Source organism: Solea solea, chromosome 10, assembly GCF_958295425.1.
Source record: "Solea solea chromosome 10, fSolSol10.1, whole genome shotgun sequence".
Classification (NCBI taxonomy): domain Eukaryota; kingdom Metazoa; phylum Chordata; class Actinopteri; order Pleuronectiformes; family Soleidae; genus Solea; species Solea solea.
Window position 1 is genome coordinate 18545342 of NC_081143.1, and position 576716 is coordinate 19122057.

General features: G+C 39.7%; 22 protein-coding genes, 1 long non-coding RNA gene and 13 other non-coding genes across 48 annotated transcripts; 21 read left to right on the forward strand and 15 right to left on the reverse strand.

Moving 5' to 3' along the window:
* Window positions 1-4322: 4322 nt before the first annotated feature.
* LOC131466704 (E3 ubiquitin-protein ligase SMURF2-like) lies at window positions 4323-55971 on the reverse strand. Of its 2 annotated transcripts, none has more exons than XM_058640132.1 (20): window positions 55529-55971; window positions 36100-36138; window positions 34352-34460; window positions 29018-29157; window positions 25116-25181; window positions 24538-24622; window positions 24290-24373; window positions 23078-23289; window positions 21214-21298; window positions 19372-19530; window positions 17897-17950; window positions 11746-11962; window positions 9597-9700; window positions 9367-9481; window positions 8877-9055; window positions 7525-7662; window positions 7276-7396; window positions 6920-7121; window positions 6127-6202; window positions 4323-5985 (listed from the first exon to the last, which is right to left on the reverse strand). In XM_058640132.1, exons 1-20 carry the CDS (start codon window positions 55578-55580, stop codon window positions 5886-5888), a joined length of 2337 nt encoding a protein of 778 aa, XP_058496115.1. In that variant the 5' UTR covers window positions 55581-55971; the 3' UTR covers window positions 4323-5885. The 2 variants fall into 2 exon arrangements, with proteins under 2 accessions (XP_058496115.1, XP_058496116.1); XM_058640133.1 differs by having other exon boundaries at window positions 29024-29157; window positions 55529-55970.
* Window positions 55972-57190: 1219 nt separating this feature from the next.
* LOC131466351 (importin subunit alpha-1-like) lies at window positions 57191-64063 on the reverse strand. Of its 3 annotated transcripts, none has more exons than XM_058639532.1 (11): window positions 63964-64063; window positions 62330-62427; window positions 62079-62210; window positions 61822-61910; window positions 60992-61260; window positions 60225-60319; window positions 59522-59785; window positions 59028-59261; window positions 58498-58680; window positions 58006-58115; window positions 57191-57406 (listed from the first exon to the last, which is right to left on the reverse strand). In XM_058639532.1, exons 2-11 carry the CDS (start codon window positions 62393-62395, stop codon window positions 57298-57300), a joined length of 1551 nt encoding a protein of 516 aa, XP_058495515.1. In that variant the 5' UTR covers window positions 62396-62427; window positions 63964-64063; the 3' UTR covers window positions 57191-57297. The 3 variants fall into 3 exon arrangements, with proteins under 3 accessions (XP_058495515.1, XP_058495514.1, XP_058495516.1); XM_058639531.1 differs by having other exon boundaries at window positions 57966-58115; XM_058639533.1 differs by lacking the exon at window positions 58498-58680 and having other exon boundaries at window positions 57966-58115.
* A 235-nt stretch (window positions 64064-64298) lies between these two features.
* Window positions 64299-64371, forward strand: trnar-ccg (transfer RNA arginine (anticodon CCG)). Its single transcript has one exon. It is a non-coding gene; the product is annotated as a tRNA-Arg (tRNA).
* A 1051-nt stretch (window positions 64372-65422) lies between these two features.
* LOC131467011 (UPF0450 protein C17orf58 homolog) lies at window positions 65423-70890 on the forward strand. Of its 2 annotated transcripts, none has more exons than XM_058640675.1 (5): window positions 65423-65516; window positions 66016-66678; window positions 68687-68773; window positions 68992-69183; window positions 69631-70890. In XM_058640675.1, the coding sequence occupies exons 1-5, from the start codon at window positions 65444-65446 to the stop codon at window positions 69816-69818; spliced, it is 1203 nt and encodes a 400-aa protein (XP_058496658.1). In that variant the 5' UTR covers window positions 65423-65443; the 3' UTR covers window positions 69819-70890. The 2 variants fall into 2 exon arrangements, with proteins under 2 accessions (XP_058496658.1, XP_058496659.1); XM_058640676.1 differs by having other exon boundaries at window positions 66016-66582.
* Window positions 70891-73407: 2517 nt separating this feature from the next.
* LOC131466376 (nucleosome-remodeling factor subunit BPTF-like) lies at window positions 73408-115388 on the reverse strand. 6 transcript variants are annotated; one of them, XM_058639559.1, is made up of 35 exons: window positions 114266-115388; window positions 111442-112264; window positions 108815-108866; window positions 108456-108624; window positions 106875-107117; window positions 104898-105077; window positions 104461-104636; window positions 103472-103651; window positions 102975-103156; window positions 102603-102734; window positions 101544-101673; window positions 100968-101103; window positions 100277-100570; window positions 97985-100064; window positions 95432-95556; window positions 95054-95206; window positions 94676-94826; window positions 94329-94368; window positions 93851-94076; window positions 93368-93517; window positions 90531-90661; window positions 90201-90315; window positions 89874-90091; window positions 89454-89694; window positions 88935-89218; window positions 87779-87892; window positions 87384-87545; window positions 86959-87041; window positions 83531-83756; window positions 82823-83148; window positions 82112-82285; window positions 81298-81490; window positions 80355-80439; window positions 78503-78689; window positions 73408-76446 (listed from the first exon to the last, which is right to left on the reverse strand). In XM_058639559.1, exons 1-35 carry the CDS (start codon window positions 114843-114845, stop codon window positions 76410-76412), a joined length of 8778 nt encoding a protein of 2925 aa, XP_058495542.1. In that variant the 5' UTR covers window positions 114846-115388; the 3' UTR covers window positions 73408-76409. The 6 variants fall into 6 exon arrangements, with proteins under 6 accessions (XP_058495542.1, XP_058495543.1, XP_058495541.1 ...); XM_058639560.1 differs by having other exon boundaries at window positions 88941-89218; window positions 104898-105080; XM_058639558.1 differs by having other exon boundaries at window positions 104898-105080; window positions 114266-115387.
* Window positions 115389-117862: 2474 nt separating this feature from the next.
* On the forward strand, window positions 117863-117944 carry trnas-aga (transfer RNA serine (anticodon AGA)). Its single transcript has one exon. It is a non-coding gene; the product is annotated as a tRNA-Ser (tRNA).
* Window positions 117945-121833: 3889 nt separating this feature from the next.
* nol11 (nucleolar protein 11) lies at window positions 121834-130825 on the reverse strand. The gene is made up of 18 exons (XM_058641385.1): window positions 130661-130825; window positions 129721-129834; window positions 129538-129594; window positions 129127-129275; window positions 128736-128793; window positions 128011-128152; window positions 127712-127918; window positions 126740-126816; window positions 126165-126288; window positions 125949-126037; window positions 125578-125643; window positions 125263-125447; window positions 124352-124477; window positions 123316-123564; window positions 123047-123125; window positions 122821-122913; window positions 122154-122261; window positions 121834-121986 (listed from the first exon to the last, which is right to left on the reverse strand). The coding sequence occupies exons 1-18, from the start codon at window positions 130805-130807 to the stop codon at window positions 121873-121875; spliced, it is 2184 nt and encodes a 727-aa protein (XP_058497368.1). The 5' UTR covers window positions 130808-130825; the 3' UTR covers window positions 121834-121872.
* A 1462-nt stretch (window positions 130826-132287) lies between these two features.
* Window positions 132288-137319, reverse strand: LOC131467459 (beta-2-glycoprotein 1-like). The gene is made up of 8 exons (XM_058641386.1): window positions 137093-137319; window positions 135707-135883; window positions 135231-135327; window positions 134330-134406; window positions 134017-134205; window positions 133079-133258; window positions 132716-132913; window positions 132288-132486 (listed from the first exon to the last, which is right to left on the reverse strand). The coding sequence occupies exons 1-8, from the start codon at window positions 137160-137162 to the stop codon at window positions 132422-132424; spliced, it is 1053 nt and encodes a 350-aa protein (XP_058497369.1). The 5' UTR covers window positions 137163-137319; the 3' UTR covers window positions 132288-132421.
* Window positions 137320-138729: 1410 nt separating this feature from the next.
* LOC131467534 (beta-2-glycoprotein 1-like) lies at window positions 138730-148586 on the reverse strand. The gene is made up of 8 exons (XM_058641501.1): window positions 148460-148586; window positions 148038-148217; window positions 147750-147846; window positions 147584-147660; window positions 146742-146927; window positions 146381-146560; window positions 139492-139689; window positions 138730-139003 (listed from the first exon to the last, which is right to left on the reverse strand). The coding sequence occupies exons 1-8, from the start codon at window positions 148527-148529 to the stop codon at window positions 138876-138878; spliced, it is 1116 nt and encodes a 371-aa protein (XP_058497484.1). The 5' UTR covers window positions 148530-148586; the 3' UTR covers window positions 138730-138875.
* A 3354-nt stretch (window positions 148587-151940) lies between these two features.
* prkcaa (protein kinase C, alpha, a) lies at window positions 151941-264254 on the forward strand. Of its 2 annotated transcripts, XM_058640183.1 has the most exons (18): window positions 151941-152294; window positions 155171-155202; window positions 195228-195310; window positions 217505-217616; window positions 218737-218865; window positions 229634-229790; window positions 230119-230253; window positions 231036-231129; window positions 234294-234323; window positions 235952-236095; window positions 236203-236376; window positions 237693-237784; window positions 237950-238012; window positions 238226-238364; window positions 249426-249506; window positions 250591-250698; window positions 254467-254607; window positions 261042-264254. In XM_058640183.1, the coding sequence occupies exons 1-18, from the start codon at window positions 152128-152130 to the stop codon at window positions 261204-261206; spliced, it is 2046 nt and encodes a 681-aa protein (XP_058496166.1). In that variant the 5' UTR covers window positions 151941-152127; the 3' UTR covers window positions 261207-264254. The 2 variants fall into 2 exon arrangements, with proteins under 2 accessions (XP_058496166.1, XP_058496167.1); XM_058640184.1 differs by lacking the exon at window positions 234294-234323 and having other exon boundaries at window positions 151942-152294.
* LOC131466748 (uncharacterized) lies at window positions 246631-247116 on the reverse strand. Its single transcript, XR_009241450.1, has 3 exons — window positions 247010-247116; window positions 246836-246913; window positions 246631-246714 (listed from the first exon to the last, which is right to left on the reverse strand). It is a non-coding gene; the product is annotated as an uncharacterized LOC131466748 (long non-coding RNA).
* Window positions 264255-268478: 4224 nt separating the features above from the next.
* LOC131466426 (voltage-dependent calcium channel gamma-5 subunit-like) lies at window positions 268479-284791 on the forward strand. 2 transcript variants are annotated; one of them, XM_058639636.1, is made up of 8 exons: window positions 268479-268643; window positions 276323-276563; window positions 279594-279680; window positions 281115-281255; window positions 281350-281495; window positions 282339-282550; window positions 283048-283124; window positions 283758-284791. In XM_058639636.1, the coding sequence occupies exons 2-7, from the start codon at window positions 276368-276370 to the stop codon at window positions 283082-283084; spliced, it is 819 nt and encodes a 272-aa protein (XP_058495619.1). In that variant the 5' UTR covers window positions 268479-268643; window positions 276323-276367; the 3' UTR covers window positions 283085-283124; window positions 283758-284791. The 2 variants fall into 2 exon arrangements, with proteins under 2 accessions (XP_058495619.1, XP_058495618.1); XM_058639635.1 differs by having other exon boundaries at window positions 283048-284791.
* An 8718-nt stretch (window positions 284792-293509) lies between these two features.
* Window positions 293510-293591, reverse strand: trnas-gcu (transfer RNA serine (anticodon GCU)). Its single transcript has one exon. It is a non-coding gene; the product is annotated as a tRNA-Ser (tRNA).
* Window positions 293592-294476: 885 nt separating this feature from the next.
* Window positions 294477-294559, reverse strand: trnas-gcu (transfer RNA serine (anticodon GCU)). Its single transcript has one exon. It is a non-coding gene; the product is annotated as a tRNA-Ser (tRNA).
* A 3220-nt stretch (window positions 294560-297779) lies between these two features.
* On the reverse strand, window positions 297780-297862 carry trnas-gcu (transfer RNA serine (anticodon GCU)). Its single transcript has one exon. It is a non-coding gene; the product is annotated as a tRNA-Ser (tRNA).
* Window positions 297863-304672: 6810 nt separating this feature from the next.
* LOC131467706 (voltage-dependent calcium channel gamma-4 subunit-like) lies at window positions 304673-314124 on the forward strand. Its single transcript, XM_058641779.1, has 4 exons — window positions 304673-305783; window positions 310029-310112; window positions 311215-311355; window positions 311842-314124. The coding sequence occupies exons 1-4, from the start codon at window positions 305561-305563 to the stop codon at window positions 312399-312401; spliced, it is 1008 nt and encodes a 335-aa protein (XP_058497762.1). The 5' UTR covers window positions 304673-305560; the 3' UTR covers window positions 312402-314124.
* Window positions 314125-320339: 6215 nt separating this feature from the next.
* Window positions 320340-329291, forward strand: LOC131467532 (voltage-dependent calcium channel gamma-1 subunit-like). Its single transcript, XM_058641498.1, has 4 exons — window positions 320340-320959; window positions 325886-325960; window positions 328010-328156; window positions 328236-329291. Exons 1-4 carry the CDS (start codon window positions 320722-320724, stop codon window positions 328466-328468), a joined length of 693 nt encoding a protein of 230 aa, XP_058497481.1. The 5' UTR covers window positions 320340-320721; the 3' UTR covers window positions 328469-329291.
* Window positions 329292-330535: 1244 nt separating this feature from the next.
* helz (helicase with zinc finger) lies at window positions 330536-370000 on the reverse strand. The gene is made up of 33 exons (XM_058641497.1): window positions 369944-370000; window positions 367041-367283; window positions 365250-365286; window positions 364423-364547; window positions 363072-363128; window positions 362745-362793; window positions 361981-362056; window positions 361474-361672; window positions 361135-361242; window positions 360846-360987; window positions 359594-359749; window positions 359169-359439; window positions 357636-357762; window positions 357296-357505; window positions 355588-355718; window positions 354335-354514; window positions 351965-352066; window positions 350391-350569; window positions 347972-348090; window positions 346998-347143; window positions 346433-346580; window positions 345683-345866; window positions 344569-344797; window positions 342302-342581; window positions 341064-341109; window positions 339822-340009; window positions 339376-339580; window positions 339147-339229; window positions 338525-339032; window positions 337397-337655; window positions 336520-337285; window positions 335431-335722; window positions 330536-334826 (listed from the first exon to the last, which is right to left on the reverse strand). The coding sequence occupies exons 2-33, from the start codon at window positions 367263-367265 to the stop codon at window positions 334441-334443; spliced, it is 6213 nt and encodes a 2070-aa protein (XP_058497480.1). The 5' UTR covers window positions 367266-367283; window positions 369944-370000; the 3' UTR covers window positions 330536-334440.
* A 2784-nt stretch (window positions 370001-372784) lies between these two features.
* Window positions 372785-377256, reverse strand: psmd12 (proteasome 26S subunit, non-ATPase 12). Its single transcript, XM_058639528.1, has 11 exons — window positions 377054-377256; window positions 376627-376686; window positions 376043-376171; window positions 375808-375915; window positions 375279-375383; window positions 374887-375036; window positions 374579-374713; window positions 374228-374340; window positions 373753-373927; window positions 373467-373544; window positions 372785-373205 (listed from the first exon to the last, which is right to left on the reverse strand). The coding sequence occupies exons 1-11, from the start codon at window positions 377159-377161 to the stop codon at window positions 372996-372998; spliced, it is 1371 nt and encodes a 456-aa protein (XP_058495511.1). The 5' UTR covers window positions 377162-377256; the 3' UTR covers window positions 372785-372995.
* A 4712-nt stretch (window positions 377257-381968) lies between these two features.
* LOC131466956 (cytoplasmic phosphatidylinositol transfer protein 1-like) lies at window positions 381969-441824 on the forward strand. Its single transcript, XM_058640594.1, has 9 exons — window positions 381969-382289; window positions 426260-426408; window positions 429874-429962; window positions 431073-431080; window positions 432129-432200; window positions 435383-435478; window positions 436123-436278; window positions 436402-436465; window positions 438286-441824. The coding sequence occupies exons 1-9, from the start codon at window positions 382242-382244 to the stop codon at window positions 438642-438644; spliced, it is 1041 nt and encodes a 346-aa protein (XP_058496577.1). The 5' UTR covers window positions 381969-382241; the 3' UTR covers window positions 438645-441824.
* A 301-nt stretch (window positions 441825-442125) lies between these two features.
* On the reverse strand, window positions 442126-450549 carry LOC131466955 (von Willebrand factor A domain-containing protein 7-like). Its single transcript, XM_058640593.1, has 15 exons — window positions 450300-450549; window positions 449579-449976; window positions 449154-449355; window positions 447925-448010; window positions 447729-447822; window positions 447250-447378; window positions 446973-447159; window positions 446740-446863; window positions 446286-446421; window positions 446035-446187; window positions 445475-445567; window positions 445155-445264; window positions 444391-444555; window positions 443840-444163; window positions 442126-442942 (listed from the first exon to the last, which is right to left on the reverse strand). The coding sequence occupies exons 2-15, from the start codon at window positions 449777-449779 to the stop codon at window positions 442505-442507; spliced, it is 2442 nt and encodes an 813-aa protein (XP_058496576.1). The 5' UTR covers window positions 449780-449976; window positions 450300-450549; the 3' UTR covers window positions 442126-442504.
* A 3316-nt stretch (window positions 450550-453865) lies between these two features.
* LOC131467341 (ecto-ADP-ribosyltransferase 5-like) lies at window positions 453866-454914 on the forward strand. The gene is given in 3 exon segments (XM_058641184.1): window positions 453866-454020; window positions 454100-454676; window positions 454679-454914. Coding segments are annotated over 3 exon segments (906 nt in total). The 5' UTR covers window positions 453866-453927.
* A 3112-nt stretch (window positions 454915-458026) lies between these two features.
* On the reverse strand, window positions 458027-461010 carry ftr84 (finTRIM family, member 84). The gene is made up of 7 exons (XM_058640568.1): window positions 460295-461010; window positions 460109-460204; window positions 459751-459984; window positions 459382-459538; window positions 459240-459296; window positions 459079-459132; window positions 458027-458876 (listed from the first exon to the last, which is right to left on the reverse strand). The coding sequence occupies exons 1-7, from the start codon at window positions 460865-460867 to the stop codon at window positions 458335-458337; spliced, it is 1713 nt and encodes a 570-aa protein (XP_058496551.1). The 5' UTR covers window positions 460868-461010; the 3' UTR covers window positions 458027-458334.
* A 1928-nt stretch (window positions 461011-462938) lies between these two features.
* tppp2 (tubulin polymerization-promoting protein family member 2) lies at window positions 462939-465735 on the forward strand. The gene is made up of 4 exons (XM_058639608.1): window positions 462939-463079; window positions 463982-464182; window positions 464457-464610; window positions 464797-465735. Exons 2-4 carry the CDS (start codon window positions 463992-463994, stop codon window positions 464986-464988), a joined length of 537 nt encoding a protein of 178 aa, XP_058495591.1. The 5' UTR covers window positions 462939-463079; window positions 463982-463991; the 3' UTR covers window positions 464989-465735.
* Window positions 465736-466644: 909 nt separating this feature from the next.
* LOC131466411 (tubulin polymerization-promoting protein family member 3-like) lies at window positions 466645-469448 on the forward strand. Its single transcript, XM_058639610.1, has 4 exons — window positions 466645-466806; window positions 467370-467561; window positions 468040-468193; window positions 468803-469448. The coding sequence occupies exons 2-4, from the start codon at window positions 467371-467373 to the stop codon at window positions 468992-468994; spliced, it is 537 nt and encodes a 178-aa protein (XP_058495593.1). The 5' UTR covers window positions 466645-466806; window position 467370; the 3' UTR covers window positions 468995-469448.
* Window positions 469449-479331: 9883 nt separating this feature from the next.
* trnas-gcu (transfer RNA serine (anticodon GCU)) lies at window positions 479332-479413 on the forward strand. Its single transcript has one exon. It is a non-coding gene; the product is annotated as a tRNA-Ser (tRNA).
* An 843-nt stretch (window positions 479414-480256) lies between these two features.
* Window positions 480257-480338, forward strand: trnas-gcu (transfer RNA serine (anticodon GCU)). The gene has a single exon. It is a non-coding gene; the product is annotated as a tRNA-Ser (tRNA).
* A 1869-nt stretch (window positions 480339-482207) lies between these two features.
* Window positions 482208-482289, forward strand: trnas-gcu (transfer RNA serine (anticodon GCU)). Its single transcript has one exon. It is a non-coding gene; the product is annotated as a tRNA-Ser (tRNA).
* A 9124-nt stretch (window positions 482290-491413) lies between these two features.
* trnas-gcu (transfer RNA serine (anticodon GCU)) lies at window positions 491414-491495 on the forward strand. Its single transcript has one exon. It is a non-coding gene; the product is annotated as a tRNA-Ser (tRNA).
* An 843-nt stretch (window positions 491496-492338) lies between these two features.
* Window positions 492339-492420, forward strand: trnas-gcu (transfer RNA serine (anticodon GCU)). Its single transcript has one exon. It is a non-coding gene; the product is annotated as a tRNA-Ser (tRNA).
* Window positions 492421-495567: 3147 nt separating this feature from the next.
* On the forward strand, window positions 495568-497560 carry LOC131466752 (uncharacterized). The gene is made up of 4 exons (XM_058640188.1): window positions 495568-496578; window positions 496698-496911; window positions 497201-497505; window positions 497549-497560. The coding sequence occupies exons 1-4, from the start codon at window positions 495568-495570 to the stop codon at window positions 497558-497560; spliced, it is 1542 nt and encodes a 513-aa protein (XP_058496171.1).
* A 3842-nt stretch (window positions 497561-501402) lies between these two features.
* On the forward strand, window positions 501403-501490 carry trnas-gcu (transfer RNA serine (anticodon GCU)). Its single transcript has one exon. It is a non-coding gene; the product is annotated as a tRNA-Ser (tRNA).
* Window positions 501491-503005: 1515 nt separating this feature from the next.
* On the forward strand, window positions 503006-503087 carry trnas-gcu (transfer RNA serine (anticodon GCU)). Its single transcript has one exon. It is a non-coding gene; the product is annotated as a tRNA-Ser (tRNA).
* Window positions 503088-504775: 1688 nt separating this feature from the next.
* cbln18 (cerebellin 18) lies at window positions 504776-517123 on the forward strand. 2 transcript variants are annotated; one of them, XM_058641309.1, is made up of 5 exons: window positions 504776-504933; window positions 514138-514254; window positions 515298-515477; window positions 515936-516067; window positions 516661-517123. In XM_058641309.1, exons 2-5 carry the CDS (start codon window positions 514158-514160, stop codon window positions 516960-516962), a joined length of 711 nt encoding a protein of 236 aa, XP_058497292.1. In that variant the 5' UTR covers window positions 504776-504933; window positions 514138-514157; the 3' UTR covers window positions 516963-517123. The 2 variants fall into 2 exon arrangements, with proteins under 2 accessions (XP_058497292.1, XP_058497293.1); XM_058641310.1 differs by lacking the exon at window positions 504776-504933 and adding an exon at window positions 513868-513945.
* On the forward strand, window positions 505052-505133 carry trnas-gcu (transfer RNA serine (anticodon GCU)). Its single transcript has one exon. It is a non-coding gene; the product is annotated as a tRNA-Ser (tRNA).
* Window positions 517124-517702: 579 nt separating the features above from the next.
* LOC131467435 (erythroblast NAD(P)(+)--arginine ADP-ribosyltransferase-like) lies at window positions 517703-519096 on the reverse strand. The gene is made up of 3 exons (XM_058641346.1): window positions 518962-519096; window positions 518738-518829; window positions 517703-518487 (listed from the first exon to the last, which is right to left on the reverse strand). Exons 2-3 carry the CDS (start codon window positions 518804-518806, stop codon window positions 517753-517755), a joined length of 804 nt encoding a protein of 267 aa, XP_058497329.1. The 5' UTR covers window positions 518807-518829; window positions 518962-519096; the 3' UTR covers window positions 517703-517752.
* Window positions 519097-576716: the final 57620 nt, after the last annotated feature.

Sequence of the window (576716 nt, forward strand, 5' to 3'; positions counted from 1 at the left end):
AAAACAATCAGAAATCTTGATTTGATCATGAGACGCTTCAAACCGATTAATGGATTATCAAAATAGTTGACAATTAATTTAGTAATCGATTAATCGAGTAATTGCTTCAGCTCTCGTCATCACGAAACTTATTTTATTTGCGATACAAACTAGTAGCGGGCAAATCAGTTGTTTTCAGTGTACTGAATCATTATGACCAGAGAACAGACTCCGTTTGACACAGTCACTGAACTGAAATACGGCCGATCGGGTTGCGATTCAGCTCACGATCGCCAGTTTTCAGCAGTGCTGTTGCTAAATACACCACAATGCTCTGTTAAATGTTGTGATTTTAGACATTTCCTTGCTAAATATTGGAGATTAACACATGTTTTCTTGATTTTTAAGTCTTTGTAACTGATCTACATTTTGGCATTGATCGTTTGATTGCTGTCGGACATCACGCTCATGACTAAGTGATGACACTCTCTGACCAATCAGTGGCCGGCAGTCTGTTGACATCACATTTTAGTATCAGCTCAGCTCACTCAAAAAAAGCACCTGGTACTATCACTACTGGAAAAAGAGTCGAGCTGAGTCGTGCTAGAACTGTAATGGTGTAAAAGTGCCAATACAGATGAATACAGGGTCATATAGTAGCATTACATCAGCATACCTCCCCAAGTCCACCAGGTAGCGTCCATCTCCCACACTTAAAGATGTGCTGTATTCTTCCCCATCATCCTGAATGTCTGTGTATGAAATCATTTTAAAATAAAAATACATAAGTGAATGATTTCAGTTCTGAAAGTTAAATCACACAATGCAGATTTCCAGGACTTTGCTAATGTGAAGGCAACTCACGTTGTTTGGTCATCGTCCGCTGACCTGGACGAGCTGCATCCGACATCTTCAAAACACACAAGCAACACAAACCCATCAGTATGACACCTTCTCTCCTAATATTACGACTTCATTCTTGAAAGCTTCGTTGTTTTCCTCATTCTCTTTAGTAAAATGGTGAAATGATATGAACTCAGTTTACAATAATATAAATAAGAGAGAAGCTGGAACCAGATCATGGTCTTAAAAATTACAAATACTTAAATCAACTGTTAAAAAGAACCCCGGCTATGAAGACATGTAGTTCTTAAAAGATAAAATGTTAGTATCAGTTATAATAAATTGATATAAAAAACCTTCTTGATGTCTTTGTTTTTATAAAATGTGTAAAAATAGTTTAACTCGCAGGTCGCCATTGTTGTTGACGTCGCAATGCACTCTGAGTAGCGTCGTCACAAGGTTGCACTGGCAGGCTTCGGGACCCTGTGCAAACTCACATCACTCCCCTTGTTGCCCTTTGACTGGAAAATGCATCCAAAAGCAGCACAATGTGTAAGCTTACTCAACTGTAAGCACATCAACAAACACTAGCATCCATAGCTATTCTACCAAGTGCAACCACCATACGCCATCGCCCCCAGAGTGCATTGCGCGCGGAAAACATGGCGTCCTACGTATGTCAAAATATGAACTAAATATTATAGATTTCTAAATCAATGGCAATATCTTATGTGTTTCTGACAACATATTTAGTACAAGAGAACAATTGTGGCTTATTAGGGCCTATAAGTCCTCATAGCCACGGTTTCTTTTAAGTATTCCGATTAATTTTATTCACGTTTCAGCTGTTGAAGGGGATTTCTGGTATTCGTTGACCTGAAGCTATGTTTATAAATGTGGTTGTGCACATGAATAATACTTAGAAAATGTTTCAGAATCGGTCCAGTCGAGGTGCACAATGGCTGTGTTCTGTCTTTTTTGCTGCTCCCTCAAGGCTGAGGTTTTTTTGTAAGTATTTTTCATGTACACACCAACATTTATAAACATAGGGCCCAGGTCAAACAAAAAGGCCAGAGTTCCCCTTTAGTCAGACTCATATGTACCTCTCCACTTGAAAACTGGGCAGGAGAATCACAAGGCTCCTCATCGGGTGATGACATGAATTCATCTTCACACTGGACATTTTTACTAAAGAAACACACAAGAGCAGCAAAAGGACTGAAGTTAATTTCACCTGCACTTAAGTTTATTTACAAACATTTTCTGTGTGTGTGTGTGGGGGGGGGTTGCTTAGTTTTTTCTTAACATGGTAGCAGGAAGAGCACAGGTGTTACTGATCACACTGATGATGGTGAGGAAACTAAATGGAACTCAGCCATCACTCATTCAATTATTGGTACCTGAGCACTGAGTGGTGCTGAGGCCTTATTGATTTTTCTTTGTTGCGTTTTAAATTATGATAACTGCAATTATTTTAAAATTTTGGTCGAAATTTCAGTAACAAAACTTTCTGTGGTTGTTCCTGACATACAATATTAATTAATTTTGACACAGATGGGTTTTTTTTTGTACACAACGTTATTTCTGTCACAAAAAAAACGCAGTATAAAACGATTTCACACAGATAACAGAACAGAAGCACATCATGTGAAAGTACTAGCGTGGACTTTGTGGTGGCATTAACTTGACATGACATTAACTTAGTGACTGCTGTTGTGACTAAGCATTATTCAGTCAGATATTGTGTAAACTAACCCTTCATGACGCTGCTCTGGCCCCTCTTTTTCGTGCTCGGGTTCAGACTCTGGCTCGGGTTCGGACTCTGGCTCGAACTGGTACGGTGCTAACGATGTGGTCCATCCAGATCCAGCAGCCATTTTACTCCCGCGGATGCGTAGCCTTGTCACGTGACTGTTTTTCTCTTTTTTTTGGAGCCGTGTCACGTGACTGTTTTTTTTTTTTTTTTTTTTTTGAAAAAAAAACGCGGAAGAAGGGGGTGGAGTCAGCCGCAGTGGATTAACATTTAAAGCGATAGAGCACTCAAATGGTATGATGACGTTAAAAGGCCTCGTCAACTATTTTGATAATCGATCATGTCACATGACACAATGTATGGACAACGGGGGGTTAGAGCTAATAGATGTGGTTCTATAAAACATAATGCTGTGAGGTCCAAACAGCATAGTTTTATTGCTCAGTTTTCTGCGAGGGTACAAGAAGTTAATTACGTTGCTTCTTTATTGTCCTTATGTACATGTGTCAGTTACAAGCTCACAGAGCAGCTGATGTGGAAAATCAATGAATGTATACTGTAATAATAAATACAAAAACAGAGCACCCCCCTACAAAAACAAAACATGGATGAGAAAAAAAACAAATACGTTTTTTGTTTTATACTGAATTAAATCCAAAGTCATTTTCACACAAACACACAGATTTGCACATTTTGATTATGTTTCCTTAAAAGTGTGGGGGAGTTGTGGTGGTTTGCAAATACAAATCATTACAGCACATAATTATCTCTCAACTTGATCAAGTAGAATAATCAATAATCAAGATCAGACAAAGCGGACGTCAAGCCTCCCGTTAGAGCTTGATAAAGTCAATGAGTTACAAAATTGTTATCATGCGTTTGTGTCTTAAACTGTGAGTCAGTGTAATTTCCCCCTGCTCTCGTCTGGAAGAACTCAAACTCAAAGAACTCCCACAACGTTTGCATTGAAGACTGAATCAGCCAGAGAATGAGAACGCTGTGCACTCGACAAACAAACAAGGACGTACACATTTGTGTGCATATCAAGAATGTGTGTATATCAGTCCATTAGCTTTTAGGTAAATAGTAGGAAGAGTCTGATTATTATAACTTGTAATGCATTTCTTCTCAGCCTCAGGTCATTAAAGGTATGTGTCGGTGTCTCCATGATAAGAACAGAACTGTTCACGGTTGCAGGCAGAATACATTTTCTAAAAAAAAGGAAACATTTTTCTGGTTTTTCCAAGTCATCAAGTTTCCTAAGAGTAGAATAACTGAACAAATAATAAATAGGTTTGACATCTCAAGTATATGTTCATGTAGGGTGGGGCTGGGGGTAAGTTCTGGTGATGGAGACTCTTCCTACTACTGCCTTCTGTGGTTTTTAGTGATTTTGGTGTATCATTTTCACTGTGTAGCACCCACAAGTTCAGCAGCAGTCAGACCCCTAATGTTTGCAGACAGACTGTTCTAATGCAAATTAAATGATATGGATGTTTGAGCTGCTTGGTCATTGTCTGATGACGCACACGTCCAGAGCAGCAAATATGGCCTTTCCTGCTCACCCATGAAGACGTAACGCGTGTCACTTTAAACTGCCAACCACTACACTTTATCATGGATTTATTGACAGTTTCTCTGAAATCTAGTTTCTGTTATGACCCAGTTTTACTCCGTTCTCTCACATACTAGCATAATAAATGCAAAAAAAGAAAAAGAAAAAAGAACTTCACCTGAGAATGCAGAGGTCTGTGACAGACTGCAACATGCTTGCATTTAAAATGAACAGAAAGGGGGAGAAAAAAAGCAACAATATACAAAATAGCTATGCATTTGTACATATATACTCAAACATTACAGTTGTATAGATACAATTGTCTCTGTATATTTCTTATGTAATTGAATAGCAAATTAAACATGATATATTTTTAATCTAATGTGAAGGAAGCACTCCTGCATCACTGCTTAGTTTGTAAAGTGCTCTAAAGTGACAAGAGACTAAACGGATGTGACTGAAAATAGACATCTGCCTTGAAAGATGCTTTATATTTTTTTCTTTCAAATCAAGCCTGGTTCCGGGGACAGATGTGTCCTTCACAAACCATGTGACAGGAAGTGTCAGTGACACAGGGTCGGACATAACAGAGAAAGAACATGCAGTGAAGGCAGATGAACCAGGCTCAAAGTGTGATGTTTGCAGTGACACACACAGGAGACTGTGCGAGCAGAGCTTTAGGAGAACTCAACAAATCTCTACCTAACTTGCATAAAAACGTACATTTGTGTAAACATGCAGTAACACACAGACATACGTTTATAGGAGCTGTGGCCAAAGTGTGCAGTGATTAAGTACAAAACAACCACAAACAATTATTTTCTTTCTTCTTCTTCTTCTTCACCAGAGTCCGTCTCTCATCTTTGAGCAATCGTCACAAGCTCGACATAAAAAACGCCACAAAACCTCAGACCTACTCTGCATCCATGTCCGTCTGTGTGAGTTCCATTTCAAAATGATACATTTATTGTTTCAATCGTACGGTCTAACAGGTACGAAATAACCGCTTGTATAAAAGTGTAAGTAACTGAGAAGCACTGCTGTAAAAATGTATTCTGATTCTGAGTAACACGTGCTACCAATTTTGTTTTTATTTTTTTTTTTTTACAAAATATGATAGCATTTTGGAATGAAACCCTTTAAATGTTTAAAAATGACACTGAGGTAGGAGGGATTTGTGGCGCTCCAGTATTGAATGAGGTTAAAATGGCTACTATGGGCAAGATATGGCTACCTGCAACGTTATAGATTCAGTAGCATGACGAGGATCACTTTAATCAGTTCAGACTGCAACACAAAATGGTGCCGCGCTGTTTTTACAGAAAATTTTGCAAGGTAACAAATGACTAGTATGTCAATCTTCTGATTTGATTAATTTCAAAGTAAGAAGAGTTTTCAGTTTTTTCCCCACAGTTCCTTTTTCTGACTGCAAAGGCAAAAAAAACTGCCAAGTCAAAATGATAACTGCGTCTCTAGGCAGCTCTTATTGATTGACACCAAAAGAAAAAAGAAATTAAAAAGAAAGAAAAATGGGATGAATCTCTAGCAGCTGTTCAGACGGGTCAATGAGATCATCAATAAGAAACAAATGTGGACAGCCGTGAGATTGGAGGAAGACTGCAGGCTGGTCAAAGACGCTCATATCCATCTCTGAGTGAGATCGACAGCATGTCGCATTCACGATAATAGTCTATCAAAGTCTCGCACACAGTTGCAAATAATTCATACACAAACGCACACTCTCCAAAGTGTCTCTCATTCCACTGCGAAGCCACAGGTCTCCTCGATGGCCGTTAGCAGCTTGTCATACAGCTTTTCGTAGCTCTCGTAGGGCGGAATGTCAATCCGATTAAAGCTTGACAGGAGAGAAGGAAAGAGGATCAACACCAATAAGGCCACAACATATTTAAAAAGTACCATTTGCCATTACTGTGACATGTTAAGCTTGTGCATATGTTGTTATGTGTATTTGTCTGCAAGTGCATGTGACACACACCAGGTGTGGGCTTTGGGCAGGTTGTTGGTGTTGGCATCGATCTGATGAATGGTGAAGAGTCTGGGACCTGCAGCACCTGCAGTCAAAGAAAACAACTGAAGTTCAGCATTAAATCACAAGTTTTCCATCAGCCTGTTTTTATACACACTTTATATTGACAACTATTGAGCTTATCTCAGTGAACCAACTCCCAATATTACCGTTACAGCGGCGAATGGAAACACAGGTGCTCATTTGTTGTATTTAAAATGACACAAACTTGAAACCGTGTCTTTGATATTTTTTGGGGGGGGAAAGGTACAATGTGTTGCGAAAATGTACTCTCATTCAAGATGATGTTTGAGCATTTAACATAATATTGTAGGTAATCAGTCCAAACCACATGCTGGTTGTCATACCCTTGGACAAGAAGGTGGTTTTTGAATGACTTCTAAAGTTACGTGGACAGTGCAGTAGAAGATACACATACATCTTAAAACATGGACAGTGAAATCTATCATGCTTTAAGGAATATGAAAATAGTACACAAACATCTTGATTAAACGAACACACCAAAAACCAAGTATGTCACGTGACCGATCCAGAGATGACACTCTCTGACCAATCAGTGGCCGGCAGTACCAGGTACTAAAAAAGCACCAGGTACCAGGTACTATCCACTACCCCTAATGGAGACGCTGAGCTGTGTCATGCTAGAACTGTAGAGTGGAAAAGCACCATAAGAAAATGATAAGCACTGTCCACATCGACCCAACTACTGAAGGTGTGTATACACAGAGAGTCACATAAATACCCTGTAAAGCTTTAAAGCCTTGCAGTGGGACTCTAGACGAGCCAGTAACAAACTGCAGAAGTCGTGCCCTCCTCTCCTCGTCAAACGACTCCACAGCTTTCCAAAACCACTTCACGATGTTGCTGTCAGGGGTGCAATGCTTCAGACGGGTGTTAGACTTCCAGTCTAAAATGTCGATCTTTCCCAAGCCGCACACGATCAGCTGAAAGCAGAGAGAGTGAGGTAAACCTTTAACACAATTTCATTTATTTTACAAATTCATCAGAATAATGTGCTGGCTGTATTCTCTGATGTTATTTGGTGTGTGTATACAAAGGGATGATTTGACTTGATTGTAAAAGCACTTTCAGCTGTACCTCCAGCTCCTTTTCGTCAAAGGATTTAAGAAGGTGTTCGGGGATGACCTCATTGAAGCCTTTCTGCAAGGCCAAAAACTGAGCCTCGATGCCATGCAGGAAACGCCAATTCACATACAACCTGCACAGAGGAGAGGATGGAAGTGTCAACCAGTTTATTGTTGTCCAACACAAGTTGAGTACTAACAAAATATAGACTCCTGCATTTCCACTGAAAATCACTGCAAGACCGTGCATCTTCTTTCCTACCTGACATACTCCTTCTTGGTGTCCTCTGTGACAGGAATACTTTTGCCATTAGGTTTCAGCTCATGTTGGATAATCTCTCCGTAGGCATTATGCTCTACACAGAAAGTGTGGTCCAGGACACCAGTGATGTCATTGTCCCTGAGCAAAGAGAGAGAGAAAGTACAATTTATTACAGTCACAGCTTTACTCGTATCTCCTCATGTGGAGCCATATCAAAACAAAAACAAAAAAATGAACAGTAATCTGAAGTTTAATCATCATCATGTGCTTAATTGAGATTCATTTTGTCATCACCATCTACTAAACAGGTGATCAGCTGATGAGGTTTTAGGGGTGTCTTTCATTAGCCATTGCTAATTTTATTTGCAGTCACAAAACATGTCTTAACCTGTCCGTGATTGTCCAGTTTTACTGCAGGTCATTAAATACTCATGGTTTAGTACTGACATACACACTCTTCTATACACAACAGATGATATGAGGAAATCCCTCTCTCCAATATTAACAAGTCTTGTTTAGGTCTCTTTGCAGCATAGGAGCTGACCTACAGTATATGCAGAGTCGGTGTGGAGGAGCAGCCGCTCTCGCTCCCTCTGACCTGCACCATGATTGTCAAAGCCTCCCGTCACACTACAGATTTGTTTGTGAGGCTGTACAACAGAGTCCAGAGAAGGTATAGAAGTGTTTTTCTCTCTCAGATATATACAATATATATGTTCCCCTCACGTCCACTTGGGTGGTCATGTGTCAAGCTAAGCCTCTACCAGAGGCCTGGGAGCCTGATGGTTCTGTGCAGTATCTTAGCTATAACTTGGACAGAGATCGCACATGTTGTTCCTGGAATCTGTTGAAGCCACTCTCCCAGTTTAAGGGTTCCTATCACCACTGCTTTTACGCCCCACATCTTGTCTAGCTCCTCTTTCAACCCTTATCATTTCTCAAGTTTCTTGTGTTCCTTCTTCTTGCTGTTGATGTCGCTTGGTATTGCCACATCTACTGCTCTCTTTTACTTTTTATCTACCACCGCTATATACAATTGATAAGCCACCACCAGGCACTGGTGTTCATTTTAGAGATTAGATGTTCACCTAAACTACCAGCAGAGGGCACATATCACTATATTATGTGAGTGTTATTCTTCTTTCAATGCCTTGAGTGAGTGTACTGTACACAGTAACATTTTTAAACCCTTTATATCCTATATATACACAAGACAAAGATGTACAAACACGTACAAAATTAGTCAAAATAAAACTACAGCTACTTTAGCATTGCTGGGCAACCACATGTTTTCTGTAAGTGTAGAGGACTAAGAAAAAAACAAGAAAATGCTTGGATGAAAAAGGTCTTACAGAATCCAGACGAGGCTGTTGTGGAGGTCAGGATCAACAGACTCCATATCATCCAGCGTGATCGGTTTACCCAGCAGCTGCTTGTAGAAGGGCAGAGTGAAGCCTCCGTCAATGTAGTGGCCGTGGAACACAGCCATTCCCATGATACGACCCACAAAGTGGAAATACGACAGATGCTCCTGCAGACAAACCACAAATATTAAAAATGTAGATTCAAATTTATCATCAATTTCAATCAAAAATGTATTAAAACAGCTTAATTTTCACCACAGTGCCAGTGCCAGTATATAAGAGATATACCCAGAAGGGGAGACGCGGTATATGTCGATCAATTTCAAAACAACTCATCCATTAATCAAGAACATTTTTGACAGATGAATCTAGAATGAAAATAATCGTTGGTTGCAACTTGCAAGCCTATTTTTGTCTACATCTAATAAATGGCTGAACAAATAAATTCTTATGAACACAGAAACCAAATAATTCCTACCGGGTTGACAGCAGAGTCCGGGTTAATCTGAAGAGTGTAGATGTCATCTCTGGAGTACTGGAATAGGCCGTAGTACGGGTTCAGCATCTCATGGGATAGCAGATATAGCCATTCCCTATCACATACACAGAGATTCACGGTGAAATACTATAAATGATGACTAAAAAGCATAAATAAATGTTGTCTGATATATCAAATTCACAAAGAGGAAGAGAAATATAAGAAATTACCTAGCTACGCCACCATAGTCCAGTCCTTCCTCTCCTCTGAACTTAATCATCAGTCTTTTCCACAGATCCTTTGGACGCATCTTCATCACTTGTCGGTACGACTCCTACAGTTCAACACACACACGGAGTAAATTTAACATTACACAGTACATAAAAATGCAACCCTGAGGATTTGGTCATGAGCTACTCTACAATTATTAGATTTTTATGGGACAGGCACACACCTGCAGAGAGTCTAGGTGCTCATGTTTGGGATGAAGATTGCAATAATAACAGCCTTACTATGTGTTCAGTGTCATTATACTGGTCAGACCAAGTGTGTAGGTTATGGAACTGTGGAAATTACACATTATACATGTATGTATTTATTGAAGATATAGATAGAGTCATCCATTATAGTTCAGGATTTGCATGTAGAGCAGATGCAGAAATCTGGTACAATGATGCATCATAATTGCTGATGCTCTTTCCAGAGCTAAATAGTAGTTTGTCTTTAAATCAAACATAGGGGGTATGTAATCTTTAGGAAAGGGGTGTAACGACTACTTCTCGGTTAACTCTTTGGACTTAGTAGGGATGGGTAGCCAATTCTTTTTGACTCCATTTTCTCCTGTTTGTATTCCGTTAAGGAGGTAATTTATTGTACTCTTATTTTGAGAATTGTCAGATAAGATGTGTTTTTTTCTACTTAGATTCGTCCTGACGCCATTTGGTCGCCATTATTTGTTATCAATTGTAAATAAAATGCACTTCATCGGTTCAGCAGTTCTGTGGCTATTTTTTTGAGTCTTGAGGAAGCCGAGTATTTTTATGGTATGCCTCAGCCTACCCTAGATGGGGCGTAACACTGTACTTTTACATCCCATCTAAAGAGGGCATGCTTTCCATGTAACTCTCAGTTGTTTAATATGTGCAGTGTTAGCTGTTGCCTTTCACTCTATATCCATTCATCCATCTTCTACGGCTTCTAACACTAATCAGCCAAGAGACGTGGGAAGAGGTGAATCTGTGGGCTCCTTTGTAGACACTTTGAGGCTGAATGTGCTATAAAATATCATCAAAACTATACTTAAGGTTTTAATAATAATGATGTCTCTTGATTATTCAGCCCATCCTCATTGTACCTCTACCGCATACAGTACAAGAAATAAACATTACATTAGAGTCCTTTCTCTGTCTGTCCTCTTAGCCAAGTCCACAGACTTAAAGGCCAAGCCACAATAAACAATTGCCTGCCACAGCATCAGCTCTGCTGCAACTGAAATATCAAGATAATCATTACATTAATGGTTAACGAGTGAGTTAAGTATTTGTGGCAGACAACATAGCTTAACATTAGGAAATCACACGTTGTCCATCGTAAGGACATGCACACTTGTGTACACTCACTGCCGGATTGAACTGCAGTATTAGTTCCTGCACAAAAACCTCCAGTGGATCTGCAAAGATGGTTTTCACACTTAACTTTCCCCTTCCACAGCTGTCACGTTGACGAGTGGTGAAGTCATATTTTTCATTGCACCACTTGTAGTTATGCAGTTATGTCTGGCCCTGCACACTTGCCACTGCTGCCTTTGCTCCTTTTCTCACCCCCCCTTCGAAAAAACCCTTTAGCTGTTGAAATCATCCAGAAAGAATGTCTTTGCTTCGGTAGAACAAATGATCGGGAGAGCAAGAAAAAGAGAGAGACGGAGGAGAGAAGGAGTAAAGTAATAGATTTTTTGTGGTGTTGTGAAGGCCTTTCTGTTCTGCTTTTCCCTGGAAATCATAAAGCGGTTCTCAGTACTGGTTCTGTGCTGCCCCAGGCATTTTTCGGGCAAACATCGTAAATGGGGTAGAAAAAAATGCCAGTAAAATCCAAAGGTCTCAGTTTGCCATTGTTTCCATGGATGTTTAGAGTCTGCATTTCAGCATGTGATGGTTCGAATGCCAAACGATCAATGCGCACACCATGGTATAGTCATTTCAATTGAGTGCATGTGTTTTGCAGCTGTGGTCAGCTGGTTTTTCAAATGTTTACATTCATCAAGAAAATTTGAGGTTCAAGCGTCATGTTTATAAGTATCACGACTACATTTTTCGACAAGCATGTGCTCTCTGCTGTGAAACATTTCACTGAAACTAAGATTTTTTTCTTTTTCTCACTTACCTCAAAGATCTCCTCTCGACAGACCTCGATGCGGCAGTGACCAGCCTGGGGTTGTTGCTGAGACAGTTCCTGCCGCAGGATCTTCAGCTTCTGCACCAGGTCTCTCTTGTATTTGGGCACTGTCAGGCACTCTGCTTCTTCAGGTAACTGGGCTGGTGACAGAACTTGCGGAGGGGGAACAGGAGGACCAACCTGGTCCTTCAACTGAATGGGATGACTAGAGAGTTACAGTAGTAGGAAAGGGATGCAGAAGATGAACAGTCAAGGAGACACGGAGGGGTAGAGGAGCAGATGAGTGACATCAAAGAGGGACAGAGGGGAAAAGAGAAAAGAGAAATATGTCAGCACAAGTTGTAACTAACTTTAACAAAAGTATTGAATGGTTTGTTCTTAGTTGCCCTCTCCAAAAATCCATTTGGTGTGTTGCAGCTGTTTACTGTCACATGGTCATAATTATATTTTTCATGTGCACTGCTTTGGTGGGGGCAACAGATCTACATAAAGATAGAGGGATACGTCCTGTAGGGAATTACACAGCCCCTCCATCTCAAATATCCTTTAACCACAGAAACGAGGGAGTTCTGTAAGACATTCCCTCTCTCTCCTCACTCGTTTCAAAGCATAGAGCCCTAAAGAGAAAACTAAGCTCTGAGTAAATCTAATCCAGACCTGTGGATTGACTGGGTCTTTGACCAGACATTTAGTAAATATCACCACAAGGAGAGACACAGGGAGGGAGATTAAGCCCAAATAGGCAGAGAGAAGGAGACAAAACACACACACACACACCAAGTGAACGGTAGAAGTTAACAAAGAGCAGCTGATGCCCAGGCAGTGTGTCCACAGTGTGTTCTCTGACACAATTCTAATCTCTACAAACTTCTAAACATGTCTATTACAACCTCTAGCTGCTTTTTTGCAACTTCAACAATTACATATAACAATATATCTTTACTTCTTCTTGTAAGACCACAGCAGCTGACGGCCAAGGTTGATTTTCAGTGGGTACCTCTGCCCTACCACAATCATAACTAATAACTGTCATCATCAAACCAATGAAGCGTACCCTGTTCCTTTTACATTTTGTGTAAACTTCCAGTCTTTTTCTTGTCAACACGGCAATGGTGATGTGCAACAAATGATGCTCTGACAAATGTAGAATCCAGATGCTGCTCTTAGTTTGTGTTTGCCAAATCAAAGTGCAGCCTTGTTTTGCAGCTTCAGAAGACCAAGGTTAAGTGGAGAAGAGGGTGTGAGTGGGGAAGCATGTTGGTCACACAGCAGACTGAGGACTGCACCTCAGAGAATTCAAATCCCGACCTTTGTCTACTGATGCTCTGTTGCAATTCAGAGCTTACATACTCAAATTAAGGCTGAGATACATTATTAAAAAATCTTGGCAAAGACGTGCCATGGTCAGTACTCTCGCTGTGGCCTCCTCCAGCACTCATTGTGGTGTTGGTGGTGAGATGCCTGGGTGGGCCTCATAAAAACATAATCAAAGAGGACAGCAGCCCTCATTTCCCAGTGAGGAGACGCAGAGCCAGCAGAGGACTTCTTAAAAAGAAGCTACTGTCCTCTGCTGGGAGTGGACTGTCGAGGCTGCTGCTGGCCAAACAAAGGCAGCACATCAATGAGGCCTTAACTGGTATATAATGGAAGGAGAGGACTTCTACGGCACAAGCACGTAGCCACCCACATATTGCAACTCTCACTGTACAAGTGGGTTCTTTGGTTACAAAGGTTGAAAAAGGTCTCATCTATTTGGGCTTTCCAAACTAAATGGGTGCAGTGTTTCACCAGTCTATCCCTGTATAATCAAGTCCGCTGCTATTTATTTTATTGGCAGGCACTGAGGCTCCTAGCATGTCAAAGAAAGGGTAAAACTGCAACAGAGCAATCCTGAAAACCACTATAGGAAGGAGGAGGGGAAGAAAAGATGACCTTTAAACAAAATGGAATGAGTTGCATTTGGCTCAGAGGCTCAAGAACCATATAATAAAACATAATTTCAGCGCATATTTTTTTTTCTGTCTGAGGACACAGTGTAATTAAAAATAAGTTTCGACATAGTTCATCATCTCTGGTTTCCAAATGGGACAAGCTCTGCATATTTGATGGTAAATATAGAAAATACAAGCACAGCAAAGCTGAAAATCTGCCTGAATTTGAAAAAAAGAAGAAATGGTTCCTGTTGCTGTGACAGCTTGAGTGAAATATGACTTTTGGTAAGAAATATTAACTTTCACATTCAATGCAAGGGCCAGAGTATTTTATTATTGTTATTCCAAGGTAGAGGGAGTGGGAGGAAAGTAGCTGAAGAAGTGAAGAAACGAAGAAGTGAACATTTTCTTGAACTGGATCACCTGCAGCTGAACCTGCAGTGTCACGATAGGCCTTCAAGCAGGGATGCAGACTGGGTGTGTCAGGTGAGAGCAAGTCTGCGTGGATGTTTGTGTAAGACAAAGTATACTGGCCTCTTTTCTACGACAGCTGGCACAGGTGGGCTGCAGTGGCTTTGAATAACTGTTGGGGTGTGAAAGCCACAGCAACCACCGCCACAACACATACCCCACATCACCCCCCACCCAGCCCAGAGAATCAAAGGGTCCTTTATGTGGGCTTCTGCTCAGAGTATCAGCTGGTGCCCTGCTCTTTTCGCTTGCCTAAAATGCAGGCGAATGTAGAGAGGTCAGCCACTGCTGACTCTGCAGAACATGGAGTCACAGACTGCATAAACACAGTATATTACTTACTTGAATAATATGCTCGTCTGTTTTGCAAGTAAAGGTGTGACCTCTTAACATTTTCCCCAACTGCAACACTCCCACATCTGCACAATAACATTTCAAAGTATATGAAGTGCAGGAATCCAGCAGCAGATGTGTAGACGGTGGTGATGAGACTGCCTACTGACTAAAGTGCATTGTATATATATAAAACACCTTCTCAGTCTGCAATGACAGACTATGATATGCTTTCTGCTTTCATTTGACTTTTATTTTATGCTAAATTATGGCACAAATATTACAGTTAACTATTACAGTTATTAAGTTACAACCCCAGCACACGTGTTAAGAACTCTGTGTCCAACATAGGAAAGGCAATACATTGTGTGTCTAAATAAAATACAAGTAATTTGTTCAGAGTCTGGTTTGTCACAATTAGGAGGGTTTAATGGTAGAAATGTAATTGTGATTATCTATGAACAACTATAAATTCACTTTAAAATAAAACTAGCATGGTTTCCATGGCCATATAATAAGCCATATATATTAATTTTAGGCAAGGGCCTTGCTTTACGGAGGCTGCCACCATGTTTATACAGCAGCTCAAATAAACAAACCAGCAAAAGCAAGATTTGTAGCAGAAACGTACTACACAAATTAAGAACATCTTTCTGGTATGCGAAGGCCATTCAGTTACAAACTAGTCTTACCATTAGATTGCTTTATTTAATCTTTTACTCTGTCGGTCCTCTTCTGCTCACACTTATACAGGCTGCTTTCTATTCTGCACATACGTGTACTTTGCTATATACATATACTGCTTAGACAGCTGGCATTTCTTATATTGTCAAGTCACATTACGTGTACATACACGGGACTCACTGCTAACCCAGTTTGCTTTTATATTTATCTTTCAATGGTTAAAAAAAACCTCACACCCATAATGTAGCAAACAGAATCATCACTTTTAACAGCATCACTGCAAATATTGATATAAATGTCGTAAAGATTTAAAATGTGGTTGGGGAAAAAAAACCTGCTGATACCCACTAAACTTAAACGCAGAGCCAACCAAAATATCTTCGGCAAAATCTGATGTAATCTTTCAGAGACAGTACTACATACTGGTGCAATGGAGGAAACTAAGTATGTGAGAAACAGTGTGGCAGACCACAGTAATGTAGCTGTGTCTGACTGTCTGACATTTCAAGGCCTTAATCAGTCTGAGGTTGACGGCCACGGGGCTGTCAGAGTTGCATTAAAACCAAGATGTGTCCTGGTGGATCACTTGACTGAGGTACAAACTGCAGATTCACAAACATCAAATCTGTTCTCCAGCATTCGACCTTACAGAAAAAAACTTAATTATAATTATGGGTGTAAAACAATGCACTCTCTAAACAATAAAATGGGTAAGAGATGAAAGGTAAATCATCAGCTAGTAAGCTCTGGCTAATGATAATGTAAAACAAATACTTTTTATAATGCTTTTTTCAAAATAAAAGTTAGTTTTTTTGCCCCCTAAATATAGACAAAAAGATTTTCTGTTTCGACTTGATTTCTTTTTCTTAAACCCCACACATTAGTATAAATGAAAAGGCACTTGGGTCATCCTAACATGCAACCTCATCCACTCAAACCTGTCACCTTCAATGTTTGTGGACAGTTGCATGACTGGCAAACAAATCAAACTTGAATATCCCTCACCTCATCCCTCCCCTTTCAAGCATGTAGAAGAACCTGGTATGGTATGCTAAGTTTCAGCTATCTTTACAACTCAAACAGTGTTTAGTTTGTCCATAGTGGGCTACTGCAAAAAAATAGTGTTCCAACATGGTGGTTGTAGAGAGGACCAGCTCCTGATACTATACTGGGGTAATGACAACAACAATGCATACATTCAGAGGATTGTACACAAATGATTTTAACTGAATTTCACACACTGGAACATTACAAAGTGCTATTGAAGTTTGAGCTTGTTTACCTTCATAGTTGGCTTATCAAAATGATGCATACATTATTTGCATTGTTTGAAATGCAACTGATTTGGCTAGCACTTCTAATTTCGATTTTCTTGAGCAACAGTTCAGCTTGTGACAAGCCCCTCAAATAGAAAGAACTCCCAAATATGGCAAGGTCTCCTGTGATCTGAGTTATACAGATAATGACCGAATAAAGTTTACAGCTGTGACACAAAATGTATGTAGACAGTGTTCTCTTGTAATTTTCAGGGATCTACGTTGCAAAAAAAGCTGCATAAAAAAATAGGAGCTTGCAAATTCTGACCTTCCCAAAGCTCTAAAACTCTGTCTGGGCTCTTTTTAAATCTCTCCTAATAAGGAGTCAGACAAGCACTTAATGATGCAGACTGGATAACATAGCTGAGCTTCAACTCACTACCAGGGGCTATTCTGACACATATGGATACTATTTGACCAAATGACCAGATGTTGATTTCCCAAACATATCCATCGTGCCAGCCGCTGTTATTGCAAGAGATTTTGACTAAGAGTTTGCACTAAAAAAAGCAAAGGAGAAGAGAAAAAAATCCCCACACTCTGTGCTTCAATTGTTTTTGTGATTTCTACTTCAAACACATGCTGACTGGAAGTAAATGAAAACCCTAGATTGTTGTTTATAATCTTTTTTTTTTTTTTTATCAGTGCCTGACAATTACAGGTTCCTTCCACATTAATAGATTTTTTTCTACACAGATACTTTTACTTGCCATCACTTGCACTAAATACTAAGTTGAAGAGGTAACACACAGCTTAAACGTTTAGCTGTGTATCCTGGGAAGCTATGAGAACTTGTACCGAGCTAACATGTGTTTTGTATTATTTTCCCTAGTGGGGTCGACTTCATCAAGCCTCTCCGCTGACCTAGCTGGCTGCAAAGTGAGCTTCATTGATGGCAGACTGCTGACAAAGAGCACAAACACACTGAAGGATGGACAGACATCTCCTTGATATGCATAGCCAGGTTAAGGGACAGGGCATGTTTGTGTGTGTGTGTGCATGTGTGGGTCTTGAGATCAGTGATATCCTCGGGATCAACATGAAAGTCAGCGTTGAGGAGGGTTACACAAAATGCGCGAGTTAATGCATAAACATGAATGTAAACACAGCGTGTGTCACCCCTCTTTGAAAGTCAGCATTTTTTCTTTATAACAATGAAACTGTGTGTAGCTATGAGTGACTCGGCTGCAGACGCTGCTTTAAATAAGCTAAGAGTATGAAAACATTCCTCAGCCTGCAAGAGCTGATTGCTTCCTTCACACGTTCTCTGTATATCACAGACAATGCAATGTGTATGTGTCTGTGTGTGTGTGTGCTTGAGTGCAGACAGAATGTTACTCCGTGGAAGTATGGGAATGTTCGAGTTTGTCTGTGCAAATGTCTGTGTATGAGTGTGTGGTTTACCTGAGGTTAGTGTTCTGGCTCTCCATGGCCACACGGGAACCATTTGGAGTTGGGCTGCTCAACAAAACAGGCGGGGAGAAAAGGGAAAAGACAGAGAAAGACAAAGAAGGAAAGAGAGACACAAGACAAAAGATGAACAATGAGAAAGAGGGTTAGAGCATTGAAAACAACAGGTGAAATATTTTGAAAAGGAACAGTGAGAAAAGACAGACGGGACAAAGTGTAAGTCATATAGATAAGAACAGAAATGGGAGTAAAATAGACAGAATGAGAGGGGACAAGAAATTAAGGAAAATAGACAGAATGAGGAAACATAGAAACATTAAAACAGCAAAACATGGATAAATAAAGAGGGAATATGTATGACAAGACAGCAGAGGCAGTGAGAATGACAGAAAGAGGAGAGGCAGGAGGGAGAAGACCATTGGCAGACAGACAGAAAGGATGGGGGAAGGAAGAAAAATATGTGGTGAGACGAATAAAGCCAACACAGTCATCAGTGATTATCTTACATCTTACATATCCATTACAGAAGGATTCACAGCTGTAGTGTGTATCACTAGTTCCCTAACAGTTTTCCCTTAATTTCAGATGATTTCAGTCCCCAGACAGACAGTGAGTGTGAAGCTACTTTTAAAACAATACTGCTAATGCTGTGCTTCCATCAGGGTACAGTTCAGTTTGGTACAGTACAGTACAGTACTGTACGGTTTGAAATGGTAAAGTCCTGGGTTAGCCTTGTGTTTCGACTGAGAGCAGTACATTTACTTGGTAGGCTGTGCCCATGGCCACGTAACGAGACATTGTACCGTTGCGACGACAACCAGTTGAACACAACACAACAATGGAGAACATCCAGCAGCTGTTTTTTTCCTGCTCAGTTTGTGGCTGTTTGTCTCAACAAGATATCAGCTGTGAGTGAGAGTAGACCGTGGACATATCCCTCAACTTCCATGGGATATTAACACCGACCACAAGCGAGTACCCCAAGTGGAGCGTACTGAGGAATGGAATGGTTGGGGATGGTTCATTCGGTACAATTTCTCATGGAAATGTAAAATACTTGCCGTACTGTACTGAACCAAACAGATTGATAGTCCATGGATGACAAACACAAAACTGAACCAAAAGATTGTTTGAATCTAAATTCCCATAAATATGCTATGCAAAATAATTTAAAAAGGCCCTGCCTATACATATTATACAAACTGTGTCAGGTTCTATTGAGGAAGGGCATTCCTGTTGTCTTGTTTCATGTTTATTTGAGGATATCTTCTGGTATCTTTTATGACCAAATAAGTCACAATCTCTTGGTAACCAGTTTCTCTGTATTTGTCACCACGTGTTTGAGTATTCAGAGTAGAACAGACAACTATACACAACAAAAACATGTACACTTGAATGCAGCAAATTATTTGACCATTTCAGTCCATGGTGAGACAAATGCACTTTGTATCACTTGGTGATAAACTTACTTGAGCACTAGATGCAGGTTGGCAGACAGTCGTGGGTCTGTGAACTGTGTTGTTCGATTGTTATGGTCCACAAAGTAGACGCGGCCAGTGGCTGTGTTTCTGATCTCCCAGCCGGGGGGCAGAGGGCCAAGCTCCTCACAGTTCACATTGCTTAGGTCCCTAAGCAAAAAATACAAAAAAGCCATCAGTCACAATAACACTACTATTTAAAAACATACAGGCCTGCAGACCAAAAATGCATTGGTCACCACACAAGTAGCTTTAAGATTATGATGCACAGTTTTATGACTGAATTACCTCACATGAGATGAGGTTTTTTCCCCAGTGTGGATAACTGAGTGCATTTTCATTTATTAATAGCAAAGATGTACAGCCTCTTTAGGTGATAATTCACATTAATTAACTAAATCCTTGTTCTGTGTGGAGTAAAACGTTTTGTGATGTCAAAATCAAACTTGCTCTGCCATAGTTCATCTTTTATTCTGCTTGGGTATTTAGGCAATGATTTGAATGTTGGTTCATGTATAGAAATGTATTTCATACCAATTTTACAACAATCAGGCAATCAGAGCCCAGTGCTACAAGCTTCTAAGGACCCAAGAGCATTAGTTAACATTAACATTGCTGTTAACCTCCTGACAAAGTATCTGCTCTAATTTCATCCTTTGTCCTGTACACTGACACTGCTGCCAGTAGAATCCAAAGATCTGATCTGGGACAGTGGCAGAGCCAAAGGCAGTCTGGTGACTTTATTTGTGCATGTGTGTTAGTGTGTGTGTGTGAAAACTTTGTCCCTTGTCCTTGTGGAAAAGTAGGGGACAAAAAACATGCCTCACTGCACTCATCGTGACGTACTGGGTCATTTTAGTAGCTCTATCCAGAATGACCAAGCCCATAGTTGCTGCTGTGAGTTAGACTTTATACGCATGTGCTTTATCACAGAGTAGCAGCTAAACCCAGACATGGCCAAAAATGTAACGCAATAGCGCTGCCTGCAATCTCTAGTGAATTAACTAGTGAGCTATTGAGAGTTGGTGAAATTGTTTGAGTGAATGCAGAACCACTGGCCTGTGGTGTGCTCAGATCAACATCTGTCCAAAAATGTTCTTCCAGCTCAGTGTCAGACTCAGAGGTCAGTACTTTGGCTGAACCCGGGTTGAGCCTGAAATTTGACCAATCAGAATGTTTCTAAATACAACCCTGAGCAATTAAGTGAAACATGAGGTCTGATACAATCCAGTCAAGTCCAGTTTAGTTCTGTCAGTTTTAGGACTATACGTCAAGCTTTATATTAGGATTAAAACAAAACAGCGCGTCAGCACTGTGGAGCAAGTAGGTGCCAAATGCAAAACCCGTGTGCCACCATTTAAGACCAAAAAAAACACACGTGATTTTGTGCGGGCATGCACCGACATAAAAAAAGACATATTACATTATGTATGCAATAAGTTACTTAAAAGTTAAAGAGGACATGGATTTTCTTTGGAAGTAAAACCACAAGATCACCTTCAGCCAAGCGACTCATTACTCTGTAGTGTCCATTACAGCATTCAAGCTGAACTTGTGAACTCGTAATTACAACATGGGAAGTCGTCAAGGACATCCTGAACCAGAGCTTTCACACTGTATTACTTAAGGGTTAACACGTCATGGCTTATGACAGAAGAATGTTCAAATGTGTTCATCTCAAGCATATTTATATATTTTCACAATGAGCAACACATAAAGAGTGTGTGGGTCATTCTGCTCAAGACATATTAGTAGCTTTTGTTTTTTTATTTTTATTTTTTTTTTGAAAAATCAAGTTGAACAATACACAAGGGCAAATGCAAAAAATGTTACCTGGGTACCCGGGGGTCATGCCAGGTACTGACTCCCGTCTGTGTGTGGAGGAAATAGACCTGACCCTGCTGAGTTGTTCTTTGCTCTGGAAAGAAAGAAAACCGATATAAAAAACTAAATCAACAATGAAACAATTTTGGCCCCATTGCTGGAACTGTTGTCGTTTAGTGGAGTCCTGGCTGGTACATGTACAGATAGTGTGGCTGTGTAATTTGGAGAAGAGGAAATCTGTTTATAATAGATGTGACAGGCAAACTGCTCGGACAATGGTGAACTAGGGCTTTCTTAAAGTGTGTGCCAATGTAATCAATTAGTTCCTCTCCAGGCTCCAGTATACCTATCCCGAGAGAATGAGGAAAATAAAATGTGAAGGAAATTCATCAAAGACTTCCATGTGTGTTTCTCCTTGCAGAGGGTTTGTTGATGCATCCTAGCTGCCGTGCTTTCGCTTAGAAGTCATCCACTCCTATTCATAGAAAATCTATAAAAACTGTAATTTACACAAAACCACAAATGTACTGTAAACAAATGAAGTGAAGACAAATTCGCTGTTGAAGTGACATATTCTCATTTGTAATACGTCACTGGCTTGTTGGATCATTGATTCCAAGTTGTTCATTGATTAAAGAAGAGCCAATGTGTGAATGGTGATGTGTGTGCTGCATTGGCTTGGTGTTCACACGTGTATATTCAACCACTAATCCATCACTACCACCCGACCCAACTTCCTACTGGCACAACTCATTTCCTACCCACCTATCCCAGTATTTTTCCCTCTCACACATCACCCCCTCTTTCTCTCTGTCTCTCATGCTCTCTAACCACACCCAGCCACTGACTGGTTCAGTGGGTTCAGCTGAAGAAGAAAGCTCTCTAGCTGTTGGGCATCAGTGACTCATTTTGTCCAACCTTGGTCAGCCTCAATGGACACAGCAGGACATTTCAAAAAGGGGCACAGGTCCAACAGTGCCATTTTAAATCAATGACATACAGACCCACACTTAAAATAATAATTTATTTAACAGACTCTGTGGGTATTGTGGGGTGCACTGTGGCTGACTATGAAAATTGCACAAAAGGGGAAAATATTGAGATGTTGAAAAGAGATGTACTTCTGCATTACTTTTCCATAATGCTTGAATGTTGTTGGGTCTGCTTAAAAATTACATTACAATAAAAAATAACCAGTAACTTTAAATGCCTCCACTGAACTAAACACCAAGCTATGAAAAGCTTTTTCTCTTCACTGTGGGAATATCAGTGTGCAAAAACACAGCATTACAATACTGTAAGTGTTTGAAAACTCCAGAGGAGAGGGGAGGATGAGTATAAACACACAGCACGAGCACTGAATGCAGTTTTTTATGATGTGGTACTATGGTAAGGAGGGAGAGGGGAGGAGAATTAACAGATACAGTGTGAGTGAGCCTAGGGCTGGCCAGAGAAACAGAGAGGGAAGAAGAGAGGAAGATAAAAGCAACATTTCATTTTATTCTCCTCCTTGAAGGAAATTAAAACATATAAATTCCTTCATGCTACAAGCAAGAGCTACTCACCATGACCAGTAACTCTGGTAAGTACAGAGTATAATAATATAATATGACTAAAGCCAATCCTTTTTTTTTTAGATTATTTTCAAATCATGTTTACGTGGGGATAAGCAGCTCATCAGAATGTAATTTTGATACTGCTATTCATAAAACACACTACCGTTCCTGCTCACAACGGAGAACATAAATGCAAGTAAAATAATAAGACTCAATCACTCTTTCTCTACATTTACAAAATTAATTCTGGAAAAGACAATCAGGTAATGGAGAGAGAGATTATGTTTGTGTCCTGGTGAGTGTGTCGTGTCTCTCACCATAACCCTCAGGCAGGTCAGGCGGCGTATGCAGGTGCGTCCGACTCATGTAGTTGCGGTGTCGCTGCGATCGAACCCGTCTCTCCTGGATCCGCTGCTCACCTGGTGGACCACTGGCCTCAGCCCCATTAACAGGCGTCATCACTGGTGTGTTTTCATCCACCACGCAGCTAAGCGGACGCCCTGATGGGCTGGAATACTCTGACGCTGGCCTGGGAGAGAATACAAAGTACACCATGTTCATGTCTATACAAGTCAATGGTATCAGTGTGTTTTTCTCAGGAGTTTTTTTTAACACTATTTTTAAATAACAGATTCCATTTAAACATGCTCATGACATATTTAGAAACTGCAGACCAAATACGTTTATATTTGCATTTCTTTACAGGAGTGTGTTAAAGGAGACATATGATCAGTCGTTGGCTTGATGTTTTAGTATGTGAATGCAGCAATGTCTTTGTAAAGGGTGCAAAGAAAGTACTATGTTATGGATATGCTACAGGTCATGTCTGGAAATCAGTGTGTGTCATCAGTTCTCAAAGGGAAATATATGTTTCATGGTTAAGGTAAAGCTTAAAGCGATTATGGGTCGCAATAAGAACAAACAAAGTCCTCATCCTCGAATCTTAGAGTGCGTGTGTGCGTGTGCTACTGAAGAGCAGGACATCTAAAGCAGATATCTGATAAGCAGACACAAACACAGACAGGCTGGCCTCACTGACACTGACTCTGGGGGTTGTTGTGCATGCGTATGTCCGGAGTTACTTTGGTTGTCTAAATCCATGGACATTTGTCAGACCACCTTATCCCCCTCCATAATATTTACTCCACACTCACTTTATTTGCACCTCTGTCACCCCTTTCATCTGACTATCTGAGCTACTCTACTTCTCCAATATGTTCTTCTTCTTCATTATCACCACCACTATGTTTATTCTAAGTCAGGAGCTGGGACTAGAGCCAGTGAGGAATAGTGAAATAGTATAAAACAATCAAATAATTGAGGACAAACGTGCCATTTTCTGAATATTGCCAAGGAGGACATGTGCTTTTTTTTGCACACCACCTTAACATTGATATGGGCCAAGGAGGAAGGCGATGGTTGTTCCTGACTGCCTGGCTATAGCTATAGCTGCTTTATGACAGGCAGTCGAACGTGGAAAGCAAGAAGAATCTTTTTTTAAGTCGTGGGAAGGTGTGCAGATCATGTACCTGGTAGGTCTCTCCCACTGCGTGGTACGTGTTATGTGGTTCAAATACTGTATCCTTCCAGAAGCGGTCCTCCTCTCTTCCCACCTGTCCCATGACATATTAAGATAAATAGGTTAGAAATTGCATTGTAAAAAACTGCATGAAACTGAATCACAGCACCACTGAAATTAGTCTTTTCTAGCAAAAGCTAGACAGAGTGATGCGTGGAGTAACAGGTGTACTCATTTTAAAGGAAAATTATTACTGACCCGTCAGGTAAGTCATTGTCAAAGAGACGACTGCAGTCCACCACAGGCCCTCCTGATCCAATGCGATCTCTCGACTGTAGACTTACTACACAATAAACAAAGACATGCTAGATTGTAGATCACTAAGATTTTACAACCGATCCCAGCTCCAATAGTGATGACGAACATTTAATACATTCAGAATTGGTTTTATAAAACCTATGATTGGTTGTACCATTTAGTTTTTTTGTTGTTAAAAATAAATAAATAATCCCTTTTAAACTATTGCAGACAAGCACAAGTAGAAAAAAGACGAGACTTATTATGACTACTATCATAAACACAAAACTATCTGTTTCTGGAATATTCCAATGTATGTGTAAACAAATAAGGATAATTGTTATGTGCAATAAATTAACTATTTACATTTCAGAGGGAAAGAGACACAATGTATCATTATATCTTATGTTAATGATCAATGTTTCAAACAATGTAGTAACAGAAGTACATTTTAAGGGTCTATTTAACGATTAAAATTTCCGATCGACACTGTACTTTTGTCACATGGACATTGGAGCCACTGAAGTTGTGATCCTTACCTACAATCTGTCCTCTCACAGTATCATTGTCATTGGGGCCCAGTTTATTCAGATCGAGTCTCTGATCTAAAGGGAAATAAAGAAAACACAACATCATTTATTCAGCATCTATTCCAATTTAAAAACCATGAAAAAGTGAACATGGGTGAAACTCAGCCTAGAAGCCCATCACACCACCTAAAGGAATTACTGCATGGTCCTGCAGAGGGTACAGAGTTGATTATGGTGGCTTATGTTTTTGTTCAAACTTTATTTTTGGATAAAGTGACAGCCCAAAAGTCTATATGTCAATGTGCCTTTAAAATGATTAAACCATGCAGCTATAACATGCAGGAGAGAAGACACTGCACAGACTCCCTTTGTGTGGGAAAAAGATTTTAAAAACGGAGACACCGATGTCACAAAAATTGGGACACAGAATTTGTTAGTAATCTTGTGTTTGGAAAACCAAGAACTCATTGTGCGCTCAGCACAGGATAGAGCTGCCAGACATAGACAGCACAGGAACACAACCCAGGAAGACTCTGAATAAGATCCAGACACAGATACACTGCAGTCTCTCTTTTTCACACAAACACACACACACACACGCACGCACTACAAGTCCAGCTGCAGCACAAGGACCAGTAGTTACATCAATTGGCAAGTATTAACAATGCAAACTGTGTCTCACTTAAACATGAATAACAAGAATATAGACCGATACAAGACAGATATGATGCGGGAAGTGGAAAAGGCAGAAAAAAGGAGACAACGAGAAAGGAGCTAGAGAGATAACCCATTTGTCCATGTGCCAATTCTAAAATTAAAGCCAAGACTGAATTGATGCAGTCTTCATCTTTACCTTGTATGATGTTTGCATGCACACAAAATAGTGCATCTGTTTGTTTGTATAGACTAAATTTATGTAAACAAACCTCCTTCCAGACTTGTGTGTGTTTATGTATGCGAGTGCATTTATTCTCAGTGCATGTCTAGACTAAACAGTGACGGTCTAAGCCTTTCACTGCTGGAATAGTGAGCAGATTTTTCTGTTATAGAGGAGAGAGACACACAGGCACATCTATAGAGCTTTAACACCAGCCCCCATCACACTGAGCGGTTACTAAAGGCTGCCACAAATGTGTTTTACAATGACCTTAGTACATACTCAATATGAACACATTGATTCATATGAGCCACCATAAGTGGCTTCAATCTGTAGCTTCAATCTGTGTTTGCGTGTGTTCATGTCTGCAGTAAAAAATATTAGATTGAACTTATTTTTGTGAGGACCTTGTGACCTTCTAAGATAATTCTGGCTTGTCCTCACAAATTTAAATAGCTTTATCAGAGCTAAGACTTGGTTTGGGGTTACAGCACAATAAACATTTGTTTCAATTTCACTGTATGTTCACTTCAATTAGTACATTATTGCTTGTATTTTCCGAATTGGAATATTTCATAATTGCCAAAACACTGGATTGAAAACTCGGGCAGTGGCCATTATTTTTGCCTGAACCAGTCTTAATGGGAAGTGACGTCATCCGTGGTTGTGCTGCACCTCGTGTTCATACCGCGATATTTAGACATAAAGAATGTATTCATATTTTGTAAATAATTCCTACTTAAAATCATTCTCAACATCAATTCATAATGTCTTCTCAATCAAACCACTTAAATGCAGTGTGCCAAACTAGCTTTGCCTTGAGCAGAGGGCAGCAATCCCACTGCAATTTCTTCAGAAACTACCTTCCCTAGTTTATAAAAACAAGTAAGTGTTGCATTAATACTGCAAAACTGAAGTAAACAACAAGGTTCAAAGTACGGCTAACACATGTCAAGGTCAAGTCGTTTTGAAAAACTGGTGGTGTGTGAGCAGATGAGTTTGTGGGTTCAGAAGTGGGGCAGAGCACTAAGAGTTTTGCATTTGAGATGCTACAGGAAGTGGAGCTCAGTGTAGAGCCAGACAGACTTCTAGTAAAATCTCTTGCTGGATCCCCTTTTGGTTTGCAGAACCGTGTGGGTGTATATGTGATGAAGTGAAACTATCCTGAGAGTTAGTGTTTGCACTGGATGACAAAATGAGCTATGTGTATGCCTATGCCTTCAAGGAACCAAGACATCCAGTGTACTTTATTCACATGGGTCCATCTAAATAAAGCTCACTGAACAATGACAAAGTCACACAAAACACTGGTTTCACAAATCATGTCACTGGTTTGGTCCACTTCCTGCGGATGAAACAATGTATAATTTCTACCATCATTGCTGTACATTAAGTGGCTGGTCTAGAGGTTGAATGGAGACTATAGTGCATCTATGGACAAATCATGAAGCACCAGTCTTCCATGGTCATCCAGGTCCGTTTTATGATAATGCTGAGGCCGTTGCAGTTCTTGTTGGACAGGGGAATTTTATAAGCCAAGAATGTAATTTATAAGAAAACAGAAAAGTTGCTGGAAACCTTTCCAAACTCTATACGTGAAGTATTTAGCTTGACAGTTTGGACACTGTCGTTTCATCGGGTCAACCAACTGCCTGCAGTTGCAGTTGGTTTGAAAGAATGCAACTATGCATTTTGGATAAAAATGCATACAACAAATGGTAATTATATTCAGACAGACAACTCCTAAAGTAGTTGTGGGCATGGTTGTTGTGTGGAGTGGATGTATGAAAAAAGAGTAAAAATGTAGCATATATCTGTCTGTGTGTTAAAGACAGATCAGAAAAGTAAAGAAAATGAACAGAATGAGTGGAAGGAATGTTAATTTGACAACAAGGACTGCAGCCAAGTGTATAAAGAGTATAAGAGTCTAAGGCTCAATCCCATTCACCCCTTTCTCGTACCGCCTAGCCAACCCCCATCATTTGGCTCAATCATCTGTAGAGGCGGAAGTTGAGGTAGAAGGGCAAAATATGTTTGCAGGCTCTTACATATCATAAACTGATATCGACTAATATTCCTGGGTGTTTAAGCCATTTTTTGACATATCCCCACCTTGCTGCTGAAAGGCACTTAATGCTGATAGTCAATGACAGCGATATACTGACAGCAGACATCTTTTCTGTTGTTGTTTTTTATCTCCAGCAAAAACCTTTGCCTCTGCTTAGTGATGACATATCACGTTCTTGAAAGTTCAAAGAGCTAGATTTTCACCATTACCTCTTGTAAATCAGGTCCAAGGGGCAAGCCTACCTCCAAGGGGTAGGAGTAAAATGAGGAATGGGATCAGACCTAAATCAGTTGCAAAACAAAGCGCATCCTGTGCCAAACAGTGACAATAACTGTCAGCATTTTGGCCTGTAACTCAAAGAGAAAAAGCTATTTGTGTCCCTGACAGGTTTTATAGCTCTAAAATTCATTGTGGCTATTGATTTAGTCCTGTGTGCCAGATGTCTACAGCATGCAATATTTCTGATATGTGTTGCCTAAAGGAGTTGCCTGTGTACTATTGCCATAAATCATATGGCAATGAATAGCTGGCATTTGAGCAGTAACAAACTAGGAGCCGTGGATGCAAAAGAGCAGTGTTGAAAGAAGGAAACATGTAGCAGCAGGCTAGCTAGCTATCACACTGCTGTAGCCAGATAAAACAGAAGCACAGGAAAAGACAGTCACCCAAACACAATGATTGCCTCTTGTGCTGGAGACAGTAGGTCTGGCCCTCAAATCTGTCTGACTATGGGTGTTTAGTGCAGGACATACAGCATACATCTAAACTACAACTTTATGTTTAACTTTGTTTGCAAGAAATACATTTTCTTCAACTTGCAATACAGCCAGCTATTCCATCATAGCACAACACAAAACAAAAAAGATGAAGCCTCTCATGTTTTTCTAAAAAGCAAAGGCAATAGTAAAAGTGCAGAGAAACACCTGCAACCTGATTAAGCTCTGCGTTTAAAGTGTATACACTCACACTTACAGCCAGTGTCCTTTAATCTGTTGATGGCATTGGATAGAAGGCGTACGCAGCCCAGGAAACCGGCACCCTGCTTCTTGTGGATCTTCTTGTGGTTCCATACACTGATGGTGATGGAGTCTGCCTTTCCAATGTATCTGATGGAAGAAGAGAGGGAGTGTTATTCCCCAAGTCAAATAAAGTCAAATGAGTCAATAACACAGAAAACATTTGTGTTGCAGTACTGTCATACTGTACATAATTTAAAAAAAGATCTACAGACATGCGGCTTGAGCAGATTAGGTTTTTGTTTATCAAAAGTGCAATCAATTTCAACTGTTTCTAAGAAGCAAACACCTGACCACACCCAATTCTGCAACCAGTAAACCAGACAGCAAGAAAATAGTATATAATATGTGTGTTGTCCTTGGTGCTGGTTTGTGCCAGGTATCATTTGCAGCTTATGGTATAGTCTTGTATGCATGCTGCATTTGTGCTTAAATCTAATATAGATCTTTATCTGAAAACTTATTATCACAAATTAATAATTGACTAAACTTATTTGTATCAGTTACAACTACTTCTCCTGACAGCATGGGAACAAAGCACACTGTTTGTGGTTGAGACTTTCAGACTGTGTAATGAGGCAGATTAGCTGATTTTAAATTAACGTGTGTGTGTGTGCTCATGTGTCTGCCAGCTGAGGCCAGTCTAGTCGTGGTTGAACAACAGAGGAAGTTCCCGTGAAGTGCTCCACCGCTGTCTGCGACTCAGACAGCTGTTACAGTAAACACACAAAGTTCACGCACAATCATTCACCAACATCAAATGACACACGCATAATTACAGCCTAGCCGTTAGCGCTGAAGCAAAAACCTGTATTATACTGTATATCACTGGCAGAGAGTGGGATTTCCCTACTGAACTAATCCAAATGTATAAATGCAGTTTAGCTAAAGTGAAATTGAAATTAAATGACACCCTGTGTGGGTGGTGAACACTTTACTCAAGTTAGAGTGGCCCTCATTTATCAAACTTGCATAGAAAAATCACTGTGTGATTCATATGTATCTCACCCAGTCCCAATGTAAGTGTGCCTAATCAGGCTTTAATAAATGCAAGGGCTGAAAATTCATGGTTTAGAGACCTTGCCCCTTGAGATTACGACACAGATGCGGAATACAACCATGAAGAGAGGCGTCAGAAGCTGAAAATAGACATCATAATCATAATTTCAAAAGATCCTGTTTTACTGAAAAGTCTGATCAAAGGAAGTCAGAAAGCAACAGTGTGAAGAGAAGTCAACACGGCAGTCAAGAGTGATGGTGTTGACAAGAGAAGCCCAGCTGGGTTTAGAATATTGATTTGGGATATTGCACAAGTCAACATATATTGACGCTTTCTGCTTGATCACAATTCTCTATATTAAAAGGTAAAGAAAGAAAAATGGTGAGACCTCAAAATTGCTACCAAAAAAGTGTGTTCCTTCCACAGTTCGAGCGAGCAGCTCAAATGTGTTAACAGCTCAGTAGTTGGCTTAAACTTAGTTTGAAGAGTGTAAAACAAATGTATCAGACTGATCTTTATCACACACAAAATAGCAGTAACCAGCATCCCCTTCCTTTCACACAACTTGGTTGTGAGAAGAACATGTAAAGGTGATGCAGAGGTGCATTGTGCAAAGTAGGGGTTCTGAGCTAAAACCAAAAAGTGAAAGAGCAGGTGAGAGGACTGAGCTCCACTGAGCATCTGAGAACAGGTGGACCAGTAACTGATTTCAACCCTCACAAAAGAAGAGCCAAAACAGTGTTAGGCAACCTTGTCATTATTTAATTTAGCAGAAACATAGCTGTTACACTGCTATTTACATTAAAATGATACAGATGGGGGAGGGCTCATGTGGTACAGGGAATAACACAGAGGATAACAGTCAACTACAGACTGAGCTGATTATGACTGTCTTCTACATATGGTTGTAGGTAAAATATGAATTCCCAAGGCCCCCAGTATTAGAAGTATCAGTTTTCACCTATTGGCTGAGGGATCTATGTATGTGGAGCATTTATTGCTTTATGCTCAAACATTATTATTTAAAATACTTCTAGACATCTCCAAGTGTTTTATAAAGTCACAAAGTTTTAAAATAACACACAATTCTGAACATTGTCAAAAAGTCATTAAGTATGCAATTCCCTGAGGACATTATAAGAGATACAATTACCTAGAAATTTGTATGCATATGATTCACTCCTGAAGTCAATTCTTAATTATTTTATTCATGAGAGCCTTTTCCTGTTTATGCCAAACAATACCAAGAGTAGGTACTAAATGGTGTTCTTGGGCATACTCCTATGAACAAGAAATACCAGATTGATTAAATATAAAAACAGTGTTGGCTGCAAATATATGCACACAAGCCATTGGGTGTTTACAGCAACAACAAGAAGGATAAATATTACCTGGTCAAATTTAAATGAACTTGCAAGAACATACAGTACTAAATCCAGACATGCAGGACTTCCAACCTTTTTCCTGCCAGAGAATGTGTGTTACAATGGGGAATCAAGAATCTTATGTCTTTCAAGGTTGGATATTTTACATTAATATTGGACATCCTTCAGCTGTTGACAGTTATACAAGGACTGACTTGGTCATATCAAGTACCTTGCTCTGATTAATGTAGCTACAGTTGATGCCAAAGTATCATTTTGTATTTCCCCTTAAAATATACGGTTACCTTACTGTTACATTGATCTAATTATGCAGTTTACTTCGCTCTTCCAAGTCTGAACAAATGCTTCAACAGGCTTTTGCTCCCTCTCTCAATGGAAAATAGTGAGGGTTAAATAACCTTCAGTCATCTTCTGAGAGCAATGAAGGCACAAGTGGCAAACCGCATGCTGACTTAAGGTGAACATTTTCTGTCAGTCCAAGACTGAGAAAATAGACAGTAATAAAGAGAGACAGTGTACTACTCTTATATCAAGTTATATTTTCTTGCTTTTCAACATTCTCTCCACTGTAAATCCATGTTTTGACTGTGGCAACCAACTGCTGACAGACATGAAGTCTTCCACAACATTAACCCCTATAAAATGTCTGGAGTTACTCACCTTTGGAAAATAATGTGTGTTTATGCAATCTTGTGGCAGATAATAATGTGAAGATAGACAACTTGGCAGCTACTACTAATGTCTGTCTAACAGGGATTGCCATGTGATAGTAAAAAAGTAACTGCAGCTGCACCATCATTATGTACAACATTACTGGGGGGAAATACTGCTGCTCAAACAGAAAATGAGTAAGCACACAATCTTCCCCAACAGTTCTTAAAAAACAATACAAACACATTTCAGCTCTTTATCATACATTTCTGTCTACACTAGCAGACCTGATATATCACATGATGATTGGACGTTCATGCGTCTGTGTAGGAAGCAGAATATCCATTTTCAGTTGGCTGCTCAGTTGTAGAAAATATACCAAAGATGAACAGCACAACAGGTTCATACTCGAAAATAAACAAGCTTAAAGATGAACAGCATTGACAAAAATGAAAGGCAGGGATTTCTCTGCTCAGATCAGTAACAAGCTTAAACTTTTCTTGACAGAGTCTTGACACTTGGCATTCACTAGAGACTGCATTATTCCCAAAATGCACAAATGTAGCAGAGAGAGCAGACAAAATGCTCTGAAAGGTCTGAAAACTTGCCAAAACCAGACTTACATACTAAGGTGAGTTTATGAACTTCCAACATACAACAAATGCTTTCAAAAATGTGGCTTGTTTGATATTGTTTCCAAACACTCTCTGCCAACAACACCAACGTGAAACAAAGAGCATCCAATTGTAGATTTTAAAAATGGAGTAGTTTTGTGGGGACCCTGGAGGTGTTAGTCCCACGTGGGGAAAGGCCCCACCCCCTAGAGTTAGAGAGGCTAGAGAGAGGGGGTGTGAGCTGGCCATCTGCCAAGCCCACTCCCATCTGCTCACCATGGCATGTTAGCCATTTCCTGAACCAAAGGAAGAGGCCAGGGGTCACTTTTGGGGAACGTACTCCTCCAGGAGTGTGGGGATCCAGTAGGGGGAAGTGAATTATGTAAAATGAGGGGGTATCTGAGGTGCTTGTTGAGAGGTGAGAAAAAAACAGAGAAAAACAGGTGTGTGTTGGAAAATGAAAGTGTATGTTCAGAAAGGTCAAACTGCAGTTACATGCAAGATACAAGTATTGGCACACATGCATGGACTAATAAAATGTAAATATACATTCTTCTCCTACATCTGCTATCAATTCAGTCATACATCAAACTCATTAGTCTAAATTTAGTTTTGTTTTTTATCATTTAGTCTATAAAATGTCAGAAAACAGCAAAATCTATTTGAGAAGCTGGAACTGTTGATGTCTGCAATTTATGCTTGGAACATATTTTAATGATTAATTCATCATCAAAACTGTTGCTGATGCATATTTGTTCATATATATATTTTCTGCCTTTATGTTCAATGATTAACATTAACATTTTATTATTTTATAATATATCTGCTTAGAGTGGTATTACAAGACAACCAGTCATACATATACTCACCTATATATAGCCTTCATCTTCTTTTCTTTGTAATTCTTTGGAAGCATTTCCTCCCATGACTCTCTCGCTTTACTACAGATTTCCAACTCTTAATAATATATGAACTTGCTCCACTTCTCCAACTATTTTCCTTTAACACTGGATCCTTTGCATCCTTTGGGTAAATCATTCCTTCATGAACTCTTTGTCACTTGTATGCCAGGTTTTCCTTCACCGCTGAATTATTCATAGATTTAATTTGAAAATTCAGGGATTTGCATACATCGCTGAGCCTTAAAGTGAGAGGAAACCTACCTGATTCGAGCTCTATGTTACTTAGATTTTGCCCCCTGATGTGCCCCCTATATAAATCTTATCCGTTTCAGAGAAACGAAGCTCAAGCACCCAAAACAGTTATTGAAGCAAAGATCACATATCGGTCTGAGTTGTGTTTTTATCTTAGAAATACCACATGAATATGTCTGCTGAGGGTGGTGCTGAGGAATGTCTAAAATCTCACCCTACAAGATGTTTTGTTCACATGAAATACTTGTGAAAAGGTTTACAGATGGGTGTCCCTGCACACAGAAAATAATCTACATTCCTCAAACACTTGTTATGGCAGTTGCACACAAAGACATGCTAAAGAACAAAACCAGTATGTAACATTTTTGGCTTCTGTACTATTTCATGCATATCCATCTCAACCCCACACATGTACACTACATTTGTATTTTAATACCTAAAGCACTACATGGCATCTAGCAACAAGTCCTGCTGACTTACAGATCATAATGTTGATTCCATTTTGGGTCCAGCGTATTTCTCACAGTATCTGTAGAGTGGCATTGTCCTGACCCATCCACCACCACTTTGGCAAAGGGATCTGGCAACCCTGTAAAAGTAGGTAAATGAAGTTTTTTTAGCACATGCAAAAAGTAACATCACCAATGCCCCTTAAACGCAGCCATCTAAAAAAGATTGCAGCAATTTGCATATAAAAAATGCGTAATGCAATCCATAGTAGTTGCTAAATTTGCTAAATAACAAGCTGCCATAAATAAATAAATGAATGGAAAACATGACAATCACAGCAGCTTTTCAGGTAGCTCTATTCTTAACCATAAATGACACACAACTACTTTGCATATGTGTGATCCATTCATATTGACTGCAGATGCTAATTTTGTTGTTGGACATCAGTGTACTGAGAAGAATAAAGAGCAGAAAGCTAAGCACAAGTCTTACATCATACCTCATTCAGGTGGCAATCTGTTAAGGTTTTTTTTGTGCTTATCTGTGTGTTGGTCTGTGTAAAGGTGCACATCTATGTGCATCTTAAATGTGTCAGAGTTTATCCCTCTGGGCACCGACACTTCACACTTCACACACAGATAAAAACCTGTTTAGTTACCCTACTGCTCGCCTTGCACTTCCTTCTTTGCGGCTGTGTGTTACTGCTTTGTGTAAAGGCTTGTTAGACAAAAATTAATACATTATTGTCTGTATGTATGACTTCCAGTTTAATGGGGAAGCAACCCACTGGGTAAACGTCCTGCTATTTCTGCAAATAAATGATTTTCCATGACCACAACTTGCATTTATTGTTGTTGGTGGGCAGGTAAAAGGTATCCTTTTGTCAAATCCTCTTAACAATGGAACTTAAGTCACCTCTTACATTAATGCCAGAGGCAAGGAACAGTCTGCCCTCATCACCCACACAGAGGCATGTTTTAATGTTAAGAAACAGTGAATTACAAAGCACAGAAACCAAAAAGCATTCACATTTTGCATGTTGATGTGTACTTCTGTTTTGTTTTAATCTGATCCAACTATTATGGCGTGGCATTTGCAAGTTTATTTATTTCCTTATTAGTATATAAATTCAATTGCCACTTCTTTAGGTAAAACTGTTCAACTACTCTTTAACACAAATATCTGGTCTACCAATAACATGGTGGCAACAGGCATGTAGAAGTATCATACCTAGCATCAGAATGGGGAAGACATGTGATTTAAGTGACTTTGAACCTGGCATGGTTGATGCCAGACGGGCTGGTCTGAGTAGTTCTGCTAATCTACTTGGAATTTCTTGCACAATCATCTCTAGCATTTACAGAGAATAGTCTGGAAAAAGCCAAAGTATCCAGTGAGCAGCAGGTCACCAGTGAGTGGTCTCTCTAGTCTCCTTGTAATCCCCCATTCAGACTTGCTAATATGACACAGTACTTCACATTTTTACAGCAAAAGGCTGTACAATAAAGTACAATTTCTGTGTTGTTATAGCTTTTGTAACCAAGTCTAATGCTTCCATTATCATGGACCTGAAGTTTTTTTCCCTAGAAGTTGGATTATTGTTGGGTCCCTGTGTTTGCCAGGCTTCCTGGTGCATACAACAGACAGACAGCTCTGTGGAGACTTAATTTACAACATGGCTTCAAAAATCAGCAAGCTGCCACTGCTGACAAGGGCCATTCAATGCACAAAGGAGGGTGGGACAAGAATAGCAACACGTAAAAATAGCCTTTACTTACGGAAGAAGTCTTTCTTTGCCAGGTTCTTTGCACACAAGACTGTAAGAGAAGAAACGTGGAGATGTTAGTGACAAACCAGAACTATGCAAACACAAAAAATGACAAGCCAAAGTCCACACAAATATATTTGAGCCCACCAAATACACTATGAAGTCACTACATATTCCATTGTACTACATATTTAAGAATAAAAAAAGCTGATATCACATAGTAGCAGTGAAAATATATTAAAAATTTTAGTGTCTTGCAATTGGAAGTTTACTTTTCTTAAAATGTACAAAATAAAAGAAATACTACTATTTTAATATTTTCTGTGTGTGAAGCATGTCCCTGATGCCCCCGATGTTAAAAATCAAGGTGGAAAGATGTAATTAAAAAGAAAACAAGACCAAGACATGTCAGACACCTCCAAACTATTACTACCATATCATGATAAAAGATTGCCTGTTCTATTTGACCTGGAACTAGAAGACTTATGTAGAAGTTACAATGTGTAAATCCACCACAGTCCCCGGAATACTCAATGCGCTGCAAATACATATTATATAAGCATCATTTAGACAATAACATAAGGGCTATATATATATATACACACACAAATAGGTGCAGAAGATTAAATTCTTTAATCGTAATGAGAAAATGTCACAGAGCCCATGCAACCATTTAATTGTCTCTGATGTTAATATGATGCATTATACATAAAACTGCACAAGCAATACAATGTAGTTACTGCATTCTGCAGAGCAATGGTCTCCTTGTTTTAGTATAAATCAAGTCACTTAAATCACATGTCTTCCCATTCTGATGCTAGGTATGATACTTCTACATGCCTGTTGCCACCATGTTATTGGTTGACCAGATATTTGTGTTAAAGAGTAGTTGAACAGTTTTACCTAAAGAAGTGGCAATTGAATTTATATACTAATGAGGAAATAAATAAACTTGCATGTGCCACGCCATATAAATCATGTCACCAAACAAAAAACAGGTTACTTAAGCAAACTGGCTGTCCTGGCCGATAAAAATACTTTACTCAGTACACTCTGATATGTCACTGGCCTTGTTATAGTCTCTCAGTCAAGGACATTAAAACAGAGTAGGGTTGGACACATGTCAACATAGGTTTGCATCCCAGATGTCAAAGTATATGAAACTGCCATGAATTTAGAAATAACAACCACTTCCAAAATACATAGAAACATGTCTGTGGACCTATCCCTGCATTACAAGAATTCAGCATGGAGACCTGACTCTGACCAGAATGTCACAGTGAGACAAATCAGACAAAATCACAACATGGGAACAGACAGTTTCAAAACAAATCAAATTACACTGGGCAACTGAATGAACACTGACCATCAGCCTGTCAGGGGAAATAACACTGCCAAGTCTCACAGTATGGGTGCATGCCAAATCAGAGACAGCCAGCCAAAAACTCATGGGACAAAACGGACACCATGTTGTTGGCAGACAGGAGAAAAATGAGGGAGAGATAGGCCTGAAATCTTGGCAGAATAATGGTGGAAAGTCCAACCCAGAAACAAAAATCACATACCACAGCCATCAATATATCCGTTTTAAAAGTACATATGTAAGCCAGTCCTTACAGACACACAGTATTTCCAAATGAGTAAAAGTCAAAATCAAGGCTAAAATGTCATGACTGAGTAAAGCTGATATCCTGCTATGAAACAGGCTGACAATGGCCATAGCTTTAGTTCAATTCTGTAATAACTAGATGCTTCAGTTGATAACTACCTTGCCCTTACTCAAAATAGTACATTTCCTACAGTTATCCATAACAATTTTTTTTATAAAAAATTCAAAGATAAACTTGCCCCTCTTCTTCTCTCAGTCTATGCAGAAGCACTGGAGAATAACATTCTTCCGCCTACACTCCGCCAGGCATCTATTACACTGTTATTAAAGAAGAATAAGGACCCTCGAGATTGCTCATCTTATAGACCAATCACCTTGACAAACTGTGATGGTAAAGTGTTCTCAAAGGCCATTGCACTCCGACTTGAAACAATTCTTCCTCATGTCATTTCGGAGGACCAGACTGGGTTTATCCAGGGCAGACAAGCTTATTTTAACCTGAGACGATTGATCAACATCATCTACACTGAATCTAGCAATTCATCCAGAGGCAGTAATATCGCTTGATGCCGAAAAGGCGTTTGATCGGGTTGAGTGGGGTTATCTTTTTCATACACCTGGCAGGTTTGGTTTTGGCCCCAACTTCAGTCATCTTATCAAGCTCATTTACACTGACCCGACTGCCTCAGTTTATACCAATGGTATCTCATCTGAGTACTTTCCTCTTCGCAGAGGGACAAAACAAGGGGATCCAGTGAGTCAGTTGCTTTTCGCTTTAGCTATGGAGCCACTTGCCATAGCTCTTAGCTAAATTAGCAAGAATATTTCCGAACGTAGACCCATTGTGCGATAGATGTAAACAGGCTCCGGCTACATCCTATCAATGGTTCTGGTCTTTTCCGAAATGTGTTCCTGTCTGGTCACCCTTTTTTGAAGTCATCTCTAATGCTTATGCTTATGCTTATGCTTATAACATCTCACCTTCTCCCTTGGTGGCTGTTTTTGGTTGGTTTTTCTGATCCAGATCTGTTCCCCCTGTTCATTTACAGAGGGTCGTTGCCTTTTCTTCCCTATTAGCTAGACGCTTGATTTTATTTAAATGGAAGGCTGCTATTCATACATATTAAACTTGGCTTAATATGTTGACAATATTATCTGGGCATATGGCCATGCCACTGTGGATCCAACCATCAGTGGCTGCACAAGACCAAATCTCATCTCTGCTCCCTGTGTGTATTCAACTGTGTTGATTTGCTGCCATGTGAGCAAGCAGGCCATGGTGACCAGGGGCTGGAAGTGGACCACTCATTAACATCCTAACACGACAAGCTAGGTCAACTACGAATCAGTAAATGACCAGAAAGCCGAGGGGTGGGACCGCATACAACTCAGGAGAAGCTCAGGACATCACCATCCCTTGATCAAACTAATAAGAATTTTTTGGAAGACAGTTTGACAAAAAAACATTAAAAACTGTATATATGGTGAGTAAATATTGATAACTCATTCTTGATCTTGTGGAAGACAACCATTCAACAGGACACCAGAGTAACATTTTTATCTTATTTTATAGGGATGCACGATATATCGGCATTAATATTGGTATCGGCCGATGTTCGTCATTTTTTAACATATCGGCATCGGTGCAATGAGTAAAACTGCGCCGATTTTAACAACCGATGTTTATACCCGTCTAATTGCTGTTTGTGTATGTGTGTCGGGAAGGGGACAGCGTCAGTGATGCAAGCGCAGCACAAGGTGTGTGTGTGTGTGTGTGTGTGTGGAGGAGAGAGAATGTCAGCGGTGTGGGCGATTTTTCAGGGTGTCCATAGAAGATACGCGAAAAGCATTATGCAACACTTGCAAAGTCGAGGTAATGCGAGGAGGGTTCCGCGTCAAGTCATTCAATACCACAAATTTGATCATGTCATTTGAAAAACCGCCACCCAGAAGTACACAAACAACGGCAGGAAGCTAACGCTAGTAACATTAGGCAGCAGACAAAAAGAAAGCAGCGCAGCTGGGACTCGACCAAAGGAAGACAGTGGCCAGGGCAATAACGATCAAGGTAATGGAAATGATTGCTCTTGACGACCAGCCGAGGGTTCCGACGGTTGATAGCGCATATTGAACCCCGCAACAACCTGCCAATTCGGCGCTACTTTTCCGATGTTTTGCAATTGAATAAATATCTGGTTGCCATGAATACTGGCAAGTTTGATAAAGTATTTTAACATGTTTTTTTTAATTATGGCAGCTCTTAGTAGAGCTTGTCAGGTATTGTTTCTCATATCTGTTGTGTAGTTTTATTGTGAAGGGAAGTGGCGCGGTTGTTGTTGTCGGGAGGAAGGGTTGTTGACTTTATTTACGTACCCAGTATAGACGCCCTTATCTCGGTTACAGTAACTTTGGCAGGGTATTATTTTTATTTATGTTCATGTTTGTAATTTATGATCCAAACTTTCTCACAGGAGTTGAGGGAGTTAAACTGTACTTTCATTTAGTTACACACTTGCTACAAGTGGTAAAGGTTTCTAAAAACCTTTACTTGTAGTTGGTTACTTGTGTCTTATGTGACCTTGTTATTTGGAGGTAAAACATGTTTTGAAAATAAAGAAAGACATTCAAAAATTCAGCTTGCATGATTTTCATTCTGTACAAACTTTTATCATCTCAGAAACTTTTTTTTAAAAACATATATCGATATCGGTAAATATCGGTTATCGGCCATAGCAGCAATATTAATATCGGATATCGGTATCGGTGGAAATAGTCATATCGGTGCATCCCTATTATTTTAGTACATTTTTAAGCCATGCTGTGGTTCAAGATGGCTAAAATAGGACAAGAGAGTATCAACTTAAAATTCATTGCTACAGTAGCAAACCAATGGGACATTTTAAGATGGGTCTGTTTTGTAATGTTACTGCACTTGTTTATGAACCGATTAAACTATTTATAAATATAAAATGAAGGTATATCCACTTTACTTTTAATGTTTTGCACAGTGCTGTTTTTCCTCAAGACCCACATATTAATCGATAACAGTCAAAATCACTATACTTATAGTGCCTTGACCAGATGGTTTGGTATTGTTCCACTCATAGCATTTGTTACCCTGCTGGCCATACACATTCTGTTTAAATGGGAATCTTCAGCATCTTCCTCACACAGTCAATGGATAAAGGAAGTACATCTTTGTATCAAATTAGAGGGCAACTATGATGCTTTGTTTAGCAAAATATTTGAAACAGCTGCTGTTTTGGGACCATTTGTAGGTGAGTCACTCTAGTCCACTGTCTGAAACAAGCCATAAATCAAACTTAACAGTCACACCAAACCAAGCCTTTCCATCTAACAAACAAGCATCGTGGGAGAATGCCTTTACCACTGTCTGGTTTCTAAGGGACATGGAGACAGGCAGTGTTCTGCCATTGACCCAGACAAAATGTCCTCAGGCTTTAGGGGTCAACCATAGCTTCCCATCTCCAGGGGAACCTGTAGTCTGCAGCTTTATTGTGAGTTTAAACATACTGTTGAAAAGGAGAAGATGATTGTTGATTGTTTTTTTTAAAAAAAAATATATATATATATATATAAAACAATGTGCAGCATTAGTGATACTAAATATAAACACAATCCCACTGATACCATACTGCAATTTACATATGTGCACATATTAGGACATATGATAATGGTACTGCACAATGTGCATCTCAGCTCAGAAAGAGGCAGTTAGAGAGACGGGGGCTTTGTAACGTCTCCGTCTGTCTGAATATAAAGGCCAGGCTGAAGGTTGGCATTAGTTCTGGTTAAAGGGTGAAGGGTCATAAACAGACAGGAGTTAGAGTGTGTCAGGGGATTGACACTTGTTTTCTCAAGGGAGTCTCCAAGCTACCATTTGCTATGACTGCTTAATTCTCAACTGTTTGTTGGAAAAAGGGTTAGAGGAAGGAATAGTGCACTTTTTGATGGATCAAGTGGTTTTAGTGCAGCTAAAATGTGTCCAGCCAGCTCATTGGACATCCATGAAGTTGATGGATGAATTGATGATCTTTATTTAGATGGTGTTTTTTCATCTCTAAGTCACATTGCAGATGCTTACAAAAGCAAGTAACCTTCAACTATTAACTATAAATTTGGATTTTCTGAAGATCCTGGATGTGCAAATATAATTTGTTCATAAAGAATGGGGAATTCAAGACAGGGGACACGAGCTGTATTCAAGTTCAGAAAAGTGTATGATTTATACATTGCACAGTCCACTGAACCACCAGCATGCCTCTCGCCTCTTGGAGTCCAAGTTAACGTCATCAAATCACAGAGCTGCTTTGCCCTAGACCAAAGGGGTTGTTGTCATTGCATTGCTGTACTGCCAGCTCCCTGGTGAACTGCAGCCATTTTGTGGTTCATTTGTTCACTTAACTCTGGCACTACAAGGACAGGAAAGTCACCTCATGCTGCATCAACATCCCGTTGATGCAGCATGGATGCTGACAATGTTTTCGTAAAGATGGGATCTATGATCATCCATCATGTTATTGTAGATTACTATCTGATCATAAAATGTTTAATGACACTGTCTAAACTTATCTAGTAAGTCTATGAACCAGCTTTTGCATAAGACTATTTTCCACATGTAATGTATCTGTGCTCACTTCTGTTTTGATGGAAATGTCATTACACTTCTCATAACCGGCTTGGCTCAAAATTATTGAATTCTTTAATTAACATAATCAACCTACCTGTCAGTGGGTGTTAATGGCAAAACCATTGTTAAATTAAAATTATAATTTCCTAAAAGCTAATGTCATGAAGTCTGTGTTGTGCTAGTGTTTAAGATCACAAAATAGTGCACATAATAGCGAAGAGTTACCAATTGTGAGCTGGGATTTGGGGTTTTTATATGAAATTTGGTTCACTTTTAATTTATTTTAATCCCTATTCTGTAATAATTTTATTTATCTAGAGAGCACTTTGTGCTTATGCTTGAAAAGTGCTATATAAATAAAACTATTAAATGTATTATTTATATTTAGATGACAAGGTTTATTCTGCAGAGGCTTCTTAAATTGATTTCCAAACAATTCAAGGCCTGGAAAACAGCTTAATCTCTCTTCACATGTAGGAAAGCTACATTTATAGACACTTATTACAGAGTATTGAAAATAAACAGCAAAACGTGTCTTTCTATCATTCACCACGGGATTCCCCGAGTCATTAGTGACTAAAACCCCTAATTAAAAAAGGAAGGTATGTTTAAAAAGGGAAGGTCCCTGTTATGACTCTTGCTACAGCCCCACGCTGTCTCATTCACAGCATTGTCCAGTAGTTCAACAAAATACTTCCTCTTTCCCTCCTCACGCCTCCCTGGTGGGATTGCTCATTCTGAAGAACACGCAGAGAATACATGCTGCCAAGAAGTCCAGCACAAGTGCTATGTGTGTACGTGACCAACTTCGGGTTTATGCTGCAAGTACATACTGCAAAAAAATATAATGGTGTGGTGTGAATTTGCATTTATAGGGCTCTAAACTCGGTCAATGTTGCCAAACTGAGCTTCTAATCTACATTGCATTTCCTTCCCAGTCTCCCACCCTTAGCCATTCTCCAGCCCAGTGAATGCTCGGGATGCCAATTATGTCATTCATTTGAGAGGCCAGCAGGCTACAGCTGACACTCCCTCCTCTTTCTTCCCCTCTCTGCTGCCCAAGGAGACGCCAACAAACTGGAGTCAGGAATCTGGAGTGAAACGTAATTACTACACCAAGGAGGAGGGGTTGGGTCGGAAAGGGGTGAGAAGGTAAAGACAAAATGTTCATCTGGAGGCAGGAAACTGATGGAATTAAGAACTATAGAGAGGGTGGAATTTAAGGAGAAGAAAGCAGTCTATCTAGAGTCACAAATCTATCTGTGGAACACAGAGAGTAGAGGGGAGAAAAGCAAGAGAAATACGGGAATGCGGAGGAGAGAAAGAAAAGGGAGAGGTACATTTTGACCACAATAGTCTGGCAGTGACAGGTTGTTTACAGTGAACATGAGATAATGACAGGTACAAAGAAAGGGGATAAAGAATGGGCAATTATCTGAGTTAAATTTGTAAGTGCATTGTGAGAATTTGAGAAAATATGTTAGTTGACACTTTAATTGCCAAAGTGGCATTAGGATAATGTATGATAACCTTTTAGAAGAGGCTCATACCAATGCTGTATTTTGTTATTGTCACATTCTGCATTGTCTAGAGCCATCTTATTTATCAGCATGTTTGTCTTTTTGTTTAATTGGCTGAAAAGAATAGAGCCACATTACTGTAGTAAAACTAAGCATTTACACCACAAGACAGAATATCAGAAGATGATTAAGTATAAAAAATGCCAGAAAGTACAATCTCTGCTTTTGAACAGCTTTATTTTTAGCTACATCAGCAGAGAGCTAAATAAACCCTGCTGGAAACCAAGTGCAAAATCATTCTGATCAGCCCAATCCATGTAAACCAATACAAGAACATTAAAAAAAATACAGAACGATTAGAAGTATAGTTTAGTATATAGTATATAAAACTAATCATATAGTCAGAGCAGAGAATGTAAATTACTAGCACACACACCCTCAAACTGGGTTTCAGTTCGTCGGGCCAGATACTTTGGATCCAAATGTGTGAACACACCATAAGTAGCTGCCAAAGTGTAGTGACAACTTTTGGCTAGAGATAAAACATTTAAAAAAAATATGAGGGATTAGCTAAATTTGTTTACAGGTGGAGGCAAGCTGCCTCACAATGAGCCGATGGAGTCTAGATGGTAGCAATCCAAGTAGGGATGATGAGATTAAGAACAGAAAAATGTAGAAGAAATATGTGAAAGTCAGAGGGAGTTGGGCTCATATAAAGACCAAGTCACAAAGTAGATGTAATAGTCATATTGAAGAAACCCAGATTGAATTTAAATCTAGATACAGTTAGGTATAATATCATGCCACAGTAAAGTAATTCCCATATGAATCATTAAGGAACATGGATGGCTGGGAGATAGCTTATTTTGTCTGCACGTGGCTTTAGCTGATGTAAAGTTGGTCAAGTCTCTTTATGAGCATAGTCCATTTCAGTATACTGTAAATGATTCATGCAACAACTGTCTCAGGAATGTATTGAAGCACAGGAGACTAACGCACATGATTCACCCAAGGTCAAACTTATATGGGACTGGACAGGAAAGGGGTTTCCTTGCTTCGATACGTGACTAAAGCAGAGACAAAAGACAAAAGCAAAGACACAGTAAAGGGTGTTGCTTATTAAGATTGCATGGTTTGAAAGCTGTGGTTCATCCAAACTGAAATCAATCCATGCAGCAAGTTCACAGGCCCAAAACAATTTGTTATGTTTGTTTAGATTATTTCAGGTAAAATCAATTTTGAGCAAAGTTAAGGCTTTATTTTGTCTTCAGTTCTAGATTGTGATTGTTGTACCTGTTCACAAGTACAGGCTTAGTTGTGTGCACAAAACGTCTTTGTCCTAGTGACATTTACATTAACTTAAATTACAATTGAGATGCAGTGATGTAAAACTCTAGGATTGTGTGTTTGTTTACTGTATGTCTGAGCTATACTTGTATGCATGTGTTGATTTCCACATTGATGGCAGAATTCATTAACCATCTTCATTCGGTTTGTTTGTCCTTTAGAAAAAGTGAAATGAGAAAATACTGACATTTTTCAAGGTCTTATTGATGAATCATTAACCTCCAGTGGTAAAAAGGAAAACTGCACAACTTAGGTAAACAAAAATAATCATGTTAATTTGAAAGAAAACAGGCCTTTTTCTTACTCCCCAAGTCATTGATCACACTGGAAAGGAAAACAATTGAATACAAATAGTTCACACAGGTCCTCCAAATCAATTCTATTTTATTCAATTTAAGACAGTGGCTAATTTGAAGAGCAGATTAGTACTGTAGAGTGAATGCAAAATAACATGCAAACATTTATATTCACTGTGGAAAAGTGGGCAGATGCCAGTGGTTACCTTAAAAAGCCACATGGGCTTTTGGTTATTTTCCTGATGAAGTATAGTATGAAGCTCTTTACAATTAGAGCAGTGTGTCTCATACAATGGGAACAGAAACCGTCTTACTATTACTTGTTGCACTTCAATACAAGGTGGTAAAGCCTCCTGTTATTGTGATTATGTTAATAGCTGTGTGGGATGCTGTGGTGCACCAGCACCATCCGAGCTACTTGATCCTCATCCCGACAATAAAAAAAAACACTGCAACACTCATGTCCTACACCTGACTCTAACCCACAGTTAAACTGAAAACACAGACGCAGGGAGTGGGATGTGATTAGAGTGGCAGTGTATGGGAGTGAATTTGTACAGTATACATGCTGAGTGGTCCACCATACAACACGTATACAGCAGGGAAGTCTGAGTGCAGAAATAGTAGCATCTTCTTCCCAATTCTACCGACTCTGTCAAAACAACACGAGCAAGGAGAATTTTTTTATCTACTCAGACAAAAGTTAGTTAATATTTATGCTTCCAGGCAAGCAACAGTGAGGCAACTGTGGAAGTTCTTGGATGTTGCACACTGCCCTTTCTTCTCTAGAATCAGTGAAGTGCTGCCAACCGGGGTGCTACAAACAAAACTTAACAGCAGTAACTGATCCTATCAATGTCAAGCTCTTCTTCTTTCAAATTAACCAAATACCTATGATTTTCATAAACAGTAAGATCACAATTTAGAATTAACTTGTCTAAATTATGTATGTAGTAGATGAAAGTGAAAACAGTACAATTACCATTGTACTCTGGGACCTCAAGCAAACCTTAAAAACATGTAAAAAAGTACTGGAGTGTGGGGAGGGATCAGTAGAGGAAGTGTGTGGAGACACATGCACATCACAAGTTGAAAACAGATAAAGAAAAAAAAACAAAAGAAAAAACACCAAACTGGAGCCACACCGGCAGAGTTGTCTGTCAGCTGTCTGGGCTAGATCCGGGTGCGAGTGAGGCAGTGGAAGGTTGAGAGAGAAATGACAGATAGATGAGGGACATCCTGTTTGCAAAAGAAGAGCGTATAAGACTAAATAGAAAAAAAGCAGGATACAGATGAGAGGCTGCAGTGAAGGGCAGTGAGTAATAAGTGAAAAGAAAGAGAATTAGGCAAGATGCATTAAAGTGCAACACACAGATCGGCACAGACTTATAATCACATTTGTAGACTATTTAACTGCTTTTGCATATTTTCAAGGTTGTTAAGACTTCATTTATTTATTTATTTAATTATTATTTTTGGGGGTAGACGCTGTCAGACATGTATCCCTATGAAAAGAAAATGTGATACCTCTCCACATTCAGCAGAAAAAAAATCTCCTGAAGCACTTGGAAAGTTTAATGTATTCTGCATATTGAAGCCAAACTCTTCTCTAGTCTGAGGCTGTTATGCAATTCTGAGGTGTTCAGTCTTTCCATTTTCCTGCTCCACAGTACACAAATGCCACCAAATTCTTAAGTAAGTTAAAAAGCAGATTAAACTGGGGATTGACAAAAACAACCAGTCTACAGTGGGTCTAAGAACAAGTTTCCCAAAACTATTAACAAAAAAGGCAAAAAGATTGGCCATATTGTAATACACTATGCAAAAACACAGGATTGTACACTTCATAATAATTATACTTATGCATGCTTTGTACTCAATGGATGTGTTTAAGTTGCACAATTTAAACTGAGATCGTCTGTCAGCCAAATTTCCTTTACAATGAAAGGTAGTTTAGGTTTAAAAGAACGCTTTTCATCTTTCATCTACAAAGTCACTGTCCCCTAACCACATTCTTCCTCAATGTGTTGCTGGTTTGAGATACAAAAACCATGCCTGAAAATATAAAGCCAGCATGACTTTGTCATTGTCGACAATAAAGGTTCCAAAAAAATCATTATGGTCTGATCAGATAACAAGCAGCACTCATCTTGAGTTAACAAAGGAGTGACCAGCTGCACACAGCTGACACCTCCCCAGAGCAATTCTCCTCTATTTTGGCTTTGCTGTGGTTGTGTTATAAATGTGCCAACCTTGAGGAAAATCCACAAGACAACAGAAAACAAATTTATCAATGAAATGACAGGGTGTAATTCCACATGCCGGAAACCTGGACTCGCATTGTAGCATGAAATGTAAGCACAGATGAGAAAGGTGCCCCAAAACAGTTATGAAGCTGTGAATTCCCATGAGATTGATTTGATTTGAAAAATCAACATTTTGAGCACAAGCTCCGATAAATCTTTGAGGATTGGATTTAAAGGGCAATAATCATACTGTGTATAATATGTATAATAATCTGTCTGAGTTTCTGTTGATTATAGGGAAAGGGAATAAGTTTAGTCAGTGAGTAACTGTGCAGCTGTACTACAAAATGATTTACAATGCATAAATAAAACAAGCTACAACTACAACAATGTCACAGTAAAAATGATGGCTGTAGGCAAACATAGGCATCCTCTCAGGGAGTATCCACATTCCTTGAAAATGTTCACTATAACTCTCAGTTGGAAAACAACTACAATGACAAAAAGTCAGACTAGGAATCATGGTATCCAACAGCAGTGGAATCAAAGGTGCAAAGCAGTTTTTACAAAATACTTTGTTTGGCAATAGCTCTCATGCCAATTCAGGTACAGTATATTAATAAGTTCCATTGTAATACTTCAATAACTTCAATCCAAAGTTAATGTGGACAGTGAGTTTGGACTCATATTGAGTAATTTAAAGGGGACTCTTTGAATATAAAATTATATTTTTAGAGATATATCACATAACACAAGTAACCCCACATGAGGAGTTTTAAGTAGTATTAAGTGTGGCTGTGTGAGGTGAATAAACATTTGCCTTTTCCAAAAAATGCTGGATTTCTGTGTGTTTTGGCTACAAATGAAGCAAAATGAACCACATTTTAATATTCTTTACCGGACAACAGATATTTTAAACCCCGCTGGGATGACTGCTTCACAGAAAAAGTTAAACATTGCTCTATACTGAGAGCGACATGAGCATTTAATGAGTGCATAACACCTGTGTGTGTGTGTGTGTGTGTAGTCAATTGCTAGTATGCAGACTAAACAAAGCTGGAGGAAGTTTGCTATACTCCAAAAATAACCACAACACAACAACCACAGACAGTCAAGCAGACAGTTGCTCACATTTCATCATTTCTTTCTTGACAAGGACTATGCAGATTTCACACATACATATTTGCACGAGATGACAATTCTTTACCATGTTTACAGCCAGATAATAACCAAGTAATTAACTGTAATTGATTATTGTTAAAAATATATAATATTGTTAAATATTAAATAATATTGTTAACATTGTTATCATACATGCATGAACACTGGCCCCTTTACACCTAGTATTAAAATGCCTCGTCTGTGATCAGATTGCAATTGGATAGTGCCTTGTAAGTAGTTGTAAGTTCAGATTGTTGTCCGATCTGCCAAACCACTTCAGGAAGTGGTCAGAGACTCATTGTGACCAGATTGAACAGAAGTGTAAATGTGATGCATCTCTGCTCCACCCTCAACAACTGACCATAGCGGAGGTACTTGGTGGCTCCATGCACAGCTAACGTAACAGTAGTGGAAAAAAACGGTCTCCACTGCTGTTGGCAATTTCTCCGCTTGTCAAAGATGACTTTTTCCCCTGCTTCAGAAAGCAAAGACGAGTCCATTTATTAGCACTAGTTCACATGCAGCGAACATTGTTGTTGTTATTAATATGGCAGTGCACAGAGGGGGGTGAGTGTGATCATATAACAATCGGATCTCGATCTTGAGATGCATGTAAATACCAGGTGTAATTGCATGTGGTGAAGCAAATTCAATCACTATCTGATCACAGAAAACAGACAACATTTTAATGCTAGGTGTAAAGGGGGCCTTTGTGTCAAAGAATTTCACATTCAGTGTCAGTGTCATCATGACACTTGTTTCATATTAACAGCCCTTGTCTTATTGGTCTCCCAATGTACTAAGTCTTTAGGTACCACCACAACCCTCATGTGGAAGATAAAGTGGTAGAAGATGAATGATTGCATGTGGCCTTCAAAAGAATCTTCTGAACAAGTAAATTTAAAATAATTTACTACGATTATTAAAAGAAAATATGTCTTCATGGAACAAACTTAATCAGTGAAAATGTTTCTTCTATCCAGTGGGAATGCACTGGGAAAAACAACAATCTGTGCTGCAGCAGAACAAGAAAAACAATGTGTAGATGAGGTAAAACATGGATGAGGTGATGGACGAAGTGATGATAACAGAAGGCTTTGCCAGCAGCAGCAGCCAAGAACTGCTCTATATGGGCTTCTCTTGTCATGGCAGATCAAGAATAAAATGTTTGAGATGAAGCACATAGACACACACATAGTAAGCAAGGATGTACAGTATACACACACTAAGCAAAAAACACATTCTCTCACACTCATCTGAGTGTAAGCACAAAATGCTGCCTCCCCTTGAATGTCTGGCATGAAGACAAGCAAATCACATTTCACTCATAAATGACAGACATGTCCAGAAAACACAAGAGGCCCAGTTAAAGATAGTGTTTGAATCCTAAAAGTGGAAAACCAAACAAACATGACAATGAGCATCACCCTGAGAAATGTAGTAGATTGCAAGGACATATTACGTACAAATAGAAATGCTAATTCGAGTACAGGTATGAGGTACATACAGATACCTTGCTGAACTGCTGCAGTGCTACTACAACCAACTCCAAAACTATGTCCTGACAATGTCAATACAACTTTCTTTCTTTTTGCACGGAATCACCAATTGTGTCATGTCAACAGTGGGTGAAAATGCTGAAAGTCAAGCTGACGTGCCGCAGCAATAGAGCACAGTGATTTAGGTGCTATAACCTGGCTGTTAGCACGGGCACAGAGATGAAAATAAATATTTTATATCCCTCCCTTAAATTGTCACTGTAGGACTCACCGATATCGACTGCTGATGAATCAAAGTTGCTTATTCAGGTCAACATTTGAACCGTCAAAATCTTGAGTTGCCAGCAGCGGATGAAGTCCACTCCTTACCCAATCAGCACCTCACAATATGGTGATTTAATGTGGCACTAAATATTAAAAATGTAGAGAAGTCTGCATATTTTATTTTCTATTTTGCTAAAACTAATGATTAATGCAGAAATATTTTGCGACCCCATGTGGGCATCATAAGTTGTCAGTTGACAGCTGTAGTTTGTCTCTCACTATCACCATAGGTTACTCTTCATAACATTCATTCTTCATGTTTCAGGAAGTCAACAAGCCTAATGTAGCTCAGCACTGCCTACTGGCAGTACATCTTGTGGAAGCTCAACCCTGTATAAAGGCATGCTTGTCTTCTGTTTTAAGAATACAGACACTGTGCTTGGACATACAAGCAAGCTGAAAGACACAGCTGTACATTCTGAATGCAGACAGCAAATACTGAGACAGTGGTCCATGATAACTTCCCTCAAATGCACTCTGCTCCCGCGCTAATGTTGGGCCAGGGACCGAGGTGGGATCTTTATCTTAATTACCAGCTTCCTGGCTTCTCCCTCCCTCACCAAACACACACAAAAGCACCAGTGCCAGCACAAACATTTTACAAACTGTAATGATAGAAAAACAATCACTTAAAAAAAGCATTACCTAGCCCATTACCCTATGCAAAACCTGCTTCTAACTCTAACCCAACATCCAAGTCAATTCAAAAAACAGCCTGTACACACTTTCACACAGAGTGACAGTAGATGAAAAATATGGTGTCATAGACTCATACACAACAGGAAGAGTCCTGAGATGATTCTTCCAGTCATTCCCTGCTTGCTATGTGCCAACTGGAGCCTAATATAGGAAATAGATCACAAAGACAGACTCCTTCACTAGCAGCAAATGCAGCAAGACCACGGTGCAGCCAAAGGCACATATTTAAATGGGGAGAAGATGAATTCATCACCATGTACATCTCATGTCATTAACCTCACCAAATGCCAAACTCCATCCAGTGAACTAAGGAGAGGGAAAACACCATACTTTTGTTCAATTACGGTAAATCTTATATTGAATCTTGCTGCACATGAGACAAAGGGGGAATTTCACCAACTGTTCCCTGCTCCCTGGTCCCTGCTGTAATTGGAAAACCAGCTCCCTCAAATTCCAAGATCTTTTACTATCTTGGCAGCAAGCTTTGTGGGGACATGAAGACATGTTGCAAACGCTAGCTAAATTTGTTGATCAATAATAATTTTTTATGCAGTGTGGGGTGACTAAACTTCCTCCTGGGTGTAAGATGCTGATGATGTGTTACAATGTCTGGCTGGCTTGGTTCAGTGTAAGTATACAGAATTCAATTTAAAATCCTCCTCTTCACCTACAAAGTACTGAAGGATCAGGCACCATCATACCTTAAAGAAATAGTTTTACCTTATCTTCCGAACAGATAGCTTTGGTCCCAAAAATGCAAGCTTACTTGTTGTTCTCATGGTCTATAAGAGTAGAACGGAGGCAGAGCCTTCTCTTACCATGCTCTTCTCACGTGGAACCAGCTCTCAGTGTCGGTTCGGGAGGTGGACACCCGCTTTGTATTTAAGTTAGATTTAAAACCTTCCTTTTTGATAAAGCTTATAACCTGAAACCTGAACCATTTGTAAATTATGCTGCAAAAGGCCAATACTGCCATTCACACTCATTCGGGGTATCAATATGACATTATTACATGACATTAACCTTGACTCTCTCTCACAACAATGGTTTCAACTCCCTTAACTCCCTTAGATCCAAGATTTTAATTCTACAATTCCAATTCTGCCTTTGAGAAAAACAATGTTAACCATGAGACCACAGAGCAGAAAAAGAAAAACTAAACTACAACTAGCATCCAATGTTTGGTCTAAATGCACACGCAATCAAATGCATAATTCAAGTGTGGCCACAACTAAACACATATTTAGTTGCAATGAATGCACCAGTCTAAATGTTTACTCAGCATCACTGATCATCACCACCATTTCAGCAGCAATTTTGGTCAATCTTTACCATATGAACCCCCAAGATCTGTCACCACACAGACGCTCAAACACAAACAAAGAAATACACAGACACACACAAAGTGAGAGTTATCCTCCGTGACCTTTTTCTGTAGACGGACAGGCAGAGGATGTGTCTATGATCGAGAAACACTCATATTTCCTCTCTGAGGTTTCACATTCCTGGGATTCCGTCTGAAGACCACTTCAGCAGCCCATGAAAAACCATTCTCCATATGGAAAGGTAAAAAAAAGAAACCCAGGGCGGGTGAGCAGGGAGGATGGCTGGGTATGCCTTTGAGCTTTCTTTAGTATTTAAAGTACTAATTCACCCATGTAGGTAAATGAGCCTGTTATTCACCTGCAGCACATGGTCTGAAAGATCACATCATTTACATGATTATGGGGAATTTTCAAACATGATATTAGAGCAGCAAAAATGAAATGCATTCCTCTACTTTCCCATTAACTGATGACTGCATAATCACTACAGCATCCATTACAACAAGGTGGCAGGAGAAGTATTTGTCAGCTTATGTGCAGGCTTTTGGTTGATAGAGTAAATGTGTTTGCAGAAGTAATTAGGTGGGGTTCATTGAATACTTCTGTTCCTCTAACCTCTTCCCATAAAGTTAACTCAACCTGGTAGTGTGCTGTTTAATATCCGCAAAATAAACAGGTATAATCCTTTCCTGTTCTTTGACTTCTCCTAATTTTGCACCAACATGTGATGTACAATGAACAATGATGAAAATCAGTAACTGTACATCAATGAACACAGGAGTTGTTACTCCACAGCTAAAAACACTCTTTTTCTCTATGGACTTCTTCTGACCAAAGCAGGCATGGAGGCAGGCCAGGCTTCCTCACAGCACCCTCTGCTGGACAACTTAATTACTTTAATATGTCTGAAGCATTTCTAGGCTGGATATTTTGAACCTGAACACATTTTTAATGTTTAAGATTGAATTGTCACCTATAACAGCACTACAGGGTTACCCTGTGTGGTTATGTTAAAGAAAAAAATTGCATTTATTTATTTACTACTTTTGGTCAATTTTTTATGTAAACAGTATTTTTAACAAATGTCATATAGTTTCTAGCATTAGTTATGTAAAAAAAACTCTTCCATAATGAAACAAAATTGGCATGGAAACTAAAATATGTCTGAATTAATCAATATCCAAATTAATCGAATTGGAACCTTGTGAATCGGAATGGAATCAATTCAAGAAATCAGCGGTGATACCCCCAGCAACACACCCTCTTTCAGCTTGTGGGTATTAGGGAATGCCAACAACCACTACAAGCAATTCTTTAAGCTCAGTCTCCACATTAGTCCAAATTAAAGTACCAGCCTGAATTTTGCCATTTTTTTTATATTCTTTTGTGCACTGGGTTCTTCTATTATTTATGGATATTAGCAGGGGGTGGAAAGTGTGGTGCATGTGCAGTGTGCCCCAACCAGAGTACAACTCTGGTTCGTCTGTGTGTTGATCATACTATGAGAAATTCAATTGAGTGCAGTTTAGTCAAATTAGCATGTATACCCTCCACCCATCTTCTACCACTTTATCCTCCACATGAGGGTCGCAGGGGGCGCTGTGCCAATCCCAGCTGAAATAGGGCAAAAGGCGGGGTACACCATAGACAGATCACCAGTCCATCACAGGGACATACCGTAAATTTATATAACACTGTGTAAACATACTGGGTGATTGTAATTAGTCAATACCTCATATGACCACACTACAAAAAAATCTGAACTATCCCTTTAACAAGACCGCAGCTTAATGAAAATTATATCGAGCCAAATAATGTAGTTGTGATAGTTGTCTGTGCTTTTCCACAGTTCCTCTCTCCATAACACAATGACAGGAATAAGTGCAAGTGCTATATGCATGATTTCGAAGGCTGAAACTAACGATTATTTTCATAATCGATTAATCTGTTGTTTATTTTATTGATAAATTGAGTACTTGTTTGGACCATAAAATTTCAGAAAATGTTTGGTGTTTCCCAAACCTGGAAGTAACAATGTTCTCAAATGTCTTGCTATGTTTATTTTAATAATTTCTTTGTTCTATGGCAAAGAAACAATTACATTAACAAGCTGAAAAAATAGATAGCTTGTTATATTTATTTAAAAAAACACTCAAACCAATTATCAAAATAGTTGACAATTAATATTAATAGTTGCACCCCTATAGCTCAAGTATAAAGACCCCTGTACAGATGTGCTAATGATGTGTGATCAGATATAAGTCTATTATAAGTCTGATTTATGTGTGTTTTAAATGACGACATGGGTAGACACTTCTGAAAGACAATCACATAAAGGCTGAGATGCTTTAAGAACAAAATCACATTATCACATACAACCATTATCAAGCTTTAGTATTCAAATGTAAGCGAGCTTTCGAGAAACCTCCATTGCAACGAAAAATGAAGCAACGTTAGCCAGCTAAGTTACTCACATACAACACAGTATAATACCAATGTATGCTAACTAGCAATGCTCATTTATTGCTTTACACAGCTGCATAGGGGACTCGTGCGAGCTGAATTCAGTTCATATGTGAAAAATATTGTATGGTATAAAAGAAAAAGGTGAGGTACTACGTGGATTCAAAGGTTAATAATTACTCTCAGAAGTACCTACTTTGCCACCACCAGCAGATGTTCGTAAACCTGGCTGGCTGGCTAACAGGCTAACAAGCTAACAGGCTATCGAGCGGCGCAGGAGGAGGTTTAAATGCGCTTACCTGTTAACCGCAGCTTTACTGGGCCATTTCTCCTAACTCCTTGGTTAGACATTCCCTTTTGTGTTCCAGCTTGATTTAAAAAAAAAAATCCACAAAAGTCACTTATTCATGTGTCAGCGTGAGAGTATTTAAAAAAAGGTATCTCCCAAAACAATCCCTCTGCTAGCTTGGGGTTAGCTTGTAGTATCACCATAGCAAATCACGCTGACTGGTGCAACGACGAAATGGTATCATTGTCATATCGATGGAACAACATCTTGAGCCAGTTGCATGTAAAAAAAAGAAAAATACAAATGTCTACGTTTCCAGGTGTAGCTCATGCCGCAAACCACGGGCGAAGACAAATCAGGTGAGCGGTTTATCCTCCATACGGACAGACGTCTGCTCTGCCCAAGCAGCTCAGGCTGAAGTTAGTGCTGATGATGATGGTGGTGGTGGTGAAGATTGCTCCCACAGACAGACCCGACAAGCTCGAGGAGGTGAGGAACAAAAGCATATCCGCTCACAACTGTCAAAATAAAAGCACAACTGAACCACGCAGCCAAAAGTATACTGTGAATGGCGCACTCATGGTGCCAGGATGGAAACATTTTATATCTAAAATATAAAAGAGCTTTAGGCAAAATAACATCAGATGCTACATATAAATGAATGTTACATTAAACAGCTGTTTGTCTTCTCCATTTCAGTACAACAGGTCACTCCTAGTCACATGTATCTCATCTACTAATGCTGCCTCTGTAGATGCATACAGTGGGAAATACTATCAGACGAAAATACTACTGAGCAAAATTAAACTGTGTGTGAAAATCTCAAGTTTTCCTTGAGCTCTAAATCTCATCCTCTGTCCAACTAGTTCTTTCCATGTACTGTATATGCTGCCTATTTAATACCAGTCAATTATCATTTTTGTCATTTATTTTTATATTGATTTTAGAAGGTATGATGTACTGTGGTTTCATTTTTAAATATTTACAATTTGCATCATGTTATACTTTTTATTTTGAAAATACAGTACTTTATTTCCAGGCCAAATGTGAAGAGCTTTTTGTAAGCAACCAGCCCAAACAATGTTTTGTAAATTGTTGACAATGGTTGGTTCACATTTTTTGACTTACATCTTAAGACATGTTTCATACAGATTGGTGAGAAATTGGTGAGTTAACAGCATGGTTGTACAGGGGGAAATGTAAATTTTGAGCTCATTTAGCCACTTAAAAAAAACTACTTTTTAGAGACATTATTTTAGAAGTCAGCCATAGATTCCTTTACTTCCAATCACAGACCTGCATAAAAGGGATAATGCCATAAACATAAAAACTATGATGGGGCCTTTCTGGCTGCTCATTCAACATATGAACCTCAAAACGTTTAATGAATGAGACACTAGTCTTAACAAAGAGACTTTTAAGTGTCTGGGTCCTCTTTCCTTAGCCCTCTGCTGTGATATTTAATGGAAGCATTAAACAACGTTATTGCTCAAAAAAACAACACACTCCTTGAAGTTGAAGAGAATAAGAATAAGCACAGTGTCACCTAGTGGTGTCAGACTCACATCCCAATCCCACAAAGAACTGTTTTTTTCCCCAAACTTTTTGTCATTTTTGACCAACTAAATCAGACACATCAAGAAAACATGAAAACATATCAAATGTATTTTTGGATATTTATTATAACAAATATTTGTATCCAGCTTTGTCTGTTAGATACAAAGACAAATATCTACAAAAGCAAATATAAAAACAAAGTAAACAAAAAATATATATAAATTATGTTACAAACAGCAAACTAGGCATATTAAAACTTGAAAGAGATTTGTTCATCGGGGATCGGGAAGGAATAGCACTCTTCTGTAGCCTTAGGAGACACATTTTCTTTCTGAAAGACAGGAGCAATAGAGGATTATAAAGTCTTGTTTTATGGGTGGTTTCATGGACATGGATTAAGATATACTGACTGATTAAGAATTGATATTAGCAAGAAAAGGGTATGTTGCAAACTGGTAACAGACAACTTTCAGTTCCCTCGCAGGCAGTAAATGGTTCACGGTCATAAAGACACAGCAGTATTATGACACTGGTAAGTACACTGGTACTTTTCCTCAGAGCAGGTGTTATGTCATAATAAGCACCCATGCATGAAAAAACATCAGGTGAACACTATTTGGATACAGAATAAACTGGGTCATCGGTTTTCTGTGGAAAATACATTCTGGTAGCTCTGTGAATAACGAAGTGAAAGCAGTGCTTATAGGGAAGTTAATATTTAAGCTGCATTTGTAATGTAATCTCTGTGGATCAATAGATCACTGTAATCGACACTGGCGCTGATCTTTGTTGTCCTCTTCTCAATCATTTTCAGGTTCAGATTTATCAAAATGTAGTTATCATTTCTGTGTGCCTGACCTATAGGAGCACCTGTTATCAACAACACACACCTCTTCAGAGAAAAATCTGTGGATAGTGTTGAAAGAGGACCTGTAGACAGCTTCGTTCTCATGGGACTGCAGTGATTCGATCTTTTCCAAACCACCCAACTCTTCAATTATAAGGCACAGTCTCTCAGCCTCACCATCTTCTTGTGCCACCTGTGTGGAAAGGGAAAAAAAGAGTTAGCTCCCCACACAATAGATTAACCTGTGACGGCACATTTAAATCCATGACTGTCAACAAACAATTTCCATTATTTAATCTCTAATACAAGATCAAATTGAGACCTGCCTTTAATCTTAGATTCATGGATACCTACTAAAAGGAGAAGTAAGGAGTAAGAAAACATTTTAAGGTTAGTATCTCTTAAATCTTTTTCCTTCCTTGCTGTTTTGTTGATCAAACATCAGAACCTTTTTTTCCCCTGCATCTTCCTTCACGTCTAGTCTATTTAAAAGGCATTATACAGTCCATGTTAGGCAGCACAGATTTCATCTAAAAAGGTATGATTCATTCTATCTAAAATAAGAGTTTGTTTACTTGTAATATATTGTGGATTGTGTCCAGGATGACCAAGACAATCTTGCTGTCTTTGGCATTCAGTAGGTTGAGCAGAGGCCCCAGCACACTGCAGCTGATGAGGTAGGCCACTTGCTCAACTGTTCCACCACTGACATAATTGGCAACAGCCCATGCTGCCTCCCTCTGAGTCCTGAAGTCCCCCTAAACAGAAAAGAGGTCTCTGATGTTTCAGTAAGTATAGAAATACTAAAGACACTAAGGAAATACTAAATGAGCCTTTGTACATACACAAATCCATGAATGTATGATTGATCTTTTTTGACTAGAACAGGTTAGGATCAACTGCACAGCCATTTAAAACAACCAATATGCATGTAAATACACACACAATAGACAACATGCATACACATGCTATTATGCTCAACCAAGATTTCAAGGAAAGAGAGAGTTGAAGCCAAGACGCTTTTAAGGAGGGTAAATAAAAGCAGAAGACAACCATACCTAAACTAATAAGCACAACATATGAGTTACTTGCTTTGCTTTCTCACCTTGTTGAGGATCTCCACCAGAATGGGAATCAGTCCTGCATTAATAACCTCCTGGATCTGGGAGCTCTTGCAAGCTGTGATGTTGGACACTGTCCAGGCTGCTTCTTTCTGGATGTTGGTCATGCGGTGACGCAGCAGGTCAGGGAATATCATTAGGGCACCTGCATTCAGAACATGCTGTGTGTGCTCATCGGTCCCAGTCACAATGTTGCCAGCTGCCTTCAGGGCTGGAGTCTGGGAAGTAAAAGGACAGAGTCACATCATTTTAGTCCTCACTATTAAGGAATTATATATTGTACAGCTGTTGGTGATGTTCAAGATTACAGTGCAATTTAATATTGAATTACTCTTTGTTCATCAAATCCTAAAGTACAACTAGACTCATCTTGTCCGGTAATACCTGACAATATTTTTGATTTGAACACAAACTGTAAACTAAATGTACTAAACAACAGAAAGTATAGCCACAATGACATTAAACCAACTTAACATACCAAAATAGATAGCTCATCACAGGCAAGAAGCTGTATGAGGCGAGGCACCAGGCCAGCCTGCAACACCACCTCTATTCTTTCATTGGAGCCATCAGTCAGGTAGGACAAAGCCAAACAGGTGTCTGCCAGGATCCCACTGTCGTCATGGTGCAGGAGACGTAGCAGGGCGGGGAGCACCTGTTGCACTGCTGTCAAAGGAGGGGCTGATTCCTTGTTCCGACATAGGTTGGACAGCATCCAGGTAATACTACGCAGGAAGTTAAGCTGGTGTGATGGGTTAAGAGTCAAATGTTATTTTGGAACCTCAAAGCGTCATTACATGATGCTTATACAACAATGCTTATCAAGCATCATGTAATGAATGATACATTAATTTAGCATTAATGCATCAATGCTAAATTAAGATTCATATCATACATTTTTAATCTAAATACAGGTGCAGCTGTTGGATGTAATTCCTTATCTTCCCAAAGCAAATATTTTTCAAAGGAGACACAAAAGTAATATAGGCACATTTTAATGCTCGTAATTACAACAGGCTTCGAATGTATCTGGTTCGAATATACAAGGTCTTCAAAGGGCTACAGTGTCATGTACAATAGTGCATCTCACTGTAACTATCGCCTGAGTTCATGAGAATCTCCACAAAGAGTAGAAGTGCATCTTAAACTGAGCAGTCATGTTAATAAAATGAAAAACATACAGGAAACAGAGACAGGTCAGGGGTTGCCAGAATGGCCAGGATCCTGCGGAGTCCACCATGTTTAATCACAAGGTCTCTGAAGTTGGATCCATCACCTGAGTTTAGGAGAACACATTCAGTCATCTCTCGTCACCAGAGCAATCACAGCACAGAACAAAGAAAACTGACATTGTGAAATTGCTTAGATTTACTTCAACATAATTTAGTGACACATATCAAAAGCTGTGCTTCTGTAAGCAGCCAAAACCTCGGAGCTGCTGAGATGATTGACATTGCTGCTGCAGCTTCACTGAATGAATTAAAGCTTTAAACTAAGCTCAAAATAAAGCTGGATGGATACATTACTAGTTGTAATGTATCTATCAACCCAACCTTTGTGTTTTTGATACATGTTAGCTAAAAAAAAAAGAAAAAACCTTGCAGTGTCTGGGTTAATCCTATCCTTCACTAATTGATTTGGCAGCTTAGTCTTAATGATGGAGGTTCCGAGCTTACTTGAGAGTGGACAAAGACCAGCATGACCTACTACATTGAAAGTAATGGATTTGTGAGCGAAAAAGACTGCATTGGTTCCATGGTCACCTTGTTATCTCGCATGAATTACCTTTGGATTGAGCTCAACAACACACTCACTGACAATCATTAACATACTTTGATTCAACTGAAAAATCCCTCTGGAAACCAACAACACCTGCAAACACTAAAGATCCTAACATATAACAAATGCCAGGAAACATGAAAATGAAACACAAAGAGTGCCTACATGCCTGCAATGTTACCCAGGGCACAAATGGCCTGTTCACTTATGTGCAGGTTGGGCGAAGACATCAGATTGATGAAGGCTGGGATGGCTCCTGCTTCCACTACAACGGTGGTCTCGTACGAGGTACCCGAGGCAATGTTGGTCAGGGCCCAAGCTGCCTCAAACTGGATGGGAGGACATTCCGACCATGCCAGGAAGTCAACAAACCTTGTGATGATGCCAGCATCAATCATTTTTCTCACAGGGGGGTGTTTTTCTCTGGAGAGAAGTTTTCTGAATGTCAGCAAGGAGAAGAAAAAAAAAGACAACTGAGATTTTAATCAAGGGAAGGTAGTTTCAAGGAAACAGAGTTATAGCATGTTATAGGTTATTTAAGAAACAGGTAACAGAGCCTTTAGTGGCAAACGTGCTCTTAATTCTAAGGCCACCGAAAGTTGTAGGTACCGTTTCAATTCCTCAATCACCAAGGTGTGTCATGTGAAGGGTCTGCACATTTATTTCCACCTGCCGTACATCCAAGTTACATTTCCATCCGCATATGTCCAAGCTTCTTTTGGATCAACAACACATAAATATTGCCTTGATGCTCCAGGTCATGAATGACAATCTATAACAGCAATATAGTGTGACCTAACGGTCAAAAAAAACTTTTTACACCAAACACTACTAGATATTTCCGAGTACATATCTCTCACTCTATATCACAGCCGTCAAAGATGTCAAAGTGTCCATGGTACCATTTATCTAATGAAATCAAAGTTCCACAAAGCAAAATTTAATCAGAGGCTTACGGTCAACAGTTTACTTCTTTAAAGGAGTGCAAAATAATTGTACCTGGCTGCCTGTGTGGCCTGCAGCTGGAGATGTGGGTTCTGGTTGTTTATACATTCTACGATCTGCTCCACAGACCAGCTCTGAGGTGGCTGCAGAAACAGAAAGCAGTGTTGTACCTCCTTAATAACAGATAATCAAATATTTAATACATTAAATAAAAATGAGATTATTTCATATATTATGCCTTGTCCATTGTGCCCGTCATAAGCCAGTGGAGAAGCAGAGCAGACTGAAAAGTGTTAGTAGTTGCTAACAACCTGTGTATTTGAATCTTCAGGTGCAGACGGCTCATCCAAGAGACTGTCAACATTCCTTTTCTTCAGGATCTGCTCATCTTTCTTTGCTTTTCGGAGCTCCACCTTGACTTCCGCTCTCCTGCGTCTGAGCTCCTGAAAATGTTGACAACCATTATTAGAAAGAAAAAGTTTATACTTAATACCGGAACAGTGGATGGTTATCAGGATAGTCTTTGTAGTAATGGGTGCTAACAGTAACTGGCAGTGCTTACATTCGCATCCTTCCCTTTGTTTTTGAACTGGTTGATTCGAGATCCATCGTCGCTGTCATATGACATTCTGACCACTGACCAAGACAAACATGAAATCCCTGTGGAAAGACAGTAATTTATCAATAAGTTGTCAAGGCAAAAAAGAAAAGAAAGGACAGGACTACACAAGGTTGAGACTGAGGAGAGAAAAGGATGAGACTGAAGAGACGAGGCAAAAATATCATGGACGGGGTAGTGTAGGAGTTTTCTAACTCCAGAAGATGGCAGTGTTGCAGCATTAAGGATACAAGATGCCATTACACTCCATAGAGGAAGAAGAACAGTTGTTTCAGTCAACCCAGAACAGGTTGAGAGATTCAGAAGAAGAGGTAATGGAAAAAAGAAGCCAGTAATGCAACACTACAGATGCCAATATAGAGCTGGGAATCACAGGGTACCTGGTTCATGATACCAATAATATCACGATACAACGATTCTGTGAAAATCGAGACAATCATACAGCGATACATCACGATATCTGTCCAACTGAAGAAAACTAAACGTCTGTGAAAAGTTAAAAGTTTAGGATTTATCAGTTTATTCACAACATAGAGAACAAAGTGCATAAAGTCTATGTATCGAACATGGATGAGGCATCTCTTAACGTAGCTTTCTCTGCCATTATCCCACTATAAACTCCCTCTTCTTCGGCCAGGTAACTTTTGCCCAAGTCATTTGAGCAACGCCACCGCGAGGAGACATCAAGACAATATCAATATTCGCCCCAGTGTATCGATTATCGTATTGCACAAAGAAGGATGACTATATAATCACCAAATCAATATTTTGACCCAACCCTATTAAACACCACTAAACAACTAACGAACCGGTTGTTCCAGATAAAAGCCAAGGTAACTAGTTGTTTTAGTGAATCAAACATTGTAAAGGAAAGTGAGGAAAGTAGTAATGCCACACCTATTGTGAACAACTATCAAAAACTACAAATCTGACCAATTGTTTTAGTAAACCCAAACTGATTGACAATGAAGGAGAAGAGGCAAAAATTGAAGAAAAGACTAATGATACATTAGAGATGCCATATGCCATACACACTAACTAACTGCCTGACTAGCTATTTCAGATAAGCCGATGCAACTAGTTAATATATCAACCAATATAGGAAAGGAACTAACTAGGCAACTAGCTAGCTGGACAGTTGTTTTAGTCAACCCAAACGAATTGAAAGTAAAGAAAAGAAGCGAGAAGGGACCTCCGAACTTCCGACATGGATTATTTATTTATTTTTCCCGTAAGAGACTGGGATGTGAAGTAATGTTCACACTCATATTCGACGCAGCGGTTGAGATGGGGTTTGAAAATCGTCAGTTACGGGTGTGAAGGCAGGAGTCAGGACAGGACACACCGCTGCTTGTGCGCCAGGTAACTAGTTAGAGAAGAACCGGCTGTCTAGTACATCATGTAGCTCCTCGCGCGCACAGTCTGCCTGTCAGGTACACCAACGCCCAAAAACTCATACGAGAAAGCATGACACATTCGTGTCACAGGCAACGACAATAATGTCAACGACTCAATGAGTAATACATTTGGTTTATAGACGTTAACTCCGACAAAGAGAAAGTACGAATTGTGCTTACCTGACAGATATTCTCTAGGTTTTTTTTTCCATCATCAATATGCATGACGTCAGATATATGCCGCCTATTTCTTTCTGTCGTCTAATTGGTCAGTTTGCTAAAAGCTCCTCCCCATCATTCGTGGTAAGAAGAGGGGAAAAAAAACACATCAAACAACAGAACCGCAGTCAAGGCGACCTCAGTCAGTATCGCGAGTTACACGGTCACAGTGTGTGATAATGGACTCCTGTGTGTTGCTGGAATGGATTAAATGCATTTATTAATCAGCCAACAGAATTGTCTCTCGAGCTATGTGATTTGTTAAAAAGCGCTTTATGCATACTACGTGGCGCGATGACCCAGTGGCCTAATGGATAAGGCATCAGCCTCCGGAGCTGGGGATTGTGGGTTCGAGTCCCATCTGGGTCGACTTTAGTTAAATTTTTAAGTAGAATGTAGAGAAGGTGAACATTTCTCTTCATTTCCCTCATGCTATATAGAGCGTCATTTCCATAACTTAACTCAAGTTGTGCTTTTGTGATTGATAATTTTATTGTCAATTTTGCCATAACAAAAGGAGACGGACCTGAAATGAAAAGTTTAATACATAAACATCCATCCAAGCATCCAGTACTGCCTAGCTAGATCTTACGTTTTATCCTTTCCATCTAAAAAAGGTCCATGTGCTATCACATTTGATAACCAATATCCCAGGTACGCTGGATGAAATTACATTATGTGGTTATCGAAATCATGAAGATAAAATGAGAAATGATGTACCTTTAATTTAAATATCCTGAGACTTACCTTATACGTTGTTTTAAAAAAGAAATAAAACAGAATCCAGTTCTGAAAATAAATATAGATAAATGAATAAATCACATCTCACATTACCTTCTCATTATTCCAATGTTAAATTTCTCCTCATGTTTACATGTTTACTGATTGTTCTTCTGTAACTGTGACAACTAGAAAACAACTGACTCTATTCACGTTAGGTTAATGTCAAGTTTAGTGGGTTTCTTTTTCATTTTGGTAACTTTAGTTTGAGAGTATTCACTGGAAATTCTCAAATCTTGGCCCAGCAGAGGGCAGTGAAAACCCATGCATGTACAGTACCTACCTACGCCATCAAAGCAGTATAAGTTTAAACATACCCTGAAATTGTGTTTATATTGTCTCCTAAAATGTCAAAATTAAGAAAAATAGGGTCAGGCCTATAAACCATACATTCTGAAGATTATGAACATTATTTTGGACTACACATGTGAAGCTAAACCTTTTTTTAAACAAAAATCCAATTCAGAAAATGTCCCTTAGAAGAAGCAGGACCATGTTTCGCCTGGCAACAACCATTTATGAATGAAATGAGTGTCGCACCGTGTGTGGGACGTCCCACCACCCCCCTCTCCTACCTCACGGCAGACGTGGGCCATATAAAAGTCCCAGGAATCCCAGTTCTGGAGCAGAACTTCAAGTGTGTCCACAGTGAACATCCAGGATGGCAGAGATTATTTTGACTCTCTTGTTTCTGGGGTTTCCGCTTTACCACGCCGAAGAGCACTTTGTTAACGGTGAGTGTAAACTCAGATGAATTCACATAGAAGAGCTTTGGCCGTTTTAGATTGTCTTCACATGGTGCTTTACACCTCTTAACACGCTTTTTTAATAATGAGAACAAATAACAATAAGTTATAGAATTCTCTTCTGTTGTAATTTATTGTTTGCTTTTAAACACAGGATATTTGGCTATGGATTTACTTTGTGAATACAAATGATAGCACTGTTATTTCAATATCAATAAAAATCCTTACAAAGGATTAAATCTGAAAATAATTTGATTATTTCAAACGGTCAATGATTGTCATAATGTGTCAGTATTAAAATCACATTATTCATCAAAACATTCATCATGACTTAAACAAAAGAAAAGTAAACTAAAGAGGGTTTGTCATAAAGGTCGACAGCTATTATGTAAATTAAATGAACCCTTTTTTGTAGTCTACTTATGGTATTGATGTCCTTCATCATACTTTATTAGCTGAGTGCACTTCTTTCTCTGTTTAAACCCAGAGCTGTACACCCTGATAGAGAAGGGCCAGAGCAGCTTTGTGGATCCGGCTCTGAGCAACCAGACCAGGCTGGTGGTGAAAGAGCCTTCCCTGCCCATCAATGAACCTCTGGAGAAAAGCAGCAAGGCCAGCGAGTCCAAATTTGCCCTGCATCCTCATCCTCCAGCCGTGTGGCCCAAGCACAGGGACCTGGCCCCTGTCCCTCGCCACCACACTCCCCACAACAAGAGCAAGAAAGGCCCCAAGAGTGACCGTCTGCTGGAGCACAACAGCGAGAAAACCAGGGGCGAGGCCACTGGTCTGCTTCCCAAAACCTCATTGACGGGATCCACAGCAGCTGCCTCCAACCGCACCATGCAGAGAAGCAACCAGGACACCCAGTCTAACGTCAGTCCTCCTCAGCAGAGTGAACCAGAAGGACACCCCAACTCCAGACCCAGAGGCCCCCCCCACACACAGCCTCAGACCCAGCTGCACCAACCTGCTCCCCCTCCACGGAGAGATCACCCCAACCGACGGCTGGACCCGGAGGAAAACCGGCCCGGGAAGTCCAGTCTCTACCAGTCAGGTATCAGTGCAGCAGCCCGGAACAACAGTCGCCCGCCTGTCACCTTCAACCGACGCTCCTCCAGTCTCATCTACCAGTTCGACATCATGAGGCGAGGTAGAGGAGGATTTGCTGTATCTCCTGACCTCTGTATTAAAGGTCCAGTGTGAAAGAATTTCAAAAGCGTCAGGAAACTATGACGACCTTCACACACAAGAAAGCATGTCATCCTTCGTCCTTTGCCAAACAGGCTTCCACTTTTATACTGGAAACACTGTTTGTCCATTTGAGCTGCAGTAGAAACAGATGGCACAAAATGGCGGCAAAGGCCTTCCCCTAAAGTATATATACAAGGCTTATCCTAAGGTTAGAAAAACAAAATAATTTCTATACAATAGAACATCTAGGGAGTTTAATTACCGTTAATAAATGTCACACACTGGACCTTTAACACTGGCTTGCCCTCAGATTCAGCATTAGCTGTTTTATCTTTAACACTCCCTTTTGGGATGACAACATATTTCACTTGAGGGAAATTATAAAGTATGTAGCCAGCTGGGGAAATCTTTGATGCTCAATATCCAAAAATATTTATTACTCATTATAATAATCTCTGTTCTCCTTTGGTATTCACTATTGCACATTCATGTTGACAACATTTCTGTATTAGTACCAGAGAGAGGGGAAAGGCTGCCTCTGGTTTAAAGATATCATCTGAAAAATGAGGGTATAATGTTATATATTTTGTGGAGTAATGTATTTGCATGAGCCAAAACATTTCAAACACTATTCGAATTCATAAAAATCAAGATAACAGACTGTTCCATATTAGATCTCCATTTAGATATTCAGCTCTACTAGTTTTGTTGTCTTTAGTTTTTCCCATTTTATTTTATTGTTTGCGTTTGCCACTAAGAAATCAAAATGAGATAACAAGACTTTTTATTTCCATGACTACACACTTGTTTGTGGCGGAAATTTCATACGCCGCACTTCAACTTTAAATGTGTTTTGTTCAATTTCCTAGCATTATTCTAATATTATTTCATTTCATTTCACTATTATACAGGAACGTATTATTAAGTTGTTAGATTTAAACTGGCCTGGCTCAGCAAATAGTGATTCACAGCAGGTTCCTGTTGTGCTGCACATAGTGAGTGCAGATCTTCTAAAGTGTGAGACAGAATTAGTTGCTTTAAGATAAGACATGTTCCGTATGTGTTGCATTGACACATAGAGAGACCCTTAAATTTAAGTTTCGTCATTCAATTTCAAATATTTAGAATTAAGTTGGGGGGGCACACGGCTGGGTAACGTTGTTCTCCCTGTGTGTAAGTGGGTTTTCTCCCGGGGTTCTCCGGTTTCCTCCCACAGTCCACAAACATGCAGAGGTTAATTGGACACTCTGAATAGACCCTAGGTGTGAGTGTGAGAGTGAATGGTTGTTTGTGTGTCGGCCCTGCAATGGACTGGTGAGCTGTCCGGGGTGTGACCCCCTCCCCCCCGCCTTTCACCCTATGTCACCTAGGGATTGGCTCCAGCAGCCACGCGACCCTCATGTGGAGGATAAAGCTGTAGTGAGTGAGTGAGTGGACAGATTTTGACATTTTATAGATCATTTAAAGAGCAAAAGTGTGAATTAACCTTGCTAACAGCTCAACACAATTAAACAAATACAACTAAATCTTGTGTAAACTCAAGACGAATAGTTACATTTACTTCCTTACTTTTTTGTTTATCACGTATACGTATCAGCAAACGTACAGAGTTCATAGAGTTTACGTACTAAGTCAAACAGCTATATAATGACAGCAATGGTTGCTCCTCATCCGTCCGTCCCTTGCCACTAATTACAACCACTTCCCTCAAATCTGGCTGTCAGTGTGTGGCTTTGCGTCAGCAGGAGACTGTAATGATACTGATGCAAATCAAGAGGGACCGCGATGATATAGTGTTTGAGGTGGAAAATGTGAGACTGATAGGATCCCACCTCTTCCACATCTCTGCTGTGGAATGTGACGCCTGGGTTTTGTAATGACAACCTTGTCTTTTCTAATGATGCTCAAAATGGGAGTCACGGCTTCGTCCCAATCATCCTGCCCTCTGCTTGTCTTTCCCTCTGCAGAGTCCGACTTGACACACGACGCCTTCTGCATGAGCGAGTGCAGGAAGGAGAAGGAGGAGAGAGAGCATTACTGTTACAGTGAGTTTGGTATGTATCCAGTGAGAGACACAAAGATAGACATTGGCTTCATGTTTACCTCACACATATGAAACTGGTATTAGTTTTCTCTTTTCTCTCCAAGTGAGAAGGAGAATGTTCCCTGAGCAAATGTTGGATTATTACTTTAGAAACCTACATTGTAATCTTAAGCCCAGAATTGTGATGGTTTAAATTTGTAGAATTTGCTTTCCGTGTCTCCCAAACAGCTGTCAATGGGATAGTCCACGACATTGATGTGTTGCGGAAAGGGATTTGGCTCATCACACTGATGGTGAGCAGTGACGGTTTCTACAAGATGAGCCGTCTCTACGTGACCCCGGACAGTTTCTTCTTCAAAGTCCGCCTCCTGGTGCTGGACACATTCAAGTGCAGCAAACCTTGTCCTGATATCAAACTCGGTGAGGGTGGCACCCAAAAACGCTTCTGTTTGTTTAGTTGCATGTCGGTGAAGGTTCTCAGTCATCCAGGTCATAATCTTCTTCAGCAGTTAGCTGTGGGCGACTGGACTTGCTTGAGTTGAGTTGGTCTTCAGTTCTGACTGACGACCCGTTCATACCTCGTCTCGGGTGAACGCAACAACCTGAAGCTGGGAGGGGGGGTGAACGATGTGCATTGTTCAACTTAAAGACTCTCTAGAGGTTAAATACCTGGTTCTTCCCACTAGTCAGACAGAACTGAAGAAACCTCTTTGGATGAGAGGGGAAACGTATTCAACTCAACTCAAGCAAGTACCAGTCGCCCACAGCGAACTACTGAAGAAGTTTATTTATCTTCTTTATTACAAATTGCTTGACTGTGCACTGTTCCCCCCTCGTACTTAAAAATGTCCTCTGCTTGTTCCTCAGGGACCAGATACATAATAATGGGGCAGATCTTCCACCGCAGGCGCCACCTCCCCACTGACCTCCTGAACCTGCTGGCGGGAAAACTGAAGCCTGGAGACGGACTTCTGCGTAGCAACAGCTACGTGAAGAGGTTCAACAAGCGGAGACACCAGAAAGCCCTGGACGCCACCCGCTCCAGGTGTAGGTGAACCAAACACCAGACAATTGCGCCCCCTCTGTTGGGGAAGAGACTCTACAATTTGCCGGAACTGATCCACACAGGGGCCTTGTTGTTGTTGTACAGCGAACAGGGACATTCACCTTCATATATGGACTGCTACAGTGCATCATACTTTAACAGAATATGTTGAAAGACGGAGATATATTTTATTATTTTTCATCATGTGGGATTTTGTTTTTTTTAATTATTCATGTGTGTTTAAGAATCGCAGATCTGTCCTGAGAAAGAAACAGTATCATCTTTGATTTCACTGTACAATATTTAATCTCGCTGGTCTCTATCTTATTACTTATTTACGAAATTCAAAATGTTGTATTGCACTGAATACTATTGTTATATAACACCCAGTCCTGTACATGATGTCCATGTGGTTGTTATTGGTTGGCAGGAAATGCACTATTATTGTAACAGTGACCGGGGGAAGGAGGGAATGGTGGGCCTTGACATGCAGGAGGAGGAGGGAGGAAAAGGGAGCAAGGGAGAGAGCACAGGACCTCGACTTGTCATGAGAGAAGCTTATTTTTCTAACTATAATCATGTGTCCAAGATGAAATGTTTGCCCGACATCAAACAAGCCCACTCCGAATGAGGAAGGAGAGTATTGTTGTAGGGTCTAAGCCATAAGCCTAATCGCAGGAATCTGATCCTCTCTGCACCTGGACACATGATGATGCAGAAAAGTGCCTCCTCTTTGGGACTGCTCTTGTTTTCTTGCTTACACACAAACACACACTCCTTTGGGTAAGGCCAGAGCTCAGATGTGGTATTTAAAGTATTTGGGCAGAAATCAAAAAGGAGAGAAAGAGGGAGGCAAGGGGCCCCGAGATGGAGGAAGAATAAAGACGGTTGTGTAAAATGGCACAGGAAGAGGGATTCAGGCAGGAGAGAGGATGTCAGGTCTGTCTTTCTGAAGAAGAGGCGTCTTATTTAATCACAAATCCCTGAGCTCATGCTTCATATGAAAGGAGAAATATTTGCACTGAATGCTGATATTGCTTTATAATACAAAAAAACCCAATAAAATGTGCATTTGTTTTGTACTCTACGACCCTCAGGAGAGATGTTTGTCTTTAAAGCAACACATTCTTCCCACTGAAACAATGCTCTTCATTATTATCATTGCCAGTGATTGCATGGGGAAGTAAGATACTCTTAATTATAACCTGAAAACATGTTCTCTGTCAGGCCTTCTGGAAGAGAGACTGACTTGGGAACTTCGAGGGTGAGGCAGGCACTTTTTTGTCTGTCTGTCTGTCTTTCTGTCAGCTGGAGCCGGTTAGTTCCCAGGCTTGATGAAGTCTCTATCTGGGATCAGCGCTGGAGGGAACAGATGCAAGAGGGCAGGAAACAGGAGCCCACTCCACTATCACAGCAGGAGGACATTCCTCCTCTTGGATGTGAAGGAGGAGGAGGAGGAGGAGGGGAGGGGAGGGGAAGAAAGAAAGAAAGAAAGAAAGAGGGGGACAAAGGAGGAAGATGAGGAGGTGAAGGAAGTTGTTTGCTGTGTGATATCCCTCAAGCCACAAGACGAGGGCGAGGGGAAAAAAATCAGTGATGATGAGCTCCTCTGGATGCATTTAGTGGTTTGAGTGGGGAGTGGGGAGGTGGGGGAGACGGGTGTGAGAGGAGAGAGGAAGGTCAACCTTAGAGGTGACATTTGAGTCATGTTGGTAATTTGATCAGAGGAATTCTGTATGAGTTTAAATGGGGGGTGACAAGAGGTAATCTGAGGGGTGAACTTGCTTTTATCAACTCACTACAGCAGAGGTCTCAAACTCTTTTTTTCAACTAAACTAAAACAAGCTTTCTGATTTTTCAGCTTCTTAGATGTGAACATTTCCTGGTTTCTTTGCTCCATATAACAACGAAATCACTGAAACGGAATCATTTTGGTTTGTGGACAAAACGAGACATTCCAGAACATGATCATTTCCACTGATTTTAACATTTCCTGCAAATTTTACGGAGCAAACATGTCAGAAAAGAATCGAAAGATTAATCAGCTATGAAAATAATCGTTAGGTGCAACCCTATATGTTGCCTGTTTAGTGGTTTTATTATAGTTGTGCACATGTTATTATTTGATTTTGATTTTTGTGTGAACTGTGTAGCGATGCATGTCACAACAAACACTTTGGAGTTCTGTGAAATATCCCAATGAATATTGTTACTGTGATGGAATATTGGGATTTTAAGCTAATTTCCCACATAATTGAATTTTTTTTCCCCACATGACCAGACTCATTTCAGTTATGTAAGAATTGTATTCAATTTACACACATTTTTAACTCCATAAAATGAATATATACTATACAGTGGAGGAAATAAGTATTTAATCCCTCACTGATTTTGTAAGTTCGCCCACTGACAAACAAATTCACACTCTATACTTTTAGTTGTAGGTTTATTTTAACAGGGAGACAGAATATCAAAAAGAAAATCCAGAAAATAAAACAAAAGATTTAAATTACTGAGTGAAAATAAGTATTTGACCCCCTATCAAAACATTACTAAGTTCTTGGTGGAGAAACCCTTGTTGGCAAGTACAGAGGTCAGACATTTCTTGTAGTTGATCATCAGGTTAGCACACATCTCAGGAGGAATTTTGGACCACTCCTCTTTGCAGATCCTCTCCAAATCCTTCAGGTTTTGAGGCTGTCGCTTGGCAACTCGAAGCTTCAGCTCCCTCCACAGATTTTCTATAGAATTTAGGTCCGGATACTGGCTAGGCCACTCCATGACCTTAATGTGCTTCATCTGGATCCACCCTTTCGTTATGCCGTGGCTGTATGTTTTGCTGGAAGACCCATCCACCACCCATTTTGAGTTTCTTGGCTGAGAGAAGGAGTTTGTCACCCAGGATTTCACGGTACAAGACCCCGTCTATCTTTCCCTAGATGCAGTGAAGTTGACCAGCCCCCCTAGCAGAGACACCCCCCCCCCACAAAAACATACTGCTTCCACCTCCCTGCTTGACAGTGGGGATGATGTTCCACGATGATGTTCCACGTTCTCCCAATCATTCTCTGAATCATTCAGGTGTTCATTGGCCTGTCCATGTGCCTTCATGAGCAGGGGCACCATACAAACACTGCTGGATTATGTGTTTGCCAGCTGTTTATTGTTGGTAGGGGATCAAATACTTATTTCATCCAATGAAATGCAAATACATTTGTATCTTTTCTTAATATGATTTTCTGGATTTGGTTTTTGATCTTCTGTCTCTCACTGTTAAAATAAACCTACCATTAAAAGTATAGACTGTTAATGTGTTTGTTAGTGGGCAAACGTACAAAACCAGTGAGGGATGAAATAATTATGTGTGTGAGATCATTTCTATGACGTGTTTGTGAACAGGTGCTGCGTAAAATAAAAGAAAACACAACTCTTGTGAAACATGATGTCAAAAACATTACTTTATCTAGGATGAAATGTCCTATAAGTACAAAAGAGAATCTCTTCAGAGTTGCCACAATTTGTTAAAAACATAGATTACTTCTTTTTTTTTTTTTACTGTAGATTTGTTGTTTTGACATTACCCCACCCCCCCACCCAAAAAAAGGAACTGAGAATCTTTAACTGATATGAATAAATAAAACAAGAAATGCAACAACACAGGAGTGATGAGTTACTGCGTCACTTGAACCCATTCAAAAACCTTTATGCTCACAATATGCAGCACTTTTATTACAAAGGGCAATTTCACCTACATGTAGAGTTAACTTCAATTAAGGAGAAAAATAGACAATTAAAATATACAAGTGGGCTTAGCTGCTGGTTTGAAAAAGTGAAAAATAAAAGTTTCTAGTTCTCTAAAAATCTTTAATCTCTACATATTTGGACAACAATAATATACAATAGAAGTTACAAACAGTGGACGAAATCATCGTTAGATTACAAAGTGACGGACATCAGTGTGAAAGAGACAGAGACGAAGACAGGCACGACATTATCTCTTAACTCTTTAACACACACACACAAATAAACTATCCGGTTTTTTTTTCTTCCCAGTTTGAAAACAGTTTTTGAACATATAATTAGAGACAACTGCCTTATGTCTGCTCCTCTCTTACAAAAAATTATAATTGAACTTTACAAAATGTTCCCAAATATGCTAAAAATGTAGCTATAAAATTGTCTTAGAAATCCCACAGTACAAAGACGCCCCAGTCCCCAATCAGAGTCGACTCCCAGCCACGCTGCCACAAACCACGACATAACTGAGTCGATGCTGAGTGGAAAAGTCCATTATCCAATAACTTAACCATGGTTTGCGGGCGAGCTGAGAGACATGTGTGAGCCAACCTGTCAACTTCAATGAAATATACTGGAATACGTGGCTGATAGATAAGGGGAGGGAGACTTACAGACTCAGCCACTGACAAATACAGACAGGGAGCATTCGGGAGACTCTGTATGCATGTATATGTTTGGAGAGAGGGACACTACATTTGGGTTAGTTCAGCATTTCCTGATGACTAAACAATCTCCTTTCACACCTTGAAAAAGCTCAAGTGTGTAGGAGCTCAGCGCTACTTAAAGGAATACTTCACCGATTTGCATTTAGATTTGTATAACTAGAATAGGGGTAGTATTTTTGAAAAAGTGTGCTTCCCAACCTCAGTTTCCCCTGAGTCGAGAAATATCTTCATTACTACCCCTATTGTAGTAATACAGAGCTAAATGCAAATTGGTGTTGGTGAAGTAATCCTTTCACTCTCGTCACTTGCATTTCACAGAAGGTCAAACGAAGGGCAGGATGCAGTGGGTGGGACAGCCTGTGCTGGGCGTTTCCACTCTGGAAATTAAGGTGAAGTCACCACAGCCCTAAGACCCTTGAATTAGTTGATTGAGTGCTGTGCACGCCCATATAAGGTGATGTTAATCAGGCAGAACAATTCATCTGTTGACTGTTCTGATCTAGCTTATTTTGAAAAAATCAGCATTGTCAGCATTAGGCTTCCATCAAAGGTCATGTTGATTTACTGCACCTTCTCTCTTGGAAAGGAGCTTCACAAGTGAGGGCACAGGAAGAGGTGTGGTTAAAAACAGCTGGGTTCAGACAGATTTGATACGTGGCAGGCAAATTTGGCCAGGTCATTAATCGATTTAATAAATTAGTAGCACTCTTGCCTTTGCAGCAAGTCGGAAAAAGGGTCTTTCTGCATGGGTGTGTGCGTGGGTTTCCTCCCACAGTCCAAAAACAGGCAGATTTGGGGATTAGGCAAATAGGACACTCTAAATTCACTGTAGGTGTGAGTGTGGATGGTTGTTTGTGTCTACTTTTGCCCGGTGATGGACTGGCGACCTGTCCAGGGTGTACCCTGGACAGGTCGCCAGCTCCCCCCCCCGCGATAAAAGCATGAATGAATGAATAGTGGTGCAACATTGCAGCCCATCCCCCGGCATTTGCTCAGCGAGACCAACAAGATGGCTGCAATCTGGTGAAGAATTGTTCTTAAAAAGGCTCTGTAACATGAAACGGATTTGGTTTTGCATCGAGAAACCTCCGCAAACTTTGTTTCAATGCAATTGCAACCAAAGGCAGCAAGTCGGATTGTACGTTAAACGAAAGGGGGACATTCAACTGACTCAGCATCACGGGGCACTTTGCCTTGTGGCTCGTTTGGTGATACATCTGTTGTGTTTCTACCACACTGCACACACTGGTTACTGACTAGTAATCTGCCGAGTTTGAAACCTGTCGACCAAAACGTTGAACAGTTATTCAATTAACAGAGGGACATACATTCCTGGAATTAATAGATCGGTGACACCACACTCCAATGACTGGCCGAATGAACTGGACCTGAAAACCGACTGGTTCCAGGTGGAAGACGAGGACAGTCAAAAATACTCCTCCTTTCAGGCCTACCGCTGTTAAAACATGAGAAGAATGATCTCTATTTTTTAGCCTCTTGACACTTGATGTAATTTGTTATTTGGAGCAACAACTAATAGCTGATGTTTGTGTCATGAAAATGTGACGGGGTGACGTTTAAGTTGAATGTCTGGGTTTCTCCGGGGTGGGGGAGAAAACACATAGATGACATAGAAAGACACAAAAAAAAAAAAAACAGTAATCAGCTACAGGTTTGAACACAGATCTATGCTGTCGACATGGGATCAGACAACTTATCAGTTTCATCTTCTCCTTCTGGAACTTTCTTCTCATGGTGGGGCTGCACTGGTAGGAACGTCTGACTGGGACAAAATAGGCTGCCACACAGAGTCCATGGCTGCCTTGTCCCTGGTCTGAAGGTGGGAACTCTCCGTCATTATGTCCCACTGACGCTTTGGATGAAAAGGGGCCCTTATATTCACTTCTTCCCCCCCCCCCATTTGTTCTGCAATTGGAGGTGTAGCAGGCCGGGCTCTTTGACACCACTGCAACCTGATTTTCAGCTGGGAGTTCACTCTCCTCTAGAAAGGGTTGGGGTTCAGGTTCAGCCCGACTGGGACCAACGGGCCTTTAATCTTTCCGTGGAAATCACAAGCCTCGTCTTTCTGACACTGTTTGTTTTTTGTTTTTGTTTGTTTTGTTTTTTTTAGGAGGGAGCTAAGAGACTGCTGATTGTAGTTTGTTGTTATGAGACCTACAGAGATGGACAAAGAGAGGAAGAAACAGTTGGAAAAGTTTTCATTTCCTTTTTTATTAAAAGCTTTACAATATGACAAAAATATGCCCTAATGGAATTACAAAAACAAACAAAAAAAAAGTTATTGGATGCCAGTGGGTCAGACACTTTTGACTTAGACCAAGCAGCCATGTTGGTGAGATGAAAAGTGTATGATGGGATGTTGGCCAGACAGAGTATATACAAGCTTACCATATTAAGAAGAGGAAAGCTAAACTATATTTTTCTCCAGTCTATTTTTTTTTTTTTTTTTTTTTACACTTCCTATTTCCTTTAGAGCACATAATAGTCCTTCACAAAGACGATTGTGAATATGCATATGCTATATATAATGAATAAAATAACATTATACATGGGCACAGCCAGTTAAGTAAAACTAATACAAGTCATGTATGTTTTTAAAATTCTCGGCTAAGAAATGAGGTAAAAATGTTTTGTGGCAGCACATCGTGACCAAAACAGTCAAATTAAAAGATAAGTTATCTGTGTAGGGGGGAGAACTTAAGTCAGATTTGACAATACAACCGTAATAGCTTTGCTTTGTTTTTCCTAACTAAATCTCAAGAAAGAGAATAGCAAACCTATTTTTTGCCTCATATCCAACTCAGATGTAAACAAAAATATCAGTCATTTGACAAGAGTAAGAAAATACATTTTCCCTTGAACGTTTTGTGTTACCAACATGGCTGCCGTTATTAGACAGTAGAAACCTTTTTTTCCGTTTTCATTTGCTTATAAAATAATAATAATAATAATAATAAAAAAAGGAAAATCACACATACAGTGTGATTTATGTATGGACATTTTTGTACAAAGTTTTGAATGCTGTTTTGAACAAGTAAGAAAAACAGCAACACCCAGGCCTGTAAATGATTTTTGTTTGTTTTAAGAGTGACCCCGACACCCACGGGTTTGACATCACAATCTGCAAGAGAGGGAGAGAAATGGGGAGAGAGAGGAAGAGAGAGAGTGTGAGGGAGAATGGATGGTGTAAATACATGCAGGTGAAGCACATCACTGTTTATATGGCAAATTAAGCTGGATGCAAACCACACATTTACTACTACTACTAATAATAATAATGATAAATAAAATAGATAAAATCATGATAAACACGTATAGAATTGGACAAAATCTTGTAGTGTGCATCCATCCACCCAAAGCTATTATATCACACAAGGCAAAGGCATGAGGTGAGTTCACAGGCATCACTGAACACTTGAATGTTGTACAGGGTTGAGTTGTGTAGAAACAGCTGTGTGTGTGTCCACGTCATGGAAAGAACATGGGACCAAATTCTTGCTTAAAGTGTGTTTTGAAGTCAGAAACATTGTTTTGTTTGAGGTGTCAACTCAGCTCAGTGAAGTGTGTGAAAAAGGTGTGGCTGAGAGTTTGCATGTTGGTGAACACATTAAATCGCTTTAATGGCTCAAACAGATGAGCCATGTGTAAACGACACATCACTTTGAAATTCATACATCTGTTCGGATTCATCTCGCTCTTTAGGACAAGAGCAAATCAATCCTCACGCAGAAGACACAGGAGATGACAGAGAGGCCTGGAGGAGACGCGGGACGGTGACCCAGGAAATCAAAAGAGAGGAAAGGAGTCGATGAACTCCACTAGTGTCTGACAACGTTTGTTTCCATGAGAACATTTATTTTATTGCCCTTTTGTGGGGGGGGGGTCAGTCGGCTCACAGCACAGCTGGAGCCGCTAACAACATCTCCTGCATCCACAGTCTCTGACTGAGTTATGGCGTCATTTCTGATTTTCATTAGCATGGAAGATGGAATGTGGACAAACATGGGCACTGTTTGACACCTCTTTCCAATATTTGCATAATAAAAAAGATGAGGTGCGACATCTACAGCAAATGTGGCAACTTTCTCTTCCATGTCGTTTTTGATTTGTGTGTACGACTGACTTGGAACTAATTCTTCTGATTGTTATGACACCACGTGAATGCACAATCTAATCTATATCACCACCACCATCACTCTCATCACCTTACCTGCTGGCTTTGAAGCTTTTCAGCTTCTGGACAAAGAAGTTCTCCAGAACCTCGGCACACTGGTAGAAGGGCGAGTCACTGGGGTTGTAATAGCGGCAGTTGTCAAAGATTTTGGTCATGTCCGCTACAAACTCTGTCAGCTTCACGTACTTGCGCTTCTGTAACCTCTCCTCCATGGTGGAAAGGTCTAAGAAAAGGGTATAAAAAGAAAACATTGTTAACGAGTGTTTGTACAGAGCGTAACAGTAAAAAAAAGAAAGAATAAAACGCCACAAATGTAATTGAAAGATCTTGTAAAAGACAAAGAAAAAGGCAGATCAATGGCATTTGCAATCACCCTCATTCCACAAATCAGTCCGAGTCAAAGTAATTGTAGCTTATGTGGCATGTCTCTGACAGACTTAACTATGTTTCCTGTGAGCACAGTTCATCACTTCATGTGTGACAGCAAAAATCCAAAACCTCTGCCAGTTTAAACCTCACTCTGCTCGGCCTTTCGGATCAGGGACGGAGATCTGACTGATTTGACATTCCTGAGGAGAGCGCAACATTATACGAGTGTCATTCCAGGGAACAACGCAAACCACGCGAAATGAGCGGAACCTAGAAGAGTCCAATGGACGTTGGCCGACGTCTCCCTTGAGGATGAGCTTTCAATGTTGAAGAAAATAAGGATCAATCCGCTGCTGCGTGCGCGCTGCTCTGCACAGCGTGTCGGATTCAAAACAAACATATCCAACTCATTCATAACCTCCTTAACCTCCACACAGCTGGCCAGGACCTTAAAGACTTCATGGTCAATATCAAAGACCTCCTTCTTCCCTGTCATCACATTTCATCTCATAACCCTCCTAAAACTACCAACGGCTGTGGCCACACCAGCCAAATTATCTTTTTTTTTTTTTTTTTAAATCAACAAGGTCTTTTTTCTTAGTAGTAGAAGTGAGAGGGAAAGGCTAGAGTTTCCAGGGCCAGGCCAACAGGAGCTGAGTGTGGGGCTGGTCCCTTTCCACAGGGAGCCCAGCAGAGCCTGACCAGCTCATTAAGGGTTTGTTTGCATGGAAGTTCAGAAAAAAAGAAAAAAAAAAAAAAAGAAAGTGCTGTTGACGAAAGCCCCATTTACAAGGCTGATTTGATCCGAGTTGGAGGGCTTCCTCCCTGCTGGCCTCCCGGCGGGCTGTGTTTTAATGTCTCAGATATAGAAACTGGGTGTTACTTCCAATGCCTAAAGCAATACCAAAATGAAAACAGCTCTACTGAGGAAACTTTGGCTATGGCCAAATAACTTTCTTTAAAAGAGTATAAATTCTGTTCTAGATATGCCTGTCGTCCACATTTAGAGGCATAAAAATAAAAATACGTGGAGTGTGTGATAGCAGCCAGAGGCGCTTGTAGGGTTTGTTGAGGTGCCTGAAGATGCTGCAGCCTCATTGATCAATTCACCCAACTATGAATGACTTCAAAACAAAGACACTGGATTATCAGCTCTATCAGCATTATTCAGGGTGGACGTGTCCGTTAGAAGCTGTGCTCGGTTTGGTGTAAAAACGCCATTTTTTTTGAACGCCATGTTACTGTTAAATCTGTAAATTGTCATTCACAACCTGGAACATCGGGGGAATAAATGTGCAAACCCTTTACATGACTCTTCCTTGCCTTGGTGATTGAGGAATTGAAACAGTACATACGAGTTAAGTTCAACTGGAACCTGCCTACAGCCATCGACTTCAGGTGGCTTTGGAGTGAAGTCTACACTTGCCACTACAACGGAGCACACTTCTCTGTACGATTCACTGTTGTGCTTACGAGTGTCATGTGGACGTCAGTGTCTACTCATATTCTCTCCACTCACCCATTGGTTCCTTGATGACCCTGTAGTAGTCCGGGGCGTCATTGGTATCCACAGGCTCCAGGAATGGCCAGGCCATTTTATGTGCCTGCAGAGGAGGGAGGTTCCCGAAAGAGGAGAGATAAAGAGAAAGACGAGACACTTTAGAAAGTCGAAGCAAATGAAGGAAAAACAAACAGCATCATGAAAATGACACTGGAAGCAGGTGGGTCAACACAGATGTTCTCCCTCCCTCCCTCTCTCTCTCACATTGTGGAAGGGAAAGAGAGGGAAGAGGCGGGATGAGGATAAGGAGAAAAGTGAGGGAAGCTTAACAAAAAAAATAAAAATGCAGAGGTCAGGCAGCTGTCCAAGTAGTGCTGTGGAGAGCTGGACACATCAGATAAGACACACGGAGCACTGTTGTTTGCTGCTCTTACACTGTGGCGGCGTGACAAGGAGCTGTGTTTGTGATGCTGCTGGTAATAAACAGACGGTGTTACTTACGCTTTACCAACAGAGGGGACAGCGTTTGTGTCTACTCAGCGACTCGGTTTGTTGAATTTACTCTACACTTGCCCAATGCTGAGTTATCAAGTGATTGAAGTTGATGTGTAGTGACAGGGGAACACAACAAATCCTATTGTTTTATTGACTCTCCTCAGAGACGGACATTCATGTCATCAGATACTTTGCAAAACCCCTACATTTCACAGAAAAGCTTCACTCAGCACAATCTGTAAAAATCAGAGCAGAATATTTGTTTTGACAGTCGATCATGTTGTTTTTGATATGGCCGACTATGGCCAGGTGGTAAACGCATCAATCGTTTCTATAGTTGTTTAATTCGTGTAAAAACGACAGCCTCACACTGATGTCAGTCAGAGTAGTGACATCAGTACTGGACAAGGAAAAGGGGCATCTTTGCCATCCCGACTGCATACAGAACTCTCGCAGGTATGTTCACCTGTAACGATCGCAGGATTCTCCTCAGACCCTCGTAGTCCTTGTCGGTGAGCGGAGTGAAGACCGTCATGGCGTCCTCTGTTGACTGACACTGTGGGCACACGTACTCGTCGATGTGGTTGGCCTCGCTCTGCAGGATTCCCACACAGCGACCGTGGTACCAGTTTTGACACCGATCGCAGCCAATGTAGAACCTGGGATGACACAAAGTAGGGACTTGAGTGTCTTGTCGGCCAGAACTGAACGGAAGAAGTCGTCAAGGCGTGGAAATGTGAAGATAACTGTCCTGTGTTTAAAAATGTGTTTTAAAAAAAATGTGGAAATGGAAAGGTACTGCTAAATTAATTTCTTTGTCTTGTGAAAGCTGGCAGAGTTTAGAGCTATTGCACTAAATTAAACATTTCATTTACAGCAGCTTTCAGTCTTAAGACTGACATTTTACACGTCATAACTACAACTGTTATTATTAATAACCGTATTATAATCATCTATACTGTTTATAAAGAGTATTATACTATGTAAAATCTATTACATTAAGATTATTATAGTATACTATATTATCAGTAGACTAAAATATCATACTATGCGTGTGTATATTAGTATGTTTATTCTTTAGTTGTCTCTTTTTCTTGGTAATTATTCTCCCTTTCTTGTTTTATGTGAACCATTTTTATTTTATACTGTACTGTACTGTACTGTATCTCCACAGCACAGTGTTTAGTCGTATTATCATATGTGCCCCGCCCCGTCTCTTTGTAGTGGACTTTTACTTTTGTTACTTCAGTTGCGACAAACACACAGACACGAGTGCTTACTGGGACTCGTCATATGGCGTCTGACAGATGCAGTACAGCTCCTCTGTGCTGCCCTCCTGGCCGCGTTTACACTCTACACAGATGTAGTCGTCCATCTTCTTGGCCTCCTTCTCCGTGATGCCTACGCAGTCGCCGTGATACCAGTTGGTGCAAAGGTCACAGCCAATGTAAAACCTTAAGAGAGAGAGAAAACAAGGTTACAAATAGCTGTTCACTCACATGGGTTTAGGAGTGTCTTTTGAGTTTTAGTACATACATAACTGTGAGTCTTATTTAATGATTTCTTTAATGAATATTAAGTGGTGTTACATATTTGAGTCCAGTCTGATTTTGTGATATTTTCTAGGATTGTCCTGTTCAATCATGTGATGCAGGCACAGACGGGAATTCCTTTTAAGCATTTTGTGTTCACTTTTCTCACCACAGCTGTAAAGTAATGTAACTTGGGTCAATTAGGTAACACACTCCAAAAGATGCTTTTGGGTTTATGAAACTGTGAACTGATTTGTTGATTTGGTGTTAGACAAAAAGGGTCACAGGAGAAAGGGAGATATCAAGGTGGTGGAAAGGTGAGATGCAGGTGTTTTTGCTATAGTATACAATTAAAAAGGGGCACTATTTATTTTTTTTTTTATTCAAATGTGTTTAACGTGGTCTCCTGTTGCTAAATGAGGTATTAAGTGTGAATATTCAAAAGGTTTATGATCATACTTGGTCTCATCATAGGGCGTCTTGCAGACGCAGTAGAGCTTTGTGTCCTTCTTGCTGTCCTTGGTACTGGTCGTCGAGATCATCTTCTTCTTCTTGGACTTCGCCGACGTTGCGGCCTCCCTCTCCTCCTCCCGTTTCCTCTTGTGTGCGGAGGTGACCGGTCCTGTGGCGAGGTGGTGTGGAGCGGCGATGCCGTGTGCGTGTGCCAGTGTGTGTTGCTGCTGGTTGTGTGCAGCCTTGGCTGCAGCCTGCGCCGCCTGTTGGGCTGCAGCCTGAGCTCGCTCTTTCTCCCTCCTCATCCGCAGCAGGTCCCGCTTTAGCTCCTCCTTAAGAGAGCAAACATCGGGACATAACAATCAGAGGGAGCATTTCCAGATGCAAATGAACGTGAATTCAAAAAGCCCATTAATATGTAGAGCTTAAATGGAGTTTCAGGTAAAATGAAGAAAAGCCTGTACACTCCAACTTCAGCTGCTACCTGTATCAAAGAGATGACTTTTTGCTTTCAGCACAAGGGACACACAAGAATGTTTGGACAGCATCCAGGATGACTTCATGATTTCTTTGTCATTGCACCATTTTAGATTTCCAAGACTGGAAAACTGGTCTAAAGGTTTTCCAGACATGTAGGAACCCTGTTCCTTATGTTTTTAAAATGTATCATTAGGATAAAATTTAAGAAGATCACATCCCCCCCTTCATTTATACCTGGGCCTCTAGCTGCAGCTCCTTGTCGAGAAGTGCTCGCTTCTTCAGGATCTCTGTCTTGAGGCTCTCTTTGTGCCGATACAGGAGCGAGGAGAGCTTGCTGGCGTTGGCCAACCTCCTTTTTGCCTCCACCACCTCCTCTTTCTTCCTCCTCTTGGCCTCCTGCCTCTCATCCTTGTCTATCCGGTCCAGGATAAACTTCATAACCTGGTTGCAGACGATCATCCTGGACGGACGCAAAAAACACAGGTGGAAAGTTGGACACTCTGTAACAGTTGTTGTGAATTGTAAAGGCTTATTGCATAGAATAATAAATAACTGCACGTTGCATTAGAAAATCATAGTTAAAAAATTGCTAAAAATCAGTCCAACTGAATCTAATTAAGACCCATCTGAAACAGGGCTTTGGAGTACTAAAGGTATTTTAAAGGACTCAAAGTCAATAATACACCTGCTGACAGAGGAGATGAATAAAAGAGCAGGGAGGTAAAGAATTACCACATATCTGAATCTTGAATTCAGAAAGCCAGTACAGTCAAAGTCACAGAGGAAGAGAGTAATCCCTCTGACACACCAGTGGGAAGGAGCAGAAGCTTAATCCAAACAATGCCTCAATGTTTCTCAAAGTTCGACCTGCGTGACAATTGGCTATTTCAAAAAATGCAATCATCTAACTTTCTGCACGAAGGAAACGTGAATGAACACTGCCTTTCTCTCAGCGCAGGTCCTTGAGGCTTTCTGGTAGTTCAGTTGAATAAGCAACTAAGTCCTGGGTTTGATTCAGAACCTCTCCTGAATCTCATCCCTATCAGGCTTGACATCTTCATCCTCCCCTGTGAAACATCAAATAAGAGTTGAAACGCAAAAAGGAGAAAAACAAACTCTACAAGTACTGCTTGAAAAAGGTTTGTGGATAAATGGTTTCAACTTTTCAAAAAAACAACAAACGGTGAAGACTTTCCGCTTGACTTGACAGACAAATCACACAAACAATCTCAGAACCGACCATGGCTACGTCCTGAAACAATAAAAGGTAGAAGCAATTGTGTCATCATTTTTCCATCCCTAGTTGCGTTACAAGGCCACGTGTCTCACAGATGTTAGAGCGGCCTTTGGCCATGCGATGTTTATTTGAGGAAGACTATCCTAAGTAGCAGGGAGTGGAGCAGAAAGTTGGGAGAGAGACGTACGGCGAGAGATGGACAGAGAGGGCGACCGTGAAGCCACGATGTCCTTTGTAAACATATGAACGGGAGGAAGCGAGAGGTCACACACCCACACTCGAGCAAATTAAAGTGCAGAGAAGGATTCAGGGTTGTGGGAAAGGTCCTATACTGTGTGATGATATATCGTAAGTCTGTCGAAAACAAAGGAAGTATCAAAGATATTAAGAATTTGAAAAATACCCTGCCTACTGCTCATATTGTCACAAATAAAAAGGAAAATAATAATATAAATTGTACTTTTGGCTTTTCTTGACATTACAAAAGAGATTCACACTCACAATTAGACGCACACTCGTGCATTGTGTCTATATGCAGTGCTTTTTTCCACACAAAGGCACAGCTTTCAAGGGAAATATAGGTTTAAGTGCTTTGCCCAAGGGTGCAGCGGCGCACACAGACAACAGGAAGTGGATGTCAGTGCAGTGACCACTTCTAGCTCCTGTGTGAGTCTGCGTATCAAACTTCAGAGTAAATCTCATCAGCATCAGTGAGCCAATAAGCATGCAGCTTGACCGCAAATCTAAAAATGCACATGACTGACTCTTTTGTGCAGGAAGTGACGACCAGAAACGGAGATCATTCCCCAACGGAGAAGAGGGTTAGGTGTGTGTGCATGTCTGTGTTGAGAAGATCATCACAGAATCAAGAGGAGAACACAAAGGTGCTCTGTGTTGGACTCCAAGATGATGAGAGTGTAATTTTTTTGTGAAAGTAAAATCTATGTCAAAATATACCTCAAGCTGAACTCCTGCCTAGAGTCTGGACTAACACATCTCCTCTAAAAGAGAAACACTCATCATTTTCATACTGGAACCTTTGAGTGACCTTTATGCACGACAGATGGCAGCACTATCAACGCGTTTGTCCATTTGTTTGTTTTTCAGGTTTCTTCCTTTCATTTTTGACATGTTTGTGTACGTTGACCGTGATCATTTATGGCTCTACGTCTACAGCACATTCACTTGCGTTCGCTAACATTCACAACTGAGGTTGAAAATCGTTCCGGGATGCCATGTACAGCGTGAATGACACGCACATACACGCACAGTGGCCGAGGTCAAATCCGGGCCAGGGTTCCCAGCGTGTAAACACGTCCACACTGCAAATGTTGGGTGAAATTACTGGATGGCAATTAAAAAAAAAAACAAGACACATAAACAAAGCTGATGTCGAGCGTTTCAAGGTAATTACTGACAGAATCTAGTTTAGGAGGAAGAGCAAGAGAATGGGACGATCTGGGAGAATGGAAAAGTCAGCAGAGAGACGGACAACAGGCAGAGCGGCTGTAGTGATGTCATAGTCTGGGGTTTAGTATTTCAGGTCTGTGTGAATGGGCACAGTGTTGACACACCGTCTGTGGACATAAACATGGGGTTGTCAGAGTCAACTGTAGGTCAAACTATAACCTCTACAGAAGACGGAAAAGAAAGCAGCGATGGGGTAAGCCTTTTTAATCTACCTCTTTTCTGTGATTTCATATAATTTACTTGGATGTAATGCAAATCACACAGAATAAAACTAAATAAAATGTTGTGGTGTTGAATCAAAGTCAGATTAGGTGAGGAGAAGATAACTTATTGACTACCATGAGGGTTAAGGGTATAGTTCACTTGACTCCAGTCACAGAGATGCGCCTTCATGTGCCGAAATTTGGTACCAGCAGATTTAACTGAGTCGGTAAAGATGTAATTCAGTAGGGAGTCTGGACCATTAAAAGCCCAAAGTTTGGTAATAATAATAATACATTTTATTTGGAGGCGCCTCTCTGGGCACTCGAGGACACCGTACAATACATAAATAAATAAAAACACTAAGAAAAAAAAATAATAAAAAAAATAAATAAATAAGAAAAGACAATGTAGATAGTTAAGTGGGGTAGGCAGTTGGAATAGGTGAGTTTTTAGACTTGTTTTGAAGAGTGTGAGAGTCCAACCTTACATCATCAGCACATGGACACAAATACACAACATCTGTTTGGAAAGCATGACCTTCCACACATAATAACCCTAAACACCCTGCTGTTATGCATATGTTTTGTTTTGCTGCTTCAACAATGTGTTGGAAGTGTGAGGGGAGAGTAGTGTAGTGAGAAAACACTCGCCCTTCCTGTCACCCACAATCCTTCAAAGAAAATATCAAAAATAACTGACTAAATGCAAAATGACTGACACACACACACACACACACAAACTGGAAACAAACCTCTGATTCTCCTCTCTCTCTGCAGGAGTCATGGTCTTCTTCTGCTTCAAGTGCTCGATCACAGCGTTTTGTTTCATCACCACCTGAAACACGCGATGCAGGGGGAACAAAGAAATGTTTAACAAAAAAGAAATAAACAGTGAACGAGTGAGTGGCTACACTTTGGCGCATTTTAAAACAAAGAGGGGCCAAAAGACTGTTGTATGTCATACAAAATACTGATCACACAGAGACAGTTAAAAAACTAAACCAAATGAACAGAGGTCGGGCCAGAACGATAAAAATAAACCCAGTCTTGGCGGAAGGTTGGACAGTGGAGGATGGCGACTGTTTATGTGCTAATGGCAGGGAGACGGAGAGCTTTGGCCCAAGAAGGATGACCTGGTGACGGTGGTTTCCTGAGGACATGCACTCACAAAACACACCTGTTTCTGGATGATGTCGCTCTGGCTGGCTGCATTGAGTGCTTGCTCTCTCTTGGCCTCTGCAGCTTGTCTCTTCTTCTGCTGTTGCTGTTCTCTGAGCTGCTGGATCCTCTGCAGTTGCTCCTGGACAGAAGCTGCCTGGATGGCCACCACGTTCCCAATCTGTGCGGGCAGCATAAGGCGAGAAAGCCATTTATATATTTTAGAGCTACTGTAGAAGCAGCAAGAATTTAGTTTGGGACGTGTCTCTTTTGAAGAAGAAAATTGAATTGGGTGGTGTTTTATTGCCAAGTAGGGATTACGGTTTGACAGATTTGCTTTGGTGCATACAACAGTATCTCACTGTGATCAAAACCCTCATGGCAACATGGCTTTATGAAAACAATTTAAGTCACCTGTCCTCCCTGAGCTGAGGTGGTCCCGGTCTGTTGTATCTGGATTGGAAGCTGCAGTTTGATGTGCTGTGGCAGAGAGCCTGCACCCTGCTGGGTCTGCAGCTGGGCCAGCACCTGCAGACACAGAAAATGTAACACGTCTGAGAAGAAAGTTGTGTCTTTTTTTACATTTATACAAAGCAGACAATTAGATCACACCTTCGGCTAGACCATGGGTCAAAGTTGTCCATGCAGAATTAAAAATAGTGATCAAGACCAGATCAGACCAGACTTGTGAAGAGATTAAATTTGTAGGTTACAGTATAATCTGGGTCTAAAAGTGTCCCAGTAAGGTCTCCCTCTGCTGGGCCTTAAGTTTTTCTTCTTCAGTGGCTGAGTTGTTTGAGTTGAGCTCAAATGGCTAACAAAGTTTTTGTTGGAATGAACTGAGGTTATGGATAAATTTCACATTAGGACCATTAACCTAATGTCCACCAAAAGTGGATTTTTAGATGCTGATAGAATGACGATAGTTTGAAGCATGAAAATCTGAGAGCAGATTAACTGCTCCCAATCAGAAATGGAAAAAATGTCAATGTTACAACATTCCAAGACGTTTTGCAAAATAAAATAAACCTAACAATATTAAAAGGACACATAAGCGAACCACGTTATAGCAATTTCTCCAAATGGCCTATTAACTTAACTACCTTGGTCGTGGTACATCTATCACGACAAAGGTGGCAGCATTTGTTTAGTGGACTGCATGTGTGTTTGCAGGAGTAGTGTTTGAATGCAACTCTAAGATCAACATGCGTCATTTCATTGGAGTCTTTAAACTGTTGCAACTCGATGGGCTTTGGTAAGTGGAAAAACTAACCAACTCAAACTAACTAAAGCAAAGCCATTTGCCTATAGTTAACTTTTAAATGAGCAAATACAATCACTGAGCCACCATTTCTGCAAAGGATGCCACTAGGCAGTAGCAAACATAGCTGTGAAGCCTCCATGCAGAGTTATGATCTGCATCTCCACATAATGGGTGAAGGCAATGCAGCCACTGGCCACTTTCAAAGGCGGTGATAGGTGGTAAAATGTCCCATCATAACCAACGAATCATCTAAAATGATTAACACTTCAACTCCTACTATTAACTGTGCCACTTTGCCAATCCTACCTGTACCTGCTGCTGTAGTCCACTCATGCTGATGAGCTGAGGCGTCTGTTGCAGCTGCAACTGAGCTGTTCCACCCTGTGTTTTCACTTGCAGTGAAGTAGGCGACTGAATGGGCATGTGGGCCTGTGTTTGAGGTGGCAGCTGGCCCTGTGGGGTGGCCGAAGTTGGGCTGCTGGTGGTGGCCAGTGAAGGCACCCCTGCCTGGACGGGTGCCGCTGCCTGTTGGGCAGGCTGGGCTGGGGTTTTGGTGGAGGCGCAGTTGGGCTGACCGGGAACTGTGGTGGCTGTGGAGACAACAAGAGAATGATCAGAGGATTTCAGGTGAGCACGATAGTGTATGTTTTGAACTCACTCTGGAAGACAAACGCATTGAGTTTAAATGTGCTCTAAAGGTTATTCTATGGCCAGAGAGCAGCAAAGGGGAAGGCTCTATCAAATTCAGACAAAATCCTAGGCACCCGATAGAGTAGGCAATCAGTTTGGTAGAGCAGGAGCGAAAAAAGGATGTTTTTGCTATACCTGTGCTTGATGTGGGTGTGGCGGCTGAGGCCAAGGGGGTGAAGAGGAAGCGTTGCACTTGGCCATTGGGCAATGATGCCTGCATGAGCTGCTGCCCAGGTCCTGGGATGACTGTGACTCCAGGGGGTATGATCTGCAGCTGGCCAGTGGTCTGGCCCTGACCCTGAACCATCACCGTCAGAGCCTGTTGGGTACCACCGACACCAGCCTGTCGTTCTGCACCTGATCCAGCCTGCTGCTTCTAAGGGAGGCAGGGCAGAGAGCATCATGTGTTAGTAGTTGGAGAGTGCTGTGTGAATCCAGAAGAAGTGTTTTTAAACTTCATTGTTAGTGCTCAAAAACAACACCAAGGTACTGTGGACAACGTGTGTCTGGAGCAGAATAATATGGATATATAGCCTTTGTATCTCCGTCACCAACCTGTGTGAGCTGTGTGAGTTGTGCCAGTGTTAGTTTAACCTGGCCTTGCCCTTGTGCCCGTGGGGTCCCGGGTGGGGTCTGGCCAGCTGCCTGCCCCGCAGTGGTGGGGCTGGCCACCCCCTGGCCAGTGACGGTGGCCACGGGGCTGGCACCAGATATTGCAGTGGAAACAGCTTGACCTCGAATGATTTGCGTCACTACTTGCTGTCCACCCTGACCTGGAAAAGAGGTGTGGTAACTTTGATACAGTGGCAATAAAAACAAGAGCCAAACCCGTTTCCAGTGTTCTCTCATCATTTAAAGGTGAGCCGAGCTTTGTTTAAATACCTTGTTGGACCACGAGAGGCGTCCGAAGTATCGTCTTCCCCAGGGGCCCCGTCTGTTGGAGCGGGGTTCGGATCACTGTCATTCCCGGACGTATCGTACTACCTGTTGTCAGAACCTAGAGGGACATTTTCATCAAGACGTTAGTAGAAGTACTTTAAAGACAGCAAGTTTTCTGTAAACGGAAGATTTAAAAAAATGCACCCTAAAAAAGGCAACAGTCGAAAATACAGTGAGTTCAAAACAAAGACAGATGCAATACAGATGACATGGAGCATAAAAATAAAATAATCACTTTATTGATATTTTACAGCAGAACAACAGCATACATACCTGTTGCTGGGAGCCTGGAGTGTTGGGCCTGATGTTGAGTGTGGTGGTGCGTGGCTGGAATGTGGTGTAGGTCTGGGCGCCACCCGCTGTGCTGGACGGGATGATGCCCAACACTTTCTGCTGAACCACACCTGCAGAGAGAAGAGGAGTGGAAAAACACCAGAATGAACAAATAAGAAGAAGAGAGAAGAAAGAAAGATGCACTAGGCGGCGTGTGATGAAGACAATAATCGTCATGTTTTGACACAAAAAGGTGTGAAGAAATATGTGGTTTAAAGCAAGAGTTTAACACAAATTTGGAGACTGTATAGTTTTAAATTTGAAAGAAACAGACAGGGTTTAATAACAATACAGTGATGTGTCCCTGTAGGTTTTATACTTTATACTATTTGTCAAAATTCTTGCTATTTATCATCAGGCAACACATTTTCAAAATGCTCAAACATACAATTACTGTGCACATGTTACAAGTGAGCAGTTGTACAGAAGTCTTAGAACGACTCAATACATTATTTGTGGGATTCTCTCCTGGTTAGACGGCCAGGCTTTGATCACAGCAGTGGCAAATATTAGTTGAACAGGTAAACACAATCTTCAAAAGGCTCCCTGAGAGCTTAGTTGGGTTTCCCCCAACACATCTGAACCCCTCTCATAATTTATGCATGAATTCAGCGCCCCCTTTCAAAAGCTTAATCTGACAAAGGGGGCGTTTCATATTTGAACACCAGGCTCCATGCCTTCGTGAGCTCACGTGAAGCCGATGGAAGAAATGGAAACTAGGAGAGTGTTTCTCTTTCTCCTCTGCTGCCTTGTTGCTGCAGTTTATTTCGACCGCAACCGAGCAGGTAAACCTATACATCAAGGGGTTCCCTCTTCAAACAGGGACATAAAGCCCGGTCATAAGACCTTGGGAGAAGTTGCTTTGGTCACACACACACATCAAACACTTGTTTCTATGAACTGGCTTGTTTGGAGAGGTTGGAGAGTTGGGACTCTCTGGAAAAAAAGAAAAATGGAATCCCACTATAGAGGGCTACCTGTCTGAGACGCAGACCTCAGGGTAAACTTGTTTTCCTCCCTAACTTCCTTTAGCCCGTCCAAAACAAACAGGGTGCCACACAGTCATGCTGGATAAATACACATCCATTAAACGGCAACACTCCACCTGAACTTAAGTTTCTCCTTCATGGTAACTTCAAAAGGTAAGAAAAGTCATGTCCTTGGAGAATATCATTCTCTTTATCTGCTGATTGCGTGTATGTATTAAACACTACATTTGCTGTACTGAGATACTGCTTGAAAAATAGACTTTCTTCAGATGTTTCACTCTCCAACTTTTTCCAGTTTGTTTGGCAGAGAGCGGGAAAACTGAGAGTTATTGCTACGTCCATTAAAAGCATTTGAATTTGTACAAATTGAATTTGCAAAATTAGGAGAGAAAAATATGGACACAGCAGCACTTTAAATGCCAAGGTTAACATTTCCTATTCTTTGTTTTTGTGGACATTTTCTTGCATCCATTAGTAATATTTTGTTGTTCAAGGTTCATTGTATTTAGTCAAGAAACATGGATTTTATATTTTTTGTTACGGTGATAAATATTTCTGATTGATCCAGCACCCTTCTAAATGTTTTTACATGTTGGATGTATGTGTCATTTTTCAATTTCTCACACACACACGAGTGCTGTCACCAGAGACAATTCAGACCTCCCCTAAAGGTCTGAATTCCCTGAAGTCTTTATGTGGTAACTTGACAGGACCAAAGACAGATGGACGAAGATGGACAAAGAGGGACGAACCATCTCCTCATCTGCCGGCGTCAATATTGGCATTTTGAAAAAGTTGAAAAGCACCTTACTTAAGATAGCCTGACTCTGAATCTGCTGTCTGGATATAGAACCTCAGACTACACAAGCCTTACCATCCCCAAATACCATCCAACCAAAATAACAGTTTTATATTAGCTTACCAGGCCGACAAGACACAACCAGACACGATGTGCCACGCCAAACTAAGCCGCTGACTCATGAGGTTGGCACATAATGGGCCCCATAACGGGGATGGTGCAGAGCCTGTTGCTGCCACATTAGCACAAAACAGTGAAGGACTGGCCGTGTCTCAAGTTTTGGAACAAAAGGATCACTCGAAGCACAAGTTCAGTATGAACACTGGAAATTACTAAGCTCGGCTTTGCATTTGTAGCCTCTCTGCTGCTGTATTGGCTGTACATTTCTACATTACATTAATATAAATACAAAAAATACATTAAAAAGGCCTTTAATGCCATTTGTCTGTATCCATCCCATGATGACATTTTTAGTTTCACCAGTTGCCACCTGTGCGACTGATTCGAAGAACGTGTATTTAGTCGTGTGATAAATGAAGGCCAGCATCAGAAACACGTAATTCCTTTAGTTCTTGTTAGATGTGATGTTTTGAAAACGATCCGCTTTCTTCTGTACTTGGCTAGAAGGTCATCAAGGAAAGAGGAATGTCTAATTGGTGTCTAATTTGTAGATTTCAAAATATTTGTGCCTGTGGTGGCTGGCACCAACATTTAAAAAAAGAAAAAAGTAGAGAGAGGTCCAGTCCATCAACACCAGACGCGGGGTTGGCTCAGGAAACTGCTTACACAATAACATGCAATCAATAAGCCGGATCTAATTTAGCTCCTTTGACACATTTGAGAGGGCTCAGCTGTGGGTCTGAGGTGAAGGAGCAAACACACAAATGCAACTTGAAACGGTGGTGATGGAAATAAATGTCTGCACTAAATAACTGAAACATGTTTGCCGTATTTGCCTCAAAAGGTGTAACTCATTAAAACGATCTTACCTCCTTGCGAAGCTGGCATGTTGACTGTGACGATCTTGCTGTTGGCGGGCAGTGGCAGTTTGGCGGTCACTACTTTTCCACCCACTGATGTTCCTGTAATCTGGAAGGTGTGCCCACCCGACGTAGCCACAGTGGTCTCGGTGCCTGCACCTAATGAAGCAAACATTGAAAGAGTGAAACACTAACGCCACAATGAAACATCACTACTGAACTGAACTACGGCAACTATTGATTTTTATCAATAGTAAAATTGAATTTAGAAATTCAGACTCAAACTCAAGTTTAAAGCGCATCTGACTGTATATGAAGTAATTATCACATGGTAACGCAGAGGGCAATGTGAACACCAAGCTGCTTCATTACACTCTCAAATGTAACAGATAAAAAAACTCAAGTCACCACAAAAAAGGAAAAAAAATAAAAATCAACAGAATCCCTGAATGTTAAATATCGAAAGTTGTGCTCCTCCATAACATATTGTACCTTGTGTGCTTTGACCCTGCTTGACCCAAGTGGCAAACGACTGCTGGAAGTTCTTGTTCTGCTGGAATGTGACGGGGGTGCCCATCTTAGTGGACAGTACCACCTTGGTGTTGGGCGTGCCTTGGCCTGAAATTGTCCCAACAATGACTTTGGGTGTGGTGGAAGATGCAACGGGAGTCCCCGTTGGCGTGGCTGTGCCTGAGCCTGGTTTCTGCTCCAGACGTTTCTGAAAACGGTCAATAAGACGGTCAGTTGTTTAATTTATGAACCGATAATAACAAAAATTAAGTCGTTGAAAGTGCTCGAAAAGGCGGACGAAAATCCCGGAGAAAGCATTATCATCACTGATTACTCTCACAATCTTGACATTGGAAAGATTTTAAAGAGGCCTCCATAAATACTCTTTATGAAAATGAATACATGACTTTGAAGAAATTAAATCAGTAATGAAAGGATAAGTGGATTAAACCACACTTACCTTTGCCTGCTCTGCTGCCTGAGCTTTCTCCTTCTCCACCCTTTAAAAGTAAAACGAACACACAGAACACTTGCCAATTAGAACCAATAATAAAAGCATAAATTAAGCTAATGCTTATATCGGTTTTGAGCATCATTTGTATTTAACACATCACAAGGAAAAGGCTTCAAAACATTCTGCAAATGTGTCAAGCCACCACAAAACTATCTAAGATGACCCATCTGTGGTTCCCTTGCCAGTTTTTGGTAAATGCCTGCCGTAAACATAAAGACGTTGCCTTCTAACATGTTTATGATTCGTTAAGACGAGTCACACGGCCGACACAATAAAGGATTATGCAGTTTGACCTTTCTGAGAAGGCTCTGATCTCCCAAAGGTCCAGCTCCTCCTCAGCCACCCACGTCTCTATCACCACTGGGCCCGTCTGCTTGGCAGGCTCAGGCTTCTTCGGTCGCAAGGCACTGGAGCGCAACCCCTTCCTCTGAGGCGTGTGGGTTTCTAGGACGGCGGACAGAAGACTGAATTAAAGACTGTTTGAATATTTGATTTGGTGCGTTAGGCAGAAGAAAATACACATTGTGTTACCATCTTCAACAACATTTAAAGAAAAGCGCAACGCAACTGAGTGATTGACACAAAAAAAGAAGAGACTTTTTATGTAACTTTTTGAGTGTCTCTTTCTCAGTGGGTCTCTTTTCAGTTTCAGGAGTGGAATTAAAACTCACCTTTCGGGGTCTCTGGCACTCCAAGCGGACAAATGATTTTGCGAATGCAGTACTCCGAGCGAATGCCATAGGGTCCCACGTCCCGGCGCTTGATGATCTCCGTGGTGGTGATTTCAGTGTCTGATGTCTCTGTAGCAATGAGTGGGGATAGGGCTGGGTTGGTATGGTGATGAGGAGGAAAGCCCGAGAAGATGGAGGAAATACACTCCAACTATTTCACACAGTGACACGCGCGGCTGTCATTTTTGCAGACAGACAGTTTCTTTGGGCAAACAAAGGGATGAGGAGAACCCGAGCAAAACACAGCTTTATCCTCGGCGACACACAAACTTAAACATAGTGGTCGATTATTATGGGTGAGAAGAAAGGGGTTCTAACCTGTACGGGTGGTGCCGACGGCAGCAGACGGTTTGACGGCCATGTCGTCCCATCTCAGACAGGCCCACAGGAGCCTCAGCATCAGACTCACACCGGCCAGAGACTTAACAGTCTGCAGGCGATATCTGGAACACAAGCCCGATGTCAAAATAGTAGATGCTTATAGTTTCACGTCAACAGCTGAGCAGCAACTTTGCTCATATACACCTGATGATTCACTGCATATAACTAGAATTACTACCTCATGGTTGTAGGCTTCCATCAATAAGACGATGATGACATTTTTAGAAGTATAAGGAACATATAGTCACAATCTCCCCTTCATGTGACAATCACTGACTTTTTGGTCAAGATTGATTTTATTGTAAAATATAAATACATAAGTTTCAAGCTCAGTTAAGATTTAAAGCCAATGTGAATACGAGGGTCACCCCTTATTTCTTTCTAAATTTATTTTAACATAAAATGTCATCACTTCCACCAAACAGTCGTCCTAAATTGTGCAATATTTCTTATGCAATGGAAGCTTCAAGTCAACGTTTTGGCCAAGTTTAAGAGACTCCTTTGGACATCTGGACATATAAATGCACAGAGGGATAACCGGTAAACATCATGCCTCTACAAATGGCTATTGCCAACATGGAGGCCTAAATACAGCTATACTGAAATGAACTCCTGGAAAATGGGAACATGTGTCGTGTACATTGTGCTGAAAACTGGAAAGTTGGGAGAAAAAAAAAAAGGCTGTTCTAAGGCTGCAGGGTGAATGAAGAGATGCTGGCCGTCCCCACTGCCCGGTGTCATGCAGTTCATTGGAGCAGAAACACTGACCAGCCAATTACTTGGCATCATGGAACACGAAGAGGCAGAGTTAAGTTGTTTGTATCCAACTAATGACAACTTCCATGAGGGCAGCAGAAGAACTGAACACAATCGTTGATAAATCATTTCAAAATAATAATTTGGTTGAAGAATTTGGTATATTAAAACTGTTAAGACAACACTTTTGGGGGCGCTGGATTGCTGAGTTGGTAGAGCTAGCACCCCACGATGTTTGATTCAATTCCCCAGTCACTTGCCACATACTTTCCCCCCTCTCACCCCCTTTCACACTATACTGTCCATCAATAAAGACAACATTAAGGAGAACAAACCAAATTTTAAAGTTTGTCTATATTTCATTTGGTCCTTTTCAATTTCATAAACATCGCGGTTTTAACAAACTGTTCTGGGCGTAGACTTGGATGACAGTATCATCCATCAACAGGCTAAATTCCTTAAGTTTTATCTAAAAGGAAATATTCCATCTGTGCATCATTATGGCCAGGGATTTCAAAGTGTATTGAGCGTCTACAAATACATAATTACTGCGAGGCTGCTGCTTGTATTGTACAGGGTTTGGTAGATATTCCTTTTCCCATGTGTAACCACAGGTGGAAAAAAAAACATCCCAGGATTGCAGGGATGGGTCACTGCACAAAGTGAACATCCTGACACATCCCGACACTTGTCCGACCGCTGGATGATTCATGTCTGCTTCTGGAACGTCTGAGGTCCGGTCAAAATAACCAGAGGTCCCTTTGTGACACCCGACTCAGAGCCACAACATCACTCAGAGCCAAGGCGACGGATATAAGTCAGCGAGAGAGAAGACAAACGGACAAATCCACAGGACATGGAGCCCTGACAAAGATTAATTATGCAGAGAAAAAGTATTGTCTTTAACTTTCTGTATTGTCTTTCATTTTTGTTATTATTTTAAAAACATGTGAAATCATGCACACGGTGTCAAACACTTGTTTCCGTAATTGGTTTGAGAAAATATTCACAAATTGGTTTATGTTTATGAAAATCACTCTTATGTTTAGATTTAAAGAATCTGGATGTGACTTTGCCTCTACAGCAACTTTTATTTGCATCACTACAAAAGTTTATATGTTCAAAAACGTTCCCATTTTCTGTCCGGTGTTTGTCCCCCAGACCTGAAGTGATGAGTGCAAGCTATAACAACAACTACAGCCACTGATTTTGAACAAGATGCTAGTCTTCAGACCCTCCCAAGTCCCACTGATCATTGACATTTGTGGCCTCACTGAGCAGATCAATTGAGTTCAACTTGAGTTCAAGCACTGAAGAGGGACTTTCAAGGTTCATACACACATTTCAAAATTCATTTTCACACTTTTTCCTCCCCGGAAAAGTACATATTTATACAGCATATATTCAAAATGAATATTTAACTTTTTAAGAAATCACATTTAATACATGGTGTTGTGCTTTAACTAAAATTGTGTTTCATAATAGCAGGAGAAGAAACTACAGGAAAACACAGATGTTTTAAAATGTGTCAGCTGTCTGTAAGGAGACTCAAAGGTGGAGCAGTTTCCATTTGACAACTTATTTTCATTTGTCCATCTTATAAGTGAACTACATTCAAAAATTTCAAGCACCTGCGTGCACCTTGGACTTTTAACTGGGGAACATATGGACATCAACAAACATCAACTTTTGATTGTGATTTGGGTCAATAGCTTTAAACGTGAGTGAGCTTACCTCCAAGTGATTCCAAACGTGGGCCTGGGTGACGGATACGGCCAGATATCCTGAGCCGGCTTGGCATTGTAGCTAAACACAGCGACCTCCCGGAATCCGCCTCTCCTCGCCAGCACCTTCAAGTCATCGTGTTGCAGCACAAAAATACTCTTGCGGCTGCTCTTGGTGACAAACTTGCAGTAAGAAGGCAGAGCCGTGTCCGAGCGCGTCTTCTTAGTGCGGGAGAACTTGAGGAGGTGCACACGTCCCTTTGTCGTCAGAACGTCTTCTTGGTGGACGGCGACAGATGTCACCGACGTTTTGCCGTTGGTGTCGGTCGACGACTTACTGACAGAGGCAAAGAGCGTTCTCTGTTCTTGTGTCGCTGTTTCGCTCTGGCTGTCTTCAGACTGTCCATCGAGCTCAGAGGAACAGAGTTTGGTCACAGTTGTTTTGGTCATGGTTGTAAGAGTCGACACTGCGCTACTTTCCTTCGATACTACTTCTTCACATGCGTTAGATGTGGCGTTAGCTGTCCTTGTCTGTGAGGAAACGACGGTTGTTGTGGTGGTATTAGAGGTTGTGGTTACCTGGGTGATGATGGTCTTTAATGGCTGGGTCGTTCCACTGTTACTATTCTCTTCTGCGAATTCATCGCTCAGACTGGAATCCTCTGCTGAAGGTATGGGAGAGGGAGCCATTCTGATGATTTTGACCCCAGAGCTGGATTTGGTTTCTGTAGATGGACATAGTGACGTGTTGTTGTGCTGTTGAGTGCTCTGAGTTTTTGATCCAAGTGCATCTAAGTTCGTTTCCAGTCTGGTTATCTTCAGAGGAGGTTTGTAATCCTGTTCTGAGATCATTTTATTTTCCACATCTACCTGTGAAATTAGACTTGGATCTTTAATCCCGGTCTCTGTACTGCCGTGCACAGGTGCATAATCTCCATTCACCAGAAGCTTTTGCTGTGTGCTGTCCTTAAATGACACAACTTGTCCTTTTTCTTCAATTTTAACAGTGCTGTTCACCTTGGGCTGGGGACTGTTGGTGAGCACACCATTATTTGTGCTCGTGACAGAGTTACTCAACATGCTTTCACTCACAAAGCCATCATTACCATTAACCTGAGGGAGAGGAGAAACCGGCTTCGGCGTGCATACACTTTTGGATTTATGTTGTCCAATTTCATGCACATTTTCTTGGTTCTCCTCTGGCCCCATGCCATTTTCCTCAGTGCATATATGTCCAGAGATTAATGTTTCTGGGCTTTGCGGAACAGGTTTAGAGGGAGATGTGTGTTCACTACTTTTTTGGTCAGGTACAATTGTCGATGTCCTTAAAGGATCCAATTTCAAATTGGGAGCCGCAGACCCTGAATTTTCAACAAGTGCAGCAGTGGTAACATCTGATGATCCACTGGCTGCTTGTTGCTCTACAGAGCCGTGAGTGCTCTGTGCCGTTTCTTCTACTTTAGGCAGTTTGAAAGCTTCTTGCCCTGAAACATCCGAGTTAGTTTCTCTTGGCCCTGTAGTCCTTTCTACAATGTTTGTCTCCAGTTGCTGGGGCAGGGGGGTAGGCGGATTTTGTGGTGAAGTTGAATCTCCCCCTGTACCTGCACTGCAAATGTCTTTGGGGGTGGAATTTAAACCAGAAGGAGGAGGCGGCGTGACAATATCCTCTGTAGTTTTAGCGAGTTCTGTGGGACTGTCCCCTTTTACTTCACTGGGACCTTGAATTTGTGTTGTGGAATTCTCCTCCACTTTCACTGCACTGCCCAGTGCAAGGTGAGTTGGAGCAAGAGTTTGGGGCTTAAGTGGTGACCGTGGCCGGACTGGAGTGCTCAGAGCAGGGGTTAAAGTGGGTGAAGCAGTCGTTGAAGTCTTGGGTTTGGAGGAGCACAACTGCGGCCTCTGCTTCTCTTCAATAACGTGCTGCTTCACTCTGCGATCCAGCAGGCCGTCCAGTTTGGAGGACTTTACCTTCTTATAGGGGATGCGGGTGAGGAAACCGTTGCTGACATCCACTACATCGTAGTTGAAGGGTCGTTCAGCTCCTGTGGGGTCCAACTTGATGGAAGCCTTATCCTCCTGAACACTGGACCCTGGAGATGAAATTCATTTATTTAGATTTCAAATTTGTTTGCATAAAAAGAAAAGACTTCTTAGACAATTTGAGCAGATATACTTGAAATGCTTCTGCAACATGAAAGCAACTACATTTGTAACTTCATTTAAATTTAAAATGAAGCACCACTCACACTGCACATGCAACTGAACACTGTGCCATTAGCCTCTAAACCACACTATGTCATACCTTGTGTTTCATCCACTTGTGATTCACTCAGGTCCATCTCCGTCTTTACAGGTGATTCATCCACAGGCAATTGCTCCAACTTTTCTTTGTCAGACAACTCTTCTTTCTTCTCAACTTCCATCCCCTCGTCAGATTCAACAGACATCAGGCGTTCTGTTGCCGGGCTGGAGAGGCTACATAGGCCTTGATCTTTTGCTTCACTGGTTAAAGCAGCAGGTTCCTGAGCTTCTGGTGCGGCTACACTGGGTCGTCGGCTTAAATCCAGCAGGGTACACTTCTTGCCAAGTTTCGCATCTTTGGAAAATGAAACAAGAGAGAATTTATTTAATTTTTCACTTTTAACACATGAATAAATAAATGATCTTGTGGCCTCCGTAACGAAAAACATTTGAGATGACGGAGCAGTTTAAGAGTGTTTTACATGAAGTCAAAGGTGAATGAATAATAAAGAAAACAAACTGTGAAAGTGATCCATCTGTGAAATCTTTGATGGATGTTACAATGCACAGCTCAATGACATCCACAGAGATATCAGAAGAAAGACTTAATTTATTGAAGGCCAACCAAAACACAATGATATCATACTTGAGATTACCAAGCGAGAGGCTAATTCCCCTCAAAGAGTCAAAGAGACTGAAATTGAAAATATAAAAAAACCACATTTTAAGCCCCAATGTTTCCCATTCCAGACCTTCCAGTTCTTTGCGGTAGTTGGCATTGGTGTTGCCGGGAAGCCTGGGGACGAACCGCTGCACATAAGTCTTACTGATCCAACTCCAGCCCCCATAGCCCGTAACACGATACTCCTCTCCTTTCTGCTTCCACACCTTCACATTAGACAAGAGAGGGGACGCGCAATGAGAAAACAAGGATCAAGAAATGACAAGGTTCAAATGGGAAAAGGTGAATTGGTAGAGACATAAGACGAAGTGGGGGAAAGAGAGAGTGGAGGCACAAAAAAACAGCTTAAAGTTTAGCGGTAATTGCAGCGGGAAATGACTCACAGCACAGAACCCTTGATGGTCACTCACGCACATACGCACAACACACACCGTAGTGTTTCTCACTGCAGTGACTCAACTTTCCAAGCATTAAACATCTCGTCTTTCAATTGCAGCTATCCTGCATAGACAAGTGTTATTTGCCCCTTAGAATGATGCAATTTACCATACATTTCAAGAGTGGATTATCTGTCTTTTGTCAAAGCAGAACATTTATGTCTCTTTCCTGGTCTGGATCAACTGAAGAATACAATTTACTGACTTACCTGGTGTTTAATTGGGAAGGTGTACTTGACCCAGGTGGCCTGTTGCATCGTCTCTTCATCCTCCAGCTTCTTCTCCCTTTTTTTGACTTTCTCCTTCTCTTCACGCTCCATGGATGTCATACGATTTAACCTGAAAACATTAACGTTTGAAAAAAAAAATACTGAAAATAAATTGACAAAGACTCTTTCGACTACAGATTTACTACTAGTCATTTTGAAGAACCTGAAATTAATGGAATGGAATACATTATAGAATAGGATTAAGAGCCAAGCAAATGTGATATTTAATTGCAATTTATGACTGAAGCATTAATAGTACAAACACACATGGCCCAGGAAAAAGACCTTGGTGAACACCGGGCCTGTGCTTGTACCAGGACTGCGTTTATTTGTATTATACAATTGTCACTTAACATAAACCTTTTCCTATATTCTCCACCACCACTTTACAAAATTCACTTTGAAAAATACATTGCAGTGAGCATAAAGTGCTGATTAAAGATGAGAAGATGGTAGTTGGTCTTGGATCAGTTCCAACATATACATATATATATATATATATATATATATATATATACACACACTTGTCCTGAAGCTCTCTCTCTCTCTCTCTCGCTCTCTTACTTTGATGCTCTCAGCTCGGTCCCACGCATAAACAAACTCTCGAGCCTGACGTGAGATCTCGGACAATGACTTCTTTAAAGGGTTGTTGTGATGTTGCAGCAGTAGAAGAGGCAGAGGTGGGTGGTACTGGTGGTGGACTTGAAGTCTAAATATTATGCCTCACAGCTACGGTGGGCCTTTTGATTTGATCTGCTCATAATCACCACCGTCTGCTAAATGCACCACACATCCCCACATGTGTGATGCACGGAATCCTTGTTTGAGCTTTAGCGATTTAATGTATTTGAATGAGCTACATTTACTGAATTTGTGAATGAGCCTCGTGACTATTATTCTGTTCAAATCATCTATCATGGAGTAAAAAAAAAACCCCACAGATTTATGAAAATGTTCTATGCATTATAGAAAAACATGTAAAGCAAATACAGTGTGTACCTTGTATGGCCAAGCGAGTCCTTCCAGACAGGCAGCATAGCCACAGGTTTAATGGCACATTCCAGGATGGCCAGAGCCAACGCAAACTCTCTGGCCTTGCTGCACATCTGCACCGCTTTGATCCAATTTGTCCTAAGATGCAAAGGAAAAAAGACATTAAAATCAGTTATACTCGAACTGTCACATTTAGTCCAAGCTGTAGTTTATTTTGGTACGAATGTAACCGTCTTGGCATTGGTTTCCTTTCCTTTCTACGCATTTATACTGTCACAGAGGCATCCAAATTTTAAAAACCAAACAGATTACATGCACGGACACATACAACTTGAATAGCTTCCATCATACATCCTAGTCACAAACTCTGTTCTTTACCTGTGTGAGGCCCAGTTAGGGTGCATGAATGGTGCTGGAACATTGTTCTCCAATTGGACAATGGTGAATCTCAGTGTGGAGACGGTCAGAACCTTGGAGCCATGAATTGACCCATTCCACTTAAATTCTCCTGCAGGTGTCATGCAGAACTTGTGCGAGAGATGCCGCCTCTTGTCATGGTCCTGATGAAACAGAGATTGATATTTATTACATTTATTCATTTAATTTGCTTTTAGTGGAGGTAGGAGTAGCAACTGAGCTAAGGACAGAAAAACATAATGTTCACGTCTCATTTGATATCTGTCAAATTCTGCTGCGCATGGGGACTGAGGTGTAACCCATCCGCTGGGCTAACATAGACAGGAATTCCCACTTATGGGCACGATATAGTCTTCAATCCATCCGCATTACAAACCTGGAAAGTTCTACTAACCACTGAACTGCATTATTACAATTACTTTTTTCTAAATGAAAATGGTAATACAACCACTTGTTACCTCTCTGTGCTGGTGCTTGTTGAGGGCCAGGGCATTGGAGCTGTACTGGTTATGATAGACTCGGAACTTGCCCTCCTGGCCAAGCTTGAAGTATTGACTGAGGGTCCCCTTCATCACCACGTCTTTGCTGCTACGCGTGCTGATGCGAGTGATGTCCCCCTGTGCATTTACAACAAGTACCTAAGGAAGTGAGAAAGTGCGATCAGGACCCATTTCCACATGCTTGCTCCGACATCGTGACACTGATGTTACAACCTTAAAAGTGGCTATAATTATCTTAGTCTAATGTGATCGCTTGTTTCCATGTTGTCCCTCTGTGTGATGAGTAACAGTAGTTATAACTGATGTGTGGGTGTCAGAAGATAGTTATATTCATCATGCTTCCATTAGGCCTTTACCTAAATGCAAAAATTGACCTAGCCTATACACATGTGCAAACATACACTCATTGATCACTTTATTATTAGGTACACAATTTTTCCCTGTTCGAAAATATCTAATCAGCCAATCACATGGCAGCAACTTCAGGCATGTACACATGGGCAAAACAACCTGAATTTCAAACCGAGCATCAGAATGGGGAAGAAATGGGATTTAAGTGACTTTTAACGCGGTATGGATGTCGGTGTCAGACGGTCTGGTCTGAGAATTTCGTACTCTGGGATTTTCACACAACCATCTCTAGAAAAAGAGAAAATATCCAGTGAGCAGCAGCAGTTCCCTTGGCAAAAATGCCTTGTTGATTCCAGAGTTCAGAGGAGAATGGACAAACTAGTTTGAAATGATAAAAAGACCACAGTATAGTGACTCAATTACAATCAACGTATACAGACAACTATCTCTGAATGGAGCCTCAGAGGACATACAGCAGGCTACAGCAGCAGAAGACTACTTCTGCCACTTAATTAGGTGTCCTATGTACCTAATAAAGGGGTTGGAGACTGTTTATTGATAGGAAGGGCCAGATCACATTCTCCTCTAGTTCTCACCTCTTTGCCCTCTTTAAAGCCCTTGTTGGCTTCATGAACAGCAGCAGCTACCTGTTGGTTTTTCAGCTGACTCAGCTTGCTGTCCGGGTTCCTCAGCCGGGTCACCATGCGAGTTGCTGAAGACTTCTTGCTGCCGATACCCGTCGTCTCACCATTGGCCGAGTCCTTACCGTCTCCTAGAAATGCAAAGTCAGTTTCAGTCAAAGTTGGAGGTAGCCAAATCATTCACAGTAGTAAACTGTGCTGAGGTAATATGATAGGAGGAGATTATTGCAATGACATATCCCTTGAATGTTAGTCTAGTATTAGTCTAGTCTGGAGAAGCTTCTTGTCCTACATTGTAAAACCCCTTAACAGTTTAGGCATAATCTGGCATAATTTAAGGAATGCTGATGTATTACAATAAAACAAGAAGTAATTATGATGCTTTGTCATACCTGTATCATCGAGGCTTGCCATCGATGACTGGGACGACTTGTCAGCCAGGTCTGGGGGCTCCGGACCCCTGGAAGGGAGCCTGGCACCCATGCTGCTGTTACTGTTCTCTTCACTGGTGTGGGGGGGCTGGCTCAGGCTGGGTATTCCGTCTCCACTCACAGAATTTGACGATGGGTTTTCTGCTACATGGACAGAAAATCACAGACAGTGTTATCGGTTAGACAAAACATGGTTTGTGTGTATTGACGGTTCTGTTCTTGTTGTCGATATTTCAGGCAAGTTCAACGACAGCTTTGGCCAGCAAAATGCAGATATTAGCTCAGAATTGAACTGGAAAATGAAATTGTAGCATCAAACCTGTAAACACTGACCAATAAGTAAAACCCTAGTATTTCCTGTGATAGAGCTTAATAATTATTAGTAAAGGCTGTGGCTCCCTCTATTGGTCAGCAATATGTAATGCATGCACTCAACAACCAGATGTGGAACAGGGGTTACCTAAAAGCAACGAGTGACCAGTCGAGGCAAGGCAAAGCTTGTGCACACATCACCACAAAAACAAAGTGTGCTCTTTAATTTCTAAGCATAAATAAGTTAAATGTAAATCAGTGAGATACATTCCAACAAATACACCGTACGGCTATCTAATTCAAGGTGCAGATTACAAGCAAGAAGCTGATGAAAAGCTTTACATAACAATCGTTGCACCAGGTAAAATGCAGATGACTGAAGCTCTTGAGACAAGCTCGGCTGATTACAGTGACAATGGTATCTGATTGCAAATCAATCAACAACACAATCCGCTTCTCAGCTCTTTGAAAGGAAGGGCCCAATGGGGATTAAGATTCAAATGCAGTCTGCCAGTAGGTGTTCCAAAGCCGAAGCCAAATTTCAAGAAATAAAAAAATTGCATGACTAAAGACAAAAGCCAGCAGATTGAGAGCTTGAGAGCCGCATGCAAAAAAAGCCAGGCTAGGAAATGGTCAGCAGGAATCCCAAGGCACTGGGGGAGGAGGGGGCTTGCTAGAACACGCAAGTCACAGGTGGCAATAAGGGTATGAGATTCGCAGTGTGGGAGGCTGTGGTCGTGCAGCAATTTCCTAAAAAGGAGCGTAAAGAGGGCAACATCACCCTAAAATGTCCTTGTGTACTTTTGACGTAGTTAGAGACCTTAATATAGGAAATATCAGCCCCTCAGAGAAGTTACAGGCACTATTGCCAGTGGACGGAGCTTCGGCAACTACAGAATGAGCAGTGATGTTGAAATAGTGAAATACGTAAGATTTTCCTTGATACTGCACAGGTGACTTGGAGATAATAGTGAGGATGACAGCAGTGGTGTTTGAGACTGACAAATAGGGTTCATGACATGGCTGAAATGTTAGAGTTTTGATGTCAGAAAGACTTTTAAGATTAACACAATAGATCTAGCAATTTGTGTGACGGTCCTCAGTATTCCAGGTCACTGTATACTCAGGAGTGTAAATATAGGCAACTGGACATAGTTGATATCGACTTTTTGAAATATTATGCTCTCATTTAAATGCCCGTTGCCAAACCTGTAAAATCTCCTTTCCAGCTTAATTCCAAGATATTAGCATTTTGTTCTGCTGCCAAAGCAATAAATATTTAGGTCTTCTTTAAGTGCCTCTTTATTGCATCGTACGAAACATAATCAGCAAGACACTGGCATAAATTAATGCAAGCTTTGAGTGCCAAATTTGTCGCCTGTGTCTTGATAAAGAGCCCAGCGTTCCGAATTGGTCTGACAATCAACAGCTGCAGAATTGATTCTTAGATCAATAACTAATTACACGACTGTAAATGTTCACATTTGAAAAAAGAGCACAATATAAGAACAGTGTGATAAAACAGTGTTTCAGGATAGATGTTACTTTTGTTTAATATTAAATTCTACATGTTTTAACTTAACATGTTTTTATAATTATTTTGTGACGTGTAAATATGACGACTACCTTCAGTTTTTGCGCCATCCTTTTTCTCCTCTGTGGCCTCGTCATTTTTCCTCTCCTCCTCCGTCCCTCCGTCCTTGCCATCTTGCTGTCCCCCGTCTTTCAGTGCAACCTCCCCGTCCTTCCCCAAATCCATCTCCTCCTTCTCCTTCTCGAGGCGCGCTTTAAGGGCTTCCTCGGCAGCTCGCCGCTTCACCTCCTCCAGCTCCTCCTCCTTCTTAGCCCTCAACCTGTCCAGGATCTCCTCTGGATGACAGACGATAAAGAGGAACAACATATGATCGGTTAAACACAGACAGGGGATACTTTATAGTGATCAAGTTTGTCAGGGAACACCATGGGAAATATACATTTCAAGAATAACAAAAAATGACATCATGTTCAGGCCAAACTCAAATAATAAGACTGGATATATTCAATTTGAGTTCCAACAGAACAATCAAGTTAGATTCTTGTGTGTGGTCAGAGAGAAGAAAGTATGGTTATGGCTTTTGACACAGTGGAAAATTGTGAAATCTGTTGAGAGTGTGTCTTCGTACAATTACATTTCAACACTAGAGGAAGAAGAGCACACACTCACTTTCCCACAGTGAGTTTAAAAACAACGATCCCTCGATTTGTTTAAGAACAAAAGCGGGGGGGGGGGGGATGGCTTAGTTTTGCTTAATGTGTTATCCTCTCCATAAATATTAATTAATAAAGCGTGGAAAGCGAGGAAAACCAAAAATCCTGCAGAGAACAATGAATAATGATTACACAGTAACTATTCTTATTTTATCTAACATTTCTGCTTGTTGTTTTGGGGATTTAAATTCAGTCTCCTATATAAAAACAGCAGCCACATATAAGAGGATAGTTTCTGGGCATGAAGTGCTTACTAAAGGAATACTCCTCTTTGAATATTAACAATGCATATTTGAATACGTTTTATTTGCAAGAAAAAAAACTGTAATGGCCGCGTTGAGTTCAAGTTTGAAAAAGTCCGACAATTCTTTTAAGTGTCTGTACTCTTTAATATCCACTATTGGAGTAATAAAGGTGAAGTCTTTCGATGCCAAGAATAGAGAACGTTTCTACGCGCAACAGACGCTTGTTAGAAGTGCAACTTTACAGCCAAGCTGTTGCATCAAACGTTCATCCCACATTCCACAGCAACCCTAAAATCAATTGTTGAATTGCACGCCAGGCTGAATGCTATAAACATGACACGTTCACAACTTGATCATCGTCACCAACAAAGCGAGCCAGGATGGCAATCACACTTCTTGGATTTGGTGGCCATCGTTCAGACAGTAAGGACAGGACAATGGACTAGAGAGTGGCTCAAAAGCTGGATACTGGCCAGACTGGGACCAGAGTAAGGTTACATAAGAGCTGGGTTGACTCCTATAGTCCACCCATCTATGACAGGGTGGCATTCATTAGCTCTGGGGAAGAAGAAGTGAACACACACACAGCACGAGAGTGAGAGCACACAGGCTCTTTGGGCTTAAAGAGATCCTTCTTCTACTCAGATCCATAATCAAACTCTGTGATCATTAAGTTTATTTTCTAAACAAAATGAAAGGACGGAGCATTCTTTACCATTGGCTGCAGTGAGGAAACACTTGTTGCCGCCACGGGCTTTGTTGGTTAGGTCTTCAGTGATGTCCATATGCGTGTGCACTTCGTCCCTTATCTCCTCCAGGGCTGCATACAGGTCGGCCTCCCAGTACTCTTTATCCAAGCGATCTATAAGTTCAGCCAGCTGGACCTGGAAAGGTTAAAGAGTTTGGTGGAGAGTTCAACAACACCACTAAAGGGAGTAAAAAAATAAATAAATAAAACCTACTGGTTTGTTAATTAGGGAGAAACAACAAACAGGATTCCGACACGAGTATAACCGAAAACAATAACAGTAACAAAGATATGGCCATAGTTGGTGAAAAGGATAAGCCATTTACCTTAGTGCTGTAGTACCAGATGGCTTTGTCCTCCTGCTCACCATCCTCTTCACTGTAGGGGACAAATGAGAGAGGGAGACAATTGTAAAAATGAGAAGAAACAACAGGGAGGAGTAGGGCATATGCTCCCTTTCTGAAGCTGAATGTGCCTTAGAAATCGCTTTTTTTGGCTCCCCTTTCCCTTGAATTTTCTCTGAAATTGTGTTGAAATGAGCACTACACCTGGCAGGTGAGACAATTCATGATGCTGACAAAAGATCTATCTGTGCTTTGGACTGGTCATAATAAAATGCCACGATGAAACTTTTTGACTGAGCGTGTTTAGATTTTTGTTGGGACTTTTGATGAAAAGTAGTGATTTGCAATAATCTATGAGTTTACCTCACACTGATGTCAGCGTGTGTCCATTAGCCTGAATACCAAACATATAATCTGTGGCAAAAACAAGTAAATTTTTTATTGAAGCGTGTGAGATAATAGTTTGCCAATTCGCCACTGTAAGCCGAGGTTTTTTTTTTTTTTAGTGTTGCATGCACAACATGAGAGAAAGTGGGAAACGCACAAGACATTCATTGACGAATCTTGCACACGGTAAAAGTGTTGATCAGACTTTGGTTTCTTCGACTTTTCCTCGCGTTCTTGTTTTGTAGAGTGACTGGAAAAGAGTGGGAGGGCTCATATTACGTAGCTAGGCAAATGAACCATAGATTTGTGTATAATGTATGTTGCAATTCTCAAATATTCTTCCAACAATCTACAAGTTCTACAGCATCAGGGCTGAATTGCACCCAAGAGCATGGAGGAGGTAAATAAATCATTTTTATAACTATGTATTCATTAATAACATAAATGACAGAAGTATTTTATACACTTTGAATAATCACTCAAAAGGGATGGGTGATATAATGCCAATACGTTTAAGCAGATTTGGATCATTTCAAAATGTTTGTTTCATTGACTTCTATCAATTTTATATTCTGCTTGTAAGCATTTATTTTGATTTACCTTTTCTTGTAAAGCACAGTGAGCCACAGATTGTTATAAAATTTGCCAAATCTCCTTTTAATATTGGTAATAACCACCGAGTCGTAAATACTAAATGACAGTTTACTTGAAATCACAGATTTTCGCCGTGAGACTCGTTTTACTGGAGCAGCAGCCACAGACCAAGTCGCACGCAGTATTTAACAGCATTTTGCTCAGCACTGATCTCGTCCAAGGACTTTGACGCCGCCTGAGGCCACGAAACACTACTCTCAATCCAGCATCCCTCTATGACTTCATTACAGGCAGATCTTTACCGAGGTGAAAGCAAGCAGAAGCAAAGACACCTTCACCTTGTGTAAATAAATACACCCAATGCCACATTTTCTTCCACACATCACTTGTTCACACAAACACAAAGCCTGTGAGGAGAGATTGAAGCTCAGCACCTACTGGGGCCAATTTGCTCAGCCGTATGACACAGAAATGAAAAGCGAGAGAGAGAAAAACGCAGCAGTAACGTACCTCGGGTCACCCAACCTCTTAAATCTTACAGAGTTCAGGTTCATAATCCTTTATGGTTTATATAGCGGGCTTGCTGCTGCTGCTGCTGACCCAGCACACTCACCATCTGTGCCTGCTCAATACCAACATCATTTGCTAACATATAGGGACAATAGTGCTGATGGCCAGGTTATGTTAACTCCTGTAGAGGGAGTGAGGGACTCAACTGTTTCACTGAACAGCAGTACTATTTAATTTGAATTAATTGTATAGTAATAGACTGTTGCTTTCAGTGTGGAAATGGGTGCAACTTCTCTTAGGGAAAGAGAAAGCTCAATTTATATACCAGGTCTTTTGCTATCTCATGGTGGTTTAAGTTTAATATCGAAGGCTTTCCCCACAACAGTGGAACTGGCAGATGGTGAAATTGTTTGAGTGAGTGAAAAGCAGGCTCGAGCAAATGTCCCTCAAGGAGATTAAGAATCTCAGTACTGAGAAGGCACAGCGGACAAGGTCTGACTGGGTGACAGTCCAAAGACAGACAGGTTAGGTTAGTTGGTGACTCTGAAGTAGGTGTGAATGTGCGTGTAAACAACTGTTTGTCTCTGTACGTCAGGCCAGTTATAGACTGGTGACCTATCGAGGGTCTAACCTGCCTCTCACCCAGTCTAGTCAAAGTACTAGCAATATAGCTCATGACTGAAAGAATGAATTAAGTCAAATGGCCCACAGTAGTACAGCAGCTGCACAGATGGCAGCCACAGTATACTGTACCCTATCAAATCACAGCACATTAAATTACTGGATTAGTGGCCACATCTCTGCTCCTTTTAGTGGGGATTGTAATTAAAAAAAAATTATTGTGACATTCATGACCACAGGCTTTCATGTTGCTAATTAAGCTGCATTAAAAAGACAATTCTTTACTACTGATTACCCCACAGTAAAATTCTGTGGAACAATTGTGTTCCAGTTGGGCATGTCCTGTTAGTATATTGTAACTATGCTACATGCTATAAGTACAATACATACAACCAATGAGCAAGACAATAAGAAGATAAGGCAATTTGCACCAACATCTCTAATTCTGAAACTTCTGCAATAATCTCGGAACTTAAGTTCAAACATAGTAAACTTACACGACAATGCGGCGGTTCAGGAACCAGTATTTGCGGTTGTGTCGGTCAAAGCCAACTGGCAGTTGTCGAATGAACGGCCTGCTCTTCTGCACTTCTGGGATGCAGTCTGCAACACCAGGTACCTTGTGTGCTACGCACACTTCGCACTGCCACTCGTCCTCGGGAACTTCCTGAAGCGGTGGCTTCACACACTCCAGGTGGTAAACTGCTGAGCATGTCTCACAGCACAACAGGTCACCAAGACGATGGCACACCCTGCAGTGGTCGTCGTAGACAACCACCCCTTCTGACATTAACTCCTCCCGTGCAATATTGGTTGCCAGAAACTGATCCACCAAAAACTGAAGAACTTTAACTTTGCTGTCCAACGGTTCATACGGATAATCCTCACGCTCTTGAGAAGGCAGAATATGCCGATACTCCGGGTCACTCTCGCAGTACGCTCGCACCACCTCTGGCCAGGTCATACCATCCACAAAATACAGAGTTGAGTTAACGGAGTCCTTCACGTCGGCAGGACCAAACGTGGTGTTGGAAGTGTCCTCCTCTCTGAGAATAGCTTTGAGTAGGGCGATGTGGGTCTCTGCCAGCAGTGTGCACTGTTCCTGGCTGGCCAGTGCCGCACAAAAATCCTCAAAGCGGAATGGAGAGAGGCGCAGCACTGAGTGAAAATTGCGGAGGACCTCGTAGACTGCACACACATTGAGGAGCTCTGAGGTAGCGACCAGGAGGTCCTCAGAGGGCTTGGGAAGCTCCAGTAAAGGAATGTCCTTTGCCTCAAGGATGGGAGACTGTGGCTGCGCCAGCCTACTTCTTCTCCGGCCTATAAGAAATGAAGAGAAAATTAATGCACATAAATTAAAAAAGGAAAAAATATTCCCATTCTAAAGAATAACTATGTGCATTTTCACGATATGCAACAGGAAACCCAACTGAAATGCGGTAATGTGTCTGATGTTTGTCGAAAGTAAATGCAAGCTGCATTTCTGCTGTCTCAATGAACTGTCTGACGGTACACTGCCTACAGAAATGCAGGCAGTGGGAGGGTAAACCACAGACATACTGAGAACAATCTTTTTACAATTTACTCTTCAGCTTGACAGGTGGCACCTGGGGTGCCAGTAAAATATATTAATAGGAAGCTTCAATCCAAACTTGTGCATTGAAAAAGGACGATAACAACAGATAAAGTTAACACACTCTTCCTTCAAGATGCTGCATAGGACAGTTGGGTGATCTAATTTGAGGGAATTGCAAGCTAGTGTTGATGTGGCTTGTTCCATAATACAGTGTGACAATGACATCTGAAACGAGTAGGCGGTTATATTCTTGCCCCAGGAAAATAGAGTAAAGTACTTGAAATCAATTCAAGAAATCTGCCTTTGTTTCTGAAAGAGAAATACATGTGGAGGAGTTTAAAACATTTATACAGCACCTGTGAATTCCCTGTTTGTGGCAGTACAAGCACCACCAACACTGCCCTAATCAAAGACCTATTCAGTGAGCTGCATAACCGTACCATCTTCGGGTCTTTAGAAAACTGGACATGCCTGCTTATTGGAACTTAGACGATGCAAAATGTGTGCAATCCCTAAACCACTACTGAATGAGTACTGAGTACTGAATAATTGGGGGGGGGGAGAATATCTAATTGTGATTTTTCTGACAGATATTGCAATTTACTTTGTGGGATATATTTAACTTTTGGCTGAGTTTCTGACATTTATGGTGTAATATATTTAAAATAATATGATAATGAAGAATTGTCACAAGTGATACTATCAAAACAATAACGGTTCTATATTGTAATGCAAGTCTTACAGATATTAATTATTTCCTAGATGCACTTCACAGACGAATGTTGATAAATTATACACACAGCTCTTTCGGGTTGGATAGTTGATTGAACAACCAAAAATAGAAAAAAATTTAATTGCACCCTTTGCAATCTGCTGATTGCATTATTTAAAGTTGCTCTTTCAATTTTGGAACTGATAAATTACTGTGCAATAATGTGTCACTGTGTGTTTTTTGCAGAGACAACTTTATCAAAAATGACTGTTCATAGTTTGGAAATGTTATGTGCCAACTTGCCCACCTGATAAAAACAAGTTTGGTTACTATGGTAACGGGCCACCGCGTATTATTATAATGAAATGTTTGCAACAAGTGGAAAAAAGAGCGCCACTCTTCAAAACAAAGGCCACTAATTGGGCAACATTGTGTAACTGGTGTGTTTTCTCAAATAAAGTGACAAAAAACAAATACACGCACTAATCTATTAATTTTGTGTGAAAAAAAACACAACAACAACCCAACACCTTTGATTTGACAGGTGTATACAAATAAGTAGGGACTTTCAACGCGAGGCCAATTGCGCACATTGTTTACACTGTATTAGTGAATCGTAGTTTGCATAGTAAACGACTGACTTTTTTTTTTAATAGAAGTTAGTAATACTGAATGAATGAAATGAATGAGAAGTAGCAAACGCCGTAAACACACCCCTTTTTTTAACTCACTGCACATAAGCACACGTTAAATGCTAAACGTGCACGAGGAGGGGAAAAAAAACAGTCTTCTTAATAAACTGACAACATAAATGTGCTGAGCCAACAAAAAAAATGACAAACGTGCGAGAGCCGGTGGTTGTAGCGTGCAGCAGAGGTGCATGGCCGCGGCCAGCAGAGCACACACACGGTAAACAAAGGCCTGGTTCTGAGTGCAAGCTCCATTTTGAACAATGCGGCTTGGTTTCTGCTCAGAGCTAAAAATAAAATGCACACTTCAAGTCATGCGAGCATGCACTTGCAAGCAGACGTACCTGGGGTGCTGCCGAGCGTGCTGTGGCTCTTGAAACTACTCTCCGTACAGTAGCTGGCATCATCATCATCATCATACGGTAGTTCCTCCACATAGTCAGAGTCGTTTTCCAGGGCCTCCTCCTCCTCTTCTTCGAGATCCGACGAAGGATTGTCGTTCAGGAGATCGTCTTCTTCAGACCTGTAGCTTATGTTATCGTCCTCTTCGTCGCTGTTATCGTCGTATACCACCTTGTTTTGAGGACGCCTCACTCCGCCTCTGCTGCCGCGGCCGCCTCTTGACCCCCTGCCTCTCCCTCTGATTCCTCTGCCCCGCGATGCCGCCGCCGCGATGGAGCCTCCAACTTTCCTGCGGCCCCGGGACGAATTAAAGTTGTCTCGGCCGGAGATTTCTGTTTCCACTTCCGCCGAGACTGTGCAGGAAACGCCGCCACCTGCTCCCCGTCCCCGGGCACGACCTCTACCTCTCCCGCGTCCACGCATCCCTCTGTTCTTGCCGCCTCGAGAGCCGCGGACTGGCCCGGGTGAACCTTCCCGCATCACAGCTGCTTGTTTGGGAGGCCTTCCTCTTCTCCCCCTCATTGTAGGAGAGAGTCTCTCCTGTTCCGCTTCAATCTCGGTGCTTGGATAAGCCACGCAAACCAGAGAAAAATCGGGTATGAGATACCAGTAGACCCGGAGGTGGTTCCCGAAATGTCCCCACCAAGCCCCGGTCTCAATTCCAGAGTGGAAAGCTCAGAGTGAAGGGCCGGTATCCCGCTCTGGGTCGCCTGCAGACGCCATTTTTCTTCATGGCTCTCCCTCCGTTGAAAACACAGCAGGCCTCAGAGCTGCGTCAAGTTCCACATACGTGCACTGGTTGTACCGGAAATAAAGTCAATTTTCTTCAAAGTAAAAGCACAGTGGTCATTAAACAAAAACATAATTGCGGAAGAGGTATAATATTACAGTAACCATTAAAGTCCATCCCTGCAGTTGAATATTCAAAAACTATTTTAGTGTATTTAGCGTGAAACACATAGAGGTGCTGAACCTTTCTATAACTTGGCACCAAAAGGTGCTCGGTCAGCCTTCCGTAGTACGTTCAGTGGCGGTACACAGTAATGCAGCAGCATGGTCACCAAAGGTGACGGGTGCGTCTGGTGAGTTCAGTGATACAGTAGTACATCTTTGAAGTCGACCTAGTCGTTGCTGTCATCACATCAAAGCGATGCGGAAAAAATAATAACCCAGAAATACGGTAAGGAAAAACTGCGGTCAAAACAGCGTCACCTGACTTTCCGTGGTCTAATACACTCCTGAATGTGAAGTGCGCTGATATTATCTGCTTTACGTCAATTCTACTCAAACGGTCCAGACAAAGCAGTTCTATTTCCGATTTTCAAAATAAAGTCCTATCGAAAGTGAAAAGAAAAATGTTTTTATATATATATATATATTGTTTTGAAGTATATATACATATACATAGATAGATAGATAGATATATTATATCTTACCATTGTGAGGCACAACTATGTAAAATGTATTGTAACTATATACTGTGTATAGTGGAGCAATAGTCGTTCATCTTGTTTTTATATCGTCCATCTTGAACATAATATTTCTTATAGGGCGGCATGGTGGCGCAGTGGTTAGTAGTGGTGGTTAGCACTGTTGCCTCACAGCAAGAAGGTGCTGGGTTCAATTCCTGGTCTGGGACCTTTCTGTGTGGAGTTTGCATATTCTCCCCATGTCTGCGTGGGTTTCCCCTGGGCTCTCCAGTTTCCTCCCACCATCAAAACATGTTAGAATGTTAGTTACATTCGGTCAGGTTGGTCCCTTGTGGCGGCGCGCTCAGTCGCAGCGGCTCTGATCAACCCTCCATCTGACCTCGACATCTCGTTGTACAATACCAGTATAATGACAATAAAGATGCTTTCCTTTTTTCATACTAATTATCTTCCTTGTTATGCTTTTTAGCTGCTGCAACACTGCAAACAATACGATAGGAATAAAGGAATATCTTTTTTCTTTGACAATAATAATTAGTAGTTTATGATTTCAGTTTTATTCGACTTAGTACTTGTATTTCATGCGCAAAATGATGGATTTTATACCTCTTCAAAGATGGATGAACATTTTTTTTTTGCCAAAAGTGAACTTTGACCCTGGATTACTCCTAAAGTATACATTAAAGTACTGTATGAAATACAATAAATACTGAGTCCATTAAAACTGAAATAACAAACTACTCATACAAAAATGTGTATCTCATACCACTTCAAAGATGGTACCACTTTGACTAACCTCTGTTTTGTTGTGAAAAGTGAACTTTGACCCTTGATAACTCCAAAACTACTGAGTAAAAATACTTCATACTACTATGCATGACATACAAGAACTACTGAGTCCAATGAACCTGAAATCATAAACTAATACTTCAACGAAGGACTAATAACCTCAGTCTTGTTGTGAAACGGCAACTTTGACCCTGGATTACTCCAAATCATACAATAAAAGTACTTTATATTGCTTGTACATGAAGTGCAAGACGTACTAAGTCCAACTAAACTAAAATCATAAACTACTAATGATTATTTTCAAAAAACAAAATAAGACAAAGTCAAGATATTCCTTTATTTCCTTTATTTTAAAACCGACAACTTCCTTTATTTTGCAGCAGCCAAAAATCATAACAAGGTAGAAATAGAAGAAAAAATCGAAAAAGGTAAGGACATATGAGTATTAATAAATATATGCAAATAAATGACAGACAATATAACAACAAGATGAGTGACTACAGCTCCACTATAGGCAGTATAGCTACCATACATTTTACTCATGTTTTATTTGACATAATTATGTTACATGTCATCACAAGGATAAGATATATTATTGTTTTGATGGATAATTTAACAGCTTTCCTTTCAGTACGTTTGCGTTCAATTTCGATAAGACTTTATTTTGAAAGCTGGAAATAGAATGCTTGGTCTGGACCGTTTGAGTAGAATTGACGTAAAGGAGAGAATATCGGCGCACTTCACATTAAGGAGTGTATTTGACCACGGAAAGTCAAGTGACGCTGTTTTGACCGCTTTATCACACTAGTCACAATTCATGATGGAGGGAGAAGCCGATGGAAGAAGAATTTGAGTAAATGTCCAACTACTCTAAACTGCGTCATTTTTTTTCCTACTTTATATTTACTTTTTATACATTGATTGGGGAAACCGGTCCTTTAATTTGAATGTTATAAATCTGACAAGCTAGTGAACCTAAAAAACAGTGACGGGCTCAATGTATTTCGAGGGCTTTGTGGTGCGAAGTCGTTTCATGGTGGCACGCGACACCCTCCACTTTTGACTTGTCTCGAGTATATAAGGACATCTTTTGGGCTTTCTTTGAATCTTCTTTCTTTGAGAGCATATACAGTTGATAAGTGTGGAATACTGGAACTGTGGCTGTCGCGAGCGTCGTGCGATATCTGAGCAGGTCGACGTACGTTAGCATGAAATCAGATACTGAGCCTATTAGCATCAGTCCACTCCGCATGCATCAGGATCATAATGGACTGCTAAGCAGTTTGTATATTTTCATAATTATAACGTATATGTTCATCAGTTGTCGTGGCCGAGTGGTTAAGGCGATGGACTAGAAATCCATTGGGGTCTCCCCGCGCAGGTTCGAATCCTGCCGACAACGAATTACGATTTTTTTTTTCGTTCAAATTTTGGACTAGCATTATCCGAGTCCGTTGTGCATGCGGTGGCCAATCTACCCTACAAAGTACTAACAGGTCCTAACAAAGTCCTAACAGCTCCTACCAAAGTCCTAACAGGTCCTAACAAAGTCCTAACAGGTCCTAACAAAGTCCTTACAGCTCCTAACAAAGTCCTAACAGGTCCTAACAACGTCCTAACAGATCCTAACAAAGTCCTAACAGGTCCTAACAAAGTCCTAACAGGTCCTAACAAAGTCCTTACAGCTCCTAACAAAGTCCTAACAGGTCCTAACAACGTCCTAACAGATCCTAACAAAGTCCTAACAGGTCCTAACAAAGTCCTAACACCTTGAAATCCATTGGGGTCTCCCCGCGCAGGTTCGAATCCTGCCGACAACGAATTCCGATTTTTTTTTTTCGTTCAAATTTTGGACTAGCATTATCCGAGTCCGTTGTGCATGCGGTGGCCAATCTACCCTACAAAGTACTAACAGGTCCTAACAAAGTCCTAACAGGTCCTAACAGCTCCTAACAAAGTCCTAACAAAGTCCTAACAGGTCCTAACAAAGTCCTAACAGGTCCTAACAACGTCCTAACAGGTCCTAACAATGTCCTAACAGGTCCTAACAAAGTCCTAACACCTCCTCCGAACACAGATACGAACGATGGGTTGGTCGCGAACGAGAGCCGGATTAGAGCCGGCTCTCTGAAGTGAACGACGGGAACCGGCTCCCCGATAGAGAGCGATTTTTCTTTTTTTTATTGTCTTTTAAAACCGCTATGGTCAACATGTGTGGCTGTGGCATCGTCTGTGTGACTACACTGAGCAGGAGGGGAGGGGTTACAGACACTCGCATGCAGCACAGGAGAGAGACGAGAGCGAGGAGCGCAAGAGGATTTGACCATTTTACCGAAGATGAGTGACAGCAGGAAGATGAGTGACAGCAGGAAACTGAGTAAAATTTGGACACAGAGGCAGAGTGTACACTTTGTAAAATAAAAATGTCATACCGAGCAGCCTCCACAAACAACCTGCACAGGCATATGCGAACTAATCATCCAACAGTGCAATTAATGGAGTTGGAGAAAAGACCAACAAGGAACTCTGCTAATGAAGGTGCCAGTGTGTCTGTAGAACATTCTAGCAGGCAAAGCTATTTATCTTTCATTCTATTTATCTGTTTATTGTTGTAATTGGTATCAAAGCACCGTTGCCTTTAAAGTGCATTGTCAAAGCCATTTTTTGTTATATATTAACCTTCGTATGTAAGTAAGTAAATTAGTAAGTAAGTAAATTTAATTTATAAAGCACATTTACACACAGCATAAGCTGACCAAAGTGCTGTATAGTGAAAGACTAAAAAGACACAAAATAATACAAAGTAATACAAAAAACATTTGACCAATAGTCATCATTAAATAAAACATGAACATCGAAATAAGTAACATTCAAGACAGGGCACACAACACAGAAAGTATAGAGAAAAGCAGTACAGGATTAGGGAACAAGAAAGGCCAGGGAGTACAGGTGGGTTTTTAGCCTGGATTTGAAGGCAGAAATGGAGGGGGCGGATCTAATATCCAGGGGGAGCTGGTTCCACAGACGGGGAGCTGGTTCCACAGACGTGGAGCAGCAACAGCAAAGGCTCTGTCACCCCGCTGTACATGTAGGAACCCTTTGTTGGTGGATCGAAGGGACCTTTGGGTAGAGTGAAGCTGGACAAGGTTGGTGATGTATGCTGGAGCCAGCCCATTAAGTGCCTTAAAAACAAATAGTAAAACTTTAAACTGGACCCTAAAATGAACTGGGAGCCAGTGTAAGGAGGCTAGAATGGGCATGATTTGCTCACGCCTCCTGGTGCCAGTTAGAAGGCACGCAGCTGAATTTTGGACCAACTGCAGGCGTCTGAGTGAGGATTGGGGGAGGCCAAGGTAAAGGGAGTTGCAGTAATCCAGGCGTGGATAACTTTCTCAAGGTCATTATGAGATAGGAAGGATTTGAGGCCTTTGAAAATCTATCTATCATCAGAAGACTTGTCGGTTTTACAACCTAACTCTAGTTAGTAGCTAACTAACTAATTACTAACTGTCTAACTAACGGACTGCTGTCTAACTACTAACTGACTGCTGTTTAACTGCTGTTTAACTGTGTACGTGGAATAAACCTTCAGAAAGACAGTCGAGTTGTACCCGCCGTACTCAATACTCCCTTTCCAGAAGGGAGTATTGAGCTGAAAGGAACAGCCAGTAAATATCTGGACAGTTGTAAAACCGTTGGGTCTATCCGTCCCAGTTCTTCGATATATTCATTGCAGGCGTCGACGAAAATATCATAGTTGTTTTCCAACCCTGCCAACTCTTGCGACAATTTTTCTGTACCTAGACTACCAGCGTTGACATTAAGGCGGTTAATACGCGTTGTTAGGCTCCGCTGTAGACTTTCCAGATCTGGCTTGTCGTCTGCCATTTTACTTCTTTGAGCTACTGACTCACTCCGGGAATTGGAATTGTTCAAAGGATTTGACTCTCTTAAAAAGTGTGGTTCGTTGCCAATGACTCGTTCAAAGGATTCAGTTCTTTGCAAACGACACGTCCATGAATGGCACACGAATGTCCACGCCCCTAGCTGTCGACGTCACAATGTCACAGTCTGTGAGGCTCTTCCGTAGCACTGTTAGTGGCTTAACGGTTTAGCTCTTCGTCCAGAAGAGATCGGTATTCCTTGTGCAATCTTCACAGCCTTCCTCACGGCTGCGGCACTTCCTTTAATCCTTCAACGGCTCCGTTAGCTCCTTGCTCCGGCTCCTCCGTTTTAGTGATTCACGACTGCTTCACCAGTACTCCGGTCCTGGTACTTCACGATTGCCGTCCTCCGCTCGGCAGTCCGTACTCCACAGATACGGCGCCGACAACAGTTTCACAACTGTCCAGATTTTTACTGGCTGATCCTTTCAGCTCAAATAGCTTTGACAATGCGCCTTAAAGGCACTTTAAAGGCAACGGTGCTTTGATACCAGTTACAACAATAAACAGATAAATAGAAGGAAAGATAAATAGCTTTGCCTGCTAGAAAGTTCTACAGTGTCAACTCCTGCAACTGTTGCTGCTCCTGTCTGTAGCATCAGCCAGTATATCACCACCACAGCCAGTAGACCTACATCCCAGAGCACATTTTAAGTTAGATTTTGTTGAGTGATGTTTAGCTGATTTTGTGTTTTTTCACAAATTAAAATGTTTTTTGTTTTTTTTACTTAAAATGTATTTATGTTAAGTTAAGTTTATTAATAAAGCCATATAAATACTATACATGTTATATTTTATGGTTTTTTTCACATTAGTTATTCATTTTACACATAATTTGGTAATAAATTAATTTAAGTAACAAAAAATCTGAAGAGCCACTTGGGAGCCGAAAGAGCCGGCTCTTTTTAGTGAGCCGAGCCAAAAGAACCGGCTCTCCACAAGAGCCGAAATTCCCATCACTAGAACTTCCTAACCAGTGGTGATTGGACGGCCACAGTGTTGTCAACTGCATTTGGGGTGGAAAAGCACGAGGTTCGCTGGTGCAGGCAGTGTACACCCTGGACAGCGATATGTTTGTTTTATAATTCTACCATACTTTTAACCTGTAACCTGCCATTGGTTGAACGGTTTTGCAATTATGAGTGTAACCACAGCCAAAATGCTGTGGTCAAGTCTGACACACATGCAGTGTCAATTAATCATGCTAATGGTTTAAAACGCCATGCAAATGTATCTGCAAAGTTTTTTTATGGCCAACATCCGTGCCAAAAAACAAAAAATAAAACAAGCGGACATACACGTACACAACCTTGAAACAACTCCAGCTGAAAAGTTGGACGGAGACAATTATGCTCAAAGGTTTATTAAAAGTATTCTGTACACATTCTAAAACAGCTCAATGATTTCGATGGAGTACTGGCCAACGTCCTTCTTCACTTTCATGTTGCTCAGCTCTTGGAGGCTGCCCTCAATCTTTCCAAGCTCAGAGACCAGTCTCACCTGAAAATAAAACAGATAATATATTTTCCAGAAAACGTTTTAAAATTAATTTTGATGAAACTGTGGGACTGATTATCAAGCCTTTCTACACAACTACAGTAACAGAGTCACATGCGATGAATATTATGAAACCAATGTGCGGCCAGACACTGAGAAGAGTTGGTTACCTGTGACTTAACAAAGCTGTGGAGATTCAGCAGTAAGCCTTTGGCCTCTGGTGTCATCACTAGCACTGTGAAATGGGCATCCAACACCAAGCAAACCCAATCCATGATCTACAATCAAATGCACAAAATAAAATGATGTCATTATTCATGTATTTTATTGAGGGATTGTGTACATTGAGCCTCAAAGTTTGCTCCATTTGTTGCCTGACTGAAGCAGTTAAAGCAGAGATCAGAACATATCCATGACCATGTTTACACTGTAAATATCAAGCTCATGCTCTATATTTTGGGGATGATGGGGATAATGTCCATAAGGCTGAAAGAAAAAACCCAAAACATTCGTAGATGTATTACCTTTACCGTCTTTTACCTTTACTGTCTTTTACTGCTTTTTATACCTTATCAATACAAGTTTGGCCAATATAAATAGATCCAGCACAAAAATGTCTTGCAGCTCCAGTTATTTTTCTTTTCATCTAACTCAGCACAAGACTTCACATCTCTTCACATCAATGTACGTTCTGAGGCTGTGGCTACACACAGTGATGTGAAAATCTTTCAGCCAATACATTTTTCCCACTCCCATATTGGTCTCATACCATGTCCGTTTGTGACAGACACAAACTGGGGGCACTTTGATTATCTCGACTCCCAAACAAATACAGACCTGAGTCAGACTTGGTGATCTCAGTCCGTGCATCTGTGGGAAGGCATCGTGGGAATACTTTAGGTAGAGGAACTGCAAGTACTGGAGGAAAAGCTGATTGGACAAAGAAGGAAAATAAACATTGAAAAACATCGTTATGGTCAGTGGTTAAGTGTAATTAAAAGGGTTCAAAAAGCCATGGTCAGACTTTACGAGACTGAAGAGGAAGAAAAAATCTGTCACTTACAACAACATGCTGGGAGGTCAGATCTTTTAGGTGTGGGAGGAGGAAGGTTTCGCTGTATGCCGTCTGCAAAACCTCATTTCTTATCAGCTTGAGTCAAGGTTTCATACTTTTTTTGTCTTATTAATTAAATCCATGGTCCAGGGACTTCAACAACACATTTTGCTGCAAGGCAACATGCAACATGCAACAGTGCAATGACAAAACATTCTAAATGAACATGATTAGCTGCCTGAATGACTTTGAGTGATCAGTGTGCACTGGAAGGATACAGTAGGACAGCCTTGTGTAATCCCACCGGACAGAGATTTTCCGATGGAGTTGATGTCTTTTGATCTGCAGTTTTGGTCTTTGAGACTGCACCATCCCCAAGGAGGTTGTCTGTGTGCTCCTCGTCAAAAGAGGTGGGGCCAAAACCATTCTGTTGGCAAACCTGGTCACTGTCCCTAGAGGCGACGGTTTCCATGAAGGAGACGCTCTCAGGCTCCAGGGTGGCTTTCTCTGCATCACTATCCGACATACTGCAAGATGAAGGCAGAGCAGCACATGGTTTGATTCATTCATGTTATGTTAAACCAGGTTAGGCTCATAATCAAATAATTAAACAGCTAGGTAAATAGAGGTAAATGCACATAATGTAATTCCTGCTACAATGGCTTTTGTAGTTTGATGACATTGGGAGGCAGTGTGGGATCATAGGATTTGTGGTCTTTTTGTAAAGAGTTTGCCCTGGAAGTTAGAGCAGTGATGGTAAAATAGATGACGTTGTGAAAAGGCGGAAGAGAAATATTAATTTTAATGGATTGAATTTGTTGAATTTTAATGAAGAAATGTGACAATCTCTAGATCGCCCGTTTAAATAATTAAACATGTATCGCTTTACCTGTGGTCATAAGCAATTTCCTGATGTGAAGTTTGACAGTGAGAGATGTTTTCACAACAGCAGTAGAATGTGTGGAGCATCCCAGCAAGTGGTGATGCCTGGGTCCAACGAGGCAGAGGCATTGCCCACTTGTTTCTCTGCTAAATTCTCACACCACTCTGACATTATGTGGAGATTTGACAATGGAGCTGGTAGGAGACGCTCCAGAAAATATCCACAGTGAAGACAACATGTCTGTACTTTATCTGAAAGCAGCTATACTGACACTGGTGGAGACATTATGCCAGATGAGGGTATAGGCAAGACCAAGAGAACCTCTAAATCCTGAATATTGGTGTAGAACTTATTTACATCAACCCCCCTAAATTACAAAATTACAATTGACACAAAAAAAGTCATGGCAACAACAAGTCTGTGTCTTTTACCTGATGAAGGTCTTGAGGCAGGTACAGGTGATTGCCTCAGGGATGTCAGGGAAGAATTGCAAGCAGAGTTGACACAGAAAGTAATCCTTCCTCTCCAAGGCCAACAGTACAAGGTCAGGACACACACTGTAGAGGGTCATAATGGTGAACGGTCACATTCAGCAAAAGTAACAACAGTTATTCAACTAGTATCACATGATCACAGAGTAATCATTTCGTTATCACAGGATTTGTGCTGTGATTTAAAAAGTGAAGTGATATGATGATGATGATGATAATAATGTGAGCAGCTCAGGTCTCCAGTGCTGTTGAAAAGTGCATGGTGCAACATCCTGCAGTAGAGGGTTCACCCTCAGCACCCAACTTCTCACACCCATGTTATTTTAATTAACTTTTTAACATTTCGGTTAGAGATAGCATTCAGATTAGCCCTCCTTATTTCCGGAGAACACTACCCTGGCTGAAGCTTTACAGATTCTTGTACTTCAGTGATTCTGCTCTGATTGGTGACCAACTTAACCCCATTATCACTAGAAAACAGGCATCTTGTGATAACAAGAAAAAACAATTTGTTATCAAGGACCATTATCCTATGATAACATGATGATTATTCCATGATCACAAGATAACAGATTGAAAAAAGATACAGTGACTGGAGTTGAACTTGTTTTTTGAATAACCTCAATTATGACATTTTCATTCAAATGCAGGTTTTGGTATTTGTTGTGGTACAGAAATACATCACTGCATCCCCTAGAATGTATTCATTTAAGTCATTCAAAATAGTTTTAAAGGAAATGGCCCAATAATCTTTCTAGATATACATTTTTGCATCTTATTTTGCATTTTCAAAGGTTTCAAAGACCCGTGGGAACCCTGATTCAATCTCAGTTAGTTGTTGCTTTACTGACCTGTGGCAGAGGTACCGAGTGTGCACTAGCTGTGCCAGGATGCTGGGGATGTAAAAGTCTGAATCATCCAGGCTGCGGGACACAAGGACTGATACTAGCTGCCCAACTAAAGGCTGCAAGTCCTGGATGTCTGATCGAGACAGAAGACCCTCTACCTCTTTCTGGACGTCCTCTGCTGGTGCCGTCTATATGAAATAGAATATTTAGTCAAATTCGGTTGACAGAATTTGCCCACTTTGATATGAAAACCATGCACATTCAAATTTGGCCCGTTACTTCTAAAAGGCCAGGAAACTGTAAAACTAAAATCCTTACCTTAATTAGCTCCAGAACTTGTTCACTTGTTAAACAAAGTGTTGATTGAGTCTTGCGGGTTGTTCTCTATATTGAAAAAAAGAGTCAAATTCTTATTCTTTGCTGACATTTTCAATAAATCTCAAGACAAAATATCATAAACAATACAGTAACTCTATAACTATATTTATATCAGGCTGTGTTAATTAATAAAGGTTTTTCATATTTACCATCAAAAGATATACAAAAGAAAATCTCACTGTAATGGCATGGAGTGACACATTAGCGATAAAATATATATATATATCCTTAATGCATCAAGTAGTTTACCATGTTTTGCCTTGCAACAACATGTAACATAACATATTTAAAAACGCAGTTGTCCACTGTACCGTCTTCCTGGTTTCCACTGTTCTCGAAGGAGCTTTCTCGCCGTGCAGAATATTGTTCCAAGATGGTACTGAAGCTGGAGCTTTGGACTCTGTGCCAGTTAAAAAACATGTGCAGTGAAGTCAGACATGCACACTAAGGTCAATTGTTTATGTATGTGATTTGCTTTTTGCAGTAGGGATAATATTAGTCACAGTGTTGCAAGTGATTAAGCTCACCTTCAGGTTTGGCCTGCCTTAGTTTCCCCAGTGCAGAGGCCAGTGAAGATTTGGGGCAAACAAATGGTATAACAGAGAGGGTTTTCCCATGTGGAATGAATAATTTGTTGGAAAAACACCATAGCTATATCAGAGGGAAGAGGAAATGAACACAAATCTGACTTAATTGTACATATGTATGAAATACAGAAAATACAGATGAATGCCCTAGTCTATTTGTGCATCTATTTTTAAGACTGTTAACTGCTACGCAGTTGTGAGAAGGGACAGTAAACCCAGTCCCAGTGGAGAGCAGACACAATTCTCTACCAAAGTCATACAGTCCTCCATCAGCACCAGTCAACTGGAAGGACAGGGAACTTTGGACTAACAACAATGGGGGCTTGACTGGGTGGTTCATGCATACGTCTAAAGTTAAAAAAAACAATTCATATACACACTGGTATGAGCTCCATCTGTACACTAGTATAAGGCTTAGTTGCTAGCATGACTAAAAATGATAATATGTTAAATACCAACATTAGAAGACAACCGACTAGGTGGTTTATTTGAAATAAACCAAAAAGGATGCCTACCTGCCCATAGATTTTACCCGCCATCTCTTTCCCTGCCTGAAGAGTCTGGAAGTTGGTATTCCAGATGCAGAGAAAGTCTGAAAAATTCAAAGACATTCAGGAAATACTAGACACTTAATCACAGTCTTCATAATGGTACAAAATGAAGACAATACCAGTGTTATTCTTACATTCATTCGAAAAGTATTTTCATTAAAATAATCTATATTCCAGTATAATAAAATAATACTAGGAAGCACATTCAGGTTGATCTTTCAATCACCAATCTTATCAACTTTAAAGCCAAAGAGACAGCTTTTTGTTTTAAAACTTGTCATGAATTTAAAACTCGCTGCCACAGTGTTATGAGGATAGAAAAACACCTACGATCTACCATATTTCTATTGCTCCCCTATAAGCTTTCAAGTTATTCTCTTTGCAACAGGATAGGGTTTTTGTGGAAAAAACACAGACTGACACTGGTGTTTTTCTTCACAGCTCTATTAATGATGAGGCAAGACAACACCAGCCATGAGGAAAAGCACCCGTGTCCTTACCCGTATCTTGCTACTACCGTTTCTTTACAACAGTGACCAAACAGGAAATGTCTGGGACACAAAAGTTGTCCGTAAACTTCTCAGCAAAAGGAACATAAAAATTGTAATTGTGGAAAAAGTGGTGATTCTTGCTTGCCTTGTTCAACTAGTGTAAAATGTTGGTCAACACGATATTCTGACCCAGCAGGCTTGTGCATGTTTCTGCATTATGTATTGATTATATTTACACAAATCTTTAGGGCACAGCTTTGTTGCCTTTTGGCCTGTTTTCTAGAAGCCTCACTGGCTGTGTGTGAAAACCCCCAGTAAGACCAGTTATGATTAATAATAGTGGAGTAAAAACTGAAACAACCATCCAGATGCTCAGGCTAACCACAATCAGATACAATATCGCTGAGTGGAGCACTGCTGTAAGGGAAAAATTAAATGAAGCTACCTTTCCCAGCTCCAGCCGATGGGTGTGGAACCCCAACCACAGCTACATGAGCTTCATCCAGGATGAGGGCTGATGCTGCCTCCAGGGGACCCTCACCCACAGGAAGACCCAGCAGCAGGCTACGAGGAAGAGGAAGAGCCTGGGCCCCATCTTCAGTCCCCAGACCCCGCACTGAGATGACACTCTGGTAGAGATGGCCATTAGGATCTAGTTGGAAGGAAAACAATGAGACAAAAATTATGACTGTAAACTGTACCAAGACCATACATTTCTCTCTACAGTAATGCTGAAATGCTTACAGAGATAAAGCAGGTGGATGTGTTTATCCCTGTAGGAGGCAGAAAAGCTGAGTGGGGCGAGACTGGACTCTTCTCTCTCCAGCCGGTACCTCTGTAAAGTGTTAGGGTTCAATTTCTGCAGGTACAGGAAATGATCTCCTTTCTGTGGTGAGACAGAAACAGCAACCAGCAATTACAAAAAGTAGTCACTGGAAAACAAGGTCAGACAAAATTATGTTTTTGGGATAAGTGAGACATTAAATAGCATACACACATTCCACATTAGCATTCCATTGAGTTAATCGTCTTCATGGCTGAGTATTGTGATCCAGTGAATTATGAATGTACAACTTTCTAGCAGGAAAAGCTAACATTCTATCTATCTGTTTATTGTTATAATTGGTATCAAAGCACTGTTACCTTTAAAGTGCATTATCAAAGCCCTTTTATGTTATATATTAACCTTCGTATGTGTGAAAATCTATCTATCATCAGAACCTGTACGACTTGTCAGTTTTACAACCTAACTAACTAACTGCTAACTAACTTCTAACTAATTGCTGTCTAACTACTGGCTAGTCTAATTGCTGTCTAGCTACCGCTAACTGTGTATGTGGAATAAACCTTCAGAAAGACAGTCGAGTTGTACCCGCCATACTTGTTCTGGTTACCCTTTCCAGAAGGGAGTATAGGGCTGAAAGGATCAGCCATTAAAAATCTGGACAAATATTTAATCATGATCTTACCTGTTCAGTTGTGAAGATGACAAACTGCTGTGTTTCTGCCAATATATTTGCGTTCCACCTAAACGCAAAAAAAGGAACAGTCATTAACATACTACAGGAAACAAAAGGTCAGATTGCACTACATGGTGAAAAACAAAGGGAACATTTCTGTGACTGAAATTACAGGCACAGAAATGACCACAAGGCAGATGGATGTGGAAAGCATCAATACCCATTTCAGAAAGACAACACCACCAAATCTAATCGACTGTCGAATCTAAAGTTAATCCTCACATTAACTTGAAAGATCCAAAATGGCAGTCAAATGCAGCCTTTCCTCAACCAGAAACTATAGTTTGTCCAATTACAACTGCCAACACCATAAGCACAAAACACACATAACAAGACTAACCTTATGACCTCTTCTTGAGCCAGGACCTCCTCTATGGGCTGCTGTGGAGCAGAAAGCAGTGAGTCCAGCAGTCTCACAGCTCCTCGCTGGAACAACACCACAGGCTCTCCTCCCTGTACACAGTGAATCTTCCAGATATCTGATGACACCTAGAGAGAGAAAATGTACAAGTGGTAAGAATGAGAATGTGCTCAGTTTTATCAGTTACTCTGAACAGGTTATATATTACTCAAATTATAGGAAACAAAGAGAACAGATTTATTTTCCAGCATGTGTAAACTCGGTTAAGAAATGTAAAAATGAAGAGGATGCAAAGTGCTACAGAGTGTAAATAGAAGCTCCTGACACTATTGGTGTGAATATGCCCTAACAGAAGAGACTAAATGAATGAATACTCCTGTTTTGACTTACGGTTGCTTTGAAGGTCTTATCTAAAATTATGTCACCTTCCTTCCATATTTTGATCACCTTAAGAAAATAGGATAAAGAACAGGCATTAACAGGGAACAGATATTCTTGAGTTGTGTAATCTGACAGCAAGTCAGTGGGGGGTTCACACAAAAATAAAAAAAACATAAGCCTAAAAGATTTTACCTTTTTGTCACAGACAGCCACATATTCCTTAGTCAGTGAGTTGAAGACTGCTGAACAGGTCAGTGTCTGACCCTGTTTGATGGTCCAGCTGCCCAGTGGCTTCTGGTCTGACACCTGTCACAACCACAGAACAGAGAGGAAATATAATAACATCCTTTTCGCCAATAACGGGACCATCATCTGATAACATGAACATGTGCAAATGTGCATGCATTACTAAGTAATTAGCTAAAACATAGAATAGAAGTCATGGTGTGTGTGTGTTAAGGCTAATTGCAATATGAAACGTACATATTATTTCGTAATTCCAAATTTGGCTGCCCCCTCATACTGTAACATACCTATAATCCAGCTACTTAACGGCCAGAGAAATGACAAGATAAATTACTTGACAGTTACAATGACATACACTGCAGTTACACTTGTTTTCCTATTTTTTTTTACCAGTGTATTTCAACAGGGCACCATATATTTATGAGTAGCAGACCTTGTAGTTAGAATGGAAATAACGCATTTTATGTTCGGTCTACATTAAATGCTACGGTTTACGTCTGTATTAGCAGCAAGCCAAAGCAGAAACATAATATTATTTACTACGTACTTATGTATTTACAAGTCTCGTAATCACATCACATTTCTTCATAATGTCGTGCAGCCCTGGTGCTTTGAGCGCCTTACGTTGAGTATAGCTAACGTTAGCTAATCCACTTTGCATGTTTTGGTAAACTAGTACTCCACCGCTGCTATACCCATTAGTACCGGGTTTAAAAGAAAAGGGGTGAATGTACTATCCGAGCTTTGAAGTATGTTTTGTCTGGTCCATGGTGTTGTGTTGCTGAAAACAGCCGTTGATGCTCGTGGACACGAGTTTAACATGTTTTACACTCATCAGCTGGCCCAGTTTAGGAAGAGCCTCATCAAAACAAACGCTAAAACTCACCTTGTACAGCGTAACAGATCTGGTCCAGTCGGTGACGATGACATGGTCACTGTCTCGCTCCTCTTCGACGCCCTGAATGCCCGAGTTAGACAAGTTTTGAGCTGGAACGAGTCCGCACAACGTGTATCCCTCATACAACGCGGCCATGTTTGGACGAGAAGAGAGGAGAAATCATAGGGTATCGCGAGAATAGATACGAGAACGCTACGCGTTTCCTTTAACGATTTGGTGCATTACCGCCGCTATCTGGTATGGAGTGTGAATCAAAACGTCTGTTAATTCTGCAGAGGTGGAAATAGTAGTGAAATATTCGACTTAAGTAAAAGTAGCACTATTTGGATAAAATGTTACTTAAGTACAAATAAAAAAGTAGCTTGTTTAAAATGTACTCAAAGTTCAAAGTTTAACAAGGTCGAGGTTATTTCTGTGTAGGTCAAAAAGGACATGTAATCACGAATTTTAAATAAAACAGTAGAACATTTTAGTTTGACTAACAAATAATCTACTGCTTGAGGAAATACTGTATCTTAAACTGTTGGGTCAACAACAGTCAACAGTGGATCTTAACTGGGCTGAGGGCGCCCTCTGCTGTCAGAGGAGAAGATTACACCTCATGTTCTCTGATTTTCCAATTGTTATAGGTATTTTTTTATTTATGGCTAAAAGTCCACACTATATTATTACTATGACATGGGATGGAATATGCTTTATAAGTGAAGGATTACCTACCCTTTGCACTGCAATGTTGGGTTTATAAAGCTCTATATAAATAATAATGGCAATAATCAGGGTTCTAAATTAACTTTTTTGATCACCAGCCAATTTGGCCAATCGGAATTTACACCAAATTTCTAAATCCGTGTTAGTGTGTCTTGTTGCCACCTTTGCCCCCTATTTGCCATTTCATTTCCTGTAACCTGTATGTGTGTTTCCTGTGTTCCTGTCAGAACGTCTTGTCTGCTCTCTGAATGGCTGAGTTGTAAAAGCTGGTGTGTGATGAACTCGGTTGTTTGCAATTAGATTAGTTCTGCTCACTTATCCTTTTTCCTCTGCTTTAATTTGAATCATTTGGAACAAAAAATGCTTTGAATATTAGTATTCAGACAAGGTTTGCAAAATTATTTTTTCCAGGTACAACCTAAAATACTAAATGTTAATGTTTAAGTGTTGTTTTTCAGTAGCTCCCATGTCAGATGACCCACAGATCATATTATATTACACATTATTGTTTCCCTAGCATAGGCCACACCTTTTTTGCTAGATTAATTCACTTATTATTGAATTAATTTATTTTATTTGATCTGTTGTAATTGTGGTTTATTGTTCGTCTGTGACTTTTATCCACGTTTTTGAAGTCTTCATTTGTTTTAGTTGTTTTAGATGTATCTTAGTGAGCTTCTATGCCTTTTACTTGTTATACAACTCTTTGAATTTCACACACTTGACTGCAATTGTATTGCTACCATACCTATTTCTTTCTACCCAGGTGAACAAGACCTCTTTGTATTGCATGTTACAGAAATACGGAGCGTGAAAGACCACAGCAAACCATGTACATTCTTAATAAATACCTTGTGAAGTGCAGTAGTGTCACCCACTTTATGAATTAGAACCAGGTTGCATAAAACCATGTCTGAAATGTTTAATTTGTGTGAAGTGTGTTACATTATAGGTTAAAAACAAAAGCCATTTGACCACTGAGTGACAAAAATGCACCACCAACAACACGATCGATGGCCAGAAAAGGGACTTGTTGCTGTTTTAGCAAGGTTCAATTTCTGATGGAAGCTCACTTGAACGAAGAGAATAATTAGCAGAGCTGGGCTCTAGAAGAGAAAGAGAGGAAAACAGAGAGCGATTCTGAAAAATAGAGACAATTCTGAAGAATGTCACATGCATCATGACACAGAAAAACAAATGAAGGTGCTTTTGCTTTTACCTGACTTAAAGTTATAGCCTATCACTTTCACACGTTTCAAAACTTCAACAGTGGTACTAAATATATACAAATAATAATACAGTTTCTCTCTAATAGCGACAGTATATTTACTTTACCTTCAAAGCAACCAGGTATTATGAGCGTTCCATCCATGCACTGAGTTGTTACTGCATGACCACAACTCCTGAACTGGTCCTTGCAGTACAACGAGACAATTTCTTTGTGTAAGACTTTGTTTGGTTTCAGATTTTTGATCCACACTTTTTCTCCTCTGTATAATATCCTTCCTCTCTGTATGCCAACACTGCAAGGTCCTGTAAAATGTAATAAAGTAGTTATTGGTCAACAACGTTTGTACTCGTACATACACGTATTCTATTAATATACACAGTGCAAATGCTGAAACCATAGATTTCAGATCTAATTAATAATCAACACAAGCTACATAGATAGATAGATAGATGTAATATGAGTTCTACTTTTGCAAGATGGCATCTCAGACCAATTCCCATTTTTTTCGCAAACAATCTGCATGCTTCCTTCCAGCACATAGTCTCCATGGCAACCATATGTGACTGCTTCCATGTAGTCATATTGTCTCTGGCTGTCGCTTGACTTGTAGCCATTGTCAATGTTTCCTGGTGGAGGGCATGTCACCACTGCACGGAAACAACAAGTTTAGTTCATTCACTGAATGTTAAATGGTGTACTGGATATTTAAAACCGAAGAGATAAATACATGCAGGTTGCAGACAGTTAGAAAGTAGATGTACGTGCTGACTCTTTGGAATTGAAACCACAACCTTCCGGTTGAAAGACAACTCGCCCTACCACGGCGCTACCATAGCTCAATCCTTACTCCTCCCTTTTTCAATACTTTCACTTCTAAAACTTAAGTACAATTTATATCAGAAAGTTACTTTTGGTAAAGTACAGTAAATGTCTTAGTCTATACATAGACTTTTACTTAAGAACTATTATAAAAAGTGGCTTCAACTTCTACCAAAGTCATTTTCTGGTAAGATACTCAAGTATCCCTTTGAAGTACTTTATAGAAGACTGGACAAACTACATCAGTGGACCTGATGGTCAGATTGTTTCCTGAGCTGCTGTTAAAACACAGTATTGTTAAAGGAATACTTCACCGATTTGCATTTAGCTTTGTATTACTAGAATAGGGGTACTATTTTTGAAAAAAGTGTCACTGGTGGGCACGTATCAAAAAAAGTATGAAGATGTTTCTCGACTCAGGGGAAACTGAGGCTGGGAAGCACAATTTTTTAAAAACTACCCCTATTCTAGTAATACAAATCTAAATGAAAATCAGAGAAGTATTCCTTTAAGAAGTCTGACAGCCAGAAATGTTGTGCACGACGTGTTTGGTATCGTTAAGTGCACCGGGTGTTTCATACAATACCTTGACATTTGGGTGTCTCGGTCCACGTGCCGCTGGCAGTGCACTCCGCTCTTGCACTGCCAACAACTGCATATGGAGGCAGACACTTGTATGTCCCTGTGATGCCATACTGAGTGGTGTTCCCTCTTATTGTCTTGTCATAAATTATCATTCCAAACTGTGGGATTGGAGCAAGACCACAGGACACAGCTATGGGGGGGGGGGGGGGATATGAGAGAATATGACACCTCATTTGTGCCTGTACTGCATGCTGCTGGTATATTTGAGTTTGCTCTGTACAAGCTATATGTTTTTTTTGTTGAGGAATACATACGCTTGCACTCTGGTACTTGTGTACTCCATGTTCCATTGGCTTGACACACACCAGAGACGGCTCCAGTCAAGATATACCTGTGCAAAGCAGCCATATCATATCATATCATATCATATCATATCATATCATATCATATCATATCATATCATATCATATCATATCATATCATATCATATCATATTATATTTTTGGGTTAGCCAGCAGGCTGCTTTTTTCCCATTACTATATTAAAACGTATATACAGAAGCTAAAGAATGTGCAATATAGCGTGTCTTACATCCTTTTTTTCCCATTTTGTTTCCATTTTCACCAACTATACAAACACAGCTGAGCAAAAAGCACTCAAATCTTTAAAAATCGGATTGAATTTGTGAAATTTGGAAACACATCACAGTTCAAAGTTCGCTTGCCTCGTTTTTATGAACAAAAATGGGAGAAAAATGGTCTAAAAAATTTTTTTTTGTGACTTCTGCACAATTACCACACTAATTTGTGACCTATCCCTAGCATGTCCATATAAGGAGTTGTGTATTATTCCCACAGCAATTTACCAAGGGTGCACCTGTGGCACAGAGCCGTGTCACTGAGGGTTAAATGAGCACAAAATACTTGATAAGTGAGTCAAATTACGTTGAGTGCATTTGCCATCCAAAGGGATTTAAGACACACAACACAGTTCACAAAAACATTAAAAAATACTTCTAATCTTCTGCATTTGATTTTTTGTTTTACAATTATGTTAAGAGAATGGAAGAGAAAATATCAGCCTCTGACACAAACAGCAGCCTCTGCATCGCATCTACCGTCAAAGCATATCACTGAACCTCCTCCAGCTTTTTTACAGGAGAAAAAAACTAATCTGTGAAGCAGAGTCAAATACAACTGGATATAATATTCTTACCCTTCATGACAAGTATAGTTGATCAGACTCTGGTACACGATGTCTTCATAGTCCAATTCCCCATTAGCCAAATGATCAGGGGGTGGACACCGTTTTGCTGCAAGAGAGAATACGATACACAGCACATGAGTAAATGTTTCTGTCATTGCAATTCAGTTATTTCCTTTTAGATGAAAAAGTCATAGATTTACATACTGTATATGCTTTTTCATAGATTTACATACGGTATATGCTTGATCATATCTAAATTGTAGTAAAGCTAGAGGAATATCTGTAAAGCACTGTTTTTTTGTCTTCATTTGTTCACTTTAAAACCTGTAATGAAGCAGTTACAGTTACATTACCATCTACTGTGTTGATATCAAAGATGTATGTTTCATTTTAAACACTGATGTTTTCCACATAATGACTAGACTAACTAATCTACCTAAGCCCAGTATGTTCTTTAAGTTCTCATTAGACTATTGGAGACCCACGTATGCACATTAATCTGCTTTTTGTCCATTGTCCACTTGCAGTGCAAACAATCGTCCGAGGGCCCAGCACAGCGGTGTGTCCCTGTTCACAGGACAGTGCTAACACGGCCCCGGGGTTAAAGTACTTCTGGAGCCCGTCCACTGCAATGTTGGCACCCAGCTCAGGCCTGGAACACACTGAAGAGACACGTGGATTAGACCATCATTTTGCATTAGACACGGACTTCAACGCAGCATTGACGCAATCTAATCGAAATAAACTTCTATAAATGTTATTCCGTTGGAAAGCCAAGTTTATTTTCCTTTTAAATGGCACCACACTGTAAAGGAAATGTTATTTGTGGGTTGAGCAGCAGAGTTGAGTATGTGGGTTGCGCCCATGAAAAACTTGCCAAATCTTCTCTGCCAATGCCAAACAGCTTTTTCCTGCTACTGACTCTTGTTTGGTGTCCTTGTTTGGTTTGGATGATTGAAATATTGACAATTTAACAGGGGCCTCAGTAGCATGGTGAAGAACTACACACAGCCTCAACAGCCTGGCACCTTTTCCTCATGCTGGTCACCAAGATGACACCGCTCGCCCCCGCAGAACCGGGTTTATCAGAGGCTGCCTCCTGAATTTGTGAGAGGAGAGGATAGAGTGGCCTGCCTGCAGTCCTTACATCGACCCTATTAAACACTTTATGGGATCAGCTTGGCCACAACCACATTGGCTGACTTTAGCGACAAATGCTGGTGGAAGAATGAGATGCTCTCGCACAGCAGTGTGTGACCAGGCCAGTGACCAGCATGAGGACAACAAACATTTCACTAAACATTTATGAAACCAAACAAATGAAATTACATAAAGGCCTTCAACCCCTATACGTCAAAACTAAACATCACCACATGCAGTGTCCAGCGTTACCATGGCCGATGATGAATGTGGTGTTTTTGGATGCATAATTCCTTTCAAATTTATTTATTTTCCATTAAATGTCCATGTAAATTAGAACAAAAACTTAAATTTAACGGGAAAATATATAATTCAGCACAGAATAAAAGGAAGTATAGTCAAAACAAAGTGTCCTCCTTTCCATCAACCCCGTTACCAAAACCTAACCCATCCTATGTGAACTTTGACCCCTCTCCATGATGAACATGCGAGATGCGAGAACAAGATTCATTTGATACCTTTACCATTATTAAACCATTATTAAATCTAAATCTAAATATACAAAAATATAAAATGTCTGTTTACAGATTACAGATCATACACATCCATATATACACCATAGATAAATATATAAACATATTAATAGCCACCACACGACACACATCAAAAATAATGAAGTAATAATAACGATTGATTCATGCAATTCAAGAGCCTAAAATAAGGGCAAATACCAGTGTCTTGTCCAGATGTGATGGTAATAAAAAAGGGACAAAGTAGAAACGACATCAGCATGAAGTCCATCCTTATCCATGTGCAGATGGTGCTTAGTTCTTCCCTGGGGTCTGTGCTCCAGATACAAAATTCAGGACTGCTCGCTCACTGCTGTTTTTGTGTCTCTGGGTAAACAGATTAAAGGCAGCATGAAGTGAATTCTAATCATTCCTGTTTTGTGTACTGTCCATTTGTTTGTATGTCTCTTATCTTGTTATTTGCATTCACAGACTGTAATCCATGTGACAAGTTTCACTAGTGGACTTTGCCTTATTGCAGCAATATTATGAAACAGGAACTAAAAAGATTTTTATTTTGTTCTTCTTTTTTTTTTTTCCTTACAGATGTTTTAAGCTGAGCCAAAACAAAGAATATGACAGCATAGAAGATGTTTAACGTGACATTGTCATTTACAAATATAGAGAGTAATAATGTAGTTTTAATATAGTTTTGTTCTCTTGTTGAGATTATGAAAAAAAGAAAGTAATAATAATATGTTGGTGTGTTCTCTAAATTCAGCTTTATGAATGATTCTAACTGATTCTAACCCTTTTCTGCAATAAAAACAATGGCATTATATTACTCATATACACTTCTACACAATAACTCAAATAAGGCAATGTACAAGTGAACAGTGCAACTTTCTCAATGTGCCACAATCTAAAACATTTTTCATCCATAATATCTCCCAAAAACCTAAAACACAGATACTGTCTGAATGTTAACTTCATCAATAGTTAGTGAGACTTCATCCTTTCTTAAATTATATGTATTTGTTTTTAACTTATTTTCTTCAAACCAAAACCTACATTTAACCATTTCATTTTCAATATTTAACTCTAATACTTCCATTCAACAAGGACAAGGAAGGGGAGTAGGAGATGAGACTGAGGGCACAAAACTGTGTTGAAGAATTTTGACTTTCTGACTTTAATCTCAGTATTACAATTTTTTTCTCAGAATTTTGACTTTAATCTCAGAAATACGACTTTTATCTCAGAATTCCGACCTTTTTACTTTTATCTCAGAATTCCGACTGACTTTTTTCTCAGAATTCTGGCTTTCTGACTTTAATCTCAGAATTCCAACTTTCTGACTTTAATCTCAGTTTTTTCTCAGACCTCCTACTTTATGACTTTAATCTCCGAATTCTGACTTTCTCAGAATTTTGACTTTAATCTCAGAATTCTGACTTTTTCTCAGAATTTTGACTTTAATCTCAGAATTCTGACTTTTTTTCTCAGAATTTTGACTTTAATCTCAGAATTCTGACTTTTTTCTCAGAATTCTGACTTTAATCTCACAAATCTGACTTTTTTCCCCATCACAATTTTGACTTCAATCTCAGAATTCTGACTTTTTCCTTAGTATTCCGACTTTTAATTTCAATCTCAGAACTCTGAAAGCTTTATTTTTAATTTCATAATGTTGTGCAACATATTAAGAAAAGAACAACATTTACATACTCACCATGTCGAAGTTTTTCATGTATTTTGAGGTTAAATGATAACTTAAGGCTACCACAGGTTCTTGAAAGGGGGATGTAACAGATATTCAGCTGCAATAGCATCAGCAATAAACAAGTCTTTAAACGTACTTTCACATTTGAATTCACACAGAACGTATCACTTTATTAGTATTTGGAAATGACAGTTGAAATTAAAGTTGAAGTTGCAACACATTTTCCCCTGTGATCCAGTACATCCCATCCTGTCAATGTGTCTCACATCTGTCTGAGCAACATTATGCAGCTCTCGCTGGATTTGCAGGGCTTGCAGGGCTTGCAGGGCTTGCAGGTGGTGACGCAGCACACATTGCAATTTCAGATGGCAGGGTTTTTGCCCTTAGGGTGTATTCTATCTTTCCAGGTTCTTAAAAGCAATCAAGAGGAAAGGCAGTTATATTACAGTAACAATACTTTTTTACTAACAAATAAAATAACATCTGACACACTAAGTATCTGACATTAATTTAGGGAAATAGATTCATGACATTTCACTGGCCAGTTTATTAGGTACACAACTACCTACTTAAGTTTCAGCATCAGAATGGAGAAGAAGGGCGATTTTAATGACTTGTTTGGTTATTGGTATTTCACATACTGTTGTCACACACAATGTCCAGAGTACTGCAGCTTTCTGGGCAAAACTCCCTGGTTGATGCCGCAGGTCAGTAGATAGACATACACTTTATTAGGTGTACTGTGTACCAATAAAGAGGCTGGTGAGTGTCCATGTGTAACTCAATGTGTAGCACACATCTCTCTCTGCTGAAACTTTAATTTAATTTTTTTAACTTTCATCTTTGAAAAAGCTCTGCAAGAGTTCGTCTTCATTTACTGCGTCGGCATTCAACTCACCTTCAAAGCACTCTGGAATCGGGAGGACTCCATCATTACACGTGGTTGCCACAGGATAGCCACAGCGCTCGGCTTTGTTCAGACAGTAGAAGACGACGGGTTCTCTGTGGAGGACTCTGTTGGGTTTCAGGTCTGCGATCCACAGCTTCTTGGCATTGTAGAAAATGCGGCCTCTCTTGATGACAACTGTGCAGGGAGCTGTTTGGTGAAGGGTAAGAGCAGAAATGACCATCTTAAAATCCAGACAGTAGGTTTTCTAATCAACATTTACTTGCAGCATACACTACTGTGACAAGGTCTTAGGCCACCACGATTTGTTGTAGTAAAATTGTATTATTGAAACACATCCAGTTATTTTAAAATAACAATTTTTCTGCTGCTACAGGTTAAAGTGTTAAACGTGACCTGCCCTTACACTTAAACAATAGCATGACCCCTGTCTCTCTTAAAACTAGAGTGGAATCCTAATTGATATTTCTGGTAAAACCTGTGTTTTTACTCATATTTTATGTTGAAATGATCTGCTGTGAAAATACGAGTTTAACTTTTTGACCGCTTGCATACGATCAACTTTCTGTGCCAACAATCACACAAAAATGTATTTTATTTTTATTCTGCTCTCACATTTGTTGTTGTTTTTTTTTTTTTTTTCTTAAGTATTTTTATTGGGCATTTATAATACAAACAAACAAACAAATATCATTACAGAACAAGTAAACAGACGACAGAAACAGAACATAACAGGTTGACAAAATTAAAACAAAACCCACCCCTCACCCCCTGGAGAAGACCCATATGGAAAATATCATAAAAACCCTGCTACGCAAAAGAGACCGAATATTAAGTTGGGTTTGTATCAGCAAGGTACTGTATCAAAGGTTGCCAAGTCGCGTCAAAATGTTGGAGACTGTCTTTCAGAACATATCTTATTCTTTCCAGATGGAGCGTATTAGTCAATTCATCCAGCCACATCTTAGATGTTGGTGCGTTTACACTCTTCCATAACGTAAGAATAATTTTTTTCGCTATTATAAGACCATATGAAATAAAACATTGTTGTGCTTTGTTTAATTTCTGAAAGGTTTCAGACACCCCGAGAATAATAAGTAAGGGTTCTGGCTTTATCACAAATCTCATAACCTCGGACATTATATCAAAAACACCAGACCAGAAAGAGTAAATTTTGGGGCATAGTGCATAACTATGAAGATGGGTTGCAATGGAAGATTTGCATTTATCACACACAGGTGATACTTCTGGATATATATTATGTAATTTTTCCTTTGAGAAATGGAGCATGTGTATAATTTTAAATTGAATAAGACAGTGTCTTGCATTATGTGAGCAAGTGTTGATCTTCTCAAGGGCTTTGTCCCATAGATCATCTGTGATCGGTTCGCCAAATTGTTTCTCCCATTTGCGTCTATGTATATAGGCAGGGGGGGGACTAAATGACAGGAGATTATTATAGATACGTGTTATCAACTTAGGTTCATATATCGGCAATTTCAGACAGTCATCTATTAATGTTTTTGTTTCGGTCTGAAAATCCTCCAAATGTCTACGTATATAATCTCTGATTTGCAGATAATGAAAGAATTGATTACTTTCCAGTCCAAATTTCTGCTGTAATTGAGAAAACGAGGCAAATACACCTTGTATATACAGATCTCTAACACATTTAATACCTTTCTGATTCCACCTAGAGAAGGCTCCACCCAAACCAGACGGGGCAAAAGTGGGGTTTCTATCTATGGGTAATAGAGAGGATATGGCTTTAAGATTATAACTGGATTTGATTTGTTTCCAAATACAAATCATGTTATGGATAATAGGATTGTTGTTATATAATGATCTACTGATTTTAGTAGGCGCTAATAGAATTGTTGCCAATGAATATGGATGGCATTCCTCTTGTTCCATCAGTAGCCAATTAGGTGGGGACTTTGTGGCGTTCAGCCAGAAAATAAAAGTCTTAATCGCTGAGGCCCAGTAGTAAAACAGAAAATCTGGGAGTGCTAATCCTCCTGCAGATTTATCCCTGCAGAGATATTTCTTACCTATTCTGGGAGCTTTGTGTCCCCACAAAAAAGGAGTAATTAAGGAGTCTAAATGTTTAAAAAATGTTTTTTTAAGGAATATCGGGATATTATAAAACAGATATAATAACTGTGGGAGGAAGACCATCTTAACCGCATTTATTCTTCCGATCATCGAAATTGGGAGTGCATCCCAAAACAATAACCTAGAGCGTAGTTTTTCTATTAAAGGAGGAAAGTTTTGTTGGAAGAGAGAGGAATACTGTCTTGTCACTTCTATTCCTAAATAGGTGAATTTATCCAAGGAGATTTTAAATGGGAGATTAATTAGGAAAGTCAGATCATCCCTGTGAACTGGCATCAAGACACTTTTTGTCCAATTAATCCGATATCCAGCGAAAGTACCGAATAATTTGATTTTATCTAATAATACCGGAATAGTCATTTGTGGACGTGTTAAATAAAGAAGAATATCATCTGCATACAAAGATATTTTACTAATTGTTCCTTTAGTGGTGTATCCAAGTATCTGAGGGTCAAGTCTAATACTTTGAGCCAGTGGTTCGATAGCAAGAGCAAAGATTAGAGGGGAAAGGGGGCAACCCTGCCTCGTCCCCCTACATAACTGAAACGGGGAGGATAATGTTCGGTTGGTTAGAATTTGGGCTGTCGGGTTTTTGTAGATAATTTTAATTAGTGATAAAAAACCATCTCCGAGATTGAATCTACTGAGAACTTCAAATAAGTATCGCCACTCAATCTGATCAAATGCCTTTTCAGCATCAAGTGCAAGTATAACAAGATCAGAGTGTGGTTCCCTTCTTGTGTACATAATATTAAAAAGGCGCCTCAGATTGAAAGTAGAGTTTCTGTTAGGTACAAAACCCGTCTGGTCTGGGTGAACTAACCCCCCCAACAAGGGGCTCAGTCTGTTAGCTAATATTTTGGCAAATAGCTTCCCATCAACATTTAGGAGAGAAATAGGGCGATAAGCACCTACTTCCTGTGGATCTTTCCCTTTCTTGTGAATTACCGTAATCACAGCTTCAGTTAAAGTTGGTGGTAGAGCACCTCTCTCTTGAGCATGTTTGAATACCTTTAATAAATAAGGAGATAACTTCTCACCATACTTTTTATATAATTCTCCAGGGAGTCCGTCAGGACCTGGTGATTTATTACCTTTTAACGAGGCAATAGTAGACTGAACCTCTTTGATTGTGAGCTCAGCATTCAGTGAATTACAATCTTCAACACCTAACTTGGGTAGGTTACATTTATCTAGAAAAGTATTAATAATATCAGGTTCTGAAGTGGATTTAGAAGTATACAAGTCTTTGTAAAATTCGAGGAACCTGTTGTTGATATCTCTAGGTTTTGTGAGTAACGTGTTATCACAGGCTTTGACCTTATGTATTGTCCTATCATTCTCCATTTTTCGGAGCTGACGAGCTAACAATTTATGCGGTTTATCCCCAAATTCAAAGAACCTTTGTCTGGTATACAGGAATGCTTTACTAATCTTCACAGACATAATTTGATTGTATTCATATTTCAAAGTTGTTATTTTTCTGTGCAGATTTGTAGATGGGGAACGAGCATTTTCCTGATCCAGTGCTTTGATCTGTTCTTCCAGGTCTTTTAATTTGGACATATTTTCTTTTCTCCTTGATGCTTCAAATGAGATTATGCTACCTCTAATATAGGCTTTAAACGCCTCCCAGAGAGTGGAGGGAGAAGTCTCCGGAATATCATTCATCTCAAAATACAATGAGATTTGATCTTTTAGGTAATCACAAAATCTTTTATCAGTAAGCAGGTGAGGATTTAATCTCCAAGAGGTATGCGGTTTATCTATGTGGTCTAAACATATTGAAAAGGAAAGTGGGCTATGATCTGAAATTACAATACTATGATACCGAACATCCACTACAAAAGGTACCAGTTTGGCATCAACTAGGAAGTAGTCTATCCTACTATAAGAATTATGCACAGGTGAAAAGAATGAATAATCGCGACCTGAGGGGTTCATCATCCTCCATATGTCTAGGATATTTGTGTTATTCATATATGTATTAAGGAATTCACTTGAGGCATTTCTGGGAGGTTTCGTCGAGGAGGATCTATCTAGATATGCATCCAAAACGGTGTTAAAATCTCCTCCTATTATCAAATTAGTCTGTGACATATCCGGTATTAATGCAAAGATTTTCTGAAAAAATATAGGATTATCTGTGTTAGGTGCGTACATATTCACTAGGGTGAGGGAGATATTCTGAATCTCTCCAATCACTATAACATAACGACCCTCTTTGTCGGTTATTGTTTTTTTCGGCAAAAAAGGTACACCTTTTCTGATTAAAATTGCTGCGCCTCTTGCTTTGGAAGAAAACGCTGAGTGAAAGATCTCTCCTATCCACTTTGTCCTGAGCCTGCCATGTGATTTATTATTCAGATGGGTCTCTTGTAAAAACATAATATCCGAGGTCAGTGATTTAAGATGGGACAAAACCTTCCCTCTTTTGACTGGATTATTAACTCCCCGCACATTCCAACTGGAAAAAGTGAGATTTTTTTTCTCCTTGTTGCTATCATTCATAGTACCCCGCGTATTGGTATTGGTAATCAATTTCTGTAAGGTCTTCTCGTCTCTTCCATCCCACTGCAGCTTCTTTCCCCAACCCAAATCTCCCTCCCCAGGTCAACCTGAACAACATATTAATAAAAAAAAAAACAAAATAACATACTCTAGCCAATTCAAAGTGAATGGCGCGAGCCTTCTTAGGGAAGCAAAAAACAAAAACTGATAACTAAGGTTACTTCCACACCTACTGGTGGCCTGTGTTAACTTCAAAATTGGTTCATTAGCTCTGAAACTTAATAATAAAGAAATTTAAATATGAGAAAGGGAACGAACAACCACACAGGGGTATGCACGCACACACCTCCATTCATACAAGCACGTCTATCATCACGTTTCACATGAACAAGGGAGACGTAGAGTTAAACACAAATGCACTCCCCAAACCTGAACTGTGCATTCAAAACGTTTTTGGTTTTTTTTTTTTGTTTGACCAGAACATCTTATGCAGCATATACACATAAACAACTTTGGAAATTATCCAAATCAAATGAACATATTTCTATTTTTGTTATTTCTTCTCTGCCATTTAAAATTGAAATCACCTTTGATTACAATCTGAAGGGGTAAGCATCCAAAAAGTAGTCTTAAGCCCTGGAAATAAACATATAGCTGCTTGAACATTGCTAGAGTTTTAGAAACAAGAGGTAATTGTGGATCACACTGGGCAACACACTTAAGACATAAAGCTGAATATAACCATAGAGCTCAATAAAATGAATACATGAATAACGCTAACACTGAGAAGGAGAGATTCTTGTCGGATAATAACAATACAGTAACGTTATCTATATCATAAAGGATACAGTGTAGCAACCCACGACTTCCACACTACGCATGTATGTTCTTACCGTCAGACTCTAGTTGTATGTAGTTAGGCAGTTATGTTTGGTTTGTTTTGTTTTTTGGGCAGGTAACAGTTGTTGTGGTAAAAAAAACAAAAAACTATTCCTGAGATCCATGATTAATCAGTCCGCTGCAGCTGTAGATGACCCCGAACCAGAGAGTCGCTCCGCGTACTCCTCAGCTTTTTTAGGGTCTGTGAAGGATGCCTGTGTACCATTGTGTGTGACCAGGAGTCTTGCGGGGTAAAGTAGGCCATACCTGACGCCGGGCTTGTCGCGCAATAGCTCCCTGGCACGGTTGAATAGAGCCCGTCGCTTAGCCACAGTCGGAGGATAGTCGGGGAATATTTGAATCCTCTTGTCTCTGAAGTAAAGTTGCTTCGCTGCGCTGGCTTTCCGTAGAATGTCCTCAAGCACATGATAATAGTGTAGCCTCAGGATGAAGGGTCTGAGGGGCTCTCGAGGGTCGGGGCTTCTCCGGAGGGTCCGATGCACTCGGTCAATAAGTGGCTTCTCATCCAAAGATAGCACATCTTTTAGCAGGTCAGCTACGAAGTCGCGCGGCCTGGGTCCTTCTACACCCTCGGGAACTCCGATGATTCTAATGTTGTGCCTCCTGGATCTGCCCTCTAAATCCTCACATTTTTCAGTCAGTTTCCCCACTTCAGAATTCAGTCGTGTTACCTGGCGTTGGAGAGCAGTGATATCGTCGGAGTGGAGTGAGGCTGACTTCTCTAGCTCTGTAATAGTCTTCTCGTGCGAGGCCGTGGCTTCTTTAAGTGTTGAAATGGATGTTTGAATTTCCTTTTTAGTAGTAGCCAGCTCCTCTCTCAGCTCAGTGCAAACCGTTTGTATACGTACATCTATGGAGGCACATATATCGTTCTTTATCTGAGTGACTTCATTTCGCAGGTTAGCGATAGCAGCTAGTATTTCACGATTAGGTGGGTCCGCCTCGTCAGTCATATCAACAGGTAGAGGTGTGTTACTCGGGCCCGAGGGTTGGTCGGGGCCTGTTTCTTGTTGATCGTTTTTCCTACTTTTCACCTTTTTTGACATACTTTCCTTACATTGGTCTCTGTAATGTACTTGTGTGTATCTTATTGCGTCGTTCCGAGGATTTTAAGAGCGGATTTACAAAAGTTTAGTGTTTTAATAAAGATAAAGTTATCAGAGCTCGCGCGAACACGTCTTACTCCTCCATCGCTCAACAGCGCCCCCCTTGTTGTTGTTTTTTAACCAAGAAACTCCTTTTGAATGAAGACAGTTTTTCATTTCAGCATCAGAGTATTTATAGCTGGATTTCTTTATAATAATTAAACATAGCGATACACATTTAGACTGAAGTAGAGTTGTCTGTGACTCACCTCTGCAGACAGGCTTGGAAGACCAGTTGCCTGTGTTTTGGCATTGAACCTCAGCATCACCATCCAAAATGTAGTTCTCATTGCAGCCGTATTTAACCTTCTCCTTGTAGCCATGTTGTCTCATCACTGCAAAGGTGATGAAGCCATTGGGTATACCTGCTGGAATACGGCAGCTCACCTCTGCAATGATCAAAAACAATGGATTGTACCATTTTAAAACACCGACAGGGCAGCTTAAGCTAAAACAATACATACATATATATATATATATATATATATATATATATATATATATATGTATATTTGTATATATTCATCCATCCTCTTCTCATGCCATTATTGTAGGACATTTCCTGTGTACCTTGACACAGAGGTGGCTCTGTTGCTGTTCCATCAGCCTTGCACGAGCCCCTCTCATACGTTGGTGCTTTCGGTGAGTTGCACTCGTAGGTCCAGCTCTGCCCATACATGATCGTGTTTCCTGTAACTGGCGTATCGTGGACAATTCTTCCTTCTTTTGGTGGCTTGGGCAGAGGACAATTCACAGCTGTAAGGAAGCACATGAAACAATGGCATTGATGCTGAAACTCTTGACTCCTTTACCCTGTCAGCCTTTGAACAGCAAACTCCACACTGAACCCACTCTGAGTATGCGGTTTATTCTGACTACACACAGTGTGTCCTTGTGCGCTGTATGTCAAGAGAACTACACGCAAGTCGCTTTGCTCTGATTGCTTTCTTTTCAGCAGTGGGACACACGGTGCTACAGTGGCTTGCATTGGTGCGTCACAGCAAAAAGGTCATCAGTTCGGCAGCCCTCAGGATAGAGTGGTAGACAGTGAGTGAACGATTCAGCAGTGTGATTCAAACAATGAATGAATGAATGAATGAATGAACGATCCAGCAGTGTAATCATTTTGGAGAATGGGGCTTCTGCTGTTGCAGTATAAAGAGATTATTGGTTAGAATGGGGTAGATGAAACTTAAACTTAACATTATCATTTGATTGCACTGCACATGCTTTAGTGAGGTGTTCCTAATTAACTGGCGTCTGAATGTAGGCCAGTAAGTTGCTGATACTGTCTTTTTGTAACACAATAAAGCATTTCACACATCATTTCAGTCATCATCATTTTCATCTCAGTGGATAAATATTTTTAGACATTATCTGTTGCATTTTCTGCATATTTTCCTCCCGTCTACCTTTGCAGAGAGGTGGTGGATTGCTCCAGGTGCCATCATGTGAACACTTGCTCTCATTGGCTCCTAGCATGACATACCTGGTGAGAAAGGGCGGATTATTGTGACAATACGCAGATGTAAATCTGCCTGATTGTGACTGTGAAGTGATTCTAGCGTTCAGCCTTACCCATCGTCACATGTGAAGTTAAGCACACTCCTGAAAGGAGCCTCCGTCCTGCCCTTTGCTAAAGGCTGCAGAGGTCTGGGGATCGGGCACATTTTAGCTGTCAAAATAAAACACAACACAATACTGACAACAGACAGAAGACAGAATAAACACAGCAATTGCAGAAATTCTTTATGGATAGGTCTTTTCAAACTCTGCCTCTCTGTCTGTGGAAAACATTTTGTATATGTAAATGCATGTTATGCTCATTGTGCCTTTGGTGGGTGACCTGTGTGCAAATAAACTCACGGGAACATGCCAGATTTGACTGTGTCCATTCTCCCGTGGCAGTGCAGGTAATTCGTTGACTGGTCGTTGTTGAAGGCAAGTAACCCCGTTCACAAGTGAGGGTCACTTCATCTCCAACCTCAAACACACGTTTTAAGGTCGTCTCATCTATCCCGTCAGTGATAGGCGGGCGGCCACACACTAGATTAAAAATAACAATTGTTTCACATCATGATCATGATCATCATGCTGCCATATTATTTTAACACACCTCAATAAAACTTCACTCGTGATGAATTGTGCACAATATAAGAATTGTAACACAGTAAAACATCTGAGGTGCAAAACTTCAGTAATTGTCAGAATGGAAGAGGAATCCAGAGAAGGACAGTAATGCAAAGCTCTGGATGCCAAATACTAAACCAACTCTGCTTCATCTTTACCTTTCTTCGATGTTATGGTTGTGCATAAAAATCCTTGGCAGAGGAGCAACAAAGCTAAAATGGGAAGCATTTTCTTGACAGTCAAGTCTGCAAGGTGTACCCTGCATTTGAGTGCAGGATGGGGGCCAACATATATATAAGGCCTGCTGGATAAGGGATCCATGAGAGCATGTGCCAATCAGATGCCAATGTGAGCTCCTATTGATCGGGGACAAAGGTCTTAACTTGTGCATATTTACCTTGTGTTGATTTATAACCTTGATATTTGCCACAAGAGCTAACAGCAAACGCACAGCATGAAATGAACTAATTAATAAAGAAAGACGCACAAGTTAAGTACCTGTGCATAACAGTGATGCAGCACTTCAATTGGCTGTAGCTCCCTGCCATATGATGACAATGGGCACAAATTTATTTAATCTGCAATTTTTTTTCTACCCAGGAAGGATTGAGATGGTTCAAATTGCTCTACTGGTCAATGACCCTACTTGGTAAACTCAAAAAAGTTGGTGTGTGCAAAAATGTAAGAGTGCTGAGGTTAACATCAGCATCCATGAGTAAAAACATTAAAGTTCCAAACAGAAAATCATTATGGACAATTTGCAGATCACAGTTAACCCTCAGACGTCAGTTTAATTTACTACCCTCTTAAGTCATTAGAGGACAAAAATGTCCACTTCCAAAAACTATTACAGATTAAAATGTTGTTCTGCTTTTGTCTGCATAAATGTCTTATACAACTTCAGCCCTGCTCAGAACTACAATACATTCAACCATTTTGAGGATATCACTGTTTTTATTTATGAAAAAAAAACACAATTTGTTTTTATTTTTCATGAAACTAATTTAACCCAAAAAAGCATAGAAAAATATGAATCTGTTTTTTTTTTGGAAGTGGAGATTTTTGTCCTGATGCAACACAAAAAGTAATGATGCATAAAAGTCAAAGTTTATTTTTAAGGCTGATTTACATTTAAGGCTGATTAAAAAAATCCCCCAGCCACCCAACATTTGTTTTATGGAACATTTACTGACTTTATGTATATATATCAAAATGGTTTAGTGGTAGTTTGGGCTGAAGTTGTTTAACTTCAGTTAGTTGTGGAAAAAAGCAGAACAAGATATAATAATCTGTGATTTTCTTTGGAAGTGGACATTTTTGTCCTCTTATGTACAGTAAAATTGTTTCACAGTGGAATTCTAATGGAAAAATTTAAATTTGAATCCCAAAATTTGTCAAGAGAGACTTCCTCAGAAGAAAGTTTACCACATGCACTAACAGCCAAAAATGATGTCCAGATCAAGAAGAAAAATTCGGTGCTAAACTCTTTTTACAACTTTTATAGCGCAGCTTAAAAAAAAATTCGCAATGTGCTACTTTGCCGCAAGGTGACGCCCCCATTCCAAATTCTTGCAGCGGGACCGCAGGCCCGCTCCCACCCACAGCGAATCCTGAGGCGTGACGTCAGCGAGAGTGACAAGGAGGAAGCGGAGCAAAGAAGGGTCAAACTGTGCAAAGACACACAGACCATCATCAGGAAGTTTGACTTCAAAATAAAATAAGCAAAGGCAGCGCCTCTTGGAAACTGTCAACGCTTGAGGCTAAAGTATACTTACTTAAACCCTTTACAACCACTTTCACTTTATAGGGCTTTTCCATTGTTTCCCATTCATAGATAATGACATCCTTTATCGCATAACTTTGCTGTCTGTTAATATAAACAAAACACCTATTCAACAATAAAAAGGGAAAAAGGGAAAAAGCATAATGTGTGCCCTTTAAGATAATTTAAGCAGCAGTCTGGCTAACTTTGAGATAATAAACTGAATAATCTTGACATATTATCTTCTCCAATCTGCAAAACACACACATTTCAGTGTTTAACAATAAAAGAGTGACCATGTAGAAAGATCATGACTGGTGACCTGACCAGGGTGGACATTACTGCCTCTCGTCCACTGTCTGTTCCCCTTCCTGACCATCAAAGGATAATCATTTCAAAGGTTTTAACAAACTTAAAACTTGTTATTTGATGGATGTTTATATATTTATATACATTAAAGCCATGCATGGTTCTAACACCAGTGGTACGCGAGCTTCCTCTGCTGGAACTCTAGTGGAATATCAGAAATACGGTTCCTCTGTTTATACCAGGGTATGTGATCGGAGTGGAGCTGAGGGTTAGTGCATAGAAAAGGAAAGAAAATACCAAAAATAATAAGTTAAATAATAATTACAAGAGTCACCTTATCTCACCCTCCATCCAGGAGGATGATGAGAGAGTAAATTATCTTTTTGGGAATAAATCGGCCTCCTGTGAAATGTCCGTAGCTATTTTCATTCATCATTATCCAATATAGCACCAAATTGCATAACAGCTTGATAGCAAGGAGATGTAGGGGTAGATAGGTACTTTGTGATCGACTAGCACCCCTTCCAGGGGGCAAGTAGAAATACTCAGTCACTTGGTGCTGTGGAAATTGGAGAAAAGCATTACATTACATGTCATTTGGCATTAGCTGTATACTTAACGGTATATACATCTACATCTATCTTCTAAATGGCATCACTGTCAGGCTGCACATTTTCTACTTTATCTTCACAAAACAGCAACATGTGTATGGATCAGGTGTAAATAACCATCAGGAACAAAGAGGAAGTGTGGTACTACAGTAAAAATCTTAAATGTCTGAAACCATGATCCCAGGTCTGAAATGATAGTCACAGCTTAAACTGACTGAACTTATTGGGCAACAGTTTCAGCATGTATGCATGTGGGCAGTTACTGTAAATTGGTACATGTGTGCCAAGGACATAAATAAATGTTCCAATTCAGCTTACACACTCACCCCCAATCGTTCTATAATAGACAGCTATAGCTTCATTTATTTATTCCCACAAGGGGAAACTCAATTGCAAGAATCAAGAATGACTCATATAGATAAAAATACAGTTCACAGATAAACAAACACCAACACAATATATAATTAAAACTATAAGCTACCACTGTAAAAAAGTAACAGCATAGAAAACCATAAGATCCATTCTGTAGAACCAGATGTTAATATCCATCTTTCTTGCATGTGGGATGGTCCTGTGAGTGAAGGCACTGATGACTTTGGGTTATGAGTTGGACGCCCTCCTTCATCAGCCCATGGCCAAGAGGAAAGGAATTGGGCTTGGTTGCTGTTTCAGTCCTGGGGTGGGCCAATGTTTGATAATGGTTTTGAATCTAATAGACATCTGTTTACATTTAAAAACCACACACTTACGTTTTAGCTTTTAACTGCCAGTCAAATTCTATTTAGCCATTCTGAAGCTATTTTATAATGAAATCAAGTAATCTCATTTTGTCATTGACCGTCTGTAACGTCTGACCGAAACGAGATAAGTAAAGGGGCGGCTTTTATTTTGAAGGGGGAGCCGGATGCTGTGTAGCACAAGTGTGGCTAGCTTGCCAGCTCGCGGAGCTGTCAGTGGAGCAGCCCAGTGGTGTAGACAGGCAGGGAAAGCCCTCATACATACACACTCACGGGCGCACACCGAGTCTGTGGTGAGCCTCTGTAACAGGCTGAAAACACCGGCTGAAAGACAGCGAAGCCAAGAGCTGTAGCATCGATTTGATTTTTATTTATTTTTTATTTTTTTATCCATTCAGTTGGGGGACATGGCTGATGTAAGTTTCAACGAGTCGTCCACCGGGGACGTCGCCAATCGCTTCGCTCGCAAAGGCGCTCTGAGGCAAAAGAACGTCTTCGAAATCAAGAACCACAAGTTCATAGCCAGGTTCTTCAAGCAGCCGACTTTCTGCAGCCACTGCACCGACTTCATCTGGTAAGCTCTCCCTGCCTCACCTCCACCTCCTCCTCCACCCTCCGCGACTACTGCTGCCTGTTGCATTATGTTGGACAACTTGAGTGGAGTTCACTCACTCACTCCCTCGCTTACTCCTCGATGCTGTAACACAACTTCATGCTACACTCCCCCTCTAGTCTTTAATCTCCGCTTTCCTCTTAACATACAGCTGTTTCCACCTTTTTCCTCCTGGTTTTCCACACCGTCGAGATTTTTGTCCAAGCAGTCTCTCGTATGGGAGGAGTTGTTGTGTTAACAGCCTCTTAACGCGTACAATGACTGGTTGCGTGGCTCTGAGTCAAACTTGTGGCTTCTTTACTGTGAATGGTTTCTGTTGATTTTGCTTTATATAACAAACCAACAAAATATAATAACATTAAAGCTGAAAGATTTTGGTTTGGTGGACAAAACAAGACATTTGAGACCATTCTCATTTTGAGATTTTGGGAAAAACTGACATTTTATGGACCAAACAAGTAATTGATTCATCAAGAAAATAACTGACGGATTAAATAATCATGAGGTGCAGCAGCATCCACAGTGAGAAATAGTTGTATTTAAGCATCATTTTCATTTCCCCCACGATTCATGTGATCCTGAATTAGAGTTGAACAGTTGTAGGAAAATATACGGATATCGTGATTTCACATCAATAATAGAGATGTAAGAAAATCCATCCATCTTCTGCCGCTTTATCCTCCACATGAGGGTTGCGTGGGGCACTGGTGCCAATCCCAGCTGACATGGGGCGAAAGGCGAGGTGCACCTTGGACAGGTTGCCAGTCCATCACATATGAACAACCATCCACTCTCGCACTCGCACCTATGGTCAATTTAGAGTGTCCAATTTGCCTAATCGCCATGTTGCATGTTTTTGGACTGTGGGAGGAAACCGGAGAACCTGGAGAACATGCACAAAGGCCCTTGTTCTGACCGGGATGTGAACCCGGGTCTTCTTGCTGCAAAGGCAAGAGTGCTATGTGAGAAAATACAACACCAAAACATTGCAATATTTCATGGTGTGGTACTGTATGAATTCTTCAAAGACCTGTAATGAAGCCTCTTTTGGCCATTTGTCTCTCATTGACTCCTCTAACTACACACATATGCATATGACATTGTTATATTTACTAAGAGTTAAGATGGGTGGAAAAAAGGGCCTCTGCTTTAAAGCCATCTAAATGGCAAGAGTCCACCGTCTTTGTAGCATTTTCCTCTGATTAACACTGAAGCTGTGCCCGCTGAGGTTGGACCTGGCTGGAGTCTCAGGATGACTAATAGGTTCCCCTCCTCCTGGCATTAAACTGAGCTTTTTAAAGCTTTATTTGAAGCTACTGGGTTTAACTGGAGAAGGACTGGAGTATTTACTAATCAAACACTCCTCAGACATTCTGCAGTTTACTGGCAGCGTGAGCTCATGTGGGGAAAAGAGACACAACACTTCTACACAGAAATGCTTCAGTGTACAGTATGTAAATGACATGACAGTCACGTGACGTACAGAGTGTTGTTTTTGCCGTGTGCTGCACTCACTTATGATGACAAAGAATGACAAAGCATTAGTTCCTCGGGTATCATCAGATCCTGTATGTGTATTGTTATTTTTACCCGCTCTCCTACTCTGTAATATAATGATCTGAGGTCAGTTTTCTGCTCCTCAGAAAGTGTTGGATGCAACTTCTCAGACCTCTGTGTGGTCTTCAGTTTAGCTACAGGCCATTTAAAAGTTTGCTGCTTTTTTGCTTGTGCAATATCGACTTATTCACACCGGAAAACTGTCGGCACAGCAGAGTAAACTTTGTATAGAATTGCACCGACGTCTGCACTCACTGCTTTTGGCCTTTAACCCTGACAACTTGACAGCATGACCTTTGCCCTATTCAGCACCACCCCTTAACTACACACATGCTCAGCAGGTTCTGAAACTCGCAGCGAACACCTAGTCATTTTTAAAGAGAGTGTTCATTCAGGTTTCTTTGTTTAGTATGTTAGGGTGTGTAATTAGTCCAGTTATCATTGTATTTAAGTTAAAACTTTCGCTGGGAGCAACAAGGACATTGGCATGTCGACTAGTGGAGCCAAGAATCGCACCCACAACCTTCTAGTTGACAGCGTCTCGCTCTGCCACTGTGTTACCGCGTTTGTTTGATGTTGTTAGTACATGTTACAACAGCTGGAACAATAACGTTGGCTTTGAACAAATGTACTTAAAACTCCCATTGACTCGTAGACGGGGCTCGGATTGTTATTGTAAGCAAGGGTGTAGGTTTGGTTGCAAGAATGGTGGGGGACACCGCGCCGCCGTGTTGTCAGAACAGCACATCTCTGTGACCGGCAGCTGTGTGATGCGTTCACTGATCCTCGTACAAATCCGCTCACTTTCACTTTGTAACCCTAACCCTCTCTTCTCACAGCATTCGCACACACGTACACATTGTCCTGTCTCTAATTTGTGTAGGGATAATCTGGCTTGTAAAAATCCTGCAAAGGAAGACTTGATCTTCTTGCTGTGAGGCAAGAATGGTAGCTGATGTGTGGCCCAAAGAGGTTGACAACAATTTCATAATAAACCATTTCCTCTTGGATGTGGTTTAGTGCATTGTTTTCATACTGAAATAGGAAGGGCTGTATCTAGTCCACACTGTCCAATGTGCTATCGTGTCCAAACACTGTTTGTCATAAATGTTTTTTTTTAAATATTTACTTAAGGCTTGACTGTTCTCTTGCTCTGTAGTGGTGTATACATGCATTGTGTGACATTTCTCCGTGTGAATGAATGCATTCACTGTGCTTATGATGACTGTGTCCGAGGCAGAGAACATCTATTGAATTCTGCATTTTTTTTGTTTTCACAGGGGTTTTGGAAAACAAGGATTCCAGTGCCAAGGTAAAACAAAACTGACGAACACCTGACTCATTCACATGTCATCATGAGAGCTGTGTACGTCGCTGTGTCATGAGAACCACGGAAGAAAAAGCTGTTTAAAGGATAGATTTTCATTTGACATGGTTGCACACATTGTAGGGGTTAAAATCAACTGTTCAATCAAAATAGATCCTTTTTCTATGATGTTTAAGGCACCATCTCTATTTCAGTTTTAAAGATATAATGAAAAGGGCTGTGTGAGTTCATCTTAATCATGTGTCCAGTGGGAAATGAACCTAGAAAAAACACGCAGTTTTATTTGTGTTTGCAAGTATTCTAAGTTGTTGAGCTTAGTGACTGATACAACATCAGATAAATAGACTTGGCATATTAGAAAGGATAGAGATTCCCATGCTACTTATGTCTTACTATTATTACTATTATTTGTTTTGTTTGCAAACCTTCATTGTGACGTAAGATGGCGGAGTTCACTAAAGCATGACCTAAAGTACAAGGCTTATTCTAAGACTACGAAAAGCATACAATTTGTTTTATTTAAAGCAATTATACCACACACTTACAATGAACTAGTAGATTCAATATCCACCAAATAAATCCTCCTAAATGTGACACGCTGGACCGTAACTGCTTTTGCTCCATGTAAATAGGCCTGTGCAAAAATAATCTGACCAGGATTTTAGGAAAGGAAGAAAGTGGGAAAGAGTTTGAAGGATTCCTGCAATAGAAAAGTACAAAGAGAACAAGTGTGGAAAGAAAATGTTGAGTCTCCACAGTTGCAACCTTACATTAAAGATGGATTTCCAATCAACCCGCCATTTTGAGTTATAGCGTGCATCAACTCTGAGAATTCCTTGTCTGATGTGGAAACATCAGGGCTTGCCAAAGTCTGCCCTTGGCCGCGAGTGCCCAGATAACGGTGCAGATATTGTCGGACTCCTCTTTCACTTTTATATTCTTTTGACCTGTTTTCAGTATATATAGTACAGTACAAAATACAGGTGTAGGGTATACTCACCAATTTTCTTCCTTGTTGCCCTTATTGGTAATTTAGTTTATTGGCAAGTTGCAGTGAAAGAATGTGATGTGATGTCAGAGTGTGAATCGTGTGTCCTCTTCCTTACAACAAAACAGAAATCCGTAAATCCATCTACTTTAATAAAGCATTATGGTCAGAAAAGTAAAATTTACGTCCGGTGAGTTACTTGATTGCCACTTAAAGAGTCGCTCAGCTCTCTGTTGGAGATTTAAAGTTTAACACTTTGACATGCTGGGCATTTGATCTCCCAGATCTTAATTCCCTTGAGAGTGTTAGAGTGAGTGAGACACACAGAGATCCTTACCAAGTTATGACTTATCATACTAATGCTGTCAGATCCCGTGTGTCTGAAAGGGGTCTTTGTCTGATCGGCGTCTGAAGATCCGGTGCAGAAGCGTGCAGATTAACCGATGTCGGCATGTAAATCCATCAGTCTTTAAGTGATCTCCTCTCACAGAGGTGAGATGCAGCCTGCTCCTGCTCGGGTGAAGCTAGGATCAGCAGTTAGTCAATGTGAGGTGTCAGAGTGTTGACAGTGACACCTTGACATGTTTTTGCATAAGCTGACAGGTTCATCTGCATGTCTGCCCACCTCCTTCATTGCTCTGCTTTTGCAGCAAGTTGTCATCCCGCTTCATGGATACGATCACAGCCATTGATACAGGAGATGATGAATTGAATCATTACAGAGACGCCATGAGAGCCACAGGTTTCATCAGGTTTTCAATGCCAACTGTGCTCTGTAGCTCTTTTTGTCCCCTCATGTGTCAAAGCCCTGCGATGCACCTTATGGTCTGCCGATGGCAAAGTACCAGTTGGGGAACAAATGTGATTGTGATTTGAGTGGTATCATTTTGTGATATGATTTTTGAAGTCAAGCAATATTTAGTGTCTCACACATTGGAGCATTGCCACATGAGATACTTTTAAAAACGTTCTCACATGTATGTGTTGCATTATTTGACGTAGAACGATCGGAAAACTCATTCACTCTTTGTCTACCGCTGTATCTTCCACATGAGGGTCGCTGGAGCCAATCCTAGCTGACATAGGGCCAAAGGTAGGGTACACCCTCGACAGTTCGCCAGTCTATCGCAGGTCCAACGTATAGAGACAAACCTCTATGTTGGCAGTGGAGCATATGAAGTTCTTTTCATCACTTGTTCGCTTTAGATGACCCTGTCATAGTCATCGTGGTGCCTCTTGTCGTCTGATTGGTTGGAGCTGAACAGCTAATCAGTGTTTTCGCTCACGCTGACTTGGCTTCAGCAAAGCTTCTGTCTACGCGGACAAACGGTGAATGATCTGTGTTTTCGTGGCGCTTTTTCCTCGTCTCGGCGATCATTTCAGCTGCTTTACACTACAGTTTTGCCATTCACCCCTTCACTCACACATTCATACAGCTCATCTATGTGCAGCAGAGCTAATCGTGCCGCACACACGGCCATCACGAATGGATGACCATTGAATGCCCGAAGGCTGCTCGTCCCAGGCGAAACACTGCAGTCGTCAGCCACACTCAAAAATCGACCATGTATTTTCCTTCCACCATAAATCCATGCCAGGACCTGTTGAATAAATGATGTTTGCCTTATCAAGACGACGATGATTGGTCACACTGCGGCTATTCAGGGAGAGAAAGGTCCTTGCTTTATAATACAGCGTCTGTTTAGCCATCAATTATTCAACCCAAGCCATTGTAAAACGAGGGTCAGTTTCTCCAGAAGAGAAAGAGACAAAGTTATAAACTGGAGAGTGGCATTTCTGTAATAAGACTGACATTTAAATTTCAGTCCTGCAATTGTCCCTTTTCCCAGAATAGGATGGGCTCAGATACTGTTACTTCAGAGGTTAGTTAATGCTTTTGTGATAATGATGGATTTCAACCAAATATATATAATCTCTGATAATCAAAGATGAAATAGTACAATTATGGATTACTCGAAAAACAATTGTTTCACAAACATTTAATGGTATGTAAAAATGTATAAATGTATTGCTAGAAGGTTCTGACTTTTCTCTTTAGAAAACATGATTCAAATCATTCGGGGAGATACGTGGCAGTTTAATAGAAGGATTTGTCAGCTTGAGTCCAAATTTGATGCCGTATGATAATGTGCTTTTTTAATACAATACAACGTGAGGTACTGTATGTTTACTGAGCAACACGTTCAAATAACCACTCACTCACTTTCAACATTGCACTTGTAGTGAAATGTTAGCGCAAAATCAATGTGTCAATGTTGTGCAAACAAACGCGATTACATCAGTAACCACTTTTCTAGATGGTATCTGCAGTGTGAACAGTGTGTGTCTAGTTGTCTCCTGGCTACTTCTGTGGAGTCACGTTTCAAGGCCTTGGTCTGAATGACATTGAAGACCTGATTTACAGAGGGGTTAATCTTCATCTCATGGTGTGATCCTGGTCTGTGAACCTGGTTCACCTTTGTTCATCTAAACGTATTCATTGTCAGCCACCGTCTTCCTAAGAAGAAATATATAATTAAAATCAATAAAATGAAAATAAATAAACCTACATACTGACGTTAGGTCTACATTAATCCATGAAAATACATTTTCAAATAATAGTCTAAAAAACCTTAAAAGCTTAAAATAGCAACCAATTGACTTCCTGTCTTACCTTCCTTTTGTGGGACTTGAAGTGTAGAGTGAAATATCACGTAGTGGTGTTGGTTTCCCGCGGTTACTAGGGTTGTACGCAAGGCTGCAAAAGCAGACACCCAATGTTTCCCTGTGTTTTGTCAGTCAAGTCAAGTCGAGTCTTATACCAACGTTCCTCAAGCAAGTCTCAAGTCCTTGAATTTGCAGCTTAAGTCACGTGACTTGAGTCCCCCACCTCTGAACCTCACCCTGTAAAGTGCCTTGAGATAATGTTTTTTTAAACTGAACTGAACCGTATATGTGCGCTCCACTGGGTATTAACTCCCCATGAGCACGACTTAAAGGTTACAACTGCAGACTGCAACTGAAACACCAGAAAGCGAACTTTTAAGAGGTGATGTGTGAGGAGGTCGGCCGCTACCTTCAGCTCTGCAGTACAACTTTCAAATAATTCAAAAATAGCCAACAGTGCAGCTGCTCTTCTTCCCTTGTGGATATCACCATTTTTATGCGATTCTTCGTGAACAAATGGAAAAATATTCAGCTGTTTCTGTAGCACGGATGGAAGTCGACTCCAAATACAGTGTGGCATAAACAATCATGATTCTAGTCCCGGCAGCTGTTTCATATGTGTGCACAAAGGGGTATAACTCAGGATTAACAGGATGTTTGGTATCATGAGGCCATTATGCTCAGCCGCCTTAAGCTTAATCACAAATCCATTAGTGGAACGTAGTGTGATCCTGTGTCAGAGTTTTTGAATAACAAGCCTTTAAGTCCGTCAAACTCTGCTACTCTCACTGACTTTTGCATGTCTTTACAGACTCACAACATCGTTTCCTTTTATTGTTTTAGATTTTCATGGAGAGAACAGTAGTAACTGCAGAACAAAAACAAATTCTCTTTCTCTTTTGCTCTGTGAACCTTCTTACACTGATCAATTCCTTTGTGATTCAGACAATGTGTGCTCTCCTAATGGTTTCCTTTGGACATTTGGACATTTATTGGCTGCACTATAAACTGAATTTTCACCTCAGGCTTTCCAATGTTCTCTGATGTACAAGTAGGGAAACAGATGAGTTTTTGCTGTGTAGCTGTGTCCCTAAAGAGAGAATGACTTGATGTCCAGCCACGCAAGTGACGTTAGGTTATGCACAGCTCAGCGGTGGTGAGATTGTGATCCTTGCCATAGCCTGCCAGCCTCTTAGTAATCGGTATGATTGTGATTATTACCAATCACAGTATACATTATCACATCTCATTTTAGGAAGGAAAATTGTTTAAATGAGTAGCATTGTGATCATTTTCATCGCATCTCACCAGGTGACGAGAAGTAAAAGCTGATGTGTTAGTTTAAACTTTAAAACAGTGACTTGCAAACAGCATATCTCTGCAGTGTATTGTCAATAGTCAAAATTATTTGATTGTATTTGCATTTTTTGAGTTTTTCGAGCAAAAAAACTCTACCCAAAACATCTTTAAAATGCATAATCAATAGTTATTTAATCAATGCAAGTACCCCGATTTATTTTCAGAGGAGTTGCTCTTAGTGTCTTCTGTCAAATTTGGTTTAGTAATAGTGGTGAGCACACCACATAATTGTTAATTATTTTGATTATTAGTAATTTCACAAGGGCTCCTTCAGATTTTTTTTTTCATGTCAGCCACAAAAGGCCTAAACATTATTTTCATTCCGTTATTTGGCTCTGCAAGATTGCAAAGAGCAAAGATTTGTGACTGAGACATGAAAGGGTCCTGGGATTCTCAGCCTCAGACGTGACTGTGAAAGCGCAGACCACCCTGCTATACGAGTGTTGCTTTATCTCTGCCACCTTAGCGGCTTGTGCCTTTGTCTGTGCCATCGCCTCTGTTCCCCTTTTTCCTCCCTCCTTTGCAAAGCAGCATGCTCTGAACAAAGACACAGATTCAAGGCTGACAGCTTTGATGCTGACCGGATGAATTTTGCTACACTTATTTTCTTATTTGTCTGTTTGTCATTCTCTGGGCTATCTCACAGACAATTGCCATTGACAGTGAATTCTGCCTCCTATGGAACGATTCCATAATTTCTATTTTTGTGCACATACTCTCTCTCTCTCACACACACACACACACACACACACACACACACATGAAATCCTACCATTTCTCACTGGTGAGAAGAGACTCTCACATATTTGCGTTATGCCAGGTTTTCCTCTGATGTGGCACAGTTGCATGTCAGAGCTCTCAGGGTTAAACTGTTCCAGCAGCTTCATCCTTGATACTATTTTGGCTCCACGTTAGATAGACATTAAGATTAAAAACAAACAACAAACAAACCAAAAAAAACAGATTGAATGGAGCGGAGGGGAGAAGAGGCATTGTGGCATATATGTTTATGTGTGTGTGTGTGTTTATGAGACAGAGAGGGAAGGGGGCAGAGTTCACCGTACACTATATTTAGAGTTGCTTCTCTGTCCCCTGAAGAGATACGCTGCTGTGCATAGAGTCGCCTCTGTTTATATGAGGACACTTGCTCTATCTTTTTTAAGGTGGCCACTTTGTGATTGCAGAAGTACTTGGTGAGAACACAGACATTAGTCATGTTCTTTTTAGCAGCTTCCTAAGGATCTGGTGTTCAAGCTCATTCTGGCTGATTGACTACATTTCTTCCTCAAAACAAGCAGAAATACCCTGACAAGTCAGATGACACCGCCACAAAAGAGAGAGAGAGAGAGAGAGTGACTGGAAATTTTGGAAGTTTCAAAAACAATTCTTTCACTTGCGTTTTGACCAGAGCCATAAAATTAGTAAATGTGTATCCAGATATGAATGTTATCACTGTAACCACTGGTTGTGGTCCTTTTTTCTTTATTACAGTGGAACTTATCTGTCTGCACTTACTGTACAAGTTATACTCATGACCATGACCTAAGCAGTGCTTTCTGGTGAGAGATGTGGCCCCCTTTAGACAGTGACCAAAAGTAATCTCATGCATTATAACCGCTATCTAAATAAGATAATGAGAAATGAGTTAACACAAAGACAAACAGTTTTTGATGCCTGTAAACCACTGACTTCACATCCTCTTTCGAATATGATGAATTAAAACTAAATAGACTTTCACCACTTTTAAAATGTGCACTTTTAAAAAAAAAAAGGATAATTGTGATGTCTTGGTAATTCTGCGTGCCGTAAACTGGCAGTGTTATCTACTGGCATAAATTGAAGTCGGAATCAAAAACACAGCTGCAGATGAAACTGAAATAAGGCGACCTATTTCCATGTCAAGCGTAATTCTCTGAAAGTGACATACATATTCACCAGTGTCACTAAGCCGCAGCATAAATAAAACTTAACTAGAGAAAGCACCCAGAGAGCACAGATCCTTTAAAAGGCTGCTCAGTTTTCCATGTCATTAAACTCAAATATCATTCTTTTGTGTCCTTGATGCGATTGCTAGAGAGGTTGAAATTCGAAATTAAAGTTTCCAAAATTATCTGCCAAAGTTAACAGAGCTATTAATCCTCATCCATATTCAGGTCATGACCAAAATTGAATAATTTGTTCCCTGGGCCATAACCTACATCTCCAGAATATGTCATCACTATCCTCCCTTTAATTTTTTGAGCTTTGCTGCTCACAAACAGGTACAAAAATACCTCCTCGTTGGAGGTAATGATACATTTGGAAGGTGAACTTGGAGGTTCGGGCCAACACCACAACACTGATACCAAGAGAACAGACCAATTTTGGTCTTCCCCGAAAACCTCTTGTCTCTCTTCCTGTTTCTTCACAATCAATTCAGACCAGCTGCATTAAGACTAGACATTAGACTAATCCATCGTAGGGGGTCTGCATTATTTATCGCCTGAATTTCCACTCGGCATTTGGGAGGAACGTTGTTCAAAATGTGCCTCGTACAGTAGGTCTGACACACGAGCGTTCACACACAAAAATGCTGCTGTTTATTATGTTTGCGAACCCAGAGGGAATGTGTGAGACTATGTCAAAGCCAAGTGCGTACAGAATGAGCATTCATCGTAAATACTGTTTTTGGACCGAGCACTGACGCCGACTTAAACCTGTTAATATTTTATACGGTGTTGCGATTGCTTGACCCTCTTTCGCAGCGGCGCCTCTCACCGCGCTTCTGGGCCCGTATTAGATTATCCTTCTGGGCTTCCATGGAGACCCGGATGACACGTTGATGCAAATCTTCTTTTCTCTCGGCACAGGAAGGTTCCTGCGTGGAGGGGAAACATATCCTCTGACACCTGCATGTCATGCGATAATAAAGCCCCGCTCAGTTCCTGATTGCATGCTGTCATGATGTAGCCCAAATCTGTTTTCACAGTTTGAAAAGGGGATCTGAGTGCAGGAAAGGGGGCCTGGCTGAGCAGTCCCAGGTGGGATGACGTCTGTTTTCCTGCTGTCATGCTGATGTCACATGGAATTTATATGGTCAGATTTTTCTGTCCCGTGCTGTCTGTTCATCTGTTCAACAGGTCATTGCTATGGCAAAGCAGCATGATGTTTTGTATTGCCGTAAATGTTTCCCCTTATTTAAAGGGCCAGCGTGTCAGAATTAGTGACATCTAACGGCGATACTGTAGAGTGCAATAAACGGAGGACAAGTCAGGGAACTATGGTGGAAAGGACGTGAACATTCTTTCACAGCTCCACTCTCCCACTCTTTCCTCCTTTATCTTTGTTAGTTTATGCATCGTATGCATGTGGGCAGAGCTGTTCTTTTTTGTTTGTGTAGCTTGAAACACAAATGGCATGCGGCTGCTGCAAAACCCTTGTCTAATGTACACAAAAGTCTTCTTCTAAGGCTCCAAAAAACACTTTATTCTTGTTTTATAGCGATAACACACTTATAAAAATGTACTGTAAGGTAATGTATTCACTTTCCCCTCCTTATCATAACTTTCACTTTGTATTAATGGGTTTTGGGACAGAATATTCTGTCTTCAACCCAGTGTTTGGACCGTCGTGATTTCCCTATGTACAGTACAAAAATGTATCCAAAGTAGTCACGGTTTGCTCAATAAAACCCTGGATTTCACATTAAATAATTGTGGAAAAGCGGAAAGCAAAGACAGACAAGACAGTTGTTATTTGTTTTATTTACATAGCACATGGTGGTTGTGATTCAAGAGCAGGAACAACAATACAGTGTGGTCACCACTCTCACAGCTATCAATATTACTGAGCTTTCTTTTGTAAATCAAACCCCAAATGTCTTCAGGGTGAGAGCGTGTGTGTGTGTGTGTGTATGCAACAGTTGTGTGGAAAGTATTCCTGAAAGAGAAGCCCCTGCCAGCAGCTTTGTATCTGCTCAGTGTTTGCTCAGCGACCTCGGGCTCCTGCAGGAGGAAGCGTTTGGCAGCTCGGTCACGCTGGACTCAGGTTGAGACCGTGCAGATGCAGCATTCGGAGCCAAAGTCTCAGTCTCGGCTCATATTGTTTCCATTGTTTCTCTGACTCGTCTCGAATGTTTACAGTGGATGTTTACTGTGTGTAACTCATCTGGCAGGGCTTTAATACAGATTTGTCAAATTTATCATCGGAAATTAGTACCCTACAACAGCCAAAACACATTTGATGCATTTATTATCACAAAGACGGGAGTGTTTTCCAGGACTAATATAGAATTGGCATATTTTATAGGTCACTGCTTTGCGGTGCATGACGGAATACGCTGGGATTCTCTCTGTGCTTAATGTATGATACAACATAATGTATTACAGCCACAAACCGTTTTTCAGTGCCAGTTTTTCATGACGGGAAAGTCATTGACGTTTGTTCCCTCTCCTCCAATGCGAAATCCAGCTGTCTTGCTGACTTGTTTGGGTGTTGTTGAAAGTCATTCAGAGATGTGTGGGAAAAATAACTGAATTTTAAAGGCGGATGAGACACGATGTGGGCAAATGGAAACAACAGAATGATCGCTCAAAATCACAAAATGTTGCCAACACGCAGACATTGTCAGGACACATTATCCCTGCAGATCCAAGGTCCTTTTAGGATTCACCAATTTGTGGTTGTAAGGCCAGGTCTGAGCTGTTAAACTGACCTGTGCTGCAGTCATAATGGCTCTTAACGCCATCCATCTAGATGATTAAAGCGGTTTCAGTGATAAATGTACTTTCAGGTGGTTGATGGTGATGTTATGAGAGGCAGAATGATATGATCACTGCTTAATGGGAGCTTAACAAATGCTTTTACTTGATTGAAACACTCATTCAGTCCTTTTTTTTTTTAATGAATGGAACCACCTGTTGTTCTTTCGTTTGCTTGTAGGGCATTTGCCCACTCACTGGGATTAACTTTTGGGCTGAATGTGAGTAGCAGGGAACAGTTCTTTCATGCACTTGCAGCATCTGAATCTATGCTGTAACATCGACTAGTCACAACATCTATTTGTATGAAAAGTAGGTCTCTGTGCTGGCCACAGTGTCCTTATGCCGGATTATCTGCGTCACCGTTTCACACAGACCACATGTTGACATGTGCGCTTAAATAAACTTCAGATTTTGCTTGCTGTTTTACATCACTGGCTACTGATCCCCAAGGTTCAACATTTCAGGACCAGGAGCTATTAAGTTTATTGATCAGTGCTGGCTTTCCATATCACTGTGGCTCTTTAACGGCAGGTTGGAGAGAATTTGCCTTTAATTAATAGCATTTGTTTCATTAGCTCTAAAAGGCAGGCTTGACATAAATCGAAGTGGGGGAAAGCCTTCCCCTGAAAATTAGAAGCAGCACTGGGATTTGATGTGGGGGGTTGAAAACAAATGGTAAATGGGTGTTTGGGACTGGAAATCAACTCAATGTGTTAACAACACTACCCTGTGTTGATGTGTGGGTTGAATTGTTGGTGTATGAAAGGATGTGCAACCCAGAATATTTTTCCTTGAAGTAAAAAAGAGACACATGGCTTTGGACCTCGACTCTTTTTCCCTCCTGCCTGTCATGTCTTTGAAATCCGATATTGGCAGCTGTAGTGACTGTAGTGGATTTTTCACCCTTAACCTAGTTTGAAACCTCTAGAAACAGTCTTTTTTCGTTGTTGCTGTTAGTCTAGCTTTACTGAAGTAGGTAAAATAACTAGTGTAACCAATTGTTGTTACACAGGATATAGGTTTAATCAGTTACCCAAACATATTCCTGGTTATTCCCCTTTTCATCACCCACTCCCTGTACATTACATCATTGCAAATATGCCACATTGCTGCCACCCATCAGTCAGATGCACTGAAGTCACTTCTAGATTACACAGTATTTACTAATCCTGATGATGATAGGTTTCATATTACTCTGTCATGACCAGAAGTTCAAGCTGCAGAAGATCTGCTAAGCCTGAGTGATCAAATCTACATTATTTTTTTTTTTTCCATTCTGCTGTATTAGTTTGCTCCAGTTTACGCAAACAAATGCAGGGATGTACAAAGAGCCACATGTGCTTGTATGTGCAATGTAGACAGATTGGTTTTAAGTCATTGAAAGTGCCATCAGTGTCCATATGTCAGCATTTGCTCCCTGAAAATGGTAAGTGATGGCTGGCAACATAATCCATACTCTGAGGATATAATTTGATCTGTGATTATTTTTATTATTTCACTTTTCTTGAGGTTTCTATTGAATTGGACCGGTTTTCCCTTCAGGCATGATTTTCAGCCAACTGAACTGAACAAGTGGGATTTCAATACTCAGTCTCAGATTTTAACACACTGATGATATTCTTCCAGTCCACCATTTGCCAGCAGATTGTTCTGGACTTGACTTGGCTTATCTTGACCATCAGCTCCACATCTGCCCAGTGCTTGGTGAATCTGAATAAATGGCCAATGAAGCCAACAGAACTCCATCGTCTGCAAACAGCAGGACACACAAATCTGAAAGTCCCCAATTTCTTACCCCGGCTGCACCTTCAAATCCTGTCAATGAATATTAGAAACAGAAGTAGATACCTTTATAGGCAGTCCATGTTATGCCTTTAGTTTAGTTATCATGCTAAAAACGTAGCTAATGACAGATAACGCACAACCTTATGCAGTATACTTTTAAAGAAACTCTCACACAACAGTGCTACAGCTGTTTTTCTTGGTCCCATTTTCATTTCTAACTTTTTCAACTGGTCCCTGGTTACATGTTTCTGTCTGTTGTGATGTAAAAGATTTGAAGGTCACGACATCAGATATGTGCAGAATGTTATGAAGTCTCTGCTTTACATCAGATTTAATTAAGGAGAGCCTCTGCTTTGAATAGAACACACATTTAGTAGCACTCAGAAATGAGTTGGAGTGTTTTTTTTTTTTTTAACTCTGACTGACCTCAGTTTACCCGCTGTAGACTATTAATGAACAAATAATGCACATTGGAAAATGGAAAAATACTTATTTTCCAAGAGATAAGGTTTCGGCCTAGTAAAAGGTGTACCTTCCAGAGGTGAATGCTACTTTGATTACGGATCAGAATGCTTTTAAAACTGAGAGGGTTTTGCTTAATCCTCGGGGAGGTGCAGTGCCGAACATTACCAAGGATTAGGGAGGGATATTACTGTCTGAATGCATTAGAGGTGTGTATTAGATGGCGGTATGATGGAGCACAGACTAATGCATCAGGTTCTAAATTACAGCATAATCTGCATTTAATTGCCCGGAGTTTTGTTGTTGTAATGGCATTATCTAGTGGAAGAGCTCTAGAATGGTTTTGTTTGAAGAACAAGAGGCACAGGAAACGGAATGGGCTGTTCTACGTAGATATGGGACTCTCACTCGATGAGTATTTAGGCAGACAAACTGGTGAGATGCTTTTTGTTTGAGCATAGTTGAATGAATTCTCATGCAGTGTCATTGCAACAGATGTTGGACAACAGTGGAAAGGTCATGTATGAAAAAACTGTGGAAATTACATTGTGCAGCACTTTATTATCAATGAAACACACAATTAATGATATTAAAAGTAACAGCCTGGTTATGTTAAATTGCATAAATGACTCTGTATGACCTCGATATTATTCTTGCACTTTCCCAGGTTTTCCAACAACAGGAAATGTGTTTGACCGCGACTGCACATAGAATCTCTTTCCTTTTCTTTTTTTTTTTAAATAGCTGTTGCCATAGATGCAGAGTAAAACAATAGATATTGATTTGCCCTGTCACTCTCTTGGTGGTCAGTGAAAAAGCCGGGTGACACATGGTCTGATTATCTCTCCTTCCTGTGTGTGTTCCACTGTCTCACTGTTAACCTTTTTTTGCTGTCGGGATATGGAAGGAACCAACTGTCCCCTCTTAAATATGTTTTACTGGGTCTTCATAATCCAAACACACGCTCTAGTAATGTATGGCATTCAGAATAAAAGCATCATTTTAATTTACAGTTCTTTTTTTTTTTTACAAGCTTCTGCTTAACCTTCACAATTCGATGCCTGCGCTGCGCTGTTGACTCATCCAAGATGGCAGACACACAAAGATTGAATGTCACGGACTGTGAAGCACTAGTATTGATCACTCGAAATCAGTGAGGGATCAATGCAAATATTGTTGGTGCCATTGATGAACAGTCAATACTGTTCAGTGTTTAAATGGAAGCAAAAGCTTCCAGCTGGGAATTTCAGTCCTGCGGCATCTCAAACCCACAGATGGTGGCGATTTGTATTTCATGTGGTCAGAGTAAAGAAACCACAAGACAAACTTGTATTTTACAAATTAAGATGCGTGCAGAAGCATAGGACTCCGACGTTCCATTGCTTTGCCAGTGATTGAAATGTAATAACAACATGGCTCTGATCGACAGGCTGATTACATTTTTAATCTCAGACAGTTGCTTGACTAAAAATGAGATTGAAACATTCTTTGCTTTTTCGGGCTTAGATGCCCCCCCACACTCCGTCACTTGTGCGCAATAACAGCATTTGAACTTTACTTTCATTTAACAGGATCTATAAATCAATGCTGACAAGATTGGTCATGTTTGGAGGCGAGAGAAGGGAGCACTCTATTGAAATCCTTACTCAGCGTAGTCGTTCAGCCTGCTTTTAAAACTGCTCATGTTGGACACTGAATAAATTCGATTTTTAAACCCATATAGATTTTAATCTGAACTTTCACGCAAAAATAAATACTTGGATAAATAAACGTGGATGGATTTAGCCTTGGAGCTTAGCTTAATTTATCGAATAAACCGTTTATCCATGATCCATTTAGGATTAATGCGTACTTGATATTTTGCTATTGATTTCATGTAGATGAGTGAACTTGCCGAATTGATTACCGCCGTAAATCCCCAATACGGTGATAATTAAAGCCAGAGTGTGCAATTCGCCTCTGATGTCACGTTAAGGAAAAAGGACCGTGGTGTAGAAGGAGTCTATACTTTCAACAGATGCCCTCGTTACATCCCGCTCCCCCCCTCCTTCTGTTTCTCATCAAAGCTCTGCCCTGAAAACACACACACTGTGTATTGCAGTATCGTGAGAGTGCTCTAAGTCAGACCTACAGTATCACAAATGAACCGTGCAGGTAGTCAGTGAGTGACAGGTGCTACAGACACAGTTGTCCTTTCCTTTGTTTGTGGACAACTTTATTGATTGATTGCAAACAGGATGTGGAAAGGATTTCAATAAACATGATAACAAGTGTGGGTTACAGCCAGGGCTGGGAGAGAAGGCCAAAAAAGGTCTTTGCAATTAATAATTTCAAATCATAGATAAGGACTGAGGCTGCTCGTATGGTAATTATTAACAGGGTTGGTGTAGATATATGGTGTGTTTTTTTTTTGTGTGTCAAAGTGTGTTTGCAGTACATAAACACAGCGATATATATTGTGCTGTTATTGCATGAAGTTATATCACAATTTATAGAAGGAAACAACACATGGAATTATGAATTACTACCGCTTACACCTCCTGAATTGTTTTACTGTCCTGAGTTGCTTTATAACACAATAATTCCCGATTCCCTTTTTTCTATATTGAAGTAGATAATCCTGTGACACACGGTATAAATCATTTTACAATCCTTGTCTGAAGTGTTTCCTTTAATAGATCACCTAAATGTCTTGTTAATCCAGCCACAGATTGCAAAGTGCTTTATGATCCGTTTGTACAAAGGCAAGATGAGAATTAAGTTACTTTAAGCTGATGTAATACAACAAACATTTAAAAAAAACAACAATGTTTTTTTCTCTCAATAGATTTGTGCAGTGTGTGGGGGCAAAAGAAATACCGACCCAGCTGTTAAAAGAATATCAACATACAGCTTAACTCTGCCTTCAGGGAATACAGAAAAAAATGTGTGTTAGCTGGCAATAGGGAAAATGATCACATCTCAAAGACAGATTCAACAAATCCAACAAATTTCACTTATATGAGATTTTAGTGTAATTAATGCAGTTGGCTTTTATGTAAGAAAAAATGGCCAAAAAATATGGGCAAAAAAAAAAAAAAATATATATATATGAAATAGGTTCCAGATGCTCACTTCTCACTGATTTCCCAGCAGCCTGTGCTGTGAAACAGCACCAGGACCTGTCTTCCACACAACTCTCCACCCAGACTCACACTTCTGAATTTCCGAGTGTCATTAATAATCATGGAAAGAGAAGTTTGCTGTAACTCTGGATAATTCATTCACTTGGGATGAGTCCAGGATCCATTAAAGATGCCTCAAAGCGTTCACCAAAGGAAACAGGGGTCAGCAATTTGGACTGCGAACAAATCGCAAACCATCAACAGGAAGCAGCTCTAGCACACAATAATTCATCTCTTAAGGGGAAGATTCTTGATGTATGAAAGCCATATGTGCCACAACGGCCTTGTAGACCGAAACTAAGGCTCGTGATTTGATCATTTTTAAATAAATGATTTAGATCATTTATTTGTGTTTATGGGTTAACTGACTATCAAGACACCAGTAGTGCCATGAAAGCTCTTGTTGTCGTCCACACTGTGAGTCAGCGTTTTGAAGTTGGCCTTCAAGGAATGAGTCATAGCGTGAGGGGAAAAGGTGTTGGAGCTGTTTATTCAGGCATGAGAGGTGTTCCTGTCAAAAGTCGGACAAGAAGCCCGACTTGTTGTGTGTGCGAGTTCTCCATCCTGGGTTCCTGCACAACATGGACAGCTCTGTCTCTCTGACAGCTCCTTGCCCTTTCTGTTGTTCACTGCCTGTCTGTTTGACTGTATAATCCCTGTGTTTAATCTGCACTTCTGAGGATTAAATCTGGCGGAGAACATTGCTGTTACAAAGTTTTAATTTCGAGAGAAAGATGCACCACCAGCATACGAAAGCTGGTCGTAATCAAACACCAACGTGTCTATTGCACAATGTCAATATTTAATCTGAAATGTATCATGACTACTTACATCCATATTCTGTTTTTTAAAATGCAGTTCTTGCTTCTTGTTTTTAGCACCAGTGAACTAGTGAATTTGGCACATGCTTTTGGATCCATACCATTCTGTTAAAGTAAACACGTATGTCTTACAGAGGCTGCATCACACACATGCTCATATTTCTTTGTGTGAATATTAAGATGCAGTGTGATTCTGCATATTCCCGAGTTTTACTTCATCAGGTTACTCACTGGGATGCTGTAATAATATTCGTTACACCGTAACAGTGTCGAAGTTGCTGAGATGGCATTTGTAATCACACCAAACTTGTTAAGTCCTCTCATTTTTCACACATTAGACACAGTGACTTAAAACCTGATTATTAAATTAAATGAATCACCAACAATCTTGATTAGTTTCATTTGCCTCTGTCTGAAAAAGTACATTATTTAAATAACGAGTTGCTCAGTTGCAAGACAAAGAATTAGAAGTAATTGACATTATGTATGGTGTGTGCATTTTTTTTTGGTTCATTATTTCCAGTAACGGGGAAACTAGTTAGCTGAATTTACATAATAATAATCATTGAAATTCTTGCTGTTTTCTCCTGTAGAACTTTGGCTCATGTAGCTGATAATGACTTGGATTTCACATTTTGTACTGTCAGGCTCACGTTGAATGTTTTATCATCACGTTGGTTCAGACTTCTCTCTATGGATTCACACATTTTGAACAGACATTCACAGTTGCCAGTAAATGGAGCTCTATTTTGGTGTATTTTTGTCGTACGGTTCAAATCTGGAACAAAGTGGGACACACGGTGGTACAGACAAAGGTTTCCCCTTTGTGTGCTTGGGTTTTCTTTGGGTAATGGCTTCCCCCCACAGTTCTGACACATGCAAAATCAGGTTAATTGGTCACTCTAAATTGACCAATGTGAGACTGGCGACCTGTCCAGGGTATGGTTTTGTAGACAGCATCAAACTAATAATTGAAAGTTATAGTACATGTGGTCAACGCCATAAATTCCCATCTCTGTAGTCGTGCTAGAGTCTGAGTTCACAGGCAAACTACCAAACTGATCCAATCATCAGCGGACTGTAAAGATGAGGACATTTTTAGATCTTTCTCGACTTAGATTTTATGATATTCACTCACTCATCAATGTTGGTCTTAACTCATGCTTCAGCTTTCGATCATTGCCTGGTTTCCATCACTCGTTTTTCAGATAGGCACTTATCAATTTTGCTTCCTTTTCAGCCTGCCCCCTTCTGTTCTTGTAGCACTCACGGTTCAGAGATGTGTTCTATTTATAACCTCATCATATTACTTTCTGGTTGCATTGTTCTGTGTAAAATTACAGCCCTCTGCTCGTTCCTTCAGCTCCAAGGCACTGATTAAGAAGGAAATCAGACTCTTCAGAATCTTCGGAGGATTTCTTGTCCATCCACTGTCTACTGCTTTATCCTCCACATGAGGTTTGCGAGGCTGCTGGTGCTGATCCCAGCTGACATCGTCGCAGGGCCGTCATATATAAAGACAAACAACCATTCACTTACACACTCACACCTTTGGGCAATTTAGAGTGTTCAATTAACCTCTGCATGGTTTTGGACACCAGAGAAAAGCCATGCACACACAGGGAGAATGCAAACCTGGAAAGGCCCAGACTGGGATGCAAACCAACAACCTTCCCCGCTAGCGACTCCTAGGCTGCTCTTTTGTCTTCACTGCTCTTTTTGAACTTTAATATCTTCTTCTTCTTCTCCTCATTGATTGATAGCACAATCAATATAGGTGTCTTTTACCGTGTGAGCTGGTCTGTTTTTGCTGTGCTTTATCTTTGCTGTGAACGAGGAACACGTTTTGACTTGGGTGCACTTTGCGTTTGTGTGCAAATCAAGGAAATTGTGGGGAAAATTAGATTTCTATTCTATTCTTTTCTCCATTCTCAGCAGGAAAGCTCAGCAGAGCTATTTCAGTAGAGGACATCAAACTACGGCACTGTTTTGCCTTCTTCTCCTTCAGTCTACTTTATTTTACTCTCTCGACTCCATGTCTTTTGATTGTGGAATCTTTAGTCTGTAACTACAGTTATGTTTTCAGTAAAATAGTGTAGGTAGGATATTGTTCACAAAGCCTTTTGTTTATGCAGTAGATATTAGGTCAATGTGACTTTGAGGTTCATCCATATCTGCTTTATCCGGTGATGTTTCCTTGCCTGGTTATTAAAAGGATAATACCTCACATGTTGTTCCATGTTAATGAGTCATGTGGTTGTGACAACAGATCCATTGTTAGGGGGGGGGGGCTGGGGGTTTGTACTTTCCCCATATGAGTGCGGTGTACATACATCCCATTTAGTAAACCCTACACGAATGAATCTGCAAGTCCAGTTTGCCTGACTTTGCGTGCTTCCTGCGCACGTTTATTCTGTTTGTATCGTCTGCATCATTTCCCTCATGACATCACTTCAGAGACGTCCTGTGAGGTGGTTTGTCACTCCAGATCATCTTAAAAAAATACACTGTGGTGTTTTTCAAATTGTGTGTTTGAGATTAGCGAGAAGTACGTATATCTCTATGATATGGTCTTGAGTAATACCAGTGAATTAGGACGGCACACATTCTATGTATGCTCAGACTAGAAAAACAGTGTTAGTAATTTACATTCAGCTAATATTGATTTGGCCCTTTTATTTTAAACATCAATTACTGTGCCTTAAGTGTTTTCTCTCAACATATAGCTAAAGAAGAGGGTTTCAGAAGGCCATTTTTTTTTTTATATAATCTTGATAGTTTGTACAAGCAAAAAAGTGAGAATTTATTGTTGTAAACACGATGCCACAAGCGACACTCAATTACATCCGTGTCGTTCTGATTCATCCTTTTTTTCTGATTGTTGCTGTTGGTAAATGTGTGACACATTGGCATATTAGGTGTTTATTTCATTTATTTAACAACCTCTAATAGCCTGTTTTGTACAATACTGTGTGATATGCTTAGTGTTTGACTTTGTCTCATATGAATGCATTTTATATTGTTTTTTTAATTTTTTTATCTGTTGTCTTAATGTTTGCTCGGTGGCTTTGATTACCAGTGAAAATGAAAAACCAGTTAAAATAAAGGTTATATGAAGTAATAATAATAATAAAAACAACTTTAATTTGAACACCTCGATGAGCCATTAAATGAACAAAATGAAATGGATCTCTCTGTGTCATGGCTTGTTAGTGGGCAGCAGGGACAAGCAAGTGACAGTGGGCAGCAGTGAAAGAAAAACTGGACTTGCAAGGTGATCGTGATCCTTGGCGGAGAGGCTTCAGCTGCTAAAGTGATCAGCCAGTGTTAATGTTATGTCAAGTCAGTGTTACAAGGTTGCCGTGGACCCTGAAAGGCCTCGGGCTTGTTTATGTGTTATGTTAATGGTCGGGGTGGAGCAGGAAACACGGTACAAAGTGACACATGAGAAATATTACGGAAACATCCAAGGAATGTGACTCATTTGTGTCGAGCTGAGCAGGCGAGGCTGAATGAATGAAAGCTGAACATATAAGAGAGGTGCTAATTATTTTAAAGGTGGTGAGGCTTTGAGATAGATTAGATAGATTTCGGAAGGCACAGTACCTCTGACCATCTGTCCTGATCAGTCAGGCTGAATTCAGTGACTCTTAGTGTGACCAACACACGTTGAGGGGTAATCCTCCCTTCCTAACCTCTCTCTTTACACTTATTCTAGTTGTTAACTAATAACGTGGTTAGTATCAATGTATCAATGGAAGGATGGATGGCAAGACCTCTAGTCAGGCAACATTCTTGCCATCCTTGCAGCAGCAATAGGAGCCAATATCCCTGCAAGAATAATTGCGATGAAGACAAACTGGGGAGCACAACAACTAAAGAGCACCTGTCAAATTTTGATTGACTATTTCCTACTATTATTTATTATTTATTTCCTCACCCGTACTGCTTTTCGTCCTGGGTTTTGTTTTTAGGGGTAACACAATAAAAACATGTTCATGTATGGAAATGCACGAGAAACGATATGTGCAGGAAGTCTTCTTGTCATGCACTATTAAATGATAGACTCCTCCATTGCCCCGCTCGCTGTGCAATTCATTCAGTTGTGTCAAATAAATCTGTGCTCATTTAAATATAACGTCCAACCCTGAACTCATTACAAAAAGCATGCAGCTACTCATTTTAGTCAGACGTCTTCTCTGCTGCTAAGTGAGCACTTGAGGCAGCGTCTTCAGCTGTGTCGCTAATTTGGCTGCAACTCGGAGCTTTTTTGCAGAGGCAGGGACAAATAAAACCTGGATTCATGTCAAAAATGTGGAAACTGGTTCTGTTAAAACAACAACAAAAGGAAAGGAAGGAAAAATAATGATGTATAGGCTATGTGGAAGGTCAGCTGATAGAATGGGCCCTTTGGAAAGCAGCCATTTTGACAGGTCACAAAAGGATTTTTTTTTTTATTTCTGGAGGGGTCACGACAGAGAATGATCCACGTATTTGCTTTGGCCTTCCTGACGCAACCCTCCCATTTATCCTGGAAGTGATCCCCCCCTGTGGCGTCATATGTAGAGTGTCCAATTAACAATGAGCAACAGGGATTTTGCAACTTGCTCAGAGGTACCCCAGCTTTCTGCTTGGCTATGGGGTCACAATAGGACAATAAGAGGTGCAAATAAACCAAAAGTAATGATAGCCCAGTTCCACTTCCTCAGTTTCAGGGTGCATGCTGGTTCACTGCCACACTGTCCTGCCTTACATGTACATGAACTGAACAGTATCACCATTAATGTGATCAACACCATGTCAAAATGGCTGATAAACAAAACACTTTAGAAAAAGTGTTAGATCACTCCTGTATCATTTGTTGAGCCCTCTGAAACTGATGGGCAGGGCACCACTCACTCCTAACACTTCTTTCCCATCCATCCATTTCCTCTCAGGCACTCTGTCAGCTTCACTTAGCTGCCCTGTCGGCGATTACTCTTTATGTAAACACACGCACACACACACACAGTTCATCTTCTGTTACTCCTGCAGCTAATGACTTCTTTCATCACCATCACAAACCTTAACACTGCTGCCTCTTTTTCTGATCCCCTTGTGCACAAGTCTCACAGTCTTCCTGTACACATCCACTGAGCTTTGCAATATACAGTGAGGCATGCTGCCACTGCTTCTGCTGCTTCTGCTTCTGCTGCTGCTTCTACTGCTTCTACTCTTGCACCTTAACGTGGAGATCTCACCTTTTTTTTTTTCTGCCTCAAGGGACACGAATGAGTGGCACATAATACAGGAGCAGCGGAATGGGAGCTGAATAAAGCATTGTCCTGTCAGAGCTTTGGCCTTTTCCTTGCAGGCATCTTGGCCTTATAAAGTACATGTTGCATTGTGAGACTTTTATGGAGCCTCTCCTATCAGAAATGAACTTTGTTCAAGAAGGTGGTTGGGAGAAAATAGCATGTGTGTACTTATAAGTGTGTTTGTGTTATTGGGCTGTGGTGGGGGAGTGAAAGGTCACAATGCAGGGACTGACAGAACAGGTTTGTTCAGAGATGTACTTCCTGATTGCATCATGAAGACATAAGGCTGGAGTGCTTCGTTTTAAGGAAAGAGATGATATTATACATCTGGAAAACATATATTTTTACACAATAAACTGATCGGTAACCTCCGAAATTCATCTCCACTTTAGCAGAAACGCTTGATGGAATTCAACATTTTGAAATAAGAGCATTTACTCGCGACCCTTTGAGATCCAGCAAAGAGAGAAATGATGATATTTTCAGAAGGAGGAAGGAGATGATAGAAGATTTTGCCAGGTCACCTGATTGCTGGGGCAAGGCGAGGTGAAGGGCAACATGAGGTCATCTGTCACAAGAGCCCTAATTTTAGCAGAATCACCCTCAACTCTCACCCACCACATGCTTCCCTTTGAGTTAGGTGTGACTTGCTGGTGGTTACAGGGGTGACATGTTCGACAGCACTGACAGTGTGTGAGACAATGAGAGGAATACCGTGTGCTTTTTTTTAAGGGCATGAACTTGCAGAAGTGACCATTGTGACTCAGACTGTTTACAGCTAACGTCATTGAAAAAGTCGTGAATCGGCGCGAACCAGCTCGCGAGTGATGTCACAATCAGTCACTTCACAAGCGCCGCGAATGACTGCTGTTATTGTGGCTTGTGCATGTCGAGCGTGCATGAAAGTGTGTGTGTGCTAGAGTGAATGAATGAATTGTTCTCTAGATAAACTCAATTCACCTTTTTAAGAAAAACAGCAACATCCATGTTCTGTCATGGTCTAACAATATGCTTGGCTTTGCAAATGTTTTTTTTTTTTTTTTTTTTTCAAAATTCAGAAATGGAATGATGTGAACGAGTGGAATGGTTCTTTATGTTTAATGCCTTAAAAAAATGTTTTATGTTCTACTCTGGTTTGTCAGTCTGCGTCTTTAAATACTGTTGTTCCAGAATTTCTACAGCTAGAAAAGAGTCAATTTTTTACAATTTTTCTAAAGATCTTTTACTTCCAACCCCCCCCCCCCCTACATTTTGGGGGCATGTTTTAAGCCATTTATAGACGGCTTTCTAGTGTGCTTCACATTACAGACTAACTAGACTAACGGCATTTGGCAGTTATGAAGATCAACTGGCACATGCCCATTTCCTAAAGTGTAATCTGGCACTGCATCCTTTACACCAATTTCCCTCTTCCTGCTCTCCTATTATTGGCTGTTATTTTCTGCTTCAGGAAGTTGAATGTACATGTCGTGGGGCTCTGATTATCACTTCTACAGAGACACACAGACAAGTGTACACACACACACACACACACACACACACACACACATACACACATATAGCAGCACAGGGATCAAACTGCCCAGCTCGTCCATCATCTGCTCTGAGCTGACACGGCTCAAACTCGGTCATTTTGACAGACCATACCCAATATGCTGGGTACCAAGGGTGTCTCAGTCAACCAATTTGTTTTTCCTTCCCATTTGCCTTGGTCTCAGATTTTGTGATTTGCATATAAATGCAATTAAAACCTTGCTAAGTGACTAAATGCTCAGTTTTATACATACAAGTCGTAACCGGCTATAGAATATTATTCATCATGAAGGTCAATATTCTATATTTTCATGTGTAAAAGACGCACTATAGTGACGCCATTGTGTCACCAGCAAGTGTTATCAAAGGGCTGTTTGTCTTCAAGGCATCGCGGTCACATGAGCTTGTTATTTGCATTGCTAGACCTGCTTTCCTTACTCCAACTTTTGTTTGCAACATTGACAAAGGATGTGGTTGATTTCAGCAGCGTGCTGTGAGGCGGCCTCTTCATAGCTGCACTCCCCTTTGCCTCTGTAGGCTAATGGAATTGCTCAAAAACCACAGAGTAACTGTGAGAGCGCTTGCTACCTGTGCGCTTCTTGCATCATGTGCATAATGTGACACTAAAGTATGAAGCAGAAATAATCAATGTTCAGTCACGGTGTGCAGAAACGCTGCCAGAGAGGGACAGCTGCACGGGGAGGAAGAAGAGGAAGAAGAAAAAAAGAGAAATAAATAAATCACATTTTCTATGAAAGATAAAGCAGAATTATGGAAACACGAACGAGGAAAATCTCATTTATGTAAGTGGCAGTTGTGCTTTAGTGACAGCTTGGAGAATGTCCAGCTGCATTGTGTACACCTCCCCACTCATTCACACACGCCCACCCACACAGACCCACTGAGTGGAAGGCTGGGGAGAGTAATGTCCCGCCTGACTGTGGATTGTAAGAACCACAATAATCAGGTTCTCTGGCCAGATGACTGCAGCTGTGCGAGCTAACAGAGGAAATGCTCTCTGAAGAAGCAAACCAGAGGCTGAACAAGGCCCCTGTGATGGAATGTTTTTAATTTCTTTTTCCAATCTTTTCCAGACTCTCTTATTTCATTACCCCCATTCAGCCACGGGGTACATAAAAGTTTAATCTTCTCATCAGTTATACTATATTTTTCACACAGCATTTATGTCCTGTCTCATTTAAACTTCTATTTTAATCCAAAACCTTCCACTATGTTCTCATTTCATCGCAGCCAAACCATTTCCTTTAGAGGTCAAGAAAAAGTACTCATCATGTCAGTTTTTTTTTCCTTGAACTTATGCTGCCGTTTATTCCTCACTCACCTTATCTGTTCTGGGTCAGGGACTTGTCTCCTTGCTCTTTTCATCTGTCCATCTATTCCCTTTTCTCATTTTTATGATGTATTCTTGTGCAGAAAGTGGCTCGTGATAGAAATGTTCATCTGCGACACTTTCACAGACTGACCAAAGTAAATAGAATCTGCTGTGTCTGCTGTGAGGATTTGTCCTCTCCTGGCTACTTAATCTCGTGCCTTATTTTGTCTTGATCCAAACCCTAAAAGTCAATTTATGTTATGATATGAATGAAATCCCCTAACTGTGAAATGCAAAGATGTCTCAGTCTGCTGTCTTTAGTTTTTAGAGAGTATTACTACCGATAAACAACAATGGTGAAAAGTAGAACAAGGATATTTTTAATCAGCTGACTACAAGGTGAAACTGCAACTGAAAGTAAGCGTTATAACAGAGCTTTCTGTTCACAGCTGAATAAGAACCAATCGGGACGTTATACAGAGTTTTCAAACAAACTTCTCCATTTTGGAGGCTCTAGATTTATGTGGACGACAGGTGTATATAGAACACATTTTAGTGTGGATGTAACCTGAAAAAATCGTCTTTGACTAGCACAAATCACCCAAACCAACAACAACAATAATGTTTAATTCTGCTGTCATGCTCATAAGTTCTTGCTGATGTGATGTACTGCCAGAAACAATAATTATTTACTGTCACTGTCAGAGCTGAGTGAACCTGTGACATCCCTGACAGGCAGATTTTAGTTTTTTTTAATTTTGGTAAGAGCCAGGTTATTGCTTTTCACCCTGTTTCCTGCAGCTGCAGTTTCCTTTTATTTAATTACTTTTCTTGCTATGTGTATTTGCTCAAATGTTAAACCACTCCTGTAGCATGAAGTGGAAGTGCAGCCGCTGAGGTTGCTTAAAATGTCCTCTACAAAACATTTGATATTGAGACACTGTTCACTGGACCTGTGATTGAAGTGTACAGTTACAATAGTAAGCTATTGCACACACCTCAGCCAATGAAAAGCACGTGTTTTCTTTGATGGAAGAGTACAGATGATTATTTTCTGTACTCTAGTACAGCCATTGTAAAAATGATTATTGTTTTGGTTGTCTGTCAACCTTTGAAATGTCTTCAAGGTAAAACATCCTTTGTGTCAGATATGAAGGGCTGATGACTTTGTGACCTCTCAGTGATATAGTGAGACTTTTAACCGGGAGGTGCCGTGTACTGCTAAAAATCCTGATTTTATTGACTTGTTCAATCAGGCTTTTCTTTCTTTTCTTTACAGCAGGGCGTTGCAATAAGTGTTAACTTTCAGTGACCACCTGACTGTGGGAGATGATCATGGATGTGTGGCGATATCAAATGTTGAAATTGGGCCACTTCCGCTTTCCATGAACTCACGCTGTTCTTTACACATGATAAAAATGCTTGGCGTTTATATTGTTGTCATTTCTCTGACTACAGTTGCAGTGCAATGAGCTGGGTACCTTAAATGTGTGATTACTCAATATTTCCCCACTTATTATAGTCCTAGAAAGACTGTGTTGATGTACTTTTGTCCCAAAGAGGCTTGATAACTAGTTGAGTTGAGAAGAGATAATGATGGTGAGAAACAAGCTCTATGACTGGTCCTTATTTTACATTCTGTATCTGGGACTTTGATGACTCTTTAGTTTAATGTAAAGCTGCTGTGTGGCTCAGGCCAAGGTCGACCGAGCCTGAGAGAAAATTGACGGAACCTGACAGGCCCGTATTATTTGTCGGAGCCAGACACAGTTGGAGTAAGCTGAGGTGTAGTCTGACTGTCACACAGGTGGTTGTAGCCTTTATTTATTGTTATGACAAACGACGAAAGTCATCATTACATGAAAACACACGCACAGGTACACACAAGTCACGCACCATATTGAGTTGCTGTGGAGGAATAGGATAGCGTCCACCATGGATGACTCCATTAGCCTGTGTGTTGCGTTCACTGTCCTGTTGTAAAATTGTAACTCCTGGTTCTGAACAGAATCACCAGGTGTATCACTTACCAGTTTCTACGTTTTATCACTTAATTGTACATGTTCTAGATCTATTTATTAAATGTTAACACTGTGTTCAGGAAAGCTATTTAAAAGTGAAGTGAGCAAACACGACAATCATTTCTGGAGATTTTGTCTGAACCCGGGTATTCATGCTCTATTCTGCGCACACAGTGTCAGAATGTAAAGGGGTGAGAAGAACAGAAATCCGACTCTAATATTACAGCTTCACATGGTGATTTTCCCCATGCGTTAAAGCTCATTTAATACCTTTTCTATTTTAAACACGGGTACTGTTATATTTGCGATCATTCATTCCAAACCCATAGGCTATGCTTTCACGCCTGTGAGTTATTCTGTGTCCTGGCCTCAGCTGACAGAAATGAAGTGTTTGGAGGCATTCTGGGGGTGGTGAAATAATGAAATCACCAGAACGCTGCCAATAAACTATTTATCTCTGAAACTGTGTCACAGTCATTTCTATTTATTTGCCAGTTCTGTCACTGAGCATAACTCATGTCCAAGAGCAATATCAGGAACTGCAGGGACATTACTGGAGATCAATGCATTCAGCTCCATCTGTAGGTAAAGTGTGTACTGTCAGTATTATCATGTATGAGTCTGATAGTGGTCAAAATCAGTTGATTGAATATTGGATAAATCTGATACAAACCAAAAAAAAACCCTCACTTCTCACTTCACTAAGCACAGGCTGTAAAAATGTAAATAAACAGCAGCAACAGCAATTTAACTGAGTCATGTTGTGGTGGTTGTGGTATCATGTTTAGTCTTCTGTTCATTGCTTCCTTTATGGGAGCAGAAGAGTTGTTGCACAGTTGGAGCATTAGGTTTCTGAAATGGCTGGCTATGGCTAGTTGGTAGATGCATCAGCACAAAATGTGGTGTTAACAACTCTCTCTCTCTCTCACACACACACACACACACACACACACACACACATATACAGTGTGTAGTCTTTACAGAAGCGATAGTAGCGTTGCCTGTGAAAAGGCTTGATACCTGATACAGATGCCTTCTCACTTACTCAATTCCGTGCCCCTGGGATGCAGCAGTTAGTACTGAGTAATGTTTGCGTATTTTACACAGGCACACTGTCATCCAGGTACAGTAAAATGAAGGGTTCACAGCAGTGGTTCTCTGCATGCGGCTCTGAGGCCCCGCCACAGTTAGGGGGCCTCGTCACTGAATCGGAAGTTCTTCATAGTCCTGCAGCGTGGCTGGTTTTTTTTTACATTGTACATAAGGTCATTTTTTTTCCTACTGCTATACTGTTTTGTTATATCAGTTCCCATCACACACTGCATATCTAGTGCCATTTTAATGAATTTGTTGCACACACACCATGATACATCAGGTCCAGACATTACATCCATGTCTTTGCTGCTTGTGCGATGTTGCAGAGTCTGGAGCTCAGACACTGACGCTGCATTTTCTTCAGAGAATCCTGTAGACCAATTAGCACATCCAGCCTTCCTTGTGTGGCTGCTTTAAACAGACAGTCCCCCTAATTTCAGCCTCTTCATGTCAGATGTAATTGGGAGCTGTGAGGGCTGATGAGGTGCCTTGAGACTGTCTGCCCTTGAGTTCTTACCGTCTGACCTCGCAATTGCAGGTTGTTGGGTCCAATTTAGCATCCAACATCTAGACACTGTCTAGAGGACAAAGTGTTTTGCGCTTTTGTAAAAAAACCTTTTGTTATCGTTTTGCCTATCCACAAAACTACAAAAACAACATGTAATTTATTTTTCTGTTTGTCCCACTAATGCTTGTGTACTGGGACGAGGACAATAGTCCAACTGAAAGGCATAGTCAAGTCACAGTGACTGTAGTTGCGCATGGAATCTTTCTGAGAGATACTCGAAAGCTGCCACTGAAAATGATTTGGCTGTAATTGCCTGAAGCAGACACAGGCTGACTAATTAGATGTGAAGGCCCCAGGTGATGCTTATATCTCTCCTACCGCTGACTGCAAGGCACTTAATCACATAAAGGCTTTCAGGCTAAACATCAACACCAAGCACAATAAAATGAAGCCAGAGTCAATGCCCGTATAACACATCATTAATATCACTATTAGAGCAGTTCAAATGTGAGCTTCTTCACCCATTAACATGGTATTGATATCCTCGTTTTGGCCTTAAAATACTATATATTATCTAACACTTGAATGGCTAAGAAAATGGATTGACTATTACAATTGCTCTGTCTTTTTCCTGACACATAAATGTGTCTTGATACTGAGATGTGCCTTTGTGTTAAGGTCTCGCCTATTATGGAGGGGTTGAAATGCCACTCTGCGGTGGTGAATTATTGATTGGATAAAAACTGATCCTTTTATCATCAAGACAGGAGAATTGTTCACGTTTGTTAAAGGGTGGCTTATAGTATGAGAATGCAAGAAAGTACAGTGACTGTCTTCACATACAGTGTATGTCATGTGAAGCTGTGTTTTTGTCCATTTTAAATGTCATGTTGACTCCCAAGGGGGTTTGAAAAAAAAAGCTTCTTAAAGGTCCTGGTTGTAGAGATGTTGGAAAGCCCGTCAGCCATGATTGTGCAACATGCTTCTAAAAACATTAAACATTTAACAGTGGTCGAACATGGTTATGTAGTGGTGAAGGATTTTCACCCGCAGTGATTTAGAGTGGCTTAACAGTGTAATGACTAGGGGGGTGTCATGACTTTTTTTCTAACGTGTGAGTAAATTCTTTTGATCAATATTCGATTTACAATCGAGATTGTGACTCCCCCAGTGATGACAGTGTCATTGTAGTACAGTGTTGACTGCACGGTGCAGTTGCTATTGTTTCTGTCTGAATACAAGGTGAGGTCACGACCCAGCGCATGTGCTTGTGAAGGGCGCTTGCCATCCACTGCAGTTGGCTTACTATCACAGTGATTCATATTAGGGATTACCTACGCTAATGTTTTGCAAGCCAATTTGTCCCGAGTACGTGCGTCAATCTATATTGTCTCTAAAGAAGAAGTAATTGTGTTTTGTCAATAAATGCGTTTTTCAGAAGTCAAAGAAACATATCACTTCCTGTCTACAGAGGCTGTGTTTTGCTGCAGCTAATATAGTTCTCAGGCTATGCACTGGATTAGCTCTGCCTTTTTAAAATCCTGTTAAGACTCTGCCCTATCAGTTACTTTAAATCTCAGCCGGTGTAAGCGCTGTGCTGCACGCTGTACACTACAGTGTGCACATGTCAGCAGAATCTTGATTTAGCTTCCGACACCAAAGCGATTAACGTTTGGCTTTACGAAAGTTAAAGGTTGGTTTTAAATTAGTACAACACTCTTTGTATATATGGCTGCAAATGCTTTAATTGTTAAACTCTCAATGAGATTAATAACGTGTTATATTTATCGATGCCTCTTGGTCAATCCAGAAATCACACATAACACACACAACAGAAAGCCCGTCTTGCAATGCTAATGTGAGCCCCTGTGTGTGATGTGGAAAAGCTGTCCAAACAAAAGCCTGCTGTATTCTCCCCTCTTGCCTGAAGCAGCTCTGGGGGTTGACACGGGAAGCTGAGCCCAGCTCTCCGAGCCCCCTGGAAAAGGGGGCTACAATGGTATGAGATCCCACCCTGGAGTTACATTGAAGCAGCTTGTGCTCCAACAGTTAAGGGCCAGTTAAGTGAGGTGAAAAAAATACTGTGTTAGCAAAGTTTATAAGGTAACAAGGGCTCGGCCTTAAGGGCTTTTCAAAAGGGTTTATTTTCTTGCATGAAAGTCAAAGGCTTGGTGTGTGAATGTGTATGTGTGCTTGTGTACCCATATTGTTATGGCTCCTGTGGTCCTGTATAGTACAGGATTAAGATGAAGTCACCTCGATCTAGAGTGATTTAAGAGGACTGCAGTTAGGTGCTTGATCTGTTTGCTTATTTATACACAAAGGGTATGACTGTGCGATAGAACGTGATATATCGTGTGAGGACACAAAGCATTCGTCACATCCTTGCACTCTATAACTACTTTCATTGTGTCACAAATCAATTTATTATATATCTGTGTCAATTATGATGCTTCTACACAACATATGTATGTAGATCGTTAACATTAAGGATCCTAAACAAACATCGGGGACAGTGGACTTGAAGCAGAATGCAGCAATTTTTAAACAAGTGGAACATTCCTATCTTTCAAGACAAACTAAAGCCTTTAGATATAAAAAGGCTTTAGTGGCTGTTTCATGGTTTGGATGATCGATACGGATGATGAAAATGTATTTTGCCTGCAAAGACATGGCTTCAGTTTACACAGCTGAGTAATAAGTAACAAGTAATGACATGTATTATTATCTGCACTTGACTGTTGGTTATTATTGGGTTATGTAGCCCATCTTATTCAAAGTGTCTCATGCAGTCAAAATGGTTTGTGTATTCATGAGATTACTGTAGAGTCTGCTGACATGGTGTATTCCATGGATTGAAGAAAAAACATGTATTCCATGGTGTATTCCATGGATTGAACAAACAAACAAACGCCTTTTCAGATGTACTGTAAAAGGAACTCTGTAAGCCTGGGTTAGTTCAGTACAGCAATGCAAGACGGTCTGCCAGATTGCCTTATTCCCCAGCTCTAGTCATGTACTGGCTCTCCGGGCTCTTTCCAGCAGGTTTTTATTTTTTCAAACATAAAAATGTAAAGATATGGTCTGGAGGAACCCAAAGACTTTGTCCTCAGGACTGAGGAGAGACTACACAGGAGCAGCGAGTTCCAGTGAGATTATGGCTGAGTGCTGAATACGCTGCATGGCATGGCTGCTTATATCTTCACTGTTGTCTGTCCAAGCCACGCAGGAATATCTTTCTTCAGGCTGACAGCCGGTCAGATGTGGTGTTGTGACAGCTTGGGAATGCAGCGCTGTCATTCAGTCAGCCCTGAAATGTTGAATATCCAGCAAAACCCCTCATCCCTGAAGTCTAACAAGCTTATCTCAACTTGAAGAAGGCAACAGCACAAAAAGCTGCCCAAATACAAATTAAAAATCTTCAATTAGTGCTGGTGTTATACATGCAAATCATTTACTTCAAGGATGTACAAATGGACTACAGTAAATCCATAACCAAACAAAACAATATGCTAACTAATGACTACTAACAGCTCTCAGGTTACACATCTGGGATTCTCGCTCAGTCATGGTCACTGGATTTTGGTCTCAGTGAATGAATTATTAATTGATATCATTAGTGTTCCAGCCGGTCTCTTTTTGGAGCCTGAGATTGACTTCGGGCTGTTCTATTTCTGCTCCGTGTGAGCTGTGGCATTACACAAGTCTTCGGGGATGATCATTATGAACAGTGTTCATAGACACAGGAAATAAAGAGGCTGAGGAGACACGGTGTGAGCTGGCACGCAGCCAGGTCAGATTAATCCACTGATGTGCCTCGGTGGAAGTGTTGCGAGTCATTAAGACGAAAACTGCTTCATCCATCCACAATCTTTCTCAACCGCTAACTAGAAATCGCTCTCGGAGCTGTTCTCATGGGGGACGGGGAGAATGTTCACACCCAGTGGGCCTGTTTCCTTTTCAAGAGCCGTCGTTGAACCTGGTCCCTCTGCAGAGCAGATCAGAGATGACTGCTAAGTTTGTGTTTGGGCTGTCTGCTGGGGACGGTCTATTTTACAATCTGCTTTAAAATCACCCACAGTGACCTTGGCTTATGTCCATTATGGAAGTAATTGACTGCTAAGATGTTACTTGGCGAAGAACAGACTTTGTCCATTGCAGAATAGAGGCATACTGGGAGAAATGAGATACTCGTTTTCCTTATAGTCATCACTGCTCAGACATTTTGAACCTGTCGGTCACTGATGGAAATGGAATTTTTGTAACACTTTGTGCTACATACTGTTCACTGTGTATTTCTTTGTGCCTGTGAGTACTTTTGCACAATGATTGTTGTACTTGTGTTGCCTAGGATCTTTATTTTCTGTCAAATAGTTTCTTGGAGAAGCCACTCAAGGCTATTGAGTAATTTATTGTAAAGACTGGACCAGAGCAATGAAGCTCTTCAGAGCAAGTCAGCCATGTGTCAAGGAGGGTTTCTTCACCTCAAAGGAGTCAGCCAGTCCTAAGAATCCTAAGTTTCTTTCGTGCCTAACTCTAACCTAAACATAATTCTAACCCTAAAACCAGATCTTAACCCTGAAAAAGCCCAAAATGTCCCCAGAAAGATGTACGCTTTTTCCACAAGGATAGAAAAACACCCCTTAGCTGTGTCATGCATATTTTTGTGCGTGTAAAAGGTCCTCTGAGTTGTGAAGGCAAAAGTCCACAGCAGAGTGTGCTCATGGAGAGTCTTCAATGACTCATTTGCATTCCTGGCTTGTTTTTGTGTAAAGAGCCTGAGTCACCATGTACCATGTGATATGGCTAATTACACACATGACATGATATACACACGTGTTCCGCTCACTCAGATCTATGGGCTGTTTCATTCTGACTTTCGACAGCAAACTGTAATTTATAATCCATTATCTATATAAACAGGATGCCGATGAATAAGTAAGTATTTCCAGTTGCAGGTACAAAAAACAAACTGGGCTGGCTTACCACGATATCAAAGCACGTGAAAAGAACCACCGTAGGTAAAGAACAGTTTAAGACAAAAATGTAATATTGCCGTCTGTGTACCTATTCTAGGAGACTACCAAATTAAATGTATATGCCAGGAAATAACTGAAAGACAGGACATTTACAACATTACTGCAAGTGCTTCGAGCGCCCCCTGTGTCAAGACTAAGCCCGAGACACACAGACACGGAGGAAGGGTTCCCCCTGAGCGCCTGTTGTTTGTGATTTGTAAACACGGAAAGCCACATCATTTCTTTAGATGCTATTCTTCTTGACTGCTCTCTCACACGAGTCATTATGTGTGCACCGTGCATAAGTCTGCTTCTCACTACGCCTGAAAATATAACCATTATTATGCAATCAAAACTCCCTATACGACCAGATTGGCATTGATTGATATAAATCCCTGTAAACATATAGTTATTCCACACACAAATATGCTTTGATAACAGATGGAGCCTATTTGCAAGTATATCAGAATCTGTACTATTTTCAACAGCAAATGGAATAATTGCTGTTCAAATGGAAACATTTGGATAAAATCAACATCATGAATGCTTGACAAGTGCAATGGAACTGTGTGTCTATGACAGTTTAGTTTGAAAATGTCCCGCACACTCTATAACTCAATCTCTCAAGTTCAAACGAGTACATTCAGCCATAAAGATATGGTTCAAGGGGACCCAAGCTGCTTCTGCTTCTGTACTTAATAATGGTCCTTTTCCTTCTCTGACCTTTGTCGTACGAGTGTTTGCCTGGAAATGACATAGTGCACTAATAAGAAAGATCAACCTCGGCCCTTGTGGGTAATAAATACACTCCAGTGTCATATTACTCATACAGGACCAACTATGTTTTGATGGACATTTGATATTCAATCAGTGTTTAGGGGCCAAAAAAGATTTACGATGACATTTATGACTGAGAGGAATGTGAATTTTTTTTTTTGTTTTTTTAAACTTGTGCATCAGACTCAGCAGTTTCATTCCATATTCACTGTGAATAAAAATATTGAATATTAAATGCAGCTTGAGACCCAGTACAGTGACTAGCTCATGGGCATAAACCAGAATAATCTTTGGACATAAAATCTTCTCAGGGTCCTGGAAAACACATCTATAAGGTTAAATGAGTTGTTGAAATAGATTTTTCCTGCTGGATTTGCGAGTTGATTCACCACTTTCTCGAGCTCATTTTCATGTCTGCAAAAGGGTGGACAAAGAAACATCATTATCTTCCAGAGAGCGCTTAGTGTAAACCGTCTGACTGATGACTTAGGTTTATAAAGACGGGATCATTAGTCAGCAAATGGCCTGTCGCTGTGTACATTTTGTTGTTTTTGGAAGGCAGAAGTTCAGGCTCATAAATTATGTTTTTATGGTGCTGTTAAATATGTGTTGACAGCAGTGAACTCTTCTCTGAGTTTAAGAATCAGTAGCTGAACCCCTCTGGCAATATTACCTATCATTGTTGATTATCCTGAAAAGCCAAGCTGAAACCTCAAGGTCTCTGGACGTTTATGATAATGACATTACGCTGAGGGTGAAGATTAAATATCACAGTGGACACGCAGTTTCTAGGATACACGAGTGCATGTACTTGCACATTTATAGTAGAGTCTCCAGTCACATAAGACGGTTTTGTGGATGAACATTTTCTCAAGTTTTGCACCTTCATTATTAGCTTGCAGAAATATAATTGGGCATGTAGATGTACATAAGGTGGCTGGGGTATTGCCGGGAACCGAACCAGGCACTGATGCTGCTTAAAACTTCCAAGCATTTTGACGAAATCTATAATAGCATGCATATCCATTGTTCCTCATACGACCTCCCCGTACCCTTTACGCCCTCCTACCAGCATTCCTGAATTCCTCCCACTGGCCATAGACAACAGACAACAAGTGAGAGCAAAATAAGAACATTCTTCAGAAGCATTTTCTGGTTTTATACAGTGGTTAATGGTGACATAATTCATGCCATGTAATCACTAATTATGTTTCGATATAAGCTTGAAGGTCATGTTTGTAGACTGTGCTGAAACATGTTGATAAATCACTTATTAATCACTAATTTCAGGAAGTTGTTTAAGTAATCGATAGATGTGACATTTGTTGCAGCCAACTTTGATTAACCCTTGAATCTTTCAGATCTCTAATGATAATCATCTGCTGAGGGGGTGGGGGGTCTACATTTTAAATCCAGTTTTTGTTGTGTAGAAAATTACAATTTTACGCAATTTATAATTTATTTTTTTGTTTTTTTTGGCCAAGTATCAAGATCACATTTCAGTAAAGGGACAAGATAGGCATTCGTATTTTACACAGCAGTGAATGTCAACCCTTATCTCAGTTATCTTGTAGTTTTCACATCTGAATTGTCCTTACGTAATGAGTTTTTTTCTCATTCAGCTTTTAAGGCCATGGAGTTATTGTTTGGTTACTGTCATGGAAACGGTTCAGGTATTCAAGTAGAAAAAAGACCCAGAGGGATAATGAAAGCATCCCCGTCTCAGAGGAGAGGCTTTAGTCACTGGCTGGCAAGTCCTCTTGATAGTTAGATCATAAAGCTTTCTCTCATGCAATCCTTTTGTTTTAGTGAGGTACCTTGGAAGTAAATCACACATGAGCGGTTGAATAAAACCATGCCCTCTTTCTTAGTTCCTGTCTGTATTCAAGTAAATCCCCAGGAAATTCCACTTATCAACTTGTGACCTAGAAATTGCAACCAGAATTGAATAAGTTTTCAAATTTTTTTGGCATTTTGCTGCAAGCCAGTAAGTATAGAGCGAGGGGTCCAAGGTCCAAAATCCTACATTTTGCAGGCTACAAAAATGCAAATAAAAATCAGTAACTGCATTTGTTGTGGGCTGTTTATCTAGAATATTTGTGACAGTTGAAGAATTATGTCTCAGATGTCTTCATAGTATCAAAGGTCTAAAATGACTGTATCTGACTGATATCGGTATCGGCAGATCTGTATCTGTATCGGACACAATAAAGTGCTATGAGTAAAAAGTAAAGTTTGCCACAATAAAAAGGCTAGGCTAACTGCTATGCTAACAGCCAGAAAAATGGCTTTGGGCCAGAAATTACACAGGAATTTGCATTGCAGCCAAAAAGAAGAGAACCAGAGAGAGAAGAGTCTTGTGTTCTCACTAATGCCGATTGGAGTGAAGCAGATACAAACCTGCATTCATTCAGTCATTTGACCTGGAAGTGAATGCGGATTAAACACATTTCACTGGTCATTGTGTTAAAATCAATGAGCTTAAGTTATGGATCTCCTGTAGAAATAAAGTCTTTATTATTCTTTCACACATATGTAGGTATGGTTAAGCCAGCTTGGTACATTTGCCTCCTAATGGAGGTGTTGCTCTAAGATGGCGTCAGGTGATGAATGTGTTGGACCTTTAAGTACCGACCCAGAACAATGCCGCTGGGACGGCTGATCTCAGGCACTGAAGCTCTAATGAGAACAGCAGAAAATGATGAGCTCCTTAATCTCACCCCTACCGACCCCTTTCTTTATATATCTAACATCTGTCAAGCTCACATTTACACCTTCTCCCCCGTTCCCTCCCTCTTTGTCTCTCACATTGTAAAGCAAAGCCCTTTCCATAAATCCGTGGAGAAATCGGTAACAATTGTCTTTGCCAGGAAAGCGATTTAGCTTCTTGGACTGACCAGAGGGGGCAGTAACTGAAGAAACATCACAGAATTAGAAGCAACACAGACTCAGGTTCTGACAGTAATCAGACATGGTTTCTGCTTTTTTTCTTTTTTCCTGGAGTACAACTCAGAATTGACTTTCTGTTATCCAGCTGCTATTAGATGGTCTTCTGGCTTGACCAATTAGGTTATTTAAAAGAGAAACCCACTGCTGCAACAGAGGTGATGTGTGAAACACACTAAGCAGCAACATTGCTTTGCTTTGTTTAGAAGGAAGTGAAGACAAATCAGCCGAGTGTGAGGAGATAACAGAGCCCATGCAGAAACACAAGGAACTGAGGTGACTCACTACTATTAGCTTTTTACTATGAAATATGGAGGGACTAAATCACTGAGATTCATGACTTGTTTGCTATGTGGGTTGGCAGTGGTCTGAGTTATGGGTCCTGCTTTCTTGTTGGTTATTGACTAGTCTGACCGATGGCTCCCAGGAGGCTTGAGGGGATAGAAGGGGTTGAGTTTGGCGGTGGCATATGTCTGTAGGTGGGAGTCGTAGTGCATTGCATCATTCAAGTGCATGTTGTGAATACAAATGTGATACCAACATGGTGGTAAATCGAACAGATAAGCAAAACTAAAGCAAATGTTTGAATAAAAAAGGTATTATTTATCATCATCGAGTTTGCTTGAGACCACAGTGCTACATTCACAGTCCCTTCATTGTGAAATGTCGGCTGTAAAAGTAGATTATCTCTCCAATCATGTCTGCTACTTTGATGTATTGCCACTATGATGTATTGCTGGTATGATGTAGAAGTTTGTGTGTGAATATTTACAATTGGAGATGAAGTGCATAAATTATCCAAAGAGGATTCATGTCTGTGGATCATTGGCTTGGGCATAGTTGGTTGGCTGGTGCTGCCAAATTCTTAAAAACGTGTTAAATATGCAGATGCATCATTTGCAATCCATATTAAACAAATATCCATGGCACACTCTGATTTTATTGCGGCAGATGTTCTTACATTCTTCGAAAACTCAAAAGATATTTTAACTTTTATGATATAAATGTTTGGTGTAGTGTACACAACATTTTGAATGCTTGCACATTTCCTTTGAACCTCCATGTTCTTGTGCATAAGCACACTACTTTTGAACAATGAATTACTCTGATTATTGTAGGCATTACTCGAAAAAAGTGGGGTGATGTTTCTGCCAGGGTTTGTTGTTGCCAATTTTCTGCTGGTCAACTGAAATTTATTTTTATGCCCACTGCGTCATTAAGAAGGAATAAGAGCGACTGTGAGGAATATCAACAGTGCTTCTCTTATCATGCAGTAGTGTCTCTACAAGCAGCCGAGTGTGAAAGAGGAACGTTTGAGCATCATTCACTAGAGATTTTTTGCTCATCCCTGGTTGCTTCTCTTAATATTCTACACTAAAAAAGGCATAAACATTCCACAATCCTGCATAATAACCACAAAGTTACCAGTACCACTGTGTTTATTATTATAAAGGCTAGTTAATGCTACTGATTTCCTGAATTGAATCAATTCCGATTCATTTCTATTTGATATCGATTCATTTTGAGATTTGTATTGAAAGAAGTTTTCACAGATCTGTCCAACCTGGTGTAACATTAGGAATATTAATGTTTGCATTAAAAATGAACTAGTTTATCAGAAGTACATGCATTAATGCACATTTTATTTCATTTGATTACACAGCGCAACTCAACAGTACAGTCATTGGTGATAATTCAACCTTAAAACGTGCTCAGGGTCAACTTATCCAGCCTAGAAGTGCAACAGACAGTTTGAACGTAAAAATAAAGTAATTTTCCAAGCAGAGGGTGATCTGAGTGCAGCTCTGCCCGCAGGCATGTCTTCTTTGCTCATCACAAGAGGATAACTATACTAGGATATATTGTTTTTTGGTGACAATGGAGGTCACAGACAAGGACAGGTCAACTGTCCTTCTGAGCAAACAATCGGGAGATGCATTTCTGGTTCTACACCATAGATGGCAAAGTAATGAACAAATCTGTGGTCTCAGCTGTTAGTTTAGCTGTTAACTCCACCAGCGCTTACAGCTAATCGTGCAATAGTCTTGCGAGATTTGTGCAGAGAATACACACAATTGTATATATATATAAAGGATTTTGTGAATCGATATTGGATCTTTCCAGTGACTTTCAACATTAAATCAGAAAGTCTGTTTTTTTTAACCCAGCCCTAGTGATTACCTGTTTTTTTTTTTTTTTTGATAATTAGAATTATCTGAATCAAAATGTTGACTTTTAAAATGGATATGGACAAAGATACTTGAATGGTTGCAGTGGATAATAGATGTTTGGACCATAAGTTAAACACAGTGGCCCAGTAATGATGACTTGGTGACTCTGATTTGACGACTACCTGTCAGTGTAGGCATTCATGAGACTTAATGTTTCCCTGAGTGTCTGCAAGATGTTTTTTACCTGCTCTGCAGTAGTGGCCATCATAACACACCTTAAGTACTCACTTATTTGTGTCTGAGTGAAGCTTTTTGAGGAGGATGGATGCAGTGGATAGACAGGCGTTGATGTGTAGGTGGATGCATATGCAAGACACTGTTGTTTCACTCACTACAAAACAGTATAGAAGCGGTGAAACTGAAAATAAATCAAGCCTCTGCAAGTGCATCGCAAGGCTAATGCAACACAAACCACTAATGGAGTCCTCAGGTTTTAGTCAGTGCTCAGTGACGACGATCTAAAACCAGGGATTCTGTCATCTTGTGCCGCAAGTGTCAGCCTTGAAAACATTAAGTCCTAGACAGAAAGGGAGGGTCACCACTGTCTATTAAAAAGGAGAGAGAAGCAGAAAGAACATTTACTTCAGTGATGAATGAGTGTCTCAACATGCAAGAAGACCTCCCACCCACCTGTCTCATTTTGGTGTCAATTGGTTCTTGAGATCCAGTAACAGGCGTCTTCCTCTGCTGCAAGTCGGTTGCTTGCTTGGCTGCAGATGACGGTGCACTTTGTGGACTGGTAGCTAAACCACAGATATATCTGTGCGTGAAGGCCTGCAATGCGTTCTATGTTAGATGCTCCTTGAGTGTGTTCGATTGTGGATGTGTCTGTCTGCACTCAACATGCTTCATGTGCATAGAAAAAGTGTGTGTGATCATGTGTGTGGTGTGTGTGTGTGTGTGTGTGTGTAGCGTCCTCCTAAGCTCCTGCCATGTCTGTGTGGAGGTGGCACTGTACTGTGCAATAAGAGCAGTCAGCCTGCAGGCAGCACTGGCCATCTGGACACATGATAAGGAGCCCGGCCCAGACATCAGTCATTATTTTTTCAGTTCCTTTCACTGTTATCAGATTTCTGCTTCTTTCTGCTGTCTGTATTCATTTATACCAGTCAAATAGGATACACTGTATTTTAACCATGTCACTCTTTCTCTCTCTCTTTTCTTTTTTACTTTATGTCTGACTTTTGATCTCTCTCTCTCTCTGATCACCTCTCTTTTTTCTCTTTTCCCTCTTTTCTCCTTCCATCTCTTTTGTCCCTGCAGTTTGCTGTTTTGTGGTCCACAAGAGGTGCCATGAATTTGTCACATTCTCCTGCCCAGGGGCTGATAAGGGGCCTGACACAGACGTAAGTAACCAAAACCTAGCTGTTGCCTTGCACGTTTGATGGCGAGAAGGTGCCTTTTCGTCTACGGGGTTAAATTTGTTCGGATAATATTTGTATATGTGCACAGCGCCACCTGCTGATGAAGGAAGACATTATTGAGACAAATATAACGTCTCAAAAATCCGTAACTGCGGAACGTGATGAACGCGTGTGCTGGCGATCCACAAATGCGGAATCACAATTCACAAATGCCATTTCCAGTTTTACAAATGTCATGTTATTTGTAAAAATCAATATACAAGTTACAAGTGGGATTTTTTTTTTTTGTGGATCTCAAAACATGGAACACAAATCAAGAAATACGTGTGGATCACCCTCTGCACATATACAAAGAACCCCATATTCCTGTAATTAGACTGACATAGATTCACACTGTAATCAGTGTGCAGTCATATGAACAGGGTTTGCCACACTGGCTCCCGTTGACACTGTTGAATTGCATTCATGTTGTTTTACGAGGTAGCCTTTCGCCTGCATCACTTCAATTTGCCTGCATCACTTCAATTACAGTTTGAACATTAACTATATGGTTTCATTTCATTTCATGTTGCATTTCATTTATAATATATAGGGCTCTTTAGATTGAATAAGGACAGAACATGCTTAATATTGACCACAACAAATCAAATTAAAAAAGGTATTTTGGTGTCTTTTTTTTCCAGTACAGAGTTCTAATCCTTTTCTCTGGTAGCACCGATCAATCAAGAGAAGGCAATTAAGATGTTGAATACTCAGAGTTGATTTATGATTGAATCACAGCAGCAGCAGTGAAATCAGCAGCAGCATCAGCAGCAGGTGGCTGTTACAGTTCAATCATTGTCACTTTTCCAGTTCAGTAGCTGTGTATAACCTTTTAAGATATGTAATTCCATTGGTCACCCTAAGGCCAAGGGGCTAACTTCTAGATAGTAACTATACCTCCCACTATCAAAGCCAGCAATTTTTAGCTTTGGCTTAACACACAGACAGTGACCTTCGTCGTACCATCTCGAGCGTTGTCATAGAGTTCGTGGTGTACAGTACATTTACATGATGTTTCAAATTCATCCAACAAGAAGCTGATGGGTAGATTAGTATTAATGACCTGATCCAGCTTTGGGAGACAGATGGGATATGTAGAAGTGATGGCCAAAACCAACACACACACATCTGTCTTGGCTTGGGGCTGTTCCTCACTGAAGTAACAGCTGACACTAAATTTAAAAACAAGATTCTGCAGTTTTGTTTTGTTTTTTTTAAAACAGTCAAAATTTTCCTGAGCTGCACTCATTTGCCAATGGATTATTTATTTTTTCCCCATTACAAACATTTATAATTGTGATATTTCTGGACCATGAAAATCATTTTAGATGCTTGATAAATATCAGCGTCTAAATGACACATTCATTGGGTCTCAGATTTGCCTCTTCATGAGCTGCAAGTACAACGATGTGCCATCAACTGCTTGATAAGTGTGAAACTCCATTTACATGCCTGCTCGCTTGCTGGGCATGCACTCTCAGTGTTACAGCAGAACGGCCTAGCCTCTGTAACTGGAGATATGTCAGTGTGTCATTCAAGATCGTCAGCGCAGACTCTTTAAATAGAGCAGGCCATGGATGACACGGAGGCCGTAAAGGCAGAAAATAGTCTGAGCTGGGGGACTCTTGATTTGAGCCAGTGCTGCGGCTCGGAACTGGCAAAGGAACACAAGGTTTATCTTGAACAAGACCTTTAGTGACCTTTGACATCTGTGTGTTGTGTAGAGTACATACATTACACAAAAGGTTTCCAACACAGTACACCAATAGAAATCGTTATTTCTCTTCAAGATCGTGGATCATTTTATTTTGGTAACCAAAGAAATGTCTGCTGCAGAACTATTTTGTTTCACATAGGTTTTGGCTGTGAAAATGAAAATGTTCATTCATTGTCTACCGCTTTATCCTCCACATGAGGGTCGCAGGGGCCAACTGGCACCAGCTGACACAGGGCAAAGGGTGGGGTACATCCTGGACATGTCGCCAGTCCATCGCAGAGCAAACGCAAAGAGACGAACAACCATTCGCTCTCACATTTGCAATTTAAATCTAGTGCAATTTATGGGTAGAACGTGCAAACTGCACACAGAAAGGCCAGAACCACGATGCAAACCAGCGATCTACTTGCTGTGAGGCAACAGTGTTATCCACGTGCTCCACCGTGTGGCCCGGCTTTGAAAATGGTCTTAAATCATTTTAAAAGCTCTAGATTATCTTCTGTACTCAGTATGAATGAATAAATATCAGTACTCTTCACTACTAAGCCAAGCATTTATTTGTCCTTCAGATATTTTACAACAAAAGCGTTGTTGAAAAAAAAAAAGAATGGATTCTGGGAACAGAACGCTTTTTAATCTGATGAAGAAAGTGTCGTGTTTGTGACCTAAGTGGCATGTTGGTCAGTTGGTGTCAGTTATAGAATCAAGTGTATGGCATGTTTTATAAAAAAAAACAACAAAAAAAACACACTGGAATAGAAAGTGACTTTGTGAACATTACCAAGAGGATCAATCGCTTCAGAAAGTGAGCCCAAACTCAACTGAATTCAGCAGTTCCACATGGTCTTGTATTATTGTTTTGATTGAGAGAGCCCATGCGCAATGCTCTTTGTTACAGCCACTCATAGATACATGACCAAGGAATTTTCTCTATAATGATCCAGACATTGTCAAAGACAAGAGGAACTAGTGTATAGAAAGATGTATCTGATAGGAGGAGACCTCAAACACGTGAAATGATTGTAGAACTTTTCTCCGGGCAAATGCTGTACAGGTTTTATGACTCTATATTATTGTACAGTCCATGTGAGCACATGGGCACCATGAACCAAATTGCTCTCATTTTAAAATGCATGAGTGTGTTATCTCTCTCCGAAAGCAAAAAAAAATAAAAAATTTAGTGCTCCCATTTAAAATACATTCCTGTGTGGATATCAGTGCTGTTGCCAGGGACAACCACATGTATTACATAGCTTTCTGTGTCCCATGAGTGCATTTCGGGGAAGCAATAACTTGCATGGCCAACAAATATCCTGAAGATCTGTGGTACCTAGGTTACGTTCATTTTATGACTCATGTCTTTCTTTTATAACCCCCAAATACTAGAAGAAAGTGAGCTCCAACAGAAGCCTCTAGATCCCTTCACTAGTGCTCTCATCACAAGTGGCTGATCTTTACTTAGTTCGGTGGGGCAAGTTAACCATGAATATATTCTTCCTTACAGCCGCAGCCTCAGTGTGTAGTTTCAGTGGCAGGACTGCAGATGGGTGCACACTTGTTGCCATCTTTGAGGAAAGTTCCATCGACCCCTTTCAGAATGACTGAAGTTGATAAATTCAAAATACGAAACTGCATCCGTCTGTGTCTTGGAGGAGAATTTTTTTTACTTCATTGTTCAAATTTTCAAGTAACCTGGCAACAACACTATAGGTGTATGAGTCAGTGTACTGATGTATGGATAACTACACCATATTTGCATTCTGCCTATAGTGTCTGACAGTATTTATTCCATTTGTGCATGACAGAGTAAAATCTGCGTGGTTGATGTGTGCGATTCAAATGTTATCACGGGTTTGTCAGTCACACATTGCACAGTCTCTCATTTGTCTACCTGCCAATCACTGAGTTGAGCAGATGCAGAAAGAGATGTGCTTCTCACTTTACTCACTCATTCTCAGATTTGGTCAGTAACTTGGCACGTTAACTGACCAAATGATCCGTCTGACCAATTATTTTTGAATTCCAAGTCAGAGAGAGCCACTCGGCCGCTCTCTGGCTTCATGCGCCACAGAGATTAATGAAGTGCTCTACCTCTCACTCGGCACGTTTACATGGAGACGTACTAAAATCGAATTTCTCAAAGTAAGACTAACACACCCAGATAATGGGATTGGAAGTGGAGCTACTACTGCATGTTTACCTTCAGTCGGACTCAAGCTGGCCTGGGTGTCCCACAGATCCCACACCCTCAGCTAATATCTGGAAACAATAGAGGAAGACACATTTTAGGCTCTGTCGGCATAAAGAGTTAGATTTTTTGAAGTTAATAGATGAAAGGAAGACTTTGAATGCCTGTGCGATGTTTTAAGTAAACAACACGGATACAGTCAATATAAAATAACGTAAAATTAATATAAAAAAATTGCTCACTCACCCACTAAAGAATAGCCTGAAATAAAAGTTGAATTTGAATTTGAAATGTCTGGCAGTTGTCTCTCTGTATCCTTTGTATTGAGTACTGGTATTTACTGTCTATTAGTCTGTTATTGAGTTGACAAAGACTCTTAGTTGTGCATATGTGTGCCTTGGAGACTAATTATTATTTTTGTGTGTATCAGTGTCTGATGTCCTTATCAGAACAGTCACACACTAATAAAGAATAAAACAGCTACTGCTGCCCTCCGACTAAAAAGCTCAATTAAAAAAAAGACCAATTGCTAAATAATCTGTCTGACCAATTGTAGCTTTAGCTTCAATTAATCTCATTTAACAATTCATTTAACAAACTGTTTTGGTTCCACTGCCAGGTGTAATGTTACCAGCAGCTTGAGTAAGTTCAGTGCTTTACAGGACACACCCATCAATAATGCAAGAGCTTCCAGCCTCACTACAGGGGCTCAGCAGATGAAACTGAGAGGCTTGTGTGTGTGTGTGTGTGTGTGTGTGTGTGTGTGGCTGCTGCACTGATGTCCACTTAGCAAGTGATGCAAATATGATCTGGGGTGATCAACCTGCCCCAGGAGCTGCTGATCCAGTTCTACACAGCAATAGTCCAGTCTGTTCTCTGCACCTCCATCATCGTTTGGTTTGCATCAGCCACCAAACAGGACAGAAACAGACTGAATCGCACCATCAGGACTGCAGAGAGAATCATTGGTGTCAAACTGCCCACCATCCAGGACTTGAACACATCCAGAGTCAAGAAACGGGCAGGTAGTATCTCTGCAGATCCATCACATCCCGGAAATAACCTGTTTGATCTTCTTCCCTCTGGCAGGCGTTACAGAACACTGTACACCAAAACTGCTAGACACAAGAACAGTTTCTTCCCCCAGGCCGTCACATTACTGAACACTTGACCAGTTTATTTGTTTATTTATCTATTCACTATCTGCACTTTATCGTTTATATATATATATATATTTAAAAATAAACCGGACCTCTGGTCACCTTTTTTATTCACTCTTGTCAAATGTATGTTAAGTTATGTTGATGTCTATGTTTCATGTACAGCGTGTGTTTGAAAAACCGGAGTCGAATTCCTTGTATGTGTTACATACTTGGCCAATAAAGCTGATTCTGATTCTGATTCTGATCTGCGTTTTTGCACTGATTTCCTCTTAACACCACATGCACACACACGCTCACACTTGGCTGGTCACCGATACGCCCTCGGGGATGTTCAGATACAGTAGGTGTGACAGTGTAACAGAGTTAAGCATCAGCAGCACATGCTTTCTGTCTCCTCTGCTTGGAAACATGGGGAAACTGACCTCAGGGAGACAATAGTCCAGTTTAACTCGGAAATACTGTACTGCACTCGACAAATCATAGTATAGTTATTTTGACAGGTTCCATTATGTTTTCCTTCTGAACTGCACAATGGACAACGGACCTCTGCAGCGCTGTAGTATTTCACCATAATGCCGTTTGTCACAAATTCACATAATTGCATTGCCATTAGACTCTGCAGGCTGTATAGAGTCTTTATGTTGAACAATGCAGTTTGTTCACTCTCTGACCCAGTTTCTGGTTCTTAGTGTCACCCGAGTTAAGGCGTGAAAGAGGGTCATCAGGGTCACCTGAGAGACACAGTCTGTTGAGTGCCAGACTTGTACAACAGACTTGTTTGCCACCAAACATGGTGGCAAACACACCAGCCTCTCATTTTCTAATTTAAAGAAACGCAGTCAAATGGCGTAATGCTGAAGGCAAGGGGTAGCTAATATTTAAAAGGGCAAATCACAAAAGAGGAGATGTACAGCAGGTCTGGGGAGAAATTTGGAGTTCTGGTGATAAGACGTGGGACACAGTCTCATTACAAGGACTCTCTACTTGGGAATTGAAAATAAGATTAAACAGTGGAGCTAAATTACATCATCTGCGCCCACAGGCGTCTTGGGAGTGTCATAGCCAATGGAGCTTGTTGTGGCCCAGAGGTTGTAAAAACCGTGTTGTGGTATCCAGGCATTACTTAATTGTCCAGAGTTCTTGGAACTTGCAGTGCTGTGTCTTCTGCTCAGATTAGTTTGCCAGTATGACTTGTTTGACTAGCTTACCATATGACATTGTGTATTGTTATCAGCGAGGTCAGACAAGCTGTTCCATCTAGCTTGTTTGTCAACATTACAGTAGCTCCACTGTAAGAAACCTGTGAGAAAGCTGCCTCTCTTTCAGATGCAAAGACACAAATCAGCATCGAACAGGAGTTTGCTTCCCTGTTGTTTCATAACTACTATTAGCACAAACAAAAGCTTTGGTATGTTTGCATGTTATAATCATAAGCAGCTTTAGTTGTATTCCCCCTTCGTTTCATTTGCAAGTGATCGGAGTGGTTTTCACAAATGGAGATCATTTCCAGCAAATAAAAAAAGACCATTGCAGGATTTATCAGTCTGCAATAAAATGCACTGTTGCATCCCTTCTGTTTGTGAAAATCCTCCAGCTTACATATCTCTTGGACAATGCTTTGGTATCTCAGGGTTTTTTTTCTTTGTTAAAATACTGTACGATTGACAGTTGGTGTTCCACTCAAAAGGACAGATTGCGTCAACTGTATGGAGCGCAGTCAGTTTTGAGACATCCTCTTCCAAGGAAAATGGACAGAAATGTTGCTGGTAGTAAATGTCAATGATGTAGATTACCTTAATCTCCATCTCCATGCAGCTCGATGTTTATATTTTGTACACTTCGTGGACACTAATGGCGCTTTTGCATCACACGGTTCTAGCGCTACTCGGGTCTAGCCTACTCAGTTTGGTATCATACACACACAGACTAGTGGCGGGCAAAGCAGTTGTTTTCGGTGTACTGAATCATTAGAATCAGGCAAACTTTGACCCTGACTGAATTATGTCTCCCGAGCAGATGCATGCTAATATAAACAAATGTATAGATGCTTTCACACATAGCCTATATTCCTACCTAAACTAAATTCAAATCTGTTGGATAACATTGATTTATTTAGTTGAAATTAAACTAAATTGCCATTTTAATTAAAACTTAGATCACTGACAGTAGAGCTGGCCACATAAAGATGGGAATTGGTGTTGTTTTGAGTTCCCATGCTCTGTGAGAAACAATAAAAAAAAACACAAGAGTTTATTATTCTGTTTGGGAAGTATTTATAGATTCAGAGCACAGAGCGTAACATTTTTTTAAGACTGTATTACTCTTTCGACTCAGTGTGATGCTTTTGTGATTATCTAATTGTGACTGTCTATTTGTGCATCACCAACAAATACCAGCAAAAGTTTTTTTTTATGCAATTTTAAAAAACAAACAAAAAAAAACTCCATGACAGAGGTCAGATTCTCCATGTGATTATGAGGACATGGCTGCTTATACTTGGTTTAGTTCCATAGTTTAATTTGGCCCCGTTTGGTTAATTACACTCATTCAAACACTGTGAATGAAAACACTGTCATAAGCAGTAGATGGGCATGAAAACAATGGCACATGCTTAAATAACATGGGTCAATCAGTGTCTTTGATTCCCACCAGTGCGAACAATGAATGTTTACAGACATGTTTTTTAAAAAAAAACTAAAACCAAAAGAAAAATCAACAAAGCCTTTTGCTGCATTCACACAGATTCATTTACAACGTTTAGAGTCGGTTGGATCCAATATTTAAACAGCACATGAAACAGCTCTCCAAGTCAGCTGACTCCATATATACCAGCAGCCCCATGTGAAATCTTCAGCTGATACTCATAACACAACGTGGTCTGAGTAAATCAAACATTACGATTTCCATGACAACATCATCATCAGTAGTTAGTGGCCCCTTAAAGTTTTTGTGTTGTGTTCATATTGCAGCCACAATCATACGTCTCTCAGTGTGTGATATTGTTTTTGAGAGAGATACATTATTATCTTGACTATATTATATACGATTTAGTTTTTTACTACAAGGTCGTAAATGGACCAAAAATGATGGACTTTGAGGGTCACTTTATTTGTTTTGATTTCTTCAACCTGGTTTTAGATATTTGACTGATCATTTCTCCTTAAATAAAAACATACATAAACAAAAATGTGTTGGAAAAAAAAATATAGATGTTATATTTTTATGTGAAACCCTAAACCTTTTACATTTGTATTGAGAAATAAAGAGTTGTTTTTGTGGATGATCAGTGCTGACTGATGGTTTGTGTGATGGTAGCGCTTCCTCTGGGATGCCTGCTGATGGTATTTATATGGTCTGAGATGCTAATGAACACTTACAGATTTCTAGTCTTCCCTGCTAATGGTCTGTGACGTGCCTGTCTAAAAAGAGGTTTGATCAAGGCTCTGTTAGGGGGGATACGAGAGTATAAATGAGTGTAAGTGCTTGTGCTGTGTGGGCGTGTGTGTGTGTGTGTGCGTGTAAGTGCGTATGTGTGTGTGTGTGTATTCAGTGGGAATTGCTGAATCACTTCCTGAGAAAAACATTCCTCACTGGAAAAGTATTACACTGATGTCTATGCAGGGAAGTCCTCCATGATCTCAACTGAGTTTTACAGAGAATTTCCTCTACATTCTCATCTGCGTCCAATATGTTTTGGTGCTTTACAGTAACTACAAATAGCTCTAAAACTTGCATGACTGTGTGAACGCTATATGCAGTCCATATTCATGAGAAGAGGCCTTATGAATGCCCTCCTTGTGTGGTATTTACAACCTCAAACCTCGTAATCGTCTGAAAAATAAAAGTCAACAGGTTGTCTTGTGGTTCGCTGAAATGTTCTGAAATGGCAGAGGTCTTGGTAGTCTTAATATTTTCTGTTAGATGGTGAATTAAGATATTGTTATTTTTTGAATTTTAGAATATCTCTGAGGTTTCCAAAGCCCTCATCAGTTAACCACTTGTTAGCTTGTTGAATCGTTTGTTTCTCTATCTTCGAGACCTTGACAGTCATGCTAGTGTCTACGCTGCTGTTGCCTAGCAACAATTGACTTACCCACTTGAGAGGCCGAGCATTCCATGTGCACAACCACCATTATTCCCTTACTTTTATTTATGAGTCAGTTTGTGAACAATCTCATTTTAAAGACTGACACGTGAACTTGTTTTTTTTGTCTCGACTGCGCACGCGCACACAAATTATTCAACATGCATGCAATTATCCAATCGACTTGTTCACACTTACATACACACTCACAAGCACATTCTGTCAGTCCCTCAGGGGTTTGTTTACAGACAGTATCTCGTAGCCTGTCTTTCTACCAAGCATGCTAAATATTGCTAATGACCGGTGCATGGGAGAGTTGGACCTGCTCTTGACCCCGAGTCAACACGGTGTCACAAATCCCGCAGGACACAAGTTTGTACTCCGACATCCTGCCAGCATGCGACAAAACTCCTCTCTGATTTCAGCACTGAGACGTGAAGCGCCCACTGCTTTTGCACTTTTGGCTCATTTAAAAGCTGTGTTATAAAAAACTGATTATATGCTAACATTTCCCAAAATGTGTAAATATTCTGTATTGATGTCTGAGTTCAGGTAACTTCTTCGCCGCACTCTTAAAATGGCTTACTAATTGCTATTACACACAATTTTGAGATTGCGAAACACTTTTGCTCATTAGCTCACCTTCCTATCACTACCAATCAAACACGTAAAAGGCATAACAACAGAATTGGCATGGCGTATTTTACGATTTTGTCAAACAGGCAGGCGTGCTGTAACCGTCCTCCGGATCAGTTCACACAAAAACACTTGAAATAGAAACCTTACAGGGTCTGAGGTCTAAACTTGACCTGGCATGTCAGAGTGAGGCCTCAAGCTGAACCAGCAATAGGTCTGAAGCTCAACGCCAGAAATAGAATGAGACAGATCCTGTAGGTCAGGCTTTTTTTCTCCCCATCTCCTGCTCTATCTCAAGAGACTTGGAAACGGTTCCGTGTACTCGTTTATGTTGTTTATTGCAGGTAAATAACTGAACATTACTGGTTCATATCCATTGCAACAGGCAAAGAATAAAACAGAGCAGGACGTGCAGTTTGTTTGTGTGATTTTTGCTAATTGAATTATTGAATTATTGAATACATCTCAAACATATGGCAGTCTCGAGAGGAAATCAAAGGAATAAATCAAACAGAGAGAAAAAACACCCCAAGACTACCAGTACTCAATACCGAGAAATAAAGAGCCAACAGCTGTACTGTACATTCAAAATGAAGCAAAGGTATTTTTATACTTGCCATTGATTCATTTTTGGCGTCTATTCATTCCATATTTACTGTACATCATGACTTAGACTAACTCACCAACGTCTGAGTTAGTTAAAGATTAAAACACGGCCAGTGAGGAATCAGAGGTTAATGCCAGGTGATAATCACAGCATTTCAAGCAAAAACACAGTTTTGTCAGTGGTCACTCACTCCGGCCTTTCTGACCAAAAGCCAATGTTATCTACACAGTAAATATTTACCTGTGTGTTTTCCCTCGGTCAGACCTGAGCCTGACTTTGACTCAAAGAAAGAGGCATGTGTCGTATTTTCTACTCCGTTTCATTTGCCAGATTAAGTTGAAGTTGATTAGGCAAATTGGACACTCTAAATTGAGAGTGTGTGAGTGGATGGCTGTTTGTTGTTGTTTGTGGAGGATAAAGTGTTAGAAGGCGGATGGAGGTTGAAGTTGGAGGAGCATGTGGTCTATGTCTACATTAAAAATGAGATTTTCTCTTCCTTCTTTCTCCCTCTGGATACACAGTTCTTTTTCTCACACCATAGGCACTACAATATGTTTTGCTGAATGTCTGGGCTTTTTCATTGCAGCGCTAAAGAAGCAAACGTGTCTTTTCCTCCCATCTATAATTAAGTCTCCAAACACACCAATACATGCACACACACACACACACACACACACACACACACACGTGCACTCTTGTATCGAGTTCCTGCCATCTGAACAACAAAGCAAAGACCATTAAAAGCAGAGGTGAGCAGCAAAACTCACTGCCCCTGTCAGCTGGGTCACTACAGTGAAAAAAGACTCTGCCAAGACTCGGGTCATTAGATAAGTTTTTAGGACATATTTACGAAGTGCCTGACAGACGGCCTGCAGCTTGGTGTTTGCAGCCAAATGAACCTGCAGGTCTTATTTTGTACATTTACTCATGTTTTTTGCTACTTTTTGTCACAGTGCTGGAGAAAAGATTGGAATAGCAGGCTAGTTGTCATCTTCCAGCTGAAGTGACAGCCGTGACAGACCTTGTCCTCCAATGACCCTGTGGATGACACTGGTAGCTTGTGTGTGGGGCTATATGCTAATGAGCACAGGAGCATGTCTCACCAGTGTTGTACTGCTGCTGTCTTCTCCCGCTGTGTAAATCCATAGCAGGAGAGTTGCATGCCTTTCAATACAGAGCACCGCAATTCAGTTATTAAAAACATACAGCAAGGATTTATGCTCGCGGATCTTTGTATGTTACGCGTCAGTAAGTGTGTGTCTGTAGTCGCTGAAAAGAAGTAGGTCTGATCTGCAGGGGTCAGGTTATGTGTGGTACAGTGGGGGTTTAGCATTTGCTTTCATTTTGGTTTTGGAGCAATTCTGTAGTTTTCTTAAAACGTGCATCTCTTTTTTTAAAAAATGAACATGCAGGACACTGTCAGAAACACTGCCTCTTTACTGAGTATTGCTGCACTTGACGGATTAAAAAAGAAATCAATGAAACCTTAAAACGTTGGTGGAAAGCTTAAGACAAAGATTTGGAGCCTGGTTCCCTTGCAAAGAACTATTCAATATACATGGAGGTCGTGCTAAAAATGTACATTTTTACAATTCTAGTGCTGTTATCAACGGAATTCATTCATTCATTCATTCATTCATTCATTCATTCATTCACCGCCTGCCACTTGCAGAGGCATTTAGCATCAGTAAAAAAAAAGGCAACTTAGGCCCTGACAGTCATTAAAAATATTACCTATTATTTCCCGGCTCTTCCAGCAGACAGATGTGTTAACAGATAGCACATGTCAAGGGAAACCCCCTGTGAGCTGTGGTGGCAACCTGCCCTCCCTCTCGGCACTCAGCAGCTTAGTGAAAGGCCAAGAGGAATCAGAGTGGTGATTTATATGCTAAAAATAGTAGCCTTACCGAGCCTAACACCTCATGTCTGGATAAATGATAGCTCCATTTTGTTCTTCTCAAAGCCTCTTCTCACCTTTACAAACACAGCTTTTACGCTTAAAACGGCTAAGAATATGTACTAGAAGATAGCCAGCTGCAAAGCCTCTCTGTGTGAGTTATATCAAGCTCTGTGTTACGTTCCAAATTGCTTTTCCTCTATGCAAGATATGTAAAACTGTGGCCACTAGTGTTTTGAATAAGTATTTTGAAAACCGTTCAATGCGCATCCTCATTTTTCTTCTCCTTTGCTCTCGATGATTTTGAGAGGGGTTGTGAGGCCTTTTAGGTTCAGTAACGTTAATCATTTGTGACACATAACTGCAGCTCTCTGTGTTTATTCGTCAGGGCAAGCCTTTATATCGGCACACAAACGTCCTTCTTGGATATAAACGAGCCTGACAGTGGCAGGAAAGCAGCATATGTTCAATGTGAAGCTGTTAAAGCTGATTTGTCTGTAAATAAGTACCAAACAAAAGCCAGGTTCATGTGTGTAACCCTGAGGTTTCCTTCCATTTCTTATCTTAAAAGCGGTCTGTTATACACAGAAATAACAGGCCGCTGAATGTTGCTATTGACCAGTCGTAATCAAGTATTCCAACCACCAAAATAAGCGTTCGTTACAGCCCTACTGTAAATCAAACATTTAAATAGTGAATTTACTGGCTGTACCATTGTGATGGTTGAAGGGCAGGTGAGTAATATGAAAATATAACCAAGCATCAGAGGGCTAAAGCGTAATTACAACACAAAGTGATACAGTAATGCAGGCTCTTTCATTCACCATGTCATTAGTGCCACATGGAGGGGCTTTGACCATGATTTTAGACGGACGAGCAGTGTATCGGAAAGGGGAAAATACTCTACAGCTATTTTCCCACCTGCATTGAACTCAGCAGATTCTCTGGAGATTCTCTGGAGGGCTTGCATGTGTTAATGCAAATAATGCTCTGGAGATTTTCAGGAGATTCTCTTGCTAGCTCCCGAGTATAATCTCTAGGTAATGTCGAAGGGAGCTTGTGACGTGTTAGAATGCAGCAGGGGGAACGCCACAGGATCCACTCACTTTGGATCGTGAATGACAAACTCCACGGAATCGTAGCTGATTTCCTCTGGGAATCAATAAATTATCTCTGATTCTAAAATAGTAATTCTTTTCAACTTCAGTTTGAACCTGTTGAATGATTTAAACAAGTATCTTTTAAGTATTGTAAGTTCATCGAATGAATTATATGCAGAAATGTCACGTATAAAATACATTCCTCTGTATGTTATACTGTTTTTATCAGAGCGTGAGATTACACTGTTGTGGTTTCACTTACTGATTTCATCTCTGTCAGTCAGTGCACTGTACATGTACCTGGATTTGCTCAGCGCACATTAATATCTGCAGCTGCATCCGTGGATCGAGGACACTGTTCAACAACAGGTGAAGACGCTGCATCCATCAAACATTTGCTCACACTTCCTGAAAAAAAACAGACTTAAAGAAAAAAGGAAAGCATTCTGCTTTGCCGTGTCAGAGTTTGCCTGCATGGTTACAATGTTCTCATGCACACTGATCTTTACCCGCAAGAGAGGGTGACTGAAAAGCCAGAATGGGGAGGAGCATACTGTACATCCACCTCCATTTCAAATGTCATCTCCCAGAGGGGGATGATGTGAAGAAGAGGGAGGAGAATATGATGTGAGTCAATAATTGTCAATTGATGCAGATATAAAGACAATCTAATTTATAAAAGAGGCTGTTCACCTTCATCATGTTACTCAGCCCTGCGCGGAACAGATGGGTCAAAGAGGTAAATGAGTCAAGGGATATGCCAGGGATGAAGACCTGTGTCTCATCCCTCTTTGTCTCCGTCTGGCTGCTAGTGTCACACCAGGTGGATCTCTTTTGACTCTGTGGGTTGCAGGTGGACTGAATTAGCTTTAACAAGCCCCTTTGGTGACTGCAAGACTCGGATTACATATGCGATGTAAAGACAGACACTTTATTAGAATCTACACAGTCATTTTATTAAGTCTGCTTTCTCTCATTTAGCCATGTTTACATCTATAAAAGCAATAATACAATTCAGGCTCCCTCAGATTAACAGATGACCAGGTGCAACAATTAAGCCTGTTTACAGAAGTTTTCTTGACAGTGAACTTGAAATAAAATTAGATGCAACACCAAACCACCTGTACAGCACTACAGCACTATAGATTTGAGTATATATTGAGTTGCGTGGTATTCACATTTATATATTCATGTATTTTCCGATGAGTACAGCTATTTACTGTCAGTTTAATGTGCAAGTAGTAAAACAGGATTCAGGAGGATCCTTATCTCTAGCTCAGAGGTGTCAAACTTGCGGCCCGGGGGCCACTTGTGCCCCCCAAATCCAATTCATGTGGTCCACCACTCAAAATCAAGTTTAAATGTCTGTTTTGATATTTATATTCATTTTCTGAACTATGTATCACTTTTATTTTGAAATTCTGAAAAAAATATATTGTTTTTACTATAGTGCATTGAATTATCGTGAAATAAGAAGATAATATAGCCTGCTCCTACTGAAAAGGTTTGTTTTTTTTCCCCACACTGGGCTTTATTTTCACTTGAATGGCCCCCTCCTGACCAGACTAGATGCTCACTGTCCCCCACGTCATTAGAGTTTGAGACCCCTCCTCTAGCTTCTTTTACATCACCTGTTAAAGATGTTATGTTTGTGTTTCACTGTTCTGTATTAAAGACAGGAATCATCCACACAAATCTGATTCATATTCAACTTAACTGAATCCCAGGAACTGACGTTCCATCGATTTGCTGCTAACCCCTGGCCCAAGCACAATCATGCATACAACATTTAATATGTGACATGGTAAAGGCACAGACCGACAAACAGATGCCGGTGAAATACAGCAAGATAACCACGGTGAAATGAAATAATTAAATGAATAAATCATGTGATGATGTGGTGCAGCAACTGGTTTGTTCATTTCAGTGTAAACAACCAAAGGTGGCAAAACGAGAATCCTAACAGAAATGTAGTGGCGTCTCAACATAAAAGGGGGTATTAAACATTATCTGCCTCTCCCAGTTCTGCTGGGAAAACAGCCCGCTCAGCATCGCACACGACCAAAGCTGTTCATTAACAGGGGCTGGTTGGCGTCCTGCTTGCTAATTAAGCTGGGTTGGAGGGTCTGGCTAATTAGCTCACATGCGTGCGCTGACCCCCTGTGCTTCTGTTTTCATCACTATCTCCTGGTTGCCTCCAGTCTTTTGATCAGCCCTCTGCCCTGTGTTTGTTTTTGATCTGTGACTCCACATGCCGATCTGCCTGTGATTACGAGAGGGCAGATGCTAAAATACTTTACGATTAGTTTGAAGAAGTTGGACTGGAAGTTATTGAAATGTGTTACATCATCACACATTCCAAAGAGAAATAATAGACCTGGCCTGTGTTGAAATTTGCCTCTACTCTTTGTGTTGGCTCCCATCTTTTGAATGTATGCACATGCCAATAAAATGTAAGCACCATGGCATTTAAGTAGAGAAGATAAACTGTGTTAAAATCACAGCTCTCAGAGTGTTATTTGTCAAACAAGTTGATTAGCCAAGCCGATATTATTTCCTCAGCAGAACAATTCTGTTCTGCTGCAACAAAATGGGTAATTCCTCTTTAACCTCATCATGGACAAACCAACATCCATCACTGTTACTTTCACAACATTATACATTTTTCATGAAATAGACTAAAATAGTCTTCGCTTTGTGTTTTCCAGTTCAGATTTATACCTATTCTCTTCTGTTGACTTGTATTTCAACCTTAAACCAGCTTTCACATACTGATAAAACTATACTGACTCATGGATTTGGAATAAATAGTATGCAGAGTAATTAGTGTTTTTGTTTGGATACAGAATTATATGTGTGTGTGTGATCTCTGGACAATCGTGTAGCCTCTCATATAAGCAGCCAAGGGGCAACATTCGTGTTGCATAATTTAGTCAACATGTTACACCCTCTGGCTTTGTTTTGCCATGGTGGTCCTCTTGTGTCGAGCCTTGTGATTGAGTTCATCGTTGCTGTAGGCCACTGCAGTCTCCTCCTCCTGCTGTTCTGGTAGAGCAGCGCCACCCAGTCTGTCTTGAATTTCCCATTAAGTCCTAATTAGACTGTAATAGGGGATAGAGGCCACAGGGGTAAACTCTTCCATCCCACAGCTTGCTGACAGGATGTGTTAATGGACAACCCAGAGTTCTCTGTGATGTGTAGACTATTACACTAATTTACAGGTTTCATTTTCTGCACATAACAACTCATTCGGCTGAATTTTTAAGTTGCACCTTACAAATCAGTCGGAGCAAGTAGTTAACACCTGCCAGGCTGCACATTGTCTCAATTCATTTGGAGCAGTGAGCCATATTTTTTATGACTGTTAAGATTGATGATGAATTATTAATTCGGGGCAATTTATGAAATATAATTGTTGTGAGTTCATATTTCTTGGCCATGGTATCGTGATCAACCAGTGTACTCTCTACACTCACTGTAGTAAAATATGATCATACAAATATAATACAGTTATAATATAATATTGTAGTAATAGAAACCTGTTGCAATGCATTTGCTGTAACAGTCTCTTACAAATGCAGAAACATTCCGGATGATACCATGATATTTCATTACCATCTCTGGCTTCAGATGACACCACCAGGGATGACAATGTTGTTGTTTTGGTTGATTCCACTGACTGAAATATTGGATAGATTGAGGTGAAGGTTTGTGGATCACAGTTGGCTGTTTGTCGTTTTATTGTGACTTTTATGTACACATGAACATATCAGGTCCAATAAGGATCCCATTTATAGACATTGTTACGGAGAATTTGATTATCAGGTGAGATGACCAATGATGGAACCTCTGGAGTCAGAGTCGAAAGATTTTATTGTAGACAACTCAGATACAAGGCAAACTGAGTACGACTTGAGAAAGGCACTTAACGTATATGTTATAGCTGTCAATATTGTACACCAGGTCTGGTTATAAGTATATGTATAAAACTTAAAAGTTTTTTTCTCACAGACATAATCCTATGTTGGAATTTTGTAGGCTTCACAAATATTGATTAAAAAACAAGTATTGAAATATTATCTTTTGCCATGGGTCAGGACAGGGTCACACAGGTGTCAGACAAGCATCCAGGGCTCAAAGCACTGATGTTTTTGTTTCATGTTGGTTGCCTTGTTGTACATTCTTCTTTTTAATTATGAGTATTTCCCATTATTGTTGACCTCTTCCGCCTGCTTTCCATTTTTCAGCTATGACGAGCCTACGTGACACTTCATAAAAAAAAAGATTAATCTGTGGCTGAATCTGAGTCTAAATTGCCAGCACTCATTCATGCTGTAGATGGTGTGAACAGGTGGGGGTTGAGGGATAATAGGAAGATAATCCTACAGGTTCAGCTGTGTGTGGGTGGACATGAGTGAGTGTAGCTGGCACACCCTCTCCCTCCCTCTCTTTCTCTCTACTGTCTCTCTGCCTCTCTCATGTTCTTGTCTGTCCTTAAGTAACTCACTGACTGCTGGCCCTGTACATGCCGTGGTCAGGGCCACTAAGGGGATGTATAGATGCATAGGGTTGTGTCATTTGTTGAAGTCAGTCATGATTCTTAGTGGTTGCTATACGTGTGTGGTGAAACGACTCGGCCTGGGTGTCACCAAACGTCTTGCTTTTCAGTTTGGCTTCCATGTTATCTCATTAGCGTCGCCACAATGCCCTTGTGGATCACTTTAATCCATGTTGCTCTACCAGGGAGTGGGAGTCTTGTCCATAATTCCCATGTGTTGCACTTGGTTCACAGGAAAATAGACAGTGAAAATGATCTTTCACTTTTTGTTCTTACATCTGTCAAATATGTCTCGAACATAGATATTTGCAACACTTGCGCCAACCATTTAAAAAAAAAAACAAAAAAAACACTCCAGCTCTTTTTATTTACTGAGTCAATTCACAAGGCTTTTATTGTGAAATATTTGCATCTACAGATGGTGTCACACCATAAAACCGTGCATCACATAGCGTGTAGGAGCATCTAACGTGTGTCTATTTTCAAAAGACTAACAGTAGACACAGCAGATGAGCAGTGTAGCCATCACATGCTGCACACACACTCCTCCTGGCCTTAATGTAATGATCGCATCTCAAACTCTAATTCCTCATTTCAAGTAAAGGAGAACTTGTCCTCGGGCTTTAGGAGCCCACTTTATTTCCTATTTTGTTTGTGGTTATCTGTGAGCAGCATAGCTCAAAAAAGTTCTGGATGGATTTTGATTAAATAGTCTGGAGATGTAGGTCATGGCCCAGGGAAGGAAAGTTTAGATACTGTAATCTGGATTAAGTTTTTTTTATTTAAAAAAGATAGAGGCAGAGGTGTTTTTTTCCCCTCTAGTTTAAAGTTGGAATTGCATTCCAAGACCATTTGGAACCTTTTTTGTTTGAGACCAGGGTTTATATTTCAGATGCTGCGGTGGACAGTTCAAAGACAGACAGACAAAGAAGGCAGTCCTCTTTGTCTCGTGAATGTGTAAAGCCTCTGCAGACACAAACAGATTGAAAGCAAGATCTCTGGAGCCACAACAAGTCCCTGTTGCATTTTCTCCGACGCTAGTGACAAACAGACTGAAATGGCAAACGGCACCATTGATCAATGAGGTGCCTCACACACTGACACTGGCAGCTCTCGCTGAGGTATATGGTGCACTGATCCCCTTATTAAGGATTTATTTATGTCGGGGAGGAAGACTTTACTCAAGATTTTTGCCACTTATGTCGCTTTTTATCGTCTTGATGTTCTCTACCTTTACATAATGCATATACACACAGTATATGTAGCACTTATTTACTATCATACACCATTCAAACCCATTCACACTGCAGCCAGGAGCAATTCTCGGTTAAGAACGCAACAACACACTGACTAAAGGAGCCAAGGCTGCTGACTTTCTGGGTAGAAGATGACCCACTCAGTAAGCCACAGCCACCCCATAAATTCATAGATGCAGTGTAAAAAAAAAGGGAAAAGAATGGACTAGCCTGGATAATGTTCTCATTGCAAATTCACTTAAAGGGATTGTACATCTGCTAAGAGATCAACATTACAGAACAATTTGAGAATAGGCAGAGAAGCACTTTGGAAAAGTGGCCGTCTTCCAGCAGAGCATGCTTCATAAGCTGCGTTGAGTGCACAAAATGAAAAATTTATGTACAAATGTGACGGGGACCTGCAGTGTGTAATGTTTTTTTTTTTTTTTAATAAAAGATACGAGTATTATAGCAGCAACATGTGTACTATGTTTACTCTGTGTGTTTGCTCTGCTGCTTTTTACGGTTTTCCATTTACTGCTTGGTACATAAATGGGTAAAACAAGCAACTGGTTCTGCTTCTTTAGCAGATCATGTAAAAAAAAAAAAAAAAAAAATAATGCTTTATTCGACACCTACACTTGTGTACTTACAAAGCACCGTTTACTCTGATGCCATAACTGTTCTGTACGAGTTTCAAATGAAATGGACTCAGCTCATGAATGTTAAATGAACATTTCAGTGCTCAAGTGAATAGTCTGTTAAAATGCTGGACAAGAAAGTTGTCAAGGTGGCACAGTGCGTTGTATCCACTTAAAGCCGTACTGTTGCCTCTGCTCAATCCACTGGAATCGTCCCTCAGTGTTTTAACGGGGCCTCATTTTTCAGAGTCAACTTTGACTTGTTGTAAATGTGTTGTATTTTCCCACATCACTGCCTGTGCCGACGGTGGATAAAGGTTAGCCCCCGTGTGTAATATCGCCTTATCCAAATGATTCTAATTTATAAAGGTTAATGGCTTAGTTTCTGGTAATTACTGTGTGATTAAAAACATGTGTGCTGCTATCAGTGCAAACACTGGGCTTGTGTTTAGGAATGACAAATGTAAACAAAGAAATTTGTGCCGTCTTAAAAGTCCACATAATGATGTTGGTATACAGTGTATATCGCAGAGTATTCCAGTTATATTATGTAAAATTCATGGATTAATTACAGGAATATCTTTTTAATTTATGTGAGTCATTTCCTTAGCTGTTTATTTGCTAAATGCTCACACGAGCGCTGTTAAATCAGAATTACTAGTGGTGTGATAAAGTGGGTGATAACATTGCTCTTAAAATGAGTCACAACTTGTGTTGACAAAATAAATTGAAAATTTACATACATACATTTGAAAAAAAAAATGTTTTTTATAATGTCTGAATAGAAGTCCATAAGCTCACCACCTGCTATTGTTTTATTATCAAGTGGAAAATAGTCTTGCACTTTAATCGTGTGTGTGTGTGTGTGTGGGGAAATAATCCAACATGGCAGAAGCCAGCAAACAAAGAAAATGATCATCTTTACGGATATTTCAATTAACCTATGCTGCGACCTGTAGCTCCTTTGCTGTGCCATACACACTCTAGAGTGCAGTTTTTATACTCTCCATTAAACCCTAATATTGTTCATACTATGACTAATATAATATTACAACAGAGAGCCTAAAGCAATGAACCACAATAATTGGAGTGTAATGATGAATGAAAAGCTTTCACTCACTTTTTTTTTTTTTCCTAATTTCATATACATTGCAGTTTCTGGCATGGAGTAATGAAAATCGGGAAGCAGTTTTTCATTGTAAATGATAAAAAGTGAAAATATTAACCCTTCGTCTTCTTATGTGTTGTTGAGTCAAAGTTATGGTTCATTTTTATATCGCATTTTTAGTAGCAACAATTGTGCAGAAGTCACAAAATAGACCGTTTTTCTTTCTTTGTTTTTGTTCATAAAATCGAGCCAAGTGAACTTTGAACTGTGACGTATTTCCAAATTTCACAAATTCTACCCGATTTTAAACACTTTGAGTGCTTTTTGCTCAGGTGTGTTTAGATAGTTGGTGAAAATTAAAGACATTTTCCATCAGATTGCCTAGGTTGTGCTGGAAAAAAGGATATAAGACACTCTATGTTGCACATTCTTATAGCCTCTGTATATACTGTACGTTTAAACATAGTAATGGAAAAAAGCAGCCGGAATGCTCTGTGTTCTATGGGTTAATGGTGTTGATTCTCCATTCCTCAAGATGTCAAGCAAGATGGAAAAATAATGGATGAGAATGGCGCTTAAATAAATATAGTAAATTACTGATCGTGATTGTGACAATGATTGTCCTCTCAGGACTGAACTGTCTCATGAGTGAAACGTAATGATGTTCTGTGATGGAGCTCTATGATTTCAAATTTTATGTGCCCTTCAAAAGTACAACTGAAAGCAGCCTAATCTAATTTTAAATTCATGCCAAAATATTTGAAATGTCCATCATGTAGCTCATATCTGCCTGTATTTGTCAATAATGTCTTCCTAAAAGACACAGTAATGTCCTCCTTTTTTAAGACTTTATAGTCTGCCTGGCCTGCATTCCTATTCACATCCACAGCAGGATATTTAGTTTCATCTCTGGAGCCAGTGCTGCATCGCAAACATTTAGGCAGTGCAGAACAAGATAATGAACATTATTTGCCAAAGAGCATTATTACGCGTCTTGACTGAAACAAAACCGAGCTCTTGAGAACAGAGAGCTCATAAAAACTCAGACAGTCACGGCCCCTCTTTGAAACCACATTTATTGGCAGGATCAACATTCGGCCACAGAGAGATTTAAATGTTGTTGTTTTTTTCCTATATAAACTGTTATTGCAGCTGGCTTTCAGGTTGAATAAACATTTTTTTTTCTTTGGTTCTTTACAGGATCCCAGGACAAAACACAAGTTTAAGATCCACACCTATGGAAGTCCCACCTTCTGTGACCACTGTGGCTCTCTGCTCTATGGACTCATCCACCAGGGCATGAAATGTGACAGTGAGTAATAAACTCGATCGTCTTTATCAATCGTCAAAAATGGTGGTAAAGTGTAAGGTAAAGTCACCAAGAGGTGACGCTAAGTAAACCCTGCATTTAACAGGACAGTGAGACACAAGTTTGCATGTTAATACAACAGTTTGCTGTGAGTGGCTCGGCACTAGACTAATCATCATCATACGCGACAAAAAAGCCTATTGTTCTACTACAAGACATTTCCTCCCCCTTTCCCTTCACTCCTCCTTTCACCTTCACTCATTAAATTCACACATTGCCTATTTTCAGGCCGCTATGTTCACTGCACCTCAATTAAACCTCCCATCGAAGTCGTGCGCTGACTTTATTAATATCCCCCCGTCGCACTCTTCTTCTTCACTTTAATCTTGCATGAGCGGATGATGGTCTGAATGCCTTCATAAGCACCTAAATGCAGTATCTGCCACCTTGTACAGACCACCAGTAATGCCTGCGATTGCCTTCAAGGTGTACATAAATAGAAATGTGGAATGGCAAATAGTTTTGGCACACCGATCGCATGTCTCATCACAGTAATGTAAGTGTGTGCTGAAATATTTCGAGCCGTGTCGTGCCAGAGGACTTGTGGCACACACAAAAAAAGAACTCTTAATATGGAGATTAAGGGAAGAGCATAGCGACTTTTCATTTCATATCACCTACTCACCTCACTATCTCCCCTCTGATCCAGTTTTCATGAACAACCCTTAAACATTTCTCTATTAGCATGCATAATACATACAATTAAATTGAAATAATGTGTTATATGTAGGTGCAGTAGGTCTAGAGGGCATTTTAAACAGCATATTGCATGGGAACATTTGGCTTTATGAAGCTGCATACAAGCACGTAAAGGAAATGTCCTGCTGGTGTTTCTGTAAACAAGGCATTTTTGTACAAAAACAAAGTCTTAAAGAGAGGAAATTCTTATATAACCAATCAATTAAGCAGTAGAAGGGTTGTTTTTTTTTATAACATTTATGCATTAATATGTCAGGGAGTGCCAAGAAAACCCAGTCTGTTTGTTTTGATTTGGATCAAAAGCATTTGTCTGAACAAACCTGTCGTCCTGATCTCTTTCATCCTCCTCTCTGTGCTCCTCCAGCCTGCGACATGAACGTCCACAAGCAGTGTGTCATGAATGTGCCCAGCCTGTGCGGGACTGACTACACCGAAAGGAGGGGACGTCTTTTCCTCAAGTGTGAGGTCGGCTCAGACATGATGCAGGTCACAGGTATGGCCCCTTATCCCCCCCCCACCTTTCTGTCAGCACACACTGAATCAAATTGGTTTACAAACGTGGGATTCATCTGAGTTCACCAGATCAGGGGTGGTATACACACTGATATAGACAAAGGAAGCCAAGGGCCACACACTGAATTATGACAACACATCATATTTCTTAGATTCTAACATAGCCGGTCCTTATATGCATCATGCATAACAATATTTACATTCTTAAATGTAATAAAAAGCCAGAATAAAGTGTAACCTGTAAGTATACGTCTAAGAATCATCCTTAACAAAACCTCCACATCCGAGATGAAATCAGAGAGGCAAAAAGAGGTTAAAGCTATGGGTGCTATTTTCCATGTATAGATGAAGCAGACGGAACTATAATGTTTGCATTAAGTTAATGTCGTGCTCGACACATCTTATGTCCAGTAGAACGATGTAACTGGGCAAGCTGCTGCATGACAGTGGGAGCATTCATAATACTCTTTTATTGATTATTGAGTTAGTTTGGTTTTTCTCTTTGAGCGTAATCTGGTCTACGGGCCAGATCCGGCCCTGGGGCTGTATGCTGCCCATATGTGAGTTAGATGCTATTGTTCTGTTTTGATGGAGAGTATCTGGTTGTACACTTTTTGTCCCTTAGCTCCCACTGTCTTAATTTCACACGACATTCGCTTTCTATTCTTTCATGCCATGAATTTAAAGCAAGAATCCTGGTGCTATCTGCACAACTGGCCCCGTGACTAGTTATCAGTATGTAGCAAAGCCTCGTTCCTTCATGTGCACCGATCGATAGAGCCTCTGCTGTTAAACATTCTCTTCTGAGAAACAATTCACAGTTACAACACACTTGGACGGCATTCCCACTCCAAATATGTATTCCTGCAGTGGTGTGTGTGGTCTGCTGCGTGGGCTTTGTGTTGTTACTCTTTTTAAGACAGTCACGACTCGCTCTGTGTTTTTTCTGAAATAACTGCGTTTGTCTCTGCAACGCAAATTGAAATCTTGCTATATTAATTTGTCTCTCATCAGAATTATATTAAGACAAGATCTGAGGGATCTGCTTGTGGACAGGGTCACGGCTTTACAATCAACTAGTAGACGGCTGGTGGTGATCATATCGCTGGCTTTTCTGGGCCATTTTAATCACGGAGAAACACCTGCCCACCAAGCTGAGGACAAGATGAAATGAGACGCTATTAATAGCATTTACCTCATGTAATGTAATGAACAGTGATTTAATCTTTCCTCGGCTATTCACATCAATTTGAAATCCATCGGTGATTTGTGGATGTGAATTAACCAAAAAAAAAAAAGGCCGTCCTTCATGTCATTAATCACATTTTTTATTAATAAATGTTTTTGTCATTCTGTATAGATAAAAGATTGAATTTGTCTGCTCCTCCTACTTGCTTGTTATGGTTAGTCATCATTTGCATGCCTCTGCAATACACACAGTTTGATATAGACGCAAGTACTTAAATGTCTAAGTCGCAAATTATCTGGTGATTAATTATTGTTGACTTTTCAGACAGTTTGTGAACGATCCTCTCGGAGTAAATGTTGGCTGAGATCGTTTCACTGTCAACTTGTGAGTGCAGAGGGTAAAGGTCCTTACAGTAACATGGCTGCCACAGAATGCTGCATCAGTGTTACACAGAACTCTATAATCTATAGTAACAATTTGCAGTTACGACACATTAAGTTTTATAGACGGCACTGAGCAATTTTACAGCTTTCTGCACAGAAACAAATTAGGAAGATAATGATATGTGGCCTGTGTATGTAAAAGAATAGCGGGCACTACATTTATCAGTGAGCATATTGTTCTGTCAGTTTATTGTGGAAACGGTGCGGAGCGACAGTGTGTTCTGGTGTCAGAGCCCGGTCTGCCTTGTATTTCAAGGCATGCTGTAAATCCTCCGGCTGTAATGATGATCTGCAACAACAATAGTGACGGCAGGGAGCCAACAGCAGGCGCACGTAATCATTCAATTACACCGGTAACAGGGGGTCAGTGCATGTCAACAACTGGTCATTGAACTTCAATGACTTATTCACTTATCACGTCACAGGGTGAATGTGGGCAGGGAAAGTTGTTGAGCATCTGGTTATATGCAGCAACAAAAATGGCATGAGCCTTTATTATGAGTATGAGTGTTATGAGTTTGGGCAGCCCGTGGCCAAGTGGAAAGGGAACTTGGCTTGTTACTGAAGGGTCGCCGGTTCAAATCCCCACCAGATCAAAACGGCTGGGGTACCCCTGTGTGAGGTACCCAACCCCCATTGCTCACCGGGCGCTACTCAGTGTGGCAGCCCACTGCTCCTAATTCTAGGATGGGTCAAATGCGGAGAAATAATTTCCCTAAGGGGATTAATAAAATTTAGATTTAAGGAGCAAAATGCCATTTTTGTTACCCAGGACTCCAGACGAATAACTTTTTTGCTTTGTTTCACTCATGCTCTTAACTTTTTCATTTAGTTTCACCCACATTTTTCAACACGCCGCCTTCAGCGCCACAATTTTAAGGGTCACCTTTTTGTTATTTCCCTTACACATTCATACAAATGGTGACATACAGTAACTTCACTGGTTAAACCGTTTTGTAGTGGCTATATAGTGAATATGGCGACACACAATAAACAGAATGAACGGCAGACTTTATTCAATTCTTACCAACTAACTATTGAAAATATGAAAATACTATACTATACATTTTTATAAGTATTTGGTGATGTCGTCGTCCTTCCTCGTGCAATAGGATAATTACTAAACAGGGAGGGGATCTGTTGCTGCTGGGCCGTGTCTGGGTTTACGAATAGAGAGGGCCACTGTCAAGCTAATGCTATCTGCTGAACTTACAAACAAAGAAAAATACCATTTAAATAATTTTCCGTATTATCATTTTGATTTAGGCTGCACATGCTGTGTGTGGAGAGAAGGAGTCTGTGTGTGTGTGTGTGTGTGTGTGTGTGTGTGTGAGAGAGAGAGTGCTGCAGAACGGAATGTTGTGTTTTTAAATTTCGTTGGGGGAAATAACCAGAAAACGATTCTGTCGCCACTCGTTGAGCAATGTATGGGAAAGTCTGGAAAGGTTAAGTGCACCAGTGCGACCACAGAAAAAATGGTTACCTGTACATTAAAGGCGACATAGAATGCTTGTATCACACATATATGTTAATTATGGAGGTCTACTTACATATATTAACTTGTTTTCATGATTAAAAACCTCCTAATCGCTGCAAACGAGCCGATCAAAATATCTCCTCACTGACGCTCTCGTCAGCCGCGCTGTTTCAGACCAAACAGTTGCTGTGATTGGCCAGCCAACGAGAGCTTTCCTACTGTCCTGTGATTGGCCAGGTACCTGGAAGTGACGTAATAGATAGGCCAGCTCCCAGATACACAGCTCCCCCTCTGGCACGGTGGATGCTCTGCATCTCAGCAGCTACAACGAGAGTAGTTCTTCTTCTTCTTCTGCGGTTGAATGTACGCAACCGGATGTGCCCGGACTAGTGCCCGCACCGGGAGGCGCTACGGTGGTGAGGATTTCTGATGACGACATCAAATTAAGGAAGTGTCGATCCGCTTCGCAGAGCCCAGGAAGACAATACAACACTATTTTCTCAGCAGTGGCTGAACTGTTTGTTCTGAAACTTTAGGGTTTCATAAACGAGGTAATGACGCAGATACACACACAAACGCAGCGTTAATTGGAGCTTCCGGTCTATGTCACCTTCAACATCTGACTGATGTTACTGATTTAACCACGCTAAACTAGGCAGATGTGAACGCACTCTTAGATGCAAGGAATCAATCGGTAGAGCCGTACGACTCGAGTGAGGAGTGATTGTGACTCCCATTTTCTTCTCTGTCTCATCACTTGGTCAGGAAAAGAAAATGGCTACTTAGAACCCACATACAAACCCCCGACCAAATCATTTGAGACACAGAAAAAGGTTTTCTGGCAACAGATGCTGCAGTGGGTAAATGAAATGAGTTACTCAGAATCCCCGAGAGGGGGATTTGTGCAGTTTCCAGAAACATGAGTTTGGAGAATGTGTGCTTTTGTTAGCTGAGGTGAAGTAGGATGGGGAGGTGCTGAAGGAGACAAAACAACTTCTGTTTCTCTGGGGAGGGACGGACATAATCCGCTAACCACTTACACACAACTCCGCTCTGTCCGTTGGTGGGAGAGATGCCATCCTGTTTGTTTCAGCAAGCATTGGTCAGTGACTCTGTGAGTGCAAATACACAAAGTGCATGGACATGTACGTTTTTGTGACATCCACCACTGCTTCGCTCAGGCCCAATTATTACAGCCGAGTGCATCCATTTGCTTTGATTTACTTTCCCATGCATGGTGAAGAACCCGAGATATTTACACACACTGCTCTTAGGTGCTTTGGTGTTGTAACTGTCCTTCATTTTCCGAGCAAAGCAACATTACATCATTGTCTTATTTTTGTGGTGGACCAAGAGGGCATTCAGTATGGCCGGATGTGCTTACAAAGCCTGCCCCAAACTACAGGATTTTTCAAATTTGACTTGATTTTCAATGTTTTAATCCAGAGAAAGCGGAGACTGGACGATCCAGTCAAGACGCAGGACCACACACTTGGCAGTTTCAGGGAGGACATTTTAGGATCTCTCACATTTAATTAGTGACTTCTGAATATAAACAGACATGGAGGCGGACTGTCTGTTTGGTTGTGATACGTCTTGCGGGACACATTCACTGTTGCCGTAAATCCACAAGTTTGTCCTCTTTCTCTACCGTCCACCGGGTTCAGGAGACGGTCTTCACATTCATCCTAAATATCAAACATGTTTGATATTTAATCATACATGTTTGATATTTACAATAACGTTAAAATTCTTAACCCCTCACACAACAGGATAATTTGGTCAGATAATCTGTTCAAATTAGCCTAAAATTGGAACCCGTGATTGTCGGAAGGGCCAGATCAGGACTGAAATCTGGCCAATTGTCCTCTTAAGTGTGGGGCAGGCTTAAGCTGTAAATTCTGAACTCTGAAAGAGGTTTTTAAGTTTTGAATTCTAACTTTCCCCCCCAAGTTTGAACAGATATCCAAATTCCAAATAAAACACGACAGAGAGAGCAGAACTCATTTCTTCAGATATGTGTTACCTTTCCTAATTACTGTGTGTGAATAAGTGTGTGTGCAGGTCCTCAGGGAGCGCGTGTGAGACAGTCGTAATAATTACTTTTCTGTTTCGCTCCCTTGTCGACTCACCCATTTCTGCAGTGCAGCTTCATTCAACTGGCCCTCCCCCTCACTTCCCTCTACTCCCATTATTTCTGCTTTAACCTTTTCGGCTGATTTTTCACCGTGCCTCTGTACTCAAGTGTGCCTCTGCTACGTGTTACATTAGTGCTGCTGTAGAACGCACCGATTTTGTATATGTAGGTGTGTGTAGGTCAGATTGCTGTGGGTGGATCAGTGAAAACCAGTTTTACCGTTGACACTTAAGAAAAGACGCAAAATCCACCCTAAACACTGTTAATACTTTCTGTTTTGTACAGTTAACAGCAACCTGAGTCTACAGTATAATGCTATGGTTTTGGATGGTGGATGTGTTTAGGAAAAGGTAATAGTGCTACTACAGAGAGAGTAACATTAAATATGAATAGTTTGGTGTCCAGAGAGGCAGTAATCACTCTAATCACAACATAATTTCAATAATTGGCACTAAACAGTGTTTATGCCAGAAAGGGTCCTCAAGTTCAGTAAGGTTATAAATTGTGTGTGTACATAAATCCCTTTTTTCCCTTTGTTTTCTTCTTCTTCTGTCTCCACACATTTTTGCTCAATAGTATTGATATAGTTCTTGTTTTAATGTGTTGTCATATTATTGAAATATCAGAGTACCCCTCCCCCTTTGGTTAGCTATTGATGCATTCCTCATCAGGGCAATGTTTGCTTTACTGATGCAGATCTCCACGGCCAGCTTGCTCATCCATGTTATCAAAAAGTCATTAATACAAAAAGATGATGTCTTGTCATTTACTGCTGGTGATCAGAATCTAAAGAGGACTTGCTGGAAAGGCAGAATTGCTGTTGGATCCAGGCCCGTCTAGGGGTTCGGATGCAGCCTGCGGGTTGCCAATCGATGATCACTGCCCAGTGATCTGAATACCACAGACTCACGGCCATTGCTTCCACTCTGCATCTTTTCCTCTGAGTAATTTGCATTTCTATGTAGTGTCTGAGTCATCGTTGCAGAAAAGCCAACAAGTCCCTGCCAAGAAACAATTTACTTAAAAATACTGCCGTTCAATTTTTCCTGGTTAATCAGAGTTAAGACAAAGCAGCTGACAGAACTTGTGGTGGCACCAGCACCAGAACTTTTTCACACTAACGAGTCGACCACTGCCAAAGCGGTTTACACTTATGTTCCAATAAACTGGGACGGGACTGGAATCATTTTTAATACTATAATGAATTCTTATAAAGGAGTAGAGGAATATGTTGTGCATTTGATATCAGTCTTATTATTGAAGGTTCTGAGGTCTGGCCGATGTGTTACAGTATTGCATTAGCAAACAGTCCTGTTCCATCAAAGGAAGACAGAGATACACTGAGAGGGTGGAAAGCGTGAAACTTTTATAGACTGTGTTTGCACAGGGAGGTGAAGAACAAACATGACTGACCAGGGTCACCTGGTGTCAACTGAAGACAAGGCTTTGTGTGTCTGTGTGTCTGTGTGCAGGTTTTCATTCAGCAGCTTTCATAGCGCAACACTGTTCGCCATAATGCATGTTATCATGACGTGCAGTTATACCCTCATATACGACGCAGTACTCCAAAGGAAGACGCTAAACAAGTGGTGTTTTAGTTGTATTTTATTCTTAAGTATTTGCTTTCTAGATCATATTTAGTATTTTTTGGGCTAACACGTAGTAATGTAAATAATCATGACATAATCAAGTAGCAAAGAAAAGCTGTGGGTTTTATTGACATCCTCCCACATCTTGATATGAACTATCTTTCGCAGTTAGTCTCCATTATATTATCCGTCATATTATCATCCATAATATCGCACATGCCCAGACAGACTTTGCCCTTCCTCCTGTGTCTCTGTGGAACTCATAAAATAGCTGAACTTTGTTGTGTAAATTCTGCTGCCATACTCCCAGAAGTCAAATCATTGGTATTCCCAGGCTGTTGTCGCTGCCCAGCTCGGCTCCCTCCTCTCAGCATGTCCCACATTGCCTTCATGACATTTTAGCATATGCCTGTGTCTTCAGTCACCTCAGATTATTTCTTTTTCCTTTCTTTTTTTGGTGTGTGTGTGTGGTCGTGCAAAACAGAAATTGACAGATTTATATCTTTATGACCAGGTGGCTTTTGTTAAAAAGAAACCAATTTATCTTTGCAACTTAACTTGGATTTACCAAAGTAGATTCAGTCAACCTTTGCTGAGCCACGTATTTTGATGTTTTGGATATGTGTTGGTTTGATTGCACAGTTTTACTTGGAGTGCAGTTGTTTTTTTGGGAGAAGCTGCCCCATGTTTGCCTTGTTGCACACCAACATAGTTGTGAAGACCTGTATCTAAGCAACCCCCCCCCCAAACACACCTTCTTCCTTGGAGTGTATATAGCATAAGCATGTGGTTTTTTTTAAACTCTCATGAACAAACATTGAAAGTTATCTCACCTTCCACCAATGTAAACAACACCTGTAACTTTAATCGGCAGCTGAAGTCTTTGCAATGCAACTGGAGAAATGTGAATTACGCTCTCATAGTGTTTGGTTTATGGCTAAAAGTTATTTGCAAGGAAAAGCTTTGTGTCAGCCGCCTGCTTACTTTAACAGTCTAGCATACCCCCTACTGGTTATTATGAGAAGTGCAGGTACAGATTTCAATCTAATATTATTGACAGAGGTTCAGTAAATGTATTAATGGGAACATAATAATTATGTTCACAACAAACAAAATCGCACAATAATCTGTTGTCCCGGACAAAATGATTACCAAAAAGACTAGATTATTTAAAATTCGGACATTATGTAATAATAACACAGTTGATTTGTTTCCACATTCATGCACACAGACCGAAGGCAGTGAATGATGTCAGGGCTGCTTTTTGTCATTTGAATTCTGAAGCTTTGCATATTAATATGGCCAAGATATGAACTCTTCAAAATGTAACCTTTACAATGCTGGGGTTAAAAGCTGAAGAGAGAGCAGAAGTTCAAAGATGTTGACTTTACACACACACAGTACATGTAACATGTGTGTTTTTTCCCCTCAAATATAACATATAAGCCAGCGTAGCTCCGTCTCCTGCAGGTTAAACAGGCAGGGTAAAATAAAGAATATCTCTTTTTTAGAAGCCCACCTCCCAATTTCACCTTTTTCATTTGCACATTCTCAGTCTACTGAAAATGATTCTGCTGATAAATCTGATGTGAAAGCGTCTTTCGACCGCAAACACATGAATCATGCATGCTTAGGGATCCCCACTCTTCATTAAGCCCACAGATTAAACTATTTTCTATTTTAATTAACAATTTTAAGTGCATATAAAGGTGTGTGAATGCCTTCCTTGCTGCAGAGTAAATCTATATCAGAGTGGACTCAAATGCAAATTGTTTTTCAGTATTTTCTATAGATTGACTTTAAAGTTTTCTGTTGGATGACTGAGAAACCAGAGAGCTGCAGGCTCAGGATCCCGTCAATGCCTCCCCACCTCAAGCTGCTTTTGTAAATGTCTTTCTTTCTTTCTTTCTTTATTTCTCTCTCTTTGTGTACTTATGTGCTTGTGTTTACACCAGCTCACTCTGTCACTCATTTTCACACCTTGTTAACATTGTTCAGCACACACATTCTCCACCACAGGAGCTGGAAATAAAAGCACATAACAGAGGACACTGTTTACTCTTGGTCTATTACATAGTCAGATCTTATTCTGCTGGTGTGTATACACACTAAACATGAAAAAAGGGCCCTTTTAGCATGACTGGTTTTACCAGTGTCAGTCATGCAATATAATAAACATTTTAAACAAGTTCATACTGTGTTTCGTAATGTATTACAACAATTACAAATCCTTTATTGAATGTATGTATCCCTCCTAATTCCATATATAGTGCATTGACAGTTGCCACACGTATGTCCTGTGTAACATAATTTATCTTGCCACATCCATATTTTTTGTTAAAAAATAAGACTTTATGTTATAAAGGTATAGATAAACTGAATGGATATGTGATGGAACAGGGTGGGTAGATCATCTCACCCTGCACCACTGATTTTTTTGTGTATGTGTGTGTTTATTTCATGAATTTGATAAACATAGCAAGGGTGGGGCTCAGTAAAATCATGCTTCTTTCCCGTTCCTTTCCTTTCCTTTGAGATCTTTTCATTTTGATGCATTTTGATACTCTTTCTAAAGCTTAAAAATGTATTTCTTTGAATTAATCCTTTCATTCTTAGGCGTGCAGCTTTAGCTCCAGCCTACACACACCGTTTCATTTTGTTATTGAGAATCAAGAAGTGTTTTTTTTTTCTCTTCTTAATTTGTTTTTGTCTATTGAAAATGAACCAAACATTTTTTTTATATCAATCAAGGGTCATTTAGCATCTTCACTATTCAGGCTGCCACTGTACTGTGACTGACAGCACCACATGGAGAGATGTCTGCAGCCCCCATGGGCTAAGGTGTAGCCCAGCGAGGCAGACATTCACCCAGTCTCTGGGGTGATACTGCAAGCAAAGTGTGCTGATAAACACATCGTACATGTGTATCACGTGGACAGGGTTGCTGATGTGTGTGTGTGTGTGTGTGTGTTTGTGTGTATGTTGCACTGTAGCTACAATCTGCCAGTGTTCAAGACTAATGGAGTGCTAATGTCTCTGGCGTGTCCTTGTTTACCGAGCAGCTAAATACAGGAGAAGAAAAGACTCTTTGCCTACTTAACGGATGACACACCCTGCAATTTTGAATTACCGTGCTCATAAGGCTGCCTGCATTTGCTCCGTACAAAGCTCCATCTATAAACAGTCGTCATAGGCTGCGACTTGCTGTTTGATCCTGAACACCTGCAGTTTATTCTATTGATGTCGCTTGATAGAAAGCATCTGTTGTTTCCGGACCAAAGCGTTTTGTATTGGAATATGAATGAAGTTCATTTAGCCGTTGCAACTATGCTGATTTAATAACCTTGTCAGTTATTGATATTCTTGTAGTATAATGTGTAGTGAATGTTGTTGTCAGACTCAGCTTTGGAAATGTAAAGGTCCAGTGAGTAATATGTAAGGGTTTACTGGCAGATATTGAATATATTAAGTGAGTGTTTGTATCAATGGATGGATTAGTTTCTTCTCATAGCCTTAGAATTAACTTTTTTATTTATACTTTAGGCAAGGCCTTGTTCTATAGGGAGGCCACCATGTTTCTGCACCAGCCTGTATGGGCAATCAAGCCATAGCTGTGTTTCACATTTTATAGCAAAAGCTTATGCAAACAAAGAAAAACATCCTTTGTGGTCTGCAGAGGCCACAGTAGTTCCCTGAAGTGGTTGGGAAAAGGAGGGACGAGCAGAGTTACAATCTACAGTCTGATGCCACTATTTCATACACACTGGGACCTTTAAGTGTTGCTTTTACAGACTCAAGTTTATACTAAAAATATACATATATGCAACCATACAATTATATGTACAGTATACATTTTATCTGTTTGGTGCTGTGGTCAAAATAGTCATTTATCTGTCTTGCCTACTTTTCTCAGTGGGTGAAGGCAGAAACCTGATCCCCATGGATCCCAACGGCCTCTCCGATCCATACGTCAAGCTGAAGCTCGTGCCAGACCCCAAAAATGAGACCAAGCAGAAGACCAAAACCATCCGCTCTAACCTCAACCCCAAGTGGAACGAGACCTTCACTTTGTGAGTAAATCAGCGGCTGTTATCCACACCCTGCAGCATACTTTTGAATAGTTTTATCATAGCTTGAATAGATGAGATGTAATGCAAGATATTTAAAAAACGAACAAAGAAACAGTATAAGCTACTTTCACTGCTTTAATACATTCTGATGTTGATACACTCAATACCTGTGATGCAAATTTTACCGCCACTTATACTGGTACTGCTGTTTCTATTATGAGTGTTTATTAATTCAGCTGTACCTAAGTGTGATGCTTTACAACAAGCACATTTCATATAGGTTTTTTTTTTCTTTGTATACCCATAATGGCATCTCTGTGTCGCACAGTAAGCTGAAACCTACAGACAAGGACCGCAGGCTGTCAGTGGAAGTGTGGGACTGGGACCGTACCACCAGGAATGACTTCATGGGAGCCCTCTCTTTCGGCGTGTCTGAGCTCATGAAGTCTCCAGTCTGTGGCTGGTAACCTTCACTTCTTTACTCTATATAGATTACCTATAGTGAAGTTTATAGTGAAATTATTTAAATTATTCATGTTCACATTATTGTTATTGTTATTGTTATTGTTATTGTTATTGTTGTTGTTGTTATTATTGTTATTATTATTATCATTATTATTAATAATAAATGTTTTTAATGTACCTTCTTTTACCGTTTAGGGTCATTTACACTTGTGCTTATTTTAGTACACTCCCAGCAAATCAAACGTGTTTTGTTTCAAGGATGAAAGAAAACTTGTTGGCAATTCCTCTATAAGCACTAATAGTCCCATCCGTCACAAGACACAACAGACAGCGCTAGAAACACAGACGCAACCAATTCAGCATTAGTAAAGCTGAACTCCTTTGATTTTGAAACTCTCTACAGTAAATCAGAGGTTGCATCGCAGCTCACTGTCACACAGCTCCTTCCCTGAGGTAAACAGGGTAAGTTTGTGATGTTGCTGTGGGTGACATTATGCTCTGTACTGAGTGATGACCACCTGCTACAGCTGTAGTAAGTGTATCACAGATAAGCAAGGCATATTAAATGATCATTTGATTGATAGTTGCTTTTTGTCTCCTTTGAAATGTATCGTGCTTTTTGCTTACAGTAAAAGAAGACATGGATACTGTTGGTTTAATATGAATTGTGGTAGAACATTTGAGTAGCAGGAAATAAAATAAATCAATATATCTTTTTATTTTATTTTACAAAATACTCCCCTTCTTCTTCTTCCCTCTCCTTTTCTCTCCCTCTCCCAGGTATAAGTTATTGTGCCAGGAAGAAGGGGAATACTACAATGTTCCCATCTCGGAGGAAGATGACGGTAATGAGGAACTGAGGCAGAAATTTGAGGTGAGGGTCAGATTTGAATCATTGTCATGTTGCTCTAATATCATGTTTGTCTGCTGTGTGTTGACTGAATTATGACCTAATGTCTTGACTAGATTGTCGGCAACATCGGTCCACATCAACACTTTAACTGGATGCCTGCAGTTTTAAAGCAGCTCAGTCTAAATGCTAAATGACTAAATTACTTGTTTCAAGCGACATTATCTGCCAGTGCAGCATGAAAATGGCACTCTTGAAACAAGAAAAAAAAAAAACAAGTCAAATGATTAAGTATCTTCAGCCTTAATAGATAAATAAGTCCAAAAAACGGTGTGATTAGATAAATACACTGAATTCAAGTCCGTTACGCTAGAACATGTTTTTATTTTTTGCAGTGCATTGGTCAGAATGCCTCTCTGAGAGGCATCTATATCAGATTTTTATGTTATTTAGATCAATGAATCACTTTTCATCCAATCCACTAATAATTGGGTGTATGCGCATCTGTGCTGTTGTTCAATCCACCCTCAGATGTTCACCAGAGAGCTATTGATTGGTCAAATGCCCTCTTCAGCTGCACAGCTGTTAAATTAAACATGACACAATGCAACAGCTGCAAGTTTCAAAGTCTTCCTCAGCCCTAGGTCATTCGGCAGTGGTGGAGTTTAATTTCTATAGTGTACAAAACGTGTGTGTGATGTCTGCATCCAAGTCTGTTAGCATTTTTGTTCTCACATCAGAGAGATTTCTTTTTTTAGATTAAATCAAAGCAGCACATGGACAGGCTTTGATATGTGCACTGCCCGCTGTCTTTTGATCTCCAGAGACATTTCTGTAAACTGAAAACCTGGCTCATCAATGCAGGGACAAAGATGTGTTGATAATGTATCTAATTTAATTCCCTTGGTTGGATTATTTAGGTAATTAACACAGGGCAATTCCTTAAAAGATTAAATCAAGACAAAAAAACCAGGTCTTCGTCTCATAGAAGATATTGTGCCAGTCACTGTACTCTAAGCAGCAGCAGATCTTTTAAATTTCTTTTAAATGTATACCTTTTCAGAGGATTTATAGAATTTATCCTCCTCCTTTCAGTGTGTTTTTGTTTTCATCTTAATTACATGCTGGTCATCTTGATCAATATCCATAGCGTTACAATAATAATGTTCCATAATCTGTCATAATGCCACCCGACCATACATTATTTTCAAACACTCTAAGACAGCTTTCTGAGGTGGGTGAGGAGACACTACTCCCTGCTTTTATTCTTCGTCCGTTTTGCTGCAGCAGTGTCTCTGGCCTGCTGAGAGCCAATCAACGTCTTTGTGGTCCTGTGATTGTGTCTCATTGTATGCCGCTGCTCACTGTGAGCCCTGACCTCCCGATCGACTTATGACATTTCCGCTACACTGATGAAGACACACAGAAGCTTGTTCTTCACCTGCGCATAAAAGCTACTATACATTAAGGTGTTTTTACCCCTGAAAACCAACACTTCTATGGCATTGTTGCTTGGCCAATTTAAAACTAAAATAGTAGTCTTTGTTTTTTAAGCTTTTGGGTCTTTGTCCAATTAACTTTATTGTGTTTATCTTTTTGGGTGCTGGACAGTCATCTCTGTCCTCTTTCTCCCCTTTCCTCGTCATAAACCCCTCTGTGGTTTTCTCACTTTTTCCCTTAGCCTCCTGTTTCCCCACTTTGTGCATGGTGAGACTTAAACTGTCCAAATGCTTCTTCATCCTGTGTCTTATTTTTCATATTTAATATAAGAATGTCTTTGTTCCTCTCTCCCCTTTTTGCCCCTGCTCTCAGGACTGCCAAATTAACTTTAATCTAAAGGTAGCCCTCTCCTCTCCTCTCCTCTCCTCTCCACTCCCCTCCCCTCCTCTCCTCTCCTCTCCTCTCCTCTGTCTCATCTTGTTGTGGTGAAACGTTCCCTCACTCCTCCACATGTCCGATCACAAATTGACCACTAAATTGTGCAAAATTTGTTGGGCATTCATAAAAGGACTTTAAACAAATGAGCGATGAATCCAATCGGTGTTGTACTACAATAAAGTGTACGGTCTGTGTTTTTAAGGAACTCAAATTTCAGCGCACATTATTATGGCATATTGGTGATAAACACTATAGCCACAAAACGGAATCACTCGCAACAAAAATATCTTCTATCATGTGGAATATGTGGTGCATTGAGTCCTTGAGGGAAGGTGACTTGTGTGTTTATTTCAACGCAGTGAGTGTGCAGCTCTTTGTTTCCACTGCTTCCTGTTCCTGATATAGTTTGTCAGTGGATGTTAGTAAAGCCTGACACTGTACTATTCACAGGTCACAGCTTTACATATGTCTTCATTAGTGCGTGTCTTGTCTGTGATAACTGTCTGTCTGATAACATCTCGTGTCTGATAACATCTCGTGTGCTCAAATGTAATATAATAATTCACAGCCTGGAACTATATAGATACATGGTCTTTTATTTGTATTACTTTCATATGAGTCCCACTTTCTTCTTTTACCTGCAAACATCACCAGACCAGTTGTCACATTCACTCTCCTACTGCAGCACACTTGTTTAAAAGAGAAACCAAGAGTGACCACTAGATGTCAGCACTGTCAACAAAATATGACAAGAAAAAAAATGTACTTCCCTGTTAGTGTGTGTGTGTGTGTGCATGTATCTGTTACCTCTATAGGAGCTTTTTTGGCATAAAAACTCACTTTGTCCTCATGGGGACCAAAACCTGGTCCTAATGAGGCAGAACCTCATTTCCTGAATTCCTAGGCATATAGCTGTGATGGTTAAGGTTAGGGTAAGGTGCCAGGGAATGCTTTTTGTCTACGAGTGTCCTCACTAGGAGTGCGGTGTAAGAATATATGTGTTTGTGTGGATTGTCACCATCAGCTTTTATGTAGTGTGTCGGCACCTGGCTTATGTCACCATAATGATGTCCAAACCGATGTCATCTTTGGTGTAAATATTTAATTTTGTGTTCTATTATCTACATTTTTTGTTGTTTGTTTTTTTTTGCAACACTGTGACTTCCTTTATAACTGTGTCATGTGACAACACGTCTCAACCCCGTCTGACCCACGCGTCTGTGTGTGTATGAGCTGCACTCACAGCGGCAGCCGCTAAGTGTACAAAGTGAATCAGGACCTTTTTGGCTCCCTTCTCCCTGTGGTTTCAGGACCAAGCAGTTGTGGAAGACTCTGATCAGGTGCGTCTGAGAGGGAGGAAGTAAGGCCGGTTGCTCGCTCGGCTCGGCCAGGCTCCTTTCATTGGCTAAAGCTCACAGGTGTGCTGTGGTTGGGTGCAGTCTGCTCCGCTTTGACGTTTGCCGCCGCTCTCCCAGATTAGGAGCAGACGACTTGTAGATGCCATTAACACTAAAGCTGCTCAGCATTGGTTGTTTTATACTGTAGATACATGTCAGATGAGACTGGGTGTGTTAATTAATGACAGTGATGTATTGGGATGTTTGTTAAGCTTTTCTGTTTTGCCAACAGTTTTTTTACAAACAAGTTTTGACCATATAGTGCAATTGTTAGTGATTATTTATACTTAAATGACCCTCAGTGAGTGGTGGAGGTAAAGGGGCAGGTACAGCTTCCCCTTTACACTGAATTTGATCCAGGGACAGAAATAAATGTTGATGTTTAATGGAAATATTATTTTTGACTAGAGTTAATTAAACAAGGGACCCTCTTTATAGCATGTGGATGTAGGTTATGCTTAGGATGTTGAGGTACAGCATGATTTTTGGTCTGTTTTTTTGGGCTTGGCTGAGTTTGACAATGCTGTGTGTTTTGTACAGAAAGACTGAAGGAGAACACAGTTGTTGCCTCTGTGGGAGATTTAGCATGACTTTGGCACGAGGGGGAAAAGATTAGAAGAGGATCTTTTTTGCATCTTTTGAAATACACGTCCGTGTTGGAGACAGTTGTCTGCACATGCATGCTCAGTTTGGCCTTCTTTCCTCTTCATCTGGTAGCCATGCAGAGTTCCTCTTGTGAAAAATCAGAAGTTAGATTTGGTCATTTTTACCACATAATAATGTAAGATGTGGTTCAATTATGTAATACTTTGGCTGGCAGGTACGTGATTTTATTATTATATGGGTGAATTTTGATGTTAATTACTTTTAACGTAGTTTTTTTTCAATCAGAACGCATAATGAACTTGCAATAAAGTACTTTTAATGTTAGTGATCAACAGTAGTCATGGGACATGCTTGCTTAGCCTTTTTCAATTTCAATGAGACATTTCATGGTTTTAGGTTTTCAACCAATTTTTTGGGGGGATTTTACATAATTCAAAGTGTTCCAACAGGAAAAAACGGCGTTAGCTAAGGTTTTAATGCAGTTTAATAAGAATAGATTGATATTTTGCTCAGCTATTAGTCAGTAATTTAACAAGGTGACAATTGTACATAAATAATACACCATTATTGTACCTGTTTGTATGGAGACATCACATCACATTAGCTCCATAGTCTCATTTTACCACCTTAAGTTTGAATGTGTATGTACTGTATATTGAGTGAGTGAGTGAGTGAGTGAGAAGCACATATAGAGGATAATGACTCCCATTTTAGGATTGAAATTCAAACATCTGGATGTTCATGTTTGTGATAATCTCTGCAGAGGTTTTTCGGCCCCAAAGAAAACTTCTTAGTTCACAGACGGTTCTGTATTCTTTCAACTTTCTGAGATAAAGTCCACATTTTAGGAATTCAGGAACAACTTTTTTTTTGTCTGAACTATTTACAGTAGCTTCACATGATGTGTGTATTACTTTTAATATTTGTTTTTCTTACACATCTCATCTTCTGTGTCCTGAGTGCAGAAAGCTAAACTAGGCCCAGGTAAAAAGGTGTTTGACGAGACGGACGATAACCGCTCCAGCAAGCTGCCATTCACCAGCCTGAGCCAAGTTAAACTGTCTGACTTCTCCTTCCTGGCTGTGCTGGGGAAAGGCAGCTTTGGCAAGGTGAGGCAGCTGAGCTGAAACCAGCATCAAATGTGAAATGTTATCACTGGTAGCAGCTTAAATGAATCGTCTAAGAAATGATCTTTTCCTTCCTCATCTCCATCAAGGTCATGCTGGCGGAGATGAAGGCCAATGAAGAGTTGTACGCAGTCAAGATCCTGAAGAAGGACGTGGTGATCCAGGATGATGATGTAGAATGTACCATGGTGGAGAAGAGAGTCCTGGCCCTGCAGGACAAGCCGCCCTTCCTCACGCACCTCCACTCGTGCTTCCAGACTGTGGTAGGTCAAATGCTCCTGGACACACATCAGGACAAGTCACCTCAGTTCAGGTCAGGTCTGATTAATTCATGAAGGGGCTTTTAGCTAAACACATTACTCATAAACAGATGTAGAGAGCAGAAGGGACATGTACGTCCAGGACAACAAAGGAAACGGATTAATCTCTAATTAGAAAACTGAGCGTGAATATGTGTGTGTGTGTGTTTGTACACGCACACATGCACTTTTGTACTGATGTATGATAAACACAACTTTGTGTTTTAAATTACATTCATTTGATGTTATCTACATGTTGTTCTTTCTAACTGAACTTGATTATGTTGCTGGTTTACATGCAGAGTGGACTGTTACGGTCATATGATCTATGTCCTGTCACATGTTCAGATGAAATAAAGTGGGTCAAACTCCAGAGACATCGGGCCCTACAGAGGCCCTAAAGTTATTTTCACATATTTCATTGGACATTTTTTGTCCTATTGCTTCCATTCATTTTCGTCTAAATTACTATAGCAGCTGGATAACACTGCAGACAGGCATATGAAGCAGGAAGAGGCTCATACTATTATTCATGTGTACACAAACACACATCCTGCCATCACAGAATAACTTTATCTCACTCAGACTTTATTTGATTTAATATCACATACTGGGGGTTGTGTAATTGGTGCCAATTTTCTTTTATCAGATTGGTCTTCATTGTGGTTTTGGTGCTTCAAGCAGTTCTAGATCTACTGTATTATCTTCATGGTGATCAGTCGTTGTTTCAGTAAATACACAAAGCAAAGCCAGGCCCACAGGCAGTTTTTGAGCTCATTAACGATGAATATGTTTTTTTTTTTCCTGCTACAGTATTGTATTGAGGTAGTAAAAATAATTAAGAGAAATAATTAATAATATAATGAAACTATGTTTTGGTTTATTATTATGTTTTTTTCTAGTACAAGACTATCAAACACAGCTGGCTGGACTGAGGTCAGGTCACACTTGCCAGGCTCTGTCAGAGACCAGCAGTGACACAGAGAATAAAGAGAATATTTCCTGACAGATGTCAGTGTTGAGTGTTTTCTTTTTCTATGCAGCGCTTTGTTGTGGCATTTTTAGGTCACCTTGTCATGAAAAGTGGAGCTGAAACAATGGATCGACTCAGACAGCAAGGCTACGGGAATCCGTAACACTGGACCGCATCCCGCTGCTGTAGAGATTTTACAGCTAATAGAAACAGTTTTAGGGATGCATAATTATCTTCCTCCACCCTCTCCGTTCTGCACCCACTACTATCTCCTCACCCTTTGGCGTCTCTCTCTGTATGACCGCAGGATCGCCTCTACTTTGTCATGGAGTACGTGAACGGAGGAGACCTCATGTATCATATCCAACAAATTGGCAGGTTCAAGGAGCCTCAGGCAGTGTAAGACTTCCCCGTTTAAGAAAATTACTGATTTAGATATATAACCCCATGTAGCTTTACAAAGATAAAAAGGTGGATATGATAGAATAGAGGCTTGAATGTAGAAAGTTCTTTTTTATTTTGAATGTAGACTTGTGTTTAGAGTCTGTCCATGTGTTATTGCAGGTTCTATGCAGCAGAGATTGCTGTTGGTCTCTTCTTCCTGCACACTAAAGGAATCATCTACAGGTGAGTACTATCTAGTTGAGCATAGCACAGTGCACATGTCAAATGCTTTCTATGCAACTGTATGCAACCAAGTGGCAGGAACAATTGTTCCCAATTTCCCTGCAGGGATTAATAAAGTATTCTGATTCTAATTTTGAAAGCCCAACTGATTAAAATATTAAAAAAGAAAGGTTAAAAACTTCAAGGACATTTTGTATCCGTCTGTGTCCTCAGGGATCTGAAGTTGGACAATGTGATGCTGGACTCTGAGGGACACATTAAGATTGCGGACTTTGGCATGTGTAAGGAGAACATGGCAGACGGAGTGACTACACGCACCTTCTGTGGCACTCCAGACTACATAGCCCCAGAGGTGAGTGACCAAACTTGTCAAGACGTGTGTGCATAATGTGAGTGCATGTTTGTTTTTTTATATGCACATGGTCATCTCTGTCTGGACTCAGCCTTTGTCACCCTTGTGCTTCAGATTAAGGTCACTGCCTCTGGACAAACCTTCAAACACACACACATGCATATATAAACAGACATGGTCTCTCTCTCTCTCACACACACACACACACACACACATTCTTGTTCCTGTTAGGTTTAGTGGGGACACACATGCATAGCCCCTTTACCCCAGCCTTAATCATTACAACTAAATACCTAATCCTAATTCTAACCCTAACCTTAAAACGAGATGTTTAGTGTCAAAGGACCAGCCAACAAAGTCCTCACAAGGTCAATGTGTCCTCACAGTTTACAGCCGCACACACTCACACTCACACACACACAGACATCCATTTTGTCTGCTGGCAAATCCAAACTTAGCCCAAACATACAAGCTGGGCTCTCTGTAAACCCCAGTGGCCTTTCTTATCAGAGTGTTGGTTTTTTTATTGAGCTGCTTAAGACAAAACCACTTGACTTCACAACTTGACCTTGTGCCGTGTGACCCTACACATGAACTACGTGTTTTGAACATACTTAAAAATAATATAAAGTGAATAAATAAAGGGATAAATATAAAGTTTAAATCCTGGCTTCATTTACAGTAAGTGTGTGATGTGTGGGTGTACAAGTTATATGTCTTAATTTTCCACTTTTCAAAGTTAACTCACAGTGATTAGAATACTTACCAGTAGAGCTGCGAAGATTGATCAATTATGTGATTATTAATAGATTCCTAAATTATTCACCATCCATTTTGATAATCAGATAACTCGATTTTATTAAATAAAAACCATCAAACTTCTTAAATCTAAATATTTTCTATATATTATTTCTTTGTTCCTCTGTGACAGTAAATGAATGATTTTGTTTTTGGACATAAGAAGTTAATCTTAACTGTGTCTATGGTCTCATCTTTCAGTATCACTTCTAATAATGAAATGAAAGTGTAATCTTACTTTGTTGCAAGTATTTATTGCCAAATATTAAAGTGAAATATTAAAGCTGATTTATGAGCTAAAATATAAGCCAACTCCTTCACTGATTTGCATTTAGCTTTGTATTACTAGAATAGGGGTATTATTGAAGTATTTTTGAAAAATTGTGATTCCCAACCTCAGTTTCAGTTTCCCAGTTTTTTTCCCCAAGTTGTTTTTGTTACGTGGCCACCAGTGACACTTGGTTCGAGCCTTGGTCCAAGGCTTGAAATTGCAATGCTAATACCACACTTTTTAGACCCACTTGTAGGGGGACAGGACCTCATTCCCAGAATGTAAACAGTGTCCGCTAACAGGACCAAGTGTCACTGGTGGGCACGTAACAATGAAAATTATTTATTTATTTCTCAACTCAGGGGAAACTGAGGTTGGGAAGCACAATTTTTCAAAATTACTCCCCCTATTCTATTAATACAAAGCTAAATGCAAATCGGGGAAGTATTCCTTTAACTTTCAGTCAGTTAAGCTAAGGGTAAACTTGGAGTATGTAAGACAACGTAAGTGATTAAAACCTCCAATATCAACCGAAAATGTTTATGTTGTCTTTTAGCAGTTGTACTAGTAGTTAGCCATTCGGGATTCAACATGGCCTGAAATGAAAAAGGCATTACATTTCCAGTGCTGTGAGGGGACAGCGCAGCACTGCTGCATCCTTCGGTCACAATCTGGCTTACTGAAAACCACGAAATTATGATGCATATAGTAAATTCTAGTAACCGTCATCCTGTCTCAAGCTGAAAAAAACCTGTGGCTTAACCATTACAGTTGTGCAACAAACAAAATATTTCAGTTTTATCCTGCTCCAGAAGTGTTAAGATATTAACAAAATACACACACATATCCTTAATAGCAATCTAGTGATATGCAAGCAAATAGCAACCAAATTACATACTGCACCTCTCTCATCCCCTTTCCATGTGTGTAGGAGAACCTAGAGTTTTGTTTTAATACAGTTTCAGGTAACTATACTTATTATAAATACATTTATTATATTACATTTCTGCTTCTTCTCCATGTTTGTCTTCTCTCTACATCCCAAACACTGAATCTTTTTTTAATTAAAGCTTAAATCTAAGCTCTGGGAAAATGCCAGCACCTTATGGCTCTGCTGGTGGTTTTTGTATTCATGATTTTATGGGGTTTTTTGTGTGTGTTTTATGCCTACAACCAAATATAGTAACAGGGAATGTCAGCGTCTTTTTCAGTTCATTCTCTGTGAATTGATTTATTTTGTCCATCTCTTTAAGCATTATTAGTAAGTTGACTGATATGTAATGGTGGACTGCTTTATCGATTCTCTCTGAAACACTCTCTGACCGACTGCAAAGATAATTCTGCTTCATGGATGCAGGGTGAACATGCTGTGCCCTTTGAGAGTCAGAGTGACACTAATGCATCAGCCAAGGATGACACAGCAGGGAGCAGAGCACAGCAGCTTCTGTTTTCATAGACAAGAAGACACACATTTCATGTCACACTCTTAAAGCTGTATCACACATACATGATGACTGACCCACAGTCACATGCACGATGCATCACAATGACACTTACACAGATGAATATCCAACTTTAAAAAAAAAACATAGTGTGCCATCGTGTGCTATACAGAAGAATAAATACAGGACACAGTAAATAAAAGCTCACACGAAGCAATACAATAATTAATGTAAAAGCAAATAAGATAAGTTAAATGACATTAAACATGGGCAAAAAATATCTACAATACTATATATGTTTTTATACTGTGTTTTTAACAAATACACACACCTAAGCATACACACACGTACCCACACTCCCAAATGCAGGCTGACCTTTAAAATGGGTTCACGGTGGTGACATTTTCAGAGATAACTCTCCTCAAATTGCATTTGACAGAAGGATCAACTGTTTTGCAAGCTGAATTTATTTTCACAGGTTAGATACTTATGCCGCCTGGATGTTTTGTATTTGCTAAAAAAAAAAAAAAAGCTGTGAGTGTGAAAACAGAAAAGGTAGCATATACTGTTCTTTGGCCTTTTTCTTGACGCTACAATGAGTGTATTAATCATTTGATGTCAGTCCGCTCTTCTTCGTTCCTCTTTGGAACGCAGTTGACTTGTCTGTTCATCCTTAAATCCTTCAATACACATTTGCAGAAATAATCTCAAAAGCAAATTGATTAAATCATCCTGATGAGAAATGACAACTTACCTTCTTACAAGGAAATCAGTCATCTAATTATCGCTTGCCTACACATGCATCAATCAGGTGTTTGATTGTCTGGGAAGAGTTGTAGAAGACGCTTTACTTCTGCCTGTATTTTAAACTCAGTGTTTCTAGCCTTTGAGCCAACGAGATGTTCTTCAATCCTGAGTTCTTTTAAAGTCTTTAATAAGACAAAAATATGTCCAGTGTTTTGTTCCTACTACTGCCAAGTTAACTATCCATTTCCAGTAAAAACAAAAGCATTTAATAAATATGTCACGTTTATGAACTTGCAGACGCATGATAACCCAAATCAGGAAGTCCTGATCAGAAACTACTGTCTACATGAACACCAACTGGAATGAGGATTATCTTAAATCTTAAACCATCCCTCTGATTTCTTTCTGAACAGGCAGCATTGGAGCAGAGTATCTGGATTGGTGTGTTTACATTAGTCATTTGTGTGTCAGGCTTTTATCTTTTTTTATTATTTGTGCCCATGTAAATATAGCTACTGAGGTCACATCTGCAACACAGCTGCTGTGTTTGTTTTTAATCTCAGTTTGGTTGATAAATAAGAAATACTTTGAGTGGGTCTCCTAGATTTCATCACACATGAATGCATGAGTTCCTGCTGCACACACACACACACACACACGCAGACATACAGTTGTGGCTGTGTTTACTGTGACCTACATAGCCAGTCATTTGTAGCTCCTGTCTGTTAGGAATACTCACAAGCTAATGTGAATTTACACCTCAATGACTTAAACACAAGGACAAAGAGATGGGGAGGAACACACACACACACACACACACACACACACACACACACACACACACAAGCAGACAGGAAAAGTGGAGGTAAAGAGGTATTAGGGAGTGAAGTGAAGAGCAGTAGGGGCCACACGGTGAGTGTAGTGGTTAGAGCTGTTGCCTTCGCAGCAAAAGGTCGTAATGAGGGCTTTCTTGCATGGAGTTTTCCCCGTGTGTGAGGGTTTTCTCCGGGTTTTTCGGTTTCCTCCCACAGTCCTATGTATATTTATACATCCATCTAATCCCAGCTGACATAGGGCGACAGGTTGCCAGTCCATCGCAGGGCCAACATACAAACAAGATCAGCTAAGATAAGTTGTTCTTTTACGAGTGTCGAATGAATTAGTATAAATTATTTTTTATTTATTACTGCTATTTATTAAAGTGCTGTTGTTGTTGGTAGTCTTTACAAAAGTTTGAAGACCCAGGAATAGCACCTTTGAGTGATTATGGCCTTGACATCTGGCTACATGCTTTTGCAGCTCCATTTTGAATCTCTTCACCAATTACCGAGCACCCAAACCAATGTTTTTAGATTAGCGCTATTAGTAGTCTCACAAAAAAAAAATCACCTCATCTGCTATCAGAAAGTGAGTGAGAAGTGAGAAAAAGCCAAGGAGGAAAAAGGAAGTGGAAAAGAGAAAGTGAGAAGGAGGCAGCACGTGAGGAGGAGAGAACAGCGTTACTGAACGTGGTATATTTCAGGCAGCCATGCAAATGATCTTTCTGTTATACTATCTGTACATTCATTTGAATTATAAAGTTTGCGTTACACTGTCAAATATTCATTATATTCTTCCATTGTCGATTTGCATCTTAAATATACAGTACATACATTCCTACCACATTATTATTATTATTGTTATTATTATTATAATAAGAAGAATAAATATGATATAACTGTAGGAAAATGTAACATGTTAATATATATATAATATGTATTTCTCTGTGATTCATCCAAAGTACAGTATAAACATCAAAATATATAGTTTGTGACTCACAGCAGTCGTTAAACCCTTTGCCGCTCTCAGCTCTTACAAGGTGCTGTTCGTCTACTTTGCTAAGTGTATTGGAGGATGTTCACATAAACCCCAAAGCTGCTCATTAATGTCATTAGTGAATGAAACCAACCACAGCCGATAGTACAGAGAAATGCTCTCACAAACAGACCACTAAAGCACGGCTTGATGCACACTGTGTCTGCTCCGCAGCACACACTTTCCCCGAAGGGATGTGATATTAACAGCAGGGCAGATATTCATGTAGCACCCTGTAACTGTGTTGGTCATAAGGGCAGAATTGTGCATTTTTTTTCTATGTTTCCATATGGAAGATGAGGGTCATGTGGTGTAGTCTTTGCATTAGCATCTGTGTGTTTGTTTGTTTGTGTGTGCATGAGGAAAGTACCCTTAAATAGCTAGCAGTCTGATCCAGAACTGTCATGTAGCATTAGGTCTAACTGGAAGAGAGATGTCTGCAGTAAGGCTCATGTACACGCACACACACACATATGTACATAGACTATTGAAGCCACTGGTAAAGGTACATAAACTCACACACAAATGCTCATACCAGCACATGAAACATAATTATTCTATAGAGGGAAGATATTCAGCGTAATGTATTTCTAAATAAAGACCATATCTTTTTTTCTTACACACACACATGCACACGTTTCCACAGCAGGGATTAAACACAGCTCCACTGGCTGGAGGCTTTCATCCAATGAAAGAGGTCACACTTGTCTATTTCCATGGTTGCCAACCTGGAACGACAAAACACTTCATTTATTTATATGCAAACAGTAAAAACAAACAAACATCCTTGTGCACAATAAGTCAGAAATGTAAATATCTCAACTTAACATAGTAGTGCACAGCGAGAAGGTCATCCTGCCAGAAACAGTAATTGTCCATTGGGGTTGTCGTAGACAGGCGATGGGTGGCAAGGACAGCAAGTCACAGCGGTGTCATATCGGTGCATCGCTCTGCTGGATGGCCTGAAACTGATCTAAACATTGGCTTTTTGCTGAAGTGCAATCATTTCCTCTGTCTAGTTAATTGACCTGATATGCTTAAACATCTTTGTTGCACGTCTGGCAATACCGACTCTGAAGTCAGTTCCCAGTGTCAAGGTGCAGCAATTATGTCATATTAGGCTTATTTTGTCTACCAAACGCAGAGTGTTTGATATAATATAACAACAAATTGGAAGAATTTGAAGTTGCATTTTCTGATTTTTTTTACAATTATTTTGCTTTTTGGGTTAGGGAATCATCCCTTCTCATCACAGTGAACAGTGTATGTTTCAGTAGGCAGTGCAGAGAGTTCTAGGCCAATTGCGTTGACAGCTGTCAGGTCAGAATGAAGGTAAGCATGATCCCTGCAGGATGAAGGATATGAACAGGAAAGCTTACAGATTTTACACAGAGGGTTTAACTCACCATGAGGTCTTTGACCTTGGAAAAAACACTGAACCATGACAACGGCTCCTTTTCTGCCTCCTCACTTAAGAACTAAGGAAAACCGAGGATTAAGGCTTTGTGTTTCTCACCTTCGCAATGCAGCATGATCACTTTTATGTGAAGGGAGCACGATCCAAAGCCTTCAGCACACTTTTCTTCTGTATGGGCTTGTCATTTTAACATCGGGTTGTCCCTCTGTCTTAGAACCTCATTCTTATGCCTTACCGTTCATATACAGCAGTAAAAAGCCAGGGTTCCCACCTTAAGCATGAGAATAGAAGGTGAAGTGGTAAACTCCAGGGACTGGTGCTGTGAAGACTCCTGTCAAGGACGTTTAAAGAATGAAATGGACATAAACTGAACCACTTTCACAAGGACTTCAACTTTTAAATTAAAAGTTGGAATTTTAGTTGGAAGACATACAGTGTGTCTTCCCATAAAAATGATCTGAGAATTCTGACCACAGCCAATGATGTATATTCATGTAGCAATCACACAGACATTACCTGTTTCGGGATCATAGCTGTCTCCAATGTTGGTGATGACTTTCTTGTAGACTAGAGTGGTCTCAGTGTTAAATGGTCCAATGTGCATTTGGTTTTCTTCCAGAGCAGCTGAGAAAGCCACTTTATCTGTATTATAGTAATAACAATAATAGTAATGTTATGAAAGGACAAACCAAATATGTGCAAATGCAGCTGTTACTTTCCGTAAAGAAAATGTTAGATTATAAAAAAAAACAGACAATCTCATCCCCATATATGTCAAGATAAACTTTCCACATTGTTTCCAGGATGATATTTAACCACATACACCTTTGGTCACTGTAGTGTTCACTTCTTCCAGTGCTGCTGCTGTTTGGTCAACTTTATTTTTCAGCTCCTCTTGTACAGTCTGATTTGTCTCCAGTTTAGCCTCCAGCTCTGTCAGGGAAAAATTTATTTCACTTGAAAGATAATATCCCAATTGTCTGCGACGAACAATTAGCAAAAGGGTAATTTATTAATTAAGTTTAAAGCCTTTCATCAATAAATAATATATATACATATATATATACAGTATATAATGTGACATTCTTGCCTTGTTCAGCTTTTTTAAGTGCCTCCATGTCAGCCTCTGTTTTTTCCAGCTTTGTCTTCATCTCCTGGCCCAAAATCTCAGCAGCAGTCAGTCCGGCATGTAACTCTGGGGGAAAATAAAGAATTATGCGATTGTGTGAAATCCATTTAAGTATTACATTACAATACTTAATTATAACATTCTCTTTATTTTAACACAGTAAAACTTCTATCTACTATTATTCATTTTCTCCAGTGCCTCCACTTTAGTGTCATTGACTCCAAGGCGTGAGTTCATTTCTTTAGCCTGGCCTTCACTTGCTCCAACTCTGGATTTGATCTCTAGTGGGAGATGTGAGATGCACAGATTGAGATTCCATGTTTTTCTCCTTTTCTTTACCTTGATCTGCTGTAGATAGTGCCTGCACTTGCACCTGATAAACACGGTAACTGATCGCAGGATTTTATAAGACAACTTGTAGCGAAGCAAGTATTTGACTTTTGATATATTTTTTGGGGAAAAAGTGCGGGAGAGTGCCAATATAGATATCACTACATTTGATTTCCATCTGTAATTGCCTCTAATACTGTTCATTACATGAAGAACATAATATTGATGTTGAATAACATAACTTGAATAGAAATAGAATAAAACTGTGATTTATTTACCTTGATCGACAGTCTGCAGTACCCTCACACCTCTGTCCACATCTCCAACCTTATTGCCCAGCTCTGTCAGTCTGACGTTCAACTCTGATGAGTAAAAATTTGCAAATGAATATGGCATGAGCTTCCACTCAGTCAAATATGAATCATGGAGTGAGCTGAAATCGACTTTGCTGTGCATTAATAATTGACTTGTTTGCTGCATTACCTTCCCTCTCCTCCTGCAGTTGTTCCACACGTGTGTTTTGACCCTCCAGATCGCTGGCGTTCAGTCTGACCTCCAGTTCTTCTCAGTGAAATTAAGAGAGAATTGAATGATTTGAATACATTGGCTTGCATCAAAGTATTTGGGCATACTTTTGGTTCCTCCATCACCCTTTACCTCGATCCACAGTTTTCAGAGCCTCCACCTCTGCCTCACTTTCTTTAAGCCTTGTGTTCAGCTCGGTCTCAAGACTCTCGCTGGACTCCACTCTGGATGCAATCTCTGACATTTCAAGTGCAGCACAGTCCACAGTCTGGTCAGGCATTTAACTCACAATGTGGTTGCATTAATGCAATAGTCGCTACACCTTGTGTACCTTCAATTTCAGTCTGTATCTGCATCACCAGGGCTCTTTGTGTGTCTGCTTGGGCATCAGTGACATTCAGTCTAGCCTCCGAATCTGGTGGTTTTAGAATAACTTCATTAAATATTTTTTGGAAAAAAACACCCAATCAAATTAATTTCTTAGTCTGATCATTTACCTTGATCAGCGTTTTGCAGTGCCTTCACTTCTGCATCGGCTTCTCCAAACTTATGTGCCAGCTCCGTCAGTCGGGCGTTCAGGTCTTCAGGTCATGTTGAAAATGAGGTTATAAATACTGCATCACTTCAGTCATTCATTCAAATCTAAATTCTAAGGTGAAGTAGATGAGCTGAGATGAATGAGAGGCATGTCTACTCCCCCATGCATTAATATTTCACTTATTTGTTCCCTCACCTCTATTTTCCCTCTGGAGTTGTTGCACTCGTTTGCTTTGGCCCTCCAAGTCACTGCCATTCAATCTGGCCTCTAGTTCTGCTTTGTGAGAATGAGAAGAAGATAATACAAACTAGAATAAACAAATAAGCTAAACTTAAATTGATACATACACAAATAAAACGGAGTTTAATATCTGTTGCACTTCTGATGGCAGTTACATAAAAATGTTGTATGTGCACATTATCTGTGGACTGCCACACAACTTGCTGCACCTGCCTCCTCTGTTCCTCAATGTGCATCTCACTGACTCTCAGCCGGGCCTCGTGCTCTTTTTTTATACAATGGAAACAAAGCAATGTCAATTATTATTATTGTACATACAGTACATACATATGCAGTATATAACAAAATAAGATATTGCTTCCAGATATACTTGTGTAGCCTTGCTTCAGTGCCTCCAACTGTTTCCATACTTCATCCAACAGGCTTTCAGCAACTGTCTGTTCTGTAAAGAAAATTGCACTATAACGTAAGGCCGTGTAAGTAAATGTAAAACAATAGGGAATCCCACTATGTTTTCCATTAGATTTGAGATGTTTGAGAGAAAAAAAAGAGCTGGACATTCAGGATGAAGCAGGCGACGTGTCATCCTTCATCACCCTCTTCACATACAGTACCCTGCACTCTCTGAAGTTGCACCAGTTGCTCTTTGGTCTGTTGCAGCTCACTTCTCTGGTCATCGAGAAAAGCCATCACCTCCCTGAGCAGAGTTAAGCTGTCTGCTTCATCCTGACCATGTGTGATACCGGTGAACCTAAGGGTGTTAGCCTCAGATAGGCAGCAGCACCCGAGCAGGAAGAGTAAAGCAACCCTCATCCTTGTGGTCCGTCGGTCCTGCGGGGGGGGTGGCGATTTTGAAGCGTTAGGTGATCGTGTGAAAGGTTATGTAAGGTCTGTATGTTGTTGACATGTAGATGACCCTCTGAAGTTTATGAAACATGTCTGCCAGGGCCAAGGTTAGAGGCATTCTGATAAGAGCTGAAAATAAATTCCACACTGACAACGTGTCATATATGCATATATGTAGTTTCAACCCAAACTTTCATACTTCATCTGGCACTGTCGAGTCCAACTGCAAGACATTAAATGTATGCTATATAAAACGACTACTCTCAAGGTCACTGTGACATTGAGAGACACGCTAACAGACGTACAGTTTGGTGCACATGCTTGCCTGTGGGTGCCATGGTAAACACGTGGATGGACTGTGTATTCAGCTGCTTCCCTTCAACCCTAGGGACAGCAGTGTGTGTGTTTGTTTGTTTGTTTGTTTGTTTGTTCCTTAGCTGAAAGAGTGTCCCATTGCTGGATTTGTGCAGCAGAGGTCAGATGTTTCTCAGGATAGGTCAATGTGCTTTTGACTGCTGTCACATCATTTAAAAACCACATACAATTGTTTGTGTGTGTGTCCTTGTCGTATGTACATGTATGGGTATGGGCTCAACTGCTGTTGAGAAATGGATGTGTGTCTGTCGCGGGTGACAGCACTGTGCAATAATGTATCTTCTAAATTGAATTTGGAATTTGAAATTTGAATTAATTTGAATTAATTTGAATCAAGGTTTTCAGTGATTGGGTGTGTTAGCTTCAAGTTTCCTCTTAAATGACATGCTTACAGATTACGTGCAAAGGATAAGTTGTGCGTATTTCACTCTGACAGCTTCTGGCCCATTTTCCAAACTGTGTTGTCTTACTTTCAGAAACAGAATTACTTGAGTTAGGCCAATTGTTTGTTTGTTTTAAAAACATTGTCTTTTCCTCTTTGTTACACAGATTATTGCATATCAGCCATATGGCCGCTCTGTAGACTGGTGGGCATATGGAGTGCTGCTCTACGAAATGCTTGCAGGGCAGGTGAGTGGTGCACACACATACACAGAGACACAAGAACATGCTTCACTATTCCCATTGTGGATACACACTGATATAATGCATTCCCTAGCCCCTTACCCAAACCTGAGTCATCACAACTAAAGGCCTCTAGCCCTAAAACCAAATCTTAATCTTTTGTGAAACAAGTCCATGGTTGATGGTTTGGTGTCCCCACAGATTCTGTTACACAGTATTAACATAAAAACACGGTCAAGGTTTGTACTGACTCGTAATAGGAGGATATGAAGAGTGTATGTGTGTTTGACAACATGTGTTATGACAGCTGGTGAGAAAGTTGTAAGGAAAGACCACCTGAGTATACGTGGGAAATGTGGGTGTGATAAACCTGTGATAAACTGTGTTATTTGTGTTAAGTTGTCACATACTATGTGATGCAGTGAGGCATTACATTATGAAGTTCTATTGTGTGTATATTTTATATATATATGTTATAATTATATTTTTTCAATGTTTCATTGCCTTGCAAACGGGATTAATAAATGTGTTTGTTCACAGATCTTTATTTAAATGTAAACCCAGATGTTAGAGAAAATACCTGTTTAAACAAATACAAATACACACTGAAAGTACATGCTATAGCTTTATTCTTATATATTATATTACATGTTTTAATTCCAAACAAACAGCAGTTCAATCTATAACAAACTATAACAAACTGCAACTTTACAAAGTAATGGGTGATGTTTTTACCTACTGTATGTAGATGTTCTCTTTGTCTGTCCTTCAATCTAAAATAAAGGGGGCATGAGGCAGTCTTGCTGTCTCTAGCTGAAGGGACCAGCTAAGTGGGAATGATGAACAATTCATTTTTCGACTGCCAAAACACCCACATTATGATAACTGATGATAACGTCCTGTGAGAAGGGGAGAAAAGTGAGGTCATCTATCCCATTTGCCCTGTGAGACTTTAGATCTCACTAATTCTCCACTGCTGCTCATTGTTTTTTGTTCCTTTTGCTTCTACATAATGACACTTCCCTTTTCACTTCACTTTGTGATAATGGATTAAAACATTGCTCTTGATTTTGTACCCTTTCTCCTTCAGCCTCCGTTTGATGGAGAGGATGAAGATGAGCTGTTCCAGTCCATCATGGAGCACAACGTGTCGTACCCCAAGTCCCTGTCAAAAGAAGCGGTTTCCATCTGCAAAGGAGTGAGTGAATTTTGTCTTTGTCGTCCATGTATCTATCAGTTATTTGTGCATAAGCAACAAGATTAAAACATCCATATATTTTAATCCATTCAGTATTCATGAAGGATAAATGTATAAGCTGGCAGTGGCTTTGTTTTTCAGTTTCAGAGACTGATAGAGACATGTTTGTGTACTACTTTATTTAACTGTTTAACTATGTTGCTTAACTTAACATTCACTATTCACTTAAGACAAAATACTTCAACTTCTTGTCATGTCCTTTCTGGTATGTCGACTCTAGGGCGAAAAAGTGATGTGCATGGTCACAGATCATCGGAAGGCGTTTATTAGCTTTCCACACTTATGTGTAAACTATGAGAAGTCTAGCGCTATATGCTGTAAAAAGAGTGTCTGGGAACTCAGATGGAAGTTCTCTTTCCTCTTTCCCCTCAGTTTCTTTTGCATTATTGTAACATTGACGGTGAATATATCAGATCATCAAATGTCTTTGACTACAACTGTCACAGTGATCTGTCAAAACGTGTAACATACTGTATATACTGTATATACTGCGTCTCTGTGTCAGTAACAAAATAGATGAAAAGAAATCCCTTGTGGAAAAGGTTGTAACGTGTATTCTTATTGGAAACTGACGACCAGAGTGCATTACTTCATATAGTCTTTAACACAATACTGCCTATAGTTTAGTTATCTTTTCAAACAGGAAACTAAGTCACATTATACTAGTCAAAAATTGCACAAGGAAAAGAAAAGTCAAGATTATTTGTGGTTGCATGATGCATAGCTGTCTGATCTTAATGTATATGTTCAAAAATTCAGAGTATGATTTGTAGCCGAGTGCATACTTTGTTTGTGACATTTTCAATTACTTCAAAAGCTTATGCCTGTACTGTGCCAGGACTGGCAGTCTCCTGATATGCAGTTTGATTGTTTTTCATCAAATGGCTCTTTTGTAGTAATACCACAGGAAGATTTAGTGTTCCCCTGGGATGTTGTTTCTGAGACCGTGGTTCTCCAGAGACACAGGGAACTGAACCTGTGCAGTGGAAAGTCAAACAGAGAAATGCTGGAATGTAACTGTCTCATTTTATGTTTACAACAAAGTATTTGAATAGCAGATGAAAGAGGGATGAACAGAGGGATGATACTTACCTAATGGATTCACCGAATCACTGTGAAATCATGATTCTGCCAGAAAAAACAAGCTGAATTATTTACGCTTTACCCTCTGCTCGTATGAGCCTCAATGACACAAGTTCAGATTGTTTATCCTTAGTGAACCTGACATACATTAATTATGGATGAATTTAGGCAGCAGGTGAAGTCACTGGGGAGAGTTACTTTAGGAATATTTGGTAAATTATCAGAATCATTTTGGACGCATTCTATAAATGTTTAATTTTAGTATCAGCAGAGCTCCGGGGGTTAACTCCTCTGAGCATAATTTTGGCTTGGCCCCTTAAAGATGAGAGGTTTTGTACCTGAAACAATGGCATTGATTGATTTATGATTTATTGATTTATGCTGCTGTACTTGGAAGAAAAGGCACAAGTTTCTGTGTGTGTGTCCAGAGTGAATTTCATAATAAAAACAGCTCTTGTATTTCCGTCCAGAGGCAGTTCAAGGTCAATGAGCTGTGAAATAATGTGCTTTGTCTCCCTGTCTTTTTCTCAGCGTGTTTCTCTTTGTCACCTTCACCTCTTTCTGCTTTATTTATCTTAGCCATGTACAGGCATGTGTCTCTGCTGAAGTATTGTCTCCACTCTTGTTTGGAATTACTCCAGCTCTTCCACTTAATGGATACACAGTGCTTGTCAGTAGCCTGACCTATAAAGGAGGAATGAAGTGGAGAGATGAGAGGGAAAGAAGAAGAAGAAGAAGAAGAAGAAAACAAGGGAATGTAGTTGTTAGAGGGCGCTAGAATGAGGAGTCCAGTAAAAGAGTAAAATGGGCAGGTGATGTCCATCCATCCATTATGTATACTACTTACACTTTGAGGGTCACAGGGGGGGGGGGGGTTTAAAGCCAATCCCTGCTGATACTGGGTGAGAGGCAGGTGCACCCTTACCAGCCTATCACAGGGCCAGGTCAACATCAGTTCACTCTATTACCCACTTGCAGTTCATTTAGAGTCTCCAATTGCAGAGTAACTGGAGAAAACCCCATGCAGACACAAAGAGAACCTGAAAACTGCACTCCATAAATGTTAAAATACAATCTTTACTGGGTGAGCTCATGTGTACTGCATAGTACATTACATTTTAAATCAAATTAATATAATTGAATAAGTCTCAGGTGTAGATGCACAAATGTCACCCAAAGAGCATCCATTTTAATTGTGTTTACAGGAGGGAGAAATAAAATAGAGGCAGGTATACACAGAAAAACCCACTTGTTCTGAGTGTAAATGTTGGTTTATCCATGAATAATTCAACTACATGAATGCACTGAGGCAAAAGCATAAAGGGTAAAAGTAAATGCCTTGTCTCCTGTGCTGTTAATTACTACATAATGTCCAAGTCCCAGTGGGGTTGTAATTATTTGTTATTTTGTCCACAGAAAAGGCAGAATATTAAACTCTTTTACCTTTGCAATGGGTGATAGTGGTGATAACGTGTGTTTCGTAACTGTATGATGTTGTCCTTGAGCAGACTCTACCGTCTCTTAGGCCCCATGTGCCTACTCTTTTTCACTCGTCGTCTCTCTCCTCTCGTCCCATCAGGTCTGACAATTTGCTTTTGCTAAAACTTTTCCTCGTCATGTCATGACACTGTGGAGTCACTGACATTCTAGTGCTAAGTGTCTGCGGACAGAGTGATCACGATCCATCACTCTGACGTGAAAGTAATTCAACCACACACTCACAAGTGTTTGATTGGCATGGTGGCAGTCCAACAGTTTTTTTTTTTGGGGGGGGGGGGGGGGGGGGGGGGGGGTTACTTTTAGGGCATTTCATGGTGTGGGATGTGTCACTTAAATGGTGACAGTCTGTGTATTTGCAGCAGGATGCTTTCTCACTGTCAGAAACAGTCCTGTGACCAGACACAGAGCTGCAAATGAGTTTTTCTACCTTGTCAACAACTGCGTGAAGTAGTCTGCCAGCTGGATGCACTCAGACGTGACCCATCCTGTGACCTGTATGTGAAAGAGCTCACGTACGAGAGACTGGTCTTTGATGAGGCTCACATTGTGATGTTTTATACACTGTGCATTTATATTATGTTCAATTAATGTAGCAGAGTTAGCTGTAATAATAGTGTTATTTAAAAAGCCTAAGACTGAAAAATGTGTGTTTTGGTCAGAGCCTGTTAGAAAAAAAAATAAAATAAATCCATACTGTAACATGATGGGTTAGCATGTTAAATACAACATTGCCAAGGTGACTGAGGTGCATGTAAAGCAGCAGCAGTTTGACATTAATTAAAACATTACATTTTGTTTTCACACTGACAATATTTTAGTTGGTTTTGTTTGCTGTGGGTTCTCCACATTTTGTGTCCCCATGTCATCTGTGGTGTGACGGTAAGAGACAGGCAAGGCAGAATAAGCAGAGTGAAAGATGGTGAAAAAGAATGATTGTCACCTTTTTTGCCAGACCCAGGTGTTTAAAGTTTTCTGACCTCGATAAGTGATCACAAGAGACCAGAGATTAAATGACACTGCAAACTGAAAAAAACACATTTGTCTGTACAATATGAATGTTCTTATGAGTGGAATTACCACTGTTATTCAGACTGGTGATTTTTTCCTTTTTCTTACTGTGAGCAGCTGATGACCAAGCACCCGTCCAAGCGTCTGGGCTGTGGCAATGAAGGAGAGAGGGACGTCAGAGAACATGCCTTCTTCAGACGCATTGACTGGGAGCGTCTCCAGAACAGAGAGATACAGCCGCCCTTCAAGCCCAAAGTGGTAAGTCCTGTGAAAAATCATGCTCAGGGTGTAATTACTACTACATGGTCTAATTACGTGTGACAGCTATTGTAACCACGGTGAAGATAATTGGTTTGCATTAATTTAAGACCACACTTCTTGTTACTCTCACCTTATGGGACACCATTACTGTGATGAAATATAAAGATGCTGATCAATATTTTTGCGACTTGTCGAGGGTCTTGTCTGTGTAGAAGTAAAAACAAAGGGCATGCAATAAACATCACCAAGTGTTTAGTTTTTTGCACTAAACCCCTTTGTGACTTAATGGAATGCATTTTGGACAGCATAGGTTACACACAGCCCGTGTTATATGGGCCATAAGTGATCTTAATGTATAATTAACGTAACAATCTTTAATTATGAATGTATGTCTCGTGCAGTTGTACCCTTGAGTTTACACATCATCTAGAGTGCACACACACATACACACACTACCCCCTGTTTGTGTATCTTAACCTAATAATGTATAAATGTATACACCAAAAGAAGTAGGTAATTCAGTGTTTTGTGTGTGTGGCATTTATACTGTAGTCCTCTCCTGTTTTACCCTCAAGGGCTCCCGTTCCTTTAATAAGGTGCATCCTGGTGTCTGTGGCCATGTAGTCTCCTGCCGCGTGTGTTTCTGTGTGTCCTGGGAATCCTAGTGCTCTGTGCTTTGTAAATACGTGTGTGAAGGCTGAAGAAAGGAAAGGTTAACAGAGACCGCGTAAAGCAGAGGCAGGGGCAGGTTATGTTGCATGTACACCTCATGTTTGTGTCTGCTGTCCATATTCACAGGGAAAAGCAAAAGGTTGTGTATTGTATGTCCATTGTGCAGTGCGTGCGCTCAGGTGTCTGGTTGTAGACACAGATACGGTTGAACGATGAGAGAGACGGAAACAGAGAAGCAAAACATTGTTGACTGCTCCCATTAACCACCATACTCTGGCCTTCAATGATCAGTCATGTTCGTCTCACTGTACCATGTAATATAGTGCTCTTTCTGAATCCATTACCACTAAATGGCTATCATTATACACCTCCCACTCACCTCTCACCAGGTCTAACCCGGGCCTCTCTTATCCACCCTCTTCCCTTCTCCCTGTGCATTCATCCCTGCTCTATCTCACTTAATTGGCCTGTGGCAGATGTGGAATTGCAATCAATACAGTGTCTGCACCCAGCTGAGAGACTCAAACCATCTGTATCTATTGGACTGGAGCTTCAGACAGCATGGAGGGAATGGTCTGTGTGGTCCAGTGAGTGACAGAGCAGGTTCACTTAGTGTGATACTGTTAAATGCTGTCTCCATGCAGCTGTCTACTATAGGCAACACAACAAGTACGTGATTAAATGCCACGTGCAGCACGCAGTGTTGGTACGAAACCAGGCTCATTTCTCGGGAGTACAACACACTTGATTCCCACACTTTTCACACCCACTTGTGGATGGTCGATGGAAAAGTAGGTCATATAGGAGGAGGCTGCTTATTGATGGTGAATAAAGCAGGGATGGAAACAGGGCAAGTGAGAGTAGGAGGACTGAGTCACTGAACAGAAGACCTGGAAAAGTGTCCATGGAAGAGTTGTGCTTGGCTGATGAGATACTGACACATGCACACTCAAAGATAAAATGATGGCATGTGTTGTGACTCATAGTAGCTGTAAGAAATTAAGACATGCAGTCTGTTGCGGCTTGACTGAGCATGTCTGCCTTTCCTCTCATGACTTACGGGACGCAAGAGGAAAAAGGAGTATTTATTTGCTGTATGTAGTTCTCTATTTTCCACATTTGGGGTCAAAATAATTACTTTTTTTGCATCCAATTTTCAATTGAAGCTGTAGTTCGTTTCCTAGCACATGGCGAGTCAAACAATGGGTTAATTAATTAAATCCCAACCAAGCTGATGATATAATTAGTAAAAGTGCACTTTGAAAAATAGGCAAAACACGAACGCTGATAATGTCCTGATTTTATCTTGAGCTTTCTCAACCACGGACGGACAAATGGGTTCAGCTGTGCCTTCTGATGAATCAAGGCAGTGAAAATTAAATAGTAGAAACATTTTCCTTACAGGGCAGCGTGTGTCAATCCCCAGAAATTCAGTCAAGTTCAGATAACGGATGCCCTTATGTGCACTCCTAGTGACAAGCTAACTGCAGAAAAACAAAGTGAAAAGGTTTTAGATGGAGATGATGGCAAGAAAGGAAAGCATCCCATGCCAGGGCCAACAGGGAAAGAGGGAAAGATCAGGGAAAGATCATCTTGAGAAACTTCTTTTAATATGCTTGAGTGCAGAGGCGTGCAAGGCCATATGTGCGCAGAGAGAGAGGGAGAGCGATGAAAGACGACAGAAAGTAGGTCAAAAACCCATGTAAGACACTATGTCACTGTGTATGGCAGGATGCATCAGCAGCATAATGGCTTTGGTCTCAGCCCAAAAGGGGTTGGCTGAATCACACAAGGAGAATCTGGAGAGATAAAACAGATAAATCTGCTCACTTCTTTTTCCAAAGGGCAAATATATCACCCAAAAATCATTCGCAGACAATGAAGCTCATAGTTCATTTCCCTATTTGAGCTTTTTGTTCTTATTAAGCTTCATTTATTTCGTGGGTTCAGCTTGTAACAACCTGTTTCTTGACTGTTCAGTGTTCTTTATTTGCAGTGTAATACTCTCTCAAAGAACACGAAGTTCCATGAGTAAGTGAACTCAACCATGCCACCCACTCCCACAAAACTCAAGTCTGGCATTGTTTCTGTTCATTACTGCTCCACGCAGATAGTTGAGCAGCCAAGGCATTGTCTTACAAATGCCCTGCTTACACACTGGTAAGAATATGACTTGACAGCAGAGGTCTGATATAATATAGTATATAATTTCTGCCGCTCTCTTTCAATCAAAATATTAATACAAGACCTAGTTTGATGATGTGGGAGAGCAGCGTGGGATCATGAGCTTTGGTTCACTTCACTTCTTTTTCCAAAGGCTCCTTTGGATTCCAGATTTTTATTTTAAGTTTTATAAGCCACACAACGTAAAAGGTGTGACACCAACCAACAGTTCTGATTTTAAACAAAATCCCTTTACTTATCTCAAATCTATCAGTCCAGGCAAGCAAAACCAAAAAGGGCAAGGCAAAGGTGGACATTAATAAACGGGCGTTTGTAAAAACAGGAAAAACACACCTTATAAACTCATGCGGTGGAGGGAGACCACGAGACACAGGTGAATCTAATGAGGGTGGGGCAGACAATATACACAGGGGCAGGAAGTGAAGCGATCTGAAACGAGAGGAGAGGTAAGTTTCACAATAAAGCAGGAAACATGAAACATGACAGAAACAAAAACATGACCTTAAGAGGAATGGAGAGATGTATCAACAAGCATTTAAGTGTTTCTGTTCCCTGTTTCCAGTCTTTTTTTATTATTATTATTATTAATTAATATTTGCAGAACCAGCTGATGCACAGCTTCACATTGAAAAGTCCTGCTATAATATTGAGCACGTAACAGGATTTAGTGCATTTAATTTGACGGAGAACTAATTCTGACTAGTACAAGTACACTTCTTAAAAAAATACATGCACAACATTAGTCTCACCATTTTAAAATATTTGAATGCTGCATATTATAACTTTATCAATTTAGTGGTGACAATTGTCGAATAACAAAAAAAAAATTGTTCACTTGAGCAAGAGCTCTTTAGTGATAGATGGAAGACGACAAGTAAACAGAGAGAGACATAGCAGTTGAAGGACGCCTTCAGGTATGTAGTGTTGGAGAGTTCAGTCAGGGACAGCACACACACACACACACGCACACGGAGACTCTGCCTTGAAGTGTGTATCCTGCCTTCTATCCACTGTGACAGGTCGTATAGTGGTTTGGAGCGAATGACACCTGTTAGTTGTAACAGTCACGGGAGGACATTTACAGAAACAAACGCGAATGACACCTGTTAGTTGTAACAGTCACGGGAGGACATTTACAGAAACAAAAAAACGCGAGAAAAACACTTAATGCCGCTAATGCTAATCGCGGACGCTAACCGCGATGCTAAGTTAGCTTTACGTTTACTGCTGTTTACTGCCAGTGTTTAATACTAATACTGGTCTTACTGTGTTCACAGTTTCATACGATTCCCATTAAACTGCATGGAAATGAATCACCTGTGTCCTGGAGTTTTGTGAGAGTGTTTGAACTGATTGGAAGCAAGTCCACGACGGTTGTGTTCATGTGGTGTGTGTTTAACGGAAGCACTTGTCGAGCAGATGAGGCCAGTTAGTCATGACTGAAACCTCGCAAATGATTTCAACCTTAAAGTGCCCAAATACCTTCAAGTAAATATCCTCCTGCCTCTTGTGCATTACTCCAAAACAATCTATCCCTTCCTTACCTTAGCAAAACATAATAATATAACTTGACAAATAAACATTTCTCTCTATATTTAAGTGTAAGTGTAATAAATTGCTCCCTGTCAAAACCAGAAACTCTCAGAAACAATATGATCTCTCTTCCTGAAGAAGCCTTTAGGCAATGTATTTTTTTCAGAGTGACTCACATCTCTGATGTAACATTTGGTGAAATGTTGCGTTTGCAGTCACAACAATCTTTTGAGTCTAACGCACCTGTGTTTATTTCTGTGACAACAATGCCAAAAGTGTTATGGTTGTCATCATTCTTTCTGTCCAAGCCCTGTATTAAAGGTCAATGGAATTTGGCTTTTCACTAGGTTATCTTCACAGCATGAATGCTTAAAAGTGGCGCACCAGATCCCATAATATGTGTGTATTTAGATAAAAGATTATGTCTGTTTTGGAGTAGGTCATTATCTAGGTGAGCCTAGTGCGTAGGTGGATAGAGAAGACTGATGTGTGCAGCCTTCTTTCTCTTGCACAGTTTTTAAGAGTGATTTAAAACTTCTGTCGTATTAAATCTGTGATTTAATTTGGCCGTTACATCGCATCATTCCCAGATGGTGGTGCAACACATTGATGACAGACTGATCTGGCTGCATCTTAGACACACAGGAGGACAGGAGATGAGGGCAACAGGAACCATGTGCAGTTATAACAACAGAAATAATAATCCATCCATCCCCCACATGAGGGTCATGGAGGGTTGCTGTGCCAATCTCAGCTGACATAGAGCGATAGGCAGGGTACACGTTGGACAGATAGCCAGTCCATAACAGAACCAGATATAAAGACAAACAACTGTCCACTCTCACACTCACACCTACGGTCAATTTAGAGTGTCCAATTCTGCCTCATCCCCAAATCTGCATGTCTGTGGGAGGAAACCGGAGCAGAAATAATCAATCAATCAATCAATCGATCGATTAATCAATTCTATGTTATAAACTACTGCAGTTACTCATTTCCAGTCAGTAGGAATAACTATGCAGAGACAAAATGAGATGCACGCCCACGTCCCCCGAACAAGTGCAAGACCTTTGCTGATCCATTTTCTGAAGTGCTAATTTGTCCACCACACGACATGATCCGTTTCGACGTCTTTGATTTAATTTGATTATCTTCTCTTCACAGAAACATGAAAACACGTTTGATGTCCCCTGTTTAAACGCAGAATGCTCGCCTCCCTCTTCACAACATGATAATTAATCCTTGTGTGACCTTGTTCTCTTTGATGCTGAATTATTTTATTCTATGAGTGTCTTTGACACTGTATGTACATATATGTGAACATATGTACATATATGTGAACATATGTACATACAGTATCACATCTGTGCAAACGTATAAGAAGCCGTTACACCGGGTTTTGATTTCCGTATGAACATAGTGTCATTTATTCCACAGTCAGTCCTGGGCTTTGTTAAGAGGAAAAATGCTTTGCTGTTCCACAGCTGTGACAGTGTGGATTCAGTGGTCAGAATGGTTCTTTGTGATTCAGGTGAATGTGATGTAGAGCACGTAATCTGATGTTATTCACTTCCTTTTGCATAAAGCGATTGGGAAAGAGTGGGGGGGGGGATCAGGTGTGAGATTGTTTATGTTTATAGGCCAAAGCGCAGACTCATTTGAGTGAGTGGTCAGGTTGAAGTGGCAGAACACATAAACACAGATGCAGAGTTTACGTGCATCTGTGCACGTCAGTTTGACAAACCCAATGTGATATTATGCGATGAAATGAATGAAAATGACCTTGATTACAGCTGCTATTGTGCGGTGATAACTACGATGGTACGTGTCCTACACTTTACACTCATTTCCCAAGAATGGATGATTGATTCTGATGTAATAGCAGATCCTGTCTTCTTAGAATTGCAATGTGCTTGCCTTTACTTAATGCCAGTGCTCCTGATTTGTATTCCAACTGTTGTGTCCGTCTGTCCTTCATGCACTCTCCATATCATGTGACACTAAACCCCTACCCTTCTTTTTTTGTCTCCTCTTCTCTCCAGTGTGGCAAAGCCGCAGAGAACTTTGACAAGTTCTTCACACGTACTCAGCCACAGCTCACACCACCGGATGAGCTGGTTATCGCCAACATTGACCAGGCTGAGTTTTCAGGGTTCTCTTTCATCAACCTGCAGTTTGTTCACCCATCGCTCGGCAACAGCGTATGAGACGGATGGGATTTACCTCCCCATGAGGAACCTCCCTGCTCACTGCCACCCACTTAAGCCAACTGTACATCTAACATCTGACCACAACTTGATCAATAATGTGTTGGTTCTATTCATTTAGGACATGCATATTTGTTCTGCACAATATCTTTACTTTATCAGATTACATAGATTAGATTGTTTTTCTTGCCACAGGAAGAAATACTTCCCTTTAGTCTAATAATGAGCATGTACTGTAGACTATGTTGTCCTTTCTTTTTTTTTTTTAAACATGACGGTTATATTGAAGTTAAATGGAGGCACTGAGAGAGAAGGTTGTCAGGCTTCCTTTGTTGAAACTAGTATACGTGCAGTCAATTTAAAACATTATTTAAGGCATGGATTATTCTAGAGGGAATACCTGTACGCAAATCTTAATGGATTAAACGTCAAAGCATCCAGATCTAGTTGGTAGGTTTCAGTTTCAGTTTGTTTCTGTATGGAGAATCATGACAAAATACATATATATAAATATATTACTGTATGATGACTGGAAAAAGTCAGATATAATGCAGTGTAGATGCTATATAGCCAAATATGAAGGACAGGTGATGCGGGAGTTAAAGCAGCACCTCGTATTTCAATGTTTCCCGTATTATGTTTACAGTTTAATTCCCCCTTTAATTTCTTGGTGGTGGTGTAATATTCTGCCTTAGTGCAAATTGATTCTAGGCAGTCTCAAATTGAAGTGTGCGTAGCAAATCAACAACAAAAGGAAAGTCATGTATGTAATAGGTTTGTATCAAAACTTCACTTAACTTAGCTCCTGTAAATGTATTTTTACCAGATTTAGAAAGTAATGATCCACAAAATGATCTCTCTAGCCCTCACTAAGCTGCAGGTTCCTTACTTACCTTGTCCAGAACTTTGTGGACACACAAGCAACAGTGACTAGTTTTGTATGTGGGCAGTGGCACAATAGATACCCTAAATATCTAACCTGAAAAGTTTACAGTCTCCCGTGTTTTAACTCTCGTCTGTGTTAACGCCTCCCACTCTGCCCGTTACAGAGCCTCCCTTTGTCATAAATGTCTTAAAAGGAACAGAGCAAGACATTGTAATAAACTCTTAATATTTTGTTATCAGTGATATCATTGTGTATTAACCGTGCACTGTTTAATTGCATACAGTATCATATACCCACATCTTTTAGATTTCTCATATACAGACGTTTCAAATAAAAAAACTACTTCTGACATTTATTTTGTCCGTAGAACAAACTCATTAGGAGTTTGTCCACGTAATCGTTATTAGCCAAATATGACTTTTACTTTTATCGTGTTTATTTTTGTTTCTTCAATCCTTCAGCTTCACGTCTACTCATCTTCTTTTCCATGACGCAATTAGTTCAGATTAATAGTTTAATGTTTAATCAGTGTCGAACTCATTTGTACATAATCCTTAAACAGTTATTTAAAAAGAGTATAAGAAGTGACAGTTTTTACACCAACACCTGAATGTGCTTTTATTACATGAATTAGAGCCACCAATATTTCTATGTATAAAACGACTAGAAACATAACCAGGTACAGATCACCTTTGTTTGAACAACTCGATGTCTTACATAAAGTCCAGATTTAGCCAGTTGTAAAACATCTCTTCTACTTGTGTTGGCAGATTTAGCTCCATAATATTGAATGATTTTACTGCAGATTGTGTGTTAAATGAGTGCATGTCTGGCTGTTGACTGTTCTTCCGTATCTGCATGCTGTCGGTAGGTATCATTCATGCACGTGATACGCTAAATGCTGCATGCTACAAAGTATGAAACCCCAAAGAATTACAGACGTACAAAAGTGACGCTCCACTCAGTCATCGGTTGTGTTTGTTTCATTCTTTTTGGAAAAGTAAATGGTCATGGTTAACTTCAGTTATATCTTATGTCGATTATATTGGGTTCCAAACGTCTAGGAGTTTGTTTTTTTTCCCATTAACAACAGTAATAAAATGCTTAGCCAGTGTGTGAACGTGAAGAGTGCATGACAACAGTGGTTTTGCCAAAAGAAAAACTGATCGCAGGGACTGAAGGAAGTGGATTCAATATTTTTTTTTAATTTTCAATACAATTACTAATTCTTTATCTTATTGATTTAGTTCTATTTGGACTCAGAGACACTGCTTATTGGCCAGTGGGACCACTCGCTCTCCAGTGTCTCATGAATGAAGTTTGTGTTCTATTTTAAATGTTGTGTTGTTGTTGTCAGTTTGTTCTAACGTTAAATCTAGCCATTTATTATGTTATTTTTTTGGCCGTTGTCAGTTTCTGTCAGTGTTGTGGTTGTTTTTAGTCCTCTGGCTCCCGCTTGTGTAATTCAGGAATGTTTAAAAAAAAAAAATGCTTTATTACATTAGAGAACTCATATCCAACTGATGAAGATGCTATATTTTCTCCGTGTTTTTCTAAGAGTCATCCTCTCCTGCCATGTCTCCTGTCGTATATATGACCTTTTAGCATGTGCCAAACCTGGAAAATGCCAGATCCCAATAATAGCAGCGTTGCACTAGCTGTAGTCATGTGGATGACTTTGTTTGCGTGACAGCTTCTCTTTGTACAGGCTTAGACCGGCCTAAAGCCACACCTGATGTACACTCATTTAGCCATATTACATACTGTATACAGTGCTAGCATGACGCCATGAGTATACTGGAGCAGTGTCAGAACAATTTAATATGCCAGTCACTTTGATATTTTACTCCTCATATGTACGTACACAAGACTTTATTATCTTGCCTGTCTGTCCTTGGGCTGAATTTGTGTCTGAAAATCATTTCAACCTTTTGATTGAATTTCCACAGAGAATTTCCCAAACGTAAAGAAAATATTCCTTGAGCATACTCTACTCTAGTCAGCAACAGTCTGGCCCTCGTCTGAGCTTAACCTGCACCTCTGTGTTTGCTGACTTAGTCGTCTTAAATCCATCCCTTTAACAGAATCTCACGTCTTTCTTCTTGGGAGTGTTTTCAGAAAATCAAGTCACAGTCAGTGAGTGTAAAAAAAAAAAGGATCAATACTCTCCCCATGTGTGCCTTTCCTATGTCATCCAACTTTTCTCCATTTTGACTCCACACAATCACCATTGTTGATTTACTCACTTTCAAATTCTCTCTTCTCACACAGTCCTCATGAATGTAAATAAAAGAATCTTTAAATAAAAAAAAAATAAAAAAATCACACCTGCACACTTTCTTCACATGTGGTCCATCATCTGGTCAGTAAATCCTATGTATTTTCAATGTACATCGTGTCCGTTGCCTCTTAATAACCTTGTCCGCTCGCTTTTCCTTTACCTCCCTGTGCCTGTTATAATGACGGAATGATGTCAGTTAATTAATAAATGTATCGACAGTATCAGAGCTATGTGATGTATGAGGTTAAGAAAGAAAAGAACGAGATATTCACGAGGGCTTTTTTCTTTTTTGAAGGACAAATATACTGTACCTCATTGAACACTGAACCATCCCTCCCTCGTTGTCTCATGTACATCTCCGTTCCTCCTTCCTCAGTGCCTGGGCCAAGTCAATCCACCTCATTGACAGTTCCTCCTCCTCCTCTTTTCACCTTTCAAATCTAGTCAGGAAGGCAGTTGACTTTTCTTAAGCAGTTCACGCCACACATTTTGGCATCAGATTCACTCAATACACAAATGTTTTAGTGTCATACCTTGTGTCTATTTATTTTTTTGGTTTACAGTTGAATGCAGGTGAAGTAAAGATTCATTGATATCATTTTAAAGATTTGGTGGCATTTGTGTGTGTGTGTGGGGGGGGGGGGGGGGGGGGGGGGGGGGTCCTGTTATGATATTCTTTTCTTACAACACTCCTTTTGGGCTCTGGTTCCCTTTTCGGTGAATCCTCTGTCTTTGTAGCAAATTCATCATTACCCTCCCTCGAGTGCTGTGAAATGAGATAGTTGACAGTGCACTGCCATGTCTGTGGTTGTACAGAGCACAGTATCAGCGATGTGCAGGAATGCCTTATCTCTGAACCCACACATTAACACGGTCTGTAATGCTCCTCCTTTTTTTAATTCATAACCTCAGCCTCCCCCGTCATTGAACACCAATGATTTACAGTAGATGCCGACATAGACTGTAGAAGAAGGAATATACTGTATTTTGCAGATGTTGTATGTTTGTTTTCTTCCCTCGTCAGCCTGAAACCTTTCAAAACTTACCCTGTAACTGATTGTCACATTTGTACCTAATGTATGATAATGCTAATAAAAAAAGGTAAAATGAGGTGTGCACCTAGAGACTTTTTTTTGCCAGATAGATAGATAGATAGATAGATAGATGGATGCAGTAAATCTGCATCTGCAGTAATTTTTCTTCTCATACCAGCATCATGTGGCAACTTTGAGGAAAGTATGAGGAAGGTAAACAGTGACTCTTGATCTTCTGTATGGAAATAATTCAAACTTTATATATTGTTTGATCATTTTAGTGAGGTGCAAGGCTGAAAGAAGGACAGAACAAAAGAAAATGTGTGTGTTCACTTCGGGACCGGCGACCTGTCCACGGTGTACCCCGCCTTTTGCCCTATGCCCCACGACTCTCATATGAAGGATAAAGTGGTAGAAGGTGAGTGAGTGAGTGTTCACTTTGTTCAACAAAGACAGTCATAAAGTGTTCAAAAATGTTTTCTTCTGTCTCCAGTTACTAATAGTAACTGGAGTTTTGCTATAAATAGTATTTATAGCAGCTCAGTTGATGCATTTTATTTTTCTCAAATGAAGCTATAGTTAGTTACTGGTGGTTGCCTGACATTATCTTAAGTGACTGAGACAGTTTTTATCAAGTTTTCATTTGCTCTGCTGTTGTTAAATGTGAATGTGTCTTCTGTTTGACTTCATTTTGACAAAATGCATCATTACATTTAATGAATACAAATAAATCAGTTTGTTAATTGAATATTATCCCCCCCCCTTGATTTGTAATGTTGCCACAAAGCCGACACTTCTTGTCCAGTGTGTTCATTTATGATAATTCATACAGCTGCCATGCAGTTATAGAAAGCCCCGCAGTATGTTGACTGTGGACCCAGCTGGTGTGAGCGCTTGTTTTACACCTATATGTTTCAGTCCACTGGTTTCCCTCAGTGTCCCTCAATTACACAATAAGACAAACGCACACACACACACGCACACAACTTCAGAATGACCTCATCTGTTATGAAACTGCCAGAGCTAAGACGTATACAGCCATATTATGAAAGCTGTTCAAGCCCTAAGTAAAACAGATGGATTATTGTTGCAGTGTGATGTGAATAATGACTAAGACAGAGTGTTGGTTGAAAGGTTTATGTTTGCAAAGGAATGAAATAAATGAAATGAAAGAGGGTAAGAAAGCATATAAATATGTGTGAAATCATTTAAAGAACAATGTTAATTCACCTTGCTTTGGTCATTAAGCGCATAGGATTTCCCGATTTCCTCAAAGATGCCAGGGAAGTGTATGTGCCCTGAAGGTGTTCACCGTGAAGGTGTGTGAAATCTGCTGCAGGCTAAAGCAGATGATACAGCACAAGAGAAGTATTGCATTTTCTGTGATAGTGGAAAAATGATGTAATGTTTGAGAAATAAGCTTCTGAAAGAAAAAGAAATGATGCAGAAATGGCATAGAAGAGGTCACATCTGTTTGTCAGTGAGGTAACCAAGAGGTGATGCAAAAGTGCATGTCTTCTTCTTCTTCTTTGCTGCTTGATTAGCTGGGAACAGAATGTGGTGCATAATTATATGCATATCATTCACCAGATGCACCTCAATGGCAAAAAAAAGTCCATATGCTCAGTCTGAGAGCAACTCAGAGAAATCTGCACTTCACTGAACATGTGACCAAAATCCATAGTTCGCTTTAGGCTACATCCTTTAATTTGTCAAGTCACCATTTTCCGGAGCCTTAAAGCATTCCTGGCCTCATGAGGACACACGTACAGACACAAGTACTGAATCTGTTTCCACATGAAGGGAGAACCAGATGTTGCACAGACGCCTTGTATGTAGGAGTAGCAATTCAAACACAACCAGTGTGCCACTGAATGACCCTGTGGTCGCATTTTCCCTGACACAGTACTCACACCTCACACAGAATCCAAACCAAACCACAGAAAACACCAATCAACACCATAAAATGGGCATAAGCAAAGAGGAAGATGAAGGCAGCTGAGTTTTTATAGCAATTATGATTACATGGTGTTGTTGTGACATAAAGATACAGAATTTAGGATACCAAGCTTGCGATAAAGATAAGACAACACAGGCTTAATCATTTTCTGACCACTTTAATTACACATTGGGTTCCATGAGTAACGTTGGAGCCAAGCTCACATTAAAGTAATAAATAACATTGCAATGTTATTTACATAAAAGAGAAACAGGTTTTCCAACCAGCAGCGTAACAACCGCCCCCAGTGTGTGCTAGTTACTATTTTTTCGCCACTAGGGGGCATGGGTCCTCCACGCCCCACAAACTCCACCTATGGGTACAGTGTTCAACCCTAAGCCTCAAAGGGTCCTGCTTATTTTAACCCTTAAATTGCCAGAAAAATATCCTCCGAATAAGTGATTTTTGACAATTTTTTCAGAATAGCATTGAATATCCGGCAGTTATTTACACTTTACTGCATGTTAAAATAGTGTATTAACAATTTAAAATGAAGAGAAACAACAGTATGAAACATATTTACAACAACAACTGATCAACATTTTGGAGTCTTTGTATCAATGTGCAAAAACAGGCCAACCGTAATAACCACAATTCTGGTGTTCACGTGCAATTACTGCGATACACTCTGCGTTAAAGGGTTCAAATGTAGCAACATTTATTAATGAAGTTTTATGTTGTGGATTAATATTCCTCACCTCACCCTCCCCTTTCATGTGTGTTGGAGAACCTATGTTGCCTTCAGTTAGCATCAAAACTCAAAACATGTTTAGTTGACTGTAAAAACACAGTGGTCCAAAATGGCAGCCTCAACAGAGCTGATCCAGCTTCTGATATAAATATAAATGGCTTGTTCTGAAAAAAAAATAAATAATAATAATTCAAACAATCAAGTGGTATCTACATTTTCACCTACATTTAAAAACACACTGGAGCTTTAAGTGTCCGGTGTACCTAATAAAGTGGTCAGTGAGTGTAATTTTCCAATATTATGCGTTCGGCAACGCATTATTGGAGTAGAGGGTATCACGTGCCTACCTCGCGCCACGCGGTTAGTACGCCAATGATAATGTGTAACAGTCGTGCGCGAGTCCAGAACACCACACACTTTAGCGCGCTCCTAACCCGAGACAACACGGACCCACTGAAACGCGGAGAAAAGAGAGGAGAAGAAGAAGAACAAGAAAGAGGGAGAGAAATAAACTGTGCTTTTATTCACCGAGTCTTCTTCGTGAAGGTAATGGATCCATGTTATTCGTCAACGTAAGCGTAAATGAGTGCTGGAAAACATATCTTCGTTATTTGTACTCATGTCGCGTATGTTTTAGCTTCAAATGTCACTTTGACTAAGCTTTATTTACACTGTGAAGTACACAGTTTACAACCGGGAGCACAGCTGTCTTTTCTTCCAATGAATCTAAGTAACTTTACACACACATCTATCTGCTGTTTGAAACGAAACAGCGTGGTTTGAGAGGATGAAGGTAGAGCTGTGAAATGTGTTATTTTCTGTAGTTTAATAAGTCAAACAACACACTGGTGTTTATCAACACGCTGAATGGACACAGTTCATTATTGACCGTGTTGTTTCAGCACCATGGACAGCGATTTGGGCTGGCGCCACGGATTAAAGGACAGGAATAACAAACAATTGGCTCAGATTACAACACAGAGCATGAAGCGAACAAATAGACACACAGTGACACCCCACACTTACAGCTGTACAGTTGTTTTTAAAATGAGCTTAAACGCCTGAATTAGTTTAGTGTTAGAGTAGATTTTTCCAGGAGATCAGGTGTTTTTAAATGTTTCTGAAAGTAAACAAAAACATGAGAATCAGTTCCATTTTCACTACTTGATAACAACAACAGTTTTGGTTTTCACCTGGAAAGTGTGTGCACCAGCCCACAGGCTCACTTGGCTGATGTCCACTGCTGAGTTTACAGTTATAGCACACATTTAGAGACTGTGTGGGCTGCAGGACTGTTTTTCTACAGTTACAGGAGATAATGGTCTCCAGTCGCTGTGCAATACTGTGCACATTAAATATTTATGTAGAATGTGAGTGGGACTCCAAGACTGTTTGGGGGATATTTTCAGTTTCATTTAAAGCTGATATTATACTGTTTATCCATTGTTGTGGATTCATAGCATATGTTTTCCCCCACTCAGAGTCTAAACTGGAGACTTGCACCACATAATTAGCTACTGAGTAGGAATAGTGTTTTCTTTTTTTCTTTCTTTTTTTTAACACTTTTCATCTTGTGGTATGTGAATTCTGACACAGCAGGACGGTGATAATGGCTCACCTCTCTCTCAGAGATTCAAGGATTCCCAGTCTGTGTTACCACAGGCTTGTGTCATTAAAATCATACAGTCACCATCCATTTCTCCCCCACAGCCGTGTCTTTATAAGTCAGCAACACCGCTATCCACAGTTTGCCAATTTGTCCCTCCTGCTAACAGGAAAACAGAGCTGTAGGTCAGCCACTAATTGGAATGTTTGAGATAAATCCGAGATTGAGAAACATGGACATACTTAGTGTCTTCAGTAAAACAGTAAAACTCTAAATATGGGTCTGTGTTTGTCTGTGTCGTAGATACATTAGATTTGATTATCTGGGAGCATTAGAGCAACATTTTAACGACATCTCAGCATCTTCACTCCACTATTCTTAGTGTGTAAACCATGAAATAAATGGTGTTAAGCATCACATATAATCATTCCATGTAGCACCAGCCTACTCTCTTGGCTGCAGCTCATTGTTTGATGAGAAACATCCTGGTGAGATTTATCCTCAACATGTAAATGACTGTTTTCATGAGATGTCTTTCCTTGATATGGACTAGTGATGTCATTATAGAAGAGCATGTAATCACATCTACTCTATCACTTTTTATTTATATATGCTAATATTAGAGTTGGCAATATGTTGCTGCTTGTGTGGCTCTACAATGTTATATAACTTGTTTTTCCTCTGTATTTCCATCCCATCATGTAAAATACACTACCAGATAGGGAGCCTTGTTTTGGGACTCACTCATCAGTTCATGCGTGCTTGACTAATTCGGAGGCCTCCCTGTAAAGTGTTGCTTGGCGACAGTGCCAAGTCAAGCACATATAATGGGAGTTTAACCCTTAGAACACAGAGCATTTAGGCTGCTTTGTTTCCTATTACTATATTTAAACGTACAGTTTATACAGAGGCTATAAGAATGTGCAATATAAAGTGTCTTATATCCCTTTTTTCAGCACAAACAAGACATTCTGATTTAAAAAAAATTATAATTTTCACCAACTACATAAACACACCAGAGCAAGCACAGTACTCAAAATGTTTAAAATTGGCTTTGATTTGTGAAATTTGTTTTTATGAACAAAAAGAAATGAAAAAAACTGTCCAATTTTGTGACTTCAGCATAATTATTGCTACTTTATATCACTACTTAAAAAATTAATATAAAATGAATCATAACTTTGTCTCAACAACACATAAGAAGACTGAATATGTGACCTATAATAAACACACACCCAGGATGTCCATATAAGGAGTTGTGTATGAATCCCACAGCAGTTTACCAAGGGTGAAGGTCGGTATTGTCAAGAGTTTAAAAGAGAAAGAGATCAATGCAGTGCCATTCACTTGGGTTTTTATCACATTTGAACTTTCGTAAACATGGCGAAGAATAACCTTAGGATCCTTGTCTCTATCCTTTGTAGTGATGATGTGTAATTTAAGGTGGTTCTTCTGTGTTTTGCATATCTGCCGTCATTCATTTACAATCTTCACCAGATCAAACAAGGAGAAGATAAAAAGATTGACAACCCATAAACCCTTTTGCTCATGATAGCATATATGATGGGATGATGATGCAAGGGATGACGGCTCGAGGACAAAACTATTTGCTAAAAAGAGTACTACCTTTGGAGCAGGCTTGAAAGACTATGTCCAGAACTGCTCCAACTAATTAAGAGGATCTGACTTTACAGAAGAGAGAAGGACTGTGTGTCACAGCCTGCACTTAAGCAAATAAAGAGAACGCTTTTCTTCAGTGGGTTCACTGGGTTCCTCTGTTTACGTGCCAAAAATGTATGGCAACGTTCAAACATCCCATGACTCTAAGTTGCAGAGAAGGTGAGAGTATATGACGCCGACACTTCCACTTCCTCTTCTGTGTTGACAGCTTGCACCAGCACCTCTTTCTTTGTGCCAGATGATGCTCTGAAAGTTGTCTGTAGCCTCCAGCGGGGATTTGGCTGATACTTTTGTGTGTGTTTTCCCATTTTCATTGGGCATGATGTCAACGGAGGGCAGAGGTAAAATTAGACCAACATACAGCTGCACAGAGGAGTCACTGGTTAGTCATTTTAATCTCACATGCATGCCTGACTCAGACATCATCCAGATCAGTTAAAATGCAGGCAGACGGCGAGCAGTGTCTGTTTTACTTTCAGCAATAGACTGTTAGACCTGTCGGTCTACTCAACTAGCTCCGTTTTATTCCACCCTGTGTTGTGTTTTATTGTTGTATTTGCTTTTTAAACTTTATTTTCCCTTAATTGTGAAGCACTTTGAGCTGCAATCCTTGTATGAAAGGTGCTATACAAATAAAGTTTATTATTATTATTAGTAGTATTATTTTTGGAACCCTGCATAGCCTGAACTAGGACCAAACAATCAGGGTTAGATACATCATTTTTTGAGGCATAACTTTTGAATTCAAGCCTCAGTTCAATATTTACGTTTAAACCAAGATGGAGCATTAACAGGAGATGCCATCAAAAGAATTAACTTCTCTACTCCGTGTCCCCCCGCAGCTGTGTTTGTGACTCGATGACATAACTCATGATTGCTCAGACAACAGCGTCTAAATCCCACACTTACTGTTGCCTGTCTGCATCAGGATCCAGCCAGATTCAAATTAGTGCGTTTGTTTGCCTCAAAACCACCGTCATATTCAGCTCAGCTCATATTAACATTTTTAAGGTCCGGTTGAAGTGAGATCCTCTTATTTCCTCTGCCAAGTGGGGAACATATATGTCTTTTAGTTTATTTGTGAGCAACATAACTAAAAAACTAGTTGTTTTTGCGATGAAGGTGATGGTTATGGGAGATTAGGTTTTGGTGGTCATCGGGACACAGATTTCAGTCCAGTTTATTCTTTCTTTCCTTTGTTTCTTTAAATACAATTGATAACCTTGTTGACACTATGGGGAAACTGAGCAGCCATGGCTCTTTAGTTTTTATTGTCAGATAGAAAACCAAATCCACAGTTCATCATCATACCTACATAAATAAATATACATTTGTTATATTCCCATCTTTGCTATTTTAAATCATCAGTGAATTGTATGCACTATTGCAATATTACACACCACAAATACAGTCTTAATTGTGTTTTAGCAGCCTTGATATTTCACAGTTTTCTGTGTCCCTCGCCTTTGTATCACACATTTTTTTTTGCAAAGAGAGTGTTTTTTGTGTTTTTTTTTAGCTGTGAGTTGTTTAAATAAAAAATTTAAATAGGAGGTCAGGACGATGTTTACACAGCAGAAAGAGGAGGAACGCCCTACTTTTGGTGATTATGTGCCCTTTATTCTCGCAGTGGTGTCCGTGTCAGTGCAGCCTCTGGACCCCCTAGTGGCACTGTTCAGTATCACATTAGTGGTTGGAAATATTTTAAATGAGTGTGTTGTGGGTATTCCAGGTGCTATGTGAAGGAAAGTAAAATGTATATATATACAGCAACAAATGCAAAGCCTCTATAGATTCTTTTGACCATGTGGGCATGAGTGGACTGGAACACTGATGTTTATGCAGGAGAGCGTGTGCTTTGTGTGAAACTGATGAGAAACATGTTTCAATAAAACAGCTGGATATTTATAATCCATGGGAGACCAGAACAAGGATAAGAGTTATTATTATTCATGAAATTGTGTGTGCGTACTTGGTATTCTTTACGTTGTGCGTACCTAAATCTGTTTACGCAGTCATATTATGGAGACAAAAATCAAGTCCCCCGATAGTGTAAATGACTATATTTTAAGGTTAAGACATGTTTTAGGACAAGTTAGGTTAGGGGCAAGGTTAGGGCACGAGTAATTATGGTTAGAGTTAGTCTCCAGGAAATTAATTCAAGTCAATGCAATGTCTTCTGAAGTCATGGAAACGAGTGAGTGTCTATTTTAGTTTTATTTTAGTACTATTTAAAGGCGTAATCTTCATTAGAAAGCTTTTGTTATGAGGCAGCCAAAGCATCATGCAGCATAGCTCTGTGTAGCTCTGCTCTGTTGTGTTGATTTCATTTCTACCAGTCTTGGTTAAATATCTATGTAGTGTCCCGATTCTGTTGGAGAAATACGTTTAGATATTTGTTTTCTCTTGATCTAAATCATAGCCTGTTACAGCATAACAGTGAATATAACGTTAGTGTCAAAGCGCTGATATCTGTCTGATCGTCTTCAGGTATATTACCGCAAATCATGTCGTATATACAAGCATTTAAATATTAATGAAAACACAATATGCAACAACTTTAAAGTTCAAGTTAAAACCCATATAGTATTATAACATCAATATTAATGATTTCATTGTGGCTATTTTAAGGATACACTCTACTCTTATTACAGGATCTTGGTCTATTTCTGTGGGTACTTTAAAGGTGCAGTCAGCCATAAATACCTCCTTTCTCAGTAATAAGAAGCTATTTTTGGAAGCCTACATATAAGAGCAATCAGGACATCAGTGTGTGCTTCTTGCTTTGTGTGTATGACTGGAAAAAATATAAAGCTAAATGACTGAAAATAGAACCACTACATGGACTCTGTAAAACATGATGGCTGATTGCACCAGAGTCAAGAATATCCAAGGTTTAATGATGTTTATGTCTCATTATGGCTGGTTATTTTTGCTGTGGTGAACACTGGTTGTTTATGCATGAATTCCGGTCTAAAACGTGTTGACACGTGGTTCATTGTTAGAAGGAATACTCAGCCTTAAGAAGCACAGTTAGACAATTATTTGTTAAAAAAAAAACAAATACTCTGTTCTCTTTTCATTGTTATTGCAAGCCATAGTTTACACAGACATAGTAAAATTGTTTGACTGTGGACATAAATGTCATACAAGGACAAAAAGGGGGAACAATAGAAAAGATAAATTAGACTGTGTGTGTGTATCTTATTTTAGTTTATGCTACACTTGCAACAGTCGACTTGTAGGATTTATCACCTATCGAAGTGGGACACTACGCCCAATAGAGGAATGAGATTTGAGGTCGTATGTTTATAAATAATCTACACAGGTAAAATACATGGTATCAAATCAGCCAATCACATCGCAGCAAGCAGGGGACCTAATAGAGTGGCCAGTGATTGCATACTCACTTGTACAAATGTTGTTAACACTTTAACACCTAAGCCTCAAAATGTCCTGCTTATTTTAACCCCCAAACATGCCAGAAAAATGCCCTTAGAATAAGTGATTTTTAACTATTTTTCCAGAATAACTTTGAATATCTGGCAATTATTTACAATTTATTGCATGCTAAAATAGTGTATTAACAATTTATATTTTTATATAGGAATTTTGAACAGTATAAAACACATTTACAACAAAATGTTTGTCTTAATGTGCAAAAACAGACAAAAAATGGAAACTATGTACTCTCTCCTATCTGGAGACAAAGATACTGATTCGCCAGCTACCATAATAACCACAATGTGGGCTTTTTATGTGCAACTGTGGGATTGTTTTCTGAAAGCACAAACCGTTGCGTAGTTGGAGTAATGCTAAATTCTCTTGTGCAAACGTGTCGTCCGCGATACACTTGCGCTACACACAAATGAACACTTGGTTCATTTGTGTCTTCATTTGGTGTTATTGTTTGCCTATGTATAACGTAAATGTGTATTGTGCATAAAGGACATACAGCCTGTGCCTGCAAGTTGCAGTATGAGCTACACTATACAAGTGGCAGAAAATGTAAACATGTTTAGTGCTGAAAACGTGCAGCAATTAGTTGCATCTTCTTAGAAGCTTCATTCAAAACCTCAAGTGCTCTGTAAACTGACAGATGTGTGGAGAGCTATACCATCTCTGTTCTTCTCCAGGCTTTACATCCACTAATGATATGAGAAGTTGATCCATTGAGAGAGCAAATCCAGTAGAAAAGTTTTTTTTTATCCATTCACTCATTCATTCCATCTTTCCACTCTCCCAGTGGGTGAGAAGTCATTATGTAAAATCAATTCCTTTCACCGTGTATCTCATGCCAGGCTCTCCAGCATACCAGCTTCCGGCAAATGTGGGCATCAGCGATGACACAAACAATTTCATCGTTTTGTGTGTCAAGTGCACACATTCATATGCCGACACGTACTGCACTCCATCTGCAACGCTGCCTCTTGATGTGAGGAAGTGGATTTATGTCAGATATTAGGATAATAGGAGTTGTGGCAGACGACGTGGTGGAAAATTCTTGGTTTTGTAGTTCTCTTTTTGACATCATTTGTCGCGTGATTGGTAGAATATGGCAGTTCTTTCACCCCATCTAATCTGTTGGCCCTGCATAATGTGGTTATTTCAATACTAATAGGAGACTTTGAAGAGAGGGAATCTTTCCCAGGCTTCTTTCTCAGCTAAGAGGCATAAATTCCTCCATTGTGTGATCTGCTATTATACGCAGATATAATGTATTTCTGTCCCTTCATTACCAACTCATCTGCATTTTCAGTCGTGACCTTACAAAATGAATTCAGATTTCTTCCCCACCACCCATCGTTCCACAGTTGCACCTTCTATTCACTTGCCTTGTTTACCACAGGGGCAGTTGGATGTTCTCTCAGGAGAGGACTCAGTCCAAAGTGATTACGTTGGTAAGGATGTTCTTTCTCTTTTTCCCTCTTTCTACTAGCTCCCCTTTCTGCCAGCTGCGCCACCCTGCTGTTGAGGCTGTGGTATGAGCCTATGTGGCAGGAAGGCGCTGACGTTGCTAAGCAGCGTGTTCGCCGTTTGCGGCCTGGGCCTGTTGGGGATCGCCGTGAGCACCGACTACTGGCTCTACCTGGAGGAAGGCGTTATTCTTCCTCTCAATCAGAGCACGGAGATACGCATGTCCCTCCACTCTGGTCTCTGGAGGGTTTGCTTCTTGGTCGGTGAGTGTGCTAGAAATATGAAACATCTATATTGAAGTCCTACAGATGAAATGGTTTATTTTGACCCCGATTTCCATTTTATCTCGACGGACGTGAAGTTTTTAGAACATTTCAAGACTCACTCTCACTCATTGTCTACTGCTTTATCCTCCTCATGAGGGTCAGGGGGGCTAGAGACAATCCCAGGTAACATAAGGTGAAGGACGATGTACACCCTGGACATTGCTGATCAAATTAGAGACTCTTTCTAGTCAAATGTAATCAAAATGGCAAAACCAGAAGTAATATTTTAGGTAAACTGTTTAAGATTTATGTCTCAGATTGTGAATAAACCCTATTCACGTGCAAGAGTAATTTGATATCTGTAGAGCACTTCAGCACTTTAAATATCCTTCATCAAAATGTGAGCGTTAGATTTTAAACTTCTCTTCTGTAAAGCTCTTGTGCATCTCTCCTTCAGTGTTTTATCTCCATGCTGCCCTTTACACTCTGCTGTACCCTTGGAAGTGTCAAATACATCTTCTCCAGTTAACAGATACAACAGCAAGACTACTTTCCTCATTATTTACCCAATTATTTACTTGTGGAACCAGAGGCACTGCTTGTTATTATCTTCTCTTCTTCTGACCTCCTGCATTCTTCCTCTACTGGGTTTAAACTGAAAAACAACAGCATTACACAAAGGATGGTGTATTCCCAGAGAGAGAGCATGTTTACACTATACGTGCCAAAGCACTGCTCCTCCCCATGCAGCTCTAACTTCATAAAGCCATGCCCCGAGGCCTTGATAAAAACTAACCATCACGTTTTATTTCTTGTTTCTTTGAGACACAGAGACAAGTGTTGTCCCAGAGTGAACCAGGTGCCCACTTAATGGAATCAACTGACTGTGTCACTTACTGATGAGAACATGACGTGATTTGTTACTTTTATACTTGAGGTGTTTTAACTTCAACATGATCCTACAGCAAGGATGAAACTTGTTCATGAACTAAAAACCTGTAAAAAGTTTTTAATTGTCATGGAACATTGTTCCACCCACTGCTAATTTGTTCCATTAACCCCTTTGCCACTACTGAGCAGATCTCTCTCCACTTTCACGGGGTAATCGTTCAGCTGTGGTGGATGTGTAGCCAGTGAAATTGTGATTTGGTCACATAATGTTAGTGCCATTGCTATAAATGGACAAATGGTGCAGTGTGCGTGTGTTTTAGGGGGGCAATTGAGTGGCCTTATTGCCCATTTAACTGGTGCATAGTGTTTGACCCAGAAACAATTACTGCACACTCTCGCAGTATGTTGTTACGCCGCAGGACATGAACGTGGTTTATGTGTGTGTGTTGTTTTTTGGTTGCTATTGATGTTTGTTCGAGTTCATCGGGTGTGTGATGTTAGAGTGTCTTTTTTTTTTAATGTAGAAGACCTTTACCTACAAAACCAGCACTAGCTTTATGAATATAATGGCAGACGAAGACGAAATAAACTCAATTCTGCTTGTTTTCCTGTTTCAGCTGTTGCCAGTAGTATAAAATGTTCTCAGTTTGTCCATCCATCCCATATTTGTGATCATGATATCTCAAGAACACACATGGACCCAAATATGAATCTGTGGAATTAACATGTGATATGCCATATGTTACGAACATGTTATAATATGAGCTGACTGGAATTTGGTGGTCAAAGGCAAAATGCCAAAGCAAGTGTGACCTTGACCTTTTTTGCTGTGGGAATGTTTTATCCTAAAAACACCTCAAGTAAATCTCTTTCACTTTTTTCAAGTATTTGCTTAGGCTCGCACATTAACTGTTCAAATTTGGTTGGTCAAGGCTCAGAGTGTAAGTCAATGTGTTTCTGGCCTCTAATACATTAAAGTTGACAGGTGCACGTCTTAAAAAAGGTTGTGTGGGCAAAGTGTGAAAGTGGGTAAACATCAGCGTCATTAAAATCACATTTGCAACCTTGATGTTATTTAGTACTTTTAATCTATTCTGCTACAAATGACCCATCACCCCACTGTAATAGACGTGTCCTCCAAGACTGAAGCATAATCGAATTTTTCAATGATAGTCATTATCTTCATCTGTTGAAAGCATGTGTAATGGCCTTCTACAGAGATCATTTAAAAAGCAACAGCAACAACACTGCCTACCACAATCCTATGCCTCATAATTAACATTTTAATAACCTATGGGAGTGAAACCCCTGGGAGACATGGGAGACATTCCCTCACACTACATGCAGGTTGATAGTGAGTGTGAGGATGTTTTCCATTGAGTGTTTTCCATTAGGTGCAAATTTAATGTGAAAAGCAAAACAGAGAGAAAGAAAAAACAACAACACACTCCCTGATGTTTTTTTGGTTTTTACTCTCATTTCTCCTTCAACAACATGATGATGCATCGAGGGCACAAAATACTATCATTGTCAAAATGTAGGACAACAGCATTGTGCAGTTTGTCGATATATAAGTCTGCCTAAAACGGGAGACAATTAATGAACAATAATGATAATAATAATTTAGAAAATACTTTGGAAAAATAAGAACAAACAAAGGAACAGAATAATGTAAGGATAGAACATAATGATAGGACTATATGATATGGTGTAAGGACTGAAATTGATGTTAGAATCCTTTGTGAACAGGTGAGTATTAAAGAATATTTTAATTTGAACCTGACTTGATGCAAATTCTTGGTTTGCATTGCTCCAGTGTTCATCATCAACACATACTGTAACATGCATTATGAAAACTGATTACACCTGCAGAAACATGAGATATATCACCTACTCCAGCACCTCATTGATTGTGAGGTTGCTTATGCGTTGAGAGAGAGAGAGACTGTGTACTTGTGTTATGGTTTCAGTGATGAAGAGCAAGGTGCCAAACTGCAGTGCAGGGCGTTTGTCGTACGAACACCAACAGCAGATGGAGTGTACAATATCAAACGTGCTCTTTGTCTCACACTCTTTTAAAATTGTCACCCTCAAACTAATTTAAAATGTAATTTTTTTTTCTCTTTTTATTTCAAGGGGAGGAGAAAGGACGGTGTTTCACCATCGAGTATGTGATGCCCACTCATGTCCAGATGACGTCTGAGTCCACTGTTAGCGTTCTCAGTAAGTAACTGTTCACACTCCACTGTTTTCGCTTTGGTGAAACTTTATTGTTGAATGTGCACAGAATTGGCCGCCGTGGACTCAAATTGTAGAGTTAGAAACTTTGGGCTCATTCAACTGAAAGGTTCGTTATCAAGCGGCAGCAAAGCAGCCGTGAGCTCCTAGAAAATGTCATCAAAATCTGCCCATAACCTTTTATATAACCTTGCTCACAAATGTCAGTCAACATAACCTTATAGGCGGAGGGTTCAAATATAAAGGTTAGCTTTATTTTGTTGCTCAGCGACAGACTTCGTGGTCTTTTGTGAAACAAATTTTCTTCATTTGACTTGTGGCTCAAGTCTTTCTTTGATTTATGTCCAGTAATAGAAGAATCGCAGAGAGAGCGACGCAATAAAGTGTACAAGGATGGGAGTTCATGGTGTCACTGTCACTGCACTAGTGACTCTTTCTACATGACAGGGAACCTGCACAGTGCAGCATGAGGAGACAGTCTGGGTCTTCGGGGCAAAATGACACCCTCCAAATGAACCTCACTGCTGACTGGTGTAAGAATCATCAGTCAAAACCAGGTGTCACTGAGAGAGCACTCGTCTGCCATCAGCCCTTCTCCTGGCCTGTGATACTCTCAGTGCATAGATGATTACTTTATTTTACTTTGTTAATGTCATTCTGACCTGAGAATCATGTCAATTGAGTCAAACTTATTCATAGTGCAGCCCTTCCAGTCCAACATTTCAAACATATCTGTGTCGCAGTGCTTTGAATACAGTCAGAGAGAGCTGTGTGACAATATATCTGGAAAGTAAAATAATAAAATAAAATAAAGGAGTAAGACTTCCTGAAATAAAAAAAAGAAAGACAATAAGGATTTACATGGATTACAGAAATAGTGCAAATATTGTTGATATTGTTAGTACAGTAGTCCAGATGTTCTACTATAATACATATATGTATATATATATACTATATATATATATATATATATATATATATATACACCACATATTCTTATTTTACAACAGCTGCTGTAGAGTGTAACAGGCAAGTTTACCTCCCAATCAGAAGTCAAGCCCACAAGTGGAAAAGGCAGTTCTATTAGGGTTATGACCTTAGACGTCAGGTCGACTTAGCCGGAGGAGTGACATTTTGTGTAATGTGTGTCACAGTCGGAGTCTGGAAACAAATACCACAGGCTCCCATTACATCTATGAACAACTGCAGCATTTATTCACAGTAGGGAAGTCGAGCTTCACATGGAACCATGACCTAAACCCTCAAAATGTTAAATCTATGAAGAACCAATCAAACATCAGTGGAACATTTTACAGATGCAAAAAACAAACGCCATTAAGAACATTTTTCCTCTTTCAGTCCAACAGACTAATGACTTATTTTCTGTTTTTGTCCTGGATTCCTTTTTTCTCTTTTCAGAAATGATCCGTTCTGCCACGCCTTTCCCTCTGGTCAGCCTCTTCTTCATGTTCATTGGTTTTGTGCTCAGTAACATTGGCCACATCCGACCACATCGCACCATCCTGGCCTTTGTTTCCGGAATCTTCTTTATCCTGTCAGGTACTCAGTTTCGCTTTAACTCAACATTTCCAGAATGATACCAGACATTTTAAGGAGATGAAAAAACTAAAGGAAACAAAATGCATTTTTCCAGGTCTGTCTCTGGTCGTTGGTCTGGTCTTGTACATCTCAAACATCAATGACGAAATGTTGAACAGGACCAAAACGAACGAGGCCTACTTCAGCTACAAGTACGGCTGGTCGTTCGCCTTTGCTGCCATCTCCTTCCTGCTCACTGAGGTAACTTTACCACAAAAAATCTGGATAACAAACAATAATAACTCACAGCTAGTTTTTCAGAAGACACCATTATCGCTTATCCAAAAACAACAAATATGTGAGAGATGTTTTTCATCAAACATTATATATCTTTTCGGGTGAAAGGCTGTAATCCAGTATCTCTAAATGACCTCTAAATTTGTTTTAACTAATTATGGTCACAATATTATTTAAATAACATGTGCTTTAACACTAAGTCAAGTGTTCACTGCATTATCATCATTTATAATTGTTTTACAATAATTCATTCTTATATACCATAATATTTATTATATGTATGTATGTATGTATGTATATATATATATACATATATATGTATGTACATATAAATATGTATATACTGTAATAAGCAACGTTATTAGGTACCCTTAATAGAAGAATTTGATTTCATGGTTAGACGTGTTACACAAAGGTAACACATGGTCTTCTGCAACACCTTGGTTAGAGTTACTGTTGCCTTTCTGTCTTCTTCCTGGTCATTCTACTGTGATCTGAGGGTATTTTTACCCAGTTTGGCACTGTCTGAAATAATTAGACAGACATGTCTGGCACCAACAACCATGCCAAATTAAAAAGTCACTTAAATCTCCTTTCTCCCACATTCTGATGATTGGTTTGAACTTCAGAAGGTTGAAACATCTACTGTACACAAAGTAGCTGATATGTGTTCAAAGTGAACTGAATTTACCCACTTATTTTAAACAATCTCTGCAGTATTTAGTGAAAAAAAAGGCTTGCACATATTTCTGCACACACACAGAGACAAGAGTAAACTTTGTGTCCGTTTGCTTCCATATTCCCCAGACAGCGGGCGTCATGTCCGTGTATCTGTTCATGAAGCGTTACACTGCAGAGGAAATGTACCGGCCTCGCCTCAGCAACTGCTCTGATTACTCCGGCCAGTTCCTCCACCCTGACGCTTGGGCTGGTAGAGGCCGCAGTCCCTCCTCCATCTCTTCCGAGGCCTCGCTCCAGATGAACTCCTCCAACTACCCTGCCCTCCTCAAGTGTCCAGAGTATGAACAAATGTCCTCCTCGCCTTGCTGAAGCAGAGCACAAGTGGTTGTTTAAGCACACTAGGTGTCACTTTGATCTGCCGGAAAATCGTTCAGTTATTTGATTTTAATCCGCTTGAATCATTAGATTCTGACGACGACCTGTTTCTCCGAATGCTTTTTGGTTACACCTTTCATTCTGAGAAGAGTTAAACTGAAGCTGGGGGTTTAGCCACTTCACTTTATTCTCAGATAAATGGTCTTGATCCAGTGAGAGCTGGTAGTTTTTAGTGATGGGTAACTGCTGAACAAACCAAGGAAGGTTTCAGAGAGGAGAACATTTTGTAACTTCATCCTGCAGTGAGTAGTAGTGCCACTATTCTTATAGCTATTTGCCAGGATGATGTGTTTTAACATGTGCACACAATCCAAAAAAAAAAGGGTATTAGAGTTATTATGAGAAGAGAGCTGCAATGAATTTGCACAAAATAATCACTACATTGTGTTCTTTTATTTAGAACACGGGGACTAAGCCGTAAAATCTCCGTGGTGTGAAGGGAAACTTGCTGACGATGGTTTTTCCTCAGTTAGATAAGTAAGTTGGTCAAACTGTGCAGACTTCTGATTTATGAGGGTTTGAATTTAATTGCTGAAGCCCCAGTTGTTGGAGTGTAAACATGTCGGTTTAGAGCAGAGTCATACTTTCCGAGTAACATCCTCAGCCACAGTATGTTCACTATTTTAATGAAGCACACTGCATTTTGTGCAGAATTTGTGCGTATTGTTGGAATATACTCGGACATGTTTGTGCCAAGTAAGGAGCTAGACGACAACAACTGGCATCGTTACGATGTACTGATACACATGATTATTGTGAATTAAATCAACCATTCAAATAGATCACTTAATTTAAACTACTTATATTGTATATATAAATATATATATATGTATATACTGTATATCACATCAGTTTGGGATTACATGATTGGAGAATTAGGTTTATAACAGATGATATTTGATCTCCTTTGTAGTATTTGTTCTTGTTCATCTTAAGTGACAACATAAATGTTTGTATTATAGGCTGCTCTTCTAGAGACATGTATATGAAATGCATTTTGTTTAAACATAATATAAATCTGAACTTTTTTTTTGTTGCTTCCAGCCATGCATATGAATAGAGGATTGTTAAACAACAGTGCAGGTGTAAATAATGCTTTTATGTTTTCAGGTGAACGCATGATTCCTCTACCCACTGGTCGTCTCAGCTGATGAACTAATCAACAAACACAGAAAAAAGTGTGTTAAGCCTAAAGTAAAAAAAAAAGAAAAAAAAAGAAATCAAGCAGCAAAGAGACAATTATACTTGACTGCATTTATCACATCCCAGTATTACAATGCTATACGTTTAAATAAGGTAAAAAGGCCAAAGGGTAGACGCTGGAGAAGATTGTATTTTGAGGGGGAATGTGAACGAGTCAGGTGTCACGGAAGACTATTTTGATACAAAGCCGTTGAATGTTGGGTATACTGATGGAAACACTGCTAAATAAGAATAAATACCTCTCCTATAAAGATATAAGATCCCAAACTATACATAGATATTTTTCTAATTTAGTCTAAATCTGCTATGATGCTACGTGTGCCAATGAAACATGTTTTATCCAGGTTAAGGGGCAAAGTACTGAATATCTAGTGACATTACTGTATGTGTGAGTAAAACATTATTACAGGGAAGAATTTTGTCTTGTGCAATAACTTTATGATGACTTGATATATTATATTTACTGTCAGTATTTAATGTTGCATGATGTGAACTAGACATATTATTAATGGCATGCAACATTTCATCACTGGATCGTGGTTTTCCACAAAGCAAAACATGGTTCAAGAACTAAAATGAAACCACGCGTGTCACTATTCTCACACAGTCCATTTCAAACACTGTAAATACAAACGTCCAACGTATATACACACACGTTTTCTTTTGTATAGATGGCAGTCCATGTAAAATACGGTTGTTGTGTTGTTGAGTAGGCTCCTCTGCAGTTTTACTGTACATGTGACGGCTGCGTCGCCTCACGCATCACGTCTGAGAATGTGATCTTTTTGGAGTAATGACACGCCTACATCGATGTACACGTGTTCAGGTGGTGTCACTGCCATAGATGTGTATTTTTTACAATCAGTCATTTTCATGATGTTCAGTGTGCAGCGGGATGAGTCAACGCAAAAAAAATAAAGTTTGATGGGATTTGATAAACAGTACGGTTGTGATCTCAGTCACTGCTCATCTCCCCTGAAATGTCTGCAGAATAGAATATATTTTTATTTAAATAGGGACAAAGTTACCATAGTTCCAATACAAATTAAGCAACTGATTTGCTGATTTGCTGTACAATAGAGTTTATGTCCCTAGTTGTATTTTAGGACTTTAGGAATTACTGGTGACTTATGCACTATTTGGGTTGTGGTTTTATTGCATTTTTAATATTTTGCACATTATTACTTGCACGAGACACTTCAAAATCAAGTTGCACTTTATAGCAGGTTTGCTCAGAACATTTTCTAGTATAAAGTATTTTAATAATTGCTGTTAATAATTGTTAATATTAAAGGTGTTTGGATTGATTGAAAACCTTTTTTTTTTTAACATAATCGTGTGTCCCGTGGCAGGTGATGTAGTGGTCATGCATCTCTGAGTGAGTTTAAAAGTATCAGCTGGAGGAAACATAATGAACCAATGTGCCCACAAACATCATTTTCATCCACTAACATAATGATTTGACATATTCCTAAACTGATTTCCCCCCAAAAGCAAAACTAAATGTCATGTTGCAAATAGACATTTTGTTGTTAGACTTTTTCCTATTGCACTTAGTCATTAAACCAAATGATATTATTAATATAACTTTCACCAAATTAACACATTGTTCTCTATTTGTGCAGAAACATACAGCTGCTCAGAGCTCAGATACATGCACCCAGTGTCTTTGAACAACAGCTCCATCTAGTGTTATTTCTGTGAAGACACACTTTTAGATCAGAGAACCCAATAATGTAGTCATTCCACTGAAGTGCTATTGTTTAAATCATCAATTATTGAACAAAAGTCAGTGGTTTTTGGAACAAATTATTACTTTTCTCAGCCATTGTAGAATTTGTATGACAGCATATTTGACGACAGCATTTTGCTAATTACTTGCTTAGGGAGAGCACAGCCTTTAAGCCTTTCCAGGATTTGAACCAGCAACCTTCTGTTTACAAGCCCAATTCCTTTCCTCTTGGTCATGTGCTACCTTAAAATGCTGTAACAGAGAGTTGTGTAGAACGGTTATTATTTACAGCAGTGACGCAACAAGCACATTGTCTTTATCGATCAGTCAATTGATCAATCAGACTTTATTTGTATAGTACTTTTAATACAAAGCACCTCACCCCACTCATCAGTCATCGCCCACCCCTACCACACATAAAACTAACACAAAAGGAAACACAACGGAGAAAGTGCCATCAACGATCTCAATCTTTAGACTCAAAACTGAAGAGACTCTGTACATTGACTCCTCATGGTTTGATGGAGTGGGTAAATATTTCAGTGTCACATTTTACCAAGAGAACATTAGGTTTACCACGAAGCTCCTCTGCTCAGTGTTCGCTCACTTGTACGTATCTAAGAAACAACATTCAATATTAACGGAAGTGACTCATGTGTCGTCCCTTGCCCTCACATCATCATCATTATTCATCTTGGTTTAGTTAATAGGCCTGCTGCTGCTCAGGTCTGCGACCTCAGCTCCCCCGTGAGCCCTGACCCTGGGGTTTCTCTGCAAATGGCCACTCGATGTATGGAGTCTAAGTGCAGAATGAAATGACATAAAGAACGATTTTTATAACAGCGAACATTTCATCTGCACTTTGTCCTTTTCCAAGAGCTTAGTTTGCTTACAGCCACTGTTTCACTCTGTGAACGCAAAATAAAAAAAAAGACTTAGACTTAGACTTAGACTTCCTTTTATTGTCATTGCACAGAAAACACAGCAGTGAAAACTGGCAATGACATTTCGTTGCTTGGCAGCAGATAAGAAACCAACACATAGCATTGAATTTTGTCACTTCTGAGTTTTGATGGGAAATGTCTTTTATCTTACTGTAAATGTCTATACATGTATCCAACTCTTCAGCCTAACTATGATTAATAAAAAAAAATAAAAAAAAATAAGATTACAAGATGATTACATATAAAAATTACAATATAACAATCTCTCCATACACTTGAGGGAATGAACTCTCTAGACTCACTGCCTGTATAATTTGTTTGTGAATTCAAACCAACATTAACACTAACATTAAACCAAGATACGAAGATCCAAAGAAGGTTATTGTAAAAAAAAAGAAGGAAAAAACTAAGATACATTACTGTAAATGTTACTGTATTACTGTATAAATCCATGTAGTTTAATAGTTTATTTATCCATCTTGATGTTCTTTAATTATCCAACTATACAGTTTGCAGGAAAAGAATAAAAACCTCTGGTAAAGCTGGACCATGGTACCGCATGTTAACTCATGAAAGGGATCAGTTTTTATTAAGTGTGGTTATGAGGCACCGACACATTGTCCACACTCACTGTGCTGAGTGTGCCAACATTTCCTTGAACCAGCCTGAGATCACTTTGACTGAAAACACGGCTGCACACAGGAACACAATCACAGCCACTTAAAAAAGGTCCAATCTTTTATACAAGTTTTACTTTAAAGTCTACCTTTAACCTAACAAGTACACAGGAGTCGATCCACCGCTGAAGGCTTCAGGAAAAAGCCTCGTGTGTTGTTTTTGTCATGAGTTCATTTAAACAAAGGATGGAAAATAAAAAATGACGCTACTAAATATCACAATTTAAATGCATGTGCCATAATGATGATGGTAGTGATAGTTAGATGAAGTGTGTAATTGAACATATTCATGCTTTTTTTATGGGAATATTGGTGTGTTTCAGTGTTTGCATGTTTATCATTTGATGATGGTGATGATGATGAGGATATTTTTGCAGTTGCTCTCATAGTTAATGTTTGGGTGATGTAAAGACAGAGAAAGAGAGGGTTTTCTGCTCACACACAATCTTTATTCGAAAGCAGAGTTAAGACAAATGTGGGATGTGGTCAATGCCGCTGTTGGCCGCTAGGGGGAGCCCTCTCAAAGATTTCTTTAATCAACCCTGTGCAAGTTCTCACTGAATGAATTTGTCACTGGACATTAGGTCAACTGGGTTTGAAGCCTGACTGGCTTTACAAAAGTGGAATTTTATCACTGAAAAAAGCAAATTCCTCCAACATGTACCCCTTTATAAAATCCATACCACCAGCACATTCTCCGAGACAAGGACCTACACATGCAGGATTCTGAAGGCACATTCTTGAAATAAGACCATGTTGAGCATAGAAATAAGGACATAAGAGCAGCAGCCGTCTTTGTGAGTTGTGTTATTCTTGCAAGAGGAACAGACAGCACAGAGCTTCAAGGCCGTCTGTGCAGTAGTTCAGAGGAAAGTAGTTATCGTTTCGGTTTTTATAACCTGGAACAGCCCCCCCACAACACTATGGACAACAGTTGGTTGGAGAGTGTTAGAACTGGCTGATATCAGGAACAGGGAAGGACAATGGAAGTTTAGGAGGAAAAGTTAAGGCGCAGATATTGGTATGTGGAGACAGGCTATATGGAGACATTCTTGTGACTGATTTTCCATTACAAGAGTTAACCGACACGAGACAGATAGTCTGCACCAATACACGTGAATGCTTCTGGGGTGATCTCCCTTAAATATAAGAGTTAGCATGTATCACAAATTAAGTTTTATTTTGTGAGGAAAAATGGCCAAACTGTTCAGAAAGCACCGAAGTTGCAATAATATGGGAAAAATGTTCTCTTATGTCTGTGTGTTTTTAAATATATTTCTTAAGTAAAAGGGAAAACCATTGCTGCTATATAAGAAAGCTTGTCAGCCTGCGGCAGCCTAAGGGCTGAGTCTGTGTTTACTTTATTTTAGCCCAATCTCACATGCTCTATATTCCTCTCTTCTGCTATAGGAACTCTGTGAGACACAGCGTCTTGCTACAGCCTGTGTGAGTCTCATTCCTAAGGAACACTAAAGAGAGAACAGAGACAGATTGTATTTTTTTTGTTATCCGCCACTTATAATAATGTAGGAATAATGAGCCTGAATGTTTTTGTTTATGTAGAACATTCGGCACAGAACCAAATCTGAATGAATGCTATGATTCTCTGTTAGAATTACAGTGTAAAAACAGTGTTTGTTAATTTCTTTCAAACCATGCTAAAAAATTAAGATCTAAATTAAGTCAGTTTAGCAGCACATTACTGTACACAGACATTCATGCCGTTCCCTGATGCATCTCAGACGTTACAGTGACTTCAACAAAATTACCACAATGATCAGGTTGAATTTCATGAAATGTCTGAGAAGAAAATACCCTTTCTTCGAATTTCAGGGGAAAATTGACTTCATGTCACATGTTTGTATTTCCTTTGTAACATTCATGTTTCCATCTCTTCTTGCCTTAGTCTGTGTTTCATCCATGTCTTATCATTTCTCTCATTTGCTTTTCAAAAGAAACATGAGCCAAAAGTTCTGCATTCACCAAGTTATAAAAGTTATAAAAACAGTTACAAGGCACTATCCAATTTAAAAAAAAATGTTTTTTAAAACTCACAACAATTTCATAGTTTAGTATGTAGTCCAAAAAGTGACAAAAATGTCATAGTTTAGTATGTAGTCCAAAAACTCACACAAATTTCATAGTCTAGTATGTCATCCAAAATTGTAACAAAAATGTGTAGTTTGGTATGTTGTCCAAAAGACACCAAAATGTCAAAGTTTAGTATGTGGTCCAAAATGTGACAGAAATGTCGTAGTTTAGTATGTGGTCCAAAAAGACACCAACATTTCATAGTTTAGTATGTGGTGAAAAAAAAAATCATAGGTTAGTATCTCATCCAAAATTTGTCAAAAAAGTCATACCGTGCGTTATGTCGCCATAATTTGACAAAAAAAATCATGGGTTAGTATGTGTTCCAAAAGGTCATAGTAACTTCACTCCCACTTGCCAATATGACCAAGAGAGGACAACATAGGCAAGCGGAGGATGATGATGATAAGGGACAACAGAGGCTTGTTGCGTGAATGGGTTGACGTCTTCCATCTCCGATTGCCTTGTTTCAATGTCTGATTGTTGATTTCTCACATGAACGTATTGTAGAACTTTCTAGCAGGCAAAGCTATTTATCTTTCATTCTATTTATCTGTTCTGTTGTAATTGGTATCAAAGCACTGTTTCCTTTAAAGTACCTTTAAGGTGCATTGTCAAAGCCAATTTTTGTTATATATTAACCTTCGTATATGCCTTTGTAAATCTATCTATCATCAGAACCTGTACGACTTGTCGGTGTTAAAGCCTAACGAACTGTCTAACTTACTACTAACTGTCTAACTGCCGAGTGGAGGACGGCAATCGTGAAGTACCAGGACCGGAGAGCCGGGGACACTGGAGAAGCAGCTGTGAACTACTAAAACAGCGATCGTGAAGCACCAGGACCGGAGGGCCGGGGACTATGGTGAAGCGACCGTGACACCAAACGGAGGAGCCGGAGCAAGGAGCTAACGGAGCCGTTGAAGGATTAAAGGAAGTGCCGCAGCCGTGAGGAAGGCTGTGAAGATTGCACACGAAATAGAGATCTCTTCTGGGCGAAGAGCTAAACCGTTAAGCCACTAACAGTGCTACGGAAGAGCCTGACGGACTGTGACGTTGTGACGCCAACAGCTGGGGCGTGGACATTCGTGTGCCATTCATAGACGAGTTGATTGCAAAGAACTGAATCCTTTGAACAAGTCATTGGCAACGAACCACACTTTTTGAAAGAGTGAAATCCTTTGAACAATTCCAATTCTGGAGAGAGTCAGGAGTTCAAAGAAGAAAAATGGCAGACGACAAGCCAGATCTGGAAGACCTACAACAGAAGCGATCAAATGCGCAGCAGAGCCTAACAACGCATATCAACTGCCTTAATGTCAACGCTGGTCGTCTAGGTACAGGAAAATTGTCGCAAGAGTTGGCAGGGTTGGAAAACGACTATGATATTTTCGTCGACGCCTGCAATGAATATATCGAAGAACTGGGACAGATAGACTCAAAGGACAACAACTGTGAGTTAAGTGACACTCTGACAAAGAGGGACACCATTGTGCAAAGGTACCGTGAGACTATGGAAATGCTGTGGTTCAAGGACACTGAGCCGGAAATAAGCGCCCTCGTAACACGATTCAATTCAGCTATCCACCAGGCTGAGGTACTCAGGTGCACTACAGTGGAGTCAGCAAGAGGCCAGAAGGAAGGGACTGGATCAAGAACTCCACAAACTCAGAGACACTGTGTATGTTTGGAAAGACTATCGGCCATACGGTAAAGAAAAATGGAGACTCCTTTTAACATTGGAAATTAAAAAGGAGGTACTGATGGTGGTCATGCTGTCGGGATAACAAACGGGAAGATGGGCATACCCAACCAGTAACTCGTGCTAGTAACACCCCACCTGTTCACACCCACTCAGCTATCAGGTAGGGCACCATAACTGGCACCAGTCCCCCTCAACAGCCTCAACAACCTAATTATGGACCCACTGTCAGCTTTACTCAGCCTCTAACCATCACCAGTACACCACAGCCACAGAGGTTTCACACTGCTCCCACCAACACCAGCATGGGACAAAGGGGCACTGTGCCCACCAGCAACTTTGGTACAGTCACAGGGGGAGAAGACAGCTCTCAGTGGGCCCGACCCAAAGCAATGATCACACCGATAAGCTTGCCTAAGATCTCCGGGAACAGGAAGGCTGATTGGGAGAGTAATTTGCAAACTATTTGCTAACATTCTTTGCAAATAGGGTCATCCAGAAGGCTGGACCCGTAACTGATTGGTGGTGGATCCCAGGTGAAGTCAACATCGCCGATCTCGTCACGAGAGGGTGTTCACCCAAGCGACTAGATGAAAACTCAGTGGCAAAAGGGTCCCGAGTTCCTATCTAGTCCAGTTCAAGATTGGCCTATGAAATCTGCAGCAAAGGTCGGTGGTGTGTTTCGGAAAAGGATCAATTTTGACAAATTATTGGAAAAAAAGTGTTTTTCCATGATTTTACTTTGAAAAACTCTCCTTTCTTACAGCATGCAAACAATGCAAATGAACTACACACTGGTTGTAAAACTTTGTCTTGTCTGGTTGTTGATTTCTCACATGAATGTATTGTTTACAAGGACAAGCCAAAGTTTAACAACAAGTGTGTAATTAATTTGCATTGTGTAACACAAAGTTTGTTGACCTGGATGAGATTCAAACCCATGCATGCAGAGCACAATGGATTAGCAGTCCATTGCCTTAACCACTCGGCCACCTCATACTTATTCTCGTCTGTATTCCTCATTAAAATTCTGTAAAAGACAGTTCTTCAAACGGAAATCATGAGAAAAGTAAATTTGGCATAGTTTAGTATGTCGTCAAAAAAGACACGAAAATGTCATAGTTTAGTATGTGGTCCAAAAAGACACCAAAATGTCATAGTTTAGTATGTGGTCCAAAAAGTCACCATAATGTCATAGTTTAGTATGTTGTCCAAAAAGTCACAAAAATGTCATAGTTTAGTATGTGGTCCAAAAAGTCACCAAAATGTCATAGTTTAGTATGTGGTCCAAAAAGACACCAAAATGTCATAGTTTAGTATGTGGTCCAAAAAGTCACCATAATGTCATAGTTTAGTATGTTGTCCAAAAAGTCACAAAAATGTCATAGTTTAGTATGTTGTCCAAAAAGTCACAAAAATGTCATAGTTTAGTATGTGGTCCAAAAAGTCACCAAAATGTCATAGTTTAGTATGTGGTCCAAAAAGACACCAAAATGTCATTGTTTAGTATGTCGTCAAAAAAGTCACTAAAATGTCATAGTTTAGTATGTGGTCCAAAATGTGATAAAAATTTCATAGTTTAGTATGTCGTCAAAAAAGTCACTAAAATGTCATAGTTTAGTATGTGGTCCAAAATGTGACTAAAATGTCAAAGTTTAGTATGTGGTCCAAAATCGCACCAAAATGTCATAGTTTAGTATGTCATCAAAAAAGTCACTAAAATGTCATAGTTTAGTATGTCTAGTGTGTGGTCCAAAATCGCACAAAAATGTCATAGTTTAGTATGTCGTCAAAAAAGTCACTAAAATGTCATAGTTTAGTATGTGGTCCAAAATGTGACAAAAATGTCATAGTTTAGTATGTCGTCAAAAAAGTCACTAAAATGTCATAGTTTAGTATGTGGTCCAAAATGTGACAAAAATGTCATAGTTTAGTATGTGGTCTAAATTGTGACAAAAATGTCATAGTTTAGTATGTGGTCCAAAAAGTCACCAAAATGTCATAGTTTAGTATATGGTCCAAAAAGTCACCAAAATGTCATAGTTTAGTATGTGGTCCAAAAAGTCACCAAAATGTCATAGTTTAGTATGTGGTCCAAAATGTCACCAAAATGTCATAGTTTAGTGTGTGGTCCAAAATCGCACCAAAATGTCGTAGTTTCGTATGTCATCAAAAAAGTCAATAAAATGTCATAGTTTAGTATGTCGTTGAAAAAGTCACTAAAATGTCATAGTTTAGTATGTGGTCCCAAATGTGACAAAAATGTCATAGGTTAGTATGTGGTCCAAAAAGTCATAGTAACTTCACTCCCACTTGCCAATATGAGCAAGAGAGGATAACAAAGGCTTGTTGCGTGAATGGGTTGACGTCTTCTATCTCTGATTGCCTTGTTTCAGTGTCTGGTTGTTGATTTCTCACATGAATGTATTGTTTACAAGGACAAGCCTTGTAACTTAATTACACACATCAAGTGTGTAATTAATTGGTAATTCATTGTGTAACACAAAATTCATCGACGACGATGGGATTCGAACCCACGCGTGCAGAGCACAATGGATTAGCAGTCCATAGCCTTAGCCACTTGGCCACCTCACCTGTTTCTCTTCTGTGTTCCTCATGAAAATTTTGTAAAAGAGAGTTCTTCAAACGAAAATCATGGGAAAAGTAAATTTGGCTTAGTTTAGTATTTCGTCAAAAAAGACACAAAATTGTCGTAGTTTAGTATGTGGTCAAAAAAGACACCAAAATGTCATAGTTTAGTCTGTGGTCCAAAATGTCATAGTTTAGTATGTGGTCCAAAATGTGACAAAAATGTCATAGTTTAGTATGTCATCAAAAAAGTCACTAAAATGTCATAGTTTAGTATGTGGTCCAAAATGTGACCAAAATGTCATAGTTTAGTATGTCATCAAAAAAGTCACTAAAATGTCATAGTTTAGTATGTGGTCCAAAATATGACAAAAATGTCATAGTTTAGTATGTGGTCCAAAAAGTCACCAAAATGTCATAGTTTAGTATGTGGTCAAAAAAGACACTAAAATGTCATAGTTTAGTATGTCGTCAAAAAAGTCACTAAAATGTCATAGTTTAGTATGTCATCAAAAAAGTCACTAAAATGTCATAGTTTAGTATATGGTCCAAAATATGACAAAAATGTCATAGTTTAGTATGTGGTCCAAAAAGTCACCAAAATGTCATAGTTTAGTATGTGGTCCAAAAAGTCACCAAAAAACTCATGTGTTATATGTGTTCCAAAAAGTCATAGTAACTTCACTCCCACTTGCCAATATGAGCAAGAGAGGATAACAAAGGCTTGTTGCGTGAATGGGTTGACGTCTTCTATCTCTGATTGCCTTGTTTCAATGTCTGGTTGTTGATTTCTCACATGAATGTATTGTTTACAATACAAGGCTTGTTGACAAGCCAAAGTTTTACATCAAGTGTGTAATTAATTGGTATCTCATTGTGTAACACAAAGTTTATCGACGAGGATGGGATTCGAACCCACGCGTGCAGAGCACAATGGATTAGCAGTCCATCGCCTTAACCACTCGGCCAAGGATGGGGCAAAAGGGACTGCTAGAGGGGGGCAAGGAAAAAAAAAAAAAAAGGGGAAAGGGGGAAAAGGGAAAAAGAAAAGGAGAAAAAAAGAGAAATTTCACCCCAAATTCTTACACCATCAGATGTTCTATCACAAAAATTACGAGTTATTTCTAAAATTCAGCTTCAATTCAGATACCATCAGATGTTTTTTCACAAAAATCACGAGTTATTACTAAAACTCATCTTAAATTCTTATACCATCAGATGTTCTATCCCAAAAATAACGAGTTTTTTCTAAAATTCAGCTTCAATTCTTATACCGTCAGATGTTTTTTCACAAAAATCACGAGTTATTACTAAATCTCATCTAAAATTCTTATACCATCAGATGTTTTTTCACAAAAATAACGAGTTATTACTAAAACTCATCTTAAATTCTTATACCATCAGATGTTCTATAACAAAAATAACGAGTTATTTCTAAAATTCAGCTTCAATTCTGATACCATCAGATGTTCTATCACAAAAATCACTATTTATATATAAAATTCATCATTAATTCTGATACCATCAGATGTTCTATCACAAAAATCACTATTTATACATAAAATTCAGCTTTAATTCTTATACTATCAGATGTTCTATCACAAAAATCACTATTTAGTTCTAAAATTCATATTATTCTCAAAAAAATCAAACAAATAAACTTTATTCAAAGCATTCCAAAACGCTATTAAAAAAAAAATAACATCACCAAAATGTCAAAGCAAACAGTAAAATTAATCCATAAAAAAATTACCTTTGGGCTGATTTGATTTGCACTTGGTGACTTGGTTCAAATCGTAAAAAAGATAATATCAACATTAGTGATGTATGTGTCGGTGGGAACGATGTGTGCATGTCAGGACTTTAATTATTATTTAATTAACCTTTATTTAACCAGGAGGTTTCTCTTATTATTAAATAATAATAATAGTAGGCAATAATAGTGTTGCCTCTTAGAGTTGCAAATCAACTCTATTTTACTTGCAACTGCTTGCCCTTCTTTTCTTCTTTTTTTTTTAAAAAGCTGCAAAATGCAACTATATTTTTACAGGTTGTGAACTTGCAACTGTTTTTTTATTTGCAAATGATTTAACACTTAAAATAAATGATTTAACACTTCACATAAATAAAAAAAAATCTTAACAAATACTGTAAATTCTACAAATTATTTACATTTTTTACAAGGTGCTTTTCCACCTCAGAATGAATGAATGAGTGTCAAAAGTTTCAAAAGCAGAATCCCGCCCACACAGAGTTTTCTCAGAATCTGATTGGCTCTTTTGCCCCTCTGGTTAGGAACGTTCTTTTCTGTGATTGGCTCTTTTGCCCCTCTGGTTAGGAACGTTCTTTTCTGTGTTCGGAGGAGGTGTTAGGACTTTGTTAGGACTTTGTTAGGACCTGTTAGGACCTTTGTTAGGACTTGTTAGGACTTGTTAGGACTTTGTTAGGACTTTGTTAGGACCTGTTAGGACTTTGTTAGGAACTGTTAGGACTTTGTTAGGAACTGTTAGGATTGTGTTAGGACCTGCTTTGCAGTCCTCGTCTCCTTTCTCCTCTGTATTCCTCATTGAAATTCTTTAAAAGAGAGTTCTTCAAACGAAAATCATGGGAAAAGTAAATTTGGCATAGTTTAGTATGTGGTCAAAAAAGTCACTAAAATGTCATAGTTTAGTATGTGGTCCAAAATATGACAAAAATGTCATAGTTTAGTATGTGGTCAAAAAAGACACTAAAATGTCATAGTTTAGTATGTCATCGAAAAAGTCACCAAAATGTCATAGTTTAGTATGTCGTCGAAAAAGTCACCAAAATGTCATAGTTTAGTATGTGGTCCAAAAAGTCACCAAAATGTCATAGTTTAGTATGTGGTCTAAATTGTGACAAAAATGTCATAGTTTAGTATGTGGTCCAAAAAGTCACCAAAATGTCATAGTTTAGTATGTGGTCCAAAAAGTCACCAAAATGTCATAGTTTAGTATGTGGTCTAAATTGTGACAAAAATGTCATAGTTTAGTATGTGGTCCAAAAAGTCACCAAAATGTCATAGTTTAGTATGTGGTCTAAATTGTGACAAAAATGTCATAGTTTAGTATGTGGTCCAAAAAGTCACCAAAATGTCATAGTTTAGTATGTGGTCAAAAAAGACACTAAAATGTCATAGTTTAGTATGTCGTCCAAAAAGTCACCAAAATGTCATAGTTTAGTATGTGGTCTAAATTGTGACAAAAATGTCATAGTTTAGTATGTGGTCTAAATTGTGACAAAAATGTCATAGTTTAGTATGTGGTCCAAAAAGTCACCAAAATGTCATAGTTTAGTATGTGGTCCAAAAAGTCACCAAAATGTCATAGTTTAGTATGTGGTCCAAAAAGTCACCAAAATGTCATAGTTTAGTATGTGGTCAAAAAAGACACTAAAATGTCATAGTTTAGTATGTCGTCGAAAAAGTCACTAAAATGTCATAGTTTAGTATGTCGTCGAAAAAGTCACTAAAATGTCATAGTATGTGGTCCAAAATATGACAAAAATGTCATAGTTTAGTATGTGGTCCAAAACATGACAAAAATGTCATAGTTTAGTATGTCGTCAAAAAAGTCACTAAAATGTCATAGTTTAGTATGTCGTCGAAAAAGTCACTAAAATGTCATAGTTTAGTATGTCGTCAAAAAAGTCAGTAAAATGTCATAGTTTAGTATGTGGTCCAAAAAGTCACCATAATGTCATAGTTTAGTATGTGGTCCAAAAAGTCACCAAAATGTCATAGTTTAGTATGTCGTCAAAAATATGACAAAAATGTCATAGTTTAGTATGTCGTCCAAAAAGTCACCAAAATGTCATAGTTTAGTATGTGGTCCAAAAAGTCACCAAAATGTCATAGTTTAGTATGTGGTCCAAAAGTCACCAAAATGTCATAGTTTAGTATGTGGTCCAAAAAGTCACCAAAAAACTCATGTGTTATATGTGTTCCAAAAAGTCATAGTAACTTCACTCCCACTTGCCAATATGAGCAAGAGAGGATAACAAAGGCTTGTTGCGTGAATGGGTTGATGTCTTCTATCTCTGATTGCCTTGTTTCAATGTCTGGTTGTTGATTTCTCACATGAACGTATTGTTTACAATACAAGGCTTGTTGACAAGCCAAAGTTTTACATCAAGTGTGTAATTAATTGGTAATTCATTGTGCAACACAAAGTTCATCGACGAGGATGGGATTCGAACCCACGCGTGCAGAGCACAATGGATTAGCAGTCCATCGCCTTAACCACTCGGCCAAAGATGGGGCAAAAGGGACTGCCCGGGTGGGGTAAAGAAAAAAAGAGAGAGGAAGGAAGGGGGGAAAGAGGGAAAAAGAAAAGGAGAAAAAAGGAGCAAAATGTACACGATATCCATTTCTTCTCTACTCTCTTGTCTTCTCAACATTGTTTACACAAACTTCTGCACTTATTGCAAGGTTTATCATGACTTTAATTTTCATGTCTCTTGCGGGATTTGAACCTGTGCTGTGGGAACATCCCAATGTACCAAAGCGCTTTGGACATTCCTAAAGTCTACTGTAGGTGGCAGCATGCACCAAAACAATGTATTAACACTGTATAATTGTAAACATAAACTTATTAAATTAATTAGTAATTTATTTTTTATTATATATATTATTTTTTCTAGTATCTACTAAGGAAGTACTTAGTACTTCGACATGTTTTACCGCTCCTTTTTTTGGTCAAATCTGTGCAGCACAAGTGAATAAAACAAACTCCAAATTGAGCACAGAAAGTACTTTTCAAAAATCTTTGGTTGAGACAAAGAGTGTCAGGTTTTGTTAACAAATTTAAAATGATTCTGCAAGTAACTCTGGCTTGACACTCACTGTCATCCTGTTTTTCAAGTGGAAATTAAATAAAAATGTGAAGGCTGTTCTTGGCTCAAATAAAATTTAATTTATTTGAACAATATTGAACCACACAGTAAGTGTAAAACTAGAACCCATCTGCGAACAGACAGACATGAAGAGAGACTGAACATTAGAATAATTTTCAAAAATAACAGACACAAATTATAAACAATACCAGCATTCACTGACATTTCGTGCCGCAGCTGGTAACAATATAACAATGACAGCAACTACTTTAAACTGTTCTTCCACTGATCCAGTGTCAGTCCTGAGGCTGGACAGTACCACCGCCCCTTCAGCTGGGTGTGTCCAGTCTTTTTATTTTTTTCATGGCCACACCCCTTGCAGGTGTAGTGGTAATGTTCCTTTGCCAGCCTTTTTCGTGGTTGCGCGCCCATAGCCACTAGCTCCTCATCTTCCTGGGAAGCTTTCTGCAGTCTCCAGGCACGTTGCCTTGGCTGAGGTGGAAGGCGCTTGCTGGTGAGGCGCTTGCTGGTGAGGAGCTTGCTGGAAAGAAGGAGCTTGCTGGGAAGAAGGAGCTTGCTGGAAAGAAGGAGCTTGCATGAACGGAGGCGCTTGCATGAATGGAGGAGCTGGCACAAATTGTGGAGGGAATCGGGGAGGTGGCAATGGTAGATAGGACACAGGCCTGTTTGCCGCCAGGGTGCACTGGCGGGGGAAAGCTTCCCCCTCGTGGTTTTCAGGCTCCTCAAATGTCATCACTTCATGAGCATGCTGCACAGGGGCAGCCGGAAGTGTGTTTATCGCAGGGAGAGACTCCTTAGCCAGGTGCAGCTGTTTGGGAAGTATAGTGCCTTGCAGCAGCATGTCCCTGTCCTTCCTCTTATCCCTCCTAAGCAGCCTACAAGACAAACATTGATTATTTTATACATGTGAGCCTGTCCCCCTAAGGTTATTACATATTTTCAAGCATACAGTTGGAGGTTTTTCCTGAGGTTAAATATTTATATACGGTCTTGACTGTATTGGAAAGGTAAACGAAATAACACACACCATGAAGACACAGTGGTGTTGTTAACTGGCACCAGAACCAAGTTGGTCTGGTCCAGGACAACCCTGCTGTCCTCCAGCAGCTGTTTGACATGGCTGTAGACGCTTTCCATTTCTTGACCCCTGGCCGTTTGCCAGTAGTGAAATGAAATTGGCCCTGGGCATATTTTATGCAGATGTCCCGCCAGTAACTGTCTGGTTTTCCTGTCTTAGTCATCTGCAAGCATTAAATATAAAACAGGTTAATGTCAAGCTTGTAGGCTATGTGTACGTACAGACAGACACAGAGCGGAGGAAATTATACATGTATGTATGTATGTATGTATGTATGTATGTATGTACGTACAGTATGTACTTGTATATTAGAGCTGCAACTAACGATTATTTTCATAATCGATTAATCTGTCGATTATTTTCTCGATTAATAGTTTGGTCCATAAAATATCAGAAAACCTTAAAAAATGTCGATCTGTGTTTGTCAAACCTGGAAATGATGATGTTCTCAAATGTCTTGTTTTGTCCACAAACCAAAATGATTCACTTTTAATGATTTTTGTTATCCAGAGCAAAGAAACAAAGAAAAAACTCACATTTAAGGAGCTTAAACAATCAGAAATTTTGTTTTGATCATGAAAAAAGCTTTGATTAATCGATTATCAAAATAGTTGTCGATTCATTTAGTAATCGATTAATAATCGATTCATTGATTAATTGTTTCAGCACTAATGTATATGTAAGTACATAATGTATGTATGTAGGTATGTTTTGCATTATTGTTTTAATATTGTTAAAGCACTTTGTAAATGTATGTTTTAAAAGGTGCTATATAAATACAGTTATAATTATTATTATTATTATCATCACCATTATTACAGTGCTGGTATGTACAGCAACGCCCTTATACACTATATATTCTTATATTTAGAGATGTCTGACATGCACCAACAACACCAAAACAAATTCCTTGTATGTGTAAAAAACGTACTTGGCAATAAAACGTTTTCTTATTTCTGACAGGCAGAACCTCTGTTAGCAAAGCCGCTACGCTACATGTATGAATGCAACGTAGTTACAATCGCGCTGAAGGGAGGGAAAATTAAACTGTGTATTTTTTTCCACACGGTTCAACATTCGGCTTATAGACGCCGTTTCATTTATAGTATTAATCAAGTTTCCAAACCTTTATTCGCGATCGTTCAGGTGTATGCGGTGAAAAATATGTCCGACACGCTAACGAGATAACCACGCCCCCTACATCACGTGGCTTGTTCGGAGCTGTGTTCGGAGCTGTGTTCGGACCTCGATTGAAACTCTTTGATCTCGTTAGGACTGTGTTCGGACCTGGTTAGGACCTGTTCGGACCTGGTTAGGACCTGTTAGGACCTCAGAGGCAGGCCAGAAACTGACGGGTACGGCCACCTCGTCTCTTTTCTATTCTGTATTCCTCATGAAAATTCTTTAAAAGAGAGTTCTTCAAACGAAAATCATGGGAAAAGTAAATTTGGCATAGTTTAGTATTTCGTCAAAAAAGTCACTAAAATGTCATAGTATAGTATGTCGTCGAAAAAGTCACTAAAATGTCATAGTTTAGTATGTCGTCAAAAAAGTCACTAAAATGTCATAGTTTTTAGTATGTGGTCTAAATTGTGACAAAAATGTCATAGTTTAGTATGTCATCAAAAAAGTCACCAAAATGTCATAGTTTAGTATGTGGTCCAAAAAGGCACCAAAATGTCATAGTTTAGTATGTCGTCAAAAATATGACAAAAATGTCATAGTTTAGTATGTGGTCCAAAAAGTCACCAAAATGTCATAGTTTAGTATGTCGTCAAAAATATGACAAAAATGTCATAGTTTAGTATGTGGTCCAAAAAGTCACCAAAATGTCATAGTTTAGTATGTGGTCCAAAAAGTCACCAAAATGTCATAGTTTAGTATGTGGTCAAAAAAGACACTAAAATGTCATAGTTTAGTATGTGGTCAAAAAAGTCACTAAAATGTCATAGTTTAGTATGTCGTCGAAAAAGTCACTAAAATGTCATAGTTTAGTATGTGGTCGAAAAAGTCACTAAAATGTCATAGTTTAGTATGTGGTCCAAAATATGACAAAAATGTCATAGTTTAGTATGTGGTCAAAAAAGACACTAAAATGTCATAGTTTAGTATGTCGTCAAAAAAGTCACCAAAATGTCATAGTTTAGTATGTCGTCGAAAAAGTCACCAAAATGTCATAGTTTAGTATGTGGTCCAAAAAGTCACCAAAATGTCATAGTTTAGTATGTGGTCTAAATTGTGACAAAAATGTCATAGTTTAGTATGTCATCAAAAAAGTCACCAAAATGTCATAGTTTAGTATGTGGTCCAAAAAGTCACCAAATTGTCATAGTTTAGTATGTCCTCAAAAATATGACAAAAATGTCATAGTTTAGTATGTCGTCCAAAAAGTCACCAAAATGTCATAGTTTAGTATGTGGTCTAAATTGTGACAAAAATGTCATAGTTTAGTATGTGGTCCAAAAAGTCACCAAAATGTCATAGTTTAGTATGTGGTCCAAAAAGTCACCAAAATGTCATAGTTTAGTATGTGGTCAAAAAAGTCACTAAAATGTCATAGTTTAGTATGTCGTCGAAAAAGTCACTAAAATGTCATAGTTTAGTATGTGGTCCAAAATATGACAAAAATGTCATAGTTTAGTATGTGGTCCAAAATATGACAAAAATGTCATAGTTTAGTATGTGGTCAAAAAAGACACTAAAATGTCATAGTTTAGTATGTCGTCAAAAAAGTCACCAAAATGTCATAGTTTAGTATGTCGTCGAAAAAGTCACCAAAATGTCATAGTTTAGTATGTGGTCTAAATTGTGACAAAAATGTCATAGTTTAGTATGTGGTCCAAAAAGTCACCAAAATGTCATAGTTTAGTATGTCATCAAAAAAGTCACTAAAATGTCATAGTTTAGTATGTGGTCCAAAATATGACAAAAATGTCATAGTTTAGTATGTGGTCCAAAAAGTCACCAAAATGTCATAGTTTAGTATGTGGTCAAAAAAGTCACTAAAATGTCATAGTTTAGTATGTCGTCGAAAAAGTCACTAAAATGTCATAGTTTAGTATGTGGTCCAAAATATGACAAAAATGTCATAGTTTAGTATGTGGTCCAAAATATGACAAAAATGTCATAGTTTAGTATGTGGTCAAAAAAGACACTAAAATGTCATAGTTTAGTATGTCGTCAAAAAAGTCACCAAAATGTCATAGTTTAGTATGTCGTCGAAAAAGTCACCAAAATGTCATAGTTTAGTATGTGGTCTAAATTGTGACAAAAATGTCATAGTTTAGTATGTGGTCCAAAAAGTCACCAAAATGTCATAGTTTAGTATGTCATCAAAAAAGTCACTAAAATGTCATAGTTTAGTATGTGGTCCAAAATATGACAAAAATGTCATAGTTTAGTATGTGGTCAAAAAAGTCACCAAAATGTCATAGTTTAGTATGTGGTCCAAATGTGACAAAAATGTCATAGTTTAGTATGTGGTCCAAAATGTGACAAAAATGTCATAGTTTAGTATGTGGTCCAAAATGTGACAAAAATGTCACAGTTTAGTATGTCATCAAAAAAGTCACCAAAATGTCATAGTTTAGTATGTGGTCTAAATTGTGACAAAAATGTCATAGTTTAGTATGTGGTCCAAAAAGTCACCAAAATGTCATAGTTTAGTATGTCATCAAAAAAGTCACTAAAATGTCATAGTTTAATATGTCATCAAAAAAGTCACTAAAATGTCATAGTTTAGTATGTCGTCAAAAAAGTCAGTAAAATGTCATAGTTTAGTATGTGGTCCAAAAAGTCACCAAAATGTCATAGTTTAGTATGTGGTCTAAATTGTGACAAAAATGTCATAGTTTAGTATGTCGTCCAAAAAGTCACCAAAATGTCATAGTTTAGTATGTGGTCTAAATTGTGACAAAAATGTCATAGTTTAGTATGTGGTCCAAAAAGTCACCAAAATGTCATAGTTTAGTATGTGGTCCAAAAAGTCACCAAAATGTCATAGTTTAGTGCGTGGTCCAAAATATGACAAAAATGTCATAGTTTAGTATGTCATCAAAAAAGTCAATAAGTTGAGTATGTCGTCAAAAAAGTCACTAAAATGTCATAGGTTAGTATGTGGTCCAAAATCACACCAAAATGTCATAGTTTAGTATGTGGTCCAAAATCACACCAAAATGTCATAGTTTAGTATGTGGTCCAAAATGTCACCACAATGTCATAGTTTAGTATGTGGTCCAAAATCACACCAAAATGTCATAGTTTAGTATGTGGTCCAAAATGTCACCACAATGTCATAGTTTAGTGTGTGGCCCAAATTTTAAGAGATCTCTTGATACACAGTATTTTTTTTTTTTGCTCTGCACTTTCTCACGTATGTTAATTGGACATAACAATCTTGTGCATGAAAAGAAACAGAAATAGATACCGAAATAGAATTTAATCTGTGATATTTTTGTTTGAGTGTTTCTCACCTCCTAAGCGCTGGGTTTACTCAAGTGGCAACTGGTCATGTTGTGACCCACAGGAAGCATCAAGATTCAGTTTGGCTTGCACCATGTAGATGATTTTCACTCTGAAGTTCAGAGGCATCACTGGCAATCAGGCTGGATGATACCAGCTGTCACTCACACTCGTACACTTCACGTTTTATTCAAGACCGAAACTAAAAACTAACTGATTTACTTTTTTTGGACTTCCAATCCAATAATGAAGCTTAAATATATATTTTATAGTTATTATCTTTTCACCTTGTAATATTATAATATTCTACCCAATGATGCAACCACTCTACTGCTCACCTGCTGTGAGTCCTCCAGTCTCACTTGGTAAGATGACCTACCACTCTGCTGAAGCTACTCTAACATATACTGGACATACAGTATTCACCCCCTGCTCCTCAATTTTTATATAATTCCTCCACCTTCTTCTTACATTCCCTTTGCTCTCTTTGCAGGAACCAGAAAGTTGGGATTATAGTGATTCCCTCAGACAAAAAGCTGAAAAAGTACACACATCAGAAGCCATGGTCCAAACACCACAGGACCGCTGCCTTCCTCTCTGCACCAGTGAGAGAAAAAGGGAATTGCTCCACATCAGTGAACAGCTGACGGCCCATGCAGCTCTAACATGGATACTTTCCAACTACTTTTATGAGCTGGGTGATGCTGCGAGCAGTCTGTTTCAACTTCAAAGTGTTTGTGATTGGTGTGTTAAGAAATATTTCAGCAGTGGTGTTGCATTGCCCTTAACCACGGGTGTTTTACTCTATTTCATTAGCTTTGTGATATCTTAGATGTTAGTCTACTTTTCTTCTAATTTTATAATGATGTGTTTATCAAATGATTGCAGTTTTCGTTCAAATGTGAGATTTGGTGTTGATTGGGAATCAATGGGTCACGTCATGTCATGAAAACACTTGTTCATTTTTAGTGTTTATGTAAATAAATGAATCCACAATTTAGCAATCATAAAGTGTAGTACACGAGACCATTTACATTAAACCACACGTGTGTGTGCAAGCTTGATCTGATGTTTTCTTCTGTGGCAGCTGCTCATTCCGCTCTTTCCTATTGGCTGAGAGGCTGCAGCGGTGGAAGGTGTGGTTTTGATGAACGACGCCGCATCCGTTGTCAAAACGCGCAGTTTAATCTTGAGTCACAAGCTATAAAGAAGCCGCAGCCCTGCGAGACTGATAAGGAATTGTAACTTTCTTCCTGTTTTATGATAAACATGTTGTTGGTGGACGTTGGTGTGTCTGCGGATTTCAGCCACCTGTAGCTGGATTTAAGCTAAATATTATGTCCACACCTTTTAAAGGAATGAAACTGCTGCAGCCTGGATTATACACCAACTGGGGTTTAGGGAGTGTGAGCATTAACAAAAGTGTCGTCAACGATCGAATCTGAGAGCAGCGATGAGAGGAAAAACCGCGAGACGCGAGCGCTTCTTCTGACTATGGGCACCGAGCGCTCCTGGCGTTGTGCGTAAATCGCTGTGGTGGATCCACACACTATGAGACGCAATGGCATGGTGTGATCGAGGGGTTCAGACTTTGCTGGCCATCGCGGGAGCCTTTGCTGCTTTCAGCCTCATGACCATCGCCATCGGCACCGACTACTGGCTTTATTCTCGCGCGTACATCTGTAACGCCACTAATGTCACCACAGACGAGAACCTAATACAAACTAAGAAAGTCAAAGGGGACCTAACGCACTCTGGACTGTGGAGGATCTGCTGCATCGAAGGTGAGACCAAGTCTAGTAAACTGGTGTGTGTGTGTGTGTGTGTGTGTGTGTGTGTGTGTGTGTGTTGTTTGATTTAACAAACTTTTTGTTGTGTTGACTAACGGGACTGTAATTTGTATTGTAGATTAGTGTAGAATAAACAATATGATAAATGAAATAATCATAAAATGTTACTTTAAAGCAATAAAAGAAACATTTAAAGAAATGTTGGGACCTCTGCGTAAAGATAATCCAGATTCACGTCCGTGTGCGTAAAACAGTCCACGAATAGTCGCCACAAATAAATCTCTGTTTTGTCAGACCTTCCTGTTGTGGTGTGACAACGCATGAAAAACTGTGAATCAGACTGCGGCTCAGCATCATCTCCCTCACATTCTATTTTAATTTAAATAGCATTTAGAGTTTAAATGTATATGGCGTTTTATAAGAAACTCTGGGGGAAACTGTTACTTTTTGTGCGTAAAGGATGAAGGATCCTTTCTCTATTTCTCATTAATGTAATACAGCTCCTTGGCAACTGCATGAAACTCCATACAACTCTTAATGGTGCAGGAGATGCTCTTAATATACTGTCATGCGTCCAACACGAAGACAACACCCCAGAGGAGACGAGCATGGAGCAGCCTCTGTTCTGTGGGACAGTAACAGTTACGCAATATTGCGCGCGACTCTCGATCGAGACCAAATCAATCAAAGTGGTCACGGGTGGTGACGTCTTCCGTCAGCTCTGCAACAGTGCGCTGTCCACTGCTCCCGGTGCTGAATTCTCCACTCTGATGTCGGCTCCACTCAGGAAACGCCTTTACTTTGCAGACCATTCAGATGCAGGTATGACAGGAGCACCTGTGGAGGAAGAATGAAAACGTCCATGTCATGAAGGCAGCGTCTGTGAAACAGTGTTGTGGGTGAAGGCCCCAAGTGAGGGGGCAACACTTGTTCTGAGGTCTGTTTCTCATGCGAACACATGATGCTATTACAGAAGGGAAACTTGCTTTTCCCTGCGCTTTTTTCTTCTGTTCCTCTGCCACTCTTGCTATAGCTTTAGATTTCAAGGATGCACTGCTATTCATGGATTTCAAGGATAATCAAAAGACACATTCCATCTGCCTGGCTTCAAACTCTTGAGAGCATCAGTGGCAGAAGTGAGATGGAGAACACACTGTTCTTAAACATCTGCAGTCTTTTCCCCCGCCCTCCTCTCTTTCCCTGTTTGTTTCAACTGAAACTGACAAACTTTCTCTACCTGTTACTTTCTCTTACTCACACGCACACAAAAAACTTGCTTTTGTATCTTAGTGAGGACACATCATCCCCTAGCCTCTTACCATAACCTTAATCGTCATAAAGAAGTGCCTAACCCTAACCCTTAAACCAGGTATTAACCCTGAAAAGGCCCTTAAATGTATTGGCCCCAGACAAAATGTCCCCACAAAGATGGGTTTTTGAGTGTATTGGACCTTGCAAAGATATAAATACAACATGATACACATTGAACACACACACACACACATGCATGTACATCTGTGTTTACCTGACCTCTGTAACAGTAAGTCACAGTGACAATAACAAGCCAATCAAAGCCTTACATCGTGACTTCAAACAAACAGTTGCCAACAGTCTGACGCTGAGATTCGTTTGCTGAACGCCAACATGTAAATGTATGCATTGGCTTCATGGCTGCACATTTGTCTGTCACTGATTTGTTTTTCCCTCTTGCCTTAACTGTTTGTCTCTCACTTCAAAGACAAACTCTTGTAGCGACGGGGACGGTGAACTTTAATCAGTTCTATTGGATCAAATAAGTGGCGTGAATAATCTGCAGGACTCTCTGGCTAACCTTGTAAAAAGAAATTACACTTGTCTCTATGTGTCGAGCAGACGTCTGAATGGGTGTTGTGTCTTGTGTTGTGTCTTGGAAGCTCAGTGAAAATCAGCTTTTAAAGGAAACAAGTGAAGTGCAGCCAGTCATGCTGACATAGAACACTTTATCAGTCATGACCAGTGAACACCGTGCAGTGACACCTGTTTCTTACAGATATTTGGTGCAACTTTCACATTTATGAGACACAAATTTGATGACATGAGCTTCTCTGTATCATAGTGAGTGCTTTCTCTGTGTGTGTGTGTGTGTGTGTGTGTGTGTGTGTGTGTGTGTGTGTGAAAGCTTGCTGAATGCATTAGTAAGATGTCAAAGGCGTCCTCTGAGAAGCGGAGATAGAAATGTGATTCTGGGTTGCCGGGGGGAGGTTGCCATGGTGAAGCTATGCTGAGTAATAAAAGATGGGTTCTGGTCTCTCAGACAGATGGGCTCTGGGGAGATACCTCCCCTACTGAGCTCACTTTCACTCTCATCTCTCTATCTGTCTCACCCAAATCCCTTGGATTACCATCTCGCTGGCCCCCTGTGTAAAATGTATTGATATCATAAATTTTCTTTGACATCTTCACTTTTTTTGTTTATTTTTATCTTGGTTTTTAAATTCCTTGAGTGTGTGTTTCTTGCACACTTGTTTTGGGGTCACACTCATGAAAAGCACATTACTCTGAAGTACTGATCTCAAAAGTATAGAACACATAGATACAAACACAAACATGCACACACACACACACACACAGACACACACCTGGTGTGCTGAATATATTACACCGTGATTGTGCGTCGCGATCGATCCAAAGAGTGTGCTTGGCACATAAAAAATTCAAAGGAAAACGAGAGAGGGCTGAAGAGGAGAATGATTTACAGCACGCGGTAGGAAAGAGGTGGATCACTGAGACGAGACAGTGGTGAAAGTGTGTTGAGGTTGAGAGTTGAAAGAGCCCTGGAGATTGTGGCTAAGAGAGAGAGAGGAATCAGTGACGCTGTAAAGAAATCCAAACAAACAAAATAGCTGACGTTTACCTCTATAATATGCTGTTTCTCATTCATAAAAGTATGAAGTGATGCTGTGAATGCATTTCTTACCTGGTAACACAATTCCAATGAAACAGAATGTCACACAGCCAGAAATCACGCTAACCAGGAGACATAGATCCAGTCAGGCGTGGCAGCAATGACCAATGTTGACACTGATTTTTTTACTTTGAAGTCACATTTCAGCTTATCACTAGCCGCACTCCAATCTTCCGGCCTGGCATCCCAAATGTTGACCTTTTACATTTCTGCAAAATATGGAAACATTTTCATTTTTGCAACATTTCATACGTACTGAATTATAATTATATAATATTATGTCAGTGGTGAGCCAGTTGTCAACACGTGACTGAACACAGTTGGAGATCAGACAGGGAACAAACGTGTGTTAACCTTGGGATACAGTGTTTTTTTATCATCATTGTTTCCTAACAAATGAACCGTGAGGTAACTTGGAAAAAGAGTACAGGTTTGTATATGATCCTGGTGACTGGGATGCACACACTGATCCTGGGGAAAACCAAATTCCCAATGTTTTTCTTGGTGCATTATTAGCGCCAACTGTCAAATAGTAGAATATTGGCCATGGAAATACAAAATCTCATCTTTGCATCTCTATATCAGCAGAATCTGTCTTTATAAAAGCCTATTTTTCTACAGATGTAAAGATGTGAAACTTTTTGTTTCTTAATAAATAAAAAACTTCACTTGGAGTCTGCATGATTGAACCTTACATTGGGAATGATCTCTTTTTCATCTAGTTTATTAACTCTACATAGCATTTTCTTTTTTTACTATTATAGATACAGATAGTTGTCATGTCAGGTGACACATCCACACATATGTAATATCGTAATAGTAATATTAATACAAATACAAAGACCGAGATGACAAGGAGCGTCAGCAAAGTCAGGCGTCACAATTTGAATTCAAAGTCTAATCTTTTAATATTAATAATGTCCCAATGTTTTATTCTGTTAAAAGTGGAGATAATCTCTTCCCAGTGAAGGGAATGACTCTTTGAATAGAAGGTGCCTGAGGGCTTGAGAACTTCTGGAACTCAGATCCACAACAGATCCTGGCCTAAAATGGATTCTGACATGGCTGAGGGGGAAAACTGTTGAGTTCTATATAGTTCACATATTCTTTACGGAAAAGAAGAGACTTTTTTTTATTTCAATGTATCATGAAAGTCGATGACTCAGTGGATGGTCAACATGTGGTTTCACCGTCTTAACTGGACCTTGAAGCATTTTTTTTTTTAAATTTTCCTTTTAATGCTTCCCTGCACGTTGGTGTCAGTAATAGTCGTGCTGCTTTCGGCTTCTTCGCAGGTATCAATAAAGGAAGCTGTTTCCGGATCAATCATTTTCCCGACGACAATGACTATGACACGGACAGCTCTGAGTACATCTTACGTAAGTCAACGCAACCTCTTCATCTTCATCTGCTCTTTTTGATGGAGTTAGCACAATCTCTTTACATCTCTATCCCTCCCTCATTGGAATTGAAGCTTTGGAATTGATGAAGTGTGTGTGTATGTGTGCTGAAGTCTAAAACATGACTTCATCCACATGAGCGCACATCTCAAATTGTTAGTCCATTTATCTTTTTTTCTTGAGGTATCAGATGAGCTTCACTTAATGTATCACATTTGGTTTCCAGATTTAGAACCTGTTCCCACAGGTCTTCTCCCGTCTTTGATGTTTTCTACAGTACATTTATTGACTTAAATGAACTTGTGGAAATTAAATCGGGCACTCACTGGGTTATAGAGTCATGGAAAAGCAGAAACGGCTGCTGCAGAGTCAGGGTGTGGCCACAAATCACAACCTAGTATCAGTGGAAGCTTTCGTCTGATTTGTCAATTAATTTGTTAATTATATGGCCCAATTTGCCTTAAGTGATTCTAAAACATCTTATATACATATATAAATACAATAATAATAATAATATAATAATAATAATATCTCATGTATATATATATATATATATATATATATATATATATATATATATAAATAAATATATATATAATTCTAACAGTGTTGATCTAGTGTGTTTTACATAATCTGAAAAATATTTAATTATTATTATTTTCTGTGATTAAAAACAGCCACAAAAACAACTGCTTCTGTAGTTATTTATGGCACTCTGACAAATACATTAGTGTAATGTTGCGTTTATTTTTTTTATTTTTTTATTGGCTCTGATGTCATCATGTATGAATCATATATTGCTCATATTTTTCTTATGGTCAGTATCAGTATGTTTTTATAAATCACACAATATACATGCTAACGTATTTTTAAATATGCAAACAGCATATTAATATACTTTGCTTTCATTGTTGGAAAGTGTTGAGAGGCTACTTATTTGACACTTATGATAATTCACATTTGAAAAGTGTAACTTGTCAGTGCTCCCGTGTGATTCATAGTAACACAGTTCTCTCTGTCTTTGACTCCTTGTTTCTTGGGTCCTCGTGTCATTTGTACTTGCACACTGTCACTGTCACAGGGATAGTGCGCGCATCGAGCCTGTTCCCCATCCTCAGCACCATCCTGCTGATGTTGGGCGGCCTGTGTGCCGGGGTTGGACGTGTCTACAGCAGCAGGAACAACATCCTGCTCAGTGCTGGCATCCTCTTCGTGGCTGCAGGTGGGACCGAACTGACAGTGCGCTACAGATAAACACACAAACCGGGCCCAGAACAAATAGATTCTGTATACTGTTGCAGACGGGGAGGAGGATTTCAGAAAACAGAAATGAGAAGACAGTGTCTGTGTTTAAAATTTCCTCTACTTCTCACCACAAAAAAAATAGACCAGTTTTTCTCTTTGGTGTATTTTGTTGTTTGTGTTTTTTTCTCATACTCAATATTTTTTCTCTCTGAATGGCAGCATTCAGCAGTCATGTGTTTTTATTGTGATGATAAAACCTCTTGTATGCTGTTGTATGCATTTGTTAACATGGGAGGAAGTTGTGTAATAGCAAGGCTTTACAGTTACATCACCATCTGTTGACTTAACAGTGGGTTTTTGTCAATTCATTTGGACGAAGATGTTTTTGAGAACTTACGTCCATGTGCTGTGACTTTAACGTTCCTCCCTCCGTCTTTCCTTCTCTCACCTGTCCTTCCATCAGGCCTGAGCAACATCATTGGCATCATCGTCTACATCTCCAGCAACGCTGGTGATCCCAGTGACAAGAAAGACGAGGACAAGAAGAACCATTACAACTATGGCTGGTCCTTCTACTTCGGCGCCCTCTCCTTCATTGTGGCTGAGTCAGTTGGCGTTCTTGCTGTCAACATATACATCGAGAAAAACAAGGAGACGCGCTTTAGAGCTAAGCACGACTTCAAAAACATACCTTCCTCCTCACCTTATTCTCGCATCCCCAGTTACCGCCACCGACGAAGGCGATCGCGCTCCAGTTCAAGGTCTAGTGACCCATCCAGGGATCCCTCCCCAGTCGGGATGAAGAGTGGAGGAGGTGGTGGTGGAGGAGGAGGAGGAGGGTTGGGAATGGGGTTGCCAATGGGGGATATATCCATGTACACGCTCAGTAGGGACCCCCTGAAGGGTGGAAGTGGTACTGCAGGGCCCTACAGTCCTAAGAGAGACTCTGGGTTTCTACAAGTCCACAACTGCTTCCAGAAAGATCTGAAAGAAGGAGTTAACAGGAGGACCACACCAGTATAAGGTCAGGAGTGCACTGCTCTGTGAAAACAATAAGCTTCGTGGAGCACATTTGAGTTCTGTTCAGGCAGCAGCGATGTTTAAAGGTCGGAGCTGAGAATTATATTAATTGTGTCCCTCTGTCACAGAACAGTGCCAGTCCGTGTTTCATTTGGAGGAAGAAGAAAACGGATATCAGAAAACATTTTATGATGTGACTTTCTGTAGCAATATTTGAACATATTATTCCAAAAATAAAAAAAAAATAAACACTATTTGTGATGTTGGCTTTTACAGAAAGGCTGACAATGTACTGCACATTGAAGGACAGTCACATAAGACTTATCAATTAATTTCCGTTCTTCTGAGGGAGAAAAGATTGTTCATAATCAGAGTTATTGTACTGCGTTTCCCTGTAACTTCACACAAACGGTGCTAACTTATCCCGTACACCTTCGATCATCTCAAGCTTTCTCCACTGCCATTTGAATACTTAAACTGTATCTCAGTAACCTCTCTCAAGCTTGTGTGTGAGTCGTGTGGTAATTATGTGTGTATTACGGCTTTGAAACACTTAAGAGATATAAGCCTTCTAAGAATATGGAATATGCGAAGACGTACGTCAACCAAAATACATTCCAGTATGCAGTGTGATGTATCAGTATAAGCATTGTTTGTACAGATTGTGTGTGAAGACCGCTCTCCATTTGCTCAGGGACGATACATTTTCTTTCTGAACTAAACCAGACAGACTTTCAGTCGGGGTGTGTAAAAGCGGAGGTGAGATCACACTGTTATGTCTTGCTGTTTAATTATTATGACTTCTGCATTTACTGCCTTAAGGTTTCTGTCTGCTATAAAAGAATCGCCTACCGTACAAACCCCCGTTTCAAGAAAAAGTGGGACACTTTCTAGATATACAATGAAATCTAGAATTTGCAGTTTGTTAATTCACTTGAATCTTAATTAGCAGACGGAAGATGAAAAACAATTCATGGCCACAACAAAAAAACTGGGACAGAGGCAAACATAGTCTATGAACTGACCAACAATTCTGTCTGTTTTATACCCTTACCTGCTATTAGTTAACCTGCTCATTGTGGAACCTTTCAGTGCAGCATTATTTATACAACTTATATACAGTATATTTCTGTCTTTCGACTTTTTTTAAATTGTTGCAGGCATCACATTCCATTTTGTTTATAAAAAACAAACATTTGCAGAACACAGGTTTGTCAGTGGGAAACACTGACAATCTTTTCTGTGGGCTTTTATGAGAAACAAACAAAGACAGACAAAGAGGCAGATGCTTTGTCCATCACTTTTGGGAAATTAAGGATTTGAATCCTTTAAATACACGATTAAGTGGTTTAACAAATGAAATCCTTTTGTATTTTAATTGCATTTTTAGAGGAGTGTCTGAAAATGGGATTTGTACATTTGATGCAGAACCTGCAATTAAAATGTCTCTATGTTTATCAATAAGATTTTTTTTGTAAAATGCTAATTCTTTTCAGAAGAAGAACCAACGTTTGTGTCACAATGTAGTTACGTTAACATTGTCCTGCTGAATCGGACGCGTCTACCATTGCATGATGGATATTGAAATACAGTATGTCACTGTTATGTCAAAGAATGGCTCTGTGTGCAGATACTGTTGATGTAAATCCCTGAGGAAATATTGTCAAAATGCCTTTGGTCCCATTTCTGACAGAAAAGCGGTGGTTTGTATTAAATCATAATTAAAGATTGGCTCCCTCGTTCAAACCTAATTACAGGAAACTTCACTTTGGTTTTGGTTTAACATTAAATATGAGCTAAGAATTGGTTGAATGAGGGAACACGGGCTGTGCTTTTTTACCTCATAAGTGAAGAATTTAGTTAATGATGCAGGGTTGATAGGCTCTATTATGAAACTGCATGGCAGACGCTCCGGCAACCACAGGGTGTTGAAGGAAATCTGCATCAGCCAGCTTTATGCTTGGCTGAACTAACAGGCTCCCAGATGCTCTCCCAGACTCTGGATAACAAGTCTCCAAACAAGAGCTGGAGCAAAGAGGACGTTGAATGTGTTTGGAGGGTTAGCTGAAGTTCAAATGGCTCACTCTTCAAATAGAACACGGTTGACTGGTTTCTATTAGATCCATCATTTGTTTCCCGGTTGAGTATTCTCAGTGGCAGTAGTTTAGTAATAGCTTAATGTGGTTGTTGGTTTGTGAAGCTGTCACAACACATTGCCACGCACATTGAATCATACCGAACAATAAGAGGGAGTGGAGTCACGGCAGAGTCACTGCTCTTTCAAGTCACTGTCGGGGAGAAGAGGCTGCTTTGAATTAGACATATTTTTATTCTGCATGTGTGTGGTGTACTTTTGTTATACCACTTTGGTCTGATGACCTTGTTTTCCCCCGTTGCAGTCCAAGAGTTGGCCACTTTCCTCCATCTATCACCAAGACCCTGTGATTTTGAAATGCCACAGACCGTTAGCGATATTTTCCTCCACAACAAAGCCCTTATCCTCCCTCCTGCCCCCCTGTTGTGCCCTGGTGAAATATCTCCTCATGTAATTGGAAGGAAAATGGCACGGCCGCCTTTCCATACATTCACAACTATAGCAAATGTGCTTTTTATGAAATAAATAATTTCATGTACTTTGCTATGTTTATCCTAAATGTGATGCTCTTAAAGAAATGACAAAACGTAAGCCATAACAAAACATTTACAGCCAAAAAATTGTTCACTATTTCTGAGCTATACTGTAATTGTAATGCCTTGACAATATTTTAGCTGTGGCTTGAAATCAAGTCTGCTGAAGAGATATTTTACCTCAGCTTTAATCTAGCCCACCTTTGCTAATGTGAATGACACTGGTATTATCACATCTTACATCATTCACTTATACAAGAGACTCATTGCTTCATCATCTGTAATATTAGTTGAAAAAGGATGTGAGGTTACAGAATGGGTGTGAAAGCCGGATGCTATTTCCTCCCGGAGAGATCATGTCTCCACAGGCCGCCTTTCTCCTCCCAAGTTCTTAAAAAAAAAAAAATGAAATGGCTGACATTTCTCCCAGTGGGGGTCTTGATTCCTCGCTCCCTGTTGATATTGGTGCCATAGACTGTTGATCCAGGAACCACAGGCATCCATTAGGATGGCAGCTGTCTCTGTACCGAGACTGGATTTAGCCGGCAGCAGTTACAGATGAGAAAACACAAGAGATCTTTGTGGTGTTGAGCACATCCAGTCGTGTTTCCCATGAGTGGAGAAAGAGTAAGACAGTGCATATAACATCACATGATGCCTAATCAACTGCATTTCTTCTCGAAGAAAAATCAACATTTTTGAAAATATAAAGGCAAACGCAACTGTAAACATTCTAGGCTAAGGAGATAAATGAAATGAAATACTAGAGAGAAATATAAGGTCTATTGAGTTCAGAAATGTGTTGTTATTAACTAATGTATCCTACACTCAACTCCGCCCTCCACTGTCCATTTGTCAGATAATTACTACTCAACTCAACTGAAATAGCATCATTATAATAGAGACAAGCAACCATCCACTCTCACACTCACACCTACAGTCAATTTACGTAATCCCCATATTGCATGTTTTTGGGCTGGGGGAGGAAACCGGAGAACCCGGAGACTCACTAACGTCAGGTCGCCTTGCTGCAAAGGACCGATTGTTTTATTTCTTTAAATTCAGGTCAACATAATAAGAACAATTCAAATCATCCTCCTCCTTGCCATGTTTCCACTGTAACACAGGCTGATTCATTCTGCTCGTCAGTGCACGATTCCATGTTCTTGCACACATTATTCCCGTATGGGTCTGCATGCAGTACAAAGCTCCAGTATCAACACCTCTCCACTTTACAAACACACAACAAAAATGAGGTCATCTGGAACCGCAGATGACCATACCATGATACAAATGAACCTTTCCAATTTCGCCTTCGATTGTCGCATCAAGGTCTCATCCCTGCAGTTGAGAAACAGCCATGATAAGCTGTAATCAATGTCGCCATGTGTCCTCTGTGATTACAGTCAATAAGCTTAGTGGCTCAGGCTCTGTCCACACATTCATCCACAGGATGAGGTTATTTCCCTGGGAAGATATTTGACGAGCCTGAGCCGTTCCCCGAGGATTCAGACCTACACTTACAACACCAGAGGGGCTGCAACAAAGGTCAAAGGTTGCAGCCAATGTCCGTGTGATCGTGGGTTGCTGCTCTTGCGGAAGTCGTAAAGGTGAGTTGGGAGAATGTAAACCGTCCAGGCTAAAATACACACGTGTGCACTGCCTCCATAAACCACAGCACACATGCATTTTTATTAGTTTTCTAACGACCCTGCATGACTGCACACAAAACTAACCTAAATTGTTACTTGATAGTCATTTAATGGTCTCATAATTAATTTTTTCATAAAATTTTACAACATTTTCCTCTCTCATTTGAAGTTTGTTTTTTTTTAACCATAAAAAGATTTATTTGCGGTTTTAAAAACTATGTCAAACCATTTCCACCATTTCTTTAACTTCACTGCAATGTGTGTAATCAAATGAACGACGCCCATTAATGGTAAAAGTCAAACAATAGCCAATAAATTATTGACTAAAATAGAATGGATCTCCAAAGGCTGAAATTGTTCATCAGAATAACAGTAATGAAATATAATAGACTTATATGTACTGCAAACATAAAATCTTATATAAATCTTATTATTTTTGAAGATCATAGTTATACTTATAATAGTTAAAATATTTAAATCTACAAAAATCAATTATTCCATTTCTTTAGGTTAAGAAAATACTTTTATGTTAATTTACATAGAAACCCATCCATTTTGTTTAATAGATGATTAAATGTCATTAAACAGGGAAACACAGCAACCATGACTGATAGATTTAAGGCCTAAAAATTCAACACATGAAGACGCGTGCTGACACGATACGTCCTGCCTCATTGAACATCACCTTTAAAACACAGATACAAGAATACTCTGTACTGCGGAGCATTTCAAAGATTTGACCCGCGGCACCTAAACAGGCTGGTATGAAGTTGTAAAGATATTTTCACCGAACAGGGGCGACAAAGTCAAGGCAAAGGTGTTTCACATATGTAACCTATTGCCCCAAAATACTTCAGTGGGAATGGGATTCATTCCAGCCCAGTCCCAGCCTAACACTACACAAGAGGCAGGACACACCCAGGGACAATATTAGGATGCAAGTACCAAATTGAGTCAGCAAACATGCATGTGAGGTGAGGAGAGCAATGTAATCTGACAGTCATGCTGATTTACAGAATGACCCTTTCCTTCTAGAGGCGCAAACCTCAAAGCCGCTGACTTAGATTGTTAGACTTAGATTTTCCTAGGACAGAGAAAGAACAACAGATACTGCGACGTACAGCATGGGAGTGATACTCCAACATCACTATTATTATCCATATCGTCAGTAAGTCATATTCATATTCGTATCCAGTTACGGACGTGCATGACATAATTTTGGATACATATGGGTGTTAGCTATGTGCTGTGGAGCTTTATTTTCAAGCCAGAGCTCTTCTGATGCTATATTTGAGAGCGTAAAATAGCAAGTGATATGAAATCATTGTTCTTATAGGAGTGATGGCCTCCACTACATAAAAAAAAAAGAGGATTTTAAAAGAAAAATTATAAAGTAAGAAAAAATGAATTAGAAATGTTTTTATGAGGATTTGATTGAGGAGCTGAAATGAGAAACCACTCCAGTGCCTTCTAGGACACGAGTTTGTGTGGGAGTGGGTGGTGACTGAGCGATCCCCCAGATGGCGTCTACATTTATATACACGCTATCGTGTCGTGTGAGTGCAGGTTCGCAGTCACCTCTCAAGTTCTACTTTTGTTGCTGTGGAGACTTTTTGACTTTCACTGGCACCTGTGCTCACACCAAAGGGAAGTGGGTCACAATTCCTACAGCAAGACTCGAACGAGGCCAAGGCTTACAAAAAGATAAACAGAGCCATGCCAAGGTGATTTATTTTAGGAGAATTATAAAAAGGATATTAGCACAATCGGAGGTACATTTCTCATTTTATCCTCCGTCTATTTTACACCATTTTGCAGGGGTGGGGGAATCACGTATAAAAGAGTATTCACTCATAATGCTTGAATAATGAGTTATTTTTCAGATTAAAAGATAAATATCACAGCACAAATTGGTCCATATAACTTATATATACATATATATATATATATATGTATATATATACGGTTCAGTCAGTTTACTAGCAAAGGTCAGGTTACCTGAAATACAGTGTGAAGAAAACACAGGCAAACAAATCCTCAACAGGTCAAAGTCTCAACAGGTCCGACAGAACAGGAATGCTCAGGTGAACGCTGGACCATCTGACAAAGAACTGTGGAAAAGAGGTGCTTCATAGTGTCTAATGAGGACCAGGTGAGGATGATTGCAAAACTCAGGATCAAGACAGGGTCTGAAAAGACAATAGAATGAATAAACCAATCAACAAGCTGAAAGGTGATTTTACAAATTATGAGAACTTGTGGCAGGAAACTGCACATAAAAATAGAAAATGAAAGAATCAATAAAACCAATAAAGAATAAGAACAATCAGGGTTTGGTGTGTATGCCTTAAAATTCAAGAATAAAACCTCAAGTCTTGTCAATGCATTGTATGTAAAAGTAGATGCAGTCTCTGGGTCTGGAAAGTCAGATCATTGCTGAAGAGCCTAAAACCTGTGTTAACAGGAATGACCACCAGGAATGACTGCATTGGTTGCAATCAGAAGTCAGTTTGAATATAAATGGTAAATGGTTTGTATTTATATAGCACTTTTCTAGTCTTGATGACCACTCAAGGCTGTAGCTGACACTACAGTTTTGCCATTCACTCACATTTTCATACAGTGCATCTATGCGCAACACATTTTCTATCCCACGTCTTTCATACCCAAACACACGCTGCTGTGGATTAAGGGGTTAAGTGTGTTGCCCAAGGAGATAACGGCATGTGGACTAGCAGAGCCAGGAATCCACAACCTTCCAGTTGAAATTGAAATGGCAGATAATAAACCTGAGGATGGCGTCACAATGGGTTACCACAGCCAATTCCAAACCATCATCAAGTGAAGTTGTCTTTTTCTCTATGAAATATAGCTCAATGCAACATGTAATGTGAAAGTGAGTACTTCAAACTAAATCACAGAGCTTTCTAAACAGCAAACAGAGAAAATTCACATTATATCTCTTTGTATGAGAGTACCTCCATACCTTCCACATTGAACGCCTGCAGACAGTCCCTACACATGGCCACAGTACCACACATTAACATGACATTGGACATTAACAATGAAACCACACTGCATATGGCTCTAAACATCCACTTCTGCTCATGTCTGACTTGTCAAATGTTAAATGCACAGCAAAGACTCTTCCTGTATAGAGAGACATGAATGCCCTTCATCGTTTCACCTTTTAAGACTTTCGTGAGAGGTTCAAGCACAAATACTAAAGACAGATATTGAGATTGAACATTTTAGACACAGTGTTTAGAGAGCATCGTGACATAAATAAATAAAGCAGAGTTGTTTAATTGGAGAAACTCCTCTCTTCTCTGACAGCTGGAGCCTTGCCGCTGCTCTTTATAAACAGGTCCACTTTCCCTTTATAAATAGTTTACAGGGACAAGGCATGAGTGTGAGCACAGCCGCTGTAGATGGATGGAAAACGCGGCGTATGGAAAAGTAATCTTACAATGCTTCATGCTTCAGCTTGTGTGTAAATATGGATCACAGGAGGCTGCGAGTTCACTTGTTTTAGCAAGTTACACATTTCCACCCACTGGGAGTGTAACAGGATAAGCAGTCAGCCTGACAACTTGACTCATCTGTCACATTTATAGTACCCAACTGCCCCACCCAGCCCCAAGCAAAACACTTACCAACACATGCAGGAGTCTCCAAGCCCACCACAGCAGACAGTTGATTTGGTCATCAACTTTCCTGATCTACTTCAACAGCTGAAAGTCTAAACTTGTAGCCACTCATAGTGAGTGGGGAAACCGGGACTTGAAAGTAGGACAGGAGCAGTCTGGCCCCCTTTCCTTTCGAACCAGAGGCACAGACTCGTGACAAGTGAAGACACGGCACCGGTCTTAGGGAAAGGAGAGGAGATTTTTCTGGGACAATTGCTGCAGTCATTGAGGAGCGAAGCCCCTGGGACACAGACCCGTGTGTCCACATTGCAGAAAATCCATTTATAACGAGTTATTTTCTTTTGAAATTAAGGAGGAACATTCACTGAACAGAAATAATCACCACCTGAAAACATGCACAAGAGCACCAAGATAAAGATTGCCATCTTTGTGCTGCTGGTGGGCATGGCTTGCACATTCACAGCCGTGGTAACGGACCACTGGGCAGTGTTGAGCCCACGGGTGGACAAAGTCAATGAGACCTGCGAGGCAGCTCACTTTGGCCTGTGGCGACTGTGCAAGAAGCAGATTTTCATGGGCGTGGATAACTTTGTGGAGGGACGAGGCTGCGGACCCATGAGTCGGGCTGAAGGTAAGAGGAAATCTGAGCAGAATCCTCCTGTTTTTTCTTTCTGGATCAAAATGTGTTGTCGTGTAATGCATGAATATTGTTGCCCTGAGACTATGAGGTGCCCTGTTGCAATCCATCCCAGTGCTCATGTGTTAGGAGGCTACTAAGAATAGAAGTCGGGATGAAATCACCATTAGCAAGTCATATGACATTTTAAACTCCCTCCCACTGTGAAACAAAAGAATGATCTTGCTTACGTGTGTGTGTGTGTGTGTGTGTGTGTGTCCTTTCAAAATCCTATTGAAACCAAAGGTAACGACACCGGAGCTCTGCATCGTTAGACCCAGGGAGCACACTTAAAACTGTGGTGTGTAACTTTTCAATATACTGTATATGTACATATATATATTTATAAAGTCCGTTAGATACACACGACTGTCAAATAAATTCAAACAATGCTGATCAAGTCAATGAGCTCCACACAACGCAAGTATAACAGTGTTTGTATCTCGTGTCGCCCGACGACATTCTCACACTGCAAACAGGAAGTGATTTATTTTACGACAAGACGGACGGAGGCAACAGTAACATTGTATTGTCCTGTCTTTTCTGATATTTTTAAGACTTTTGCTGTACGTTTTCATGGTTGGATGTATTGTTCTGTGTCTATATGAATCCAGTTTGAGCTATAGGATGTTTGAATTTCCCCAAGGGGATGAATAAAGTTTATCTAATCTAATATAATCTAACAGGTTGGTGTATCCCTGAAACAAAAGGTTTGTATAATACTGAAAACCTGCAGTTTGACGGGATAAATGCCTCTTGTTCCTGCCCAACCCTGGGCTACTGCTGTATACATACAAACTCTCCCTCAATCAGGTCTGATAGTATATATAAACATTTAAAGCGCAGGGTTTTTATTTAAATTGTCAGTGGTATTAAAATACTCGAAAACTGTCCTCAGTCATTTTGGTCGATAGTCCTCTCTGCTCCTTCTTTAGACAAACAACAGGATGTCGGTGGAAGCAACAGCTTCCATGACCAGACCTCTGAGGCGACGCCCCAACACGTCCATGAACTGTCACTCATAGATCGGCATGTGCTGCAGAGTCCCAACAAAGCAGGTGTCCACTGACCCAAACACAAAATCCCACATCAGCGGACTCTACCACTGTTTTTCTTTGAGAGAGGCCTGCAGAGAAGACAACTGGTGCTGCGCCTTAAAACACGGACACCTGTTTATGACCCACACAAGCAGCCTGTGAACTAACATGGACCATTTCACTGGTCCCAAAGATTCCTGATCGTTATCAAAGAATTAACTGAATGTAGTGAACTGACGTTTAACCAACTTTCAATGAACATGTGGCACATGAGCCATGAACAATTCAACATGTGAAAATAAAACACATTTAGCCTTAAACGGCACAGGCACGTGCCGAAGGAAATTAGAGTCTTTTCAGTCCACACAGTATTTATTATCAGTAAATAACAAGCAAATGCATCACCAGTCAGAAGCATACTATAGCTTCATTATAAAAGCAGTAGATAAAAAAGGTCTTTCTTTGACTCCATAAAAAGATACATATGATGAGATAATGAGTCAGTATTCATAGTAATTATAAGTGGAGTGGGTTACACATTTCTATCAGCACTTTTCTTTGCTGCTTAAGTGAATAATCTGAATATCTACTCCACGACAGCCAATAATAATAATGCTGCTTTAATGCGGTCAGGTCATAGGTAGTAGTATTTGTTTGTGTTGTATGATAAAAGACACTCTTAGTGCTGCTTGACTGTAACTGAAGAAAATGGATGTAAAGCAGTTACTGACAATGAAGAGATGAGTAGAATGAGAGATGATCAAGCCCAGTTGGCCTCAGACGTATGCATCTATACATGTTCCAAAAAAAAACAGGATTCCCTATAGATCAATATGATCTTTTTTATATATAAGATCATATTATAGTCTTCATTGATATAAATACATGTAGTAGATTGTTTCCCCAGGCCTAATAGCTGTATTTGGAGAGGAACATTATTGTTTATGATGATGCCAAATGTCTTAAAAGACGTCAACTTCTGATCCAGAGCAGGACTTCAGCAGTACGTGAGCAGGTCCTCCTCTCTGTGAGAGTCTGAGCTGGAAAATATGAGGCGACTTGTTAAGGTTGAGTGCAGATGCTGTATCAGGTTAGATGGTATCACCCCTGAGTTTTTCACATTGGTTTTCTGAGCTGCTGTAAACTGTTAATTGAGCGACTGCAGATATCCTCTCTCTTCAGCGATCAGGTTGCAAGGCTCGCCTCATGCTTAATTCTCAAAGACATCGCAAGCACTCTGAACTCGGTGCTCTGATGGCCAAATGTTGTCCAAACTGCTCAGCAAGCACTCGTTGTAGTTATAAATATAGGCCATGTAAATACTCAGCTGTCTCGGGTTGGACGCCGCGAGAGTTGGAGTGTTTACGACGCGGCCAGTGTCCCTCTGAGTGATGGGGCCGTCTGGAAGAGTTAGGCATAGCTCTGAGGGCCTGCTGTCCCGCAGAACTGTTCCCACGAGACCCTCCTGCAGCCTCCCATTTCTGTGCGACTCATGTAGCTGCTCAAATTGCAAAATGCTGGGGAGGGGCTGTGTGGTCCAAAACGCAAGTGGAACCATTGGTATTTTGTCCTTAGGAACTCAGGTGATATAGTGCCCCTGAGATAGGCTTCTTATAAGGGGGCTGAGGCATGTCCAGTGATGTCTTTAACACTCACTTATATAGGAATGTGTGAATATGTGTAATATGACTCCAGCCAGGATTATTTATATGGAGCCTGATAATTATGGTATGAGTTCCTAAATGTACGAAGCTCAACTGATATCAGAATCAAAAACATAGAGAACAATGGTCGTTGATGCGACAACACAGACACTGCTAATCCAGTGTAGTCACCTGATATTTGGAAAGTTGACGGACAAGAGGCTTCACAGAGCTCAGGCTTGTCAACACAGCCAGGCAGAGAAAGGACCATCACTAAAGTGTGTCTGTATCTGTATGTGTGTGTGTGTGTGTGCGTGCGTGTGTGTGGTCCTTAATTAATGCCCGACGGCTTGTACTCACCTCTTTGTCGAAGCTTCTCCATATGGAGCGATGAGACAACACTAACAGTCACGTGTGGGAATAAACCCACTTGATACAGACAATGAGCACCGTGAGCACACACTTGGCTCCCAATAAATACTAATCGGCTCCACTTAAGCCAAATAAGAAATGTAATCTCATTTAGACAACACGTCTATGGTGTTGAAAGAGTTGCATTGCTTCTCATTGCAGGATAACACAGAGGTGGATAAGCATTCCTATAACAGTATGAATATTCAGCAGTTTGGAGGGAAATGAATGAGGCTCAAAGATATTTTTCCACCTCCTCAGTTTTGCTCAGGAGTTGATGAGCCTCTAACATCCTCATCTGTGCCTTCCACAGTGAAAGACAGTGGAGCTTGTTGCTTAGTAACAGCCCTTTTGTTTTTCTCTTTCTTTTTTTGATGACCAGTCCCTGTCCTCATTCATAAAAACATGTTTTTTTTGTTTTTTTACTGTATGTGGGTCCACACAGTGCAGCACGCAGCAATTAAAAGCTTGATCTTTGAACACTGACTTCATTTCTCCCATTTCTCTCATTGTTTCATATAATTACCCCGTGTCATTTCATTTAATGGCCGCCCTGACATCCCTTCGGCTTATTTCCAGGCTTTCTGGGGCAAAATGATTTATCCCTCCCATCATGCGTCATCGAGCTCTTACCGTGATACGATACCATGCACTACAGCATATTATGAAAGCATGTCATTCATGTCCCACGGTGAGACGTCATAGCAGAACCAGGATCACTGACATGTACCTGACTTTGTGTGAGAGGAAGGGACTTGGAGGTCTGGTGTTACATACATGAATCCTCCTGCTTATACATATCATATCATACATATCATCCAAACCTACATAATAAGCCTAGCCCAGTGTTAGCCTGTCTATTTCAACAATATAGAGTTTAAGCACATTTGGACACCAAGCACTATACCCAGGGAAGACAAATGACACGACACTGAGCTGGATTCAACTGTTGCTAAACTTGGCGAAGCATCAAAGAGTTTAACTCCAACCACCATTTGATAACACACATTAAGCAGTCTGACTTCATCTGCTCAAATCCCTGAGGTTTTACACCTCGTTCAGCCAGTAAAAATTGAGTGTGACGTCTGCTGCAACAGTTTCTTTGTCTCTCTGACAGCTAAACGAGCAAATGCAGAGCAGGAATCCGCACGACATCACGTAAGTGGTTTAATGGTAACAGATAACACTTTATGAGTCTCACAAAGTGGACATTTGATGATATTTCTATCCCAAGGGTGTCGATCTGTGAGACGCTTTTGGAAAAACATCGAGAGGTAGATGTGATGCTGTGTGAAGTGCGCCATTAAAGCACCATATTAACATGTGAACCACAGCAGGTGGAGCTCAAGCTCAGCCATTATAGTGCCCGGGCAGGCGCGCGTGTGTGGGGCAGACTTTCTGACACAGAGCAAAGACAAACATGTGGCCGTTACGTCTGATATGTTTTCTGTGAACTAACAAAACGAAATGGAAAACATAGATTCGGTGTAAAAGACAAGAGATTGGTGCTGAATGGTGAAGTGTTTAAGGCCAGAAATATCCCCCCCAAAAACGGAGCAAAAACAATGGTCAGTGTGTGACTTAGAATAATTGGGTGGGCTCATATATGACCGTCAGTGAATGATAATGCTGCTCCATGCCTGTTCAAAATGCATTTCCTGACATTTTAGTGACAGCAACTTTTACAAGGTGATCATAGGAAGTGTGTTTGCTTTTTGTGTAGCCTACAAAGAGGATTAAAAACATGATTTCATCTCGGCTTAACTTCTTTTCCTTTCTTTTTTCCACAGCGGGAAACTGCACTTACTTCGGGCACTTCACTCCAGGGCAGGAAAGTGAGATATTTGAATATAAAACACAAAAAGGTAGGTTTCTGAAAATGGGTGGGGGGGATTAATTATGAATGTGTTTTATATATATATATATATGTTCTTTGGAACGGCAGCACATCCCAGTCTGTGTAAAGTTCAACTTCAAAACAGCTTCATGCCAGTTTCCCAACTGACCTCACCTGCTGCTGCTGCTGCTGCTGCTGCTGCTGCTGCCCTCTGTGGACTCTGTGGAATTTCATTCATCTTTCACTTCAGACCGCAGCACAGTCGACGGCATCACAGCAGGCGCATTTGACCATCTGTCAATGACAAAACACACTGTTGAACCAATAAATAAAACACCAGAGAAGGCACAATATTAAAAAACTATCACTAAGAAAACTCCAGAACATTTGACCCGGAGTGGTCTTTTCGTTAGTTAGTTAAAAGTTGTCTTTCTAAGCTCTGACTCTGGGGACTGATATTTGAATTTGAGTGCATGCAGGCCATTAGGATTTTAGTTTCTTCACATCAAAGCGAGCCATCCAGTGAGTAAATCTGCAAACATACAAACAGGGTACGGTTTAGATGAATACGCAAAGAAATAAGGAAACTACAGATTGTTTCTCACATGGTGGACACCATTTGGGGGCAGAATTCTAGTGTGTGTGTGTGTGTGTGTGTGTGCTGCTGACACAAGAGCTGTGTTTCACTTACCATTACCTTAGGACCAGTGCAGGAGATGCTTTGTGCATACTGTACATACATTTACACGTCATTCCTTCCTCCTTGGCCTCAGTGACCCTGACAGAAGCACTTATGTCAGTTAACCCATTATTGTATAACAGGCCTTCCATGTAATGTGCGTCAGGGGGCAGAGCACATGTGGAGCACTGTCAGACCCAATTAATGAGGTGTAAATGTGAACAGACTCATACATGAAGTCTTACAGACACACACAAATCCCCCCCCCCTCACGCCCTATAGTTTATACGTTGTTGTTTTTTTTTGGTCCTCACAAAGATACACATACACAGCCAGTGCTGACAGCCAGCCCTTGAGGCACACACTCTATAGTTTACTGGAACGACTGCAGCGCTGGCCGAGGTTCCCCGCTGCGCTGTTCACTCTTGACTGAGCCATTTGGCTTTACCATAATGGTACGTAATGAGCATAGTAGATGTGTGTGTGTGTGTGTCACCACAGGCACACTCATCCATACACAGCAATGCTATCTGTCACTGGCCTCTGTGAGTTCACCATTAATAAGTAAATGAACACAAGTGTTTTAAAAACGGAATAGTCAAGGACACTTTACGACATTTTACATCAAATGACGCATGTCGCATAAACACTGCTGTGCCACTGCGGGACTGTCTGATTTCAACAGATGCCGGGGCTTGACGTCACATCACATCACATCACATCATCACATCATATCACATCATATCACATCCCATAAAGAAACTGGTGGTATCGTTTTGATGTTGATTCTGAATTTCAGACTGAGTTAGCCAACGAGCTTCACAGCGAGAGTGCTCATGATACGGTCTGTCGTCGACTGTCAGTAGAAGATGAAGGCTCTCTGCCCCAGAGGAGCGCCTCTCCCTGGGGCATGTTCACAGGCAAACAGGCGGCAGATCAAAGGCCTTACATCTTCTCTACCTCTCCGAAAAACAAGCCAGCTTCTGTTCCTGTCTCACAAATGCAGCTTATCTGTCGGCGCCAGGACCAAAGAAGAGTCAGATAGTGTATTTTTGAAGTGAAAGTAGGGTTAGGGTTAGACTAAGTCCTGGAAAAGATCAAAACCGATATAATAATGATTCTACTGTTGTCAAAGACAACAAAAAAAACTTGCTCTTCTTTGCCATAGATCTTCAGTGTTGTTCCGTTGCCCTGGGCAACGGCCCTTTAACAAATATATGTGGTAATCTGCTGCTGAAGACTGTTCCCAAATTTGTTTAAGTAGCTCAACGAGAGAGATTGAACACCCCATCCTTTAGGCCGGACCCGACACCAACGACTGCACAAATTTCCTCCAAAATCCAATGGTCTTTTGACATGGACCATGTAAATTACACACTGGGGTCTCTTTCATTTCAGAGTACAACATCTCCGCTGCTGCCATCTCCATCTTCTGTCTGGGCTTTATAATACTGGGGTGTCTCTGTTTGGTGGGATCGTGTACTGGTAAGGGCAAAGGAAGAGACTACCTCCTCAAACCTGCTGGCATGTTCTTTGCATTTGCAGGTGAGTCCACTTAAACACAGAATCTTACATGTAGTGTTTGGAAAAACCAGGTTTTTACACAACTCTCCTCCTTTCCCAGGTCTGTGCATGTTTGTCTCACTGGAGGTGATGCGTCAGTCAGTCAAGCGAATGATTGAGAGTGAGGACACAATCTGGATCGAATACTACTACTCCTGGTCCTTTGCTTGTGCGTGCTCTGGCTTTGTCATCCTCTTCCTCACTGGCATTGCCCTCCTGCTCCTATCCATGCCCCATATGCCCAGGAATCCATGGGAGACTTGCATGGATGCTGAGCCGGATCAAGTAGAGTGATGGCCACACAGACTTACTAACGCGGGAGCAGAGCGACTGTGCCTTTTTATGGCCGCCGTCAGAGTCTGGCTCTGGTGAGGATGGACAATAACCATGATGGAAAAATGTTACCTCCCAACACTTACACAGCAACCTGAATATTGTCCTTTGGTTGGAGTTTTAAATGTTTACTTTGTCCTGCATACCCACACGGAGCGTCATATACACAATTCCAATATTCGCCGCCTTCCTGCGTCTGATTCACGGTGGAGAACCAGCGCTCAGATGTGACTTGTGGCGTTAAACACATTGTATCACAGAGCTGGGCGAAATGGTACTACACCTGAAACGGCCCTTTGTGTTGCTCCCCTTTGCTCCTTATTCTTAACAACTTATTTTTTATCATCTGAAAAAACCAAAGATGTTTGACTGATTTCCGTGTTTTGTGTCCATAGTTAACGTTAACCCAAGTTTAATGTAAGTGCTGTTTTATGTTTGATATTTACATGATTTCTTTGTGTGTCAACAGCCGTGGAGTCATCTATCATAAGGAAGACAGAAGAAAATAGGTTTACTTAAATTCATTTAGTACCCAAATAGATAAATATCCAATTAAAATAGAACTTTGAGAGCAAAACAGTAGCACGGAGCAGGTGTGTGTGTATGTGGCAGGCTGAATGCTAAACACCCACAGTCACAGCACAGCACTGATGGTGCTGGAAAAGGTTCAGTTCCAGCTCGTGCACAGAGGCGGCCTTTTACTTCATGTTGATTACAAACATTTCTCTGTTCATTGTCACAGATTGTTGTGTGTACATATTACTGTGTATGAGTATGGATCAAATGTACAAAAAAAAAGACAACGCTTAAAAACCCACAAGGTCATCATCTGTAAACAACAAGCTGTGACCTAGAGACGCACCAACAATCACAAAGTGCCAGCTCAGCCTTTAAACCAGGGGTGTCAAACTCACTTTAGTTCAGGGGTCTCATACAACGCAATTTGATCTCAAGTGGGCCAGACCATAAAATAACCGATAAACAAGAAGATCTCCAAATGTGTCCCTTTTAATGAAGCATCTTTTTACAAAACGTAGTATGGGAAACCCGAAAGTTCTTAAGAAAAACAAGTGCTATTTACCATTTACACAACGTACAGATCACAGTGGCTCTGCACAACACATTTAGTCACATTATGAGCAGACTGTAATCATGATGTGAAATTTTAACAAATTCACTGCCGCATGTTTGACACCTCTGCTTTAAACAAACTTACGCCAATTGAGAAAAATAAATAAAATAAAGGAAAAGCAACAAAAATAAACATATTGACCCATTGTAAAATGTACAGTAACCCTAACCCGGCTTTGAATACTAACTGCCGTCAGTCATTTTGTCGTTTTGACTCACTTTTGCATGTAACTGTCTACAGAATGAATGGCCATGCTGGTAAGCTACAGCTTTAAAAATGTGGACCAGTGCTGCAAGGCAAAGCTCAAATCACTTAGGTCCAGCTGGGTTTGAGAAGCAGGACAACTTCTGCGACGCCTCAGCTACATGTGGTGTACGACATCACAACAAAGAACACAACGATATGAATTAAAAGAGAAACACTGCATCATTCTGGTTATTTGAAATACATTCTGGTCAAAATTGCAACACTTTTAGTAAACAAATTACAGAAGAAATCCCTGCTCCCTCCCCGTATGATGCTGTGGTTGTATTTAACCGTCACTCAATCGGACCAAATGATTTGACTTTGCCTTGCATCACCCAAAATAAGTGCTACTATGTATACATACTGTATATACCATGTATACATATGTATTATACACTGTGTATGTTAGTGAGCAATTTCGGAGTTGATGTATTTGACCCGTCTGTGTAAAGCTGTTGTGTTTAGAGAATGAATTGCACAGTTGAGCAGCTGTCGGCGAGAGCTGCAGTCGTCCATGCTAATTCACTGATTTATTTATAAACATGTCTTTTTTCTCAACTGTGACTTTGGTGATATTTTGACCGAAAAACAAAAACAAACATTTATAGTAAAAGTATAGTATTGGCAAACGCTGACGTGAGCTTACTGTATTCTTTGTTCCGAGTTTTTTTTGGCTTTTTTGGTTGCACTTAGCATGAAATCAAACAGAAATCTAAGTTAGCGTAGATTGTGTGTGTGAGGGTGTTTGTGATGAACATTAAAGGTTGATTCAGAAAACATCCGTCTCTCTTCTGACATCACTGTGTGCTCGACCTTCCTTTGCTTACGTTACAACAAAGTGAGGATGTTAGTGACAGAAGACGCTACTGAAGTCAATGCTTTAGGTCAAATTTAAACATAAAAAAATGACATGTAAAAACTATTGGCATTGGACCCATCGAAAGCAACCGTCCAAAAAAAAGGCGTCAAACTCAACACGTTTCAATAAAAACACTTTAATAGAGAAACAAATAATAAAAAAAGAGAAAATAAACCTTTTAAACACAGTCTAAATCTTTTATTATAACCACCACCAATTGAAATGAAGAAGAGTAAAACATATCTATTCATTACTTTGCACGAGGGAGGAGCCAATGGGACTGGGAGGCTGAGGGAACAGGTGTGCCATTAATTCACTGCAGCAAGTGAAGAACAGATGAGAGCAAACGGAAAATGGGAAAGAGATGTGGCGTTTATAAAAGGCTGAACACAGTGCTCTCTACTGGCTGGGCAAAAGGTTGCTCCCTTTCCATGTGACACACACACACACACACACACACACACACGAGGTGTTTGCGATCTTCAAAAAAGGAGAGAAAATGTCGACTTTAAAAACGGTGATACATAGTGCAATACCGGGAGGTGAAACGTTTGAAATAAAACTTCATTTTTGAAGAGTCGATTTACCCTTCATTTCTTTAACAAACTGTAAATAAAATGCATGTAAAATGTCTTTGGCTCAATCTCTTCTGCTTCAAAATAAATAAAAGTGTAGCTGACGAAGCGGTGAACTATTAGTATTGCACGACTTCAGAGATTAGCCAACGACTGCGGTTTGGAAAAATGGATTCCCCTAAACAAACAGAGATTTGGAAATTGAACACACACCAGGGAGCAACCTCAGCTCTAGGCCCTGCTTAATAACTGCAGAAAACAAAAAAAAGAAAAGAAAAAAGAACTTACATGACCAGTACATATTTGATTGACATGTTAGTAAAATATTATACGTTTTGTTGATAATGTCACAAGTTATCGTACACATCAAATAATATGCCAAAATTTGACTCTGTCTGTTGAACAAAAGCGTGTTTTTTTTTTTCCTTTTTGTTTTGTTTTTTGATTTTTTTTTTTAACCACAAATCAATACAAACTGATAAAAACAAAGATAAATCCAGCCAGGCTATTTGAACATGCAGGAAAGAAAATTTAAAAAGTCTTCACAATGAAAGAGAGAGAAAAAAAAAAATCCATGTTGATTGTTGTACAGCTGTCAAGTGGTCAGAAAAAGACAAATCCAGCAACAGGTAGTTAAAAACATGTCATGTACAGTGAATTAGTCATCTTTCAACAGCTGCAACATAAATTCTCCTCTTTGTCAAACCAGACACAGTTTAAAAAAAATGTTTTAAAAGTTGGGTTGTTGTCCATTTCTGTAATTATTTATTTCTCATGAATTTGCATAATTAAAAAGGGCATACCTCTTCTTTGAGCAGCTTCTACAAAATTGAGGCGCTCCCAAAGTTCTCGTTTGTAAATACCTAGAAAATGCATATTTACAAGTATGTGTTGTTCTCGGCTAAGTGATAGTAATAATAATAAAAAATAATAAACATAGAAAAATAAACAAATAAATCCAGAACTTGGAATTACAATGTGAAAACGTAAAATAAAACCAATGCGTGTAGAAATCTCTCTGCTAACTGTTCAGAACACATCTTACTAGTTAGCTGTGGGGTATACGCTTTTTTTTTTTTTTGCTTTTTTCCATTTTTAATTAATATTGAGTGACTACAATATGGGAGCCATGATGTTTTACAATCAGATTAACTTGCAAACAGGGCAGTGGAGTTTTCACAGTTAATGAACTACATGTAACAGAATTAAGCACTGGACGACTGTTTCCAGTGAAATTCATGTGTATTGAGATGCAAGAGAAAAATCTATGTGGCTAAAGCAGATTAAAAAGGCATGGCTGCCACTTTTTCACTGGGATTAAAGAGCGTGAGAGTCAATGTCGTTGTATCAATCAGATCTAACCAGTCTACAAACCGATGACTTAACCTTCTGAATGATCAGGAGCGACCTCAACAACATTTCCAATTCATCTTACAGTTTGTTTTTAATGCCCTGTGATTAGAAAATATCAAGAACAAGAATGTGCTTCTGACTTCATATTTTATAGGAAATGATCTACACATCTGTGAAACTGGGAGCAAAAAGGAACGTTCATATTAATCTGGGATTCAAAGATTGTCACACAGAGAAAATGGGAAAGGATACATGGGCAACTTTGAAAATGCATCTCACAAAGTAGGAAAATCTCTGATGTAAAACATCTGGGGAAACCAGTTTGTCCAACAGTTTGACCATTTCCAATAAAATAAAAGACAAAAAGAACTAACACCCAGAAAATTCTTTATATAAACATTTTCAAATTCCAGGGTATATATTATACAGTTAATATACGAGCTAAAATTCATTGTGTTTAAAAAGTGTTTGACTGGCAGTCTCGATCACACCCTCGCTTTCAACTTACCTAGACTCATGACGCGACTTTTTGACCTCATCACTCTCTCTTCACTTTCACGAACCACTGAGTACAGCAAACAAACACAAAACATAAACTTAATGAGACGAAAAGGAGAAGTTACTTAAAAAAAGAAAGCAAAAAAAAAGCAAAAAAAAACCTTGAAGACATTGTTGTCACCACATTTGACAAAAGATGAGAAACAACAGCCACAATATAATGACAGTCTCGAAAGAAATAAACTGAAACAAAGACAGATTTAAAATAAAATGACTGAGTGTCTGCCACAAGTGAAGCGGTATAATCAGGAGAGCTTGAGCTCACAGAGTGAAGTCTGCTGTTCTCTGGTTCTTAACGCAAACCAAAGCAGGAACAACAGGGCTGTGGCTATTCTGCCATTTTTAAACTGTATTTATTGTTGCTGATGAGGCATAGGTGAAAAGTAAAATATGCTCTCGGCATCCGTTTTATTTTTCTTCAGTAAATAAATCACATTAATCACTAAAAATTACTGAAGATGACCCTCAGGTCAAAGAAAGGGTTAAGGATCAGGAGCCAACAAAGAGAAAATGAATTCATAATGCAAATGCTCTAATGGTACAGGAATTTAAGGACATGCCTGTGGCATACAATTCAGTCTTTTAGTTTCTTTATATGTACAGATTACAGGAAAAAGTATCTACTTCTATACACTGCGTCAGTTGACCACTCAGCTTTTGTCCGTTACCACTATCAGACTACAGCAGTCTGAAAATCAAGATTTTAACAACCACTCAAAACTGAGGAATACAAAATTTTAAAACTTCAATGTACTTAATAAAAATAAAACAAACAACACCTTCAGTAAGGGGGAGGAAAAAACAGGTAGCTAAGTGGTCAACCAAGTCTCCTTTTTTAATTAAATTTTTTTAATAACTTTTTTTAGCATTACGTACATATACAAGTGTAGATAATATAAGTATATATTCATATATACATAATGAGTATGTATATATACCAGTAATGCATTCTTTATATATACTTATTTTCTTGACAGATATGTGAAATGGGAGAAAAGATGACTTACAAATAAAAAGTTAAAATGAAGCAAAATGCATTAAACAAACCTACTGATATAAACAATTTGTAAATGCACTTTGCACTATTGTTTTTTGTTGTTTTTTTAGTTTTTTGTTGTTTTTTTTGTTTTTTTTTAGAAAGTTTTGCTTTTTTTTTTTTTTTTTTTTTAATTACTTTATTTAATCACATATTACATGGGAGAGGTGACACTCATTTAAAGTAAGAGTAGTACCCATTGCTACCATTTGAACTTCCTATACTCAGCTCCTGAAGGAGAGAGAGAGGGTCGCTGTTCTTTTTGGCCTGTTCAGGGCGAACAGCTCGAGGCTTGGGTGGAGCACGGAGGGCACTCGCGTAGGACATGGTGGGTGGTTTGTTTAAATTTGCTGCGCCCGGGCCTGGCTCTGCAGGAGCCTGTGGAGGCGGCGGCTGTGGCGGCGGCGGCTGCTGCTGCTGCTGCTGCTGCTTGTTACTGGGCATGAGAGGAGGAAACTGTCCAAGGTGCTGAAGGGAGTTCAGGGAGTGTGGGTGCGTCTGCTGTGCTGCTGTGACCTCAGCCTTCACCTGCTCTTCCGTCTGACGAAGGGCCTTGGAAGCTGGACATGGAGAGGTGAGTCAAGAAGACAAGGGAGGCAAATTAAATTTGGAGTGAACATTTAAGTTGTAGATTTTACAGCCATGATTTCAAAGCTACAGTGCATCACTATTGGCCATTTTTATTCTGCCTCTGTTTGGTCTTTGGCATCTGTCAAGCAATACTATCAGACCGGACTGAGGGAGCATTTGTGTGTAAACAGCGGCAGCACAGGGGTGGGCAGGGGCAAGAAGCTGAAAGCCGTTGAACTGAAAATTTAATTCTCGTCTGTAACTTTGTGTGGGCACTTTTGTGTTTTCATTTATATGCCAACTTGTTTGCAGCAGTCTCACTAGCGCTAGTGCTGTTGCTTCCACCTGTCTTGACATAAAATGTATTACTTCCTGTGTGCAGTGTGAGAATATCACTGGGCAACATAAGATCTAAACAGCACCACAGTATTTTTGAGCTTATTTTATGAGCTTATGCGCAGTTCGGTTGACTCATTTGACTATAACAAACATTTGTTTAAAGGTTTATGTTACACACTACAGATTTAAACTTACAAAAATAATAACAATATAATAATAATAATTCCTAACAACAGCAAATTTAATGATACCTACCCATAATGTCCCGGTGCTGAGCAAGTGTGCCGGCTCCATTACATGGAATGTTCTGGAATGGACCCGGACCCCCACCATTGCTGGGCCAGGACTCATGTGAGGGATAAACATAGTGGGCATGTGGGTGTTGGTGATGCTGTATGTGTGGATGAGAGTGGTCCTGGTGGTCTGATGTGCAAGGTTGGGACTGCTGAGTCAGGGCGTTATGGGTGTTGGCTGGAGACGGTTCATCCGGGTAGCTGGAGGAGATGCGGCGCTGATAGAGTGGCCGACCTGGACCTCTAGGTTCATACTGTATACACAGTGAGGATGGAAAACAACAAAAGGACGCAAGAGTGAGATATTTAATCTAGCAAGACAGTCATAGATGGAATCCTCAGTATTTAAGCTGCACACATTAAAATGAGTTCTTCAGTTTATCCATTTCTATATTGGCATATAAATCAATACAGACTGTGTGTGTTTGTGAAGAGTTGACACTTAAGTGTGAGTGTGCATCAAATCAGAATCGTACAACTGGATTTAACATAAATTCAAACGTATATTACATGACTGAATTGATTTTATGTAACTACCGTAAAGTTATTTTTCAGTTGCTAGAAGCAGCAGCTTGACCGCAAAAGCATTAGGTTTATTTATTTTTTGTATGGAACACTTCAATTCAATTTTTTTATTATTATATTAACATATTTTATATTAATATTTAGTGCTCACTTTTTTGATGAAAGCATAGTCATGGGCATTAGTATATAGGAAATTCCATGTGATACTGAATCGAGTCGTTTAACTGAAAATCAGCTTATCAAATGTACAGTGCCTAACAAATGTATTAGACCACCACCCTATGTAAGGTTTATGCCACAGATACCCTAAATTAACAGCATTGGTAATTATCAAAATCATTATTTTATGTTCCTGTAATGGTTAATATTTGTTTTCTCGTTGGAAAAGAAAAACGTGATGCAAATTATATTTTCTCAAAGACGTATTTACAAGATCAAGATTTTACTTAACCAGGTATGGTCTACTGTCCATTTCTTTGAAATAATAAATCACAGATAGAGAGTTACATAAATGAATAGTGCTTACCTCATCTACATTTTGAAGGGCTGTGGCTGCTGATGTTCTGGGGGACAGTGGGTGGTAGGACTCCTGGTCTGGACCTTGACTTTGTTGTTGGTGGTGCTGCTGCTGCTGTTGCTGCTGCTGCTGCTGCTGCTGTTGTTGCTGCTGCTGCTGTTGTTGTTGTTGTTGTTGTTGTTGCTGCTGTTGTTGTTGTTGTTGTTGCTGCTGTTGTTGTTGCTGCTGCTGTTGTTGCTGTTGTTGCTGCTGCTGCTGCTGCTGCTGGTGGTGAAGTTGCATCAGGTGAACTTGCTCCTGCCTGCTGGGGTGAGCCATGATGGGAAGTCCATAGGGAAGGTTATGGCCCTGGTTCCCCAACAGGTGGTTCTGCTGAGGTGGGCTCACTGATGTAGCTCCGCTGTGGGACCACTGGGCCTCTTGTAAAAGGTATTTGACTTGGGAGGGAGGAGGGCTGGTAGAGTGAGCTGGTGGCTGATGTGGGTAGCTACCAGTATTATAAAGGGGGTTCCCTGCATGCAGCTGCTGCAGAGCTGGGTTGTTGAGAAGGTTGTCATTAAGGAGGTCACGACCGGTGTCATGGGAGTAAGGTCCTGATGGGAAAGGGACAACGTGATTGGAGGTGGTGCCCATGGAGGATGTAGGGTCACTTGAGGTACGGGACTGAGACTGCCGATACTGGAGAAGACGAGACTGAGGTGGGGGTTGCATCTCAGCTGCGTCCCTGGGCTCAGGCTGTTCCTGTGGGGGCATCTCTCTCAAGAGGCCTGGGTACCTGGGAATTGAAAATGCATTGATTTATGTCATAATTTAAAGCAAAGGCAAACAAAAGTAAGCACATGCTACCAAACTGTTTAATATTTAAGCTGTAATGGAACAATCTTACCTTGAGTACGGTGGTCCAGTGGAGGCAGAAGAAACAGCGTCATCTTCTATATTGGCACCAAGGCCCCAACTAGCAGCTCGGAGCAGTTGATGGGGGATGCGAGGCATGCCAGGCTGTGCGAGGTGGGTGAGCTGTTGGGGCAATGGAAAGGCGACATTGCCCTGCAGGAAAGGTCCAGCTACCTCTCCCCACTGGCCCAGTCTGGCTGCCTGCTGCTGCTGCTGGCTGAGGGCCTCTAGAGCCAAGGGACCCTGGAGGTCTGAAAGGGCAAGAACCATGTGATTAGTTTTTGGGGTCACTGGTGTTGTCACTGTAAATCAATTCTTAGTAAATCAGTTCAATTTAGGACAAAGAACCCTAACCGAGAAGAAGAAAAAACTTCTGTGCCATTAAAAGCAACAGCAACGAAAGACAAAGTAAGATTCAGGTTTGCACATAGATTTACTGAAAAAGTACACGCGTCTTTACTGTTTAAGCCTTAACACGGACACTTAATCAACATGTGCAAGTCCTATGGCAATTTAACATGAAGAATACTCATCTTATTTTTTAGCTAACCAGCATCGACTTGCAAAGTCATGTAATGAAGAATACATATCTTACACAAAAAAGGCAGAGCAGTGAAAGAACTTTGTCCCGACTCTCATCTCTCATTGCTGTCTGTTTAGTGCATTGTGAACAATGTAATCTAACTGTAATCAAATTAACATTAAATTAATAAGAAAATGTATGATTTATCTTAGAAAGATAATCTTGCAAAAGCAATGTAATTAACAGTGTCAACAGCCTCAGTAAAAATGTAGGTAAAAGTGAACTTCATATCGACCAAGCTGTGTGGAAAACCAGATTCTAATCTGCCTCTTGGAAAACACACAAAAAACTGACCTTGTCCAGTGTTTCACAATACTTAAAGCCTTTTTTATTACATTGCAAATTATTTTTTTTACAAAAAAATAAATAATGGGAAACTGATGGGGACCATATGATAAAGCTTCACCAGCTTCCCTTCTGTAACACATTTAAAGATACGTTGATCACTCTGATAGCTCATTAAATGTAAATTAGTCAATAAATTGAAAAACCAATTCCTTTGTTTAGCGAAGTTTAAATATCTACATTTGCACTCACCCAGACCATCTCCCAAGCTTCCATCTTGTCCATCCTCCCCAAAGCTATTGACCCTGTTATGCTGCGACAGGCCAGGATGGTGGCTTCCTGGATGGCCCATTGGAGTCCTTATGGAGCTACCCATCTCCTCAACCCCTCCAGACTCTGATCCATCCAAAGTGGGAGACTGAACAGCCCTGTGAGAAGGTATTGGGCCACTGAAGAAGGAAGCATTGTGGCTACCACCAGCATAGGCTGGACTGAGCTGTTGCTGCTGCTGTTGTCCTTGCTGGGCCATCCCTGGGTGTTGAGGCTGGTTGACCCGAAAAGGAAGCCTGGAGACTGGATACTGTGAGGGAAATGGTCTTCCACTGGCAGGATGAGGAGGAAAGGCTGTATTGGGGGGTGCCAGGTGGTAATTGAGGGGTCTCTGCGCGGATGGGGGGTCTTTTCGATGGAGCAGCGCATTGGGAAATCCAACCAGCCCGTCCGTCTGTGAGTCTAGACCTCGACCTGTGTCTAAATCTCCCTGAATCAAAAAATATACACAAAAAATCACAGTTGGCACGTCATATGATGTTCCAGCTCTGGCTGTAAGGATCTACATAGAAGAGATGAAAAAAAAAACACACACATGACTTACCTGTTTTTCCTTCATGTCAGCCGTTTTCCTCTCTGGTGTCAGAAGACGGCTCTGTTCTGACTTAGGACATGCTTCCAATTTACCTAAGATGAAGTCAAAACACAAAACAAACTTTAAAACTTTTGCTTCTGTACAGTTTAATTTCTTTTTTGTATTTGATAGTATTGAAGTATTACAGTAAAACAGTTTTGGGTGGTTATTTGATGTAGTGATTGAAATAAAGGCAAACCGTTTCTTATGGGGTCTGCCTGTGGCTCCTTATCAGGACTGGGTTGGCCCATTCCTAGAGGAGAGGGGTGGGCCACTCCACTGTAAGGAATGGGGGAGCCTCGATTCTGTGCCTGCAACAGGTTGAAGTTGTATGCCATGGCTGCAGGGTGGCTCATGATGCGAGGGTCCATGGCAAAGCGATTTTGGTATCCTGGCCAAGGCAACTAGACAAAAAATAATAATAATTGATAAGTGTTCCAAGACAGAATATAGGGAGGTTAACATTAGGACTGTCCAACAAGGAAAGAAAGACCTTTGAAGGATTTTATCTTTATTTTACTCAACACACCATGTGGCACTTTTGATGATTATATCAGTTGAAATATGAGACTTAAACATTAGTTGAATAGTAGCTCAGTATACAGGCTTTGTATTTAAATGGGTCATTAGATGTAGAAAACTTACTGGCAGTGGCATGGACATGACCATGTTTCCTCCATACACAGCTGGAACATACAGGATACTGGCACCTGTATGTGGATCTATCCTTTGCACAGGACTGGGTGACTTGCCCATGCCTGCTGGTGTACCGCCCAACGGAGGTGTATATGCCCGAATAGGGTTTCCCATCAGCACGGCAGGGTTGGGTTGGACTGCAATGAGAGTGTGGAAATGTAATACAAGTGAAATCATATGTTTCTTAACCCTGGAGTGTTGACAAAGTGACAGCAGGCGGCACACAAGATTGAGTTAAATCTTATTATTAGATAGGAAAGTGTTGCCAACACACTACAATTGTGAGAAAGACAAAATATTAATATAACCTGTATTGATCTTGACATAAAGGACAGAAAGAAAAGATGTGCCCACATTTCATTAGATTTTCTTTTTTCCAGTTAGAGCTAATTTGGCACCTTGACAATCTGCAGTTGTAAATGGCTGAAGCAAACTGATCGTCTTCCCTTGTGAACATCCTATTAAATCCTTGCTGTGCTGTTCACAGCTGCATCACTTTGGTGTCTTCAGTAGCTTCAGGCAGCCATGCTCCCATCTGGGCAGGGCATTAGACTGGCTCATATCAAGCTGTCAACGTGTGTTTGTATGCTTGTAGTTAGATAGAAAAAAGAAATAATGGCTATGTTCACTGCCAAATTTTCAAAACCCGTCTCTAATACACAAAATACAGTAATGAGGACAGAATTGTAATGAGGATGTTTTCTCTTGTGCGTGGTTGTATTACATTGTTACATCTTCAGCAATAGTGTATACTGATGTCATTTTTGTCTTCAGGTTTGTTGAAGCTTACAACACATTTTCTGTACGCTCATCCTTCCAGCTAAAGTTCTGAGCAACTTGTTTAGACACCTTTGTTACTCCATTACCCATTTCCTTTGTCTTCTTTGTTAAATTCTTGAAAATAAGTCAGCTATAAAAAAAAAAAAATCTGCAACATGGTATGAAATTGTTTTGATTGTTGATTTTGACTGATTTTCTACGGCTCTACTTATGGATAAGCTGCAGGATGTAGGATGAGTTACTGGCAGAACAAATAAGGAAGTAAGACTTAATGTTTTGAAACACAAGAAAAATATTTTTTATGGAACATCAGACAAGACAAAAAATAATTATGAGGTAAAAACACAGGAGAAGCATTTTTCACAATTCACTTTGATAACATATGTAAATGTGTGTAGCTTTTAAACTTACCATATCCTTCAGGTGGCAGGTGCTCAGTGTGGCTTGTATGTTTTCCCTGCAAGAAAAAAAAATTATAATGTCTAAGTCACTGAGCATTGTGAGACTGGGCAGCCAGCCAAAAACATTTCTTACAGTTCCCATATCATCATAAGAGATCATAAATTAAGGTTTCGCTGTTTGTTCTGTTGCTGCGTCGTTTATAGCATCGATGTTTGCCTCGTACACACTTGCATGCAAGTAATTACACTGTCCTGTGCACTCACTTCAACACATCAACCCATAGTGGATAATGATCAACCAAAAAAGCTGCAACATCTCAATGAACTGGACCTGACTATTAAGAATAAAAGTGAGTTACTGCTGTGATATTGGTCAGCAACAGATGAAAATGTCTCACTGAAGCAACAGATGACAACAGATTTTTCTCAGGAGGTATTGTGATTTATTTTATTTTTTCAAATCACATTTGTAATTGTTGTTGGCTGCATACATCATGCATCAATCAATGTGTAGAGAGACTGGTCTGAGCTTTAAATTACAAACATTTATATGTATGCAAAGATAAACTATATATTACAGTACATACTGGTACTGCATACACAGTCTGTGCTTTGTGTCTGAAAGTTATATAGTATAAATGTGAAGAGAGTGAGCAGAGGAGAGAGAGTGTCTGTGTGTGCATCTCCACTGCGGAGCTGTGGCTCATTAGGCCCAGTGGGTGATGGCAGCAGGTTGGCAGCTGTGGTGATTTCGTTAACCTTTACCTCAGGGCAGGAGGGAGGATAGACACACAAAGACATTTCAACCTAAGGTAAACAATCAGGCATCACATCCTTCCGCCGACCTGCAAATCCAGCTCCCTATCTGTGTTGTTTATCTGGGTCTAAAATGAATGATAAGGTGATTTCCTCTGGTGGAAATTAAAGCTTTTATGATTTTCCCTCTCTAAAATGCAGCATTCAATTTATTCTTGATAATGTGTTATGCCATTTCCACAAACCAGTAAATGGTTACCCTATGAACACAGAAAAACTATCAATACCACAGCTTCTTAAAACACAATTTACCCTGGCTTGCCTACCTACCTTACCTAATTTCATTTCTGCCTCCCCACTCCGTCTGCATCTTTGTTTTTAAAACACTAATGTATTGATTTAAGTATAGACCACATAGCATAAATCGCTCCAACAATTTTACTCTCGCACATCACATCTGTTTGATGTCCTGTTTTCTGAGAAACACCTTACCTTGGGGGGTGACTGCTGCTGCTGTTGTGGACCCTGCTTGTTGGAGGTGGGCTGTGTGTGCTGAGGATGTGGATGATGGTGAAGATGTAGAGCCTGTGAAGAAGAATGATGCGCTTGCAGAGGTCTGAGGGCACGTGGGATGAACTCTGGGGCCAGTGGGTTGAGGACATAGGTCTTCTTGAGCTCCAGAGCCTCGAGCTGAGCCTTGATCTGCTCGAAGGTAATGCCATGTAGGCTTGTGTTTTCGTGGCAGATGGAGACGAAGTGCTCCCAGAATTTTCTGGAAATTAAAAAAGGGGAATAACAGATGGAGAAATTTACTTATATTCTCTTTCATTGTTCGTTGTTCGAGTGCTTTATAGATCATCTTTGGGACTTTTTTTCAACAAAACGACGACAATCGACACAGGCTCACCTCGACAAAAACAGAAATCGAGAGAGAAAAAAGTCGAAATGTCGGGGCTTGTGGGATTTTCATGTGTATTTGTGAATTGCATTTTGTCTTTCAAGTTATTACATTGCCTATTCAAATAAACATCATAAAGTGTGCTACACAAAAGAAGACAGCACTTCACCCACTCAAGATCCTGCACACTGGTGGACACTTAATGAGCGCAGATTTACATGAGCCGTCTGATGAAAGCCAACCTCTGTATCCCTGCCATATCCGTGCCAGCGGAGAGAGTTTTTTCTGCCGCCGGGATTAATAGTGAATAGACTCCGCACTCGCCTTCTTCCCAAACACGTGGACATTCTTGTGTTCTTGAACAAAAACTAGGCCGAAATGGTGAGATAAGTTCACCTATTAGAGATGCACGGTTGGCGGTTACACACGCGCACATCAGTAATCCGTGGAGCTGGTGGATAGCGTGCGTGAAGGTCGTGGTTGAAATAACAAATAAATAAATAATTTGTAGGTTAACATATTGACTAGATCTGAAACGAGGGACAAATTAGTTGACCTAGAGGATCTGCGCAGCTGCTGTGTTCCAAAACAACATATTATGTTTAGCAGACTGCTACAACAATTAATGATGATCGGGTGGCTGGCGGTTGCGGGTATTAATTGTTGAAAAAAAACATTGTTGCGGGTGGATTATTGTTATTTAGCAGCGGGTGCGGATGACATATAGCTCATCCACGCAGCTCTATCACCTATTTTATTCTTACTGCTGTTTGATTTTATTTGTGATTAGATCAGCGTGATTGATTTTTTTTTGTTTTGTTTAGTTGTTGGTCACTGCTTTGATGGTCCATACTGGATATTACAGCCATGTTTTTGAGCCTAAAAATAAGTAGTACAATGTAGAATATTTTCCACCCTCCACGCTGCTGCTTTAAAAAAAAAGAAAAGAAAAAAAGGCCGACAATTCGACAAAAATTTGACACATGTTGTTCCCATACTTAATCATCTTGTTGATTTCTTCCTGCTTCCCCTTCTTTTGCGAATGAATATAAAATAACAATGTCTATTTTCAACAAACTTTGCAAATGCACAGGAGATGCAAGAGGGTGAAAATAAGTAAAAGGAAAATCAGCAAAAAGATGAAACTAAATGGAAACAAAGTACAGCTTGGAGGCAAAACAGTGCCTAGTAAAACAGTTGGAGTGCTCATATAGAATCTCTCCATAAACTATTAACAAATGAGCTGGCAGTTTTTGTGAACACAATTAATCGTTTCCAAAAATTGACACTACACTTAGTATCAAGATAAGAGTAGTCAGAAAACCAGCAGGAAAAAAAATTGGCTTCCAACCTTTAGTAACATCCCAACCCAGCTTAGCCTAAGCTACTTCCTACTGACTGTATCTTGACACTCTTCATCTACTTCATTGACCTAGACCTTTTGTTTCTGGGAAAGGATTCAACGCTGGTCAAATAATGTGCCCTTTTTGGAAACATCTAATTGTTCAATCTCTGCAGGCTGACATTAGTAGCAACCGCAACAGCAAATGGGTCTGGCTCACTGAGATGACAAGCAGAGACAAAACAGACAGTTGCTATGGAGATGGGAGTTGTGGTAGGTGTAGAGATTAGTTGAAGAGATTCAAATGGAGTTAAGATTATGCAGTGAAATATAGCTTATAGCTATAAGGACTGCAACCAAAAGCTCAAAAAAGGAAACAAATTACATGCGACTTTGCACCCAACCTTTAAAACATATGGTGTGAGATACCCTGCGCCTTTATACAAAGTATTAATTGAAGTAGAAAGGCACTTCAAGCATAATTTTCTACACAGTGCAGGCTTTAATGCTCATAATTACCTGCAGCGCCCAACAGAGCACAGTGCTATTGGGTCTCCTACAACTGCAACCAAGGATTGGGCTCTGGTGATAGCTGTGTTGAGTAGCTTGTAGTTGGAAAGAAAGCCATAGTCGAGGTCCTCTGTCGAGTCCTCAACCAGCTGTTCTTTGCGCTTGATGGCCGTCTGTTTGTGCTTGCAGGTATGCCGCGTCCGCACAGTGCTAAGGAACAGCACCCGGAACTGTTTACCTGTAAACAATACAACCTTTCTAAGTACTCTGAGAATAGTTGTACAAGTAACACATATCACTAAAAGAAGTAGATTAGTTGATGGATTGAAGCACACAGTTCCCTTAACTAAGAAGTAAGCAACAGAATATTTCAGTATGAAATACTTATCTTCACACATTTTTTCTCAACATTTTGAATCCATTAACTTCCATGATACTTGGAGTGAAAAATGAAGCCATTTCATAAGATTGCTTGCAACAAATTGTCTACTCGTAATTTGATCTTCATCTGACTCCAAAGGCTAACAGATATGGTGCAAAAACATAATTTAAATGTCTGAGTCTAAGCACCAACTGGAGAGCAGTTTTCCTGTGTGTGAGTGTGTGCATCCATCGACTTGTTTTATGTGTGATTAATGAAGGAGTTAATGACTCATACAAAGCAGCTGGATGCAATGAATGAAAGCCACACTAAGGAGAAGATGAGAGATTGTGAAAAGCAGTCCTAACTAGCTGTACTGGGATTTGGTGAATTGAAGGATGTAAAGGGCAACATGTACATTAAATCAACAACATTTTTACTGTTCAGGCAAAAAAATTATTTCACTGACTGTTATGATATAACGTTCATAAAAGAAATGTTAACAATCTTCATAAATCAGGCAAATCAGTTTTTGGATTTAATTGTATTCTGTGGAGCTACGGTGTTGATTGGCTGATAGATAGACATACATAGATTCAGTTTCAATCAGATTTTGTAAATTGTGCTATCACTTCAGGGAAATAAAAATTTACAACAAAACATTTTGACAATTTATTAAAGCTTTAGTTTCAGTATTTTGAGGTTCTCTTAGTTCATATAGAAAAATTCTGGCTTGTAATTCATGGTATGGCCATTTCTCACCTTGGACATTGAGCACTCTCTCCACGCTGACCTCATGCATTCTCTTCTTTCGTAGCTCAGCACGAATGCGAAACACCTGATCAGCATATGGGGACACCACTCCAATGCTGCCCTCGTCCAACTTCCCCCAGGCCACCGGCCACTTCTTGCGCAGCTCTTCCACTCGCTCCACAATCTCGAATACCTGAGGGGATGGCGAAGCAACACAACAGAAAAGAGACCGCAAGGTTTAAATGAAGGTCACATTCATTCAGCTATGTTTTCATTTGAAAGGGGAATTCTCAAATATCCAGAAAAGGATTTGGACTCAAGGTCAGAGTTAATCTGCATCCCTACACTGGGCATGTGTGAAGAGAATGTCGATTCTCTTTTCTGTAGTTGTTTGTGTGGTTTTCAAAAAGTAAAACTAATAGTCAATTTACACTTATTGACAATAGTGCAAAGAAGTATACAAGGAACCTTTCATTTACAGCTGGAACCACAATCAACCAGGAAATGAATTTGGGTAACCGTATAATCAAGAGTCTGCTTCCGTCCATCTAGACTAAAATGGAAAGGTCTGACATGGACATCAAAGAGATGGTGGTAATTTGTTAAGCACTGCTTATGATTTGGGAACATGTCCACAAAAGGGTCCAAGGTCAGACAGAACAAATGACCAAAACCAAGTTATTCTGCAGATAGACTGATCAAAATGTGTTTTATTCCATAACCAGCAAATTTATTTTTCAATGTTCTTCAAGCACATACCTCAGCATTGTTGTAGTAAGCAGTGCTGTTCTTCTCTTGGACATCTTCTCCTCTGGCTGTGAAGAAGGTCAGTGGGTAAAAGTCCTTATGAGAGGGCTGCTTTCCACTTGCCATTAACTTCCCATCATAAAATAACTCTGACGTGTAGCTGTAGGAAGGGTAAGAGAAAAAAAAACATTTTAAAGAACACTTTCTCTGTAAGATATTTAAAAGGATAAATTATGGATATGGATGTCTATGATAACATTGATCATGACTTTAATATTTAAAGCAAATCCAATCATAAAAACATTAACTACACCCAGCTAAAAATATGAAATAACATATCTGAAGTGTACTCATTCACAGCTCCTTTTTTTTTTTCATAAAGCTAGTGCCTGCATGAATGTAGACTTTAGAACCTAGTTTTCTTCTATGGACAACCCCAAGTTTGTCAACTCTTCTCCTCTACTGCACGCTCCCCATTTTCCTCCTTCCATCACCTCTTCTCTCTATTGTCTCATCTTTCCTCCACCTTTTTAGCCATCATGTCAACCCAAGGCAGTGTTGAGGGCTTAACACCTACTTGATGATTGCTTCATGGGAGCGGTAGTTCTCACACAGGAGGATGCGACAGGGAAATTCGCTGGGGTAGTGCTCATACAGTCGGTCCAAGAGCGAGACGTGCAGGTTACGCTCTCGTGCAAACTCACTGTACACAAACGGACTCAGCTGCAAATCAAGGGACAAAGGATAGAGCCAAAGACAGGGGCAGGGAGAGAAAGAAGAGTGAAGTTAGTTTCAAAGGATGTTAAAGGTGATTCACCATTCCATCACATTATTAAAGTGATAATCTCATATATCCATGAGATTACATATATTTAAAAAAAAAAAGAAAATCAACAGAGGCCTTAGCTTTCATTGATAATTTAGCTGGCTCTTCCACTTATGACAGATGAGGCAAAATGTTGTGGGAGCAATAGGGAGATGAAGGAATAAATGAGAAAATCCTTCAATGGAGGGAAGTGTGAGAGAGAGAAAGGTAGATACACCCGTATACAATGTAGTATAAATTGAAGCAATTGCTGCATGGCCAGGGTTTGTGATGGACTGGCGACCTGTCCAGGGTGTACCCTTCGGATTGGCTCCCGCCCCCCTAGCCTCACATGGACGGTAAAGTGCTAGACAATAAGACTGCATGGCCAACTCTTGGCTCAGAAATATCCACTGCTGACCAGTAATCCTGTGCATTGTCTTTGGTTTAGTGACAGTGGCAACTGTCTGTTCCTTTGTATTTGAAGCAAGAGTGGAGTCGTAATCCACAGCAAAGCACAAAAGGATCTATTTTCTGCCACTGTGTTACATATAACTTTCAAGGTCAACAAGTTTCATTTTAATGTATCTAATTATACAAAGAGAAGCCTCCACACATCTGAGACAATGAACCTTAGACCTTAAGTGTCTGTGAATTGATGTGATCTGCAGATTTACATACAAGCAAAGACCAAAATGTGACCTTTTTCTACAACTGCAGACTCGTTGTTGACTCCTTGTACTTACCTGCATGTGGTCTCCAGCCAGCACGATGCGAGTGGTCTTGCTAGCTAGAGCAAAAGGCATGATGGTTTCACACTCCATGGCCTGAGCTGCTTCATCCAGTAGGATATGAGAGAACAACCCTGCCATAACAAAGAGGAAACCAATGTTACTTGAAAAAAACTGTAATTTGATGCCTGTATAATTTTATTATATTTTGATAAGGTGGCATAAATAACACTGCTTGCTTAGATGAAGCAGCAATCACAGCTGCAACATAGCTATCCATTGCCCATCTTTAATTATAGGATAATGCCGGTCTAACGCAATGACAATTTATAAAAGCTGTGTAACTTGTAGCCAGCCATTCACCAAAACAAAACAGTAACACAAATCTCAGAAATAATTTTACTTAGATTTAGCTTACATGTAACATTCGCAAAATCACAAATGAAACACTGCTACGTTTCAAAGTGAATATAATCAAACAAGAGCCCAGTTTATTCAGATGATGACCAGCGTAAGCAATGAGAATATTTTAATTACAGTCACATTAGAACATTATTTCTCTCAGTCACCCTCTCTCTTTTAACCAGCACTTCAAACCAAAGGTGAACAGTAGTCGAACCCTGATTTAAAAAGCTCAAACAGTGCTCAACCGTATAGGAGGAGGGGATGAAACAGCATTGCAAATGAGGAGCATGGAGCAGGTAAGGGAGAGCCTGAATAACAACCAGAAAACAGAGTCTGAAGCCGGACTACCATTTCAACTGAAACATTTATGCAGATATGAAATGTGATGGTTGGAAATAAGAGGAAAAAAAGAGCAATTTGAGGCAGCATTAATGCCTTAGTGTGTGGCTTTGAATTTGTTTTAAAATGTATCTTTTATACCTTCTCTGGTGTTGTTTTTATCAAAACCTTTGGTTTTAAGCATATTTTAAGCATATTTTAAGCCATTTAGTTATTAAAGAGAGAAATTCAACCTACTCCTTTTTGTGCACCATTCTCTTAATTGTGTTTTCTTATCTGGTTCTTTTTCATGTTAGAAATAAGTTTAAAAAAAAATAATAATTATCGATAGGTAGATGAGTTAAATATCTCCAGGAAATCTTGACAACATGGTTACATTACATCCTTTTTCAATTATGTAATAATGAGTCTATGATAATGAGTTGTTAGATAGCAAAGACTGTTTGATGTCAAAGAGGTCACTTACTGGGAAGACAGTGTAATATGGATACAATAATGCACATGAGTAAGATCTGGAGAATAGGCATGAACTTCAAATCATGCACTTGAGTAATTTCTCAGCATTGTGTATAAATTAATGAACAGCCAAGTTGCACAGTATCTCACTGTGTTGAGAGCAATGGAATGCCAAGAGGAGAGTAATTTCAGACAGTGCTATCAAAGCTTGCTTTGTGCTGTTCATTATTTCCCTGTCTTGCCCAAACAGTGCAGCCATTGGGACGTTGCATAAATGTGCTACCCCTTGTATCAGATTGTTAATTATTGAGGCCAGGCACTTCTGTTGACCTCTACAACACATTGCAGTCAAGAGTAGCCCTGCTGCATCCCGCCTACTTGCTCTTTTACTATGATCCACATGAACACGCAAGGGCCACATAATGCTCGCAAATGATGTACATGGGTCATTACAAATGGGAATGTTTCCCCTGGCAGGGAAGTAGAGATTGGAAAGGAGGCTAGAGAGAGGCAAAATTGGTCTTTATGAGAACCAAGCAGATGAACGCGTAGACATGAAGGAGAACAGGGCCTAATGTTTCACCTGGGACACAGCTGCCAGCCTTGGGGAACCTATCTCTAAAACAAGAGATCCTAATTACATTTCTGTAGCTGCTATCTGTCACTGGACTGATAATAATGTTACAGTTTGGACAAAACAATGGTAACAAAAGTAAAGATAAGAGGAATAATAACAAAACAGAGGTAAAGAGTTTAGAGGCACAGTGTTGCAGAAATGATTTAGGGGTGATTGGGGTGACCCAACAGCAACCCCAAAACCTCACATACCCAGTCTCTATTTTTCCCTAACCCTTTTCACACTGAAAATGAGTGCAAAAGGGACCATTCAGGTAATTATTTTACAAGAAACAAGCAAGATGAGGTTTGAAAGCAAAGTGATTTCAGAAGGCAATAGTATATTGTAGTTTTTAACCATACATCATGACATTGGCATTTAAAATGTTTCCACAATTCCTGAATTGACCAGTTAAATTTGAAGATCATAATAGACACATCACATATTCCATAATGTTTCATTGGACATTTTTTTCTGGCCATTGCTGCATTCTGTACATCTGATGAAATGTCTTTTGATTGAAAATTATTTGAACAATACAAACTATATTTCAGTTATTCTACTATTTTTCTAAGAAATTCTCATGTTCCAAGTTGACAAGGGAGATATATAACTTACCGGGGTCCAAGTCAAGCTGGCAGAGGTACTGGGAGGTGCTGAGGGTGACCACCACCACACGGTGCCTGAGGATGTCCTCCCTTGTAGGCATCTGGAAAGTGAGATGTGTGCTGGATATGAGACAGTACTGCTGGACAACTGGGTGGACCGTCTTCACCCAGCGGTTCCTGAAGTATACCCTGGAGAGTGAGATGAAAAAGGATTAGGAAACTATGTTTGTTAAAGTATGTTTTATGCATCATCAAAAATTCAAGTCTATTTTGTGGATCAATTCAACATAAGTACTAGTTTTGGTTAACACAAATTGATTCATTTATTTGACCCGTCATATCGTGTCAAAAAGGCGCAAACTATTTTCAGAGTCAGTAAATACTTTAAGGACAGATTCCCATTCAGACGCATGGCTACACACGATATGTTGTGTAAGCAACAGATACTGTATACCTACACATACAGGCAGGAAGGAAATACCTTACAGATCATCTCCTTCAACAAATATGTAAAGAGGCACCATTTTGGTTGCAGTTTAACATCATACTGTATACAAACAGCGCTGGATGCACTTAAGTGATCCCAAAACTGGGAAATGTCTTTAACTACAGTCCTGTCCTCTCTCTTTCTCTATCAGTGGTGTATGCAGCCTCACACCAGGAGTCTGCTAATTTTTTCTGTTCTTCTTCTGTACTTCATTTTCTCAGACACATTTCCTGGACAAAGACATCTCAGCCAGCTAGCAAAGCAAAGGCAGTAGTGAAGGAGCAGGTGCAATTACATATGAGTAAACGGCTGACAAAGAGTCCTCAGGGTTTTTGTATCGTTACAGCATTTTAAGGAGAAGTTATGCCAACTATGGCTCTGTTGTGTCATTGAGCCATATTTTTAGAACAGAGCACTGGAGATACTGTTTTCAGTCTTACCCCGTAGTTGTAATTTTTCACATGTTCTCAGAAACTATTTTCTAATATGTATAATAAGCAAAGAGGAAATTCTCTGTATTTGCTTTACACACCGTTTAAGATGACGGTCTGGCTTTTTTTCACGACTGGTCCCTAAAAGATTTTTTTGAAGATGGGACAGATTTACGAGTGCTTGTGTGTGATTATAGCGGAATTCTATGGAACCCATTGAAAACAGCCCATCCACTCTGTGAAACAAGCCATCTGACTGCCCGTACGGTCCCAAGGCCTGTGTGTATAGGCACACAAAGCTGTCATGTTAATTCATGGATGATCAAATTGGCACTGCTTTCCTTTCATCCGTGACCTCCAGGATTTCTAAAATGTGACTGGAAATCACTGGTGCAGTGTATGCAGGTCGTGTGCATCTGTGTGTGCTCCTTGGCTCCAGGTGGAGTTCTTAAACAGGGAGAGTTCTTGGAGTCATATTCCCAAATTTGACATGTCTGCATATCCAGCCAATGAATAATCTCAGAAAAATATGGATGTGACATTATGACAGCAGGCCTTCCAACAACTAATCTCCATGTGATGTATACATCACAACAACAAACACAAATCAACTTAAACAGTTGGCTTCAGACATCACATGGTGTTTCGATGAGTATGTTTCTTTACCTGAGAGGTCTGGCATGTGGATTGCCTGCTTCAACATAAGGATGAAGATAGTCCTTAATGTAAAGGTCAGCTGCACTGTTGGAGTGGGTGCAGATCAAGACCCTGTACAGACCAGAGACAGACCAAGTCAGACAGGAAACATAACAAACAGCTGCTATACTTGGAGGCAAAGACAAACCCAAGAAACGTAAAACCAACACTATCACCTTCAGTAGATGCCACTTGTGAAATCTGTGCATGAACTGTCTTTTTAAACTGCTTTAAATTATCACTTACAACAAGTGAAGAGTTGTGCAAAAATATATTAGCTTACATAGTGAGACATAACTTAATATAATAATAATAACCTTATATAATAACACATAGAAGGTACGCCTGAGCAGGGACTACATATGAAATCGTCACTATTTTGCCAGTTTGATAAGCAGGTAGCACAACCGCGAGGTCACTTCCCCTTGTCTGAGCTTTTAAAATATCTATAATTCATCCTAAACATAGAATATTAAACATACTTCTAAGTGAAATGCCAAATGAATATTACATTACTACACAGCCCATTTTTTTTCTTTTACATTACATATATACAGTACACACATATTGACAAAACAGAAAAATATTGTGAGCTTCTGTTTAGAGGACACTGTCCCGAGGTAGTGCATTTACTTTTAATGAAGACCAGGGAAAACTAAATGTGCTTGTGCAACATTGCTTTACTTCTGAACCAGGAAAATGCATAACTTAATGTGCTGTTTACACACAGATTACTAAGGAAAAGGAAATAAGAAAATCTGGAAGCCCTTTATTGTTGCACATTTTGTGTCCCAAGGTCCATGTGAATGGACACACATTTTGCAGTCTACATTCACTTTGCAGTCCAGTCTTTACTAAATTTTAAATGTTAAACCCAAGGCTGTTATTGGCTTGGGGCTAAATCTGAGGTGACGGCACATTCAAACATCCCCTGCCACCTCCATTACAGCTGTGCCTGTACACTATAACTCCAAATGTCAGTGAGTGATAAAAAAATAAAATAAAAGGTAATGGATTAGCCACTAGCCATAGGACAGAATGAACCAACATGATTGGTTGGCAGGCTAATTTTGGAAGTCTTCCATTAACCCTTACCGTTTGATTTTCGTGGGTTTTAACTTTCATCAGTTTTATCGGAAAATCATTATAAAATAAAACCGTTCAATTGTAAAAACAAACTTTTCAGATACATACCATTTTATTAAATGCAAAGAGGAAAAATCATGTTATGAGTGAAGTATACCTTTAAAAACATATATACCATGATACAATACAATTACTGCAATATACATTTTAGGTCATATCTGCAGAAGGATATCCAGGATGACATGGCTCAACCAATGGCGAGGATTTGCTTAATATTGACAAAACAATATTGTCTCATTCTGTGTCTCATATGCAAATATCGATATTAATTTAAAACTTAAACATTAAAAATGTAACCAAAGGGGACTGGAAAAACAGGTTAAAAATATGTTAAGAATAATAAATGTGAAACTAGCCGACAACAAAACCAACACAAAATATTATGAATACAAGTCAGACTGTTTCTATGGCAAAAATAGAGAGGTAATTAATGTGTGATGAGGTCAGTCTGACTTAAGTGTCCTTCATTGGGGATTATTTAACTTTTCTAATAAAAGACATCAAACAGCTTAGATTTGATTTCCATGTACTGAGAAACAGTCTATGTATGTTGTTCTGACCTCAAATGTTTTAGATTATTTTTGGGAATCAAACTGTTAAATTGAAATGAAAGTATTATAGTTTAAGTATAATTATTTAATGTGAAAAACCCCTATATTGTTAAGAAGCTCAGTTTCGAAACTAGTGTGGACACATGGAAATCCTTGATCAAGAAGAGATTCAACTCATCACCCAGCTTCATAATACAGGCTCCTAATCAACAGTGACTGACCTAAATTTGGAGAGCTAGATGTTATTAGCACCATCATCACTGTAGTTTGACATGAGAGGCTTTACTGAGACAGATATGTGTTCAATAACCTAGTATGGCCCTCAAAGGATGTTATAAACATTCAAATGGCCCTTGGTACAAAAAAGGTTCTCCATTTCACCCAGCTTTCAAAATGACCATTAAGTTCGATCCATAATAACCTTCATGGAGACAGAGTATTTGCAGAGTTATTGTATTAGGCTGCACTAATGGAACAACTCTTGAGAGTGACATGACAGGGATTTGCTTTGGGCTACATTTCAGTAAGATGTGTAGGATTGTGGTTAAAAGGGACTACAACAATACAAGAGGAGACGTTAAGGTATTTGAAGAAAGTTGAAAAAATTAATTAAAAATACACCTTGAAAATAACATGTACAAACCTGCTGTGGTCCTGGCGGAGGATGTGCTTAACAGCCTGTGCCAGGGTAAACGTCTTGCCTGTGCCATAAGGCCCGATGATGAGGATTGGGGGTAGGGGGTGAGCGACAGGTGTGGTGATGGCCAATATGGCCTCTTTTTGTTTGGCATTCAGACGGGGATCCAGCTGCTCATCCCACTGCCTGAGTTTGAAAGGTGATAGGGAAATGATTAGAAGAATGAATAGAGCATCTGTAAATTAACTTACTGTACTGAATACATTTCAGTTTGGCTTAGCTTTGAAATTAACAGAAGTCAATCCAGTGTTCTAAGAAGAATAGCTGCACAAACCTGTGTGCGCTTATTTGTGCAAATAAGATGGATCAAGGATACTGTTAAGAATGATGAAAACTGCAACTATTTACTGCACACCATATTTTCTCCTTAAATGTAACCAAGGTAAATATAAACAAGCTCCTCTTGGCTGAAAATTAATGTTTCCAAAATAAGAAAAAAACACCAACAGTCTGCATAGTTTCCATCCTTACTCAGATACGACAAATTAGGACATAACAATCAAACAATGTCCAGAGGGAGAGGCATGGCAGCTAATTTATTGAAGTGATGCAGATACATCTGGTCTTTGAATGTTATTAACTCAAACAGTAAAGTTGTGAAAGGGAAGATGTGGAGAGGACGTGACAGCATGGTTATTCAGTCTTTTGATTCACTCCTCAAAACATTCAAAGCAAAATGCAGTGAAAACCCTTTAATGAAAGTGCATTTTCATTTTGCACAAGTTATTACATACAAAAAAAAAACTTTAAAAAAGCTGGAAAAGCTTTATTGCACCATGACTTGTGGCAAATGTGAACTCTTTGGTTCATATTTAATAAAACACACTCACTTATCCAACTTCCAATTAAACGGAAGTCTACATCAATCACAGTCTGGAGTGGAGATAAAGTAGCAGTCTGGAAAATCACGGGATTCTATTTGACTTTAGCTCCAGTCAATAAGGATTACTGCTTCACTCCTCTCACCTGTCGACTTCAGAGAGATATCTAAAGCTGCATGAAGCGGCCAGCATTTCAGAATGACAGCTAAGTCAGCAAGGAGACGGATATTCAGGCAACTCTCAAATTGATGTGGTGTACTCTTCATGAGGGTATTTGTCAAGCTAATGTGATGTGTAGGTATTAAAGACGTTTCTGTACAATCAATCTGTTGAGGATTACTTTTACTGAGAGAGTTGAGCATATGTGAGTATACACACCTGTTTGGGCTCCAAGGGATGGTGGGGACAAGGCTAACATCAGGGAAAAGGATGGTGTTATCTTTGATGCGATCCAGGGCATACTGCATCTCACAGAGTGGCAGTCTGTTCAGCTGGAACTGGAGCTCCACCTGACACAGAGGAAACACCAAGTGTACTAAATCATCTGCCAAACCATCCATATCAACCCCCCAAATCAATTTTCTTTGAGAGAACAAGGGTCTGATAAAAAAAAGTGCAACCTATTACATGATTGACTATTTTCCAAGATATTTCATAATACTTCAATGCACTGTATCCACAAGTACCTTTACCCGATTATGATAACATAACATCAAATATTCAGGAAAACCAATATTAAAATTGATCACAGCAGGGTAGTTGATAACTTAGTCAAAAACACCTCAACCAACCCGATTGTGATTCTAAATCAGATAATTTGCTGCGTCCTTATATTCACCCATTACATTTCCATTTGATGACTTGGTTTAATCAGGTGCATGTAACGCTGAGAATACTTGAAACATCACTGCTATGCCGTATATTGTACAATCCACATCAAGAGATAGGTAGATAGATAAGCATATATGCATGCAACATATGTACAAGAATAAGATTATGTGCCCACTATAGAAAGGTGGAGGGTTGTTTTGAGAACAAACACAACCTTGTTTCCTCTGCTGATGACTGGGGAGGAGTAATACATCAAAGTGATGCTACTAAAGGTAGTATCATTTAATAAAGCGATATTTCTCAGAACCAGGGAAACTAGGGCAGCCAGGGCACACACAGGTGGTTTTCCTGGAAGAAAAATAAATACCTTCCTCCATCGTATTATTTTTTTATGAAAAAACTAGAAAGGATGAACCTTTCATCGTCACAGTTTTGTAATGCAATAACAATCATCAGCCAGATACTAAGTCACATCTCCAAGACTGTACAACAACAAGCTTTATATTACAAGACCTCACAGCAACCCTCTCCACTTTGAGGTTTATTTTGCGTCTGACAGTGACAGCAAGACAAAGACACCCCATGCTTCAGTATAGGACGTGTCTATGTCATTTGGTACAGATAATAACATATGGTTTAATAGGGGTGGGAATCTTTAGGTACCTCACGATTTGATTATAAAACAATTACCGATGCAACTCAATGCATCTTGATGCACTTTCAATCTGTCTTCTGTAAAGTCTTTGTCTCACTGTGTGATCACTCATCACTTACCCACTGCTATTTTCAACAACAGCGAATTTGTAATGAGAAACAAGAGTTTAATTATTTTCCATTATCTTTTTCTAGACTAAATAAAAAAAGTATAAAGTAAACAGTGTAAACTGGGATTGTACTGTAAACTGCATTGTAAAGAACCAAAGATAGCAGCAACCTTAACTTGTAACATCAGAATTTACATATTTCATATTTATCATAATGTAAATCATTTACAGGCTATATTTTCAACAGCTGTGAAATTAGCCCGCCAGTCATCGGTGACAAAGTGTGCAGTTATAGTGATGTACAAGTCATGCTTCTTTGTTATGTGCTCCCTATAAAATGTCCGGGTGACGGCACGCTGCACTTCAGAGTTCCGCCTTTTCATACCGTCTAATTTTACATAATTTAATATTTAAATTATCAGAATTAGGACATATGTGAATCGATATGTAGCAGTGTTAATAAGTAGTCATATTGCATCATGTTGTTATACCTGCAGTTCTCTGTCAGGCTGTAGTCCCAGCTCCAAACAGCAATCTTTGCAGATCCTTAGGAAGATGTAGTCCTTGGTCTTCTCCTCAATCACAGCCTCATAAACACGTTCTTTCACACCAGGAGGTGGATGGCTGAACCCCTCACGGCCCAAAGGCAGAAGGAGTACTGAATTGACCTTGGTCATCACTAACCGTCCAGCCAGTGTGTCCTAAGGTAATAAAAGACAATGCTCAGAAGAGCTCGCTAGTTGACAAGTTTGGACTACAAGTGTCATCAACAATTAGGTTAAAAAAAAAGGAAGAGTCTACTGCAAATGCTGATGCAAACAACCCCATTACCTCAGAAAGTGTTTCAGTGAGTTTGAAGCGTGCAAAGAGCTGTCCATTCTGAGCATACTTGGCTCCAACTGAAATGCCAGTCAGCATAAAGCTGGTAACCAACTGGAGGTTCACCTTGATGTTAAACCTGGGAGGACAATCACAAACATTTGGTTAGATTTTGGCAGATCAGTTGAAAGTTTAAAACATCACAACCAATTATATAAATTATAAAATATTTTTACTTTATTAATTGTCAATTAAACTAGCACCAATTTCCCAAAACATTAATTTGTGACCAAGGCAAAAGTGAGTTCTACTTTTACATAATCTCTGAAGTCAAACCTGCGGTTAAAATTTGTTCTATATCAATTATTACTCAAGATTGCCTCTTTGCCTCTACTGTACCTGAAATGATGAAACCAAATTATTATTCAAATAACATTACGGTAAGGAACACAGACTTGAGAGACTTCTTGCTTGAGAGAGAAAACTGCAGTACAGTATAGGTACTGTACTGGTACAGGCGAGTACACACTGTGTGGACATTAAACACACTATGGGCGATAATGCAATTGCATGAGCAAGCACAAGACAAATAGAGTTGGACATGGCATTGCAGTGCAATAAAAGTTTGATATAAAAGTTCTCGTGTCATTTCTGAGAAGGGTAAGATAAAATGGTTTCATTATGAAATTATAGTGAGACACATTTGAACTAAAATAAGATTTACGGTAATACAAATATTTTAAGGTTATCAGTAAACCATCATTTAAATGTCTGGAGTAACCCTACAGGAATTAATTCGCCCAGTTAGACTGAGTCATGAAAAGTATTATAGTCTAGCACAACATGGATGATTTAACAGGCGGGGGATTATATATATGCACAAGATTAAAAGAACATGTCATTGTGCAAGTAAGACCAGAAAGAGATCTATTATTTAAAACCTGACCAAGTAAAATGAGAAAGTGTCATGAGATAGGATCCAATTAAGAGCAAAGGTAAAGCCAGAAATGAAACTCTCTGGTGAATGATGTATACTGTACTCACTTTACTGAATACAGGATTGGGTATTAGTGTGAATCAGTGCACCACACTTTGTTAAACCAGTGATACAGGAGGTAAGGGATTTAAATTAAGACAAAAAATCCCTATATTCCTCTAACTTCATCCAAGAAATGAACTGTGATGTAATTGACACCGGCACTGAGTCAAACTGTGTGGCAGATCACTAACATTGCAAATTCACATTGAGGTTCGAGTCTGACACCTTGTGGTGCACTGGCATCTTGTGAAAAAAAACATATACACCCATCAGCCTTAGGCACTGGCATTGTATCAACATAATTATAATTAAGTTTAATTAAGTCTAATTTCTGAAATGTTTTCCAGACTTCGCAGTATGTAAAAATGCATTCCTGTTAAAACAGCACTGGTTAAGGCTTACATGTTGTTGTGGAATTTAACAGTGATCATCTTGCAATGACAATATTCTAAATCAGCTGTTTTACAACTTTGGTGAGAAGAATCCATCAAAAGGTGTGTACTAACTTGCTAACTTCCTTATACTGTGCAATCTCCTCTATGTAGAGCAGGTCGTGCAGTCTGGCCTGGTAGTTGTCTTTGGTCAGAGTCTTGTCAAGGACTGACTGGGTGAAAAGCTGATCAGCTGACAGGGGGATCTGATAGCGGGAAAGAAGGCTGCGCTCAAGTTCAGCCATTGTCTCATTTGGAGTGAACTCTACTATGGTTTTACAGGAAGAGTCCCAGCGCTTTGCAGTCATCAGTAGCTGCTGCCTGGCTGCCATCAAATGTTCTAGATCTGGAAAACAAAAGACAAGAGAGGAGGTGAAATAATTATTTGCAGTACTTTGTTGAAGAAACACCTAAATATGTTCAAAAAGGTTATATATTTAATATATAATAATTCTATATTTATTTATATACATTTTCTATACACAGCTGCATCAACATACCTTCAATAGAGGCAGCATCCACCATGATCCTTTGCATTAGCACAGGTTCTGTGCCAAAGTCAAAAACAGCAGTCTGTCGAAAGGTGCCAAAGATCTCAGTGTTGAAGCTCACTGCTACCTTGTAGACACAGTTGTCCAGGCCATTGTCTGCTGCCACTGTCAGAAGAGTAATTCATTTTAAACAAACAAAAAACAGACTTCCAAACTTCCATAATATTAGTGCATATATAGATAAATACCTTTGGAATATGGAATTAGGGCTGGGCGATATGGACTAAAAGTCATATCTCGATATTTTTTAGCTGAATGGGGATACTCGATATATATCTCGATATTTTTTCTGTGATGTAATTGGGGTTTCCCCCAAAGCATTATAGCGTATTAGATTAAATGTTTTCCCAGGTCAAACACTATAATAAACAAACAGTCCATTATAAATCTAAGCCACATGCCAAATGTCAGTGTAGGAGCCATGAAGCTGCTTATTATGACGAAATAAGTAATATAATTTAATGGCTTATATTTGGGTTACTTAGGTTTTATATTGTGTTACTTTTTGCTGTTTATTTTGATGTCACAGTAATTGGGGGCGGTAACATCTAGTTAATATAATCACGGGTGCACTGGGAGGCGGAAGTAACTAAGAGAGAGAGGGTGAGCCATGGGAGGCCTTAAGGCAGAACAGCCAATCATCAGCCGGTCACATTTAAGACAACCACATCCCCCACGGGTGTGACGCCCCAGTGCGTGTGCCATGTATTGTCATTTTAACGCAAAATGAACTATATCAATACAAGCGATATTGTCCCGTGTCGATATATATTAAAATACCGAGATATCCCTACATGGAATACTATATATTATTTTGGAATGTGCAGAGAATTGGATTACATTAAATACAGTTACTATATTTAGCTCTTAACAGAGTCAACTATGACCAAGGTAAAACAAACCTGTCAAGCACAAAGATGAGAACTTAAAAACAGAATCTCAAAACCTATGGGTGGGTGCTGCCTTACCGTACCATTTTCTCTGGTACCCCAAGGGAATGGTGCCAAAAAAATGGAACGGTATGGGGATGGTTGTTTTGGTACCAATTCTAATGGAAGTGTACTGTACCAAAACAAACTATTCCACTTGATGGGAAGACGGCTTGGGTTTGAATTTCTCAGTTAGCTTTAAAAGGTCAGGTCAAATTGCAGATAAAGATTCCTTTTTTTGTCTACTGGTCACAAAATTCACATAGGCGTACATGCTGTTTGTTCTCCTGGAGTCCATTCTTGGCAGCCTTTGGGAACACTTTGGAGCTGGTCCCCAGCAGACACGCCAGTGATGGAGAAATGTGGTCGGTGGGCATCATAGAGCAGGGCAATACGATACAGCTTTCTAGCCGGCTAGTAAAGGGGAAGGGAAACAGAAAAGGATTATAAAAACATAAAAATAGTCAAAAGGAATAAATATATGATCAGTTTTATGATCCTTCTCACAGGGCAAGACAACTTGTGTAAATATGATTATCATATGAACACAATACTACCTACCTTACAAAACAAGGAGAAGGTCCAGGAGTGCGAGGATCTTTTGGTGGCAACAGTGACAGAGAGGCTGGAGCTGGTTTCTACGTTGACTCCATCTAAATAGTCACTTAGCTAGAAAAACAAAACAAAAACGACTCTGTTGAAAAACAGTTTTCAGTACTTTCATTGTTGCAAAATTAATTAAGCTTAACAAAAGCTATCCACTGGGGGGGGGGGGGGGGGGCAATGTCCCTACTAGATTTACAACTATATTACTTTTATTCTTTATCTAATTTTTTAAAAATTTATTTTCTTCCTTGCTGTTTCACAGTTTTGAGCTTGCACTGCACCACAACTGCTCACCACTTTCTCTGGGGAGAGAGAGTTCATCCACTTCTCTATCAGGGTCTCCATGTAGTTTTCTGTGAAGTGCTTGCTCTCCTGCTGCTGTTTGAGGCGAATGAGGCGTGAAGCATAGCGTTTCTGCCATTCCATCAGCTCCTCCTGCGAGTGGGCCGATGTACACTGGGCCCCATATCGACAAAGACCCTGCTCCAAGTACCTAAAGGGAAGGTAAACAGCATGCTGAAGTGGTGCCAAGACAAGTAGTTGATCTATCAATTATTCAAGTAAAATAGTTAAAGCTTTCCAATGACAATTTCCAGTTGTTTTGTTCTCTGTGCCGTCATGGGACATATGCTAGAGGCTATGGAGGACAAATGAAACACACATAACTATTGATAAAACAAAGACTTGCAAGACGATGTCTTGAGGTTCACCATATGAGTTGTGCAACTTCACAATATATAATTCATGACTGTACATAGTTCCTCATGGCTATATTACTATATTACTACTACAATAAAATACCTTTTACAGAGGGTGTACTCCTCACTGCTGGTGACTCCTCTGGGAGGTGGCCGGAAGTGCCAGCCATCTTCAACCTCTGTCAATACAAACAGTCAAGTGGTCAATATGACACTGAGCCAAAACATCATTACAGGCTTCAGATAGCTGCTAATATGTGAAGAATATCCTCAAGTGAAATGAAGACTTTGAAAACATCAACCGACTACTACAACCTTTTGTATTTATATGCTGGTGATTATTCCTGTGTTTACAAGATGAGGGCAGTATTGTCATCGTCTCATGATATATACAGTACTGTACAAAAGTCTAAAGTGTTAGTTTGGTTAGTTTTGCTGTTGTAGCAATGCTGTAATGAGCATACAGTTTGATTATTTATTTGGAGGACTTTATTGGAAGACATCAAGAAAATGACAGAAACATCTAGATATATATTTTAAGTTTTGTTGTTGTTTTTCTATCAGAAAAAGGCCTCTACAGGTTAAAGTGTAAAGTATTCGGTGTGCCCCACTCTTACACTTGAACAATAGCAAGACCATGGCTCTTTTAAACCTGGAGTGGAACCCTAATTAATTATTAGTAGTTATACAGGTTAAAACCTGTGTTTGTCCTACTAGTTCATATCAAAAAATATCTATATCTGCTGTGAAATATTCTATTATGCCAGGTTTATTCAAGACATTCTGGAGCATACACACACATTCACAGCTTGCTAATATAAAAGACTGACTTTCAGTCAAATCATTGTAAGTACTTGATTTGCTCACCTTCCTCCTGGTCAGCTGTGTATTGTGGTGCCATGTCCCTATTTACAGTCTAACAGAGACAGAGATGAAGTGGGTAAAGGAAAAAAAAAAAACATTAGCATCATCATCATCATCATCTGCTGCTAACTTAGACACCTACAAATGGATGCAGTACTGAACAAATTAAAATGATTAAAATTAGTAATAAATCGACCATAGCTACAAGCTAGGCAGAGTGCAAAATAATAATGTTAGAGTTTGAATAAGGCCAGTCACCATTTTTATGACTCAGCTGCTAAACCACAAAGAAATGAGAAACAGAATAACTAACAGACAGAAAATACTTACCTCAATTTCTGAAAGGAGCATTTTTAATCTGGTCAGGTCTTTTGCAACGATGCCATTCTATGATTAAAAAAAGAAAATACCACAATTAGCACCATAAGTTCATAGTTATGATAATTATATTAAAAACTGGTACTTGGTGTAATATTATTAATGTTATTTCCAGAAATCCTTTAGTAAATATATTGCCTATTAACATGCTGCATTATAACAACAAAAAATTATATTCTATTTTTTACACTTTTGTTATTTTATAAGTAATAAGAAGTCACCTATGGGCCAACTGATAAGTACTGCACATAACCCAGTCATTTCTCTAAAACTACTATTAAATTAAAAAAAAATAATAGTCCCCAATGGCTGAAAAAGACATGGGGTCAGTCCCTGAAATAGTTGGCAGTTAGGTACATCATAATAGCTAAGAATCAAATGGCAACAAACTAAAATGGCATTCCACAGCAAAGCTTAAATACACTGTGTTTGGGTGCCAACCACACACTGGCCCAAAATGAAGTGGCAAATTAATGAGAGTAGAACCAAAGTTGACTGCCTCCTCCAGTGTTTTCACTTTTACTCATGTGCTTCCTTTATTGTCCTGAGAAAAGTCATAGTTTTTGCTACACAGTTGTCTCTAGTATGCAACCGCTGACAAACTAGAAAAATCTTCACAAACAAAGTCAATTGAAATATAGCTCGAGTCTAAATTAAAACACAGAGATAGTGAGAATATGAAACAGGGGAGAGAGAGAGAGCCCTGCCTAGTAAACAGGTCTGTCCTCACTTGCTTAAAAGTTGCATGACTCTGACTACTTAGAGGGGTGTGTGTGTGTGTTGCAGTGGGCAGGAAGTGGTTGCAAACAGAAGAAGAGAGAAGCTAAAGGAGGTACCTTGGCAAAAAGTGTGTTATTGTATAAAGAAAGTGGTTTGGAGAAGTAAAGTGACACATAAGTCAAGGGAGAGAAAGCATAAAAAGTGACCTTGAGTGTGTGCTAACATTCAGAAAGAAGCACAGATGCCTTGCAGAAAAATGACTTCAGAGTATGTGTTTCCAATATTCAATTCTATTAATTTGTCACCAAATTAAGTACTTCAACTATGTGAATGACCCTGAAGACAGTCCTTTTAAATTAGTTTTTAATAGGGCATGCGTTTCTTCCCTGTGTGATTTTGTAAGCACATTTGAATGACTGTATATATACAGAACTCCTGCAAATGATCCAGCAGCACAGGAACTTGACTTCTTTATTTTGCACACTCTAGGCATAACTGATGTTGCTGAAGCATCTAAGAAAAGAAATATTCATCTTATTCTTAGATATATGCATGCATTGTCACCACTGCTCATTATACATACCATTGGCTCTCCATACAAGGCCTTAGTGAGGATGCTGGCCACCTCCTGCAAGCTGCCATCCAACAGCATGGAACGGAAGCTGACCTGTAGCGATCCATCTCCCCTGGAAATCTCTTCTACCAGGACTGAGACAAGACAAAGAAAACAAGGGGAAAGGTAGAAAGAAAATTTAGTTTTGGTATATTTTACTTGAGCTCATTGAGCTCAAGGTCAGAATATTGTTGCACACCCCATTATGCCAAACAGTCTACAGCAGTGGTCTCAAAGTTGTGGCCCTCCAATCGATTTCATGTGGCCCTCCAAACAATATCAAGTTGTAACGAGTCATTTCTATATGTTTTTATTTTTAAATTAATAGATTAATTTTGCATAATTTTTTTATTGTTGCATATTAAAACAACCACTTATATTTTGAAATTATCCAATCCAATCCAACTTTATTTGTAAAGCACTTCACACAAGGCAAGAGCACATATAAAAAAAGGAATTAATACGGCATATTGATATGTAATCTTGAGCTCATAACGTCCACTGCAACTGTTGGGCTTTTTTTTTTACTTGACTGGCCCCCGACTGACCAGACAAGACAGTCATTGGCCCACAGGTCATTTGAGTTTGAGACCCCTGGTCTACAGCAAGTTACATCAGGCTCATAACAGATTTGCCAACTATGTCAATGGAACATATTATCTGGCCTCCGTGTCTTTTTAACAAAAACTGAGGCAAATTACAGACCAAAGCAGTGTGCTCACTTTGTCTACCACCACATACAAATAAAAGACACTGTATATTATCAGCATATGGTTACAATTTGAACTGCTACTCACTGTGTTTGCAATCTTCATCTGCTTCATCATATTTTTTCTGTTGGCAAAAAGAGGAAAAAAATTAAAACATGAACAAATGGTCTTTGAGGGTCAAAACTTCACATGAGCTCCTAAAATAGCTATCTTTGCCTCATGATGGAGACTATCATTACAGAACCTAAGCAGTTTTCATAATCTTAGGGCTCAAGTAACTGATGTAATTTTAGTGCTCTTGGAAGATAACAGAATTGTGCCATGTAGGGAAAAAAATGCTTTATATTATAATGTAGGAGCCTGTATTGGGTTAATATGATCTAGGGTTAGTTTGAATGATTGGTGCTTGATTACTTGTTACAGTGTAATTTGTGAACAGTTAAAGTAGTTAACCGTTGGCCTTAGCCTTTGATTAAAAGGAATGCGGCCTTGTGGACCTTTGAAGTTGTTCATGAGATGAAGGGTACCGTGGACACTTTGGCGTCTTTGACTACTCTGATATAGGGAGATATGTACTGGAAAATATCTAGCAGTTTTGTAGGTTGATGTGGCCGTTGAAGCTGTACTAGGTTTGGTGTGAAAACCTTTTCACACTATGTTACGCTAGGTCACGCTATGTGACTGTCAAATCAATAGATCGTCATTCAGGACCTGGAACATCAAGGGAATATTTCTATGTGTTGTTGATAAGAGTGGAACTTGGATGTACGGCAAGTGGAAATAAATCCAAACCCTTTACATGACTCTTTCTTTCCTTGGTGATTGAGGAATTGAAAAAGTAATTGATCAGATTTAAATCCCAATGACCAGCTGACCTCATTTTGGTGCAACGCGGAAATTATTTAGGGGTATGAGAACACTTTTTGATGACTATCCAACAGTCACATGTTCTCAAAAATTATATTAATTTCCAAGAAAAAGCTACACTCCAACCAAAAGAAACTGAACAGTTAATGTGACTATTCCTAAGTATATCAAAGGGATTCAATTAAGAGACGGATTATCTCTTTATCCTATGTGTTGTAGTTTTGAGTGTGACGATGAATAATCATCAAATAATGGCTAGTGTTTGTGATCAAGTACATTTAATAGTAATAGTAACCAGATTGTAAATTCAAGGATTTAATTTTTTTTCTACAGGTGAAACTCATGTCAGGAGCTTCTTGCAGTGTGGAACCCATCAACATCAACAGATGGGTGTTCTCCCTTGAAATGCTTTACTTAATGTTAAGTTAAATTGCTGGCTGTGTCTTCCAGCTTTCAACTTTTATAAATGAAAAGAATTTCTAAAAATGGGTATCAAATGATGGACTTTTCCTTTGAACAGTATTCAATTGCTTTACCTTGAAAAGCTCTTGTTTCACTTAGCACTATGTGCATTATGCATTTGGACTATGGAGTGCCATTGTATCGACAGACAGTGCAGCCCTGCATATTTGAGAATTCATCTTGTTTCTGCTATCAGCAGACGAATCATCAATAAACACCCGTGACCCAGTTCTACTGGCGGCCAGACAAGCTCATGCCATAACACTGCCTCCACCGTGTTTGACAGATGATGTGAGAAGCTTTGGCTTTTAAGGCATGTACTACTGTACTACTCCCTTCTTTCTCCTCTCTTTACTCATCAGTCCAATGAATACTACTCAAAACTTTTGAGACTTTTCTGCTTGACAATGTGATCAATTTTGTTAAAACTGGTTGAATTAAATTTAAAATCTCCACTTCATTAACGTCAATTTTGGTGGTCTTCAGGGGCCAAGTAAGAAAAAACTGTTCACTTAGTTAACTAATATTTGCTACTGCACTGGTCCTCACCAGCTGCAGGAAGGCAGCAATTCGATAGAGCAGGGCGCGGCTGCGAAGGGATCCGGTGGCAACAATGGATGAAGGGCTCTGTGGTACAGGGGCACCGGAGGATGGAGTTTGGGGTACAAGGGCCACTAGGGCGTCCGTGCTGTGGCTAACTGCCGCCTCGTACTCCCGCCTGACTAACGATCTGCTGGCTTCTTCACATGACTTCTCCGCTCTCCTGTCCGCCATGACTCAGGGACAAAACTTCTGGAAACAAAAAAAAAAGCAAGAGGAAACACAGCATTAACATTTGTGCTTAAACAGGGTTGAACAATAAGATAATTTCCTTATATATCTATAAAGATAGAATAAAGTAGTGGATTAGAAATAAAAATTAAATAAATGAAAACAATGATGACATGATCAGCTGCTAACTAATATCATATACATAGTTAAATAGGTAGTATCTTCATTTAATCAGGTCCTGGCACAGACTTCATCAGGTAAGATGAAGTAAGCTGATTTTTTTAAATCAGCTTACTAGGCATTGCACTTTTTCATCCCTAGTTCACCATTTACTCCAGAAACCTGTTTGGCATTACATAGCAAAGCCAAGAAAGATATGAAGCAAGGATGTACATACTGATAATTATTATTTACCGACAAGAAGAAAACCCTAATATGAAGCCTAGCTAGACAAGAATACAAGGCCAAATAACAGGTTTATCCAAGCTCATTGGTTTCCTGTGATAGGAGGAGGGTGCTTGTTGTCCTAAATACTGACCTTGATTACATGTTAACCTAGGGTTGATACAACATTGCATTTGCTGTATAACGACCATCATGTGTATCTATGGCTGCAGCAACAGCTTAATTCCCTAAAGGCAACAAATAAAAAGCAGCAGGGTTCCAGCAATAGTGTAAACCTCACTCTGGGATTACAAATAGCAGCATGCCTTCCTTCACACAAATCAGTGTAAACCAGGATGAGGAAGGTACACTGTGACCTGATGGGGAACAGCAGGGTCACAAATGATTAACCTTGGGCGGATGGCCAAATAACTTTTGGTCCCATTTCCACATGTCTGCTTTCAGTAATTTGAGTACAACTAATCTTACAGTGTCAAAAATAGAACTTGTATGCCAAATCTAGCTGCCCCTCCCAAAACTGTCTTCATTGGAACATCATTGGAGATTTTATGCCCAAAAGGGGGGCTTAATATCCTAATAAAATACATATTTACCTTGCAATAACTATTTCAGACAATTACTTATCGGGTAACCAGCATTAAGAAACTATGTCTGTGACTTGTAAAGGCCCATTTATAATCTACACAAAAATATAGAGACGGATTGGGGCCTTTGGTCTGTACTTTGTGTAAAGATCTTATGCTGGCCAGCCTCTACAGCTGCTCTAACCCAACTGGCACTGCCTATGAGTCAGTCTGCTATTGACAGACTATAACCTATTTGATAACACCTTAAATTAACAATAACCAAGTAAAATATATCTTTACCCCATGTAATGTTTTCCCTGCTATCAAACGTTGACAAAGACAGTACATCTACAATTTCATCAGACATAAAGTACACACGTTTAAACAAACTATATATGAGCAAAAGGACAATATGTGTGGACTTAACAATAACAGTGGGACTTCTACTTTACTAAATTGTTCTGCATCTACATAATCTTTTACACATTGGAATCAGGAACAAACTGTAATATATTTCACGCATTGACAAGTGACTAAAGGAATGAAAGTGATGGAAAACAGGAATAACAAGGCAATAATCAATTAAGGAGGCAGAAATAAACACCAAATAAGAAGAATGTTGCAGCACATACATACATACATACATACATACATACATATGTAGCATATTTTAAACATCTTAATAAAAAAATATTAAGTTATTCCTCTTAGAAGTTACGGTGCATTCTGGAAAGTGCATCTGACTAGTTTTAAAAAAAATGAGGGGTAACTGAGAATAATGGATTTAGTCAAATCTGCAGTTTAAGTGACAAATCAAGAGTAAGAGGGTATCTAAATGATCTCTAAATGATCTCATAGATCGGAGATCAATCCGTATTTATTGGAGGTAAAACGTGTGCAGTATTTGTACTCCTATTTCAAAGGTCTGTAGGAAGAAGTATTACCTAATGTTGGTGTTGGCAAGCCATGTACTTCAAGGGGACATCAACAAATAGTTTGGCGGGATAGAGTGGGTGGACACCAGTGTTGTTTTTGGTTTAGTTTTGTATCCAACTACAGTGACTACAGCTTCGTCTGCAGCCCATTGGAGTAAATAAAACGTTATCAGGCTCGATGGCAGCGACGTGTAGACAATAAAATATTGTGGATTTCGCTAGGCTTGGCTAGCAGATATCACGATAGAATACGTTGTTAAACCCAAACGTCGGTGACGACTTGATTTGTTTTCGCCAGGTAGTTATAGCTGTGGTCTGTCTGCTAAACTTGTCATGACTGTTGCAAGTCAGAGCGATGACGGCAGCGCCACAAAAGCCCTGAAAAATGTCCCCACAGTGTACGTTAACTTAGCGTTAGCATTAGCACACGGTAAACGATGTTGCCACTTTAAACAGGGTGTACGTAGCTAGAAGTTAGCTGGCTCGCCAGAATACGGCCTTTCATGGCACCGAACTGGCAAGCTCACAACAAGACTAGCTGTCTTGTTCATGTTAGCGAGCTAGCTAGCGAGGTTCGCCGAAACAAAACGGGTTCGGGCCTGCAATTTAGTCACGGCGTTTAGGCACATATAATGGAAATGACATCGTGTTGTAATCTGTGCATTGACTCAAAGCATTTGTCATTATTCAAATGATTTAATAAGGGGATTAGTGTCAGTGGCTTTACGATGAAAAAGACAACAGAAAGGGCTGAAAATGGGAAGTCAACACTTACCTAGCTTCACTTTCTACGCCATCTTGGATCCACTTGTCAGACCGTCGCAAAGCATAGTGGGATGTACAGCTCTGAAGGTTGAGAGGACTGCTGTGTGTGTGTGCGTGCGTGCATGTGTGCGTGCGTATTCGTATATGTGTGTGTGTGTGTTACATGTTGTTTGTTAGATTAGCCCGAATTCTACTAAGCATTCTTATTCTTATAAACAACTATAAACTTGTGATTATCTGAAAGGATTGTGCTTATTGTTAGTATAGGGCAGAGGTCTCAAACTCGCGGCCCAGGCCACATGCGGCGGCCCTCTGATTGATGTAATTTATCAGATATAAATTATTTTTGCTCTTTCTATGAATAGATTAGTTTTGCATCCTACATACGTTTTCATAATGAGCTATATGTTATTCGAAATCAAAACAAACACTTTTATTTTGAAATTCTGTGAAATATCGTCAGTATCCCCTACCGAACAGTCACGTTTTCTAAAAGTTTGACCTTTTTTTTTTTTAACTTGACTGGCCTGACTGACCAGACTAGATGTTCAGTGGCCCCCGGGTCATTTGAGTTTGAGACCCCTGGTATAGTCCTTCTTCCAGACATATGGATTCAAAAAAAAGGCTGGGGTACCCCTGAGCAAGGTACCCAACTCCCAATGCTCCCCGGGCGCTACTCAGTGTGGCAGCCCACTGCTCCTAATTCTAGGATGGGTCAAAATGCAGAGGAATACTTTCCCTAAGGGGATTAATAAAATTAAACTTTAACTTTAAACTTTCTTCCACTGTTGCATATATGTGTGTATATATATACACAGTATATATACACAGTATATACATATATATATAGAGAGAGAGAGCGAGATGTAAGTAGTGTGAATTAGTATTGTATCTGCTCTCATTATTCTTTTTTATTATCATCATCATCATCTTTTTCTTTTAATTTCACTTTTTGGGCCTAGCTAGACTTGAAAACTTACCAAACTTTCTGTAAACTTTGTGAGTTTTAGTGCAATCCAGTAATTTTAAGGAATTATAGTTAGCCACATAGCAAGCTTCCACCCAGACAGACTCCACCCTCACCTTCCTTTGATCTTCTTTCTGTTACTCATTGAGCACACTTTTGAGGGCCTTGCCATGCACAAGTACTCCCCAAACTTGTGTGTGCACACCAAGACCTTCAAGAATTGTGATGAATGGGTTTTAGGGTGATCCAATCAATTTTGCAGGAATTATATTAAAAAACCCATTTTCACTTGTTGTGTTTTCACTAGCCACACAGTAGGCTTCCGCCCAGACAGACACTACCTCCAATGTTCTTTGATCTGTATGCTGATTACTGTGGCCAAAGGTTTGTCTGCAGGAATAGCACACATCAGATTTCCCCTCCATCTATGCTTTTTGATCTTATGATGATAACCTGCAAAGCCAGTCATTGTGCCACCTACTAGAGACAGGACAGTTTCAGGGACAAACAGTTGATTTACATGAAGCTTTCATGTCTACAACCAAATAACCATAATAATAATATAATAATAAAAAACTTTATTTATATAGTACTTTTTCAAATAATGAATTTTACAAAGTGCATAACAGTCTAATCAAACCTATTCAAATATTTCAAGGCATTTTGCCTGATAAGGCAAAGGAAAAAATAACTCTGACCACTCTCTGTCAGAACCAGACTCAAAGATGTGCAGCCATCTGCCTCAGCTGGTTGGGGTGAATGGAAAATAGAGGAAAGAGGAGAGATGGGGACAGAAATGGACAAGAGAAAAAAGAGAGGAGTAACAAGGATAGATGAGCGGTGTAGCCAACAAAAACATATGAACAAAGAATAAAAGTATGTAAAAATAGGACAAACAGGAGAAAACCAGGGAACAGGAACCAACAGCAAGAGAACAAAACAACAATAATATACAAACAACATGAACAAAACAATACAACAACAAAATAGGCAAGCTGGAACAGAAAATAAAACCAAAAAGGTAAAAATGGCACAAGGAAAGATGGGAAACAACAGAGGAGTGAGAGGGCAGTGACAGAGAGAGACCAGGAGCAGAAGTATATGAGAGGGAGAGAACAATTAGCAGAGGATGATTGTGCAATGAGGCCATGGTGTCTTACCCAATTGATGTTAAAAGCAAGTGAGAAGAGAAATATCTTAAGAAGACTTTTGAATTGCTCAAGGGTCTGGGCAGCTCTCTCATGTAAAGGAAGGCTGTTCACAAAAAAGGGTCCATCTCCTGTTTTTTAGTCATGATCTAGGCACGGGTGAGAGCAGCTGGTCAGCTGACCTCAGAGCTATGCCTGGAGTATGAGTCTGTGGCCTATTAGCTTTACAGATACAGGCATATGCAATATCTGTAAACCATGACAGAATTTTTCAGGGTTGCATTTTTATTTTTGAGATTAAACGTTGAGATACTATGGTGGAGAACTGAAGAACAAAGTAATATTAGGGATACTTCCCATTGTCACTTCTTTTTAATGATGCTCTGGTTATTTCCCCGTCATCACATTATGAGTAAACACTTCCTTAATATTATTTCTCAAAACAACCTTTTTATATCAGGAAAAATACTTAAGATCAGTAACAGCAGACATATGGATTCAATTCAGTTGACTGAGTTATCACATTGCACTGACTCAGAACATTAACCTATTCTGCATATGATGTACTGCAGAGACGTGTATGAGAAAACACAGACTGTATGCCAGTCCCCATACAATTATTCGCTATATGTCATAAGTTTATTGTTCACATTCAGTTTGCCTTTTAATGATATATTGGCTATACAATCATAAATGCTAATTTGAAGCTAACACACTCAGAAGGATGAGAATGGAGTCCAGGTGCTAAAGTGTTTATTTACCAGACAGTAAAAAATGAACAACGTTGGGGTGCTGTGTTTGGGTTGCACACTTTTTTCTCCAATTATATGACATTGGAATAATGTTGCATATACAGTCTGCCAATGAATTGTATATTCAAAAGGATTTCCACACAAGAAAAAAAAACAAATTTGGGCCAAAACAAAAACAAACATATTATTCCTGTTTCACTGCAAGTTGTGGATCATCTCTTCCTTGGCAATGAGATGGGTGGTCTTGTTGACCAGAGACATGAGAGAGTTGAGTTTGTGCGACCAGTCATTGAGCAGGTCGTTGGGGTCTTTTGGCCTCTGAAAGTTGATGATGCCAGCCAACCGGTCCACCTTGGCATAGATGGTCTTGTTTACAACTAGGCTGGAGAGGAACTCCTCAGATTCCTGGCAAAATAATTGAGCAGACAGATATCAGGCTTTTGTCTTAACATTTTCTTCAGTCAGTCTAAATCTCTAGAAGTATATCTTAAAGTCATATAGCTGCATTAAGAAACATCTAATTTGACAATGGCCCATAAACCCCCAAAATAGGACATTTAACTATTTTCTATGATAAAACATTCACATCTTCAAAGCAAATCTGTTTTCTTTGCAGTTAGTTTGAGCTTCCCTTTGCATGAATTACGAAGTAAAAGTGTTGCTTACATCAATGGAGAGGTCAAGGAGGTCAGCCATCCTCTTCATTGTGATTCTGGTGTAATATTTGGCCATTATTCTTATGTTCTGTGGGAAAAGAGAGGCCATGATTATAAACATCTCTGCAGCAGGATACATATTACCACAAATTTGCATATTTTTGCAAATTGCAGTGGCTAGTCCCCTCGCACGTATTTTTAATCAATGCATCATTTTTTGAACCCCTTCACCTCAATCATTTAGAAAAGTTTTATTTCCTGACATTTAAAACAGATTTCATGTCCAATGAACTTACATGCTCCACCACTCTGTTCTTCAGATCCTTCCACCTTTTCTCCCCTTCTTCTGAGTAAGAGAAGACATCTGTGGCAGGGCTGTCAGTTGAGCCCTCTCTCAACTCCTTCCCATAATCCTCCACTAGAGAAGCCCAGCGCATCAGCTCCATTGTGGTAAACTGCTTTAGCAGGTCCCTGGAAATACAGGAAGCATACATGCAAACATTTTTATGATGTTCACAAATTCCTATAGGTGGTCATGCATGAGATTTCTTACGATCGCTATGATCAATTTCCCCCGAGTGGCCAACATACACACAAATGATATGGTGGGAAAAATTAAAACGACTAGCCTACTGGCTAGAATGTGAATAATATTGGCAATGACTATCAATTAAGATGACCGTGGGCCCAGATCACATTCAGTGGCTTAACCAGTAAATTTAGGGTGAAACCTAAAGTTCAATGAAGTGTACCTTACAAAGTATGCCTTACTTGTATTTGGGGATTTCCTCCAGTTTCTTGTTTGTGTTGATTCGGTGCACAAGGTCTGATTGCTCATTATCGTAAGGTGAAAGAATCACGTACAGAACCACACTTTTCAGGGCCTGAAACATAAATGTATCAATTGCTTTTCAAGTGACATTCAACAAGCAAAATAAATGGATGGAACAGATAGATATAGATATATATATATATATATACACACATATACACATACATACATATATACACACATTCATTGTCATATTCTTTTCCTTTGCAAATACTCTATTGTAAACAAACAAAACGGTGCACACTACTGTATTATTAACTCTTTTCTGAATACAGAAGAAGCTTGTGTACCTGTTGCCACTTGCTGCTGTCCTCCAAGATGCAGGGAGTATCATAAATGGCCCAGTAGTGTTTGCAGATAGACAAATAGGAGCCCTCGTGCTGATCCACCTGAATCATCAGGTTGTAATACTTAAGCTTTAACTCCTAAAATGCCCCGAGAGACAAAAGGGAAGGGTTAATGTCCAGCAACACAAACCTGTTGTAGATGTATGATATGAACATGCAGGGAGGTCACCACATGCTTTTCAAAAGTTTTTCAAATTGTGGGAGAATACAGCCGTATTTGACTCACACTTACTTCATGGCATTTTTCTTACCTCTGAGCCCTCCTCTTTGAAAAATTTGGTGTTTATTTTCTTGCTGATGATTTGGGTACGAATGTAATCCTTAACAGCAATGCAAAGCCTCATCTGTTCCAAGATAAACTCTGCCTTCTCCTTTTTCTCCATAGAGCCATATGTCTCCACCTGAGTATTGACAAAAAAAAGTACAATGCAAATTTGTGCTTTTTTTTTTTACACACATAAAATATGGTGATGAAATAAATTTATCAACATGCCTAAATTGATTCCCCTCCCGAAGAATCAAACTAGTTCAAACCTTGTAACTTATTATTATATTATGTTATATTATATGTTATATATATTATGTTATATCATATTAACTAAATCTTCATCTTACAAAAGACAGACAATTTTATCAGTTTTACCTGCAGTTCCTGCAGAATGGCAGCAGCCTCTTTCACCTCTCCATTCTGCTCCTTGATACCAGCCAAGGTCTTTGTCAGCCTGGCACGTTCAATCTCTACATAGATCTGTGGGGAGGACATGTTTAGATGGCAGACAAAACCTGTCTTTCTCACACACACTTCCCTTTATATATCTCTCTATCCTTGCATTTTTATGCCAGAGACAGATGCATCTAAAAAATACTGTCAGAAGCATCGCTATTTGTTGTTGGAATACAAACTGGAGCAGGACATCTACTTGCAATACAGGACATGCATACTCCATTATATCCCTTTAACTGTTATCGTAGCAACACTGTTGTTAATTCTAAGTGGTATTAAAAAGGTCTTAAATGTTATTAGGGAACCCTGGTAGTACCCTGACAGAAGAAACATGGGAGCTTCCAACATTTAATAAAAAAATTCCTGGAAATGTTCTAAAATGCCCCCCAAAACAAATGTGTTGTTGTCTGCAGTTTACAGCACTGTGTAAAACAAACATATTTCAGACCTTGCCAGCAGTCACAGTGCGAAGTGTGTCGATGAGTCTCAGCTTGATGGTCAGATCAGTCATGGAGTCCACGTATTTATAACATTCTTGAACCATTTTGGCAACAGCCTGAAGAGACAGACAGCACAACATAGAACGGTTTGTCTATTGTATAATGAAACCTGACAAATATATTAATGCAGCAAACCTTGTTTGTATTATGTCTTCTCAAATTAGTTTGCTGTTTTTATCTCACCTGTTTGAGCTGACTCCTCCTTTTCGTTAGCAACATGATGTTTTCATTCAGGGCATCCCAGTCCTTAGCCTCATGGCACATCTGAACCACAGCCACCAGTATTCTGGAGGTAGACACCATGTCTGATGCCTAAACAAGTGTTGAGAGCAAACAAGTAAACACACAGGGTAGACTATAATGTACACTAATAATACAATAATATCCAATACCTTTGACATTGACACATCTGTAAAAAAATTTATGACACATTATAAATAAACATTTAATTATAAACATGACAATACCTTGCTTTATTGCTCAAGGAAACCAGCTTTAAAAAACGTGTTTAATGATATCACGTTTGTTCATTTAATGAGCAGAAAAGCAGAATACAAGGAATTTTCTACTGTAAGATCTATTTACAGTAGATCAATCAAAGAGCCAGATAATACATTAAAATGTGTGGTAATGGTTTAAGTTGTAATGCACTGTTTAGTGGAGGGACTGAGAATTAATGACAAAAGTATTATATTCTCATTTGGGGCTTAACTTCCTTATTTATTATGAGGGAACCAAAACAAGCTGCCCCACATTGACATACTTACTGTTCTAGTTTGCTTCTCCAATGACAACAAGCTCTCAATGGCCTCCTGCAGTTTCCCCTCCTGCAGTGGGAAAATACAAATAATAATGCATCAGTCATATTCATTTCTTATATTCAATAACAAATTAACTCTACACTTTCCTTGTATCGGGAAACACAGTATTACAGGCACTTTGCGTGACTAGCAGATTAGCTTCGTTGCCTGAAAACAAGACTGTTAGTATGCTAGCTAGTTTCGTTAAAAAGACGCACGCGAGTGAAAACAAACAAATGACCGTTAAAAATAGGTCAACGTTCGCGACGAACAGTTAAGAAAATAATAGTTGCATGTAGCTAATAAAGTAAGAGTGTGTTAGCCTAGCAGCTAATAGGGTAACCCTGGTGCACCATGACTCAGCCGGCTAGGGCCTTTTTCATGCTTTGCTTACTTTAGCCATTTTCTCGCATTCCGGGAGGCGCTGGTCCACAGTTGAACTGTAGTCCACCTCCATCTTCACAATCTTGCCATCGGATCTTTCAGATCGGTCCTCGGACATGTTTGCGGTGTAAGGCGATGATAATGTGCGGAGGTTTTCTTTGCTCACACTGCGGAACTCAGGCGATCACTATTTTGCTTGTCAAAGGAACGACTCAGCGAGGTAACCAATCAGCGGTGAGAGAGAAACAACTGCCCCAGGCGCCTGAAGGACCCAATGAGGACCCACAGCTTAATCGTAAAATGTTTAGTATTTATTAATTACAATATCACAATTTAAGATCAATAAAATATATCAGTAGAATATCAGAGGTAGAACATCTTAAAGTGAATTTAATGCTCATTTTTAATGTGATACTCTTTACTTACCTGTAATCAATGCCAATTAGTGTAATTTTACAGGCAGTTTAACTTATTTCGAGAACTTAAATTAAAAATTCTTCTCGGTCATTTAAGATCCAAATCTGTGTTTAGAAGACACCATTATAAGAGATAAAGAGAGACATAAAAGTCGGAATTATAAGAAACTAATCAGAGATTAAAGTCACGCAGCATTCTGCTAACTACAGAATGTTAAGTACACTACTTGATTCAAAAGTGACAGCTCTAAACCACTCCATACAACATAGAGATGTAATTGTCACCTTTAAAGTCTGATTCAATTCCTTTCCTCATGTAACAAGAGCTACATTATTTTAGTGACTATGAGAATGTGTGACAAAACTGCCAAATTGTATTCAACATTGTCACAATGAAGAAATAATCACTAAGACATTTTTAGGTGAAGTGGACTGAAATAAAATTTGCTCCATTTACTCTGACTGTCCGCCATTGTGTGAGCTGTAATGCAGACTGATCAGTTGATTTACACATTTAATCCATGCACCAGTCTCTGACACTCATTTTAATGTGATGCAGGTTTCATCTGATAATCAGGCTTTGGAACCAAGTATTTTGAATCTAAAGTAGATAGCATAGGTTGTAATACCAGATTTTCCCTACTGCAATCAACACATTTTTTCATAGAAATGTTTTATGTAAGTGACCATTACCATGGACAAGGAAGCATCAACAAACATAATAGGCTGACAATAATATCACAAGACAGCATGCAATACTTGAACTTTAAAACGTGGAGTGCAATGAATGAAGACCTTTGTGAATGGACAGGAGCATATGAATGAACACAGCGCAATGACTTTACTCCTCCAGTAGGTGTCCCCTTAATGCCTACATTCCTGACTGTAACAAGTAATGTGTTTTTAATCTCAGCCGATGTAGACAGACAGTAAGTGATATGCTTCACACTGTTTCCTCGTTTTCATGTTTCACCTTTAGAAAAGTGGGCAGAGGTAAACCTATTTGGCTATTTCAGCGCTTACTGCCACAACCCAGCAACCTAGATAACATCAGCATATGTTCTCCTCTCTAATCACCACAGACCTGAAAATAGTTAGGTCATCACTACATATGGTTAGCTGCTTCAAAGATACCACTCACAACACGAGAGCCTGTTACTGCCCCGTGGCCTATATGGTTTTTACATTAAACACAGACTATCAGACATGAACCAACCATCCTGAAAATTTTAAAAGCAATTTCTTGTGGAAAATGAATGACAACTCATGTATCTCATGTCTGACAGATCTTTTTTGGCAGAACTTCTATTGAACAGTTGATTATAATGATGCAGGCAGGTTCTGGCCGGGTCTCAGGCTGGAATTAAGCAATGGATGTTGCAGTTAGGCATGTTTTCCCTGTGTGTACATGGGTTTTCTCCGGGTTCTCCACTTTCCTCTCACAGTCCAAAAACATGCATGGTTGTTTGTCTCTATATGTGGCCCTGTGACAGACTGGCGACCTGTCCAGGGTCCATTATGTTTAGTATTGGCACAAACGGAACCCCAAACGGAATAGGCCCTAGACTATTATCTTATGGGCCAAAAAACAATTCTATTGCATGCTGGATAAGACCCACGGGCCTTGAGTTTGACATATCTTAAGTTCAGTGTATGAGCAGCCATGTGACTCTATTATAAGGCTGTGTTGTACACATAAAGTGTGTATGAAGAGTCCGAACATCCAATGAAACTCATGATGCAGATAACAGGTCTGAACTCATTGTATCTTGGGGTGTGTCCCCCCTTCTCTCTTTGAGTTACATATTCAGCATGTGAAATAGATTAGCCACTGTCTCTTCCTGTCAGACACATCACTGACCATTTCCTGCCTCGAAGTGGAGCAGGGGGGCTTTGCTTACCCAGCAGGTTTGTTATATGAAGACCCCCAAACATATTTTAAGGCTGAAAGTCAGCATTTATCTCCCAAAAGTCTGATTTCAAACCTCACAGGATTTACAGGATTTATAGCTGGTACCAGAATAAATGTGTCACTGCCCAAATTTAAACTGTCCCGCCTCAGAATGGAGAGAGGACGTGACAGAGGGTGAGACAGATGTGGGGTTGGTGCAGTGATGTTTCCTGTGCTGTGGGCTGTGGCTCTCACTGCTGTGTCGCCTCGTATTTCAGCGGAGGAAATACGGGGGCTGCTCTTTAACCGCTTCAACTTTCCGACAGCTCAGCTTTTGCAACTAAGAAGTGGGAGAAAAGCAGACCCTCATTTCCCTTCTAATCTATTCAAATACTTATTATTAAAAATAAATAAATACAACATGTATTCAGTGGTAATTATGCAACCTTAACTGTAACTAAGGTATTTAAAAAAAATTAAAAAAACAACAAGAAGCATCGCTTTAAGCAAAACATTTTTTTTTCTGCATGTTTGGACATTTGGGCTGATTACAGCGTGTGCAGCCAAACGGCATGAAGCAATTGCACATGCGGTCAAATAGTTTTCAAAATAAAAGACGAAGCAAACATCAATTGTGGGGAAAGAAAAATGGAATGAAGTGTTGATGATCAAAGTCTGTCAGAATAAAACCAAAATAAAACTACTAATATGATTATATTTATATTAATATTACAGCACTACAGGCATCACAACAATTCATATATAGCACTGTTGGCTCACAGCAAGAAGGTTGTTGGGTTGTTCAGGTTCAGCATATGTTTTTTCTGTGTAAAGTTTGCATGTTCTCCCTGTGTGTCTGTGTGTGTGTGTGTGTAAGGTTAATTTGACTCTCTAAACTGACAGTAGGTGTGAGTTAATGGTTTTTCGTCTCTGTATGTATGCCCAGCGATGGACTGGCGACCTGTTCAGGGTGTAACCCGCCTTTCACCATCTATTCGTGGGGATTGCTCCAGCTCCCCTGCGACCATCATGTGGAGGATAAAGTGACAGACAATGAATGAACAATAATAATAACAACAATAATAATAATAACAACAACAACAATAATAATAACAACAACAATAATAATAATAATAATAATAATTTTGTTTGTCCATAGATGGGTAACTTTGTCTTTGGCTAGATGGGTTCATTGAAAAACACATCACAACAAATCCCAACACAATAAATAGATAAATACGAAACAAAAAAAATTAATAACAAAGATTTTTTTTGTTTATAAATGATAAGTAAAAATACACAGAGTGCAGATAAAGGACACTGTTCTAGTATACAGTAGTGTTTTAGAAAATAATAGAGCCATTGCAATTGGTATGAAAGACCTCTTGATGTTGCTGTATAGCAGCGCCTTCCTAAGGGCTATGCAGTTCACTGTCGGCAGAATGGTCCATGTGACCCATGTGTAGACAGTTACAACAACAATGTGTTTTGGATATGACTAACATAAGACACCCACACATCTGTTATTATTTGTAGATCAGATAAGAATCAGAATAACACATACACTACATAACTAAAAAGAAGTTGCATCAAGATTTTTTGTTTCCAACTGGTGGAAGGGCATGGGTGAAAATTGAAAGGGCACTTACTGCGTACCGATGGGGCAGGCGCAACTAGTATATAATTTCCCACATTCTCACACACCTATACGTATATACCTATAAAGGGACATCATTTACAGCACAGCATCACTTTCTATCACAGCACTGAATATCCTTTCAAGGACACCCTTTGGGACACTGTCATGTAGGGGTAGAACTTCATAAAGACACCATTTGCCCAGTAGCCAAGGTTGGTGAATTGTTCCTCACCACCGTCTTGGGATTGGATCAGTGTCATCTGCAGTCATGCTTTTGCGCATTTGAACTCCTCTGTGAGACTTGTGAGGGGCAACTTGAGGACGCCATCTCCATAGAGGCCTATGGTGGTCAGGCATCGAGGAACTCTGAGCCACTTCTTAATGCAAAATGCACTCCTTTATAAACAATACATTTTTTAAACGTATATTTTGCTTTAGAGGCGACAGATGAATGGCAGCCAGTAGGGCATGAGCCACTTCCTCATATTTTAATTACTCTAGAGGGCACTTGAGTGTGTGTCTTGTGACTGTCTTGTGCACACCACTGGGAGGGTGGTGTTATGGTGAAAAGTTAAATGCATTAGTTTAAATAACTAAAATGAATGAATTCATCATGCACGTACGGTGACCTTCCCCTCTTTTTGCACTAATCCCGCATGCTCAGACGACCGTGCCAGAGCTTATGCTAGCATGCTAAATCCAAGAAGACACTTGCAGCAATGTTATGGCAGAAAAGGTGCCAACAACAGGTGTTGGTCGCAAACGAAAGACGGTTTTGGGAAAGCTACTGCCAAGAAAAAGGCTGATGCAGAACGATCCAAGACTAGAGTGAATATCTATGCTGTGTTTGAATGGTGGCAAAAAAAACGGTGGAATGGTGGGGAAAAAAAACCAACACGCTCTTATTTTGAAGTCGCAGAGCCCACGCGTTCCGGTCCTGCTCCGCGCTGTTTGCGTGTGACTTCACGTGTCAGTGTGATAGGAGGGACAGTCCTGAACCGAGCTCATATCTGTTCTGTCGTTCACCACCGCAAAGAGAGAGAGAGAGTTTTTATGTGTCCGCTGGTTCTGATGAACGAAATCAGCCGTGACTCGGAGTGTGTTTCTTAACCCGGGATAACCATCCTCCCACATGCGCTGACACGTCTCCAGATATTACACACATCCCGTCGGGCGGCAGAGGGAGCATTTACTGGGGCTGCGTTGACACACTGTGCAACTCACACACACACTCACAGCAAAGAGGGGGAAGATGTTAATGAAGGAGTACAGGATATGCATGCCACTCACGGTGGAGGAGGTAAGTTTACTCTACGTTTCTACTCTTCTTTGTTTCACCTTCACAATGTCTGCGGTCCGGTGCTGTTCATATGACTCCCGTGTGTGCGGTTCCAGACATGAGGTAACATGAAGTGGACGAAACTAGTCCGTCCCTCCATCTCTCGCTCTCTCTCCGTGTGTGTGAACCATCATCCCGCTGAGCTGAAGTTGACGGTGTACTTTCTCTGTGGTCACAGTTAGAGCTTCAATCCTCCCGCAACACAGTCTGCATGGGTTAGAAAGACAGAAAACAGACCCCACACTTCACATGCTGACCGTTTGTAATAGTTGCTTTCTAACACTTGATTCTTTATTTTCTGTACGCCCTTATTATTTTATTATTTGTTGTAATGTTTCATTTGTAAAGGCTACAGTGCGTAACTTCTTGTGATTTCTGTTTCTGTGGATATTCTTCTTCTGCCTCTGTTTTCGTCTAAGAGAACAGAAACTATGTAATATTATATGTAAGCAGTGGCCTTCACATGAAATAGTACTCTGTCAAACAATTCTACCTGACGAAGGAGTGTTTGTGTATATAGCAGCAGCTCTCTCTGTCTAAACCAGGGTTCTCAAACTCAAATAACCTGGGGGCCACTATTCAGGTCATTAGGGGCCAGTCAAGTGAATTTTTTTTCCAACAAATTACAGTTGTGGGCAATCACTCAAATTCTGCCGCTTTATCCTCCACATGAGGGTCACGGTGGGGCGCTGGTGCCAATCCCAGCTGACATAGGGCCTGAAAGGAGGGGTACACACTGGACAGGTCACCAGTCCCTCACAGGGCCACAAACAACCATCCACTCTTACATGTCCGTTTAAGGCACAGGTAGCAAACTGCTGGCCCATGGCCCATATGTGGCCCCCAAACAGTTACATGCGGCAATCACTCAATATCATGTTATAATGAAAACATGGCCCGTGACCTCTTCAGAATGTAAATATTGTATAGAATGTAATAAATGTATTACATTCAGCAGTAAATTCTATACATTCTTTAAAGCTTATGTATAATTCTATACATAAGCTTTAGTGTTTTAATTGTAGCTGTCCATGTTGTTATTTACTTCATTTCATATTTATTTTTGTTTGTTTATGATATTAATAGATTTATTTTGCGTCATATACATGCTTTTATCGTGAAGTGGGCATCATTCCATATTGAAAACAAAGACTTTTACTTTGAAATTTGTGAAATATTATCACTTATGTCTTTATTTGCAATATCATGATGGACTGTTGTGTTATTCTTTTAAGATCATATTGCTCACTCGCTACCCAACAGTTGTTTTTTCTTCACTTCTCCAGACCGGCCCCCTCCTGACCAGACTAGACGCTCATTGGCCCCCAGTCCATTTGAGTTTGACACCTCTGGTTTAGAGTGTCCAATTTGCCTAAATCTGCATGTTTTTTGATTGTGGGAGGAAACTGGAGAACCCACACACACGGGGAGAACATGCAAACTCCATGCAGGGAGGCCCTTGTTGAGTTGTTGACTTGTTCCACTACACCAACCGCGTGGCCTGCGGTGGGCAATATTACCCTAAAATTATATCACAATATTCCACCATGATAATGCAATAACAATATATTCATGACAATAATTCACAGGATTTCAAAATAAAAGTGTTTGCTTTCATACAGGATGATACATATTTGGTAATAGTAAATGGTCTGTATTTATATAGCACTTTTCTAGTCCTGATGACCACTCAAAACTGCTTTACACTACAGTTTTGCCATTCCCCGAGTTTGAGAGGTCCAAACACTCCTATTAGGTGACGGTCTATTACACGTTCAGTGCAGCCCCCTGTAAGATTAGACCATTGCAATGTTGTAGTTTCACCTCTGTTCTTGATTCAGACTCACTTTCCCTCTCTCTCTCTGAATTACCTTACACTAAAGCCCTGCTGCCCTAATTGCGCATGGTGACACTAACACAGTGCTGAGCGGTTGTGGGGGTTGGGGGGAGGGACTCCTCCGCACTTATGGTGTCTCATGCTGATAGTTGCACTTGTGCAGCCCTCAGCGAAGAATATCAGAGACAAGGGGCCATTGTGTGTATTCTGTCTATTTGTCTGTTTGGTTTCACGACGCGGTCTATATTTAGAAGGTGAAGATTGATGGCCCTCTTGTCCCGGCATGCATACCATACAGCACAACAGCTCCTGTTTCAATTATCACCCATCTAATTGTTTTCTTACTCCTCTCCATGGCCTTAGCTGTTGTGATGCGTGGGTGTTGTAGGTTTTTGAAGGCCGGGACATTGTCAGGTGGAATAATTTCTCTCTGCATGTCTCACAACTGACATGCTGTGATTGTCAGACTCTGAGTTGGAACAAAGGGAGAGACATGAGGGCAGAAAAACTGGGGATTTCAAATCCCACAAAGTGATGTGGACTGAGCTGCATTACTAATGTAGGTCTGTGCATTTGCATTACACCCTTGACAAGAATAGTAAGTTTATTATTCTCTCTGGTTGCCACTAGGCTGCCAGTGTTATATTTTCCGACTTCAATCAGTGAAAGAGGCGTTTCACCACTGACTCATTCTGGTCAGAGTGGAAACACCATCCACTTATACCGCGGTATAACAGGAACAATATGTTTGCAGTTTTACTAGCGTGGACTTTCGGATACCTTTTGAAGTGTGACTGTGTGTGGGTGTAAGTGTGTGTGTTACGCATTTTCTGGTCAGCCCTGTTCTGTTCCTTTACCACATGTCCTTAATGGCCAGAGGAGTTTTGAGAACTTTTTCCACTTCCAGTCGTCTGCTTGTGAGCAGATAACTGTTAATGAGCGGTTCAACCTGCCATCAATTTTGAGCAAATGTACAGTACTGCCATAAAAACATAAAACACACGCTCTCTTTAATTATTATTAATTTAAAAATGAATATTTGAAAATGAAACCAACATTTTTCCATTGCAAGATTTTCACAACTTTTGAATCATGTCACAAAATGAAAAATCAACAACAACTGCTTATCACTTTTACCTGCTGGTGTTAATATAAAAGTGGTTAGTGTTTGTTTAGTGAAACTCAACGCAGATTAGAGTTTGTAAGAATGAGTGATATCTAATTGTGAGGCTGCAAATTGTGACACATGGAGATTACCTTTGCTCACCACTTTCCCAACTGCATTAGGGAACGATGTTGGCCTTTGCTTACCAGAGAGGATCATTTGCATTGTTTTTGAAATGCAAAGCGGAAAATTTGGTTGGTTTGTCAGCTTAGGCTACTGTAGAAACCTCCGAAAAGCAAGGCCTAATGTACACATACTACTATTATTATTATTAGTCTAATCTCATGGGTCTTATATCCATTTTCTTTAAACCATCCGAAGTGGAAATGTGATTGTCGATCACATAGTGAAATACACATATATGAGCAGACACTAAGTAGAGTGATCATCTCATGCACAAATAGACTCTGCCCTTTGCTTCTTGGTGAAGCTCTATTTTGAGGAATCCCAGGAAGCAGGGTGTAATTGTTAGCTGACTGCAGCTCTGACTTGGAAAGAAATCTACTTAATAGACCAGAGGGAAATGTCTGGGAGGCGGTTGTTTCTTTCTGTTTGTCCTTATCATGGCTGCACACATTGTGCTTAATGTCTCCTCAAAGTTGACACGATGTTTCCTGGCCTTCCTTAGGGGAGAGGAAGGCTGTAAAGACTGATGGAATTAAAAGAGGAAGGCTGGAATGGGTGGATGCTCCGTAAAGATGAAGCACGCTAGGTGAGGGGTTGAGGAAAAGGACCAGACAGAGGAAAAGGATGGCAGAGAGGACGGAAAGTGTAGAGGGCGTAGTGGGGTAATGCGGGAAGTTCTGGGATTTTTTCCTTTGAAATTCCCCAGGGTGAGGCAGCAATACACTGTGTGTGTGTGGGGAACGCTTAGATTATGGAGTCATGGGGACACACAAGGTCACATCTTTCTGTGTATTGTCTCTGGGAAGAGATTACAGTCTGCTGCTTGGATGTGTTGCGTCATCATTGCCTTACTACAGCAGATGTTGGACCGGCTATCTGAGCTGTGTTTATACAACGTTAACAAACACCATACACACGGACAAAATTATTTAGCAATATCAGAGGGTAGGAGTTGTTCTGTGAGCCACAGCTTTTTTTGTCGTCATCTTAATCATCTCTTGCCTGTCTGGGTTTGTGCCTGGCATGTCTCTGCTGACTTACCTCAGTTTTTCCTTCCCTCCTTTTCCAAAATTTTATTTATTGGCTACTCCTATTCAAACGACTTTCCTTTTTTTGCAAACGACGCTATAAAATAATTACCACTAGTTCATTTATGTAAAAGGAATTATTCAGCATTGTGTGTGGCATGAAGACATACACACTGTAAACAATGACTGTAGTCTGTGGGTATGAAGCCAATGGGGAAGTGCTTCAAACCTCTATTCTCTTGAATGGCCACCAGGGATCAAGACCTTTGTCCGACTTTTGGGAGTTTATGTTCAGGCGATCTTCAAAAGAGCATGATATCCATTTTGTAAATGATGGTCCTGATAGAGTAAACGGTCAATAAAACAGGGTAAACAGTGTGACTGTCCCCCTTTGCACCTGATCTGTGATCAGATACTGATCAGATAGCACTTCATAGGTGCGATTTACACCTGGTATTAACATATACGTGTCAGGTGTCCACATCATGATCTGATTGCGATCCGATCACCGTGGTCCCTATCTTAGATCATCTCCCCCTCTTCTTCTGCAAAGATTCCCTGCAGCAGACTACAGCATCACATCCTGTTAGCCACATGTGAAGTGACTCACGTAGTTGTTGTGGGTGGAATTGGAGACGCATCAGAGACTCATTGCCTTTTCTGTTCAATGTGGCCACAAGGCGTCTCCGACCACCTCCCGTTGTGGTTTGGCAGATCCGTCCTCAATGCATCTCAGGTGTATTTACACCTGTGGTCAGGCGCTATGTGATTGTAATCAGATTACAGAAAACACATTTTAATGCCAGGGGTAAAAGGGGGGCATTGGCCGTCTCATTAAAAAAAAGTCTCTTCTTGTTTCAAATAACTAAAGTAAAACCTGAGGCCTCTTAATGACATTTTATAAACCACTTCCCTTAAAACTTAAAACTTTGAAGTGATAAAAAGGAGAGAAAACAAGGTGTGTATCGTTTGGTTGTACGGTATGAATTTTTGATCATTGTTTCCTTTCATTGAATTGCCAGATTTTTGGATTGGATTCGACGACACCTGCCCATTTGTTCCGACCAGATTTTTGAATGGGGTTCATCAAGAATTGCCAAGTTATTTCACTGCAACACATTATTCATAAATAAAGTATATGCTAATGCATGTTAACTTTGCTAGCATCTCACTCAGACTCTCCATGGGTCCAGGTCTGCCTGTACTTGTTACACTTATGTATATTCAAGACAAGATTAATTGAGTTTCATCATTCGTCCCCCGGAGGCAGTCCCTTCATATCTTTATTTAATCAGAGGAGTAAAAACACATTGTGGTTCTAGGTGGTTTATTGTCACCCGCAGTTGTTAAGTGTTGCCAGGCAGGCTGGCAGCACAGACACTTTGAAGTCATTACTCCCAACCCCTGTTGTAGTTCCAGTTTCCAGTCATTTGTCGTCGTTTATTGTTTAATAATTAGGGCCAGGTTGACTCAGTGTAACTTGAAATTCCTGTCTGAATAACATCAAACTTCAAGTCAACTTTATTGAAAAGACAAGCTTCTGTGTTTGAGAAATGGTTTAAGAATAAGAAATAATCATTTTTAGTTTTCGGTGCCTTGAGAGTAACTCCGTCCTGTCCTATAAGCTGAGCCATTTATCAACCACTGCACCCATTCCCCCCCCCACTGTCTCTGCTACAGCAGCTCTCACTTACACCTTCCTGTCTGTGGCTGAAGTGCCCTTTTACAAGCTCATGACAAAAATGCTGACGTCACCCAAAATTTAGGCTAACCTGAGTCACCGTGCACCTCCAGCAATAACACACGCCCAGTTCCCGAAACCTGTATTGTCACTGATCACCTATGAATGGTACATTTTCAGTGCGAGTTAAAGTTTGCAATCGCTTTGTCTGTGCAGTAAAAATAGCCCCAAGGCCTTCGTAGAATTGTGCTCATACTTAAAAAAATAACCAGGCTGTATCTGCTGAACAAGGTTTTTTTTTTTTTACTTTCAGGTCTCCATTGCAGAAGGCGAGTCTCATTTTTACATGATCTCTATTGACTCCATTGAAAGGAATCAAGCTGAAATGACACAGTTGTAGCCTTTGGTTCGCTTGGCTGATTGTTGGAGTGTTAACTGTGGCAATAACTGAAGGATTCAGGCACCATCCGACTGTGTTTGTGAATGTTGTCTGAGACCTGTGCTGGTCGTGATGTCTTCTCAGGACGTTGTAAACCCAATGATGTAACCATATTTTATTCCAAAGCTTTGTGTTCTCAGTTAGTTTTTTAGCTGCTTCAAACATTCCAGAGTATATGTGACGTGTAATAGTTGAATAAATGTCTAACAGGTTTCATGTGGACGTCTTCATTAAGTGAGATCCTATCATAACTTTTAAAAAGGGAAGTTGCTTTTTTAGCTAGCGTCTGTCTGAGGAAGTAGATTGGTCTGCACAGAGATGGGTGACTATATAAATGGAAGGATGTTTGGATGAATGGCCGGACGGATGTTGGAAGGACACCTGGGTTGTTATTTTTAAGGCACAAACAACTCTCCAAATCTTAAGTCTAGGCAGAATTTATTAGAGAAAATGAATATCCTATAATGTAGAATGACCCACAGATGCCAGAAAAAAAAAAATCATAGAGTTCACTCACCCAGTGAAATGTAAATTAGTCTCACACCATGATGTGTAAACTGTACAGCTGCATCTGCGGCGCTCATTTTTATCAACACTTGATAATTGTCATGTTGTCATGTTGTCGTGAACCCATGAAGTACTGTAACTCAGTCCCATTTATGTTGCACAAACATCGTTGCAGCCCTTTCTTTATGGAGTGCAGGAACACGGATAAGAAACCTACGTCAGTGTTGGCAATAGTCCAGGTCACTTTTATCACAGTAAAGAAAACAATGTATCAGCGATTGCTGGTTTGTTAAAACCCCTTTTAATAAGGGCTCTTTAACTAGATTGGTTGCCATTGTTCAGTCCCTGAGCATGTTTCCATGACGCCAGCTTTTAATTTTGTGCATCCACAGCCTGGGAGAACTGAAAAGCAGCATGAACTAACAAGCTACAGCTCAGTGTGGACACTGAGGCATCTTTTCAGACAAATGGAACATATTTTTAGACAAGGTAATTAAATAAGACGGTGTCCTTGGAAGGCTGGCTGTTACTGTATTTAGAAAGGTTGATGTAATGAGTTGCAATATAAAGTTATGTAAAGTGCGGAACTCTCCTTTGTTTTCACCATTCGCACAGCAAGGTCAGGGGTTATGGTCAAGTAGACGGAAGCTTGCCAACACATAAAAGACTTCCAGGCTCGGCTCGCAACGTGACGTCATTGTTATTTTGCACTATCCCCGCTGCTACCCATTATTCACTATATTGTTTTCTTCCTTTATGATTGAATCTGTCCCATCCACTCCAGGGTTTGTTTATGAAATAGAGCCTGTTAGATGCTGTTTGTTTCTTTGGTGTCATGGTAAGGTGCAAGGCCTTTGCCATCTGGTATACATGACAATGCTGTGATTCAATCAACTTCCCATTTGCTGCCATTTATTCTTCTAGAGGAAACCATCATGGGTTGTGATGGACCATTATCCATGGATGAGACCTATTCTCATTTCCTAGATGGCGGTGTATATGTGTGTGTGTGTGTGTATGATTGAAAGAGAGGCTGTTTCATAACACAAGAGTTACATTAGATCATCACGCAGTCGCACTCTGGAGTGTCACTTATCGGAGGAATAAATTCTGCTTCTGTATCTTGTACACACCCACACTCTGAGCTGAAGTGTGCATGTTGGTAACTAGGAACTAGCATGTGCACATTAGAGGGCTCATCATCATCATCGACTCATTGTCTGTTCAGTGACGGCACCCCTTTGCAGCTGATGTGTGAGGTGAAACAGTGGTCTCTGTCTGCTGAAAGAGGGTAAAAGCTTTGTGATGTCCTTTTGGAAGTCAGCTTAGGATGAAATGGGAAACAGTGGGTGTGCTACCGGTTCTTCTATTATTTCTGGATATTAGTCGGGGGTAGAAAACTGACCAGCTTGAGTCCAACTCTGGTTGGACTGAAGGTCTTCATGCAGTAATATTTTATCTCCCATACCATTATCTTGGTGTGTTAGTCCAATTCTGAGTCTTAACATGTATGTTAAGACTAACACAACACACGTAAAGGTACTTGGTGAATTGCTGTCTAATTTTGATCAAATAACAGTAATACATTATTTCTGACACACCTGGTAATAGGGCTGCTCGATTATGGAAACAATTTGGGTCAATACTGAAATCACAATTATTTTTAAATGATTACTTGAACTTGAAACAAATGGAATTTATTGCCCGTAAAAAAAGTGGCTCATGAAATTTTAATTGAGCCTTTTGAATTTACATTAAAATAACTGTACATGATTGTATATTGTATCTTTACTCGCATTATAGGCCTACTGTTATAACATCAGTACATAAAACATATGAGCATTAGAGATATAGCTATACTTTCTAATAAGAATTCCTAATGCCATGTCCACATTAAGTTTATCCACTGTGGAAGGCACTTTAGTATGCTGGAGTCTCTTTATGTCAAAGTATATGCATGAAGCGGCCTTGTTTCACCGTGGAGAAAAAGGATATCTCTCTTACCATCTATTTACTTTTTCCTGACATCTGAAGGCTTTTAAATCTATAACTAATGGCTGAACATGGAGAGAGAAAGCAGCTGATTCTGAAGACCAGAGCCACTTTTGGTCTGGACATCTTAATTGAAACTGCTTACTGCTCACTGTGGGCTCATTTGCTTAAACTGAGACTCAGAAACTACCGAAACAGCACACTGAGATAAGAATAACACACTTTGATGTACACCAATGTGACGGAGGACTTTGAAGGAACAGTGTTATATTTACTGTCTGCAATAATTGCAAATAGATGTGTGTATAAAATCACCCAAATATGGTAAAAGTGTGTCAACCTTGGGCAGAACAGCAGAGTTGATGGTCGTATTTGAGAGAGCCTCTTTAAAGTACTTGACATTTGAGACTTTCATGAGCACCTATTATCTTTGTTGTTTATATCAGAGGAGATTCCAAAAGCAGTGGTTAGACAGAGTGCCATTGATGGCGATATGCATTAACTCTCAGGGAAGTAATATGTACAGCCATTAAACGCGGTAGGTGAATTGGCGATATTTTGTTTTGTAGTAGTAACTCTGTGTGGCAACTGGGGCTGCAACAATTAATCCAGTTATTCAATTATTAATATATTACCAAGTTAACCGCCAACTATTTTGATTATTGATTCATCTGCCTGAGTGTTTTCTGTTTTAATTGAAAGCAAAGAGAAAACGGATTAAGCCACCTGACCATGTCTGTAAGTCTGTGATTCATGACAACACTGATTGACGTTTTTCTACAATCAAAAAAGCTACGATTCGAATAATTGAGGAAACAAACCAAACAGATTAATCAATTACGAAAATAGTGGTGTTACAGGATTACTTGTTAAAGCGTGATTTGTGAACAGTTAAAGTAGTTAACTGTTGGCCTCAAGCCTTTGATTAAATATTCTTGCAAGGAAAGGAACATGGCTTTATGGACCTTTGATGTTATAGTTCATTACACAAAGGATACCATGGACACCTTGATATCTTTGACGGCTATGATAGTTTGAGGGATTGGGAGATATACTGGAAAATAGAAAAGAAGCTGTACTAGGTTCGGTGTAAAAAGGTTTGTCACCCTTACTTTTATATTTCTGTTAAATCAATAGATCGTCATTCACAACCTGGAACATCAAGGGAATATTTTTGTGTTGTTGATCCGAAAGAAGCTTGGACATATGCGGATGGAAATGTAACTTGGATGTACGGCAGGTGGAAATAAATGTGCAGACCCTTCACACGACTCTTTCTTGCCTTGGTGATTGAGGAATTGCAACGGTAGCTATGAGTCAAGCCTGTAGGAACCTCCCTCCAGCTAACGACTACGTTTGCCCACAACAAGTGGTGACACTGGAAAAAGGGGACGTGGAATTTGATATAAACACTGATCATTGTGATTGTTGTGAAACCCACTGTACGTCTGACAAATGCACAGCTGTGAATACATGAGTAACAGTAGAGTTTCACACACACACAGCAGCGGACTAGTGTGAAAAGTGTTTTCTTCCTCCTTTTTTTTTCTCTCTCAAATGTTTTGGTGTGGTTTTCCGTGATAACAGGCCTTGATGCTTGCAGCTTGATGTGTTAAATATGTTTGTAACACAAATGTGTGGGTGGATGAAGCCTCGTTCTCTGCACCCATGTGTTTCCACAGTTTATGACTCGGGACCTCTTGCACAACCCACACTGACAGAAGTGAGCCATCAGCTGTGAAGCCCATAGCACGATTGCATGCTAAAGGCTAAACGAATGGATGGATGATTGAAACTGATTGATAGCCCTGTTGCATTATTGAGGTTTCTCTAGCCGTCAGTGCCATCTTACCCTACACAATGACTCCTGCACTTCCATTAATGGCTTTGTGCAAATTCTGGAAATGTACTAAAATTTCAACAACCCCTTATGTGTGTCATGAATAATGGAATGGATTTCTGGCAAAAGCAGATGTTGAGGGATGGGTATGGGTGTGGTACTGTACGCACATTACTTTTAAATGTGGGAGATTTCAATAAAACAAACATAGCACTAAGTGAAAGCAGAGACGTGGTTTTAAAAAAGGGCATATAAGTGCTGTTTGAATTGAAAAAATCATTTACATCACTTTTGCTGTAATAGTTTCTTCACACTTTTGGCTTTTAAATTGATCAAGGTCTTTTTTTAAATTTATTTTTTAAATTCTTTACTTGTTGTTTTAAAGTCCTAACATTATCAACAGCAGGGATACACTATTATGATACTCAGTATTGGTATCGGTCCAATTCTGGTCAAAATTGGTGGATCGACTATTGGAAAAAGAAAAAAAGTAATATCTGATTAAAATCAGCAAACCCTTAATATCACATTGCTGCTACTTCACTAAGCACATGTGGCATCGCCCTCATCTGACCAGAATGTGAGAAGGGGCTACACGTCTCCCACACTGCAGTAATCAGGTCAGCTTTATTAAACCCGAACCCCCACCAAAACCTGAAATAAAGCAACAGCACAACCTATCAGTGGTGAAACGGTCATTGCTGGTGTGAAAAATATTACAAACATTGCATGCAAAAAAAATCCATCTGTTGTATAAAGGCCCTTAAATGGGAAGCTGTTCTAATTAATTTGACAGCCTTTTAAATCAACACAGGTCAGGCTTAAGTATGTGGGCATGTATGCGTCAGTGCCCACAGGACAGAGCGGAAGTGGCTGCCATTCATATGGGGCGCACCTGCTTTTGGATTTTTTTTTTTTCGAAAGTTCCATCCAAATTCTCCTTCCCCATCATGTTACCAAGCACACTCTGACACTCAGGATAAGAATATACTTGTGTGCACTGGTTATCGTGCTGTTCTGCTGTTCTGGTATGACTCCAGCCCACACACAGGTGCAATGCATCTTAGAAGAATGCAGCTACACACACACACACACACACACACACACACACACACTCTAATTTGACTATAGATAGCCATAAGCTTACAGACTTCATTATCATCTCTCGTTTCTATGGTAACTACTGCTATCCATCCCTGCCATTACCCCCATAGCAGAGTGGATTATAGTGATTATAGTGTGAGACCATCCAGGATCACAATCAAAAATAAGAGGCAGTTGATGGTGTCTTGCCTTCTCTCATGCCTGGGGCTTTTTGCATCAATCACAGCCAAACAGTTCATGTTCTATGAAGCAACTTAACTGTAGACGGCTGCGCTGACATTCCAAGTATAACTAATCTGTTGCTTGCGCGTGGAGAGTTACATTTCGATTGGTTGTTTATTCTTATTAGGTGATGCTGTGAGTAAATGCTGTGCAGCAGATTTGACACGCACGTGCTCTATGTGTTCTTGATTTGACATCACAGTGTAGTGAATATGTGTTCGTCACTCAAAAACAGAATGTGCTGTAGCGGCATCACCTTGTCCTCAGAAATAATTTCATTTGCCTGATGATTTGTGGACCGAAAGATTGAAAATACCCATTTTCTCTGTGTGAAATCCTATTCATTTTACTTTTTAGATGTGGACCAAAGGGGACGGAGGCTGTTATTTCCTGATCTGTTCAGCCACCAGAAATGCTCTCCTCACTCCCTAAAGCCATCCGTGACACTTGTCATAAAAAATAAATCACAGACGTCCTTATTAAAAACCACACAGTACAGTATGTTCTCTAATATGTCTCCTGTTGTGAAGCAAAGGGAAAGTATATATTTTTTTCCTTTTCCCTCACAGCACTGGGTAGCAATTAGCCTTGCAGCAGCAGCAGCATCATTTGAGGTTATTTGAAATATAGCAGTAGATAGGCCTCATATTATGCCTCAGACAAGCTCTCGATGTTGACACGACCTGCGCTTGTTGCTTTTATCAAACTAACAAGCATGGAAAACGTTACATCACAAAGGTTGCAGCGACTTGTCTTTTATTTTATTATTCCGCTGTTGCCACTTAGAGGATAAATGCTTTTATTTGGATGAGACATTTTCTGACAGGTTTGATATTTAGGCTGATACATAATCACCAGTGCAGCACCAGGAGTACAGCGAAACATAGTGCATGTGTGTTGGCTGCCTCTCGTATTGGCCATTCTGGAGCACCAGTGGATTAGTAGTAGATTGAGAATGAAGTCGTGGTAGATGTCTTTGGGTGTCCAAGGTTTTTGAGGGACAGCAATAAGCCAGGGGAAGATGTATGGTCAATACATCTTCAGCCACACCAGGGAATAGTGATAAAGGAACTTGAAGATCATCAACTCCCTGAATATCTGCTGAAATGAAGCTGATAAACCCCATGTCTTATCTTAATGGTTTCTCAGTGAAGGCTGATGTTCAGTCATTCCTCCTCTGGCAGGAGAGTGATAGGATGAGAGGGAGGGAGGGCGGGAGGGAGGGGGAGAAAGTATGTGTGTGAGTGATGAGTGGTAGAGAAAGAAACTGGCGGTGTTGGGTCAGATTTACAGTACCTTCCTCTCACATGACTGTTAAGTAAAGTTAGGTCACGTTCTTAACCCCTCGTCTTAAAAAGAAGAGCTGGGATTGATGTTCTCCCTACTGTGTGTGTTTTTGTGTGTGTTTGTGTGTGTGTGTGTGTGTTTTCCCTCATTTTCAACTGAGTCAGCCCTGACCATGTCTAATTTGTAGTGTGATTTAGAGGATTAGGGACAAAAATGCCTGCTAAGATGTATTGACTGAAGAAAGTGTGTGCGTGTGTGTGTGTGTGTGTGTGTGTGTGTACACAGGCTACATGGTGGTCAGGGAAGGGGGTGGAGTTGTGTAGCAAGTTCCAGTAAATCTATTTATACAATCTCTTAAATTTTATTATTTTGGAAGTGGCATTGCTTTTGTTTAAGACATTTAGGTTTAAGATTAAAAACATGAATATCTGATTTCAATTGTAAATTTAATTGTATAATGTCACTAACACAGGACACGGATGTGTGTGGAGAAACAGAGAATCTGTTCTTGACCTATAGGAGTGTCGAGGCTGGCCCTGGAAATTCTCTATCCGGGGTGGAACATTTTGCCTCCCAGTTCACTGAGGACGAATCCAATCCTAAAGTGGAGAAACTTTGTCACGCAGAAGAGATTACTGAAGACTTAATCATGGCCAGGTTAATCTTTAGATCTGAACTCCACAGAACACCATTCCATCTGAGGAGACAAGTGGAAGGGAAAAAAAAACACACACAAAAAACCCAAGAGCTGAAAAGAGTCAGTGGGGTTGGGAAAAACATCACAAATGAAGAATGCAAACATCAGCTGAGGTCATTAAGTCATAAGCTTGATGCAGTTATTTACTCTCAGTTACCTTAAGACGGTCTGTTCTGTCAGGGTGTGAACACACTGGATGTGTGTGCAGTGTGACGGCTGTTTTGATGACCTGCCGCGTCTAGCATGGCTCTGTTGTTCACACAGGAAGAGCTGTTGTGAAGCCGCTGCTACATTTTTAGAGAAATGTACTTTTCAATGCTCTAAATGCTTCTCTGTACTCATCTACATGCCAGCACTCTTCAGTGTGTGCCAAGCTGTTTAACACATTGATATCGGAAAAGAAAAACTGAGATGTTGGGGCTTTTTATTTTTTTTTATTATTTGCCAAATTGTATTCTCATTCATGTTCCACTGTCCACTTTTTTTTTTTTTTTTTTTTTTTTTTTTTACAATGTATGTTGACATTGAGTTAAGTCTCAAAGCCAATTTAACTGTAGAGTTGAATTTGGTGTAAATAAAGACGTGCACAGGCAAGGTTCATGTCATCTTGGATGCCTTTGGAATAGGGGTTAGGTGTTACTGTTTCTTTTGGGAATTGTCCTAAAGGAAAGTGATGAGATTAGAAAATCCTGGTGAGGAGGATATGTTCTGTCCATGTGTGGTTGCAAGTGATAGTTGCTGAAACTAAATACACTTCCCAGCTTTCAGAAGTCATACAGAAATCCATTGGGTTTGTTTTTCACTACAACAAAAGCCTACAGAGATGTTATGCCAGCTGTAGGATAGACTTGTTTTCTAATAGTTTGAATCACCTGACTATGAAAGGACTGTGTGTAGCTGCAGCTGACCAGAACCCCTCCCCCTACTCAGCCTGACAGAGTTTGACAACACACAGATGAGGAAGTTTAAATCCTGACCAGTTGACCTGTTTATACCACAGAATCTTCATTCCAAGACACAGAACTGAACATTGTCCGGTAGAATACGTTATGAAATAATTGCGCTGACGCTGTGATGTGAACAATGATATGATGCAGGGAGAATTTAAATTGTCCCTCCAGATTGGCAGGCAGGCTGACTCGAGGAGGACGTTATATGCTGTGGAGTTATCTGCAGCTCCCAGACCAAAATGTTTCTCACACTTTTAACATTTAATCCCGCACATTTACAAAGTGCTTTGGTGTATGACAGACGCTGCTTGGAATTTAACATAGTATTGATTATAATATTATAATATTATTGTCCATCTCTTGAAAATATTTTATGGAGTAGTATTTTTTTTCCCTTTTCTGTTTCTCCTTATAACATCAATAAGTGCTGCGTGCTGTTGCTTCCTCGTGTGTTTCTTTGTTGATCATTTCTGACGCATTTAAGTCCTCCGATTTCAACCAGATGCTTTTGGAGGCCGCTGACATGCAAAAATGGCATAATACAGCTTTACGGCGCTTATTGTGTGTGTGCTTCCATTTCATAGCGTTACCATAACGACGGTGCAATGTTTCTCGATAGCCATCTTAAGTGTATAAAGCGAGTGGAAACAAACAAAAGAAAAAAAAAATCACTTGAGACAGTCGATTTGTATGTACAAGTCTGTGCATTTGAAGGTTGTGGTGCAAACAGTCTAAGTGTGCGTCTCATAAAGATGATCTCTTCTCCATCACGGTTCAGCCTCTTTTCACTTTCCAGGTTTTATAGCCTTGGAAAGGCAAACAGGGGGCAGATGTGCTAGCTCTTTAAATAGACCTTAAGAGGACTTAACAAGCGGTCTTCTCGGCTCCGGTTAATATCCAGCTGCTCCTCGCGGCCCCCAAGAAAATCCTCATAACATGTACAATTACTGATTTTCTTAGTATATTTTACTGTCCCTTCCTGAGTGAGGTTATTTCTCTTCATGGTCATGCTGCTCCTTACATTACTATGGAAACTAGTGTGGATATATACTGTATGTACTGGTGTGTATATATTTACACTAGTTTCTTAGGAGACCCCAAAACTGGTGTTAAATATTCATGTTGCATTTGGTAGAGGGAGGGACATAAAAAATAATGCTGTAGCAGAATCTGTATTTCAGGTAACCGCTAAAATGCAGATTCTGTTTATGTAGCAACCGTCTATTTTTGCAAGCCCCTGTTTTCGCTGATTCGAGTCACCAAGGTGTCGGTGACATCATTCATTCCACATCGATCACCGCATGCTTATTTTTACTCTCCAGCTTGTTGCCTTTTGACCCAAGAAGAACCGTTTGTTTGCTGCTATCGCGCTGCTAAACACTTCCCACACATTATCTTTTCTTGGTGTGCACGCCTGTGCGTTTGTGTGTGTGTGTGTGTGTGTGTGTGTGTGTGTGCGTATGAGTCACTCTCATCCCACATCTTTCTCTCCTGGGGACGATGCCTTTTCAAAACACTGTGCCACAATTCCGGAGCTCACTTAAAAGCTACATCCTCTTGCTGTGCTACAATTAGCCTTTGCTCCCACCTTGACCGGGTTGCATATAGGCATTCCTTTATTTTGCATCCTGTGTGTGCGCATGCTTTACAACAAATAGAGACAGCACTGTTGATCTGAAACAAAACTCGATGTCTTTTAGGGCCACATACTGGTGAATTGCCTTTTTTTTTTTTGTTTTCCCTGCTTATCCTTGCGTAAGTGATCATCACGATCAATAGACCAGCAAATGGCTTATGCTGGCTAAGTTGTTTCCGTCTGATTTCTGTCTCACGGAAGGTTGTGACTTTCTGTTTGGAATTCAAAAGGACTCATTAACAAGCACGACACAGCAGACATCATGCGGGAGAACGGAGAAAGGAAAGGAAAGAGGCAGTGGCAGTTTGCAAGGCGGAGAGAATACCACAGCAAAACAGGCCTTTCTTAGTGAGGCTGTTAATGCATGTCATGCCAGTGATATGCCTCTTCTGTATACACTGAAGTCAACTCAAGGTGACTCTCTTCAGAATAATGACTTGGTGTGCGATAGAGCTGTGTAGCAGATGTCTTTCTTTCTCCATAGTCTGTAGTTTGTTTCACTGTGTAATTAATAAGATATGGCCGTGTCTTGTCTCTGTCTCACTCCAAACATGCAACTTCCTTGGCCTCTGAACCCACACAGCTTCTCACATACATTATGAGCCACACAGTGCACACACACACACACACACACACACACACACACAATGGCCAGGAATAAGCTGTGCAGATATTTTGGAAAAAAACAGAGTGATTTCCTTTCAATAAAGGGGCCAGAGAGGCATTGCTGCCAGGCTGATTTGGCCTTAATAGGGCTTTGACGTCAGTGGGAGGCGAAACTGGACTGAGGTGCATATTTGTGAAAGCCTCATTTAGAAGGCTTTAATAGAGCATTCCTTCCTTTAGTATTCCCTCATTTTTACTGTTACAGTGAACATGATAACACTCCATCTGGAGTCCAGAGGTGTGTGTTTGACAAACATAGCTATCGGGGACATTGTGCAGCGTACCCACTGTTAAACATCAAAGTTGATGTCAATGAACTAGTTTGTGGTGTTTTATTAAAGCTTCAGTATTACTTTGTTATTTGTTGTTGTTGTTGTTTTGTTTGTGTTCCTTTATTGATACAAAACATTGTGGTGGGAAAACCATTATGCACTCACGGTGGTTTCCCTTTTTTGCCTTGTGCCTTTTGCTGCACTGATTGATTATTCCCAACCAAGTGGGTGTGTGTGAAAAGCACATTTGCGGCATGTTTGCAGATGGATGACGCAAGCAGCAGGTCAGGGAAATGGGAACCAGTCCAGAGGGCTGAACCGTATGATGAGTCTGAACGTCTAGTTCCCTTCTCTATTTGTTTACCTACCTTGCCTCCACCCACCCCTTCAATGTGTGGCTTCCAAGCTCTGGGAGTAAATGTGTCGAAGGAGAGGAAGATGAAAGAAGGGAATTGATAAGGAGAAAGAAAGTTGAGGATAAAACAGAAAGTAAGAAAATTAGTACAGAAATCCTTACAGTCTAACAGCTGGAGGGGGGAACATTTGTGGGAGGGGGAAAAATAGAGGTGGTGCTAAAATGAAAGTTGGCCTCACTTACAGATAACACATATGGATTACGTTTTTACACTGGCATCATGGTATGTACAGAGAGCTACACATGCACTAGAGGCTTTGTTTTCTAGAGATTACAGAATCATGGTCATGTGTGGGAAGAAAGTCAAAAGTGACATAGGATGAGAAGAAATGGAAATGTATTTCCATGTCTATTACATGTCTGTTGGTATGCCCAGACCATGGGCCTCACACAGCAGTGTTGAGTTTGTGGGTTTTGGAAACAAAAAAAAAAGGAAGGTGGGGCTGGGAAGTTCAAAACAACCGTATCAAGCAGCGACCTTGACAAGCTCTGTTTATTGGTCTGAAAAGGGTTTTGTTTCACCAAATCAGTGGCTTCTGCTCCTGACACAATACAACAAATAAACACAGGAGGAATAAGATGCATGCCTTCAGTAATGATTGACCATGTGTGGCTAGTTTGGGGTCACTGAGCTACAGTCATTTTGGCTCAGAACTGAAACTGTTTGGGGCAGTGATAGTCTGTTTTTAATTGCGACCAGAGTTATGAAGCCACATATGGGTTCAGTCAGTTTGTTTACATGCACAGTTTGTTCTTTTCCGGCAACAGTGCTGCAGTTTATACGTCATCTCCTTCTACTTCCGGGTCAAAGACCAGGGAGTACATTTTGGTGCAGAACGCCAAGTCTGACTCCTGTCCAGCTAAGTGTATACATGCAGGAGTATGGATCATATTATCCACACATGTTAGTCTGACTAAGACTCGCTCGAGTTTAATCGGACTAATATGTTTACACAGAGCCTTTATATGAACGTGCTTTTGTGAGTACTGTTTGGTTCTTTGTAAGAGTCAGAGTTTGTGCTGTTGGGCCTAATGCTTGCTTTTATGTGGGTTAGGCCAGACGGCATGTGCAGTAAAAACTTTATGGACAATAGCACAAGTGCGTTATAGCACAAGCTTGCATGAGGCAAAGGCACTCCATGCAGCACTACAATAGTAAGAGCTCATATTATTAAACGTCGGTGGGACAAATTAGGAAATAAATAGGAAACACTGAATTATTCAGGGCTGAGATTCTCCGTTTGTGTTGTTTCACAGTTGCACTGATGTCATTAACACTCTCCAGTCTTGTTAACAAACATTATCTTCACACCATTCTCCCATATCCTGCTGCAAGAGCTGTTCTCACGTCACAAGAAAATCTCACCCTAACCTTTATGATTTACATGCTGGAATCTCGCTCTTTGTTGGGTTGTTTAAGGTCCAGAAAACCTGAGACAAAATACGGGAAGTCATGTTTGCAGTAAAACTGCTTCCCTGTCACTTTACAGCCAAGTCCAAACAGTGATGCCTGTATTTTGCAGGGTGTTTGCTGATAATCAATGGTTTGTGTGTGGTTTGCCTGGTTGGAGTTTTTTGTTTTGGGGTACAAAGGTCCCGTTGAAAAATGGAGTTATTATCTATCCCGTCACAAATACAGGTACAACACACCCTGGAGTCCAGTTGTGTCCAGGTCTGAACAGGGCCCGAAATGTATTACGGTACTGTTCATGTGCTCTGTTCTTTCTCTTTTTAACATTGTTTTGACTTTCCACCTGTCTGTTTCTGTTTCTTCTCTCTCTGCTGTGTGTATGCAGACTTGAATCAATGGTCCCTCTTAGCGACACTGTTTTGGAAACACTGCTATTTTCCCTTTTAGTTACAGACAGAAAGACAGAAGGTCAAGGGCACTCAGACAAAAGCCTTTTAGTCAGCCTGCAGAGTACATCACTGCTAGCTGCTAGTGTAGCCATCATAATGCAGTCTCTCATCGACTTCCTGTCATTGCTTATTGTGTAAAAATGAACATTTGTGCTGGTGTTTAAAGGAGGATCTAAAGCACATGCTCTCTTGTCTGGACCACTGATGACTTTTGCCGCTTTTTCACCGTACAGTTTTAGCAGGACTCGGCTCGGCACGGCTCAACTCTACACAGTTTGGTATCAGGCACGTTGTTACTTACACCAGACAGATGTTTAGAAACGTCCTTGCTAAATGTTGGAGATTGACACATGTTTTCAGGATTTTTAAAGGTTATTTTTACCTGATCTACAGTTTGGCATTGTTCGGTTTGATTCCATTCTTGTGTCGGACATGATGTCACGCTCATGACTCTTCCAGTCTCGCCGGAGCAGGTACCAGGTACTGTCACTAATGGACGAACTGTGCCGCGCTGTGCTAGAATTGAATAGTGGAAAAGTGCCAATAAAGGTCAACAGCAATTAAATTAAAAAAGCTGCCACAGTTATGAAAGTCACTGTAGTCGTGACGAGCATAAAATCATACAGTTTTATAATACATTACAATGACTCTCTACTGAAGTGTCCATATCTTGATTTCTGTCCGCCTTGGGCCTGACTTGACAGCAACGCAGCATACCAAACATCACTTTGGATAAATTCGATAAATAAGCACTGTGAAAATTTGCGTCACTCTCAGTGTAAAGAACAAGCTTCATTCTGCAGCCATTAATAAGTTGAACTGGACATGATTGGAGATAATTATAACAATTATGGTTCAAAGATCAAAGCCTCCCCCCCCCCCCCCCCCCCACACACTTGGAATGAGTGAAGGCAGGGGTTTCCTTTTATTGAAATGTTTCCAAGCTGACTTTGAATGCAGCGCCATCCATTACATAGTAAATGTCTCTCAAGTGATTTACAAAGACGGAAATGTCTTGACTTGGCTCACTCTCTGACCACAGCACCTCATGCCTCCATCTCTCTCTCTCCATCTTGCTCTCGCTCTCTCTCATTTTCTCATGCAGATAAAAAGGAAATTAAATAAACTAAACAAATCCCTTTGTTTTATGTTTGAAAGGAGTAGGAAAGACGTGTGGACTTCTCAAGCCTTATGCCTTCTAGTCTATTTGAATATGGTCACCGAACAGGGAAAGCTTCAAAATGTGTTTCCCGATTTGTTGTAGACACAAGCTCGGATACAGATTTTACTGTTTCGTTTTTTTTACCATCCATTCGAACCTATTTAATTGAGATTGTTCCATACGTTGACTTCTGTGACTGTAATACAGTCATAGGTCATTTCTGCCATGCTGCAGTGATCACGTGAGCTACAGGATGTGGACTTTTTGAGAATAAAAATCCTAAACGGACGTCTGTAATTTTGTAAAAAGACTGAATCAGTCGATACTCAAAGCTGTGACATCACTAATAGCTATGAAAAACACTCAGACACACACACACACATTGTAATGCAAATGTATAAGTCCATTGCAGTCCACTTTAATCCATTTATTCCAGTGCATCTGTTGTTTCTCTCTCTCTCTCGCTCACTCTCACTGTGTGAGCCATCACAGCAGGATTGTAAAGAATTCATACCTCCAGTGGGGTAAAATGACCCTCTTTGTCAAGGGTTACTCTCGAGCAAATAGTTGAGTAAGAGAGGAAGAGACAGAGAGAGAGAGCAAAGCCTTCAGCAATTATTTAGACAGTTAGGGGGTAAGGAGCATATTGAAACAAACATCCACATGGTTAAAAAATACATGACAGTGCATATTATAAAGAAGTTCTTTATCGGGACAGGCAAAAACCGGCTGCTGTTTTTTTTTTTTTTTGGCCCTAATACTGTTTCATATGGAATCGAGGCAGATGTGAATCAAATGTTTTTTTTCTCTGTTACTCAGCAGTATGTGAGAGGGGCTTTGTACTCAGCAATTTCTCATCACTGCGCTTTTACGGAAATGTCTTAAGATTGTAGTTGCATCACTTTTCACTCTGAAACAGCTGAGAGAAATGTTAACACAATGTCACACGCACACACACACACACACACACACACACACACACCTCTGTCTCATTCTCACGCACGTTCACAGACAGTCATCTCCCCTCAGGGAGCCACTGCAGTTGACACTTGGTGAGGAGAGATTGATCTGTTTATTGATTCACCTGCAGGTGATGAGGTGAAGGAGGCCACATTACTGCTTTAATAACACACTCCTCTCTGTGTGACTATGACTAAATATGTTTTTCAGTACCCTTTTTTCCCCCATGACGAAGACTCGATGATGGTCACTATGTAATGTAGTTCTATATCTCATTGAAGTAAAGTCATTTGCGATTGTTAATATATCATTCTTTGATGGGCCGTGCTGCTCGATCGGAATCCTCTGGTGAAAGAACTGAGCTCTGAACTTAAATGCTCTGAAGAGAAGTTTAGATAATGTTCAGTGAATTGTAAAAGAATATGACGGCAACAACAGGGGTGTGGATTTTCACCCAGTTCAAATCAAATGCCACAGAGAGAAAGAGTGAGTGAGTGAGTAGTTTTGTCAGCCTCACACACTTTAGCTAAGGGAACCCCAGTGAGAGAAACTGATAAACTGCGTCCTCCTCGTTGTCAAAAATACAAATAGACACTTAAAGGCACACATTCTAAGTAACAGAATAATAGACACAGGTTTACTACTACTACGTTTGAAAAGTAATAACTGAACAAACACCATTTAAAAGCAGGACCTTGGCACATTTCTCACAGGTGCAGACTTTCATTCATTCACAGTCAGTAGCTCAGTCAACAACATTGGCCAATACTTTACTAGTGTCCTTGTTTTGGTGCATAAATGTGTTAAAGTGCACAGCTCGGTTCTCTGAACGAGGCTTTAAGCAGCTTATTATCAGAGTCAACTTGCAGAGTATGGAGAGAGCTTCCAAGTATATTCACGACAAATTTAAATAGCACTAAAACCTTATCGTGCACATTTTCTTTGTTACACAATCCACTATCATACTAACTACTGAATTACAAAACTAAATCAACATCTTTCGGGCAAAGTGCTGATCAAATTGTATTATGAATGTAGATTCTACTATAGTGTGATTTAATCTTGTTCTTGCACCATCCCAGACCAAAGTATCAGTTAAAATCAATTGCTAACCCTAACACTAACCCTTCTTTTTTGGTTTGTTGACGATGACGAAACATCCGGCAGTGACATCATTTTTTCCTTTGCCAATTTCTGCGTTAGTCCGTAGGCAGATGAATCCATGCATGCTTCTTCTGAGGAAACAGAATCTGCGTGTGAACAGAATCATAGGCTTGTAGGTGCATGCAGAAATGTGGAGTGGCTTCTGCAGAGGCTGAAAGCGGTAAAAACAAAAGTACGAGATAAACTTAGTCCTCATCTGAGATATTGTCTTGGTGTATAACAGGACAACAGCCTCAAAAAGTTTAAGCAACAAAGATCAAAATCCACGTGACAAATTGCCAATGGCGCTTTCCACTTTTGCAAAGGGCAATATTTTTTGATGGCATTTCACATATCGGCTGTTAAATGGAAATACAGTCTGCGCTGCTTGTAATTTATTTCTGAGAATGGAAGCTGGCAAGCCTCTCTGTTCCATCAAATATTTTTCTTGTGCTAATGGAAAGATTGGAACGAAGCCGACATGTTCATTAATTTTATATTTTCTCACTTTTTAGATTGTTTTTGAAATGTTGCCTGTGCATGCTGGGGCTGAATGAAAGTCATAGGAACGTTTTTCTTACAGTATAATTAAATATCATCTCAGACGTAGAAATGGGAATTCCAGATTAAACAGACCATTGAGACTGAAGCAAATTGCACATAATGAGCAACATGGGATTAATGCAATTCGGCACACAGACAGACAATTGCCTGTATGTGACAGAATCAACTAACAAGGAGTCCGGTCAGGATTGGGAAATGTGAGAATTGGTGTTTGCTAACGACATTATCTTGTTGCTCGACATTCCTGACAAACCATATCCCTGCTGACTGTTTCTGAAGGTTTCTACGTGTGTCTGCAGCAGTCTGCGCTCTATTGTTTTCATTTAGATTTCTGTTTATTTCTGACCATCAATCTCCCAATTAGCCAATTCCTGGAAGATCAAGTCATTGTTTGCTTTCCGGGAAGCTCTGATGTTCCACAAGAAAGACAAGGGGAGAGATTTAGAGAGTGTTTTGGTTCCCATGTTACTCTGCCAATTTAGCTCCTTTATATGCATCCACCGTTCCTGAGTCTTCTGTTCTTTTATTCCTTTTTCTCCAGCTGACTTCTTTGTTGCTCTGCCAGTTCATTAGTTGGGTGTATTGGGAAGCGGTCAGCAGGTGTGCGACTTCCACGAATATGCGGTAAACGTTGCCATGCACACGGATTGCATCTTTGACTGCCAATGAAGTCGGAATGTAGATGTTCTCAAATGTCTTGTCTTGTCCACAAACCGAAATGATTCAGTTTCAGGAATTTCTTTGTTATATGGAGCAAAGAAACCAGAAAATATTCACATTTAAGAAGCTGAAATCTTGTTTAAATGATGAAAAAAGCTTCAAACCGATTAATCGATTATCAAAATAGCTGAGGATTCATTGACCTTTTGTGAGTATGTGTATGTGTGACCAGGAATCTGCATTAAGTCTGCCTTCCTGTGTGTAGTGCTTTGTGCAAAATGTATCCCGATTTGACCCACTGCCCCATACGTTTCAGAGACGTCTCTCCGTATCTGACATTTCCTTGCTTAATTCCATTGGGAACAGCTCAGCAAAAAGGTGTCTCCGTGTTATCATACATACAGGCCTATTTTTAATCCTGCTCTTTTCCCGCAAGCTGGATTCATGCGGATGCTCCCCAGGATGAAAGCGTATTCTTACAACTGTGCTGGGACTCACACAGAGCAGCTTGACTTTGATTTAGCTTCTCCACCGATACTCGCACACCCTTAGATGCCCTCGGTCGGTGCCGTTCAGTGTGCTGGGAATTAACTTTGTGATGTCGGATCTGATGCGCTTGATGTGACGCAAGTCATGCATTTCATCGCCCTCTTCACATGCGTGTGAAGAATCTTTAGCCTCGCTACTACTACTTCTGGAGAATCTAATTATGAATCTCAGACAACCTCTCACGGATTCTCACAAAATGACTTTACAATCCATGTGCTCATTTAATCTGCTATTCAAACTACATAGCTCCACTCCACCCGGCACCCTTGCTTTTCATTGTGCAACCAGAGGATTCATGTTTCCACTTTTTTGCCAGCAGCTGTTGAGCTGCACTGTGTCCTACCAGGACACTATCGGGCTCACGTCCAAATTTAAACAGGATTAGATTCACACTGACAGGCTCTGTAATTCTAATTATTAGCAATTCCCCCACAATTGCAGTCCACTATGCATCTGCCATGTCAACCCTAGCACCAATTACCCACTCGCTTTCAGTGACCCCTGAGGTCTTCTCCTAATGTCGAGGCAATGAGACTGACATCTCTGTCATGCAGAAAGTGTATTGTGCCACTGGCATATGTGAGGTCAGTGCTTATGTGAGATGTTAGGACGGCCAGAGAAGTGCAATACAGAACCCTTACCCCTGCAATATTCGTTGGTAGGTCTAATATGAGGAACATGACGTTGTTGACGGCTGTTAGAAATGTACTGCACCCACTTTTTTTTTGTCTCTGAGGAAACTGTAGCTCTCCAGGGTACTGAAGAGTGTTTGACACACACACACACACACACACACACAAACAGACACACACGGGAAATAGATTTTTTTTTTTATCATATTAACCCCGCAACCCGGCCCCGAATAAGCGGAGGACAATGATGATGATGATGATTTGACAAAAAGTTGGTTTCCTTTCATGAAATCATCGTACTGATCTAGATATCCATGATGTATCCACACGGGATTATCAGAAAAATGATGTGGCGATTACGTCAGCAAAAAATACAAAAATGACAAACACCAAAAAATGAATCAAACCTTACCTGTACCTTTTAAGTCAAAACATTACACTGTGTGTCAGTGGATAATTGTAAGTCCTGCATTTCTGTTGCTGCAGGTTATCTTATAGCTGTGGAATAATGAGAAGTGAAACATCTTCACCTTCACTCAGGCAAGTCCAGTCGCCTACAGCTAACGACAGAAGATACAGAATAACTAACTTTGTCTCTTTGGCAAACTTAGCATCACAGAGCAGTGTGGTTGTTGGTGCAGCACCTCATCAGTTTGGGCATGTAAAATATAGTGTTTTTTTCCTACGTGTGTGTGTGTGTGTGTGTGTGTGTGTGTGTATGTGGTATAGGGTAGCGGAGGTGTGTGTGTGTGTGTGTGTGTCTCTGGTGCTGCTGCGCTGTCTTGAGCTGAAAATAAAAGGAAGTAATGCAAATGAAACACAAGTTTCAGTACTCGGCTATGCACATGAAATGTTTTTATTAGGATTTTGTTAGGATTAGGAGGAAAAATAGAAGTGTGATCAATTATTTTAATGCCTAATATTTAATCAGCACTTGTGTCAGGTGATGAAAACAGATATGGGTACGTACGGGTCGCCAACTGTGAGCATGAAAACATATGGTGATGTGTGCTTTCAGTCCTTACTGGCAGTTGATACAGTCTCTCCCAGGCATGGAGACATGGAGACTTTATACATTTTCACTTAAACTTGACGTCCATTGAGAAAAGGCCCTCGAGGACACAGACTCATTGACAGCTCGCCAACCATAAATTACCTGGCTGCTCTGTGTGGTTGTCCATGCGAATGTGTCTGAGGGCAAGTTTGTGGCTCAGAGTCTAGTTATGACTATAATTAGCTTTTGGTTGCCTTGGTAGCAACGTGAAGTCTTTGTGGCTGTGGTTCTGTGTTTTTGTGTGTGTGTGTGTGTGTGTGTGAGAGAGAGAGAGAGAGAGGGGAATGTGTGAGTGAAATTGCCTTATAAAGTGATCAGTGGCATTTTCCCCTTATCTGTCAACCGCATCTACAGATGTGTCATCAGGGACACGTCTGGATAACACAGAGCGCAGCGATGCTCGGACGGCTGCTCTCAGATCGGCACACGCTGCTCATCCGAACGACAGCAGAAGCACGGGCGTTGAATGAATAGATCCAAGGCGAGTTGCTTCCGAGCCGCGTGTCATTCGTTTCTTTTCCACATTTCGTTGAGGATCTAAAGTTTACTAGTGAAAATTAAAAAAATAGATCTTCACATTGGTTCATTTTCACGTAGTTTTGATTACAATAGGGGACTAAACTTCATGTAGTTATGTGAATCAAAGTCTTCGTTCAACAGAGCTGCAGTGCATCAATTGCATCATTAATTCATTCATGACTTAAAACCCAGTCAAATTCACACAATTCAAACAATTCGAGCCTGAACAGCTGTCTGCATTTCCTCAGGCTTAGCCTAACGCGCCGCAGTTTCTTTGTGTTCCAACCAATATAAATAACAAAGCGCAGACAAGACTCAAGAGTGTTAAGTTTAAGTCACAGCAACTGAGGTTTATTTTATTTTGAGCCGCCACGTCCGATGCCAGACTCTGTAAACTGGTAGAACAACACGCGGCCAGATTTCTGTCCGGTGAATTAACACACTGTGAATTTATGGGACATTATGCAAAAGCTTGTTTACATCCGCTGGGCACAGACTATGAAGACATGACAAAGTGAAATTCCTCTCAAGTGTAAACAGAGATGTAAGAGGATAGTTTGGGGAATTCATTCATTCATTCATTCATTCATTCATTCATTGTTTACCACATTATCCTCCACATGAGGGTCGCGAAACCACTGGAGCCAATCCCAGCTGACATAGGGCAAAAGGCGGGGCTCATCCTGGACAGGTTGCCAGTCTATCACAAGGCCAACACACAGAGATGAACAACCATTCACTCTCACGCTCACACCTACATTACATCCATTTAGAGCATCCCATTAACCTCTGTGTCTATTATTTTCTTAATTAATTGATTAATTTGCTCCATAAAAATGTTGAATGTTGAATGTAGTAATTGATTAATGATCAATTATTTGTTGCTAGTGGAAACTATGGCAAGGACAAGGCAGCTGCAACCAGAACTGTGCTTACAACCGCCGACGAACGGAATTCGATACTGGGAGTTACACTGCGGTCGACATAACGCGTGTCTTTCACAGCGATTCAGTTTGTGGCTCATAAACAAGATGTGCTGATCTACGGATGCATTCCTGCTGAAACCCAAAGATGACTGCTGGACAGATAAGGTGACAACAGCTGAAACAACTAGAGTTAACACTGTGCAGCGCACAGGTCAGCAGACGGTAGTATTAAGCGTGCACGCTGCTATTTTTCACACTCTAGAAGCAGTGGCCGGGTTACGGATGTATGTGCACCTGCTCCAGCGTTCTCCCGCCCGACACTTGGCTCAACAATGAAGTGACAAAGTGTCTGTAGCTTCAGGATAATCTGGATTATGTCATCAATTCTCAAACTGTAGTATTGTATCCTCTCTTATCTATGTCAAAATACCAACACCTCTGCTCTAAGTGGCAGTGGGCTGTGCTGCGCGCAGGCATGCAGTATCAAATAAACAGGCAAAGTGCATTTCAGTGTCAGGGAAATAGCGACGTGTTAGTTACGTCCTACAATAGTCAAGAAAACTGGGCCCTTAGTCTCACTCGTCAAACACCAGTCTTAGCGGAGCGTTGAAAGAATCGACTCCTCAAGTGCTCGTACAGCGCCACATAAAGACACAATTAAGAATAGGCTAAAACGATAATAAAAGAATAAAATAAACAGATGACGTGGAAAAGAACAAAGCATAAATGCTAAAGTGCATAGCAGCACACAATGCCAGTGGCGTTTAACAGTTGCTGTGATAAGATTCGAGAGCTTTATTTGCCATTCGTAGACACACAGTTATGCCACGAGTGCAATAAAATAAAGTGCCGCTATGCACACTGTGGTCTTTATGGGAACATATTGTACATGCTGCAGTTGTACTGCACTTTTATACTCTATTTTTATTGTGTTGTTGTAAAGCCCTAACTCTCTTCTCTGTGACATTGCACCTTCTTTATTTAATCAGCCAGATGTTTTTTTATTTTAATTTTTTTGCCACTGGTGTTTGTTTACATGAGTTAACACCCTCTGCTTTGGCCTTACCCCCCTCTTTCCCCCCCTGCAGGTGCTTAGCTGACAAGTATTCAGGAATATTATTTCAATAGAGTAATTATTAATCAGTTAAAATCATGAAGTGACTCATTGGCTTCACACCTAATACAGATCTTTTTCACGCTCTCTCTGGATTTAAACTAAATTACCTTTTCCAATGAATTATTTGCAGTTTTCCTTATTATTATTTTATTTTAGTTTGTACTTTTATATTTATTCCTTCAATGTTTTTTAACTATTGTACAAGGAAAGGTCCTGTGGAGAGCAATACTATACTTTTTTTTTAAATCAATCAAAAATATTCATAGCAATGAAAAGGAATAGAGAAGATCTGCACACATTTCAGCTCCTCAGTTACCTTCATAACCAGTGACAATTCAAGCTGTTTGTTGTTTTATTATTTATAATACAACAACCACATTCAGAGGTTCTCAGCACATTTAAATGGAAAGTGACCTCGTCTTTACTCTCACCTCTTCGCTTGGTTGTTTGTGAACACGGTGGATGACACGCTGACCTCAGCTGACTGGCTGCTGCTGTCATGTCGCACCCAGGCAGGAAGGAACACTGGTGTGAGATCTGGTCCCTCAGGACACATGTGGACTGGAGACACATTCTCGTGTTAATGCTAATGCCAGGTGTGAGCTGACGTAACAAGAGCTGCCCACTTGTGACGGGATCACCTGGGGATGTGCGGTGTTAACGGAACACGGGGGCTTAGCTCAGGGAACTTCATGAAGTAATTATTCTGATGAATAAAGACGCTTGTTCAACGGGAAACAGGGAAGCTGTTGAGACTTGAAGCAGCTGTACCTAAAGGTCTACTATGATTTGTGCTTTCATAGCGTCAGAGTTTGGTTTTCGAAATATACAGGTTTCAATAGGATTAACAATGCCGAGTCACAGTGTTACACATTTAATTCAAATTTATTTTAATGTAATTGGTAATTTAAAGAGTAGAATGTTTTATTTTTTTATTTGTTTGATGCACTGATTGACACAATCGTTACTTTTGGTAGAGTTTTCTTATACTTTTATAGCCAGTAGTTTGGAAGACGTTGGTTTTATGCACCTTAAATTAGGTTGGAACACAGAACCAGGACATGAAGCCACAGGGTGAGTGAAGGAAGACTGGGAAGACAAGAGGAGGAAACCGGGGAAATTGACTGTCTTTAGGCCGTGATGAAGTCAAACTTCAACCAACATGGCTTAAAATAGAACATTAGAAGCTCAGCCGGCACCAAACACACACACACACACACACACACGTACACACCAGCAGGGCTTCCCATCAAAGCTGCTTTCACCCATCCTGACCTTTTTCATTTAAGTTAGGTTCACTCACTCTCTGTCGTTGTCATTCACAGTCTACAATCGCCCTGTGCTCCATTCACCTGCACTCCTACACTAACTTAAGAGTTGATTAACACTAATTTGTCATTAACACGCGCACACATGCACACTCTCAGTGTTTTTCTTTTCTTTTTTTTCTTTTATTGGTTTAGTTAACAGGGATAATATACATTAATAAACTACTTTTCATCTATAGTCCGTGGACAGATGTTACGCAGTCATTTGAAATAGAAAAAATAATGAAGGTTAATATAGCAACGGGTCAGCAGGCAACCCGGAGAATTCAGCACAGATAAAACTGGTGCTGACAGCTGATTACTAATGAGCCATTTCTTTAAATGAGATTTGAATGAACTGCATGTGGCCAGTTCTCTAATATGAGCTGAGATGGCGTTCCATTGTCGTGCCGCTCTGACAGAGAAGGCAGATTGACTGCAATCTCTTTCTGAGATGTCTCCTCCGAATGCACCTCTAATGGACCAGTGAGCAGCTGATCTAACGCTGACAAATTCTCTGAGAGGACGGGAAGACGAGCCATTTTTTTTTTTTTACGCCTTGTACACAAACAAATGTATCATGTTTTCCAAAGTTAGCCGTTCATATTCCTTGTTAAGGATTTTAAATACATATATATACAAAGACTGGAGTAGTGATGCCGGCTTGTGACGAGGTTGTTAAACAGCAGGTGATATGAGAAAAGACCAGAGCATACATGTACGTCTCAGCTGCCTCTGTGGACTGTCCTCATGTCCCATCTACCATGAACGGCAGAACATTGCATCATGGGGTGCACACAGCTCTGTAAGTCATGTGCAACAAAGGAAATAACGGAGAAACTGAAGTCAACCTTACAAAGAGCAGATCATCTTTAGATTATTATTTAGCCTGTAACTAAACATCAGCCTCTGTGCTGGGTCAGGTTTGGATAGAAAAACCCGTCTTGAGCTGCATTCTTGGATGGTTGCATGGTTGGAGAAGGTATTTACAAGAAGGATGGTCAGTGAGTTATTCAATAGGAGGAAAGGGGGGTGAAGAAAGACACTGAATGCACACTCGGAAGCCAGTGTTAGAGTATAGTCCACAGTCTTCGGTCTCTGTCACTGCACATTGTCTTTGTTTCCTGTCTGCTGTGGCCTCTGTGCACCAATGCGGCACGTGTGTGTTATGTGCATGTGTGTTAACCACTAAGTGAGATAGCATAGAGGAAATGTTTGCGTATACATCTGTGGCTTTTGTCTCAAAGGTCCAGTGTGGAAAGTCAGCTCTAGTAGGCGGCCACATTTGTACAATGGCGCACAATAGACAAACTAAACATACTTTAAGTTTTGATGCTAACTGAAGACTACATAGGTTTGCCAACACATTTAGAAGGGGAAGGATATTTAGCTGCAATGTTCAACTTCACTAGTAAATGTTGCTTAATTTTACACACTGTACATTTAAAGTGTTGCATCCCTTGTAGTCGCAACTGAATTCTAAACAGTAAAAGTATTCAAATCTCTCCTTAGGACATGATCACAGATTCAGGGAATATGCTCCTCCAATGTCACAGTGACATGAGGAAGAAAAAAAATAAAAAAGAAGAATTGCTCAAATAAAAAAGAAAGACAGCGGTGTGGCGATGAAAAATAGATCTGAACTTGTGAGGAAAATGACACGATGAGTGAAGTAGAAGGACCTTTTTGGAGAGGTGCATGATGTGACTGACAGGAGTGAAGAGAAGGGAGCAGAAAGTGGTGCTTGGTGTAAAAGCATCTCAAGGCCTTCGGCAGACGAGCTATACCTAAGTGCTCGTAGGACACCGAAGGCGGCTATTTTATGGCTCTTCAGTGGAATTCAGTGTTCACTCATGACCATCTGCTTGTATATCACAGCTTTTGGAGCTCTTGGTTTTTTTCCTGTATGCATGTATTTGCACAACAAACTCATTTCAACATACAGAGTGTTGCACTGATGAGTAGTATGAAGCATTCAAAATGAACAGAATATTTATCTGGCATTTCTTATCCGAACCCTGTCAAAGTTGGCACTGCACACTGGTGCTCTTAGTAAGTCACCTGCTAGATAGATAGATAGATGGATAGATGGATAGATGGATAGATGGATAGATAGATAGATAGATAGATAGATAGATAGATAGATAGATAGATAGATAGATAGATAGATAGATAGATAGATAGATGAATGCTCTTTCACGTTTCTGATCTCTGTATCAGAGGCGATTGCTGTCTTGCAGTCACACAGATGTAAAGTTGGAGAATAACACAAACAGGTCTGAATTGGAAACATTTGAAGAGAGATAAAGATGATACTGATATGTATTGTAATGTACATTGACAGTCGTAGACTGGTGCCTGCTGTGTTACTGTTATAGCACAAATTGCGAGTCATTTGGACATGTAAGGGTTTTATAGCCTGTGTCTTTTGTGTTTTTAGACGAGCAGTGGAGATGGAATAATATAATGGAGTTGAATGTTGGCTTTAGGATGTGTTTCCACGCACTGCATGTGCATAGATGTGGAGGAGCATCTCTGCACGTTCATACTGATTATATGTATTTTATTGTACTGCTGTCATTTGTGTTGTCTTTGGCCCTTCTCTCTCTCTCTCTCTCTCTCACATATTCTGTTTTAGCTGCGCCTTAGCGATGCCTTCTTGTTTCATATTACCTCCTGTCTCCCGGTGTCTTTGGATCAATTCTCTCTTAATGTGCCTTGGGCTTTGCTCCCTTTATGTGAGATTAAAAACCAAATCTCCTTAGAAATTGAGAAAGTAGAGAAAGTTTAGTTTCTTGCCCATTTTTTTTTTTTTTTTTTTTTTTTTTACACCGCCGTGAATTAAAAGTAACCCACACCGACCGCCACCTCCACCAGTGAGGCCTTTCTAATTTAAAAGACACGTTGAAATGAAGATGGCTTGATTTCAGAGAGTCCTCATATTGAAGTGATTTCCAGTAACAAGTTTTGCGTTTGGGCTTTCGCACAGCGACACCTGCACTTACAGGGAAGATTGTATTATCAGGAAAGTTTAAGTATAATTTTGTCTGTATAATAATGAGTTAATTAGTCATATAATGTATGATAGCGTATTTTGTATCCTATAATACCTTATATTCCACAAAAAAGACGAGATGAACAAGGTTCTTGTCTCCTGGTCGTCGTCATACACATTTATATTACGGTGCAACACAGAAACAGAACAATCTCATGGGATTGTGACGACATACAGTAGATGTCCAAGTTCACCTCCTGATTGGGTCTAATCAGTCATGTCTGATACTGAAATAACAAATTACAAGCATCCCTAACTCTTTCCTCTTTCCACTCTCCTTTTGTATGAGCTGATTCTGTTTTCTGGTAGGGAGTTAAAGAACATCCCAAGTGAAACACTTGCCTCCTAAATGTGTCAAAGCATGACATTGTGCTGCTAATTAGTCTGCTTTAACCTCCTGTTTACCTCCATTCATATTTCTCCCAAAGGCCTTCTCCCGTTCAGCTTTGTCTCCCGGTAGATGTGTGCTGTTCTAAATGCAGACTGTCCCTGGTCAATGAATGGAGTCGATTTAATAACCGGTCCGTTCTGTGAATATGACCGAAAATGTGCAGAAGTCAGCGTCGTTGTGGTCTGAAGGAAAAGGAAAAACAGTTGTGTGTGCTGCTGCTCTGTGGAGGTAGGTGAGGAAAAAGGTGTGTGTGTGTGTGAGAACATAATTATACAATACGCCATATCACTCATTAAGTAACTGCACGCCCCTCATTCATTTTACAACATGTACATCTGCTGACTTTGACAAGACAAAGCCAATGACACACAGAATACTGAGCATATGCTCTGGCCCATCCCTCTCCTCCAAACACACACACACACACACACACACACACACACACACACACCCAGGTTTGCACAGCTATCCCTTTAAGGACATTGAGTACCAATAATTTGGTCAGCGTAACCAAAGCCTTATCCCCTAATCTTAACCCAAACCTTAACCTATCCACAAGTCTAATCCTAGCCCTAATCTAGTTCCTCAGAAATCAGGTTCTACCAGGTTTTGGCCCGCATGAGGGATGACTGGTCCTGAAAAGGTCCTAAAGAGGTAACACATACAAGTATACACACACACCCACACCTCATTGGCATGTTACTGTCTCTTGTCACACTAGCTGTTGCAGCTGTGGGCTGCAATCTGCAATTCATAGAACATGACCGTGACCTTCATTCAGTTGCCAACAGCAAACTGGGATTAAGTCCATCTTGGTGGACGATTTGGGTTTGACTCCCACTTTTTTCCTGCCGTGAGGAGCTTTTCTTCATCCAGACAGGTGTAGAAAATAAATGCATTATTCTCGTTCAGCCGGCATTTGAATTTGTTGTCCATGGACGTTTTTTTAATGTCGAAATTCCAGCCAAGTTGTGCGGCATATCTTGGTACAACATCCAGTAATAGATCACTTTCTTTTTTCACTGCAACCTGTGTCCATACGCCTGTGCATGTGAATTTTTTTTGGGAAGATTTTTTTGCAATTAACCCACGTTCCCGGCCAATGAGAATAAATACTGGTAACCATGTTAGTGTAAGGGATTCAAGGATTTTACAACACCTTCGTGGTTCTTCCTCATGTTGTTATGACTAACATCTCAGCCTCGGGAAATTATCCAACTGTCTGCCAGCGGCGTTGGATTTATCTTTGGATTTATTTGTCCTGTGCATCATCTGTGTGTGCCCAGGCCTGTCTACATGTGTGATGATATGATGAATAATGATAGTATGGGTGATTAATAGGTGTGTCCGAGGTGAGGCGTGTGTCCCTGGCGTATGCCTCAGCTGGCCAGCACTTTATCTCACATTAGCAGGAACTTGGAGCTGACAGGTATCGGGTTGAATCACAGACGGACACCTCTGCACATTTTGTTTCACTCAAAAGGTCAAAGGGAACTGGCGTCAGAATCGATATACGACAACTGAAATCTATTTTGGAAATGCAATTCCCATTAAAATGAAATATCCCAGTGGACGTTTGGCCTTCAAATGTAGTTGTACGTGTTTTTATTGACATTGACAAGTAATCGATATTCTGTCAGATTTGAGAGTGAGAGTGGACGGTCGTCTCTATGTGACCCTGTGATGGACTCCGCCTATCGCCCTATGTCAGCTGAGATTGGCACAGCGGCCCCCGCGACCCTCATGTGGAGGATAAAGCGGACGGATGCTTAAATCAGAGACACAAAGTAAAATAGCCGATATGATCATTTCCACAGCTCGCCAGTCTGTCAGCTTGCAGCTGACATTTTTATTACTTTTCCTGTTCAACCTGCATGATTGTCTTGTATGAAAATACTTTTTCTTTCATTCATCCTCACCCCCCGTCTGAGTGCCCATGGCAAAGAGAGAGCAGCGGGAAGAGGCTTCTCGTGATGTGAGATGTGTCTGGCGCGCCGCAGATGTTTCTCCGTCCTGCGAACTGATTAATTGTGTTTATGGTGCTCAGTTCAAGGAGTGCTCAGAGGAAGCCTCGACAACTTGCCTCTGTCTTTTCGTCTCGACCAACTTAATCACAATCTTTCTTTTTTTTTTTTCAGTCTTCTTCATTTGCTGTCTGTCTCTCTCTTGCCTCTGCAAACACACACACACACACACGCACACTAATTACACTCTCTACGCTCTACCTATTGACTGTCAGGCCTACAACTGAAGGATAATCTTATCTAGAGAGAGCAGCCCAAGTGCACTGGATGCTGCTACCCAGTTGATTAAATGTGCCCAGAACAAGGGAGCAAGATTGTGTGTGTGTGTGTGTGTGTGTGCACCTTTGCCATCATAGGTAATGAAATGGCAAAGTGATGGGCTAAGCACATTTGTGATTGTTTATTTATACACTTAAGTGTGCATGTGTGTAAGAGACGGATGTATGGAAAGACTGTAACAATACATTTTTATTTCATATTATCAGGATTTTCTTTTTTTGGACCATGAAAATAATGTATAGATTTCTAGTAGTGAAAGTGTGCAATATTTCTCATGTAAACATTTTGTATTTAGACACAAGAAACATAATGTTGTTTAATTATGACATAGTGAATGTCTAAATTAAGACAGTGTATCTTGGGATTTGGAGATGTCTTTTTCCTTTAATTGACATCTTTGTGAATCAGTTACATGCAGAGGGAATACATATATAAAATCCTTATTTTATATATAAGTCAGAATTCATCACCAGCCTTAATGGTGACATCCCTCATGTTTGTGAGGTGAGAGGGAGATAAAACGGTCAGTATTTGTAATAAAGTATCAGGTTGTTCCTATTTGCTTACTTAAAGAGGATGTCTTTCGTTTTGGCCCTGTTCAAATCCAGTATTAACATCCTGTCCTGAGTGATTCAATCACAAAGGGCCAGTGCCAAGTACAACTGTCAACACCTGGCATATTAACATGCAGATCCACACTGACATTGTGTCTTTTCACCAGAACAAAATGAGCAAGTCTTGTGTGTACAGGCGGTTTGGATCACTCAGGATGGATGTGAATACCAGGTCTGAACAATAGGGTCTTATAGTCACAGTTGTTGTCACCAACTGAAAAGTCCTTTGTTTAGTTTAGGTGGCACCTTGGTACAGAAAATTCCTGTACGTAAAAGCTCCTCATCTCAGTGGTTTAATGTGGCACTGCATGTGACGCCATTGGTGAAATAGGGAGGGTTATACACAAGTTTGGGAGAATCTGCTAAAGTATTGTACCGTTTCCACTTTGACTTTCACGGAACCAGCATTTTGGGACGTTTATGGAAAACGATGCTGTGTGTGGGCTGCCTCAGGCGGCCTTAACCCACCTTTTAGCGTGTGTTACCACTGGTCCTCGGCGTGTGATAACACCATGTATGTGTCTCCCTCACAAGCTCATAACACTCAGTAAACAAGGAAAGCACACTGAGCTCAATTATACAAGCTGTGAGTCTAGGATTGTTTCTGTGCTTTCCGTGTGATCTCTGAAAACTCACGGGCGCTCTGCCTGCTCATAACATGTCGGCAGTGTTTCAGTGGATTTATTTGAAGTTCAATAATAATCTAAATCCATGTGGGGGTTCAGATATATTCCAGTGATTTACAGGTCATCATTCTAACTTGTTTTTTGGGAAAAAAGTGACAGGCCTGTTTCAGTAGCTTATCTGCCAAGCACAAAATGGCTTTCTGTTGGGCTGGTGTTCCCTGAAGGGCATTAATGTGGCCCTCTACAAGTGGAACACAGTGATTAGCAGAGCTATTAGTGGAGCTATTACTTCCCATTGACATTCAAATATCGAGGTGTGCTGACCTGGCTGCTGTTTGACTGCAGGTCAATTATGTCCTCACTGGTACTTTTGTTCTCTACAACAGCGTTCTGCACCTGTCAAGGTTATTTTGAAAAGTTAATCCATTATTGATTACTGGAATGTCATTATACATGGGAAATAACAGTCATTTATTTATTCATTCATTCACTCATTCATTTATAGTCGGTTTCTCGAGGCTTTACTTCTCTCTTTCTGATGCAAGGTGTATTTCAAGCTAGAAAAACAGGCATTAACTGCAGCATTGGGGGTCATAGATTTGTCCACATTTATACCATGTAAATGACACTCTCTCTCTCTCTCTCTCTCTCTGATGGCTGACTTTCCCTCCCCCTATTATATGCTATTAAGCTTTTTTTTTTTTTCATCTCTAACAACAAAAGTCAAGGCAATGCTATTTATACTTTATACTCAGCCAAGGTCTTCAGTTAGTGTTTATAAAAATGCTTCCATCACTGTTTGTCAAAGTGTCCCACTTAGGGCTGTATCTTTGTATCTGATATCCTTTCCAAACGTGAAATTGAAAAGTTGAACTCCTGATTTTCCTCACCCTCTTCTTTTCTTCATCTTATTTCGCTCCCTCAGCTGCTCTTTCTCCTTCATCCTCTGACCTTCTCCAGCCCCTACGACAACAGTACCGTGTCTTTACTGACCATACAAGGATGTTAAGTGCTCCCTTTGTTCTCCTTCCCCATTCCACTTTCTCTATGATGGTGCTCTAGCATTATCGACTGCACAGAAAGGCTGAGGGACTCCAGATAGACCACGTACTGAATTGAGTGATGAAGCCTAACGCAGCTACGTTGTTTATTCGTACTTTTATATCTTCTTCCACTCCACAGGTATATCTGGCCACCTGACAACTTGTCCCATGTTAATAAATAGACCTTTTTGTGTTTAAGGTTTTATTAAAAACACAGTCATATACTTTCTGGCTGATTGGAGAAGGCTGATGTAATTTCAGAGGAACACTTTCAGGTGGAAAGAAATGAAAGGGATGAAGAGATGGAAATGAATTGGGGCGAAAAATTGGAAAACGAATGTGTGAAAAGTTTGAATAATTTAAATGATGACAAAGAATTATGAATTTTGATTATTAGATTAGTGTTAGACATATGATATGCAATATCTGCATGCACTATTGCGTTCACCATGAGCATGATCCACCTATCTTTGGGTCTCCTTTTAAAAGTGCAAGTATACATGATGCTGTAATTATGACCCAGTGGAAGATGTCGGATGATATACTGTATGTATTTGTTTATGGAGGGGATTTTTGGTGTGAAAGCACTTTACGTCGATGTACGCGAGCACCCCAGACTTTTGTGACCGTCTGGATCACACATGCGAGACGGAACGTATTAATTATGTAAAACTGCAGCCATGAACACACACGTGGAAATGTGAATAGTGACCCTCTGTGGACATAAAATAAGTAAAGTGTGACTAGGCCCTAAATGCCAATGATCCAAACTCACAAATGTGCACTTTCTCATGAATAGTGGCATATTTTAAGGACAGAAAAATGATACTTGCTGTACAGAATGTAAAGCCCCTTAAAGGCAAACGGTGTGTGTGATGCTACACTGTATAGATAAAATTGACTTCACGCTTGAATCAAATGACAAGATTCAAGCGAGAAGTCAATTTTGCACAAGTTGAATACCTGTACTGTGTTTTGGCAAAGCTTGGAAAACTAAGTGAAAAAGGCAGGAGGTTCAGGAGCTGTTTGTGGATGGAGAGACTCTTCAGGTGGTTTCACGCTTCAGAGTGCAGCCTTTTCACTTTTTCTGTTTTTAACAACAATGACCAGACCCTTGCAGTGAGCAGCACTGATGACAACACATTATAGATTATTTGAATTGATTAATGACGGACGACAAACCGGAGGGCCTTGTCATCAGACAAATCGAATAAACACAAGGCTTGTATCGTGCCTCTGTATCCTGCTGAGTCATGAAAGCTAAATCATGGAACATGCTGTTGAGACAACTGAAGTATTTCTTCAGCGCTGCTGTATTTTTCTGAAGTGATTGCCTGTTTTGTTTAAAATAATAGGGCTAGTATACGAGTCAGGAGGACAAGCTCTTATTTGTCGCTGTGCAGACCTTCCCTTACATGGAGCAGTGTGTTTTTAGGGCTTTTCATGGTCAAGCACATTCATTGTGGTGCCAGCACTTCAAATGATCACAGTGGCCTTATGAGCAGCCTATTGCTCATCACATATTGCCTCTGCCATCCTGTGTCCCATTATCAAAGTTCTCTATTAAGTCCTCTCTCTTACTTTCTCCAGGTTTATCCTTGCTTTTTACACAAAGGACTCCTAAAAATCCTCTCTGGTGCTCCTGTGTCCTTGTCCTAATCACCTTCCTCACAGTATCCTCCGCCTCACTCACTCACTACATTTTGATACGCAAGTCAATTCCGGTCGAGCTATGGTTGTAGCTCAGTGAGATCTCACTTTCTTGCTTTATTTGCAAATAAACACAGGTGTGATTTCTGTTTGCAAAGACCAAATGATCTTGTTTGTAGCCAGTGTGGCTGTGACAGACGGAGAGAGGAAGGGAGAAGCCACACATACACACATTTTAAAATAATAAAAAAACATCCTACATGCATCTGAGATAATCCCTCAAAGGCTGTGTTTCCACCAAGTGGAACGGATCGGTTTGTCACAGTATGTTATGTATTTTCTTTGTTTCCATTGGGAATAGTACCAAAATAACCAGTCACAGCCATTCCATTCTTTGCCACCTTTCCCTTGGGGTACAGAGTACCGGCTCCAGCCACGACCTGAATCAGCTGATTGGGCGACAGAAAAACATTACTTTGTGATCAGTGTAAATATCTCATGGAAGTCAAGGTGAACGCTGCAAGTGTTATTCTAATGCGAAGCTTAAAGTCTTGTCGAGACAAACAGCCACAAACTGAGCAGGAAAAACAGAGCTGCTGGATGTCCTCCGTTGATGTCCACTGTGTTGTTGTCGTCGCAACCGTATTACATTACATTACATTACATTACATTACATGTCATTTAGCAGACGCTTTTATCCAAAGTGACTTACAATAAGTGCATTTCAACATTTGGGTACAAACAAGAGCTAGAAGTAAGTAAGTGCTTCAAGTAAGCCAAACTATAAAGTGCTAGTCATAAGTGCGATGTACAAGTAAGTGCTTGTAGAAATGTAGAAATTGTTGATGAAAAAACACCTTTATATCACATGCGACAGAGGTCAGACAACGCCTTATTCCAGTGAGGCCTTCTGACACTGCACTCTTACATGTTTACCATTGTTTAGATTAGACGATGCAGGCCATGGTGAGATGCAGCTGTGTTTGGGACTTTGAATGCACATGGTTTATACATAATGAGGAAGAAGTCTGTTTGGTAATGTATAGCTGAGCGATGGAAGCAGTGCAACTGGTTCATAGTGGCGTTTCATGCAACAATAAAGTCAACAAACTGTTGACTTTAACATATAAAAGCATTGCACCGATTCACCTATAGTGAAAGTGGAAGTTCTTGGGTTTGAGCATTTGTGTGTGGAGTTTGCTCGTTCTCCAGCTTGTACTCTGCTTCCAACCCACACTGGATAAGTAAGCAATTATTTAACTGCCCGTACATGTGAATGTGATGTACATTATCCCAGGGTTTCCCAAGACCCCATGATCCCAAAGTATATTAAATATACCGTCATGGGTCTGTTTACTCTAAATTTATCTGCTTGACTGACAATATTTTACTCTTTTAATTTAGCCAATTATTTTTTGGAATCCTTTGTAACAAAAAAAAAAATCTCTGTGTCTGGTAACCAGCCTATATTATCCTGTAGATAAATGGGCGAATTCATGCATGTTCCATAGGTTACATTCGTCCTTTTGTTTATCTAATACATAGGAGACCACTGTGTCAAGACAATCTAGGATAAGTACAATATGTTCTGACACTTTTCCTCTTATTGTTGAATATACTGTATATATGTGCCTAGAGCTGAGACAATTACTCGATTAATCGATCATGAACTCTTTTCAAACCGATTAATCGTCGCTCTATATGTGCCCATGATTGACTGTTGGATTTGCATTTCACCAAAACAGAGTCTGCAGAGTCTTCCCTTCATTTAAACTACCAGAACTACAGAGGAAATATGAGATAAAAAACAATGTCCTGCAGTATATCAAAACCTCTTAACTGTGGTGAGATTGTCAAACAAACACACTTATTTGATACTTGGAGCTTTTATCATAGTAGTAAATAATTAGGAAAAAAAAAAAAGAAATAATTTTTCCATGAAGCAAATGTCACAGAATTAATGAACGCATCATTTATTTTGGCAAAGATTCCAGCTCAAATCTGCACATTTGATCTTGTTTGTTTGTGCCTGTTTGTCGATGTTTATTCTGTTGAGCATCATGAAACATCAGACATGGTTTTCTGGAAGCTCCACATGTCCCAAGGGTTAAAATCCCCAATAATAGAGTTTGTTGTAGCTGCCCACATAATCCCACCAGGCCTGGCCTACATGTCGGCCTTTACATAATTGTTCCATTTATTTATTCATCAGTGATTTGCAATAACAGCCAGGTCCTGACATCGTTTTCAGCCTTCAACCTTATTACCCGACAGCATTTCACAGCTCAGCCAACAGCTATGACAGGTAAAGGTCGTTGAGAGTGTGTGGAATCCAGTGAGAAGCCGCTGATTTTGGCTCCCCTTCGTTATTAGTGCCCGGCGGAAACGGAAGAGCAGCTTCACATGCCATATACACCTTACTTTCACTCATCCCTTTTAGCTTTTGTATTACTAGAATAGGGGTAGTATTTTTGAAAAATTGTGCTTCCCAACCTTAGTTTCCCCTGAGTTTTCTTTGTTACGTGCCCACCAGTGACACTTGGTCCTGTTAGCGTAACTGTTAGCAAAGATGGCGGACACTGTTTACATTCTGGGAATGAGGTCCTGGGCCGTCCCCCTACGAGTGGGTCTAGTGTGGAATTAGCGATATTTTTTGACTCAGGGGAAACTGAGGTTGGGAATCTTTTTTTAAATACTACCCCCATTCTAGTAATACAAAACTAAATGCAAATTGGTAAAGTATTCCTTTAAAACATGTCATGTTGCCCTCCTTCAATGCTGCTGACTCACAGTCGGCTCCTTTTTTCTCTCTCTTTGAATTCGTTAATTTATATCCACATCTTTTCATTTCTGTATATTTTGGCAAGAAGAAGAAGGTTTTGCTGCAAACAAGCTGTAAGTCTGCCCTTTTGTTGAAGATACATTACTGCAGCGGAATTATCCACGACTTTGCTTTGTTTTCTGACCTTTTTCTCAACTCAGGCTTGAAAAAAAGCCAATAAATAAATAAAACATGAGCCCTGACTCAGAAACGAGCAGACAGACATTCCTTGGGCAAACTTGTTCTTTCATTCATTATGCTTCTCAACTCATGATGGAGTAAAGTTTCCCGACTTTCTCACAGCCATGGTCTGTGAGGGAGAAATAAAGAAGAACCAGACTTCAACTCGCCTTGTTTGTATTTCCGACCCTGAGGTTGCATTAATGAATACAGAGAGTCTTGCTGCATCATTTATATGCTGAATACTGAAGCTGTCATAGATTACTATTGAACCAAATCAGTTTTAACAAGTTAAATAATCGTATGTCCATGTACTGTGTATATAAAATCCTTAAAAAGGCTTTGAATTTTATTCTTTGCTGAGTTGCTGTGTGACAGTTGTCCACAACAGTGGCACCTATCATAAAATTTGTCATTGTGAGTCTTGTTTTGCTGGAGATAAGTACAATAATTGCTTGCTTCTTAAAAAAAATTCCATTGTTTTAACTTCTTACTAATGCAGAATGTAATATGTAAACACATACAAGAAACTAACATGTTTTTTGACATTTTTATGTTGTGATTCTCTATCATTTCTTTGAAGCGATGTATCAGTATATCAGAAATATTCTTCACAGTGGTTTCTGTGTTGTATTTAACCACTAGTTAGCTGCAGGATTTCAACCATTATCCTCTCACTAGGCAAAAAAACTGTGTATTGTGTTCAAAGTCCATCTGGTTCCATTTAGTCTAGTAACAGTCATATCACATGAGCGTGATCATCCAGTGATGATGATGATGATGATGATGAAGAACTCCTGTTGATACTTCACTTGTGACTATTTCGCCCGTGAACACATCTAAATGTCCTCTGGCTCCTGTTTTAAGGTTTCCAGTTTTCCCAGACTGTTCTCATCAGTGACTAATCCTTTCTCTCTGTTTTGTCTTCCAGTACCGGATTGGACAGCTGTACATGATCAGTAAACACAGCCATGAGCAGAGCGATCGAGGGGAAGGGGTGGAGGTCGTCCAGAACATACCATTCGAGGACCCGACACACGGCCAAGGACAGTTCACAGAGAAACGGGTCTACCTCAACAGGTCGGTGGAAGATGTCCCTGAAAGATGTACAACATGTTCTAACACATCCTTCACTGTACCGTGTGTGTCCTCTTTCTTGGACTGAATTCTTTTTGACCATAGGACATGTTTTATTGTAAAAAAATAGCAGCGGAACTTGTCAGCAGATTGTTCAGAATCAGCTGTTTATCACGGATCGTCTTACGTGATTTTCGTATTCCCGTAGCAGCCTCTGTATTAAAACCACTGGAAGTTCAGCTTCAACTCTTCTCTATGGGAAGACACAGACTTGTTTTTTTTCCCCTGTGGTGAACTCGACGGTGACTGGACAAAGGCAGCGAAAACATCATTTCCACGGAAGCTCAGCTTCTCTCTGAGTCAGTGGAGCAGTGGGCGGGCTTCTGCATGATGATTGGAGGAAGTGTCTGAAAAACAGAACCAGTTTTTGATTGACAGCGTTGCAGAAACATGCACGACAGCGGAGCCTTTTCCCTGCCTCAGTCCTGTGTGGATTTGTGAGGGAAGTCTGTAGACAAATAGCTGGTCGGTGTGTGTTATTTGCTCTGCGATATAGCTCATTTTCATTTATGCCTATACACTGTAAATACTATTATAGCATTTAAGTTTTACATAATTATTGCATTTCCTTTTTCCTAGTTACCCGTGCAGAATTTATGTATAAATAACTGGGCCTGAAATGAGCTTCCCCTGTTTCAAAGACCAGCAACCACCACTGCTTCTGACAAAGTATTTAATTAGTATTTGTATTATTCTAACTCCTGAGTCACCTAGGGTCTCTGGACTTATTCAGTGTCTGACCTTATCCTTAGCAATGATCTGGTATACAAAGGTTATTGTGTATCAGCATTTGGACTTGTTAAGCTTTACATTCAGTCCATTAAGATTCACACACACACACACACACACACACAGACACACACACAGATACACACTTGCTGCACAAGTTGTCACAGGTTTCCTTGACTCTGTCCTGCGCAGTTATATCACCCCATGCTGATGCATCTCACTGCACCCTGTGAACATCTTTATGCACCAGGGTGTGTATGTTCACATGCAGCTGTGATTGTGTAAGAGACCCATCCACACGCGGTTTTGTTACATCCTGGTGACACACAGAGAGATTAGGGAGAGTGAATGTGAAGACAGTAAAAAGGTAAAGATTTACAGTTGGCGGAAAAATAAATTAAAGGCGTAAAAAAGAGAGAAAAGAGGAGAAGAAGAGTGGGTGCTATAGGACATTTGTTTGAACACAAATACCTGCATCAGCATTCTCTGGTGCTGGGGAACCAGTTGTGTTGAGTCAGCACAGCTCTGCTCTGCAGTGGAGAAGAAGAAAGTAGCCAGAGGGAACAAGCAGAGATATGTTTAAAGAGCATAATACTGTATGAAGTTCCTCAAGGTCACAGAGTAGCAGTTTTTACACCTGTTAAAATGTTTAGTTGGTAAGAAAAGAAGCATTGGGCTCTCTCTGCTGCACACTGACTCACAAGTAGGTTTATATTGTGTCCTGTCATCACAATCTATAGACTGCACCTGCTATGCTATTTTTAATCTATGGTGTGTTTAGGTTTCTGCAATTCTTTTTTGGGAGGTTTTAGAGGGGATGGATGGAAATAAACTTAAGGTTTAAAACCACCCACATGCTCATCTCCACTGTCCAGTATCTATATGCTGATAAAATGGAGAAAAAACAACAACTGACCTTTCCAGAGCACCTGGCATTCTAAGAAAATAAAATCACATGACATCTGTGTCTCTTGCTCTCTCTCACATACTCTCCCCCTCTCTCTCTCTATATATATATATTTATACCAGAGAAGGGTTTTATCAGTATGATATATTGTATTTTACTAAAACTAAGCACTGTTCGGCCGCACTCAGCTTGGACACCCATCGTTGGCTCTGTGAGAACTAAACATTTAGCTCAAATTGATCACTGCCAAACTGGACTCGTGTCACACTTGAGCTGCCTCATTAACCCTCACCATCTGCCTCACACTGTACCTCACATTTTGCATGAACCTATCTGACCTGAACATCGATCCCGCCCGTGTTCTGTCAATAACCTTCCTTCAGAGCAAAAGAAGGGATGGTTCATTTTATGATTGAAGTAAGAGCTGCCTTAGAAATACTTAAACTAGTTTTGTTTTTTGTTTTTTTTCAGTTATTTCTAAATACAAACGTTGACTTTGGGTGTGAAAACTCAGAGCAGCCACCCACCGTGCTTGCAGGCTTGGCAATTTGGGCTCCATCACAGCAGCGTTTTGGCAAAGATTTTGAAAAGAACAAGGAGGGAATGGGAGAAATCAACAGATGGAGGTGTAGGAGTGTCAGTCAGTGTCAGTGTTATGGAGAGAGAGAGGGAGAGAGGGAGAGAGAGAGAGAGAGAGAGAGAGAGAGAGAGAGCGCGCCTGCCAACATTCACACAATGTGAGCGTCAAAGACTGTTTTTATTCACAGCCGTCACGATACAGTGGGCACCATTTTTGTCTTCAAGAAACTGTTTTCCATGTCAATCAAAGGGAGAAGAGCATGAAAGCAGGCCACATAAAAGCCCGTGCACATCATTGTTTCACATGTTTCATAACTAAGTTCTCCATACAGACGCAATCAGTCTTAAGAAAGTGAAGCGTTCAGGCTTTTACAGAGTCAATTAGTCGATCAGTTGTTTGGTCCATATAAATGTCAATTGTCAGTTTCATTTTCCTGTCATGGAAGACCAACGAAAAACCAGAACATTTAATCCCACTAAAATTGATTAATCTATGACAAAAAATAACAAGTGAGCCTCATTACTGAGCCAGAGATGTAAATGATTTTGGTTTTCTTTGCCCAGAAATATGGACTCGCTCTTCCTCACTCTGTCCAGTCTTGGCTGATCATCTGCTGGCTTGATTCTAGTTCACAGATTTCATTTTATTATTAATAATAAATCCTCCTATTGCTACCATCACACAAAGATGAAACACAGCTAAAAGGAAGGAAAAGTCAAAGTGCACCACTTGTGCTCCTCCCTTTAGTACTGCTACTGAAGTGCCCTTGAAAAAAGGCTGTTGAGGGTTCAGGAGAACAGATCAGGCTGTGGTTGCACTTGGCCGCTCTCAGCTGTGAAGGTTTTTGTACGTGTATATAAGTGTGGAAATGTGAAAAGAAGGTTCCTGAAACCTCATAAAAAGTAATATTCCTACATTAAAATATGTGATCACAAGATTTGTGTCCTTATGTTGATTGTAGATCTGTATTTAGTAGCCTTATGTGTTCAGTCTTGTGTATCAGCGTCCTTGAATTCAACTTCTTGGTAGAGTCCCTCTTACAACCACTCTATGCTCAGATTTCAGCAGATTTCCTTTCACAAATTGAACAAGTTTTTGATGATTGCCACGATAAGCAACGGAAGCAATTTCCCCCCCGTACTCACAGTCTTCTTCCTCTTCTATCTGTGCCTTTCTCAATGTCTCTCTGCAGTAAATTACCCACCTGGGCTCGAGCAGTGGTTCCCAAAATCTTCTACGTGACAGAGAAAGCGTGGAACTACTACCCTTACACCATAACAGGTGAGTGAAAGGTGTTTTCTGGACTGTCGAGCCAATCAGTGTGATATAATCTTAAACTCTCACTGACCCAGCACCGCCCATGGCCACACATACAGTACATACTCACCACTCTCATCATCATCATCATCATCAAATCCAAAGATTGGCACTGTAGTGCAGCTTTAATGGAAACTACGTCAGCTTCTCAATTAGTTTTACTGAGGTTTAAAAAGATGTTAAAATCACGATTATGAGTTCAGGGAGTTTTCCACAAGCAAAAAAAAAGCTCTTTGTAGCACATGGGCCAGTGCAACTTCACGGTCGTTGTATAATTCAAGTAGCACTGATGCTTTCGTTTTCAGATTGTTCATATTCTACCCCTGAAGGACATAATATGGTGGGTTTTTCTACGAGCAGGCTATTTATGCACACGAGGATCCAGAGGTGAAATGAACAGCAACTCTGGAAATGGAGAGGCTTTCTATCCCTGTAAGCAAAATGCAAATGTAATGCAAAAGGTCAAGGACCTGATGACAAATGAGGAACGAGGACCTTTCAACATGAATCAATAGTGTGTGTAACCTTACGTTCTAAAGAAGTAGACAATGTAGATTTACAAGGGCTGGAAAAACACAGCGTATAAGAACAGTTACTTTTTGTTAGTTTGCCAGGATGACGCCATCGAGATGAAAGCATGTCAAAGCCGACCGGCTTTTGCATTATTTGCAGTGTTTTTCATACAAATCCACACTGACAGTGTGTGCGTGCTGCGGTGGAAGCAGCGTCACTTCGTAAACCACTAACATTACAGACGACCGCAGTCAGGAGAGCAGCGATCAGCAACGCAGTGGCCAGAACATCTTTTCTGTGATGCTTTAATGATTCTGATCTGAGGGAGAAGGGCTGCACACAGTGGAACGAGGATTTAAGAGGATTTCTTTTTGTTGAGAGCAAATCAAAGTACAGTGTGTGGGGGCATGAGAGATGTGAGAGTCACAATTTTGTGCAAACAGGTCCAGTATGTCACACATTTTGTACGGGTTCTAATCTGAATTTTGAGAAGCCTAACTGTGTTCCTGTTGTGTTTTGTCTCTTTTCTGATCTGACGACATCCTGCGCCTCACGCTCTAGAATATACTGTAAGTATCCACTATTGTTTTGTTTTTCACTGTTTGCAATTTCTCTTTTGTGAGAATTCATTTTGAGCATTTGAACTCCTGTACGTTTGTCACTATGTGCAGCTTTAAGCAACAATGTCTTGTTGAACGGAAGTAAATATAATTCACCCTATTTAGAAGCTTTCATGCATGTATACAAAAGCCACTTGCAATGATTGATGGGATAATTTGTGACTTACCCCAGCACACACAGAATAAGCAGATGCAGTTTTGAGACACACTTGTTTACAATAAGCCAGGTTCCCAAGGGTCCTTGAAATTCTTGAAAGTTTGTGAATTTGAATACAAATTCTAAGGTCCTTGCAAGTTTTTGAAAATCAATATCGGTCACTGAACATGCAATGAAGTTGATATTTCGGCAAATGTCTCCCGTCGCCGTCGATGTGCCCTTGTTTGTTACGACACCACCTACTGTTACGTCTAGGCCTACCCAGAACAGGCGCCAAGTTGTAATTACTCGCGCTGTTGTGGACTCTCTCTCTCTCTGTCCACTGTGGACGTGCAGAGCAATGAGCGAGTAACGTTAAGCAAGAGACAGCACATTACTGGGAAATGCAAATTCCACCAACGAAAATAACAAGGACTGGTTTGCCCAAGATCCCAAGGACAATCACTTGTCCAGGTGCAGAGCGAGTGTCCTGCAAATCTATAAAAGCTCTTACAAGTTGCTCTCCCATCTTAAGCGGTGTCAGCACATTTTGGTCCTTGAATTTGAGGGAATCATTTGATATCAGCTAAGGTGTGGGAACCCTGGATAAGGTGCAGCTTTAGGGTGTGGGGATCATAGGGGGAGAGAGGACAATGTGTTGGTAAAACACACAATATTGTCTCCATTGTATTATGTGTGTGGGCATCCTCTGTTCATGCGTGTGTATCATCAGGAGTTTTCATGCCACAAGACAGCTGTCACTTTCTGAAAAAAGAATGTTAATATTTTATATGTCATAGCCCTGTCATGTTTGTTTATTTACTTACTTGCTTACGTATGACTTTCTTTCTTTATCCTCAGTGCTCATTCCTGCCTAAGTTTTCCATCCACATAGAGACAAAATATGAGGACAATAAAGGATGCAATGACAATGTGAGTACAGTGTGTGTTTGTGTGTGAACAGTCCAGTATCAAACACTGATTTGTCATATTGGGAGTACAAATTAAAGGACTGCTTCTTTCATTTAGCTTTGTTTTACTAGAATAGGGGTAGCATTTTTGTAACAAAAAAAGAATGAAAATATTTCTCAACTCAGGGGAAACTGAGGTTGGGAAGCACAATTTTTCAAAAATACTTCCTCTATTCTAGTAATACAAAGCTAAATGCAAATCGGTGAAGTATTCCTTTAAGTAGATTTGGCTCAGGTGTTGGTGACAATACTGTCTCATTACTGTTAATACCTGACCCATGCTTGATTTATATATACTTTACGTAATGTATTCTATTCTGTCTTTTCAGTGAGTGATTTTACCTTATAGACTTACTCAAAAGTACCTTGTTGCCACCCTTTCATTTTCTTGATATACATTGGGTTTCAATTTGGTATATTAGCTCATAGTCACAGTCAGTGAATCAGTCAGGCTGTAGCTCCCACACAAGTCTCTCAGCTTAATGTATCAGTGCTGTCCATACAGAAATATATGAAGTGAAATATCACATAGCAGACATATGGTAGAAAACGCCCTCCACAAAAACTACGTGTCTAAAATCCTCCCCGGAGGATTTGGCAACTCACAGCACCTTGCATTCACTCCCAACACATCTCAGTGCCAAGTATCCAAGAGCCCCGAGTGTCTTCCAAAAACCGCTCTACTTGTTGGATGGGCCGTTTGTCTTTGCACTTTTTTTTTTTCCACCCCAAGAGTCTGTATTTCGCTTCAGACTCTTGGGGACTATAGGGAGAGTAGTTGCCTTGTACTAAATTGCGACATAAATGGACTGTCGGTGTGCTTTAAACATGCAGTGACGTTTTAGACCCATGCTTGTTTTTATTTGACATGACAGGGCATCACATGGAAGACTTTATTATTCTATTTAGAGAGCAGAAATCTCCTTGAGCAAATGCACTTCGTGGACAAAAGAAGAAACAACGCTCGTGTGTGTTTGATTATGTTATTATGTTTGGTTGAAACTGACAGTTTAGGAGGCCCGAGGATCTGAGCAGAGATGCATCATGTCATGTCACTGTGTGAGCGTAAGAGAAAGAAGCAAATATCTGGAACAGACTTCAGATATGAGGAAAGAAAGTCACTCGTTACTCTCTTGAATCATTTATTTCTTTATTTTCAGTGCACTGTCAAAAAAACGCTAACAATTTATTTACATACAATATCCCGCCGAAGCAGTTGTCTGTCTAATTATATTCAGTTAATGATTGCAATTAAGCACATAATGAATGTGCTTTGTCTGCGTTGTTTGTGCTGTGACAAATTCATCTTTTGGGGTCATTTTTGGACTGAAATTACCCGACATGTTCCTAAGAGATACACGTACACATGGAAAAAAGATGACATCTGTTACTAGTTGTGGCATTGGTTTAGTCTTCATTTCACCCTGTCACTCTACTCACCACTTCTGGCATCATTAGTGTCCATTAAAATCAACGGAGAAGTCATTCAAAGGTGTTGTCTCATTTTCCCCAAGCATAAATTATTTCTGCTTCTCTAATTTTACCACATTACCGCCATTTCAGCTTTGCTTCGCTTGAAAGTCATTTATTAACTGACTACCAGAATTCATCCAATTAGATCGTGCACTCGTGTTTAATTTTGCAAAGTGATGCGTACATGCTTACCGCAGATTTGTGTCCCTTTCTTTCTTATGTCTGATCAAACTAACCCAGGGTTCCTCTGTCATTCTTATCTTTTTTTCCTCCTCTCTTTCTTTATTGTTGAACTCATCACTTTCTTTTCTCATCCATCTCTGCCCCTCTCCTTCTTTCTTTATCTCAGTCTCCATTTGTGTCGCTTGGTGGCTTTTATGCATGCTGACATATCAGTCCCACTGTGCCTGCACATCTGCGCTGTAAAAAGGCAGAATATGATGAGAAGAGGAGATGAGAGGAAAAGGAAAGTGGATTAAAAGTTGTGTTTTTCTGCAAAGAGGGGGAATTTGTGTACTGCGGGCAGCAAATGGCTGTGTTCGCCATGCTGTTTATATATCCAGGATATATCGAGTATAATACCTGGGTCTTGAATCGGCTTGCATCAGAAAGTGGGGCCATGACACAGGATGACACCCTGCAGAGTCACAGTCTTACTTCAAATCATTTCAATCAGCTGTCAGCTTCTGAAAAGCTGCTCCTGCCTACTGGGGAATGAATTTCTGATTTTCAAAAATAGAGACGGCCCCTTTTGAGGAGCAATGTATAAAAAAACCTTTGCACTGTTTAATCTTCTTGTAACAAGTCTTTAGTTTAGTTAATTAGGAATCTCTCAAATAAAGCTTGTGACATTTATAATGACTGACTTCACTGTAAATGCAAACATATGTCACCCTTTTTTTCCTGTGACAGTCTGCTGTTTTTTTTTGTATGTATGTGTGTGTGTGTGTGCGTGTGCTTTTAAATGGTGTTACGACCATGCCTAGGGGAAAACCTGATGGCATCATGAACGTGGTGACTCCCTCTTCCCATCTACTTTAAAAGTGTATTCAAAACAAGCACAAAATGTCTGCTGGCAGTTTGACTGTGAGTGGTTTAAGGGGAGTCCACTGCAGCTGGGACGATCAGGCCTCTTATACTGGAACCTCCTGCGCGCACGACCAATCCGCTACCAGGATCCGCCTAGACACTCACACGCACACACACACGTCATTCACCCAAGCATACACACTTGCAAACCATCTCACACTCACATGCAGACACATACACACACAAGGAAAAGGAACCATGACCCTGGGATTGTAATAATGGACAGATATGTAGATAGAAAAAGAGAAAAAAAAAAAAAAAAAAAGAAACAATATGCATGTGACACACTGATTGCTTTCAGCACTGTATAGTTTAGCTGGCAACAAACTGAAGACTTGGACATAGAGCACCCCCTAACGTTTGTGTAGGGAATTACACTTTTGTGGCTTTTCCAAATGACGAGTGCATTATTATTACCCTTTGAAGAAGTGCTAACCACACAAAGTGAGCAGAACATCTCTGACATTTCTTATCTAAACAACGTTAACATTGGCACTGCACACACCGGTGCCTTTTGTAAATCACCTGCCAAGTGTGAAGCTTTGATTTATAGCCAGACATATGAAATATTTTTGCTTTCAGATCTTCGACACAGAGCTAAAGGACCAGGAGAGGGAGGTGTGCTTTGTAGACATCGCCTACGATGAGATCCCTGAGCGCTACTATAAAGAGTCTGAGGTGAGTCGGTTTGTGTATTAGTGTTAGTTTAGATGCACTTGTCTGTTACGTTTTAAGTAAATATAATGTGTGACTGTGCAGTGGTGTGTGATTTAAGTTTTATCTTCCTCAGATGTTTTTCTGTCTTGAAAGTGTTTGACATGCTGTAATTGTCCAGGGATGATATTCACAAACAAAAGACGAGCGAGCACACTTGGTGGTGTTATTGTGATTGTGTTATTATCGGTTGGATTTGTTGTTGAAGCCCAAACACTTGCTCTTGTGCAAACATCGGGGAATTGAGAAACCTCGATTCCACTTGTTTTGCAGCTGCACTTGCTTGATATGCGTCTCCCGTCTCACCCACCGTTCATCTGCAGTCTGAAAACCTTTTCATACTTCAGAGTCTTTGAAGTGAGAGAGCTGGTAATTTTCTTCATAGCTGCTTGATAACAGATTGCCTCGGTTCTAATGAGCCTGGATAGAGACTCTCCTAGGACCAGAGGGATAATGCGAATGGTGTTTAATACTGGCGCTCAGTCATGCAACTAATTTTAGGCCCTCCCTCAAGTCTGTCTCCACTGGGGCGCAGAAACAACGACGCCTGAAGGTTTGGATTAATTATGGCAGTATTAAACGCTCGCGTTCATGCTCCCTCATTGCAGGACTTGCGGTATTTCAAATCAGAGAAGACGTCACGGGGGATCCTTCAGGAGGGCTGGAGAGACACCCACAACCCCATCATGTGCTCGTACAAACTGGTCACTGTCAAGTTTGAGGTGTGGGGTCTGCAGACAAGGGTGGAGCAATTTGTTCACAAGGTGAGAGGTCATAGATGGCAGCGGTCACTTCATTTTACACACGATAACATCCAAAAGCAAGAAAAAAAAGAAAAAGAAGCCTAAAAGTGCTTGTGTTATTAACTGTTCTTCTTTGTGTCATAGGTGATTCGTGATGTGTTACTGCTGGGACACAGACAAGCATTTGCATGGGTGGATGAATGGATTGGTAAGCCTCGGTCCCGTTGTATACATGCCACGGCTAAGTCACAGCCATTTTCAGTCAACAATTTAGTCAGTGGGAAGTTAAAAGAAGAGAAATTAGGTTCAACTTGGAGTAAGTGATAGTAACCCAATACATATTATCTATCAACAAGATAACAACAAATGGTGATAAACAGTATTGTGCTAAAGGTGGGCCACCTGTCTGTTGTGGAGCAATTTATAAAAAGAACTTGTAATAGAGGGATGAAATGTAGGGGTCAAGCTTCTGAAGGAGCACTTAAGGGAAATGTTTAGTTCACATATCAACAGTCACATTACTTACCCGAACGATAAGTGAAATGAAGTAAACTTTAATGGTTTCTGCATTATTGTGCTAGTTAAAAGTATTCTAACATGTAACAAATACACAATTCAGATTGCCTTTAGTCATAGTTGCCCATATACTGTATATTGCTGTTGTGTGATTACTGTTTATTTATGTTACTGTAAAGTATGCATGAAAAATCACTCCACCTGCATCAAACTCTTATGTCCCTGCCAGTCCTGCTCACTGCCCTATGGCATGGATCCTCTTGGTGTCAGCACTAACCAACTAATAACAAACACTGCACTCTAGTTTCCAGGCATGGTCACTGTTTGTTTCCAGTGAAACTCACATTTTTTATATATATATATGTATATATATATGTATATATAAAAAAACAACTCTTAATCCGGGGTCTTAAATGTTTCATGATAAAGAAATCCAAATGTGTCTGTCAAAAGTAGGGAGGACTCATACCTCTGTTGATTTCATATTGAAGCTAAACATATCTTATACCAAACATGTACCTGTTGTCCAAACCAGTTAAATACATGGATTAATTGGAAATGTAGGTCTTTGCACTTGATGAAAGCTGCCTCTGTCTCTCTGTTTGCATTCATAAGTGACTGCAGCATTTTTGCACATAGAGATGACACGCCCATTGCCTTTGTCATGAAACATATTTCTCTGCCCTCTTTTCCGTAAACCACCATCCCTTGTACCAACCAGCCTGGATCCTTTCTGATGCTCTTTCTTAATTGTCTTACATGTGAATGGTTTTGCCCGTTGAATAGGTGAACCCTTAATTGCCAGTATTGCCTCTTTTCCGCTTCCAATGTTCCGTCTACGTCTTTTGGTGTGGATTGTGGATGCTTTTTTTTCAATCTTGCCAGTTCCTTGACCTCATCCTTCCTTTCCTCCTTCTTGGTGTGGGTCAGATTAGTCTTGTCTGCTGTAGATCTTCTGCATCCTGGGAAGCAAGCACTCTTACTTTTAACCTAACCGTCTAACATCCGGTAAAAACTCACAGTGCATGTTTTGCCACCAAACCGTCTCCTCCCCCACCTGTCACTGGAGTGCCTTTGCAGAGGAGTGACCAACATTTCAAACTTCGTTCCACATGTCCTTCCCCCTTCTTCCAGATATGACTTTGGATGATGTGCGGGATTACGAGAAATCAATGCATGAGAAAACCAACATTAAAGTTTGCCTTGAGGGGCAAGAACATTCCACAACAAACTCATCTTCACTGGATGACATAGAGATCCATGACAAAGGAAGTGTATGTGTCTTTTTTCATTGTTCCTTTACTCCATTGCTCGTCCTCTCTCCAATTGTTTTAAGCACTGTGACTTCAGGCCCAGATTAAGTCAATGTGTACATAATATATCATACATTATGTTAAGAATATGATAAGTCTGTGTTTTTCTGGGTTATGGTTATGGTAATCTCCAGTTTGTGTTGTTTCCCTCATGTGTCTGTCAAAATTGCTTTCCTTAATTGATTTCTTTCCAATTCAGACATGACAATGGATGAAGTGAGAGAGTTTGAGCGGACCATACAGGAGGCCACCAACCAGAAGATCGGGATGTTCCCCCCGTCCATCTCCATCAGTGAGACACCCTTGTCCTCCTTTGCCCTCAATGGCCCTGCCAGCGCCCCCTCCACCCCCATGTGCACTGATGCACCCGAGTCCCTCTCTGTCCCCAAGGACCGTCCCCGAAAAAAGTCTGCTCCGGAAACCCTGACCCTTCCTGAGCCTGTTTCAAGTGGCGCTCCTCAGGGCTCTGCTTTGAGCCCGCTACCCGTGTCAAACCACATCCAGACATCCACACCACCTTCCTCCAACTCTGACCTTGCTGAGATAGATGAACAGTAAAAGGAGCCTTGGGACACCATTACCACCCCCCCCCCCCCCCAACTCATTCCACTCAACCCCACTGTCTTAGGAGCCAATGACAATAGATCAACCTCCAAACACCAGTGCCCAAACATTCTAGTTCAAGTTTGCCAGACATAGCCAGTGATTTTTCATAATCTTGAGTATAGAAATCCTAATCCGTTTAGTTGATACCGTCCGGGCAGCTGTAGTTTCAGCCACGATGACACGCTGAGTAAGCTATCATAACGGACCACCTATGATGTCTAATCAAAACAAAGACCATCTGATATTATTATGGTTGAGTGGCTGTACCGTATGTTATACGAAGTGAATTTTCATCATTTCCTCAGTTATGTTTCTCCAATGAGATGAGCTGATGGCTTTTGTGCTATTGAACTATGAAGTAGTTGCCTTAGCACCACAGGGCCAGTGGTGTTTATGAGTTTGACAGTGTGTGCAAATGAATGACACACATTAGAAACTAAAAGTGACATAAATGACACAGACTAGCACAGTAGACCTATTATGTTAAACTAGAAAGCCAAGTGCCCTCGTAAATCTGCTGTGTCCAGAGGCATTCAAAGTGGCCTGTGGATCAGACTGTAGTAATCATTTTCCATCCCAAACTCAGAATATACTTGAGATGCAAGATCAGTACAATCAGTACAATCAGTACATAGATTTTACACCTCAGGTCTCCCTGACTCTACCTGGCTCACCCTCCAAAAGCAGGGATAATATTGTTCTCTCCCTGCTTATTGCCAAACAGCCGCCTTTTATACCTCCACAAATATTACAATACAAATATTGTATGACTATATTAATCTACTTAACTGTTAGAATGTTTACACATTATTATCCTTGAAGCATTTGCATATAAGCAGTAACATTTAAGTCAAACTGATATTCAATCTGCGTGCATGGTTTTGGCATGACTGGTAAATAGTTCTAAAATTTCTTAAAACTCCGGTTTTAATACTGCGTATATCTTACTCTCGACGATCTTGACTTGAGTGGTCAAAGTACTAAAGAGAACTCATGTTGCCTGAAGTTAATGCTGGACACGTCATGTGACATAAATGTGATCCAATTTTGTTCAATCACTTCAATCACATAAACGTCATGTGTAGGAATAAGGCCATCGTAGTGCACAGTGGAGGTGACAAAAACCTGACGGCTAATTTGAGAAGGAGGGCACATGCGTCAAGCTGACTTGAGTGTGTGCTATGTTAGCTACATAGCATTTGCAGGATTTTTTTTTTAAATGAGAACATTCTTTGCAGTGAACCATGGGCTTGTACTCGCATACTTTCTACCATGGAGCCTAACGGAGAAACAAATCATGGTGACAGAACGTAGTTTGGATGGAAAACTCCTCTTTTTTCCCCATTCAACAATGATTCAAAGAAAGGGTTTCTATATGCTGCATGGAATGATCATAACATATATACATATTATAGGAAGTATATATGTATATAGACTATAAATGGCTGGATTGGTACAGTTTATTTAGTAACTGTTTGAAAGTAGTGAATGCTTACTACTTTACTTACTAAAAAGGAGATTTTGAGTGAAACGTAAGCATGCCCAGAGGATATGCTGTAGGCCGACAGACTCTTTCAACTCAGTGCCTCTGCATGCATCAACTGTATTGTCATCTCCATATGTGTCAACTAAAATCTCGTATATTTCAGCGAAACACAAAACTCCATTACATTAACCTGTGTCTGTTTTCTATCTCAGATGTCGCAAATTAACCTATTATTAAAAGTGGGGATGACAGCAACACAAACAGCCTAACAACGTGCAACGTGAATCAGATCAAAAACAATCATATCAAACAATGTCATCAGACTTTCAAGTAACAGGGCTAACTTGATATTACCTTTTAAGGAAACATGTCAATTTATGTTCTATTGTTCAGGCCAGTTACTTCTAACTTTACCGCGCAAATGCATTTTGCACTTTTCCGTCTTTGACACTTTATTTGACAATGAAGGAATGTGTTACATTACAGTCTTGTTGGGTTTGGTGGACCAAAGTTCTGTAATACAGCATCGTGATTTGAAGAGAGCAGGTCAGAGAAAGTGGCCTCACTGGTCTTGCCATAAAATATTGTTAATATTATGTACAGTTTCTCACTTGCCTTTTGTTAAAAAAAAAAAATAAATAAAAAGAATTATTAAAAGAACTGTAGCTATTTATCTGTAACTGTAGCTTTGTGTTTGCCTTTTGAGGATAGAAATGTTGTATACCAGCATGTGGCCCACTGTATTGATCTATTATTCATAGATTATACACAATAATGACTCTGGTATTGACCATCTCTCTTGTCAGGAACACAGAGATCCAGGGATAGGTTTGATCTCCCATGGGCTGCTGAAAATAATACAAAATGTCAAATTGTGTAACATTAAGCTCTGCTCTGTTTAATAGAGTAACATAAGGTATTGTAAATACTGTTATTGATATCTAATAGAGTAGGTTTCTTGGATGTGGTCAAAGACTTCAACAGAGAAGGATATTATTTAGTGCGGCATCTTCACGGACACAATTTAAAGGTTTGTTTTACTTCAGGAGCAATGCGAGAACGTATCTATGATATTGTCATTATTGAAAATACTGAAATCAGTTCATTTTCCTTTTTTTTTTTCCCCCAATCGAGTCTCAAGACTCCTCAGTGTAGTGGCATACTTTTGACTCCTTTTATTTTGGTACCTTTGCAAGGCAAAAATTATTTGTACAAATTCTAAAACAAAATGACGCTTTTCTTTTCAGTTGGGTGGCTGCTTTGACGTTTAATTGCCATATTAAGTAAAAGGTATTTGGCCTTTTTGTTGTTTCTTTTCTTGTAGTAAACCTGCTGTACTTTGATTTTGTGTTCCCCCTTTCCGCCCCGATGCATTGGGCCAGGCTGTCATGCTGTCTTCTGATAACTGGTGCCTTCCATCCAGGATGGCTGAGTTAGCTGGAGAACTGGTTGTGATTTTTGATTGTTCCTCTTTTTTCCATAATCCTGTTTTGATGGGCTTCTGGACGTTGCTCTTAGTTCTTCCACTTTAAACTATTGTTGTATTTGTTATATTTTTATTGCCCTCTGAGGTAAATTAGACTCTTTGTTGTAATTATTGTTTCTTTTTTCTGAAATAGACAATTAAACTTTACTAGTTATTGGAACCTTGTTATTTTTTTGTCAATGAAAACCACAGTGTGCGTTTTGCAGCTTCTGCCTTTCGCTCATTGTGATCTCTCAACTTTGTGATCTCTCATCTTGAGATGAGTTTTTATTGCATTTTATTTATTTGGTAGATGGGTAAACTGAATTATAAAGTCATATACCAAGTAGATTTACCAGCAATGGTGAAAGTAAAAGGAAATGACCAGTTAAAGACCTGCATTTAAAATACACTTTATTGCTCATCATCATTATTACCACTGCACCTGTAAAACAAAACATTAACATGTCCATAAACAGCCCTATAACAAAATCTTGCCACCGAAGTACACATTAGAAGTTTACATGAATTATTCATTGAAAACACTTCTGTATAAATAATCACTTTTGAGAAGCTGGGGCCATTGAGGCTGCATTAAAGTAACTTCACCACTACTATAACCACTAATACCACTATAAAGTAGTAGTAGTAATCTGTGGAAAAACTACTACATTTAATTTTATTTTACTTTATGATTAATTAGAATCTGGCTGATACTGGGGCTGCTGCCTATATCCATTTTTGGGAATACATCGTTTTGATATCACTAAAGGCCAATATGGGCCACTTTATTTACTGAGTGATGCATCTTTTAAAGACCGGCATTATTCATATGATTCATGGGATATCGCCACAATATTTTCAATTCCAAAGCAGAGAAACGGCAACTATGATCCACAAATGGTATGCTAAGCTCCAAGTGTGCCCTCCTGTGGATGTTGTGTTAGCTACAATCCTATTTGCAGGTGCAGGTGCGGTCATTTCTTTCACTCTAACCTGTCCCACACAGGTCGCCACATTTCCAACTTTGTCAATAGCAGTCAGCTCAACAGTCTGTTTGCAGCAGGAGGCGCTGAAGGTAACCACCGTAATCTCCTCTCCCCCTTCCCCAGCTGTTGTTTTTCTACTTAATGTACCTTTCCCTTTGCGTATGTTGACGTTCTCAATGCCGGTGCCGTTTACGCCGTCGGTGAAATTAGCCACAAATTCCCACTGGGAGGAAGAGCAGGACGACGAAGAGGATGAACAGTTGGATGTTGTTCTGACTTCCTGGCACACAGGGCGACTAAAGTCTGTCACCTGGACACGTGGAAACAGAGGTGAGCAGGGTGAGGTAATATGAATGAGGAATCGCCAAAAAAAAAGCGAAACTAGATCAAATCATTTCATGACCTGTGACTGCCATTTTAACAGTAGCTTAATTGTGACCCCAAAGCACGATGTCTCATAGGCGATAAAGGTAACATTAAAATACTGGCTCTAACAATAGTCCAGCCAAAAAACTCCCAAAATACAGTAAGTTTTCATTCAAAGATGGGGCGGGAGATTATTTCGCGGAGCATTTTTTTACTGTATTGCTTAAAATCATCTTCACACCTCGATTGTAACCAATTCATTAACGCATTGTCATAAAAAAGTTGTGGAAAGGACAGGCCTGTAAAAAACACCATCCAATCATATTGAACGGTCCGAATAAATTAATTGGACACTGCCATCTGTCCCCTGCGTGTACCCCTCTTTGCGCACTAATCGCGCATGCTCAGAAGACTATGCCAGAGCTTATGCTAGCTTGCTAAATCCAATGATAAGTGTCCAAGTTGTCAAGTGAACAAGTAACCAAAAAAAACGTAACTTCAGCGCCACCGAAAAGTACGGAAAGTTACAACTGCTGCGCAGTACTTGTGAATCCGCGTTTGTTGTGCGTTCCTGTGCTCTGGAGGCGTGGCTTTGGAGGGAAGTCTGAAGAAAGGGGTATTTGAATTCAAAATGTAGCCTGCTCTAACTGTTTTTGCAGGATCTCCAATCCTACCTTTAAAGGGCCTCAAACTCTTTAACATATAAGATGCCAGCAGAGTAGCTGTCGCTGCCATGAACCGAAAACCCGCTTTCACTTTCAATCTCCGCCTGTTGCTGACATGCTAAAATCAACCAAATAGGTTCAGTGATTAATCAAATTGAAACAGAACTTTCTCTCACCTTAGCAGTCACAGAGAACCTGACAACAGCGTAGTTGATGTCACCGTCAGCCACGTTCTCTGCCTCAATGGTGAGGGTCACGCCAGTCCCGGATGCAGCACTGCTCGGCACCGTCAAGGTCACTGTGCCGTTGGCCGTGCCTCCGCTTCCTGCCGCTACAGTGACTGTGCTGGGTGAAGTGGAAGCATAGCTGCGGTCATTGTTGGCTCGTAGGGTGAACGTTCCAGTTGCGGAGTCATTGACGACCCCATTGGAGGTTGCGGCAACTGTGAAAGGGACGGAGACGGTGGAGCCCGGTTCTATGTTTATGTTGGTGACTTGGGTCTGGAAAAGTAGAGGAAGAAAGAGTGTAAGAAATCTAAGGATATTAGGATAAGAAAGTTTTTTTTTTTTTTTAATGGTATGTTCATATTATATTGGTAAGTAGCAAAAGATAAAAGAAAACACGTGTAAAGAAAGGTTTATTGTCACTATGAAAGCATAAACCCTTAATGTTATAAATGCTGGAGCAAAGCACTGATAAATTGAGGCACATAACAGAACTTGCTCACAGTAACAGAAATGCTGGAGGTCTTGATCCGAGTGGAGGCTTGTCTCTGGAAACTGGTGGTTGTTGACCTGGTGGCGGAGTTGCTGTCCTCCCCTTTAAGAAGAACCTCAAATTCACCTGCTGGGATTCCAGTGAATGCCACAAAGAAGTTGCCCCCTCCCAACGCCTGTGGTGGACAGAAACATTCTTAGTCACAAGAGTCAACTGCAGTATACTAAATTAACTTTTCAGAATCACTTCATCATTATATGTCACAATTTCATGCCGGACTCACTCGCAGACTTGAGTCTTCAACTGTTTTATTTTTTTCCCTAAGCAGGTATCCGCAGCTTTTGTTTAGCTAAAATAGAGCGACTGAAAATGGAGGATGAGGAAGCAGAACAAACTTAAATTTAGCTAATGCTCTCTCTCTCTTTCATAGATGTTGCTGGTGGAAATGTGACATACAATATTTTATTTTTTAGATTGCATTTTTTAGAACAGTTTTTAATACTGAAGGCCGTTGTTGAGCATATGTACAAGTTGTCTTTTTTGGTGTCAATTTAATATAAAACGGCTGTCTGAGGAACAGTGACTTGTTTTATATCCGGAGATTTTGAGCTTTCGTGGAGTTCATTTTGCCCGAACGGAACTAGATTTATGTTCAGCACTTGAAAGAAATCAACTTGTACACACATAAAAACCTCCCATAGATTAACATTATCACTGTGTAGTTAATGAGACCAGTGTCATAGTCAGATCCAAGCAATGTAAAATCAGACATGCCTGTAGTGATCCGTCCACCTCCGTTGACCCTGAGCTAGAAAACAGAGTGACCCCTGTGACCTTTACTATGTCACTTCCTGTCACAGAGATCATGAGGCTGACATTACTGCCTGAACATTGGGAGAGAGAAGAGAACAAAATTGGATGTTATTATTGTGACATGAACATAGTAAACACAGATAGAGAAGAGTCTGTCTTATGAGGGACAAGTATAAACAAATACATTATGTTATTTATACATTTCTGTTTTATTTACGCATGCCTTTCTAGACTGAGAACAAAGTGTAAAAAGACAAAGATGAATATAAACAGGGTCAGACCTGAGAGAGGACGTCCCTCCTTGAGACTGAAGTCTGCATGGACTCCTTCGTGTGCTTCCACAAGGTTATAAAGGAAGTTCACTGAACTCTGACCTGATACACCCACAGAAATAAGTCAAATCAAAGCTTTCAAGAGTTCAAAGTGGTTACAGGTGAACAATTAAACATTATAAACATTTTTTCCCCGCCCTCCATCTTCAAATATCACAGAATGCAGCAGCCGGACTGGCTCTACTCACTCCACTGGCTCCCCATTAAATTCATTATTGACTTCAAAATAGGACACGTAACATTATGGTCTTGCCCCAACCTGCATCTTAGAGCTATTCCAACCATACACCACCTCTAGATCACTTAGATCCTCAACCTTAGGATTCCTCATTATTCCACAAAACCACCTAAAATCAGTGTCAGGCTCACAGAATCAGAACATGGGTTTTTCAAAAACTCATTTTTACCATCCTGGTTCATCAGTCACAACATTTCAGTTTTTATAAATAGGTTAATGTCAAGAAAGTTAGTAAAGCGAAAGCTTTACTTGGGTGTTTTATATTACTGACCTGCAACTTTCACAGAATATGGGCTATTTGAGTTCACAGTGATTTGCCATGACCCTGTTTGATTATCAGCGTTGAGGCTTAAACGACGCAGGTTTCCTGTTGCAGTGGAAGACGCCAGAGGACCGCTGGTCTCACTTGAGCTCTGAGATAAACCTGTAGGAGACAGATTATTTAAAAAAATAAAAATAAAAAAATAAAACTCACGTATGTACGAATGAAAAACCATGACATAACATGAGCGTTAACAACACCTGTGGGGCTTCTGAGCTTGAACGTGAGAGATGAGGCTCCTTTGATGTACACAATAATGTTCTTTAATGAACCATCGACAGTAAATGTGAAATTGTCAGGCTTTCCCGGATTCTTCACCACCTCTAAGACTGTCACCTCGAAGTGGAAGAAACAGAAACATTTATATTCAAACCGTACACATACACAATTTACACATTTATATTTGCACGTGTTCGCTGGTTCTGACAAAGATCTCAGAGGCAGGTGGAGCCGCAGTCAGGGCAAGCGGTCAGTCGTATACAGTGCATGAAAAAGTGTCAGCCGACGCAGATGATTAGACCTAGACTATTCCAGAATTCTAAAAAGTCAGTATGTTATGTGCTAATACAGGCAATAATTACTTTATATTTTGTGTCTCATGACATTGTGATGATGTGTTGCTCCCTTACAGAACAAATTTAAAAAAAGTAACACCTGTAGTTCAGACAAGCACAACTCCTGCTCGGTTCCCCTCTTACTGTCGATGTCAAAGGCAACGCTCTTTACTGTGCTTTTGGTGATGAAACACAGCGCAGAGGATTGGGAGAGACCCATCAGTCTGTAAGAGACAATGATTACAGGTTATTTATCCTATTTGACCCAGTTTTGTTTTGAAATTCACCTGCTGTTTTCAATCTTTTCGTTTATGGTCACAAAATGGCTCATACTGCAGGAAGTTCTGGTCTCCAACAGCTAGTCTGATGTCCTCCAGCAGCTCCATAGTGGCAATCACTGCCAAGTCAGCTGCTGTGTGGTGAAGTGAGCCATGACTAGACCCAATGCTATCCTTATTGATGCCCCCAACTGGGTCCCAATTGCTGGTCTTGTCAAAAAAACCACCATGACTGCATTTACCTTGCGGCAGAGAGAGAGAGAGATATTATTTTTGCTTCCCATTACAAAATAACGGAGCATATACAGATGTAGAGAAGTCATTCAAGCTACCTTGAGGCTTTTCTGAGGAGAAGACATTAAAGTAGCCTGAAGTGAGAAGCCCCTGCTGCAGCAGGTCAGGCAGAAGGTTGTCAGCACAGTTCTGTCCTTTACAGTTTCTGCAGGTTGGAACACTTGAGCCTTCAAAATATAATAAATGAGCAAAAGAATGAATAAATAGGCAGTTAACTTGGAAATAGGGTTAATTGAATTATACTACCCTGAGACATTGATATTTATGTTATATTACACTGGATTCATGTATAAAAAGCTGGAATGGAAAGTGCAATTGGGGACACTGACTGACTTGTGTTGAAATAAAATAGTTTTAAGTCATAATAGACAAATGTACGCAATCTGCGTGAGTCACAGCAGGGAGGGTGGTTTTTTAACTGGGGGTAACTAGTGTGCCTTGTTGTTTCGCAATGAAGCACATGACTGAAGTTCAAACTGCCAAAACCACAACCCCACCCTGAAACACAATATCCCACCTGCCAGATTCTCAAGAGGTTGGTCTGGTGTGATGAGAGCACTGTAAGGAGCAGTGTTTCCCAGCTCCACCCAGTTACTGTGGCTGTAGAAATCCTTAAAATAGAAGAGATGACACATTTTTCACAGGAACATCTGAATCATTCCCGTCAGTTACGAAACACCACTATCCACCATTACAGCAATCGACAACCTCACCTGGAGGGTGTGACAGACTTGTCCGAGAATCCATCTCCCTGCAACAAAGTTATCCGACTTCACACTGGACTTAACAGCAGCCACGCCTTGAAAGCAGGACAACACAGAGAGAGTGAGGCACAAGCTAAAGCTGCAGTGTACACGTGGTCTATGTTTGAATGAAAATGTGTAGCTGATATGTATGGATGACGGAAATACCAAAATGAAATAAATAAATACACCATTAAATAATTAATTAAATGTGTCATTAATTAATTAAATGTGGTATTAATTAATTAAAATACCAATTCATTTTATGTAAAAAAAAAAAATCAATTTTTTTTTTACTATTTAATTAATTATTTCATGTTCCATGTTGCAGTGCATCATTAATTTTATCTGTCAAACTCGCCCATCAAAGTCAGTGGGCGGAGCTAACGCTGATCTAGTCCAATTCATTGCTTTGGTCTGAAGTAGCATGCCTGGAGAAAGCCATGTAGAAAACAAATATAAACCTGAAATAAATATTTTTCTGTGTCCCAGAATGCAGTTTTAAGATCATTTGAGGTGAGGAATTAGTCATTTAGAATTCAAAAATGTGGTTTGTGTATAAATAGAAATAAATTAATGATGCACTGCAACACGGACCATGAAATAATTAATGAAATAGTTAAATAATTGTTTGTTTTGGCATTTTTATTGGTAATTTAATTATTGAATGACATTTAATCAATGACACATTTAATTAATGGTGTATTTACTTATTTCATTTAGGCACTTTTCGTCCTCCATAGATATGATCATTATTGAAATGAAGACTCTTCAGTTTTCTTCTGGTGTCTGGAATGTGTACCATTGAAATCTTTACTTTAATAAAGCCAGCCTGCATTGTCCATATTTATGCTGATAATATGGTTTCCCAAGCTGGTTTGTCTGTGGTTTTCATGGTGCCCCCGTGTTTGCCCTCATGGGCTCTCCATGTGGGGCCCATGTTAATAAAACCATATGGCACCTGCAAGGGTACTAAGTGGGCATAGATTTAGATTAAACACGGATTAGGCCACCATCCGGTGCCAGTTTCTAACTGTCTTCCAGAGAAATTCAAAACTCTTTTGGTCTTTACACTCTGACCTTTGTAAACTAACTACATGAAAAGTGTGGAGGAAGCATCTTTTTGTGGATGCAAATTCACTTATTTGAACCGCTTCAACGTGTGAAACATAACAAAAAAAGAAAAAAAGAAGTCGTACCTGATGTGATTAGATCTCGTCCCTTCTGGAAGGTCTCACTATCAAAATGGTGCTTCTCACTCAGGGCAAACGCCACATCCACTTTTGCATTGCTGAAATACATTTCGGCAATGGAAGCGTAGTACCTGAGACTGGAGAAGAAAGATCCACCTGTAGAAGAACAGGCCCTTTGCACACTGTCAGCTGACAGGCTGTCATCAATCTGGAAACATAATTTTTTTCATTTTGTCTTTCATATTTGTGTCACAAGATGGAAAACTCCCCAGTGCAACAGCTGAGTCATTCATTTTTATTCTTCAGCATCACATTCCACAAGGGAGTTTACCCTGAAAAGCAACGTGAAAACTTGGACCCAAGAAACAAGTAATGGTAGATTAATGTACCACAGTGTCCCCAGTCTCTTTCAGTGTGGCTTTTCTACTCACAGTCAGGCTGAAGTCTCGTCCCTCAGAGGCAGCGATATCCCGACAGACTTCAGCCGTCTTCCGAAGCACCGCCCTTTGTGTGATGTGAAGGTGAGTGCTGGATTTCCCATCAACTGTGAAGAGTGGCTGGAAGCTGTGGATGAGGCCTGGTAGTGAGAGGCTCACTGCCATCAGGAGTGTGACTGTCAGCCTGGCAGTCATTATGCGGGAAATGCAGGAGGTGAAAAAAGGGGGAAATTAAAAGAGGATGATTATGTATCTGGATAGACACGGTCTCCACGGTATCCTGTACTGCCCCAGAGACAAGTCCCCTGAACACGGTCACTTTGAGCAGAAAGCACAGAAAGGTTACTGGCAGTGAAGCAGGTTTAAACGAGGGGAGTGGCAAATGGAAACACCTGAGGAAAAAAGAGAAGGGAGAGGAAAATAATTAAACATTTTGAAATCAAATCCAAATAAACATGTATTTTCAATTTCATTCAAATAGAACCAGCAGATATAGTGCCACAGTGGTATAAAAAAAACCTGTCCAAGCTTCATCATAAATAATAATAATAATTATTCAGTTTATCCAAGAATCTAAACTTGCAACATCAATGCCAAAAAACGTGTTTAGCTGCACTTCTATGTGTTTACATACATGTGTATATCTTAACATAAATATTTGGCCTAATTTGGAAGACTAAGTGTTTCAATATAGAGAACTAAACAGCAAATTTACCTCTTCAGCAGCCGGGTCTCGTTCAGGTGTCGGCACCGCGTCGGTCTCACTCTCAGGATTCCATGTCCACACTTGGTAGATAATATTACGTGTAGATCGGCGCGTTTCCTGTGTGTTATCCTCTAACTTGACTTTGTGTGTGTGTGTGCATGCACCCTCACTCTTTCCTTTTAGTTGACGGCTGTTTTGAATGATTGAGCTGATGAGATTCCATTGAAGAGCTCCCACACACATTTTCATTTGTGTGACGTCGACACTGTGAATGACAGTTAGCTGTCAGTCTGACATGCTTGGCGATTCTTAACGTGCAGACATTGGATTAGTAATGATCTCATTTCTACAGCTTGTAAGAGTTCAGAACCTGTCCTGCATGTGTTTGGACCGACTGAAGAAGAAAACCACAGCACATGCAGACAAATGGAGAAAAGCCCAAGAACTCAACCCAAAAGAACTTTGTCATGTAACATAATTCATAATTAATTAAATTCCCTGTTCTGGCCTTTGCAGCAAGAAGAGACAGGTTCACGACAACAAGGGCCTCTTTGCATGGAGTTTTGGAATTTGCCTAATCTCCAAAAACATGCAGATTTGGAGATTAGGCAAATTGGGCACTCTAAATTGACCATAGGTGTGGGTGTGAGAGTGGATGGTTGTTTGTCTCTATGTGTCCCTGTGATGGACTGGCGGCCTGTCCAGCGCGTGACCCCGCCTTTAGCCCTCTTCAGCTGGGATTGGCACCAGCGCCCCCATCACCCGCGTCACCATGAGGTTTCACAAGTTACTGGAACGAACACGAACACACACACACGAACACACACACACACACACACACACACACACACGGTTGAAAAATTAGATCAACACAAAAAGAAAGACTAGCATCAAATACTGCAGGTGTGTCACACTGTCAGCCTCTAAATTCCTGAGCCGCACCATAGTTTGTGTTCAACAATTGCCTGGTTTATTTAGGCATACTCATACTCCCTCACTGTGGTTGTTGAAGGGGCCGATTTCTTCAAATGGTGTCGCACTAAATCTACACGCGATTGCGAAATTATAGGGTTACCCTGTACAGTAATATTCCTCAGATTAAATCAACAAAAGTGCTGGACGCATTGGAAGATGTTAAACGCTATCAGTAGGCCCTGCAGTGGGTATTACCCCAATGCAAAGAGAGCTGATACTAGATGCTTGTATCTACATTTTATCTGCATTAGCCTTAAAGCTCCAGTATGTAACTTCTGTTGCCAAAACACTGCTAGCATCACTACCTAGCTTTGTTCAACAGCCAAACACACACACACACACACACACACACAGATAGTCAGGACTATGGAGGAGGGCAGTGACATTAGACCGTCCCCAGTCCTCAGGTGAGCCTTCAGAGCTTTCTGACAGGATGACTCAAGATCCATATTCAAACAGTTGGCTGCCACCTTCCTTCAATCGTCATGATGTAAAAGGCATAACTGTGTGTGGAGTGTGAGAATGTCACGCTCCACAACATGAAACATGAAAACAAAACAATTCTAAGAAACTGAGTGTCGTGTCGAAATAGGATAGGCTGATTCTGTGGAAACTCAGTGACTATGGTTTCAGTGTTACGGAGCCCCTTTAGGGTCAGGGTGGTACATTTTGAATTATGCATTCCCTCGCAAAAAAACACTGCCCTGTCCAGGTTGTGCACGGCACGTGCTCCCTTCCTCTGGCCAACACTCATACTCCAGCCCAAGTGCCACGGCCCCATGCCCAGCTCCACACTCTTACCCCAGCCAGAACTTTGTGACCCCAATAAGTGGCGCTACAAATGAGTGGCTACAATATGTGTAGCTCAGGCTATGTATTACGACAGAACTGGGCTCCGTGTATTGTAGCCATTTATTAAACTATGGCTGTAGGCTGTAAGCGATTTGAATATGGACCTCGCGTCATGCTGTCAGAAGCTTTGAGGGCTCACCTGAGGACCGGTGATGGTCTGATGTCACTGCCTACCACCTTTGCTTGCTGATAACATCAAAAAATAAATAAAGCTAAAAAGGTGTGGCTTGATTGGCTGTTCTGTGTGAATGCCATGATTTATCCCCTTGTTGTTTTACCAGTTCAGCTCTTTAAAGTTTTTGCCAACAGTGTCATTATTCTTTGAGAGGTTAAATGTGTGTACAGTGCACAAATAATAGTGTCAGTTATTATTGTACAATATGTGTTAATGTCTATCCATAATTTTTTTTTTCCTCATTTGTTTTTAGTTCTGTTCGCTGTGTATAAAGGGTGTGTCTCCCACATGACCTTTTCCCTTTCTGCTGTGGAAAACTAATCCTGAAGTTTTACCTCTGCAGCAGATTCCATTACGACACGTATGACGGCTGTTGACCTGAAGCTGCCACCTTGGTCAACTACTGGTCAACCTGGAAGAAAACTAATCATAATAGTTACATGTACCCAAAAGTAAAAAAACTCCATTTCAATAAAGCATTATAAAAACAGGGAATCACAGATATCCCATTATTTCCACTTCTACCTGACTGATGCCATTCAAATTCTGCAATGTAATTGGAGAAGCCTATCACAGCACTAAGGGACATTTTAACCACCATGTCACCAACACAAACATACACTGTGTTTTCACTTTGACACCTTCAACTAAGCAGTCATCTGACGTTATTGGCAATAATGTGTCTTCTTTTGAGATGTATTCATGCTTCGGGGCTGATGTGAACCAAATGGGACAGGGGCTGAACCCCACCCCCCACGAGGTTTTCAAAATCACAGATGTGCTGACAAATGACTGATGTTGCCTTTTAGTTTACAGAGTACACAGCACAGCAATGCAAAAGGCAGATTTGAATTTCAAACCAAATCAAATGCAAATAAAATCATACTTTGGAGCCCTTTGTACACACTGGAATCCATGGAACCATGAAATTAACATGTCTGATGTCTTTAGTCCTCATAATTCACACAGAGAACTGTCTTGTAGCTGCAGAGAAGTGAACGCCAGTGTTGCTGTAACAGTGATGTAAGTGAGAAAAGTGCAGTTTTCAATACAAACATCAGATGGACCCTTTATTCTACATTTTAGACCATTTTCCACTGATGTGGAAGGTAATATCACTGACAAAGGTCAGAATTTACAATTCTATTTACTTTTTCTACAAGCTTGACAAAAACTGTGAGTTATTAGAGTGATGTCATGTCGAGTACAAAACACACAACATATTGCTAAACACTTTTGATGTATTCATATCAATCTAACTGCATAATTGGAAAATGTAAAGATAACAGCTTACAGTGAGATGTCTCTGAGTATCTTCGAGAATGTGGATATTAGCAACTGAGTTTTGTTTAAGCCACTTCACCTCTCATCCAAGAGGTTTCTGCAGTTGTATGTGAAGGTTTGACCCCTGATTGGTACGACCTGCAGCTGATGAAAGACACGCCTTTCCCTTCAATCACCACATTATCACCACACAGCATGTGTGAAGTCACCTGTGGTAGGTGAACAAAAGCTCGGATTCCTTTTAAATTTTACGTCTCGTGTTATGTCAGACTCTTAACATTTACTTTTTGATAGTGTTTTGCTTTCATAACCTATGTTTACTTAAAGAGGTGCATTTGTGTGCAGGTTTAAATGCCGGTGAATCCTGGAGGAAGAGAGATGGCCATGATGGGAGTTTTGGCTGCAGTGCTATTGATGTTTGCGATCTGTACAGGATTTGCAAAGGTCGGGGTATAAATCGTCCCGTGTCTTTCTCAGGTGTGATTGCTCTGTATTGACATGTATCATGTATCTATGTTTGCAGACGTCTGCAGAATCTGGGTTGAAAAGTCAAGTCCCACTGGATCTGGCTCTGAATGCAGTGGATGACATGTACACTGGTTGCAAGGACAAGATGGACTACAGGGTGAGGAAGCTGTATCTGCCGAATGAGAAAAACGGAGACAAAAATTTCACACTGGCCTGGGGCGAAGCCGAGAAATATTACAACAAAAAATGGAAGCGTAAGAAGGGAATGAAACCTTCCTCGGGACTGGGTAAAGAACAGATCATGGCTATTTATGTTTACACTCTCGACAAACCAAAGGTTTACCTTGATTTCAATGATGCAGTTCGAAGCAACAGGTCTGTGTACTTGACCAAGTTCAGGTATCACGCACTTCACTTTTTCCTGACCGATGCTCTTCAAACGCTCAGCTCCCGAAAACCTGAAGCCGAGAGATGCGTGACTGGCTACCGCAGAGCAAACCGCTGCTTTGGACAAGACGTCCTCAACAAGGTGATTCGCTTTGGCTCTTTTACCTCCAGCTCGATGGGTTGGTATCCAAGCGCTGATCGATTCGGTGACAAGTCTTGCTTTGAGATCGTGACATGCTTCGGAGCGTGACATGCTTCTCAAAGCTCGGAGAGTCCGAGAGGGAAGCGCTGATTCCTCCCCAGGAGGTTTTTAAAGTAACAAGAATAGAGAGGAGATCTGATCACAAGAATCTGCCATGTGACGTCGTGTATAAACTGAAGAGCACAGGCAAGACTCTCTCCAATTTAAACTGCGCTCTTTTCGCAAACATGCGGCGCCATTGGTTAAAGAAGGATGAGAATAACTCTTTTGTCATTTTGTGACTTATGTTGGATTTCTATTCTTTAGGATCAACTTTCAAATAAAAACACGACGCAACTATCAAGTGAATCATTATGAAGTCTTGTATATAAGGTTTAAAGATGATATTAGAAATGTCATTCATTTATGTGGTTCATCAAAGACCTTGTACAGTATTGTGAATGCATCATGTTCAGAGTTAAATGTGGTTAAAGGGGTAAGATTTTTCTACTTCAACACTGATCCTGAATGTGATTTATTCAAAGTTCTGGAAGTATGATCCTCCCACACTCTGCCTTCTCTCTTTCTAAACTCTCCCCCTCTTGTGCTCTCTCTGGCCGAGGCACATAGCACCCACTTCTAATAAAATGACTCTGCTGACATAGTGGGCCACATGGTTGGTGCAGTGGTTAGCACTCTTTCCTTTGCAGCCAGAGGACCCGGGTTAGAGCCCCGGTTGGAATATGGGGGGGATTCGGTGAACTGGACACCCCTAAATTGAAATTGAAACCCTAAATTATATTATTGCTAATTTAGATTGACCTAATTTTTAAAATGTTGCTATATTTCTTCTGTTATTGACTTTATTTTTTATTTCCACTTGCTTTTATATTTACATTTAAGGAGAGGTTAAGTGGACACTCTAAATTGAGTATAGGTGTGCGAGTGAATGGCTCTTCGTGCCCATATGTTTGCCCTGCGATGGACTGGTGATCTGTTCAGGGTGTACCTTACATTTAGCAAACGCTTTTATCCGAAGCGTCTTACCTTGCCTTTTGCCCTTCGTCAGCTGGGATTGGTTGCAGCTCCCCCCGTGATTATTTTATCATAATTAATGTATGCTATTTATTATTTATGCTACACCCTTTGCTGCTGTAACATATCTAGTTTCTCTGGTACTGCAACTTTAAAAAAAAAAATAAAAATAAAAATACATATACTAATTCCTCAAGATTACAAGATCACAAACGTCATTGAAATGATACAGAATTAAGGCGTTGATTTTCCTGCCTGCTGTATACTGTATGTGGAGTGTGTCACCTGCTCAAATGCTTACTGGAAATTGCAAACACAACACAAGAGTCATCAGTTTATTGCTTTAAACTTTGAAAAAACATGATTTAAAGTAGACCTGTGCGTGTACATTTATCAACCACATCCAATAACAATAGTGCAAAGAGGAAACAAATTAACATGACCATGGACAGTGTTTACGTTACTAATGACTATTGTCATTTGCTAATCCACAAGAGAAACAAAACCAGACAGTTACGGTTATGCAGTCTAAATGTATAATAAAACATGTAAACAGAAATCATTCAAAATGAGTTATATGGAGCACACAATACATTTCAATCACTTTTTCCTTAAGCAGACAAGTTTTCCAGCCCTGTGCAGGTAGTGGAGGGGGTGTAAGACCCCAATTATCAGAAGTAAGCAAATGCAAAAAGTTAAGGCATAGATGAAATCTATAGGAATAAGGTGATGTTGCAGTGGAATAGCCACTGCATACAAAACTGAATCAATGGCCTTGACAATTGTAATGATCAACATTTTTTTAAAGGCCCTTCTCTTTGTTGCATTGCTTTTCTGTTTTTCATTCCCTTCTCCTGGCCGAGGGCGTTTTAATTTCCCGAGAACAGAGAGGCAGCAGGAAGCTGTTACAGATAAGAGGAGTACGTGCTGGATGAAATACGCATAAAGACACAGATTACATTGAAATGTGTACATACTATAAATACAAGAAATCAAAGAAATCAGCCAGGCGACACATGCACAGGCCATCCTGTACCTTAGTGGTCTATAACGAAGAAAACTTACAGGGTACACAACACCGACATAATACTCAACACAGATGTAGCACTGGAAGAGAGGACGGGCTGTAAACACAATGCCACGTGAAAACATAAGAATGTTAAAAAAGACATATGATTTCAAATGAACAAATCCAAAGAAGCAGATGCTTAGTAAACTCATGAAAATCTCACACATAGCCAAGTTGAGAGGAAAGAAGTCTGAAGTCAAAGTCCTAGCCCATCTTGCCAACAACAGCCCCACAACATAAGCATTCAAAGGAACACTCAGGACCATGTTGATGGAAAAAAAAAAGTTATATATTCCTATATTTTGAAGGAAGATGTTGCTTGGATCATGAGAATCGTTGCTTGGATCATGAGAATCGTTGCTTGGACTGGTGGTGTTCATTTTGTGCCTGGAAAGAACATTTTCATTTCAGCGCTATAAACACATCACACAGCGCACTTCACAAATGAAATGACAAAATGTCGTTAAATGATATTGATATGTGCCACATTTACCTTTTGAGTCAGTGGTGTTCACCTCTGGATTCAAACCCGGTGTGAAGTTGAGCTGCATCTGGATATCTGGCCAAGCAGCAGTGAAGTGAGGATTTAACTATCATGCAAATACTCTGACTGGCTCTTATTACATGGTTTAGTGTTGACATCGGTCAACAGGCAGTGGTGGTGGACATCTCATTGAATAACAAAGATAATTAGTGAATTAGGCCTTGCCACTTTGAAAACATGTTTCTGTGCTGTGCTCCACCCTCCACGCCCGCTGGCTACTGAGATACTGTAGTGGATGACCACTACTGTTGATATTCCCAGTCTAGCCTAGTTTCATTATAAAGACAAACATTATTATACTCTAATATATGCTAATTCCTGTAGTAGCTGGTGTAGTGCCTCTGTGTATTTGCAAATCGACTGTAAACATGTAAAACTAACATGTAAAGCAGCGCTGCACTTGTGAGTCATTTTATTTGCAAATATTGTGAGCTACAAGAACAGCATGGAAAAACATTCATTGAACACGTGGGATTTGGAGTTTCCTGATGTGAGGAAAACTTTTAATATTTTAGTGAAGTTTAAGCTGAGTTGAGTTAACATTATCACACAGTTCTCATAGTTATTGATAAGAAAGACAGGTCTTAAAACTACTTGAATGGAGACTGTTTAATGATGTGACAGGACTACTTTTATGGTTAGATTTAATTGTTCATGCAATGGGGTCAGAGGAAAAAGTGAAACTTTATAGTATATTGAGTACAATAAAAAAAACAGCAATACAGTTATATTACTGGGTTTTATATAAAACAGTCATGAAACACAGTTGAATTAGACATTTACAATTTATTGTAGTATATCACATTCCTGCAGAACATATTTGAACAGTGCATATTCTTCATTACTAGTCACTCTTATAAAGGATTCCATTTTTACTACATCATGTATACATAAACATAGGTACTCTCACATTAATACATTATAAACAGTTACATTTAGACCTTGTGTTGTTAGTGTTAGACGTTTTTGTTTTATTCACAACACCAGTATTAATATCTGAAAATATTGTATCCCCACACAGAACCTTTGAAAATTCACAAGGCACTTCTTCTCCAACTTCTCAGATTTCAAATTTCAGTAAGTCGTATGATTTGACCTCAGCTGGCAGAGAGTAACTGAGGAGCCCACACCAAAGCCGGCATATAAAGGCTCACTGAACTGAGCTTTGAAACGATGGATGAGCTCCATGTTCTCCGATATTGAGTAGAAGGCCAAAGTGCTGCCTGCATAGTCCAGGTAGACGCCAATGCGTGTAGCACGGGGAGCACCAGGAAGGTCTTTGTCAGCTCTGTTGTGCCAGGCAGAGTAGCCCGAGTCCGAGCAGAGGAGACTCCAAGACTTGTCATTATAGCCCAGCAGACTGTGTGAATTCTTGCCTTTGCGGCTGATCGTCTTGTACGCCACCCCGATGGAAAACTCCCCGCTCCACTCCGCCTCCCAGTAAAATCTGAAACCGGTCAGAGGCTCCTTGCACAAAACCTGGGAGAAGCCGTCAAAGCGTTCCGGGTGATCTTGGTAAAACTGGACTGTTTTCTTCCGTGTCACCCTTTGGTTCCCGTCAGACAAAACCAGCTCTTTATAAACTGTGTTTGGATCGAAATTCATCTTACAGGAGTCTAAGAAAAAACAACAATTAATCATTTATGAGGAGGAGAATCTTAGGGGAGGAACGTGGCACTCGTCCACTCACTTTTAACTCACTCTTTTTTGTTAATGAACATAAATGTATGTTGTTTTTGTCAAAGAAGAACAAGCCTTCAACTTTTTCAAAACAATAATTCACACTAAAAAGGACACAACAGATACAAGTTTACTCACATCTCAAGAAGTCCATTCTTGTTTTTGGTTCCTGAAAATCTACTTTGTCAGGAACTATTTGCATATGAAAACACAGACATTAAGTTCTGCAACATTTCATTTTATTGGTTATTATTATTAAATGAGCTGGAATTTATACATTTCACTTGATAGATTCTTACCTTTAAGTCGTTTATCTCCATTTCTTGGCAAAAGTATGTACACAGGGGTTTCACTAACTGTGAAGACGGTAATGCAAAAGGTTTTCAGTTACTAGCCCACTCTTTGGTTTTTTACATTTGAAAGTTATGCACAAGAACCAACCTGTTTTGGAGATTTTGCTTAGTTCCTTCTTACAGATGTCATCCAGGTGTTCCTTCATCTCTGTGGCCGTCTTGCTCATCTCTCCGAAGGAGAATTGAGGGTTGATGAGCACTTTGGGCACCATGGCCTCAGGAGGAACACACAGGGTTGGAAAATTCTGTTCAACAACAAAAACAGAAAAAAATGGAGGAGGTCCATTATCGAGTTTGAAGAATCAAAAACTCGATCTGAGAAGTAGCATCTCTATTAGCCTGACTGATTATACAGTGTTTTTTGTACATTTATTTGTACCAACAGGTTTATTATGAACACATTTTCAAGACTTCAAGATTTGTTTTTTTTATCTTGTAGCTCATGATCCTCCAGCACCTGCAGAAAATGAATGTTGTCCTCTGTTTCGAGGATCTGCCGTAGCTCGGCTTCTCTGCGTTGCAGCTCCAGTATCTCCTGCTCCAGACGGTCCACGTAGCCCTCGGCCTGTGACATGGCTGCCTGCATGTTGGCCGTTATCATCTGATGGATTTCAGCCTTCCATCGCTCCACTGCCTGGAGCATTTCATGGAACGTCTTGTCGCTGTCCGCCTGTGCTCGCTGGGCACAATTCTGAAAGGTAGAATCAATTTGTTATTATTTTACAAACTCCATAAGGACTTTATTTTTTTCTTACAAAGAATAGCCATTACATTGTCTCTCGTCACATACTGTATAAAAGTGTGTCTACACTTACTTTGAGAACATCCACATTATGCTTGAGCTCCTGCAGCTCCTTCATCCTCTCCTGAATGATGTAGTGGACTTCAGACTGAGTGACCACCAGCACTTTCTGATGGAACAACACAGAGGTAAGAAGACAAGCTTTTATGCATCACAGTTCTAATCTGCTTGTGGATGCAGCTTTATATGTGAGCCTTACTTGTTTCTCAGTGCGCTCTTCTTCTGCCGAGGTGATGTTGTGGCTGCGGTGTTCTCTGACAGTGCACAGCACACAGATGCACATCTGGTCAGAGCGACAGAACAGCTCCAAGCCTTTCTCATGCTGGGGACAGATCTTCCTGTCCAGATGGCCGGTCTCATCCACCAGCTTGTGCCTCTTGAAGGTGGATGATTCATAGTGAGGCTTGACGTGAGTTTCGCAGTAGTACGCCAAGCACATGAGGCACGATTTGACAGCCTTGCTGCGACGGCCAACACAGAAATCGCAGAAGGACTCGCGGTGCATGTAGGGAAATGGGGTCAGCTCCGGTAGCTGGCGCTGTGGCTCGAGGTGTACGTCGGGCAGGTTACGCCTCAGCACGGGCCGGGGGGTGAAGGTTGCACGGCACTGGGGGCAGTGGTACACACCCATGTGGTCGAACTGGTCCCAGTAGATTTTGATGCACTCCAGACAAAAGGTGTCACCACAGGGGATGGTGACAGGGTCCCTGATCCCATCCACACACAGTGGACAAAAATCCTCAGGTGGTAACGGAAATCCCGAATCAGTCATGGTAATAATGGATAAGACAAATGTGAGAAATACTCTGAATAATTAGATTATCTAAGCAAGACCAACAAAGTAAGAGTAAGACAGGTGCTGCCAGTCAGCAAGCTTTGACGCCCAGAGAGAGAGTGAGAGAGAGTCTAAGCAACTGCCTGTCAAACCAGAGACAATGCTGTTTTCTGCTGACATTTAAAGGCCCGGCTTTGTTTGTACTATAAGCAGACAGCAGGTGATGTGTTTCCACCTAACTCTTCTTTTTTCTTCCCAGTGAAAGAACTGAGGTCTGCAACCATGATTAAATCTGCTTACACAGCAGATAAAAAAAACAAAAACAAACAAAACTTTGCCATTGGTGACCCTGGACAACAAATGATGGCCTTATTCAAAAACTATTAACACACTGGTTATTGGTATTTAACAGAGGACAAATCATTTGCTTGATCTATTCTCTAGTTTCCTACAGTCCAAAATAATGCAGCTTGGGGATTGAGTTAACTGGACAAAATGAAATTGAAAGCTTCACTGTGACGATGTTATGTTGCTATTTGCTATTTATTCGTTTATTAAAATCTGTATCATGTTAAATCCAATGTTTTGGGTGAAGAACGCTCCTTATCTCACTTTTTTTTGCCAAAACCAAGGACACATACTAGTCATTGCACTCACACACACACACACACACACACACACACACACACCTTTTTTAATCCATAACTGTGCAATACACCACTTATATCGGAGCAATTTCTTTAAATGTGTAAATCCACACACTGCATGTTGTATGTTGTATTCTATTTTTTATTATTTTAATATGTAATGTTTTCAGAAACTTTTACATGTCTCGTTGTTGAAATGCATGTGCACTATTTTTTTTTCCCCACCCTTTCTTCTGTGCTGCTGTGACACTGCAATTGCCCCCGTCATTGGGCTAATTAAGGATGATCTTATCTCGCATTTCTATGGGTGGGCACATAGTTTCTGTGGCTTTCCATTTGACTGAGCAGTGAGTTTCGTGATGGTACGTGATGTCAAAACAGCTCGTGTTTATCCTGTGAACAAAACAGCCAGTCAGTGAAAGCATGAGGGCTGGAACCTGAAAAACAATGCGAGGTGAAAGCACTGTAGGACAATTAACATCAGCTCTGTTTTCAAACATTGTTATTGGAATAAAAATGTGTTTACCGATTTATTAGAACTGTAACTGGCGGCTTTTATTACTATTTCTGATGTTACACGTCAACTAAATCCAACCATTTTCATGCCTTTATATTTATTTATGTGTAATCACATGGTTGGAGCATGATCTATGATCTGTGCAAAGTATATATTTGCCAGTCATATATATATTTTTTATTGTGTGGAAATCGAAGTACAATAATCCCCCCCAGCAGATGTCCTGTATGTGGGTGAAACAAAAACAATCTCACGCCATGATTTTCTGTTTGATGTATGAAGAAGAAAAAGAAGAAGAACTTTATTTTGCCATTTGCACATGCACAAGTACAAGTGCACTGGAATAGAGGAAATAATAAGATCTACTTTATTTAAGAAAAAAAAAAAAAAAGGTGCAATCCTAATAGATACTATCTAACTGCTAAAAATGAAATGTAGGTCTCTGATGCTGTATAAAGTGCAAAGTGCATACTGCAATGGAGGGTTGGAGGATGATTTGGACAATTGTCTTTGTCCTTTGAAGGGCCACACTTATCATGTGCACACAAGAATGCTATTGTGACAATGAGAGAGAGAGAGAGAGAGTGAGAGAGACAGCTTAGACTTGCAAAAGAGTGAGAATCCTAACATGTTTTTTTCTGAGAAAGGAGAAAAAAACACATAACATCTGTCCTCTAAATAAAGAGATATGGAACACAGACGTACAGCACATGAAACAAATATAAAGCTATATCCACAATCTTCCCACAAATGCACTAGGCAAGAATCTCATGAGACTGAACAGACACAAGTGCAGCTAAGTGCCCATGATGTCATAGACTGTGCCAGTCTGTGCTCTCTCCCTCCATCCCTCCCTCCCTCTCTCTTGTGTTTCTCTCCCCTCATGCCTCTCCGTATCTCCCTCCATGTTTGTCATCATTGTGAGGAAGCCTGGGAGTGGCCGGAAGCAGGAGAACCAGAGGAGAACGAAGAGGAAAGAGGAGGTGGACCAGCTGTGCTCGAATCAGACTTTCGTTTCGTAGCATCCTTCCATTTAAGGCAGCAGGTATATTTTTTTACTTTTAGGGGATATTTTTTTTGCTATTTATGGTCGTGCACTGAGCTCTACGGTAATACAGCAGAGGGGGACGGGCAGTGCATGTCGCAGCAGAACATATTTGAGGAGATGATATTTAACAGAATCTCAGTCTTTGCTCTGATGGTGATAAAGTATATTATAATGTTTATGTGGACGGAAATCCCTTTGATATCATGAATACTCACTGTTATTGCAGCATGCTTTTATTTATAGTTTACCCTCTGTGACAGTTCTTCCCGCCAGGAGATCAAACCTTTCAAAGCTGTTACTTAAGCCATGCCTGAATGCTGTGGTTTGATTTTAGATATCTCTGTGGATACGAGGAGGACGTCATTTATTGCTTACTATTGTCGGTGCACTCTTATTTCAATCACTATGAGCAGCAGACAGCAGTTTTGTGTGTGCACAAATGTGTGTGTGCTAGTGAGCCTGTTTGTGTCTTTGTGTGTGTGTGTGTGAATGAGAGAGGGACAGAGAGAGAGAGAGAGAGAAGAAGCAATTTGAAAATTGAGTTGATTGAATTAAACTGGACTTGGATAGCATCGCTTACACTGACAGCATAGATATAGATGTGGAAATCACTCTCTCTCTGTGTGTGTGTGCATGAGAGGGAAAAAATAATGTGTTCACTCTCACTGAATGTCATGGCGGTCATTTCTTGGCAGACAAGACATCAATCAGCTAATGGAGTCGTTAGGAGTTTGCATATCCTTAGAAGCAGAAGCAAGTGAATATGCTGCCAATTTCTCTTTCCGCACTTGAGAGTAATTGTGTGGATGGAACATTACAACAATTTTGCTGCTATGTCAAACATTATCCTGTCTGCGTCACACCTCTCCGCTGGCTTGTCTTGTGGTCATATGACATAGGTTTGTCAGCATGGCGGAGAGCTCAGTGTCTATGGCAGACGTGGAGACGTCCTTCCAGAAGTTTGCAGTCCATGGAGACACCAAGGCCACAGGGAAGGAGATGAACGGCAAGAACTTTGCCAAGCTCTGCAAAGACTGCCACGTCATCGATGGGAAGGGCGTCACGTCCACGGACACTGACATAGTTTTCAGCAAAGTCAAGTAAGAGCTCCCTCAGGTTTCATCCTCCACAGATAAGACGTTGATAGGCCACCAGCAGCTGGGCCACAGCGTAAGAGTCAAATGATACATCCGCTCTGGTGTTTTTTTAATGAAAGTGTTTATAAAAAAACAAACATAGTATGTCCAATTTGAGTAACACTCAAACCCTTCACAACAGCGCAGGGTTTCCACAACTGTTGCTACACCAACCTACGAGATGTTATTTAGATGATTTTTTTCTGTATCCTCATTTGGCAACTCCGTGTTTCCTCAGGGCAAAGTCGGCTCGTGTGATCACATTTGAGCAATTCAACCAGGCACTGACTGAGTTGGCTCCCAAGCGCTTTAAAGGCAAAAGCAAAGAGGAAGCCCTACAACTGCTCTATGGTCTCATTGTTGGGAAGGAGCCTGCTAATGTCGGAGTCACTGTGAGTACATAACTGCAAGTTATAACCACTTCATTAACATCTTTAATATCTGATCATTTACTATTTAAAATGTGTGCCTGTAGTTTAGAAGTTTGGAAAAGTAATGGTAACGGTCCTCCTATGTGACTGAAACCCAACTATGTAAGTGTTGGGTTATTCCTTGAAAAATCTTTCTGTTGTTTTTAGAAAGTGGCAAAGGCAGCTGCCGTGGACAGACTGACTGACACGTCCAAATACACGGGAGCACATAAGGAACGATTTGATGAGTCCGGCAAAGGGAAGGGAAAGTCCGGGCGCGAGGAGATCCCAGACGCGAGTGGCTATGTGGCATCCTACAAGGGCAGCGGCACTTACGATGACAAAGTGAAGAATGCATAATGACCCAGGCGGGGCTCACTCTGGACGGGTCACCAGTCCAAGTCAGGGCAAAAACACCCAGAGACGGACAACCATTCAGTGTCACATTCACACCTGTGGTCAATTTATAGTCTCCAATTAATCTAATCTGCATGTTACTGGAGTGTGGGAGTGTGGGAGGAAGCCGGAGTACATGGAGAGAACATGGACCATGCAGGCTCAACAGGTCCTCAGTCGAACTGGGATCCCAACCGCCAACCTTCTTGCTGTGAGGCAACAGAGAAAACAATTACCTAAGTGAATTCAAATTAATATATATGTATATATTTATTTTGCAGTACATCAGTATTAGATAGTAAATAGATAAACTGATGTTTTCCGCTATTGTTGAGACCACTTTTAGCCATGTGTGCTTTGTAGAATCTCCTCTGCTTTGTCCCATAGCTCAACACAGTGCCTTCATATTGATTTAGCCCCTAGAGCCTTATTGCTGCGACATGTTCTGCTTGATGCAAGTTAATGCTCTGAAAAGAAATGTACGTCATTTTTAAGTGACAGCACTATTAGTATTAGACGTTTGCTTTGCTTTTACTAAGAATGGAAATCAGGTTTGTTGCCATGGTAAAGCTCACACAGTATAAGAGTATGAATTTGCAAGAGCAAAACAAATAAATAATAGAGGTAAAAAAAGAATAAAATAAAGAGTAGAGTAGAGTGCAATATTAACAAAAGAGAAATATGAATATGAATAAAATAATTAACATACCACTTTGGATTTCAGTGCTTTTATTTTTTTCAACATTTCTGTCATTTAATCAAATATTTTTTGTTTTACAGCATTTAAGTTAATTAAATTAAATGGTTCCTTTCATATGGGACTTTTTGAAATTCATCAATAACTAAACAATAAAAATGTTTGATTTGCAGTATGGTCATATAGTTATAGATGTCCTGAACACAGCCTAGTCGGTCCTGGTCAGAATGTATGGGAATTTTTGTTTTCATTCCATCTCAAAGTTTATTTAACATTTTTTATTCTGATTAAAAATGGGGACTTCTGAAATTCCTCAAAAACTGTACAACAAAAAAAGTCTAATTTGCAGAGATTACAATTCTAACAGAGAAGAATGAAATGTAAAAATGACAGACGCTGGATCACTGGCAATATGACAACAGCATCTACACATAAACAAGGTCATTAAATTAGAAGAATAAAAAGAGAAAGAAGAGCTTGGTAGAATAAAATAAAACATTCATAAGGTAAAATAATAAACAGACATTTAACCCAAAGCAAGAATAAAAAGGTCTTGAATTTAATTAAAACAAGTTTGAATAACTTTTATTAATGTCAGAACGTCATAGTATAGCGAAGTGTGCAAAGTAAAAATCAACAATTCACAGCTATCCACATCCACATCATAGAATATGTACACTAACGTCGCTGTCAACTCACTCACACATGATAAATAAAATAAATGATAGGGTGTCATTATAACAATATACTGTATGACTGTATAATCATCAAATGAGGAAACAGTAGAGTCTGGGTAAAAAAAAGGGAAAAGAAAAGACTATGAATGAAGAAACAATAGTAAAAAAATAAAAACAGCAGCTAATAAAAAGAAAACAAAAAGAGATTAGAATACTAAGATTAGAATGACATGTTTAAAGGACAGAAGGTGGATCAAAGCCAATATGACAACAGTATCTACACTTAAAAATAAGATAATTGAAATTGAATAACACCAGGACGACGAACAGACAAACGATCCAATTGAAATAAAAACAAATTAAGTTAAAACAATATACAGACATTCAATCAATAGCAAGAATAAAAAGGTAAGTATTGAATTTGCTTTAAAACACACAGATGAACAAACACTCGATACATCACATTACAAACAGAAATGATAGGATGTTGTTATAACAATACGTGTTTTACAGTGTAACACATGTACATTGTGAGAACAATATACATTATTGTTTCACATTATAATGTAAAAATTATTATTAAACAAAAACTTTTCACATTATAATGTGATACTGATCTGTTAGATAACAGCTTACTGAGTGCACACACACACTCTCACACACACGCACTGTCATTTTCACCTGCAACACACATAAGTGGACATAGCTATTGTTAGTAACTTACATTATGACAAATGAAGCGCTTAAAAAAGCGCAATAGGTTGCTGTAACCCGGTGCTTTCGTGCCATTTTTGGTCATTTCCTGGCAGGCAAGACATCAATCTGAGTCATTAAGAGTTTGCATAACCTCATAAGTATACAGAGTGAATATTCAGCTGTTTTGATTTTTTGTTTTTTTCTGCAATGTTGAACATTATCGTGTCTGTGTCACACCACTCTGCTTGCTTGTCTTCATTATGTACATCTGTCAGCATGGCGGAGAGCTCAGTGTTTATGGCAGACATGGAGACGGCCTTCCAGAAGTTCGCAGCCCATGGAGACTCCAAGGCCACAGGGAAGGAGATGAACGGCAAGAACTTTTCCAAGCTCTGCAAAGACTGCCACATCATCAACGGGAAGAGCGTCACCTCCACGGACATTGACATCATTTTCAGCAAAGTCAAGTAAGAGCTCCCTCAGGTTTTCCCCTCCACAGTGAAGATGTTGATAACACACCATAGCAGCTGTGTCACAGTGTGACAAACAGTCAAATGATGCATCTGCTCCTTTTATGGAGAGTCAGTCGCCACCAACGTATCACCATGTATCAGAAAACGTGTAGTGGGAATTATTGTTGCGGCAAAGGTTTTCCACACAGGACCAAGAGAAAGACCAACACATGGAACAAAGACCGGATTTTTATTTTCACATTTCTTTTAGTGCACAATAAAGACGGCAACATCCAGAAAATGACATGTTGTAAAGTGGTCAGTGCTATATTTCTAGCTTATGCAAAGAACTTTGTAGTCACATGACTAGTAATTAGTATAATAGAATTGCTACAGTGTGCCACACACTTTGCACTAATATGCAAAGAAGCCTGAGATGCTATTAGGATGATTTTGTCTCAATCCTCATTTTGGCAACACCGTGTTTCCTCAGGGCAAAGTCGGCTCGTGTGATCACATTTGAGCAATTCAACCAGGCACTGATAGAGTTGGCTCCCAAGCGCTTTAAAGGCAAAAGCAAAGAGGAGGCCCTACAAGAGATCTACGCTCTCATTGTCGGGAAGGAGCCCGCTAATGTCGGAGTCACTGTGAGTCATAACCACATCACAACAATTGTTTTTGTTAAAATGTACAAATCCACTGGGGCATGGATGAGTTTGTTGTAAAATGTAAATAACTTCTATGTTGGTAAAAGCCAGTTTATTAAGATTATTTGACTGAACTAGATTTATAATAATTTCTTCACATATATACTATGAATTACTGGCTCATTCTTGCCATCTCAGCCATGATGCTGCAGCGTAATATATAACTTTGCCTTCAGATGGCGACAAAGAACTTGTCTTTCCAGGACACTGAAAATGTAACCCTGTAACACCTAAGCCTCCAAATGTTAGTCTGGACATTTTTTTCCTTCTCATTTTAACCATTGGTCGATTGGCACAAACTGTTGTGTAATTATGGCAAAGCAAAGTGCACTTGCGCAAATGTTCGGTCTGTGGTACGCAGATATTTTTAAGTAGGCAGGGAAGTAAGTAAATGTTCATGTGGGGACATAAAACTATTCACACAGGTTTATTTTGGGGAACTCAACCTCCGTAAAGAGTCAAAGTGTCACTGTTTTCTTAACAGAAACAATGCAATAATTACTTGTTTGCTCCTTCAGTTATGTTTTCGTAATCTTCCATTGTTTTTAGAAAGTGGCAAAGACTGGTGGCGTGGACAGACTGACTGACACCTCCAAATACACGGGAGCACACAAGGAACGGTTTGATGAGTCTGGCAAAGGGAAGGGAAAGACCGGGCGCGAGGATCCTGCAAACACCAGTGGCTATGTGGGATCTTACAAGGGCAGCGGCACTTATGAAGACAAAGTGAAGAAAGTATAATGACGGATCATAAAAACTCTATTTAGGAGTATCAAGAAAAATGAAAAAAAAAGATAATTGGCAACTCTTAAAACAATATTAAATATATTCATAGTGTAGAACCTCTGAAAATTCGAATATTTGAATGGTTCCACAAAACAAATAAATAAGATTTTCATAGTTTTTGAAAGGATATCCAGAATAGGGAAATTGGGAGCATTTCACCAAAGTTAATTCAGTTTTAGTCAGTGATAGTTTTCCTTGTAGAGACCACTTTTACACTTTGTCCCGTAGAGCTCAACACTGTGCCTTGAATAAGATTTAGGTAAAACTCCCATAGTACAAGGGATTTTTTTCTAGCTGTTGGTGCAAAAACAAGAGCAAAACAAATAAATATTAGAGAGAAAATAAAAAGTTCAAGTATTTACAAAAGAAAGATATGAATGTAAATCAAAAATAAACTTTGTATTTCAGGGCTTTTTTTTCCCTTCATTTTCTTCCTGATAAAGATCCTTTCACATTTAGTTTCTGTCTATAGTTAAATAAATACGTAGCCCTTTTCTGTCAGAATTAAAGGATGAAGATAGACTGAAATAAAAAAAATCTCCAAAACAGAATAGAATTATGGTTGTGTTGTATTTTATTACAGCATAATACTGTATTTACTCATGATTGGGAATTGTATGCTATGACTTTTATAAGCATTCCGAGTAACCATGGCGACATAAATCCCAAATCATATCCAAATCAAATCCCACTTTGATCACAGTGTCATCATACTTAAAAATAGAGACGTAATTAAAACTTTAAACGTTTCTCACCTAACTCAAAGTTTTGAAAAAATGTCATAGTTTAGTATTTCGTCCAAAATGTCTAGTTTACTAAACTATGACATTTTTGTCAAATTTTGGACGACATATTAAACTAAGACATTTTTGTCAAATTTTGGACGACTATGACATTTTGGTGTGATTTTGGACCACATACTAAACTATGACATTTTGGTGACTTTTTGGACCACGTACTAAACTATGACATTTTGGAGCGATTTTGGACCACATACATAACTATGACATTTTTGTGACAATTTCGACCACATACTAAACTATGACATTTTTGTCACATTTTGGACCACATACTAAACTATGACATTTTTGTCACATTTTGGACCACATACTAAACTATGACATTTTAGTGACTTTTTTGACGACATGCTAAACTATGACATTTTTGTCACATTTTGGACCACATATTAAACTATGACATTTTAGTGACTTTTTTGAAGACATACTAAACTATGACATTTTAGTCACATTTTGGACCACATACTAAACTATGACATTTTAGTGACTTTTTTGACGACATACTAAACTATGACATTTTGGTGTGATTTTGGACCACATACTAAACTATGACATTTTGGTGCGATTTTGGACCACAAACTAAACTATGACATTTTTGTCACATTTTGGACCACATACTAAACTATGACATTTTAGTGACTTTTTTGACGACATACTAAACTATGACATTTTTGTCACATTTTGGACCACATACTAAACTATGACATTTTAGTGACTTTAGTGACTTTAGTGACCACATACTAAACTATGACATTTTAGTGACTTTTTGGACCACATACTAAACTATGACATTTTAGTGACTTTTTTGACGACATACTAAACTATGACATTTTAGTGACTTTTTTGACGAGATACTAAACTATGACATTTGGTCACATTTTGGACCACATACTAAACTATGACATTTTTGTCACATTTTGGACCACATACTAAACTATGACATTTTAGTGACTTTTTTGACCACATACTAAACTATGACATTTTGGTGCGATTTTGGACCACATACTAAACTATGACATTTTTGTCACATTTTGGACCACATACTAAACTATGACATTTTTGTCACATTTTGGACCACATACTAAACTATGACATTTTAGTGACTTTTTTGACGACATACTAAACTATGACATTTTAGTGACTTTTTTGACGACATACTAAACTATGACATTTTAGTGACTTTTTTGACAACATACTAAACTATGACATTTTTGTCATATTTTGGACCACATACTAAACTATGACATTTTAGTGACTTTTTGGACCACATACTAAACTATGACATTTTTGTCACATTTTGGACCACATACTAAACTATGACATTTTAGTGACTTTTTGGACCACATACTTAAACTATGACATTTGAGTGACTTTTTTGACGACATACTAAACTATGACATTTTAGTGACTTTTTTGACGACATACTAAACTATGACATTTTAGTGACTTTTTTGACAACATACTAAACTATGACATTTTAGTGACTCTTTTGGCGACATACTAAACTATGACATTTTAGTGACTTTTTTGACAACATACTAAACCATGACATTTTTGTCATATTTTGGACCACATACTAAACTATGACATTTTAGTGACTTTTTGGACCACATACTAAACTATGACATTTTTGTCACATTTTGGACCACATACTAAACTATGACATTTTAGTGACTTTTTGGACCACATACTTAAACTATGACATTTTAGTGACTTTTTTGACGACATACTAAACTATGACATTTGAGTGACTTTTTTGACGACATACTAAACTATGACATTTTAGTGACTTTTTTGACAACATACTAAACTATGACATTTTTGTTACATTTTTGACCACATACTAAACTATGACATTTTTGTCACATTTTGGACCACATACTAAACTATGACATTTTTGTCACATTTTGGACCACATACTAAACTATGACATTTTAGTGACTTTTTTGACGACATACTAAACTATGACATTTAGGTGTGATTTTGGACCACATTCTAAACTATGACATTTTTGTCACATTTTGGAAGACATCAAAAACTATGACATTTTAGTGACTTTTTTGACAACATACTAAACTATGACATTTTGGTGACTTTTTTGACGACATACTAAACTATGACATTTTGGTGACTTTTTGGACCACTTACTAAACTATGACATTTTAGTGACTTTTTGGACCACATACTAAACTATGACATTTTAGTGACTTTTTTGACGACATACTAAACTGTGACATTTTAGTGACTTTTTTGACGAGATACTAAACTATGACATTTTGGTGTGATTTTGGACCACAAACTAAACTATGACATTTTAGTGACTTTTTTGACCACATACTAAACTATGACATTTTAGTGACTTTTTTGACGACATACTAAACTACGACATTTTAGTGACTTTTTTGACGACATACTAAACTATGACATTTTGGTGCGATTTTGGACCACATACTAAACTATGACATTTTGGTGCGATTTTGGACCACATGCTAAACTATGACATTTTTGTCACATTTTGGACCACATACTAAACTATGACATTTTTGTCACATTTTGGACGACATACTAAACTATGACATTTTGGTGACTTTTTGACGACATACTAAACTATGACATTTTAGTGACTTTTTTGACGACATACTAAACTATGACATTTTAGTGACTTTTTTGACAACATACTAAACTATGACATTTTTGTTACATTTTTGACCACATACTAAACTATGACATTTTTGTCACATTTTGGACCACATACTAAACTATGACATTTTTGTCACATTTTGGACCACAGATTAAAATATGACATTTTAGTGACTTTTTTGACGACATACTAAACTATGACATTGAGGTGTGATTTTGGACCACATTCTAAACTATGACATTTTAGTCACATTTTGGACCACATACTAAACTATGAAATTTTTGTGACTTTTTTGACGACATACTAAACTATAACATTTTAGTGACTTTTTTGACGACATACTAAACTATGACATTTTAGTGACTCTTTTGACGACATACTAAACTATGACATTTTAGTGACTTTTTGGACCACATACTAAACTATGACATTTTAGTGACTTTTTTGACGACATACTAAACTATGACATTTGGTCACATTTTGGACCACATACTAAACTATGACATTTTTGTCACATTTTGGACCACATACTAAACTATGACATTTTAGTGACTTTTTTGATGACATACTAAACTATGACACTTTAGTGACTTTTTTGACGACATACTAAACTATGCCATTTTGGTGTGATTTTGGACCACATACTAAACTATGACATTTTTGTCACATTTTGGACCACATACTAAACTATGACATTTGAGTGACTTTTTTGACGACATACTAAACTATAACATTTTAGTGACTTTTTTGACCACATACTAAACTATGACATTTTTGTCACATTTTGGACCACATAATAAACTATGACATTTTAGTGACTTTTTTGATGACATACTAAACTATGACATTTTGGTGCGATTTTGGACCACATACTAAACTATGACATTTTGGTGACTTTTTTGATGACATACTAAACTATGACATTTTGGTGACTTTTTGGACCACATACTAAACTATGACATTTTGATGTGATTTTGGACCACATACTAAACTATGACATTTTTGTCACATTTTGGACCACATACTAAACTATGACATTTTAGTGACTTTTTTGACGACATACTAAACTATGACATTTTAGTGACTTTTTTGGCGACATACTAAACTATGACATTTTAGTGACTTTTTTGACAACATACTAAACTATGACATTTTTGTCATATTTTGGACCACATACTAAACTATGACATTTTAGTGACTTTTTTGACGACATACTAAACTATGACATTTTTGTCACATTTTGGACCACATACTAAACTATGACATTTTAGTGACTTTTTGGACCACATACTTAAACTATGACATTTTAGTGACTTTTTTGACGACATACTAAACTATGACATTTTGGTGACTTTTTTGACGACATACTAAACTATGACATTTTGGTGACTTTTTGGACCACTTACTAAACTATGACATTTTAGTGACTTTTTGGACCACATACTAAACTATGACATTTTAGTGACTTTTTTGACGACATACTAAACTGTGACATTTTAGTGACTTTTTTGACGAGATACTAAACTATGACATTTGGTCACATTTTGGACCACATACTAAACTATGACATTTTTGTCACATTTTGGACCACATACTAAACTATGACATTTTAGTGACTTTTTTGACGACATACTAAACTATGACATTTTGGTGTGATTTTGGACCACAAACTAAACTATGACATTTTAGTGACTTTTTTGACCACATACTAAACTATGACATTTTAGTGACTTTTTTGACGACATACTAAACTATGACATTTTAGTGACTTTTTTGACGACATACTAAACTATGACATTTTGGTGCGATTTTGGACCACATACTAAACTATGACATTTTGGTGCGATTTTGGACCACATGCTAAACTATGACATTTTTGTCACATTTTGGACGACATACTAAACTATGACATTTTGGTGACTTTTTGACGACATACTAAACTATGACATTTTAGTGACTTTTTTGACGACATACTAAACTATGACATTTTAGTGACTTTTTTGACAACATACTAAACTATGACATTTTTGTTACATTTTTGACCACATACTAAACTATGACATTTTTGTCACATTTTGGACCACATACTAAACTATGACATTTTTGTCACATTTTGGACCACAGATTAAAATATGACATTTTAGTGACTTTTTTGACGACATACTAAACTATGACATTGAGGTGTGATTTTGGACCACATTCTAAACTATGACATTTTAGTCACATTTTGGACCACATACTAAACTATGAAATTTTTGTGACTTTTTTGACGACATACTAAACTATAACATTTTAGTGACTTTTTTGACGACATACTAAACTATGACATTTTAGTGACTCTTTTGACGACATACTAAACTATGACATTTTAGTGACTTTTTTGACAACATACTAAACTATGACATTTTAGTGACTTTTTTGACGACATACTAAACTATGACATTTGGTCACATTTTGGACCACATACTAAACTATGACATTTTTGTCACATTTTGGACCACATACTAAACTATGACATTTTTGTGACTTTTTTGATGACATACTAAACTATGACATTTTAGTGACTTTTTTGATGACATACTAAACTATGACACTTTAGTGACTTTTTTGACGACATACTAAACTATGCCATTTTGGTGTGATTTTGGACCACATACTAAACTATGACATTTTTGTCACATTTTGGACCACATACTAAACTATGACATTTGAGTGACTTTTTTGACGACATACTAAACTATAACATTTTAGTGACTTTTTTGACCACATACTAAACTATGACATTTTTGTCACATTTTGGACCACATAATAAACTATGACATTTTAGTGACTTTTTTGATGACATACTAAACTATGACATTTTGGTGCGATTTTGGACCACATACTAAACTATGACATTTTGGTGACTTTTTTGATGACATACTAAACTATGACATTTTGGTGACTTTTTGGACCACATACTAAACTATGACATTTTGATGTGATTTTGGACCACATACTAAACTATGACATTTTTGTCACATTTTGGACCACATACTAAACTATGACATTTTAGTGACTTTTTTGACGACATACTAAACTATGACATTTTAGTGACTTTTTTGGCGACATACTAAACTATGACATTTTAGTGACTTTTTTGACAACATACTAAACTATGACATTTTTGTCATATTTTGGACCACATACTAAACTATGACATTTTAGTGACTTTTTTGACGACATACTAAACTATGACATTTTTGTCACATTTTGGACCACATACTAAACTATGACATTTTAGTGACTTTTTGGACCACATACTTAAACTATGACATTTTAGTGACTTTTTTGACGACATACTAAACTATGACATTTTGGTGACTTTTTTGACGACATACTAAACTATGACATTTTGGTGACTTTTTGGACCACTTACTAAACTATGACATTTTAGTGACTTTTTGGACCACATACTAAACTATGACATTTTAGTGACTTTTTTGACGACATACTAAACTGTGACATTTTAGTGACTTTTTTGACGAGATACTAAACTATGACATTTGGTCACATTTTGGACCACATACTAAACTATGACATTTTTGTCACATTTTGGACCACATACTAAACTATGACATTTTAGTGACTTTTTTGACGACATACTAAACTATGACATTTTGGTGTGATTTTGGACCACAAACTAAACTATGACATTTTAGTGACTTTTTTGACCACATACTAAACTATGACATTTTAGTGACTTTTTTGACGACATACTAAACTACGACATTTTAGTGACTTTTTTGACGACATACTAAACTATGACATTTTGGTGCGATTTTGGACCACATACTAAACTATGACATTTTGGTGCGATTTTGGACCACATGCTAAACTATGACATTTTTGTCACATTTTGGACCACATACTAAACTATGACATTTTTGTCACATTTTGGACGACATACTAAACTATGACATTTTGGTGACTTTTTGACGACATACTAAACTATGACATTTTAGTGACTTTTTTGACGACATACTAAACTATGACATTTTAGTGACTTTTTTGACAACATACTAAACTATGACATTTTTGTTACATTTTTGACCACATACTAAACTATGACCTTTTTGTCACATTTTGGACCACATACTAAACTATGACATTTTTGTCACATTTTGGACCACAGATTAAAATATGACATTTTAGTGACTTTTTTGACGACATACTAAACTATGACATTGAGGTGTGATTTTGGACCACATTCTAAACTATGACATTTTAGTCACATTTTGGACCACATACTAAACTATGAAATTTTTGTGACTTTTTTGACGACATACTAAACTATAACATTTTAGTGACTTTTTTGACGACATACTAAACTATGACATTTTAGTGACTCTTTTGACGACATACTAAACTATGACATTTTAGTGACTTTTTTGACAACATACTAAACTATGACATTTTAGTGACTTTTTTGACGACATACTAAACTATGACATTTGGTCACATTTTGGACCACATACTAAACTATGACATTTTTGTCACATTTTGGACCACATACTAAACTATGACATTTTTGTGACTTTTTTGATGACATACTAAACTATGACATTTTAGTGACTTTTTTGATGACATACTAAACTATGACACTTTAGTGACTTTTTTGACGACATACTAAACTATGCCATTTTGGTGTGATTTTGGACCACATACTAAACTATGACATTTTTGTCACATTTTGGACCACATACTAAACTATGACATTTGAGTGACTTTTTTGACGACATACTAAACTATGACATTTTAGTGACTTTTTTGACCACATACTAAACTATGACATTTTTGTCACATTTTGGACCACATAATAAACTATGACATTTTAGTGACTTTTTTGATGACATACTAAACTATGACATTTTGGTGCGATTTTGGACCACATACTAAACTATGACATTTTAGTGACTTTTTTGACGACATACTAAACTATGACATTTTTGTCACATTTTGGACCACATACTAAACTATGACATTTTAGTGACTTTTTGGACCATATACTTAAACTATGACATTTTAGTGACTTTTTTGACGACATACTAAACTATGACATTTGAGTGACTTTTTTGACGACATACTAAACTATGACATTTTAGTGACTTTTTTGACAACATACTAAACTATGACATTTTTGTTACATTTTTGACAACATACTAAACTATGACATTTTTGTCAGATTTTGGACCACATACTAAACTATGACATTTTTGTCACATTTTGGACCACATACTAAACTATGACATTTTAGTGACTTTTTTGACGACATACTAAACTATGACATTTAGGTGTGATTTTGGACCACATTCTAAACTATGACATTTTTGTCACATTTTGGAAGACATCAAAAACTATGACATTTTAGTGACTTTTTTGACAACATACTAAACTATGACATTTTGGTGACTTTTTTGACGACATACTAAACTATGACATTTTGGTGACTTTTTGGACCACTTACTAAACTATGACATTTTAGTGACTTTTTGGACCACATACTAAACTATGACATTTTAGTGACTTTTTTGACGACATACTAAACTGTGACATTTTAGTGACTTTTTTGACGAGATACTAAACTATGACATTTGGTCACATTTTGGACCACATACTAAACTATGACATTTTTGTCACATTTTGGACCACATACTAAACTATGACATTTTAGTGACTTTTTTGACAACATACTAAACTATGACATTTTTGTCATATTTTGGACCACATACTAAACTATGACATTTAGGTGTGATTTTGGACCACATTCTAAACTATGACATTTTTGTCACATTTTGGACCACATACTAAACTATGACATTTTAGTGACTTTTTTGATGACATACTAAACTATGACATTTTGGTGCGATTTTGGACCACATACTAAACTATGACATTTTGGTGACTTTTTTGATGACATACTAAACTATGACATGTTGGTGCGATTTTGGACCACATACTAAACTATGACATTTTAGTGACTTTTTTGACGACATACTAAACTATGACATTTTAGTGACTTTTTTGATGACATACTAAACTATGACATTTTGGTGCGATTTTGGACCACATACTAAACTATGACATTTTTGTCACATTTTGGACCACATCAAAAACTATGACATTTTAGTGACTTTTTTGATGACATACTAAACTATGACATTTTGGTGCGATTTTGGACCACATACTAAACTATGACATTTTTGTCACATTTTGGACCACATCAAAAACTATGACATTATAGTGACTTTTTGGACGACATACTAAACTATGACATTTTAGTGACTTTTTGGACCACATACTAAACTATGACATTTTAGTGACTTTTTTGACGACATACTAAACTATGACATTTTAGTCACATTTTGGACCACATACTAAACTATGACCTTTTAGTGACTTTTTTGACGACATACTAAACTATGACATTTTAGTGACTTTTTTGACGACATACTAAACTATGACATTTTAGTGACTTTTTTGACGACATACTAAACTATGACATTTTGGTGCGATTTTGGACCACATACTAAACTATGACATTTTTGTCACATTTTGGACCACATACTAAACTATGACATTTTAGTGACTTTTTGGACCACATACTAAACTATGACATTTTGGTGACTTTTTTGACAACATACTAAACTATGACATTTTAGTGACTTTTTTGACGACATACTAAACTATGACCTTTTAATGACTTTTTTGATGACATACTAAACTATGACATTTTGGTGCGATTTTGGACCACATACTAAAGAAGAAGAAGTCTCTTTTATGGTATTACCATGAGGAACGTACAGTAGAAAAAGGACGAGGTGGCCGAGTGGTTAAGGCGATGGATTGCTAATCCATTGTGCTCTGCACGCGTGGGTTCGAATCCCATTCTTGTCGACGAACTTTGTGTTACAGAATGCAAACAATACAAATTGATTACTTTGATGTAGAACTTTGTCTTGTCCTTGTTAACAATATGTTCATGTGAGACATTGAAAAAAGGCAATAAGAGATGGAAGACGTCAACCCATTCACGCAACAAACCTTTTTTGGTCATATTGGCAAGTGGGGGTGAAGTAAATATGACATTTTGGTGACTTTTTGGACCACATACTAAACTATGACATTTTAGTCACATTTTGGACCCCATACTAAACTATGACATTTTGGTGACTTTTTTGACGACATACTAAACTACGACATTTTAGTGACTTTTTTGACGACATACTAAACTATGACATTTTGGTGCGATTTTGGACCACATACTAAACTATGACATTTTAGTCAGTTTTTGACAACATACTAAACTTTGACATTTTATTGACTTTTTTGACGACATACTAAACTATGACCTTTTAGTGACTTTTTTGACATCATACTAAACTATGACATTTAAGTGACTTTTTTGATGACATACTAAACTATGACATTTTGGTGCGAATTTGGACCACATACTAAACTATGACATTTTGGTGCGATTTTGGACCACATACTAAACTATGACATTTTTGTCACATTTTGGACCACATACTAAACTATGACATTTTAGTGACTTTTTGGACCACATACTAAACTATGACATTTTAGTGACTTTTTTGACGACATACTAAACTATGACCTTTTAGTGACTTTTTTGATGACATACTAAACTATGACATTTTGGTGCGATTTTGGACCACATACTAAAGAAAAAGAACTCTCTTTTATGTTATTTCCATGAGGAACGTACAGTGGAAAAAGGACGAGGTGGCCGAGTGGTTAAGGCGATGGATTGCTAATCCATTGTGCTCTGCACGCGTGGGTTCGAATCCCATTCTCGTCGACGAACTTTGTGTTACAGAATGCAAACAATACAAATTGATTACTTTGATGTAGAACTTTGTCTTGTCCTTGTTAACAATATGTTCATGTGAGACATTGAAAAAAGGCAATAAGAGATGGAAGACGTCAACCCATCCACATACTAAACTATGACATTTTGGTGCGATTTTGGACCACAAACTAAACTATGACATTTTTGTCACATTTTGGACCACATACTAAACTATGACATTTTAGTGACTTTTTTGACGACATACTAAACTATGACATTTTAGTGACTTTTTTGACGAGATACTAAACTATGACATTTGGTCACATTTTGGACCACATACTAAACTATGACATTTTTGTCACATTTTGGACCACATACTAAACTATGACATTTTTGTCACATTTTGGACCACATACTAAACTATGACATTTTAGTGACTTTTTTGACAACATACTAAACTATGACATTTTTGTCATATTTTGGACCACATACTAAACTATGACATTTAGGTGTGATTTTGGACCACATTCTAAACTATGACATTTTTGTCACATTTTGGACCACATACTAAACTATGACATTTTAGTGACTTTTTTGATGACATACTAAACTATGACATTTTGGTGCGATTTTGGACCACATACTAAACTATGACATTTTGGTGACTTTTTTGATGACATACTAAACTATGACATTTTGGTGCGATTTTGGACCACATACTAAACTATGACATTTTAGTGACTTTTTTGACGACATACTAAACTATGACATTTTAGTGACTTTTTTGATGACATACTAAACTATGACATTTTGGTGCGATTTTGGACCACATACTAAACTATGACATTTTTGTCACATTTTGGACCACATCAAAAACTATGACATTTTAGTGACTTTTTTGATGACATACTAAACTATGACATTTTGGTGCGATTTTGGACCACATACTAAACTATGACATTTTTGTCACATTTTGGACCACATCAAAAACTATGACATTATAGTGACTTTTTGGACGACATACTAAACTATGACATTTTAGTGACTTTTTGGACCACATACTAAACTATGACATTTTAGTGACTTTTTTGACGACATACTAAACTATGACATTTTAGTCACATTTTGGACCACATACTAAACTATGACCTTTTAGTGACTTTTTTGACGACATACTAAACTATGACATTTTAGTGACTTTTTTGACGACATACTAAACTATGACATTTTAGTGACTTTTTTGACGACATACTAAACTATGACATTTTGGTGCGATTTTGGACCACATACTAAACTATGACATTTTTGTCACATTTTGGACCACATACTAAACTATGACATTTTAGTGACTTTTTGGACCACATACTAAACTATGACATTTTGGTGACTTTTTTGAACACATACTAAACTATGACATTTTAGTCAGTTTTTGACAACATACTAAACTTTGACATTTTATTGACTTTTTTGACGACATACTAAACTATGACCTTTTAGTGACTTTTTTGACATCATACTAAACTATGACATTTAAGTGACTTTTTTGATGACATACTAAACTATGACATTTTGGTGCGAATTTGGACCACATACTAAACTATGACATTTTGGTGCGATTTTGGACCACATACTAAACTATGACATTTTTGTCACATTTTGGACCACATACTAAACTATGACATTTTAGTGACTTTTTGGACCACATACTAAACTATGACATTTTAGTGACTTTTTTGACGACATACTAAACTATGACCTTTTAGTGACTTTTTTGATGACATACTAAACTATGACATTTTGGTGCGATTTTGGACCACATACTAAAGAAAAAGAACTCTCTTTTATGTTATTTCCATGAGGAACGTACAGTGGAAAAAGGACGAGGTGGCCGAGTGGTTAAGGCGATGGATTGCTAATCCATTGTGCTCTGCACGCGTGGGTTCGAATCCCATTCTCGTCGACGAACTTTGTGTTACAGAATGCAAACAATACAAATTGATTACTTTGATGTAGAACTTTGTCTTGTCCTTGTTAACAATATGTTCATGTGAGACATTGAAAAAAGGCAATAAGAGATGGAAGACGTCAACCCATTCACGCAACAAACCTCTTTTGGTCATATTGGCAAGTGGGGGTGAAGTAAATATGACATTTTGGTGACTTTTTGGACCACATACTAAACTATGACATTTTGGAGCGATTTTGGACCACATACATAACTATGACATTTTTGTGACAATTTCGACCACATACTAAACTATGACATTTTTGTCACATTTTGGACCACATACTAAACTATGACATTTTTGTCACATTTTGGACCACATACTAAACTATGACATTTTAGTGACTTTTTTGACGACATGCTAAACTATGACATTTTTGTCACATTTTGACCACATACTAAACTATGACATTTTAGTGACTTTTTTGACGACATACTAAACTATGACATTTTGGTGTGATTTTGGACCACATACTAAACTATGACATTTTGGTGCGATTTTGGACCACAAACTAAACTATGACATTTTTGTCACATTTTGGACCACATACTAAACTATGACATTTTGGTGCGATTTTGGACCACAAACTAAACTATGACATTTTTGTCACATTTTGGACCACATACTAAACTATGACATTTTAGTGACTTTTTTGACGACATACTAAACTATGACATTTTAGTGACTTTTTTGACGAGATACTAAACTATGACATTTGGTCACATTTTGGACCACATACTAAACTATGACATTTTTGTCACATTTTGGACCACATACTAAACTATGACATTTTAGTGACTTTTTTGACCACATACTAAACTATGACATTTTGGTGCGATTTTGGACCACATACTAAACTATGACATTTTTGTCACATTTTGGACCACATACTAAACTATGACATTTTTGTCACATTTTGGACCACATACTAAACTATGACATTTTAGTGACTTTTTTGACGACATACTAAACTATGACATTTTAGTGACTTTTTTGACGACATACTAAACTATGACATTTTAGTGACTTTTTTGACAACATACTAAGCTATGACATTTTTGTCATATTTTGGACCACATACTAAACTATGACATTTTAGTGACTTTTTGGACCACATACTAAACTATGACATTTTTGTCACATTTTGGACCACATACTAAACTATGACATTTTAGTGACTTTTTGGACCACATACTTAAACTATGACATTTGAGTGACTTTTTTGACGACATACTAAACTATGACATTTTAGTGACTTTTTTGACGACATACTAAACTATGACATTTTAGTGACTTTTTTGACAACATACTAAACTATGACATTTTAGTGACTCTTTTGGCGACATACTAAACTATGACATTTTAGTGACTTTTTTGACAACATACTAAACCATGACATTTTTGTCATATTTTGGACCACATACTAAACTATGACATTTTAGTGACTTTTTGGACCACATACTAAACTATGACATTTTTGTCACATTTTGGACCACATACTAAACTATGACATTTTAGTGACTTTTTGGACCACATACTTAAACTATGACATTTGAGTGACTTTTTTGACGACATACTAAACTATGACATTTGAGTGACTTTTTTGACGACATACTAAACTATGACATTTTAGTGACTTTTTTGACAACATACTAAACTATGACATTTTTGTTACATTTTTGACCACATACTAAACTATGACATTTTTGTCACATTTTGGACCACATACTAAACTATGACATTTTTGTCACATTTTGGACCACATACTAAACTATGACATTTTAGTGACTTTTTTGACGACATACTAAACTATGACATTTAGGTGTGATTTTGGACCACATTCTAAACTATGACATTTTTGTCACATTTTGGAAGACATCAAAAACTATGACATTTTAGTGACTTTTGTGACAACATACTAAACTATGACATTTTGGTGACTTTTTTGACGACATACTAAACTATGACATTTTGGTGACTTTTTGGACCACTTACTAAACTATGACATTTTAGTGACTTTTTGGACCACATACTAAACTATGACATTTTAGTGACTTTTTTGACGACATACTAAACTGTGACATTTTAGTGACTTTTTTGACGAGATACTAAACTATGACATTTTGGTGTGATTTTGGACCACAAACTAAACTATGACATTTTAGTGACTTTTTTGACCACATACTAAACTATGACATTTTAGTGACTTTTTTGACGACATACTAAACTACGACATTTTAGTGACTTTTTTGACGACATACTAAACTATGACATTTTGGTGCGATTTTGGACCACATACTAAACTATGACATTTTGGTGCGATTTTGGACCACATGCTAAACTATGACATTTTTGTCACATTTTGGACCACATACTAAACTATGACATTTTTGTCACATTTTGGACGACATACTAAACTATGACATTTTGGTGACTTTTTGACGACATACTAAACTATGACATTTTAGTGACTTTTTTGACGACATACTAAACTATGACATTTTAGTGACTTTTTTGACAACATACTAAACTATGACATTTTTGTTACATTTTTGACCACATACTAAACTATGACATTTTTGTCACATTTTGGACCACATACTAAACTATGACATTTTTGTCACATTTTGGACCACAGATTAAACTATGACATTTTAGTGACTTTTTGGACCACATACTAAACTATGACATTTTTGTCACATTTTGGACCACATACTAAACTATGACATTTTAGTGACTTTTTGGACCACATACTTAAACTATGACATTTGAGTGACTTTTTTGACGACATACTAAACTATGACATTTTAGTGACTTTTTTGACGACATACTAAACTATGACATTTTAGTGACTTTTTTGACAACATACTAAACTATGACATTTTAGTGACTCTTTTGGCGACATACTAAACTATGACATTTTAGTGACTTTTTTGACAACATACTAAACCATGACATTTTTGTCATATTTTGGACCACATACTAAACTATGACATTTTAGTGACTTTTTGGACCACATACTAAACTATGACATTTTTGTCACATTTTGGACCACATACTAAACTATGACATTTTAGTGACTTTTTGGACCACATACTTAAACTATGACATTTGAGTGACTTTTTTGACGACATACTAAACTATGACATTTGAGTGACTTTTTTGACGACATACTAAACTATGACATTTTAGTGACTTTTTTGACAACATACTAAACTATGACATTTTTGTTACATTTTTGACCACATACTAAACTATGACATTTTTGTCACATTTTGGACCACATACTAAACTATGACATTTTTGTCACATTTTGGACCACATACTAAACTATGACATTTTAGTGACTTTTTTGACGACATACTAAACTATGACATTTAGGTGTGATTTTGGACCACATTCTAAACTATGACATTTTTGTCACATTTTGGAAGACATCAAAAACTATGACATTTTAGTGACTTTTGTGACAACATACTAAACTATGACATTTTGGTGACTTTTTTGACGACATACTAAACTATGACATTTTGGTGACTTTTTGGACCACTTACTAAACTATGACATTTTAGTGACTTTTTGGACCACATACTAAACTATGACATTTTAGTGACTTTTTTGACGACATACTAAACTGTGACATTTTAGTGACTTTTTTGACGAGATACTAAACTATGACATTTTGGTGTGATTTTGGACCACAAACTAAACTATGACATTTTAGTGACTTTTTTGACCACATACTAAACTATGACATTTTAGTGACTTTTTTGACGACATACTAAACTACGACATTTTAGTGACTTTTTTGACGACATACTAAACTATGACATTTTGGTGCGATTTTGGACCACATACTAAACTATGACATTTTGGTGTGATTTTGGACCACATGCTAAACTATGACATTTTTGTCACATTTTGGACCACATACTAAACTATGACATTTTTGTCACATTTTGGACGACATACTAAACTATGACATTTTGGTGACTTTTTGACGACATACTAAACTATGACATTTTAGTGACTTTTTTGACGACATACTAAACTATGACATTTTAGTGACTTTTTTGACAACATACTAAACTATGACATTTTTGTTACATTTTTGACCACATACTAAACTATGACATTTTTGTCACATTTTGGACCACATACTAAACTATGACATTTTTGTCACATTTTGGACCACAGATTAAAATATGACATTTTAGTGACTTTTTTGACGACATACTAAACTATGACATTGAGGTGTGATTTTGGACCACATTCTAAACTATGACATTTTAGTCACATTTTGGACCACATACTAAACTATGAAATTTTTGTGACTTTTTTGACGACATACTAAACTATAACATTTTAGTGACTTTTTTGACGACATACTAAACTATGACATTTTAGTGACTCTTTTGACGACATACTAAACTATGACATTTTAGTGACTTTTTTGACAACATACTAAACTATGACATTTTAGTGACTTTTTTGACGACATACTAAACTATGACATTTGGTCACATTTTGGACCACATACTAAACTATGACATTTTTGTCACATTTTGGACCACATACTAAACTATGACATTTTAGTGACTTTTTTGATGACATACTAAACTATGACACTTTAGTGACTTTTTTGACGACATACTAAACTATGCCATTTTGGTGTGATTTTGGACCACATACTAAACTATGACATTTTTGTCACATTTTGGACCACATACTAAACTATGACATTTGAGTGACTTTTTTGACGACATACTAAACTATGACATTTTAGTGACTTTTTTGACCACATACTAAACTATGACATTTTTGTCACATTTTGGACCACATAATAAACTATGACATTTTAGTGACTTTTTTGATGACATACTAAACTATGACATTTTGGTGCGATTTTGGACCACATACTAAACTATGACATTTTGGTGACTTTTTTGATGACATACTAAACTATGACATTTTGGTGACTTTTTGGACCACATACTAAACTATGACATTTTGATGTGATTTTGGACGACATACTAAACTATGACATTTTAGTGACTTTTTTGACCACATACTAAACTATGACATTTTTGTCACATTTTGGACCACATAATGAATTATGACATTTTAGTGACTTTTTTGATGACATACTAAACTATGACATTTTGGTGCGATTTTGGACCACATACTAAACTATGACATTTTGGTGACTTTTTTGATGACATACTAAACTATGACATTTTGGTGACTTTTTGGACCACATACTAAACTATGACATTTTGATGTGATTTTGGACCACATACTAAACTATGACATTTTTGTCACATTTTGGACCACATACTAAACTATGACATTTTAGTGACTTTTTTGACGACATACTAAACTATGACATTTTAGTGACTTTTTTGACGACATACTAAACTATGACATTTTAGTGACTTTTTTGGCGACATACTAAACTATGACATTTTAGTGACTTTTTGACAACATACTAAACTATGACATTTTTGTCATATTTTGGACCACATACTAAACTATGACATTTTAGTGACTTTTTTGACGACATACTAAACTATGACATTTTTGTCACATTTTGGACCACATACTAAACTATGACATTTTAGTGACTTTTTGGACCACATACTTAAACTATGACATTTTAGTGACTTTTTTGACGACATACTAAACTATGACATTTTGGTGACTTTTTTGACGACATACTAAACTATGACATTTTGGTGACTTTTTGGACCACTTACTAAACTATGACATTTTAGTGACTTTTTGGACCACATACTAAACTATGACATTTTAGTGACTTTTTTGACGACATACTAAACTGTGACATTTTAGTGACTTTTTTGACGAGATACTAAACTATGACATTTGGTCACATTTTGGACCACATACTAAACTATGACATTTTTGTCACATTTTGGACCACATACTAAACTATGACATTTTAGTGACTTTTTTGACGACATACTAAACTATGACATTTTGGTGTGATTTTGGACCACAAACTAAACTATGACATTTTAGTGACTTTTTTGACCACATACTAAACTATGACATTTTAGTGACTTTTTTGACGACATACTAAACTACGACATTTTAGTGACTTTTTTGACGACATACTAAACTATGACATTTTGGTGCGATTTTGGACCACATACTAAACTATGACATTTTGGTGCGATTTTGGACCACATGCTAAACTATGACATTTTTGTCACATTTTGGACCACATACTAAACTATGACATTTTTGTCACATTTTGGACGACATACTAAACTATGACATTTTGATGACTTTTTGACGACATACTAAACTATGACATTTTAGTGACTTTTTTGATGACATACTAAACTATGACATTTTAGTGACTTTTTTGACAACATACTAAACTATGACATTTTTGTTACATTTTTGACCACATACTAAACTATGACATTTTTGTCACATTTTGGACCACATACTAAACTATGACATTTTTGTCACATTTTGGACCACAGATTAAAATATGACATTTTAGTGACTTTTTTGACGACATACTAAACTATGACATTGAGGTGTGATTTTGGACCACATTCTAAACTATGACATTTTAGTCACATTTTGGACCACATACTAAACTATGAAATTTTTGTGACTTTTTTGACGACATACTAAACTATAACATTTTAGTGACTTTTTTGACGACATACTAAACTATGACATTTTAGTGACTCTTTTGACGACATACTAAACTATGACATTTTAGTGACTTTTTTGACAACATACTAAACTATGACATTTTAGTGACTTTTTTGACGACATACTAAACTATGACATTTGGTCACATTTTGGACCACATACTAAACTATGACATTTTTGTCACATTTTGGACCACGTACTAAACTATGACATTTTTGTGACTTTTTTGATGACATACTAAACTATGACATTTTAGTGACTTTTTTGATGACATACTAAACTATGACACTTTAGTGACTTTTTTGACGACATACTAAACTATGCCATTTTGGTGTGATTTTGGACCACATACTAAACTATGACATTTTTGTCACATTTTGGACCACATACTAAACTATGACATTTGAGTGACTTTTTTGACGACATACTAAACTATGACATTTTAGTGACTTTTTTGACCACATACTAAACTATGACATTTTTGTCACATTTTGGACCACATAATAAACTATGACATTTTAGTGACTTTTTTGATGACATACTAAACTATGACATTTTGGTGCGATTTTGGACCACATACTAAACTATGACATTTTAGTGACTTTTTTGACGACATACTAAACTATGACATTTTTGTCACATTTTGGACCACATACTAAACTATGACATTTTAGTGACTTTTTGGACCACATACTTAAACTATGACATTTTAGTGACTTTTTTGACGACATACTAAACTATGACATTTGAGTGACTTTTTTGACGACATACTAAACTATGACATTTTAGTGACTTTTTTGACAACATACTAAACTATGACATTTTTGTTACATTTTTGACAACATACTAAACTATGACATTTTTGTCAGATTTTGGACCACATACTAAACTATGACATTTTTGTCACATTTTGGACCACATACTAAACTATGACATTTTAGTGACTTTTTTGACGACATACTAAACTATGACATTTAGGTGTGATTTTGGACCACATTCTAAACTATGACATTTTTGTCACATTTTGGAAGACATCAAAAACTATGACATTTTAGTGACTTTTTTGACAACATACTAAACTATGACATTTTGGTGACTTTTTTGACGACATACTAAACTATGACATTTTGGTGACTTTTTGGACCACTTACTAAACTATGACATTTTAGTGACTTTTTGGACCACATACTAAACTATGACATTTTAGTGACTTTTTTGACGACATACTAAACTGTGACATTTTAGTGACTTTTTTGACGAGATACTAAACTATGACATTTGGTCACATTTTGGACCACATACTAAACTATGACATTTTTGTCACATTTTGGACCACATACTAAACTATGACATTTTAGTGACTTTTTTGACAACATACTAAACTATGACATTTTTGTCATATTTTGGACCACATACTAAACTATGACATTTAGGTGTGATTTTGGACCACATTCTAAACTATGACATTTTTGTCACATTTTGGACCACATACTAAACTATGACATTTTAGTGACTTTTTTGATGACATACTAAACTATGACATTTTGGTGCGATTTTGGACCACATACTAAACTATGACATTTTGGTGACTTTTTTGATGACATACTAAACTATGACATTTTGGTGCGATTTTGGACCACATACTAAACTATGACATTTTAGTGACTTTTTTGACGACATACTAAACTATGACATTTTAGTGACTTTTTTGATGACATACTAAACTATGACATTTTGGTGCGATTTTGGACCACATACTAAACTATGACATTTTTGTCACATTTTGGACTACATCAAAAACTATGACATTATAGTGACTTTTTGGACGACATACTAAACTATGACATTTTAGTGACTTTTTGGACCACATACTAAACTATGACATTTTAGTGACTTTTTTGACGACATACTAAACTATGACATTTTAGTCACATTTTGGACCACATACTAAACTATGACCTTTTAGTGACTTTTTTGACGACATACTAAACTATGACATTTTAGTGACTTTTTTGACGACATACTAAACTATGACATTTTAGTGACTTTTTTGACGACATACTAAACTATGACATTTTGGTGCGATTTTGGACCACATACTAAACTATGACATTTTTGTCACATTTTGGACCACATACTAAACTATGACATTTTAGTGACTTTTTGGACCACATACTAAACTATGACATTTTGGTGACTTTTTTGACAACATACTAAACTATGACATTTTAGTGACTTTTTTGACGACATACTAAACTATGACCTTTTAATGACTTTTTTGATGACATACTAAACTATGACATTTTGGTGCGATTTTGGACCACATACTAAAGAAGAAGAAGTCTCTTTTATGGTATTACCATGAGGAACGTACAGTAGAAAAAGGACGAGGTGGCCGAGTGGTTAAGGCGATGGATTGCTAATCCATTGTGCTCTGCACGCGTGGGTTCGAATCCCATTCTCGTCGACGACCTTTGTGTTACAGAATGCAAACAATACAAATTGATTACTTTGATGTAGAACTTTGTCTTGTCCTTGTTAACAATATGTTCATGTGAGACATTGAAAAAAGGCAATAAGAGATGGAAGACGTCAACCCATTCACGCAACAAACCTTTTTTGGTCATATTGGCAAGTGGGGGTGAAGTAAATATGACATTTTGGTGACTTTTTGGACCACATACTAAACTATGACATTTTAGTCACATTTTGGACCCCATACTAAACTATGACATTTTGGTGACTTTTTTGACGACATACTAAACTACGACATTTTAGTGACTTTTTTGACGACATACTAAACTATGACATTTTGGTGCGATTTTGGACCACATACTAAACTATGACATTTTAGTCAGTTTTTGACAACATACTAAACTTTGACATTTTATTGACTTTTTTGACGACATACTAAACTATGACCTTTTAGTGACTTTTTTGACATCATACTAAACTATGACATTTAAGTGACTTTTTTGATGACATACTAAACTATGACATTTTGGTGCGAATTTGGACCACATACTAAACTATGACATTTTGGTGCGATTTTGGACCACATACTAAACTATGACATTTTTGTCACATTTTGGACCACATACTAAACTATGACATTTTAGTGACTTTTTGGACCACATACTAAACTATGACATTTTAGTGACTTTTTTGACGACATACTAAACTATGACCTTTTAGTGACTTTTTTGATGACATACTAAACTATGACATTTTGGTGCGATTTTGGACCACATACTAAAGAAAAAGAACTCTCTTTTATGTTATTTCCATGAGGAACGTACAGTGGAAAAAGGACGAGGTGGCCGAGTGGTTAAGGCGATGGATTGCTAATCCATTGTGCTCTGCACGCGTGGGTTCGAATCCCATTCTCGTCGACGAACTTTGTGTTACAGAATGCAAACAATACAAATTGATTACTTTGATGTAGAACTTTGTCTTGTCCTTGTTAACAATATGTTCATGCGAGACATTGAAAAAAGGCAATAAGAGATGGAAGACGTCAACCCATTCACGCAACAACCCTCTTTTGGTCATATTGGCAAGTGGGGGTGAAGTAAATATGACATTTTGGTGACTTTTTGGACCACATACTAAACTATGACATTTTGGAGCGATTTTGGACCACATACATAACTATGACATTTTTGTGACAATTTCGACCACATACTAAACTATGACATTTTTGTCACATTTTGGACCACATACTAAACTATGACATTTTTGTCACATTTTGGACCACATACTAAACTATGACATTTTAGTGACTTTTTTGACGACATGCTAAACTATGACATTTTTGTCACATTTTGACCACATACTAAACTATGACATTTTAGTGACTTTTTTGACGACATACTAAACTATGACATTTTGGTGTGATTTTGGACCACATACTAAACTATGACATTTTGGTGCGATTTTGGACCACAAACTAAACTATGACATTTTTGTCACATTTTGGACCACATACTAAACTATGACATTTTGGTGCGATTTTGGACCACAAACTAAACTATGACATTTTTGTCACATTTTGGACCACATACTAAACTATGACATTTTAGTGACTTTTTTGACGACATACTAAACTATGACATTTAAGTGACTTTTTTGATGACATACTAAACTATGACATTTGGTGCGAATTTGGACCACATACTAAACTATGACATTTTGGCGCGATTTTGGACCACATACTAAACTATGACATTTTTGTCACATTTTGGACCACATACTAAACGATGACATTTTAGTGACTTTTTGGACCACATACTAAACTATGACATTTTGGTGACTTTTTTGACAACATACTAAACTATGACATTTTAGTGACTTTTTTGACAACATACTAAACTATGACCTTTTAGTGACTTTTTTGATGACATACTAAACTATGACATTTTGGTGCGATTTTGGACCACATACTAAAGAAGAAGAACTCTCTTTTATGGTATTTCCATGAGGAACGTAAAGTGGAAAAAGGACGAGGTGGCCGTACCCGTCAGTTTCTGGCCTGCCTCTGAGGTCCTAACAGGTCCTAACCAGGTCCGAACAGGTCCTAACCAGGTCCGAACACAGTCCTAACGAGATCAAAGAGTTTCAATCGAGGTCCGAACACAGCTCCGAACACAGCTCCGAACAAGCCACGTGATGTAGGGGGCGTGGTTATCTCGTTAGCGTGTCGGACATATATACATTATTTTTCACCGCATACACCTGACACAACGAGCGCGAATAAAGGTTTGGAAACTTGATTAATACTCATAAATGAAACGGCGTCTATAAGCCGAATGTTGAACCGTGTGGAAAAAGATACACAGTTTAATTTTCCCTCCCGTCAGCGCGATTGTAACTACGTTACATTCATACGTGTAGCGTAGCGGCTTTGCTAACAGAGGTTCTGCCTGTCAGAAATAAGAAAAAGTTTTATTGCTAAGTACGTTTTTTACACATACAAGGAATTTGTTTTGGTGTTGTTGGTGCATGTCAGACATCTCTAAATATAAGAATATATAGTGTATAAGGGCGGTGAGGTACATACCAGCACTGTAATAATGGTGATGATGATGATAATAATAATAATAATAATTATAACTGTATTTATATAGCACCTTTTAAAACATACATTTACAAAGTGCTTTAACAATATTAAAACAATAATGTAAAACATACCTACATACATACATTATGTACTTACATATACATTAGTGCTGAAACAATTAATCAATGAATCGATTATTAATCGATTACTAAATGAATTGACAACTATTTTGATAATCGATTAATCAAAGCTTTTTTCATGATCAAAACAAAATTTCTGATTGTTTAAGCTCCTTAAATGTGAGTTTTTTCTTCGTTTCTTTGCTCTGGATAACAAAAATCATTAAAAGTGAATCATTTTGGTTTGTGGACAAAACAAGACATTTGAGAACATCATCATTTCCAGGTTTGACGAACACCGATCAACATTTTTTAAGGTTTTCTGATATTTTATGGACCAAACTATTAATCGAGAAAATAATTGACAGATTAATCGATTATGAAAATAATCGTTAGTTGCAGCTCTAATATACAAGTACATACTGTACATACATACATACATACATGTATAATTTCCTCCGCTCTGTGTCTGACTGTACGTACACATAGCCTACAAGCTTGACATTAACCTGTTTGATATTTGCAGATGACTAAGACAAGAAAACCAGACACTTACTGGCGGGACATCTGCATAAAATATGCCAAGGGCCAATTTCATTTCTCAACTGGCAAACGGCCAGGGGTCAAGAAATGGAAAAAGGCCTTGGAGAAAATAGATGCTTGTCCCCTTCAGAGCCATACAAAGGATCTGTTTGGGAGAAGCCTTCGGTGCTCCTGTGGCTTCCATAAGGTAGGTGAAATTATTTACTAAGCCATGATAAGTCACTGTAGCATGTGGATTTATTTATTGAACAATACGGCCCTCTTTTTGTACTCCCACCCCCCAGCCAGCAGATCTGTTATCAGGAGCTGGCTCCAGTGAGGCAGGAGAAGTTGAGACGGAGGCAGGACGAGTCCGAGTCGGCACAGAAACAGGGAGAGGAGACACAGAGGCAGGGGGAGTCCGAGACAACACAGAGGCAGGGAGAGGAGACACGGTGACAAGGAGAGGAGACACAGAAACAGGGGGAGTCCGAGACAACACAGAGGCAGGGAGAGGAGACACGGTGACAAGGAGAGGAGACACAGAAGCAGGGGGAGTCCGAGACAACACAGAGGCAGGGAGAGGAGACACGGTGACAAGGAGAGGAGACACAGAAGCAGGGGGAGTCCAAGACAACACAGAGGCATGGAGAGGAGACACAGTGACAAGGAGAGGAGACACAGAAGCAGGGGGAGTCCAAGACAACACAGAGGCAGGGAGAGGAGACACGGAGGCAGGAGCATCAGTGGCAGGACAGGGAGTGCAGTGCTATAAGTGCAACGAGCTTGTGGAAGGAGAAAAGTTCTCCGAACACCTTTCTGACCACCATACGGAGGAGATGTGTGACACCTGTGGGGCCAAGGTGCAGGGTACTGTTGGTCTTTTGAACCACATACAACTGGCTCACTATTCAGCATTCATCTTGCCATCACCGCAGAAACCAACACCACCACCGCAAAAGCCAACAGCACTACCACCAAAGCCAATGCCATCTCTGCTCCCTCCTTCAAGTAGCTCTGCCACGCCCACTCACCCATCACACCAAATTTCAACTCCACTTAAAACAACTTCAGTTAATTGGAAAGGTTTTCTTCCCGAACAGTTCTGTAAAGTAATCCAGGAAGCAGATCAGGTGTGGATTGCAAAGTGCCTATATGAGCCTACAGGCCAGCTGAAACGCATCATCAAGGCATGCTGGTTTCACCCACCACTGGCGCCCAAACCATCTCCGCCTGAGCCTGGGTGGTACTACAGGAAGAGGATGTTCATCTGGGCACCAATGAGGATGTGGGGGATTCCATTGAAATGCCCACAATGTTCCCGGAAAATGAACAGCTCCGGGATCTACAGAAAGGTCAGGGAGGTGATTGATGTGGATAGCCGCTACTACCTAGTGGGAGGGGACTATCCACGTTGTAGCAAGTGCTCTCAGCCGGTCTGCCCATGGAGCCAGGATATGCTCTCCCAGCTGGATGTCGCACACAGGAGCCTGTTCCCCGCTGTCCTCACAACACAGCTGGCTTTGGACAGGAAATGTATGACTTTCCTGAAGCCGAGGACCAGTGGTAACAGTTCCTCCTACCTCCAGTCTGCAATAGAGGAAGCGCACAGCGAGGAGTGGGCACGTCAGACCATCCGCTACCTCTCGGACTGTGAACGCCATATGAAGATGGCTACCTTTGTCCCCTCTGCAGCTGTCTTTAGTCCTCCACCACCCTTCAGGCCCCTTCCACTTGCCCAATGGTTTGAGACAGTCCACTCCAACGAAATCCTCAGCCATCTGGATGAGATGAAGGGAGTGATCACCTCTACCTATGGTAGAATTCTCAAGATGGATTCAACAAAGAAGGTTAGGGTTTCAACAGTTAAAAAAATATAGAAAATAGAACATGTTACAACAAAACAGAAAATGAGTTTACTTCTTAGTGGGGCAATGTCTTCAGTTTGAAAGTAGTGTTTGTTTTACAGATCACCAAGAAGCTGGCTGGCGGGATCGGGGACAGTGCTGCATGGATGACAAACATCGGCAATGAGTTTGGCCAGGTTCTGAACTCTGTTCTGACGACGGGTGAAGGTGCAGGGTTGGAAGAGTTGTGCCAAGGCATCGTCACTCGCTACAAGAATGCGGGCCAAGCTGAACCTGAGGTCATCTATGTCGACCGGGACTGCTGCAGCCAGTCAGGTGGGTTAAAATTATAAAATTCTTTAACAAATATACGCTTCAGAAACTGTGTGCCACGCACTCACTCACTCACTCACGCACACACACATACATACACATACACACACACACACACACACTCTGTTAGAGCCATTTGTATTAAATGTGTTTATTTGTATTTTTGTTACACTCCCGCCACTAGGTGGAGTAGTGGTACTGGCAGTTGGGCAGCACCTGAATTTACTTAACCAAGGTGTAACCACACACAGGTGTTGTGGTCTATGTAATTATAACTGGGTGTTTTTCACAGGTGTGTCTTCAGTGGTCAAGTTCTTTCGCCCATGGAGGTGTGCAGTGCGCTTGGACAGCTTCCACTTTATGCGACGCTTTAACTGCGGCCTCACTACAGAGCACCACCCGTTGTATGGCATCTTTTGCGCCAAGCTTTCCTCCTGTATATTTGAATGGGACCAGGGAGATGTGCAACGCCTGAAGGAGGCCAAGAGAGCTGAGTGGAAGAGCAGCCACAGCGGACATGCTCCCACTGAGCAACAGCTTATGGCCACCATCAGCCCAGGGGAACTGAAGAGGCACTGCAGGAGGAGGACGCGTGGAGTGGAAGAGACACGGAGCATGATTTCAGGGCTGCTGGAATCAGTGTGGGAGCTGACAGACACCACAGGGCTGCATCTGGTGAACCATGGCAGCATGCACAATGTTTGGGAGGTGCAACAGAAGCACCTGGAGTGCCTCCAAGACCCTGCAGGTGTTGCACTCTACACAAAGGTGGGGACTCTCCAGAAGGGCGGCAAAGAGCTGGACATCCTTAGGTGTGGTAGGGGGTCCTCCTCCCTGGAGAGTTTTCACCGACACCAGTGTGCTTTCATTCCAGGTACATTCGCATCAAGACATACTGTATTTTATGTGTTTTTTTTAATGTTCTTTTCTATCTTATGACAGAGAATGTGTTGTGATTATTCAAAATAACAGTTACCACTGTCGGGTATTCACTTTACAATAATGATTGAGTATTTTGTTTCTTAGGCTGGCGGTGCAATGCAGTACACACACAAATGTACATGCTGGAGGGAGCATCAAGGTGGAACATGGGCCGGGCCAAGGAGGCAGTAGCTGTGGAGGGAGCCTCAACCCTCAGAACCTTTGATGTCCGGTTGATGTCTCACCTCAACAACATGAGCCAGCGGGTCCATGGTTGTGCTCTGGTTCCAGAGTTCACCCCACCTGGGAAACCTACTGGTAAGAGAGATCTCAGAGCAACACTGGTAGACCATAGTATTACATCCCCTCCTCCTCGCACCCCCCTACTCAGAGGACATGTATTTCTTGGGTGTGAAGATTGTGCAGTAGGAGATGGATGTGTGTGTGTGTATGTATGTATGTATGTATGTCCTTCCTTCATCTTTGTGTTTATACTGGTTACAGGGGAGCTCATTGCTGTGGAGTATCTGTTGGCCCAGACCAACAGAGGTGACCTGCTTGCTCCAAAGCAGATGCCTGAAATTCCCTTGCAGGTGCTTGAGGAGGACGAGGATGAGCCAGATATCACTGTGTGCATGCCAGGTGATCTTGGGGCTGGAGAGCCTGACACTGCTCTCTGCCAGTCAGCTGAGCTTGGGGCTGGTGATCCTGATCCTCCAAGTTCTGTGGAAGACCAGGTGTTGTTGGAGGGTGACACTGAACCCGGACCCCTTGTCACAGAGGTCAATAACACTTTCTGTAACACTCAAAAACATAATATTTAACTGAAGTAAATCTTGTTACATTTTAATAAGATAAATTAATATAAAATCATCATTACTCACATAATTAGAAACAAGAGTGTACATTTATTTGCTTGGTTTTTCTTTATCTCACTTATCACTTTTCAGACCAGCCAATGTGACTCAAGAGGAGTTGTGGGATGGGAGGCAGTTGATGCCCTCGCAGTCTACCTAGTTGGCTTGAATCGCACAATCACTGCCTTGTCAGTCAAGGAGGAGGCAGACATAGTCAACCTGTATACAGCTCTCCATACCATGGACAAGTCACCTTCTAGGTACAAAATAGTAATTATTTGTACACCTTAATTACAACAAACAAACATTCAGTGGAACAATGAAGCATATGGAGGTCTCTTTCACTGTTTAGGTACACCCAGAAGACTAAGAAGAAAGGACGTACATCAGGAGGACCGTGGCGATCACCCAGGAAGCCGAGTGGCTCTGCTCCTGGACAGCAGGCGGCAGAGAGGTGCTTGACCACAATTTGCTATCATTTTGGTTCAATACAAATCATTGAATTAGAGACCGCACTCACCATTGTGAGTGCAAATTATTTTATTGCAATCCCTGTTGACATCGTCACCTGATTCTTCATGACTTTACATCCTTGTTCACAGTCCAGATCATAGCATGTTTCTCTCCCACAGACTATACATGACTCACGGCCAAGCAGCCCAGGACCCTGAAGTACACAGGGTCAGTGAGTGTGTTTGCCTCAGACTTGCCAAAGAGTTTGAGCAACCACGCAACAGGCCAAGGGACACAAAGGGAAAAACCATGCCCATCCCTCAGTCCATTGTCAGCGTCTACAGCCATGTCAAACAGCTGCTGGAGGACAGCAGGGTTGTCCTGGACCAGACCAACTTGGTTCTGGTGCCGGTTAACAACACCACTGTGTCTTCATGGTGTGTGTTATTTTGTTTACCTTTCCCATACAGTCAAGACCGTATATAAATATTTAACCTCAGGAAAAACCTCCAACTGTATGCTTGAAAATATGTAATAACCTTAGGGGGACAGGCTCACATGTATAAAATAATCAATGTTTGTCTTGTAGGCTGCTTAGGAGGGATAAGAGGAAGGACAGGGACATGCTGCTGCAAGGCACTATACTTCCCAAACAGCTGCACCTGGCTAAGGAGTCTCTCCCTGCGATAAACACACTTCCGGCTGCCCCTGTGCAACATGCTCATGAAGTGATGACATTTGAGGAGCCTGAAAACCACGAGGGGGAAGCTTTCCCCCGCCAGCGCACCCTGGCGGCAAACAGGCCTGTGTCCTATCTACCATTGCCACCTCCCCGATTCCCTCCACAATTTGTGCCAGCTCCTCCATTCATGCAAGTGCCTCCGTTCATGCAAGCGCCTCCGTTCATGCAAGCGCCTCCGTTCATGCCAGCTCCTCCGTTCATGCAAGCGCCTCCGTTCATGCAAGCTCCTTCTTTCCAGCAAGCTCCTTCTTTCCAGCAAGCTCCTTCTTTCCAGCAAGCTCCTTCTTTCCAGCAAGCTCCTTCTTTCCAGCAAGCTCCTTCTTTCCAGCAAGCTCCTTCTTCCCAGCAAGCTCCTCACCAGCAAGCTCCTCACCAGCAAGCTCCTCACCAGCAAGCTCCTCACCAGCAAGCGCCTCACCAGCAAGCGCCTCACCAGCAAGCGTGCCTTCCACCTCAGCCAAGGCAACGTGCCTGGAGACTGCAGAAAGCTTCCCAGGAAGATGAGGAGCTAGTGGCTATGGGCGCGCAACCACGAAAAAGGCTGGCAAAGGAACATTACCACTACACCTGCAAGGGGTGTGGCCATGAAAAAAATAAAAAGACTGGACACACCCAGCTGAAGGGGCGGTGGTACTGTCCAGCCTCAGGACTGACACTGGATCAGTGGAAGAACAGTTTAAAGTAGTTGCTGTCATTGTTATATTGTTACCAGCTGCGGCACGAAATGTCAGTGAATGCTGGTATTGTTTATAATTTGTGTCTGTTATTTTTGAAAAATATTCTAATGTTCAGTCTCTCTTCATGTCTGTCTGTTCGCAGATGGGTTCTAGTTTTACACTTACTGTGTGGTTCAATATTGTTCAAATAAATTTAATTTTATTTGAGCCAAGAACAGCCTTCACATTTTTATTTAATTTCCACTTGAAAAACAGGATGACAGTGAGTGTCAAGCCAGAGTTACTTGCAGAATCATTTTAAATTTGTTAACAAAACCTGACACTCTTTGTCTCAACCAAAGATTTTTGAAAAGTACTTTCTGTGCTCAATTTGGAGTTTGTTTTATTCACTTGTGCTGCACAGATTTGACCAAAAAAAGGAGCGGTAAAACATGTCGAAGTACTAAGTACTTCCTTAGTAGATACTAGAAAAAATAATATATATAATAAAAAATAAATTACTAAGTAATTTAATAAGTTTATGTTTACAATTATACAGTGTTAATACATTGTTTTGGTGCATGCTGCCACCTACAGTAGACTTTAGGAATGTCCAAAGCGCTGTGGTACATTGGGATGTTGCCAAAGCACAGGTTCAAATCCCGCAAGAGACATGAAAATTAAAGTCATGATTAACCTTGCAATAAGTGCAGAAGTTTGTGTAAACAATGTTGAGAAGACAAGAGAGTAGAGAAGAAATGGATATCGTGTACGTTTTGCTCCTTTTTTCTCCTTTTCTTTTTCCCTCTTTCCCCCCTTCCTTCCTCTCTCTTTTTTTCTTTCCCCCACCCGGGCAGTCCCTTTTGCCCCATCTTTGGCCGAGTGGTTAAGGCGATGGATTGCTAATCCATTGTGCTCTGCACGCGTGGGTTCGAATCCCATTCTCGTCGGCGAACTTTGTGTTACAGAATGCAAACAATACAAATTGATTACTTTGATGTAGAACTTTGTCTTGTCCTTGTTAACAATATGTTCATGTGAGACATTGAAAAAAGGCAATAAGAGATGGAAGACGTCAACCCATTCACGCAACAAACCTCTTTTGGCCATATTGGCAAGTGGGGGTGAAGTAAATATGACATTTTGGTGACTTTTTGGACCACATACTAAACTATGACATTTTGGTGACTTTTTGGACCACATACTAAACTATGACATTTTAGTGACTTTTTTGATGACATTTTGGTGTGATTTTGGACCACATACTAAACTATGACAATTTTGTCACATGTTGGACCACATTCTAAACTATGACATTTTAGTGACTTTTTTGACGACATACTAAACTATGATATTTTAGTGACTTTTTTGGCAACATACTAAACTATGACATTTTAGTGACTTTTTTGACGACATACTAAACTATGATATTTTAGTGACTTTTTTGGCAACATACTAAACTATGACATTTTTGTCACATTTTGGACCACATACTTAACTATGACATTTTAGTGACTTTTTTGACAACATACTAAACTATGACATTTTAGTGACTTTTTTGACAACATACTAAACTATGACATTTTTGTCACATTTTGGACCACATATTAAACTATGACATTTTCGTCAAATTTTGGACCACATACTAAACTATGACATTTTTGTCACATTTTGGACCACATACTAAACTATGACATTTTAGTGACTTTTTTGACGACATACTAAACTATGACATTTTTGTCACATTTTGGACCACATACTAAACTATGACATTTTAGTGACTTTTTTGACGACATACTAAACTATGACATTTTAGTGACTTTTTTGATGACATACTAAACTATGACATTTTTGTGACTTTTTTGATGACATACTAAACTATGACATTTTGGTGACGTTTTGGACCACATACTAAACTATGACAAAGACACACAAAGTTCTACAACCAGTGTGTAGTGCATTTGCATTGTTTGCATGCTGTAAGAAAAGAGAGTTTTTCAAAGTAAATGCTGTAGAACTTTCTAGCAGGCAAAGCTATTTATCTTTCATTCTATTTATCTGTTCATTGTTGTAATAGGTATCAAAGCACCGTTGACTTTAAAGTGCCTTTAAGGTGCATTGTCAAAGCCAATTTTTGTTATATATTAACCTCCGCATGTGCCTTTGTAAAAATCTATTTATCATAAGAACCTGTACGACTTGTCGGTTTTACAACCGAACTAACTTTAGTTAGTAGCTAACTACTAACTGACTGCTGTCTAACTGCTGTTTAACTGTGTACGTGGAATAAACCTTCAGAAAGACAGTCGAGTTGTACCCACCGTACATGTTCTGGTTACCCTTTCCATAAGTGAGTATTGAGCTGAAAGGATCAGCCAGTAAAAATCTGGACATATACTTTCCCCATGATTTTCGTTTGAAGAACTCTCTTATATGGAATTTTCATGAGGAATGTACGGTAGAAAAAGGACGAGGTGGCCGAGTGGTTAAGGCGATGGATTGCTAATCCATTGTGCTCTGCACGCGTGGGTTCGAATCCCATCCTCGTCGACGAACTTTGTGTTGCAGAATGCAAACAATACAAATTAATTACTTTGATGTAGAACTTTGTCTTGTCCTTGTTAACAATATGTTCATGTGAGACATTGAAAAAAGGCAATAAGAGATGGAAGACGTCAACCCATTCAGCGAACAAACCTCTGTAAGTCATATTGGTAAGTGGGAGTAAAGTAACTATGACATTTTAGTGACTTTTTTGACGACATACTAAACTATGACATTTTTGTCACATTTTGGACCACATACTAAACTATGACATTTTAGTGACTTTTTGGACGACATACTAAACTATGACATTTTAGTGACTTTTTTGACGACATACTAAACTATGACATTTTAGTGACTTTTTTGATGACATACTAAACTATGACATTTTTGTTACATTTTGGACCACATACTAAACTATGACATTTTTGTCACATTTTGGACCACAATACTAAACTATGACATTTTGGTGACTTTTTGGACCACATACTAAATTATGACATTTTTGTCACATTTTGGACCACATACTAAACTATGGCATTTTTGTCACATTTTGGACCACAATACTAAACTATGACATTTTTGTCACATTTTGGATCACAATACTAAACTATGACATTTTGGTGACTTTTTGGACCACATACTAAATTATAAAATTTTTGTCACATTTTGGACCACATACTAAACTATGACATTTTAGTGACTGTTTTGACGACATACTAAACTATGACATTTTAGGGACTTTTTTGACGACATACTAAACTATGATATTTTAGTGACTTTTTTGAAGACACACTAAACTATGACATTTTAGTGACTTTTTTGACGACATACTAAACTATGACATTTTAGTCACATTTTGGACCACATACTAAACTATGACATTTTTGTCACATTTTGGACCACATACTAAACTATGACATTTAGTGACTTTTTTGACGAGATACTAAACTATGACATTTTAGTGACTTTTTTGATGACATACTAAACTGTGACATTTTAGTGACTTTTTTGACAACATACTAAACTATGACATTTTTGTCACATTTTGGACCACTTATTAAACTATGACATTTTAGTGACTATTTTGACGACATACTAAACTATGACATTTTTGTTACATTTTTGACCACATACTAAACTACGACATTTTTGTCACATTTTGGACGACATACTAAACTATGACATTTTAGTGACTTTTTTGACGACATACTAAACTATATCATTTTAGTGACTTTTTTGATGACATACTAAACTATGACATTTTGGTGCAATTTTGGACCACATACTAAACTATGACATTTTAGTGACTTTTTGACGACATACTAAACTATGACATTTTTGTGACTTTTTTGATGACATACTAAACTATGACATTTTAGTGACTTTTTGGACGACATACTACTCTATGACATTTTGGACCACATACTAAACTATGACAAAGACACACAAAGTTCTACAACCAGTGTGTAGTGCATTTGCATTGTTTGCATGCTGTAAGAAAAGAGAGTTTTTCAAAGTAAATGCTGTAGAACTTTCTAGCAGGCAAAGCTATTTTATCTGTTCATTGTTGTAATAGGTATCAAAGCACCGTTGACTTTAAAGTGCCTTTAAGGTGCATTGTCAAAGCCAATTTTTGTTACATATTAACCTCCGCATGTGCCTTTGTAAAAATCTATTTATCATAAGAACCTGTACGACTTGTCGGTTTTACAACCTAACTAACTTTAGTTAGTAGCTAACTACTAACTGACTGCTGTCTAACTGCTGTTTAACTCTGTACGTGGAATAAACCTTCAGAAAGACAGTCGAGTTGTACCCGCCGTACTTGTTCTGGTTACCCTTTCCATAAGTGAGTATTGAACTGAAAGGATCAGCCAGTAAAAATCTGGACATATACTTTCCCCATGATTTTCGTTTGAAGAACTCTCTTATATGGAATTTTCATGAGGAATGTACAGTGGAAAAAGGACGAGGTGGCCGAGTGGTTAAGGCGATGGATTGCTAATCCATTGTGCTCTGCACGCGTGGGTTCGAATCCCATCCTCGTCGACGAACTTTGTGTTGCAGAATGCAAACAATACAAATTAATTACTTTGATATAGAACTTTGTCTTGTCCTTGTTAACAATATGTTCATGTGAGACATTGAAAAAAGGCAATAAGAGATGGAAGACGTCAACCCATTCAGCGAACAAACCTCTGTAAGTCATATTGGCAAGTGGGAGTAAAGTAACTATGACATTTTAGTGACTTTTTTGACGACATACTAAACTATGACATTTTAGTCACATTTTGGACCACATACTAAACTATGACATTTTTGTCACATTTTGGACCACGTACTAAACTATGACATTTAGTGACTTTTTTGACGACATACTAAACTATGACATTTTAGTGACTTTTTTGATGACATACTAAACTATGAATTTTTGTTACATTTTGGACCACATACAAAACTATGACATTTTTGTCACATTTTGGACCACAATACTAAACTATGACATTTTGGTGACTTTTTTGACGACATACTAAACTATGACATTTTAGTGACTTTTTTGACGACATACTAAACTATGACATTTTAGTCACATTTTGGACCACATACTAAACTATGACATTTTTGTCACATTTTGGACCACATACTAAACTATGACATTTAGTGACTTTTTTGACGACATACTAAACTATGATATTTTAGTGACTTTTTTGATGACATACTAAACTATGACATTTTTGTCACATTTTGGACCACATACTAAACTATGGCATTTTTGTCACATTTTGGACCACAATACTAAACTATGACATTTTGGTGACTTTTTGGACCACATACTAAATTATAAAATTTTTGTCACATTTTGGACCACATACTAAACTATGACATTTTAGTGACTGTTTTGACGACATACTAAACTATGACATTTTAGGGACTTTTTTGACGACATACTAAACTATGATATTTTAGTGACTTTTTTGAAGACATACTAAACTATGACATTTTAGTGACTTTTTTGACGACATACTAAACTATGATATTTTAGTGACTTTTTTGGCAACATACTAAACTATGACATTTTGGTGACGTTTTGGACCACATACTAAACTATGACATTTTTGTCACATTTTTGACGACATACTAAACTATGACATTTTAGTGACTTTTTTGACGACATACTAAACTATGACATTTTAGTCACATTTTGGACCACATACTAAACTATGACATTTTTGTCACATTTTGGACCACATACTAAACTATGACATTAAGTGACTTTTTTGACGACATACTAAACTATGACATTTTAGTGACTTTTTTGATGACATACTAAACTATGACATTTTTGTCACATTTTGGACCACATACTAAACTATGGCATTTTTGTCACATTTTGGACCACAATACTAAACTATGACATTTTGGTGACTTTTTGGACCACATACTAAATTATAAAATTTTTGTCACATTTTGGACCACATACTAAACTATGACATTTTAGTGACTGTTTTGACGACATACTAAACTATGACATTTTAGGGACTTTTTTGACGACATACTAAACTATGATATTTTAGTGACTTTTTTGAAGACATACTAAACTATGACATTTTAGTGACTTTTTTGACGACATACTAAACTATGATATTTTAGTGACTTTTTTGGCAACATACTAAACTATGACATTTTGGTGACGTTTTGGACCACATACTAAACTATGACATTTTTGTCACATTTTGGACCACATACTAAACTATGACATTTTAGTGACTTTTTTGACGACATACTAAACTGTGACATTTTAGTGACTTTTTTGACAACATACTAAACTATGACATTTTTGTCACATTTTGGACGACATACTAAACTATATCATTTTAGTGACTTTTTTGATGACATACTAAACTATGACATTTTGGTGCAATTTTGGACCACATACTAAACTATGACATTTTTGTCACATTTTGGACCACATCCTAAACTATGACATTTTTGTCACATTTTTGACGACATACTAAACTATGACATTTTAGTGACTTTTTTGACGACATACTAAACTATGACATTTGAGTGACTTTTTTGACGACATACTAAACTATGACATTTTAGTGACGTTTTGGACCACATACTAAACTATGACATTTTTGTCACATTTTGGACCACATACTAAACTATGACATTTTTGTCACATTTTGGACCACATACTAAACTATGACATTTTAGTGACTTTTTTGACGACATACTAAACTATGACATTTTTGTCACATTTTGGACCACATACTAAACTATGACATTTTAGTGACTTTTTTGACGACATACTAAACTATGACATTTTAGTGACTTTTTTGACGACATACTAAACTATGACATTTTGGTGACGTTTTGGACCACATACTAAACTATGACATTTTTGTCACATTTTGGACGACATACTAAACTATGACATTTTTGTCACATTTTGGACCACATACTAAACTATGACATTTTAGTGACTTTTTTGACGACATGCTAAACTATGACTTTTTAGTGACTTTTTTGACGACATACCAAACTATGACATTTTAGTCACATTTTGGACCACATACTAAACTATGAAATTTTTGTCACATTTTGGACCACATACTAAACTATGACATTTAGTGACTTTTTTGACGACATACTAAACTATGACATTTTAGTGACTTTTTTGACGACATACTAAACTATGACATTTTGGTGACTTTTTGGACCACATACTAAACTATGACATTTTCGTCACATTTTGGACCACATACTAAACTATGACTTTTTATTGACTTTTTTGACGACATACTAAACTATGATATTTTAGTGACTTTTTTGACGACATACTAAACTATGACATTTTAGTGACTTTTTTGACGACATACTAAACTATGATATTTTAGTGACCTTTTTTGACGACATACTAAACTATGACATTTTAGTGACTTTTTTGACGACATACTAAACTATGACATTTTAGTGACTTTTTTGACGACATACTAAACTATGACATTTTATCACATTTTGGACCACCCACTAAACTATGACATTTTTGTCACATTTTGGACCACATACTAAACTATGACATTAAGTGACTTTTTTGACGACATACTAAACTATGACATTTTAGTGACTTTTTTGATGACATACTAAACTATGACATTTTTGTCACATTTTGGACCACATACTAAACTATGGCATTTTTGTCACATTTTGGACCACAATACTAAACTATGACATTTTGGTGACTTTTTGGACCACATACTAAATTATAAAATTTTTGTCACATTTTGGACCACATACTAAACTATGACATTTTAGTGACTGTTTTGACGACATACTAAACTATGACATTTTAGTGACTTTTTTGACGACATACTAAACTATGACATTTTATCACATTTTGGACCACCCACTAAACTATGACATTTTTGTCACATTTTGGACCACATACTAAACTATGACATTAAGTGACTTTTTTGACGACATACTAAACTATGACATTTTAGTGACTTTTTTGAAGACATACTAAACTATGACATTTTAGTGACTTTTTTGACGACATACTAAACTATGACATTTTATCACATTTTGGACCACCCACTAAACTATGACATTTTTGTCACATTTTGGACCACATACTAAACTATGACATTAAGTGACTTTTTTGACGACATACTAAACTATGACATTTTAGTGACTTTTTTGATGACATACTAAACTATGACATTTTTGTCACATTTTGGACCACATACTAAACTATGGCATTTTTGTCACATTTTGGACCACAATACTAAACTATGACATTTTGGTGACTTTTTGGACCACATACTAAATTATAAAATTTTTGTCACATTTTGGACCACATACTAAACTATGACATTTTAGTGACTGTTTTGACGACATACTAAACTATGACATTTTAGTGACTTTTTTGACGACATACTAAACTATGACATTTTATCACATTTTGGACCACCCACTAAACTATGACATTTTTGTCACATTTTGGACCACATACTAAACTATGACATTAAGTGACTTTTTTGACGACATACTAAACTATGACATTTTAGTGACTTTTTTGACGACATACTAAACTATGACATTTTAGTGACTTTTTTGACGACATACTAAACTATGACATTTTATCACATTTTGGACCACCCACTAAACTATGACATTTTTGTCACATTTTGGACCACATACTAAACTATGACATTAAGTGACTTTTTTGACGACATACTAAACTATGACATTTTAGTGACTTTTTTGATGACATACTAAACTATGACATTTTTGTCACATTTTGGACCACATACTAAACTATGGCATTTTTGTCACATTTTGGACCACAATACTAAACTATGACATTTTGGTGACTTTTTGGACCACATACTAAATTATAAAATTTTTGTCACATTTTGGACCACATACTAAACTATGACATTTTAGTGACTGTTTTGACGACATACTAAACTATGACATTTTAGGGACTTTTTTGACGACATACTAAACTATGATATTTTAGTGACTTTTTTGAAGACATACTAAACTATGACATTTTAGTGACTTTTTTGACGACATACTAAACTATGATATTTTAGTGACTTTTTTGGCAACATACTAAACTATGACATTTTGGTGACGTTTTGGACCACATACTAAACTATGACATTTTTGTCACATTTTGGACCACATACTAAACTATGACATTTTAGTGACTTTTTTGACGACATACTAAACTGTGACATTTTAGTGACTTTTTTGACAACATACTAAACTATGACATTTTTGTCACATTTTGGACGACATACTAAACTATATCATTTTAGTGACTTTTTTGATGACATACTAAACTATGACATTTTGGTGCAATTTTGGACCACATACTAAACTATGACATTTTTGTCACATTTTGGACCACATCCTAAACTATGACATTTTTGTCACATTTTTGACGACATACTAAACTATGACATTTTAGTGACTTTTTTGACGACATACTAAACTATGACATTTTGGTGACGTTTTGGACCACATACTAAACTATGACATTTTTGTCACATTTTGGACCACATACTAAACTATGACATTTTTGTCACATTTTGGACCACATACTAAACTATGACATTTTAGTGACTTTTTTGACGACATACTAAACTATGACATTTTTGTCACATTTTGGACCACATACTAAACTATGACATTTTAGTGACTTTTTTGACGACATACTAAACTATGACATTTTAGTGACTTTTTTGACGACATACTAAACTATGACATTTTGGTGACGTTTTGGACCACATACTAAACTATGACATTTTTGTCACATTTTGGACGACATACTAAACTATGACATTTTTGTCACATTTTGGACCACATACTAAACTATGACATTTTAGTGACTTTTTTGACGACATGCTAAACTATGACTTTTTAGTGACTTTTTTGACGACATACCAAACTATGACATTTTAGTCACATTTTGGACCACATACTAAACTATGAAATTTTTGTCACATTTTGGACCACATACTAAACTATGACATTTAGTGACTTTTTTGACGACATACTAAACTATGACATTTTAGTGACTTTTTTGACGACATACTAAACTATGACATTTTAGTGACTTTTTTGACGACATACTAAACTATGACATTTTAGTGACTTTTTTGACGACATACTAAACTATGACATTTTCGTCACATTTTGGACCACATACTAAACTATGACATTTTCGTCACATTTTGGACCACATACTAAACTATGACTTTTTATTGACTTTTTTGACGACATACTAAACTATGACATTTTAGTGACTTTTTTGACGACATACTAAACTATGATATTTTAGTGACCTTTTTTGACGACATACTAAACTATGACATTTTAGTGACTTTTTTGACGACATACTAAACTATGACATTTTAGTGACTTTTTTGACGACATACTAAACTATGACATTTTATCACATTTTGGACCACCCACTAAACTATGACATTTTAGTGACTTTTTGGACCACATACTAAACTATGACATTTCGACGACTTTTTGGACCACATACTAAACTATGACATTTTAATGACTTTTTTGACCACACACTAAACTATGACATTTTTTGTCTTTTTGACCCACATACTAAACTATGACATTTTGGTGCGATTTTGGACCACATACTTAACTATGACATTTCAAAGACTTTTTGGACGACATACTAAACTATGACATTTCGACAACTTTTTGGACCACATACTAAACTATGACATTTTGGTGACTTTTTGGACGACATACTAAACTATGACATTTTGGTGACTTTTTGGAAGACAAAAAGGTGTGAAGTGACCATTGGCCCCCTAAAATCTTCACATTATCAAAGTTGGCCCTCGTTAAAAAAAAAAAGGTTTGGACACCCCTAGTCTACAAGCTTCATGTTTTAAATTTCAATCTACCCAAAATCGGCAGCAAGAAGCAGGCACACTCGAAATTTTGCAGCGGAATTTTCTAGTCTAGTCTTCATCTCGTCCCTTTTTGCAGAAATGGCCAGTTTAGAGATTCTTAACATAAAGAGGTCACGGAGAACAAAAACCATTCAGCACTTACAATTCTAGCCTTTCTCAGATCCTCCTTGTAACATGATACTAGTGGCATTTATGGAGGTTTTTTTTGGAACCATTGTTTCTATTTGTGCACATGTCTAAAGATATCTTAAGATATCATGTTCTCTTCTATATCTTTATGGAGTGGTAAGTATCACATTTGGGAATACCAGGGTTTGAATTTCATTATGCAGAGCCATAGTCCATATATATTATCAAGCTCAAGTAATAATTCTATAAATAAATGTTTATATATAATTCTTATTATCAGAGATAACACCTATCTGGAAATCCAGCACATGTAGAGCTACCTATTTATTTAATCATGAGTCACATGAAATAAGTTGTTCCTGGTTTAGTCTTGTAAAAACTGCTGCTGCACAAAACAACTATGGTGAAAGTCAGTTAAACTGTGGGCTGTAGAACCATGTGAATTACTCAAAGGGACAATAAACTGTACACTAATAGTCTGATCTGTAGATTGGACTCTCCTTTATGAAGTGAAAATAAAATATTGCAGAAAGTAATAATGGACTGTTGCTGATATAAAATATTGAACATCGCTGCTCTAATCTCAGGCTATCCAGAATATGAATAGACTCCACATTCAGGGCAGGAAAAATCATTACCAAGGTCCTATATAGCTACGCAGCACACTAAAAGTAAATGAATCTGTTTTTACATTACCAGGATCCATTAACAAAGTGAACCATCGTGGAGTCTAGTTGTAGACAACCACAGTTTAATCAATTGCAGTTGTGTAACAGAGAAGGTTACAGTGAGGTGAAGCTTCCAAAACAGCTTATTCCCATTCCTTCATCATACATCTACCACTTTATCCTCCACGTGAGGGTCGTGGGGTCACTGGAGCCAATCCCAGGTGGCACAGAGCGAAAGGCATTCCAGTCCATCGCAGGGCAAACGCAAAGAGACAACATTCACCCACATTCACAGTCAATTTAGAGTGTACAATTTACCTCTGCATGTTTTTGGACTGTGGGAGGAAACCAGGGTATCCGGAGAAAACCAGCGCACACACGGGAATACCTTGCAAACTCCATAGAGAAAGGTCCTTCGTCATTTAAAGACCCACAAGAGGGCCCATAGCAGATAAAAACAGATAAATAAAATGGGTATAAGATTGGTTAAATACAATGCATATATATACAGACTTTCTTACCAGTGATTTCTGAGCCTGGATGACTGATTAAAACACATCCTCCTCAGGCTGGTTAGCGTCTCCATGGTACCATTTTCTGTCTCATCAAGGCAACACACACTGTAAAACTGTACATCAGATTTCTTAGATGTGCCTCACATGAAGGGACACCGGTGGACACAAAAACATGACTAACACTTTGCCTCCTGCTAACACACGAGTAACGGCCTCATGGCATCATTAGAAGCCACAGCGAGCTTCTTCATGCTGCTTTCTTCAGTTTCGCACCAAAAAGATGTGCAAAAACTTCAAAATAGCAACTCATCAGCGACAGAATGCCCAAGGTATTGCATTTCCTTGCAGGTTCACGTGTTCATTGTAGTCAGTATGGCACATGAAAGACCACACTTTCCAACATTTATGTCTTAATTGCTCATGGAGTCTGTTGGTGTCTGTTGTAGACACAGATCTTTACTGTCAATCCACAGGGCTGCACTACCTCATAGTGTGACTGACAGAACACAGACTAACACACACTGCACACACACCCATACACACACAGGTATACTCACTCAGGAGTAAATATAAAAAAAAAAGCTAAACTAGGCCATTTTCTGACCTGGGACCATCATTTTTTTCAGCAGAGTGACAGGTGCAGAGAGATAATGCAGCAGGCTTATCACTAACAACAAACTGAGATCCTATCAGCTAACGTGACACTTCTGACCTTGTCAGCAAGTATTCACTCTGACACAACCCAGGGAATTTTGATATACACTCGGGAGCTCATCAGCACGGATCCCCTGGAAATATACTCCTATAGGTCACATCAAGCCTATGTAGCACAGAGCAAGAAAACAAAGGGAAATAGGAAAACATACATTATACTGGACAGAGGGGGGTTGCTCCACCCACCTTGAAATAAAAGCATTTTGTCAAATAAAGTCATTTTTGTGGGCTCCACATGCAGCACAACTATTTTCTCCTGCAGAAAAATACTTTACCTTTTATCTGTGGCCAGGAATATTTGTAGCTCAACGTGGGACTGCAAGATTTCACGGTGGTACAGATTGAAGAGGAGATTCCCTGTTGGACCGCTGTAAGTTAATATAACACAAACCTATGTGGGCCAAATCTCATTCAAACTTACAGATTTGGCCTTTTTTTCCCGCCCGTATATGTTATTTGTCAAAGTTAAGCAAAGATTGATGAGGAAATCATCAAACTGTTTGCATTAACTCGTTGACTGCAGAGACATAACAGTAATTTCTATGCACTGTTGTGTTTGCAGACATTTCCCTGTGTTGTGAGATGAGAGCTATAGTTTGCACTCTGTTTCTCTCGGGCCTGCTGTGTGACAGCTGTGTGAGAGCTGAAAACACTCTTAGCAGCCTTAAAGCAGCTGCAGGTAAGTCACACCATTGATCATCTAATCATTTTAAAACTTCCCATTAGAGGTTGAGGATAAGCGAGATGTGTTGGAAAGTTTGGAAAGTCCTTGTGTACCAATGTGCCTTATTGTCAATGTCTCTTACAGTAGTTTTATGCATAAACATTGTTACTAATTATTGTTACTCTGCTATTATCTCTATTTAACCCTTAGTGCTCACACAGCACATATCAATGCCACAGGTGCACCCTTGGTAAATTGCAGCGGGAATATTACTAATACTAGTACTAATAATGTGCTTTGAAAAATAAATGTTTTCGTCTTCTTAAGTGTTGTTGAGTCAAACGTGTGATTCATTTTATATTTAATTTAAAAACCCCATAACATCAGTAATGATTATTATGCAAAATTCACAAAATAGACCGTTTTTTCCTTTTATTTTTGTTCATACGCATTTCAATACTAAGTATTGTAAAAACACTCTATATTGCACTATATTCTCATAGCCTCTGTATATATTTTTAACCCTTTAACACCGAGTGTATCGTATTCAAAGCCAACATGTGGTTATTACGGTAATTTCACTCATGCTGTTGCAAGAAACCGGCAAATCAGCATCTTTGTCGCCAGAAAGGTAAAAAGTGGGAAAAATGCCTGTACATGATTAAAAAAATGTCCTGTTTTTGGGAATTTAGACAAAAACTCAATATTTGTTTATTTAAATATGACTTATACTGTTAAAATTTCAAATTCAACACACAAAATGTGGTGTTCATGTGCAACTACAGTGTTTCAGGTTTTTTCTTTTAACATGAAGTAAATTGTAAATAATGAGCAAAAATGGACAAACGCATTTACTCACAGGACATTTTCTGGCCCTTTTATGGTTGAAATAAGCAAAAAAAACAGTCCAGACAGACATTATGAGGCTGAGGCATTAAAGGGTTAATATAGTAATGGAAAAAAGTGTGGCCTAAATGCTCTGTGTTCTAAGGCACACCACTTGATTTCCACATAAATGACATTTTCTGTTTCCCCTCTCCCTGCTTCTGCATTTATAGTTGCATGGCCAGGGGAGCTGCCATGCAGAAAGTGGGACTGCGAGTGTGCATTCAAGCGCCAGCGAGGCTGCTGCTGTGCCAACAATCAGCTGCAGGAAGTGGAGAATAAAATCTTCACGAGAATAATGGACCTGTCAGAGAAAATATCTCAGCTGGCTGACAACGTGCTGGAAGTCATAGGTACTTGAACATAATTGCAAGTAGAGATCATCTGTGGATGAGTCCATGGTCATATTATTATAGCTGTAATTTCCTGTCTGAACGACTGTATTCGCATCAGAAACGGGCCCAACTGGCTCACTTATAAATACTCACTTTTGACTTTGCATTCATATTTTTATTCATCAGTGAGAGCATACATTATTCATTTTTGATTTGATGCTCTAACCTTTTTCAGGAGACACACAAAAATACTTTATCTTTTTTTTTTTTCCACATAGACCAAAACAATATATGGGTTCAAGAGTTGTTATCTTTTTGAGCTGAAACTCTTAAGTGGTTATGTAAATCTCATCCATGTCCCCTTTTCACTGACATTGTTTTTAAGACTATAGTTTGCAAAGCACACTTGAGGTTTAAATTTAAAGTCAGTTTTTCAATTAAACTTGTTCTTGCCTTTATCCTGCTGACTATCTCAGGTGACGTAAAGATTGCATTCACTGCCTCCATGAGCCCCAGAACAAACTGCTTTGGACCTTTCAACAGAAACAGTCCCATTCCTTATGATGTCATTACCCTCAACCAGGGAGACGGATATAACGCTGCTCTGGGTAAGTCCTCACAAATTAACTTAGCACCATAAAGGACTAATGGCGCTTTTCCACTACAAAGTACCACCTCGGCACGGCTTAGCAGGGCTTGACTTGGTTTGGTTTGGTTTGGTTGGTTTACCATTACAATGTAGTACCTCCTCCATGTGGGTGGAGTCATCACTACACGGCTACATGAAACTGCCGTGAGTTCACGTGACACACAAACTAGTGACTTGTAAAAGCAGTTGTTTTTAGCGTAACTGAATCATTATAGTCAGTTAATTCAAATGATAAGTTCAGTACTTCCTCCATGACCGGAGCACAGACTCCGTGCGACACTGAAACACACATATGGACTGAAATACAGTGGCAGGGGTTGTGATGCGGCTCGCTGCTCGCCATCGCCAGCTTTTGGCAGTGATGTAGCAAAATACACCAGACATAAGTGAAGTGAGTTCATCAAGTATATGGAAATATGCAATGAAAGCAATGAACTGACTGGTATTCAGTTGAATGTCTTCCCTCCATGATTACCTCCAGCTAACTCTTGTACCATAAATGTCCAAAAATATCTCCAGCAAACTGAATACTCAAAAACATTGTCATTCCAGGGACATTCACGGCACCTCGTTCCGCACTGTACTCCTTCTCCTTTTCCGTCTACTCCAAGGTGGGCGTGGCGGGTAAGAAGTTGTACTACAAAGTGCAACTCATGCAAAATGGGGAGGCTGTGGCCTCCACCTGGGAGGACAACTATGAAGACTCAGAGGACAGCGGCACACAGACCGTCCTGCTGTCGCTGCAGAAGGGAGGACAGGTCTATGTAGAGCTACTGAGTGGCAGGCAGCTGTGTGGGAGCGGTATAGGCCTGAACACCTTCTCTGGCTCTTTGATTTACCCCACCGAGCCTTAACAAAAACTTGCATCAGTGTCGTCAATCAGTAGAGCTGACAAGATCACATGGAAGAGAATGATGAATGCAAACATTTTAAAATGCAAATTGCTTGAATGTACCTGCACAGTGTAAACTTTTTTTTTAGGTAACGTTATTAAAAATGTATTCAGATGCAAATTGTATCCAAACTTTATTAAACACAGTGTGTGTTGTCTCAAGGACAGTTTCTCGTTTTGACTTGAAAGCTTTTCAAAATCCGTCCAAAAAGGGCTGGGGTACCCCTGAGCAAGGTATCCAACCCCCAATGCTCCCCGGGCGCTACTCAGTGTGGCAGCCCACTGCTCCTAATTCTAGGATGGGTCAAATGCAGAGGAATACTTTCCCTAAGGGGATTAATAAAATTAATCTTTATCTTTAAAAGGCCTTCCTGTCCATACATGACCAGAGTTGAAGACTTACATTTGTTTAAATTAACTGATGTGATATTATTACTAAAACATAAATAATGATTACTAACATGGAGATATACCTTAATGTATTCATCACTTGTCAATTAGGAGGTTGGATCATTCCTCACAGGCTTGTTTGTAATCACACAACATCTTGTGTATTGTCTTGTCATGTCATGTAACCAATATATACAAAAGCAGTAGTTTCATTTCCATGCAGTGACAAATTTATTGATTTTACAACAACTTAACAACAAATACAAATGATGTCAATTGTGACAAGATGATAACAACATTAAATGAGTGCTAAACAACAGTGGGCTTTTCCCACTGCTTGGGGCAGAACCACAGGTCTTTCATTAGCGCACAAGTTTGCAGTTCAGATTGCTCTTATATCCTGCACTCTTCAAGACATACAGGACCTCACATGACTCCACACCCATATCTTTCATTTTCTTCTTATCTTTTATTATCCCTCCTATGATGAACATCTCATAGGGGGGGATGAGCACCTCTTCTTCGTCAACAACTGACAATTTGTTTAAAAACCCACCTGCACACGTCTCAACCTCAAAGCAGGACTTTATACCATACTTTTCATATAGGGTTCTATTATAAGAGGTAGAGGCAAAGGATCCAAATCTAACTGTCTCATTTTCTTTAACATTGAATATACGATTAGTCCTTCTAAATGTGTTGTGGCAGGAGTAATGTTTATTCAGAATCTGCACAGCAGATGTCAGAAAGAAATGCAAAGTGTGGAACTGGAATAAGGAGCCATAGGACTTCTTCCCATTGCGGCAGTCATTATTGAACGTTCTATAAATGGCATCATCTGTGTAAGCACAAATGGCTTTCAGGTGAGCTTTGGTTATACCCTCATGTTCTCTGAGATTTTGTTCTGTACTTTTGATGTTTGCACATTTTTCTGCCTTTTTCCAGGCCTCCTTAAATGGCCCGGTGTACATCTCCTCCGAGTATTTGCCCATGACCTTTTCGTGCATTAGATCATTGCAGCCAAAGTACATGTCATCAACCGACTCTTCAGCCATGTCCAACTTGCTGACATATTTTAGTTTGAAATCCAAATTGATCTAATGAGGAAAACAAGAACAAAAAGTTTAAAGTGGCAGCTGTGCCAAAGCACAACCATAAAAATGTTTATTAGAGCTGTAGTCAAAAGAAAATGTGATTTTTCGCTAATAAATTACTTGTCAATGAACACATTTGCACAAACTGTCAAACACGTACTTTTCTTCAACATGTTATTCCTCAAATAAATTAGCTGCAGCAAATCAGTTGTACTAAAATGTAAATTATATGCGACAGGATGGCTCCACTCACCCTGGAGTCAACATGTGTCCAGCAAAGGAACAATGAGAGTGAAACAAAGATGATTGCGTTGACCTTCATCACTGTGGTCAGCAAAATGACTTCTAAATTATAGACAGGCAAAAAAAAAAAAGAGTCATTCATGAACATTAGTATCACAGAAACTACATATTTCAAAAGTTGTTTTTTCTCAATTGTTTTGTGCTCTCAAAAGTTGATTAGAAAGATCAACTCACCTGTCGGCAGGATGATGATGTCTAAGTGAAGCTCTCTGGTCAAAGGTCTGGATCAGACACTCCATTCGTGGCATTATATACTCATGCAACAGCTTGTTCTGTGGTCAAACAGGCCACATCCTGCACATCCTGCACATACAAAGTTTGTGGGTGACAAGTGTGAATTGAACACGTGCAAATGCAGATAATGGCTCATGTGGTTATCAGTGTCATCTTAGTATGTTGCACATAATTCCATGGCATTTATAAAAGGCATATATGCCAAAAGGTCAAAAGTCAAACATAAAAAGTAAGAGGAGGCAGGTTTGTAACAGAAAGCCATATTCAGCCTTTGTTAGTGTGCTTGAATATGATGATTATCAATCAATCAATCAATCAATTTTTATTTGTACAACAAACATTATCTAAGACATGTTACCTCACATGATCACCTATATTTTCGTAGAACCTCATAGCATAATAATGATGACAATAACACTACTACAACCAATAATAATATTATAGTCATTCATGATCTTCTGCCCACTTTGTTTGCAACATTTTACGTGAATTACTGCTGCTTTTTTCTATCATTTTGAACCAGTCAGGCCCTTCTCCTCTGACCTCTGGCATCAACTGCTACAATATTTTCTCCTTTTCTTACCATCCATCCATCCATCCATCCATCTTCTACCGCTTTATCCTCCACACGAGGGTCGTGGGGGGAGTTGTGCCAATCTCAGCTGACATAGGGCATCACAGGGCCACATACAGAGACAAACAACCACCAGAGGGTCCAATCTGGCCCACAGGATGTTGTGTTGTGTTGTAATGTAACGTGCAAATACTTTGCTACTGTTACTTAAGTACAAAATTCACGTATCTGTACTGTACTTTATTTTTATTTCTAGCAACTTTTTACTTTTACTCCACTACATTTCCTCTAACTGTCTTTGTTACCCGTTAATGCCAAATAAAATCGGGAGAAGAAGAGGAGTTGGTATTATGGTCTGTATTCACACAGAGCTTTTCTGGTCTTGATGAGCTGCTTGACGCTACAGTTTTCCCACATTCACATGCTTCAACATGACAAGCAGAGCCAGAAATTGAAGCCACAACCGTCCAGTTGAAAGACAACTCGCCCTACCACTGAGCCACAATGGCTTAACTCCTCACTCCTAACTTCCTACATTTTATGAAAATGATTACTTAAGTACAATGAATGTCTTACTTTAAAAGTCATTTGAGTATCCCTTTAAGGTACTTTATACAAGACTGTAAGTTGCAGTTGTTTTGTAAAAAGATACTTCAATGAAGTTATTATGCTATTATTTTACTGGTCCAGCCCACTTGAAATCAAATGGCCCCCGGATTAAAATGAGTTTGACACCCCTGATTTAGAGTGTCCTATTTACCTAAAAATTTAAAGCGCCACAATAAAGGTTACAAAAAGTCCTGCCTTTATTTATTGTGACCTCTCTGGTGGTATGATTAAACACCACTTTTTTTAGACTAAAGACTATTTTTGTGCATCAAAAGATGTTGTCTGACTATATAGACAGCATCCACAGTTTTCATAGGGCACAAAAAAACAGCACAGCTTCTTTTCATTCATTTTGTCTTAAACAAACATACAAACTTGAGCAAATAACAAGTGTTTTTGAACGTGTAGGTTTCATGTATATGAAAGGAAAGACAGGAAAAGTAACCTAAATCAGTAAGCCCACACACTGCTTTACACATTCATTTTTTTCTTCTTCACACATTGACCAAGCTGACCAAGTGAGAAGTGCTGTCTCATCAGCCGTCTGCAGTCTTTCCTTTCTGTGAAAACATTCTTATTCTAAGCAAATGTGCTTTGCCTGTATAGCAGTTACACTGTCCTTACGTATATGGATTATGGTGAAGGATTATTGTTGATTGGTCATGACACAACTACTTGTGTTTGTTTGTTGCTGAGCATTGCACGTGATATAATTCTAAAGTACTTCCTATGTGTTGCTTTTTGTGAGGATGTTTGTCCCACAGCTTCACAGCAAGGACACAGTTGTAGTTAATATGTAAAAAAAACAAGACAGCAGTACCACCAATACAATGTCAGTATTATATTTTCATATTGTCATACTATGAATAAAAAAATTCAACCCTTTCTGAAAACAAAGTGGTGACGCTGCCTCCACCCACACTGCCTAATGCCCACTGTGTGTGACACATCACAGCATCTCCTCAATATTTACATTCATATGTTCTTGTTCATATTCAACCTTGTTTAATGTGTAATAAAGGGGGAAAACGTAATAAATGCTGGTAAAGGAGAGAGCATGAGTTGGAGGCAAACAATGAAAGGGTGTGACGACAAGATAAGGAGTGAAACAATTAAGGAACTCTGGAACTCATGACCTAAACAAATAAGTGTTTTTTTTTAAAGATGTAGGTTTCATCTATATAAAAGGAAAGACAGGAAAAGTAACCTAAACCAGTAACACTGCTTCACACATTCATCTTTTTCTTCTTCACATGTTGACCAAGTGAGAAGCATCTGTCTGATCAGCTGTCTGTGGTCAAACAAGGTGTGTGGATCACATCAGTGGGCTGCCCTTTGTGTGAGAACATACTCATACCTCTTAAGGAAGAGGTTAAAGCCCACATAGACCGGAAGCTCCAATTAACGCTGCGTTTTTGTGTGTATCTGCGTCATTACCTCGTTTATGAAACCCTAAAGCTTCAGAACAAACAGTTCAGCCACTGCTGAGAAAATAGTGTTGTATTGTTTTCCTGGGCTCTGCGAAGCGGATCGGCACTTCCATAGTTTGATGTCGTCATCAAAAATCCTCACCACTCCTCTCACCACCATAGCGCCTCCCGGTGCGGGCACTAGTCCGGGCACATCCGGTTGCGTACATTCAACCGCAGAAGAAGAAGAACAACTCTCGTTGTAGCGGCTGAGATGCAGAGCATCCACCGTGCCAGAGGGGGAGCTGTGTATCTGAGAGCTGGCCTATCTGTTACGTCACTTCCAGGTACCTGGCCAATCACAGTACAGTAGGAAAGCTCTTGTTGGTTGGCCAATCACAACACAGTCCACATTCTGGGGGTGTGGTTTTGGTCTGAAACAGCGCGGCTGACGAGAGCGTCAGTGAGGAGATATTTTGATCGGCTCGTTTGCAGCGATTAGGAGGTTTTTAATCATGAAAACAAGTTAATATATGTAAGTAGACCTCCATAACTAACATATATGTGTGATACAAGCATTCTATGTCGCCTTTAAGGTAAAACCTCTTCCTTACTGAATTAAAAAAAAAAAATGGGCGAGGTCATGTGACCTGAACTAAACGACAACAGCCAGTTTTTCATAGTTATATAAAAATGTTATGTAACAATGTTTCGCAAGGAGATCAGCTCATAACTAACTGACTGCCACTATCAAAACAACTCAACTCAATCCGGTTTACATGCTGTACTCCACAACAGAGTTTGATTTGTTTGCAGTAAAACCCCATTTCACGATATAAGGCAAATAAAACACTTGTTAGTTTGCTGAGTTATCACACAGCTTTATGTAGATTGCAGCTCATTTGCCAGGGAGAACAAAGAGCCATATTATTTAATTAACATTAACTGTATACTGACATCGTGTTAGTAGGCCCTTAAGTCTTGTTTTCTTTTTTTGATTTAACATTGTTACATTTTGTCGGCACTCCAAATACGCTGTTTATTCTCGTCGGGTTTACAGGCAACATCCAGCAAAACAACACACGACCCATCATCACAGCAGGAAACGGTATATGTATGCATAAACATCACAACTCTAAAGACTATTAACATGAAAACAGACATTATGTTAAGACTTAGAAAGCAATTCAGTGTTAGTTGGTAAAACATGCATCTAGGACGGGGGGCGGTCTAAAAAAGTGGGGTTCAGTAGTGGGTGGGCACTATGAGCTTAAAATTATAACACAATATCCCACAATTAAAATATTCATGATGATATTTCACATAATTTGAAAGTAAAAGTACATGTTTTGACATGGAATGATGCATATACTTCACAATAATAATAAAAATAATATTAATTATCAAAAACAGGGTGAAATAAATCTATTAAATTAAGTAAATAATACACCTGTGTTCAAAACACTCAACAATATAAATGAAATGTGAGATAGAATGTACGGAAGTTTTTATAAATGTAATATTCTGTCTATATTCTATCACCTCGCTGGCAGCTGAGTTCAAAGAGAGTTGGTGTGCTATGTTTTCTAACATAGCACGATATGAAGTGGTGGGCCGCCAGTTTGACACCTCTGCATTAGCGTGTTCTATGGGTGTTAAAAGGAAACAAGGACCTTCTTTAACCAGAAAAACCACATTCTTCCTTTAGTCTGTCTAAACACTCAAAGCTGACACTTAAAGCTGTGTGCATCCATCCGCACCAGAAGAAATTCTTAATTATTAGAATATCTTTGGGCTTGCACATTTTTACTGCCTCTTAAGTCCCAGAAACTGATGTTTTTTATGGATCTTACACACACGGTATTTAATGGCAACACGTTAAACACTTCTACATAACGATCTAAACCAGGGGTGTCAAACGTATGGTCCGTGGGCCAGATCCGGCCCACCAGTGTCACATTCGGCTCACAGGATGAATATGTGAAAAGAATCTTATTATAGTGTAAAATATTCTTTTTTTCAGTTCCAGATAACTGTGACTAAATGTGTTGTGTCTTTGTGGATCCACCGTGATCTGTAAGTTGTAATGCACATGTTAAACTTCAGGTTGTTCATAAAGGTTTTGTAAAAAAGATACTTTGGAGTTCTTGTAGTTCATAGTTTATTATCCTATTATTTTACTGGTCCAGCCCACTTGTGGCCCCTGAACCAAAAATGAGCTTGACAGCCCTTTTTTTTGTGGATTTCTTTTGTGAGTTTGAAACATTGCAGTATTAATTGCTTATATTATTATGTTAATGATAAATGATTGGGCGGAATATCAGTTAAAGAATGCTTGTGTTTTTAACAAAGCAAGTTGCTATAATGGATATAATGTCTACAATGCTGTCAGGTGTGGTTGCGGGAATCAAAAAAAGTCAAAGCCCCCCCCCCCACTACACCTTGGCCTTTATCCACACGTATTAAAAAAGGAGCTATCGTCTATAAGTGCCCTCCCCATCAATATGATCCATATCTCATGTGCAAAATACAGCACACACACACAATAGATACATATATTATAAAAAGTCACGTTGTTTCCTACCTCAGTTTTGTAACATGCAACAACAACAACAACAACAAACCAAAGTAATGTTAATTTCCAGTGTCTTACATCTTTAGCCCAGTAGGACCATCTGTGCTGTACATGCTGGCAAAGATGTAGATATTGTGTCGTTACAGAGCCATTACGGAAGACGTTGACGACTAATGGTCGATTCACTTCATTAGCTGATAAACATTTCCGATGTGACCTTGGTATTTTGCAGCATGTGTACTCATATTTTGAACTTTAATACAAAAAAAGAACAGAAAAACACATATATGACACACATATAACAACCATTACCAACTTTATGTCACACCAACATGATAATAATGATATTAATCATGATTTACTGTATACTGTAAGTGATATACTGTTAACAAGTATGGCGTTTCAATACTATTCCAGCAGGTGACAGCATTGTCCCACTATCTGGCCCCACTATTTGAATTGCCTGAGCTGTCTCAACACTTTGCTCCTGTCTGTAAGAGTGTGTGTATGTCTTATGTGTGTGTGTGTGTGTGCGTGTGTGTGTGTGTGCATGCTTGAGAGATAAATGAAGTGCAAAAAGGAGGGAATACAACTCAGAGACGAAGGTAAGGGAAGGGCAGTGGCTGGTTTTGCAGGAAGAGAGGATCAAAAAATAAACTCAGATGAAACAGACGATAGCTATCAGTCTCCTGTTACACTGCAGGCCCAGAAGAGAGAGATGAGAGAAAGAGGAGAGAGCCGATTTGGAGTTAGTGAGTGTAGACGATAGCACAGGGTGTGATGTGAAACTCATGAGAGGATTGGAGGGAGTGGTTGAAAATAGATATTAAGTTTAGCTGTGGCAAACCTTGGAGAGCAAGAGAAGCACACAGCACTACAGCAAAAAAAAAAAGAAACGGAGAAAATACCCTGCAGTGAATGAGTACTGTATAAACACAGAAAGGTGTCTGTGTGTGTGTGTGTGTGTGACTGAATGACTCCAACATTGCAAGACAGAAAAGAAGGCAGATAAAAAATATTGACAGCGGGATTAGTTTGGACGAGAAGTGCAGTGTGTAAATGAGCGAGCGATAGCAACTAAAAGCGAGAGAATGTACCGTGTGGGAGAAAGAGGTTAAAGACAAAAGCAGCAAAAGGGAAAAACGGGAGAATCAAAGGGGAGAAAGAGAAGATTCAGATGTGAGAATGTAAATGAATGAATGTGCAATGAGAGGGAGACGAAAATGAGAGGGAGTGATAAAGCTGATGGCTAATGGGTGATGTGAGATTAAGAATGTTGGAGGGTGGAAAGACTGCAAAGGAAAGAGAATAATTGATTGGCGATACAATAAATCAACCTATAGAGCTCGTGAGAGACGACACACCGGGACAGGGACAAAAAAGTGACACGTTCAGTGTGTGACACACAGGGAATTATGATGATTTTTGTTACAGTTGAAACCCAAAACAACAGATTAGGTTAAAGAAACGTGTATGAAATAAAAACCTGGCTGATTAATCCACAGCTCCTAAATGCTGGACTATACCATTCCAATCAGTTAGGTCCAAGCAGGCTTGTACCTAAGAATACAAAGAATATCTTTTTCTTTTTAAAGATATTTTATTAACAAGTGAAGATGGGGAAATATTTCCAAATGTAGACAGTCATAGTTCAAAGTTCAAAACCAAGCACTCAAACCAAAATTAGACCAACATGACTAAAACCGATTTACTGATACGTCCATCAAGGAAGTTATGATTTCATCGACGTGGGTTCATCTGTAAGTCCGTCCGTCCTTCTGAAAGCAACTCACTGAGGAGAAGTACAGTATGTTCCCAGCATTAAAATGTTTAATTATTTACAGATGCATCCAGAGGATCAAAATCGAAGCATTTCGGGTTGCGGTATGTGAAATGCTCTTGTTTATCAGTGGAGTCACGTGAAGTGGGCAGGGGTGCTTTTTCTTTCTTGAATGAAGGACTGATTGGGGAGGAGGAATGGCGATAATGTGGATATATTCAGTGTGAACACATCAGACTATAAAGGAGGTGTATAGGTGGAGGAATGACAGTGAGTTATGATGCTGTTGAGAATGGCCGGGTGAGGCACTGGGATGGAAATGTTAAGTATGTATGGATTTACCTCGACTGCTATCAGCAGGACTGAGCGGTATGCAGGGAGAGAGAGAGAGAGAGAGAGAGAGAGAGAGAGGGAGAGAGAGACTGAAGCAATATGATTCATCTGTTAGATATACTTTATTTTACTCTAGAGAATGTGTTTTGCTGTATATCCTGACAAGATTTTGACTTATAAATAATCAAGAGAGTTTCAGCGACTTCCCTGAAGACAACGTAAGTGATAGACCTGGAGCCGAGTAAAAGAATATATATATATATATATATATATACATACATATATATATAAGGATATAAATAAATAGAGAATAGAGATCTCATGATTGAGATGGGGCACTGAGGTGGAGGGAAGTGTTTCATTTGTGAATCTGATCCAGATGCTTTCAGTATACAGGGGGATGAGCAGGGGGAAGGAGGGGGAGAGAGAAGTGCAGAGAGGAGGCATTAGAAGAGGAAGGAGAGGAGGTCTATCATAGCAATCTGGTAACACGTTTTAGTGAGTTAGTGCAGGAGAAGGGATCCTCTTCAAGTGGGTCACAGAGGCTACAGAAACAGACATTTATCATACCTGGCAGCGTGACATTGTATATGAGTGCGTGAGTGTAAAATGTCTCTCCATTGTTTCCCCACTCACACTCCGGCATGCACACAAACACACACACACACAAACACACTGTGAGGTGTGTGCATGCAGTATTGACAGGGCACAGATGCTGCAGCAGGTGAGTACAGACTGTTCCCCTTCCCTTCTTTAATTCTCATCATTCCCATTATCTTGTTTTAAACTCTTAAAATGTGACTCTTCTCATTTAGTATTCTTGACAATGAGAAGACAGTGAATTAACCCCTGAATATTAAATGCACTACTGTATTTATGACATAAAAATGCAATTTCATGGCTCTATACTCCTCTTCTCCTTTGGTGTTAAACACCAGTTGGCATCCATAATATTGGATTACTGCCTTCCCTCCTTATTTCATATTTCCACTGTATTCACTGACAAAAGAAATTACCCTGATGGGTAAAACCAGCTAGCATCATTACTTCTGATATTGCACATCATATATATATATATGTATATATAAACAAATATATATATATATACCAAGAACCACATATATGCAGTATGTGGTTCTTAAAGACAAGAAAGTATTATTTTCTTGTCTTTAAGAACCACATACTGCATATTAAATAACAAAATGTACTAAAATATATGCAATGAATTCATTAAATTAGGTAGTGGATTCTCTAATTTCCAAAACAATTACAAATTGCTGTAGAAACCCATGACATACTTATTCAAAATATGAATATAGATTTCCATGTATAAAGGATTATGGGGGCATACTGTTTTGCCCTAACAGGAATTGATCAAATCTTATCCCTTTAACACGTAAGCCTCAAAATGTCCGTCCTTATTTTAACCATAAAAGGGCCAGAAAATGTCTTGTGAGTAAGTGCTTTTGCCCATTTTTCCTAACTTTCAATATCTGGCATTTCTAATTTATTTTCATGTTAAAATAGTACATTAACAATTTAAAATAAAGAAAAACACTGTTGTTGTATGAATACCAGATTTTGCATGGTAAATTTGAAATATAAGTATAAAACAATTTTAAAATAACATTTGTTTGAATCTTTGTCTCAGTGTCCAAAAACAGGCATTTTTCCCACTCTCGACTCTCTGGCAACAAAGACACTGACTCTCTGGCTTCCTGAAACAGCACGAGTGAAATGACTGTAATAATGACTGTAATAAGCACATGTTGGCTTTGACGTGCAACGTCTCAGCTTTCAGAAACCGTTGGAACTTTTCCGATAGAATTGTGTTGCATAAACCGTTGTATAATTGCAGTAATGCAAAATGCGCTTGCACAAACGTGTCGTCTGTGATATGTTCAGTGTTAAAGGGTTAATTCATTCATCATTTATTCATTTATTAACAACTGCAAGTTGAAATGTGGAAACAAACATGATCTATTCACATCTTTACTTTGTTGATTTGATAATAAAAACATGTTTATTTTAGCAATATCTTATATGTTTCTTCCCATATTTGTCATGGCCCAAAATCTGGTAATGACAACCTCGTTTTGTAGGTGTTGTATAGTTGTGTGGGTGTGAATTTGTCAGTTTCAGTTTGGTAAAGTTTGATAATGATTGCAGCCTGCGTTTGTGTGGCTTTTGGTTCTCCCAGAATCCTCTTCTGCTGTGTAGGCAGCTGTCTTTGTGTGCTCCAGGCTGTGAATGTTGGTGTGTCTGCATAAAGTTTTGTCAGTAAAAAACTCAAAATAAGTTCTGATGTCTTTCCAAATTGGTTGTTCACGCATTAGCATCTACATTATGATGTATTTGACTCACACACTCTATTTGCATTTCAATTTCTTTCGCTACTTTTTATTATAGTAATTGTTCACTTTAACACCATCCATTGATATTTTGTTTATCTGTGCTTTTTGTTGGAGCCCCCTGGTTTTTGGACTGCTATTGTGTTGACAACTTTGTGTTTCCTGTTTCATCATTGTCGCAATAACGCAGCAAGACGCAGCTGACTACACCTGCGATTCTTTTCCTCAGAGCCGGTGTTGTGTTGTGTCATAATAAGCTCCCATGTGTGAAACACATGGTACAGTAGTGAATTGGATGCACAATCCAGAATCGCAGTTCCTTTGTGCCAAAAATGAAGTCTTATTTTCAATCCATCCATCCATCCATTCTGTACCGCTGTATCCTCCACATGAGGGTCGCAGCGGGTGCTGTGCCAATCTCAGCTGACGTAGGGCGTTAGGCGGGGTACACCCTGGACAATTGTCTTATTTTCTTTTGTCAAAATATTTGAACAGCATCTCCCATTTCTTTTAGTGCACACACCCTGCCAGGATGGATTTTCCAGGTAGTAAGGATAGTATTCAAGGCTCTAGGAAGTGAACTTGATGCAAGCGTTTCACCACTTTAAAGTTTACAAGTAGTTTAGCTGACTTTTAAACCCCCCTCGCTTGAACACAGCTCCTTATCCAAGCACCTTGAACACCTCCTATTAGTCATTTCACGTCCAAGGTAATGCTTGTCTTGAGTTACGAGGATGTCCGCATTACATTAACACCCCCCCCCCCCCCTCTGCTTTTTGACCTCTTTTGCTCTGTCTCATTGCCCTTCTTTTACTCGCACTACTTTACTATCAGGCAGCGTACAGTGTCAGCAGTAGCACTGGTACCCTGTGCTGTGTGCATGTGCTATCTCTCTCACTTCCTGCTGTACTTCAAATAAACTGCTGTGAATGTAATTGTGGTCGGGAGTCAGCAGTCACGCTTAAGTTTCCAGAAATTATAATGAAGCCTGTGTGTGTGTGTGTGTGTGTGTGTGTGTGTGTGAGTACGTGTACTCGTGAACCAGTAGAACAGGGGACTTCGGCGTCATTACACACACACAAAGAGGGGACTCACGGTTGAACAGGGGACATTTTTCAGGTCCCCACTGTGTACGGGTGTGTGCACTCTGTTAAGTCTTCCTAAACAGAGTAGTAGAGATTGATAGTGGAAACGGAGGAATAAAGGACATGAGGTAATGCCACAGTCAGCAGTCAGGTGAAGAAAATATGGAGAACGATGGCACAATCACTTTAAAATCAGATGGCTCCTGAAAAGGCATGATGGGTATTGCTATTTATATAATAAAAAAATGTGGTTGTTGGATTATGACATAAGCTATGGATACAGCTCAAAAGGTGAGATTCAGCAGACAACTGCATCTCAACCCCAGTACTGCACACACAGTAGATTCGATACCAAAATCTTTTTTCTGCTGGGTATATTCTCTGTGGGGAAATGTTCTGAAGCAGCAGGAAGTCACACATCTAAAACATATTGTAAATCCAGATATTTGTGCATTTTCCATAGACCAGCTAGACTGATCTGGCTTTTAAATGACTAACATTTACTCATTAAGGGTCCACCAAATATTTTGGTATTCTTATTTGGTTTCATCTGGAATGTAATATATCTAGAAGATGAGAGCTGTTGCAGTGCAAGGTTTTTTTGGTCTGGCTGTAAATGTCCCTCCATTACATAGTCAGCATATTTTTCTTGACACTGACTTCCACTGGGATTCGTAGATGAGTTTTGAACAGTTTTTTTTTTATTTATTAGTTTAGTTTCACAGCCTCCACTGACCTGCAACAACCCCCAACTGTCATTAAAGAAGTTGTCAACATCTTTTCTAGATACATAAACAACCCTTCAGGTGTTTTTTTAAAGAGAGCAACAGCTTAACAAATCAAAAGGAAGGTTTTATATGTAAACAACCGAAAAGAGCACCTCTGTGGGGGAGGACAGGACTAAGGTGAGAAGCCAAAGAAAACAAAACACAAACCAAACCCTCACTATCCACTGATCAAGACAAAAGACAAAGGAAAGTGTCCTCCAAAAAGTGGGTCAACACACTTAACTCGTGTTTCTAACATCTTTTCTGCTATAGGTGTGGATGTAGAGGGTACCCCCACGTCCTTTCTCCCACCACAAACCTGAGAAGCAGAATCATGCAGAGTTCAAGCAGCCTGAATGCTGCAGGAAATCAAACAAAATGGCCTTCCTTATATAATCAACTCCTGGAGATTGAGTGGCCGGAAACGACCAGGAACCAATCAGCTCTCCTCCCTCCACCAGCTGAGGTGGAAACCAATCATCATCAGCATCTTCAAGGAAACCTAGGTGACGAAGAGCCTGGCAGAGATAAACTTTATGTGTCCTATACCTGGCATGTATACCACCCTTAAGTTCTGGAACTCATCCCAATGTGAGTAACAATGTGCTGACTGACAATTTTGTATAATGCTGAAGCTTTAGCTTCTGATGAAATTCCTTCCATCATTGCTCATCACTCTCATCCAGCATATCTTTAGTTTCTTCTCTGCTTCTTTTTTATGCCTGAGTCATGATTTTTCCACTCTATTTGTTCTCCTTTTTAATACACACTCACTTTTTCTGTCTCTCTCCCGTTCCTCCACGCAAGTGAAAGGGGTCGGAGATGATCATTCACCCACAAAAGCTGAGTGACCAATAGACTGTGAAACATTTCATGTGAGCATTAATTAGGCAATGGGAAGGAAATAGATTCAAACATATCATTAGTTTGATGGATGCTGATACATTTTTTTTTCAAGCAGAAGAAACAGAAAAAATAAAATAGAATTGCTGAACTGCCATTTAGTTCTCAGTTGGGTTGGCGTTTCTGTGTGGAGTAGATTCTCTCCAGAATGCTTTGTCCTCCTTCCACAGGCCAAAGACATGCAGATTCAGACGAACTGGAATCGCTGAGGGCTGGGTCCTCCTGTTGTTCCGTGTTGAACCTACACAGACAAATCCACACACAGCTCCAGTTTGATTCCGAGAGAGACAACAAAGACGGTAACCATGGAAACACTGCCTGGTGATACGCACACATGTACAACATCTGAGCTTCATTAATCTAATGTGAGCCACTCTGCAACTCTTTTGTTGGAGCCACAAAGTTTCCAACTACTGGAGGTGGACGGCAGTTATTTCCCAATTTGCTGAAACAGAATTAAAACAAAAATCATGATCACAAAATGATTTTGTCAAAGTCACTCAGCAATGTTCAGAGCATTCAGTCCACAAGGTACCAATTATACAATTTAAACAAGAGAAGTTTGTAAAAGCAATAAACAGTTAACACCCCGAGAGCGACTGACAGCTAATAACAACAGTGTAATTATCTGAGCTAATTACAATACATACAATTATCATGATTATAATGCTTTGTGGAGAAAGTAATGAACAGGAATAATAATTCTGCTTTGAGAAGTTAATTTTTAATTTGTGCCCTGGCCTGCAACGATTCATTTCTCACATACATGGATCATCATTCTGTCAAGATGAATAGAGAAGAGAAAGCAGGGGAATTGAGAAGAATGAGGAGAAAAATGTCACATTTACGTACTAAGTTATTCTCAAGGCATCAAAAATCAAATTCTTATGACGTTCATTAGATGCAATGTGACATAATAACAACGAATCCAGAAAGAAGAGATCATTCATGAAATGCTGTGGGGACACAGTCACAATATAGGGGCACAAAGAAAGTCCCCATAACATAAATGAAGTTGAAGACATGTTGTATGGTTAGGTTAAGGTTAAAGTTAAGGTTTGGGGTTAGGCCAGTAGTAGTTAACGCTAAGGTTTGATAAAGTCTCCAGGAAATGAATGTAAGTCAATATAATGTCCTCTGAAGTCATGGAAACCAAATGGTCTGTGTGTCTACATTATTGCACTTTGCAGACAGTGAAATGACAGTTTAATGGGCGCCTCTGTGGACACCTCATCTACACACATATAGAGAAAAATGCACACACACACACACACAGGGGACATTACATTGACTTACATTCATTTCCTGTAGACTCAGGACACAGTCACACTAGAGAAAGACCCCAGGACCTAAGGTACAGTATATATATACGAGTTTCAATATTATGAGACCCATTTACCAGGCAGAGTCACTATATGTGGGACTGTCGTATCACAGCTGTGCGTTAACTGCTTACGCACAGCTAGTTTAAACTGCAGTAGCTGTGTCAGCTGCTAGCTTGTTTACAGCTGACGATTATACAGTCGGCACGTTGACTGTCTGGGAAAATAAACAGAACATGTCCATGCTGGCTTTTCTTTCTGTGTCAGCACATCATCAATCTCTGAGTCTCTGTCCTCATTCTGCAGGTTTCCCTCACTCCACTCGGCTCAGTCACTCAGACTCAACTATTGTTATTATAAGCCTATTATTGATTATCAGCAGTGTCATTACTGCAGCAGGTGCTGCGATCACTCTGCTACTACTATAGTGATCTATACGGGCAGCCCGTGGCCAAGTGGAAAGGGAACTTGACTTGTAACCGGAAGGTCGCCGGTTCAAATCCCCACCTGGCCAAAAAGGGCTGGGGTACACCTGAGCAAGGCGTACTCCAACTCCCAATGCTCCCTGGGCGCTACTCAGTGTGGCAGCCCACTGCTCCTAATTCTAGGATGGTTCAAATGCATCCCTAAGGGGATTAATAAAATAAGACTTTAACTTAAATGTCACAATTACAACAATCAGCCTGAAAGTGCTTGAATACAGTAACGCACAACTGCTTCTCTTCTTGTCTCGTCTCTTCTCAGTCAGCCTCTCGTCTCTCTCTTCTACCCTCCTCTCAAAATGTAATACGTTTTAGTCATCACACAAAAAAGTATAATGATCTTGCAGATGATTGGGTTTTCTTACCGGAGATGTAAAGATAGACGTACATATAAGCACGAAATAAAGTGAAATATGATCAGGGGAAAGATGATCGGGATGCAAAAACTTGACATGTGGCACACTTTCTATGTGTTCACCTGTTTTTGTCAATAGATTAAAAATAGAAGTCAGGAAATATTTGTATTTGTATTTGGTTTGTTTCCCTCTGCATTTCAGCATCAGCTTTGACCACGAGTCTGTTTTCTTCTTCCATTATTACATCATTTATCCATCGAAGTGAAGCAAAATAATACAGAATGCTATTCTATTAAAAATGTAACTTATTGAGGTGTCAGTTTTCCCCAGCTGTGTTTTACATGGATGTCATTGACCCCCAATAAACTTTGAAACGTTAAAATGTGCTATACATGTACATACTGTGGGCCTTCTTTCTGCTCGCTGTCTGACTCACATCTTTCTTTCCATCATCACTCCATCCTCTTCATTTTAACGCGTCTTCTCTCCCCACTTTTTCTTCTTCTGTTTTGCTCTCACTCTCCTCTGTTCTCACTCTTTTACTTCAGACTATCAGTGCACATGCATCGCCGTGTGGGCAGACAGCAGCACTGTGAATTGTGCTTATGGTGATGAAGGCAGTAGGACGATGGACGAGGTGGAGAGGAGGTCAAGTAGTGAACGACGCACGCACACACACACACACACAACTGTCATGCAGCAGCAAGAACATGCACAGTCGATCAGCAGAATTTTTTTTTTATATACTCACACCCTTATTGCACCACCCTGATGACATAGAGGACAATATACATACATATATATATATATCTATACATATATATATGTATAGATATATATATGTATATATTCATGTATATATATTCAGTCAGGGATGAGTAATAACACTGCAGATACACACAAACCACATTTTCCAGTGCTCCTTTGCCTGCTTCTAATTTACGACAAAGCAACACCAACATGCTGTAGACCTCAGGCTCATAATAAGCAGTGAGTAAAAATAGAAGCACTGGGTATGCACAAAGCCCAGATGCTTGGATTCCAGAAAATGCTAATTCCATTGTAGAGCTGCACAGTAATGCACAAGTACAGCTGTTTGCCTCAAAACCAGATATAGCTTGTATGTAGCTGTTGTGGCATTAGGAGCAACACATTCAGCACAAAAAGTTGTGTAATGGTAACAAGTTGAAGAGTGACTTGTCAAAACATTAGGGAATTAAGTCAAATGTATTTGCAATTAGTTTCAGTTTGCACAATGGCAACAAGCAAAAGATTCCTTTTGACAGGTTAGTCGATCTCACACAGAGGGGAAATAATGTGGAGTGCACACGTCGTCGATGAGGCCAGGAGAGCAACACGTTTATCCTTGGGGTGGATTTGTTTCCTGTGCTTCCATCATTGAGAAACACAAAAGCCTCCACCTCATTATCACTCAGCCGGATTCTGCTGTAATGAAATAAAACGTCACTTGATCAAACAACACGACCGATTCCTTCACACAGAGACAAACGACAATCCACTCTCACGCTCACACCTACGGTCAATTTAGAGTGTCCAGTTGACCTAATCCCCATATTGTATGATTTTAGACTGCGGGAGGAAACCGGAGAACCGGGAGACAACACACGCACACACACAGGGAGAAAATGCAAACTCCATGCAGAGACCTTGTTCCGACCGGGTCGCAAAGCCTTTGTCTTCTTGCTGCAAAGGCAAAAGTGCTAACCACTATCTTTTAAATTTCCAATAACTAAATAAACAAATGAATGAAGCATCTTTTCCTTAGATCAGGGAAATGTCTAGACACTGAAACTGACTTGAAGTTGGGAACACATTGATAGGAAGCCACAAAATGGAGATTGGAAGTGACTGCATGGTTTGTGAGCCTGATTAAAAGAGGCAAGGGTTTGACAAGCTGATGAGCAGTGGGACTCATCATACCTGATCTTCATACTTTCACTGAAATCTTAAGTCTACCATTTAGTCTTTTGGTGTGTATTAGGGTTACGTACATTGTTGTTCACGTACAGAAATCAACTCTTCCCTTCTTGTGGTCTTTACTTGTCATTGCTCATCACTTTATAATAAGCTGGCTGTTTCCTTTGCCCTAGATTCGGCTGTGTGGGAGGAAAGAACTGAAGGGAGTTTTGCCCTGGAGAGAACTTCTTACCAAGTTTGTCATGCACATAATGATGCACCTGTCCATTAAAGCTGAATGAGAACATTAAGTCATACATTACACTCGACAGGGGTTTTAAAAAAACATGCTCATTAGTAAGGTTTGCTCATTTACCCGATCCCTTGTTCCCTCACCTCTTCTCAGCTCAATCCTTGTTGAGTTAATTACTTTGTGCATTCATCACACCTGGTGAAGTGAGAGAGACAGTGGTTGAGATATTTGCACACATTATAAATAAATGCAGTTCAGCATATTATGAGCTAGGTCCCCCCCCCCCCCGGAAAACAAAGGGATAATTCATTATTTACGGATGGGTCGCTTAATAATAAAAGTTCTTGGAGTCATTTTAGATTGCAGTTAGCTTTAAATACATTTAACACAATACTCTTTACAAATGGTAAGAAAGAGGTTAACTTTATTTGGAAGTTATGGAAAAGTACAAAACCAAAGTGTAATTACACAATAACAAAGCAAATGTGACTCGCAAGCACCATATAGCACGAGGTCAGCAAGATGCCATGTGTGTGTGTGTGTGTTTGTGTGTGTGTCCATATGTGCTGTGTGGCTCCAACATTAGACATCTGCCCTTCCCTCTAATGTTTCTGTTAGTCTGTGTTTCTCGCCCTTATTGTCACTTTTTTAACTCTTGACTTTTTCCTCTGTGGCGACCTTGGAGTGTCTCTTATCTCTGTGGGCGAGTGCGGCGTTGAACGTTGAGAAAATGTCAAACAGAGTACAGTCATTTCACGGGCTATCATTGTCGACGAAAGATCAGAGAAAAGAAAACGCTGACAACATAATTGGCTTGATTCTCTCCTTCAACCTTCATCCTCCCTGTCAGGTCCTGTTAAGTATCTTTGAATATTAATATCTTGAATGAGGGGAAAGTTACAGAGTCGGAAGCACAACACAAGTGTAGAAGGCCACACTTCATTAAGAATTAAACTGTTATCAAAAGTACATATAGCCAGCTGAATAGACTCTTGGTTACTGCTGCAAGCAATAAACTGCACGGCAACAACAGGAAGCAAAACCTGTGTCTCACTTATCGCATTTTGTTTGTTTACTTCCTCCAAAACAAGCGGATAAGACTTTCTGATGTTTTTTTGTCCATTCCAAATCTGTCAACCCCATCCAAGAAGACAGAAATAAATGACCAGTTGTCTGTTAAAAATGTTACTCACACTTTTCCCCCGGGAGATGTGGAACTTTTTACTTCAGAACTCAACTCCCTGAGTTTTTTTTTTCCTCCTGTCACAGAAAGACAACTTCAGCATGAAAACCTGGGAACCAGGGAACAGGTTTATAAATGATTTGATTGTGAATTGTTTTACACATAAACTGGTGGTGGAAAATTAGTATGCAAAGAAGACAGAGACAGAGAAAACTTATAATAAAAAAAACATTTCAGAAATGATCTTAAAAGGTCCACTGTGCAATTCTTGAGCGCCTCAAGTCATCACAGTTGAGCAAACTTATACTATTATGTGATGCAGTGCATGTATAACACTTTCCTTTGCTCTCTGGCGTATACGTGTATTAATGTGAAAAGCTCAATAATGACATACATCCACATGTAATAATATGTAATAAAGCATAAATAATCTGACAAATTAAATTCCTGCTTGTGCACATTTGACAGTGTGCAGCGGTATGAACAGTAAATGTGACTCAGGTCTCTTTTTGTTACTCACCTGTGCTGCCGTCTGTCACTGTTTTTTTTTTTGAGGGGGGGATACATCACCTCAGCTCCTGTGTCAGCAGAGGGCGCTCCATAATAGGGTATAAGTCGCTGATCTGAGCAGAGTTGAAGAAGCTATCAGTGAGAGATGAGAAAGAGCAAGAGCACTTTTGACTTGTGGATCAGTATTGTATCTTTATTCTTATTCTTAAAATAAAGTGTATTCATTATTAGAGTTTTAGTTACATTTGTCTCCATAAAAAGTAATTAATAGACACAATATGGGAAAAAGGAAAACAGATACTAAGCTTTTATTTAATTGTTTTAGAATAAATATAATGATAAAAATGACAAGCTGTAAAGTTATTATAAGTTAACACTAAGCTTTTGCCGTGCTGTGACAATTGCTAAGGCGTAGCTGCTGTCAATCAAGTTGTCCATGGCAACAGTCGTCACGGATATCTAGTGGTGGCAGACCACTACACACACACACACACACAGACACCTGCATGTGTGCAAGTACACATCTACAGCACCAACTGACAAGGCCTATGGCTCAGCGGGGATGTACTGCTGTCCTGCCACCTGTCACATGTCACATTACAGTGTGAGACATGCACACACACACACGCACACACACACACACACACACACAGGCACACAAATGTCACAAATCAAGATGGAAAATCAAATGCAAATGGGATGTGCATATTTTTGAGCACTAAACATCGACAATTGTGAAGAGAAATGGAGAAAAATGAACTTCCTCACAACTCACTACTCTATAGAAGAAGCATACATAGTCAATCACCTATGGAAATAGGAGTCTGTGCGTGCTGGGGCAGAGCAGGTTCACCTGAGATGTTCCATAGAGAACTCAGGTCCTCTCACACGTACAAGACTACACTAACAGGCTGAATAATTAAGAAGCAAAAAGAAAAGACGCTGGTGCTAAATATGCTATTTGCTTTGTGTTGCTTTTTCAGCTGCATCTCGCTGCACATGTCAGAGGGGGCAGTGGCACAAACAGAAGAACAGTGTTTGTGTGCTGCTTGTGCTGAGTCTGGGAAAAAGCCAAGTTTGGAGTATTTGTGTGTCACTGAAACAAAATTTATCCTCCATCATCCTCAAGGTGGAAGCACGAGGTAACAACCAACAGCCCCATCTTTATCCCGAAGAAAGATTATATCAAGCTAAATCTGCTCCTTTTTTTGTCATTGCATTGTTGATGGTGGCTAGTCGTGTGATTTACCTTGTTGGAATTCGATTTGTTATGTCTGCCAGGTGATATGGAATGAACACACACTACACACATACCTGGTGCATCAGCGGATTCACTCCAGCATGCACGCAAACATTCACCCACAGCAATGCTGCATTCCCCTCGAGTGCTGTGGTGGGAGGAGAGTGTCCTATTTGAGGTTCTTTGAATTACCTGGCTGCTTTTTGCATGTGGTGTTGTTTCGTTGGTCAGGAAGCAGGAAAAGCAATGGCAGTTTTGACCAATAAACATTACGTCTAAAGACAGCGGCGCAGTATTTAGAGTTATTATCCAATCCAATCCGATCCACTTAATTTATAGAGCACATATAAAAACAACACAGTTGCCCAAAGTGCTATACAATAACATTAAAATGACATACAACTAAATAAATACAAATTTCATAAAAATAAAATAAGTGAAAAACACAACATCTCACAGTCACAAGGCTATAAAAACAGAAAACAACGAAGAATAGCACTGTTATAGGGGTCAGTTATCAAAATAGTAACATGTGGCTACAAATGAGGGTGTGTACTCTGCATGTGTACATGACTGTTAAGACAATAGCTATTCACCAAGGTACAATCAATTGTGGCTATGATAAGATTTAACACACTTTTTCTTCCCATGGGGAAATTCATTTTGGGCTCAGTGATGCTGCATTCCTCACAGTCAATAACTAAAAGTTACACACATCACAGTTAGTAATTAACTCCATCCATCTATCCTTCCATCCATCCATCTTCTACCGCTTTATCGTCCACATGACTTTTAGAGTGTCCAATTTTTGGACCGTGGAAGGAAACCGGACAACCCGGAGAAAACCCATGCACACACGGGGAGAGTAATTAAATAAATAAAATAAATTCAAAATTAAAACCAAAAAAAAACGAACACTGAAGTTATCCATTGTGTATCCATTCTTCTCTTCTACCATGCTGACTCTGAAAGCTGACCTGCAACAAAAATAGAAATGAATTACACAGTCCAGAAAATGGAGTGAATTGATTTTCATAGATCACTACGTTGCCTGGATTTCTCTTTGGAGCGAGAGCTGATGAAGAAGCCAGTGTAAAGAGATCATTTTCTTCAAAGCTGGAGATGGATGATAAGGAACTACAAGGCCTCTCTCAATCTGCTGCTTCATGTTGCCTTTATGGCTCACAATCCATTCCCACAGACAAGTACACCAGCAGCAGCACGGTAACAGAGAGACAATAACACACAGTAACAAACATTAATGCACAGACCTGAGCGCAGGCTCGAGCTCTCTAATCGTCTTTGAGATGACTCCGTCGCTCTGTGCTCAAACCTCTGGGAGGATGAATGTTGATTATAGGCCTGCGGAGCGTCGGTTTTGAAAAGCGATACTCACACATGAGTGCATTTATTCATAAACATTTCCCAGCATTCACCCACAAATGCCCTTGCACACCCACTTCCACCCACACTCAAACCTATCTCGTGAAGCTTCCGAGCCTGCTCACACAAACATGAAAGCACACTTGAGACCATAATGTGGATATATGCTATTCATATGTGACAGATTGCTGATTGATATTTGTAAAGTGATATTATAGAACACCAAATTGCTCGCTTATAGGACAGGAGTGCTTAGCAAGTGAAAAAGGAGAGCAAGGAGAGGCAGCCTTTCCCTTTACTGTACATTTGTTATTTCATTATGTCTTATTATCCTGTTTGAATTGAATAAGTTGGGAGTTAATTGCAATATACAACTTTTTTTAATATTGCATGGTGCTTTAAAATGAATCATCAAATGTTATATTCAATAGCTTACTGTTCACATAATATTTTCTTGACAAATCACATAAACAAAGATTGGGGAGTCATAAATACAGCTTAACTTTGGCCTTTATGTCAGTGAAATATATTCTATATTTCATATTTAAATATCAAAACACACTCAAACGAACTCACTGTAGTACTTTCTAACAAAAACATTTCATTTGACAGACATGTGCTGTTTTATTAGTGTGAAAACTTTCAATGAATTGCTAGAAAACTGAAAATACGAGAGAGAAAAGGGACATACAAAACATATTTTGAGTGGAAAATGTGATGATAGTGTAACAGTCTCAATGAAAACAGCTGTATGTGCATAATAGATTTCTGATGAAGCCATGCTGTCGGGCATATTGCTCCTTCAAGACCAACACAGTGCTGTAAAAGTGGCAGCTATTTAACAGTTAGCTGAAAAAGTATATCTGTTAAGTCTGACGCCAGATGAAGTTTAGTGAAAGACGAGAGGAAAGTGTGGGGAATGGATCAGGAGACCAGGATAGGAAATGCTCAACAGTGACTAAATGAAAGAAATGACAAATCAATGGTGGAAATCAGTGGCACACAATTAATGATGAGTCTCTTTAATGGCTACTTTTAAGTGAATGTTTGTGCAGCATTGTAGGTGCTATAGGGAATGCATTAAGTCTATAAGTGTATTCCCTAGCCCCTAACTTTTCACCCTAACTTTAACCATCACAGATAAATGCCTAACCCTAACCCTTAAGGCCCTGGTATACTTGCGCATGACACAAATTGCGCATGCAGCCCAGATTTTGGAACCACACGCAAAGAGCATGTGCACACTGAATAGTGTAGATGGACTATTAAGCACCGCTCACCAAGCAGAAAAAACAGAAGAAGTCGCCAAGGATAGTCAGGCGATATGCAATGCGCAATTTGGTGTCGGTAGCATGTGTGTGGAAGTATACCAGGACCTAAAACCACGTCTTAACCCTGAAAAGCCTTTTACGGTGTGACAGAAGGTCCTCATTATGGTTTGGAAGTTTTTTGGTCCTTGCAAAGATACCTATATAAGAACACACACATAGAAAGAGAGAGAGAGAAAGAGAGTCTGGTTTCCATGACTTCAGAAGACATTACATTACATTACCTTAACTTTAATGTTAATACGTCTTCACCTTAAACTGTTATATTTTACATTATGGGGACTTATAGACAAGTCCCCATAATGTGACCATGTAAACAGATGTCGGTCTCCACAACATAATTAACACCTGATCTCAAACACACACGCGCAGCAGTTCTCCATTTGCTGACACACTATCACTAAGCTCCCCCACAGACACACACACACACACACACACACTTTAATTTGGTCCGTCGTCCTCTAATCCTGTTAAATGTAATGCATTTTCACACACTGTGAGGTTCAGAGATGCAGATGATTCATAATGCATTTTTATCACCTTTCTCATCAGGCTAATTTGTCACTCCCAAAGAAATGTAAGAAGAGAGGTAACATTTGATGGCGAATGAATAAATTGCAGAATATAGGAAGTTCCTAACACACAGCATCTCACCAGCAGCCTTATCATAAGGGATTTTGATGAATTAAAGAAATAACTGTAACATTTCTGAAATCGTAAAATGTGCAAAAACGGCTCATGACATTTAAGTGCCATTTCGTGGACATTTTCATATAAATTATAATGTAATGTGCATATAATTTGACTTCTCATTTTTCCCATTGAGGATGAAGTCAGTTATGTTCTTTGGTTCAATTAATGAATCAATTCATTTCATATGCATTACATTCTTTATGTCAAGGACTCATCAAATTGATGCCAATTTCCAAAACCTCTCTACATTACGGTTCTGAAATGAAATGACACTGGCTTTGCATTTACTTTGGAAAGGTTGGAAAGTTGACCAGAAAGATCGAAATGACTGGAGAACTTTCAGCACCATTTTAGAATCAGGGTTAAACCACGTTAAGGATGAAAATGTATGTGGAAGAGTCGTCTTTATATAGTTTTACAAATGCATGGAGGCCATTTAAACTCTAAATGGTGACAAGAAAAATTGAGGGAGTGGTGTTAAGATCTTTTTTTTAATTGACCTCAATTGTAAGGAAACAAAATATCTTTTGGAGGCTCCTTGATGTGGTTTAATTTTCTTTTTATAACATAAGTGCTAGGTGAAAACAAACAAATATCAACCCGACTTTTTATTTCTCTCATGTAATGAGGGTGTATGTGGACACCTGCGTGGTCATTGTCTCATGTATTATGTTTAGTAAATCCCCGCGCTGTGAATTGTGCAGATAACACGGCTGATCCTTAATTTGACAGCTCCTTAGTTCAGTAAACTTCCTCTTGCATTTGTTATTTTCCACATGTTTCTCAAAGGAAGCTGTGAGATTAAGTTCAGCCCATGTTTATTGTGCTGTCAACGGCCGCCTTAAGCTTCCTTTTTCTTTTACCATTACTTTTATGGTGGCTGATAAATAATGATATGGTGCACTATCAACACAAGCTGGGTTGGAGTAAGTATTGGGAAGTGCATATACATGGAGTGTCAGACCCTCAGATGCAGTATCAACTGAACCAAGTGCCTATTAAGAAAGTTAAGATGTCGCGAGGACAGGGGAAGGTGGTGTTAACGCATGACATCCGCTATCTGAACTCCAGCTATCTGATAAAATAAGTACACAGGTGAAGAATAAATATGTAACATTTTATGATGTAAGAAGCGATAAGAAATAATTTGCACAAGAAATGCGCCCGGTGTGCAAAGGCCTCCAGGGTGGGAACCTCGGACACTGTGCTTTTATTCAACACTACAAGTGCAAAGTGAGGAGGAAGGAATTCTCCATGTGCAATGTATCAATACAATGAAGTTTTAAACACCAAACTATATTATTGAAGTCACAGTGCAATTTCTATTGGATTAGCATTTCAGTGTAGACCCTTGCTAATGGCACTGTGTTCCCATCTCATCGTAACAAAAGGCTTCAGCTCTGCATTAAACTGATCTAATCAACCTGGCTGCTCATCACATTGGTGCCTTGAGTTGTCTGTTTTAAATATAAAAACTGCAAAACATAACAAAGATAATCCAATAATCGATTTACAGAGTAAAGGCTGATTATGACAACTGCAAACTAAAGGTTTTAATAACAACGTTGACATACTGTAAAGCAGATTAGACAGATAATTACTGGTGATCATTTATTTTTGTATGTAATAAAACCATTTTCTAATCCAGTGGGAGGGAATTACAATCTGAAAAAGAGCAGTAACATAACAAATGAACAACAGAGAAAATGCTTGTTTGTCTGACACATCTATTAAAACCATCCACTGATCTATTGCTCTGCAGTAAATCGCTGTAGAAAGTTTGTTCAATCAAATCTTTAGGTACTTAGTGCTACATTTTTTAGTTTGTACGGGTGAAACAGGATCTAAAAATGGATCGAACTGATTAACTTTTTTCCCCGTGATGGTTTCCGTGATGCATGATTTTTCCATTCTGCGGTGTACCCACAGAAGCTAATTTGGTGCCTCCACGGCGCATATGCTCCTCTGTGATTCTCAGTCTGTCTTCAGTCATTATAACAAGTCCAACGCGTGGGGACGACGTAACACGAAAAAGAAAAAGAAAAAAAAAATCCAATACCAAATGATGACATGTATGACAGTCACTCACTCAAAAACCTATTCAATTTCTCACCAATTGCTCATCTTCACACGCCCTCCCTCGGTCTGCAGGTAAGGTGTGATTATTAGAAGATGAAATATTTTCGATTTATGGGGGATGTAATTTGACGGATCCCATTATTATTCTCAAAAGAAATGTACATGCACAAGCACATGTAGACAATAATATTAAACAGAATTGCGAGTATTCCACATTTTCTTCTTGGTTGGTTTGGTTTGGACAACATAGTTCATAATAATATGTTAATTAGACCAAGCTTTATTGCTGCGCTTTGTCAGAAGTGGCATTTTTCTCCATGATGACTCATTTTCTGTGCTCCCTCAGACTGTGCCAGAAGAAATACCTTTATTTCTTTAATTGTTGATTAACTTCAGCATTGAAAAATGGCTTGAATATTTGTTTCATATTTCATATGAATCAATCATTTGGTCAAAGTTTCTGAGGAGATTGATCATGTGTGAGTTTTAGAACTCTTACAGGACAGTTGAGACAGTCCCCAATAAGACTTCATCATACATCATCAATTCATAATTTAAAAGTGCACTTTCAGTATTGTTCTCTCATCCACTGTGTTATATATATGTTGTTGTGTATAAAAAATCTGTCAAAGGTCTCGCTTTAATCAACAGCAACCTGTTGGGTTGGGTGTGTGGGTTCACGGCACGTAGGATACTCTCAGCATTCAGTCATCAAAGATTGGTTTGTCCAATTAGGAAAAACACAGGATTCAGGAGCAGGTTCTGAATGAATCAGTGGATTTGTTGTTTGAAACTATAATGGCAATCATTTTGTGGCTGCGAAGCTGTCATAGCCGATAACCCCCCCATCTGACGTTATATTCAACCGTCCGTCCACTTGCACGAAAATTGTAAGCGTTACGACAATCTCAGCTGTAGGAGAGAAGTGTGGTATGTCCAGCTATATCAGTACGTCTGCCTTTAATACAGTCAGGAACAGTGCATCACCGTGGTCATTATAATCGCTGTTTTAGCTCCTGGCTAGGCCGCCCGGCATTTTTAACTCTGGATGCAGTAAGCTGTGGGAGAAAGGCAGTGTGGGTCTGACCCTGCTGGAACACTGCTCCTGGCTTCTTCCTTTCCTCCACGCTGTGGGATTTTGCACAGGGTAACCTTCACACGGGGCACCACATTTACATGCACATGTGACCATATAGTCACTGACCAGAAAAATAAATATACTCTGTTATTTGGAATTTTTTATGATTTATTATTGGTCATTAAAATGCTGATTATTTTAATAAAATAAATGTCTGTTTAGTGTGAGTGTGAGCTGACAGAGAATGTCCACTAAGCCTAATCCCTTCCTTGGTCTAACGTTAGCCTCAGTCGTACACTGGTCCCTAACCCTGACCGCATACTCTGACCCTGCCAGTGGGTTTACATTGTCATACAAAGTCCATTGTGGGAATGATACCATGGCTTCAGGTGACGAGATGGGCTATATAGAGGGGTTGAATAATTGCAATCATTCTTGCTATTGCAATTGTTTTCAGCAGTATCGCTGTCAGACTCGGGAAAATAAAGAAAGTCAGTGAGTAGCCATTGCCTGGCACGTATCTTTATCTGTTTATGGTGAATGGGTATGAGTGTTACTAAACTTGCTGGAAGCAGTGATGGAACAGTATCCAGTTTAAAATGTTTCAAACAAAAATTATTTTCAAGTTTCAAGCCCTAAATTGAAATATAAACCTTATTTGTGCATAATATAAAAAGATCCTGTCATTCACATCAACTAATCATTAACTCCAAGCCACACAGTGAGATTCACCAGGGAGTGAGAAAAGACCCCACAGAGGTGCGAAAAACAGAGAACAACAAACACTTGTTCCTAAAATATGAAAAGTACGCCACGCCCCAGGCAAGGAAATGCCATCAAGTGCGATTAATAACAACCCCAAACGAGAGGACGCTGCGACGGTGAAGGGAGACATCAAGATAATCAGTAACAGCAGCGTGAGGCAGCAAACAGAAACAATCAGTAACAGCAGCAGCGGTAATCGAGGATCTGAGGCGTTAAAGTACGAGCACATCAGATAACAAAGAGCATCATGACATGTTTTTAATATTATTTCAGCCTCCGTAGAGTTTGGCGACACTGATAGTTGATTTGGCACCACCTGTGTCATAAATAGCTTATGACGGAGAGAAAATGCCTGCATGGTGCACGGGAATTTGTGTGTTTGTGCATGTGTGCACGTATGTGGATGGTATTTAGAGTGTAATTCAGTGCAGTCACTCAGTTCTACCATTCAGTCTGGCAATTGAAAATCGTACGAGATGTGTGTGGGTGTGCTTAGAGTTGACATAATGGTATATTAATTGCGTTGTTCGTTAATGATTTGTTAAGCGCCATATTCGTCCCACGCACACACACACACACACACACACACCTTTCCAGGACCTTTTCTGGTGAAAGCAACCAACCTGATGGACTACAGAGGCAAAGCACGCGGTTTTGTTGGGGTGAGGGAAGTGCACACTGGCTCATTCCCCCCTGGGAAACGTTGCATTGTACAGTAGAAGTTACCATGCCTACAAGGCTTCCAAAGATTCATGAAAGTCCTGCAGACTCACGGTTTACGCACATCTAGGGGAAACGGCAGTTGTGTCGAGCGTGATATTCCTGAATCGATGACAGAGATGAAATGAAAATGTTTGATTTATGTTGGAAAGAAGAGAAAAAGAAGGAATGAACTTTGTGTCTGATTCGGTTCTGAACACCCACCAGGTCGAGGTACTGTGTAGTGCAGGTTTTTGTGGCAGGCTTTATCTGTATGCATCATGCTTCTGTGTGTGTGTGTGTGTGTGTGTGTGTTTGCCAGTAAGGGGGTGGGACAGAGAGTGAGCCATATGTCAGACCATATGGGTCTGCAACGTTTTGGCTCTGTCTGCCCGGGGAAAAGTAAACATGTCTCATACGCACAATCACACGGGTAAGCACTGAGCCAAGATGCTGCTGTTGATGGCACTATTTGATAAATCATCTTTACACTGAGCGAGGGATAGGAAGGGGAGAAATGACCAGAGGCTAACAATGTATTGTCAATTACAAGTACTGTAAGTCTTGCTGCACTGTAGAGCCCATAAGGACAATCATCACTCTGAAGAGACACAATTATACAGCACATAAAAGCACATAATACACTTTAAATTCTAAAAGTGGATCAATAATTACACATACAGTTGCAACACTCCTTACATTAGGTACCGGCATATTGATGAATACAAATGTGGTCTTTATAGTGCTTGTTTCTCAGTATGCTTTTTAATCCTCATTTTAATCCACCAGCTGTGAAGTAAGATCAATATAACCCGTTCTCACTGCTTACCATCAAATGAATAATACTTTGAACATTGTGTTCATTGATTCTTGACAATAAGGACAGTGGAACGAGCACTGACCATAACACTTTTATATCATCACAGACAGCATTAGCATTCAACTGTGCATTCTCAGGAAGCCACTTCCAAACAACTTAGTGTTTTCCAGAAAATATAGAACAAGGAAGTGGGAAAATGTAACTACTATTTCATGCACGACTCAAATAGACTGATACACACAAACTATATGAAGAAACCCTGATTCCTTCCTGAAATATTGAGTCATTTGCATCCACCCATGTGGAAACAATGGGTCAATGTTTTTACACAAATTATAGGATATGTACACTTTTTTAAATGTAAGTTAACATATAGAGTACACTAGATACACAGCAAGGAACTGCTCCACGGACTACACCATTAGGGAGTGCAACATGTGTTCAGTGTTCGAGAAAATTCTAATCTTCAGCATGGTCCAACTTTAAGTTTACTTACTCACATATTCTTAAAACCAGACCTGGTGTACAATATTAACTTAGGATAAGACACAAACTAGGCGCCTTTCAAGGTTCCCTCACGAGATACCAAGGCGCCAGGCATCTGGACCAGATACACTATCTCAAGGCTTACTAACTTACTATATGCATCAGACCTGGCACGCTGTTCGCAAGACCCTGCGATGACGCCTCACTGTTCAGATGTCAGGCCTTGTCTCAGGTCTCCTTGGATCTGAGCTGTCTTCAATAACATCTTTCAATTTCGACTCATCACTGACTCCAGAGGTTCCATCATTGGTCGTCTCACCTGATAATAAAAATCTCCGAAAACCACTGCACACACACTAGTAAATTGTATCCATCCAGACTCATCGGGGTCTGGTTTGTCTAGGATTATGTGCTTCTGTTAAAACGGCTGTGGGTGTGGAAAAAAGTCTTTCTTTACTTAGAAAGGTGCACTTTATTCTTCTCTTTATCCTCTCATCACTTGAACAGCGGGATCTCACCTCATCAGTCTTTCCCATATCACTGCGCCCACCTAAAAAAGTTCCTGATCCATCCCATAGAACAAAACAACCACATTAAGAAAAACAACATTATGAATTGGCCCTCAATAATAAATCATGCAAAAATAAATCTCATCTTACACCATTTTGGATTTGTTTGAACTACAGTATGTGATCGTTCATTCATTTTATTTCACCGCCACAAAAGTTTTTTTGTTTACATACATAAGGAACAGTGCTTATGTGTGTGTTGCTTTTAGTATTTTGGTGTGATAATTTAGACGAGAAAGACCATTGTTTTACAAAGGGAAAAACTGTTTTTTGGATACTTGTTCAAATGACAACGTGATGATGAAAAACAACAAATACTATCAAAAGATCACATAAAGTTAACCTACCTGTCCAGTAGAAGCAGAGCCACCATGTCATCACTTTGCAGCCCTTTCGTGGCTTTCAGTTGTTGCCAGCGTTCAAACACAGCACTGATGTTCACTCTGGTCACAGCCTTTTTCTTGGCACACACCTTGCATTTAGTGTTGTTATGACCTATGCATTTTGATTCTTCCCCGATTCCCCCAGGACTGGGGCCGTCATAGCAACAAACACATCATAAAGCCATGTCCAACTTTTATAAACACAGACACGCCGCATACAGACAGAAAGGTCAGCAAACTCGACTAAGAGCTCATGAAAAACATTCTTATGATCACCAGTCAATCAAACCAGCAGGTTTAGAAAACACCGAAACAGTGTAAACATTGAGAAATGTCACCGGAGAATCAGCCTGATCATGTAAACAAAGATTCACTGATTCACCGATGCAGCCGCAAAAATAAGAGCAAAACAACTCACTTCCAATCAAAACGACCAGATGCTGACAGTGGTATCTTTATTTTGATACCAAGATAATTCACATAGAGCTTATAATTGCAGAGATATACTATATATGATATGAGTTATGATTTTAATTCAACTCCCAGGAAAAGCTGTCAAATATTTGTGGGGAAAAAACTGATATCTATAATAGCACTGAGTCTGTTTGATGAGAACTGATGTTGTTAGTGTGGTCGGAAAACTATATATGAAAGGTCAAAGGTCAGTGAACAAAACAAGGAGCCGGACTTGGCTCCAGTGAGTGAGATGAACATACTGGCTCCAGTGTGTCCAGCTCAAGTGTTAAATGACATCATTGACCAATTGTCTAAAGAGATGATCTCCCTGAAGTTATTGGATTCAGTTGTTTTATCACCAATATGGGACAAATATTTGGATTCCTGATAATGTTTCCAATAATACACACACACCCACACACACACACACACACATGCACATGAACAGTAAGTAGTGTAATAGACTCACTACGGAGTGACACTGCGCGTACACAGGCTAGTTGGTGCATAAGAGATGGTGCGATCTGAGCCTGAGGCTGAATTTGATTTGCATCCATGCTCCATTTCTGTTCGCCTCGTTACTTTGTAGCTTGTTGCATTCGCGAGGCTGAACCTCCACATCTGCCCTCATTGTCCTCATCTTCTCCACAACGTTAGTCACTGTTCTTTGTTGTTGTCTAAAGGTTTGGGTGGTAAAAATAAAATAGGGGCAGGTGATTCTTTGATTCTTTTGATTCTTTGAGAACACATATATGTATGTATATATATATATATATATATATATATATATATATATATATATATATATATACATACATAGGAATGAGAAGTATAGAGTGTCTTATATTCTTTTTTTCAGCACAACCTATAGGCAATCAGATGAAAAATATACATTTTTTTCATTTTTACCAACTATTTAAACTCACCTGAGCAAAAAGGTCGAATAGAATTAGTTAAATTTGGAAATACATCAAAGTTCAAGGTTTGCTTGGCTCATTTTTATGAACACAAATAAAAGAAAAATGGTCTGTTTTGTAACTTCTGCACAATTATCGCTACTCCTGTTTTGTTTTGTATTTTTTTTTTAAATATGCCATATAAAATGAATCATAACTTCGACTCAACATCACGTAAGAAGACGTTTGTAAAGCCCGAAGAAAATGAATGACCTCTAAACATACTCCCCCCAGGATGTCCATATAAGGAGTTGTGTGTTATTCCCACGGCAATTTACCAAGGATGCGCCTGAGGCACTGATTTGTGTGCTGCGTGAGCACTAAGGGTTAAGAGATTTAATTTGTGTGTTTTGTAAATACTCCCAACACCACAAATGATCTGTTGTTTGTGTCACACATCGCCTTTATAGCACAAACACAAGGCGCCCAGTATCTGGACGCCATACAATCCTTCATTACCTAATGTTTTACTCTTTTGTCAAATGTGTTTCTGCTGAGTAAAGTGTACGTTGTGCAAGAATCACATCTCTGTCAGGGAGCGACATGCCGTGGATTCCTCCATGGGTGTTTTATAATCAATGCAGTCGTGGTCTGCAGGCTGACATCTGTTGCTCGGGACAATTTGTGCCAGTTTCTTTTTGTCTCTTTTGACACGGAGCCGTTTCTAGTCTCTGGCTTGTCAGATTCTGTTGGAGGGAGAATAAAAATTTAGGAAATCCAGCTGCACTTTTGACACTCAAACCATGTTTTACCACTGAACAGTTATAGGTGAACATCACAGCTCCCATCTGTGACAATCATCTGCAAAGCTTAATGGATGTTGGGTGATTCGGGTCTTCAGGTTGAAGGCTGTATCTTTACACACTGAGCTGCTCAAATGATCCTGTTGTGAATAGTCACACCATTACCCACAGGCTATATCATTCACGCTCAATGGCTAATTTGTTTCCCTCTAAAATTACCAGTCAACAGTGGCAAGTGCATCTTCTAATTCAAGTTTATTTGTTTACCACCTATCCCAATCAAATCCCTTATACGACTCAACGCAGCGATCCATTTTTCTGCAATTCCCGGCTCAGGGAGAAAATGACTTTGTAATAATGCAGAGACTGAGGAGCCAAGGTCATATGTCAACATCAAATGAAATAAGATTCTTAACTAATCAGATCACTCCACTCAAGACCACGTGATTGTGTCATATTGGTTTTGAAGGTGTCATGACAAAATAGGGTGATCAATCACAACAGGCATGCAGCATGGTTTCCTGTTTGCGGTGTGTGTGCATGAATGCATTTCACAATCCATCTTTATTTGATATACACCTTTAAAAAGATGCTATATCACCTCTTGCTTAGAGGCTACTGTAGCTGCCAAAGTACGCAGTATGTGTGTGTTTGTGTCTTTGCCTGTGTGCATGTGACCGTCTATGTGTGTGTGTGTGTGTATCTGTATTGGTGCTGATATTTATCAGACCCACCGAGCAATTGTGCAATTCCACAATAATTTATCAGTTTTACTCCAGAATGGATGTGTTATGGTCTGGTTTTGGAGACAAAAACCTTTCACGTGTGAATGTGTGAATCACACAGAGTATATGTCACCGGCAGGTACCGGGAACGCGACCATGCAAAGCTTTATCTGTTAGAAAACAGAATGTTTGAGGCTGTTTGCTCGTAAGACTCAAGATGGTGATATATGTGATTCCATGTTCCATAGAAAAGCGTGTGTGTATGTGTGTGTGTGTGTGTGTGTGTGCATACATGTCACATGTAGGTGTTCATGACAAAAGTACAGGATGAGATAGTCAGATTTCATCCTATCTCCTTGTGCACAAACACACATCTACAAACCTTTGCCCAAATAGCTGCCCTTTTTTGTCACTACACAAACAAATTGCGAGGTCAGATGGAGGGTCGATCAGTACCGACCTCTGTTTGTAAGCCTACTGCATCCCAGCACTCGTCTGTTCTCCTTAAGGCTTAATTCAATATCAAAACTCTCGTTCACATCTGCCGTGATAACAATAACGCACCGGTTTTTCCTCTGTTAGATGTGTCACCTTATTGTCATTGACATTTCAGCACAGTCGTCCATATGTGGACCTCAAACTAAGAAAGACACGAGGTGAAAATCCTTGCAGACAAAGGCTCTTTAACATTTATCAGGTGCTGAAATCATTTGAAGTCATGCTCACTTTTCTCTCTGTCACACTGTGCTTTAGAGGCCATTTCACTGTGTTGAAGGAGTTTCACTCACTCAAAACATAAAACATGAAAGCACATCCACGGGGCTTTGTGTCTTTCAGTACATGTTGCATCATACTGTTTGCTTTCCAGTCAAGGTATTGGTTTGAAAAGTGGCTGTGTGACCATGCCATAGTTTGATGCTGCAGCTGCTGCAGGTGGCTAAAACCCCTTGATTTATTTGAGACGGAAAATTGATGTTATAAAGACAAAATATCAGCAAATATGCCGGGACTGAGTACTTGCATCGCAGACTACCGAGATAGACTCCACACGATCCCGCTGTGAACATCAACAGTTTACAGCAGGACACGAGACGCTGTGTAAGTCCTAATGTCTCAGAAAAGATTTCTGCTATTGCTGTGTGTGCTCTCATGGTGCCACGTACAGCACCGCGGCGCCTGAACTGTGAAAGACCGACATCCCAGCGAAACAGTTCAGTGTGTTTCACTTGTCAGTTCAAGTGCCTGTGATGCCGTATTGTTTACCGACGACACTCAGTGTTCAATTGAAATGATTTGTAATGGCCGATATGAAGTAGTCTGAAACACTGATGTACTGCTGGTGTTTTTTAATCTTTAGCATATTGGATAAAAGCAATGTGAAACACAGCAATGGAGCAATGATGGATCAAGCACTTATAACAGTTGTATTATCAATGAGGGGCCAGTTGGAGCGAGTGGACAGTGACTGTTTGGTACTAAAAGGAATACTTCACCGATTTGCATTTAGCTTTGTATTACTAGAATAGGGGTAGTATTTTTGAAAATTGTGCTTCCCATCCTCAGTTTCCCCTGAGTCGAGAAATATCTTCATTCTTTTTTTGTTACGTGCCCACCAGTGACACTTGGCCTGAGCCTTGATCCGAGGTTTGAAACTGCAATGCTAATTCTGCACTAATTTTAGACCCGCTCGTAGGGGGACAGGACCTCATTCTTCCCAGAAAGTGTCAATTTTTCAAACATACTACCCCTATTCTAGTAATACAAATGCAAATCGGTGAAATATTCCTTTAAACTTCTTTAAAATTCTTTTTTACTATTTTTTTATTCTACGGTTGCCGTCGTGTAGGTCACATGCCTCAAAGGCTGAGACGTGAAAACCACTGATGTAGTGAAAGCTGCGTGCGGGACTGTTGTTGAATGTATTATAGGATTTGTTGAAAATGTGTTGAAATGTATTTCAGGACATAAGACAAGGAGTAAACACACACAAAAAACACCCTGTTATCAACAAGCTGTCACAAAATATACAACTTGTTTACGCTCCACTGGTAGAGCCAGAAGCATCTCTCCAAAACACCATCATCCCAGCTCTCCTTCGTGGAAAATATGAGCTCCACCATTACCCACTTCATGGGTTGCTGCCGTCCAAGCTTGACCTCAAAAGCTCATCATTAGTGCACCTACAGAGACAGAAACCTACCCAGTCAGCATCAGAGGAGAGGACGAAGCTGAAGCTTTGAAGTACTTTGGCACCACAGGGTGATTTAACCTCAGTTTCAACCGCCATTTTATAGATATCAATTAATACATTCATAACACGTTTTTGATGTCTCATCTTTTTTTAGGGTTTGGAGAGAAAAAAAAAAAAAACTATACTGAAACACAGCACACACAAGACAAAAGCTTCAAAAGAGCCAGAATTATATTTACAGTGAATTAGTACCACTGGGTGGCTCTAAGGGCCTTTAAAAAACAATATTTTCAAAGTTATAAAAACCAGTGTCTCAGCTCTGAGCATTTGTCTTGGCAAGAAATGGCCTGAATGGCCCACTACGATAAAAAACATAGGGTTTTTCAAATAGTTTTGCTCTGCATCACAAGCCAGATTATCTTTTTCACTGTGAATAGTCCTCTTTGTCTGACCCTAAGCATGAAACAAAGAGCAAAAATCTTACATCGGGTGATTGACTGGAACATTCAGGCAGCGGCAGAGATGGAGACAGAGACGGCACAGTCAGAGGCTTTTACAGCTCATTACAGGCTGGAGTCTTCTATGTTTCTTATGTAACCCTCCAAACGTGTTTCTCGTGCGTTGCAGTTTCTCTTGATCTTGCTTGGAAACCAGTCAGAAACCAAGGGAAACAAAAAAGAAAGTCATGAAGTATATGAATGAATCATCCAGCCACTTTAGCTTTGTTTATTTATTCACTTGTATTGCCTTTTCTACCTGTTTGATTTGCCCGTTTTCCCACAGACATTCTATTCAAAGGAAAATGGAAAAAGGTAACTTGTTTGTAGCTCACTGCCATGTCTGCACCACACAGAGAGTGGTTCAAAATCAATGCAGTCTGCTTAAGTCTCTAAACGTGAAGGTTTGAAGGAAAAGGGCTCTTCTTCTCCACGGGTTTCAACATTCTCTTAAACCAGTGGTTCTATATTATTTTCTGTCATGCCCCCCCCAATTTGAAATACTATTGAGAACCTGATAATTTTTATTTATTTATCTGTATAAACCACTGTATGAGTTATCCTGCCCTGCCTCACCGCGCCCCCCCAGGGGGGCCGGCCCCACTATTTGAGAAGTACTGTCTTAAACATACATACATCTCTCTTAGTCCCTTTTGTTGTGTAAAAAAAAAAGGTTACTGAAAAGGTTATGCAGTCCTCGGGGTGGTGGGACTGAGTACAGTTCACGACCCATAACGCCTCAACAGTCACGTAAAGATTGTGAGCATACTCAGCTGGGGTCTCTCACACACAAACTGTTTTTTTTTTTGTTTTGTTTTTTTATGGTTGTCAACACATACCTCTGTTATAAAAGCTACTCCCCCCCCCCCCCCCCCCCCCTTCACTTAACCTTATTACTCAGAGTCTTGTCTCGCTGATAAATTAATGGGAGAAAAACAAACTGAGGAAATGAGCAAAACAAATTCTCCCTCACTTTGCATTCAAGCGAAGAGGTAAATACCATTTAACCAGCGGATTTAAACAACAACCACCTCATTTAACATGGCTTTAGAAGACAGCTATTAGGATCGCCTGAATAAACCCCCGCTGATAAATGAGAAGTTTATAAACAGTCAGTTATCATTGGCTAAGGTCATTAAGCTTAAAAGGCCATTAGTTGAACACCCCTGAGTGCACTGGCTAGACTACAATGTGATACACATCAGTTAACATAACTTTGGCTAGTTTAGTCCTTATAAACAAATTCACAAAGTTAAAAAAAGGCGCTCGATATGATGTCGGAGTCACAGTAATAATCACTAAGTTCTGTTTTTTTTTTTTTTTGGCCAGAGTCGACTGACAAGTATGAAATAGACGCCGAGCACATTTTTATGATAAAGAACGTTAATGTTAGAATGGAACCATTACGGTTTGGCTCACTGGACACGAACACTTGGGCTCCTTTTAAAGCTTTGTCTGCTTTCAGCTTGTTGAAGGTTGCACATTATGTAGATATGTATATGTAATTAGCATAATGACTTCATTGGCTGTCTTCTGCACCACTGCATCAGAATAGGGAAACACTATTCAAGCAATCACTGCCTCAGTGAATTAACAAATCAGCTTTATTGAGAGAGCTTGCGTGATGGCATACAATTACTTTATGTGAGTCACCGCGGATGGCGTCGGCCAAGAAAACAAACTAAATGCAGTTAAAGGCTTAAATTAATTTGAAGGTGCTGTAGCAACCTGGAAGTAAACACGTAATTGTATCAGGTAGGAAACTTTAAGCATATATTTGTACTTGCTTTAATATTAATTTATCCTTCCACTGTGGAACCTCTATTGCCCCCTGTGGATTTCTGGGTAATTACTGCAACACCGCAATTCAGATTTGACCTAGTTTTTCTCCCTCTGCTCCTCCCCATTTACACATACACACACACAGAAAGACACAGAGAGGGAGTGACAGAGATTGAGCCATTTTTTTCTTTCGAGGTTCGGTAAGTTTTGTGTCATTTATCTGTCTTTTATTGTCGTTTTACATCCCGAAAACTTGGAGGTATGAGTTGCAGATAAGGACAGACTGGCACAGGCACATAGTCAGGGAGCGCTTGATTACTGTTGGCGCACCACACGTTTTCAATACAGGACGTTCATTTTATGTGAGAGGCTAAAATCCTGATTGTGATAAAAATACAATTGTGAAGCCCTACTGAACGTCCAGGTTTATTTTTAGTAGAAGAATCCACCCCTGAAACCTTTTGTTGGCTGTATGAAGCTGCCTTGCTTTAATCACGCCTGCTCAGTCGTGACATAAAATGCATATAATGGTGTTACCCTGAAGAACAGAGAGAGCTGTGCGGAGCTGATAGATTTAATCAGCGCTGTGTTAACTTATTTGATGATGGTAGTTGCTAATCTTTGAAACAGGGGAAACTCATTTCAGGCACAGGTTATTTATGCAAAAATTCTGCAAACAGAAGGAAACACCATAGTTATGTAAAACTGAAATGCCATATATAATAGTGTTTTTATTTACAGTGTATATGTACAAATGAAAATAACACACATCGACCAGCTATTTGTCGACAGACATCCCTCGCAAAATCCACACAGGACTGAGGCAGAAAAGGCTCCGCTGTCGTATATGTTTCTACAACACTGTCAATCAAAAACTGGCTGTGCCTTTCAGACAGTTCCTCCAATCATCATGCAGAAGCCCAATGTCCGCGCCCACCCACTGCTCCATTGACACTGAGAGAAGCTAAGCTTCCCTGGAAGTGACTTTTTTTTACCGCATTTGTCTAATCAGCGCCAAGCTCACCAATCTATTCTGTGCCGTCCCATAGAGAGCAGTTAAAACTGAGCTTCTAGTGGTTTTAATGCGGAGGCTGCTACGGGAATACGAAAATCACTTAAGACGATTTGTCATGCATGATAAACAGCTGATTCTGAGTGAACTCGTGACACGTTCTAATCTCGTTCAAGTGCATGTTTAGTATTGAAATGTAAATACAAACAAGAACAATTTTGACGACATTTCAGAGGAAGCTGAGCGTCCCTTGCTGTCTTAGAGCAATTGCCACTGGTTTGAATGTAACAGACATTTGTTTGTAATTAAAGTGTCAGGTTTCTGTGTGAATGAATACTTTCATATCACAATTTGATTGAATTTTTGGCACCTCTGCTACATTGTTAAAGTTTGGTCATGACAATATGTGGTTCCTATCGTGTTTTTTATATATTCATGTAAAGGGAGCAGACAAAAGCCACTGACAAACAACTGGGTGAACAATAGCCTTTTGGTGTGGAGTTTGCATGTTCTCCTTTTGCGTGTGCAGGTTCTCTCTGGCTTCCTCACACAGTCCAAATACATCGAGGTTGGTTTTTAGGTTATTTGGACACTATATGGGGGGACAGGCAACTTGTCCAGGGTGTTTCGGACTATGTCTGCTGCAGTCAGCTCCAGCCAGAGAGTAGTGAGTAACAAATAATAAATAACATTTTCATAAATGTCCAGAGTCAAGTGCACCTGTGTGTCTCTGTTTGAACGTGTGGCTAATTACAGTCACAATATCAAGGTTACGATCAAGATTACCTTTCCACACACAGCTGTTGAGGAAAAAGACAGACCCACAAACGCAGGCCAAATGATGGGGTTAGAGGACGCAGGACCAATATATCAATGCAAATGCCAATGACCATCTTTCAGTGTCCCCATGGATATGAGGCAGTGGTTTCAAACCATCCATACAGTTTATAAATCAACACCTAACGAGCCTTAACGAGCCTTAATGATCCTGTAAGCCTGTGATTAGAGGTTGATTATCAGGGCAGCAGGCCAGTGCAAATGGCTGTTTACCACTGGCCTCTGCCTGTACGTCCTGTATGTGTGAAACAGGAAGTGTGTGTGTGTGTCTGCACCTGTACATGCCAGTGTGTGAATGTGTTTGTGTGAGGGATGAGGTGTCGACTTCGGGTGAAAACATGTTTCCACCATGGATTTAGTAGGAAACAAAAACAGGCACTTTTTTAAAGCAATAATAGTTTATTAATTATATATTGATTGATACGTTATGAAATTACCTTTTTCCTGTTTTGTCTCTCATTGAATTCAACACTGTTCATCTGATACAGTTAATGTCATAAAGTCAAGGCAAGCTCTTGTACCAGTGATATACTGTGTGAATACAGTGCACTGCACTTCCACGATACTGGCTCTGTGAGACTGCACTTAGTAATAATGGTGGTATGATCTAAATGTGACCTCAGCAGCCAAAAAGGCTCACAGCACTGATGCTTATAAATCCAAACAAACCCTTAAATGGAAAAAAAAAATCCTAGTTTTGATGATACCGTATCAAATATCAAAAACAATATTTAACCTTCACTCAAAGAGATAAAGTGATATATAATGCACTATGCCTTAGTTCAAACAGGTAGGTTGCAGGCTTACTACAACACAAATGGGATTTTTCTTTGCCTCAAAGTACCGTGAAGAATTGAAAACTTAGATCCTGCTGTTTTAAGATTATCCAAGCAGATTACCACGGTTCAGCTCTGCAGTCCTTCAGGATTTGTACCATGTTGTTAGTATTAGCGACTCACTGTGATTCCACTGCGACTCCACACATCTCCAGCTAACTGATATTGCACCCATTTTTGGGAGAACGCACACGCATGCACTTAGACAGCCTACTGTTTTGCCTGCTTGATTGCATTTGGCTTAACACGTCTTTAACACAACCTTGTTTTCTCCAATTAAATACATGTTGTCCATGGATTTTCTGTAATTATCAACAGCCCTTGAACAACCTGACTTTAATCTCTGAGTCAACATGGCATTTGCGATTGGAGGTAAGTGGAAATCTGTGCCGGTGAACAGAAGCCTGGAGGAAAGGAAGAAATCTACAGTATAAAGGGAATCCTGTAATCACTAATATCCCGCAGTAATTAAGAGAGCATAATTGAATGGACCATTTTATCTTACAGTTTTAAACTAATTTATGATTCGACCTGGAGTCGTACGTAGCACACAGCCATATTTCATAGTCTCATTACTTCATGAAAGGCCAATGCAATGATTTGTTTTTTTGCGGCTGCACAAAACAAGGCAAATAACTGCATTTTTTTTTTTTCACACCAGTGGCATATAATTTTTGATGCTGGTCTAACAACATTTGCGCCTCCAGCTGTGACAAATATATGAGGCTGTGATTCTATACCCTGGGGATATTTTTGCAGGCAGCATCTAACAAAGACCCTGGAGAACCACAAGTGTGTTGATGAGGTGAGACCCTGCCAAAAAACAGACTTGTCAAACATACGCCCAATGCACAGATGTCAGTGACATTTCACAAAAAAATTAAAAAAAATAAAAACGACTGTAAGGCTCACTCAATTCAGCTGTGGGATTGCCTGACAGGGAGTGGTCTGCAGGGATGGAAAAAAAAAAGGCATTTTAAATCATTCTCATAGGAGAAGATGAAATGACAGGTAATTGTTCCTCTGCTGTGTGTATTTGCTTGAATGGGGCATGAGAAGGTATACAGGCAAGGACGCATTCAAATGAACATGTTTGAAAACACCTGTTAAAGCTGGGGTGTTATTGTATGTTGTATTATGATGTATTGTATTCCTCCCAAACAACAACACAGTATGCTGCATTTTCCATTCAAAGTAATGGCCCTTCAGTCAGTGTGTTTACATGCATGCTAAAAGTCTGACTTTAGTCAAGCTAAGACAATAATTGGATTTTCTTCATGTCCTGTAAATACACTAGTCCGAATAAAATCGAGCTGGACTTAGTCGGACTAACATACCTGGATAATGCAATAATAATCAAAGTCCGATGATGACATATAAACTGCAGTACTGTTGTGCCAGAAAAGAACAAACGACGCAATGGCGGGATCCATTTCACCGTCCACCTCACCAAACAGCAAATGGGCAACAGAAAACTAAGGCTTATAGAGAGATACAGCTCCACCTACGTAGACAGAGTCAGACGGCCAATACATTGATTTTCTCCTCCGCATGTGTACTCAAGATCAACATTTGTCTGCTTTAAGGTGATGGGCACAGAAAACTGTGGAGATAACCAGAGTAATGGCGCCACTGCACACGGTAAGCTGCTGATGAGGATTAGGGTTAGTTAATTAGAAGTATTACTACATACAAACCACTTAACATTTTAAGAACATCATCATTTCCAGGTTTGACAAACATTTTTCAACATTTTCCAACATTTGAGATTAATCAAGGATGAAAATAATCATTAGCAGCGGCTAGATTTATTTTGCATCATTACAACACGCACTTTTACTTTGAAATTCTGTGCAATATCACCATATATACCTTACTTACATTGCCCACCCACTAGTGCACAGTTATTCACACCTTTTTTTTTCTCCACCAGACCAGACGCCCATTGGTCTTTTGAGTTTGACACCCCTGGTCTAAGGACTGTGATGTTGGGCTTTATATTAAAAACTGACTTGAGAGTGCATTTGTAAATATGTATACTGCAAGTATGGGTAAACAGTGGTGTTGAGGGAAAGTTTCAATAAATTACAGGTGATGCAATTCCTCATTATAAAACGGTGGCGTTGCCAGGTTACAGAGCTGAAAATTGTAGCTTACAGGATTTATTTTCATTCACTCTTCATTCCCACCTCCTCCTGCAGTTGAGGGGCAGTGTGGAGGCTCTGATCCTACCTTGCAATAACAAATGTGTTGATCACTTGCAATCAGGTCTCACTTTAAAAATACAAAAAATGTTCTACATTAGTGCTGTTTGCAGAACCCAAAACAGCACAGGACTCAATACGCTGATTGTAATCTGTTTAGCGAGTGGCCCAACAGCGAAGCACATATTTGATTTTTGATTTATTTAAATTTTTAATGTTGTTGGAGTTTTTTAAAGTTTATTATGACTGATTTATGTACAGAGTGACTTATTTTTTTAAACGTGGAGTCGCCTCCTAATAATTATTCAACAGAATACAAGTTCCAGGCGCTTCCACGATGACTTCACTTCCCGAACTTGGGGACAATATCCATTTCATACTGTCTGCTTGAGAATCACTGTGGTTACATAGGAGTCATTAGCCCACCCAGTCATCATGCGACTTGTTTGGGTCACAGATTGATTATTTGTAATACGATAAAAGAAGCCATCAATTTCAGAGTGGAATTGTATCATTAAACAGATAGTCTATCACACTACTCATCATCAGTAATCCTATAATGTGCTCTTGAACGTGCTCAGGCGACTCGGGCAACAACAAAAAAAAGCATACGTATATACTGCTTTAGATATACCACCTGTCCACATTAACCTGGTGTTTTAGAGGCCTGCAAACTGAAAACTATTGAAAACTCTGCTGTCTCTGTTTTGATTTGAACACTCCCGGGCCATGTTTTAGTCCAGGAGTGTCAAACTCATTTCAGTTCAGGGGCCACATATAATGCAATTTGATCTCAAGTGGACCAGACCAGTAAAATAATAGCATAATCCGGCGGGCCACTTCTGGCCCACGGGCCGTACGTTTAACACCAACACCTTAGTCCATTACAACTTATTTGTTCAACTGCTCTCTATGGGACGGCACATAATTTATTTATTTTTTACCACGGTGAGCTCGATGCTGATTGAACAAATGCGGTAATAAAAAGTCACTTCCAGGGAAGCTCAGCTTCTCTCTGAGTCAATGGAGCAGTGGGCATTTTTATTTTTTCACTTTTTTACCCCATTGATCTTACTTTACACCGTTGTTGTTTCCCATTTGTAGAAATGTCTGAAACTAAGCAAATAACTGCAGGGTGAATAAGTTCCCTAGTAACACTAACACACACACACACATGCCTGTTGTACCTGAATTTGAAATGACATTTTTAGGTGTGTTCTTATGGACACAGATTACTGCTGAAACACTTAAATGAACACCAATTCCTTTAAAAACGACACACACACAAACCCCATTTAAAATAGAAACACATGAATTTAGCTCCTATTCTAATGACTGAGTGGGTCAACAACTCGTATGTGACCTCAGTAACTCCTCAAGGTGGTTTAAACTATTCCTGATCTCCCCAGAAGTCATTTAGAAATGAGCAAACCTTTCAGATGAGAGCTCTTTAAAAGCCTCAGGCAAGTCCACTTGCCTTCATATGGCGCTTGGAAATACCATGACCCAGATGATTGAGAATCGTCTCTGACTTGAGTCTGCAGTTTAATGGTCAGTAGTGGGAAGACAGAATGGGTGTGTGTGTGTGTGTGTGTGTGTGGGCGTTTAGATGAGTATTACTGTAGGCCATGAAGGCCTGGGCCATTTATTTAAACAGCCACTATAAATGTTGAAGCAGTGATAATGACTGTGGGGCCCAGGGATGACATTTTGACAAACATGGCTTATTATATAAATGGTTTTATCAGTGTGTTTATAGCACCGTCCAAGTTGCAGATTGGAGGGTGGATGTGTATGAAGGGCTTTGTGTATACATGAAAGTGTATGTGTTGCAGCTTGAGTATTGCTGTCTCTGTGTGTGTGTGTGTGTGTGTGTGTGTGTGTGTGTGTGTGTAACCCCTTGAATTGCTAGAACTTGAGGGCGAGAAAGCTACTTAACACCGAGCCAAAGTGGATTTTTTTTGTCTCATTTATTTTCTGAAGTGGGAAGATGGAGATGGAGGAGATGGAGAGAATAATCTAAGCACTAAAAACAAAAGATAAATGGAGGGTGGGGTGCAGGAATGGAGAGAGAAGGATGGCCAACTGAAGGGTAATAACATCTACACAACTTGTTTTCCTTCCTCCTGGCAACGTATACAGTTTGGTCTCAGAAACTAAGGTGCCATTGATTGCCCACACCCAGTCCTCCTAATAAAACACACACACACACACACACAAAGCAACAGATTTTTGCACAACTACAGTGGCAACTTAACTACCGAGCCATGGGTTCCAACTCTGTTAGCAAGTGTCATATCATTTTAATGTCCTCTGTGGCGTGTGTGTGTGTGTGTGTGTGTGTGGGTTTATGGGAGGTGAGGCAGCATTAGTATTATTACAGTCACATTACCGAGGCGTCACTACCAATTATCCCACCGCGCGATGCTCGGATGTTTGTATGTTTGAGTGCACACGGATGACTGAATTACGCCACCACTGTGGAAGAGTTGATCATTCATTTGTGCTGTGACTGTCGCAGTGTCCCCTGTTGGGCTGTCAAACGATGTCCACCGCAGTCAATCACAGGTGTTTGGGTTCCTCACGCCGACAGTGTTCTGCACATAGGGCCCTTTGTGGGCCGTTAACCCACCTGCACGTCTGTCCCGGCATTCACTCTTCTGCTTTCCTTTAAAATTGATGTACTGAGTAAACATTCATTAGCAGAGTCAATTATTGCGTCAATGGTGGCAGACAGAGCCATTTCAGAGGCACTTTAGACAAAGGGTGAGTGGGGTTTAATGAGAATCACCGAAAGGTTTTTGGCGCAGAAGGCCAAAATATCACCGGCCGAGGTCAGATAAGAACAGACAGATTTATGTGCGTGAACAGGTGGCCCACAAACATCCACATAATGACTTTTATACAACATTGATGGCGTGAAGGGCATCTCAAAATCCGCAATACACTCAGCCATGAAGGAAATGGTGGAGTGAACTCATTTAATTAACAACTAAATAATTTGGATAATTTTCTTGTCTTCAATTTGATTGTGCCCTTGTGCTCCACCCCCCCAACCACCCCCATGCACGACGTTTTACAATGTGCAACATTTGTTCCTTGTGTATAAACTAATTACCAAGGAAAAAGAATAATGAGGAAATTTGACCACTACATCAGTTTAGCTCATCTGCCTTGTGAGACAAAACTGTTTGAGTACAAAAGAAAACTGGCAACCAACTTTTGGAGTCGAAAGGTCAACAAAGAGATAACCAAGACAAAGACGCTGAACAAATAGTCCAATTAAGGGTAATTGGACTGGGTATTTAGCAAACAACACAAAATGTAAAGCTCGAACAATGCACTTAATGAAGATTTGAACATTTACAGACACATCATTACATACTGGTCATAAAAATGTCACCGCCAATGCAGAGGCAAAAAATGTTTCTTTTTTTTCTTTTCCTCATTACATTGAGATAGACAGAATGCCTACATTAACAATATATCACAGCAATACAGAGTGGATTCAACTTATGGTGACCACACGTGGTCCATTATATTTTCACTCTGTCAGAAAAAAAACTGGAAGCACCACTGATACTATTGTAAAATAAGATGGTAGTTGGACCAAAGACATCCTCCTCATTGACTACCTAATGGTTCTGTCTAATAAGAACATGATGAAAATGGGATTTGAGAGGAAGAGATGACGGATGAAGGGGGTTTATTCTGATTTGGATAAGATCAAATGAAACTGCAGACGTGGATACTTCCATCTTTGTTGTGCAAGACAATAGTATTGTGGCAAGGCTGAAGGATAACAGGCAACCATTCAGAAGACTCATTTCCCATCAGGCTAATAATAAAGGTCCTGCAGAAGGAGGAGCACACTTAATGTAATGACACTTCCAATGTTCGGGATGAAGACTGGAAGCAATCTGGACCTGGATTCTCGAGCATGTGTCCACAGGGCTGTCACAGTTGCACCTCATACAGACTTGTTGATCCAGGGACTGTCACCTTGTCGCAGCTCTATGAAGACACATGTGCACATTAGGAGACCTTTTAATAACCCATTGAGTGGTGCAGGAGGCTCTCTCACCCCCAATTCAACACAGTCCTTTTGTCCAAGATGCGGAGTTACCTTGGCCACAAAGAGGACATGTCTGCTCTTTAAAATGACGGAAGAATATGATTTATTTTATTTACTTCGGCAGGTGGTGAAACTCAGATGCTGTTGTATCGGAAACATTTAGTTTTTTCCAGGAAATGTCGTTTAATGGGCTACTTCTTGGAGGTAAAATGGAAGCCCTCTGTAACACACTGTTGACCCCTCTGCCTTAGACCCTCACATCGAATAAGGGAAAAACTCCACAGAAACCCTTTGTACAGGGGAGAGATGCAGAGATGTTCCTGTCTGTGTTTGTGTGACAGAATAAGTGGCGCCATAACGACAGGCTCTCAGAAGGAACATTTGTCTTGTGTGAAGTCGTTGTTCTCTATTCTCTGCACGGGCCACACAAGACAGCTGGAAACAGAAATGGATAACGGTTGGGCTTTATTGTTTAATAAATTACGTCAAGTGCTAGCGACTATGCATTGCACTTACTGTAAAGAGCTCAATTTATTGCATCCAGTCGGACTGAGATTTACTGTGTTCATTCAAATTCTCAGGCCGAGAGCCTGAGAGGCTTTAAGGTGTGGTTTATGTGTGTGCACATTCAAAACGTGTATATATGCAACGTGGTCTCTTGCACTTGTGTGTTTGTGGTGTGCGCTTTTTTTGCCGTTGTTTTATTACAGCGCTGCTTTACAACTTTATGACGGCCATTATTGGGAGCTTCAATTCAAAATGAGATCTTTTGAAAGGCCAGCTTCAGGTCAAACCATGACGGGATCCTCGGAATATCTACAAAGAGAGGCCACAGTCAGGGGACACAGGGCTGCACGATAGGTGAGGGTGGCCAAAAATGAAAACCATTAAATAATACTAACACCTGAAAATATTTGAGAATACGCAAAGAAAAAGAAGGGGGGGGGGGGGGGGGACACTGACAGTTAAAAATAAGAAATCCTTTATTGCCATAGTTGCTTTGGTATCAAATAGAGTTCAATGATGTTTACATACAGATATATCAGAATAACGATTATTGTTTAAATATACTCATAAGGGTTTTTTTAACCTTACAAAAGGGCCAGAACATGTCCTGTGAGTAAGTGCTTTTTCTCATTTTTCCTGAATAACGTTCAATATCTGGCAGTAATTTGCAATTTACTGCATGTTAAAATAGTGTATGAACAATTTAAAATGAAGAAAAACCAAAAGTTGAACCGTATCAAACATTATTTAACATTTGTTTGAGTTTTGGTCTCAATGGAAACCATGTACAGGCGCTTTTCCAACTCTCTCCTCTCTGGTGACAAAGACACTGATTCGCCGGCTTCCTGCAACAGTGTGAGTGAAATTACCGTAATAACCACACGTTGGCCCTTTGACGTGCAACTTCTCAGCTTTCAGAAACAGTTGGAACACTTTTTCCGATAGCACAAACCGTCACGTAATTACGGCGATGCAAAGTGCGCTTGCGACACGTGTCGTCTGCGATACCCTCGGTGTTAAAGGGTTAAAGATGTTTACAATTAAGAGGATTTATTTAAAATATAAAACAGGGTTGACCTCATTCCTCGGGTGAAATAACACATGCCAGTTTATTCTGTATTTATTCTTCGGGCCTTTTCTTAACTTATCGTCGACAGTAGGAATACATTCAGGTGACTGACAGGTGTAACCTCTGCTGTGCTGCTCTGCCACAGCAGTTGGTATTGTTTTCCTAATCCCCAGCCCAGCTGTCAAAATACCAAAACATAGTTACAAATTAGCAGTGTTATCCAGGGTTCACTCGTGAAAATATATGCTAAACCTGATTAAACCAGAAAATCCCACCGTTTATTCAAATACCAAGCAGTCTGTTGCCTTCGGCTCCCTGAGAGCATTTCAAAGACATTTACCAACACGTCAGAGATTATTTCATTGTTCTCTCTAATGTAGACTATTGATTGGCTCTTTTTTCTGCATCTGTCAGATCGGGGGATTAGAGGAATTAAGTAATTAATTGTTGAACTGTAGCATAAAACTCGCGCATGAATCTTAGGTGGAACAATTCATTAAAGGACAGAGTGTGCCGTGTGACCGCGTCAGTCACCCTTACCTGAGAACAGGCTGTCAACAGGTGTATGATCCCTTTTTTTTTCTTTTACTTTCCAACCTCACTGCTACTTACTTGCCTTTCATCTGACATTCCCCTCCTTACTCCATCCTCCATTACCATTCTGTTCACTGAGCTGATATTTGAACTAATGAGGACGATATAGTCTGAAGAGAAAGTCAGAGATGAGGCAGTATTCAGTCTGTAATGAGTCTGCATGTCTATATGCCAACCCATTGTGTGTGAGTGTGTGTGTAGCTGTATTTGCTGCCTCTTTAAAACCCTTTGTGGCATTAATATTGACCCTGTCAGCCCCAGGAGTCCTCATGGAGCCCAAAACATGGTCCTAATGAGGCAGAACCTAATTTCTGAGGAACTGGTTAAGTTCGGGGCTAGGGTTTGAATTGTGGTTAGGTTAAAGGTAGGGTTGGAGATCCTGGAAAACATTTTTGAATTCAAAAGTCCAAGCCCCTTTCCGCCTCCAGAGCACAGGAACACGGAGCACGGAGTCACGAGCGCTGCGCAGCATCGGTAACTTTTCACTGACGGTGATGATGAAAAACAACAAATACTCTCAAAAGATCTCAAAGACATAAAGTGAAGCCACCTGTCCAGTAGAAACAGCGCCACCATGGCATGACTTTGCGTTGTTTCCTTTCAAACGCAGCACCGATCAGGTTGTGAAGAGGATTTTAAGGTTAGGGTTAGGCACTGACTAGTTATGAAGGTGAAGGTTAGGAATAATGCCTTGTTTTTGTGTGTGTGTGTGTGTGTGTGTGTTCTTAATGTATAGTACAGAACATATAGAAGGTGCACATGGCCTTCTGTCTCTCCATTCCGCAGGTGCAACTTTATTGCTTACTTCTTCACAACGCATCAAGAGAGAGACGGGAGTCAACTTCCTCAACAACATTTCGGATCTGTCACAACACCATAACACTGTCTCCATGGCAACCAGTGCCCTCAGGCCTACAGTGTACGAAGTGCATTTACAGACAGGGACAGTGAATTACAGTGAGCGTGTCTTTACATGTAATAATCAGCGTGTATGTTAAGAGACACACAGGGAGGGAGAAGATGCTGCCCAGCCAAAAACATGTTGTGCCTTTTCTTCCCTTTTGTAAAAGCTAAAAAAAAATAAAAAAAATAAGAACTTTCTTTCCCAGTTTGCAGTAAATACATTGTCTCACACAAGCACGCTGGCTCTAATTATATGCTGTTAAAGTGATGTCTTTAGAATCTGTCAGGCCTCTGTTTATATCAAAACCTCAAGTAGGTACACTTACACCTAGAAACACAGTCTCTTTCACAATGGTTCTCAACGGGTGTAGGACTGTTGGGTTTCAAACTGGTGGCTCTTGACGGAGGTGATTCATTATTCTCTCGAGTGTACTCGGTGTCCAACAACATGCAACGCACAATAATTGTCACTCTTTACTCCTCCACGCTGATTTCGTATTCCCAGTATATTATCACTGTCAGTCTCTCCCTTCACTTCGCCCCTCCATCCCTCTAAGGATGCAGAAAAAGACATCAGTCACAACTCATCAAATCCCCATCAGTTCCTAATTAATGGTATAAATGTGCCTAATTAATTAATCTGTTAAAGAGCCTCAGCAGAAACCAAACAGACCCAACCCTTTGTCTCCCAGGGGCTGTCAGCGCCGAGACCTCCCTCCCCTGCCTGAACACACACACACACAAACAAACAAACAAACAAACAAACAAACAAACGCCTCCTCCCATGACTTCAAAGGAAATGATTAGATAAGTCAGTGGTCGTCCTACGAGGGAGCAGCTCAGTGATTTTCTTTCACAAACAAACTGTGAAAAGACACTTTTAATACAACGACCGCAGGGTCTAAGATCACGATCGGCTTTGCAACTTTAAAAAGAAGTGTTTCTTTTTTTTGAGCCGTGCTGTTGGGTGTTGAGAAAAAAACACACCCATCAAAGAGTATAGCCTTCAAAGGGAGTTTTAATTATGACATGGAGTTTCTCAGTCTCTGTTGTCATTTCTCCCTCTCTCGCTTTCTCTTTCCCTCGATCTCTCTTCTTGTCACTTTCCCCAACAACAACCTGCCAGATACAGATAAAATAAATGAAATAACACTTTCTATCTCCTTTTCAGCCACTTACTTCTCAAACACCTGCCCAGTTCCCTAACGAGGTAAAAAAAAAAAAGTATAGTGACACAAGCAAAAACTTCAACCGTTACTACTCTACTTTTGTTCATTCGTCCGCAGCCAAAATGTAATTATGCAATAATGTTATTGTAATGTTACAATAACAACGCAGGGTCCTGGTCGAGAAGGGATTCTTCCAGGTTGTTCACGATTATCGTTATCGTCGCCGTGGTTACTCAGAACGCCTAGAAAGTTGTGAAACTTTGAGTTTTCGCAAAACTGCCAGACAAGTTTCTTGGTGAAACTGTGGGAGGAGATGAAGAGAAGGAAGAAGAAGAAGAAGAAGAAGAAGAAGAAGCCTGATTGATATTAAGAGTTAATGTTCTGAGCTTCGATTTCAACGGTTACGGTTAACTAATGTAGGGAAATGGCGAATATGGACAAGGCCTCTATTTTTGTCAACATGGCACTCTGGCTCTCAGTCTAATAAATGACTTCCTTGTGTATTTACAATGTAAACGAACATAGTTATAAGTTTATATAGCTGGAGCTTATTTGACACCATATACATTTGTGTCGCGTGTGAATTGTGCCCCAGCTCTCTCAGAGCAGTCTCTCTGTTACTGATGAACAATGGCGACTCAGTTGAATGTTTGGAATTTAAATGAGTAGAACTGTTGAACTGGCAAACTATATATAAGGTAGTTTCTGTGCTAAATAGCAGTTAAATAAAGTAGCTCAACCATGCCCAAGCAATTCTGAATGATAAATGAGGGGACAATGGTGAACTTAATACTGATTCTGATAATTAAATTTAAGAGGCTCCAGGCCAGAGAGTGAGGGAGTGCATGCTGAGCATCTGGAGTCACATTGGACAGGTACATGTGAGGGTGGCAACTGGAAAAAAAGGGTGATACTGTCGTCTGATGGTACCTTGTGCAACCGTTATTCCCAGTGAGCCAGCGTTGTGTAATAAGGTGAAACACCACTATAATAATGCATACATTATTTAATGAAGACGCTAAAAGAACTATAAACGTAAATACAGATGGATTTGTTGTTAGTAAAATGAACATATGTCTAATAATTTGCACACAATATGATATGGACAAAAGCACTAAGTTACAGGACATTCGCTCGTCCTTTTATGTTTAAAATAAGCAAGAAAAAAAGAGAGTTAGGTGTTAAAGGGTTAAGCTTTTGTTTCTCTCTGCTCTCTGGACTGTTGCTGAAAATGTGCAGAACAACAGTCCACAGCAGTGTCCACCTTATTTGCAATGATAGAGCAGATATTTGGGAAGAGACAAAATAGGACATATTGTTTACCCGCACAGGCTTGTGATGGTATAGCAACACCTTTGTTATGGTACTATCTCAAATATACCTTATACCTCTACTCTTTACTTGCTTGTTGTGCCTATTAAGTTTTTATTTCCCTTATAACATTTTAATGCTTTTGAATGATATCCTGCATATATATATTTTTGTCTCCCTTTACAAAATAATGTAACATAACAATGTCTCCATCCTCCCCTTCCAGTGTCTTCCCAAGCTCTCCTCCTCCTCCTCCTGAGTTGATCCAGTATCGTAAAAGAACATAATCTGAACTCACGTGGACCGTGCTCTCCCTCTCTCCTGACTCCTTCCTTCTGTTTCCTTGGAGATGCTCCCTTCACAACCCCCAGAGGTGCGGGGAGCAGAGACAGCTGTTGTTAGAGAGACTGGCTGTGACAGTTGCCATGTACCTACAGACACACACACAAGACTCCTACAGCTATTCTTCTCGGGACACTGCACTGACTTCCATTCATTTGGACAGCTATCTCTTACTTTAACCATAACCAGTTAATATCTCACTCTAACCTGAACCTAACCACAATTTAAACCCTAAACTTCCTCGGTGGGATCCTGGTTTGCTCTCCATGAGTACTGTTCCTATTAAGGTGTCAGCAGAGGTTCTAAAAAGATAACAAGTATAAGCTCACACACGCTGGTTTTGCATTTTCTGTGTGGACACTCATAGACATAATGCGTCCCTTACTCTAACCTAAACCTGATTCCAACTCTAACCCTAAAACCAGGTCTTAATCTTAAAAAAAGCCTGTTAAAATTGTGTGTCACCTCTACCACTCTATCCTCCACATGTGCAAATCTGCATGTTTTTGGACTGTGGGAGGAAACCACACTCTTGTGGTTAGACAAGAGTGCTAACCACTACACCCACCGTGTGGTCCCACATACTGTCTCCAACTTCTGTATGGCAACAGTCTCATCAACAAATACAGGAGTGGCCATGGTTTCATCTAAACTAAGAAGAACACAAGAGAAAAGCTCAACAGCGACTACATCTTCAAAGAGATGGTTGTCCCCTGGGTTACCATGGTTGCAGCAAATACCAGGTAAAACGTGGGGACCTCATCAACATATTTGGAATTTGCAAAAACCCAACAACTGTAGGATGCTGTCAGCATGGCCTTTCAGCTGCTCGTGTGTGTGTGTGTGTGTATGTAAAACGCTATCTGCAGCACAGAGTGTATGTGAATGTCAACTCTTATAACAGGGACAAAAGAGAAGCGAGAAGATTTGAAGTCAAATTAAATCGACTGTGAACCGGAGGAACTGACTCGATACTTTCAGAGTGGCTCACCATTGTTGGCGTGACTTCATGAGAGGGAAACGTGTGATTACCGGGTTTGATTTGGGAGGACCAGACACCCACAGGCGAGGAGGTGAGGGAAAGTGGGAAAGTGTGTGGTCCACAAAAGCTCAAGAGAGCCAAAATGACAGATGATTGACGGGCGGAAAGACCGAGCACTTAACGTCTGACAGCTAACAATTGATTGGCTAAAGGCAAATGTGTCAGGCTGTGGTTGGACCAAGACAAAACATGCACAGGTGGAACCGAGGGATAATAAGACGCCGGTGGACGAGAAAACTTCCAACTGACTTTGCACTAAGCTTTCGGCAATTCAGTCACATTAGAAATACGTCGAATATTTTTGGCTGCAGCCCAAACAATGATCTGCCCTGTATAGCCACGTCACCACAGACTGTAAAAACCAACATGACAACACTGTGACAACAGCTCGGTCTCACTTCAACATGAGCCGACGTGTAAATTCCATTCATAAAATTGCTGTTGAAAAGTTAAAGTGATTAAAAACACACTGTAAACAGAATATCAAAAAGAACGCCACCAAACACGCACGTTAGGGCTGAACGATTTTGAATATTATTATTAATTATTAATGTTATTTTGACAGGAAATGTGATATGATTATAATACTATAATATATATAATATAATTTTCACAACATTATTCTCATTTTCGTAAAAAAAAACACATTTAAAAGGATTAATGTGTGATATTTGTGCAGCTCTGTCAGTCTTCAGTCGAGATGTGTAATAATAATTCATCTAAAATGACATTTATTATTATTATTATATTGCGTCTCCTGCGATTTGAACATTGCAGTAAGCTGTGTTTTGCGATCTTCGATAACAATTCGATTCATTGTTCAGCCCTGACACACGTGCAGCTGTTCTTCTTGTTAAAACACTGCGTTGAAGTCCATTCCTTTGGACAGCACTAATTCAACCACCTTAAAACTAACCACAATTCAAATCTTAGCCCTGACTGTAACCACTTCCTAAGAGGTTCTGCCTCATTAAGACCATGTTTTGGTCTCTCTCACACACACACACAGTTGCTCTCTGTGTCTGTGCACTTGCAGATTCTTGCTGTTTGTGATGTATTTTTCATCAGATCATAGATCCGAGGTAAAATATCTCCTCCAAATGTGCCTCAATCCAGTATTATGTGTAAACTTCATTCAACCTTTCATTTATTCATGCATTTTCTTCATTCTCTCTCTCAACCCCCCCCCAAAAAAAAAAATAAGGCTTTTGTGATTGCTCCAAATCTCTTCAGGTTTCAGTGTGTCTGGTAGAAATGGTGATTAGGGCATCAGTTTGGAATCAAAGCAATATTTTTGCCATAGAATTTTCTCTGCCGTGAGACTCGTGAGCTGAGACTTTCTCATCCGTCGCATGATTATTGTATGAAGTAAGAGAGCGAGGGGAAGTTAGAGGTGTTTGCAGGCCCTTGAAGTTGTTTATTCACACGCGTTGGGTATCGATGCGCCGCTCCACGTCTTCCCCTCTCGGCCGCTCTCATGTTACAAGAGATTCAAATAATAAAAGGCTTAAAACGTCCAAAAAACATTCTGTACATACACATAAAAGGCACCACTCACAGCAAGATATATAGTTTCTTAGCATTCGTTCAACGCCAGTATGGCTTTCCGACCGATTGATCGGTATTGTTACTTTTAAATTTTAATAACTTGATTTTTAATTCATGAAGAACAGCATGGGACGGAAACTGCGAGATGTGAGGACACTGAGGAGGATTTCCTGATCTTGATGTTGTGGCTTTGTTAGACCATCACACATTTAAAAAGCAGAGGCAGGAGCCAGGGCGTAAAACAAATAATGCATTATTTATCGTGAGAAAGATACTCCTTCAGCTGTTTCTTATATATTATCCCATTGATGCAGACTGTCTAATTCCCGATTTCTCAAAACTCAAACGAGGGGAAACTTTACTGGGAAATATTTGTTCCAGAGAAGAGACACAGAGATGTTTTCTTTTCCTCAATCAAGAATGAGTATTTTTTTTTTTTTTGCAGAAACAACCAAGACAAATGCAAACACTTTGATGTACAAACATAGTACACACACTCCAAGAAAGGGACGGAGACACAAGCGCACACACACACACAGAGACTAGACACTGATGCAAGAAAACAGCAATAAGTGAAGCACAGCTCTGATGATAATTGCAGTGGTGTGGCGTGGTCGCCTGGAGAAAGTGTTTGTGGGCTTGGATGAGAGGAGAGGCTGGTCCACAGTAAGGTGGCATCATTCTCCAAACAGACAGAGAGCATGAGGGTTTTCTTTTTAAGTTTGTCGAGGCGCAGCAGACAGAGGTCAGACAAGAGGGGAGCAGCACAGCAGCGGAATATCTGCACAGCGGCGAAGAAGCAACAAACCAGGAGCAGTGGATTCATTCAGAAGCCGTCTCTCTTTGAAAATATCAGTTTAAAAACATCTAGAGAAATAAATAGAGGGAAGGGGGGGTGGGGGGTGGAAGTAAAGCAATAAATGGGAAGTAAAGCGACCTCATTGTGTAGCAGGTCCTCATGACAGCACTCAGGGTGCAAAAACCCCAGTGCACACACTCGTCAACACATGTTCAAAAAGATAGAAGCACAAAAAGAGCACTTTGAAAGTGAAAAGCAGCGTCTGCGGGAGTCACCGTTCTCAGGTTCAGAGGTAATTCCATTCCGTTCATTTCAAATCAGCGCCCTTTGCATTATCTGGATTTACCCTTAAACAGAAGCAAAACACATTAACATGGGTTTCCATTAAAGAGCAGCATCTATAATAGTAATCATAACCACTTTATTATGGCGCGCATCTGTTGTTCAGAAACAACACAGGGCGGTGAACAGGTAAATGCCTTTGAATTGTGCGACATATTTTCATTAGCTCTAATAGCGATGGCTATAAAAGCAAATTGCTACAGTTCAAGTTGCTTATAACCTTTTTTTTTTTTTTGTACTGTAAAATAGCTGGAGGGAAAACCATGTTATTAAATTCACATCTGTTTTGCTCATTTAATCTTGCTTTACATCCGTGTAGCAAACAATTAAGTGGTATCAGCCTCCAGTTTGGACAGATCAGTATAGAAATGACAAGACATATTTCCATTACAGCAGGACCATGGGGATCATATCATTGACATTACTCACTTTCTGGACGCCTGCACTGGCTGGGAAAAATGTTCAAGGGCAACAGTTTGAACATGTTTTCATGCAGGACATGATTAGCATTATTGGCAGTGAACAGCCCTCTAATTCAAAAGCCATTATAAGATTTACGGCTAATTTTAGCATGCCGCGCCGTAACTTTTTGAAAGTAATGGGAGAAATTGGGCTGTATGTAATTATATCGTTTGTTCTACAACCGCCCTCTGTCTAAAACCCATATTGATTTCGCACCATTTGCCAATACTTACACCCCCCGTGAAGGTGACATTTTGCTCCGCTGGTTTCCTCCACAAGCGTAAAGGCCAACAGTCGAGAGGGGACGGAAGGAAAAAATCTTCTCTCGGCGCCGAACGGTGGCTATGTTGTACCCACCGTTTCATTTTCATTTGTTTCAGCACAAGCTGAAGAAAAAACACAAAAAACCTCTTGGGGGGAAAAAAACCCCCCAGTAAATAAGCGGAGTGCTGCATGGCTGAAGATGGTTATTATTGTGCTAAATCCACTCATTTTAAACAAGGATGTTATGTACTGCACTTTTTTTCTTTTTCTTTAACTGCACAGTGAACGAAAGGGAACAATCTGAAAGTGAGACGCAGCTTCTGCACGACAGTCACTGACTGAGAGCTCATTGTGTCTACGTGAGTACCTCACACACACACACACACACACACACACACAGAATAGTTCACTCTTCCAATGATTTACAACAAACATAGAGAATGGGAAGTCTGAGAGGGAATATTTTTATTACGTGTATGTGAAGCAACATTCTTCTATCTGCCCACCCACACACAGCAGGTTATATAAATGGTTCCAGGCTCCAGCCCACTCAGGGTTTTCAGTGGGCAGCCCACAAGTGAAAAATTAGAAATGTATGTATTCTCTAAATGACCTCTGCTTCTCACAATCAGCGAGAAAAGTTACACCACTTGCAGGCAGTCTGCCGTGAAACAGATTCACAGGCCGCTGCTTTGCACCAGTGAGTTAAGTGCCGAGCCGCTGACAAATGAGGTTTGCATCCCGTCGAAAGGTTTTGGCAGTGATCAATTTACATCGATTCATACATAAAAAATAAATGCTTTGTGAGGTTGCAGGGATGGAGGGGGGGGGGGACACACACAATATGTGGCTGTGCTACAGGACCATGAGACGAGAGTCCATCGAAATATAAACTTTGGTTCCGAGTAAAATCTGCCTCAGCACAAACTTCGGACGCAAAGATTTTAAATCAAAACCCTTTAACCTCACTTATAAATGACCGCGCTGATGCACTTTTTGATTTAAGCCGTTCAGTATGTACACATATATATGTATATATATATATATATATACATATATATATATACATATATATATATATATATATACATATATAT

Bases quoted from the DNA above. Each gene is read 5' to 3' on its own strand.
- LOC131467534 (XM_058641501.1), bottom strand. From the start codon at position 148,529: ATGCTTCCCATTTTAGCTTTGTTGCTCCTCTGCCAAGGATTTTTATGC. The intron at 147,661-147,749 runs GTAAGGCTGAAC...CTTTCTCACCAG, and splicing joins AACTTCACATGTGACGATGG to GTATGTCATGCTAGGAGCCA. The intron at 146,928-147,583 runs GTAGACGGGAGG...GCTTCCTTACAG, and splicing joins TCCACCACCTCTCTGCAAAG to CTGTGAATTGTCCTCTGCCC.
- LOC131466351 (XM_058639531.1), bottom strand. From the start codon at position 62,395: ATGTCATATGACAGCGACGATGGATCTCGAATCAACCAGTTCAAAAAC. The intron at 58,116-58,497 runs GTAAACAAACTC...CTTTCCACACAG, and splicing joins CAATCCACAATATATTACAA to GTGGCACAAGAAGATGGTGA. The intron at 57,407-57,965 runs GTGTGTGTTGTT...CCTGTCTTTCAG, and splicing joins ACAGATTTTTCTCTGAAGAG to AAAGAAAATGTGTCTCCTAA.
- helz (XM_058641497.1), bottom strand. From the start codon at position 367,265: ATGGCGGACAGGAGAGCGGAGAAGTCATGTGAAGAAGCCAGCAGATCG. The intron at 362,057-362,744 runs GTGAGCAAATCA...TTGTATTGACAG, and splicing joins CACAGCTGACCAGGAGGAAG to AGGTTGAAGATGGCTGGCAC. The intron at 345,867-346,432 runs GTATGTGCTTGA...CCATCCCCTCAG, and splicing joins CTTACTACAACAATGCTGAG to GTATTCGAGATTGTGGAGCG.
- LOC131467459 (XM_058641386.1), bottom strand. From the start codon at position 137,162: ATGGACTTCATGCTGATGTCGTTTCTACTTTGTCCCTTTTTTATTACC. The intron at 135,884-137,092 runs GTATTTGCCCTT...GTGTCTCTTCAG, and splicing joins CACATCTGGACAAGACACTG to TGTGTTCCAGGCCTGAGCTG. The intron at 134,206-134,329 runs GTATGTATTCCT...CCCCCCCCATAG, and splicing joins ACAAGTACCAGAGTGCAAGC to CTGTGTCCTGTGGTCTTGCT.
- LOC131466956 (XM_058640594.1), top strand. From the start codon at position 382,242: ATGTTAATGAAGGAGTACAGGATATGCATGCCACTCACGGTGGAGGAG. The intron at 436,279-436,401 runs GTGAGAGGTCAT...TTTGTGTCATAG, and splicing joins TGGAGCAATTTGTTCACAAG to GTGATTCGTGATGTGTTACT. The intron at 436,466-438,285 runs GTAAGCCTCGGT...TTTCCAATTCAG, and splicing joins ATGGGTGGATGAATGGATTG to ACATGACAATGGATGAAGTG.
- LOC131466411 (XM_058639610.1), top strand. From the start codon at position 467,371: ATGGCGGAGAGCTCAGTGTTTATGGCAGACATGGAGACGGCCTTCCAG. The intron at 467,562-468,039 runs GTAAGAGCTCCC...GTGTTTCCTCAG, and splicing joins ATCATTTTCAGCAAAGTCAA to GGCAAAGTCGGCTCGTGTGA. The intron at 468,194-468,802 runs GTGAGTCATAAC...CATTGTTTTTAG, and splicing joins CCGCTAATGTCGGAGTCACT to AAAGTGGCAAAGACTGGTGG.
- ftr84 (XM_058640568.1), bottom strand. From the start codon at position 460,867: ATGACTGATTCGGGATTTCCGTTACCACCTGAGGATTTTTGTCCACTG. The intron at 459,133-459,239 runs GTAAGAATCTAT...ATATGCAAATAG, and splicing joins TGGAGATAAACGACTTAAAG to TTCCTGACAAAGTAGATTTT. The intron at 458,877-459,078 runs GTGAGTAAACTT...GTTTTTTCTTAG, and splicing joins AAGAATGGACTTCTTGAGAT to ACTCCTGTAAGATGAATTTC.
- LOC131467011 (XM_058640675.1), top strand. From the start codon at position 65,444: ATGGCAGAGATTATTTTGACTCTCTTGTTTCTGGGGTTTCCGCTTTAC. The intron at 65,517-66,015 runs GTGAGTGTAAAC...GTTTAAACCCAG, and splicing joins CGAAGAGCACTTTGTTAACG to AGCTGTACACCCTGATAGAG. The intron at 68,774-68,991 runs GTATGTATCCAG...TCTCCCAAACAG, and splicing joins TTACTGTTACAGTGAGTTTG to CTGTCAATGGGATAGTCCAC.
- prkcaa (XM_058640183.1), top strand. From the start codon at position 152,128: ATGGCTGATGTAAGTTTCAACGAGTCGTCCACCGGGGACGTCGCCAAT. The intron at 231,130-234,293 runs GTGAGGGTCAGA...CTGTGGTTTCAG, and splicing joins AACTGAGGCAGAAATTTGAG to GACCAAGCAGTTGTGGAAGA. The intron at 236,096-236,202 runs GTGAGGCAGCTG...ATCTCCATCAAG, and splicing joins GGAAAGGCAGCTTTGGCAAG to GTCATGCTGGCGGAGATGAA.
- LOC131466752 (XM_058640188.1), top strand. From the start codon at position 495,568: ATGTGTGACACCTGTGGGGCCAAGGTGCAGGGTACTGTTGGTCTTTTG. The intron at 496,579-496,697 runs GTTAGGGTTTCA...TTTGTTTTACAG, and splicing joins AGATGGATTCAACAAAGAAG to ATCACCAAGAAGCTGGCTGG. The intron at 496,912-497,200 runs GTGGGTTAAAAT...TGTTTTTCACAG, and splicing joins GGACTGCTGCAGCCAGTCAG to GTGTGTCTTCAGTGGTCAAG.
- LOC131466704 (XM_058640132.1), bottom strand. From the start codon at position 55,580: ATGTCTAACCAAGGAGTTAGGAGAAATGGCCCAGTAAAGCTGCGGTTA. The intron at 11,963-17,896 runs GTAAACCACACA...GTAACTCTCTAG, and splicing joins AGCCAGAACACTAACCTCAG to TCATCCCATTCAGTTGAAGG. The intron at 9,056-9,366 runs GTAGGAATTATT...GTTTGTCTGCAG, and splicing joins CGGACTCTGCTGTCAACCCG to GAGCATCTGTCGTATTTCCA.
- LOC131466426 (XM_058639635.1), top strand. From the start codon at position 276,368: ATGAGCCTATGTGGCAGGAAGGCGCTGACGTTGCTAAGCAGCGTGTTC. The intron at 276,564-279,593 runs GTGAGTGTGCTA...TTTTATTTCAAG, and splicing joins GAGGGTTTGCTTCTTGGTCG to GGGAGGAGAAAGGACGGTGT. The intron at 281,256-281,349 runs GTACTCAGTTTC...GCATTTTTCCAG, and splicing joins AATCTTCTTTATCCTGTCAG to GTCTGTCTCTGGTCGTTGGT.
- nol11 (XM_058641385.1), bottom strand. From the start codon at position 130,807: ATGGCCGCGTTGTATGAGGGATACACGTTGTGCGGACTCGTTCCAGCT. The intron at 123,126-123,315 runs GTATCCTTCCAG...CAAGCTGATAAG, and splicing joins TTACACAAGGCTGTCCTACT to AAATGAGGTTTTGCAGACGG. The intron at 121,987-122,153 runs GTAACCAACTCT...TTTTATTTTCAG, and splicing joins ACAGCTTTGTTAAGTCACAG to GTGAGACTGGTCTCTGAGCT.
- LOC131466376 (XM_058639558.1), bottom strand. From the start codon at position 114,845: ATGAGGGGGAGAAGAGGAAGGCCTCCCAAACAAGCAGCTGTGATGCGG. The intron at 90,316-90,530 runs GTATGTATGCTG...ATGTCCCTCTAG, and splicing joins CTCCAGGCTCCCAGCAACAG to GTTCTGACAACAGGTAGTAC. The intron at 78,690-80,354 runs GTGAGTGGAGAG...CCCTTTTCTTAG, and splicing joins GGTCATCAAGGAACCAATGG to ACCTTTCCACCATGGAGGAG.
- tppp2 (XM_058639608.1), top strand. From the start codon at position 463,992: ATGGCGGAGAGCTCAGTGTCTATGGCAGACGTGGAGACGTCCTTCCAG. The intron at 464,183-464,456 runs GTAAGAGCTCCC...GTGTTTCCTCAG, and splicing joins ATAGTTTTCAGCAAAGTCAA to GGCAAAGTCGGCTCGTGTGA. The intron at 464,611-464,796 runs GTGAGTACATAA...TGTTGTTTTTAG, and splicing joins CTGCTAATGTCGGAGTCACT to AAAGTGGCAAAGGCAGCTGC.
- LOC131466955 (XM_058640593.1), bottom strand. From the start codon at position 449,779: ATGACTGCCAGGCTGACAGTCACACTCCTGATGGCAGTGAGCCTCTCA. The intron at 448,011-449,153 runs GTACGACTTCTT...CCTGCTTTCAAG, and splicing joins ACGAGATCTAATCACATCAG to GCGTGGCTGCTGTTAAGTCC. The intron at 445,568-446,034 runs GTCAGTAATATA...TGGGTGTATCAG, and splicing joins ATATTCTGTGAAAGTTGCAG to GTCAGAGTTCAGTGAACTTC.
- LOC131467706 (XM_058641779.1), top strand. From the start codon at position 305,561: ATGGCATGGTGTGATCGAGGGGTTCAGACTTTGCTGGCCATCGCGGGA. The intron at 310,113-311,214 runs GTAAGTCAACGC...TCACTGTCACAG, and splicing joins CAGCTCTGAGTACATCTTAC to GGATAGTGCGCGCATCGAGC. The intron at 311,356-311,841 runs GTGGGACCGAAC...TCCTTCCATCAG, and splicing joins CATCCTCTTCGTGGCTGCAG to GCCTGAGCAACATCATTGGC.
- psmd12 (XM_058639528.1), bottom strand. From the start codon at position 377,161: ATGTCCGAGGACCGATCTGAAAGATCCGATGGCAAGATTGTGAAGATG. The intron at 375,384-375,807 runs GTCTGAAATATG...TCCTCCCCACAG, and splicing joins GCACTGTGACTGCTGGCAAG to ATCTATGTAGAGATTGAACG. The intron at 373,928-374,227 runs GTAAGGCATACT...CTGTATTTCCAG, and splicing joins GAGGAAATCCCCAAATACAA to GGACCTGCTAAAGCAGTTTA.
- cbln18 (XM_058641309.1), top strand. From the start codon at position 514,158: ATGAGAGCTATAGTTTGCACTCTGTTTCTCTCGGGCCTGCTGTGTGAC. The intron at 514,255-515,297 runs GTAAGTCACACC...CTGCATTTATAG, and splicing joins CAGCCTTAAAGCAGCTGCAG to TTGCATGGCCAGGGGAGCTG. The intron at 515,478-515,935 runs GTACTTGAACAT...TGACTATCTCAG, and splicing joins CAACGTGCTGGAAGTCATAG to GTGACGTAAAGATTGCATTC.
- LOC131467532 (XM_058641498.1), top strand. From the start codon at position 320,722: ATGCACAAGAGCACCAAGATAAAGATTGCCATCTTTGTGCTGCTGGTG. The intron at 320,960-325,885 runs GTAAGAGGAAAT...TTTTTTCCACAG, and splicing joins ACCCATGAGTCGGGCTGAAG to CGGGAAACTGCACTTACTTC. The intron at 325,961-328,009 runs GTAGGTTTCTGA...CTTTCATTTCAG, and splicing joins TGAATATAAAACACAAAAAG to AGTACAACATCTCCGCTGCT.
- LOC131467435 (XM_058641346.1), bottom strand. From the start codon at position 518,806: ATGAAGGTCAACGCAATCATCTTTGTTTCACTCTCATTGTTCCTTTGC. The intron at 518,488-518,737 runs GTGAGTGGAGCC...TTTCCTCATTAG, and splicing joins GGACACATGTTGACTCCAGG to ATCAATTTGGATTTCAAACT.